The sequence below is a fragment of the Eupeodes corollae genome, chromosome 2 (genome assembly GCF_945859685.1).
Source record: "Eupeodes corollae chromosome 2, idEupCoro1.1, whole genome shotgun sequence".
NCBI classification, from domain to species: domain Eukaryota; kingdom Metazoa; phylum Arthropoda; class Insecta; order Diptera; family Syrphidae; genus Eupeodes; species Eupeodes corollae.
The window spans coordinates 25352958-25877623 of NC_079148.1; the positions used below are offsets into that span (position 1 = coordinate 25352958).

Genomic DNA, 524666 nt, shown 5'->3' on the forward strand with positions numbered 1-524666 from the left:
TTTTTTTTTCATATCATACTTGGAGAATGTACAAATTTACAGAGTTCCTTTTCGTTACTTCCTTTGACACATCTTGGGTACTTCAAGGACGTCATTTTGGATCTCTTATCTTGGTCCTTACAGTAAATGACATCAATCTTTTTTAAAAGACGCTTCTTTTTCTATGTTTACTGATGACATGCAAATTGTCAATGAAATTTCTTTCTCCAATACATCTGTAAATTTTCGACGTTATTTTAATCTATTTTATATTTGGTGCAACCGTAATTTTCTGGAATTGAATAAAAACAAATGTACAAATTATCACACTTTACTGAAAAAGATTATAAAAATCACCAAAAACTATCCCAATGGTTGATTTCATGTGCGACTTCGACGTTATCTGTGATAGAGAACTCTATTTCAATTGCCGCATTGATCATATTCCTAACAAATCCAATTTATATCTTGGCTTTAAAAGACGTTGGTCTAGTATAGGTTAAGACCTAATCTTGAATGTATGTACTTGCCAAGCGTGATCACCTCCTTACGAATATTATTCCCGACGAATCGAAAATGTTCAAAGAAGATTTTTTAATTTTTTCCGTCATATGGTTCATGATTTTACATTACATTACATACTACTAAGCACATAAATGTACAGAATAGAGAACACAGCACCTTGAGCGACTAGACTATGAAAGGTGATATCAACACAAGACATTAATACAAGACAGAAGGCCAGAAGAGAAATCCCCATCTGTCTACTAACCACGCTCATTGAAACTTGATTTCGGTGATCGATGGGAACCAAAGATTTATTAGTGACTATGCCGTCGCTAGGATTCATGATTTACTTTACCCTTTCACCATAAATCGTCTTAATCTAATTGGTCAACAATCTCAAGCCCAACGTCGAAAACTAGCTGATATTCTGTTCGCACACCAATTGATAGCAGACAACGTAGATTCTTCAAGCCTGCTAAGTCAAATTAACATTAACACAAACAAGACAAGCATATTCAATGCTCCAAGTACATTCTTGCTTGAGGTAACGCTAGCCGCAGCACCTGATCTCAATCAATGGGGCACTTCATCGTTACTCTACGAACCTTTTATTGATTATTATGATTGACTTTTTTTTGGAAACATTTATTTATCACGTGCAGAAAGAACAAAGATCCTTGAAGAGCTGAAAGCCAACAATACAAGGCCAATACAAAACATCAAGAATCGGCTCACTCAGTTTTGTGACATGAAGAAGGCATCATCTACACATAAAAAAGAACCTTACATGCTTCCCATACGTCAGTTTAAAGTGCACTTTGCACTTTTCACTTTGCCATTTGAATTTTGAACTTTTTCAATAAGGGTCATTCCTTTCAGTTTCACATCTACAAAGGTAAAATATTATCCTCTTGTTTTTTTTTAATTCTTCTATGCTACATTCCTTCTAATTTTAAGATTTATTTACTTCACATTCTTTCATGCAGGCTATAAACCTTCAAAGGATATAAACCTAGTGAATTTTAATCCTGAACGAAATCCGTATGCAAAGAAAAAGGTATGAATAGTTAGCTCCATTTGGCATTTCCGTCACATACAAAAACACTTTATATTCAATTTTAAAGTGTGTCAGTCTTTTCGAATTCGGATGTCAAAAATGACACTTGTTCTTCTTACGTTCTGCTGAAAGATAGACCAAATTCTGCTGGGTTTGATTTTTAGTATTGAAACCAAAATAAAAATGCTTGCACGCATCGAATTCTGTTTCCGGGTTAGATTCATGTATTTTATGTAGGTACTTAACCTACAAAATCGAAAAAGCATATAATATTAAAATGAAAAAATGGAATCTCAACACCTTTTATATGTGTGTGTGCAAATGTGCGACGAATGTTGTACGTGTTTGAATTTTTGCCAATAAATAGCACCATCGCACAAAATTAAACACTGTCACAGCAGGATATTATTGTTTCGTTACAGAAGAATATTCAAATCACATAAATGGCATTTTATAGTCTTTATTGCCAAAGTTGGTTTTGCGTCAAAAAATAAAATATAGAGGTTTTAATATTAAAACAGTGAGATATAGTCAAGGATAATATGAACACCGGGACAATGGTGGCATCATGTCAGTGTGGCGGTAAATAAAAGGTTGGTTTTGATTAAACTCAATTCATATATCATATCTAAAAAACAAGTTCAAAAATAAAGCAAAATTTAAATTTTAGTAATTGAATTCTTCCATTCTTTAAAACAAAATGCAAACTATATATGAGCTATTTCAAAAACTTTATTATTGGCTTGAAGCACAATCAAAACATTTATAAATGGAACAAGACTTTGTTCATATGGCCACCATGGACTTTTTTACAGCGGCTGAATCGTTTGACCTAATTTGTATTTATTTCGGCCGAAATGAACAATATTTGGGATAACACGCTCATCAAACTTGCTATTCAATATATTGATTTTAAGGTGTGGTGTGCTTGTGACACCATCCTGTTAAAACCATGTGTCGTCCAAGTCCATATCAGAATAATCGGTAAACATGGCACGAAAACGTTATCGTTGACGAACAAATATGGCCCAAAAACCACGTTCTTCAAGATTCTGTTACCAACTCAGAATCATAGAATAAAATTGTTGTAACTAGCAGACGTTACTCCTTCGTATCCGTCAACGTAATGTAAATGTTGAGTTTATAGAATAAATTGACATTGACAGTTTGATGTTAACTGTAAGCGTTCGTTCACAATTATAATTCAAAGTGGTCAAGTTTATTGGAAAACTTGATACTCCTTATAGCTTTTGACGAAAATCTAGTAACAACAAGCTTTTGCAATTTAAAAAAATAGAAACTAAATTCTTTCAAATAATTTTGAAGTTCCTTAAGATAGTTTTTGATAGTTCTTTAAAAAAAAAAACGTTTTTAATACAAAATATATCCTCATCCTTAACTTTTCTCATAATACTTAAGTTGAAACCCTTTTCTTAGCAGCTTTTATAGGTTTTCGTGTTTTTTTTTTAAAGTTATCATTTAAATGTTTCTACAAAATTAACTTAAAATTGCTGAAAAACATATTGCATGTATTGAAATAGTTTGATTTTAAAATCTATTTTTGTTTCTTACTCGAATACTAATTCTTACCAATAACATTTCTTAAAAGTTTTTGTTTCCTTTCAAAAACAAATGACGATTGAATTTTTATAAGAACATTTATGACAAAACTAATCAATTTGAAGTTAATGTCTTCATTTATTTCCAAGATATCGAGATTCGAACATCAATTGTTAGTAATTTTGCGGACTATATTTTTGTGGATTTTAATTTTTATAAAAAAAACTGACTGTTGGATTTATAAATAATAAAATTAGTATAAAATAACTGCCTATGGGAAATTAAAAATTGGTATGTGGCTCACTCGGGTAGCCTTAAAATATGTTCAATGGAATTCTGTTTAATAAGACAAATTATCATTTCAATTGCGTTTATTAATATTCTAAATTAAATTGTTTTGAATCAAGTTCTTCAAAACCATAAATTAAAACATAAGTTTACAGTCCATATAATTTTGTTCAAGATTTTTGAATCAAAAGTAAATTTCTACCAACTTGTATTTATATTTTTAACTTCCCATAGAAAGTTATTGAAATGGGTCCGATATGTCGAATTGAACATTTTGACATTTCTCGACGTTTTGAGTCGAAAAAAAAGATTTTTAGAAAGATGTCTGTGCACGCGTGTGTATGTACTTTTGCGACATTTTTTATAAATCAAAAAACTGACAAAAATAAAATATACGACTGGGTCGCACGAACTTGCTCCTGTATGCAAAGAGTTTGTTAAAAGTACCTATATAAGATTTAAAAATGTACTTGTTAAATGAGTTTGTCTTCAAAGATATAAATGCCATTTTACTTGTAAAAGCATCCGCGCATCCTAGGGCAACTCATCGCGGAAATGAAAAATACTTGTAAGCATACTTAACGAAAACAATTGTTTGTGTATTCAACTATTTCGTTCAAAGCTTTTTCCTTTGGATAGCTTTATTTTAGTTCAATATTAGAAGAACCAGGATGGAAAATAAATTATCTGAAGATAAGAAAGAGGAAGAACATGTATGTTTAAATTGTAAAGCGATCGCCTATTGGTTGTGTAGTTAGACCGGTGTCTAAAACGAATAAACAATAGTTCATTGGCGTACTCAGCCATGTTTATGATGATAATGAAGAAATGTTACTAGGAGGTATAAGGTACTTACTACAATCGAATCACATTTCTTCTTTCCTACAAGTTTTCAACGCAAACATGGAGTTATTACGTTTCAGTTTCTTTTTTTCGTTAAATTTTAAAAGAAACATGCATACGAACAAGTACAAGAAATTGTTATTCATGTGTTGTTTACAGTCGGGCTCTTGTGCGTTTTGTTTTGACCATAAAAAATGTATGGGTCCACTGTTAGTTTTGATCTTAAGAAAAAAATGAAGAAAAACACCTAACTCGAATGTGAGCAAAACTATAACTTCCAAGTTTAAACTCAATCATCAAAATGGTTTAAGCTGTAGGAGCGCGGACAGACAGACAAAACAGTCCGCACAAAATGGCGGGACTCACTTTTTTCGACTTCTCATTATCGTTATATCAGTACCCGTGGCATGATGGTTAGTGCGTTGGAGTGTCATGCAAGGGGTCTTGGGTTCAATCCCTGCCTGTGCCACCTTAATTTAAAAAAAAAATAATTTTCGCGGGTACTGCCTCTTGCGAGAAATTGACAAATCCTTCAAGAGTAATTCTCGTCATGAAAAAGTGCTTTCTCAAACTAGCCGTTCGGATTCGGCCTAAAATTGTAGGTCCCTTCCATTCCTGACAACAGTACTCGCACACAGGAATGGTTGAGAGTTGTAAGTCACTAGGCCCTGGTTCACAACGGACTGTTGCGCCACCCAATTTAATTTTAATTCTCGTTATATCATGTTTAAATAGTTCCTAAATGTCGTAAGTGATAATGTGTACCCTCGAAAATTTTAAGAATAAAAAACGATTTCATCTCCAAAACAATTTTGTGCAGTGCTTATAAGAAATATTTTATTCAACATTCTGAAAAATTTGGAGAAAAATCAAATTTAAAGTTTTTTTTACAAAAAATAAAAACCTAAAAAAATTAATAAAATTTCGTAAAAATTGATTTTCGACTCAAATATCTTTTCAAAAATTTAAGACTTTATCTTCAAATTAATTTTATTTTATAAAAAAAATATTTTTTTCGACATTTTATAATAATCTAACAATCAGTTATTTCATAAGAAAATACAATCTACAAAAGTAGTACCTACGCAAAAATGGTAAAAATTGGTGTTGGGTTCTCGATATATCGTTAATTATACAAAATCATTGACTTAAAATTGATTTCATTCATCCGATTTGTATTTGTTTATATTAGAAATAAAAAAATTTAAGAAAAACTACTAAAATTGATTTTTGAATACAAATCTCGTTAACCAAAATAGATTTTGAAATCAAACTCTTTTAGATGTACTCGAACAAAATGTAGTTAGTAGTTTTTAAATTTCTTATAATAATTTAACTGATAACTTTTTTAACAAAACACGGAAACCTACAAACCTCTTAGGCAAGACAAATCGACAGACGGGATGGAAGGTTATCAGTGTGGGTCGCATCCCACCCTCTTTTCTTATTTTTGGTAAAAGACTTTTTGATTTATACAAATACTGTCTTTCTTGAATTTTTATAATTGAATGCGAATTATGTACTAATGTATTTATTTCCTGATAATATATATGAAAATATTTCATGAAAGTCAAAATACGTCTTAAGCTTATTTATGCGCTTAATGTTAATATCAGTACAATGTTATTATCAGTACAACAACATTTATTTCAAATCAAAATCTGTGCCAACTCTCCCTTGACCTTGAAACGTTAAATTTAATTACCAACTTTTACAATAGAAGGAAAATGTCTCCATTAAATTCTTGCCTCTTTTTTCTTCAAAACAAAATATTCCAAATTCTCGGTCCAACAATTAAACATTTAGAAATATAAATACCATAAATAAATATAATACACCGTAATATTCTATACATAAATGATTAGAAATGAGTAGTAGAATGTTTTAAAAGCAATAAATCAATATAATAATTCAAAGTAAATTCCAACACATGTCAGGACCAGGACCACACCACACACCAAGCAGTAATAAGAAGATGAAATCAATTTTGGTTTTCCACTGTCCCCCAAATAACTGATGCTATTATCTTCAAATTACTCTCAACGACACAATTCTTCTATAAATCCCAAAAACGTTCTTCCTCAAAAATAGCAAAAAAAAAACTACACCATTGCTATGTGACTTTCAAGTAGGTACAGCACATAGATTCCAAAGTAACACTGATAATACTTCCAATTCCAATACCAAGCTATTTTTGTCATTCGAAATTCTTCCTTCTTTTCAATAGGAAACCTCTTAGAATACGACTACATTGCACAATAATTTCAAAAACGAAAAAGAAGCCCTACCAACGTTCAAAGGGCAATGCCAAAAACCAACAAAAAAAAATACTGAACTTTATCTAAGCGTACAATATACGATTTTAACTCTCACTGCCCATTACTATCTATCCTACAGAAGAGGAGTAGAGATCGAGTCCATTTCAGGAGCACTTAAGATGCTCCAGCGATACGTTAACCTTAATTGAATTTAAACTCAAGTAACTTTATTGGATGTTCATAATAAGTTTTAAAGTTATCTTTGCCATCTTCTGGTATTATGCTGTGCTGAGCTGTCTGTCGTTTCGTTAAGGACATTTTTCGATGGTTTGGCTTTGGTTTTGGTCGTCCTTTCCGATCGATGTTGAACAGAGGCAGAGCATTGATATGAGGGTGAGGACTGTGACTGTGGACAGACAATGTTTCCTTTTTTCTTTTTTTCTTTTCATTTCTGATGGATGAGCAATGAATAGAGCAGTTACGTTCCTAGAGCTGCTCTACACAAAAAACGTTTTAAATAAAATGTTATGAATATTGCTTTTCGCCACAAGCTCACCAACAGGGATATTCCATTCCATTTCATGGCCATTCGCTTTTGTACAGTACTTATTCATCCCAAATGGAAAATGTTCTAGGAAATTTTGATGTAAATGGAAACAGTCTATTCTCATGGTCAATTGTTTTGATTTTTGACAGTATGTATCACAAAAAAAAATAATTCTCGGAAGAAGATTAAGGCCGAAGTGTTAATGAAATGTTACTTACTTAATTAGTTCAACAAATAAATAGACATTTTATTTGCGAATAGAATTTTCATATCGAAGCAATTTGGTACAAATGTTGAGGACATCATTATAAATAAATGAAAAAAGTCGCAAAATATCCTACAAGACTATTAAGGCTTCCGGATATAGCGCCAGATATTTTTGTTTTGAAAAAAAAACCAAGAAATGTTGTTTTTGAAAAACACTCTTATCTAAAAAAAAAAAGTTCAAAATTGTGCAAGACAAAAATGGATTTAAGTTTAAGTGTAAGTTCTGTACTTTTTCATAGTTGTCTGACCAGAAGTTTCGGTAAATTAAGCTGTTAAAGTTAATCAGGAGAAACTGAACACTTTAAAATTCAAGAGAAAAAGTCCAGTGCGAAAAATATTGAATTTAAGGGAGAATATACAAGAAAACAATATTTTTGTTGAAAATTCTAAGGTGATTAATAATAAATAGTATGCCTCATAATTATCATCGAATTGACAATCGGGATCCGGTTGTGACCCATTTAACAAGCCTCTCTATTTTTCCCGATTGCGAGCCGATACTCCATCCAATTACGCACACCGAGGCTTCGAGCGTCCTGGACTACGCCATCTCTCCAGCATAAGCTGCAAATTTGAGTCATCTAGCCTTTGGTTTCAAAACCTTATCAAAAGAGTGGTTCCATAGAAAAAAACAGGTACAAAATAATTATTTTTTAATTAGTTTGGACTATAAACATATTTATTTGACTATAATTTCAAAAACCTTCTTAGACTTAAAGTTATGTAAACTTAAAAAACTAAATACAAATATATATTGAAATTTTCAGTAATTTAACACGTAGGCAAAAATGAAAATAAATTATTAAGTTTATTAGACAATTATTATTATTCACTCAATATCGCATTCATTTTTTATTTAAAAAAATATCTTTATAGTATTCGAAACCGATTACATTGATATATTTAATGAACATTTTACCATAATAAGGCGAATGAAATGGGAGAGTTAAAAATTGTTAACCCTTGGTTTTAAACGACGAAAAACTTTTTAATGTCAAAGACTTTTTAATGTAAAATTTAAAGTCGTTAGAATTTCTTATTAAAAATCCAACCCTAGAGTTATCTTTAGAAATAACGTAATCTAGATGTATTCTTAAATAAAATTTTGCATCAAATATAACTCCTAAATCCTTATGGTGATAAACTCCGCAAAGCTCATTAAAATGTTATAGTTACAAATATAATAGCAAAACGGTGATCTTGAAAATGGTTGAACTGTACAATTCCTATATTTAAAAATACATTACATTATATAACACACTACTTACCACATAAATGTTCAGGAGAACACAAACACAACACCTTGACCGCCTATACTATGTAAGGTTATAGCAACACAAAACATTAATACAAGAGAGAAGGACAGAACAAAAAGAACACATGACAATAGCACGCGGTAGGTTTCGAGACGGTCCTCCATCTGTCTACTAACCACGCTCACTGATGCTTGATTTCGGTGGTCGATGGGAACCGAAATTTACTAATGACTAGGCCGTTGCCCATTTTAAAATTATGCCATTCAAGTTACTCTATTCCAGCAAAGAACGGGACCAAATGGACTCTTACAGAAATGCGACTATTGACGCACTACGTAGGCGCAAGAGTGGCATGCTGACAAAACTCAAAAACTTGCACAGACGACTTACAGATCCACACGACTTGGAGGTTAGAACACTGAAATTGTCAATTAAAAATGTCAATCTGTTGATTAAGGAGAACTACAGGTAATCAATTAACAAGTACTGGAACCACAAGATCCGGTCAGTTGATTACAGTGACCCTTGTATTTTCCTTAAACTCAACAAGACTATTGAGGAAAAAGAACGATTATGACCTTCCTTGTCTGAAACTCCAGAGAACAGAGACGTACTTAGGACAGCGCAAATAGATCCAGAAGAAGCCATTATTGACAATGACTTTTTTATAATTGTAGATCCGAAGGAAAAAGTGTAGACGGTGGGAGCTGCTTTCCATCAAGTATACAAGGTTAATGTTAGCATTCGCCCCAACCACGACCTGGAAAACAGAGCCTTACTTAATCACTTTAACCTTCGAAATCATATGACACAATGGTGAGCTGAGAACGCGCGGTTTCATGCGGTTCAATTACGATTTCTCGGCAAATGCCATAATCGCCGAGCAAAAGGGACCAAGTCTCTTGTTAGTGACGAAGGTTGAGCTTCAGCTCATCTGCAACTCAATAAAAAACAAAAAGTCAGCAGGTGTCGATGGTATATACAACGTTGTACTAAGACATTTACCGATGGAGGCAATTGACATTTACAACACACTCTTCAATAATGCACTGAATAGTGCATATTATCCAGAAGACCGCTGTGGCTTATCCTCTCCCGAAAAATTGAAAGGACAACTCCAACCCGTCAAATCTTCGGTCGATAAGTCTTCTTCCGAGCATCAGCAAAGTTTTTAAAAAGATCATCAATAGGGCTCTGACTAAGTGGGCTGCGGACAACAAAATATTTCCGGATAAACAGTTAGGGATCAAGGCGGGTCATGACACAATTCATGCTGCGTCTAAACTCGTTTCTGATATCCAATGGAATAAATCAAAACAACAATACACAGGTGCTGTTCTGGTTGATTTGGAAAAGGCCTTTGACACCGTATGATTAGAGGGTCTTTACCTAAGACTGATCAGGCCTGGCATAAGCAAGCCATTGTTGTATATACTATATGATATGCTTAACGCTAGAAAGTTTGTTGTCAAGAGTGGCAATGTAACTTCTACCACAACATTCACAATTAAAAATGGTCTTCAACAGGGAGCGGTGAATTCGCCCATTCTCTTCCGCATTTACACCAGCGATCAGATAGGTAGTCTTACAAAGGCAATTGCGTACGCCGACGACGCGACGGTCTAATGGCGTACAGAACAGCCCGAATGATTGAGGTTATTAGAATTCTATTGCAGCGTGATTTCGACAAGATTCAGCGATATTGCGACGACTGGAAACTGAAAAAAAATGTCCAGAAGTCGGAGACAATTCTGTACTGGACTCCGTTGGCTAGGGCCACGAGGGATAATTGTAAGAATTGGCGCAAGATGGTCATCGTTGATATTCACGGGCAGCCATTAGCGAGCAAAAGTGTAGTGAACCTCGATATTTGATTAGATCAGTATTTATATTTCGACAGACATATAAATTCTGCTCTGACCAGGGCCAGAGGAGCCTTCGCTTTAAGATAGTTATAAGAATAAATGAATAAAAATGAATTTAAAAAAAAATCCAGCAGTTTATTTTTATCACATAGAAGATAAGATCAATCTTCAAGATATTTTATTGTTTTATAGATTTTAGTATCATCTGCGAAGATAATGCATGACAATCTGTAATATGTAATGTATTGAGGACCTTTTTATTTCACAAATATTATAGACCAATTTTGATATTTTTTCTTCTTTTAGGCAAATACAGATCAATATCAAAATTATGAAACTTCCGTAATTTTGTACTTTTATTTTTATTAAGATCTACAAAAAAATTGAAAAATGGAATTCATTTTCTAATCAACTTTCTCAATCTGTATATCCTTGAACCATAAGAGAAATCACTTACGATTTCAAAGCATATTCTTGACATTTATTATTTGTAAGAAAAATTTAACGAAAAGATAGTTTGTTCGCACACTCTGTGTCCTAAAATAGTAAAAAAGTTTTCTGCATAAATTCGTGGTTTCTTCTTAATCCTTATCTGGTGCATTATGTTACATTTATATTAAATCTGCTTTTGGCATAGCAAAAACTTCAGAGAAAAAAGAACTGAACTATAATAATTCATCACTTGAAAAATTACTATAATGTTCGGAATAATAATGAATTCAAATTTTGTGCTTGTTTCTTTTATTGATTCTTAAAAGAAAATATCCCTTTTTTCTTTAAATTTGATTAAATAATGTAGAAGAACTTCAGTTAAAATGTAATTATAAAGAAAGGAAATCTTTTTTTTCTATTTTTCTTCTCCAATCGACAAGAAACAGCTGAGATGTTTAATTTTCTTATTTTCCTTTATATCAGGACATAACCAACCTCAAAAAAAAATATTCTTTTTAAAATGTCAAATCTGCGGAAAGGTTAAACAAAGTATGAAAGCGAATATTATTATAAATGATGTAACAAGTGGGCTCAATCTGTCTTAGTTTTTGACACGAGCTTTTGCATCATAAAATATTGAATTGTTTTCTTTTAAAGCCTGTACTTCTGAAAAAATGGTTATGATTAATTGTACAATCGGTTCTTTTTGGCGGTAACAGTGTTTTTCGTTTAATTTTTAATAAGCACCTTTTGCTGCATTTTTGTAAGTATTTAATTAAACTTATGAATATTTTGTCATTTGCGGTTCTTAATCGATGTTTCTGTTAAAAAACTTATTCACAAAATAATGAATATATTCTTACTTTGATTCGAAAGGTTATTCCATAATGTTCAACATTAAAACTTTCTTCACAATGTTTAAAGATAATTCATATTTAATTTGTGTTTATTAATAGAAAAAGCTGTTTTTATCGATCTCACAGTAAAGCAATGTAGTAAGTTGTTGTGATATCATTAAAGCAGGTGCCAAATTTAATATCCAAATAGAATGTTTTAAGACAAAATCAATATTTTCAATTGATTGAACATTATCTCAATTAAACTGTCAATAACTGATATAATTCTACTAAACCAATAAAAGGCATTTATTTTTTGTTGAGGCATAACAAAATTATATAGAACGTTTATGGTAGGCAAGTATGTGCGTACATATGTCACAACTCATGAGCGATTGAGAGTAATAATAATTGACAAGTTACTGAACCTTAAAAAAATAAATTGACAAATTATTATCAACCGCATTGAACTACGTTCAATTAAAATATTATTTTTATTTGTATCTTCCGAAGAGTAATAATGATTTATAATCCTGCGAAGTTTCTGATTCAAAGAGAGCTTTACAAAGTTAAGTTAATTATTCCATTTAAAATATGAACTATCATAAAACTCTGTTACATACTTTCATGATAATTTTATAATTACATCGATTTGAAATGTATTTTACTAGGTGATTACTTTTATTATTAAATGTCCTGAATGTTGTAGTTTTTCAGTAAGAGTTAATTACAGTTTCAAGGTGAATTCAACCAAAGTTAATTGCAGTAATTTGTATTTCATTTTATTGACAAAAAAATAACAATGAGTTAACAACTTTAAAACCTAATATTTCAGTGCAATGAATTCCTCCTAAATAACCTCAGTGTCAAAAATTTTAAACCACTCATTGGTAAGGACTTAATTTTCTAAGTATTAAGTGTTATATTTTTACTTAGAGTGTCCGTATGGGACCAGTAAGCTAGTAGTAAGTTATGGCTCATAAGGGTAGTTTTATCAGTTTTTGTTAAGCTTTAAAATAGTTTTAGGAATAAATAAATAAAAATGAATTTAAAAAAAAACTTAATTTTCTAAAAATGTATCAATTTATTAAGCGACTCCAAGAATTTAAAACTTTCTTTTCGGTTTGGTAACTAGTTAATTGCTTATAAGCATTTATTAAAACATGTGCACCAGAATATACCTCTACGGCTACAGTTCCTGAAAATAAGCAAAGCAAACAAAACGGGCTTATTATTTGGAATTCCCAACTGTATATTTAATAAGATTAATTGACAAATGCTTAATGGATTAAGTTAATTGTTAAAAGTTAAAGTAGACGTTTCGTGATTCAATCAATTTATAACATTTCTCACAGCTGCAAGACAGAAGTGCATTAGATTGAAGTTGTTTAATATTGAAAACATTCAATCGATAAAATGGAAAAGTTACAAAAAGATGCACTAGAAATTACCCATATACAATTAAGGAACTTTTTTTTTATTTTTTTGCTTAGAAATAATCTTGCATTTGATTTGTTTTTTTTTTTTGGGAGCTTACGCCAACTCAGTATCATTTTTTTTCCAGGATAATGTAGCTGAATAACCATTTTTAAAAATTTTTTAGTTTTGCTGTTAATTTTCGGCTTCTAAAAACGTTACCAGAAATTAAGAAATCATCATCATTTCTTCGTCTTATTAAAATATTCTAGATGAAAATATTTTCAAGCTAGTTTTGATTTACAAAAAAAAACTGTTAGTTAAATTTGTATTCAAGACATATAGGAACTGAATGGCAAGTTTTAAATTCGTAAAGTAATTCGAACCCGAGGTTTTAAACAAACAGCCCAAACTATTGGATTGCTTGACTTCAAACTTGAAAATTAAGGTTCTTAGCTGATTATGCGTAAGGCAGTTGTTTCATTTTTTTAGACGAATTTTAATAATAACATAAAAATTAGAATTTTCTCAAAAACAAACCATTTGATGTTGAACACATTTTCTGCAACATTCTACTTGTTCTATGTTTGGCTTCTCTTAACAAAAAAAAAATTGTCATCGTTTTTATTTTGATTTCAAAAAAAACAAGCGGCTGGGTTGCTACCCACACTGATAACTCCCCATCCTGTCTGTCGATTTGTCTTGCTTAAAAGTTTGTAGGTTTTCGTGTTCGGTTGTCAGTTGAATTATTCTTAAACATTTTTAAATTACCCACAATATTTTTCATATAAGGAAATAGTTTAGTTTGAAAATTTTGTTGTGTTTAATAGATTTTTAGTCGAAACAAATTTTTACCAATTTTAGGAGTATTTCTTAAACTTTTAAAAGTTGGATGAATGAAATTAATTTGAGAGATGTCAAGAACCGAACATCAATTTTTACCAAATTTGAGTACTATTTTTCGTAGATTTTATTTTTTATGAAAAATATTTTCTGTGAAATAAAAATGTTTGAAGATAATATTTTTTAATTTTTAAAAAGTTTTTTGAGTCGAAAGTAAATTTTTATCAAGATTCAGTATTGTTTTTTTTAGGGTTTTATTTTTTGTAAGAAAACTGTCAATTCGATTTTTCTCAAAATTAGTCCGAATGTTGGAAACAATATTTTTTGTAAGTTAAAATTAATTCGGAGTCATAATCTCAATATTTTGAAAAGATATTTGTGTAAAAAATCAATTTTTACCTAATTTTGTTAAATTTTCTTTTTAGTTTTTATTTTTTGTAAAAAAACTGTCAATTTTATTATTCTCAAAATTTTAAAAGATGTTTTTTTTTTATTTATAAAAAGACGTTGATTGGATTTTTCCCAAACATATACTTGTTGGGTATCACCTTACAATACATAATATACAATTTAATTCAAGTCTCTAGAGTTATTTGTTCGTGAGATATTTAGGGTTAACCAAAATGTTCACCTTTTTTTTTCAACTGCTTTGGTAATAAAACAAACCACCCACACAATTTTCTTGAGAGCCCTTCCTGAATTATTATCTATATAACAAAATTTATTTAAAGTCGATATCTCTACAATAATAATTCAACCCTAAAATTTTTGTTTTCCGTAAGGATTTTAAAAATAATTGCTATCATTCTGAACAATATTTTCCAGTATTAAGTAATTAAGTTATTAAGTAATTAATTAATTAAGTAATTAAGTTAATAAGTTATTAAGTAATTAAGTAGGTAAGTATTTAAATAATGAAATAATTAAGTAATTAAGTAATTAGTTAATTAAGTTATTAAGTAATTAAGTAGATTAGTAAGTAATTCATTTTATTAGAACAATTATTTGGTTACAAAGTTTAAGTATTATGGTTATGAATTTGAGATATAGCTTTGGCTTAGCCGTCAGCTTGAATGGCAATAAATTATAATGGTAATGAAAAGTTATATAAACATAATAAAAAGGAAAATATACTCAGTCGTTAACAAATTTCTGTATTTAATAATAGATTTAGGAAAATTACACAATTCTTTCCAGTTTCTTCCGTTTAAAATTTCTAATGTTTCCATTATTGTAAAACGTTCCTTTCCTTGATATGCATGTCTTGGGTGTTTGAAGATTGGACAAATGCTTATAAAATAAAAATTGTCTTCTTTGGCCTTTATGTTGCACAGCGTGCAAAATTGCCGACCATTGCCGTTAGGGAGCTCACATTTCGATTTAAACAGCAGCGATATTTCTTTGTAGCTAAGGTTATCCTGAAAGTAGTTGTTACTGAAGAGGTGATAATTTAATTGTGAATATATAATTCTGATTGTCGTACTTCTTCAATCAATGCGTTACGAGTGTAGTCTTCATTTATTTACATTCAGGAGTAAAGTTGTTCTTTTTAAGGAGTCTAGGTTACTGAAGTTCCAGTCTAAATTATTGTTGTATAAGAGGCAATGCTTTGCCATTTCATCATCCACCAGTCGATGTTTCTTTGTTCGTAGTGCAGAAATTTTTTCGTTAGACGAATATCAGAATGTGAAGCAATTTATAAAATGTAGTCTGCTTGAAACTTAAGGGTATAAGTAAAAATCTTAGGCAACCCTGTTTCAAGATATAATGCATAATTTGGGGTGTTTCTTGGTAGATGAAACATTTTTTTCAGAAAATTTCGATCAAATTTTTCAACCACTTCAAATTCATCTATTCCAGAAATTTGATCAGCATAACAGAGTTTTGATTTTACTACGGTTTCGAAGACTTTATATTGATGAAAGAGTGATGTTTTGGTTGTTAAATATTTTTCATGTTGACCAAGCTCTGGGAAGCAGCAGCTTTGCCTTGAAGGTGGTTTTTGAAGTCTAGAACTTTTTTACTCACAGGTATTTATATTCTTGAATAACTTCAATCTAGTTGCCTTTGTAGTACTATTTATTTCTATTTAAACTTCGGGGCTATGTGTGAAGACCATAATCCTTGATTTTTAAGGGTTTATAGAGAGACCCCAGGTTTCACAATAATTTGAAAGACGGTTTATCATCGATTGCAGGTTTTCAGGTGATTCCAGCAATAGAAATTCCACCGGAGACTATGTCATTTATAAAGAACGAAAATAAAAGAGCACTTAACAGGTATCCTTGTTTAACTCCTGATGTATACAAAATATGTGTATAATAAAACTGACAGTTTATGTAATACCATAAAATATTGAAGACGGTTCGTTTATTTTAGTGAGGTTCCCTAAGAAAAAAATGTTATTTACTATGTAGGAAAAGTTATCGTCGACTATAGTCAGACTGAATTTAAAGTATCTTATTTAAGAAAGAAACCAGGCTGTTCGTGGACCTAATGTTGAAGATATTCATACTGTTTATATAACTGATGTTGAAATGATTCTTCCTGAACCTAAGCCCCCAACATCTTGTACTTCTAGAGCATCAAAACTTTTCACTTTTTCAGTAAATTTTTCTAATTTTTCTGTTCAATAGTTTTTATTATCTTGTTAATTAACAACAACTATTTGTAGTAAGAATCCGCATCAAAGATTGAAAAATGTGATTCTTAATTTAAGATAACTAATTTACGTAAAAAATAAAGCAATTTTATGTTTAATGGTCAGATGAGAGTAATTTAATTTTGGTTAATTTTAAGAAAAATCTTGCAAGTTTTGTTTTACATACAAAAGCTATGTAATTTTTGTTGACTATAAGAAAAGTATTTTATTTTTGTTTAATAGAAGTTAAATCTTTATTTTTGTGTTTGATTTCATTGCTATTAAAAGAATTTTGATTTATATGTGTCGTTTTAATCGCACGTACGGAACTACCCCACTGCGTAAGAAGGTACCCCCAACACTGTATATAGGTGCGCCGCGCCGTTGTTAGGGCAGATTCGTACATATTCCAGATTTAGTTCAAATCATAGTTATGGTTGAAACATCAGATGAAATCATCTGTCATTTTTTATATGAATCTCAGATAGTTAGACTATAAGTTTAAGCTGTCAGGCGATTGATTCATAAAAAAATAAAAAATAAAATGTGGAAACCGTACGAAGGGTCCCCACCTTCCCCTAGTATGTATACAAAAATAGAAATACTTGCATCATTTTGCCAACTCATTACGTACATAAAACCTCATGATGTGTGTGCAGATAAAATTTAATTAAAGTCGAAGACAAGGCCCAAAAGAAATGTTGAACGTTATTTCACCCTTCAGAGTACATAAGAGTCCAAAACGCTGACACCACCCAATCCGCCAATAAAAAAATCAAGATGCCTTATTAAAGTGCTTTTAAACTAATAATTATGTAGTTAGTTATTTATAATTTCAATTAATAATTACCAGGCTAAAAACATTTTGTAACAATCGCAATAGCTTTAGTTTTAAATACTACTGAATTCATTGGATATAAATTAATTCAATATTTTATTAATACAAAGTTAATGTTAAATGAAGAACATGTATGTATGTATGTGATTAACAAATTCGTAAAATTTCTAATTGGATATGTTTGTTCTAAATTAAACATTTAAAACTGACGAGTTGTTTAATTACCTTTTTTACAATAAAATGTATTAATAACCATTTAGATTTTGGATTTTAATCATACATATTATTTATTTCCAAGAATTTAATTGATATACTTATTAGAAATAGTAATTATTCCTTTTTTTTAAGTTTTAAGGATTTGTATCAAACTCTTTAATGAATAATAAATTTAAATTAATAAATTCTACATGTTTTGAGACTAAATTAAACAATAGCCATTTTTAATAATTTCTTTTTTGTTTAATGAAATTAACACTTACATTCGAATTTATCAACATTTTTAAAACACGTGTTCGCATAATTAAATCAGACGAAACAAAAACGGTGATACCAGGAAGATATAATATCAAATGTAAATTTATGTATATTATGCTTACGTGTTCATATGTTAAATATTATGTCGAACGTGTCACAAATCAATGAAACTACACAGAGATACATTTGTGAACATTTTACTTTTTTTCGATTGCTAAATCTGGTTGATGAAACAAGAGAATAGAAATCAAGAACAATTCACTAATTGAATCCGCATGAAAAGCATTTGAAATGAAGTATTCTGTTGGAAATGGAAAATTATATTTTTCAACAAAAAAACAAAAATACAAAAATACACAATAAGAAAAACATTTAAAACTTAATTATGACAGCCGTGTAATTTTATTTGAAGTAAAATGAGTTTTCACACCAAACCATTAATGCGGCTCATTTCCGAAAAAAAACTTTAATACCAATCAAAATAAAAAAAGAGTTTACTCTTAAACTTTTGGGTGAACCATAATTTTTCGTAGCAAAACAAACATATTGTCAAATTAAGTAATTGTATTTAATTATTTCAGCAAAAATTTAAATTTATTCGTAAACAGAATGGACCTGCCATTATTACCCTCAATCCTGCTTCACTATTCTATAAAATAAAATATTCATGTTGATTCCTATAATTGCTTTCATTTTGATTTAATTAAATTCCCATTAAGAGTTATTTTCGATTTAAGACTTGATCGATTCAATTTTTAGAATTAAAATTTTCTAAGAAAATTATCCATCCAAGGATCCTAAAATTTAATGTATCGTTTTTTGGAAGAGGTTTGTGTGTGTATATTTCCTAGAAAAAACCCTTATGTATAAATCCTTCCGATGGAATGCTATATGCATATTTTAGGAAGATGTACAGTGGGCAATGCAAAATATATTATATACTTTTCGGTAGGTATTTGCAGCTCTGAATCGATTTTCAGCACTTTATTGTGTTCGGTCAGTAATTCACCCATTTTCAATTTGTGTAAGGACGAAAAATGACTCCAATGCTTTTAACCATAAAAATCAATAATTTAGTTTCTTCCAATTTTTATAACTGTTCAATACCATTATTAAAGCATTTCGCACATGATGCCGATTGATGTCGAAAGGACCAACAAATAAAAGAATAAATATCGTCCTTACATCAAATCAAATCAATTTGATGAGGATGATGAATAAATAAGGATATAAGAACGTACACTCTCATATAGGTACATATGTCTCTTAAAGCATTAAATAAATCATTAGATCGATTTATTCTAACAGAACGTTTTTAGGTATAAAGTTGGTTGTGGGGAGGGTATGCACACATAAAAGTGTCACGTTGGTCAACCAAAAAAAATAATAAATAGCCCCCAAATCAATTGATGCCTGTTGCCATTTTGTCAATAAAAATACATATAGGAAACATAGGTTAGGTACCTCCTACGTGTTCAATAATATTACTCATAGATATATTTTTGTGACTTGAAGCTTTCAATATTAAAAGATTTAATAGAGATCTTTAAGAAAAAAAAAATACTTCCTTATCCTAGATTTCTTTTGTTAGAGCCAGGAACTGAACTGAAGAGATAATGTCAAATGTGTTTTCCTTTTTATGAAAAGAAGAACTTATGCTGTCTCCAATAATTTTTGTTCTGCTTTTATTGAACTGATATCCAAATATATTGTATAAGTATCACAATAATGCGAAAAGAAACTTTTACAGAAAGTCTACAAATACAACTTACTGATGGTCACATGCTTCTTTAATGGCTTCTTTTGTCTAATAGCCTTGAATAGTATAGTAAGTCCACAAGTTACAATAAATAATAAGTTCAAATCTCTTGTTACAATGTTGAATGTTATCAATGTTTATATGCAGAGAAAAAGTTGATTTTTTTTTTGTAATTATTTGTAAAACCAAACCAATTAAGCAAAATATGTGACAAGCTTGTCAAAGAAATTTACTGCTGGAAATGACTACGAAAAAGTCTAGCTAATTAACAATAAAGTAAGAAAAGTTTATAAGTCTAAGAAACTTGAAGTCTCGATCGTAAAACTCAAAAGTAAATTAGTTAAAAAAACTAAATTTATTCATTAAAACTGTCAAATAAGTTTTTGAGCCATTGAACAAAAATATTCGTTAAAAAAATGTTAAATGAAAAACTCTTTGACTTTGAGAAAAATTTAAACCCAGTGGAAATCATGTATCTTAGGTAGGCTATCTAGTGAATAACGAAAAAGATCGAGTAATAATTGTATAATGTTGGGAAATATTGGAACCTTTTTTTTAAACTGCATGCTATGGAGCACAAATAGTGCAGTTTAATAGAACTATTGTCCGAAAAAAGCCGCCAAAAACGACTCATATGATAGTGAACAAAACTTTAGTCCCGTCCTCATCGTACTGTGCGCATAAAAGGGAATGTAGATGCTATAGCCAAGATTATCGATCTTAAAAGCTTAACATTTTATTCAAGAACTAGTGTGAGCAGAAATTGTTTAAACATTTCTTTCAATTACTAGCCTGAGCAGAAATTGCCTTAACATTTCATTCAATTAGCAGAAGTCTGAACAGATCCACAGAGAAGACAGTTTGGTGCGGTGTGCCGGTTTTATTTTAAGATTAGTCAATAACGTTTAGGTCACCGAGGACCATTACTGATAAATTTTTGATACAATCTAGCAGACCTTGCTCGAAATGTTATAAAAAATAAAACGATTGAATTAAAAATTCAAAATGTCTGCTTCCTGTTCCGGCCTACCCTTGGCCTATGATTTTTTCTTTTGGGTTCAACACTCCATCCTACCCTTGACTTATCATTTTTTCTTGTTGGTTCAACACTGCTAATCAGTATTTTCTTACTCTAATTTTTCCAAGCTTACCAGAATAAAAGCTTTCCTATCTCTTTATACAACTCTAAGGCAATGGATTTAGAAAACATTCCAATTCTTTTCGAAATATCACAAATGTCATGAATTTAATCGATGAAATGCCTATAAGGCTTCACTATTCGCCATTTTGGATTTATGGTTATGTTAGAAAATTAATCTGAATTACCAAAAAAAGCAATGCTTTTGTTTGGCTTGGATGCATCACAAAAGTTATTGGCGTGGATATTGAATGGATGATATGAAAAATTATAAAACCAGATTGAAGGACGGTTTTCCAAAGAAATTTCAAAATAAATAAGACTCATAATCCTCTTTTCAGTCTTTCTCTTTTTCTTTTATTTCCTTAAAAATACAATATAAGCGGTTAATATATTTTTTTAAATTTCCTGTTTTTAATATTTGTTTCTTATTACTATTAAAATAAAGGGTTTTATTGGCGCTGGTAGATTTTGGTGTCTTGTGGTAGCAATTTTGTTTTGGCGACATCTGTGAAATCTTTTGTTTATTATTCAGTTGTTTATGTCAAATCATCATGGCAAGTTACACGATTGAACAGCCCGTTCTAATCATAAAACTTTACTATCAAAATGAGTGTTCGTTAACGCAATCGTTGCGTGCATTGCGCATATTTTACGGTAGAGGTGGTAGCACTCAAAGTCAAAGTTTGGTGGTCAAATTTGAGCCGACCGGTTTAGTAAACAATCAGCCAAAAAATCGGCCGAGATCATCGCCACGGGACGTGAAAGTGTACTCCGCCGAATACTTCAACTTTGCGAATTTTGCGACGGAACTTGAGGTTACACCCGTACAAGATCCAATCGACCCAGGAGCTCAAATTTCATGACCATAGACAATGCTGTTTGTTCGCTGACTGGGCTGGAAGAGGGCCCCCAATTATGACCGAAAAATCATCTTTAGTGACGACGCCTTGATGCGGATTGTCGTGATGCGCTCGCTCACACTGTTGAAACTCAAGACTTTTTGCCTGAGCCTAGTTCCAACAACAAATCCACACCCAAATAGACGCTGTCTTTGTTCTCGGTAGCAGTCGCCGTAGTAGATATCGCAGTCTTTTAGTTTGCGTTTACCCGGTCCATCCCATCGCACTTCTTGGATGGCTGTAATATCTGCCTTGCAGCAGTTTAGGGCTTCCGCTAATTGTTCGGCTGCACGTGGTCTGTTAAGGGACCTAACATTCCACGTACATATCCGAAGTTCGTTGTCCTTATTTCGTTTGCGTGGGTTGTCAACAGTGAATCCGTCCGTATCCGAGGCTTGTTGTTGCTTCGAAACTATGATGTTTTTACGTGGCCAGGAAGTCACCCCGACGGCACAACCCCCAACCTGGAGGGCCAGATCCTTAGTATAACTAGAAGGAAGGGGAGCCGGATGAACCGCTCCTTATAGGCCTGGGCTCCGAATATGTCGAAGAAGCCCTATAAGGTGTTCACTAAGTAGTTCGACCTTACTGGAACTGTAGACGCCACCGTTGATTCTATCTCGAGAATTCCTCCGCTGCCGCCTGGATAAGGAGAGGTGCCTTAGTGGAAACACCTCTCCCCCCCTCTCTCGTTTGCTGCCCCCAACAACTTTCCACTGGGGTTGGAACCCAATCTCCAGTTGAGGTACTAGGCACTCGATGTTCACCGCGGGGAGGTGAGAGTAGGAGTTGATAGACAGAGGTGGGTTTTGAGAAAAACCTGTGGACGCTTGTGTCCTCTTGAATGCACATGTCTACCATTTGAACATCCCTTATTGAAAAACCCTTTATTAATGTTTTGTTTTAACTAATTTGTTAAATTTTAAATCAATTTATTTTTTCGACAAGTTAATTGTTTCACCAATGAGTCGTTATTTCTATACCTCTTACTTAAATCATAATCGTCCGTAACGTGACGGTCAGTTTCATTTAAATAACACCAACGTCATTAACAAACCACACACCATTAGATTGTTTTTTCTTCAAGTTTGTTGACAAAAATTAACTAAAGATTAACTAAACCTAAATCTTACGACAACAATGTCTTATAGTTCCGTCAAAACAGGAAAGTATGAATTTTAATATCTTTTTTGAACACTTTTATGACTTTATCATAAGGATATGTCAATCCAATATCAAAAAAACAAAATCTTTTCCCATTGATGAGATATGTATCTTTGGTGTGGTTTTAGTCTAAAGTATTCAACCAAAATGCGATTAAATATTTACACTTCAAATAATCTTCAAACCGGACGCTCATAATCTACACTGCTTTAAACAATTTGGAAAGTTATTTGTGATAAGATTAACAACATACAAAGTTATCAAAGTTATTTAAATTCGAACTTATTAAGTTTGAGGTTTAGTCGTTCCTTGAAAATGGTGTCTAAAAGTGTTATTCTCATAGCATTTTCTTTAATTTCGTGCGCTCTTGTCGAGGCGCAACCATCATCTAGGGTAGTTGGTGGCAAGGATGCTGACTATGGACAATTTCCCTATCAGGTTGTGCTCTACAAAGAAGGTTTCTTCACATGTGGTGGCTCTGTTATAAGCTCTCGATACGTTTTGACAGCTGCTCATTGTGTTGTTTATGGAGATGGCATTCAAACGTAATTATCATTAGTGTCTATTGTTCTTCATGAAAAATGATTGATTTTTACCTCTTCTACAGTCTTCCGCCATTCTTTTTCACTGTTCGCGCGGGAACTATCCAACGTGAGGCTGGTGGTATGAAAGTGGGAGTGAAAAGAGTCATAGTACGTCAGAGCTATGCGAAACTCTTAGATGACGTTGCCCTATTGGAATTAGAAAAGGAACTCATTTTCAATAAGAATATTCAAAAAATTGATTTATACGATACTGAAGTACCCAACGGTGCAGAAGTTGTTATTTCTGGCTGGGGTCGTCTATCAACTAATGGGCAGGTTCCACTTCGGTTACAATACAATACTTTGACTAAAATAGATCCAGCAGATTGCCAAAAATCCATCGGCTATGGAAAGGAACAAATTATTTGTCTGGCACATGAAACGAACAATGGAGCTTGTAATGGAGATTCGGGAGGTCCAGCTATGTACGAAGGCAAATTGGTAGGTGTTGCTGGATTTGTTGTTGACGGATGTGGAAGTAAATATCCTGATGGATATGCCAAAGTAAGCTATCACCGTGATTGGATATTGGAACATATAAATTAAGTTAAATTCCAATTTTGTTATCGCATTTTAAAGTAATGTAATTACTATTAAAAATTTATTATTTGCAAACCCACTGTGCATTTCGACTGTTATTTATTTCGCTAGTCCTAATTTCGGAGGATGGACAATTCTTTAAACTTAATGTTATGAACTTTTTTGTTTTTGTTTCTTATTGCAGTTTTTGGGTTGTTTAATAGTTGAAGATCTTTACCTTTGCCAAAAAAGTAAATTTTGAAAAACTTTTAAATAAAACGATTTACGTTATCATGTGCTCTTTTTAAAGATTTATTTTAAAAGCTGTGTAACAACTTTTTTTTTATAAAAAAAATAAAACACAGTGATAGTTCAAGAAACTGATAAACAAATAAATGGAAGTAAAACTCTACCATTTTGTGTTTGTATGTATCAGTATTTCCTTATGCTTTTGTTTATCTAAGCTTATAGCATAATAAAAGCTTCTCTTTTCCTTTATGGAACTCTAAGCCAAAGTCAAATTAAATTTATTTTAAAACAATGGACATATCCAATGAACACTGCAGTCACTATTATAATGGATTTAGAAAACATTCCCATTCTTTTCAAAATATTACAAAAGACGGATTTATTTGATAAAATGCCGGTAAGGCTTCGCTTTTGGGCTGATGGTGATGTTAGAAAATAATCAGAATTCCTGGAAAAACAAAATGCAATGGTAATGCTTGGTGAAGGTACATCTTCAAAGTAGATAGCATCATAGATAGTGGATGGATAATATGAACGACGAAAAGACCATATTATAGGACGATTTTGTAGGTAGTTTTAAATTAAAACATATTTTAAGTAAAGGTAGAAGAATCAATAAATTTTTACACGAAAATTCATGAAAAATGGATTCATAATTCAAAACATTTCAGTATTTTCTTTTTTAATTTCAAGATATTTGTTTCTTAAGTTTCTGTATCAAATATTTGTTTGTAATTACAATAAATTTATTGAGTTTTCCATGTGATTAACCAAATTTGTAATCTCCTTAGCAATTATTATCGTCAGTAACGTGATGTACATTTTTATTTAAATAACACCAAAGTCATTGACAGACCACACAGCATTAGGTGTATTGGAGTTTCTTCAAGCAAATTAGAGTCTTAGGGCTTTTTTTTCTAAAATAACTTAAGCTTAACTTATATTGCATCTTACAATTTAAAATGCTGATGATGACATCAATGTTATAACAATGTCTTATAGTTGCCGCCATGACATGAAATTACGAATTTTAATATCTCTTTTAACACTTTCACGACTTTATCATTAAGAACTGTCACTCCAAATTCAAAATAACACAAAACTTACAGAATATGTTCTGATAAAATCGTAGTTTTAGTCTAAAGTATTCAACCAACGTGCGATTAAATTTTTAAACTTTAACTAATCTTCCAACCTGACCCTTATATCTAGACAGCTTTTAAACAATTCAGATGATTATCATATCAATCGAACACTTTAGAACACATTCGTAGTTATTTGTGATAAGATTAACAATGTACAAAAGTTATCGAAGTTATTTAAGTTTGAACTTATTTAGTTAAAGGCTTAATCGTTCTTTGAAAATGGTGTCTAAAAGTGTTATTCTCATAGCGTTTGCTTTGATTTCGTGTGCTCTTGTCGAGGCGCAACCATCAGCATCTAGGGTTGTTGGTGGTAAGGATGCAGAAATCGGACAATTCCCATATCAGGTGGTTCTCTACAAAGATGGTTCATTCACATGTGGTGGCTCTATTATAAGCTCTCGATACGTTTTGACAGCTGCTCATTGTGTTGTTATTGGAGATGGAATTGAAACGTAATCATCATTAGAGTCTATATTGTTTCTGCTCGTTCTATATCAAAGCTTATTGATTTTATCCTTTCTTTCACAGTCTTCCGGGAAGATATTTCACTGTTCGTGTGGGTAGTATCAACCGTATGGCTGGTGGTAAAATAGTGGGAGTCAAAAAAGTCACAGTTCGTCAGAGCTATGGCGAATTCTTGGATGACGTTGCCCTGTTGGAATTGGAAAAAGAACTTGTGTTCACTAAGAATATTCAAAAAATTGATTTATACGATACTGAAGTACCCAAAGGTGCAGAAATTGTTATTTCTGGCTGGGGACGTCTAACAACTGGCGGAGAAACACCACTTCGGTTACAATACAATACTTTAACTAAAATAGATTCATCAGATTGCGATGAAGCCATCGGCTTTGGAAAGGAACAAATTATTTGTCTGGCCCATAAAAAGAATAATGGAGCTTGTAATGGAGATTCGGGAGGTCCAGCTATGTACGAAGGCAAATTGGTAGGAGTTGCTGGATTTGTTGTTGACGGATGTGGAAGTACATACCCTGATGGATATGCCAAAGTAAGCTATCACCGTGATTGGATATTGGAACACATAAATTAAGTAAAATTCCAATTTTATAACCGCATTTTAAAGTGATTTAATTATTAAAAAATAATTATGTACAAAGGCTACTGTGTATTTTGACTCTTATTTGTGTGGCTGGTAATATTTTTGGAGGATTAACATTTCCTTAAAACCAATTTAATGAGCTTATTAAATTCCACTTTTTTATGTTTTTTAAGTTTTTGTTTTGGGTATTTTAAGTTATAATTTTGAAAAAAAAAGTAAATTTTGAAAATCAATACCACGTCAATAATTTAAACTTTGTCTCTTCTTGTGAAAAACTAGCAGGAATTTAAACTAAAAAGTAGATAAGAGTGTCTAATTTTCTTAAAAAAAATATTATGGCTCTTCGAATAAACGAGGGGCTTTATTTTTTAGTCCATTGCTTGTTTCACTTCTAAGGCAATAGGTCCATCAAATTCAATAAATACATTTTATATTTGTATTTATTTTTCTTTTTTCGAATTGAAAATTAAATAAATTTCCACATTTCTACATTTCTTATGCAATGTTTAGGTAATTCGAATTAGTAGAATTTTGATTTAAAATAAATGAAGCTTGTTTAGGTGAAAGACTTGATTTAAGCATATCGAGTCAAAAAAAAATTTCCTTCAAAAACTTTCAGTTCAATTTCAAAAACGTTCGGTTAAGCAGTTCTTTGAAAACTACATTTCGCATATAAATTCAACTCTTTAGCTAGCTATCACACATAAACACATATTTATTTCTTATAACACATTCCATGTTTTTTAAATATAAAATTGAAGCCACTTATTGGAAAACCCTATACACTTTTGTAAAATACTAAAATATTTACCTGATATATTAGGCTCGAAAGGTCCACTTACCTGTCTACTGAATTAATACTGATTATTTTTTTTACAACTTATAACAATTTATCAATGGAAATTGTTCATCGTGCAACTTATTGCTTAATTTCGCTTCTTCAACTTGACACTAATAATTTTTCAGGCGTGTGTTTAATTTTATGATTTCCCTTGAAATAAATTGAAGTATTTGCAAACAGAAATTAATTCTATTAAATAAATCAACACTAATTTTTATTGCATCATCAAACATCATAAACCAAAGTCGATTGAAAACTATATAGGAGATCATTTGATTAACAACTTTACCTGGTTCAATAAATCAAATTGATAAGATAAATTATTCTTCGGACGTCCAAAAGCACTTCAATTTTAAATTGGAGCTTATTTAAGCTTCAGCAGATACCAATCAATAGTGATTTATTTAATAATGGTGTTGAAGTTGACACTTTCGTCTTTTACTGCTGCACTTTTGTGCCTGGGTTTGTGTCTGCTTCACGCTGCAACACATTTATCAGCTCAACCAATATCGAAAGTTGTTGGTGGTAAGGATGCAGATATTGGTCAATTTCCGCATCAGGTAGCACTCTTTAAGGATGGATCCTTTACTTGTGGTGGATCGATAATTAGTTCGCGTTATGTGTTGACAGCTGCCCATTGTGTTGTTGTTGGTAATGGAATTGAAACGTTAGTCTTTTTGTGTTTGAAATAATTTCACTTATTTGCTGACGTCTCGTTTTTCTTTCTTTTTTCTTCCAGACTCCCAGGGAAATATTTTACAGTACGAGTTGGAAGTATTCAACGTTTAGCTGGTGGGAAATTAATTCCGATTAAAAATATCATTGTTCGTCAGAGCTATGGTAATTTCTTGGATGACGTTGCATTATTGGAATTAGCAACTGAACTCGTCTTCACCAAAAATATCCAAAAAATTGATTTGTTCGATCAAGAAGTACCAAAAGGACAGGACGTTGTTATTTCTGGATGGGGACGTATAAAACATGGTGGAGAAATTCCACATCGATTGCAGTACAATATTTTGACAGCATTAGATGCAGCAAGTTGCAATGAATCCATAGGCTGGGGCAAGGAACAAATATTGTGCTTGGCGCATCCCAAGGACAATGGAGCTTGTAATGGTGATTCGGGAGGTCCAGCTACGTATCAAGGAAAACTTGTGGGGGTTGCTGGATTTGTTTATGGTGGATGTGGAAATATTTACCCAGATGGTTATGCTAAGGTTAAATATCATCTGGAATGGATACAATCTAACATGAAGTAGGACTAAATCTTAAAACTAATATTATTCATCCATAAGCTATGAAGCTTTTTTGGCACTATTTTGTTTTATTGTTGAAAATATCTAATATATTTTTGTTCACAAATTCCTCCAATAAATCTTACTTACTTAGAATGGCTCTATACAGCTCGTCTCTAGATGCTGTCATATGCGGCCTTGAATTCGATGAAAAGATGGTGGCTGCCGATTTGATGCGTTTGATGTTTGACACTGATAGAAAACTATCAGGTTGTAGACGATGGACTTAAAACCTTCACATATTACCATAGAGAAGAGGGTTTAGAAGTTGTCCTTTATTTATAATCGTTGTTCGAATGGTAGACAAGTGCAAGCGTTCACAGGTTTTTCCCAAACCCACCTCTGTCTATCAACTCCTACAATTGACAACCTACAATAGAAGAATATCATTCAGTTTAATATTTATCTTAATATAAAAACCTTAACTTTAAAAATATTTAAAGTTAAAAATCAAAAAGTTGGTATAGCTCACTTAAGAAAATTCGTGCTCGAATATCCGTGAAAGGAAAAAAGTTTTCCCATGAAAAAACATTTTTGTATCGTTTGTGTATTTTTCGTTGTTCATAAAATCCAATAGTCCTTATTGTGTCGCTCATTCATAGCTGCAAATGGCACTTTTCGGGGCATATACGTTAAACGCTGTACGCCCTCCGCACGCAACCAACACAAGGAATGATGAATAAAAATGGTCAATTGCTTGAGGGGTTTTCCTTGAAAACCAATTTAAAATAAAAAATAGAAAAATTAACTTAAAAAAAAACCCAGAGGGTGATTATTCAAAGTGACCCCAATAAGGATTTCACAAAATTGTTGTATAGCTTTATTTACGTTTTTTCTTGGCCATCAGTTGGGAAGTCTGCAACAACCAAAAAATTGGGAAGTGTTGTGTTTTTTTGTTAATTAAAAGTATCAAGTTATTAAACTAACTCACTTTATCCAGTTTCCTTTTCAATGGAGTTTGTTGTTGGTGTTGACATTTTGAAGGATTTTGTCCTTGGCCTGGATTATTATTAATGTTTTCAGAGAACCTATAAATCCAATTTAAGTTTAAGACTCCCAAAACAAGAAAAAGGAAGAACAACAGTAATAAATAAAAAGGAATATCCTGTTTAAAACCAATCAGCTCTAAAATTAATGTTTGATTTTCAAATCTGGAAATATTTTAATAAAAAAAATAATTTTGGTATTTGAGGTATCCGAAAAGTGTACTTAGGTTTGAGGTAAATTGAATCTTAATTATTTTTATTACAGCGATGAAAACATTAAATGGTTGTTTGGCAATTTGGCGGCACAGTTTGACGTAGTATTGAAAATTACGAAAATGCTTCAGAAAAAAAAGAACTGATTAAGAACTTCGGTATGTTCTCCGTTCACGACAGTGTTACAAAAGAATAAAATCTCTAATTAATGTTTTTACTGCCGAAACTTAAAAATTAACCTCCTATTTCAATTGATCTAATAATTTGTATACGAGAACAATGTTACACAGTTGCGTGAAAAAATAAAATATACGACTTGGTCACACGAAATTGATCCTGTATTCAAAGAGCCAGTTATGACATTTTATGATTTCAAAAATCATGCCTTCTGAATAAGTTTATCTTAAGAAAATTAAATTTAATTTAATTTCTCAAAAGAAAACTAAATTTATTAACTTTAAATAGGAAGTAACTGTAATCGGGCCGATTTTTCGGATTGAAAATGTTGACATTTGTCGGGGTTTCAAGGTCCCTAAAATCAAATGAAAAGGTTTTTAGAGAGATGTCTAAATTTATTTGAAGTCGATATTTCAAGAACCAGGGGTGCCAGCACGTAACTTTATACAATCGAGGATTGTCGATCGTCGATCAACTCGAAGCAAATTATTTTTGACAGCACGTAATTTTAGAGGAGTTCCATTGTGAGTTTTACTTAAAAAAGTCATTGTGAATTATAAAATAAAATGTCAAAGATGCTTTCTTTGAAATTATTTCATTCTAGTTTTAAATTTAAGTTTTTTTTCGAAATGATTTTCTTTGATTCAGAGAGTAAAATTGAAGGCGAAGAAGTGTCCTGTGATAAAATCAAAAGAAGATATTTGAAAGATAATAGCAACCCTTTTAAATTGAATGAAAATGAGTAAATATTCAAAAAGAAAAGAAAGATCATGCATAATGGCTGGATCACAAACACGCTTCAGCTTTGGCTACACCTGACGTTTACGAGTTCAACCATAGGAATTCAATGCATGCTATCACATGGGAACTTCGACCTCACGTTTCGTTTGACAATCGTAAGAAAAGAACTTAATGTAAGGTAATGTGACTCTAAACGGAAAGTCTAGTTCAATTATCTGAACATTTGCTTTGTCTGACACCTCAACAGTTGTAAAAAATGTCAACAAACAAAATATTTGCTCTTTGGAGGGATGCAATAATAGAAATGTCATTCAAAGCAACCTCGAAGCAGACCCAACGTAACGCAGACGAAGCCAAAGCTGAAGCGTGTTTGTGATTCAGCCATAACATTTGTAAAACAATTTTTGTTAAGCTTTGCGCAGCAGTTTATAGTCAACAAGGAATGTTTTCACGAGGTAGGTACTCAGCTCGTTAGATCTTCCAGAAGACAGACGAAGAACATCAGTTCCACAAGTTCTACAGCTTTGTGCAACATTAAATCTCCTAGCCAGTGGGAGTTACCAAACCAATTCGGGAACAAATTTGTTGCTATGAATGGTACAGACAACAGTTTCCAAGTTCTTCCTCTCAAAAACTCAGTCTGTTTTTTATTAATTGACATATGTATTATTTTGTTATACCATTTTCTCATAAAAAAATTGTCGAGTGAAAACTTTTGTTACAAATGTCAATTTGAAGTTTGTGTGCTGCCAAATCTGACGAATCAATCGAGGACACTCGATTGAACCCAAATGTGTGCTGCCAATGCTCGATTGTATCGACTAAACTCGGTTGTATTAAGTTACGTCCTGGCACCCCAGAAGTATCAGTCATTTTTGTCATCAAAATTTAAATCTACAAAAAAAAAACAAGATTGGTAAAAATTGATATTCGATTTAATATATCTCGTGAATAAATGAATATTGGCTCCAAAATGATTTCCCTTTTGGGCTAAATTTTGTTGTTTACGTAAGATTTATTCTTAGAAATATCCAATAGGTATATTTGTTTATGTAAGAAATACTAGTTTTGAAAAAATGCTAGTAAAATTGGTAAAAATTGGATTTCGATAAAGATAAACATCTCATTAAATTGTTTGTAATTTTGAGTTAATTCTTTAGAAAAATTGAAATGAAAAAAGAAAAAAATTAGAAGAATAAAGAAAAATATTGACTTCAAATTATTTACCTGCCACAAAATATCGAGCCCTTCCCGCCATTTTATCGTAAGCGACATTTTCAATAAAAAAGAAAACTTAATTATTAAAATTTGCTAGTAACACATAGAACCTTGGAGGCTATTGCTATTTCTTAACTTAAGGATAATTACTAATTTTCAATTCTGACTATGGGTACAAGTTGTTTCAAGGACCAGCAGTAAGCTTTTGATTTGTCGTTTACGATAAAATTAATTTTGGCGCTTACAATAAATTTGCGGGAAGGGCTCGATATTGTTATAAACATTTTTTTAAAGTCTTATGCATGACAAATCGACAGATAGGATGGGAAGTTATCAGTCTGGGTTGCATCCCAGCCTCTATTTAATTTTTTTTTTCGAAAATCGTTAAAGCCGTTCTTTTTAATCAATTTTTCATATAGTTGTCTAGCGGTTTTAAATTGTACGATCTTGTAGGCCACGCCAAAAGTCAACCCAGTATTGAACGCGCCGCTATATGCGTTAAGCGAACCAAATCAAAACGTTGCACGATTTGCATAAGTAGTTCAAAACTTAATGGATTTATTATAGGTAAAATATCAAACGAAATTGGAAATTTGACGGCAGTCAAAAACACTAATTTCGAAAAAGTATTGCCAGATTCAAACCGCAAATTTAATTAATTTTCAAGTTTGAACTAAATCCGCCCAATGTTTTAGACTGTAGGGGTGAAGACAGACAGACAGACAGATGGAGGTAATAGCCGAACCACTCTTTCCGTTTTTTCTACCATCTTCACGTAATGTTTGATTACAATCTCGAGATCAAAAATTTGTATGTGTCGCAAGTACAAATATTTAAATGATAACAGAAGAATTGTATTCTTTTTGAAAAAAAAACTTTCTGACAAAGCTTAACTTTGGTAAAAACGCTAAACTAATAGTTACTTAAGACAAAGTAGGCACAGCCGAATGTTTCAACTCCCATTGCCTTTAGACCGCTTAGAACGTGAATTAAACAACCTCGAAAGCTGAAATGCTAGTGTTATGAACTTTTCAATCTGTACATTGTTACGCCATTTTTTGAACCCAAATCCCTATTCAAAATTAAAACGCTTCCATATATCTCAGTAAATAAGAACAACTGCAGAGGGGTCAAACATCGCTAATATTTCCTCCAGTTGTTTATCAAATGGATTTATTGGAATTACCATCCGGGTTGTAAAGTTAATAGGGCGAAAAGTCGGTGTACTGTGTATGTGTACTCTATAGGCTTAAAAAAAGAAACATTAATCTAAAAGTTTAAAACTTTTCATGTTATGATGGATCTGAAAATGTTTTGTATACATTTTATCTCAAAAAACAAGTGACATAAAAACAATATAATTTTTCCAATAAATTTATCGACATCGTTCTTCATGTTTATTGCTTTGAATTTTCCTCATAATGATTCAAGGTAATAAAACGAACATTCAAAAGCTTCAAAAATATTACGCATACTTTCGACAAATCAAAACCCCAAAAAATTATGCTAATTCAGTCCGAAATAATTGTAAGACTATGTCCTTTATGTACCCATGGACTTGTATTGATATTCTTAAGAGTCGAGTTGACTGATGATATGATTGACGTAATAAAACTACACTTGAATTTATTCAGTGTAACATCACTGATAAAATGTCATGTAAATATTCAACTTGATTTTTATTTATGAGCATAAATTTACTGATGCAAGAAGCTTTTTATTCATAACAAAAAACATATCAAGGAATAAAGTAGATAGTTGTCACAAAAGAAGTTCATATATTATGCTAAATGGAGAATTTTGTACACAATATATTATTGCCGGATGATATGTTGACTATAAAAGCGGATAACGGAAATATAAATATACCACATGCAGTGGATTTCAAAAGCTAACACTTATTTGCACCTGTTCTGAACTTATAGCTCTTGTAAGCTTTGCACATCTGTAAATATTTTAAAAAAACGAAATAAAAGCAAAATACAAATACAAAATATCAGCTATTCACATTGAAAGGAAGAAAAGCAAGAATGTTTGTATGTATCTTCATAAAGCTGAAGCAGGATCTGTGATTTATTTCATCCTTTTCAAAGTATACCTTACTATACTGAGAACACTTACCATAAGCAAGTAAAAATGTCTGTTATGCACAATTTACATTTGGAATCGGATACATTGTGAATATAAAAAGTGTTTTTCATCCAATGTTAAATCTTCTTCGCTGAAAAAAGGAAAAGTATCTTTATACTGCTCTATATGTTGAGTGATAGAAAAAAAGTAGAAAAAAAACTTCAAAAACTAAAGGTAATACGGTACATTTATCAGAGAAAATAAGGAGTTTGCAAATAATCAAATAAATGCTATCTAGCTTCTTATAGTTTTTCATCCAATTTTCTTTCAGTTTCAAGTTATCGAGGTAACCATTCGAAACCACTGAAAAAGTGGTAAGGTAATTTGCCTTTGATAAGTCGTTAATTAAATTAATTGTATGGCATCTACAGGGTAGACAGATGCAATTTTTTTATAAATGCTAAGATAAACTAAATTAAAATCACTCATGAAATGGGTGCTTTTTAAGCCGTGTGGTTTTCAATCTGGCAATACTCTTTTCAGAGTTCGTCTTTTTGATAGTTAGTTGTCACTTGTTCTATTTGGTTTACCATTTTGTAATTAATACACTATTTATAAACAACCCTTTCAAATTGTACTAATTCATTTGCGATACAGCCAAGAAAATAATCAATTTATTGAAAGAAACTATTAGACTATTGGTAAGCGCAATACCTCCACACATCTAAAAAAAAATACCCTTTAAAATGGCCTTGAAGCAGAAAATGTCATTAAGTATTTAATAAAACATAGTTCAAATAGCTAAATCAACTGTCATTAGCATTAGCGTATTCTAGCGCTCCAATTTTCCAAGATCTTGTTGATGATTGTGAAGTTGTTACCAGAACCATTTTCGAAAAAACAATTACCAATTGACACCAATCCACAATCCACTCTAAACTGTCACTCCCTCATGATGGCATCTTGACAGTTATTATGTGGTTTTTCCAAACTCAAGATGAGGCAACTTTGATTGCTTAAGTAGTTATCCAAATTGTTGTACAATTCAAGCTGCTCAAAGATGCTAACTACGAAGTGATAACAAGGCGAAGGCCGTACACCTTCAATAATTGCTGAGTTAATTAGTCTTACTGCAGAATAACTCCTCACCCTAGGGTAAAAAATGTTTTGAGCTGTTGAGATCGATGGCGAGTAGATTTTCATCAAATTAATCTCTTTAACTTTTTTGCCTTCAAAGTGCTCACTTTAGAAATATGATTTCGATATTTCGCAAAGTTATTCAATATCATTTCGTTTAGCAGAGTTATGATAATGACTTTCCGTCAATATTTCAAGCTAAAAAAAAGTTGTCATTGTCAAATTAAAATATGAAACTAGCTGTCACTTATAATGCAAATTATTGATTTATTTTATAAAGATAGAGCTTGACATTAAAGCCTAAATCGATTAAATAAACAAAGCCCGTTCGGTTCTACTAAGATGACAGGGAATTAATTGTGTTTTTTTGCCAGACAAAGAACAAAGGGGCCTCTTTGATTTTTTTGGTTAACGAGTGTCGGTCTTTGAATTTATCGATAAATAAATGGTTTCTTTAGGCAATGGGTAATTTTTTAAAATTTATTTACATACCTATAAAGATTGTTACTGTTGAGCTAAGTTTTTAAACCATTTTTATTTTTTAATTTAAAGACTGACATTTACTAAAATGCATCGCTTAGCTATCAAACAAGTCATAAAAATTGTTGAAACCTACTACAAAAATGGTAATTCTGCCACAGACACATATTGTGCTTTAAGAGGAGATTATGGTTTCATTAATCGTCCAATTAAGCAAGAAATTCGAAAAATTGTGAAGAAATTTGAAGAGACTGGATTAGTTACAGGTATTGTAAGGCCTGTGCATCATCGTTTCGCTCGTACCACTGAAAATATCGCTGCTGTGCATGTGAAAGTGTTGCCAAAAATGAGGACTGTCGTTCTCAGGAATCAGAACTGTTTCACGGCAAATTATGTCGTATTTTGCATATCGATCTACAACTACATCCATATAAAGTCCAACTCATACAACAACTAAAGCTAGCTGACCATTCACAACGTCAATGGGTGCTTGACAACAGGCGGCGAAGCACTTTTCTCACTCCGTTGCACGTTGGTAGGTTGATAAACAAGTAATTGAAGAGATCCAGCACAATATGTGTCAAAAAGTGGTGGTCATTTAAATAACGTAGTATTTCACACATAATGTCAACGTTCAAAGTTTTTAAGGTTGCTACTTATGTTTCTATCCTAGGTAACAGTAAGTGTTGTCAGGCGCCATCTGACGTTTCCAACGGAAAGTTTCACATTTTTACCATAACCTTCTACATCACATGTTTCATTTGAGTGCGATTTGTGTTGTTGACAGGAATTAACTCATGAAAATTTTCGTGCGATTATTTTTCATAACTTTTGACGTTGATTATCAAGACACGAGTGCAGCGATGAACTTTATTCTTTCTACAGCGATAAAACAGCCTCCTATAGCACTGTAAAAAACTAGTATAAAGAATTCAATCATGGTCGTCGTTCGCTCCAGGACGAATTCCGTGAGGGTCGGTTGTTGTTGTGCCACAAAATACTAATGCTATGCCATGAACTGATAAAGCAAGTTCAACATGTTACATATCGTTAGGTAGAGGCATCTTTGGGCTTTAGTATGACTACCATCAATAAGATATTACATACACATTTGGCCCCGAAAAAGGTTTGTTCGCGTTGAATCCCGCATAATCTGACAAACGCTCAAAAAAAGGCTCGTGTCGATTGGTGTAAGGAAATGGTGAAAAAATACGGTCAAGGTACATCAAAGGCTGTGTATAATATCTACACAGGTGACGAATCATAAATCTATGCGTATGAGCCCGAAACATTAGCGGACAACGTTTTTCGACCTCTGAAAAAGTCGTTGATGCGTTCAAAAACTATGTTCTGGAATTACCTCAATCGGTATTGAAAAAGTGCTACGAAAATTGCTTCAAAAGCATTCAAAAGAAAGTGTATTGCTCTTCATGGAGAATATTTTAAAAAACAATAAAACCAATTTTAATCGTAATTCTTTGTTTTTTCATTATTAGGCCTGATATATAAGTAGCAACCTGTAAAAAGAAATTACGCCATAGGAAATTACGCCAAAAACAGTTTTGGAAAAAAGCCCAAACAATTTTGGAGTAAAAAAATTGGAAAAAGCGCCCAAAAACAAAAAGGAAAATACGCCAAAAAGTGTGGAAATTACGCTCAACTTCTGGAAAAAGAGCCAAAATACTAAAATGGAAAAAACGCCAAAAAAGAACTTTTTGGTGTAATTTCCAAATTAGTTTTGGAAATTAAGCCTTTAAGGAATGAACAGAGCTTTTTCTGGCTTAATTTCCAAAATTAATTTGGAATTAAAGCACAAAAAGTAACATGGAGCGGCGCGTTTTTTCCTTTAAGATTTCAGAAAAAACTAATAAGTTTATTATTGGGCGTTTTTTCCTTTTTTCTTTGGAAAAAAAGTCCAAAAGAAAATTTTTGGCGTTTTTTCCAGACAAAAATTGTTTGGCCTTTTTTCATTATTCTAAAAGGAAAAAACACCAAGAAATTTTCGGAAAAAATAGCCAAAAAATCGGGAATTAACACCAAACTCTTTGGGTTCTTTTTCCTAGGAAAAAAAGCAAAAAAATTGTATGGAGAATTTTTGGCGTTTTTTCCATTTTATTTTTTTGGCGTAATTTTCTATGGCGTAATTTCAGGGAGCCAAAGAAATATCATAAAAAAACTATTTTATGTGTGTTTTATTATCGTTTACTTTTGAAACCGCAAGATGGATAGCCATGTTTATGTTAATCCACAAAAGCTCAAATTTAACCCCTTAAGAACATTTATTCAGGAAAAAATATCTTCTAGCTTTTACTTTCTTCTGAAGCCCAAAAATGTCTCATTTTAATACCAAAACTTTTATAACGAATTCAATACGAAAGCAGTTATTGAACACATATCCTATTTAAGTCTTTGATACTCTCTTTTACTGGATGCCGTTTTTTAATAAACTTAATCTGCATAAGCACTAAGCAGTTCAAATCTTTCCATATTTTTGAATGTAATTTGAATGATGAAAGTAATTTTGTACCTATTGAAAGCCTTTACCTAGGCCCATTTTCACCTTACATGCTCATATCAAAACAATATGAAATCAGTGAGTTTGAATGTACGAATTTGTTGACAAAAAAAATTGCTGACATTTTTTATTAACAGGTTTTAAAGAAATTTTAAACCGATTAATTTTTTCTGACAACGGCCAAGTCTTCGTTAATTCCACTTTGTAGACACTTTCCTCATTTATTTTCTCAATCTAAGCTTAATCTAAGAAACTTTGACATATCAGATACACCAACCGATAACAGTCAAGAATTTTGAAAGAATATTTTAGTAATGTTCAGAAATAAGTAGAAAATGGAATTATCAATACTAAATTGTTGTTGAATTCTGACTTTATGATATTCTGAGACTGTTCCCTAGATTGAGGTTTGGTAACGATTATTGTTCCTATGAGTAAAATTCACTTTTAACACGTATTCAGATGAAATTTTTTGAGGAAAAGTCAGAAAAAAATTCAATTAATTACAATTTTGGAATAGCTAGTAATTTACTAAATATTGAAGAAATCGCTAACTAGTAAGAATCAACATCCTTTATTTGCTCTGGAAGTAGCTGTGATGAACTTAAACTTAAGTGATAAATATAGTTTAGCAAGCATATTAATTTCTTTTGTTATAATAAAATTATTTGAATTATCAAATTTTGACATACTTATGTTTAAAACAATTATTTATCCGTTTTCTGATTATTTAACACACTGCGGTAACTTTTATGAATTTATTTTTCGCTCATAAAACTTTCACTAAAACACACCATCCAAATATTTAAAAACTGAAGCCTTATAAAAAAAATAAATTGGTTGTATTTTACGTTATTTTTTTCGAAATATTTAAAATTTTAAGTTTGAAAATGTTGGAAACCACATGAATTTTCTTACTTTTATTTGTTTTTCTGAAAATATATAAAAATTACGAAGGGTATAACAATACCAGTTGGAACTTTTCAGTTTATGTTGTATTTATTTATTAACCGATAATTATAGAAGTACACCTTTTTTGTCTGTATTTTCTATTGTTTAAAACAAAATACTCGTATATATACACTTTTTTGTGTACGTCGGAATTCTATCTTTAATTTAATTCACATCACTATACACTACTATAAAATCATATGCACATATACTGATGCTGAATTAAAAGAATTTTTATTCATGGAAATTCCCCTAGCAATATTCATACGTCATGATGATGATGATGGGAAATACCACAATGGATATTCGTTAGAGAGGAGAACAGATAAAAACTATTTCTATAGAAATTTTATCAATGGAAGGTTTGGTAGGTACAGATACTTCCGAAAACTGCAAATGAAATGTCCTTTCACTTATAAGTTATACCAATAATCCTTCAAAATGTTTATTATACTTTTGTAGTATAGTGTTTGGATGTGTTCGCACTATATTTTGGGATTTAATTTGAAATTGTGGTTTACTCGCTGCCACACCCCCTGACCCCTGCCTTATCCACGTTGCTTTCATTTATATGGATATTGTTGAAAATTATGTGAAAGCTACTGTTTCCGCAGATATTCCTCTCTATATTTAAAGTTCATATAGGCACACGTAAGTATTCCGTAAATGAAAACAGATTTTCAAAACTAAAACCAACATCGCAAAAGAGCAGTGCTTAGGCAGTGAGCCTGGTCATATTGGGATAGGATTTTATATACATTTAACAGACGATGGAGAAACGCGTATAGCGATGATGGTGATGTATACAGTGGGTTATTTTTACTTTAAAATGGTTTGTTAATTAAAATTAAAAAAAGAACTCAAGAACTCTTTCTTTTCTTCTTTGAATGCCCGAAGTAAGCTTCTGGTGAAAGTTCCCGTTCTCTTCAAAAATATTCGATTTTTATAAGAAAAGTTGCGGACTATTAAAGTATTTAGTAAAATTTTAAATCAAGTAACCCTTTTGAGCATCTTACTATTTCTTGACATTTTACAATAGTCAAAATGAAGTCTGTTCTCCAGATTAAGGTATGTTCGCTTTATTTTACTTTACGAGCTTTAAATGTTTTGACGGGCCGATATGGGCCAATTTGTATGGAAGGGATAAGCACCAGAATTGAAAAGTATTTGAAAATTGGTTATTACCAACAGGAAGTTTTTTTTTTTAAATATTCTTTCAAACATTATTGATTATTGACATAACTATTTTACTGCTTTAAAATTTGTTGCTTAAATACTACTAACAAACGAATATTTAGAATGAAACAACAACAACTTGTGTGTGCTACCACCAAGTTCATAGGCTGGAGTTATAGCTATTTCACGGGGACCAACCCGATCATCAGACTCCTTTAGTGGTGCTTAATCGCTTTATGTTCAATTTAATTTTTGAAGAACTTTTGCCCGAGCTGGGCTTGAACAAGCGATCTAGCGTGTGAGGAGCTACTAACAAACGTTTGTTTATTAATTTAACATAAAAACCTTTTGTGGACGAGAACCACGACCGAATCCACCACGGAATTCAACATCTCCGGCTCCAGCTCCGACGTCTCCCTTCTTGTCAGCACCGCCTGGGGTACGTCTGTATGCAGAACGATCTTCGGCGGTCTTTGTGGAATCTCCACGAGGACCAGAAACAGTTGGTTGTGGACGAGCAGTCTCAGACCTGGCTGGGCGTTTCAATGTTGCTGGGACAATCTCTGGGGGCAAGTGCAGATAGGTCCTGATGTATCCACTACCTTCATTGGTCAAATGCCAATAGTAATGCCTTCAGGCGAATTGTTTCTTCACTAATCCACGGGAATGCAGAGATTGCATTGTCTTTATGACATGTAAGTTGGGAATTGTTTCCAATTTGGGATGTTTTGGGGCATGGAAATCTTTTTTGGCCACAGTGACACCCTCTTTGAAAAGGTATTCATAGATAGCAACGCGATGAGCCTTTGGCATAAACTACAATCCAATCACTTTTCTTCTTTCCTACAAGTTTTTAGCGCAACCATGGAGTTATTACGTTCAGTTTATTTTTTTCGTAAAAGAATATGTGAAAATCATATATACAAAAGAACCAAGATATTACTTCTTGATCGACAGTTTAAAACTGATTTTTGATTAAATATATCATATTCGTTAATCAGATGCAGTGGCGCTACATGGACGGCCATCGTTGGTATTTGCAATAGTTTAAGTTATAAAAATACACAAATATGTCATTAATTTCGATAAAAGATAGGAATTGTTAACATGCATTATTTTTTTATGAAAAAAAAGAGGACTGTTGGATTTTTATAAAAAAAAAAATGAATGAAGGTCGAAAACAATATTATCTGTGAGATAAAATACAATTGAAGCCAATATTTTTAATTTTTAAAAAGATATTTGAGTGGAAAATTAATGTTTATCAACTTTTAGTAATGCTTTTTTAGGTTTTTAATTTTTGCAAAAAACTGTCAATTCGATTTTTCGCAAAATTTTATAGAAAATAATATTTTTAATAAAATAAATTAATTTGGAGCATATATCTCAAGTTTTTGAAAAGATATTTCAGTCGAAAATCAATTTTTGCAAACTTTTATTCATTTTGTCTTACTGAAAATCCAATATCTCAAAGTTTTGAAAAGATATTAAGGTCGAAGATCAATTTTTACTTATTTTGAGTAATGTTTTTTTAGATTTTTATTTTTTATAAAAAAACTGTCAATTTGATTCTTTTTTTTAATTTTATCAGATTTTAAAAACGATATTTTTCGTTGCGCAAAATTATTTTGGAGATAAAATCAGTTTTCGAGGTGAAAAATTTTTCTTTTCAGGTTTTTTGATTTATAAAAAAAAAACATTTACTTGGATTTTTTTCAAAAATATACTGGTTTAGTATCAAGTTCAAAATGTTCACCTTTTTTTTAAACTACTATGATAAAAAAAAACCACCCACTCAATTTTTTTGAGAGTCCCTTCTGCATCTTTCTACATTATGTCGATATGCCTACTGGTTCTGACTCTAGGGACCATGAAACGTCGAGAAATGTCAACATTTTCAATTTGACAAATCGAGCCGATTACAATAACTTCCTATTGGAAGTTAATAAATGTTTCATATATATTAATTCTATATAAAAGTTTAATTTCCCAAAAATTAAAGTAAAAACACTAATGTTTCTTCAAAATTTATTTGTTTTCCTTAATTTGTTTATTTTTTAAATAATTGATTTATTTAAATGCACCTATTTCCTTAAATTCAAGAACCAAACATTTTCTCTCTACAATTTATAAGTTTTTTTAAATTCTTAAGAATCAAAATACTTTCAAACGGTTCACGGAATGCAGATTTTTTAGAATTTGTCTTCTAGCATTAGCTCCATTCTACGAGTAAGCAGACTGATAAAAATATAAGACTCTCAAAAATTTGTTCCGTAAAAATTCGTAGGTTAGGTTAGGTTAAAGGGGCTGTGGATACAGAACGCACACTCTTATTCTAAAAGAAAAGGTCCATTGTGACACCACATAAATCTGGAGAATTACTTCTTACTAGTCGAACCATTTTGAGCTTTTTATAAAGCGAAGACAAAATTTGATATCCTTATTAGCTAGTTCACTGGGATTATCGAAAAGGTAGTCTCTCAGATGAAGTCTGCGTCTTAGTGAAAGGGCAGGGCATGTGCAGAGAAGGTGAGCGACTGTTTCCTCTTCTTCCCCATCCATACAATCATTTGAGGCTACAACAATTCGTATTGCTTGTCTGCCCATAAGACAGTGCCCCGTAAGGAAACCTATTAGGGAGCTAATATGAAGTCTGCTTTGAGATAATAAGTCTTTAGAGCGCTTTAGGTCCAGTGAAGACTATATGAGTTTTGTGGCTGCGCATGTTGGTAAATTGTGCCACCTAGAGTTTGTTATCTTAAGAGCTGCTACTTTTAGGAGAAGTTTACATGTATCTAACCGTATACCTATCTTTTCCCTTTCAAGTGAAAAAGGTATGACGGTTCTATTTTTAGCCAGTTCATCGGCTCTACAATTTCCTTGATGTCTCTATGGCCCGGCATGCAACAGAGGTGAAATACGTAAAAAAAAGCCAGAAAATTCTATATGTCAGATTATGTTTTACCCACATTTTTAAGTGGTGCTCAAAAACTCATATTATTTCGAGTGTGTTAAAGCCAACACACATCACCCACCTCCACTTCCCCCCTGAATAAAAGTCTGGATATGATCTTGATCACTTTACCCTAGTTCTCAACGGACTGCTATGCTATTTATTTTAAGTACTAAATGTAGGCTTTTCGTTTACTTAGATCGTTTGTTTTAAAATCTCATAACATATACTCAAGGTAGTATCCGTGACATGATAGTTAATGCGAGAGGTCTTGGGTTAAATCAGTACCTAAAAGGTTTTTATAAGGCTACTATAGCTCTTGCGTCGAATTGACAAATTTTCCAAGCGTAATTCTTGTCATTAACAGTGCTTTTCAAATTATCCGTTCGAATTCGACATAGAATTGTAGGCCTCCTTCATTTGAGTTGAGAGTTGTAAGTTACTAGGCCCTCGTTTCCTATGGACCGTTGCTCCACCTAAAAAAAACTCAAGCCTTGTCGTGGTAAATTGGAATCATTAAAAGGCTTAAAAATTTGATATATTTACCCTCACAACATTTTGTTTTCATTTCTTAAACATATACTGTCCACTGTCTGCTGCCAGGGAAAAATTTATTACAAAATTGATCCCCAAACACGCTGCTCACTGTTCTAAAAATTATTGCCATAAAACTCCATCAAAATGAAGGACAAAACACTATCCGAACAAAACACTGACCAATAATTAGATAAGCTGATGAATGCACTCGCTGTGCAATTTACTTAACCAGGAATTCATGGAATTTCTTTTATTTATTGCTGATGAATTTCAAAACTGTGATGATGTCATTTTGTTCTTTATTCTTTGGGTAATTTCTGTTTTTCGCTGATGTTGATATAACAACTGTCTTCTGTCGTATATTTTTGTGCACAGAAATTTATTTATATGCCTTTGGCACGTATGAGGCAACACTTCAAAATGGGACATAAGCCAACAAACCAATTATAAAATTTTCTTGCGATTTATTTCTTTTCCAATGTAATAATATGTATGTACTGTGTAAAGGACATTTATGTAAGTATACAGGGGGCCCCAAAGGCAATGGTCTAATCCTAATATGGTAAAAGGTCAGGTCAATACCAAGTACAGAATTTGGTAACTTGTCTGAAATGCATCCAGTTTTCGAATAATTGTTGTTTAAACACAATTATGGAAAACTGGCTTTAAGTCAATTTGTTGTCTACCAATAGTTTTTTGCAAACATTTAAAAAATTTTAATAATTTTTAGCATACAAAATTTTACGAATTGGATAGAAATTTAATGAAACTTGCTCGAAATTTTTGATACAGGGTTAATAAAAAACGGTATGAAAGTAGATGTTTTTCAAAACTTCATTATAATAGCCATTTCTCGAAAATACTAATTTCTCCTGGGTTATGAGACCTGTCTTCTCGCTTCATTTAGTTTGGCCAATTACTTCGTGTGACACCCTGTATATTTGTATACAAATGTATGTTTGTACGTTTTCTTTATATGTTGTCACTTCGTGAATCTTGATCGTGACAGAAACCGTTTTTCAAGCAATAAAAAGCAAAGCCTTGGGATTGCTTTTGTATTGTTATGAGTTCTTAGTAACATATGTCATAATGTATGTTTCTTTTAAGTATATACAAACAACAACAAAATAACAATATACAATGTATATAGGTACCTCTATGTGTGAACATATATGTACTTTATATTTAAGAAATAAATTTCTGAGGCAATTTGTACCAAAGGCGCGAGTATCCTTGGTAAAAAATGTTGTAAATTGAGCTATTGTGTGGAGTTCTTTACATTTAGATACAAAACCACTTAAGCTATTTTGAAGAAGGATATTTAAAATTCATAAGTGGCGTCGTTTATTGTGAAGAATTCATAATTTATAAAAAAGTGATTTATTTACAGTGTTGTGATTTTCTATGATACATTAATAATTTTATGCAGAAAATAGTTTTTGTTTTAGTTTCAAGCGTGGAAATTGTCTATTAAAGTAAATTATTAGGCTTTAAAAGCTCTCATTTTTTAAAATGTTTTTTTCTTGTATCAGTTCGAAAAATTAAAGAATAAACACAGTTAAAGTTATCAAAAACTATAAGATGTCAGAAATTTTATCAAGAAAAATCATTAAATAATTTATTGAATGTATTTCAATACAATATTTCAATTTATTAAGAAAATTGTAATGTTGTGAAATGTTTCCACTGATATTCTAATAAATGAAAGAAACCAAAATTTAACAATTTTCACATTCTCAAAAACTTTCTATACTCCATATTCGTAGAGCTGGCTGCAAATTTTGGGAGTAGAGTAATAATATAAACTCCTTGATGTGAATGTGACGTTTACACACCATTAAGCCACGTTTTTTTTCAGTCGAAAATTACCATTTTTCTGATTTTGAGGTCGAAATGATAACCACATTAGTGATCAAAAAGTCAGAAAAATTCTAATGATTATAAAAATGCGCGTGCAAGACGTTTTGATATTTAACTTCCCATAGGAAGTTATTGTAATGGGTCCGATTTGTCAAATTGAAAATTTTGACATTTCTCAACGTTTCAAGGTCCCTAGAGTCGAACTAAAAGATTTTTAGAAAGATGTCTGTGCGTGCGTGTGTACGTACGTTTGTACGTCCGTACGTCCGTACGTCCGTACGTTCGCGACGTTTTTTTCGTCCTCCATAGCTCAAGAACCAGAAGAGACATATACTTCAAATAAATTTTGTAAAACAGAAAATAAGGCGGAAAGATGCAGAAACGGCTTTAAAAAAAATTGCGTTGGTGGTTTTTTTAACACAGCAGTTTGAAAAAAAGGTGAAAATTTTGGTTAACCCTAAATATCTTGCGAAACAAAAACGCTAGAGGCTTGAATTAAATTTAATATAATATATTGTAACGTGATACCAAACAAATATGTTTTTTTGAAAAAAATCCAATGAACGGTTTTTTTATAAATCAAAAAAACTAAAAAAAAAATTTGTCACCTTTTTACGGATAAAATTTGATTTCATCTCCAAAACAATTTCGTGCAACGAAGAATAATGTTTTTGACATCTGATAAAATTATGAGAAAAATGGAATTGACAGTTTTTTTATAAAAAATAAAAACCTAAAAAACACATTGCTCAAAGTTGGAAAAATTGAATATTGATTCAAATATCTTTTCAAAAACTTGAAATTTAGGCTTTGAACTTATTTTATCTTATAAGAAATATTGTTTTCAACATTCTGAAAAATGTTGAGAGAAATCTAATTGAAAGTTTTTTTTACAAAAAATAAAAACTTAAAAAAATGAATGAAAGTTTGTATTGGCTTTAATTTACTTTTTTCTTTCAAAAAATATTGTTGTCAACATTTAGTAAAATTTTGAGAAAAATCGAATTAATAGTTTTTTTTACAAAAAATAAAAACCTAAAAAAAATGTATACATGTTCAAAAATTGTAGATATTTAGTTGAAACTACTTTTATCTTTCAAAAAATATTGTAGTTAACATTCAATAAAATTTTGAAAAAAAATTAACTGACAGTTTTTGTACAAAAAGTTAAAAACTTAAAAAAAATTTAACAAAAGTTGGTAAAAATTGAATTTGGACTCAAATGTCTTTTCAAAAATTTGAGATATTGGCTTCAAACTAATTTTTTCTTAAAAGAAATATTGTTTTCAACATTCAGTAAAATTTTGAAAAAAATCGAATTGACAGTTTTTTTACAAAAAATAAAACTCTAAAAAAAAACAATACTAAAACTTGGTAAACATTTATTTTCGACTCAAATAGCTTTTCAAAAATTAAAAATATTGGCTTCAAACTTATTTTATTTCACAGAAAATATTGTTTTCGATATTCAGTAATTTTTATTTAAAAATCCAACAATCCGATTTTTTATAAAAAAATACGCAAATTTTGTCAAAATTGATACGAGTACATATAGACAAACTTTTAAGCAAGACAAATCGACAGACGAGATGGGAAGTTATCAGTCTGGGTCGCATCGCAGCTTTTTTTTAGAAATTCGATATTTTAAAAACGGGTCATCATGGGAAATGTAAACCGTAAATGTAAATCTGAAAGTACAAGAAATATTTCTAAACACATTCTGGATACATGAGAATACGATAAAATACAGACGTGCATTCTTTTTAAAGTAAGGATATCTACTTTGGAAGTTGAGTGTTCTAAATCTTTGAGATGGTATTAAAAAGAAGCTTCAGAAAAAAGTTCACAATCTATAACATCTACCCAATTTTCCATGGTATTAAGTTTTCTTTCAATATTTGAACATATGTTCTACAATATAACAATCGTTCTAGAACTTATAACAAGGCTCATACATAGGTTAAGACTTATGCTAATTATAAGCCAACTTACTGTATAAAAACGTTGTTTATTGTTGCGATTTTTTTTACAATATTTAAAGATTTATTGTTGGTATTTATTTTAATGATAATTTCACTTTAATTTTCAATAAAAAAAGATCACTTTATTTAGCGTGGCCGCACTAACCAACTTTAAGATGTTCATTCTTTTTTCAACATTTAGTTTTTCAGACGGCCACTACGCATTTAAGTTGGTAGCAACTTACATTTTCTGGAAGTTGAAGATTCATTAACTTCCCATAGATAGTAATTGTAATCGGTCCGATTTGTCGACTTTAAATAAATTTTGTTAAATAGGGAATAAAGCAGAGAGATGCAGAAAAGACTCTCAAACAAATTTGTATCATAGCAATTTAAAAAAGGTAGAATTTTGGTTTGCCCAAAATATCTCACGAACTAATATCGCTAGCGAGTTGAATTAGATTTTATACTATAAACTGTAATGTGATACCAAACAAATATATTTTTGGAAAACAATCAAACTACGTTTTTTTTATAAATCAAAAACTGAAAAGGAAATTTTGTCACTTCGAAAATTTTACTAATAAAAAATGATTTTAACTCCAAAACAATTTTGTGCAACGAAAAATAACGTTTTAAACATCTGTGTAAAATTTTGATAAGAATCAAATTGATTATTTTTTTTTTATAAAAAAACTTTGAGTTATGCTTTTTTTTAGATTTTAATTTTTTATAAAAAAACTGTCAATTCGATTTTTCTCAAAATTTTATCAGATGCCAAAACATTATTCTTCGTTGCACAATATTGTTTTGGAGATGAAATCATATTTTAGTCGTAAAATTTTGGAGGTGACACAGTTTTTTTCAGATTTTTTGATTTATAAAAAAACGTTAAATTGATTTTTTTCAAAAAATATATGTAATATCACGTTACAATATATTATATAAAATTTAATTCAAGTCTCAAGCGTTTTTGTTTCGTAAGATATTAAGGATTAACCAAAATGTACACCTTTTTTTCAAACTACTATGGTAAAAAAAAAACACCCACGCAATTTTCTTGAGAGCCCTTTCTGCATCTTTCTGCATTATTATCTGTATAACACAATTTACGCGAACGTATGTACGTACACACGCACTCACAGACATCTTTCTAAAAATCTTTTATTTTGACTATAGAGACTTTGAAACGTCGAGAAATGTCAAAAGTTTCAATTTGACAAATCAGACCCAATATAATAACTTCCTATAGGAAGTTAAAAATGTGTCCACATCTGGCTTCATATTGCAGATAAACACCATGTAGCCTGAGCCAGAATTCGACTTAAATGTTCGACTAAAAGTTTAGCCTTACTACAGCAATAATTAAAAGGCTCAATATTTTTTTTTTGCATGCAATTTTAAACTTTCAACACCAATATATGACCTGCTTAATCCTTAAAAACTTTTATAATCTCTCAATAATAACTTTTTAAAAATAGATAAGAATTTCAGTATAGTTTTAACCAATCTTGTCGGTCATCAAAAACCTTTTTATAACTACCGAAATTCCTGGTATAGCTAACAGATTCCAATTTGTTTTTATTTGATAGTCAAACTTTAATTTTATAATAACTCTGTTATATAAAATTAAAGCAACTGCATAGTTTTCTTGCAATAAGGAAACAAGTTGATTTTTTTTAAATAAATTAATGTTGTGACCTTCTAAATCGTAAAACTCAAAAATTCCTTGTTTTGCATATAACCCCATATGCGTCTTTTATGATCCTTTTTATTTTCTTGTGTTTATGTCCTTTTTGAAGAGTGATGTGCATAATTTATAAAGAAAATTAATCTAGACAGTACAGAAACTGAAAACCCATATAATCCTATCATAAAAGTAGGTAAATCCATTTTTCCTACCACACTTCCAGCCTTTTGACTTCATAGAGGGGGTGTCGTCCTTACAGTGTGTATGTAATATTCAACAGCTTTAAAGTTTAAGTTCTCACCTAAAAACCATAGGTACATTCACCTTAGTCTAGGTAAATAATGTTCATCCCCAAAGTTAACTTCGTAAACCTTATCCCTTAATTCGCATGTTTTTTCTAAGACACATAAATATTTTTTTGTTTTCTAAAGCAAAACAAGGTATTAGAGTCGAAAACCACGACATCTTCTATTTATGGAAGTGTAAGCTCATCATAAATCACCTAAATATATAACTTTAACTTTTATTTCAAAAAACAAAACTCTGATGAACGTTAAACCGTTTAGGTGAATACCCTCTTGAGAAGGATAAAGAAAATCCAATAATTCACACAAAGCTTCAAGCATGTCACTCAATTAGATTCAATTCAATTTTTGATGTCTTTGCCCACATAAGTGATTTTCCATAAACTCGTGTGGGATGTGACAGTCAAGTTTTTCACCCGAAATATCTCCTTTAGGAATACAATCACACATGTAGTTCATGGAAGGGGTAGAGGGTAAAAGGCAGATAACATATCCAATAAACCTCCAGCTTATTGGGAAAGGATAAAAATTCCTACATGTGATATGTGTGCTAGGGCTTGCGTGTGCAAAGGATAGGTCACTTTACTTTGACAATTAGCAGATTTCTGACACAAAAGTTCCAAGAATATTCGCCTTTTTGACCGATGATGGTGTTCAATCCATTTCAGACACACTGGCTATCAATTTTTCTTCGTTTCTTTTTCCATTTATCCCCCTTTTTATGACCCTTCTCTTATAGCAGTCTCTATGAAATACGACTCTACCAGAAGCCAAAAACTCTTTGGGTAAGAGCGTATGAATGGAAGCAAAAGTGCGGGCAGAGTGGTTCAATTACTGTTACTGAACCCTTTTGCCTTTGGAATGGACACTAACAAATGCACAGAGAAAATAGCAATTTGGTTTGCAGCTTTGGAAAATGATTAAAGAAGGAAGATAGCCTTGTAGTTTATTTAAGTTAAGTATACGCCCGAGTGGCAATGTCAATGCGTAGAATTTAAGTTTGAACATGTGCCATTTCAAGTTGGTGTGGGGTGGGAGTTGGGTGAGAAAAAATGACATTCTTTTGAAGTAGCATATTTAATCGACGACCATCCGACGTTGGGAAGATGACTGGATGTTGGTGCATCCGGATTAAAGTCATCCTTATGAAGAGGGTAAATTTTCTGTGCCTCAGGGGGTTTTCATGCAGTCTATGAAAATTGATTGGTATCTTAACTATAATAACTACATATGCGATGGATAATAGTTCGTTAAGAGATTGTGTGTACACAAAATTATAGAGCTCAATTTCACCGCTTGAGGCGATGGGACTACGTATATTTCCCTATAGTGTCGGAATTTATACAGAAACGATTGTTCATATTTGTCATTTATTTGTACCTATTTATTCTTAATTTTATGACACGTGTCTGATTTTGACACGCTTTTGAAAATAAAAATATAATAAATGCTTTTAAGTCGATTTAATGAGATTTACCTGCTATTCCTGTTTCGCCTTTGGGTGTACGGTACGTATTTATTTATGTGTACGTTCGTTTCTATATTTATTTTATTATTTTCAAATTATACATGATTCAACACCATAGGAAACCAAAAATTCTATTTGTAGCTACGGTAATTGAGTCATCATACAAATCATCAAGATTTTAAACATCAAAAGTACCTATAAAATCTGTACAACAGAGAGGATAAATGATGTAAAGGGGATGTAAATTATTGTAGTAGGTAGATTCTTATCCTTATGTAAATTCTCTCGAAGGAAGACAGGTTAGGTATATCCTCGAGCAGATTTATTATAATCTTCATATTTTCAATGAAGTATAATCATCTTGCAAAATACGATAATAAATTGGTATTAAATTGAAGTAGATTTTGCCAAATCAACAGATGAGATGTAAAAATTACCCTACAGGAATATGTATATGTATAATGTTTATGAACGTATCGAATATGTACCTATGTAAAGTTATATCCTTCTTTAAATCTCTGTTGTAAAGTTTCCCCAATTATTGGGTATATATTTTTGTTGGGATAGAAAAATATTTATGTTTACTGGTGGAAGCCTTGATGTTGACACGTTTCCATTGCAGTCTTCATAATTAGGCATTTTGAAGCGCGTGTGAGTAAATTGTGCATACCGACGTATATAGAAATAAAATGTAGGGTAAATCAGGAAATTCTTTTTCTATGATATGATCCAACATTTTTGTGTTGTGTTTTAAGATTCAAAAATTGTTTTGATTTGTATAAATTAAACTGTTTTTAGTTATTTTTTCTTTAAAAATCTGTGTTCTTTATTGAATGACTGATAAACTTAAACATTTCAGTTCCTAAATCTACTGGCCCAGGTGAGTGTCCGGAGATAACCTATTGTCCCAGATCAGCGGAATCAAATGCTTGTGTTGACTATTAAGCAGACTTGATGCCCGTGTGCATCCGTTGAGAAATTGTTTCCCATGATAAATGTTGAGTGAGCTTCTGAGTTCCTTCGATTTGATTGATTAAAGAAGCAAACACAAAACTTCTTACGCCACCTGGAGGCTACGGCGAACGTTAAAAAGCAGCTTAATGATAATACTATAGATCTTATATGCAAAGCCTATATTGTTTTCTTTTCTTTATTTTGTTTACTTTTCTCAAATCGAAATTTCCCAATTTTGTCACAATTAAATTAACTGAAAAATAGAAGAAAGTTTAAATTAAACTCTTTTGCTAAAATTTTAACGCTTTAATTAGATTTTTGATTGTCTAATTTTCTAATTTGATTATCAATAAATCTAAAGATGAATTTTTTAAAATGTTATTTACGAAAGAAAAGGTATAAGGGGAATGTCTTTCAAATTTACAAAATTTCACCTTTATTTGTTTAGTTTCGAAAATGTTAATGGTTGTGGTGAATTAAGAAGGCAATAATTAACTTTTTGTATAAAGGACAGCAGAATTGAAGGTATTTCTTGTTATTATATAATATTTTGGAAAATGTTCGATTTTCATAAATCTTTTCACTTTTAATCCCAGATCCGGCCATAGTGCACATGAGTTCCCCAAAAATGGTACAGTACCCGTGTTTTGTTGAAAAATCTAGGATTGTAGACGAATAACAAAAACAAATATCCGTAGTATGAATACTACCGATAAAAGTTAAAGAAGAATCTTACTACGGATGGGTTTTTGACATTTATACGAGTCTCAAATGGATCTTATGCGATTTCGTTCTCAAATGATGGTACTATTGATATTGCATTTGTATATCGATGGGTCTGTTCGTTAAGTAGTTGTGCATTTGAAATCATGTGTTTTCCATTGAGGAAAAAAAGTCAATCTGTTACTGTTGATATTATTATTATTTTGTTGATGAAAATGGAGTAACTAGACTTATTTTGCAAAAGAAAACAATAGAAAAGATAATTAAATTTTTCAATGATTCCACAAAAGGTTTATCTGAGTTTACATTAAATAAATCTTTTTGGTGTTTCCACCACACAAGAAGATTTAAAAATGATTAAGTTTGACAACATTTTCTAAAATACAAATTGTGTTTCGATGTTTCTTATGGAGTGAGATAGTTTGACTCGTGTTAAACAATGAAGAACTGAATACTTCAGCACCATACGAGAATATTGTACCTACTCCATGTTCAATTTTTTTTTTAATTTGATTAAAACAAAACTATATTTTTTGTACACGAACATGGGAATTAATAGACCATAATGCATTATCTGTAAAACCAAATCCTCCAAACAGATTTTTCTTCAGACGTTTTGACGTTTTTTTTTTGTTTAATTTTATCTTTTGATTTTCACAAAACTTTTTTGTGTATGTGTTTTTTTATTATTATTCTGAAAGATTTTCTTTTAGTTGTCCCATTTTTTAAATACAAAAATCTGGCTGCTGACGATGCGTTTTTTGTAAATTTTCTACTATACTATTTATTGAATGCCAAAAAAACACGGGTAGTCTAATAGTTGATGATTTCAGATGTTTGAGATTGGACTCAATTGCCTTCTAAGTCCGAAAAAGCAGCCATTTGCATTCGTTTGATCTTAGCGGTGGTGTCGTTATCTAAATTTATAGCGTTGCCTAGGTAGACAAAGTCCTTGAATAACTAAAAATTATAGTTGATCATGGTGACTTTTTGTCAAAGACGTCATCGTTAAATGTCCTTTTTTTGATGACAGCACATACTTTGAATTTCCCTAATTGATCACTAAACCCATCTTCTCCGATTCTCCACTGACATTACCCTTTGATCTTCCAATTATGTTAATATCATCGCCGTGTCCGAGTAATTGGATAGACCTTTTAAATATTTTGCCTCTAGTGTTGACGGTTGAATTTTGAACAATTATTTCCATAACAAAGTTGAAGAAGTCGCATGACAGTGCATCGCCTTGTCTTAAACCTTTTTTGAGCTGTTTTCCAACCTTAATGGAGCAGAGTGCATTCTCCATTTTCAATCTGGAAACAGATAAATTTGACAAAGATTAGAAAACTAGGCATTGATCCCTATAGATGCTTTTATACGCGGCTTTAAAATCGATAAATGGATGGTGGGTACCGATTTGAAGTTACTGAGTTTTTTCTAAGATCTGTCGTAATGTAAATGTTTGGTAAATGGTGGATTTTCCTGGTCTGAAGCCACACTGATATGGACCTATCAGGTTGTTGACGAACCGCTTTAGGCGTTCACATAATACGGCAGAAAGGATTTTATACGTGATGTTCAGGAGACTGATGCCTCTATAATTGGTGTTATTCTCCTTTCTGGAGTATTGGGCTAACTATACTAGATTCCACTCATCGGGCATGCTTTCATAATAATCTATTTTTCAAATAAATTGTTACATGCTCGCTACCAAATCATCGCCTGATGCTTTGATTAATTTGGTAACGATGCTGTCAGCTCCAACAGCTTTTGTGGGCTTCAGTTTCGTTATAGCTATCTTCACTTCGTCGAGATCGGAACTGTTGTTCTGCGTCGCATAGGTTGAGTGGTTCTATCTCCTTTACAGCTTAATTTAATTCATCATCGCAGTTATATAATGGAGAAGTGGTCTTGCCATATTCTCAACATAGACTGCGATTCTTTTACCTCTTCTGCTAGCGAGCAGCTCTAGTACTTCTGTGCAGCGCCATTTTGTATGCTTGTTGCTTACCAGTACTCGTAAACCCGGGTTTTTTTTTTGTGGTACCTCTCTGATGACTGCAAGACAATTTTTTCACTGGTTTTCAATGCCTAATGCCAGCAGAATAGGACCTCTTAAGAGGTTGTTAAGGACGCGATTGGAAAAAGACTTGGCAATTTCTTGCGATTTCAGCTGTCATCGAATTTGCTCACAGTACTTCTTAGACGTAACTTGGTTGCAACGAGGTATTGGTCCGAGTCCATGTTGACCCCTCGGAATGTTCGGAAATAGTGTAGACTATAGAAGTGTCGTGTGTCGATCACAATTTGGTCAATCAGGTTGACAGTTGATTGATTAGGAGATTTCCATGTCCCTTTGTGGATATCAATATGTGTGAACGTCAGAACGTCTCGCCCCTCAGCAAAATCGATCAGCCCGAATCAGTTTTCGGAGATGGTTTCGTGCAGGCTGTTACTACCGATTGTACCACCAAAGATGTCTTCTCTTATTACCTTGTCGTTTAAATCTCCAAAGACAATATTAATGTCATAGCCAGGGCACTGCTCATATGTCTTGTACAAGAGCTCGAAGAATATTTCTTTGGTGTATTCGTGTTTCTCTTCTGTAAAATTTAATTTAAGTGATACAAAATGTAATTTTATAGACATAGACTAAGCTATCCAAAAAAAACACCTTGTTAAAATGTTGTTATATTTATAAGTTTGTTTCTAAACAAAATAAAAGTATGCCTTAAAAGAAATCTAATCAACAATCCTAAACCAAATCTTGGAATCAGCTTTATTAAAATTCATATACATTTTTTAGAAGAAAATTTTATTAGCTTGAAAATTGTTTGAGTTTTTGGATTTAAGATAGAAACACACATTGTTATGAGCTAAAAGCAATATTATTAATCACAATTCTCCATAATTAAAAGTTCTTATAATCGAAATCTAATGCATGTTAGTTCGCGATGCTTTTTTTTAGGTCTAAAGGTCTAAATTTAAAATAAATTTAGTTTTCATTCAATAAAGTCAAGATGTAAGACTTTTAAATTGAAAAATATAATCCAATATTATTTACAAACAATAAAGTCCTCCACAAATGACTACTGAATTGTTTAATGTTTTAAATTTCTCGTCAGCTTCAAGGAAATTTGTGTAACCCCTTTGTTACCCAATAACTCTACATCAACTTTTTTAAGCTAATCACCAAATTATGTCCTTTCAAGTATGTTTTCCTTATAAAGGTATGTTAGATATTTTAAGAATTAAGAACGATTTCCAATCGAGGCCTACCTCATCCTGATCCTCAGATTGTTAAGACTACCTCAGTTACATTGATGGATTTCTGATATATGTTTTATCATCGCCTTTTTTCCGAGTCTTTTAACTACTAAAAAATTATTATACCAATTACGAAACCTTTAGAATTGTATGGGGAAATAAACCCATACTTAGCATACTAATTAAAGCCCTTCCTATTTAAATTATCCGACTCTCCAAAACTTTTTATCTTACAAACCTTATCATTCTAGTTACTCAGTTTAACATTGAGTTGCCTATTTGTAAATTGAAGTAGTTGCAGCACCAGTCGAAACTTGTTCCGATATAATATACGCGTACATAATTTTTGCAAATTTCCATTGAACAACAATATAAATTTTTGTTTTTGGATGAAATAGTGTTTCTGAAAACCCATCAGGTATTATTTTTTATCGAAGTGGTTATGTTTTAAAAAGCTTCATTACTTCGCTGGACATGATTTTTACTTCGAATGCAGGTTTTTAAAAGTGTGTTCAAAGTAAAAACTCAACATTTTGCGATATGTGTTTTTAACGTTGAAAATTTTAAAAATTTGCTTAAAACTCCTGAGTCCCAAACCACTTGCTATTCGAATACTTAAAGCAACAAGACAAACTTACCCTAAAAGTTCTCTTGTGCTTTTGACATATTATTCAATTAGAAAACTGATGAACAACTCATTCATGTGATGTGAAATATTTTCTTTCCATTTCGATTTTTTTTTTTCAATTAAAATTGAAAAATTATAGATGGTTTGAAATAGAAAAAATACGGGATATGACACATATACGCTGTAAAAATTCGCTCTCTAAAAACATTAATTTCAGTATTCAGTTCCGTTGAGTGGGTTGGGTGTGTGTGATGTATATTATAAGAAAAAAAGAAAAATCATTCATACTTTATACTCTCGGTAACATACCCACAAATGTATTCCATTACGCGTAGTTATGTACCAACTCCCACACCTCAAAGAATTCGTATCTAAGTGCAAATGAAACGTAGTTTAATTAACAACCTAACTGATGCAAGGAACTTTTACCCGTTTACCCGTGTGTGATGTGATTCTTGCGAGGTTACGCTATTTCTGCGAAAGTTGGTGTTGTGGAAAAGTTTGTTGGCGGTGATTACAATTAAAAATAATTTTCTTATTTTCAAAATAAAAAAGAAGCACGTATAGCTATTTTAAACTTCCACGACGTGATGTAGAATGAAAAGTTATTCGTTCGAAAATAGAATGGGTCCCATAAAATGGTACCTCTCTAAGTACCTTCCATAATGCACAGAGTATGAAATGAATCACGTGAACCTATCTATCGAAATAAAAGTTGTGATATATCATACCAATTACGACTACTGCAAAAGATACTCGTTAAGGATACAGCACCAAACTAATAATAAATAATGGATAAACTCGATCTCGTAGAGACCACAAAAAAGTAGTTGCAGAGAAGCTTGTGCTTTATGATTATAGTTTCGTCAAAGCAAGTTAAATAAATCTTAATCAAATGGAGGATATAATGAAAATATCTATCACTCATGTTGATGCCCTAACCAGTTAATTGCATTCCCACATCAGCATCAACATTAAAAGAACTCTTAAAAAATTAGCATTTTTATGATGTCTCATCGCCAAATAGTACGATGGACCAGCGTCACCGTCAGCGATGCGATCGACGACGCTTTTGTCTTTGTTATTGTTGCTTTCGGACAACAGTAACTATAACTCTCAAAAAATTACTTTTATCCAAGAATAATGGAGTAATTTGCGACCATACAATCGCATCGCACATATAACGAACGAATAAAAATAATAACAGCTGGAATTGTCTAGACTAATTTTTTATGTCAACTGAAGTGTATCAATTTCAAAAAACGTATTCAACCAAAAGGCACATTCTCACACTTTACAACACTTTTCTTTACACACAACAAACGTCATTGAAGACCGCACCACAATCACAAAGCGATAGCGATAGCGATAACGATAAGCAATGAAATGCTAGAACTAGAGTCTTGAGTGCCAAAAGCCAAATGCTGAATGTTTGAATGGGCGAATGCACAGCACATCACAATACAAATAGAAAATGGAAAATGGAAAATGGAAAAAACACTTTCCCAGGACAATCATTCATATAAATCAAAAAGTGTTTGGTGTGTAAGAGAATTACGTTCGTAACAACATTTACGAGTGATATTACAATTACTGACTGTATCACTGTATGACAGAGAAAAAGAGAGTGACAGCTGCTGGCGAAAAGGTTAACGCTTATAAATATAAATTCTATTGAATGTAATTCCCATTATCCTGGGCATAAAAAAGGAATTTAATGTTGCGTTTATCATTTTTCAAGAAAAGATTACAACTTATTATCACTTTATTTGGTTTGAAATATGTTAATGGTTTGGCTTTGTTAGTTACTCCTACATGCATCTTTACTAGAGATTGGTTTGTGCTTAAGAGAAATGTGAATTAATGTTTCTGAGACTTTAAGAAATAAGAGATAGCTGAACAACTTGTCAGTAGGTCAATGTTAAAAAAAAAAAAACAAACTTAAAAATGAAGAAAGTTCGAAAATACACTAAAATTAACAAAATTTGTTTGGCTTTCCGTAATGGCTTTTCTTAGCAATACCAAATATTCCCAATATTTATATATATCATTCAAGAACTGCCTTGGCTTGCTTAAATTTTTCAAGACCTTATTGATGGTTGTGGGCTGTAGCTTATGAGTTGCTTGGATCACATCAGCGCTAAGTACTGGAATAGTTTCCACCTGGTGGTGGTACAACAGTAGTCACCGCTGTCAGTTATTAAAGTGAGTGTTTTTAATTCACAAAAGAAACATCAAAATTTATCAAAAAACTGAGTTAAGTCCAATTGAATTGCAAATAAAACTCAAAATATTATGTGCTACAAAAATAAGTAAAAGTTCTTTTAGTGTTAAGTTGTTTTCAGTATACATCCATCATACGTATAGCAATGACTTGGTTCCAATATTTTTATGTATATTATTTAAAAAACAACAACGTAGACAAAAACTTAAAAAAAAACACAATTCCAAATATTAAAAAAGTCAGTTTTAAGATTAAAAAATAGATGTATGCCTCACAAACATCATACGGTCAATGTCCTGATAAATTTCAGTCTCTAAAACTCTGTGTATTGATAAATTACAACTAAATATAATTCTAACTCATTTCTTCATCAAGTTCTTAAACGTTAGAACTGATTAATATCTCAGTTTGAGAGAGAACTTCGATGTACTTAACTATACCTCCAAAAGAACTAGGTTTAGCAATGTACTTACTTTTTCTAATTCCGTTTTCGGTTAAATAACATATCACATATAAATTACAATAATAAAATATTTTTAGAAAACAAATAAACATGGAAGGTTTGCAAAAAATCATAAATAGGAACTGCATATTGTAAATTGTTGTGGACAGTTTCATAAAGTGTAAAATTTGCATAAGCATTTCAACTTATTAAAAAAATTTCATGTCGTGCGCTTTTAATTTTTCACATTTTCTTTGTTCCTTTCAAGCAAGATCTACAATTCCTAAAACTCGAAAATGGTTTTCAACCGAGTTTAATAGATGTGAAGAAATTCCCAGTTCTAAATATTTGTAATATGAAGTTCCATAGATAAACCGGTAGTTACTAGATCTAGTTTTTATTTTACTTTAAAGCTTCGCCAAGAAATTAGCCGTCAATGTACTAACGTTTGTTTTCAAAGATTGTTATATCAGTTTGTTTTTTTTTTTTTTTTTTTTTTTATAATAAGCGCACACTCAAGGGGATATATTACCCTTATGTAGACACAGTGTGAGCACTAGGAAAGGGAGAGAGGGGAGGGAAAGGAGATGTCGGTGCACATTGGTTTTGAATTCCTGAATATTGCAATAGCTGGGAAAGACAGAGTGTGGCAAGGCATTCCACATTCGCATAGTACGGCTAAAGAACGAATCTCTGTACTTGACAGTACGACCGAAGATAGGCTCGAGGGTATATTGATGAGCATTCCTAGAAGCGCGAGTATTACGGTTGAACTGTTTAAGGGGAGGAATGCAGCTGGCTATTTCTCTAGAGCATAAACCATTAAAATAACGGTAAAAAAGCGTGAGACAAGAAACATTTCGACGATGTTCAAGTGACGTAAATGATCTTATGATGGTAATATCACCAATCAATCTAAATGCTCTACGTTCAATACCATCCAAGAGGCTTAAGTAAGTTGCAGGAGCACCAGCCCAGATATGGGAGTTATACTCAAGCTTTGGACGTGTGTAAATAAGTCTTGTAAATAACAGCCAGATCAGAGGGGGAGAAAAACTTCTTGCATCGCCTTAGAAAACCCAAACATCTTGCGGCATTTTTGGCGACATCGAGTATGTGATCGTTCCACAAAAGGTGGTTGGTGATGCACATACCAAGAATATTGAGATGTTCAGTTTCCTCGATGGAAGTGCCATTTATGGATAATGGCAGGGGGGGTATATTTCGCTTTAACGATACAAGACAGCATTGCGTTTTCCAAGCATTAAATTCCACGCGGTTTCTTATTCCCCATTGTACAATGCTGTTTAGGTCGGAATTCAATGAGCTTATCATATTTTGTCGTTGCAGTTCCACATCCGAAGAAGAGGGGTGTGAATCTGAAAACGAATATGAAAAGCTAAGAGTACTATCGTCAGCGAAACAATGTATTGGATTAGATGTTGCAGACAGGAGATCATTAATAAAAATGAGAAAGAGTGTAGGAGATAGAACAGAGCCCTGGGGCACACCAGCATTTATTTTGTGGTTTTCAGACTTGAATCCATCCAATACAACTTGTATTGAACGATTCGAAAGGTAATTACTAATCCAATGAAGGAGGGATTCATGCAAACCCAAAGCACGCATTTTCGATAAGAGAGCCTGATGCCAAACCTTATCAAATGCTTTTGAAATATCTAGTGCAATAATCTTACTTTCTCCAAAACTATGTAAAGATTTGTTCCACTGTTCGGTGAGATGAACCATGTGATCACCAGTGGACCTATTGCTACGAAAGCCATACTGTCGGTCATTAAGAAGCTTCCGTTCTTCAAGATATTTCTTGAGCTGATAGTTAATCAGCGTTTCCATGACCTTGGAAAGAAGGGACGTAAGTGCAATCGGTCGATAATTAGACGGTGAGGAAGACTCGCCTTTTTTGGGAATAGGCTGTACGAATGCAGTTTTCCATCCGCTCGGAACGAGACCTGAGGAGTAGGACAGATGAAAAAGCTTACGCAGTGGTTTTGCCAGCGATGAAGAACACCTCTTCAGAACAATAGCGGGGATACCATCCGGACCAGCAGATTTGTGTATGTTAAGATCTTACAGTACGAGTGCGAAAAAAGATTTGTCCCATAGAATCATTAACTCGCTTAAGTACAGGCAGAGTCATAACACTCACTGGCAGAGTTGAATTGGTGGCGAACTGCCTAGCAAAGAGATTTGCTTTCTCTAAAGAGCTAACAAATGGAGTGTCATTCACAACGAGCGTAGGAACCGAGGAAGAGGAAGAATTCCTCATATTTTTTACAGATTAATTTTGTATAAAGGGTGTCCTTTAAAGCAAGATTCAAACCTAATATATAGGCTATGATAGATTCTTTAGAAATTTGTTAAGTCGTAATTAAAAACAACTAATTTTACCCGGTTTTCTATCACTCTTTCAACAAATGTACTTCTTTCATGTTTTTAGATTTAAAAATAAACAAATATCGGGTCAATTATGTTTAAGTACCAAAAATTGTTTAAACATTGCAATATCGCTACAAAATTATGAATAAGAGGCTGGGATGCGACCCAGACTGATAACTTGGCATCCCGTCTGGCAAATTGTCTTGCTTAAAAGGTTTGTTTTCGTGTTTTGTTAAAAAGTTTTAATAAGAATTATTTTAAAAAAAATTTAAATTAACAACAATATTTTGTGAAAATAGTTTGATTTCGAAATCCCTTTTTTTAACGAGATTTTTAGTCGAAAACCAATTTTTAACCATTTTTAAAAATGTTAGTAACATTTCTTAAAAAGTTCTATTTCTTATATAAACAAATACCGCGCGCAATTTTTTGAGAGTCTTTCCTGCATCTTTCTGCATTAATATCTGTACAACAAAATTTATTTGAAGTCGATATGACTACTGGTTTTTGAGCTATGGCGAAAAAAACTTCCTGAATGTGCGGACGTACATACGCACGCACAGGCATCTCTCTTAAAATCTTTTATTTCGCTTCTAATTACCTTGAAAAGTCGATAAATATCAAAATTTTCAATTCGACAAATCGGATCGATTACAAAATCTTCCTTTGGGAAATTGGTATGCAGAAAAATGCAGAAAGGACTCTCAAGAAAATTGCTTGTGTGGTTTTTTTACCATAGCAGTAAAAAAAAAAGTGAACATTTTAGTTACCCCAAAGATCTCAAGAACCAATGATTTGAGCTTAGTTTTATGTTATATATTGTAACGTGATACCAAACCAGTATACTTTTGGAAATAATCCAATTAACGTTTTTTTTATGAATCAAAAAACTGAAAAAAAATTTGTTACCTCAAAAATTTTACGAATAAAAATGATTTCATCTCCAAAACAATTTTGTGCATCGAAAAATAAGGTTTATAACATCTGTTAAAATTTTGAGAAAAATTAAATTGACAGTTTTTTTATACAAAATAAAAAACCTAAAGAAAACCTTACGCAAAGTTGGTGAATATTGATATTCGACTCAAATATCTTTTCAAAACTTTAAGATATTGGCTTTAAACAACTTTTATCTTTTAAAAAATATTGTTGTCAACATTCTGTAAAATTTTGAGAAAAATCAAATTTACAGTTTAAAAAAAAAAAATAAAAACTTAAAAGAAAATTTAACAAAAGTTGGTAGAAATTGATTTACGACTGAAATATCTTTCAAAAATTTGAGATTTTGGTTTGAAAATAATTTTCACTCATAATAAATATTGTTTTCAAAATTTAGGAAAATGTTATTGTTTTTACAAAAAATAAAAACCTAAAAGAAACAAAACTAAAATTGGTAAACAAAATTTTTCGCATAAGAATCTATTTAACAAAACTAGATTTACAAACTAAACTATTTCTTTGTATAAAAAAATTGTTGGTAGTTTTAATTTTTTAAGAATAATTCAACTGGCAACTTTTTTAACCCAACACGAAAACCTACAAACTTTTAAGCAAGACAAATTGACAGGCGGAATGGGAAGCTATCAGTGTGGGTCGAATTACAGCCTCTTTTTTAACTAGGAATGTCACCGTTTTGCTATAAGACCACAATTTCAAACGATTGGATGGATCGATTGGTTTTTTGAACTTAAAATGATTTTAAATTACTTTCAACTAAAACTTTTGTCCTATCGATGAAACCGCAGTGTATAACTGTAGATTTCCAAATTCACTGTGTTCTAATATTACTGGAAAACAGTTTAATTTTATTTCCCTGACATTTATCGTCCTATATACAAAATATTATTATGAAAATTAATCAAAAACTTTGAGTGTGTAAGCTTGACTTGGTCTATAATCATATTCTGTTTGGACCATCCTTTACGCAATATTTCGTAAATACCTAACACGAATCTACTAAAAACCTCACTTTCTAAGTTGGCAATCAATCAGCCGTTTGGTTAAGGCTGTATAGGCTACGACGTACAGACAGACAGAAATGCCGAAGGGCCAACATTTATCGACTTCTCTACATAGTTATGCCATGTTTGATTATAATGTTGAGTTCGACATTCATTACGAATGCAGCACTTGCCGTATACATGCATATTTAGTGCCTCTATGTCGTTAATAGAAAAAATCCAAAGAGCGAAAATTGTACCATTAAAGTGTTCAATTGAATCCGAAACATTATGAACAAAAATAAAAAGTTGCAATTCAAAAAACTTTTAAAACACAACAGGAAAGCGATAAAATTAAATTTCATAAAGTTTTCTATTTCCGGCAAAATTTCCACCTTAGCAATTATTGAACTGAAACAGAACCCACTCAGTTGAGTTTAAAAAATGCCTGCAGCATAAGCAATCATTAAAAGATTAAATACTTATGTACATACAAATAAAACCAAACAATTTGTTTTTAAGTCAATACTATATTGTTCAACTGTTTGCATGTAAATTCCTCTGGGCGACGACACGACCTGATTTAATCAGATAAAACACACCTTCGTTGGGTTAAAATTTTACCAAAATATTTATATTTATACCAACTCAAATATTAATACAATGCTTTTAGATTGTTTTGTAGGGGTTCTCTGTGCAAATAATGTTGAATTCAAAATCAAAACTAAAATCACCGAACTTCAAAACAGGTGAAGTTGTTACCATAATATTGCAAAAACCAAATAAAGCCTATTTTGAAATATGTATACCTACCTACGCCAAAACACCTACTACCTTAACCATAAATGAATTGATATTTATTTTTAGAAAGCACCTACACTAGAAACTAGGTATGTACATAATATGCCTCAAAATCCTTCAAATCTGTCAGATTTTGTATCGCACCTTTTGGCATTAGCTCGAAATCAACCCGAATTCAATTTGTGGCTTTAGCAAAAACACATTTCTATGACCTTATATCCTAAAGGGCTAATGAAGAATATGCCTACTCGTATGTTAAGGATATAGGATATAGCGGTACAATTATTAGACCAGCTAAGGTATTATCCATCGGAATCTCTATAATACTTCCTCGGAGGTTATAAATGTTATTTCGAAATAAGGGAGACATGTGCGAGAGAATTCAAATTGATTTTCCCTTAGAAATATAGAATAAACAAATAGTACTCATACGCCCCAGTATGCTATACCATAGATATGTGTTACATTTTTCTCCTGAGCCGAGTTGTAAATAACTATAGACTCAAATCCAACAACAACTCACGAATGTGAAGTTATGGCACTATGGTGATGGGAAGCATTTAATCTCTCATCTTTGCAAGTAAAAGTGTACATTTATCGCTTGCACCATAAACATAACAAACTCGTTCCAACCTATGCCTCATCAGAATCCATTCCAGCCAGTGTCAGAGCTTATGCTATATACATTCCATTTCAGGGTGCATCGAAGCGTGATCATGAACGAAGCGAGGCGCCTCATTCTCAACATCTTTTCAGACCCCGAGCAATTTATTCATTAAATCACCGCGAAATTGAATTACTCACTGTGATTAGAAATCAACACAAACATTGCCTGCAGTGTTGCTGTATCAACACAAAACTACCCCAATTGCAAGTACGGTATTACGAGTACGAGTGCGAGTACATGTGTACTTACGTTAAGCGATTCCTCGACTCCGATACAATTTTACCCTCTTGTCCTCGTCCTTATTCTCGTCCTCATCGTAGTCGTTGCTCAGATAAATAGCAGCACTCAATCCTTTTGTTTGCTTTTTTTTTGTTGTTGTTTTAATTCCAGTGCTGCCGTAGAAGACGACGGGGACTACAACGAACGACGACGACGACGCCTGTCTGCACATTCTCGCAATTTATTCCGAACTGGCGTTTGTTAATTGCTTCTTGTGCAGGATTACTAATGGAATGGATACCAAACAATGATGCGTTCGCTCTGCTCCAATCAGCTCTGCTCTACTCTGCTGTGCTCTTAGTCGCTATGTAAATGCTACGTGCTATGGTTTCCCGAGGATTTATTCTGTTTCCAATGCTTATTTCATTCCCACAACAACAACAACCAACAACTTTAAGTACTAAGACAAGCGAATCGAATGAAGAAGGGTTTTCCTTATTTATAACGGTTTTGATTTCAAAAATGGAAATAATTTTATAAAAACAAAATAAGTAAGTAAAGTAAGATGCATTAAGTCATGCCTGGTTACACATCAGTAGGTATCTTTTTCTAAACAGTTGAACTTACAGGATGTGCGTAAATATGTGGTCTTAGTTAAAAACCTCGAAGAGCTTAAAAACGTGAGTTGTTTTAGAATAAAAGTGTCCGTAGAAAATTTTTGGGGAAAGTGTTTTTTGTTTGTATGTAGGCCGAAATGTGGGGGAGTTGTTTTTTACTAAGCTGGTTATAAGATTTATGTATTTTGGTATTGTACGATTTTAAAAGGGGACTTATAATGAGATCAAACCATTGATAAATGTACATTTTTACACCGCTAGAACATTGGAAACCGGAAACAATCTTCTTTATTTCATAGACATTTTTTTTCTTTTTTCAATTGAGTGCGTTTTTAAAGCATGCGTTTTTTTAGAAATTGAAATTAGACAAGCAGGTTTCCAGCCAAACTTTTCGAGGGTAGTTCAAATTTTTGCTTTAACTATAGTGGCAAGACGTTTTTTAGGCAAACAATCCTTATGTGCAGTTTTCATTGATTTTAAGGTGGCATTTGACACTATTGACAGAAGGTCTTTATTATTTAAACTTGAAGTAATCGGGGTGCTACAAAGTTAATTAGGGTCTATGAGAATTTTCTCAAAATTTTTCAGAATGTTGAAAAAAATAGTTCTTATAAGTTGAAATAAGGAACCCATTATCTCAAATTATTAAAGAAAAGATATCGAAATTCAATTTTTACCAACTTTGAGTAATGTTCTTTGAGGTTTTTATTTTTTATAAAAAACTGTCAAAAAGATTTTGCTCAAATTCTTAGCAGATGTTAACAACGTTATTCTTCGTTGCACAAAATTGTTTTGGAGATTAAATTATTTTGTATTCGTAAAATTTTCGAGGTGACAATTTTTTTTTTTTAAGTATTTTTTTATTTATAAAAATAATAGTTATTTAGATTTTTTTCAAAAAATATACTTGTTTGTTATCCACCAGCGCAATTTTCATAAGAGCCCTTTCTGCATCCTTCTGCATTATCATCTGTATAACAAAATGTATTTGAAGTCGAAATCTCTTCTTGTTCTTGGAGGACGAGAAAATGTCGCGAATGTACCTTTTTGTAACGTCAGTAAAAGCTTAGGATTTTTAAAACACAAACATGGTTTTTCTAAAACTTTAAAATTCTAACTTAGTTAAAAATAAATCATAAAATAATCACATACAACCCACTCTTTGATCAAATCCCCATAGTCTGTTTTTCTTCAAACATTGACAGTTAAAATCACCTATACACAGAGAAATCATCATTTTCCCAATTTTTCAAAAATAATCCATAGTTAAGATTTTTAAATTAAATCCTTCTTATTCTCGTTTCTCTATTAATAAATCATTTTAAAAATATACACATCCTTGCAAATAAACAAACAACCCTGTTCTTATACAGCTATGGACAAAATAATAAGAACATTTCTTACTTTTGAGCTTTAATGTATTTTTTTCCCTGTCTCTTGTTTCTTCATTCTTCATTCATTTGCAAGACATAAGATAAGCAACATTCTTGAAGAATTTTGGTCTTCTTTTGCTATCTAACTTGTGTTTACGATACGAGACTGTTTAACTCCACTGCCATGCCACTTGGAGCTCTCTAGATCAATATACCGTCAACCAGATTGACCATACACTCTTCCAGCATCATGGATGCCCGTTATCGGAGATAACATCGACTTGGACCAATACCTCGTTGTAGCCAAGTTATCACTTTAGATTTCCAGACCCAAGACAAAACAAGGAGATGATGGGAGAAGATACAACGTTGAACGCCTACTATCACAAGACGTCGCAAAATCCTTCTCCGACTGAGTCACTAGTAACCTCTTTCGAAGTTGATAAACGATGATCCATTCAATATGCACAACGAAAGCCAACAAGCCTTCCTGGCTTAGACAAAGTAAGGATTTCCAAATCTTGCAAAGCCGCTGGAGCAGACAACTTGAATGCCGAACTTTTCAAAACAGCTGGAGATAAATTGGTTAGGGACATGCACCAATAAAATTAACATCGGTATTGTTTGGCCGATTCTGAAAAAAGGAGACCCTCTAAACTGCACCAACTATTGAGGAATCAGTATGCTTAACATCGCTTACAGAATCTTCTCTGCCGTAAGATTTGAGTGTCTAAAACATCGTTAACAACCTGCCAGATTCTAATTATTGTGGTTCTGTACTACGTTCGATCAAATATTCACATTAGGGTAGATCCCGAAAAAAACTCATTCATCGATTGAAACCACTTAATGAAACCTTTCGATGTAAAAAAAGGCTTCAGACAAGGTGATTCGCTTTCATGCGATTTCTTTAACATCGTTTTTGATAGAATATGGCCAAGCTCCTAAGTCTGGCAAATTACTAGTATATGCTGATGACATTGACATAATCGGAAAAACTCAGCATGATGTCAATGTAGTTTTTATGAGTATTTAGGCAGAGGCGGCGTGGGTGGTTTTTTACCATAGCAGTTTAAAAAAAAGGTGCAAATTTTGGTTAACCCTAAATATCTTACGAACCAAAAACGCTAGAGACTTGAATTAAATTTTATATAATATATTGTAACGTGATACCAAACAAGTATATTTTTTGAAAAAAATTAATATAACGGTTTTTTTTATAAATCAATAAAACTGAAAAAATAAATTTGTCACCTCCAAAATTCTACGACTAAAATATGATTTCATCTCCAAAACAATTTTGTGCAACGAATAATAATGTTTTTGATATCTGATAAAATTTTGAGAAAAATCTAATTGACAGTTTTTTTTATAAAAAATAAAAATCTAAAAAAAACATTACTCAAAGTTGGTAAAAATTGAATATCGATTCAAATATCTTTTCAAAAACTTAAAATTTAGGATTCAAACTTATTTTATATTATGAGGAATATTGTTTTCAACATTTTGAAAAATTTTGAGAAAAATCGAATTGACAGTTTTTTTTACAAAAAATAAAAACTTAAAAAAAGAATGTATAAAAGTTGGTAAAAATTGATTTTCGACTCAAATATCTTTTGAAAACTTTGAGATATTGGCTGTGATTTACTTTAATCTTTCAAAAAATATTGTTGTCAACATTCAGTTAAAGTTTGAAAAAAATTGAATTCACAGTTTTTTTAACAAAAAATAAAAACCTAAAAAAAAAATTATAAAAGTTGGTAAAAATTGATTTTCGACTCAAATATTTTTCCAAAAATTGTAGATATTGGCTTTTAACAACTTTTATCTTTCAACAAATATTGTTGTCAACATTCAATAAAATTTTGAAAAAAATCGAATTGACAGTTTTTGTGCAAAAAATTAAAAACCTAATAAAAATTTACCAAAAGTTGGTGAAAATTGATTTTTGACTCAAATATCTTTTCAAAAACTTGAAATATTTTCTTCAAACTAATTTTATCTTATAAGAAATATTGTTTTCAATATTCGATAAAATTTTGAAAAAAATCGAATTGACAGTTTTTTTTACAAAAAATAAAACTCTAAAAAAAAAACAATTCTAATACTTGGTAAAAATTTACTTTCAATTTAAATAGCTTTTCAAAAATTAAAAATATTGGCTTCAAACTTATTTTATTTCACAGAAAATATTGTTTTCGATATTCAGTAATTTGTATATAAAAATCCAACATTCCGTTTTTTCATTAAAAAAATCTACATAAAATAGTACGCAAATTTGGTAAAAATTGGTACGAGTACATATAGACAAACTTAGAAGCAAGACAAATCGACAGACGGGATGGGAAGTTATCAGTGTGGGTCGCATCCCAGCCTCTTTTTTTTTTTGAAGTAGGTGCTTTCATCAAAATGACACCATCGACAGGCGTAACTTTGAGGAAGTTAAGTAAAAGAGAAAGAATGCTAGCGCTGAACTTTGTTTACCTAAGCTCCGCTATTAAAAGAGAAAGAACGCTAGCGCTGAAATCAAACGAAGAATTATTCTTGCTAATCGCTGTTTCTTTGGGCAAAGAAAGCAATTTAGCAGGAAAGCCCTCTCTGGAGCGACCAAAGTGTTTCTTTTTAAAACCGTTATCATCCCCGTCATGTTATTCGATGCAGAAGCATGGACTATGAAAAAAGTGGATGAAAACACCTTAGGTCGTTTCGAGAGAAAAGTTCTTTACGTGATCTACGGTTTCGTATGCAAAGAAGGAAGGTGGGTGGAGAAAAGATTGAACACCGAGCCACCGACGTACACTTAACCAGAAGAGTAAAAGTCCAACGACTGTGATGGCTGGGTCACGTAGAGCGCATGGAAACCAATGCTCCGGCCCGGAAAGTTTTCGAACCCACATCCACAGGACAGTGCAGTAGAGAAAGAACGTGGATCAGGTTTCACTCAAAAGTGGAAAGTGACATCAACCAGCTTGGAGTGCGCACCTTGAGACATGTAGGTAAAGACCGAGCTAGATGGAAAAGTTTGTTGGGTGAGGTCCTAGTTCATACAGGACTGTAGCGCCACCTCAAGTAAAGTATGTACTTCTCTGGGTTTTACCATAATTGAAATCTGGCAATATATCGCTTTTTGAAGTGTTAATCGAGTATTCTCATTTTTTTGACACGTATTTTATGTAGTCTGCAGCAAATAGACCCCAAAATCTTGACATCCAATATTATTTTTATGCAATTGCAAATTAAGAAATATTAACAAAATAATTCTTCCTAAAATTAAATATTTAAAATTTTAATTTGTTGTCTGTCACAAGTTCTATGAAGATTATTATCAAAAATTTAGTTGTATTCCTATTATTTTAGCCATAGCTGTATGCATGCATGAAATCCTTGACACTGTTCAACGAAACATAAACATTCGTAGGTTTGTACTCGTATGTAATGCAAAGGATACGTCTACATCCTACATACGTATATAAGACATAAGCAATTTAAAATGATTTTGTTTTTCTTGCGGTTTGGTGTGGAAAATGTGGTGTAGCTATAGAGCGGATGCCCTGAAGCTAACTATATATGTGTATCTAGGGGATATCTCCCCCTCATAAAAAAGTCTATATTGAATCATTCTGAGAATTTTCATTTCATACATTTATATCCTATCCATCCACATCCTTGCCCAAGCCAAAGCCCGTGCCAGCGCTTTCGCCTGCGCCTCCACCTATCATCAATGTCAGAACAGGAAACCCAACCTTCTGTCAGTGAATTGTCATGAACGAACGATATATGAAATGACTTTCGTCTTTTTTGATACAAACGTTATTTTAAAAATACACTTTTGATATTGTGAAGGTTCTTTGGTTTTTATTTATCTACATCTACTTTTTGTGTTTCTTTTTTCTTTTATAAACCTGCCTTTATTAAGTCTCATTATCCCCACTCTATTTTTCAAATCGATGGCAGATTTCAATTCTTTTTTCTAAGTAAACATAAAGGTATGTGCATACCTTCATATGTATCCCGAGTGGGTGGATATATGTCATGTCGTTATCGTTGATCATCAATAGATAAAGAAAATTCTAGAAAATTGACTTTAAATTGGCAATCGAAATAATGTTGTGATAATAATATGCTGTCAGCACGATGTCAGTTTAATGAAGAGAAGTTAAAATTAACTATGGTAATTTTAAGTATGACAAAATGTATATTTTATCTTTATCCTTATATCTACCTGTGGCTCTGTATAATATCCTCACACTGTGCAAAGGTATAAAATTACAGAACCATAAAGACAATCGTATATAATTCTCCTGAAACCCCAACCAAGTCGTAAAATTTATACGATTTAAGAATAAAATTATTGCAATGTTAACGTGTGAAACGTTGAATTAAAAGAAGATCAATAAAATGTCTTATGTTTGTATTTACATAAATATTTATAATCCAACACACAATTCACATCTTTTATCGAAAATTGTTTTCGGTGTTAATTAAAGCGATAATTAATAAACAGCTATTTGTTTTTAATGACTTGTAGATGTTTTATCCATTGAAAGAAATATTGTCATAAATTATATTTTACTGCTAGGTTGAAAATGTTTGGCTCAACAATTATACTATGATTTATTTTTAAAACTTAATGTTTTATTCAGAAAACATCGAAAAATTCAAAAACAAATACAAAAAGCGGATGGTATGTGACCCATTTTATGTTTTTAAGAGCCTAATCGTCATTTAAAGAACTTCAGAAGACATTAAATAAAAAATTTGAATGTTAAGTTGTTTTCGGTCAAGTATTAGGGTTTGAGGTGTAGGTTTTCATTTTGTTTAAAAACACCAGTTTTCGTCACATACAATTATTTTTAAACTTAATTTAATTTTAGTTTTTAGAGTAATCCAGCTTACAATGTTTTTAATGTACAACTGGGTCGAACGAACTTGCCCTGTATCCAAAAAGTTTGTTTAAAAATAGAAACTGAATTTTAAGATTTAAAAAATATCCATGTCTGCAAAAAAAGTTTATCTTCAAAAATTTAAACATCAGTTATGTTTTTAAAAAATCTTAAATTACTTAACAAAAAAACGAGATACGTAGAAGGAATATCTACCCTCATCTGTTATTTGATAATGACCAATATTTAATCAAAGATAACAATTGGAATAACAATTTGCGCTTGTCAAACTAAGTTGTTAAACCTATTTTTTTGTTCAGTTAAAAGTCTGACATTTAAGAAAATGGATCAAATTGTTAAAACCTACTACAAAAATGGTGATACTGCCACAGCCACATATCGTGCTTTAGGTAGAGATTATGGTTTACATAATCGTTCAACTACGCAAGTAATTGTCAAAATTGACAAAAGAAATTTGAAGAGACTAGATTGGTGACAGATATTGTAAGGCCTGTGCATCAGCGGTGTCAGACACAGAGCCGTCGTCGAGAGGAATTCAGGGCTCCTCATATTTACAATTTTTTTAAAGCTCATACCTACTGATATGGTACGTTCTAACTTCAATTACGAATAGCATGAAATTGGTTGGAATTAACGGAAATAATAATTTTTTGTTTGCAAAGTGAACCAAAAAAAAGTGTTAATCATCAAATATATCTCGCGGGTATAGTCCAGTTTAGTTGAAATGGAAGATGGATAGAAAATAATTCTACATGCGAGTAGATCAGATTCCGAACAGAATTAGATACATTCAATTAGATATTGCCAACGACATGTTTGGTTGGTCGATTAACTATTAAAAAAACTATTAAAATAAAAAAGAGCGAAGAGTTAGTTTGCGTTCAATGAAATATTTCTTTTTGCAAACGACCTTTCCTAGCTTTCTGAGCAGCAAAACAACTTATAATTACATCGAAATTCAATTTCATTGCCAAAGGTGCTTCGAAACATAGTGTAGCAAGTCCAGAAACACGATTCTTTGTTCTGGCAAGGATGCTAAATGAACGTTCGGTACTAGCTATACGGTTACAGGCATGGTTGAAAACAAACGGAGAGCAACACAAATGCTGGGGAAAATCGTCTCCAAGTTTCAGATGAATTATTTCTTCTTTCAACTCTTGAGACACATTCGAGTTATACTTTTGGATGAACCTTGTAGCGGAGTTCGTCCATTGTTAAAAACTGCCATAAAAATGAAAATGTAGCATTCAAATTCTTCGTCGTATCGAACCGACGAGAAATTGCAGATATAATTGAATTAACTATGACGTTAAAGGTGATTTTCTTAAAATTTATTTCTTCGTCTGTTTCAATTTGCTCTCCGGCTCTTCGATTTTCTCCAAAACGTCTCTTTAACTGCCTTTTTCGGTTCGATGGTAACGATTCTGGAAAATCCCCCAATCCAGTAGCAACTGCTTTGCATTCAGATAAATTTGTTCCCATCCGTTTCGAATAAAGTTCAAATCAATAGTCATGTTTCTGGCTTGAAGAATGATACTTCTTTCACTTATAGCGCTAAAAACCTTGCACCAAATCGAAGACATCAGGAGGCATTCAAATTTGTGCTTATATTTTAAAACGCCATTTACATCTCTTCGAGCTTCAGCAGTTAAATTAATATCACTTAAGGCTTCTAATTATGTTCTAAGTTTTTTCAGATGGTTTCACTGCCTCAACTTTAGCTGACCATCTTGTATCGGGAAGTTTGTGAAGGGATCCGGGCACATTTTTCTTAAGAATTTCCCAACGTTGGGCACTGCTGCTAAACAAGTTGAAACACTTTTGAACAACTCAAATGTGATTGCGGCAGTACAACATTTCGCTGAATCAACTCCACACAAGTTAAAGCTGTGAGCTGCACATGGTGAATACACGGCACTCCGATTTTTGTTTAAAATATGACTTTGTGCATCATTGTACTGTCCTTTCATATTGCTTCCATTGTCAAAGTCTTGTGCACAACAGTCTTCGCAGATCAAATCAGCTATTGCCGTGTCAGTTTTTTTTTGTTGCAATCGACAAATTCCAAAAAGGGTTCTTGTATGGTGAACACATTTTCTCCCAAGCGCAGATATCGCAAAATAAATGTGTTTTGTTCGACAATTATAGCGAATTATTTGGCGTTTTCAATCTCCATCAAAATAGCTGAATTCACATGTTGGGCACAACAAACACAACAAAAGATACTTCATAAGCAGTCAACTTCATTCCTTGCACGTCAAAAACCAATGCAACTAGTTAGTTCATCAAGTTTCATAAATTTCCAGTTCAAAACTTTATAGCAAACAAATTTTTAAAAACATTATTGACTACAAAACACTTTTCAGGCAAGCAACAAGTCCATCACGATTTGTATTTTGTATTGTTAAAAATATAACTTATTTCTTTTCTAAATTGATAAGAAACCATTTTATAGAAAGCATTAAATTAAGTTAAAAAAACAAATTGGAAACTTGTAAGCGTAAAGAAAAATCATATGGCTTTCCAGTTAACTTCACTTACAAGAACCTTTCATTAGATAAAACTGTTGATATCTGTAAAGCTTTCGCAACAAAGTTCCGTGAGTCATTTGTTTATAGCCTTGAAGAAGTTGGTGAAGTATATTTTCATAATCTTCACTTCTTTTCGCAAACTAGCTGAAGACAAATACATGTGCTACAGAGTACTGAACTTTTATCGGCGTTGAATGATTATTGTTCGGTCCCGGTGTAGTAATGCTTTAGTTGAACCCCTTACGTTCTTATTCAAACTTTTTCTGAAATAAGTCAAATTTCTAAGTATATGGAAGAAGTAATTTTTAACACCAACTTTCAAGAAAGGTAACAAGGCGGATATAACAAACTACAGGCCCATTGTAAAGCTTTCTTGCATTCCTAAATTGTTTGAACAAGTTGTTTGTGAAAGTTTAGCTTTTTTAAGTATGAATATCATTTGCGAACAAATCTCCTCGCATTCTCAAACATATGCTGAAACGCTTTAGAATAAGATTATGAAGTTGACTGTGTATACACAGACTTTTCTAACGCGTTTGACCAACTAAGCCACGGAATTATTTTATTTAAACATAAAGCTCTTGGTTTTCCACCATTTTGCTTAGCTGGGACTATATAATACCTTGAAAACAGATGCTATGAGGAAAAATTTAGAAATTGCTCAATCTGGTGTTCCCCAGGGAACCCATCTTGGCCCTTTTCTCTTTATCCTGTATATTAACAATGCATTGTGATGCCTACGCTCAAGTGAAGTTCTCATTTTTGCTGACAACATGAAGATTTTTTAAATAATAGAGCCCACCCATGATCGTATTCTTTTACAAGCCTTGCACTCAACCCTTTAAAATGCCAAACGGTATTTGATTATTGTATATCACAGCAAAAACTTTGTCGCGTCTCCACATTTAAAGATTTAGGTGTTTATTTTTGTTCCAACTTAGAGTTTACACATCACATTAATTTTTTTGTCAATAAGGCAAGTTCTATGCTTGGTTTTATAAAACTCTGGGCGAAGGAGTTCAATAAACTTTCTTTTGAATTACCGAGGCGGAACTTATCACCTGCGTACATTTAATTGTATGCACTTATGATTAGCCTCTGATCGTAGTTTGACGCTTGATATAAGCTTAAAACTTTCTGAAAATTCTGAAGTGTATAAAAAAAATAAGTTGTGCAGAAAATAAATAAACCATAGACTAATGTCATTGTGACATTCATAGCAAGGGAGATTATTCTTGACTTACTTTCCAGTCAAGTTTCCATTAAAGTTGCCTTAATTGGAAAGTAATTTTTTGGCAACTGGCCAATCACATACTAAAAACTTGCCTAACTTTCAAGCTTCTTATGTCGTCTAAACCTGCCCAATTGCTATTGGATTATCATTCACCCAAATACGGCAATTCTTATTATTGATGAATCCACTAAGGTGAAAATGTGCCCCATTAAAGATATTTTTCTTCGAAAATTGATCATCCACTATTGTCATTTCTTGCGCTTGGAGTGGCCATTTAGTTCTTGAGTTCAATTTTTGGTTCAAATTGAATAAGTCTGAAATTGAGAAATGCCAAATGAAATGCACATATTTAGGTGTAGTTCACATTCAACATCGGCCCTTCAAAATTAACCACATTTTAAATGGGGTTGGTTATGAAATATTGTGACATTAGGTAATTTGTTTTCTATTGTTATAATTTTGAAATGTCGTTCTCTTTTTTTGTTAGTTCTTTTCCACAAAATATAGATAAATAATAAATTATCTCTTAATAAACCATAAAATCCAAAAAATCTATCATTTCATTACATATGAAATATTTTTTGATCAAAAGAAAAAAAATCAACTGAAATTTAGTAAATTTTCTTTAATAACATCAGAAAAATTCTGCTTTAATGTGAAGCCCATAAATTCGAATCAGGAAATGTCACAGCGAAATTCTCCTCCTTGTACATCTTCCTAAATGAAGAGCAAGTTGTTTATTATTATTATTAATAAAAAGAAGTATATACCATACTTATATGTGTCGTAGGAGTATGTGCTCTGCTTTATATTCTAACTTTGTGAACATGAACTTGAAGGGCTTTGTATAAAAATATGATTTTTTTTGTGTGCACATATTTTTATTTTTATGTTGTCAATCAAATTGTTAGGAAACAAAAACGACAACGACAAAGACGACAACCTACGTACTCTTATTCTGGAGTCTTGTTTTGGGAATAATAGGTCTGAATTTAACTGATGTCTGATGAATAACTTAGACGCAGCGAGAAGGAAGTTATACTCAGATTTCCAAAAGCCACGAGCGACGACGACGCGACGACACGGATGCGGATGTTATGAGTTAATACTCGCTAATGACATTTTGTTGCAAGATTACAAAGTCACATTCCCTCAATTCATACAGCAGCTCAGCTCCTTGAGTTGAACAAACTTTATGAATGAAAATATTATTACTCAATATTTTATTATCGTGTATGCTTTATCTTTGCATGCAATGTTTTCTTAAGAAAATAAGGTTTATAGCTTTACATGGCCACAAATCTTATGAGTAGGTACAGCTTTATAGACTATGTTTTTCGGTTTGGCACATAATTAGGAACTTTTCCAATCATATTTTTTGGAAAAGTAAAGCTTCTGCGAAAGAGAAATTTTATGTCAAATCGTTCTTGAAAAAAGTACGTTTTTTATTGGTTATTTGGTTACACATGGTAATATTTTGACAGTCTGGTTATTTTTGAAATGTTAATGCAAATAGAGTTTTAGAACTTTAATGACTATAACCATGTGATACCTTTGGGTATCAATCATTAAAATTGTATGCACACTCACATTAAATTAATGAGTCTAAATGAAACAAAAGCTTATTATACACCCCTGCATAACATAGGTACATCAAAAATCAACAACATAACGCACGGGGGTTGTGTTTATGTATGTTTTTTTTTTAAATCTGCTTAAACCCGCAAGTCATTCTGAGTTTTAATATTTTTTTTTTAAAGAAGATTCCTTTGGTTATGAAATGAAGAAGAATCGAGAGTTACTCTCTACTCTATCCCTAGTCAAAAGCTGCATCATTCGCATTTTATAAACATCTAACGCAACGCGCTCATTATAAATATAAGCATTAAGGGAATACTCGTGTTCTTATTTTTTTAAATTTTATCCATCATAATTTGATGGAAAAATTGAAAATAAAATGACATCATTAATTCATATTTTCAAGCTTAAAACGGAACGAGCAAACGGAGACGAAGACTTGAGGATGCTTATTATATGAACATCCTTCAAGAGAGCCGAGAAGAGATACGAGAACACTTAATTTTTTGAAGTGTGCATGAGTTGGAAAATATCTAACAAATTTTGAATTCCTTTGTGGGCACTGAAATCGTGAAAATGGTGAAAATGGAAATATGTGTGGTTTTGAAAAAGATTACGGTTAGACTATGTTAAAATTATGCATAAGTAGGGAATTAATGGTAAATGTCTCATATGAGTCTGGAAAATAGACAATTCATAGAGAATTATTGGGCCATGATATATTTCAAGGTAGGAAGTTTTATTTTATAGTAGGTTATGAGTTACAATAATTAAAATGTCTATGAACAGATAGTTCTATGTATGGCTTTGTTTTTTTTTATGAAAAACTGATTCTTTGAGTTTCCTGAACTGGACCCATACAAAGTTATTCATTCTACGGTTTCAAAAGTAAACGTAAATAAAACACATATAAAACATTAATTTTATCATATTTCTTTTTTATTTTTAAGTTTGAACGTTGAAATTATGTGTGCAACAATACATCATTTAAATGACCATCACACGAACTGTTGCAAGCATCGATTCTGTTGAGCTATTTTTCGACCACTTTTTGACACATATTAAGCGTCATCTCAGCCATAACTTGGCGAATGTTGGTTTTAAGTACTCAAGATTTAAAGATTTATCTGCATAAACACGGTGTTTTACGTAGCCCCACAAAAAGAAGTTCACCGGTTTCAAATCGCATGATCTTGGTGGCCAGTTGATATCGCCATGTCGAGAACTTACTTAAGGTGGCGCTACAGTCTTGTGTGAACTAGGGCCTCACCCAACAAAATTCCCCATCCAGCTCGGTCCATAGCTAGATGTCTCCAGGCTCAAGTTGGCTGAGGTCACTTCCTTTTGTGCGCGCCACGTGATCCGCGGTCTTCCTCTAATGCGCTGTCCTGTGGGTGTGGATTCGAAGACTTTCCGGGCCGGAGCATTGGTTTCCATGCGCTCTACGTGACACAGCCATCTTACTCGTTGGACTTTTACAACTTTTACCCTTCTGCCTAAGTCTACGTACAGCTCGTCGTTCCATCTTCTCTTCCCCTCCATTTCGATGCATACGGGACCGTAGATCACCTGAGTAACTTTTCTGTTGAAACGACCCAAGGTGCTTTCACCCGCTTTTGTCATAGTCCATGCTTCTGCACCGTATATCAGGACCGGGATGATAATTGTTTTATAAAGCCACACTTTGGCCCCTCGAGAGAGGACTTTACCACTCAATTGCTTTCTTAGCCCAAAGAAACAGCGGTTAGCAAGAGTTATTCTTCGTTTGCCTCTTGTGTTGACGAGTGAGCTCTGCACTATTCTTTCAAGTACGATGTTAAAAAATCGCATGACAGCGCATCACCTTGTCTTAAACCTTTTTTGACATCGAAAGGTTCTGTTAAGCTGTTTCCAACCTTTATTGAGCAGCGTGAATTCTCCATTCTCCAAACGGACGAGTTTGACAGGGATGCCAAAACTAGTCATTGCTCTATATGTACATCTCGTCCCTGTATTTGCTGTCATATACGGCCTTGAATTCGATGAAAAGATGGTGGGCGACACCCACATTTAATGTTCTTGGGTTTTTTTTCCAGGATGTGAATAATTGATCAACTGTGGACTTTCCTGGTCTAAAACCGCACTCATAAGGACCTATCAGGTTGTTGACGTCTAAGTCGGGAGGACGAGATTGTTGGATTTCGTCATCTTTGTTGAATGGATCATCCTGCCTGACAGCGGAATTCGGTTCTTCGTCGCCTATAAACAATCTGCAGAAGTGGTCCTTCCATATCCTCAACATTTAATTGCGGTTCCACTATGGTGTTTCTACTTTCAACTCTGCAGCCTTCAGTTCTAGGTTTATGTACTTGTGAATTTCGTTTCACATGTTCATAAAACTTTCGAACTTCATTCTTGCTTTTAAAGCTCTCAACCTCTTCGACCGCACGCTTCTCATACTCTCTCTTTTTCTTTTGAGAAGTCGGTGTTCCACTCCTCTGTCCATAGAGCTCTTGAGCAGCTCTCGTCCTTGTATGCATCGCAGCTTTGCGTGCCTGTTGTTTGCTTACATTTGCCTGCCGACATTCCTCATCAAACCAGGGGTTCCTTGTTGGTGGCTGATTGAAACCCATCACATCAGAGGCGGCTTCTCGAGAAATTACGCGGCTAGGAAATGTCTCTTGCAATAAAACCATATTTGATCGAATTGTGTGGCATGTGGCACCGTCTTGTTGAAACTACATACATAATTTCCAAATCGTATTCTTCCTTAGCAGGCAAAAAAAAAGTCAGTTATACCATAACACTCCCAATTGACTGTGACAGTCGTTCCATCGTCGTTTTCGAAGAAGTAAGGTCCAATCACACCTCTCCGGGCAAAGAGCGCACCAAACAGTGACATGTTGTGGATGTAATGGCATCTCTTCAATTACTTAAGGATTATCAGCTGGACTTTATGTGGATGTAGGACGTAGGTGTAGATACCAATGAAAATTCCAAATGCACCTCCCTTATCTGAATCGAAATAGGTGATGATATTGTTGACAAAAAATTAAATTTAATCTTAATCTTATCTTCCTAAAACTTTTTAATTTTTTTTGTTTCTGTTTATAAAAAAGGTTAAGAAAATATGTTATGAACTACAGGTCCATAGCCAAAGTTCCTTTAATTCCCAAGCTTTTTGAATACTTTTTATTAATACTCTCTCTATTTTATTTTAGATCTATTGTTTCTCCCCAAGAACTTGAGTTTTTAAAAGACAGATCCACTACCTACAATCAATCTTTTCGTATTTTTGTCCGAAACTCTAAACTTATTTGGAAATGAAGTGGACATTTTAACTACAGACTTTACTTAACCTTTGATAAATTTATTCACCAAATTATTTACCTTAAACTTAAATCCCTTAATTTCCCACCTTTTTTATTTCTTGACTCAGATCGTATATTGAGAACCACCGATATATACCTAGTTGTTTTTAGGTTCTCAATTTCCGATCGCATTTATGCAAACTCAGGATCTAGAAGATATTTTATTTGCGACACTCAGTTAAGTTTCCAAGCGCATTTTGAATATAAAGGGTTATTTTTTAAAAGCTATAGGAAAGTTTTTCAAAAAAAAACACATACAATTTAAAAAAAATGCATGAAATCTTTATTTGAATCGAAAGTACCGTCCATATAATTTATGGCTGAAGCTTCAGCTTCGGCTTCACCTGACGTTTACGAGTTCAGCTAAAGAAATTCAATGCATGCTATCACAATAGAGCTTCGACCTCATGTTTCGTTTGACAATCGTAAGGAAAAGAACGTAATGTAACGTAATGTGACTCCAAATGGAAGCTCTAGTTCAATTATCTGAACATTTGTTTTGTCTGACACCTCAACAGCTGTTAAAAAATGTCAACAAAGATAATATTTGCTCTTTGGAGGGATGAAATAATAGAAATTTCATTCAAACCAACCTCGAAGCAGGCCCACCGTAAAGGCTCAACTATAATAGACTTAACCGAGCTTAAGCCAGCTTAAGGGAACGAACCAATACGCAGCCTTATATGTTACTAACCATAATAGACGTTCTGCTGAGTTTCGTTAAATTTCGCTAACTTTCGCGCAATTACGCAAGAGCCATTTAAATGGCGGCCAATTGACCAGACCCGAACGTGGTATAAAATGATCACCGAAATCGACTCTCAATAAGTCCATTATCGCGCGTGCTGTTTGGCATGTGGCGCCGTTTTCTTGAAACCACATCTCATGCAATCCAAGCTCTTGCATTTTGGGCAAACAAAAGTTGGATATCATTTCACGGTACTTACGTTACGTCGTTTGGCTTCAATTTAATCCTTAATCCTTCCGCAAAATTTCCCACGTTTTTTAGTAACAGAGGCCCAAATGCTGCGATATTGACGGTCATCATTAAGACTGTCTCATACAGCTGCGATATTTTTCTTCAGTTCGCACTCTACGTAAGCGTGTTGGTAGTTTTATGTCCAAAAATGTAAACTTGGTGCGAAATTTAGTCACGATAGCCCCAATAACCCCTTCAGTGGGTTGATTAAATGGACCATAAAATGAAAGAAGGACGCGATGAACTTTCTTAACAGAGCATGCATTATAAAATGCAATAATTTGCAAGCGTGTTGAAGATGTTTGACAGTGAAACAAAGCACGAAACAGCTTTAGCTGTTTAAACAGTTGTAGCCAAAAAGATAATAGCTAAAAAATCACCCTTTAATATTAACAAAAGTAGATAATCTTTGTTAGGTCTATCCTTGAATACATAGTCATGTCTGGTCTCCCCATTAGAATTCTCACTCTCAAAGAATTGAATTGTGCAACGCAGAATTTTTTGATTTTACTCCGCGGTCTTTCATGGGGTGATAATTTATTTGTACCACCTCAAGAAGATTCTTTAAAAATGTATTATCTGCAAACCCACAAAAAATGCCGCGAAGTCGCTGATATTCTGGAAGAAAATTCCTATTTATGCTAAACCAAAGAATTGACCATCAATTAAGTTATGTTGTAGGGGGTGATGGATTTGCAAAAGTTCGAGAAAATATCTCACTTGGATCTCTCTGGTTCCATAATTTTCTAACATTGTCGTTCTCCTTGTAACTACGTTTGGGCATTCGCATAGAAAGTGGAAGTTATCTTCTTCCGTCTCCACGTCCTCACTTCCTCTACATAAATCAGATCAGTCTATACTTATTCTGTTCATGTAGGTGCTCAATGAATACATATTAATAAGGACAGCTGATGATTACTAGGCTAGTTGCAAAAAGAATTTTGTTTTACCTTTGCAAATCTTCGTCCATAGAGTCCTGGAAACTCTACAATTTTCAAGAGCTGAGCACCTACTCAATGAAACTTTAGTATATTTATTCATTTACTTACTCTATTGGATTGCATATCATTGACACTGTGGCTTAGACTGAGTTTTGGTCCGTTGTTGGCCAATTTGTCTGACTTTTTACTATCGTCACTGTTAAGTGTCCTGGGGCCCAACGGAGGTGTAACCTTGTTATATTGGATCAACTCATAATCCTGACAGATTTGTCATATCCATAAAATTAAAAATAGTCATTTAATAGCTCACCGCTATTGATACCAAAACTTTGTAAATTCAGAACTAATCATAGAACTTTACTCTCATGCTAAGAAAACCTTTGGAAAATGATTCACAATAACCCGACTTAATTTTCCGAATGGAAGCAAAAGTTCTGGACCTGGTCTGGCCAAGTTTAACAAGGAAAAAAGACGCAAATCGGAATGAAAGAAAATTTGTTCTTCTAACGAATCCGTTGTTAAAAAATAAATAAAATTAAGAAATTTCAAAATACCTTCAAAACATGATATTTTGATTTTTTTTTATTCCAAGTGCAACATAAAAACATAAACGCTTTTCTAACCAAAAAACATTAAACGTATATTTTCTGAAAAAAAGAACAACGTTACTTTCACTTTATTGTTAGAATCAAAACTGCAGCTTTTTAGGAAGCGTTGCTCCCTCCATCGACTCCAGCAGCTTCCTCTTCAAACTCGGTTTTTCGTCGACTTTCTCTTTATTCGATTGTGGCAATGGCAACCTCGATCCCAAGCTCGGTGCCGGTTTGGTTGAGAAATATTTCATGTCGAGAGCTTCACTACAAGTACACCGATTCGACGGACTTAATGCCAATAACTTCTCCGCCAATTCAATTAAATCATCAGGTGCTGCAGTGAATATGTGTTGCAGCGGAGTTCCTGGAAACACTTTGAACTGCATGAAGTCCGGCAGGAGCTTCACATTTGGCCAATTCTCCTCGTTCGGAGTTCCCATGGCTTGGAATATTTTTGTCAACTGATCCAAGTCACTGTCACCGGGTAAGAATGGCACCCGAAGGAGGAGTTCAGCGAGAATACAACCCACTGCCCAAATATCAATTCCTGTTCCGTACTGTCGGGCGCCGAAGAGCAGCTCTGGTGCTCGATACCATCTTGTCACAACTTGATGAGTGTAGATTCGACTTGGTGAACCAAAGAATTTGGCCAAACCAAAATCACCGATTTTCAGAATGCCTTTAGAATTCACAAGCAAATTGTTTGGCTTCAGATCCCGATGAAGAATCCAATTCATGTGCAAATATTCAAGACCTAGAATTGTTTAATTATCAGAAAGGGTTCTTTACCAAACACGTTAAACGTTACTCACCTTGAAGTGTCATAATCATGTAAGCTTTGATGTTGCCTTGGGTTAGGACTATCTTGGGGTCTTTAATGATGATTTCCAAATCTGTGTCCATAAAATCAAACACCAACGAAACATTTGACTTGTGTCCAAAGACATCTACCAACCCGATGACATTTTCATGCTGCAGCTCGTGCAGGAGTTTGATTTCTCGCAAGGCAGTTCGATTGATGCCGTCCTGGGCCTCCTCACGACTGCCGATTTTAATTTTCTTCACAGCAACAATTTCATCCGTGTGAATATCGCGCGCTTTATAAACTGTGGCAAACTTAAAGAAATAGAAATTTTGAATCTTGTGAAAAGAAATTGATTGAATTTGTCTTTACCTGACCCTCACCGAGAAAGTCAATCTTCTCATAGCGTTGTAGACTGTTGTTCATTTTGTTTTATGTTTTAGTTTATAGAATAAATATAAGTTTTGAGGAGAAACCACTTGTTTTGAAAAAAATTGTTGATGGCCGGCTACAATTTCTAAATGAAAAATTGAAAATTCAAAATCAAACCAAATTCACAGCTGACAATGACAACAGCTGTCACTTGTTTGTAAACAACAAAAATCTTTACCGCGATTGTGTTTTCTCGCCGAACATACAGATGGCGAATATGGATTCCTTACAAGGGAGTTAAACGAAGTGTTAGTAGTTCCGATTTCGGAGTAATAACCTACGGAACATGTTTCACATAAAGATGTCACTAAAAAAAGGTTAACGGCTTTGCTTGAAAAAGATATGTTTGGGAAGTATGGACAGACCCTCTAAATAAGGGGAATTCCAAAAAAGGAGAATTCTAAGTAAGGAGAATTTAGTTCATGTTTGAAATGTACGAGGGGTTAAGGCGAGATAGAGAGAACTTTTGATTTAAACGAAATAAAAAGAAAACAGGACATTCTTTCTTTTTATCAGCTGCCGTCTAGACGTGTTCTGACTCGTCATAAAATATTATAATTGAATTGTTTAAAGTTAAGATTTTATCCGTTTGGATTGTTAAATAAGGTAAAAAGTATTCAACTACGTTGCGTATTGTTTTTAATGAATAAAGTAGTTCTTAGTAAATAAGTCCGCTACATATGAAACCTTTGTAAAACCATAATACTCTCATGGTATAAGATGAACATTGTAATAAAATCGCAGTCTATCCTAATAACATGGATAGAATTCCACTGTAAAGGATATAGCACCAATCAACTAAGGCGATGTAGAACAACAATCCTCCTATATGGTAAGGAGCATGCACCAACTCATTTCTAAAATATGATTTTAAGAAAGTATGCCTGATAAGTGGAATCTCAGTACAGTTTGCCCAATAATCAAAAAAGGAGACGTTCAGAATTGCTCCAACTACAAAGGCTCAGTCTCCTGAACATCGTTTCTAAGATCTTATCTGCCGTATTATGTGAACGCCTGAAGCTGTTCGTCAACAACCTGATAGGTCTATATCAATTTGGCTTCAGTCCATGAAAGGCCACCATTGACCAAATATTCACACTACGGCAGATCTAGGAAAAAACCCAGGTACTTCAAATAGATACCCATCATCTCTTTAACTATTTTAAAACCGCGTATGATATAGCATCTATAGGGAAGAGTTTTATAGAGCAATGTCTTATTTCGGCATCAATGTCAAACTTATCCGTTTGAGTAGAATGACAATGGATAGTGCTTTATCATATCTCGAAATAGATCTCACCAATGCTTTTGATGTCATGTGACTTCTTTAACATCGTTCTGAGAAAGAATTGTGCAAAACTCAACCGTCAACACTAGAGACACAATCTTCCAAAGATGCAATTACTCAGATACGTCATTGGCTGCGTTTAATCTCGTGTTGAATAGGGTATCTTGGATAGGTGGATTTTTAGATACCTTGTTGGACGAGTTGGATAGCTGTCAAAAATAGAAACAACTTTCAACTGTTCACAAAAAGCAGAGAAACATTTAAGCTTTGAAGTCAAAATTGTTGTAAGATAAGACATTTAATGGATAATTCAACTGATTCGTCGGATGATGATGAATTCATAGGTGCGTAACAATTTAATAAATAAGAGATAACCTTACCCTGTAATCTATGTTAAATTTTTTATTAGTTCAATTGAAATTCTATACGATTAATAATTTATGTACATGCAAAATCTCCGGTTTTAAACGATTTATGTACGTTTAACAGAAAACTATCCTAACAAAAACGAGGACTATTATGAAGTGACAATACCAAGATATAATTTGGAAGAATTCCGAACTCATTTCCGAATGAGCAGAAGTTGCTTTGCGGTAAGATTTTGAGTTGGTTTGTTCACACTTTCACAGTAAATACAGTTTTAGCTTAATGGTGGGACCAACGCAAAAACTTTTGTTGCGTGATATATTGGTTTCGTTATCCAACGCTTCTTTAAAAACCATTCAGCGGTACCATCAACTAGAATAGCCAATAAAATGTGAACAAACTAGTCTTGCTCTTGATATATATAATGAATTGGTTATTATTTCAAATTATTAGGATCTCTTGCATATAAAAGAACTGTCAACTTGTAGAAAAAACAGGCAGACTAGGGCTCTCAGCAGAAGATGCGGTCGAGGGCAAACTCGGATAGACCCCAGAGGATGGCACAAGGGAACTTATTGTTTCGGTGTCACTAACTTGTGCCTCGTTGAGGTGAATTTCAGCCATCATCTCAAAGTATGGCCAATTCATACGCCCTCGACCAGTCGACGTTTTCTTGTTATTGTCTATGATAATGTTGTATTGCTTTTTCATGTTTTATAATTTTATTTCTAATTACTTTTCATCAAAAATTGACCCGTGTTCTTCAAGAACTTTTGCAATTTCTTGAAAAAAATTTTCTTCGCCGGTTTTTTGGGTCTCAGAGCTGGTCCTTTATGTTCCCAATCTAAAAAAAGGGAATAGAGTGGTTCTTCTTTGGGGTTTTCAATCATCTGAAAAAATAACTTACCTTCCCTTTCAGCGACCTTGCTTGTAGCTCAACAAGCTGTCCGCCCCTGTCTGCTTTTATACATAAAAACAACAAAGTAGGATTTTTTTATTTCCACAAAATTGATACATATATATTTACCTGTTCTACCTCTGGAACAGGATGAGGTTCTTCTAGGAAATTGGTCATCTTCGAAACGAGAACAAAAGAAGTCAATTTTGAAGTTTAAAAAAATTGAGCATAATTACGTTCTAAAATTCGGAGGCTTCTTCGTCGTCTATTATGTACAGAACATCCTAAAATACAACCTTAACTAACATTTTGTACCTTTTTGTTTACCAACAAATACAAAAAGCTGAAATCGATTTTCAAGTTTCTTGAAATTCAACCATGGGTTGAATCAGCTGTTGTGTCAGATACCTACGTACCCAAGAAATTTTTGAATACCTTTGGATTCCTTTTTTTACATCTCACCTTTTTTTGATCAGCTGCTATTTTACACATAAAACACTAACAAAAAGGTATCCGGATACCCTTTCTGTCTGAAATTGAACGAAACCAATCGTATTGACATAATTATAAGATCAAAGCGTAATGTTAGTGAAGCGTTTTTGACAAAAACACTCTAGTATAGATATAAATCCTCGGTAGGAAATCGAACTCATACAATTATTTAAGTATGAGAGTGATTTCTCCTCTAATTTTTCTCGTTGAATTCGTCCAGATTACAAATGCAGTGTGTGTGGGTTTTGGAGGGTGATACGAACGAAGGATTCATGCCTTCAAATAGAGCGTTTTTGGTTTATGAGCACTGCGACGGAGACGGAGAAGATGAGTTTAAAGCAGCATTCGCGCGTACTTAACCTAAAAAAATCATTCTTGTTTTGGTTTCGGTGGTCAAAGTCAAGCTTTATTCGCGACGAATAAAAAACTCTCATGTGAAAGAAATGTCAAAATCGACGAATATTCGTTCATTCGTTGGTCGTTGGTCGTGCTCATGTGAATAATGCTTAAAGGTCTATGAGGGTAATCAAAAAAGTACATTCAACGACGACGTCTTTGACAAAACATCACATGCACAGTTACCTAATTAAGGGTTTGTCTACCTAGATAGGATAGATAGGACCCTATCAAAGAAAGATGAGAACGTCTTAGAATGCTTCGAGAGAAAAATTCTTCTTGACATATTTGGTCCCGTATGTATAGATGGAGATGGGAGGAGAAGACACAACGAAGAACTGTACGGGCTGTACAGCCACACTGACCTGGTTAAAAGAATAAAAGAACAACGACTTAGATGGCTGGCTCATGTAGAGCGAATAGACATTAACGCTCTAGCTAAGAAGGTCATCGATTCCAATCCCGAGGGACGGCGCAATAGAGGAAGACCGGGTTAGGGTTTTTAAATTAAAGTAATTATAATTAATTTAAACTTCTAGATAAGTTTGCCAAAAAGCAAACATTTAATGATATCTTAAGTCATGTGCATTTAGCTTTATGTCCCAAAGGCTAAGGAAAAAAGAGCAGAACAATAGTTTGGCCACCAAGATTTGGTCAAGCGATTTTCAGTATAGAAACAGGGTTCTATTTCTCTTGGATTTTAAGTAGAGGCAATTTTAACAATAGCAAAACTTAACAAAAATTCTCATACCGGTTTTGATAGCCACAAGTCCACAATTTAAATTGAATTATTTATGTCAATAGTTTTTAAAAAAAATTGCATGTTTAGGCTAATATTATTTTTCAGTGAAACGGTACTGATCCAACGTTTAAGCAGAACAATCTAAGCTTTGTCTTCACACTGAGTGTATTGTTTCTTAAAATTTGGGACGACATACCGATATACGATACATCGTCTTCGTACTCGTAGTCTAGATATGTTAGGTATGTTGTCAGAGTCTATCATATTCCTCCGTTTCCTGTCAATAAGAATACAATTGAAGGCTGTACGCATCACTGACCGACTCCACTCAGAACTTGACTCGTTTAATAACATACCTCCATGTAAGACGTGACATTTGGACTCCTCAGTCACCTTAACAGAGATGAGCTTATCCGGCATAATCCTCCTTGTTAAATCAAGCCAAATAAACTTCCTGTTGACGCTGTTAATAGCCTCCTTAAAATAGGTAAACAGCATAAGATATTAGATAATATTAGCTTGAAGGAATATACCGAAATGAAACTTGTTATTGGAAAAGCCAATATTTGAATTCTAATATTTATTGGTCCAACTTAACGAAACAAAAATATGACTATGACTAAAACCATATTTGCTTTTGAAGTGTAAACTACAGTGTAGACTCGAGTAATTTTAAAACATATTTCACTTTTTAACAATGACTTAGAATCTCTTTACTCATAGTATTTTGGTGTAAAATCTTTTGATTGTGATGGAAAATAGCCAAGTTTTTCCTTTTTCTTCATAATTGATGGTTTAAATTCATCGCCAAGAGTAATCTTATCCGGTATCTTTCTTCCACGAAATGTCGCTGCTTCAAAAGTTGGAGGTGGCGTTGAACCTGCCACAGATTTAATCGGCTTAACTTGTTTAACTGCAATGATCTTAGATTTTTCGGCTTTAGTCTTTTTCTTATAATAAACAACCTCAGCTGCTAAAGTTATCATAGCTAAAGCCAAACCAAATAGTGTTGCTATGAAAACCCCACCCAAACTCTCCAAAGTTATGCCTTCTTGATCCTCTGAGCGCGAACATTCTTTATTTAGGGAATTATTCCAATATTTTGCTGAAAGACCTTCGAAGTAACGATCCCTTTGTAGTTCTAATATGGCATAGCTTATTTCATCCTATAGGTAGAAGAATCATAAGGACCTTAAGTATAAATAGTGGATACTTGAGAGATTGATATACCGACCGATAGATGGCTTCCTTGTTGAACTGCTATTGCATATGGCTGTTCAGCAAAAACCTCTCCCACCTCAGTTAGATTACAATTTTTTGTGATTTGATATTTTATTTCAGCTGAGTCATGAATAAAAGCAAAATCAGCGTTTTCATGCTCGTTAACTTTGCGAAATCCTTCGGCAGCATCCTTGACAGGAATCGATGAATTGATAGCCAAAAGAATGTGTCCATATTGTTCCTTGATTGGATAGTCCCAAATTCTTAAAGATAATTTTGTTTTACTAACATTTTGATTAATTTAAAAATTTGTATTCGTTTTAAAACCTGTAACGTCCTTGGTCATTTGTTGCATTTAAGGACAATTCCTTCCATAACCGGTACAAAGTGTCCTCGGCAAATTTCATATTAATGAAATAGCTATGAGTATCAGAGCCTTCAACAACTGTGTAGTTAATTCTCGATTGCCTGGCAAGTTGGTCCAAAGATTGCACCGGAGTTTGCATTCGCTCAACAGTTAGGAATGCAGCTAAATTGGCAGTGAATGTTGCCAACATTAGAACAACAAATAACCAATAAGCTGCAACAAGAATACGTCCGGAAATAGCTTTGGGGGCCTCACCACCACCTTGGGGTGTGAAAGAAGTCAAAGCAAACCAGAAGCTCTCTTTCAAGGTGAATTCTCTGAAAAATTAAAGAACGTGAAAACATTTATTTAGCTTCGAGAGAATTTAAAGTATAAAAGTTGATGTTAAAACAATTTAAATTTAATTAGAAATAGAAATAGTGCCAACTAAGTTTCAATGGACACAAATTAGCTTCATTCTTCTTAGTCTAGTCTAAATTGTGTTATAAGAAATGAGCCTAAGCGTTGTTTATGTGAAACAACCTTTAAACATTTTACCCCTTATATTTATCATATATTTCTGGCGTCCGAAATTGGTTATCTTAAAGAGTTTTAAATTGCAAAAATAAATCGATTTCTTCTTGATATAGATCTGTCTAAACTCAAATTTCCCTATTTTTTTAATTTTAAATCAAATCTGCAGATCTGTATTTTTCGGAAGATCTACCCCACGTGCACAATTTGACAGCTCTATGGTACTCGTTGACACGTTTACGATTTTAGACTAATAAAATGACAAAAAAAAAAAAACAATTCCAATTGCGTTCAATTCAAAATCAAATCAAATTTTGAAGGAATTCTGTATTTGCCATGTAAATCGCATTAGATTTTGGAGTGAGTGATTGGATTGTAGTTTTACTGTCATGGTGTTTGTCAAACTGACAGCTTACAAGATTGGAAATGCAAAACTGGAATCAGACAAAAAGATCACCTTTTTCAACAGCTGGAAAACGAAATGCCTTCTTTTGACAGATGTCAAAGTTATTTTATCATTGGATCAAGACAAAATAAAACTTCCAATTTGGCGCCATCTTCTTAAAATTTAAATGTCAAAATCGTTTATGTACCCACTATGTATAAGCAATTTCGGAATAGTTGGGGTTTTAAATTTGGATTTCAAACTAGAAAAAAATAAAATATTTTCATTGCAAATGAAACACGATAGACGATTTATTTTGTATTAATGTTTTTGTACAAATTTCTTTATGATGGTCGCTACGATTAGTAGAGGAAGATCAATCTTTCGAAAATTTCTATTGAAATAAAAAAAAGTCAATTTGGTTTACCCAATGAACCACCAAAAAAGAACAAATCCATATTTTGTCAGATATGTGCACATAAATAAAATATGACTCAATATGCCAATGGAAAATCCCATTATTAAGATCAAAGGGGAGTTTTACAAAATAAGGCACTTTTCAATCTGAAAGAGTTTGATGTATCTTAGGATATTATCAATTAATTAACTTACCTACAAGGATAAGGATACGCATCCTTGTTGTTCTTAGCGCTGTAAGGTGAATATTTATCCAATAACCATATCATTATGGCAGTGGCAACTAAAGCTGCTACTATACTTAACCAAACCTCCAACCGCAAAACCGTCATGAATTTAAACAGAGAAGTTTGTCTCACTGCTTTTCGAATAACTTTAAGAAAAAGTCATTAAAATACACTTTCTGAATTAAATAATAGTGACTTTATACCTATTGATATCCCAGTTTGTTCATAGTAAGGAGCAATGTAATCGATTACTTCCTCACGTTCTGATGTCATTTTCAATGCTGCCACAGCAAAGTCAGTATCTCCAGTAACTAAGTCTCCGACAACTCCATCCCAACTTCCGTTCGGGAATCTTTTACCAAATGAACCACTCGACGGTGGAACAAGTTCATATTCAAAATTCATATATTGTGAGAGAATTTCTATGAAATCAATACAATAACCTTCCCAAATTGGTTGACCATTTTCATCGAGCAAAATCTCTCCACTTTGTTCATCTCTTCGATAATAACTCCATGGTAGAGCCTGTTATTTTGAAAAAAAATATATACATATTTAATGAACTGGAAACCGTCTTAATTACATACCTCAGCAGTTCCGATGCGGAAAAATCTCTTTGCAGGATTTATGGTTGCGTTTATTTTCTTTAGTTCTCCTTTTTGCCATAGTGCCAAGTTTGTTATATCTTCAGGGACATTGGAAAATGAACTAATCGACATATTAAGATCATACGAAATTAGATTGTCGTTGATAGTCAAAAAATTGGATTCTTTGAACTCAGATTTCAGATCAAATTCAGTAAGATATGGTGTGGCGTTATAGCAAGAAAATGGCCGAAGCTCCTGCAAATCATTGTTTGCCGAAAATTCTTGGATTCTTTTCATTATTTCTAAGACTACGAATTTTTGTATCTGAAAATAAAACAAAAAACATAACATGCAATTTTCAATGAAGAAACATGTTGTATGTACATTTTTCCTAATTCTACATTTTTGAGTTCCTTTGGCGAAATAAATTGATTTATACTGCATATAAAACTTGTTTTGCAGACCAAAAATTTTAATATAATTTAATTTATGTAAATAGACGTGTACTGTAATTTTTATAGTTAATTTGAACAAATTGAATGCGTTGTCCAAGGGTGTCAACTGTCAAAGGAAGACAGTTCCAAAAGTCACAGCTGACCAAATAGCAGGCTATTTAAAATGAAACCTCTTCTTGGGAAACAATATATTACGCAAGGTCAGACAACATTAAGATTTTATTTGCAACCGCGTTATTTGAACGTTAATTAATACAATAAGTATGGGATGGTTGAGGCAAGATAAGGGACTTCATTTGCAGTCAACTTCATTCATACATTTTGAAAGTTAGTTTTCCAAGTGTCATGAATTTAAAATTCAGAACTTTACTTCACGAACCTCTTAATTCAGTTCATAGTACAAGAACCACTAAACACATTATTGTCTACAAAAGCACTCTCTAGACAAGCTACAAGTCTATTACGATTTGTCTTTTGTATTGTAGAGAAATATTACTTATTTGTTTTTTAAATTGACAGTAGCCCTTTTACAGAAAACATTAAATGGAATTGTGCAGAAAAAAAAATAAACTATAGAGTAGTAAAGCTCAGCTTTCAATTGAATGAAAAAACATGATCAGTTGTCACTTTGACTTGACTTGATAGTTAGGGAGATTTTTCTTGACTAACTTTCCAGTGAAGTAGTCTTAAATGGAAGGAAATTTTTGGCAACTAAAAACTAAAACTAAGCTACAAGTCTATCATGAGTTGTATTTTATATTGTAAAATAATTTAATTTAATTAAATGGAACTGTGCAGAAAAAAAATGAATCAAATTTAAGTTAAAGGAAAAAGCATGATCAGATGTCATGTAGACATTAGTAGACTTGTCTTGATAGTGGACAGGTTCAGACGACATAAGGGACTTGAAAGTTAGGCAAATTTCTAGTATCTGATTGAACATCAGCTGCCAAAAAATTACTTTCCAATTAAGGTTACTTTTATGGAAAGTTGACTGGAAAGTTAGTCAAGAAAAATCTCCCCAATTATCAAGTCGAGTCTACCTTTATCAAAATGACAGTTGATCATGTTTTTTCGTTGAACACAAAGCTGAACTTTATTATTTATCTACTTTCTGCAAAACTGCATTTAATGTTTTCTATAAAAAGTTTCCTTGTCAATTTTGAAAAGAAATAAGCAATATTTTTTTACTTTTATTTTTAGTAGTTTATGTACTTGCAGTATAGGTTTGTGAAGTAAGGTTCTGAATTTTAAATTCATGACACTTGAAAAACTAACTAGTTGCCTTGGTCAAAATCTACTTTCAACGAATGCAGTTGACTGGAAATGAAGGCCCTTATGTTGTCTGAACCTGCCCACTGATTAGTCAAGCTGTCAAAAAATTGCATTCCCATTAAGATAACTTTATTGAAAAAATTAAGTTAGTCAAGATAAATCTCCTTTGCTTTCAAGTCCAGTCCACTAATGTCAAAATGGTAGCTGATCATGTTTTTTGCTTTTAATATAAGTGAAAGCCGAACTTATTAATCTGTTATCAGTTCTATTTAATGTTTTTTTGTAAAGGGTTCCTTGTTAAATTTGAAAAAAAATAAGTAATATGTCATTACATTACAAAATACAAGTCTTAATAAACGTAGCTCGTAGATTGCCCAAGGATATTTTGTAGACAATATATTGTATTAAGTTTTTGCACGATGAATTAAAAGTAAACGTAAACGTAAGTAAAGTCCCGAATTTGGAATGTATGACACTTGAAAAACTAACTAGTTGCCTTAATCAAAATGTACGTTTAAAGAATGCAATATTGATTGCAAATGATGGGCCTTATGTTGCCTGAACCTGTTGGATATTTTTCTTGATTAACTTTCCATCCAACTTTCCAATAAAAATTACTTAATTGGTACTTAATAGAAAGTTGCCTTGCCTCCGTCCCATTTTCAGTCGTAAAAAAACAATTTTTTAAACAAAAACTCCATCAATTTTCTTAGTTGGAAATAGACAAAGTTTATGAAAAAAAGATAATTTCTGATTTTCTAAAACTAAAAATTAACTATTTTAAAACAATTTGTCGGTTATTTCCAAACTAACCTTAAACTCTGAGAGACAGTAGTTCTCTTTTATGTCCAACGCTTCACACATCTCTTTTGTTTTGATACTAAATTTCGTAGAATTCTCAACCAGCTCACTGTACTTGAAATCGTTATCCTTTGAATCCAAAAATATAAAATGCCATTCTTTTGATCGAGCAAACATTTTTGCGTCATTGATCTACATGCAGAGAAAAAAGATACGAAATGAAGCCAGTTCTATTTCACTAAATAAAAAGTCAACTCTTACATTTTCAAAAATTGTATTCATATTTTCCGTTCGTGAAAGAACAGCAAAATATGACGGACATGGTCGTAAATTTTTCAAACGTTTTATAAAATCATTTTCCGCTGAATTAACAAGAACAACTCGAAATGGATATCCTTGAATGACCCGAAACAGAGCTTCTTCGGTATCTTGTTCGCTTTCGAATATTAAAGCGACATCGTTAGCTGATTTTTCTTTCAGGAAATTGGCAAAAATCTTTAAAATTGGTGAGATTATTAAATCCACACGAATATAGGGAATGTTTTTGTAGAATTCAGTACTCTCTATCCATGGTTGATAGCTAAAGTCAATAACAAAGGCGATGTGTTCTGATAGAACGCTGCAAACTAGATTAATTTTTGTTAAAGAAATAACTCTACATAAATTCGTATAAATCACAAACATACGATTTTCAATATCACTTTTGGTATTTCCTGAATTTACCAAGATATTTTCCTTTATCTCCGCGTTGTAGTGAAATTGTTGAACGTCCTTGAGAGCAGTAGAAATATCATTGATTATATCATTCTGTACTGGTTCAACAAGGAAAACTAAACAAATATCCATTTCATTATTTTATAAGGACCTAAGGGTTTCAAAATGTCATTATTTACCCAAATATATATCCTTCCCCTTAACTACAAATAACTTCAGAAAAATACTACACAAAATGAAAATGAATGTCTTAGTCCTTTCCATTGCTATATTTTCTTTTAGACTGAAAACGATGCAATAATATGTCCACCCGCTCAAATAATTGCAATAATTTCAAAAATAATTCTGTGATTGCGTTTCCTAGGATAATTGTTTTGAATATAATTTATTCATAAAGAAGTCATCTTTTTTGATTGAGGAAATAATATAAAGGCGGACATTAAGTGAATAATTTATGAGATGTTTGAATTTTTAAATTGATTCTTGGTTGGATTTTGAAATAATATCTTCATTACATTTCCTTAAGAACTTAACGATACTACGAGAACCTAAAGTAAAAGTTCTTCTTGTTGTGAAGACTTATCGATGATATAACGACGGTAAAAGTACATGATTTTCTCAAGCCATTATTTCATTTAAATTCACGAGACTGCTCGAATTCCTGACGTTGAAAGTTAATCAGCCAATACCCTAGACTTGTTTCTTACTTCTGATCCTAATAAATACACAATCAATGTATTACCGCCTCTAGACACATCAGACAATTGTATGGAACCTATGGAAAAAAACTCCCATGAGAACCGTTTGGCAATATGAGAAAGCCAATTGGGACAGTCTCAATAAATTCTTCAGGAACTTTAAGTGATCAATATGCTTCCTCAATAGTGACGCGGAATCCAGCGCAGATATGGTTACAAATTTAATTCTTTGTGAAATGAGAAATTTTATCCCGAATAGGGTAAAATCTATCAAACTACAGGAATGGTTCGATTCGAGCTGTAAAGATGTTATAAGGATCAAAGATGTACATAAGTATCCGGATTATAAGGATTTACCTACTGAGGAAAACGTCATTTGTAAGAAACGTACGAAACACAACGTTAACTCCCTTTATAAGCTTGATTGATAAAGCCAATCTTCTTCCAGCACAGTTTGCTGTTAATTCGACGCTTCCATAGAGTATCATCCGTCCGCTGGTAAAACCACTGCGTAAGCTTTTTCATCTTTCGCAATATACAGGTCTCTTTCCGAGCTGCTGGAAAACAGTATTTGTACACCCTGTGTCAAAAAAAGGCGAATCCTCCTCGAAATATCTTATAGAATGGAAGATTCTCAATAACTGGCAGTATGGCTTTCGTAGCAATAGGTTCACTGGTGATCTCCTGGTTTATGTTACCCAACAGGGGAGAAAGTAATATTATTGCACTTGATATTTCAAAGGCATTTGATAAAGTGAAAATGAGTGCTGGTATTGATTAATCTCTTCTTCTTTGGATTAAAAACTACTTTTAGAACTGTTTCATACAAGTTGTGTTATATGGTTTCGAAACTCATAAAATAAATGCTGGTATCCCCCAGGGCTCCGTTTTGTCAACGACTCTCTTCCTCATATTCATAAACGATCTCTTGTCTGCCACTTCTAATCCATTAAATTTTTTCGCTGATGACAGACCCTCACTTTTCATATTCGTCTCTAGATTCATATCTTTTTCCTTCGGATGTAGAACTTCAACGGCGGCGTATGATACAGTCAAAAACGCTGCTATGTCCTTAAGATTCATCCGATGGAGCAAGAAATTGTTCAGCCCTTCTATTCTGGCTGTAATTTACAAAGCCTTCATTCGTCTAAAGCTTGAATATAACTCTCATATTTTTATAGGTTCCCCTAAAAAAGTTTTAGTCTTTTAGTTAGGATCCAAAAAATAGCTTTGAAAATGATAGGCGATAGAACTATACCCGAAATATTTAGATTCCTCGAACACCGTCGCGATGTTTTATGCCTTTCGCTGTTTAAATATAATATTTTTACAAACAATGTCCTGTCGAATTAGTCAGTTGCATTCCCCCCCTCATACAGGAATGCTCATCAGTTTACCCTTAAGCTCAATTTCGTACGTACTGTTAAGTATAGAGATAACACTAGGTATTAATCGGCCCTATCGAGGTAACCGTCGGAGCGGAGCTTTCTCCGCAACGCATCCCTTTTCGGAGATTGAATTCCGGTTTTAGGTAGCTGTCATCGGAAGAAATTTTACGGACATGAGACGACGCAATGCGATGGATATAAATTTCAGGCAGAGATGTGCAAATTAACCGATAGATCGAAAATGCGATATATTCTCGATAGTATGTTATAAAATAAAGACAATAAGCGTTTTAAACCATAACAAATTGGTGGCAGAATGTAATATATTGCTTATAAAAAGTAATTTTTTCAATTATAATGCGGTAGCATTTTTAAGACATTTAATTAGAAGCAACGATTTTTAAATCAAAACTATCGAATAAAGTCCCCTCCCTATTTCAAACATATGTTTTTGTTTCCATTTGAAGTGTCAAAGAAAAAGAATAAATTGAAAAAAAAACTGTTGAAACATACGTTTTATTTATTTGACTTTATACAAGCTATAATAATAAGAAACGAATAGTGTTGGTTTATTTTTGGACGCTGAATCAAATGAGATTAGGGCGCGAAATAAAGAAAATAGAAGAACATTGCGTAAGTAAACTTATCTTCTAATCTAATTCCTATCTTTTAATAATTCTAAGATTCTCTTCCAGATTCAAGAAAAACTTTCGCCTGAATAAAAATGCGTTTGCTTTTGTTTTGGAGCAGATTCAACACAAATAAAAAACAAATCACCGGTCTGATTGTGTCACTTCGGAACATAAATTAGCAGCTTGCCTCAGATTTTTTGCAGAAGGCAACTACCAACATGGTGTTGGAAAAGATTTTCAATGTTCAGTTGGCCAGTCGACTTTTTCCAGTATTTTAAAGGAAACTTAAGATATAATGGAAGAGATCTTGTGCAGCAACTGGATATCTTTACAGATGTCTGATGAAGAATGTCAACTGTCCAAAACATATTTCTTCAAAAAAACTGGTTTTCCTACAGTGATTGGCTGTGTGGATGGTACTCACGTTCAAATCATTGCACCAGTAGAAAACAAACATTTATTTTTCAATCGCAAGGGACATTTTAGTCTTAACGTAATGATTGTAAGATGTTAGTTTTGCCTTTAAAGTACTACTTTAAAATTATTTTTATTTTAGATTTGCGACTACAAAATGAGAATAAGAGCCATGACTCTCATGTTTGGGCTTTGAGTCCTGAACGATGGTATTTCGAAAGAAATCATTTATGTAAGTACAAGAAATAGCTGGTTGATAGGTAAACAACAATACAGACCATCTGAATTTGTTTCTTTTTGTAGGTGATTCAGGATATCCATTGGAGCCCTGGCTTATGACACCATTCAGGACTCCTACACCGCAAAGCGCAGAGAGCCGTTTTAATCAGCCCTATCGCGAATATAATGGGAACTTTTTTCCCCGGAAATAAAATGTTACCCGGGAAAAAAAGTTTCCCATCGGGAATCTCCCGAGAAATATATTTTCCCACGAAACAATTCATACCAACCTTCAGCTGTTTAAATCAATTTCGAAGTTATCTTGACAGCACCAAATCGTGTATTTTTTGAAAAAAAAAATTGTTTTGTGTCCTAAAAGGAAGAAAATATCAATTAAAATGATAAATAGTATTGGTTTTGTGGTAGCAATCGAAGATGTAAGATGCAAGATGAGAGAAATAGGCAAATATCTTTCAGAAGATACTTGAGGGATATCTCAAACCCTCTTGAGTTACCAGAAAGCAATAGAAGTTCCAACTCATAATTATTCATTTTTATCCTTAAGATTCCATCAATACTATCACGTTAACAAGCCAATGTTTAGGTGTCTGCTTGATACCTTGATAGAGTCGTTACCAGAATCCAAAAAACCATTTGCAGTACCCCCTGTTGTGAAGCTAAGCGCATGCTTGCGCTTTTTTGCTGAAGGAGCGTACCAAAAAGGTGTAGCAAAAGACTACGAAGTTGGCTTAGCACAGTCTTCCTTTTCAGAAGTTCTTTCAGAAGTACTTCAAATTTTTGAAGCTAAGCTTTGTCCAACATGGATTCTTTCACAAACAACTGCTGAACAAAAACGACGTACCAAGTTACGATATTATGAAAAAAACAATATACCTGGAGTAGTAGGATGCATAGACGGAACGCACATTCGGATTATTGCCCCTAAAGAAAACAAGCATCTACACTACAATCGTAAAGGATATTTTAGCTTAAATGTTAAAAAAATATTTTTTTATTATTTAATTTCACATTTTTATAAACAAATTCTTACATTTTGCCGCGTTACAGGTTTTTCCCTGACAACCAACTTACGGAAATTTTCGCACTCATATGAGAAAAAAGTTCCCTGGAAAATATTATTCACGATAGCTATTTGCAAAAAAGAAATATTTTTCCCTCTTTTCGAAGATCATTCAAATTTTCGAGCATGAAGAATTAAACAATACGGAAGAAGAAATTCATGAAATTCAGACTAATTTGCTTCGAAGCCAAGCATCTACAATTCGAAATGAAATAGTTCAACTCAACTTTGATGCATAAACATTTATTAAAAATAAATTTATATATTTGAAAACAAAAATATCTCATGCCTGTCTTTGGTTCTTAAAACTATTTTGTAAAAAAAGAAAACACTTTCCGCAACAAGAACTTGTCGGAGGACTTCGGAAAATTGTATGTTTGTATCTGTCAAGAATAAAACAAAACAAGTACTTCATCGCAAAGCATCGCATGCAAATTGCATGCGTTGAATTTTGTCGGAGAGAATGTCCGATCAGCTGATCGGACAAGTACCTTGAAGCAAAATGTCTCCGATTCGGAGGAAATCGGAGAGAATTCCGCTCCGACGGTTACCTCGATAGGGCCGAATAACTTTCTCAAATTAGCTGCTCGGATTCGGCTTAAAATTGTAGGAATAGTTGTAAGACACTAGGCCCTTGATCTCAACGGACTGTTTTTATTCCTAATTTTTATTTATTTAGATGAAAAAATATCAAATTATTTATTTTCAATATTTTATTTTATTTTCATTTTTGTAAATCATTCTTTCCGTTTTCCTCAATGGTTTTGTTTTGTTTTTGTTATTTTTTTGTTTTGTTTTAAGTTTTTATTTTGTTAATTTTTATACTTTGTATTTCTTTCATCGTCTCTCGATTTTTCTTAGCCAAATATACAATGAAATAACTAGAAACACATATACTTAATTTTTATCCATTCGAATTTTTAAAACTATGAATTAAGAGAGAGAGAGATAGAGTTTAAGTATCTAAAATTACAATTTTATATATATTCTCTTTATAAATACATTTAATGTAATACGTACATAATAATATTATAATATAATAATAATAATTTTGTTTCTATATATAATAATTTATAATGTAATAATGCAAATGTTTTAGCACTGAATTTTTCCCATAATTGAATTTAGTGTGTTTTGTGGTGTATGCATGTTATTTATAGGTTTTTAAGTGTTTTTGTATTTTGGCAATAATCACCTAAATGTTTACAATGCTATAAAATACAATATAATGATATATATATTTTTTATTTTTGTTTTGTATTTATTGAGTGATTGATGATGAAGTGTGTATATTTATGAGGGTGATATCTATTCAAAGTCAGGCACCTAAAAATGTTTTTAAAACCAATATTAAACAAAAATGTTGAAAGATTGTATTTATTTTTAAATTATATGAAAATAAAATATTTTATAATAGTTGAATTTAGTGTTAATATATTTTTTTAATTGAAGTATTACATATTATTTACACGATATGAGTGTTTTTTTTGTTTGTTTTTTGTAGAATATTAATTAATTATATTCTACATTGACTTTTGTTTGTAAAGAGAAAATATATATATTTATTTTTATTTAGTACCATTCTTTATATACTTATACTTAATACTTATGTTGTGCTAAAATGGTTTAATTGGTTGTTTTTATTTCTGCTTTCATAGTATATTCGTACACAATATCAATAATATCATCCATTTTCACATTGGTTTTCTTTAAATATTTTATTATATTATATTTGTAATCATTTTTTTATCTAAGGTAGTTCATTTACATTGATTTTATTTTATTTTAGTACAGATTTGTGTATAACTATTTTTTGTTTTTATTTTGTATAACAAATAAATCAAATTTTAGCATAATGCAAAACATAAAAATCTTAAAATTATTTTTTATTTTTGATAATATAAAATGCTTTGCTTTTTTTAATTCTAAGCGTAGTTTTAAGCACATTTTTGTTTGTGTTTTTTGATTTTACTTAAAGTGATGTTGAACAATGTTTACATTCGCTTTTAATAAATCAAGAAGTGCTATATAGTAGATTTTACATAATATTATGTACAATTTTTCAGTCAGAAATAGAATACAAAATTATTCAAATAATTTTTGAGTCTGGAATCATTTTTAGTTATGATTTAGTTAAGACACTCTACAAACTCTATAACAGTGCATAACTGTCGATCATCTCTAATGGAGATGGCACAACAGTTTAATATTCACCTTTGCTGGGTGCGGTGCAATAGAGACATTCCAGGTAACTGTAAGGTAGATGAACTCGCCAGGAACGGTACAGTACAGCCCATCCTACCACGTACTGGCATCCCAATCGCTACTTGTAAACTATTGCTAATGCAAGACGCTGTGAGGAGGTCAGGCACCAGGTGGAACAACATCACCACGTGGCTAGTCACAAAAAACATCTGGCCAACACTGGATTTAAAACGTTCAAGGTGCTTGCTCTCTCTAAACAGATCGAATACAAGATCGATAATAAGTGTCATAACCGGACACTGTCTAATAGGAAGGCACGCCATGAGACTAGGCGTTTTCTCAAATGACTTTTGCAGAAGCTGTATGGACGATGAAGAGAAAGAACCAGTTCTTCATCTTCTCTGCCCTGCTCTGGGCAAGAATTAACTAGGAGAATTCTTCTTTAACGATCTAAATCATATCAGCATAATCAGTCTTTCACGTTTCATAAGGGGCTCAAAGTGGTTCCATTGAGCTTAGAAGAAAGCCTAAAGATTCATGTGGTTTCCCAATGGGCCATTAAACTGGCCTAAGTGTGTCCGTTTCCATCTTGAACAGCCACTATAACCTAACATAACCTAGTTAAGACTCATTTTATAAACATTAAAATATCAAACAGACCATTGATCATATGAATTATATCTTGGATGTCTTTTCTAGGTGGCAAACCTTAGGAGTTAAGAACTCAGTTTGAGAGTTAAGAGTATACAAATAAAAATAAGGCGAGTACCGAACCGAAAGCAACAAACTTGAACGAGCTAACTTAGTCAAGGATTAAATCTCTACAGGTAGAAAGACTTTGCCTAAGCGCCATTAATAAAGAAGTCTATTGAACGATATGACAATCGAGAAGACTGTTACTCCAAAGTATGTTGTATCAAATTATTGTAACATTTTAACGCCTTATTTATTGATCTAGTTAACAATTTAAAAAATCTATTGTTATTATTATAAAAGGGCTTTCCATAAAGAGGTTTTATTTTGATTAGATCGCTATTCGAGCATCTTTCAATAACAACTGAGAATAATGCTCCTGCAGCTCGTAATAATGACAAAAACCTTGGTTTGTCAGTTACTCGTCGATTGTTATAATAAGGCTTTCTAAAAACAACATTAGATTATACATAAGTCTTTTTAAGATCAGTAAACACACCAGTAACAGCAATGTCGTATTTTCGGTGATAGGTCCCAAAATAAACAATCAACATTTTCATGATTTATATCAAAAAATCGCCTTTGATAATATGGTCCTTTTAAAGCTTTGTAAATAAAGAGAATTGTCACAATTAAAGCTCGGGGAATCAAAGAAAATAATAGTTGAAAAGCCTTTCCGTCTCCATCCTCAACATATCGCTGTTTGGAGCGGTTCTTACGATGAGCGGTGTGATTGGACCTTACTCATTTGAAAATGAGGCAAGTGTAACTATGAAAGGATTACGCCACCGAGATATGATTAATGATTTTTTATTTTAAAATCGGTTTATTTCTAGAAAAGTTTCCTGACCGTTTTATTTTTCGAAAAGAAGTTGTAATTTTACACCCTTTGACTTTTATTATTAGTGCCACATGGAAGATAAGTTAAATGCTTATTTTCCACAAAGATAAATCAAAATAAAAGAACCATCGACTCCTTTTCATTTCTAAGTTTCTAAATTAGATTTTCTTCTGCATTTGGATCATACTGTTCTATTAAAAAAGTACTAACATTTTCCATCTGGCCATAGTGTTTGTTTTAAAACCTTTTCTTTTTAAACTTATTTCATCCTCGTTTTGTGGAAAGCATTTTTGAAATGCTTTAAGAGGAAAAACCTCCCTTTAAACACAAAAATAAGAAAAATGTGTTTATTGGTTAAAACGGAACAGGGTGTTAATTTTTTAGTTATAGTTATCTCCTGATGCAGACTATTAAAATACTTCTATATAACACTTCTATTCATTATGAAAGCTTTTGTAAACCAAACGCTTAGCGTTAATAAATTAATAATAATACAAACGAAAAAAAAACTTTAGAAGTAAAATAATTTCATACACATAGACAAACATCATTTTAATTTATATTAAATATAAAAATTTTAAACTTGAAGCTGCTAATGAAGACATATTCTGTTTGTTTTTGTTTTTCTTTAAAATAGGTAAAAAGATATATCTAACATTTTACAATTGGAATTTAAAATTCCCAACCAACATACATAGTTTACCACCAACATATTTAAATGATGGATGTTATGTCCCTTCGCGAAACTATATCTTAAACTAGATCATAATATATGAAATGAAATATAAATGAGAGTATAGTACCTAGTATTTCTTTTTAGCTTAAACTTCTAACAGTAGAAATACAAAATCGTTTTGTAAACCTAAACTGGTAAAATAGTTCAAGGAAAATTGAAATTTAAATTAAAATTTAAAAAGAAACACAAGTTTAATTTGAAAAATAAAAAAATAATTAGCTTTGCGGACCAAATTTACTCGTTATTTTATGTGACACGTTCACAATGGCCATCTCGTGCTTCGAGTCCAATTCACAGTCATATAAACCACTCAGCGAATCTAAGCTGAGCAGACGAGAACTGGCACGGCTCGAGATTGATGTATCATCAACATCGGGAGCATTATAAAGTGAATTCACATCGGAAAGTGCACCTTCGGCGTCTGTAAGACCAGCTTCATTTAGGAGGGAGATGTTTTCAAGACCAGGTTCATCAGTGATGTAACCTGTTGATTCAGCGCCACCTATTGCATACAACACACAAAAAAACAAGACATTAATAAGTATTTCATATCAAAGAATTTCAAATAACTAACCCGTTGCTTCTTCACGACAATCGTCATCGGACCATTCCGACTGACTTTCCACCGGATTCGAGTCCATCGATTGATGATGATTGTTATGATGACCGGCACCATATTTCAGTTCATCGTTTATCACATTTATTTCTCGCATTCGATTGTCGCTGCGATCCCGCCCAGATGTCGCAACATCATTATAATCATGATCCACACCAATTACTCCAGCCCCACTGCTAATTGTCTCCTGTCTTGAAGTTGTACTCGACTTTTTCCGAACATCCCGACCGGCTTCATCGTCTTCGAATTCTTCATCGGCCAAATTGTCTTCGGTATCATCACGATCCCCGTTCATAAGGTCCAAGCTATTGCGACTATTTTCACATTCACTCGATCTTGGTCGACGTAGCCGATGGTTGTGATCTTTGGCATGGTTTAAATTCTGATTTGACCTTGTGGCCAAATCGAGCATTTGTAGATTCTTTTGGTTGCTGCCGCATCGACTGTCATGGAGGATTTCACAAGATTCTGTGTCGGAGGTTTGCCTGTAAAAAAACAATAAGCAGGTTATTTCAAATGTAAATTTTAATGTAAATGTAAATCTTACATCTGACTTGATTCCGATGGATTCTTATTCCTTGTGATTTCTTTGATGGCTTCCAAACCAACCGGATGCTTTGCAATCATAAAACTTGTACTTATTGGTATCTTGGAACCTTTCTCGGACAACGACGACGGTGATTCCATGTCGTATTTGTTCTTATTATTATTTACCGATGATCCTAATTTATTATTGCTACTTGAGTAACTTAATTCTAGGTTATTACGACTATTTTGATGTTGAGTCTGTTGACCAATACCACCGCCGTTGCTTGAACTTCCATGACCATTACCGCCACCATTCATCGATGATGGGCCATTTGTGTAGTGGGGTAGATTTTCTGCTCGCGCTCTTGAAGATGATTCATTCAGGAGCCGTTGAAGTTCACGTTCAAAGGGTGACTTTGTGGTGGATGCGGATGTTTGTTGTTGTGGCTGTTTTGAGTTACTCTGGCCGCCCATGCGGTCTTGATATTCAAAACTATTACACGAATCACCCTTATTTTGGGTTGTCGTCGTTTGTCCTTGACTCTCGGTGGTTGAACTTACTTCGAAATCTTTCAAATTCGACATATCGACAATAGGTGATGTCGGATCGACTTGTATGTCACACGGATAGAGCCATTGAAGTGGATTCAAATTCCGATTCAGATGATGATTGGCTGCGGTTATTCTGGGTGAATCGTCGTCACCTTCACCTTCGGTTGTTTTGGAATAACTTTCGTCTGAGGAACTCATACTGGGCGAATGTGGTCTTGAACTTAAATCATCGGTCGAGGACATTTCACGATTGTCTTCAAGATCACAGGGTAATTTAGGTAAGGGCTTCATATAGGTTCGCAGGAGTGGTGTATTATTCTTCAGACTTGATGTTACTGTGGGTTTTGGCGTTGGGGTAACTGGAAGAGGAGGCGCATGTTGTTGCTGCAGTTGATGTTGCTGCTGTTGTTGGAGTTGTTGTTGTTGGAGTTGGAGCTGTTGTAATTGTAGTCCGGTATTTGGACATGTATAGCGAGGCGGGTCGTATTTTGAAGGTGGATTTTGTTGTTGTTGCAATGGCATAATCTTTAGAATTATATTTTTTGAATAGAGTTTTTTTTCGCGACATCGAGGGAGAGGTGTAAAGAAAAATATTGAAGTTACTTTGTTATATACAACATTAAATTAATATATACAATATAATGAATACGTGATAGAAAAAAGTTAATAACCTATGTACTTAAAATTAAATGAAGGTAAGTATTGAATGATTCTGTCAGTCTCTTTGTTATTTGGCATATCTGTAGAACATTTACAAATTGCTTTTCTGAATTTGTATGAAGTTAAATGAGCTACGAAATATCTTTGAAAATGCGTGTTAATGATCTTAGGCTTTTCACAGCAGAAGATAATTTGTAACTAAACAGATTGATTTAAGGAATTTATTGGATACTGGCAAAAAGCTTTAAGAAGACATTAGCTTTCTCAGAGGTTGTATTTTAGATTTGGTTGGGATTTGAAGTTTTGTAAAGGTTTAGTAAATTTTTCGATTTTATTTTATTTTTCCAAATATTCCAAACATTTGAAGATTTGTTTTTACTTCTTAAGAAATATAGAGTTTTTCCAATAAGAGGTTTATTTAAATAGCTGTCTCTTTTGCCAGCTGTCAGTTTTAAAGCGTTCACATTTTGACATTTACCATTACTTTAATTAGAGAGATGCGTGTTTTAACAATTTGCTGTGAACTTTCGTAACATCAATTTTAAAATAATACATTTTAATGGAACCAGAACCAGTAAAGAAATTTTGAGGATGCTTTAAAAACATTACTTAAAAACAAAAAAAAAACAGAAATTAACATTGTTTTAATCCACACCTACCTTAGCCACAGGAGCCGCATGCAACAGGGGTTCACTTTCCCTGCAGCTACTGTAATTGTTATTGTGATATCTACCATTCGCATGCTCCCTCTTAACCATGTTATTATAGTTCTCCAGATGCCCGTAGTTTTCTCGAATATTATAATTATCACGATTAGTGCTTGCATTCAAACTAGGATTCTCGGTAATATTGAAGGTTTCACGCATCACCACCATTGGCTGCTGCAATTGTGCCCTGATAAGTTGGGGCTGTTGTTGCTGCTGTTGCATATGATGATAGTTATTGTGGAGTTGCTGTTGATATTGGTGATCTCTGCCACCGTTGTTGTAGTTGCCTCCATTGGATCCGTTGGCTCCATTATTATGGCCATTCTCACGGATATTCGGCAGACCACCATTGGCAATGAAATTCGCCTGTTTGTGATACTTTTGATAGCGATGTGCCAGCAGCTGCTGTTGTAACTGAACATGTTGCTGCTCATCAAGCTGGAATTGTTGCATCAATGGTTGTTGCATCTGAGAAGGTTGAGGTGAGTGTTGCTGATTGATGCACATATTGGGGGCATCTATGTTATTGTACGCGTAGTTTTCTTTCTTGATATTGTAGGCGTCATTGTTCATGTTGATATGATAGTTGCTATCATTGAATTGTGATTGCTTTTGATAGTACTCCGTGGGATGGGCATGCATCTGCATTGGGGTCGTTGTTTGAGTTGGTTGTGGCGCAATGGCCTGAATTGATTGTGATGATGTGGTTGTTTGTTGTTGGGATTGTTGTGACTGTTGTTGTTGTTGCTGGTGCTGTTGTTGTTGTTGGGATGGTAGGTTATTGCTTTGGATTGTGCGGTTTGAGAGCATTGCGTTACGCACTTCGCCGTTGTTGTTTGCATAATCCCATAAAAAGTAAGTAACCATGTCACCTTTACCTTTGACATTTATTTGACCACGACATCTAAAAACAAACGATAGAATTTATTAAATGTCGTCAAATTTTTTACTTATATCGACAAACCTAAATTCGAAATGTGATCCTTGTAAGCTATCAACAACTTCCTGGGTAACTTGAGTGTAACCAGGAATTCCTGTGGAATCCATTCGACTAGCGACGTTCACAGTATTACCCCAAATATCATATTGTGGCTTCCTAGCACCAATTACTCCTGCCACAACTGGTCCGATATTCAAACCTTTTTGTAAGAAGAAGAAATGCGTCATTAAGAAAGTTATGACTTTTAATTGAAAGCGAGAGTTGATATTACCAATTTTCAACATAAAATTGTTATACGAGTGACTGTTGATTTCTTGAAGAGCCAATCTCATAGCCTTTACATACTCGACAAGGGCTGTCATATGTCTTCGAATGGAATTTGGATCAGTTGGATTCATTTTGAATTCTGTAAAAGTTTGATGATTGTAAAAAAGTGACTTTGATGAACTGATAGATTTGAATTACCTGGTAGAAGACCTACAGCTGCCATATAAGTGCTTCCGACAGTCTTAATCTTATCAATCCCTTGGAAACGATCTTCTTTTAATAGCTAGAAGAGAAAACAGCAAAATTTAAGTTTAAAATTATCAAAATGAAAGTATTTTAAATACAAACCTCATCGAAATCAGCAATAATTTCATTTAATAATCTCAAACATTCTAATCCTTGATCTGAACCATCTAACTCCGTATAGAATTCATGGAAATTCGGCACCGATGCAAACATTACACCAACTTTAGCATAACTTTGATGATATAATTCCTGTCCGGGGTTACCCTAGAAAAATTAGCAAAACCAGACTTCTAAAATGATTAACTTCGCTTAGGGGTAATAAGTTTTGGAACACAGAACAATTCTCGACTTTTGTATACGTTTTACGTACGGGCAAACCATATAATATTGACGTGAAGAGAAGGATACAAAAGAGACAACGTACTTTACTCATAGACAGGACACAAGAAATAAGAAGATCAGTGTAAATATACATATAGAATATATAGATATAAATTCATAGATTGAAGAATAGTTTAGTGAAGAATAAAGGTGAAATTATAAATTTTAAGTCTTCAGTTGTGAATAATTGTTTTCATTTTTTGAAGAATAAGAAGAAGCTTCTTTAGTTGCTTTTTGCTGTTTTTGCATTTTTGTAATTTGTTGTTACTCTTATTGTGCGGTGTTATTTTTATATCCACTTATCCATGGTTAAGTGTTGCTTTGCTCAACTTGTTGCAGCTACTGTGACTAAATTTGCTTTCAAAAATACTAATTTTTTGAAATTTATTTTTGATTAATTAAAAGTGCAAATAAAATTCAATAAAGACTAAAACTAGAAAGAAAATGAAAAGCTTTTATTATGAATAAGGATTATTATGGTGTCTCCTTACCAACTACTGGCTCACTGGGGCGTATTAGCATCATTTTTTTAAACAGGATTTATGATATTTAGGCTGAAACTTTTTTTGATTTCGAAAGTAAATCCAAATAGCATTATTTTTTTAACAGAATTTATGTTATTAGGATGAAACAATTTTTGGTTTCGAAAGTAAATCCAAATATAACACATACATCAATACGTTTTTGACAAAAATTCAATGTCATTATAAAGTGTGCCATTAAGTGATAAAAAATATATTATTCAAATTGCCGCCTCCGAAAGATTCGCATCATTTTAGTTGATTTGGGTGATAACGCGGCCATAACTTAAGTTATATTGATTTGAAGTGCGTCTAAAGTTAGAAGACTCATCACCATCGGCTCGACAACCAGAATCAGGTTCTGTCATACAACAAGTCTCGTCATTTATAACGATTGCGAGTCGACGCTACGCTATCCCGTTGCGCACCCCTAGGTTCGCGCGTTCTGATCTAGGCCATCTCTCCAGTGTAAAAATGGTCTGCCAAGCTGTCATCTACCTTAAAATAAGCTTTCCAAGCTGGTTCCTCTTTACTCACACAAGCTAGGTGTCCAGCCCACCGGAATCTACCGAAATCTATGATTTGTCCTAATATCAGCTTGAAGGGAAATTGCATACAGTTTATGACTGTAGAGTCTCCGGAATCCAGTCAGGAGATTATTCCCGCAAATTCGATCTTTTGCGTAGCTCCACAATCACACTATATTGATAGCCCATTGACTTCACTAAAATAGGAATATGTGGACAGGGAACTTCTTACGAATTAGATCCATATTTAGTGGTGTTTGGGGCTTGGTGTTTCAACTTGTTGAGAGCTTATATTGTTCACATGTCTTGTTTCTTAATCGCCGGCTAAAAAATAAACGGTTATCACTTGACAATATCGCTCCAAAATCACTTTAAACGTCTGATTATTCCCCTTTTTTAAGACACATGGACTAAAGGTGCCCTTTGAAATGTGAACTTTATAAGTATAGGGTTGCAAATTAAAATCCAAACTATGCCACAGGGTGGTGTACAATGCGTTTTATTGCTACGAATACCAAGATATCCATAAATTCGGGTCAACAAACACTTAACAACTTATGTAACACTTCCACTCTCTTCAATATAAGCCTGAACACTTTTACCGATTTGCGTATTGGGCAGGTTAACGAAAAGTGTCCACGTTTGCAACATTACTTTATAGTAAGTTATAATAATGTTATCGTATTTTCGACTGTTAAGCAATCCATTATCAAGAAATTCCAAAAATTCAACTAACATTATGGAACTTCTTATAGTAGCTCAGTTTGACAGATGTTAAATGACAGCGTTACTTGAGATAAATGACATAACAAATGTGTATAGAAGCACAGTAAAACAGATTAGTTCACTGAGGCGTATACGCGTTTTTTTTTATTAATTCAATTTCTGAAATTTGTTCTACTGTCTTTCTTTAGGGCAACATTGAAAATATGCATGTAATATGCATGATTTCGTTCCAAATTATAAATTCAGAAGCACGCCTGCAACGGTCAATTCCTTAATTCCAATTGTCAATGAAATGGGCGCCAGGTATCCATCGTTCATTATTGGTTTTCATCTTATCTATCCACATCAAAGCAGCTCCTTTGCTGTGGCCACTGAATGTAGACCCGTTAAGGTTTTTAACTGCGTGGTCTGAATTTTTGATAGCAGGAAACATTTGTCGCTTGTTACACTTGCTGTTTGACTCGTGGAACCATCTCTTGGCTCATTGAAACAACATTCTTTGTAATAAATTCAAACTGTTTCTAAAAGTTCTTCTTTGGTGAACTTGGCCATGATGAAAAAAATGTTTTTACTGAATATTTTCGCATTGACAATTTGGTACTTCATCTAAAGTTGCGTTCACACTAAAAGTTAAAAAACGTCAAGTCCAAATCGAGACTCTCATAGAGACACAAAATAATCCTTATTCGTGCAATTTAATAAATTTAATAATACTTTAAATAAAAATTATCTATATAAACAAATCACACAAACACAACAAAATATTATTAATTTTTTTAAATAAATTAAATTCAGCTAAAAATATACAGCTTTTCACACACACATACAAACGCACACACACACCATCATGATAAACTACTTCTCTATTCACCATATTATTATTGCGGAACTGAGCATCAAGAAAATGTGCAGCCACATGAGCTGGCAGCAAATTGTGCAAAATTCTCTTGTTCGACTCCTGTAATACGTCCATTTCCTTTTTCTCTTGCGATGCCTGTAACTGCCATAAAAAGTCCAAACGGGCTGTCCACTCCACTAAACGGCCATGAACTAAAATTGCGATCATGAAGATGAAAATCCTTGCTAATGATACCAAATGGAGCGGAATTGAGGCGCTGCACATCATCATCGTCGTCATCATGAAAATGAAAAGGGGTGTCATCATCAACATTATTTACATCGTCAATATTTATATGCAAGTTGGGTGTATGTAGAAAGCAAGAGTATATAAACCACATAAAGTAATTTTGTGGCGCATAAAAATAAAGACATAAACAACAAAAAAAAAGGACGAAAGGAAGAAAGAAGGAAGGACGATGGCGGGCGGGATGTTTTAAAAAAAATACAGCTTATAAGGAAAATATACACATAGATACGTACTTGACACGATTATCATAGCATTCGAAGATATTGATATGCGATAGCTCAATGTAGAGCGCATAAATGGTACCCATGATGATGATGAGCAATGATTTGAAGATTATTGGAAGCCTGCAAAGAATATGAAGAAAAATAATATAAGAAATAATTTGTATTTGGTAAAAATTAAAGAAATAAAATAAGGTAATAATAATAAATTCTACCTATGTTAGAGTCCTTGGAAATGAACATTTACCCACTTAACGACTTGGAAGTTTGAATAAAGCTGTCTATACAAATTTATCAAAGATAAAATTTACGTACTTAGCATAAATTGTAAATCAAAGTCAAATTTTCCAAAGTATGCTTCAAGCTCTTGTAGATTTTTATTGCTTCGTATAATTTTAAAATGACATTTATAGGTTGCCTTAAGGACTTTTATTTTATTCAAAAAGGAAAATAAAATTATAAAGAACTTGAATTGAATTTCCTTCGAATTTAATGAGTTTGAAACTCATGTTGATATTTATTATGCAGAGTTTTCAAATAAGTAATTCCATTTTAATATTAAAAAAATAGTTTTTTTAATATTTGTATTTCGTTATAAAGAAGAAGGTATGGCATTTACAATGAAATATCAAACGCCTTTAACTTTCACGCGGTGTCAAAATTAAGAAGTCTAAAGTTTCTTCAAAAAAATAACCCAAGTAGGGCAACTTTTCACGCAAAACGACATTTGTTTCGTTGTTGGTGTGGCGCGCATTTTTATATTGAATTTTTATTAATTTTAATATATTTTTCAAATTTGTTGTTCAAATTTTAGAAATGGCAAAGTTTTTACATGTCAAATTTCCAAATAGTGGTTTATTTTAAATAAAACCTCTAAGTGAGAAACTCATTTTTTCATACTAAACAAATTAAACAAACTAAATATTAGCTGTCACAATCACCAGCTAGCTTTTAAAATATTCACGAAGGTGTTGACATTAAAAACTATTAAGGCGATTCATTTTGAAGCTCATTAGTTTATCTTGTTCTGAATTGTTATTTAAATGGTGACAAAAAAAGATTGGAATCGAAACCAAATTATTAAATGTCAAAATAAGCCTCATTTAAAGGGTATTTAAATGTTGTCTTTTAAGGAATTGTTTCCTTAATAGAATCAAAGCCATTTCTTAGCAAATAAACAAAACTTAAAAGAAGCTTCAAGAAGTTTAAAATTCAACTCAAAAATGAATCAAACCTAGTTTGACGTATTTTGCATAGAAAATTTTAAATCCGAAAACAACATTCAAACACCTTGAAGAAAAATTGGGTATAACACGAAAACTAATTTTGACAGATGTCAAAAATTTTAAATCCATTAAAAATTCATTTGCAAATTAAAGATTAATTATTTAAAATATAAAAATAAATTAAGTTACCCAACATACTTTATGCACTTAAATTCGTAAAAAGAGATATTTTAAAGAGTCGGGTTAAAATACTCTCACCAAAAAAAAAACTACAAAAAAGTAAGCGACCGGGAAAACAACTAATTTTTCACACAATAATACTGTCTTGTTGCTGTTCTTTGAAAATTTGTTTTAAAATTTTATAACTCACAGCAAAAGCGAGCAATTTATTTAATATATTTGAATTTCTATCAATCAGGATTTGGTTAAATTTTGTATTTTTTCGTAAAATTGGACTGTTTTAGGAGGGTCCGCGAACAGTCCTATTGTAAATGATTCATTAAGCAAAAAAAACATAAAAATAGAGTCTTCTTTCTATATTAATAAACGTTAACAATTTTTCATTACTTTTAGATAGTTGGTTCAACTTTTAACCATTTTATTCACTACACTAGTGTCAAAACTTAACCATGGTAGAAAATTAACATTTTAAGGCATTTCCGCACCGAAGTGGACTGGAGGTTACAGACAACTTAAATTTCGAACAACTTACCTTAAAAACACCGAAACAGAAAGAAAAGCAAACGAAGCAGACAATGAAACATATTGTGGCAAAGAACACTTCCTGTGAGCAGCATTTTGATGAGCCAACATGAGCAAATCTTCTTCTGGAGTTGGTATTGTTGTTATATTACTCGAACAAGGATGATCCGAAACACAAGTAAACTTAAAAAAGAAAAGAAATGGAATTGTATACACAAAACTCAAAAATAGAACTAAATTTTCAAAACATACCACATTAACCTGACCAACCGAATAGATGAGTACAATTGTAAAAACGGTGATAGCCAATCGCAATGTAAAACTCTCCGATAAATCCCAAGCAATCCACTTAAGCCTCACAGCCAACAGCAACATAAGAATTGCACTAACCCAAATGAAGGCAGTCAAAAACAACAACAGCAATATCAGAGTCCTTGGAAGGGCAGTAACTTGAAGTGCTGCCCCCAATATCAAAAGCAACAAACTACAACCCATTGCAGTAGTGAATCCCAAGTCGAAATCCTTATGATATTCCCGTTCCTTATCGCTTTCGCGGAAACGCAACGTAAATCTATCCACCAAAATTGACTTCTCTCTGTCAACGGATCTGGCATTGATGGCTTGTGATAGAAATCGATTCACACGATTCGTGGGTTGATGATGAACACCCGAATGACGTTTCCGAAAAGGACATTTAAATCGGTCAGTGACTTTTGTCTGGAAAGATTTGAAAGAGTTTCAAAAAAACAAAAACACAAATACATTAGGATGAAATTGTTTAAAAGAAGGTGAATAGTTGTGTTAAGTTTATTTTTGAAAAAAAAACTAATATTATGTACATTATGTAGTAAAGTTTATTTATAAATTGAAGTGGTAACAAAAATGTATTTAGGAAAATTAATTAACAAGAGAATAATATTTCTAAAATAAATTGCATTTCTGAAATGTATGTACATGCTTTTATTATGACTTAACATTCAAAAAGAAAATGTCGAGCTCAAATATGTTGCGATTTTCGATCAATGAACAATGATATCGACGAAAGATTTTCAATGTATGTTAATGATTTTTGCTAAAACCAAACATTCTATTGACCTTTTCAAATCGTTTCATATCAGCTATACAAAAAATGGTATTGAAGTTATATGTACATCAGGAGATAAAAGTGTAAGTATAGAAATAAGAGTGTTAAAAAATCATTATTGGAATATTTTTTTTATAATATTTTTAGTTTTTATTTAGAAATGTTTTGCAGAAATGTTCAGCTCAGTTAGTGTTTATAACCCAAAAGGAGTAAAATATAGTTTCGCCAATCATTCAATTGGCAACCTTAAACGAGTTATTCATAAAATATCACTTAATTATTCTTAAAGCATAGTACATACTTCCTCGTGAAGTGAACGTTCGCCAGTGGAGAAAGTGAACTTTTGACATTGCTCACTGGTACACACTTGTGAGTACACGTTGTGAACATTTGACCAACAGTTCCCGTACATTTTGCACGTGAATTGCCCGTGAACAAAAACACTCCACTTTGTTCTCCACTCAGCTTCACGAGCAAGTTCACGGGTGAACCAAAAACTGAAATTTGTATGGGTTCACGAGATGGTACACAAGTATGTACTAGGCCTAATACTGCAAAAGTCAAAAATTCTTCACGGTGTAAAGCAGCATTCACATGAGCGCGACCAACGAACGACGAATTACTTACAAAATGTGAGTTTATATACGTTTGAAGACATATTTCCACACAAATTCTTAACAAAACGATAGCAACATAGTTTCTATTTGATTTATGATGCATACTTTTACTTTTCAATATCATATATTAATAAATTTAAGGAAACAAATACATTTGTCGCGAAAAAATTGAAGTTGATACGAACTGTCAAACTTTATTCGCGTTCCACATTATCCACACTCCCAACGAATAAAATAATCGCGCGCATTTAACCTAAAAAATCATTCTTGTTTTGGTTTCCGTGGTCAAAGTCAAACTTTATTCGCGACGAATTAAAAACTCTCATTTGAAAAAAATGTCAAAATCGACGAATATTTCTTCATTTGTTGGTCGTTGGTCGTGCTCATGTGAATAAAGCTTAAAGGGCCTTGCACATGAGAGCGAACAACGAATGAACGAATGGACGAACAAACGTGATTTTACACATTTCAAAAAGTCAATTTCAAACAAAAACACATTTAAATTATGAGAATCCAATAGACACATTTTGTTCTCTAAAACAAGACAATTTTGCTAAAACAATTTGGTAGTGACGAATTGCAGTGTGGTTGCTGCGAACTGTCAAACTTATTCACGTTCCACATACCATCCACACTGCAACGAATAAATTGTAAAGGGTGATTAAAAATTGAAAATTAATCGCTGTCTGCGAATAGAAATAAATCTAATGTGAAAGAAAAGTCAAAATATGCGAATATCCACATTTCGCAGTTCCTAGCCCATGTGCAAGATGCTTAAGTACTGTAATTTTTTGAAGTTACTCATTTTTGACGTTCTACCATTTCTATTTTCCGCGCGTTAAATGGGGAAAGAGGCAGACATTTCAATTTTTGTTTGAATGTTGGAACTAGTTAAACGTTTACACTGAGTCCATTCACAAAGCTAGTCACTATGTAGTCAAAATTCAAATAGCTTTGTGAATGCTAGTCAATCCGGAACAGTTATATTAATGACAAGTAGAAATACATACAAAAAGAAACATTTGTGTTTTCAGAACTTTATATACTTTTTTTTTTCTTTTTAAATTCAATAAAACCAAATAGAAGATATAATATGATTGATTTATATTTGTAATTAAATACTGAAAGATTCATTTCATTTTGAATTCTTGTGTCCTTACCGAGCAGCTGATTGTGAAATGTCAATGTAGCCTAAATTTGTACACTACGTCGGAGGGAAAATTTCAACTACTTTTGTAGTTGGATTTAGCCAATCAGAATCCCTTGACTACGTAGCCACTAGCTTCGTGAATGCGACCAATGGCTGCGTTCAAATTCAGACAGATAGGGCACACGGAAATTTTTTTATTGGTTTTGTAAGTACAAATTAATAGCTGGCCTGTCAAAACAGAAATCCAAAGATATCCTTAAAATGTTTATATTTTTTGGACAAATTATTAAGAGTATCCATTGAACATTGTCTTCCAGATTCATTTTTAAACTCGAAATCTAGATGTCTGTCTGCTTTTTGTTAAGAACTGAAATTATGTTTCTATTTTTTGACAGCTATCTCAATTTAGCTATCGAACTGGTTCAATAAAAATAGGTATATAAATAACATATTTAGGTATTATTCCTTTTGACATCTGTTTGAATTGTCAAACTATTTGTCACTGTCAAAAAGGTTTCCCAATTATTGCTTGAAGCCAGTAAAGGAAACTGAATAAAGAAGTATTTGATCCTTCGAGAGAAAAATCCTTTATAAAATATTAGTTTAACTTAACATTGAAGTGGCGTCTGTATCTTAGATCCAAAACACCTAGGAGCTTATCAAGTCTATAAGATAAGACACCTAGATGAACTTGTGCTCAATAAATTTTATTATTTTATAATCTACATTTAAAGTGGTTTCGAGTTTCAAGTTTTTTTATTGTATTTATTGTATTTAGATTTTCTTTTATATGTAGATAAAGGGGTTATTATAATACCCTTCATATGTTTACGTTTAAACACAATGCCACCGTTAGGAAAATAGGGTAGGATTTGAGGGTAGATACCGGTGCACATTGGCCTTAAAATTTTGAATATTACAATGGGAGGGAAAACAGAGTTCCGTAAATCATTCCACATTCTCGATGTGTTTTAAAAAAAAAAACATATCATTACTTCACATCGCAACCGAAATTAAGCTCAAAGGTAAACTGATGAGCATGTGAGAATTACTGCTGAATTATTTGAAGGGGTGAGCTGAAGCCGTCTAATTAAAAAAAAATGGTAAAATTACGAAAGACATAAAACACTGTGGCCGTGTTCAAGTGATGTTAATGTTTCGGTTATAGTTATATAGCCTATCATTTGAAAAGCCCTTTTTTTTTGGATCTTATCCAAAACACTTAAACTTGTTTGAGGGGCACCCAAAGTCAATCAAATCAATATACAGTTTAAATAACAATAATTTCATTGAAATTTAAATCAAATTTCTAAAAAACTTAAAACTCGAAAACATTTTAAAACTAGTTTTGCTTTAAAACTACTTTTGAAGAAATTTAATAATATGGACGTTAAAGTTAGACGATAAACAAACAAAAAAAGCTTCAACCTATTTTTAAAATACGAAATTTAAAGAAGGCCTACGATTGGGGTATATGGAGAACTGTTAGTTGTAAAACAAGCTTACATCCTTTTGGTCTGTGAGGAGTATACGTACATACATATTTTAAAGCAAGATATGTGTATGTACATACATACATATGTACGTATCTCTTTTTATAATTATTTAAATATAGTATTAAGTTGCTTGCAAAAACAATATAAAACTATTAAAATAAAAATATTAACAAAACTCAAGGCCTAAAAAATTAAAAATATAGTTCCCATTATTTTCTCTCTAATAAACAAGACGACTCAGTTATATGAGACCAATTTAAACTTCGAAGCGATACTAAAAACGTTTCGATTTTGACACCAAGATGATACTTACAAACATCTAATCGGGTCTCATCTCGTAAAAGTGCTCTTAGAAAACCAAAATAATATAACTTAAGAAACTTACAAAATAAAATAATATTTCAACTTTAAATATTTGTCATAAGGAATTAAAAAAACATTTACTTAATTTAAGAAAGTACACCTAGTTTCAAAACCATGCATATTTGATTAAAAACATTCAGAACCAATCAAAGCTTTTCTAACTTATTAAATAAAAAATGTTAATTTATAAAATATATAGAATAAATATAATAATAAAACAAGGTAAAGAAATGCTTCCCAATAGGTTAAGATTATCGAATTTACGTTGAAATGCGATATAAAATGTTTGTATTTCGAATAAATTCTTTCTTAAAGCACGTTCATAACTAATTTTGGAGTTTAAACTCTTTCCTATATGGTAAAAATGATTCTTTATGAATACAAAAATTATTTAAAAAACAAAATTCTGTCACACTCTGTAGTTGAATGAATAAAATCATTAAAATCAACACAACACACATGAATAAAACAAATTATTAGAATAGGTTTTTGTGAATGAAGAATAAAAACGATTTCGAAAATGTATATAGAGGAATAATATCGAGATATTTTTGAATGTGAAAATATGACATTTATAACATTACGAGAAGGTCCTTAATTATTTTATTTGTTGAGAAGGTTTAGAAATGGAAAACACAAAGAAATTTCAAACATGATTTTTAATTTCAGAAAAATCCAAGGAAAAAAATGATTCAAAACAAAAACCAAATCCAAAATAAAAAACAAAAATGTAAAAATGATAAAAACAAAAAAACAATTAAATTTATTCCCTCACTTTAGTTTGGCTATTATTAGTTATTGTGTTTGACGTTCCTACTGAAACTGTTACACTCGCACCGGGTGTTGTCGGTGCGTGTAATATTCTTTGCAGCCGCATAACCTATAAAAATTAAATTTTAAATTAAAACAAAAATAGAAAAAAAACACGAGTCAATTATATATAATATACTCGAATAACATCATACCGTAAATTTTCATTATTTATAAACTATGTTTATGTTATAAATAATATATTTACATATCATTAAAAATAAAACAAAAAACACAAATTTACTATGCTAACACAAAGTTTTTTAAAAACATGTTAAAGCGATTAATTTCGTTTGATTTTAATTTTTAAACACAAAACAAAAATCAAAACACACACAAAATTAGAAAGAAAACAAATGGAAATTTTTTCCTTAAATTGTATTACTAGGTTCTATACTCTGCAGACCCATTTTAATTACATTTTCTAATGCACTGTAATGATTAAAGTCAACCAAACCTCTACAAGTAATAAAGAGTATTGATACTTAAGTATAACTCGTATAGAATGAAAACTTTAACTACCAATTCCAGGACATAGTACCGTACAAAAATTCTACTCATTTAATTGTTTATTTAGTACAAACTTCAATTTCTTTTGTACTTAAGTACTTTTAAAATTCCTCAAGTACAAAAAAGTCATGATGAAGTTAAAAGTTGGTTTTGAAGTATTCGAGTAATTAAAAAGGAATTAAAATACATTTTATCTGGTCTGTTGAAATACTTTAGGAATAAAAAAGCAACGTAAGTCTCACTAGTGAAATTTATAAATGACATTTCATAAATAAGCCATCTAGTGGTTTCTTTTTAATTCAAAGGTTATTTCAACACTGACAGATGTTTCTCGTTTGACATTTGAAGTTAATACCTCATTCCTGGATGATGGATGAAATGAGCCGTTTAATCAAAATTCAGAATATTGAAAATGTTTTCCCCAAGATGAAAGAAGATTTGACAGTAAAAATGAAGTGACAGCGCATTTAGCGACTTTTTTTTCCTAAAAGATAGGGACTTCTAGTAGCCAACTTTGGTTTCATTTATGATGACGAAACTTTTGAACTTGATTTTTGTTTATTTTGTCAAACTTTATAACAATAGATGTCCTTAGTTTCTTTGACAAAAAGAACAACAGATGGCGTTTAAAAATTAGCTACAATTTTTCTGCGAAACCACAACAAGAGGGCATTCATAGCTAAAGAGGTGGAATCACTTTTAAGGGGGGGTCTGTTTGAGAATAAAATGGACAAAGCAGAAATTTGTTAATTTGTGTTAAAAAAATAGGGGTCGTAGAGAACTAGGGCCTAGTTTATATTGTTTATTCAATTTTGAATTCTCATTAAGTTCTCTTAAAACGCTAATTAAAATTTTTTGACAGTTCTACTTTTCTCTGCTACAACAATTTTAAAGTGTGATTAATTTTTTTAGTTTTTTTGTTTGATTTTAAAAATAAAACCTCTTTAAATACGCAGTTTTGAATAAATAATTTGGTTTATTTAAAGTGTATTGCGAAAAACAATTTAAGCAAATTTAACAACTACATTGATAATAATTCCACTGACGGAGAACTCCATATAATAGTGTCTTAAAATTGTCGTAAAATACATTTTCAAGAATGCATATACATACATATGTATGCATAGAAATTAAGTTCCACTTGAATTTTATTTTTATATTCCGTAATTTATTTTTACTCTCATTTTTATTCCTGAACGGAACCATCCAAATATTGTTTTATTTTTATGGATTTTTGAAGTTTTACATTTTTAAACTTTAAAGCGTTTATTAGACGGTCAACGTAAACGGTCAACGAGTTGATGTCAAAAGGGTGTCACGTCGTATGATCATGAGCGAAAAATGTTATCAACACGTTAAATTTTGTAAAGTACAATGAGGCAAATTTTCTAAAGATGGTCATATTTCACGACAACTTATTTCTTTACCTAAATAATTAATTTTATATTTCACGTTGAATGTTATACACATTCATTTTTTGAAATCGTGTGATTGACAACATTTTGCGTCAAGGCATTTTAGGACAGCATTGACAGAAGGGTGCCATTCGTGTGATAGTCAACGTTATGAGCATTGACATTAATTGTGAACGTTGACACAGAAAATTTTGATTTTTTGTGATGTCAGATAGTTAACGCGTTGACAATTTACGTTAACCGTGTAACAATATCTTAATAGCTTTCTATTTTTGACACATATGTAGCAGCCTTAAATTCAAGTTGGAATTTAGCAACCTCAACGTTAACTTTGAGTTGAATTAGATTGTTTATATAATGTTCACCCCGAATTGATTTGCATCTGAAGCAAAATGGTTTAACACAAATTAATCTTATTTTAAAGGCTATTTTTAACCCTGGATTTATTTATTGATTCCATTTGTTTTAAGTTAACACAAAACAGAAACAACACAAAAAATTAAAAGTCCAAAACATTGTTGTTTTTATATATTAATGCAAACAATTTAATTACACGGTAATTTTGCTTTAATTTTTACCAATTATCCACACAAATAACGCAGCCAATTATTGTTAGTAATATTTTATTGCTTAAACTTAAAACTAATCGCCTTACTAACGAAAACTACATCATTCATTATAATTTGTCCTTTAAATAACTTTCAAAGAAAATTCAATGTACACTACAAACATATTAACAAACGTTTTCATTTGTATGTTCTTTTCGAAAATGTTTGTCAATATTTATAATTTCATTAAAAACACTAAACTTACCGCTTCCTGGAAATAAACAAAAAACAAAAAAAAGAAAAATAAATTTACAAAATAAAATATTTTTTTGTTTGGTTTTAAATTTAACTTCTTTCTGTTTGCTTTAAATTCATTTTTTTTTTATTTTTAAGCAAAATTTTATTTAAAATTTAGTTTTTTTTCTTTTGTTTTATATTATATTTCCCGATTGTGTAAATTTTTAATAACAAATTATTTACAAAAAAATGCACATGCATATAAAAGTTAAAAATAAATTAACTTGATCAAAACGGTTCGAGTTAAATATTGACTCGAGTTAAGTATTGATCCATATTTAGCATCTACTGAATATTAAAAGTTTTATTTACTTTGTTTTTTTTTTTGCCTTAAAATTAATATTAAATTACTTTAATAATAAATTATTGTTATTACTTTAATTAATTTGAATTATTATTACACTATTTACATAAACAGTCTAGTTTTCTTTTTGGGAGGGGGGATTTTGTGTAGATTATGTGAGAGAACAATGGCAAAATTACCTTTCGACTGCTTTTGTCATTGGCATTTGTACCAGCCGTACTTCCGGCCGACGATGGAAACGATCCGGTCGCAATGTTTGAAAACGGAACTGGTTCCGAAAACTTAATTGTGTGCAAAAGTTGCATAACAACATTTGATACATTGCGAAATGAAAGCTTACGACGACTAACAAGTGCCGAGCGGACACCTAAAGTGTTAAGCATTAATGGCTGAAAGTAAATAAAAAAACAAAAATTTACATGAGATGAATTAAGCAGAATTAAAAGAGCAATTAACAAATTCGATCAAGACCAAGATTATAAATAAATTAAAAAATACTAGCGTTTTTATTCAACAACTCATTCTTGAATGATATTGTCTAGCCTACCAAAAACAAGAAAGGACTTTACCTTTCTCCTATATGGCGGTGGCACGATGAAGTAAGTGTCGACATTTTGATCTCGCAAATAGGAGGATCTCTGATCGCCATGGCCGGCTTCGACTTCGTACTCCCCGGAGAGGGAGTCAAGTGTTGCCCGAGTTACATGAACTCTTCCAGGTTCGCCGCCAGATTCCATATGATTAGCAAGTGTCACATCATTTGACCACACATCAAACTGCCATTTTCGGAGACCAAGTACTCCACACAGCACTCGACCAGTATGAATCCCAACTCGCATGTTAAGTACAACATCTGTTGCTTCAACAACAGTTCTACATTAAAAAAAAAAAACAAAGAATCTATAAGGTGTTAAAATAATATAAATTGATTTTATTACGCTATAGCGTCAATCATGTCCAAGCCCATTTCTACAGTACATTTTGCGTGATCTTTGCGAGGTTCAGGAAGGCCAGATACACAATAATAGCAATCTCCTAAGATTTTTATTCTCAAACAGTGGTTGTCCTTAATAAATATTAAATAAAAGGTTTATTACTGAAATTAGAAAGAAATTTGAAACTTACTTGAGCTAATTGATCGAAACGTCCAAACAGTTCATTAAGCAGTCTTACTAATTCCTGGGCACTACATTGCGAGGCTAATACAGTAAAACCAACAATGTCAGCAAATAAAATACTGAAATGAAAGTAGAATAGTTTACTCCATTAAATGCTCCATAAGTGAAATATGTGTTGCTTTTAAAAACAACAATGTAAGTTAATATTTAAAAATAAGTCTAAAATAATTATTAAAATACGGCAACTATTTGGTTTTTATTTTTTGGTGCTTGTATAAAAACGCAATCTTTTGGGAATGCAATCTTGTATGACTTCAATATAAAGATGAATGCAAAGACTTCAATTGAATAAAAAAAAGTTCAAATTAATTCAAAGAAATCATGAATTATCAAATAATTGATTCGAGAAAAAATGGTTGCATTATTTTTAATTGGGGATTGTAAAATTTGAAGTCTCAATATTTAGATAAAATAAATTAATGCAATCCTTAAATTTAATTCAATAAACGATTCATAATGATTGCATTTCCAAGAGATTGTATTCTTTTAAAAGCTTGTATAAAAGTAAAACCTGAGTATTTGGGGCTATGTGAAAAGAAACTTGAATTGAGTATTATTTATTGGAAATCAGAACAATTGGCTGGTAGAATCATTATTTCATATTTTTTCAAAAAAAACGGCTAATCAGGATGTATATTTATTTTCCGAATGAACCAACATTTACACGATATAATTTTCAAGAACTTAATGCTATACATTGATTTGTTTAACCAATAATACAAGTTTTATCTTCACTTTCACATGTTCGTGTTTTATTTAATTTTAAATCAACCTCACCCTATTTTTTTCAGCCCGTTTAAAAAATTTTGATTTACAGTATTTTGTGCAGATACGTACATTTATGTAGTTTTGAAATACAGTAAGTCGAACCTCAACCCTTTATTTTATAAATATCATGTGATCACTGTGTCGTTCAGGTACTATTTTGTAAATACATTTTTGTTTTTACTCGTAAGAAACTTAACTTTTGAAACATTGTATTTAATTTAAACTATTTCAACTATTTCGTTAGTATAAATCGATAAACTTATTGTATTCAAAACATGTCTCTTTCAAGGAAAAATTTGGCTAAGTGAACTGAAATTTCTATGTTATTTGATCTTTGTTTGGGACTTTAAGGTTAAAAATTTGTTTTAGTGAATACTATACAAAAATTATGAACAATGTAACACTTTCTTTTATTCAAATATCTTATAGTTACTCAATACAGGATTTTCTTATAACTTTGTAAAAGTTTATGTATTTATTATTTTCTTTTTAAAATTTGAAAACTACATTATTACAATACGCTAAGTTATTGTACAAAAATTTTGAGCATCTATAAAATGTTACTATATTATTTTTTAAATAGATGTTCAAATATGAATTTTTGTGTATAATAATAACAAATTTTAAAATAGGAATACTTTTGGGTTTTTTCATTTTTCAATGTGCATCTTGAAAATGTTCATGTATTGAAAAATGATACAAAATGTAGAACCACCATAGTTAGCAGCACTAAGTCAGGAATTTTATTTTTTGTATGTAAATAATTTGGAAAACATTTGGAGTACTATTTCGGAATTTGGAGCAGCTTAGGTAAAACGATATTAACAATTAAAGATTTGGCGTACAGATAGCAGAATATGGTTGGAAAAGTAAGTGTTTTTTTTTCGAACAAATCGATTGGGAATACTTTTCTCAAATTTGGAATTTTAGAAATACTCGTGTAGTTTATAAAATAATTTACAAAATGTAAAAGTCTTGACCGTTCCATAAACAATTAACAATTTACGCACATATGTACATACGTTTCGTAATTGAAAATTAGGAGAGCAGTTTGTATTATGTTGTTATCACGTTACATTACCAAGCAATGTTTGCTTTTGTAATTTTCTTATTGTGTAAATTTTCTTAAATATTCAATTCATTGTTTATTTATAATTTGTTAAATACTAACGTTAACAATTCTTAATATATACTTAAAATCTAAAAACTAAAACTAGAAAAATGTTAAAAAATTTTAATTCGCAATTTATACTTTTTATATTATCATTTGGTGAATTAATAAAAGAGTAAAATTCATAATAAATTTCAATTAATTGATTTAAGGGTCTATGTACACCATAGTTTGATCTGCTAAAATTAGTATTCAATGGTTTCTTGGGCCTTATACTTGAACGACTAAAACTAAAGGTTAAACTACCAAGAACTGATGGTGATGAAATGTGTCCGTTTATTATTCCAACAATAAAACAAAATTATAAATACATCCTATGATTTGTCAAAGAAGGAAGATTTATTAGAGAAAGTCCTTGTAAATAAGGCGCTAATGTTGAATGTTATGAAACCACGGAAGGGATCGTAGACAATAACGTACAACTCTTTTCTGAATGGCTTCGAGTCTTGTGACGTGTACGGCGTAGTAAGGTGACTACACTGTACAAGCATATTCCAGGGCTGGTCTCACAAATGAAACAAAAAGTAATTTCAAAACATATTAATAAAACTCTATTTGTTTTTTAACTATGAAGTCAATATGTTCATTGAATGTTAGTTTAGGATTTAAGACAACGCCCAAGTCAGAAAATACATGTACTCTACTTAAAGGACAAAAATCAAACAAGTAACTAAAAACGATTGGAACTATTTTGCGTGTAAAACTCATGGTTGTACATTTGTCAACATTCAAAACAAAACAAGACGATTATTATTGCACTATTTCCTGAATAATATTACGTCTTCTTGCACGAGAAGACAGTTAGATGTAGAGTTAATTTTTGTTTTAAATTTTAATATCATCAGCTATATTAGGATAGATGCATTTTGTATGATCGAAACCAAGTGATTTATAAATAAAACAAATAGAATAGGACCAAGCTGACTACCCTGGGGGACACCGGAATTCACAACAAATGAACTTGAATACTCATTACTAAATTTAACACTATAACGTCTATCTTGCAAATATGAGGTGATCCAGTTTAAGAAACTGTCGTTAAAACCTTACTGTGATAGTTTTAAAAGTAATGTTTTATGACCTTATCAAAGGCCTTGCTGAAATCAGTAAAGATACAATCTACTTGTTCACGTTTTTCAAAAACATCTAAACAAAAGGACGTAAAGTTAAACAGATTAGTAACAGTTGAACGCTTTTTAACAGAACCATGCTGGTTATCACAGATAATTGAAATACAGTGAAAAGAAAGGACTCCACATACGACTGATTCAAATAGTTTAGGTATCACAGATAGTAAGCAATAGGTCGGTAGTTCATTATTTCGTTTTTAGGACCTTTTTTGTGTACTGGTATTATGTAGGAGCTCTTCCAGATAAAAGGAAACAGCGAGTTACTTAAAGACATGTTGAAAAGAACACATAACGGGTGTGCTAAATACGCAGCACATTTCTTTAAAATGGATGATAGTACACCGTCGGGAGCAGGACTTAAATTTCATCAAGTTGTATGATACTATTAAGGACAGTATCTTCACTTATAACGAAAATGATAGAATTTAAGTGGGGGGAATTTATAACAGTGGTAGATGTGTTAGGAGAACTAATAGTATTATAAACTACAAAAGCATCTTTTAAGTAGTTTGCAAACATGTTTGCAATTATTCTTGGCTCATTACAATTTGGTGTCGAATCAGTCATTAAGTTAGGGTAGCCACATTTTTTCTCCTTACGATTAACGAATTTCCAAAAACTATCAGGTTTAGGTCAATTTTCTGAATGTAGTCATCATATAGGATGTTAGAATAGTCAGTGAAAAGTTATTTTATTGTAATGAACGTCCTATAATCATCATCAGTTCTTGTTTGATTGTACTTTATCCAAGCTTTGTTTCTTTTGTTTTTTAAGTTTTTAAAGTGAGAATCCAACCATGGTGGAACACTCAAGTTATTTCAAGTCTTTTTAAATGGAATCGTTTTGTAGAAATAGTCAAAAAGAGTTAAATAAAAAAATTTACACATATCGTCAATACTTAAGTTACAAAATAAGTGATTTCAATTGATCGTACATAATAAATTAAAAAAGTTTTCAAAATTGCACCTACTAAAGTTGAATTCTAGTTTGTTGTTAATAGATAGCATATGAGATGAAGCCATGTTTGAATTAAGTGCTATGTCTAATGCAGGATGATGGCGATCTTCGTCTACAATTATGAAATCACAGCTGCTTCAGAGCATATGGGTTCGGAAAAAAATACCAGATCGAGTTTTTTTTCCAAAACGTTTTTTCACACCGTTTAGTTGACTTAAGCCACATGAAGATATACCATCTGTTATTAAAAACTCGTTTGAAGATGACGCGTTTATTGGAACGTTGAAGTTATCATCGTCAATTTGAATCCAATTGAGATTGGGTATATTAAAATCACCAACAACCAGTCTTCAGGCTCCTAAAGGATATAAATACTTTCTATATAGTTGTTTAGATTTTCATAAACCTCGTTCTTGAAGCTTTGAGGTATATATTCTGATACAAGAAATAAATGTCCTGTTGCCATTTTAATTTTTAAGCATAGTATTTTGATGTCTGTTGATCGATTGTTCATAAATTATTCAAAATCAATTTTTTTTCAATAGTTTTTCTATTCCTAGACCATTTTCCTATTTAAGGGAAGCCTATATTTTAAAATTTCGACATATCAAGTAATAACTTGAAATTAAGAGATTTCCAAATATATAATAGTTTAAAATACGAAGAAGGAATATCTGAACTATTTGTCATTTGATAATGACGAATATTTTATCAATGACACTAAAACAACTAAAATAACAGAACAATAACAATAAGTACTTGACCCTTGGTAAGGACTTAACATCTCAAATGCAGGCAATCCAGGAATGGGCCAACATTTGGCTAGGCAACTATATGCTATAAGAAGGGTATTTAAATGTTCTTTCATTTGAAACAAAAATCGACTTAATAAAAAGTAAAAAGTAAAATTAAAAATGTAAATGTAAAATTTTAAAAATATAACCCTAGGTAATGCCAACCTTTGGTTAGGCAAGCTTATGATATTATACTGATAATTTAATAACCTAAATAACACAAGGAATCAATTTTCTACACCTACGAAAAACTTAACACCTTAAACGCAGAAAACCCTTTAAAATACAGTTAAATAAATCTTTCGTTTGACCAAAAATCAATTAAATAATAAATGATGGTATATTTACTCCTCATACCTCATTGAAATAGACAACATATCAATCGGGAAAGGATATAAGCAACCCTATATTTTTGTTCATACTTATGTTATGGTCTATATACCCGATTTTTGTAAATATTAAATAAAGGCAATTGAACTCAAAATTTACTCTTATTTTAGAAAAATTTGTAGCGAAAATTGGTCAATTAATATCTTTGATGAAATATTGGTCATTATCAAATGACAGATAAGGGTGTAAATTTTCCCTCTACATGCAAATCAAACATGCAAACAAGCTTAATAATTTAAGAAATGCTTATCATCTTAATTATGGTATATGTAAACATGATGTTGCTTTTCGATTTCAACTCTAAATTAAATCGTATTTTTCACTAATTAATGTATTTACATCATTTTCATTAACCTCTGTAGCCCATACACTCGTTGTTTTAAAAATTTAATTTTTATATGGATATGGTCGAGACAACAGACATATTCCAACTAATAAAAATTAATCATACCATTTAAAAAAACAGATCGTTAATATATTACAAGGTCATGATGTGAAATTAACATTTTGAGTGCAAAGTTAATTAATCACGGATTCATTGCTTTACATTCATGTTAATAATGAAAAGGTGATAAGGTTACTCTCGTCACTACCACCACCGGACACAATATAATTGAGGTGAATCTACTTTAAACACATCATAATTACAACTTTTTCATTTCAATATTGAAGTATCATGATATGGCAAATATTTCAGTAAGTACTATTGTTATTTTTATTTCCGTATCCTGAAAAGTACTTTAGAATAAACTTCCATAACTTAATTGTTGCAATTAAATAGGCCCAAGGCCCATCAAAAAACTTTCAAATTTAAGCTGGAAAAGTCTCAAATTTTTAACACCATTGAAAAAATGAGTATTTAAAAATAACAAGTGTTGATTTTTGTCCATTGTTGGTTTTCCCTATAAAAAAGACAAAAACCAATCTAGGTTGAACTTTTAAAATAGCAACCTATCTAAAGTTCTTAACCTCCAAAAATTAATGTTTATCTTGACCTTTTGGGTTGTTTATTAGAGAGCCTTTTGTATAAAATATCCTCGCTACTTCCTATACCTCTATACGAGTATCCTGACCTGGGATGTTCCAAGGTATTCAGGTTTATTCGTTCTTTAAGTTCCTTTTGTTGTTTTTATTTTTGTTTGTATTTTCCTACAGACAAAAACATTATTTATATACTGTCTACCGTTATTCAGGTTAGGTATACAACACAATATGTATGTGTATACATTCAAGGATTATTAACACAAACAAAGCAAATTGATTGCATAACAGTTCATGTGTTGCTCCTATTAATTTTGCTGTCAATATTATAAAATTTCGAATGTTTTGAGTGGGCTTGTTTTTCGATTATAAATAAATTAGTTTTTAATCTTGAAAAAAACAATGGAATGCTTTCGTTTTCATTCACAGGAAGGAAATACGAAATATACGAGTGGTGTACATAAATGGGGCGTATTTATGATTTCATTAATATTAAGATGCTAATTGAAAAATAAGTTCCCTTCTTATCCTTCTCTTAAGAGTAAGAGATATTTAAGACTTTTTAACAAAATTAAGGAAACACATTTTTAAAGTTTTGTTTGGTTCTTTCTGAAATCCCTTCCTCTTAAAATGGGAAAAACATGGATTTTTGATTTTGTAGTCAATTTCCTGCAGTAATAAGCCAATTGATCTCAAACTTATCCTTTAAATCCCATTTCCGATTTAAATAATTAAATTCTCAAATGATTTCCACATTTTTGAACTTGAAACTAAAAACAAGGACTATTCAACAAATATTTCATTTTTTTCACAAAAATCCATTTGTTTTTCAGAATTTTGGACCCGTGCAAAGTATATTGTGAATGCCTGTTCAGTAAAGATAATTTGAAAAAAATAATTTTTAAACCCGATAACTTTTAACAAAGATACCGTTCTTGAAACAAAACGTTTTAAAAAATGTGTTCTAATTATTAATTTTATGTGACTTGAAAAAAATTTCCAAATTTGGAAATATAGGATTCATGCAGACAAGTTTCAGATAGTGATTTAATTAAAAGCATAAGAAGGCTATTTAAATAGCGGATTTGTTTTAGGCGCATGTTCTTTTAATCTGGCAATACTTTTTCCACATTTGGGTTTGACAGCTGTCAGTTGGATCATGCTCAGTATAGTAAAAATCCTTCCTCCTGAACGACGTTTGTAAATCAAGCAAACGTATTATAAAATTTATAATAATGATTCCAAGTATAGAAACAATTAATTTATTTAAGGAAACTTTTGGTGAGCACATTATCTCGTATCGTAGGCCTGTGGCGTATCCTCTTCGCTGGACTAGTTTTTTGTGGGGTTATGTGAAGTCTTTTGTCTACTTAGATAAGTTCGAGACCGTTGATGCCTTAAAAAAGAATATTCGGTTCGTAATTGCTGACTTATGACTCCCAATGGCTGAACAGTGGTCTAAAATTGGGCTGGAATTGATTCAAATAAGCCGCTTAAGCCACATTCCTGAAATAATTTTTAAAATATAATGGCAAACCTTTATTTTTATAATAAAGCTAAGTTCTTGACCATACCATTAAATTATATGGGTTCTATATCTTGTTGAAAACCTCAAGTCTAAAATAAAATACCCTTTACAACATGAAAAAAGTCCATCAGGCTCTGATCATAATGTTTTTCTTTCGGTTTCTATTTACATCTTTTTTTCAAAAATCACTCTCGTTTTTTAAGAAGCAATACAAATAAAATGTAAGTGCGAAGAAAAATGTGTCCATTCGAACAACGAATGATAAGTTAATGCCTTGGCAAAGAATCTTCGTATTTTTAATTGATTCAGGGCATGTCTCTCGAATGCTGACAAATTTAATGTCAAAAAAGTCAAACTACCTATTCATTGCCAAATTAAAAATTTCTGTTCAAATGTCAAAAATTCCTGGCAATATATTGATTTTCCTAAACATTCGAGTCATTGTATTTAATTTTGAAAATAAATTATAATACCATAAACACTTTGTTTTGGTTCATGAAAGGAAACATTAAACTAATAACTTTTATGTTATCCACAAACTCAATTGAAATTCACTTAGCCATATACCAGACAATACCAAATCTAGTTATCTCCTTGCGTCATCTTTGAATTTATAATTTAAATTGATTATTGTCTTCTATTTAAATACACAATCTTATGTGTATCAGCATTAATATAGAATTGTATTTTTTGAAAACAAGAACAAAAAAGAAGTAAATTATTGAACATTTGCCAATTTTATAGGACAAGTTAAAAAGATTCCAATTTCACTTACTTGGCTCGGAAAAATGATTTACAATTAAAAATACACATTTTTCTTGTGTCTTTGTGTTGGCGCCACCTAATTTAATTTGCTTTAGCAGACAAGGGACTCTCACCCTCGTTCAGGTAAAATCTCTATAAATTCTGATTCATCATCAAGAAAAACAAAAAGTACGAAAAAATTATAATGTAGTTGAATTAAAACTTAAATTAATTGCGGAACACAGAGAAATAGCTGTGCATCATTTACTTGTACATAAATAAATTCGCTTTCAGCATTTTGCATTTTAGGAGAAATAAAATAATTGAATTGATTACGTACATAGTTGGTGTATCGATCGAGATTATTTGAGCAATTTATTCTATTCATGTAGAATCAACCGCATTCTTGTAAAATACAGAATCAGTCTGATATCAAACGGATTTTCGGAATTGGTTTAGAAATGTTTTTGGGCAAGGAGGCAGTGTTGGTAATGGACAAATCGAAATGGATGACCTGATTTATCAAATTTCGTTGATTGGACTGAAGAGCTTATATAATTTACTGTGAATAAGTAATTTTTGTTATTTTCAAGTTTCTTTCAAAGAGAAAAGTTTTTGTTTTTATTGCTTTTGCTAAGAGGCAGATATTTAGAAAATGAAAAGTTTTTTCTTTCGGAAATTAGTGGAGCATTAACTTAAGGAAGTTCGGAAAAATAGAAGTTATTTAAACAAGGAGCTATTATCGATAATTTAAATTTGGTTAAAATATTTTAATTTTAGAATTTACAAATTATAAACAATTTGTTTCAGAAATTGATGCTCATGCTTTTTATGATGCGTGTTGACTATATTATATATATTTATAATCAACATGCGTCAAGAAAGGCGTAAGCATTGATTTCTGAGACAACTTGTTTATAATTTGTAACTTCTAAAATCGAAATTTCCAATCTTCAATATTATTCTATAAATTAATTCATATGGTTTGGAGCTGGTAATGGTGGCATTTGACATCTGTCAAACTTAGATGTCATTTGAAGTGTCATAATATTATTGAATATTTTTCATATACAATTCAAAATCACTTAGCAGTCGGACAATGCGTCAAAATTACTTACTTACTTAAGGTGGTTTTATTCTGTTAACTAGTTCAGTGTCGCTGTACAGCCCGTACAGTTCGTACATAAATGAGAACCGGGATGATGAGTTTCTTATAAATGGTGATCTTAGATGCTCGCGAGAGGACTTTACCTCTCAATTGCCTTCTAAGTCCAAAGAAGCAGCGATTTACAAGAGTTATTCTTCGTTTGATTTCAGCGCTGGTGTCGTTGTCTGTGTTTATAGCGCTGCCTAGTTAGGCAAAGTCCTTAACTACTTCAAAGTTACATCTGTCCATGGTGCGTTTCGTCAAAGACGTCGTTGTTCAATGTCCTTTTTTGATGACAGCATGTACTTGGTCTTGCCCTCATTGACCACTGAACTCATCTTCTTTGCTTTCGTCGCAATGCTCAAAAACGCTCCACTGACATCACGCTTTGATCTAGTGCTTAAGGTTAAGTTTTGCACAATGCTTTCCAGAAGGATGTTGAAGAAGTGCATTGTCTAAAACCTGTCTAAAACATCAAATGCATCGGTGAGATCTTTTCCTAATCGATAAGTTTGACAGGGATGCCAAAACTAGACATTGCTATGTAGAGCTCTTCCCTATAGATGATGTCCACCATCGCAAAAGAGATGGTGGGTATCGATTTGAAGTTCCTGGGTTTTTCCCAAGATCTGCCGTAGTGTGAATATTTGGTCGATGGTGGACTTTCCGTCGAAATTAAGAAAAACGACAGTCGTAATTCAAGCGGATCAAGCGATGATTAAGGTGGTCATAAACAACCAACTACGCAAGAAATCAGTAAAATTGTAAAGAAATTTGAAGGAAGTGGAGTGTTCCTCGTGTTTTAAGGCTTGTGCATCATCCTTACAAGTGTAAGGATTGTTGATGATCCAAATTTAATGATAATGCAGCGTTCACAGCAATTGAACTTGTCCTCATTTTTTTGCCGACTAAAGATAATTACACTCAAGTGGATATGAGTACTCTTATAATTATGCAACACAGTGCGAGCAATTATTAAGGAAGGATAGGATTAGAAAGGAAATATCGATGCACATTAATTTTAAAAGTCTGCACATTTGAAATGATACGAAAATATGAAGTGTGGTAAAGCATTCCACATTCGTGTACTGCCACTAAAAACAGTTTTCGATGCACATAGCTATAACTGAAAACTGTTCGGTCTCTTCGATGCAAGTATTACCCATAGATAGTATCATTGGGATAGGGTTACGACTTGCCACTGAAGACAGCTTTTAGTTTTCGAAGCATTAAATTCTACATGGTTTTTGATTCCATTTTGAGCAATAATTTTAATATCAGATTTTAATGAACTTATCATAAGCAGCCCTTGATAGTTCACATCCAAAGAGCAAGGATGAGAATCTAAAAACGGTTATGAAAGTAATAAGGTATTGTCATCAGCGAAACAATTTTTGGAATAGAAGTTTCAGACAAAAGAATTCCTGTCGAATTAACAACTAACATTACTCAAGTTATGGCTATGATGCTGCCAGAAATGTTCGATAAAGTGCTTGGAGATTGTCTCAAAACAATTTGAATGGTATTGCACAGATAAATAAATAATAAAAATAAATAATATTGTATTGTAATATAAATATTTTATGGGAAAGTTAAACTTCAAAAAGAACTAAAGCACATTCAAAATATAATTCAAAAGAAACACTATTACGAAATATTGGAAATAATATAGAAAATCTCTCGTACTCGACCTTGAAAGAACATTTTCTAAAACTTCCACACTCTTAAAAACAACTGCCTAGAATCGAACATGTGATTCCATTTTGTTGGTACTAAATTAAAATAAATATTAAATTGCGTGATTTATGAAAGATAAATTAATATCTAAATGTAAAACTAAGAAGTGAGTAGATTGAGAAAATCAGCAAAACGTGCCGCAAGAAATATTTTAATTGGGTGTATTTGATTTTATTAATGATACGAATATATATTGCTTAGCCTTTCACAGATACTTTGTTAACAAATTAACCAAATATTGTATTTTTAACACAATACAGAACTTAAAATAGAATTTTGGTTTAATACAATTTTCAATAATACTTCGATTGCTTTTGCACAAACTAAACTTATGAGAAATAAATCCAAAAGTTAAATTAAATTTTAAAAAACGTCATATAATAATATATTTTTTTTTATTATTCGAAAACGTTTATAACAGCAAGGACTTTATTTTTAACTTTATTAATTTTTTATATTTTTAGTTTGCATATTTCTTTTGTATTAATAACATTTTTTTAAATATATGTAAATAAAATAAATATTTGTATTAATTATATATATAAACATGAATATTCTATTTCCGAGGCAGAACAATTTTACCAGCCAGTTTTTTTCTAACTACACTTCATTGAAAACCAATTTTGGCACTAGAAAATTTTGATTATTTAAAGACAACACATACGTGTAGATACATAAATAAATTATTTCCTCAAAATAAATTTATTTTAAATTTTAAATGAAAAACAAAAAAAAACTAAATATTCTGTCATCACGATTTCATTAATAAATGTTTGCAATTTTTATCATATTTTTGTACATAAAAGAGTAAGAGTGTAAATAATTTATTTAAAATTTATTAATAAATAAATAGGTATTTAACTCACCTGACATTTTCATGCTTCTGTATATAAATTCGGTGAAATTGACCAGCGACAGGTGATAAAATATCATTCTTCATTTGCATTGCAACATGCTGAGGTAGAACAGACAACAATAATCTCTCCAATTTTTCATTTTCATCCTGAATCTCAAGGCGGGCAGCTATACAATTTCTAGTGTCAAGGAACGCCCTTCGTTGAGCTCGTTCCATCATAATATTAACCACTAAACCAGCAACATTTACACCAATGAACATCACAATATTGGCTATAAGCTGTTGGTTTTTCATTTTTATATTGTTGGCCATAGCAAAAGAAAAAAAAGTAGAACAAGTGAAAGAAAGTGATTACATAGTAAATGACATAATTATAATATTGAATTTTGAATTCTGGAATTTTAAAGATAAAAGGATTAAAATTTATTTGAAAACTTTTGCACAGAGAAGACACAATTTTATTCATACATTTGCATATATTACATTCAAACTTTTTGGCCTACCCTATAGAAGAAAAGGTAAGTCTATATTTTAAATAGATATCAACTTGTATAATGAAACATTTAGTCGAATGTCCTTTAAATTACTGAAAATGGAAAGTTTTCAGAAACAGTAGATGAAAAGTTTAACAAAAGTGGGCATTAAGGTAATATAGCCGGGTTGATGGGGCCGGTCGGTTTCTGGGGCATCGGTGCTAAATTGATATAAATATAAAATCCTTAAAATATATACTTTTGATGCGTGTTGTTGTAAAGAGGTTAGCCAATAAAACACAATAAAAAACTGTTATAGCTATTATATTATACATATATATTATATTATAATGTACCAACAGTAGTGGTCATATAATTAAGCCACTGAAAAAGGTTACCTTTTTCAGTGTTTTCAAAAATTCAATCGAAACATTGGGCAACATTTTGAACAATCTATTGTCAAGCATTTACTAAATATTAAGCAAAATGTAAAACTTTTCTTTTTGTTCTGCTAACTAGTAACTTGTTAATTGCCCTTTATCAAAAAAATGAGCATCCAACAATGTTAAAAAGTGAACGTTCGTGAAAATAACAAAGCAAATACTATAAAACTGACCTAATAATTGTAATTCCCAACTGTTGCCTGGAACATTCCATCCACTGCTTCTATAAAAATAACTATACAGATGTCATATGGATCTATTAACTTTTGGCATGTTTATTAAGATATGGAATATCATTCTCTTTGAACCGCTTCCCACAATTGGTTTCCATTAGTGAAATATTGACCCCCTAACTTACGCTTAGGCTCATTCCATAAGTTCTCAATAGGATTGAGATCAGGGGATTGGCTTCGCCATGGGACAACGGATACTTGCTTATCTCGAAACCAATCTTTCAAGACCTGCGGTATGTTAAGGATTGTTGTCTTGCTGAAAGTGCCATCGCATGTGGGAGTTTTCTTCAGAAAACGGTTACATGAATTCTTCCAAAATATCCCTATATCCGTATTTTGTTAAGATGTTATTAAAATATTACCTACACCGTACCAGAAAAAACAGCCCCACACTATTATATTCCCTCCTGTGTGTATAATAGTTTTCTGTATATGGCGGGGATGGTAGTCCCTACCTTTTGCTCGCCTTAAATTGAGCCCAGAATCCGATAAAAACAAATTGACTTTTGTTTTATCACTTCACAGGATATTTATCCATTTTTGTACGCCCTCTGGTTCGTTCCAATTAGCATGGTTTAAGGCAAACAATTTTCTAGACCTTATTTTACTAGCCCTTAGGCTTTAACTTTCCCAGCTATTCTTCCTGAGAGGTTCGAGTTCTTAACCCTTCTTAGGATCGAGCGTGCACTGACCACATTATCAGTTTGAGCACCTATAGTCCTTGACGAAATAAAAGGATTAGAAGTAGCTAGAAATATTTTGAGGCGGTCATTGGTAGCTGATGTTTTTTTCTGCCGGCCTCTATTTTTTTTGCGTACTCCTTTGGTCTGAGCTTGAAAGAATTTCTTATTAAATTTTGAGATCTGTCTAGGACCTCCGCAATAAATTTGTATGTCTTTGCCCTGATCTCGAATTGACAAACTAATTTCCTTTCATCTGGCGAGCAGAGGGTTTTACAGCCCATATTCAAACACTAATGAATAAAAAACTATTGCTCGAAGCTAATAGAATGATTATCAACAACCCACCTCAAGAGTTTATACTATAAAATAAGGAATATTATAAAAAGCTTGGATTTTATTTAGAGCACAACTATTTTTATGGCCAACTTCTATGACACAGAAAATCTTATTCCACACAAATAATTTATCTGCTTAGCAGTACACAACTTAAATGCACAAATATTGACATCCTCATAGAGAGAATAACTGTTTTTTCTTTTAAAAAATGTTGGGTGCATTGTTTGCAGTCAAAACAACTGCTAATCCGCAGCAAATCAACAGTGAATACCAAACATTTTTACATTTGTGAAAGTTGAGGTTATAAATTTGTAAAGCTTTTTGTTGGATTTGGTATCTAAAGGGGCAAAATATGTCATATTCAAGTTTGAGACGAAGATTTCTTGAACTGATAAATGTCTTCGAATGTCAGAGAAATTCTTAGCACTTAGCAACAATTTTGAAAATATCTAATATGAATTAGAAGTTGAGTTTAAATATAAGGAAGAGTGTGGGATTCATAAGGAGGCCCTGAAAAGCACCAGCTTTTATTTTGTAAATTTCTAACTTGAAATTTAATGTATAATTTAATTCCTTGCTGTTTAAAATTCATACACTGTTAATCATAATTTAACTTTGAAACACTTAAATACAAAGATTTTGAGTGAGTGCAAAGATTTCAAGTGAACACAAAAACTTTGAAAAATGTAAGGAATGCGAAAACTTCAAAGAAATTCAAAGATTTTAAGAGAATGCTGATACTTTAAAAGAGTTCAAAGAATGATTTCTCAAATGATTATAATCAATTGATTGAAGTCAAATTATTTGAAGATAAATTTGCAACCTTTTTAAGCTCAAATGATTAGTGATGCAATCATTTAAAGAAGCTCTGAATGACTTATGGTTTTCCACCATTTCCAAACACTTTGAACATATATTCATCACTCTACGGCATAAAATTTTTAAAACACTACATTTTATAAAGATCTTTTTAAGCGATACTCTGTTTTTGGTGGTTTCTGACACTTGTTGTCGCTTCTAGGAAATCGTTAATTAAGGTTTAACTTTTTATGATTTTAGCATTTATTTCTACAGTCTACATGGTAGTTCATCTTCATGGCTTAATTATTTGTCCATTTGCAAGCAATTCAATAGCAAATCAACATTTATATCCCATTGATATGTGTTTTATATAGTTAATGGTCACTGTCATTAAAGAAAAGAAATCTAGGTTGATGCAGCCCAAGCACAATCTTAGGCAAAAATGGTTTTTGTGCTTAAAATATGACCACAACTGTATGCATGTTTTATGTTTCCCAAAGGAAAATGAGAAAATTGTGTTTTATTCCCATAAATGCATGATGATAAATTAATATCAAAGGATAAAATATCGATAATAATGATACATCTCTGCCAACCATCGTGTTACCTGGCTTTTTGCTTATATCAAAATACTAAAAAGGATAAATTCTCAATTAAATTGTTCACCACACAATTTATTGATGTACGTATGTATATATAATTTATTATTTTATTATTATTATTATAATTATAAAATATTCCATCACTGACCTGATTATATTCCAAATAGCGAAATGTATCGGTGAACATTTTATATGCCGTCAGTCCAATATGCACGGACGGTAGGATAATCCCGAAGCAAACAGCTTCCCATATGTGAAGTGGTAACATTGCGTAAGCAAGGAATACAACAAACACAATTTGCCAAACACCCTCAGCCATGACCTGAAAATGTTTACAGATACGAGTATAGTACGAACATGAATATAAAATAAGTTTTCATACCAAAATAATTAAAATTTTCAATATTTAATAAGAAAAATAATAAATGTCAATACAAAATAATAATAATAATAAATAATAACAAAAGAGAGAGATTCTGTGAGTGTAACTTTATTTACTGCTCATAAAATACACATTCTATGAAAACATATGATTATTAAATTTAAATTTATATTTCTTCCTAAATGCATGTAAAATTTGTAGTCTAAAGATGTACATATTTCGTTTTATTTTTGAAAGGATTTATTTAGTATTTTGTATGTAAATTTTAATTAAAGAATACAAAATAAATGTTAGTATAAAATGAGCTAGAATATTTACATAAAATGTTTCTTCTATCAAGCCTTACTAAGATGAAGCTTACACAAATAATGCTGGGCTTGTATTTTACCTTTTTAAATTTCTTTAAAGCCATTTTGAAATTAAAGTTAGGTTAGGTAAAATGAAATTAAAAAAAAAACATAAAAGAGTTTTTATTTTAACAAATGAAAAATACTAATTATTGTTCATAGTTTAAATTATATTAAATGTTTGCTTTTCTGACCTTATTTTTCACACGTAATAAAACAAATTGATTTTCTGAGTAGAATACACAATTTTCTTGCAAAATAAATATTTCTAACTTCCAATTTCTCACACTGCAAATTATGATATTTTTTAATGGTCTCTAGAATGTAAATCCATGTTTTAAGAGAGATCAGTGTATGTACGTAGATGCGGTATACCTTATTACGTTCTGTACGTTTCAAGAACTAAACAACTTTAAATAAAGGTTGTCTTGTATACACTATATATGGATTCTTTCATTATAGCCATTTTAAAAAATTGAAAATATAACTTTCATTCCAAAAAAGAGGCTGGGATGCGACCAACACTGTGAACTTCCCAACCCGTATGTCGATTTGTCTTGGTAAAAAGTTTTGCAGGTTTTCATGTTTTTTTTTAAAGTTGCCCGTAAGAATTATCCTTAGAAATTCAAATTTACCAACGATATTTTGCATTTGATGAAACAGTTTGATTACAAAATCTATTTTTGTTAACGAGATTCTTAATCGTTAAACAATTTTTACCAATTTCAGCAGCAGTTCTTAAAAGTTTTTTTTTATTATGTAAACAAGTACAAATTGGATGAATGAAATTAATTTGAAGTTAGTATTTTCTATCGAACATCAATTTTTAGCAAATTTGCGTACTAGTTTTTGTAGATTTTACCAACTTTTAGTAATTTTTTGTTTAGGTTTTTATTTTTTATAAAAGAAACTATCAATTTTAAAATTTTAAAAATGTTGAAAACAATATCGGTATATATAAAAATCAATACCATTTTTCGTTGTAATGTTATAACTCAACAATGCCTTTTCCGATTTGGCTAATTTTGGTCTTGAATTATTCGTTCAAGTCCAGAGAAGGTTTGTAAGTAGAGAAAATTAAAAAAAAAATCTTGAAAAGGTGTAAAATCAACATCTTTCTATACTCACATATGCAAACAATTTGTACTAATACTTAAAAAAAATCCACATTCATATCAATACCAATAATTTTCAAATTTAAGCGAAACTGCCAGTTGTAGTCACGACATATAAATCATTTGACAGTGTTATGAATCAAGATGAGACAATGAATTATCCAATTAAATTTTTAAATTCTTTGAAATCGGATTAGAATTCATATATCACCGCATTGTTTGAATCTAAAAATTGGTTCTTTGATTATATTATTGCGTAACATTAATCCACCAAAACTGTGTAATGGATCCAGATTGGCAGTGAAAAAGTTATTGCCAAATTTGATTGAAGCTACAATCTTAACTGATAAATCAAAAGGAAAAGTGTGTTTAATACCGCGTATCCCTATGATTCCAGCTGATATGCCATTTGAATTCAAAAGATTACAATATCCTGTGTGTTTATCATTTGCGATATTCATATGCCCAAGGGCAAACACTTCACGTTTGTGGTGTCAATTTGGAGGAATAATGTTTTTCACATGGCCAACTTTAAGTTGCCTGTTCCAACTGTTTTAGACTAATCCATATAGTCCCACCATAGTAAGAGTACCCAATTCTTTTTTATTAATATGCCTTATACGTACCGAAGCACGTACCAAGCCGCTAGTTTTTTATGAAATAAAATTGTTTCGAAGCCAATATTTTAAATTTTTGAAATGATATTTGTGCCGAAATTTAATTTTTATCAACTTTGAGTAATGTTTATTTGTAGGTTTTTATTTTTTATAAAAAAAACTGTCAATTCGATTTTCTCAAAATGTTACCAGATGTTAAGAACGTTATTTTTCGTTGCACAAAATTATTTTGGATATAAATTAAGTATTTGTTCGTAAAATTTTCGAGGTGACAAATATTTTTTTTGAGTTTTTTTGATTTATAAAAACATTTTTTTTTTATTAAATTAGTGATGCTTTTCAACATCTATAATCCCTTTCACCGATATTCAGTTGAGATATTCATATCATTTCATAAAGTTTTCAAAAAATCGTAATAAGTTGTTAGATTTCACGAGTCTGAAATTAATCTTAAAGAAACGCTGAAACATTTGTAATAAAACATTTTTCAACAGAATAAGGCAAAACGGATTCAAAGTAAATTTGCTCTTGTCAAATTTTTTGAAGTTTGTACATTGAAAAATATAAAAATAATTTTTAAAACTTGAGCTGATGGTTTAAACCAAAGATTTAAAACTATGAAAGTATTGTATTCAAGATTTACTCAAAACTTCATATAGAGTCAAGTAAATACTCATAATTTCTGAGAATTCGCAAAAACTAAGTAAGATATCAAAATAATTTAAACTGTAATGTTTTGTACTTTGCACAATTATCATACAATTTATTTTGCTATAGGGTTTTCCATCCAAAACTATAACACTCTAATCATAAAACGTTAAAGCTCAAAATTGGTCAATGTCCAAAAAAGTTCGTTAATATTGCACAAATCGTACATAACATTTTAAATTTGAATAATATGGTTTTGGCCGAAAAGACCTTTTTAAGGGATCTGGTTGTCTTTAAAATTTTAAAAAGGAAATACTTTGAAAACCTAATGAATTTCATAAAATTAAAATTGGGGACATCTTAATCATTTAAAAAAGTATTGTTTTATTTGTGCAACAGAAAAAGACCGTCGTTTTGTTGACCAATGATATGAGTGGACGAAATTAACTCGATTCGATTAAATTACTTTCTTTCAAGACTTATAAAATCTTTTATTGATTTAACTTTAAAACATTTTTCGTGGAGAAATTTTTACAAATAAAAGTACAAAATTTGCCACTGATTTAGTTTTTTCCAAATTCGATTTCGATCGATGTCTAGAGTTTTAATACTTGATTGTTTATTTTTTGAAGTTTTTTAAATACCATTCAAGAGCTTTAAAGTGCACCTCTTTTAAGTTTAAAAAAATGAACTTGTTTCCTTTTTACAAAGTTCAAAAGAAAAATCGAGACTTTATTTTATTTCAAGGCTTGATTACACGGACGAACTTCATCTGACAATGATCTCAAAATGTAACCTCCTCCAAAAATGTTGATGGTTGATAAATGAAACAAAAATCGAATTAAATTTTTATCATGTTTTTATTTTATATTTCTAAATAAATATTTCTTGCAATAAATTTTTTTAAAAATCTATTTCTTCTTGTAATCTATTATATATTCTGAAATTATAAGGAAATGACATTTCTCACTTTGTTCAGTGATTTTGAATAGCTCTCTATATGTATACCTTTGAAATATAAGAATACTAATCTCCACGTTAAGGAATATTTCTGTTTGTTTTGTGTGTAAAACATTGACATTTGTGGTTGTTAAAGTTCATAAGACATTGCACCTTAAATTGAACTTACACAGACGTCATACATTAATTAAAATTTTTAAAATATACAGCATACATACAGTGAGTAAAAACATATACGAGTATACTAGGTATCTTCTCTTTTAACCTTTAGAAAACTAATTATGTTGTAGTTATGTATTTTTCAACATTTTGTTAGTTTGACTTTTGTTTTATCACTAAACAAAGAGCATTGCTCGCATCTCATAAATGTCATATTTCATGCATATATCTGTATATCAGTTTAGAAAATGTATACACTGAAAGAAATTGTCTACTTCATTAAATTAATAAAACTTCATAACAACTGCCTTTGATTTAATAAATATATAATTTCTTCAATGTTTCAATAATTATAGTTTCAGGAATTGAAAATTGAAGAAGTTTCAAAACTGCGTTTTGGGTCAAAATAAAAAATACTGCTATACACAGAACTAAATACTGACACAAATTGATCTGTGGAGGTGAGAAATCGAATGTCAAAAATGTGTAAGTAGTTAAGTATGGTGCCGTGGAATAAAGCCAACTATCAAAAATTGGTCTTACTTTAAAATGGCAATTGGAATAGGTCCAATTTTCAGCAGCTGTTCAATTTTGTAAATTGCAATAATTCCAATTTTTAAAAGTTGTTTTATGTCAAGGCACCCTAAATTATTTTGAATCTTATTTTCCCAAAAACTTCTCCTTTTACGTGAGTAGACTTATAAAAAAAGATTCTAGAATGCAAAAAACACTGATAACTTACTATTGGAGGGCGTAGATATTTCCAAATGATATTTTTAGTTACTAACTACATTTTTATTTAAATAATTTGTACTTCCAATCAAAATCTGAAATTTAAGGTGTCTTATATCGTGATATTCAAAACTTACAGTCAATATAGTAGTTTTTGCAAACGTTTTTGTTTTATTGTTCAAAAAACTGTCAATTGGATTTTTCTAACAATTTTACACAATGTTAATAGCAAATATTTGGCATAAGACGATTTAAGTTTGAAGTCAATGACTCGATTCTAAAATCAATTTTAACCAAGTTTTCTGTTTTTTTTAGCATTTTAGTTTCTGTAAAAAGTACATTTTTTTTTTAAATTTTAAAGAAGGTCATTCTAAATATGCAATGATTACAAAGGAAATTTTATAATTTGTTCGTAAATTATTTGAACTTGAAAAATTGTTCTTTGTTTTCTTTTTGTTGTTAAAAAAAAACTTCCAGTTAAATTTATTTGTTTATTCATATCAATTCTGTTTTACTGTATAATTATTTTGTAAAATAAAATTGAATGTAAGTCGACAGCTTTTTATTGGTTCACAAGGTATTTACGACCAACTAAATGTTAATTTTTTTTAAATATTAAAAAAACACGTTATAGTCTTTTCTGTCCGTGTCGAAATTATTATCTGGGAATCCAAATTTATTTTAAGTCGATATATCTGCTAGTTCTTGAGTTTTTCCGTACAAAGTTATGTACCAACAGACAGGTCTCTAAAAACGAGTAATCTTTGTTGATTTAAGGGGCCATGAAACATTGAGAAATGTCAAAAAAAACTTCCAATGGGCATTTTAATAATTGTTGTTTTAATTTTCTCAGAATTTCTAAGGTATTTAAGTTCAATGTTTTTTTTTATACGAATTGTGGTATTAATATATACTTATATTATAAATGTTAAAGTCAGTTTGTTTGTTTGTTTGTGTGTTTGGCTGTCTTTTACGTCACTACGGAGCAATATAATGACATGATTTTTTGTATGGAGGTATTTACGAGGCTGGAGATAGTTTTAAGTTCCGGGGTAAATACCTCATTTCTAGCTCATTCAAACACAAAAATTCAACATGTTCTTTGTTTTCAGAACACTAATTATATCACTAGGTACTTTTTCGACCTGTCATCGTTGCCTATCATAAGGCGTTTCTTATATAGAGGGTGCGGCAGACCCGACTGACGAGTTTTGATTTGCTATAAATAACGAACAGTTAAACTTAGAGAAAATATTTTTTTTATTTAAATCAGTATTCAATCCTATTTAAAAAAAAAAAAATTGAAAATTATATCTCTAAGATGGTGGCCGTCAGCATTGACGTTGTAGACGATCTCTAAAGCTTTCACATGATTTTCGGCACATTTCGACTGGTATGGCCTTGATTTCTGCGTGATTTGTTGTTTAATTTCTTCTGCGGTATGTGGGCGATGTCTGACAACCTTATCCTTGAGGTAGCCCCAAAGGAAAAAATTACACATGCTTAAATCTGGCCAGCCTATGTCTCCTTTTAGAGAGACTAACCGCCCGGTGAACATTTGTGGTAAGACAGCAAGTGAAATTCGAGGTGTGTATGCTATAGTTCCGTCTTGCAGAAAACATACATTTCCCAAATTATATTATTCAGCCATTTCCTCTAACCTTTGCTGAAGATAAGTTTCCAATATCACACATAACGAGTGGACGTGACAGTGGCGGTCTTGTTCTCGTCCTCAAAAAAGTAGGGGCCGATCACCCTAAGTTGGGACACAGCCCACCACACGGTCACTTTAGGAGAGTGGAGTGGTCTTTCATGGAGCTGCAGTGGGTCATTCGCAGCCCAGTAGGTATCTGCAATTTTGTTTATTTCCAGTTTCAGAAAGATGAAAATGGGCGTCATCGCTGCTGAAAAAAGTTGATATCGGAGGAATTTGCAGAAGAATTTGCAGACAGAGATTTTTGTAGTTGTTGTAGTCAGTAGCATTTAACTCTAGGACAAGCATTAATTTATAGATATGGAATCATAAATCTTCGTGAAGAATTTTCCTCAAACAACGGTCTGAAATTCCCAAAGCTACCGCTTTTTCCGAGCTGAGCGTCTTGGTGACTGCTCAATTGACCCTCTAACCAACTGCACATTTTCGGGCGTTCTTACCATTCTGGGTGCATTGTGTACAAGTCTACTTAGGGTACTTCCAGTTTTTCCAAATTTCGTATCCACAATTTGATAATGGTTGCAAAAAGAACAGATTCAGCACGTGGAAAGCGGAAGTGTAAACGAAAAGCTCTTTGTGTAGCGATCAAAGAATGATTAGTTTTGTAATATGCACGCACGACGAAACCACGATTTACACCTGTCCTGACCATGATTACGATTAAAAACAGCATTACCGTGCAATTCAAAATATACCAATTATTAAGGCCTAATCTTATCTTATCACAGGCTAATGATCTCATTAAACTCGTCAGTCGGCTCTGCCGCACCCTGTTTAACATTGATTTACGAGTTTGTACTGAAACACTATAGTAACCCTGAAATTTTTGCAAGCGTTTACCCTGCATAACTTCGTGTCACACAACTTTTGCGAATCCTTGAAAGTTCTAATATCTTAACCGCCGGCGATGAAAGACTGAAAATGTATTCTTCGAATCCCAATAATTCTAGATTCAACAATTTAATTTAAAAGGCTTTAAATTCCCATTAAAGTTAGTTTTGCTTTGGCAATTAATACGTCACAGGGACAAACACTTAAAGTAACTGGTTGAGCCTATAACAAAAAACGTGATTTATCATCTTTACAAAACAGCGTTATCTTTGGTTCCTCCTCGTTTTTTTATAGTGGAAAGCTTAAAAACTAACTTATGTAAACTTGGCCCTGGAATGTCTCTAAATGATATTTTGAATAATATCTTATGATATTTTTAATATCATATACAAAGTTATGTAATTAAGTCACCGAAATTCAGAACACAGGAACAGATCTTTTGGAATTGTAACAGTTTGAGATAAAATGTTGACGTTTGTACTTACATTTTGAGTGTTCAAAGCTTTGACAATTTCTTTTTTTTAAGCTGAACATTGGACTTAATTATGTAATAAAATCAATGAAATTCAGAGAAAACGAACAGATCTTTTGGAATTTTGACAGTTGGATATTAAATGTTCTGTTGTTACAGATCCGTTTCATTTGTGCCAAAAACTCTTTCTGTTAATATCTAATGGCAAATTGTATTTTTTCAATCCAATAAACATCGTTATAAAAATATTTAGCTTCTTGACACCTATTCAAATAAGATAGAGGGAGCTTACAACTCCAACAATAAAATTAATTAGGCATCACGTGAAATAACTATAACCTTATCTAAATATTAGTTTTTAAAATTGAAATAATTGTTGTTTGTTGAAGAATTCAAAAACAGAATTTATATCTTTGTCAATAATAACAATAAACTTATTTTCAGTGTACAAATAAAACATGGTACACCATATGCCAAAACAAAACCGTGAGAGACTAACAAAACATAAAATTGCCTTACCTCTTTCGTATCAACTGGAAATACGCTTCCCACCGTTGGCATCGACACAAAGCATATGCAAGCAGTGAATAGAAGAATACCATAGCACAGAAATGGCAGATGATGATCCTTGATAACACGACATTGCAACAATATCAAAATAATTGCAAACAGGAGGCACACAATGGAATTGAAAACATTCTGTATAAAGATACGACGACGTAGGATCACATCCAGTCAGAGGTTTTTCCACGTATAAAAAGAAGATTAATATGAAAAGAAAAAACAAAAATTGTATCTATAAGTACTCAGTTCCGCATTTAAAAAATATCTTCAATAGATACGAGAGGAGCAAAGGTATACCTTTCCTTTCCTTTATAGCTTGTCGAAAAAAACTTACATGAAATGTTGGACTGTGATTGTAGGTAAGACTTAGAGCAGCCATTACTCCACAAAGGACGACCACCAACGCGACCACACCTAGCACCGAAAAGCGCTGCAGCTTCAGCGTGTAACGTTGATACAGACATTCTAGCTCGTCGTTTTCGAAGCGCAACTTGTTCCATGGTCGTCCTCTGGTCGCTTTCACTGCATGATCCATCACACAGTTGCACCGCCCAATCGAATGGGCTAAGTGGATGCGGATGGGAGGGCGCCAACGATACCAGAATTGATATTATTATAATCTGTAAAAAAAAATAAGAAGAAAAAAATTGAAAAGATGCATTTATTAAATTGATATTATGGTTGGGACGGAGGAGAATGCAATTTTTTCATATTATTATTATGGATTATAAATGGCCAAATAGTTAAAGAGAGTTCAAGGTTCGATAGAAGATTCAAATTAAGATTTCTGTGGAGCAAAATTGCATCGCTTGTCGAAAAATAAAAATTTACTTGGAGAAAACTACTTAAGGGTTATTGGTTACCCTTAATTCTAAAAAAAAAACATCGAAGCAACAAAAATGCACTTCCGCAAAATTTCCATTTATCCGAACTTTGAGGTTCAAGGAGGAAATTGCTTAAAGTTCAGCAGGAGAAAGAGCAAAGAAGTTGAAAAATATTGGCCACTCAAGAAAAACAATCTTATTCTAGAATTTTTGACCTTTTGACATTCAAGACTTATATTTATTATATGCAAGCTCTGTACCCTAAATGTATGAATGTATCTTAAAGAGTCGAAGTTGTTCCAAAGGTAAATTCCAAACAAAAAAGAAAAGTTCAAAAAGTAACACTGTTTTTCATAAACCTGAAAAATCAATTAATTAAAATTAAACAAAAAGAACCATTTCATTGTCTTCTAAATTTCTTAGGAAGTTTAATCAACTCTTAAGATGCAATAATATACATTTTTATTCCAACCAACTTCTATTTCCGCTCATGTAGGGCATGTTAGCTTATAAGATAAGTTCTTTTGTCTTTGCAACTGTCAAGTATTGAGGTTAAGTGATTATTATCTGTTTTAATCAATTACATCTGCAAAGAGAGTATAATGTAGATACGTAGATACAAAATGCGGCGAGTATTATTTCGATGGAGAAAAGTATCTACGTATCTATACATGCAAGGGTAACCTTTTATACACAAAAAGCAACACAACACACAGAATATCACGTCGTCATAAAGTAGCATGCCACATGCTAGAGTATGCCGCCACAAAGAACTAGTATTTGCCCATAACCACCATCGAGCATCGCATAGACAAAAAGATATAAAGGGAAAAAGAGATTTTTGCTGCTGAAACTTACGTTACTATGGCATCAGTGTGATATGGCGATATGGTGTTATGGCGACTGGCGCCGGGCGCCACTTGTGTAATTGTGAACTCAAGTTCATCTGATTGCACATTTGGGGAAAACAAAACGAACATACAAAAAAATAAACCTCAATTTTCGTGTTTGTAGCACTTTATGAGGCAGCAACTTGAAGTGTATAATATGCGTATTCAGAGCATGAGCATAATAAGAGTGACCATTTCCGTTGTAATTTATAATATTTAATTTTGTTCGTTTTGTTGTTGAAACTGTTAGTGACCAAAATCGATTTATTTAAGTACTATTTCAAGTTATCGATAACTACAGTGTGTTAATTTTAAGAAAATTGAGTAATGAAATTGATGAAATCTTCTTAAATTACATGAGGCTCCCGGGAAAGTAAGGTCAATATGAGTTTTGTATATAAGCTGTACAAAATCAAGACGTATTGCTCTTTGAATTTTAACATTTTCAAAGAAACTTTTCGCAGTAAATATTAGCAATTGAAAAAATTATTTAAAATAAATGTAGCTTTCAAGGGTTTGAGGTGCAGCAACAAATTTGCGTCCCGGTCGAGCCCCCAAATGAAACACAACTCACAAGTGTCTTAATATAAACACAAAAATAAGTCTGTTTTGTTCGTTTGAAAGGTTAAAAGGGTTGTCTTATTTTCAAAATAAAAATTTGATCAAGGATTTCCCAACAATAAGAAATAGTAGAACTCGTTTCAAGTTCTGTAGGTCCAATTAAACCAAAGGGTTTTCTTATACAAAGTTTAATTTTGATATTAAAAATAAAACAACATTTTAATCATTTGCGATCAAGTCTTCAAGAAACCACACAATTAACAATTGCAATGTGTTTTCGATTAAATGTTGTTTGCCAGGGATTTGAGATGTAATCTAAGTTTTACTATGCAAAAATAAAAGTGCTTGCATTTACACATCCCGGTCGAGCCCCCACATGAAAAATGTTTAAAAAATGAAGTGTGAATCGATTTTAATAATGCACAATTTCAAAAGTTGACAGATGTAGAAGTGCCAGCTATCCAAATAGTAAGTTATTTAAAATGAAAGTACTTTAAAACCGCTAAAATTAAGAATAGAAAGACAAAAGACTATAGAGAAAAGTCGTTTTTGAACACTCGTTTGTTTAAAACGCCAAAGGTGTCTCTGACATTGATTCAAGTGTAAATCACTTAATTAGAGTCGAATTTTTACTTTTTCGGAAGTTTAAGTTGTTACATTTGAAAAAATGTCTATGTTTTCGTAACTATGGTCACCTGAGTAACATTCATGACAACATCACATCGTTTGAAACAAATACTAGATTTTATTTTTGACAAAGATCTTTTTTGTTTCAACAAAACGAACCTTTACTATAGAAAAATGTCAGAGTGTGATTTAATTTTATTTTTGTTGATTCAATCAAGCAAAACAACAAGACCCACTTGAAGGGAGGTTTTAATGCTCTTTCATATATAGCAAACATAAATTGGTAACACATATATATGTATATTGAAGCTGCCTCTAGGGAACGAAAGACCTGTATAAAGATTTGTATATATGGTTATAAAAACCACAAAGGTACAAATAAATTCACAGTTATGCCAATCTCATGCATCCCATAGATATTATGCATGCATACAGGAGTATCTATAGTACATAATGTACATAAAATATAAAATGGATGTATATAACAATGCTTTTTAAGATGAAATAATGCTTGTTGAATATGATAACATTATAACGGAAAGAAAAAAAAATGGAAAAACTTCCCGCACTTTGTAGCTATGACAGTTTTTATGACGTTCATTTTGTATTTTGTTGTTGACAAGTTGAATGCCTGCGATGATGGCTGTTATTGAACTTAGCTTGGGGTCTGTTTACATGTGTCAAGTATGCGAAAAACCGGTGAAACAAAAACAAATAATAACGTGAGATGAGATCTTATATGAATGTTCTTTTTTTTAACAAGAGCTGAGGATATCCCGATCACAAAATATGGATGTACATAGTTATGTATAAATACATAGGTAATAAATATATCTGTTGTTGAATGAGAAGTGACATGTCAAAATTAAATGTGACATTTATACTGAATTTAAAAAACATATACACACATATGTACTGTAAATGCATAAATGTATAACCTGAAATAGGGTTGATGTTGATAGTTTGAAAAACATGTTTTAATGAAACTTTATGTTGAATGGAAAAAGGTTGTGGTTTTTAATTAAAAATAAGAAAAGGAGGGAGGACATCTTCCATGAAATTAATGTTTCAATCTTGATAGATGATGAAGTCTTTTCCCTTCTGGCATGATAAAAATTTTCATTTCATTGAACCAGATTTTTCATTTAAATTTCTTAAAATTTTAATAGTTATTGAAGGAAATTTGAGAAATCTTCTCATATTGAATACATTATTACTTTGCAAAATTTGTAATTACGCATAGAAATATGTATGTAAGTGTTGAAAAACATAGAAAACTGTGCACTATGAAATACATACATACTTCTTATTCTAGTAGTTTTTACCGAAGTAATATCAAGTCAACACAGTAATTCAAAGAGGTTTTGTTAAAAAGTTGTCTGGTGGTTTTTTTATAAATTAACTTAAAATTTCCGACAACATTTTGCATTCATTGAATTACATAATTTATTTCAAAATCTATTTTTGCTATTGAGATGTTTGTAGAAAATTAACCAATACTAGTAGCATTTTTTGAAAAAGTTCAAATATCTTACATAAAGCAAAACAGCCTTAATTTTTCGAAATAAAATCATTTTAAAGTCAAAAACTTCATGTAGATTTCAATTTTTTTGAAAAAAAAACTGAATGTTGGATTTTTATGGAACTTTTCTGAATGTTGAAACAATATTTTTTTTAAGATGAAATCAGTTCATCAGCCAATATCTTTAATTCTTAAAAAATATAAGTTAGAGATTTCTTAAGCTCCTTTGGTATCGGCGAACAATCTAATCTAGAACAAATACCGAATCACATAAACAAATGATCTCCGATGTTCGCACTGCTGACAACTTGACAATGAAAAACAAAAACATGTGTAAATACTGCCAGAATATAGAGGGCATTAATAACTGTAGAAAGAGCTCAATTTCCATAAATAATATCTTAGGCCGTGTTTTCACACATACCTACTCGTATTAGAGATTTTACCTCACATATATTATATCGAATATAATTTTTACCAAATTTTAGTAGTTTTTTTTAAGGTTCTAATCTTTTCAATTTGATTCCTTTTTTCAAAATTTAACCAGATATCAAAACTGTATTCTTAGTTGCAAACAATTATTTAAGAGGTAAAATAATTTTATACCTACTTGCAAAATATTCGAGGTGACAATTTTTATTTTTATTTATAAAAAAACTGTTAGTTGATTTTTTGCTAAATTGTATTATTTTTGTATCACTTCACACTACATAATAAAAAAAATAATTTAAATCGCTAGCGTTATTAGATCATGAGATATTTTGGGTTAATTTTTTGAGAGTACTTTCTGCAACGTCCCCTTCCTTACTGGTTTTTGAGATAAAAACTTGCAGAACGTACGAACGTTCGTACTCAAGCATATACAGACATCTCTTCAGTCATATTTTATTTATAGATTCTAGGAACTTCAAAACGTCGAGAAATGTCAAAGTTGGCAATTAAATTGCACTCCACCCGACTTCAAAATTAATGTATCACGTCAGGTTTTTGAGATATTACTTTTTTAAATTAAAAAAAAAAATACATAATTCTTTCTACATTTGTACGTCTGTAAGTCCGTACGTTTGCGACGTTTTTTTTTCGTTATAGCATAGCTCAAAACCAGAAGAAATATCGACTTTAAATAAATTTTGTTGTACAAATAACAAGGCAGAAAAAACAGAAAGGGCTCTTAAGAAAATTGCGAGGGTAGTTTTTTTTTACCATAGCAGATTAAAAAAAGGTGAACATTTTGGTTAACCCTAAATATCTCAGTAACCAATGATACTAGAGGCTTGAATTAAATTTTACCAAACAATTATATTGTTGGGAAACAATCCAATGAACTGTTTTTTTTTATAAATCAAAAAAACTGAAAAAAAAATGTTTGTCATCTCGAAAATTTTACGAATAAAAAATGATTTTATCTCCAAAACAATTTTGTATTGGGAAGAATAAAGTTTTCAACACCTTTTAATATTTTGGGAAAAATAGAATTCACAGTTTTTTTTTATAAAAAATAAAAACCTAAAAACACATTACTCAAACTTGGTAAAACTCAAATAACTTTTGAAAACTTTGAGACATTGGTTTTAAACTAATTACATTTTTTTAATTGTTGCTGTCAACGTTCAGTTACATTTTGAGAAAAATCGAACTGACTGTTTTTTTTACAAAAAATAAAAACCTAAACAAAAGTTCGTAAAAGTTTTTTTTCGACTCAAATATCTTTTCAACAATTAAAATTGTTGGTATCAAACTAATTTTACCTTATACAAAATATTGTTTTCAACATTCGATAAAATTTTGAGAAAAATCGAATTGACAGATTTTTAACAAAAAATAAAAATACAAAAAAGCATTACTAAAAGTTCGTATTGTTTTCGACATTCAGTAATTGTTTGTATAAAAATCCAACAGCCCGTTTGAAAAAAAATAGTACGCAAATTTGGTAAAAATTGATGTCTGGTTCTCGATATCTCGTGAACAACAGAAGATATTGATATTTCAATAATCGAATTTGTATTCGTTTATAAAAGAAATAAAACTTTTAAGAAATGCTACTAAAATTGGTAAACATTGTTTTTTGACTAAAATCTCCTTTACAAAAATAGATTCTGAAATGAAACTATTTCATCAAATGCACAATATTCCTAGTAATTTTGAAATCTCTAAGAAAAATTCAAATGACAAATTATTTAACAAAACACTACAAACCCTTTAAGCAAGACAAATCGACAGACGGGATTTATTAGTGTGCATCCCAGCCTCTATTATTATATAATATTCAAAACATCTTCTGAGTTGAACAATTTTTAAGCGTTTAACTTGTTGGTTTGGAAAAAACTGAAAGGAAAGCTAAACCATTTATGCACGGTTTGATAGTAAACTTTCTAAACAATTTAAAAAAGTTGATATATTAGAATATCAACTTTTTGAAATGTATCAATGTACCATCAATGTATGTATAAAAATAATATTGAAATGAAAACAGGTATTTATAAAACTTAAGCAAATACAAAATAGTTAAAATTGAAGTTTGGATTAGAAATCAGGACAAAAATTAAGTCCAAAACGTAATTTTTCGAAACTATAAAAGTATTAAATTCAAGGTTTGCTCAAAAATTTATATAGAGTCAAGTTAAGACTCATCACTAATGATAATTTCCAGAAACTAAAGATTTAAATCATTTAAATTGTATGTAGAAGAGACAAAGTTTGTCCTTAAAATCTATCGGTTTATTTATGACTTATACATACATATATGGATACTACTGATATTTTTAGTCTTAAAAAATGAAAAAAAAACGCCTTACGCGAATCAGCTCAAAAATATAATTTTTAAATTTGAAGTATCCATAGAATAGACCCAATGTCTTGTGCTATAGAGGCCAAGACAGACGGACTAAATAGGGGATCAGTTTTTCCGACTTATTCAATTAAAATCTCGAATACGAAATTTGTTTACGATTGCAAAACTTAACATAAAGTTCCCATGTGTCGCAACTAATAAACATAGAAAATATAGCATGACAAGTTTGAAATTATAATAAGACATTTTTATTTAACGGCAAGTTATCACTTAATAAGCAATTTAATATTAGAAGTTTTATGTATTTCCTGAGAGTACGTTCTAAACTTAAACTAAAAACACTTTTACATTTTTCAATTGGCACAACTAATAATCAATTTAATATTACGATATAAAATAAGCAGAATCAAAAATCAAATGGGGTGGCGCAACAGTCCGTTGTGAACCAGGGCCTAGTGACTTACAACTCTCAACCATTCCTGTGTGCGAGTAATGTTGTCAGGAATGGAGGGGACCTACAATTTTATGCCGAATCCGAACGGCTAGTTTGAGAAAGCACTTTTTCATGACAAGAATTACTCTTGAAGGATTTGTCAATTCCTCGCAAGAGGCAGTACCCGCGAAAATTAATTTTTTTAAATTAAGGTGGCACAGGCAGGGATTGAACCCAAAACCCCTTGCATGACAGTCCAACGCACTTTTTTTTTTTTTTTTTTTAAATTCATTTTTATTTATTCCATCTTAAACCTATCTTAAAGCTAGACAAAAATTCATAAAACTAGCCTAATTATCCATAACTTACAACTAACTTAATGGTCCCATACGGACACTCTAAGCTAAACTATAACACTAATGACTAATGCCTTTCGGCCTTAAGATCTATTTTACTTCAATTTAAATTTTATTTGTTTTGTTTTTATTAGAAAATTTTGAAAAAACTAATATCAATAACCTTTTTTTATTTATTTTTACTTACAAACTACTTAAAATAAGGTCCTTAAATAAAACTTAAAAACTAACTTAAACTACCTATTCTACCTATAAACTACTTAAAACTAGAACAACCACAGCAGCAAATCTAACTATCTAACATTTTTGTTTTTCATATTTTGTTGTCTATTTTTTTTATTTTTTTTTTTTTTTTTTTTAATCCATGTTTTTTTTTTTTTTTTTTTAATGTTCTTTTTTAATTTTTTTTTTTTTTTTTTTTTTTGTATTTTTTGTATTTTTTGTATTTTTTTTTCTATTTCTTTTCGTGCCACCATGCCTATTCTACTTAAAACTAAACCCTAATACTATTAAACAAGTATGTAAGCCGGCCAAGGCTTAAAACCCCATCCCGACTACCCACTATCAAGTGCCGATTGAAGCCACCAAAACTGGTTCTCCTGCTTCACCCTATCAGTTCGGTCCCGTTCGGACACAGCCCTACTGAACCGAAGGAGCTCTGCTCCACCTTGTGCCATGACGTCCCGATTGTACAGGAGTCGCCTATCCACGGTTCTTCGTCTGACGTGGTAGATTAACGGAACTGCCAATCTATCCTGTATCAGACCGCATTTGTCTAAAAAGAGGAATGCCTCTGGTGGAATGAACCCGCTCAAGCGTGCACTTTCAAAATACTCGTCGTTCGGATAGAACGCCCCGTAAATTAAATTGTTGGTCGAAGACATAGCTCTTGCAATGTGACCTCGAACGAGTTTTATCACGAAATTGTCAATTCTGTTGATTCGAGCCCCGTTGTATAGGACCTCGTTGGAATAGTAATGCACATAAGAAGACTCGGCTGTTCGATATAAGCCGGTACAGCGTCGTAAACACTGCCGCTCGAACACCCGAAACTTCTCCATCTGGGAAGGGGCAACGTTGAACCACACAGGACAACCATACACGATCATTGGCCGTATGAGGGCCATGTAGCAAATTACCTTCACTCTGGGGTCAAGCCGACTGCTAAAAAACAGCCGTTTCGTCAGAGCGAAGGCTCCTCTGGCCCTGTTCAGAGCAGCATTTATATGTCTGTCGAAATATAAATACTGATCTAACCAGATACCGAGGTACTTCACTACACTTTTGCTCGCTAATGGCTGCCCGTGAAGATCAACTATGACCATCTTGCGCCAATTCTTACACGTATCCCTCGTGGCCCCAGCCAACGGAGTCCGGAACAGAATTGTCTCTGACTTCTGGACATTTATTTTCAGTTTCCAGTCGTCGCAATATCGCTGAATCTTGTCGAAATCACGCTGCAAGAGAATTCTAATAACCTCAACCTTTCGGGCCGTTCTGTACGCAATTAGATCGTCGGCGTACGCAATTGCCTTTGTAAGACTACCTATCAGATCGCTGGTGTAAATGCTGAAGAGAATCGGCGAATTCACCGCTCCCTGTTGAAGACCATTTTTAATTGAGAATGTTGTGGTAGAAGTTACATTGCCACTCTTGACAACAAACTTTCTACCGTTAAGCATATCATAAAGTATATACAACAATGGCTTGTTTATTCCAAGCCTGCTCAGTTTTAGGTAAAGACCCTCCAACCATACGGTGTCAAAGGCCTTTTCCAAATCAACCAGAACAGCACCTGTGCATTGTTGTTTTGATTTATTCCATTGGATATCAGAAACGAGTTTAGACGCAGCATGAATTGTGTCATGACCCGCCTTGAACCCGAACTGTTTATCCGGAATTATTTTGTTGTCCGCAGCCCACTTAGTCAGAGCCCTATTAATGATCTTTTCGAAAACTTTGCTGATGCTCGGAAGAAGACTTATCGACCGAAGATTTGACGGGTTGGAGTTGTCCTTTCCCTTTTTCGGGAGAGGATGAACCACAGCGGTCTTCCAATGCGCTGGATAATATGCATTATTCAGTGCATTATTGAAGAGCGTGGTGTATATGTCAATTGCTTCCATCGGTAAATGTCTTAGTACAACGTTGGATACACCATCGACACCTGCTGACTTTTTGTTTTTTATTGAATTGAAGATGAGCTGAAGCTCAACCTTCGTCACTAACAAGGGACTTGGTCCCGTTTGCTCGGCGATTATGGCATTTGCCAAGGAATCGTCATTGAACCGCATGAAACCGCGGTTCTCAGATCGCCATTGTGTCATATCATTTCGAAGGTAAAAGTGATTAAGTAGGGCTCTGTTTTCCAGGTCGTGGTTGGGGCGAATGCTAACATTCACCTTGTACACTTGCTGGAAAGCAGCTCCCACCGCCTCCACTTTTTCCTTCGGATCTTCAATTATATAAAAGTCATCGTCAAAGATGGCTTCTTCTGGATCTATTTGCGCTGTCATGAGTACGTCTCTGTTTTCTTCGGTTCTTTGGAGTTTCAGACTCGGAAGGTCATTGTCGTTCTTTTTTCTGAATATCTTGTTGATTTTAGGGAACATACTAGGGTCGCTCGAATTAACTGACCGGATCTTGCGGTCCCAGTACTTGTTAATTGATAGCCTGTAGTTCTCCTTAATCAACAGATTGACATTTTTTATTGACGACTTCAGTGTCCTAACCTCCAAGTCGTGTGGGTCTGTAAGTCGTCTGTACAAGTTTTTGAGTCTTGTCAGTAAGCCACTCTTGTGCTTTCGCAGTGCGTCGATTGTCGCGTTTCTGTAAGCGTCCATTTGGTCCCGTTCTCTGTACTTTGGGATTGTCCGTTCCATCGTTCGTTTTATTGTTTCGTCCATCTGTTGTAAATGTTGGTCAATTTCTGTATTTGTCATGTTTCTGTTGTTTGGTGGGGCTATGTCACTCGAACGAAGTTCTCTCGCTAAGGCGTTGGTGAAACGAGGCCAACGCATCTTACTGTAATTGTAAGAGTGCGTTGCAACGTATTCCTCCAACTCCACGCGTTCGTTCGGAATCTGCATTACAGCCGCCAGTCCGCAGTGATCACTGTCGTACTCGACTGTCTGTAAGCAGTTTCGAGGGTGATTACCCACTTTGTCTGTTACTGTCAGTCTAGTGTCGTACAGCAAAAGATCCAGAAAGGAGCCGCTTCTTGGATACGATGGCTTTTCGGTAGCCAGCAGGTCGACGCCATATTCAACGCTGTAAAGATTCATCAAATTAAAAAGATGATTACCTCTGGGATTACTATGTTGATTTCCCCAATCTTCATGTTTTGCGTTCAAATCACCGGCCAAGATGAAATAGTTTTCTTCCAAGCTCAGTTTCAGTTCCCTAAAAAGAATCTCGAGCTCTGAAGCAAAGTAAGTAACCTGCGGAGCTCCAGCCGCATAAGCCGCAATCATATACATCCGCTTCCCTTGAGTGAGAGAGATGCATACAACGCAAACTTCTAGCGTCTTGAGCTTTCGCAATTCATTGTTGTATATGACTTTATAATTAATGCCTTTTCGTATAAAGAGAGCGACACCGCCCCCTTGAGTGGAGTCGGGCCGGTCTCTTCTTACGATATTGTAATTTTTATGAGTCAATTTGTGTTTGTGGTTTAGCTTAGTTTCGCTAGCCATAAACACATCGGGACTGTAGTCTGTCAACAATTGGAACATATTGGCTCTTCGTTCAATCCTAATCAGTGAATTTACATTCACAGCTAGGACTTTAAGGCGCGTCTCCGGCAGCGCGCCCATTATGATCTAAATTGCGCCAGGCCAGGCAACAAAGAGTAGAGATGATCTACCCTTTTGCCTTGCTCCTTTATCTGACTTTGCAGTCCTGTTAGTTGACCTTGAATGCTCAACAACAAGGCTACAATGTCAGGCTGCACCTCTGGTGCCTTAGGCACAGGGGCCTTTGGGGCAACCGTTGGTGGAGTCTGTCTCGTGTTCCCATTCCCTGACACCATTTGGGCGTAGGAAAATTTGGGATCTACGAATTTTTGTGTTGGAGCCTGTCGACTAACTGTTCGACTTTTTTCGGCTTTTTGGCTGGCCTGTTTCTGTTTCATTTGTTGGACCTTAGGGCAACCCCTATAGTTAGCGGGGTGCCCTTGGTTTCCACAAAGGACACACTTGAGCAGGGTCAAATCCTCAACCCGCTCATTCCCCAGCTTGCACTCTCCTTCTTTGTGGGTTTCTCCGCACCTCACACAACGCAACTGCATATTGCAGTTGGCATTGGCATGGCCAAACCTCTGGCACTTCGTACATTGTAGAATGTCGTCGTGCCTTTTTAATGTCTCCCAGCGTACAGCTTGATTGTCGAGAGATACGATTCTCTCGACACTATTCAAACTGCTTTGGGGCGATAATGTTACGAGGAACATTGGCAGCCTATAACCCCCTCGTCTTGACTTCACCGTAGTGAAAGGCTTGACCCCGATAAAATCGAGATCGTCACTGGCTTTTTGGCGGAGCTCAGCTAAGAGCTCCTCCGGTTCCGTGCAGGAACTTATGCCCTTCAGAAGGACTGTCTTAAACTTTTCACATTTTGGCGTGTAACTGAAGAACTCAGCTGTGGCCTCTTTTAACAATTCTTTCACTAGCTTGTATTCGGCCAGTGAGAAGCACTGGACCGAATAATTCTTTTCTTTTTCGTTAAGAATTTTAATTAAAAATTTGCCCTTAGTGGCCGACTTACATACCTGTTTAATGTCCTGTATGTCAACCTTATGGGTCCTAATAGGTGGTATTTTTTCTTTTCCAGCCTGTGGTTGTTTCTGGTGTTGCTGCTGCTGTTGCTGCTGCTTCTGTTGCTGTTTCTGCTGCTGCTGCTGCCTTGCTTGTAGCTCTTGTTGTTGCTGCTGCTTGGCCTTACTCGAGGTGGATGGGCCCTCAGGCATTGGGCCTGTCCCTGCTGGTAAAGCCTTCATTTTTTGCTCCGCCCCAGTGATTTTGGTAGCGGGCTTTTGTTGTTGCTGCTGTGGTTGTTGTTTTTGTTGCTTTGTTTCTGGCTTCTTTTGTTTCGCCTGTTGCTGCTGTTGTTGTTGTTGCAGCCGTTGTGTTGCTTTTTCCTCCTTCTCAGCTGCCTCTTTTTGTCGGCGCGCTTCGATTTTGGCTTTCAGTGCACTGAGAAGGGGCTCCATCTCCTCCTTCAGCTTTTTTAGCTGGTCCTCGTAGGCATCTATTTGCTGCTTTTTTGCCTGCAGCACTTGTGCCAACTCCACTTCATCGGCTTCGTTGTCGTTGGGGGCTTCAGTCACCTCCATCTCCCTTTCCTTAGGCTGCTCTGGCGGCGCTAGGGTTGAGAACCTATTTTTATTTGTAGGCGACCTATAGTGCCCCTCTCCACCTTCGGAGACGTAGTCGATGTCACCGTCTGACGACTCGCTTTGTGACGTCATCTCTTGTTGTTTTTTTTGCTGCACGCCTTGTCGCATCGCTCCGCGCTTAGCAGCATTGTTCCTTTCCACAAGGTTAGGCTTGAGCTTTCTCTTAACATTTGTTGTGTTTAATTGACTATCAGACTGGTGGCCTGATGATGTTGCGGTGAATTTGTGTACCGCTGATGGCACCACATTGGCATCACCTGATGAATTGGCAGAGGTATCTTTCGATACCCCTGCTTTCCGCTCCTTCTCCATTTGCTTTTTTTCCCAATCAATAAAATCTACGATTTCCCGATTGTGAAAAAAAGCTTCTATATTTTTGGTGCGCTCCGCCCGGGATTCGAACCCACGACCCTTGGTATTGTGTTCGGACGCCACCTCCACTGAGCTACCGATGTGTTTAAAAAAGTTGTGGCAATTTGCCAACTTTAGATTGACTAACACACTTTTTGAACTTGTTTTACTTGAAAATAAAATAAAATTAATCACTTCTTCACTGGTTGGAAGTCAAATAACGACTGAGTCCAACGCACTAACCATCATGCCACGGGTACTACGCAGAATAGTTAATAATAAAAAAAAAACATTAAACATGGAAAACATCCAAATTGGTAGAAATAGTTCACGAATCATTAACTGTACCTTGGCAATAGTTAATTGAATATGAAAAGTTCCAGCCTTATTTTAGTTTGGAGTTTATTGTGAAGCAGCTAAGATAAAAGCATAGAAAAGTTTGTCAATTCTCGCATATATTTTGTGTCTGCTGAAAAGTTTATTTGAAATCAATAAATATTTCTTTTTCTTACCTATTTAAGGGAGGAATATTTTGTTAAGTTAAAGTCAAGCTTTCTGAGGTAGCAAATAAAAACATAGAAAACATCGAAAAACAATATTAAAAGTTTTAATAACGAAATAAATAACTTCATTGATAAATTGGTCAATGTTGTTTCGCTAATTGTATCTGCTATTTGAATTCAAAAAAGAAAAAGTCTTGCAAAAAGTCATTCATGAAGGATATTCTTTCGTCATGCATCGATCAGAGTGCTGTCAAAAATATTCAACCTTTTAAGTGACCTCAAGCAATTAATAAAATAGCTTCTAAATATTTTAACTTGTGTTTTGTATTTACTCAAGCTTTTTAATTGCTTTAATTCAAGTGCGTGACTTTATGTCAATTTTAACAATTCGTCATGTTTTTTTATTTAAATTAATGTACCTACATAATGTATGTAAATATTCTATATTCATTCCCGAAATACACATGTTAGAAAAAATCAAAAAAATCATTTATTGATATTAATGAAGCATTCAAATAATTTGCATGATTAAACAGCTGATGGATGTGAAAAATAAAACAGACAAATAAAGAAAATAAAAACATAAAAATAAAAAAAAAGACGAGCAAATAAAGTAAGACAAAAATATAAATCTTTAAAAATTAAAAACAATAAACAATTTTGTATTTTTATTGTCTTTTGTCTACAATGTATGGGTTTGATGTATTCACATATTTATATTTTCCTTTTTTAATAAAAATGTTTGCTATACAAATTTTATTTCTCAAGCTAGAGTGAATAATTTGTTGCTTTATTCCTTAAAATTTTAACTTAATTCATTTCTGTCAGCATCATCATCATTCTTCATCCATCTCAGTGTTGATGTCATCTAGATGAACAATTTATAGCACAAATCATCTACATATGTATGTATCCAAAAACTCATATAAAATCTAACGCACATTGTTCATTTTATACAAAACATAATACTGTGTGTACATATTTTACCATTTCTATAGTTAATTAAGATTTGAATTTGCAATTCTATTCTTATTACTTTCAAACAGATTCTTAAAGAAACATACATGTTTGTATGTACAATGTATTTATATATAGAATAGGAAACGCTTTTAATTTTCATTTTATATGGGAAAACCTTCAAAAGAACAAATTAATTGTATTTCGTTAATTTATACAATTCAAAGTATTCGATTATTTCAGAGATCAATTTAAGGAGATTGAATTACGTATACGAGAAAATTATGTGATTTTATAAACAAGTGTAACATATTCAAAAACCTAATTAGTTTCTAATAATCATTGCATCAATAGACTAAGCTTGTGGTTTATCAAAGAAGACCCACAATTAGCTTAAAATTTGAAATTGTCGCCTCCACGAATGTCACAACCCTTATGACGTTTCTAGATTAAAGCTCAATATGATTTAATTCTGACAATTGATGTATTGAGTACCGTATCTGTGAAAATTTTTCTAATAATAGGTTACTTTTTTAATCAACTGTTATTTGAAGCAGCTGTCACTTTTGAAGCTGTCATCCTGCAACATGTGACAAGTAAAAACTACGTCATTACTAAAATAGAAAGAATTGACGCTGCAACAACTCATTGAAATTGTTAAAATACAGACATTTATGTTTTCAGTTTAAAACCAATTCAGAAATTACCCGTGTTTCGTTGGAAAATCGATCAATAGGAAGTAGGATTTGCACGAATGACAAAAACAATATTCGCAGCATGGATACTACCGATAAAAGTTAAAGTAGAATCTTACTACGGTTGGGTTTTTGACATTTATACGACTCTCGAATGAATCCTATGTGATTTTGTTCTTAAATGTTGGTATGATTGATATTGCATTTGTATCTTGATGGCTGTGTTCGTTGAGTAAGTGTGCATTTGAAATTATGTATGGGAAAAATCTGTTATGTTATTTAGTTTTGATGTTGATGTTATTTAGTTTTGTTTAAAAAAAAGACTAACTGGGCTTATTTTACAAGAGAAAGCAATAGAAAAAAAAATTAAGTTTTGCTATGTTTCCACCAAAGGTTCATTTCAGTTTAGATTAAATAAATCTTTTTGGTGTTTCCACAACACAAGAATATTTAAAACTGATTAAGTTTGACAGCACTTTCTAAAATACAAATGGTGTTTCGATGTTTCTTATGAAGGGCAAGTGAGATACATAGTTTAATACGTGTTAAACAATCAAGAACTGAATAGTTCAGCGCCATATAAGAATATGCTACCTATACTCTATGTGCAATTTTATTTTAATTTGATTAAAAAAAATCTATATTTTGTGTAAACAAACATAACGCATTATCTGTAAAACCAACTCCTCCACACAGGTTTTTCTTTACAAATTTTGACTCGACTCTGATCCCCGATCGGAATCGAGGCGAATGAAGCTCATTTCAACTTGATTCAGGTATTTAAAGCTCGCTTCAACACCACATGTTAATGTAGTAGTCTACGAACAAACCTCCATCTTGAGGTTTTTATTTTATGTCAAACTGTTGGGTTAAAACTCTGAAATCCACTACCACCTTATTCAGACGTAGTTTTTTGATTTTGATAGTCAACTATTAAGAATCAGCTTGCCCTATTTCACCCCTGGTGTGAATTTCAATATTTTTTTCAAATTGTTTGATGAATTATTCAATATTTCAAATATAAAGACTGGACTACTGCGGATCGTGTTTTTGGCAATTTCTCACCGTACCATAATATTTGGACCAAAAAAACACGACTATTGCTTATATAGACCATGGTGTTGATGAAAACCCAGGTTTGGTGATTCATTTTCAATATTTGGAGTTAGGCATTCCACAAACGATGTTTCACCTTATTTTTCATAAGGTGGGCCATCAGGAGCAACTTCGTTTCTTTCACCTCAGATGCTTAATTAATAAGCAGGTTAGATTAATAAGCTGTATGAACGAATTTGGGACTATTTCAATACAAGAATGATTTAATAAAAAGGATAAGATGGTGCAATCCACGACCATTTGGCTGTTTATTTTCCATTATTAATGCCATATTTTACATTGACTACAATCTGCGCTCCTTGGCATTACTCGCATCCTTTGTTTTAGGACAAAATTGGTTAACATTAAAAAGATTGTCGTGAGTAAAATTTAAAAGATACATAATACATATGTTGTTTTTTATTAAAGAGAAACAATTCTGTCATGTATTTTTCCAAAACTTTAAACGTGTCCGCGGAGCATGCAGTGAAAGCTCTCAAGAGAGAAAAAATTCCCGATTATGAAACAATTTTTTTTTATGATCTGGAAGTACTAGTCTTAGCTTGATATAATATAGCCTTTACCTTTCTTCAATAAAGGGGACTATCTAAAACTGAAAGAATTTTTCAAATCGAACAAGTGATTCTTGAGTTAAATGCCTTCAAACACACAAACAAACAAACTTTGCAGCCTTATAATAATATTAGTATAGTCCAAACTTGAGTATAACTCTCATATTTGGGCTGGTGATCCAATAACGTACTTGAGTCTTCTGAATAGAATTAAAAAAAGAGCTCTAAAAATGATTGGAGATCGTTCTGTTACCGAGATATTTGCTTCTCTTGAACACCGTCACAAGGTCGCATGCCTGTCATTGTTGTATCGTTATTTTTATAAATACTGTTCTATCGAAAAAGCCATTTGCATTCCTTCCCTTAAACAATTCAACCGTAATACCCGTACTGCTAGGAATGCCCATCTGTTAACCCTTGAGCCCAATTTCGGACGAATTTGGAATGCTTTACAAGGCTCAATATTTCCCACTCATTACAATGTGCAGACATCCAAAACAAATGGGCATCGGTTTCTGCTTTCTAATCCTATCCTCCTTTTGTAATTGCTCGAACTGTGTTTAATCATTATAAGGGTATTCATAACCCCTTTAGTGCGCGCAAAATATAAAAAAAAATTTGTCAAAGGAACCTTGAACAATAGTCAAAATAGTATAAATTTAAAACATTTGTTTCTCTCTTAGTACTGAATAATTGTTTCACAGGCTTTTACCTGCCATTGGTCAATTTTTTGTTTGTTTTAGTTTTCAAACCTTTACTGATCGAATTGTAAGATTTAAAAATCTCGCTTTAAATTTCGGACACATTTCATTGATTTAATTTTGTTTTACTTTATGTACTCGTATGTATTCGTACATAGTTTTTATTTATTGTTAAACTTCATTTCGGTGTTACTAAAATTGACTTCAATCCATCAAGCCAAGTAAACCTCTGCGACTTTTTGCTAAAGAGACTTTGTACTTATTACTTTTCAATTTATCTCAACAATCACCACTTAATCGTTCATTAAATTAAAAAAAAATACCAGTTTCTATACATCAAGGATAAAATGATAATTCGATTAAATTTATTGCTCATAAAATATAATTTAATGCTTCATTAAAAAATTACTAATCCACTTAAAGTTTGTTATTTTCCAAAAACAAAACAAAAATGCATTACACATACCACATTGGCACTTTTGAAATATTTTGCAGTACTTTTAATTTATGATCATTGGAATTGTTTTTCTGTTTCAAACATTGTTTAAATGTTTTTTTCAAAAAATGCATTAGAACAACAAAACTAGCGGCTGTTGATTTTGTTATTTAACTTCGCAGGTTTTGAAATACGATTGTTAAGAAATAAAACAAAACTAAAATTCTTTCAATCGCAAACTACATGTAAACAATGTTCTCTAATTCATTAAAAAATAAAAGTGTTTAAGTTTCTAGCATTAAGAATGTGGAACGTGTTAACTGATGGATTCTGACACGTTCTCTTCATGTGCTAGAATTTTTAATTTGCAATTTTTTTCATTATTCTACAAAGTAGAAAAAAAAATTAGTCTCTGGAAATTTCGAATTCTATAAGTACGTACTATGTCGGTTTTTAGTGCTTCCTTAAATGATATTAAAATCCTTAGGCTTAGTGGGTATGGATGGATATCATATAAGAATTTCATTGTGTTCTCGTATTTATTAAATAAATTTTATAAAATAGAAACATTTTCATTAATTACAATCATTTAGTTGATTTATTGGTCAAACAAAAATTGTTGACATTCACGAATAAACAAATATTTGTGGATAAATTTGTCTTCCCTATTACCCCCATTAAGACTTTAAAGCGGAAATCAATTATGAAGTTGAATTTGAGGTATTTCGTCTGATAAAGTGTTTATCGAGTTATTTACTTGTAAATTGGTTTATCAATAGAAATATTAAAATCGCAATGAAACGCTCTAAGCAGAATAAAATTCAAAGAAAAATCTTCATCATTTCAAATTTTATTTGAGTTTAGTTTTAAACAAAAAACAAAGTCACAGCTCTTAAGGTATGAGGGTGTAGATTAAAACCAATTTTATGCTTGCATATACAGTGATAATAGGAAGAAATTCAAGAAATAGAAGTCATCTTGATTAAGGGGTTATTAGCACCCTTTAAATATTTATTTTAAACACAGTGTGATCGTTAGGAAAATAGGGAAGGATTTAAGAGTAGATACCGGTGCAAATTGGTCTCAAAGTTCTGAACATCAAAATGGGAAAGAAAAACAGAGTTCGCCAAAGCCTTCCAAATTCTCGACGAGCGATTTATGAACAAATCTCTTTACTTGACTGTACGCCTGAAATGATCAATGGTACGCCGAAGGGTAAACTGATGAGCATTTCTGTAAGTGCGAGTATTATTGTTGAATCATTTAAGGGGTGGAATGCAGCTAGCTAATTTGACAGAGCATTCTTTGTAAAAATATCGAACAACGAAAGGCCTAAATTATCGCGACGGTGTTCCAGCGATGTAAATTTGTCGGTTATAGTTCTATCGCCTATCGTTTTTAAAGCTCTTTCTTCAAGACTATCTAAAAGTCTTTTACATCTTTTAAGGGCACCTGTCCAAATATTCAAGTTTTGGAGGAATGAATGCTTTGGAAATTATAGCAAGATCAGAGGGGGTGGAAAATTTCTTGCACTGTCGGAGAAATTCTAAGCACCTAGCAGCATTTTTTACAGTATCGAATTTGTGATCATTCCGTAAGAGGTGATCTGAGATACACTTAAAGAGTATTGGCAGTTCATTAGTTTCGTGGATGCAAGTACCGCTCATGGATAGCGGCTACGCTGTGCATTACGCTTTAACTACGGGGGAAAGCATTGAGTTTTTGAAGCATATCAATATGCTGTCGGGATCAGAATTTAAGGACCTTATCATACGCTGCCGTTGAAGCTCCATATCCGAAGGATAAGGATATGAATCTAGATAGGAATACGAAAAGTTGAGGGTCTGTCATCAGCGAAACAATTAAATGGATTAGAGGTGGTAGACAAGAGATCGTTTATGAATATGAGGAAAAGAGTCGGAGACAAAACGGAGCCCTGCGGGATACCAGCATTTATCTTATGAGTTTCAGATTTGAAACCATTCAATAAAACTTGGAGGAAATGTTTCAAAAAGTAGTTTCTAATCCAAAGAAAAGATTAATCAATACCAAAAGCACGATTTTTCGATAAGAGAGCTTGGTACCAAACTCTATCAAATGCCTTTTAAATATAAAGTGCAATAATCTTGCTTTCTCTAAAATGATGTAAAGATTTGTTCCACTGTTTTGTGAAATAAACCCTGAGATCACCAGGGGATCTATTGCTACGAAAGCCATACTGCCGGTTTTTAAGAAGCTTCCGTTTTTCGAGATATTTCTTAAACTGATAATTAATCAGCAATTCCATGATCTTGGAAAGAAGGGACGTGAGTGCTATCAAGCGATTGTTGGAGGGAAAGGAGCATTCGCTTTTTTGTGACAAGCTGGACAAATGCTGTTTTCCATCCGCTCGGAAAGAGACCTGTAGAGTAGGAAAGATGGAAAAGCTTACGCAGTGGTTTTGCCAACACCTCTTCAAAAAATAGAGGTATACTATATGTGTGTCAGCAGATTTGTGTACTTCAAGGTTTTTTAGTACCTAGGTACTCTTGCAACTGCACGAGTGCGAAAGAAGATTCGTCACATAAAATCGTTCACGCTCCCAACAATAGGAAAACTCGTGACATGCATAGGTTTATTCCTGAAAAGCCTTTCGTGCAAAGTTATAAACAAAAACAATCAATTTGATGAAGGAATCTTTGGGTCTGTAGTGTCTTCCCAGATTTAACACCGCTAGACTTTTTTTGTTTGTCTAGTTAAGTGAAGCCTCTTTGCGGATAAGCCCGACCCGATTGATTACTTGGAATAGAATATTCGGCACGTGGTTGTTGCTGACTTACGGCCTCAAAATTGTCCGAGAATTGGGCCTAATAGCTGGAATTTATTTTAGGCAGCCAAGGCGGTGCATCCTTGATCTTACATTAAATATTATGCTTTTTATTTCTACTTTAAAAGCACACATTTAAAAAACACACTTTATCAACACTAAAAAAAAACTATTGTTATTAACGTTTTTTTTTACACATAGGTAGTTTTTTTTTAATCAAATTACAGTTTTTTATATAAAAATAAAATTTTGCTAAAAATTGGAGTACTAAAATATTTCGGGACCAACAAAATTTATTGAAATCAATCTTATTTCATCTTATGCAAAATAGCAAGTTATCAGTGTGGGTTGTATCCCACCCACATTTTTATTGTTATGAGTCAAAAAAGTGAAACCACAAAAAGGTCAACTCAGACCTCTCTCTCTCAATCAAATTCAACAGTCACTATTTCTTATTTCTTTCAATTGAAATTGTCTATTCAAATTTACTATCAGCGTGTCTTCAGATTGTATGACGTATACCTATATGAAAGCCTTGCATTTTTATTGTGCAAACAACATTTCTCAATTTTTAATTAAAAGAAAGTAGACACACCTCAACCATATTCTTTGTTTTTTCTTTGCCAACTTCATTAAATCAATATTAACATGTATCTCTCCTAAGTCTATTTAATGACAACTACATCACGATCACGAATCACTTACTTATTAAGATAGCTATACTCGTATCTATAGATACTTTGTTCCATTTTAAACCATTAACTATTATGTACAATCTTTACATATAGATACGTAAAATACAGCAGAAGTATCTATGTACATACATATATGGTACTTCATAGATACATTTGAGAATGAACAAACGGGAAAGTGCATGTTAAATCTTTTGAATATTCATCAGGCAAATTAAATGAAACGACTATGTATGTATGTAACTATATGCAAAAAAGCGCTTATAAGACCCAAGACCGTCTCGCTGCGTCTGCAGCAAATTTTCAAAGAATAAACGAGACACAAGAGGCAGGCAGTTGTAACTCTCTTAATTTGTATCTGTAAGTTGATGGTGCGGGTACAAAAAGTAGCTGTTATAATGGTTAGAGACTAAAGGCTAGAGATACTAGAAAATAAGGTGATGCAAAGGTGTGTTGTAGGGTGTATTGGTGTTAAAATGTACACACTTGGCCACGTTTACGGTTGAAAAACAACAACGAGAAAAATGAAATACGGCAGAAGAAATTGCCGCCGCACTATAGTCTTGTTGTTAATGTTATGGTTCATCAACCTTAAGTAATTGTGTGTTCAATTTGCGGTGGCGTATACCCAGTGAATAACATGGCAGCACTTTTCTTATTGCTGAATTAGGGATGCAAAAAGGCCACAATGTCTTTGAAGGAGGGGCTCCACAAGACATAAAGGAGAAATGTGTCATTTTCAAAAAAAATTCAACGTATAATCAAAATTTAAAGCCTAAATTTCTTCGTACAATATACGAATCTTCCACATTATTTTATAGTCTATTATAAATAGGATTGAGATCCGTACTATTCGAATAGTGTCAGATATCCACATAATTAAACAATACAGTTGAGGTATACATAGATCATGGTCAGACATTTAAATTTTTCAATTAGGATCAGGATGCAACTATGTGGATAAATTGGTAAACTTACCATACAAAATGCTACAATTGCTATTCGTACTTTCCGAATGGTTACATTTGTTTATCTGGATAACAACGAGACATAGATCCAAAGACATTATTGGATATCTGTACTATACGGAAAGAATCAAACTTATTGAATTTTAATTAGAGAACTAATTTTGATTCTTGCTCTTCGGACATCGTCATGTATTCGGATATCCGGATAATTTAATATGAGACTTTAGATCGGGTTAAAGCGAAGGATGCTTTAACTACCTGGATATCTATTATGACATCGACAATTACACGGATAGTGTCATATCTCAACTGTAACTCAATGGATATCTAAAACTATACGAATTATTCGGATACATTTTAATTGAATTTTAGACACTTCTAATGATTCAAAGAAGAAAAGGGCTATTTTTCTTTAAGAGGTGGCCGTTACATACATTGTAGCATTAAGTTCAAATTGTGGGTAATATTATTTTCTTTTAGACTGCAATAGGTTATCCTTTAGAAAACCACAAGTTCATAACATAATTCTAATGAAGAAAAAAAATAATATAATACAATAAGCCTTCCACCTTCAATCACCATCATAGCCATCTAGCTAAAAGTGATTTTAATATCCCATCGGATATTAAGTCATCTTAATATGACACAAAACCTCATACGCTCTGCCAACTTCAATACACACTAACCTTACCTTATACCATGATTTTTTATATGATTCTAAATTTGATTGATTTTCCGCCTGACAAACAGAAAAATATCTCCAAGAAAATTGCATATTATTTATGTTGATAAGAAGAAAAAATAGTTGATCGATTTTTGTTGTCTGGCTGCATATTCATCATTTCTTTTCAAGAATAAAAATGTACTTGTATACAGAGCACTGTAGATAGTTTAGTATATAGAGGTTTGGAGATATATACAGCTAAAAGGCGAGAAAATATACGTTATATGCAATTTTGTTTGTATTATTATTATGCAAAAATTGCATAGTTTTTTGTATGTGTGATGAATGGTTGAAGTGGTCGTTTCTTCTTTAACCTTTGAACTTGCAGTTCAGCTTATGCAAATAATTTACGGAAGGAAAAACGAGAAGCAAATGTGCAAAATCAGAATTAAAGTTCAGATTCAAAGTATACTCGTATGGATTGATTGCTATTATGAGGGGTTTTGAATATTCTAGCAATATTCATATGTATATTTATGAGAATATAAGTTGTTCGTTCGTAGTTGGAGAGATTTTTTAAATTGTATATTTAATAGAAGCATAACTGGAAACCCGTACATTGCAAAAAAAACAAAGTTTTAAATTGTAAAAACTTAGTTTTACTCACCAGTAACAATAACATTGTTTTCCCTAAATCAGGATTTTTAACCCTTTTTTGACAATTGTACATTTAAAAGGTTCAAATAGAGTAAGATAAGATAAAGATTTCAGAGCATTTAAAATTATTTTTCGTTCTTAAAAATCTATGCATATTTCGGAGATTAATTTTGAGGATAAATTTGATGATAGAAAGTTTTCAAATTAAATTATGGAATTAAAGAATGAATATATAGGTAATAGAGGTAAATAAAAGACAACAAAACAAGCTGCAGTTATAAAATCAGACCGAAAAACTTTGGCATCTACGAACTTAAAACGCAATTTGGTACTGTTTTATTAAGTTCTTGGGCTGAAATACACTAAGGCATTAGATGATAATTGAATTTTTGGATAGTAACATTCGATAGTAAGCAAATTTTTTGTCCCAATCGTCAATTTTAAAATTAGTTGAAAAAATTTTCAATTAGATTTGTCAAATTATTGTTATGGCAACCATTGTAAATTTTGTATAAAATGATTTTGAAAATATGTAGAAATCGAAGATCAAAATTGATTTCTTTGTCATAATATTCATAGAAGAATTGTTGTTAAACTAAAAATAACAAAATCGGAATAAATATTTAAGCAACTTTATAAAAGTCTATAATTGCTATTAAAGTATTGAATTCGTTAGAAATTGAGAAAAACTTTTGTTTGCAACAGATGTTTAGTTATTACAAAGAACTGTAACCTTACAAGGTTTAAATGTATAATTTTTTGATTGTCATTTTTCACAAGTCACCTTAACTTTAACTGTAGTACTTTTACAACCACTTCCGAACCAAAAGCTTCTTAATGACCGACCATACGGCTTTTGTACCAATATGTCTAATGTTGATCTCATGGTTTATCTCACCGAACAGTGGAGCAAATCTTTACATCGCATTATAGAAAGTAAGATAATTGCACTTGATATTTCAAAAGCATTTGATAGGGTTTGGCATCAGGCTCTCTTATCGAAAATGCGTGCTTTCGGTTTGCATGGATCCCTCCTTCATTGGATTAGTAATTACCTTTCGAGTCGTTCAATACAAGTTGTATTGGATGGATTTAAGTCTGAAAACCACAAAATAAGTGTTGGTGTGCCCCAGGGCTCTGTTCTATCTCTAACACTCTTTTTCATTTGTATTATAATGATGTCCTGTCTGCAACTTCTAGTGCAACACATTTTTTCGTTGACGATAGTACTTACAGCTTTTCTTATTTGTTTTCGAATTCACATCTCTCTTCTTCGCATGTGGAATTGCAACGACAAAATATGATAAGCTCATTAAATTCCGACCTAAACACCATTGTACAACGGGGAATACAAAAACGCGTAGAATTTAACACTTCGAATGTATCGTTAAAGCGAGATATACCCCCCTAGCCATCTATCTATAGATGGCCCTTGCATCGGGGAGACTGAACATCTCGATATTCTCGGTATGTGTATCACCAACCAACTTTTATGAAACGATTACGCGATTTCGCCAAAAATGCGGGAAGATGTTTTTGTTTTCTAAGGCGATTCAAGAAGTTTTTCTTCCCCTTTGATCTGGCTGTTATCTACAAGAATTATATACTTTGAAAGCTTGAGTATAACTCCCATATCTAAGATGGTGCTCCTGCAACTTACTTAAGCTTTTTGGTCAGTATTGAACATAGCGAATTTAGATTAATTGGTGATATTACCATCACAAGATAATTTACATCTCTTGAACATCGTCGAAACGTTTCTTGTCTTGCCCTCTTTTACCGTAATTTGAATAGCTTATGCTCTAGAGAAATAGCCAGTTGCATTCCTCCCCTTAAACAGTTCAAACGTAATACTCGCGCTTCTAGGTATGCTCATCAATATACCCTCGAGCCCAACTTCGATCGTACTATCAAGAACAGAGATTCGTTCTTTAGCCGTACTATGCGAATGTGGTATGCCTTGTCACACTCTGTCTTTCCCAGCCATTGCAATATTCAGGAATTCAAAACCTCCTCTCAACCCATCTCGTCCTTTCTTAGTGCGAACACGGTGTCTACATAATAAGGATAGTAATATCCCCTTGAGTGTGCGCTTATTATACAAAAAAGCTTTCAAAAGGTTTCAGACTATACTCTTACAAATATTCGAATACTTCAGTTACATTAACTTCCGGCTTTAAAAATTAAGAAAAACATTTTCCTCAAAATTTAATTTCAGTCAAAATGGACAGAGTTTGTCAATATTATTATTTTCGATTCTAAAAAAAAATAAAGAAAATCTAATTTTTAATGGGTTTTAAAGTGTTTTGTAGTAAATTAAAAATATAGTCTCTAAAAAAGCTATTAATCTAGAACATGAAGATCTATGTATTCTCTCGAAAAAATTAGTTGCTTTATTAATTTCAATTAATTGATTGACTATATTAAGCGGACTTATTCTGTTAAAACTGCAATTAAGTTTCGTAGTTAAATTTCGGCAGACATTAAATTAGTTTAATTTGTCTGCGTTACTCTCAGAGAAAATAAGTGAATTGCTATTTCTAAACGCATGAGACACAATCAAAGGAATTTAGCAGATTTTGAATGCAATTCAAACTATTAAAAGCAACCAACTATTTTGTTGTAAATAACAAATTATTGCATTATTTTTACCAACAATCATTTATCTAGTTCATTAAAACATTTAAGTAACTAATGATAAATTATTCAAAAAATCTAATACAACCATTTTAACCCGAAATGTTAGTTAATAACCTTACGTAGCATTAAAAGATTTTTAAGAAATTGTAAGGTACATTCATATCTATCGAACTAGTACCACAATTGTTTCGAAATAGTTGTTAAACATTATGGCAAACTGTTATCTTAATAACAAAGCTAAATTATCATATGCGCTTTATTTCTTTTTAAAAATTACATGTCTTAAAAAACGTCCCTTATTTGATTGATTTCTTACCAACAGACATTGAGACCTTAAATTAGATTTATTATTATTTAACTGCTTGAACTTAGTAAATTTTAAAATAGTGTGTCTATTATTTTTTATTACTATGCTTTCTCAATAGTTATGAAGACTCCAGTGGTTTTTAGTTCAAATCTTTTGCTAATGAATCCCAAACAGTGTTAAAAGCAATCTACCCAAAGAAGATGAAACTTTTATTTGAGCTGCAAAGATGTTATTAAGGTTTAAGAGTTAGATTTTAAGTTGGTTATAAAGTCAACCCATCTTAAGAAACAAGCTAGGAAAGCTTCAACGCTTATATTTGACAGAAACAATTTTTTCACGACCGAAAATTGCGGCAGGAAGTTTTGCAATGTTTAAAAAAGTAATCAAAATATATCTTTCTCTTCTCGCTAAAACTGTTCCTTATTTTTATTAATGATCTTCTATATAAGACTTTTAAATTACTTTTGTATTTACTTTGCTGACGAACCCCCATCTCTTTGTGTTTGTATGTTAAAGATCAAATGAGATGTCGATTTTTAAGGGCAATGTTTGATAAGTTCGTTTAATTCTGACGCCGACAGCTTTGTAAATTGGAATTAAAAACCGTGTAGAATTTAATACGGAAATGCTATCCATAACAGTTAACACCTTTGCCATTACCATGAATTGCAAACCCTATTTTCCTTTCCTTATGCTCGTACTGTGTCTCTATTTATATATTTAGATCGAAGTCATTAAAAAAAATATTTAAGAATTTTGATTTATAAAATAACTTTTTGAAACTGATATTATGTACCTATGAAACTTTTATGTATGCTTTAGCAACATAATAAGTTAAAGAATCTCAAAACTCTTACAAAACGATTTGGAGAATATTTAAATCATGTTTTGTGTACAATTTAATCTTTTTCTCGATTAAAAACTCATAATGGACAAAATAAGCCAAAAATGTAGGTTTCAAAAATAAATTGAATATTCAACCATAAAATATCAAAACACTTTAGTATTTTCAACAAACAATAAGGCTTGAATAGTTAACATTTTTAAAAGTAATGCTCTTATTATTGTTTTTTTTTTTTAACATTTTGGTCTTATCTTAATCCCCCAAGAAGGCCTGCCTACCAAATATTCTTGAACTTTCATGATGGTCTTGAAATTTCTCTCATGAAGTGAGAGAAGACCTAACCTCTTTTGCGTCTTTCATATCTTCAAAACGATTATCTCATATCCAAAAATCCAGTGCAAATATGAAGCAATACTATCGCTCCTAACCTGGACACCATAAAACCTAAGTGTCTAAGTGAATTTTGAATTCATTACTCCATATTTCTACTTCAATTGAATTTGAAGGTGTACCAGCAAAGGTTACACTCCCTAACATCTCCTCTGAATCTGAATAGCTGTTCATTGATCGTCTGTCTGACTGTGATCTCTTTCAACTAAATGGAGTAGCAAACTTTATTGGGAGCCACCTTGATCTCATCTTCGCATCTGAGTGCCATAACTATGTTGTCTCTGCAAAAGCTCATCTTCTCTTAACCTTGGGTTGCTATCATCCTCCCCTTAATCTCTCCTTCCCCATTAAATTTGAAAACAACTTTTTTGAAATGGAGAACTACTGTTTGATTTTCATAGGGATGATTTTTTCTCCAAACTCAACAATCTTCTTAGCTCAGCTAATTTTGAACTAAATTCCCTCTACTAAATAGTATAGTCTTTTAAAAATTGGTTTTATTTGATTCTCTCATTCTGTGTTGAAAAATCATTCTCAGTACCATTCTCTTGCAAAAAAGATTTCACCTCATCTCCCCCGTGATACAAGAGAGAGCTCCGCAGCCTAAGAAATACCCGTAACAAACTTTGGGTATCTTTTTACAGTCCAAATCTGATACCGACCACAGCAACTATCTTTTCGCCTATAATTCTTTCTCTGAATTAAGGGAATGCCTTTATTACCAATACCTTAACCAAATGGAAAATAACCTTCTTTCTGATGCTTAATACATTAGCAAATCTTATACATATCCATGATCCTGATCCTCACTACTTTAGTTACTTAGATGGTTGCCCTCAAACTTCTCTTTCATCTGTTAAAATAACTGAAAAAATGGTACTTGCCAAAAGTTTAAGCCTCAATAAAAACTTTAGCCCTTGTCTTGATGGCATCCCATCGGTTGTTCTACACTCTTTGAACTCTCTCTTTCCCAAGGTGTGTTTCCTCATATATGGAAAGATTCATTTACATTTCCCATTTATAAACAAGGCAATAAAACTGAAATTAACAATTACAGACCTATTGCGAAAACCTAGTTTATGATCCGTTAACTTCCATTGCAAGTAGATCCACTACGACTAACTTAATTGAATTTATATCAAAAATTTCGTCAGCCATTGCGAATGGCAATGAAGTTGATGTTGTCCCACAAGGTAGTCACCTTGGCCACCTTTTCTTTGTCTTATCTGTTAATGGTGTCTGTCTTAAACTAAAAACTCAGATATCCTAATGTTTGCGGATGATTAAAACATTTTTAAGATTATTTTAACTCCATTTGATTCCTTTCTTTTACAAAAGGGTCTTAATATCTTTTTTGCTTAGTGCATGCATAATTTCCTAGAGTAAAATTTAAAGAAATGACCTTTTCTCGCAAACAAATCCCATCTTATAGAGTACACTACTTCTTAACGCCGTAAACGTAGTCGAATCTATTAGAAATCTTAGTATTATGTGTGATAAACACTTGAATTTCCATTCCTATTTTGACCAAATTATTAATAAATCTAATAGATCTCTCGGTTTTACTAAGAAATGGTCAAAAGAATTTCCCAACCCCTATGTAACTAAAGCGCTTTACATTTCCCTAGTCCGTCCTCATCTTGAATATGCCTACCAAGTTTGGTCTCGCTTTTATGAAAACTCAGAATTAAAAATGTTCAAAGACATTTCGTTCGATTTGCTTACGTGGCCTTCCCTGGGATGATACATCCAACTTGCCTCCTTATGTTGATCAATTAAAACTGGTAGGTTTGCAACCCTTATATATTAGACGCAAAAACGCTGATATGTTATTTGCTCACCAATTGTTAATGGGCAATTCTGTATTAAGCTGAATAAATAAATAAATAAATAAATAAATAAGCAAAATATTTGTTAAACTACAAAATCACAGTTTATGGTAAAATTTAAATACTTTTAAATTAGCTACAATTTAAAAAAAAAGCAACATTATAAATGATTAAAATTATACCTAAAAACTGTCCATCAAATTGTAAAGAATGTCATTTATTTGTGATGGGCAATTCTTCGCTTGATTTCTTTTAATTTTTGTTTGCTTTAAGTGTAAGTACATTTCAAGTTCATAGATTCCTTCAATAGTTTGTGTAAAATAACAAAATTAAGAGTAAAATGTCTTTCACAGATTTACAAAGCAAACATTTATTAATATCCATCACCGATTTGACTTTGACTTTGAGTTTGTGTAAAACACTTATCCTTGACGTGTCTTTGTCTATCAAAATTTCATTCATTCTAAAAACATCACCCCTTGAAACAGATAAATCATCTTGTCAAGTATGTTTGCATCCGGCAATCAATTTTACAAATATAAATATAGACATACACTCATCCATCCATCCGTACATGTGTCCATTACATAATTTCGAATTTTAGGTAAATGCACTCATTTTGAATGAGTACGAAATATATTTATTCGAACTTTTGAAATTGGAAATATTATTGAAAATATAGTATTTACATTTTGTTCCGCAATAGATGCCAAATTGTACAACCCACCGTCTCAGTCCCACTATGCCACCAACTATTCATTTGGAACAAATGTAGACAGAGAGGTTTTTATTTTTCAAGGTAAAATTCTGCTCTAGCCGAGGTTTGCGGACTTGCAGCGCAGAGTGTGGAGCCACATAGTAATTTAGCATGCGGTTGATGGTGCGGCGATAATTAATAATTTTGTTTTTCTTTTTCAATTTTAATTTTAAATGGAACAAGTTGCATAAAATATATATATTTTTGCACAATGACTAATTGCTTAAAGGCAACGACGACTGGGGCGGCAGCGGTGGTGGCGGTGACGGTGGCGCTAATTAGTTTACAATTAAATCATTGATCCACTAATTAATCCTCAAAAATCGAGTCAAGTCAATTCTATATAGCATTCCATTTCCAAAGTCGCGCATAATCATCAATCTCTCGTATAATGTGGAATGTCACCTAATTCGCTTGAAGAATTTATACGAAGTAATTAAGTGCACAGGCACGCTGAAAGCTCTTAAGTTGATAGAACAATTCTTCTAAATTTATTTATTTATTTTGCATAATATTATAGGTTCAAATAGATTTAAAACTTTGAAGAGAAAATTAAGAAATTAAGATGGTTAAGAGATACGCTTGATACATATTAATTAATTAATTTATTGATGTTGATTTAGAAGAATTTTATTGGTGATGTCTGTATCGAAAACACTTCAATTTCAGGCGCTATTTTTCTTTTGTTTAATAAAACTTTATCGCATTTAAAATTTACAAGGGATTAGTAAGAGGGTGTTTTTTAAGCTATATGTACGTATAAACTATTAATATCACAAAATACACAAAACGTTACAATTAATAAAAAGTAAACAAAAGAAAAACCTGCACAAATTCAATTGAAACATAAAAGATTAAATAAACTACACGGGGTTTCAAGTATTTGTAAGCTAATCTCTATCTTTAAGGTTGTTATATTTAATAGCTTTTAAATGTTTATACAGGGTGATGCAAAACAAACGCTTTGATTTAACAAAGAAACTCATAAGTCCACTAAGACAAAATGCTAAATAATTTTGTAGTAAGTTATTAAGCTAAAAAGAAGATTAAACTTACTTTGAACTTACAGTTTACAAAAGGTTAAATCACAAAATGGGTATTGAAAGTTTTAGTAATTTTCAAACTGCATATGATTTCTGAATATCTGATAATTCAAATTAATAGCTTCTTCGCCTTTTTTCGATGAAATTTCACTTTTAAGACATATACAGATGTTGGATTTTGAATATGAGGGAATTCGTGTTTTAATAGATAGGAAAGGATTCAATTTTTGAAATAGCTGTTGAATTGATTAATATTGATGAAATAGATAACCATTCACTGATAAAGTGATAACCCCTTAAAAAAATCGTTGTTTCGAATGTAGAGCCAGAGAAAAATATGTATTGATTTTAACAAACAGTTTTAAACATTTTTTTAGGATTTTTTAAAAACTTCCAGGCTTAAAAAACATAATTTTTAGGATTTAGGTTTAAATGATTTTTCTGTGCATTTTCAGAGGTCTGAATTGTTATGATCAATATACAATACAGGGTGTCTGGTGGCTTTATGATTTTAAATTATATATATTATACAAATAACTTTGCAAATTATTTTTTAATAAGGCATCAGGGCAACAAAACCATAAGTGATGCGGTCTTTTGAAAACTTAAGGCCCAACTATAATATTCATAAGCTAGCATATGCGCGCATAAGTAAACGTGCGAATACAAAGAATCTCAATACGAGTGAACATAATGGAGTCTAGCTACGTTTCGTTCAATTTTTCTCAGTTTCGTTAACTTAAGCACACTTAAGCAAGAGCGATCCCAGTCGCTCGCCGCATAAGTAAAATCTGACATGTAGATACGTGAGCAAAATTTGCATTATGGCTATGCAGTAATTTCGCAAACTTAAGTAAATTTTCGTTGTGTTTTTGACATAAGCTTATGTTTACTTATGCCTATTATAGTTGGGACTTTAAATTTAATTAAAAGTAACTTTAACAAAGTCATTGTTGAAAGTTATGACTTTAAAGTGAACATTTATAGTTAAAAACATAAATATTTACTTTAGATTTCATTAAATTTATTGTGTATATGTTTTCCGTCATTATGCATCGTAATTGTTCCAGAGTAGGGCATCGGTTTGTCTATTTTTTTTAGGCAAGGTTATCTGTCATAATTATATTTCGTCCCAAATAAGTTTTTGCAATGGAAATAGCTCTTTGAATTGCTGCTTGTTTAGCAATGTAGCTGCCTGCTTCACTAGCTTGTAGTCCTCGCCAGGCCGAAGAAGTTTGGGAATGCTGTTCCCCCTGGACTACGGCAAAATATGAGTTATCATGTTTGTGTGAACCATCTGTATAAGAGATGTGATCAGGGTTGACCTTTTCGATCATATCTTGGTGAAGAGCTTGGAATATATAATCCGTGGTATTTTTCTTTTTAAATGCTGCTAGTTTTGTATCTATTTAGAGCAGATTTCGTTTCCAAGGGGGCGGACTATATTTTATTAATATTTAATATTTATGGGTCAAACAATGAATTTGGTTTTACTTTTATCAAGCTAAATACTTTTACAAGTGCGGATATCGAGTTTTTCCGTTTATTTGTTGCTGAAATAGTAATTGCATTGGCAATATTATTCAAGGGATGCTTTGTATCGGCAAGAGCCTTGCTTGCTAAGTTAAAAGCTCTTCTTCCAAAGTTATGAAAAGATTGATACCCAGTTTTCAGTCTTAGAGCCTCGATTCTTGTTGATTTTAGTCCTCCTGAGGTTGAACGGAAGCAATTGCTGAGCGCGTTGTCGTTGTCCTTGCAGTTTTTGATTATTGTCCATATGATTTGTTGTAAGTCCATGTTGTAAAGTACCATCAAGGAGTGTTGTTTCTATTTTTAAGGCTATTTCAAGATGAGGTCCTTTTCTCTTGAAGCAAATCATTTTTAGGAGTTATATCGTTTTTAAATTGAAGGATTACGTTTTTAGCATGAATATTCCATTTTAAATTAGAACTAAATGTAATACCCAACATTTTTAATTCTTGTGAAGCCGAGACTACAGTATCGCGAATATTCAATGGCAAAATTTCTTTTCCTGCATAGGTGCAATAAATCTAGTTTTAAAGGAGGGATTATGGCGCCTTTTCTTTCGGACATGTGTGGATAGCCCTATCTGCATTTTCTAAAATAGATTTTACCTGCATCAAGTCACCGGATGCTACTACATTAATATTATCAGCATAAACCCCAACAAAGTCAAGTTGAGGTTCAAGCTGCGTGAGTTTAGTTAAAAGCGAATCAACATACATAGGTGTTGTAAATTGCTACAGAGAAAGAAGATCCTTGAGGAGATCCATTTTCCAGTTTAAAGAGCGTGGATTTATAACCATCAACATTTACTCGGAAGGTTCCTGAAGTCATAAAGGACGCCATAAGTTTGACTATCCGAAAGGGGACTCCCCATTGTGACATTTGTGTAAGGACGGGAATCATGTTGACGCGATGAAAAGCTTTTTGTAGGCACGATGACATAACTAGACTATGTTTGGTTTTAGAAAGATTTTCTGCGAGTTTGTGCTCTAGCAAGTGAACATGTGTATGTACTCCTCTGTTCTGTCTAAAAGCGTATTGTCCTGAATGTGCCTTTTTTTCTGCAAAGCAACATATCCGTCTCGCCATAATTTTTGCAAACATTTTTGGAGAGAATCGGAAGCAGTGCGATAGGTCGGTACTCATCGGAGCTGTGGCGATTTTGGGGGTTTTAAGGAATTGGCTTGAACTGAGCCCTTTTCTTGTCGTGTGGAAAACCACCCATCATTAAAATGTTTTTGTATAACAAGCATAGTGTATCTTCTAGGTTATCGGATCATTTTCAACCATTTTATAGGTAATCTTGTCTTCACCTGGAGTTTTACCTTTCGCAGTTCTAAGACTCATATCAAGTTCTAGACGAGAAATCTGTTCACTAAGAATTTCGCATTGATTTTCGTTTGTTTCAAGTAATAAATACAGTGAGCATAGCACGTTCACAATCGAGGCACTGCGCTTCGACAGTGTGAATTGAATTCATTAATTGGTCCACGTAACAGCTTCGACTATGAACACAATATTCGATGAGTTTGCTTCGGGAAGCTTTTCCTCAAAAACTTTTCAGTCGCTTTTTGGATTTTTGTATAGAACTACTTCGAAGATAGAGTTTACAGCAACAATCCCTGGATTTAAGTAAACTTAAAGAAAACATTCGTCGGGAAATCAGCGCAATTGAATCAAGTTTACTTCAGCGTTTGGTGCGAGGTTTTGTACAGTACGTGCAATTCGGCGGAAGACATTTGAAACGCATAATGTTCAAACATTTAAATCCGCATAAAGTAAAGACTATTTTTTAACGTCCAATTCTTACTCGGGTCAAAGGACAGTGAAACGTATTTAATTTCGTATATGGGAAATCAACCACGAGGTGCCATCAATTGACGAATCGAGAAAGTGATCGCAACGCCTTTCTGTTCATGGAATGATGCAAAAATAGTATAGGTTGCAAAATAGAACCCTGAAGGACTCCAATATTAGTTTTACTCTAGTTTATCAACTGCTTATTTTTGGCAATACAATATGGAACAATTCAAGAATTATGTTTTTTTTATTATTGTGTTTGATTGGTTTTGAGTCTAACAACCACCTCCATCTTTTCAAGAACTTAGAGGCCTATGAAATTTTGTTCAAGTATTGTCAAAGAAAGCCGACACTTTAATTTTAATCTGAACACGTTCAAATTCATTAAATGAACTTGCATCGTCTTAATTTGTCATTAATTGATAGAATTTCCACTACGCAACTAAATTTCAATCAACTTTTAACTGTTCGGAGTAATTTAAAAAATTTAGATATCAGTGAAAAAAAATATTTCCCTTTATTATGGGAAATATTTGAAACATAATTGACGTCGTTCTCATCGGTCATTGTGTAACTGGTGATTGATTTTTTCTTAAACAAATATTATACTCAATTCTATGAAAAGCTTTTTAGTTCAACGATCGAAAATTCCTAATTGAGAGTGACAAAATTTGACGCAAAAGTTGAAAAAAAAACGCCTAGAGGAATCGAATGTAACAAACTTCAATTTTTTTCAATTTGGACATTTGATGAGGAATTTGTGTTCTATGTTTACCAGGGTGCATTTATGGAAACGTAAAAGAAAATAATGACTTGAGTCCTTAATATTAATAATCAGTAATATTACTGATTATTAATAAGGCACTTAAGATTTTCCCATACAAAATTCGCATAAACTTTGATCTTTGCTATTTAAACTTCTATAACTCCGCAGCATTTTATTTTATAATTCCTCCTTGTCAAGGTTTTACTCAGAATTGAACGTTCAAAAAATTGTTAATTGTGGTTTGTCCTTAAGTTTGACCCACGATAGGGTAGAACAAGTCACTAAACCGTTCATAAAACTCATTTTTCTGAAATCATTTTGAAAAAGACACGACTCTCAGAAAAACTGTGTTGTACAATTTTATAGAAAACAAAATTTTCTGGAAAAATGTGTTCAACACCAAATTGCAAATTGCATGATTTTGTTTTTGTGCGTTCATAGAACAATTTTTCGTTGAGTTTTGACACTTTTAGTGTAAACGTCAAATTTTAATAACCTTACATCTAAGTTCTTAAAATAGACAATAATAAACAATGGCTTCTTATTGGTTTGAGATTTATATTTTTAAAGTTCTTTTTTTTCTAGCTGTGATTCTATTTTCATTTTTTTCTTTAAACCGATACCAATTTGTTCTTACTTTCAGAACAAAAACTGTCAATCTGACACCAATAGAAAAAGTCAATTCGAATACCTAATAAAATAAAATAAAATAAAATCAATCTGCTCTTAATTTTAATTTATTTTGATTTTATTTTATTTTGATTTAATAAATTCAAACACATAAACTTATTAAGGAGCGCGTGAAACTTGATTAAATTTGCCATGGCACGAGCTACGATGCCACCATGAACCAGGACCACGCCGGCCGCTCCGCCATCGCCATAATAATATATTACAAACACCGCATCACATCAAAAGCCGTGTCGAAAAAGCACTTCAAAATCAAAATGTAGTTGGCTGGCAAATCAAATTCTCCCAAAAAAGGAAGTCCATCGCTGCTGCGGCAAATGCACCTCATAACCAAACTATACTTATGCTCCATCCAAACTGGAAACATCAATAAATCACTAAATGGAGCATACCATTGTCCATATTTATATTTATTTGGATTTGTCTTCTATAACGTTGTTCGATTGATGTTAAGTGATTGATTTTACAACTTTTTTTTTTGTTTTGACCAATTTTACAAGTGTACACCCTGAAACACGTCTTTACGTCGCGTCATCATCATCGTTAGATAGCGTCGTCGGTCGTTTGTCGCCGTCATGTCACTTTGAATCTGAATCCATGCTGCACACTCTGGGTAATTAGCTTCTGGAATTGTAATTTGTTGACTTAGCTTTTTGTTGTTGTTGTGGCATTACTTGGGTTTCAGTTGAGAGGAGCAACCAAAGCGCGCTATAAAAATGATGATTGATTTTTTCAAATCCATATAAGTGCAAATCATGTTCAACATCTTAATTTGATCTACTACTCTCCCGGAGCGGCATCTACTTAGGAGTCTCGTATATTGATTTACTCTTACTACACATATTTTAAGTATGATCTCGTTAAACCTCCTTTCCCCTCATTCAAAACAAACAAGTAAGTCCAACTATAGTGCTGGGGTAGGGTAGGGTAGGGTTTCTAGATAATTGAAATATAAAGAAAGGTCGAGCAATTAAACCCAAGAATGAAAATGAAGTCACACTTTCAGAATAATATAATACAAAAGCACATAATAAAATGCCAGCAACACTCTAGCTGTCAACACTTATATCCATGACGGGGGGAAAGGTCAATCGACATTAAAAGGGTACCTACTTCCATATTCTTTGTAGTCTTTTTATTGTACGAAGGAAAATAAATCAAAGTACGAATACAAAAAATTATACTTGTGATTTTTATTTTATTTTCAATTTCAATTGCTTTTAAAACGGCTACTTGTTGTGAGGGGAATAGAGAGAAGGTAGAGCTTGTAATTGTAGATTCTAATAAGTACGGTGTGGCAATCTAAATAAATTGAAGTGCTTTCGTTTGAAATTAATTTGCTAAACAGGGTGGATTCTCAAAATATTAGATAATCCTTGGGATTTTATTTTTGTATAGCTTGTCCATATCAGATTTCAATGATTTTCAAACTTAATTTGTTTGAATTTATCGTTTAATTTGAAGCTTCTTGTACGTAAATAGAAAGGACGACAGATAAATCGTTTGATTCAGCAACACATTTAGAAGTGAGATAATTTTTTTTCTTTTGAAAAGAAATTAAAAGTTGAACTACATTCCTTTTTTTTTTTATTATTATCTATTATCTTAACTCACTTTTCTAGTTGTAGGTGTAATTACTGCTAGGCAACCATTTCGGCATAATACTGCTTATTTTACCTCTAAATGACTGTACTAAGGTTCTTGAATCCAACAGACATTTTTCCCTCCAAAAAAAATCTTACTTGAGGTAGGTTGAAGGCCGTGGTTTTTTAGCTATGTTATGACCTAAATTTGGGTGCTTATTAAACCAAACAGAACAAACACACGTCAAACTCTTGATCCTAAAAACCCATTGGAACAAAAGAAGACCACCAGGAAGACGCAAAAGAAAATCAATTGTCCTTCGAGTAAAGAAAATAAACGAAAGAGTCCCAAGTTGGTAACATCGAAACATGAAGTGATTTCAAAGTTCCTTCAAAAACTGCTCAACTATTGGACAAGCTCAAGGTTAACACTTTTTGCTTTCTAAAAACATCAAAATCCTCGAAAATATCAAAATCTTGATTTTCATTAAACATTTTTCTTTATTTCTAACTTGCCATAGGAAGTTATTGTAATGGGTCCTATTTGTCAAATTAAAAATTTTGACATTTCTCGACGTTTCAAGGTTCCTAGAGTCGAAATAAAAGAAATTTAGAAAGATGTCTGTGCGTGCGTGGGTGGTTTTTTTACCATAGGAGTTTAAAAAAAGGTGAAAATTAAATATCTTACGAACCAAAAACGCTAGAGACTTGAATTAAATTTTATATAATAAATTGTTACGTGATATCAAACCACAGTATATTGTTGGAAAACAAAAAACATGAACGGTTTTTGTCAGCCAGCCTCATACTTAAAATCAATAATACCTCTTTTTATAAAGTGGGAACTTATTGTCACGTCTAGACTTATTCTCATTAAAATACTTTCGTCTCTTTCTAATGAAAGAGTACTAACGTTTAAGTATAATATGTCATTCATTTTAATTTTAACCTATAAGCCTTTCAGTAAAGTTGAATTTGCGCCTTTTTTTTATATAAATTTTTTTTTGGAATTGTATAATTGTTGCGCATTCGCATAAGGTAAAATACCAATTTAAATAAAATCTAATTTGAAACTTGATTTAAAAGATATTTATATTTTGGTTAATGTGCGGTGAAGCAACAGTTTTTATAAATCAAAAAAAAAAAACTGGACAAAAAAAATTGTTACCCAGAAAATTTTACGAATAAAAAATGATTTCATCTCCAAAACAATTTTGTGCAACGAAAAATAACATTTTCAACATCTGGTACAATTTCGAGAAAAATCAAATTGACATTTTTAATAAAATGAAATGAAAAATAAAAACTTAAAAATAAATATTACTTAAGGTTGGTAAAAATTGAATTTCGATACAAATATCTTTCAAAGATTTGATATATTGGCATTAAACTTCTTTTATCTTTTTAAAAATATTGTTGTCAACTTTCATTAAAATTTTGAGAAAAATCTAATCTTCAGTTTTTTTACAAAAAATAAAAACATAACAAAAAAAAACATACTAAAACTTGGTAAAAATCTACTTTCGAATCAAATAGCTTTTTAAGAATCAAAAATATTGCCTTCAAACTGTTTTTATTCCACATAAAATATTGATTTCGATATTCAATAGTTTTTTTTTATATAAATCCAACAGTCCGTGTTTTTGTAAAAAAAAATAGTAAGCAAATTTCGTAAAAATTATTGTTCGGTTCTTGATATCTCTTAAATTAATTTCATTTGAAAAAATTTTTGAAATGCTGTTAAAATTTTTAAAAAATTTTAATCGACTAAAAATCTACTTAACAAAACTAGATTTTTAAACTTAACTATTTCTTTATATGAAAAATATTGTTGGTAATTTTAATTTTTTTTAAATAATTCAACAAACAACTTTTTTAACCCAACACGAAAACCTAAAAACTTTTAAGGAAGACCAATCGATAGACAGGATAGAACGTTATCAGTGTGGGTCGCATCCCAGCCTCTTTTTTATGAAACGAGAAACGGATAAAGCATACTTTTAAAATTAGACTCGTGCTTTAGCGTTAAAGTATACTTTATATCGTTTAAAAAGAGTCAACTCTCATTCTAAAACGCATTTTAAGAGTAGACTTCGAATTTAAAAATTATTTGGAGTAAATTTTAAATGTTTAAAAATTGGCGTCATTGTCTTTTAAATTTCTTTTGGACCCTAGAATCCGAGTTCTCTAAATATATTTAAAGAACCTACGTTTTATATAAAAAAGAAAGAAGTGTAAAAACGGCTTTCGAAACCTCCAACCATATTTGAAGAACGAAAATTTTATAAATAAAGAAGGATAAAAACAGCTTTTGAAATATTTGGCGGGAGTTTAGCGAAATTTTGGTTTACCTCATTTAGTTAACTTTAATCCTACACAACATAAGTTTATACAGAAATGACAAGAATTTCTTCAATCGAGTAATTCTAAATCGAAGTGGCATCTCGCATTTCACCCCTTAAAGAATTCTGCGGAATACTCCAACTTCTAGGAACGCTTATCAGTTAAGCTTTGAGATTAAGTTCGGACAGTATTTTTTTTAGCTACATATCAAAAATGTGAAATCCTTTATTCATATCCCACTTTGATTTTAAAATTTTTAAGACCATATATTTCCCCTATTTTTCTAACGCTCTGTATAAACGGCAGTAAAAAACTTCTAAACTGTGTGAAAATGACAAAAAATAACATAAAGAAAATATTTTTCAGCTCGAGCATTTTAAGAGCAACAAATTATATTACTATAAGAATAATTTTATACTAAGAAAAAAAATGATTTTTGACTTATGTTTTAAATTTTTTAGAAAAATTAAATTGTTTTGTTTTTTTTCTTCATATCTTTGAAATTAATGTTAACTAATTTTAGTAAATACACACTTATTTAAATGTCTTTTTTTAAGTTTCAAGAAGAATTCAATTGATAGCGTTTTCCAATGTAATTACAATAAAAACACACTGCTCTGCTAGTACTTTTATTATTATAAAAAAAAATAATATGAAATAAATAAAGACAACAATACTACTAATTTGGTTTTACGAAGTGGTGTAGTTTCAATTTATTAATTAAGATTGCATTAAACAAAAAAGAAGTTCTAGAGCAACCACAATATAAAAAGTGTGTATACGCCTGAGTGTACCATTCTTAATTTTATTGATAAATTAAGGGGTTTCGTTAACATTTGACATTTTACCACCCCAACTCTAAGATAAATGTTTCGCTTTAAAGAATTATGCTTCAATTAATTCGTTCGATGTTTAAAATGTTCAACAGAAATTATTTGACATAAACTACGATGATGCCATATCCTAAAAAAAGAAGACTTTCACTGGATATGGATATCTCAAGTTTTTTTTTTTTCAAATAATTCTTCCCTTTGCTAAAAGAAGTAAAACAATTCAGGAAAAAATCGAAAAGTTGATAACATCAACAACCCTTTTTTTCAAACAAAGTCGTGAATAAAAAAAAGTTTGAACAGATTTATTTGATATTTACCCAACAATATCACCAAGAAGTCTTATACATAGATACAGGTGTTTAAAAAGATTTCTTGATTTGCGATAGCATGTCAAAGTCGACATCTCACAAAACAAGGACAAAAGATAAATGATTCCATAAATTTACATTGATTTATGTATTCTAGAAGATATAAATAGGGTTTCGACACATAAATAAATACATAGGATATCTTAAAAGTCGTAAACAACTTCATCCTGCTTAACAAAATATCATAGATACTTTGGACCTAAAAGGGCTCAAGTTTTTTTTTATTATAAAAACAGATTAAGGACGGTTGGTGATTATTTTTAAATCAATTAAATTTTATTTTTAATAGAACTTTGAACTTTAAGAGAGTAAATTGTGTATTTAAGTTATAGCAATACGAGCAATACTTACTTTCTTCAAATTTAGTTGTTTTAAAGTTAAGATTTTTAGGTTTTTCCTACATGTTAGAATTGATTTTATTTATTTCAGTTATTGAAAACTTTAAACTCTAAAAACTGAAAGATTGCAATTGAATTCAACAATCTAATGGGTACATTGGTAGTGATAAAATGTCATGAAAAGGTTATGGTGGTGCAACTGAAGCCGTAGCGGAAATTTGATTGATATTGTCATTCATTGTTAATGATATATAAAGGGTTTTTCTACAAGGGCGGGCCCTTTATGCAAATCGTCTGTTTAAAAAAGTTCCTAAATAAGATCTAAAAATATATCTTTAAGATAAATTTGTCTTAAAAGATATAAATGCTATTTGATTTGTCAAAAAAAAAACTCCATTTTTCAATTTTTTGTTTGAAAATCGTTAGACCGGTTTTATTTAAATTAATTTTTGTTATTAAGTTGTTTAGTGATTGAATAGAAATTTAGTCAGGACGAATCATCACAATATATGATATATCATTAGCATGTCTAACTTTTTCCGTTCTTAAACGACACTTATTTTAACAAATAAGGTGTCAAAACAAAGAGAATTTTCCGTAGACTATACGCATTGTATTTTATTGAATATTTATTAATAATTTGTTGAACAAAATTAACTTTTTATTAGAAGAAAAATATGAAATTCTCGGACAATATTTTGTTAAGGTAAATGCATTGTGTATTTGAATGAACTTATTGAATACACACAACTTTTTTGTCGTTAAGGTAGTTTCATCTCAAGACACAACTCATCCTAGGACAACTCATTCCGGAAATGAAAAATACTTGTAAGCATACTTAACGAAAACAATTGTTTGTGTATTCAAGTAGTTTGTTCAAAGCTTTTTCCATTGGATAGCTTTATTTTAATTTCATATTAGAAGAACTAGGATGGAAAATAAATTATCGGAAGATAAGAAAGAGGCAGAACATAAATGTTCAAATTATATTCTTTCATACAGGCGAAGGCAAGTAAAATATGTGTGAAAAAACCTTATTCTTAGAGAATAATATTTTAAATTCATATATACAAAGGTACCAAGAGAATACTTCTTGCTAGCCGCTTTAAAATAGATTGATCGCTTCGGGCTCATGCACAGTAAGATGGAAGGGGGTTTCATTCAATAGAGTTAAAATAATTTTAAAAAAATAATTAAAGGTTCGATAATAATAAAAACAAGTTTTTTTTCAAATATTTAAACGCTGTTTCATAAATAAAAAACTCTTGGTTTTTAAATATTTTTTTTTTTTTTTTGAAAATCGTTAAAACGGTTTTTTTTTTTTTAATTAATTTTGTATATTTAAAATTTTTTAATTTTGTTCTAAAAATATTTTTGGTATGCAGTTGTTTAGCGATTGTAAATATACGCTCTACATTTGAATTTCGTAACAAATTTTGAACTATTTTTGAAATATAGAATTTTGAAGAAACAAAAATCAATATTTTTTTAAAAATTGCACTTTTGATAATCAAATATTGTTAAGGATTAACTTTCAAGTTTGAACTCAATCAACCCAATTGTTTAGGCTGCAGGAGCGTGGACAGACAGACAAAACAGACCGGACGGAATCGCGGGACTCACTTTTTTCGACTTCTCTACCTTCAAATATCATGTTAGATTAAAATCTCGAGTTCGAAATTTTGCGCGAATGCAAAACTTGACATATGTAGATATATGTAGTTCCTATATGTCGCACTTCAAAAGCTGTGTGTAAGTATTAACAAAATTGTTTCTTTATTTTAAAGACGCATGCAGCCATTTAGTGTGGTATTTGACATCATTCAAATGCCTGCCTCAGCTTCTTACGGTGGCACGGATCCTAGTGGTCCAATTTACAACTATTCTTTCACATAGATCCGGCTTAATTTGAGCGATGGCCTGTGTTATGTTCACTTTTAGGGCATTTGTCGATTGTAATTTTTTTCCATAGACCCGCGACTTTAAGAAACCCTATCACCGAAAAAAAGTCTAGCGTGGTCAAATAGCATGACCTTGTTGGACAATTCAAATCACCCCTGCAAAGGATAAACCTACCCTCAAATCGTTCATGCAAAATGTCAATTGTACACTTTGTCACTAAAGATGATTTTTCGAAGCTAAGTCAGCGAACAAACGGCTTTGTCTATGGTCTCCTGGGTACGGATGTAGGCCCAAGTTCCGAGAACTGGAAGCCTGCAAAAGGCTGAGATCATGTACACTGCGAGGATTAGACTGCCTCGGGTTCTGCTGTACACTTTCACGGACACACTTGGTCGATCTTGCGTTCCTTGAAAGTACGGGTGTTAAACAACTGCATAATAAACAAAAGAATTATCAGATGTCATCAAAACAAAAAGGCAGCCACGGGGCGCCAAAATCTAAACACACTAATTAAAAAATCGCTTACCTTAATCCTTGCAACGAAAGTAACATCCATTTATTTCTCATCAAAATGAAACCATTTGTATTGCAAAGACGCATACAAAGCAAATTTAAACAAGTTTTTTAATGTTCGTCAGTATTTTGTATTACAACAAATTTTACATGTTCAAAAACCACCCGAAAACTTTGCTTAACATTTTCAGTCAAATGCTTTTGGAATTAGTTTTCGTATCTATCCTTTGGTTTTTGTTTTGCTACATGTTTGTACATACATTTGCTTGTATGTACACTATTTTGTAATATCCAGGTTAAACAAGACCTTGAAAAGTTTTAGCAATTAAGTTTTATAACTTTGAAAGTCATATTTCAGTTTGTATTTATTGCCTTCGATTTTAAAGATTGTTTGACATATTGAATTTATAACAAACTTGAGATGTGTTAATCTTTGACATTCCTTGCATGCTTGAAACTAAATTCAAAAATAAATCCATTCAAAAAATAATTATTTTCACTTCACATTCTTAACGATTGAAAAATACTTCTGAAGTTATGAAATGAAAATGGATTTAAAGTTACAAAGTTGCAATTGAAAAATCGATCAAAATGAAATATGAACACATGAAACCTACAATCAATTGTGTTTCTTTAATTTCTAAGAAGAATATTGAATTCGAGCTTTATTGGAAAATGTTGCAAGTCTATCTTAAAACCCTTAAACAACAGCTGAAACTCAATCCAGAGACATTTTTTAATTTAAAATTCTATCAATAAATCATCAACATGAAAAGAGAAAAACTTGATAACATCTTTCAACTCAAACTATACATTCATATGTTTGTATGTACATATGTGCAAATGTACGCACAACTGTAATTCAATCTCAAGCGGAAATAACTTCATTTAAATTCTTTCCGGATAACCTACATTTTGAAAAAGTTTTGTATTATTTTTTGTATTTATTTTTGCTATTCTAAGGCGACAAACACAATCCATTCGAAAAAAGAAATGTAACATGATGGAAGCTAATGTAGTACAGAAAAATAAAATCTAAAAATAAAATTTCAAATATAAACTAAATTTAATGAAATAGAATTGAATATTTGATTTAAATTTCGAATGTAATTTGGATGCCATTTTTTTTGGGAGGAAAGAGAGCTTCAAAACACTAATAGGAAACATTCAATCAAAATAAAAATATCGATTGGTTGTATAGTTTTTGAAGCATGGACGAACGGAAAAACATATAAATAACGAATGCAAGTGCATTCTTTTGGCAAATCAACATCACGCGATTTTGTATTCAAACAAATTTATAAGTATTGGAATTCCAAATGACCTACTTTAAGAATACAACACAAAAACTAATTGGAGAATTTTGTTAATTAGAATTGTGTTCGTTTAATCAAATTTTTTGACATTCAAACGTAAAATTGTTTATTTATTTTTCTATTCGAAATGATTTTAAAATTCTTATTTTTCTTTGTTAAAAGTAAAATTTTAATGAAAAAGTGATGTGTCTTGACGTTAAAGTATGTCATATTTGTAAGCCTTGAAGAAGATACGATAAGTTCAACTGTAATCTACTTAGAAAAAAAACAGAAAACAAAATGTTCTTGAAGCTATTCTGAATTCCATTTGAGTGCACATGACAAATCCAATTTCATTTAATACTCATCCTTGATTTAGATTCTAAACCATAATTTATTCCTTGTTTTTAAAATCTGGGACAATAACCTGTTATCGAATTGCGTAGTTTTCAGAAAATAGGGAAGACAGTTAAAAGTGCTTTATCTCTGAATTTAACACATAAGATTTAAGTGCGATTTAAGGTTTTATTTTAAATTTGGGAATATATAATATAATAGAAAATGTATTATATCCTTGCTGTATTTTATGTCAAGTTGTTAAAATATAAACAGCTTTAAATTAATATATTGTTTTTATATAATGTTTGAAACTATTCACACACACAATTCCATTAAATTTTATGGATGAAATAAAATGTGTGCTGCTAAAACGTTGAAAATGTTGGAAAAGGCTTTCAGTAATTAAGTTCTGTCGAAAACAAGAGATGTTGCAAAAGGGTATAGCCTTGAAGACATTGAAGTCATAACCTGAAGAGCTCCATATTAATAAAATCAGAATCCAGAATCGTCAATTGACAGTTCGAAACTTTATTGATTTTATTGGAAAATCAGAAGGATCAATGAAAACCACTAGGGCCTCCGAAATGTAAAATATCGATTGGTTTCAAAATGGGCTCAATTTTTGCACTCGCAATCTTTTATCATTTTGACAAAAACTCAGCGTTTATCGTTCTTAAATCACTATTCATTGTAACTTGTTTGCTAAACTTAGCAGACCAATCGAATTTAGTACCTACATTCGAAAACAAGAAGTCCACGATTTTTTCAAGGAGAAGTAGACTTTGACTGTCTATGAGCTGATGAGCTACCCCTTAACAGAACCATATAATTATTTTTTCAGAATCTTCTGACAGTAAAGGAACCTTACTAAACTTGTTGGAAAATCGAAAGGATCAATGAAAATCACTAGAGCCCCCAAAAATAAAATCTCGATTGGTTTGCCATTGGTCGCCAAAAAATCGGCGAATATTGTTTCGAAGTCACTATATTCGCCTGACAAATGTACCATGTAACATGTTCGTTTAACTAAACAGACCGGTTTATGGAGTATTGAAGTCTAATATATAAAATACTGGCAAAATAATATATTAAAAGAAATTGTTTGTGTTTTTGAATAAACTAATCCAATACACAAACCTTTTCGATAAGTTAAGTTATTTTCCCAGTATTTCAAATATTTTTGGGATGAGTTCTTTCTAATATTATAATCGGCCTCAGAATGAGCTAAGACAGAGAATTAACCTTGTGGACTGTTTTGTGCCATGGGATATTAATGTTATCGCAAATTAATGTATTTGTATCTTTCTTTTTCCCGGTTTGGTTTGATGTTTATTTAAATGAATGTTAAATGTTTCGTGGTAGTGGATAATGTTTTATTTAACAGATCTTTGTTTTTGGTGAAAATTCGGGGTGAACAAATTGATTTTAGGGAAATCACTAGAGCTAAACATTTAGTTTTCACAGCCTAAACGAATTAAGGACAAGATTAACCTTTGACCAAAAATTAAAAACGGTTCTGATAACTTTATAAAAGGCAAACAATACTGACTCTAACTACAGACAGCTTCAGACGCATACATACATAATTAATTTTGAATACAAATTTGGTTGCAGGAGTTTCCGCACAGGTCTGATATCATAAAATATTTCTTTTTTTTAATTGAAACAATATTTGGAACAGATTTTTAATGGTCGTGTTTTTGACAGATAAAGAATATTTTATATTAATTGTCATCTTGAATAAGTTGAATCTTAGTGATATGTTGAAAAATTGATTTGTCCAAAAATGAATTAATAATTTATATACATTTCAGTTTTGCAATAGGTATTAAAAAAGGAGTTTTTAAAATGTAAGATATGGGAGATTTGGCTTACTTACGAACTTTATTGAAGTAATTTGATAAATAGGATCAATTTCATAGCTTATGTAATTCTTGAGAAAGACTTACAGATAAGACTTTGTCTATATTCCCATAATCCTTTAATTGATTCTTTTGAAATTGATTGTTAGCAGAATGGTTAAAGGGTGTGTTAACATTACAAGTAAACACACCCTTTAAGTTTGGAAGAGTTATTCAGAACGCAGACACGAGAGCAGCGGTATGGAATGGAAAGCAGGTATCTGAATGGTTTCAGACGCAGTCGGGAGTAAGACAAGGCTGTGCTCTCAGTCCTATCTTGTTCGCACTATTTATAAATGACTTCACTGACGCATTACCAGGAGATGTTAGATATGCTGGACAGGCCATTAAAGCCTTACTCTTCGCAGATGATATAGTCTTATGCAATACTTACAGCTTATGATAAATCGACTTTCGGAATACTGTAGACGATGGATGGAAGTCGAAAGTGATGGTTATCAAGAAAGGTGGAGGAAGGTTAAACTCAAGTGAACAATGCTATTTCAAAAATGAGAACATAGAAAAAGTGAAAGAATACAAATACTAATTAGTATATTTTATCCAAAACTTAAGTATGGAAAAACACCTCAACGAAAAACTTCTTAAGTCTAAAACCGTGATTAACGTGGCATGGAAAGAATGTTTCAACAACAAAAACATTGCACATAGCAGTATCCCAATCAATCCTGTTTCACGAAGCCCAAGTGTGGGGAGCAATGAAATTTGAAACTGTGGAAAAACTCCTGAGATTTTTTTTAAAACGAACATTCCGCCTTCCTTCATGCACGCCAAACTACATGATAATGTTAGAAACAGGCTTATAACCGCTCTTCATAAGAACGTTGAAGCTGCAAGTCAATTAAATTCTGAAAGTAATGAATATGCCCATCAATCGCTTACCAAAAAAAGCAGCTTTACAAGAGATACAAACCAAAACAGGATGGGTTAAAAAGTGGATTGGGCTAGCAGAAGATACAGGTGTAACTTCAAATCTCAGTGAATAGAGTACAAGGAAATCGTCACTGAACCAGGTAATTAGGCGTCTGGATGAAAATTTTAGAAATGTGTCCACAGAGCAGGCATCCAGCTCACTTCATCGGATGATCTATAGCAGGCTGAATTATAATCTTAATGAAAGAAACTACTTCCAGGACATAAATACTGTAGAGCAAATCTCCAACATGTTTCGGCTAAGAGGTAAACTGCTTAACATAAATTACGTTCCACATCGCTAAGATCTTCCACTGCTATGTAATATTTGCAACAGGGCTGAACGAGAGGATATTTTCCATTTTGTCGGAAGGTGTCCAGTCCTGAGAGAAACTATAGAAGAAATGTACTTGGTTTAGAGACTTTTTATCAGAAAACTAAACTTTAATTCTCTTAAATGAAGTAGATGTGTCTAAAATGCTTATATATTGTAAGGACATATTGAAATAAGTAAATAAGTATTTCATTAAGATTTCCGTGTTTTTGCACTCGATAACTCTAAAATCTACATTTCTGAAGGAAAAAATGAGACATTTAAATGTTAAGTAGCGAACAATTTTTGACGTTTAATGAATTTTTCTATCCAAATAACAAATGTCAATCAAAAAATCACCCTCAACCTGAGCTTAATAATCCACATTTTGTACGTTAAAAATTTAGAAAATGATTCAATGACATTGCTCTTTTATATGTTCTCAAAATTTGAATCCCCTACTGGTTTAATTTTAAGTAATTTACCAAACTTCTGAGTTCCGGACAATTTAAATAAAAAAATAGTTGCGTTCCCTGAAGTAAGGCATGGTTCGCATTTTCTTTATGAACTGTCACTCTTAAGGCGCGTTCCAATGCACATTTGAAAAACAATAACATTATTTTGTGACTAGATTTTTTATGTTAAATCAACAAAGTTCTTGAGTAAATCTTTTTAAAATATTTGGAAACAAATAACAGTTCGTTGTTAAGTTAATATTACTTTGCAAACACTGCATAAACATTATTTCCTAAATGTTTTATTTGTATCAGCTTCAATGCTGGTGCTTATTTTTTGAGATTTTAATTGAGATTATAAAATACTTTTTATTAGTGAACCTGCTATAATTTTTGCAAAATAAGTTTTGGCAATTTATTTCCTTATCGTTTTGTTTTTGTCTAACAGCTATAACAATACATTTTATTCGTTATTTCACTTTTTGCAAACACTTTCCGTAGATTATCTTATATAATTTTTACCTCAATATTTTGCTTGTTATGGACATACCATAAATTGTATTTTACATAAAACTAAACCAACACTTCACTTTTGCAACTTATTATATCTTTTATGATCACACTTTATTTTGACTCTGGAACAGAAATGAAATTAAAATAGAAAACACTTTAAACTGTTTGCAGTTAAATATGGATACAATTTTATTATTTTTGGCTTATATACATAAAAAGGTAGGAACTTTATTATTTCAATCTTGGCAACAACAAAAGGTTTTCTGTCATAATTCAATTTAATAACAAGTTAATATTAATAATCATAATTCATAACAGAGTTTGAAGCCAATAAAAAGAAAAAACACACACACAAACAATATACACAACTTAAAAGCTGCAACTGCACGTATTTAAATATTTTTTAACCTTATTTGTATTCAAAATTTGTTATTATTTTGCCATTAACGTAATTACTTTGGCAATATTTTGTTTCTGGAATAAGATTTTGTTTTGGCCATAATATACCCTTTATCCAACAACGCCCATTGTCATGCTATTATTCACATCATCAACCAAAACAAAATTAAATAAACAAACAAACAATCATCTGGCTTTAAGCCAAACTCCATAATATATTAAATCATATAATCAGTGAAAGTCCAATACAAACAAAAATGGTTCAGGGATACTGAGTAATGGAACCAAAAAGCACACAATCATCTATAAGCCTTCTTTTGCACTCTGGTATTTGGTACTTTTGTTTGGGCTTAATTCAAGAGACTAAATTTTATGGCGTTTTTCGTTAAGATCAATACAAAACTAAAAACCATTTAAACCAACAGCACCAACAGCACCATCAAACAAAATATCTAATCATTTAAACTCCACAGCATGAGGCGCATTTTATTACTCACTTATACTCATGGTTGATTAAAATTACTTTAATTACACTTGAGATGTCAGTCACGTTGTGTGTTTGTGACTTGTGGCGAGTTGGCTGACCATTAGAAGACTTTTTATAAAGTTGACATTGACTTTGTCCCCAAAAGTGGCTTATTCACAATGATTGCGAGCTCATATGGTGAAAACTACTTAGATTCATGGAAAACCAACAATAATAAGTTTGTTTTAGGAGGAAATTTGGATAAGGGAGCTTATGTTGGCACCTTGTGAATTGGTTTATCTTATTATCTTCTTGTTATCTTCTTAAAGTTAAAGGGTGTACGTGTGATTTTTGGCGTGGTTGGTAAAAAAAAAGCGATTTTTCATAGAGGCTTCATGATGATATTTACAAAACGAGTATTTTTTACGGGAATAAATGGATTTTTATTTCATTACAAGGAGAAGAGTATGTGCGTTTAATCACAATATATCAGTAGCCAATATTGTGATCACCTCTTCAACAATTTCAATGCGTTAATCAAGAGTGTATTCATCCATTTTTAATCATCAGATTTTAGAGTGGTAGCAGTTTAAAAAAGAAAGAATACAGATCTCCCACGTTAACTGCAGAGGCACTATCTTTCAAAATTCTCAATTAATATCATATGCTGATTGCATTGAAATAATCGGAAAAACTCAGCGTGATGTCAATTAGGCTTTTGCGAGTATTGGGTTAAGCGGTTAATGAGTGCAAAACAAAGTACATGCTGTCGTCAAGAAAGGACTTACAACACCAACGTCTCTGTCAGAACGTCACTATCGACAGACGCAACTTTGGGGTAGTTAAGGACCTTGTCTACTTAGACTCCGCTTTTAACGCAGAAAACAACACCAGTGCCGCGGAGATCAAACGAAGAATAACTCTTGCTTACCGCTGTTTCTTTGGGCCCAGAAAGCAATTGAGTAGTAAAGCCCTCTCTTGAGAGACCAAAGTGTTGCTATGTAAAACCCTTATAGCTGTAACAGAAACACGCTTCAGCTTCGGCTTCGTCTGCGTTACGATGGACCTGCTTCAAGGTGGATTTAAATGATATTTCTAATATGACATTTTTAAAATGACACTTCTGTCTAAGCAGCTGTTATTTTTTCTTAAAAGTTTGTTTTGATTTTTCGTGCAGTAAAAGATAGGAATTTTGAAATCAAAAAAATTGATTTTATCGCTGAAGCAGCTTATACAGCCTATCGTGGATATGCTCAGCTCATGAAGCAAGAAGAAGCGCAGACTGAAAGACAATGGTGGGTCCGGGAGCTCAATCTATGAGGAGTTCTTCAATCTATGAGGAGTTCTTCGAAATTCATTTTCTGTTCTACAAAAATAGAACGTTTTCATGAAAAAATTGAAAAGTTCTTCCATGTATACTTCAATAACTTACCTTTTAACTTTTTTTAATAAGCAATGGTTTTTCCTCAAAATGCAAAGCTTTTTGTTTGTTGACTTTTTTACAGCTGTTGAGCTGTCAATCAAAGCAAATGTTTACCAAATTTGAACTAGAGCTTCCGTTTGGAGTGACATTACAAGGTGCGGATGAAAGCACCTTGGGTCATTTCTAGATCAAATTTCTTTGCTGTGGTAAGTGAAGGAGAGGAGGTTGCTGTACAGCCTGACGAGCTGTCAGGCTGTACAGCAACGTAAACTAAGCTAGAAGCATATAAGGTTGACAACTGAGATGGCTGGGTCACGTAGAGCGCATGGAAACCAATGCTCCGGACCGGAAAGTCTTCGATCCACGCCTACAGGACAGCGCAGTAGAGGAAGACTGTGGATCAGGTCGCGCACTCTAGTGGAAAGTGAACTCGTCCAATGTGGATCAAATAAAGCTAGATAGAGAAGTATGTTGGGTGAGGCCCAAGTTCACACAGTACTGGAGCGTTGTCGCCTTAAGTAAGCAAGTAAGTAAGTATAGGTAAAAATCATATTTTTAGAGATTATCTCTGGTTAAAAAATTTTAAATAAAGAGTTGGAAAAATTACGTAAAGTGTGGAATTTAAATTCACAAGTTTACAAATATATTTAAGGTGAGAAATGCTCTCAACAACACAACAAAACAAAAAATGGCTAACTTGAGTTACGAGACACAAGTTTTAAAGATTTTGTTTTCAAAGGGTGGTTATGGTTGTTCAATATCATTATAGTTTTAAATTTACTAAAAAATTGCATTTCGAATTAAATTTAACTAAATTGACTTAAAGTTTAACAAATCAACTCAAAGAACCTCCACAAACTTATTCATATGCATGTTATAATTTATATGAAGTGAGACATGGAAAAAAATTAAAATTTATTTAGTTTTCCACATAAGTGAGTTCAGCCACCGCAAAATATGCAGAAAATAGAATCCACACAAAAACAAATAAATGTCATCCTTAAAATGTCAATTTTCCGATGCTTTAACGTGCTCCGCCTGCTTCTGTATTGTGCTATACGCAAGCTGCTGCTTCTGTTTAGAACGACCGGCCCGGCCCGCCCGCCATCACAATGAGTTCGATGTTCTGACAACATACCAAGCTAAGACTAAGACATGAATAAAGATGCTTTTTTGCTCTTTGGGCGATGACAAATATACTATATGGAGTGGAGATATTGCGTCTTCTCTGATGATGGTTTTAAGTCTTGCAACGGAATGCGCTCGTACATATATAAACTAAAGACTTAAGAAAATGCATAAATTAACCGTCACAAAATAAGGAGAATATTGACACTTAAAATTCTACCATCCCTCTAGACACTGAATGACATTTCCAAAGAAGGTGCAGAAAAAAAAATATAATATATGCAAATTTTAGTCAAACTAAAAACACACTAATTAGTTTAAGAAGAAATATGTTTTCATCTTTACGAGTACGCAAAGAAGAAGCAGGAACTTGTCACGTACCCCTGATGGCTGTTAATTTTATTGATTGAAAAGGTGTTTGGGGTTTGCGAAGATAGTAAGACTAGAAAGATAATTAACGTCAGAAACATAAAATCTTTAAGATTTTAAGTTCTTAAGACGTTGCATAGAAATAAGAATAAGAGTATTTGACTATTAATAGACTTTAAATTTTAAACTTGTAAGGATTTTGTTCTAGCAGAAGTTTCGTCATCGCACTTTTAATTGTTAAAGATGATACGTTAAAACATTTACGAGTATCCCAATTTGTCGATGTGCTTCTTGAGAAATAGACATTTTTTACTTATTCAAGTTGGAATTGTTTGAGGTTGATTCTTGAGTTTCCAGAAAAATCTTAATAAAACTTATAACAAACAACAAACTTTGAAATAAAGTCTATAAAATAAAGTTAAGTTAGGTCAGGTTAAAGTGGTTGTACGAGATTGAGTAGGACAGTTTAAGTGCCCATTGTGATACCAAATGAACCTAAGGCTTTCTTTTAAGATCAATTTGAGTCCCTTACGACACTTGAAAGATGATTTATAATAATATGATTGAGATCGTTTAGATCGTTATAGAGGAATTCTCCTAGGTAGTTCTTACGTTTTTGAGTTTAATTGCATGTATAGAGGAGGTGAAGAACTGTTTCTTAATTTTCGTCAACCATACAGCTTCTGCTGTATGTAAAGACAAAGTCAAGAGAATTGATAGGGGCCTGACTATCTGAGAAAATAATAATATTAGATTTTGATATCACGTTTTCATTAAGCCAGGACAAGAATTTTTGTATCGCGAAAAGCTCCGCCTGGCACAGAGAGACTTAATTTCAGTTGTTCAGAGTACACACCTTCACCAAGCTCTACATTTGTTTTTGACCCATCTCTGTAAAATAAGATTTACTCATCTTCTAGGAATGCACTATCCTCTCAGAAAGATCTTAAAAGTATAGAAATCTGGAAGTTTCTGTCGAATTAGGGAATGGTGTAGATACTTTGTTAACCCTCTGCGATGAAACTTTGATGTTAATAGCAGATCTTAGATTAAATAAAAAAATTGGATGGCGCAACAGTCCGTTGAGGACTAGGGCCTAATGACTGACAACTCTCAACCATTCCTGTGTGCGAATGTTGTAGTCAGTGACACTTTTCCTGACAAGAATTATTCTTGGAGAATTTGTCAATTCCTCGCAAGAGGCAGTACCCGTGAGAAAACTTTAGATGACGTAGGCAGGGATCGAACCCAAGACCTCTGGCACGACAGTCCAACGCTCTTACCATCATGCCACGGGGACTACGAATAGCAGAGTTTGCATCTATTTATTGGCTAAGTACATCAAAATGTGTTCTAGAGCAGGGTACAGAAGATGGGGTCGTGCAGTGCTTTCCCCTAATACATAGGTTAAAATAAGACAAGTAATAAAATATCAAATGTTAAATATAAGCCAAGGTTAAGGTTATACAATAAACCAGGTTAAAAAATAACTTTTTTCAAAAATAACCCAGGTTTTAAAATAATCCAACATAAAAATTACTTTAGTGAAAAATAACTCAGGTTATAAAATACCGAAGAAATATCCAGGGTTAAAAATAGATTTTGTAAGAATAACCCAGGTCTAAAAAACATTAAAGAATGATTTTAGGTTTTCTTCGAAGGCAGTAAAATCTGTGTCATACAGGAGTGCCGCAGGAGTACATTTTCATACCGTTTTTGTTTTGCTAAACGTCAATAAGTGCGTTTGTTCGTGTTCCATATAAAGTACAGTGAGAAATTGCCAACAAACTATCCGCAGTAGCCAGATTTTTGTATTTAAAAATTGGTACAACTGAAAGAAGACCTGTCAGAATAATAATAAAAAGACTAAAACTAATAAAATGGACAATTTTCAAGAAGAAATGGTAAGAAAACATCTGGAAATTGAGATTCTATACAAAAAAAGTTCATTTAACAATTGCTTGAAGGAGGTGGTGTGTTCGTAGACTACAACATTAACATTTGGTGTTGAAGCGGGCTTGAAGATAGCCTCAATTCTTTATATACCTGAATCGAATTCAAATGATTTGACTCGATTACCGTCGGAGATCGGAGTCGAGTCAAAATTTGAGAAGAAAAACCTGTGTGAAGGAGTTGGTTTAACAGAGAATGCATTATGGTCTGTTTATTTGCATATTTGTGTACAAAAATATAGTATTGTTTTATTCAAATTACAAATAAAAATGGACATGGAGCAAGTAGCATATTCTTATATGGTGCTGAACTAATCAGTTTTTAATTGTTTCACACGAATCAAACTATCTCGTTTGCAGTTCACACATCGAAACACCATTTGCATTTTAGAAAGTGCTGTCATACTTAATCATTTTTAAATCTTTTTGTGCGGTGGAAACACCAAAAATATTTATTTAATCTTAACTAAAATAAACCTTTAGTGAAAACATAGCAATACTTAATTATCTATTCTATTGTTTTCTCTTGCAAAATAAGCCCAGTAAGTCCATTTTTATTAACAAAACTAAATAACATCAACAGTAACAGATTGATTTTTTTCCCCAATGGAAAACACATGTTTCCAAATGCACAACTACTCAACGAACACAGCCATCGAGATACAAATGCAATATCAATCGTACCAACATTTAAGAAAGAAATCACATAAGATCCATTCGAGACTCGTATAAATCTCAAAACTCATCCGTAGTAAGATTCTACTTTAACTTTTATCGGCGTGTTCATATTATGGATATTGTTAAATTTTACATTGCTTACATGAAGTATACGATAGTATTTAATATTGATATATAATGAATTTACCAATAAACGTACATACTTGCCATCAAACCCCCTCAAATTTGAAAGTTGAATTTTCAAGAAGCTTACCTGGAATTAAAAAGAATATTTTAAATTATTTCTCAGATACATTTAATTATAAAAGTAAGAATTAAATTTAAATTTTGTTTAAAATTGATCTAAAATAAATACGGTAAAGGTAAGAATAATAAATTTTTATTACAGAATACTAAGCATAGAAAAACCCGTTTGGTCAAAACACGGTAAGCTATAATTCTTCATTTTGACATTCTGAAAAAGGCTGGAAACGAAAAAAAAAGGTGATCACTTTAACATTTTCTAAGTTTCAATATGCAAGAAATACACTTTTTTAAGATACAGTATTTTGAATCAATTTTGCAACCGATATCCGCTATTCTTATTTTTTGAATCTTAAGAAATTTTTGTTTGGTCAAAGCTTTCATGTTTTATGTCGAATTGTGTCTTTAATTTTGCAAAAAAAAATAACTGCCTTAAATTACTAGAAAAACAAACAATCAAATGACATGGAGTGTAAATCATTTATATCCTAAAGACAACTGAACATATGAAGACCTGAAAGTGAACTTAAAAAAAAAAACTAAATAAATTGATTTCATCATTTCTATGTCGGCTTTTATTTGTTTAAATTAATATATTGATATCAATCAATGGCACTCAAATTGCCACTGAACTAATAATAACAATTTGAATAAGCTCGTATATTGTTGATCAATAATAAATTGAAATTGTAGGTAATTAATTCATTTGATAAATTAATGCAGTCACGCAATATAAATCATTGTTAAATCAATTGATCAGCAAATCAAATATCTGCAACAACATTAATATAGCTAGAAGCAACATAATGCAAGAGTACATTTACACATTATATTCAATTCATGCTTTGCTACAAGAAATTGTTCGTTTCTGGTATATTTTTTTAAATTTTAATTTATTGCACTATGAGTCTTTGACCACGCAATTAAGTTTATAGCTTTTACTGTCATATGAGTTAATTCGAAAAAACAAAAAATTGTGATGACAAATTATTTTGTTTTGATAAAATATAAATTAATAAAAAAATGTCATAAAAACCATAAAAATAAAAATGCTATTTTTATGTATACAAAAATATAATGTGTAGTGAAATAATTAATTTTGAGTTTTTTATGAGTTAGGTCAATAAAAACATATTTACTGTAACCCCGAAGTATGTTTAAAATAAAAATACGGCAACTGAAATTTTTACTCTCAACTTTTAGCCTTATAGATCTCAAGATGGGGTTTAATTGTTGGCACGTATTCTTTTCGAAAATTTACAAAAATAACTTAATTAAATATCATGCCCGTGGCATGATGGTTAGTGCGATTGACTGTCATGCCAGAGGTCTTGAGTTCGATCCCTGCCTGTGCCTTCTAAAGACTTTTTCACGAGTACTGCCTATTGCCAAATTCTCCAAGAGTAATTCTTGTCATGAAAAAGTGCTTTCTCAAATAAGCCGTTCGGATTCAGCCTAAAACTGTAGGTTTCTCAATTCCTGACAACAGTACTCGCACACAGGAATGGTTGAGAGTTGTAAGTCACTAGGCCCTGGTTCCCAACGGACTGTTGCGCCACCCAATTTATTTATTTATTTTAAATATAATGCTGTTAAAGCATTCCATATTCGTGTTGTACGCGTAAAGAACAAATATCTTAACGTTACAGTAGGACACAAAAAAAACACGACCGAACATTGATTGCCATTTCTAGGGGTACCATTATTGCGTTTGAATAGTGCAACTGCTTAATTGGCACCCGTGAAAAGCATGTAATTCCAGCCTTGTTGTAACACAACCAAGTTGTTGTTGTAGTAGTTTTGAGTGCTGATTTCAAATCCTAACTTTGATTTAAATTAAGTGCTCAAGTTTTCAACATTATTTACTTCCAATTGGAAGTTATTGTAATCAATCACAATTCGCGAATTGAAAATGTTGACATTTCTCGAGAATCAAAATAAAAGATTTATGGAGATATGTCTGTGTGTGTGAGTGTACGTAGATACGTTCGTATGTTCGGCAAGCTTTTTTCGTCGTCAATATCTCAAGAATTAATAGAGAATTGATTTTAAATAATTGTTTTTATACGGACAATAATGCACATGCACAAGGATGATAAATGTCACCTTGAAAATTCTAAAATAATTGTATGTAACGAAAAATAACGTTTTTGACATCACGTAAAGTTTTGAATTGACAGTTTTTTTAACAAGAAATTAAGAACCTACAAAAAAAAACATTACTATAAGGTAAAAATTCATTTTCGACTCTAATATCTTTTCAAAAATTAAAGATAAATAATAAATTGGGTGAAGCAACAGTCCGTAGAGAGCCTAGTGACTTACAACTCTCAAGCCATCCTATGTGCGAGTAATATTGTCAGGAATGGAGGGAACCTACGGTTTATATGCCGAATCCGAACAGCTAATTTGAGAAAGCACTTTTTCATGACAAGAGTTACTCTTGGAGGATTTGTCAATCCAGTACCCGTGAAAAGACTTTAGATGGCATAGGCAGGGATAGAACCCAAGACTTCTGGCATGACAGTCCAACGCACTAACCATCATGCCATGGGTACTACAAAAATTAAAGAACGACACTAAAGTTTTTGAAAATTGGTCAAATCAAACTATTTCATCCTATGCAAAATATTACCTATTGGTAATTTTTATTTTATCTTTTAGAAAAATTCAAACGACAACTTTAAAAATAAACACAAAAACAACAAGAACTGATAAAAGATGGTTTTCTCCTCAAATATTGTGGGAACAAAAAAATTCTTCAAAACATCTAGTTTCATCAATACTCTCGAAGATCGCGTCGAAAAACAAAATGCACGTTTCGAGAAAATGAACAAACGAATCGAAACGCTCACAAATGAACTAGAAAATGTGCGAACAATGAAAGTGGGAGAACCTTCTGGAAGAGAGAAGTGAATCCTCTAAGCTTTGATGGTCAGATTCCGTGGTCAATCTACCAGAAACAATTTGAAGCAGCAGCGTTAACAAACGGCCGGGACGATCACAAAAAACGCATTGCTCTCACGCTTGCTTTAATTGGATCTGCTGCTAAACTGCTACAAACCATCCCAGCAGAAAAGAGAGGTGACTTCACAGTTCTGGTAAACGCAATCGAACAGCGGTTTGGGAAAAGCCATATGGCAAAAGTCTTCCAATGTTCCTATTGTTAGGACACAGAAAAGAGCAGCTTCATATCCAACAGCTGGTAACGAGATAATCATTCAACTTGCTGTTGAAGCCTTTGTGAGAGCTGTGGGCGATATACATCTCCAAAGGGCTATCGGCACTGCATTAAAGCGAACACTACCAGAAGCATTGGCTTTCGCTCTGACGATGGGAGCTGCAGAATAAGCTTCCCAAAACGTGCATCTCGTAAGAGAATTAGAAGTCCAAGGATGCTCTAGTCAGAAGGCTACAGTGCAGATTACCGCGAAGAGGAACCGCATGGCAACATTTTGTAAACAGAAAGTATTCAACTGTTCAAAGCAACACCAACAACGTTACTTCCGAAATTTGTTCCCAACCGGAAAAACAAATAAGAACCAATTTTTAGAGGGCAGAAGCTGGTTTCTGGTATCGATAGCCGCAGGACCTCCAGGAACGACATCCAAAGGAAACGTGACAACAAGAGCTGCAAGTTTGTAGGCATTGCAGACGACAAGAAGGAAAAAAAGTGGTTACTGTAAAACAAACCAGAGCCGATCCCATTTATGGCTGGACCAACGACGAGTGCAGAAAGGCTCAACAAGAAGACTCAAACATCGAACCCATCCTCGCATTGAAGGAACACCAGGAAAAATCAGAATGGGCTGATATCTCCGACAGAAGTCCGACTCTGAAGGACTATTGGGCACAGTGGGACTCGTTTCATGTCCAAGAAGGTGTCCTTTGACGTAAATGGGAATCAGCAGATGGAAAGTCTTATGTAATGCAGCTAGTCTTACCGAGATCGAATATCATGGACGTTTTGAGAGATGCACAAAGGCCGAAACAACAAGAATCAAAGCCAAATGCAGCATTATTATGTCGGATCACCCTTCGAATAGATTGCAGTAGACGGGTGCATTTCCGGAAACAAATAATGGAAATCATTATACTCTGGTCGTCATGTATTACTTCAACAAGTGGCCTGAAGTATACGCGATTAAAAATCAAAACAGTCGCAAGTTGTCTTCACAGGGTGAGCAGATTCGGCATTCCATAAGAACTGCATTCCGACCAGAAAAGAAATTTTAAATCAAACATATGCCAGGAAGTTTGTGGGCTTCTTTATACCAAGAAGACAATAACAACACCACTCCACAATCTGATGGCATGATCGAACGATTCAACTGAACCCTGAAGGAACATCTTTGCAATGTTGTGGACGATAACCAGTAAGATTGGGATCGACACATTCCACTGTTTTTGATGGCGTATCGAAGTGCAAGACATAGCTCAACTGGCCATACACCGTCTGAGATTGATGGGAAGGAACACCAGACTGACGAGCGAAATAAAATACGGATGTCCCACGTCGAAGCCACATTGCTATAGTGGTGATGAGAACGATGGATTTTTTCGGGACGATCAATCCTAAGGAGGGGGAGGTTCTCGCTCCGAGAACATTCAGTGACTACAAGAACCAAGTAGTTTCTCGAACCGATTTGATAAATAGGCGGTCGGAAGCGAAGCGGTTGATTATTGATAGTGAACTGTCATAACATAACGACTGTGTTTGAAAAGTAATAATAAAAAGTTTTCAATAAATAAGTTTGTAGTAATTAAAATAAAGTAAATTTGTGTTTTATTTAGAAGTGTGAATAAGTTTTAATTGTCGGACCAAGCCGAATATTATAATACTATAGAAATTTCGATGTCTCCATACAAAACTAAGTATAAAGGAGTCAAGCGACTCATTTAGTGACGCCCAGGTATGGTATTGACTTTCTGTCAATTTCGTGATTTAAAAAAAGGGCTACAGGCCCACTCTATACAATTTAGAAGGTCTTAAAGTTCCAATGAATCACCTACAGAATGAAAAATCAAAATTCAAAATAAAAGCCATCACAATTAATGTCACTTTCTGACTTTTGAATGTGACAGCTGGCCACAGAAAAACAAAACTTAAATAAGGTTTAGAATTACTTTTGAAATACATAATTGAATAAAGTCTCCAGAACGAAAATCCAAATTAAACATTGGGTTTCCATAACTAAATCGGTTGGAATATCAAAAACCAATTAAATCTTTTCCATTGAATAATAATAATATTTTATGTACTTGTGAAAGTTTTCTATGTGCCGCAAAAACCAACGACCGACGCGACGACGTAAGCGACTGACGTTAACAACTTGAGTTTTAAAAATCAATTTTCCAACATCGATTATTACAAGGGTTAGGGTTAATTTTTCTAATTTGCTTGTATGCATATAAATATGTATATGTACTCGTATTTCGAACCCATGGTGAAATCCTTTAATATCCCTTTTTATCTCTATGTACTTATGATGTAGCTTCGATTAAAGCTTTCAGCTCTACTGGATATTTTAATATCAACATTAGGTTCACCACCATTATCCAGCTTCATCGAACGTAGCTCATCGTCGTCGTGGCTCGTATATTCATCATCATCGATGACTGCTTATACTTCAAACATATTGTACCTTATATACCTGTGATATGTACGTATATCTATGACATTTTTATAAATTTATATATGCATAGCATATACTATATATTATACTAATATACATGTTTTAGTAACAAATTATTTTTATTTGTCCGGAGATTGAAGAAAAACCTTTTATCAGATAAGCGCCATTGAACCGCACCAACAATCGATGACGATAACCATGATGATGATGATGATGGTGTTCGAATCTTAATTTTGTTCTTCCTTTTTTCTAACGGGTAATAAAACAAAATTGTTGGAAAACACGGAGCGGCCTTTTCTTCTGGTGTTTTTATTATTTTGAATACTCGCTGATGGGCTCATTTTTATAACCGTTCTATAATAAAAATAACATCCAAGTCAAAGGAAGGACACGAAGCTCAGGCTTTAGTGATATTTCGTGTCAATCAGAGCGTTGAAAAGTGAGATGATGAGACAAAATACACCTTATATACATAAATATGTACATATTGAAGAAGGCCAAACTTTAACACATACCTACTCCTCCATATGTGTGCACGTTATAAAAAAAAAGTGTTTATTTTGGTTACAGAATATTAAAAGGTCGGTCGGTTTGGTTTGAGGGTTGAGGGGTGAGTGTGTCCTTTTATGTGGTTTCTTTGTATTCAACTATATTCCCAAGTTGTGTCATACCACCAACCCTACAAACATAAGTACATCCATATGATATGAAGTTTTTCTGATGAAAGTATCCTTCAATACAAGCACCAATTACTTTTTGAAAAGACAGCTTTCTTCACCATATCACTCTATAGTTTTTTTTTTTTTGGCTTTGCTTTACAAGGATAACACATATTCGACTTTCAGTAATTATTGTAATGCCTTTAAGGACTTGTTAGTGTTCAACATGTTTTTATTATGTTTTTGAAAAATAAAATCACAAATACACGGTAATAACAAGAAGTTGATGCTTAAGGCTTTTTATTTTTATGTATGACAAAAAGCAACAGGAACAAAATTCATGATTTTTTCCTGACATGCGAAATATGTTTTTTTTTATTTACAAAAATTCTTTTTTCTTACTGAAAAACAGTAAAATAATTTGAAATATATTCTAACTGTTCATACATTTTATTGGGATTTTCAAGCATTGGAATTAAGGGGATTTGTAATCTTGTTCCATGAACTCAAAAGCAAGTGTTTACTATAGAAACAAAACTTAATTTTTAAGAAAGGATAATTTCAAGTTTGTTATTCAATGTTTTCTACGTTTTTTCAACTTCCTGGCTCTTTTGATATAAACCTAGACACTTAATACTTCAAAAGACGTCTAACTATTGGTGTACAAATATATCTCCGAAAGTGTGTTTAAAACAAAATAAATATTTCAGGAAACTGTTTAAAAATGTTTCTGATTTGTTTTTTAGGTGTCGACGGTTTGAGAAACATTTCTGAAATGTTTTCTTGTTTTCCATTGATGTATTCAATTTTAAAGAAGTAGCATTGTTAGTGTCGTGTTTTATCATCCTGAATTGTATTTCCATTTAATCTTTTTTTAAATTTATATTTTTGGCAATTTTACACAAAGTATAGGTTTTTTTATTTTGTGTTTAAAATTTCAATCGTGTTTATCAATTGGATAACATTTCTCGACATTTTATATCTATATTCATAGCCACTTACCTACTCTCTACTTATGTAAATGATTGGGAAACAAATAAAATGGAGAAACATTTCGGAAATGTTTCGAGATCGTCCAGACCAAAAGTTAACATTTAAGAAACATTTCAAAAGTGTTTCTCTGTTTTTGAAACGTTTTTTTCAATGATTTAAAGAATGTTACTTTGGTCTGGACTCACTTTTAAACATACTGTTTAGTGTTTACAGGATTGTAACAACCTTCATCATCGAAGCAATTGGTTTCTATGTTTTTACTGCTTGAATATTGAAGCACGATAAGTATTTCCTGTTCTTATTTCAGAATCGCAATAATTATGGCATTCAATGTGCGTGTGTATTTGATGATTATCCGTTTTTTATTTAAGTATTCATAACAAATTGTCGTTTGATGTTTTCTATGTTTTTTATTGGCTTTCTGACTTCATACTTTATGAGCTTATACATGAAATGCGCTAGAAAAGTTTGTTGTTCTATTATTTTAATTATTTAATTTTCAAAATGAAATGAAAGCGTAAATTAATTTTTCCCGGTTGAAATATGAACAATCTCGTAGTATTTTAAAAAAACGAATAACCTTTTTATTCAGTTGGTAAAATAACAACTATATACCGATTTACTACAAAAAATGTTTTCATCATTGAATGCCGTTTATAACAATTGATACACCAAGTTTTTTACTGCAAAGAGAGATGATTCACGAATTCAAAACAGCAGCAATAAACAAATATTGTGTTTCATAATTTGGAAACTGTTACTTCTAATAAAGGAAATATTTTGCATCCTAAGAAACTATCAACAGTTGTAATAAAAATTGTCACGATTGCTACCGAATTATTGACCCCAAAATTAAATAATCAACAAAAAAAAAATCAAATTTGCAAAGACGAACCTAAAATCATAGAAAATGTAGTGTGTCAAATCAAAAATTGTCACCTAAATAAACTTCTGATCTGTCACTAAAATGAACTTCTGATCTGCCACGTAATCAAAAAAAAACAATAAAACTTTAAAAAAAACATACAAAATATCGACATAGAAATTAATACCAAAACTGTTATTTTTAATAATAAACTCATTAAGATGGATATTTTACAATTCACCAACTATATTTGGGACAATTTAGTCAAACTGAAATTAAAACTTAGAAAACATCGAATAAGAAAATTATATGAAATTCCAAATGACTGAATTAATCAATGGAATTCTAGTATGCAAAGCATCAGCATCAAAAACATAACAATGAAGCTGGGATGCGACCCACACTGGTAACTTTTCATGTCGTCTGTCAATTGTGCTTAAGACTTTAACAAAATATTTAAAACAATATTTTGTGTGGGGTGAATAATTTGAAGCCAATATCGTTCTTTGTTTTCTAATGCTTGAGTTGAAAACCATTTTTAATCAAATTTTTGTAGTTTTTGTAGGTTTTCGTGTTTTGTTTAAAAAAGTGTCAGTTGATTGTTTCTAAAAACTAAACTACACATTACCAAACATTTTTTGCATATGATAAAATTGCTTGGTATAAGATTGGTATTTTCTAAGAACATTTATCACAGAGTGAAATCATTTTAAAGTCAATGCCTTTATCAATTCACGAGATATCCAAAATCGAATATCAATTTTCATCAATTTTGTGTACTATTTTTTGTAGATTTTAATTTTTATAAAAAAAATTACTGTTCGAATTTTATACAAATTTACTGGTGTCAAAGACAATATTTTCTATAAGAAAGTTCAATGCTGATATTTTTAATTTTTGAAAATATTTTTGACCCGAAAATAATTTTGTACTAATATTTTTTTAGGTTTTTTATTTTTTGTTAAGAACTGTCAATTTGATTTTCATAAAAACTTTACCAGATGTCAAGAACAATATTCCTCGTTGCAAACAATTATTTGGAGATAAAATCATTTTTTGTTCGTAAAATATTGGAAGTGACAGTTATTTTTGTTTTATTTTTGATTTTTATTCTAGCTAAAAATATTACATTATTTCCTTATCTTAAATATACACTGCCAATCACTATGAGGCCACATATTTTTCAACCGATTTTCGGTCCTATACCTGTTGGAATTTGTTTAACCCGGAAAATTTTACTTCATGAGAGTAGGTACATATTTTCTTAAAACAAAGTGATACAATTATAGGGTTAATTAGAAAAGACCGATGGAATTTCCCTACATTAATGAATGAGCTACCTAAAAAGGATATAAAAAAGTGAGTCACTAGGATGAGGCCATTGCGAATATTTCGTTGTAGAAGTTCACATCAGCAATTTTTTTCAAAATTTGGGTTACAATATTTAAGAACGTTTTACAAATAACTATTTTTATTAAATTTCAACTACAAATGGGTTCCGGAAAGACGTTGACAGTAGCAGAAAGAGGACAAATCGATGCTTTCAAGGAAATGGGACTCTTAAGCCGAGAAATAGCAAGGAAGCTGAACAGAAGTAAGACAGTTGTAAACAACTATCTTGCTGATCCTCAAAACTATTGAAAAAACCAAAAAGGACGCACAGCCCAAGCAACAACATCCCGAGAAAAGCGGTTAATTTTACGTATTGCTTCAAATTCTACTCAATCATGCTACTAAAATAAGGTCTAAAAGCGGAGTACCAGCCAGTATTTTGACAGTCCGAAGGATAATAAGAAAAGATGGTACTATCCAGAGAAGAAAACTCAAAAAGAAACCTGTTCTAAAGCAAGTACACAAGGAGCTGCAAATGAACTTTGCAACAGAACATGTCTCTTGGAGCAGTCAATGGAAACGCGTCGTCTTCTTTCGGATGAAAAAAAGTTTAGCCTTGACGGCCCGATGGTTACAACTTTTATTTCGAGGATTTAAGAAAAGAGGAATTAATTTTGGGAAGACATCACAGCGGTACATCAGGTGTTATGGTGTGGGGAGCTATCACCTACTATGGCAAAATCGAATTGGAGTTTCTTTCTCCAACAATGAACGGAAACAGCTACAAATACTTGCTCATTTTCGAAGATGAAAAACAGTTTTGGACCTCTGCCTTGGATTTTCCAACAAGACAATGCCCCCATCTACACTTCCAGGGTTGTCAAAAGCTGGATTTTATCAGAAAACGTAGAGCTTTTGCCATGGCCACCCTATTCATCGGACTTGAACATAATCGAAAACGTATGGGCATGGCTATCTCGAAAAGTTTATGACGGCGGTAGACAATTTGAAGACAAGGACTCCTTAATTGAAGCTATCCGTGATGCCTGGGACGAGATTTCACTTGACTATTTAAAAAAAAACTTTATGATTCCATTCCAAACCGTCTAATAGAGGTCATATCGAAAAATGGGGAGAATACTCATTATTAATTGAGAAAAACTTAATAAATAAATATTTGAAAACCAAAAACTGTAAACATTTCTTTCATTTTTTTGATATTTTATAAGATTTTTTATGTGGCCTCATCCAAGTGACGCACTTTTTCATATTGTTTTTAAGTAGCTCTTTAATTAATGTAGGGAAATTCCAACTGTTTTTTCTATTTAACCCCTTAATTTTATTAATTTTTTTAAAGAAAATATCTACCTACTCAAATGTAGTAAATTTTTATTGGTACGAAATTTCCAGCAGGTATAAAGAACGAAAATCGGTTGAAAAATATGTGGCCTCATCCTAGTGATTGGCAGTGTATATTGCACAATTTACAGAGATTGGTATATTATCTACCTTCCCACTGTCGAGTTTAAATTAGTTTTTAAGAAAATATTCAAAGATAACAAAATTCAGTCTTTTGAATATTATAACTATGAAGCTAAAGTTGAAATTAAAGCATTGTCAGATATTTAGCAGGAAACTTTATATCGTTCTTCTAATTTTAAAATTTTATCAGAAATAACATGTGTAATTCGTTGGTTGAAAAATGCCAAGGAAGGTTTAACATCATTTTTAACAACTTGTTTTGAGAAGTTTGCAATTTTTGGATATGGCTTTTTGCGCAGGTACCCCAAGCAGGTAATCTGTATAGGATAATTGCTTGAAAAATAACTTTCAATATAATTAGTTTATTTTCATGACTTAACTTTGATTTACGATTAATAAAAGAATAGAAGATTTTAATGGTTACGTTTAATTTTTTATGATTTCTTGGACATGAATTCCAAAAGTTAGTTTACTGTCCAAGTGGACACCAAGGCATTTACCACTTCATTTGATTAAGATTGAGTTCTTTCGAGTAAAAAAGATAGCCTGAGTTTTCAAAGCATTTATCTTAATCTTCCAATCATTAAAATATTGTTGAAGTGAATTTAAAAAAGGTTGCAAATTGGTTCCAAAAACGGAACCAAGTGAACCAGAAGAAAATACACAGGTGCCATCTGCAAATATAGCTTTATTTCAATTTTGCAAAACAAGGAAATCAGCAGTAAAAACTGAACAGAGTATTGGGCCAAGAACAGACCCTTGAGGCACGCCTGCAGTACATTCAAAGATTTCCGAAAGATTTTTGTTAACAGAAACAACTAAACTTCTTAATGACAGAAAGGACTTCACAATTTTTATTATACACATGGGAAAGTTGAGCATTACAAACTTGTGTAAGGGCCGGTCATGCCAAACAGAATCAAATGCTTTCTTCAAGTAAGACCATACCGGTACTTTTACCATTGGTAAACTTGATTTTAATGATTCTGATTATTCGATGAATTTGGTGGACTGTACTATGGTACGGTCAAAATCCAAATTGTTCATGGAGGCAGAATATTATTATTGTTAATGTGTGCCATTACTTTGTTTTTAATTAATTAATCCAGGTTTCAAAATAAGAATAATTTTAGCGTTTTTTCCAATCTATTGGAGAGTAGCTTTTCTTATTACAATAATTGAACAAATTTTAAAGAAATTTTATACCTGACCTTGGACTTCCTTAATTGTAATATACTCTTCCTGATCATTAAAGATATTGGAGTTGATCGAATGCAATGATTGCAGAGCTAAAGATTCTACATTGCTATTTGTTTTGGAGTTATTGGTTAGTGTATGGCAGTCGTGAATATTTTGCCTAAAGCGTTTGCCTTTTCAGAACCAGACTATGCTATTAGCCCATTAGATAATGCAAGTATATTTAAGCTAGACTTCTTAATAACTTTAACAACATTCCAGAATGGTTTGATACCTTCCTCTAGCCCTCTTAATTTTTGGTTCCATTCCTTGTTTCTGAATCTCGACATACAGTGACAGTTATTTTTGTTCGTTTTTTTTTTTTTATTTAATAAAACCGTTAGTTGATTTTTTTTAAATGTTATTAGTTTCATAGCACGTCGTACTATAGGGTTTTAACGGCCAGTTCAGTAAACAATCAGCCAACACCCGTACATTCAAGGAACGTACGATCGACCGAGAGCCTCTCCGCGGTCTGTGAAAGCGTTCAGCAGAACCCTAAGCAGTCTATTCCTCGCCATGTACAAGAACTTGGCCTTTCGCAGACTTCAACTTGGCGAATTTTGGAACTTGGACCTACACCTGTGCAAGATCCAACTGACCTAGGAGCTCAAAGTTCATAACCATAGACAACGCCGACCGTTTGTTCGCTCACTGGGCTTCGAATCGTTTGGAAGAGGACCCCAATTTTGGCCGAACAATTATTTTCAGTGACGTGGTGCATTTTTGGATAAATGACTGCGTTAATAACAAAATTTCCGTATATGAGACAACACTAACCCACGTGAGGTTCAACAGGTGATAATGCATCCTCAAAAAGTCATCGTTCGGTGTGGATTTTGGGCCGGCTGGTGGTGTAATTGCTTTGTAAATTTTTTTCTTTTATCCCAAATTGAACCATATGGACATGAGGTTCCAGCAGGACAGCCTTACACACAACATTTACCCTCCCTCATTGAAAAACCCTATATATACAAAACTTAATTCAAGTCGCTAGAGGTTTTGGTTTGTGAGATGTTTTGGTTAGCTAAAATGTTAACGAGAGTCATTTCTGCATCTTTTTGCATTATTATCTGTAGAAAAAAATGTATTTTAAGTCGATATCTCTACTGGATCTTGGGATTTGGACACGAAAAAAGCATCCTAAACGTCCTAAATGTCGAACCCGCATAAATGGTAGGCGGTTGTGTCAACTAATCCTCAAAATAACAAACTCTACCGTTGTTTTGTTTTTCATCAGCTTTCAAAATCATAAACTGAAATTTTTGCCATTTAAGTTTGACTATAGTTGAAAAACTGAGGTGACAAATAACAAAAAATCCTTACAGTTATTATTTCAGGGACAAAAATATTAAAATTAAATGTTCCATTAAAACTTCATATTCCACGCTTTTGAATCTACCACTGCAATTCCTTATAAATCCACGTTTATTTTTATGTTGATTTCTTGTTTGTATCCTTTCCAATTTTTATCTCTTGCATGGATTAATTCTTATTTAAATGACACTTCTATTTAAAAATAATATTTTTTTTAACATCTTTCTACACCTACGTTAAATATATCTTCGTCATTTTCTTTATAAAGATGTACTTTTTCAGTATTTCTTGTGGAAAATTTCTATTTCGAATTTATTCTGCACGCTTTTGAGCATCAGATACAACGACAATCGTATAGGTGCACGTGCCAAGTAAAACAAAAACACAAAAAAAGTATATTTAAAAAGTTCAATTGAACCTAAAAATAGTCGAGTCGCGTTCATTCGGTCGTCTGTTACGATAAGTATAAACCACACTCAATATGCAGACAATATTCTCAAAGGCCAAGAAAAAGGGCATCATACCTCCCCAGGAGGTATTCTATACGTAAGAAAACGTTAGTTTTGAAAAATGCTTGCATTATACAAAAATTCAAACCGGCAAAACACCTGCTGGTTGTTACATATATTTATATTTATATGTAGTTAGTTTATAAACTTTTGGCACTTTTTAAAATAAACGTAAGATATATGTATTTTTGTTTCAATGATTTGTTCCCTTAAAAGTTGGAAACATCGCAAGATTTTTTGATTTCGATGTGCTAACGACAATTAATAAAATTATTTCAAATTTCTTTTTCTTTGTGGTACATTATTTTTGACATCTAACAAGAGATATTCGCTAATAACAGCTCTATGAGGATGTTGTATTTCGCTGATTAACACATTTCATGATTCGTTTCCCACAAACTTATAACGCAGATCATTTTCAACGCGCTGTTGCTCGAGACCAGACGAAACGAGACCACCATCATTGTTTTATATAGAATCAAATTGCTGGGGTAATTTTGTAAATTGCAAAGCGCCACAATAATAGCCTCCTAGCCACTGTTTGCCAGTGAGCGACATCATCGCCATGTCTCTGAACTTCTGCTAACGTTGCAAAATATGAGACTACCATGATGTTCACATTGTTGCAAACTGAGGTTTTCTTGTTTTGTATGTTTAGTTTAGATAAGATCTATAAATGACAGATTATCAAAATTATAAGAATGTCAGTTGAAATACGTCAAAATAGAACAAAACATCAATCCGCCACTTTGTTCAATTTTAATAGATATACACAAGTGTCAAATCTTATTAATTTTAATTATTTTAAGCTGCACTTACACTTGTTCTTTTTTACCACATTTTTGTTAACAAATTTATTAAACAGCAAAGAATAATTGACGATTTGTCGCTTGTAAAAAACGCATATGCGTTAAGTCTTAATATGTAATTCTGAAATTATTTTGCAACCAAATTTTTTTGAGCAACTTGTTTGACGTATCATCATTTTTTCACTTACAATTATTGGTTAAAAAGAGAGTGAGAGCGAGATAAAATGATTAAACGTCAAAATTGGTCCAAAGTGAATACAATCTTATGTTTGATCCAATATTTGTTCAAAATGAAAATTCTAAAGCACGAGGACAACACTTTATTAAAAAATGTCATACATCAAAAATGTACACGAAATCATATTGTTATAAAGTATTTGACGTTTAAATCTTTCATTGACATTTAGCTGAACAGTTAAAACCTCAGGAAAAAGAAAATCTGTATAAGTCTTATTTTGTAAAAAAAAAAAACTTTTTTGAGCAAATTTTTGAGTATCGTTAAAAGATTGAACTTCAAATTAAATGTTATGGTTTGGTAACACTGACTCGAAACGATGGTGTCATTGAACATTATAATTCACCGAGTAAGATTTTGACGTTTGGTACTGTTGCATATAATTTCACTATAAAATATTACAATTCAAAAAGAATTTATTAAGAAATCACCACATTTAAGTACATGTCTGATGCCTCAAAAAAGACCAGAGAGGCAAGACGATAATATCTTGACGTGTGGCTAACGCATTGTGACAGCAGTTTGTTATTGGGGCTTAATGTACAACACATCTCTATACACAATTACATACATTTAAAAAAATGTAATGTTTATTTTATTTCACGTTTGTTTGCAAGAAAATAAATGTTTCGTTGTTGGTTTGAAGTGTTGCATTTAAAGTGCAAGTTATCAGGGGTAACAAGAATTTATTGTACATCTCATACACCACAAGTAGCAGATGCAAATCAATAGAACAAGTCTACTTAATCACTTAATTGGCATTCAATTTAGATTTTTGTTTCAGTCTTGTTTTTATTTGTTCTTACTGCATTTTTTGTATAAAGTGTTGTTTTATTGGCAATGAACAATATATTCAACATTACTGAGATGTTTGAAGTACTTTTCACTTGTGATTCACATATTAAAATGTCAGACAATATACCAAAGGTTATAGTGAGAGTGGTCTTTCTTTTAATGCGTTATTAAAAGTTGAGTTAGATATAGAAGGTGAGAAGTTAAAATACTTTAAGTTAATAACACTCACTTTTTGGGCTTAAAAAAAGAGTAAATTTTCATTTAATATGTCTAATGTCCAAGTTCTGTTTTAAGTTTTTGTATTGTTGTTTTGTGTGTATTTCAATTTTTTTTAAATAGTTGTATCGCATACAAAATAAATATCTTTTTTTTCTATTTTCCTACTTTTGCTGTCAAACACCTTAAAACATAAATCCTCTTACTTTCAGCTGTCATTATAAGTTACAAATGTCAGGCGTACGAATGGGCCCAATGATTTATGCACGTGTTTTTGACGTTTTGGTTTTTTGACATTCTCTTTTTAATTTATTTTAAATATGTCGTAAATCTTTGAAATAAGAAATTTTAAATCTTGAAAAGCTATTGCAGTTATTTTTGTTTAGGGCGTCCGGCGTACAGATCTTGATATTCCAATATTGATAATGTATTTCTGCTAAAAAGTATTGCTTAGTCATTTTTAGGAAGAAATACAAAAACTATTCTGACTGGAATATCCATTGGAAGGCGATAAGTTGAACTGTCAATCTCCTGTCAAATAAAAAAAAAGAAAGTTCTAAAATAATTTAGATTGAGTAAAAATGAAGATATATTAATATATAAAATATATCTACTATGTTTGCAATAATTTTATTGTCGGAAATGGACCAACGACCCAACAGAATGCGAATACACGGGGGAAGACTTCGGGATAATACTAACTCATTTGAAATGCCGGAAGACTGATTTCGGGAACTGTACCGACTTAGTCGAGATGCAGCTCGCGTTCTCGTTGAAGAAATGCGTCCACATATGAGGCAATGATAGAGTACAAAATTTATCCCCATCCCTTTTTGTATTTGTGAGAACTGCATTTTTTGCGTCTGGGAACTACCAAAGGGACGTTAGGCAGGATTTTTCAGCAGCAATGAGCCGAACTATGGTGTGCCGCATTGTAGCCGAAGTATCCAAAATACTTCAGGACAAGCTAGCGGGCAAGTGGATAAAATTCCTTAGAGAAGAGGAATACGATTCAATAAAGCAAATGTAAATTTGAAAAAATATTTTTATTTATTATTAGATTTTTCAATGAGACCGGATTTCCGGGAGTTATTGGGGCTATTGGCTGCAGCCATGTGAGGATTCAAAAACCAAATATTGAAAAAACAAAAGTCTTATCTTTTGCATGGCTTACACTTTTTCTCAAAAGAAGTAGTAACACTGTCAAGTAACTTATATTTGGAAGAGAATTGAAGGTTTAGGGCAATATGTGCAGAAAGAAAAATATTATGCAAGACATTTAAGTCTAACGATGAGCTCTTCTAAATTTTTTAATCTAGCAAATGGTAAAAAGTGAACTGTTATCTTTGCGTAACCATATTTAACAACTCTTGAACCCTACCCCCATAAATCTTTTTAAGTTTCACTATGCTCCACCTGCCCTCTACGAACCTGTCTTGGACTTAACGCTTTGGGATGTAGAGGTTTTACTAGCTATGGCTGGATTCAAAATAGTAAGGCAGCAGCCGCTGACCGAATAGCAGTACAGTACGGTATAGTAAGTACGGGATAAATAACCTTATCTAAAAGCTGACTGTGTTGATGAACCAAGTTTTTATTGATGAAATAGTGCCAGATCAGTTAAAGAAAGGAAAGGATCGAGCTTAAGAGGTCTTTACTTCCACAATTCCAGAATCGACTAAAAGTCTGAATAGCTTCGAAAAATCTCTTAAGAGAGTTGCTGCAAGCTGGTTTTAGATCTGGATATTTCACCATTGGTCGTGTATTTCTGCTAAAAAGTATTGTTGGGTTTTTTCTAGTAAGAAATACAAACATTTCATGTTCTTTTTGTGTATTTAAGAGCGGATAACGTGGATCGCGATGCTATACGGACTTGGTATGTCTCAAAAGTTTAGAAAACTAACTCAAAACCATTAGAAAGATACAAAGTCAGCAGTTTGGAATAAAAAAAAATAAATCGGAGTGGTTTTTAACTCAATGTTGTGCCCCACAAGGCTTCACTCTTAGTCCAGATCTTTTAGTTTTTTTTCTTTTTTTTGACTTAGTGGATAGTTTTTCTTGTGGTATTGAAAATGCAGGACTGCAAATCTAAGCTCTGCTATTTGCAGATGACGTAGTGATGATGGCATATTCTCTGGAAACTTTACAACTTATAAGTAAGAAGTTAAAATAATATGAGGATCTGGACAAATCCAAAGTCATGACAGTAAAGAAGGAAGATTTTAATGATGGAACTCCTGTTGAAGTTGTAAAGAAGTACAAATATCTTGGATGGCAGACCATGCAAAATAGAAATTGTATAAGAATTTAAGTGAACAATTAAAAAAAGGTAAAAATTGCGATAAATGCAAGTTGGAGAAATTTGCTTCAATAACAGCTAAATATGCCACAGCGGATGGTTAGTGGCTTCTTTTGCTGCAGTATCTGCTAGCTCATTTCCTTTTATACCAGCGTGGCCTGGTATCTAAGCTAAGGTTATGTTAGTTTTGTCATAGAGGATGCTTCGGATGTAATTAAGAGTGGAACAGTTATTAGTTGCACTTTTAATTCCGGAAAGGATACTTAAGCTGTCAGTGAGTATCAATATCCTTTCTGGCCAGGTTTTTGCCACGGTCAGTGCTTTCATTATTGCTGTTAGTTCTGCTAAATAGCTGTCAGCCGCGTCTGAAAGGAGACCTTGAAAAGTGATGATTTCTTCGTGGTTCGCTTTGAGCTCGATGACTACGTATCTCGAGGTTTTATCCCTATAGGATCCATCTGTGTACAAAATTCTCGCTGGTTTGATGTTTTCGAATAGTTCACGGTGAATCATTAAAAAGTGTTCATTTGGAGTGTTCATTTTCTTTCTTGTGACTAGTGAGGCTGGTGTCGATTGGCAGTAAGTGTCTTTTCCATGGAGGGGGGACGAATAGTTGAGATTCAAAGACGTTTCTAAAGGCGTACTTCAATGAGCCGAAACAAGGCTTAATATTTTGCTAAGGGAAGATCTTGAATACTTTCTGTTTTGTTTTGGTCTGTGTTGAACTTCTTGTGAAGCAGAATAAAGAGGGTGTCTGTTCGTGCTTTACTTATTAAATTAATTGCTCTTTTTTGTCCTTGATTGTTAATTGTTTTATAGCCAGCTTCTATTCTGAAAGCTTCAATTTTAGTTGTTTTAAGTGCTCCTGTAGCAGTTCGGTAGCACTCATTTATGGCTATATCATTGCTTTCCAGGTTCTTTTTAGCTGTCCACATAAAAAGAGTGAGATCATGCTGGAGCGTTCCTTCAACTAAGGTTTTGGCTATTTATAGGGCCGTTTCTAGATGTGGACCTTTCCGGTGGAAACATATCATTCTCAGTGCATTGTTTGGATTCTAAAGTTGGTTGATGGTGTTTTTTATTACTATTGAAAGTAACACCAAGGACTCTGAGTTCTTTTTTGAGGTTGACTGTGGAGTTACGAATCGCAAGACGAGTAATTGATCATTTTTTTCCGACAAAGGTGAAGTGCTTCTGTTTTGCTAAGCGAAACTTTCGCACTTGTTCCTTGTGTCCAAGCATAGATTATGAAATCTGCAGATTTCGAAATTTCGTTTACATTTGATGGATCACCAGAGGCGCTACCATGAAGATATTATCTACATATATCCCGACAAAATCTAGTGTAAGCAATACCAGCATTATAAAGATACACAGACAAGGGAGATCCTTGTCGAGTTCCGTTTTCCAGTTTTAGCTTTTTTGAGGTAAGGCCGTTGAACAAGAAGTTCTTCCGGATAAAAAGGATATTAACCTTTAACATTTGCTTAGGGACTCCCCATTTGTGTAATTGTTCGATGATAGGAAAAATAGTGACACGATCAAAAGCTTTCTCGAAGTCAGATGACATGATTACGCTGTGCTCACAAGATGAGAGGTTATCTGATAGTTTATGTTCCATTAGATGGATTAGGGATTGAACTCCTCTGTTCGGTCTAAAATCATGCTGTTCATTACTTATAGTTTCTTCCATAAACCAGCCTATTCTACGTCAGTAATTTTTTTCAAATATTTTTGAGAAAACAGGGAGAAGAGATATCGGTCGATACCTCTTTATGTGGTGATATTTATGGGAACTCTTGGGAATCGGCTTGAGTATAGCTTTCTTCCAATCGTGAGGAAAGATACCAGTCCGAAGAATGTTGCTATATAACGCGAAAATTCTGTTTTTGAGATTATCGGCAGCTGATTTAAGTTAAATGTCAGTTTCGTCCTAATAACGTTGTCCGGAAAAGTTTTATTTTCACTATAACTTGCCCATGTTTTTGAGAACGTGTAGTCTATTTTTTCTGGATCGTTTCTAATGAGCCATCTGGAAAATATATGGTAAGTTTGAACTGAATTATGGTTGATCACAAAGATTTTTTTCTATTCCATAGTGTTTTTGAGTCTTAAGCCGGATCTATGGTGTTCACGTAGTTTTCCCACGATGATCTTTTTGCTTTAATAGATTCAAATTTGTCTTTAGCACAAGCCTTTCTATATGCTATACAATTAACGGATATGGGGTATTTACGCGCTATTTTCCAGGCTACATTTTTTGTTTTAACTAAAGTCTGAATATTTGAATTAAATCAGAGTGAATTTTTTTTAGGAGTGTCTTGTTTTTTTTTAGTTGTTGGCATTGATTTCGTAGCTGCACTGCTAAAGATTTGTTTGAATTTGGCTGCTTCTCGGTTGGTGTTGTTGGATGTAGAGTTAGTTGCGCATAGAGAATAAGTCGATGATACAAAAAGGTTCCAGTTAGCCTGGCTTTCTTTGAATCTTACAGATCGTTTATTCAACAGTTTTCTTTCTTGGGTACGTATCATTATTTTAATATGGTCTCTATTTTCCGCGTAAGGAAGTACCTAACATTGAAGAAGTGGAGTTAAATCTTCCAGATGCCAATTTTACATCAACAGCAGAGAAGGTGTTCCTTGTATTAAATAGAGTAGGTGAACCATCGTTTAAAACAACCAGGCCTTTATCATTAGAAAAATTTTATATAAAATTATATTATATTAAAAATTTATATTCTTCGTATTATGAACATACCGGATCACCTTTGTCCTAAAAGGATCGCGACGCATATGCTACGCAATAGCAGAGGATGGTTTGAGAAATGGTACGAGCTAGCAGAAATATGTTATATGGATCTGAAATTAAGTGCAGAGGAACCAAGTACTTGGAAGCCATTGCTGTATGAGTTAATCAGAAAAGCAGACCTAAGATAAAGATTTTAATACGAAGAAGAAGCTACAGCAATCTATTTTCTCTTAAGAAAAATAGCAATTATAATAGTCTTTACATTGCTTTAACAAAAGCAATACGCCACATTGTACCTTTTGCAGTTGTTCACCTTCTTGTCTAAATTTCCTATTTTTTTTTAAGCATAAATATTATAAACATCACCATTTTCCAGTATAGTTTTCCTATTTAAAACCAAGTTGCAGGTTGCTTCAATCAAATAACTCAAAGTGTACAAATCGTATAAAAGCTTTGAACTCTTAAATAGGTTCTTAATAATTTGTTTACATGAATAATGCTTTAGGCAAACCAAGTTGTCTGGAATGTGTGGCTTTGCGCTTTGCAATAAATTAAAAGATATATAAATGTAGGATTATACAATAAAAAGCAATAGAAAAATCTATCATCACTCATGTCCACCTAAAAGTAAATTCATAAACAAATTATGAATAGATTTAAGTCTTCTGAAATTTTTCAAAAAATATTTATATTTTTATCTTGTGACGTATTCAATTTAAAATGTATTAAATAAAATGATTAATGATGATGTTTTGGCAACTTGGTGTATAATTTTTGTTTAATTTAATTACACTCATTTTATTAACTTCAACACATATTTTGAATTTAAGAAAAAAAAAGTTTCAAAACAAAAAATATTTATGAAAATGTACATAATAAATAAAATAAAAACTATAAAAATATTAAAATATATTTTTAAAACGAATGAGAATATATAAAATATTTATTTTAAGGAAATACACACGATGTGTTGTAAATACTTTTATAATTTTTAAGTATATCTTTTATTTGTGTGTTGATTTTTATTTAATTTGAATATTTAAACTAAACGAGCTGTGAAAATTTAAAATTTCTAAGAGTATATTAAAAACATAGAAAACTAAATCAACAAGATGGCGTATTTTTGCTTTCGAAAAATCATGGATTTTGTTGTGAATCATAAATAATGATTCATTTATACAAGGAAACAAAGTGGTTATTTATATTTATTGATGAAATGAGATTAGGAGTGTGCAGATTTGACCATATTTTTTCTATTAAATCTTAAAATGGATCAAAAACAATGAAGGTAAATATTTTGTTTAAATTATTCTGTCATTTTTGTTTGCAAACAGAAATAAATAATACAATAAGAAATAAAATGTCACCTGCACACATTCCTTCTTGTGGTTCAAGGTAAAGTTAGGAATAGACTTTATAACACAAAAACAAACAGTGAGAGAGTTAATATATATTCTAGCTTTCATGGTATTTTGTACATCATTTAAATAGCCATCTCTTCAGATACACTCCCAATCCTTCAAGCATTCATGATTCCATTCAGCATGAACGTCAGTTCTTACGTTCATAGCGCCTCGAATGTCGGGCTCAACCTTGACAAAAGTATTAAGCTAAGTATTAAGATAAGATTTTATTTTCAAAGACGCTGAATAAAAAATAGGTTTCGTCCATATCCAACAGATATTTCGAAAACAACTGCACCAGATTCGATAATTTAAACGTTCATTTGTAAACCTGACTTAATATGTTGACAGCTGAATTGCCTTTCTACAGCTGCTATTTTAACGTATAGAAATTTAAGAGGCCGAGCCATAGAATTCGACGCTTGTGTTGCGTCAGCGGTACCGTTGACATTGACGTACAAAACGGGTCGGCGTGTCCCAATAGATAGACGCACAATTTTAATAGAATAGATTTTTTACTGCATTGATAAGACACCTTCAACTAGTAGGAACGAAAATATGTCTGAAACACAAACACGCTTCAGCTTCGGCTTCGCCTGACGTTTACGAGTTCAGCCATATTAATTCAATGCATGCTACCACAATGGAGCTTCGACCTCACGTTTCGTTTGACAATCGTAAGGAAAAGAACGTAATGTAACGTAATGAGACTCCAAACGGAAGCTCTAGTTCAATTATTTGAACATTTGCTTTGTCTGACAGCTCATCAGCTGTAAAAAAATATCAACAAAGAAAATATTTGCTCTTTGAAGGGATGAAATAATAGAAATGTCATTCAAAGCAACCTCGAAGCAGGCCTAACGTAACGCAGACGAAGCCGAAGCTGAAGCGTGTATGTGTTTCAGCCAATAGAGTGAACCAACCTCATTAGAAGAAGTTCGGAGCATATCGATGCACCATTTTATCGAACATGTCTAATATTGACAAATGATGTGAACGGATCTGCCGGAGGGAAAAGCTAAAAGTTCGGCTAATTTTTCCGTTGCATCTGGTAAATGTTTTGCTTGTGGTGTGGGCCACTTGTCATAAGAACATGTCAGTTGTGCACATTGCCATAACGCATGCTCCTTATTCTTTTAATAACTTAACTTAACTTAACTTATTTTACTATTTTATTTACCTCCCCAACGCTTCAGATACTAAAAGAGAGAAGGAAGAAAGTTTAAAGGGAGTAAATAAACGAGATAAATCGATAAAACGTATTAATAATTCCGTTTGGTTTAAGTGCAACCAACCGTCGAGTTGGAAGTTGGCAAGCTGTCATTTTTAAACTTTGATGGTTCTCAAATATTGATATTTGCTCAAACAACATTTAACTTATTATTCAATATGTTGACAGCTGGCTTTCATTTTTATAGCTGCCATGGTACCTTTTTTTACTCTGTTCAGGAGATTCGTACTGACATTTCATAATTTGACCTCATTTGCACTTCAGATAGAAAATGAAAGAAGAAAACCAATTTAACAATGATTCGTCCAAAAGAGTCTAGTGTGAACAGCCATCCAACGGCACCTGAAGTTGGCAAGCTGTCATTTTTGAACTGTGACAGTTGCTCGAACAAAATTTGGTTTATTAATTATGCATCACTATTCATTTTTACAGCTGCTATAGTACCATTTACAAATTAAAGCTGTTGAGGAGATTTATTTTGACATTTCATTATTTTATCTCCTTAACAATACAAATATAAAGAGATAGATAATAATTGATTTTTAATAAGTGGGAGCGAGATAAAATAACGAAACGTCAGAATCATTCGCACCAAAGAGTCCAATGTGAGCAGCCGTCCAACCAAACCGAAAGTTGCCAAGCTGTCATTTTTAAACTTTGACGGTTTCTCAAACAACATCTAACTGATTAATTATGTATCGAGCTCTATAAGTGCTTTGAAAACACAGCAACTGACGTTTTTCTTTTAAAGCAACTCATTAGACTTCAATTAAATCGAAAAGCTTTTATATATATGTACATTACAACATTGTATAAGCATGTCAAAAATTGTATCCTACACCTTCATTAAAATAATATTTCTATTGCAATTGTAAGTCATACCACACAAACCTTTCCGCTCAACGTTCCACTTATTAATCTTCTCTTCTTTTCTTCCTGTTTTTTTTTTTGTTTCATTTATTGTTGTTTTTGTATCTCCTGAACAATCCTACAACAATATAACAAGTTCATAGAACCTGCCGTATCATTAAAAAGGACTATAACGCTTACTACAAGCTTTGAAATGCATAGACATATGCACAATGTGCAGTGCACATCATGCATAAACCTACCTACATATCTTTTTTTATGAACGTACATAATATAAGTTGTTTTTTTTGTACCCTTTGGTTATTCGTTATTATTGTACCGTTCTTCAAAACTGAACTGAACCTTCTTCAAACCTATCTACTGCTACCACCTTATACAATTCATTGGATTGCTCTACTGCACGAGTGTGAACAGTGCCAAAGGAAATATAAAACACAAGAGCGCCACCTACACGTTCTATCACACACATTATTATTCGACGAATGACAGGAAGAAGCGAAAATAAAACCGGCAATCGATAGGGTTTGTAGGAGCAAAAAAGAAAAGCGACAATACACGCTCTCCCTTTTTTTAATGCAAGCGATGGAAAAAATGCAAGCCTGTGCTATTTTTCTCCCTCAACACTAGATCATTGTAACGCTGCTATGGATGGATTTTTTGTTTCTAGTGCAATGTTGCAAGCAGTATTGTGCAACACGGATGGTGGTGTGATGACGTTATCTCATCTGCTATCATATTGTTATTCAGTTAAATGTTGGTTTAATTTCATTCTTTTTTTGTGCGAAAACGAATCCACTGTGCTTTGTGTAACAGAAATAGGTGTTAATGATCTCTTCTTTACGTATATACGATACGTGTTATGTTACGTGTTGTGTGTATGATAAGGCTATGTTCAGAATTTAGATTTGTTGTATATGTTATTCAATCAAACATATTTGTTCATAGGGTACATTGAATATCGAGATTGAAAAATTGTGGCAACCGTCAATTTAACAGTACATAGACATTTGCCATAAACTGTTCAGTTTTCATTCACGGCTGTCAAAATCTTCACTTGACATTTGTTTGTGTACCTACTTACGTGTTTGTTGACAAATCATTTGACTCGATTAAAAGGAAACAATATAACGAAACCTTATTATAAACAATCCAAAGTAAATTCAAAGAAAATTTAGTTAAGGCCTCTTGGGCCGACTTACACTTTCAATCCAGTCAAATTAACACTACACATTTTTTTACAGTTATTTGCGTCAAAATCTTAAATTCGTTGAAAATTCCACTGACGTTTGTGTATTAACCAATACTTGTTGCGTTGATGCTGTTGTCACAAATCATATTTTGAATACTATTGTTCAAAGTCTTGTTTACATTGGATTCTTTTCAGGTGGAACAATTTGACGTCTCATAGCTGTATTTCTTTCTCACTTGATAGTGGAAAAAAAATACAGGAAGTGAGTTACATAATTAAGAGCGAGATAAAATGATGAAATGTCAAAATGGGTAGTTTTATACATTTACTCATTCTTGAGTTAACATCCGTCAAGTTCTTAAATATGTCAATTTTGACAAAAGATTTGGGTTTTTTCCAAAGGTTTGTATAACTTTGTTGTCATTGTTAAATTACAAGGAAACTGCCAGATGTCCATATCCTTTTTTGGAAAAAAACAGGATTTGGTTTCCGAATCGGAAGCAAAAGCATCCTGGACCATAAGTCAAAAAAGCCCCAAGCTTTTTAAGCAAGCCACACGAAATTATCTGCTTAAAATACACAATGTTTATCAGTTTTAGTTTACTTTTAATAACGGAAATAAAATTCCTTCTTGTATTGTGTACACATTCTCATACTTTATTCATCTAAAACCAAATATAGGGTATTCTACAATCTGTTTTCAACAATCAGTAATCTTCTTTTTGATTCTATTCTCTGTGGTTAGACTTTAGACATTTGGTAGCACAGCAGCAGCGACAATGGCGGCGGTTGGCGGTGGCGGCAAAGTAAAGTATAGAAATGGTTTTTGAATAACTCTACCAAGTGACAATGTTGAAAAAAGAAACCACACATTGAATTTAAGTTGAATTGCAAAAAATATTCATACGTACAAACAACATACTGCTATATGTTACGTATAGGTATAACGGAACATCGTTTTGTTGTAAATTTTATTTCCGGTGTCGATGAAAACTGGAACATATTCGTATGCGATGTAAAAAGAGTCAATGTACATACATTGCACAGTATTTTTACACTTGTTCATGAAAGTTATGTATAGAAGGAGTATTTGAAAGGAGTACCATTGATTGGCAGTACTAGGAGTCGTCACACGTTCACTTTTAGAGTTTTCCAACGCAAAACAATTGAATGAAGTCATTGTAGGTATTTCGAGAGCATCCACACATCAGGCACGCTTCTTTTTCTGCTGTTTCTTCTTCAAATGTACTTCCATTTATTGCCTTTTGTTTGAAAACGTGACTTGAAAAGGATTTTTTCTGTAGAACTTAAATTGGAAAAAGAGTTTATTGAAGATTATTTAATTGAAACCAGACGAAAAAAGAAACTCATACCTTTTGAAGTGAGTGTTAAAAGGGTACACGGTATGTGACATATAGAATATAAATTTTATTTTGTATCAAAAGTTTGTTTGAATATAAATTTCATATGAATAAGGTAGGTGTAGTTGCTTATTGAAAAGTGTAGACATAGACAGATTATTATTGGAATAAAATGTTCTCTTGTGTATCCACCTTTATACAATAGCTATTGACAGTTAAAGAAATGAAATTTTCAGTAAACGTATTCACAGTAATGAATGCCATTGACAGATCTCAGTTTATGGTTATACTACAATATGTAGTATGACATATGAAGACATATTTATGGAGTTTTTGATTGGTAATTCGGAAAACGAAGAAATAACTACTATAGTGAACAATTCCAACCTATTCTAAAGTATTCAATCGGTTTTTTATAGTTACATTTTGTGCATTTAACAATTTTGACAGTTGTTGACATTTAAATTGTACGATTTATAGATGGTTGTAGTTTTGATGTCGAACTCACATCAATAAGTTTTTTTTGTGTCATAATCAGAAGCAAAACTATCAAACTTTTTAAGACGAGCATACGCTTCTGAGCGTCAATCTGGCAGACGGCAATTGCCATGCTATAATGATTTTTTGTAAACATTTTACTGTTATTTAATAAAATCTGTATCATATATCTCAAGACCTAAATCTTTATAGAAAAACACAGTTTAATTTGGTTATTCGAAAGACTAATTTCAAAGATCGACAAATGGGTTTGCGATAATGTCTGTTTTTTTCAGCACAGATACGGTTACGCTTCTTGTCATTACTTTACTTGTCCCAAAAGATCAAATCAAATTGTGTCACCAGTTCAACCTTATAGTGACTTACGATTGTATTGCGTTGTTGAAGCACTCTCTACTATCGTTCCATTTTTAGTAATGGCGTAGTTTCAATTTGTCAAATGTGAAGAGTGACAGAAAACAAAAAATGGCTAGTCTGTCATAAATGACAAGTTCGTTTCCTTCTGGAACTTTGACAGCAGTCAAATAAATATCAACCAAATTCATACTATTTTTTGTATTCATTTGAGTGAACTTATTAATCTTACCCTCTATTTAGTTATTTGTACGATTTTCACAGGGTATCATTCAACATACATACATGACTGGCAAAAAAACATCTGCCACATTATAAACATTCGGAGCAGCGTAATTGTAGCCCCCCCCATTAAGCTGCAGAGAAAAAAACCAACATGCAAAATTCTCAGATTTTTTAGTTTTTGCATCGAAAAAAAGAAACAAACACAAAATACAGTTCAATGTCAAAAATACTCACGAAGTTGGAACTGAAACAATACATTTTATTCTTCCTATGAGAATGGCATTTATGTACATATAGAAATTGCGATTGTAAGAATTATTTCCGTTTTATTCGTAGAGTAGAGTTGATACATCCTATAATCACTGTCATAGCCTTATTTGGTTTATGCCAACTTGGCAGCACTACAAAACAGTGTTCACTGTACTCTTTAGCTATACACACATCATGTCTACTCATATTCTTTATGTTTTGAATGTGCTTTGAATTTTAAATAGCACAAAAGTGCATATTAAATTATTATGATAATAATCGATATATGTATGTTCCTAACCTATGTACATATGCCCTAAACAACATCTTGGTAACACAAAGAGGTATCTATATGTAGTCTTTCTGGGTGGCATGCAAATCATGACATGGTTGTTATTCCAGGTACGGGGATTGCACACTGCCCCATAAATTTATTATAGCTCTTCATGCATTGGTTTTGCTAAAATCAATTGTTTTCTTGTTTTATTATTTATCAACAGATGGGGTTAATTGCTTTCATTCACTTACATGGTATTCCCTTTATGCGGGGCGGTTAAAAATGTAGATATAAGGATTTATTTCTTTTTGTTCTTATTTCTGCTAAAAAAAAAAATAACTTCCGCTCATGCGTTTTACTAAGCTTAACTCTGACTTGACTCTGGTCTGTATATTCAACCTAAAATAGACAAAAATACGAGTACTATAGATACACGTGAAATGACATCCTTTTTGTGGAAAAAACAACATTTTTACATGTTCCTAAGGACAACTATAATTTTGTTTTCATTTCACATACTGTTCATATAGGTCTGTATGAATATGAAGGTATTATGGTCTAGTAGGACTAGTTTGATAATACTCATAGTCATAGTAAACCAACATTCTCGTTAAAAAGAGAGAGAAAGAGATAGATAGAAAAAATTGCCGCAGGATATTCAATGTAATTTAAGTGCATTTTAATACTTTTGGTTGGTAGATCCTTTTGAAAATATTCATCACAACGTTAAATGTGGAATGATGGATTATGAGGAAGCTTTTAGAAGATTTTTGTTTTCAGCTCTTTCTTATATAGGTTAGTATATAATAAATAAATGGAGGCCATGAGAATATATTCTTGTTATTCGCATAGTAATACAAATATAAAAGAAGCTACAAAGTATCTATACAAAAATGAAGAAACTTATCATAAATGTCTCCAGTTTAAATGTTATGAATAAGTTTACTTTTGAACTTTTTATTTTGTTTGTATACTTTATTTTTTATAGAAATTTGAAGGACTTAGACATTTTTTGAAATTTTAGTTATTAAAATGAGAGTACTTGTAGTGAATGCGCACACACCTTAAATAAAACTCAATTTAATACGCAAAGCTTAATGTCATCTATCAAAATCTAAAGCTCAAGTGTAAGAAAACGATGTGAAAACACAGAATGCAGACATTTTGCATTTCCGCTTTTCTCTCGTCCATTTTAATCACGTCTCTCACCCGAGTCGGTACAAGAAGAGTAGGAACTAAAGAAACTAAACTTGTGCTGGTGCATTAAATAACTCTAACCTAAAAATAAGTAAAATAAAGTTTTGTGTATTTTAAAAATTTAAAAAGTTAGCTCTTTTATTTTAATTTTAAGAATTACATTCGAGGAACTACATTGGTGACCCCGAAATAATTTTTTTTTTACATTCGAGAAACTACATACTTAACTTTAGTTTCTATATTGTTAATTATTTTGAAAAATTGGATTCTCCATTTTGAATGGCCCACTATTTATGCACCTGTCATCTTTTGACATTTGACAATTAAAAGCAATGCTTCGCTGGGTGGCACGCATTAGAAAGGTCGAGTTTTTGACGAATTTTACCGATAGCATCGATAATATTGTCTTGGAGGTCCGCGGTAGTTTGCAGCGTATTCGCATACACATTTAATTTAGGAAAGTCCAAAAAGAAAAATTCTGAATGCTTCAAATCACACGTTCTACTGTCCAAATCACGTCTACTCAACGCGGAACAACGATGCCATGAAACCATTTGCGCAGATTAACGATTGTGTCTTGAGCCTTTTGACATGTAGCACTATCCTGTTGAAACCGTATGTCATCCATGTTCATATCATTCAATTCAGGCTACAAGAAGTTGATGATCATTGACATCTATACTATGATTTGCAAATGTTACTCTACACTAACTTGCCATGATGGTTTGTCTTTGGTGACTGATTTGACATAAAGATAAGGAAATAATATGGCCGCCACAAGCTGTCAAAATCAACCAGTCCCTATTGAAATACAGTTATTTTGAAGGGAATATTATTTTTGTTTTTTAAATACAAAGTGAGCAAATATTTTCGATTTATTAAGAAAAAAACTTTGTTTAATTTATGTTCATATTTATTCTGTATAACGGTAAAGTTTGAAGTCCATAAAACAATTTTTGCTAAATATTTGGCCAGAAACTAAATTTTCACTTTTATTAAATTGCTGTTAAAAAAAAAAACACAAAATTTTTATGAAAACCATTTATAAAGATTTGTTTGTTATTATCTTTGAATATGGAAGGCGAAAAACCGTTTCCTCTATAGTAACATTAAAACATCGAGAAATGTCAAAATTTTTAATTTCAAAAATCGGACCAATTGCAATGACTTCCTATGTGGGAATATTTTTTAGTAAATCATAACCTTTTTTATGTTTACTTTCCTAAAAATTACTAATAAAATAAAATAGTAGATTTGAATATTTAATTTTTTGGATGGATATACAGCCTGTTGAGAGGGATGTGTACACACCCTAAAAAAGACAGTAGTTACTCCAACCAAGTGTAAGAGGGAGCTACAATCTGTTCATACCAACATTTTAATAATAACATTCTCTTTGGTTTTGGTTGAATGTTGGTACGAACAGATTTAATTCAAAGAAGACTTAGTAAGTAAGAACATTTATAAATTTGATGTAATAATACTTATTTTTTTCCCAAATAAAAGATTTGTAACACTACAAATTTGTAGTGCCCTCTGTGTTCACAAATAAGTCCTCGTTGTGACCAAACTGTCGCAACACAACCTAAAATATTGATTGTTACACCCAAACATTAAATTCAAATTTGATTAAAAAGGGTTTTCCATTAATCTTGCGCCATATAATACAACAGTGCTGCCAAATCAAAACAAATTGACAGTTTGGTGATATTAAAAATGGGGATTTTTAGGTGCGGAAAAAAACAACTGATTTTGTAATTATTGAGAAAGACAACATTAATGTAATTATTTTAATGTTTTTAAGTAGTTTTGTTTGAAATCAAACACTTTACAAGTTTTTTTTTTAATTGATTTCATTAAAAGTTTTCTTTAAAATCATCAATTCTCATTCTTTCAAACTTTACTTTAAAATCTATCAAGTTAATTCACAATAAAAGCTGTCATCAAATGTCAAAAAGAATACTGCATAAGCCGAAGCACTGACCTTTTTTCAATTGAAAGTTCAAAAATTGACAGATAAAAATTAACTCTTACCAAAAGAAAAGATTTTATCAAACAATACAAATCGTAATCAATATTTCTTATTGTTTATCATGTGAATTAAATGTATGGTTATCATTATCGTTATACTCGTTAGTTATGTACATATATGAATATAATAATTACATATTTCGTTTTGAATTGCTATCAGGTATAATGAATATAAATATATGAACGTTGTTCGATTTAAATGAATGAATTGAACACCATAAAACTTAATAACCCCGACCGTCCAACCGACCCAACCGATCAACTGATAGACCAAACGACAAGCGACAGAGAACAGCGCGGCACAAATGTATTTGCGGGGAAGTTTATGTCAGTATTATATGATGACAGCTAGCGGACGTGCGCCGCGGATGCCGCCGTATCGCCATCGCTACCGTATTTATGTACCTATACAGCGGATGATGACAATAACATCAACGCGCTTAATAGAGTCCGAGAGATATTATAATGATGGACATGACGAGATTAACGGGAGGAAGTTTATATTGTTTATTAACAACTTATTATCATAATAAAACGATGATGTGCTTTTTTTCTTATTTGATTAAAATTAAATAAATAATAAAAATAATTGATTTTGTTAAATTAAATGATTTTTTTTCCAATTTTTAAATGTCAAATAGTCAACTTAATGCTATCATTATTATGTTGTATACAGGTATTTGTAATTTTGTAATGGCTTGAGTTTGAAAAGACAAACATAATAAAAAACAAGCCTATTTTGCGATTTATTTACATGAGCGGTCATAAGCTCTTTTAATGATTCTGACTTCAGGGTTAAGAAAATAAAAATAGTACAAGCACAACAGAGTAAGCAATCGATAGGAAAAAAAGTAGCAATGTTGGAGGATTGAATTACAAACACAAAGTGTATTAAGACGAGTGTGAAAAAGTCACATTCAAATCATACCAGGTTCTTAAACGGTTTTTTCGTAGATCTAAAAATAAATCAAGTAATTTAATTTTAGGTGGTAATGTGCTAACTTGCAAAGGGTATTTAAAATGGTAGAGAACACTGTTTTCAATGACAGCTGATTTGACAGTTTGAAGAGTTTAAAATAAAATTTCTTAGCTAAAGTGATAAACAGAAATGACAATAAATATTCTTTTTAGCAGCTACATTACAAACAAAATGGGGCTTTCGAACCCCCAAATGTGGATTGGAGGAATCATTCGAATTGAACAATTTGTATCTGTTCATTTTATTGCATCTTTAAAAAATAAATATATTTGGCACATCCTTTAAACCGTTCTCAAATTTTGAAAGACATAATTATTGTTCGTAGTAAAGTTAATAATTTTGATAATATTTTTTTCAATTTGGCATTACTTTTAAAATAACACTTGCCACAAAAGTAATACAAACCACTTTTCCAAAAAATTTAAAAAGTTTACCTGAAAGAAAGAAAAAACGTTTTACTATTTGAAATTAACTTAAGTTTAAGAAAAAAATATAATATGTATCCTTTGGTTATTTTAAAATTTACAGTGATTACAGTGATACATTCTGAAATGTAAAAATCCATAAAATAAAAACAATTTGACAGCAGCTGAAAACTAATGTTTAGGGTGGTGTTCACATTCATATCGTTTGAGGCGTTTTATAATTAAAGCATCTTGCACATGAGCTACGAACTGTGGATGTCTGCATATTTTGACTTTTCTTTCACAGGAGCTTTATTTCTAGCGAATCTAGACGAATTGTTAATTTATGATCCAACAAACAAAACAAGAGTGGTATAATTTTGAGGTTAAGTTGAGCAAGCACAATTTATTAGTTGCAGTGTGGATGTTTGGAGTTTGACAGTTCGTAGCAACCACACTGCAATTCATTAATACCAAATTGTTTTTACAAAATTGTCTTGTTTTAAAGAACAAAATGCAAATTTTATTATCCTAACATGAATGTCAATTGGTTTCTTATAATTTAAATTTGTTTTTGTTTGAAATGGACTTTTTGAAATGTGTAAAATCACGCTCTCATGTGCAAGGACCTTAAGTTGACATATTGTGAAGTCATATTAATTCAACTCGATCTTTAATTGACGGCAAGTGAAAGAAAAGTTAAATGAAAGAATACCAAAATGAATATTCTTGAAATAAAATAGTTCAATGTAAATACCGTCTTAGAAAGTGAAAAATGTACTTTAATTGTGGTGAAACAATATCTTTAAAAATATGTAATTTAGACAGTCAAAGATTTTCCTGCATTCTTACCTAAACACTCTCAACCAATTCTTATTAAATATTGATTTAATGATTTATTTTGAGATTACCAATGGTTTAAGTAAATTTTTTGACAGTTCCATAAGTTAAATCAATATTATTTTCAACTTTTGGTCTATGGCAGTTAAACATTTGTTCTAATAATTATTTAATAAACTGTCAAACGTAATTGTCTTAGGATATGCAAATACTTTAACTATTGGCGTTTTTCTTTTTTAGTTCAGAGCTGAGCCATGAGCAGAGTCTGAGCGAACAGAGTAGAGTAGAGTAGAGTTCTGAGCAGAGTATGTTCAGACCTCTCTGATTTAATTGTGAAACAACTTAAGCACTAAACTGTCATGATTTGAAATGTCGTCTGTTTAAATAAGTTCAAAATTTCTTTAATCAAACTAATTGAAAAAACAGTCATAGCGTTGTTCCAATTGACCCGTGAAATAAATTTAATTCACAAAAATGTTATATGCAATTAGTTTTTTTCTAAATTATCTTTACTTCTGCACTAGAGCGACCAGCCTCTTCCGCCATTTTTATTGTTTTCACAATTATTGTTTTTAATTTTCCGGCCTTCAAATATAAAATTGTTCGTGTTCAGCATTTAACTACGTTTCAAATAAAATCAAATGGGGTGGCGCAACAGTCCGTTGTGAACCAGGGCCTAGTGACTTACAACTCGCAACCATTCCTGTGTGCGAGTACTGTTGTCAGGAATGGAGGGACCTACAATTTAAGGCCGAATCCGGCCCACAGAGTGCGCTCTTAACATGTTCAGAACTAAAAAAGAAACAAGAATTACTTCATCAGTAACCGAGTGAGTGAGTCCCATTAATGATCGAATGAACGAGTGACTACTTCAGGCTGATGGCACTCGTAGTGTAACGTATCGTTTGACTTTTTGAAAATGTATTATTTATGGCTGAATCACAAACACGCTTCAGCTTCGTCATGGTGGTGTTATGGTGGGCCTACTTCGAGGTTGCTTCAAATGACATTTCTGTAACAACATCCCTCCAAAGAGCAAATATTTTGTTTGTTGACATTTTTTTTACAGCTGTTGAGCTGTCAGGCAAAGCAAATATTCAGCAAATTTGAACTAGAGCTTCCGTTTCGAGTCACATTACGTACCATTACGTAATTTCCTTACGATTGACAAATGAAACGCGAGGTCGAAGCTCATTGTGATAGCATGCATTGAATTCCTGTGGCTGAACTAGTAAACGTCAGGCGAAGCCGAAGCTGAAACGTGTATGTGTTTCAGCCATATATTCTTCTACTTCGAGTCTCTACTGATTTTCATAGAGGTTTTATTTTTTGACAGATGAGATTGTTTGTTTTAGTTATATTTTGTGAAAAGGGTTATTTTTGTATCCAGCTATTCAGAAGGTAAAAATGTCATAAATTATGTTTGTGTACATATTTTCAAGCTATTAGAAAGTGTGGAGCGAAAACCTTTAAGTGATAAAAGCAATCGGTTACATGTACATACTTATAATGGCCAAATTCAAAGTTTTAAACAAAATTATAATTAAAAGGCTTTTTGATATGTATAGTCCTTTAAAAAGGGGTTTCACATCTAAATGAGAAAGCCGAAAATGTGTGTATATCTTCCTTTTGATATTCTAAACATTTTGTACAGTCCCATAGAGCGTGTGAAAAATGATTGAGACAAACATTTTTCAAATTTTATGTTTGACAGTTCTTGTAAAGATGATAACACCATTGGACCTTCTGAAACGGAGATAATCATGAAAAATTGTTTTTTGCGACTTTTGGCGGTATCAAGATTTTATGGGACAATGCTTAAAACACCAAAACAAAGAAGGACTCGAAGGTATAAACAAATTGCTACAACAGCAGTTAATAATCCTTTGCAGTGAGCTTAATTTTGTTTAAATTTAACCTAAAAATAATAAATTCAGTTAAAATAAATTAAAAATACAATATTTATCATATTTTTAAAAACAATTCGTAATTGTTGTACACTATCAGTGAGCTGATTGATTTGTTAGTCTTAATAAAAAATATTTGTACCATGACTACAGTGGTCGGCATAACTATTTTGACAGAGTGAATATCTTGTGATTTTGATATTGAAAAGATTTCTTTGGCAAAACTGAAAAAGGAATTGGATTTCAGGCAAAAAATGGATAATTTGATGGCACAGTTATTTTATTATAATTAAATTAATTTGATAGTTTTATATTAACTTTAAAAACAACAATTTGTAGAACTTTAAACTAAAGTATTGCTAAATTAGTAGAAAATGTAGCCTCCTTTAGCATCTATGACTTTTTGAAGTCGTCTTGGAACTGATTCTACAAGTTTCTGGAGCATTTCTTGAGGTATTTCTTCCCAAAGAGTTTTCACCTCAAAAATAGTCTCACCCCTCCTGCGACTCAATAATGAATTCCTCTTTCCTTTTATATAAGCCCATACATTTTCTATGACATTTAAATAAGGGCTTTGGGGTGGCCAGTTGAAGGTTTCCAACCCAATATCATTCAGAAACTTGTTGATCATTTTGCTTTTGTGGCAAAGGGCATTATCTTGTTGAAAAATGAAAGAGTTTCCAATGAGTCTATCGCCAGATGAAAATGCGTTCTCATTTGACACTTCTAAATATTTGCTTTGATTCATGGAGCCATCGATTGGAACTAGGTCCCCATGACCGCTGGCAGAAATGCATCCCCAAAACATTACTGATCCACCACCATGGGACATGGTCTGCAAGACTGAAGCCAACTTTGTATGCATTTCTTTCCGCATTCGAACAGATTTCTTTTTAGGTAATCCATTAAATTCAAAGGAACTTTCATCAGTCCATAAAACTTTATTCCAGAAGCTAATAGGCTTATTTACATATTCCCTTGCGAATTTCAATCTCTTTAATTTGTTCTTAGGAGTTATAAATGGTATCTTTCTTACGGTATACATCCCAAAAATATATTTTTTGAGACGTCTGCGAATTGTTCATTCACTAACGGAACTTTTTTGGAGGGATTTCATTTTAAGCTCCAAGCTTTTAGGGTTCAATGCAGGATTTTTGGTGAATTCTCTCAAAATGTGCCTGTCATCTTTTAGAGTAGTTTTTCGTTTTCTACCCTTTCGTGGTAGATTTTGTACAGAATTAGTTCTTTTATGTTTGTTTAGTTGGTAGTGTACGGTTTGTCTTAATACATTCAGTTCTCTGCATGTTTTTTTAATAGACACGCCGAAATTAAATCTTTCGATGCTCTAACCTCAATACTTAGTTCTGCCGTTTTAACCATTTTTGCACAAATCGAAGCCTTAATGAATTCAACTTTTTGATATATGCTTTAAATTTGTAAAAAAATTTATTTTAACTTACCAAGCACACAGAACAACATCCGTCAAAATAGTTTTGTCACTCAGAAAATAGCACTTTAAATATAAAAAAAGCAGCCTTGCAGCACAACACCATCCAAATGACTGAGTTTGACCATCACGTGATCTATTATAACATACTTATTAACTTGATATCGATTTGCTCTCTTTAACTTTAACCGTTATAAATTATTATCACAAGAGCGAGAGATGTACATCTGTCAAAATAGTTATGCCGACCACTGTACTCGATAACTAAAGCTGTAATTTCAAATTCAGTCACGTATGACTCGACGACTGATGCGGTAATTCGACCCCTGCTTCAATGTTTAAAAATAGTGGTAAGTATCAATAAATTCTTTTTTGACATTTGTGAAGTACCTCGGTAAATACAAAAGACATGAATTTACATGCAAAATAAATCTACGGTGTCAATATTTTTTGCATCACTTAATTAGTTTTGACTTTGACCAATCTTCAAGTAGAAATATAAACATTTATAAGATACAAAATAATATTCCTCAAATAAGAACATTGTAGAAAGTTTACATCCATAAACTCCATTTGCGTTGGTTTTGACTTAATAATGTAGGTAGTATAATATGTAAAACTTATTTTCTAAACAAAAAAAAAAAAATTTCTTCTAGCAACCACAAAAAATATCTCTCCAATGTCAAAGTGAAACATCTGCCTTAATATCAGCTTATTAACCACAAAACCGCATGATGGCCTCTGTCACTGAGCTGCGCTAGCTGATACAATGTCTAATAACTTTTTATCAACGCATTTTTATTTGATATTTATATCTTTGCATCGTGCCACAATACTTACGGTATTATTTATCTTAAATAATGTTTATTTAAACAGGCCTACGCAGTATTTGCCATATAGTACATGTTTTTTTCTTTATTAATTCGCGTGCTAACTAATTATCGTGCGGCTTATTTGGAATTGGCGTTTTAAACGTTCCCACCACATCACAAAATATAAAAATAATTATAGAATTTTAGTTGATGGAAACTTAAACGCATTTAAAATGCAGCTAGAAACATATAAACATTTACATTCACTATATGGATATTATTTTTGCGGTGTTGTTTTACAGCTTACCCCCTCACACCCCAACAACCCCTTCACTCCACCTAAAAACTGCACCTTAACCATTTTTATTCACGTTTTGCTGCGTTCTCAAATCAATGTGAAACCTACACGCAATTTATAAGCTCATTAATAAAATTGAACACCTCAGCACTTTTGCACTTTCTGACATTTGAAATGACAAGATTTTTATTTTTTAAAGAAAAAAAAACAAATAAACGTCATTAAGTTCTGTCAATCAATATAATATAAGACTGTGTTTACACTTGATTGTTTTCTGTTATATTGAATTATAAGTATATGTACGTGTGTATTATTTGGATTTAATAATAATATAATTATTGTTTTTATGTAAAGTTGATTGCCCCACAAAGGTGCAACACGTTGCATTCGAGTTTCCCTGAAAACCTTGTTCAAGACACAAGAAATTCTAAAAATCTTGTCAACTTGTCAGTTTGAAGTAATCGATGTTGAAAAGAAAATTGCGTAACTAGTCAGATTCGAAGGAGAACGTAAGTTTATTTCCATGAGAAAAAAACAAAACATGTCTATTGACAGAGTGCGAACTGAGTCTAAGGTTTAATGGCTACACTGCAATCATCAGCAAGATAACTAACAGTGTTTTGTTTAGATACAAATATGTGCGTGCTGAACGCTGCCGCCGCTGCGCCGATCTAATGGCTACGTTCACTGACTGCTGCATGCAACATGCTGGTTAATTTTAACTCATGATGTTTGTATTTTATTTTTGTTTTCTTTTTTTAGTTTTCCTTAATAATAATTATCATGTTTTTTAATGAGCTGTTGGTGTTTTGTTTATGTTTTTTATTGCATGTTGATATATGCGGGAGTTTTTGAAATGGGTTTGTTTCTTTTTTGTGTTTCTTGAATATTTTTGTTTTATGGCTCAAAAATATTTTCAAAACAAAAATTAAGGAATCAAAATATTATATTTTTAATAGGTTGATGTTGGCAAAAGACCAAAAAGTTTTTGTTTCTTTTATTGGTAGGTAATAAAAACAAAAATCTATGCATGCGGCAGCGTATTTCAATATATAATTTTTCTAAAATCCAAATGATTTATGATGAATGAATGTAGAGTGTTCAGTGTTCATTTTTGAAAATGATTAATCATGATTTATGAAACCTAATTTTTTTTCCGATCATAATTTAATGTGTTTTTAAGAAAACAATGTAATTTGTCATGCTTATGTTTCATTTATGAGATTTGTAGAACTGGAACACCTTCAAAAAAAAAAACTTTTATAAAGTTTTCGACTTGGACGCATTATTTTTTAAATGAAAGGGGAAATTCTTCTTTTCTAAATCAAAGAGTTTTTAAAATAAAATAAAATTAATACAATTCTTTACGGCATCATGTTCACGACCCTTTTTTCTTTGCCTTTATTAAACAATTTACTCTGCTGCACTTTTTTAGAAGACCAACTTTTTCTTTAAAAAAAATATCAATTGTATATCAAATATATCATTTCTTATATAGCTCTTGTTTTTGTTGATCGAGCTTTTCTATGCATGTCTAAACTATATAAATACTTGAAAACGTGAACTGTGAAGTCTTATCTTCACATAAATATTTAAAACAACTTCTATATATTTACTAATCTATAAAAGACGTCTTGACACAATTAATTCAAAAGCACTCATATACATTCATTGCAAATTTAGAAATTCCACAGGGCAGACATTTGAGACCACCTTTTTTTATTTTAGATTTGTATCGTGTAAGGGTGAGCCATCAAGTGGTTTCTTTTTAAATTATAGGTTATTTTGACACTGACAACTGTTTCCAGCCCGAAATTTATGCGCACTACCTGATTCGCGGTCATCCTCTACTGCGCTGTCCTGTGGGTGTGGATTCGAAGACTTTTCGGGCTGGAGCATTAGTTTCCATGCGCTCTACGTGACCCAGCCATCTTACTCGTTGGACTTTTACAACTTGTACCCTTCTGGCTAAGTCTACGTCGCTGTACAGCCCTCACAGCTATTCGTTCCATCTTCTTCTTCACTCCCCTTCGATGCATACGGAAACGTAGATCACACGAAAAACTTTTCTCTCTAAACGACCCAAGGTGCTTCCATCCGCTTTTGTCATAGTCCATGCTTCTGCACCGTATAGCAAGACGGGAAGGATAAGGGTCTTATATAGCGACACTTTGGTCCTTCGAGAAAGGTCTTTTCCACTCAATTGCTTTCTTAGTCCAAAGAAACAGCAGTAAGCAATAGTTATTCTGCGTTTGATCTCAGCGATGGTGTTGTTTTCTGCGTTTACTGCGGAGCCTAGGTAGACGAAGTCCTTGACTACCTCAAAGTTACGTCTGTCGATTGTGACGTTTTGACCAAGACGTCGATGTTGTATGTCCTTTCTTGACGACAGCATGCAATTTGTTTTGCCCTCATTAACCGTTAAACCTATTTTTGTTGCCTCTGCCTCAATACTCACAAAAGTTGAAGTGTGGGCTCTGGACCATTCTTTCAAGCACGATTTTAAAAAAATCTCATGACAGTGCATTATCTTGTCTGAAACCTTTTTTGACATCGAAAGATTCTGTTAAGTTCTTTTCAACCTTTATGGAACAGCGTGAATTCTCCATGGTCATCCTGCACAAACGAACTAGTTTGACAAATCTATCAATAGAGTAGTAGGATTTTACAGTTAAAGTAGAATCTTACTACGGATGGGTTTTTGACATTTATACGAGTCTCGAATGGATCTTATGTGATTTCATTTTCAAATGTTGGTAGGATTGATATTGCATTTGTAGCTTGATGACTGTGTTCGTTGATTAGTTGTGCATTTGGAATTCCATTGGGGAAAAAATCAATCTGTTACTGTTGATATTATTTAGTTTTGTTAATGAAAATGGACTAACTGGGCTTATTTTGCAAGAGAAAACAATGGAAAAGATAATTAAGTTTTGCTATGTTTCCACCAAAGGTTTATATCAGTTTAGATGAAATAAATCTTTTTGGTGTTTAAACCGCACAAGAAGATTTAAGAATGATTAAGTTTGACAGCACTTAATACAAATGGTGTTTCGTTGGTTTGTATGAAGTGCAAGTCAAGATAGTTTGATTCGTGTTAAATAATGAAGAACTGAATAATTCAGCACCATTTAAGAAAATGCTTTCTACTCCATGTGGTAGCATGGATTAAATTTGAATTTGACTGAAACAAACTATATTTTTTGGACACAAACATGCAAATAAACAGACCATAATGCATTATCTGTAAAACCCACTCCTCTACACAGGTTTTTCTTTACAAATTTTGACTCGACTCAGATCCCTGACCGGAATCGAATCGAATCGAATCAAGCTCATTTCAACTCGATTCAGGTATATAAAGAATAAAGGTGAGCTTCAAGCTCGATTCAACAATATATGTTAATGTAGTAGTCTACAAATTGTCAAATTGTTTGGTTAAAACTTTGAAATCTCAATTCCCAGATATTTTCTTACCATTTCTTCTTGAAAATTGACCATTTTATTAGTTTCAGTTTAGTTTTTTTTGCTGAAGTTAATTTTAACTTTTGATTTTCACAAAACTTTCTTCTATTTGTGTTTTTTGTTTTATTATTATTTTGACAGGTCTTCTTTCAGTTGTACTAATTTTTAAATACAAATATCTAGCTACTATCGATGCGCTGTCTTGGGAATGTTTTACTTTACTATTTATAGAATGTACGTGTTAATGGTTATGCATGAGCATTTGGCTTCGTCCATCTATAACAGCTTAGCAACGCAATAGTCTGAAAAGAATTCTGTAAAAAGGTGTCACATAATCACTTAGAAGATCCAATTGACCCATTAGTTTTCAAAGTTTTGGTCCACGGTTGCCTTTATAAAGCTATTTTGAACGTATGTTTCGTTACTTAAATTGTAAATTGAAGGCATGGTATTGGTCTTCCACGCCTTTTAAACACCAAATTCCCAAACCGTGCCATGAACCGTCTCGAAGATTGAATTTTTGTTAAGAAATTTGTGTTGGCTCAGCCTTTTTAAGGAAGCCAAAATGATTTAACTAATAAAAAGCTACATTTTAAGCAGTCAATTATACAATATAGGAAGTTTTCAATTTTCTTCGAAAATATTTGTTATAAACAAAAGAACTTAGACACCGAATGAACGATAAAATGAAATGACCAATAATTTACCTTACCACTTTTCTGTTGGCAAATATTGATTGATTCTTTTGTTTCCTGCTTTAATAAAGAACAAAAGGATAATTTTGACTCTTTCAAAACCTCATTATTGGTTTGCCTACACAAGTCAACGTTCTCTGAACTATTTTCATTAAATTGAATTTCATTTTGTCCAAAATTCTTTATAACAAAGTGATTTCTTTATAAATCAAACCCACTCTTTCTCTAAGATTCTTCTAACCACGGGTAACAGAAACTCCAACAAAATGTAATTAAGATTTATTCAAAGTTCGATTGAGATATCCAAAACTTGAAAGTTAACTAGAGCGTATATGAAATTATTGACAAATTTAAATACTATTACTACACCAATGTCAATATTTTATCAAAACACTTATCTATACATAAATATAATAACTTGAACAAACCATTAATCAATTATTATATTAAGTAATTTCATACCTATTTAATTATCCCCTGATGACATTTTAAAAATCATTTACGACCATTTTTTGACAACGAACTTAATAAATAGGTACCTGCATTAGGGTGTCGTCGATTTCCAAGCTCTTATCTTTTGCCATGATGTGAAGGTCTTCAAAAAAAAATATGTCGAAGAACCGGGGTGATGTTACATGACATTCGTTCCACAAAATAATTTCGGTATAATCTTTAGCAATGAAGTTGATCTTTGGCGGTTTATATATCTTGCGTTTGTTATTATTTTCAGCTTCTCTAGCTTTTTTAATTCTTCGCAATGCCAGCTCCCAAATGTAGTCCCTTTTATCGAACAACATACTGATAAGCAGGTTTTCTGGGTGTGCAAAATGAGCTTTTTTTTCTATAACAGAATCCACAACACATCTCAAATTTTCGGGTAAATATCGAGAGTACATAATTAATTGGAAAATATGTTTGGCTCCATCCTTAAAAGACGCCTGTCGGTTGATTCGGAACCAAATTGGAGCGTATACTTTGACTAGGTAGTTGACAAGCAATAGCAAATTCTCTGATGGACAAAGCTTACTAACATAAAGTCTCAGTATGCGATTAGCTGAAGCAAGCCATCTAGAGTGCGCCATTTTTCCAGGTTGATGGTTTGCCAGCTCAGGAGAACAGAAACCAGTGGATACAGCTTGACATATCTGATAAAGATATTTTTGATCCGTACTTAGTTCATCAACCACATTTTTCGGCAAGTCAGACATATTACCAGCCACTGCACAAAAGCTCACGGTGGTTTTACTTTCGCAATCAGCTAATTGTTTCCCAATTGGTCCAGAATATTCTCTAGGACCCGAAGTGCAACCATCTAATCATCTTATACAAATGTCAAGAATAAATGACGAAGAGGTAACTCATTGGCGTGAAGCATGCAAACACACCATTGCAGCGGTCTCTTCAAGAACTCCTCTAAATATTGAATGAAGCCTCGTTTCCAACCAGTGTTAGTTGCAGATTCGTCACATCCAATGCAAAGCACGTCGCATCTTAATTCCAATCTTGATTCTATAAAAAGGTTGTGATGGAAGAAAAAATCACTTTTGCGGTGTTGTGTGTCTCAAGTAAATTGATCCCGGTTTTGCCAAAATTGAGATGTGTTCTTCAAAAATTTCTTTACGGTCATAACGCGTCCCTATTTTCTCATTTATCAGGGTCTTGTCCTTTTTTCCGTCAAAGTAAATGCTTTTTATAGCAAAACCTCTAATATCTTCTAAAGCTTCTTTACGTGATTTCGATACAGCTCGGTGGATTTTATTTTTGTCTATAACAAGAGTTGAATTATTGGAAGAAACCAAGCCGACGTCAGCGAAAACAGCAGAAGCGTCGATAAACAGTATCGATCAAATACCTTGGCAACTGTTGGCAACATCAATCTATTGCGATAAGCTCTTGAAGTCGATGGTGCCTCTGTCAAAGGGGGGTTTGTTGGGGATGCCTCAGGTACCGAATGTGTTTCTGGGGAAGATTTACGCACCAGCTCTTCATTGCAGTCTTCTGAGACAATATCCGTTTAATGCGTAGACCATTTTTTTGCTTCCCTCTTTGACTTTTCAATTTGCCTCTGCTGTCGTTTCTTCAAGATATTTGTTTCTTTCTTGTCAACCCCGCGTATAACCCTTTTCCTTTCATTTCTTTGACCCAACAAAAAAATTCGATCATGGATGGGAACTTTTTTTGGTTTTAAACACGAACAAGTTTCAAATGAAGTGCATTTACAAGCAGCAACGTCGAAGAGCTTCGAATTGAAAACTCTTTCTTTAGTTACAATTGGAATCGAAGCTTTAGCCAAAATATTGTCGATTTCTTTAAAAACAATCGCATGTATTTCTAAAAGGGAAGGATCATTTCCGTTAAATTTAAGTTTTAGTTCGTTCCTTACAAACAAAATGAATTTAATGATATCTCTTATAGTTGGTAGCTGCCGATCGTCAAGTTTTTTGCATGATCCCAATATAGCACAAGTATTAGTAGTCCCACAACGTCTTGAACTCATTATTTAAAAAAAAATCACAAAAATTGCTATTAAAACTGTTACAACGCACTTTACACAACTTGTTGAGGATCTCGAATGAATACTAAGGACTTCAAAGTGTGGCTTTTGTATAAGATCAGGTCTACAAATTATGGAGTTCAACAACCCATTTAGTCATAAACAAATGGTGAGTGAAAAACCTCTACGTTTCCTCAATAAACCACATATGTGGTTTTTCCCATATTTGTCCACAAAACGCCCACTTTTCAAATCCTTGCGCTTTAAATCCGACTTTATTACCGGATTGAATTGTGTAGATATTTGTCAGGTAGAAAACAGCCTGCAGTTTTAAATCCAACTTTATTACCGGATTGAGTTATGTATTTTACAGGTAGGACACAGGTAAAAACCCATATTCTTAAAGGACATCAATAAATTAAGTAATTTGTGCAGCTAGGCCTCAAATTTAACAACTAATTTTTCTTTAAAATCGGATAGGTTTAGAAAATTTAAATTCAAATTGTGTCAGATTTATAGAGCAGTGGTTTTAAGTTCCAGGAAAAAGATGATAATAGCAATATGCGCCAATATGGTGGTATTTTTAGCTTAAAACCTTATAAATTTGAAACCGCTGGAAACGTATTGTTGAATGCAAATCAAAACATCAAATATTTTCTAAACCTAATAAGATCAAAAAGTTAATATTTTATAATAAATAGTAGCCCAGGAACCGAAATTAAGGAAGGGAAAAAAGAGCATACAAATATCAATTTGTCAAAATGTTGAGGGTCCGTACAAATTTTAATATATTTTTGTAATCTAAGTCCAATTACTCAAGTTTTTAGAAGTCTTTTGTTCGGAAAATTCAAGAAAAAGATTTGTCGGGACACCCTAACCTGCATACGTTAAAGAGAGATAAACAATAATTAAATCCGAAAATTGTGTAGGTAGGCCAAAGTGGTATTTATAATCTTAAGTCAATATCTTAAGTTCATGTCAATAATTATTATAATGACAAAAAGTCTCTGAAAACATGAGCACAGCAAAAGTTAAAAAAAAAGTTAAAAATGTCTTCATTACTTATACATTAAGTATGTATAAGTATATAATTATTATAATGATTAATCACTTGCTGCTGTTATAATTGCTTTTAAATAAACAACAATAAAATCCACAATCAACAAGACATCCATTCATTCATAAACACCTATCGATATGCTTGTTCTTATTTTTTAAACAAGTTCAGATTTTATGAATAAAGATTTAAGTAACTTTGTGTCAAGTTTATGGTATCTTTTAAAGTGCACTTTCTTTTTAACAAATCGATGACAACTGTACCCAACCTACATACGTATTACGTTTATCCGTCGAGAACTTAAGTGCGTTGGTTGAATGGAACATTGTATTCCACTTGACCCAAAATATTTAACGTCATCGTCATTTTTGTCGGCTTCGGCAGAGGCGGCAGAGACGGCAGAGACGGCAGAGACGGCCGGCCGGCCCGCGGCGCCCACGGAAGTTTGTTAAGGTTGTGTATTGAGTGAGATTTAAAAAAAAAAATCAAAAAAATATAAACGTAATAAAAATATTGTAAGTTATAATGAAGACCAAAAGTTGAACAATGAAGGTATATCCAAAAGAGTTCTCTTTTTTTTGGAGTGGGATTAGGGCTACCCACACATTTTATGTCTAATAATATTTAAATTTTGATTTGTTTTTATATGCGCTTTTATTTTTAATAAACAACAAAAATCAATTTGGGCGATAAGTTGTCACATTAAGGTCTTTAACCCAAAAGTTTCGATCGTCCATTATAAATTAATAAATGTGTGTCTCATGGAGGTTTTCATTGGTAAACTAAATCAATTTATTTTTGATTTAAAACCAAATGTGTTTCGAGGGTTTTCTCTGTGGATTCAATAATATTCAACCACAAAATTTGAATTCGGTTGAAATCAGAGGTGGAATCGGCTAAGCTGATTGTTGATAATTGACAATCAAAATAAACGCATTTGATCTTTGTAAGATGATAGTCAAATTTATACCTAACAAGCAGTCACAACAAAAATGTTATAGTTGTTTTCAAACAAATCTGTTTATTTCAAATAGAGCTTCTAGACGCTTACACAAAAGACTGGAACATTTTCTTAGTTAGCTATTTTTCGTTTGAAAAACACATTCCTGTGACCGACAAAGCTTACGAGATTCAAAAAAATCAAGAAAAGTCAATCATTTTGACTGTCATTTATCAGCCAATTCCACCTCAGATGTTTCTGTCATTGTGCTTTGACGTTCTCTCCTAGCGGTAAAACTAGTTTCAGTGAAGCTGTCAAATATTCTTTGACCGTTCATTTGTTTAGCTTAAAGAAATAAATAAATTGGGTGGCGCAACAGTCCGTTAAGAACTAGGGCCTAGTGACTTACAACTCTCAACCATTCCTGTGTGCGGGTACTGTTGTCAGGGATGGAGGGCACCTACACTTTTCCGCCGGATCTAAACGGTTAATTTGGGAAAGCAATTCCTCGCAAAAGGAAGTACCCGTTAAAAAACTTTACATGGCATAGGCAGGGATAGAACCCAAGACGTCTGGCATGACAGTTCAACGCAATTTTTTTTTAAATTCATTGTTATTAGTTCATTCTTAAACCTATCTTAAAGCTAGACAAATAATTATAAAACTAGTCTAATTATCCATAACTTACAACTAACTTAATGGTCCCATACGGACACTCTAACTTAATCTTAAACACTAACTACTAATGCCTTTCGGCCCTAAGATCTTTTTTAACTTCAATTCAATTTTATTTATTTTTGTATTCATTAGAAAATTTAAAAAAACTAATATCAATATCCTTTGTCTTTTACTTAAAAACTACTTACAATTAGGTCCTTAAATAAAACTTAATTGTCTTTTTTATATTTTTTTTTATTTTTTTGTTTTCTTTTTTTATTTTTTTTGTGCCACCATGCCTATTCTACTTAAAACTAAACCCTAAAACTATAAAACAAGTATGTTAGGCGGCCAAGGCTTAAAACTCCATCCCGACTACCCAATATCAAGTGCCAATTGAAGCCACCAAAACTGGTTCTCCTGCTTCACCCTATCAGTTCGGTCCCGTTGGGACACAACCCTAGTGAACAGAAGGAGCTCTGCTCCGCCTTGTGCCATGACGTCCCGATTGTATGGGAGTCGCCTATCCACGGTTCTTCGTCTGACGTGGTAGATTAACGGAACTGCCAATCTATCCTGTATAAGACCACATTTGTCTAAAAAGAGGAATGCCTCTGGTGGAATGAAGCCGCTCAAGCGTGCACTTTCAAAATTCTCGTCGTTCGGATAGAACGCCCCGAAAATTAAATTGTTGGTCGAAGACATAGCTCTTGCAATGTGACCTCGAACGAGTTTTATCACGAAATTGTCAATTCTGTTGATTCGAGCCCCGTTGAATAGGACCTCGTTGGAATAGTAATGCACATAAGAAGATTCGGCTATTCGATATAAGCCGGTACAGCGTCGTAAACACTGCCACTCGAACACCCGAAACTTCTCCATCCGGGAAGGGGCAACGTTGAACCACACAGGACCATGTAGCAAATTACCTTCACTCTGGGGTCAAGCCGACTGCTAAGAAACAGCCGTTTCGTCACATCGAAGGCTCCTCTGGCCCTGGTCGGAGCAGCATTTATATGCCTGTCGAAATATAAAAACTGATCTAACCAGATACCGAGGTACTTCACTACACTTTTTCTCGCTAATGGCTGCCCGTGAAGATCAACGATGACCATCTTGCGCCAATTCTTGCACGTATCCCTCGTGGCCCTAGCCAACGGAGTCCGGAACAGAATTGTCTCTGACTTCTGTACATTTATTTTCAGTTTCCAGTCGTCGCAATATCGCTGAATCTTGTCGAAATCACGCTGCAAGAGAATTCTAATAACCTCAACCTTTCGGGCCGTTCTGTACGCAATTAGATCATCGGCGTACGCAATTGCCTTTGTAAGACTACCTATCAGATCGCTGGTGTAAATGCTGAAGAGAATCGGCGAATTCACGGCTCCCTGTTGAAGACCATTTTTAATTGAGAATGTTGTGGTAGAAGTTACATTGCCATTTTTGACAACAAACTTTCTACCGTTAAGCACTAACCATCATGCGACGGGGACTACATTTTTTTGTTTGTCTTGCTTAATGGTCTTAAAAAAAGGGGTTCTTTTTTGTATTACCAATTAATTTCTTCTTCACAATTTAAAGAAAAATTATTTTAAACATAATTTTTAAAATCGAATTAATTCCCAATCAAATCTGTCAAACTGACAGATACAAATTGTATGGTGTCAATTGTAGGAAGGGACAATTTAAAAAAATGTTAGATATATGTTTAGTTTATGTTTTAGTTTAATTAAATAATAAAACAATTGATTTATTTTACAAATAGAAAATATCATACTTAATTTCATAATGTGATTGATTTGCTAACAAATATTGTGTTGACATTTAAAATATTCATAAATATAAACGTTGCTCTATTTGTCAACTGTCAAAATAAAAAAAAATGTATGAATTGTATTCGTACTTACTTACTTAAGGTGGCGCTACAGTCCGGGGCGGACCTGGGCCTCAACCAAAATGCGTCTCCGGTCAGCTCGGTCCTTAGCTAGCTGTCTCCAGTTTCGCACGCCAAGTTGGTTGAGGTCTTCTCCCCACCTGGGTGCGCCACCTGAGTCGCGGTCTTCCTCTACTGCGCCATCCCGCGGGATTGGATTCGAAGACTTTCCGGGCTGGAGCGTTGATGTCCATCCGCTCTACATGACCTAGCCATCTAAGCCGTTGGACTTTAATTCTGCTAACTAGGTCAGTGTCGCTGTACAGCCCGTACAGTTCGTCGTTATATCTTATCCTCCATTCTCCATCTATGCGTACAGGGCCAAAAATCACCCGAAGAATTTTTCTCTCGAAACATCCTAAGACACTCTCATCTATCTTTGACAGGGTCCAGGCCTCAGCGCCATAAATGGGAACCGGGATGATGAGTGTCTTATAGATGGTGATTTTACATGCTCGAGAGAGGACTTTACTTCTCAATTGCCTTCTAAGTCCAAAGAAGCAGCGATTTGCAAGAGTTATTCTTCGTTTGATTTAAGCGCTGGTGTCGTTGTCTGCATTAATATCGGTGCCTAGGTAGACAAAGTCCTTAACTACCTCAAAGTTATAGCTGTCCATGGTGACGTTTTGTCCAAGACGTCGTCGTTCAGTGTCCTTTTTTGATGACAGCATATACTTGGTCTTGCCCTCATTGACCACTAAACCCATCTTCTTCGCTTCCGTTGCAATGCTCAAAAACGCTCCACTGACATCACGCTTTGATCTTCCAATTATGTCAATGTCATCTGCATATCCGAGTAATTGGATGGACCTTTGGAAGATTGTGCCTTTCTTTCCAGAACGATGTTGAAGAAGTCGCATGACAGTGCATCGCCTTGTCTAAAACCTTTTTTGACATCAAATGAATCAGTAAGATCTTTTCCGACCTTGATACAGCAGCGTGCATTCTCCATCGTCATTCTGCACAAACGGATAAGTTTGACAGAGATGCCAAATCTAGACATTGCTCGGTAGAGCTCTTCCCTATAGATGCTGTCATACGCGGCTTTAAAATCGATAAAGCTATGGTGGGTATCGATTTGAAGCTCCTGGGTTATTTCCAAGAATTGGATTTGTAGTCACTCAAAATGCAATATTTGTCAGTTCTTTGAATGAGATTTATCAGCCAAATGTGTCAGTTCTTATTTCTCTATTTTTGACGGGTCTTGATCCTTGATTTGGACCAATTTCTTATAATTTCAATTGAAGCAAATACTTGACTTCTTGTCCTCCTTACTCAAAATGGCGATACAGTCCTCAATGAACAAGAGCGTCACCCAACAAACTTTTCCATCTATGGACACCTAACTCGTTCCTTAGCTAGATGACTCCAGTTGCACACTCAAAGTTTGTTGAGGTTTCTTTCCACTTGTGCACGCTACCTGATCCGCAATCTTCCTCTACTGCAAAGTCCTGTGGTTGTGGATTCGAAGCAAAAGTAACTCTATGTTTGATTTCAGCGTGCGTGTTGTTTGCTGCATCCATAGCGGTAGACGAAGTCATTAACTACCTCAAAGTTACGTCTGCCGATGGTGAGGTTTTGACCGAGACATCGGTGTTGTAAGTCCTTTCTTGATGAAAGCATGTACTTTGTTTTGCCCTTATTTACTGTCAAATCCCTCATTCTGAACAAACGGAAGATTTTGGCAAGGATTCTACAACTAGACATGGCTATATACAGATCTTCCCTGTAGATTCTGTCATATGCGGTCTTGAAATACATGAAGAGATGTTAGGTTTCGATTTGCCGTAATTGATTAACTGTAAGACTTCTTCTGTAGGCTTTAACATTTTTTCGTTGATATTTCCTTAACATAAAGTCTAGGATTTTTCAGCTAAGGGAAAGCAAGTAACGCCATTTTTGAGGAGAAGTAACAAAGAGTCGTTCTTTTTTTAGCGATTGCAAATTTATTTACTTGAGAAATGTCATAATATGACTGTTTCAAACCTGAAAGCTGTCTAATTAGTGTCTATTAAAAATAGCTGTCAAAATAATAAACGTCAAAACTAGCTGCAGGGAATGAAATGTTTTTTGACGGATAAAAAATGTAATTTTTTAATGACGTATTTTGGTACAGTGATGCCAAAAAATGGATTGAATACAAAGTATAAAAGAAAACGTCAAAATCAATTGACTCCAAGAATTTCAATGTAAACGACCCGTTGGGTGTTTTTTTTTGACATTTTAAATCAGGGAATTCAAAATGAAAAACATCAAAAGATCTTAAAATTTAAATTTTGGGACATCCTGGCATTTGTTTAATTTTACATTTTATGTACTTTCTTTTGGGATTCAACATTCAACTAATTAAAATTATAAACAAATAAAATGCAGCACAAAATAAACTTCACGCGCTCAACAAATTTGACCTAAATTCACAATATAAGAATTAATTGATTGCAAGTCCACAAGAGACAACTCAAGACTAGACAGACCAATAGCAAGCTACTGACGACGACGATTCGACGCGACGGCCATGCTGATAATGTAAAAGAAACGCGAGCGTTCAATTTCAAATTTGAAAAAAAAAAGTTTGTTTGTATTTTTCCGTACATAATGCGGGCTATCTATGTTCCAATGAAAAAATACATCAAATTCTAAACAAGCAACATCATCGAATCGCAAATAGCGCAATTGAAGGCATCAATGAAAGATGAAAACCCAGAGATGTCTTATGTTCGCAAAAGAAAAATAAACTTGATCATTAAAAAGAAAACAACCACAACCAACATCGAAAAAAATAAAACGATTGTTTAATTGCATTCTTGAATCTTGATCCGTGCGAATGAGCATTAGCACGCCAAGCACATTCAACTCGGATACAAAATCCCCAAGTGCTGCGAATATGATGATGATGACAGACGAAGCACGAACACGATGCGTTTAATTAAACGCGTGCGAACGCTGACGAGCGGAGCGGTGGTGAAGTGGAGATATGGACGCACGGACATACAATGAATGCTTTTATATAGTTTGCGTCAATTTTTGTTATGAGCAGTGAACACATTACTGTGGGCTGTCACATCAATCAATCAGCAAAATGAAACGCAAACTTGTTTCTTGAATTCGTTGTGATTTTAGATTGCCTTGGAGATTTATGCATCTTTGGTTTGGTTTGGTGGTGCGGGAGCAACATCGACTTCGATGGTGATGATAAACAAAAACAAAATTAAAGAAAATGCGCGAAAACTTGAATGTTGCACCCGTCGTCGTCGTCGTCGTTCATCGTGACTTGACTACTGGCTTCCATTTAAAAAATGCATGTTCACTGCAGCACTGTTGCAGCAGTTAAATATTTCATGACACTTCGAGTAAACGCCTTCGCTGCTTAATGTTACCATAACAGTGGTTTTTGTTTCATGCCTTCAAGCCTGAAAACTTTATTTTTGGAGCTATTTCTGTTCTGAATGGGGCTTTTAATTGAGTTTCCACAAATGATTTTTGTTTGGATTTGTTTCGAAGGTTAATTGGTTGGATAACTAAGGTTTTTAATCAGCTTATCAGATCACACAAACTTTGACCATACAATCATTGATCTCTTCTGCATTTTTTCGACATTTTACCGAAATAAAATTTGCCTTTAATGTATTTTTAACTTATAAAAAGTGGAATGATATGTAACTCCGCACCTCTCCTAACCTTTTTCCAGCTTTATTCTATCAACTAAAAATATCAATCCATACAATTCTCTTTAAACAAAAAAAAAACGAAAATATTTTTAATTTTGCAAATGGTTTACGAATCTCGATATTTTTTCCCACAAATTTATTCGTGTTCTGTTGCCATTTATAATAAAACAACAGCAACAAATACTCTTTTAAAAGATTCATGGTCATAACATAAAATGATTGGTATTTCAACAAGCAACCGACCGGCCACTCTGAAAAGTCAACCATATAAAGGCCACCCACTCCATTTCTTAATTAATATTAAATCCATGTACCTATAAATGCACACAATATTTTTTAATACACCACGTAATGTATACAATTTTATTTACTGTACATAGTTTATATTTATTACAAAGTTATGAATATTTGCTGCATGTATTTTGTTTCGGTATGTAATGAAACTTAAATAAAGCAATGAAGTTTTATGTTACATAAGGATTTTTTATTTCATAGTTATTATTATATTTCAACTAAACGAAGTTAAAAATAAAAAAAAGTAAGTATACGCCCCAGTTCACTATATAGTCTTAAGAGGGTAGTACCGTGCAGACGTTTCAAAAAACTCGATTTTTGTGTCTTCGTCAAATTAGCACTACTATTTTAAAACTTAAGGAAACTAATAACTGGATTTATTGTCTTCATTTCGTCGTAAATTTGTCATGGAAGAAAAAAAAATGTTCGCGCTATGCACTATTGCATCAAAAATGTTGCATTATTAAATATAAACTTCAACTATACATCCATATGTAGTTTGCAGTTTGCAGTTTATAGTTTGTAGTTTGTAGTTTTTAGTTTGTAGTTTGTAGTTTGTAGTTTGTAGTTTGTAGTTTGTAGTTTGTAGTTTGTAGTTTGTAGTTTGTAGTTTGTAGTTTGTAGTTTGTAGTTTGTAGTTTGTAGTTTTTAGTTTGTAGTTTGTAGTTTGCAGTTTGTAGTTTGTAGTTGAAAATACTAGTCCCAAATACTACAGACGTCAACGCATTGTGGAACCAATAAAAAAAATGTAGCCGAGACCACCATAGATTACCAGACACCCACGAAAAAGAACCCGTGGTATGATGATGAGTACGTGATATTGAAAAGAGAGACGGAAAATGCACGTGTGCAGGTGCTGCAACGGAAAACAAGAGCAGCAAGAGTACCGTACGAAAGGAAGAAAAGAGTATCCGCAGTTCAGCTCAAAGATCTAGAGGAGTCTCGGGCCAAGAACAACACCCGACGTTTCTTTAAAAGGTGGAAGCAATTAGCCTCTGGTTTCAGAACCGAAACATAAGCTCTTCGAAACATTCAAGGAAACCTAGTCACCGACGCACAGGGAATTGTAGATGTTTTCAAGCAGTACTTCCAACAGCTGCTCAATGCGCAAAATGTCGAACAAGAAACGTGGAGTAAGTGTTTTTATAAACCGCATGCACCAGGTCATCACCAAAGTGTGGGAGGAAGAATGCATACCCACTGACGGGTCGATAAGCTCCTTATGCCCCATCTACAAAAAAGGCGACCCGATGTTATGCAAAAACTACCATGACATATCCCTCCTAAATGTTTTATACAAAATCCCATCCAACGTTCTGTGTGAGCGTCTCAAACCTTTCTGCAACACAAATATCGGCACGTACCAGTTTGGCTTTAGGCCAGGCAGAACAACGATAGACCAAATATTCACACTGAGGCAGATCCTGGAAAAGAACAACGAATTTCAAGTCGAAACCCACCATCTTTTCATCGACTTTAAAGCTGCTTATGATAGCATCCACCTGCAAGAGCTTATGATGGCGATGTCTGAATTCGGGATTCCGCACAAAGTGATCTAGCTGTGCCGTATGACGCTAAACAATACGCAGTGTAGTGTGCAAATAGGTAACAGCTCATCGGAGTTATTCCAAACTTGCGCAGGTTTTAGACCAGGAGATGGGTTGTCATGTGACTTCTTCTACATAGTCCTGGAGCAGATAGTGCGTAAGGCAGGTGTGAGCACGGAGGGCACTATCTTCAACAAATCCACCCAGCTTCTATGCTATGCGGACGACATAGACATAATCGTCAATCCAAGAGAGCTGTGCTTGAGGCCTTCACAGCGATTGAAGAACAGGCGAAACTAGTTGGCCTTGAAGTGAATAAGGACAAAACAAAGAACATGTTATCAACAAACAAAGCAACATCTGTCCACCGCCTAGGACAAAACGTCACTGTTGGTAGCAGCAATTTCGAGGCAGTTAAGGAGTTCACCTACCTTGGAACAAATATCAATCCCACGAACGACACCTTAGCGGAGATCCGAAGAAGAATTACCCGAGCGAACCGCTGCTGCTTCGGTTTGGTCAAACATCTGGGTTCAAATCTCTTCATTCGAAAGACAAAGTGTCTGCTATACATAACTTTGTTTTTACCGGTCCTACTCTACGGCGCCAAGTGCTGGACGATAAGTAAAAAAGGAGAGTTGATACTGGGTACTTTCGATAGCAAAATTCTTCGACGGATTTTTGGTCTCGTATGCGACGATGGCGAATGGAGATGAAGATACAACCGAGAACTGTATGAGCTGTACCAAGATGTCTATGTAGTTCAGAAGGCTAAGAAAAACGACTACATTGGCTCGGCCACATCAAGCGAATAGACGACAACGCTCCAGCCAAGAAAGTCTTCTCAGCCCAGCCCCCAGGTTCAGGACAGCAAGGAAGACTAAACCTGCGGTACAAGCACAAAGTGACTGCGGATGCCAGAGCGCTTGGTCTCGGTGACTATAGAGTGCATGCGAGGGATCGTTCACGATGGAAGACTGCAGTGTCTCAGGCTAAAACCCTTCATGGATTGTGAGCCGGGTAAGTAAAAAAGTTTGTAATTTGTAGTTTGTAGTTTGTAGTTTGTAGTTTGTAGTTTGTAGTTTGTAGTTTGTAGTTTGTAGTTTGTAGTTTGTAGTTTGTAGTTTGTAGTTTGTAGTTTGTAGTTTGTAGTTTATAGTTTGTAGTTTGTAGTTTGTAGTTTGTAGTTTGTAGTTTGTAGTTTGTAGTTTGTAGTTTTTAACAGCTCTACTTAACGAGCGCATGAAGAACTTGGCATCAAAAACCGATTTAATGAAAGTTAACGCTAAAATGGAATGCCTGGAACGTAGCAATGAACTGCTTTAAACCAAGCTCCAGCAAGTAGAGAATAAATGCCAGGTTCTAAAACGGCAAATAGATTTTCTCGAAGGGAAAAGCAACGAGAATAATTTGGTACTGCACATACCGGCAATGGAAAATGACCAACAGGTGATGGAGAAAGCCAAACTGACAGGAACTGCACAACAAGACAACATCGTCGGTAATGCAGTACAGCTGACATTACCCAGTGGTGTCGAAGAGTATTTTAATTGTAGTATTTAATACTAAAGCCGTCTGCCATTCAAAGAATATTTTAAAATTTTATCGTATAATGTATCAGGTCTATTAAATAAATCCTTAGTTAGTGATTTTTATAAATTTTTGAATACCTTTCATTTGATATTTTTGTATGAAACTTTTGTAACTGAAAACAACTTTTTAATTATCGAAAATAAGCTGTTAGATTTTTTATTTAAGTGGATTCCTGCAGTGCGGACTCATGAGCGTAGAAGAGCAGGTGGAGTTTGCTACTTTGGTTTCAAAAAAAAGCTTCAAAGTTTAAAATGCGAGTTTCGAAAGCACAATAACGTATGGTTTGTTTACTTAGAAATTAATACCAAACACCTGTGGATACTTCCTCAATACCTCAACTGCAATAATTGCGAAGAAGATTTTGAAAGAATTTCCGCACTCGGATCACTTTCCCATTGTTGTAACATTCCAACGACGCACGGCGCTTGCAATCAAATGATGATGAAATTATTAGCCCGCAATCACTGCCCAGACTTAACTGGAAGATATCGCAAGCCTCAGCATACAGACAACAAAACTGGATGGTAGACTGCAACCACATCAAAGACCAGACTTTCAAATGTTAGAGCAAACCATAAAAGAATCTTACTTCCAACAGCAGCCTCGCGGAAAAGGATGGAATTCAGGAAATGAGCCTTGGTTTGAACAAGAATGCCGAAAATCTAGGAAGATTTCTTTTGCATGGTTGAAAAATTTTCGGAGTTCCTCCCAAAGCTCATTTAGGATTAACTACTTAGAAGCCAATAGGAAATTTAAAGAGCTATGCAAAGCCAAAAGAAATATGATGCAAAAAAAAACATGCAGATTGCTGTCTTGTAAAAACGCTAGGGACTTTTGGAAACTGACTTGGGAATCAAATGGAAAACAACCAGTAATACACAAAAAACTGTGTGCAAATTTACTTTTCCTTCATTTCAAAGATCTACTAAATCCTGAAACAACATTAGCAAACTGGCATTATGCAGTTCCTCGATTTGAGAACGAAATTTTAGCGCCAGGTTCAAATGGTATTTCAGTAGAGTTCTGCAAATACAGAAGCGTCACACTGAAAGAACATCTGGTAACATTATTTAATAATGTTTTTGGGAGGAATCTTCCGGTCAATGTATTCAGGACTGCTATAATATTCCCCATATACAAAAAAGGATCCTTGTTGGATGCAGCGAGCTATCGAGGAATCTCTTTTCTAAATGCAACATATAAGATCTTCACAACAGTGTTACAGAAACAACTTACAAGATGGATTGCAAATTAAAATGTGCTAAACGAGTGTCAAGCTGGTTTTAGATCCGGATACTTTACAATCGACAATATCTTTATCCTCGAAGCTTTGCTGAAATCTTTTGCATGCAGGGTAAAAAATTGTATGTATTTTTAATTTATTTCAATGCAGCTTTTGACACGATCAACAGAGGTGCCTTATTTTACAAATTGTACAATCTGGGATTTTTAAAGAGTTGTACAGAGAAAAACGGGCTGCAGTTTGGAATGGAGCGGAACTTTCGTATTAGTTTGCAACTTCATCAGGAGTGAGGCAGGGATGCACACTGAGTCCTACCCTTTTTTCGATCTTCATAAATGATTTATTTGATTTCCTTTCTGGAGGAAATATACAAGGTGATGATTTTTAATAGAGGAGGTGGACGGAACTCATCGTGTTTAACGGAGAAGGAGTACAAATACCTAGCCGTCATCTTTTCGAGCAACTTAAACATGGAAAAACATCTTGTAGAAAAACTGCGAAAAGCAAAAACAGCTATAAATATAGCATGGAAAAGAGTTTTTATAAACGTCAACATAGCACATAGTATAAAATATAAAGTATTTGAAGCTGCAGCGGAAATTATTCTTTTTTACGGCACCCGAGTTTGGGGATGTAAAAAGTTTCTCACAGTGGAGAAACTACTAACTCACAACGTGAAAAGAGAAGTTTATGTAGCTGAAGCTTCCGAGACCTTATTCGGAACTATGGCTGAACCACAATCTCAACAATCAACAATCTCAACAATGGTTAGACTCCGAAGCGAACTTATAAGCCTGAATTTCATACCACATAGACACGAATTACCATTGGAGTCTAGTATGTGCAATCTTAGAGAAAGAGAGGACGTTATTCATTTCGTAGGAAAATGCCCTACTTTAAAGGAAACAAAAAGGAGCTTTTTTGGAAGTGACTTCTTATCGGATGAACAAGTTGTTGCCTTGCTAAATGGGATGAATGTCGGCAATATGTACAAATATTGCAAAATCGCGTTAAGTTATAGATCTAGAATTATGAATGAAGATTTCTGATTAATCAAACAACACCCGAATGTGTCAATTCATAGTCGTTCTTACGAATTAGGACTGCCTTACGGCACGTTTTGGCGTATTTTGGATCTCATTAGATCTACAAGTACAACAACTTAAGTCAGCTGAGCATTCACAACGTGGCAGATACGTCAAGTGACTGTTTTAACAACAGGCGGTGTCGTATTTGGGGTTTTGAGAATCTCCAAGTAATTAAAGCGAAGGGCTATTACATCCATAAAAAGTCACAGTTCGGTCTGCTCTTTGGTCCAGACGTGTGATTGGACCTCACTTCATCGAAAACCTTACATTGTCTAGTCGTTCAAGGTGCTGTGTTCTCTACTCTGTACATTTATGTTCTGAGTAGTATGTAATGTAATGCAACGAAAAATCTTTGTTTGCAAACATTTGCGTTGTGGTCATTTATTGTATATGTGGTATTGTTTCACAAATAATTTTAACGTTCAAACTTTATAATAAAAAGAAATATAATCTAAAAAAATATTTTATATGTGTTTTATTTACGTTTAATTTTGGAACTACAAAATGGATAACCCTGCATTTATAAACATGATGATTTTATGCAAATTTATTTCTTTATAAAACATCACTCTTAATAGTTTTTTCCGTTCGATTTTTTTCCAACTATCAAAATACAACTTTCCGACTATAAGAACATTTGGTTTATTTCGAACACAAATCCTAATTCTCAATTTCTGTCATCAAGATCAAGAGAATTTCCATTAGACAATATGGCAGGCACTCACTCAATGTCTTTAGATGGAAATAATACCCGTGTTAATTGTTCAAAAAGTTCCGCCGCCATCGACATCGCCGCAACTATTCATGAACCTATTATTAGGTATTCAAATTGTTTAAGGGACACAAATTTATTCAGAATTGTTTTGAAGTATATTTTAATAAACATATGTTTGTCTTTATACAGAAAACATTATTTACACTTAAACGTGTGTGTTATTGCTCTGTTGGGTATAAAAGGCAAAGTCATCGTAAACTCAAAAAAACTCCCCGGAAACATTAAAACTGTGGCATTTTTATCTTCAGAAACACAACCCAACAAAATGAAATGATTTTCACCTTTTTGTGATGTTATGTGTTTGGAATAACCAACCATATGCAAGCATCTCGTCTCATTACATTAATTTTAAACGCATCGAAACCATAATCTAATTTTAGACTGAAGATGAGAAAACTTCACTTTGCAACAAGATGCATTCCGATCCCATCTTCCATTCCATTCGGCATCTATCCATAAAAGTTACAACTGAATTGAAAGACTTATGAGACTGATGTCAAAGAAAATGAAAGGAAATTACATATTGTCTCAATATAAACATCAAAGGAAAGACTGAATATTCATTATATTTTTACCTAGGTATATAACTGTAGGTATGCAGTCTATGTAAAGTATAAATATACATCAGCACTCTTAAAGATGAAGACAATATTATTGAGGTAGAAAACACATTATTCCAAAGATGACACAAGCTCCAAATGACTTCTGGGCATGTCCTCTCCATCGGAAACGCATTGCAGCAGTTATACCACACACATCATAATCATACAGTGAGTCAAAAAGTTGTTTTTTTTTTGTAAAAGACATAAGAGCCAGAAAGTAAGAAGTAGTGAATAGCTAGCAGGAGAAGCTCACTTATAAATGTAAGAGTATGTATAAATTTGTATGTATAGTTTCTAGGAGTCCACTCATTTAAAGAAGTCTTTAGAATATACAAGAATAAACATTCTGTCCCTAGTGTAGGGTTGAGGGAAGATGCTGAATTATTTTGTCTGAATTTTATAATATTTGATTCACTTTTTTGAAAAAGTCTTATTAAAAAAAAATATATTTAAAAACCGTACCGTTTTTAAACATTTAGAAAAAAATGTTTGTGATAAGACATTTGTCAATACTTAAAAGTGTCAGTTTAAATGTCAAAAACATATGGATAAAAACTTAACTGACGTTGATAGGGCAGGGTGATTATATATTTGACAATAGACACTTTGACGTTTTCGAAATAGTTAAATACCAAAAACATTCCTAAATGATGATAATTACAGTCTTTTTCCATGTTGTTCTGCTTTGAATTCAAACGCCTTCTTAACCGGCACTTACACAAACAATCAATTGTCATTGGGATGCATGTTTACAACTTTTTTAAATACAAAGGTATTGTCGAAAAAATGTCCGAAAAACTACAACGTGGTTTTTGACGTTACTCTCGCTTTATGTTTAAAATAAAAACAAGTGTTGTGCATTTAAAAAAATAGAAAGTAAAATTTCTTTATTAACTTGCAAACTAATTAAATAAATAAACAAAATAATGTTGACCTTATATTACTTCAATAACGCTGACACATCCGCTATCACTTCTGCTATGACGACGTTAAATGTCGAATACTCAATCTGTAAATTGATAAATCTAATGCTAAAAAGTAGGATCATCAACTCTAAGTTGGGGGATTTTTGCACAAAAAGGTCTATCAGTAGAGGCACTCCGCAAGGTGGTGTTCTGTCCCCTCTTCTGTGAAACATAGTGGTTAACGAACTACTAATATCCCTTGAGAGGGAAGGCTACAGAGTGGTTGCATATGCCGATGATGTTGCTATCGCCGTCACAGGGGAATATCCTAATATACTGAGAGACCTTCTCCAAAATGCACTTAATATGCTCACTAGATGGGCTGATCACTGCGGACTTAGTATTAATCATCAAAAAACAGACCTCGACCTTTTCACACGGAAATACAAGATCCCAGTAATTGTACCTCCTTTAATAAAAGGTGTACCACAAATTTTTATCAATGAAGCCAAATATCTTGGTCTGATATTGGACAACAAATTAAGTTGGAAACCTAATATTCAGGCAAGAGTTAGAAATGATAAAGCAGCTCTTTTCCTTTGCAAGAAAGCTATAGGAAGCAAATGGGGTTTTCAATCTCGCATAACCTACTGGCTATACACATCGGTCATCCGACCAATACCTATGTACGGGTTTGCAGTATAGCGGACTGCACTGGAGAAAGTCACATACTTCGACAAACTCAGCAGAGTCCAACGCACTGCATTGAGAACCACACCCTCAGCAGCGTTAGACACTCTCTTCTTTACCAAAGTACAAAGACTACACTATTCTTAAACCCCGATTTGGAAAAAACTTCCAGGTATCCATTCCATCCAGAGATGAATTGGAAGACAAAAAACTCCTGGATAACAAATAAGGGAGTTGGTAGTGGTGTGTACTCAGAAAAGCAGAGGTTCTCTCCGGGCTAAGAGAAAACGTGATATCAACTTCTGATATCCGCATCTTCTCTGACAGTCAGGCTGCTATTAAATCTCTTGACGGTGTCTCAACCAAATCTCAAACGGCCCTCGATTGTCGACCGTCTCTTATGGAGATGGCACAGCAATTTTACATTCACCTATGTTGGGTTACGGGCCACAGAGACATCACAGGTAATTGTAGAGCCGATTAACTCGCTAAAAATGGAACCGTCATGCCTATTTCACCTGAAAGGTAGGAGTATACCAATAGCTACATGTAAACTAATGCTAAAAGAAAAAGCTTTTGCGATAGCAAATTCTAGGTGGCACAATTTACCAACATGCACAGCCACAAAACTTATATGGCCTTCACTGGACCTAAAGCGCTCTAAAGACTTGTTATCTCAAAGCAGACTTCATATTAGCTCCTTACCGGACACTGTCTTATAGGCAAACACGCAATACGACTTGGTGTAGCCTCAAATGACTTCTGCAGGAGCTGAATGGACGAAGAAGAAGAGGAAACAATCTCTCACCTTCTCTGCACTTGCCCTGCCCTTTCACTAAGACGCAAACTTTATCTGGGAGACTACTCTTTTGATAATCCCAGTGAATTAGCTAAAAAGGATATCAAATATCTTCTTCGCTTTATAAAAAGCTCAAAATGGTTCGCCTAGTAAGAAGTAATTCTCTAGATTCATATGCTATCACAATGGGCCTTATCTTTTGGCCTAAGTGTGTGGATTCTAAATCCGCGGCCACGTTAACCTAATATAACCTAACCCATTAAGTATGGAAGACAACGTGCGTCGTTCAGGTGGCGGCTGAGGCAGCCTTCGTCAGTAGCGCATTCTGTCAATTCTTTTCACTTTTCCAAAACCTTTTTTGATGGTTTTGGGCTGCCTTCAATTGCTGATTCAATTAGATCCTGTAAGCGAATAACCTGATATATTAATGCTTGAAAGGACTCATTTCGTTCCGCGGATCTATAGTATTGACTTTGTGTCAATATTCACATTGAAACTGAACACTGCAATGTTTTCGCACGGTTGGTTATAGCTGTCATTGAAAATGGCTTTCACTGAAACAAAAGCTCCTTATAGGAATTAAGCATATCCTGATTGAAGTCAAGAATTTAAGGTTAGAAGAAGATCATTGAAAGTAAAACTGACAGGTGTAAGTGCACCGATTATTTACTTACTTATTTAAGTTAAAGTTACAGTCATGTGTGAACAAGGGCCTCAAATTTCTCCATCTAGCTCGGTCCCTAGCTAGATTTCTCCAGTTTCGCGCTCCAAGTTGCGTGAGGTCACCTTCCACTTGTGCACGCCACCTGATCAGCGGTCTTCCTCTACTGCGCTGTCCTGTTGGTGTGGATTCGAAGACTTTCCGGGCCGGAGCATTGGTATCCATGCGCTCTACAAGACCCAGCCATCTTAGTCGTTGGACTTTAACCCTTTTGGCTAAGTCTACGTGGTTATACAGCCCGTAAAGCTAGTCGTTCCATCTTTTCCTCTACTCCTCTTCGATGCATGCGGAACCGTAGATCACACGAAGATTTTTTCTCTCTAAAAGACCCAAGGTGCTTTCATCCGCTTTTGTTATAGTCCATGCTTCTGTACCGTATAGCAGGACGGGGATGCTAAGGGCCTTATAAAGCAACACTTTGGTCCCTGGAGAGAGGACTTTACCACTCAATTGCTTTTTTAGTCCAAAGAAACAGCGGTTAGCATCAAGAGTTATTCTGAGTTTGATCTCAGCGCTGGTGTTGTTTTCTGCGTTTACAGCGGAGCCTAGGAACACGAAGTCCTTGACTACGTCAAAGTTACGTCTGTCGATGGTAATGTTTTGACATAGATGTCGGTGTTGTATGTCTTTTCTTGACGACAGCATGTATTTTGTTTTGCCCTCAATAACTTTAAACCCATTTTTGCCGCCTCTGCCTCAATACTCACAAAAGCCCCATTGACATCACGCTGAGTTTTTGCGATTATGTCCATGTCATCAGCATATGCTAGTAATTGGACAGACATTTGAAAGATAGTGCCTCTAGTGTTGACGTTTGAGCTTTGCACTATTCTTTCAGGCACGATGTTAAAAAAATCACATGAAAGGGCATCTTCTTGTCTAAAACCTTTTTTTTGACATCGAAACGTTCTGTTAAGTTGTTTCCAACCATTATGGAACAGCGTGAATTCTCCATTGTCATCCTGCACAAACGGACGAGTTTGGCAGGGATGCCAAAACTAGACATGGCTCTATACAGCTCGTCCCTGTAGATGCTGTCATATGCGGCCTTGAAATCGATGAAAAGTTGGTGGGTGTCGATTTGGTGTTCTTGGGTTTTTCCAGGATCTGCCGTAATGTGAACATTTGATCAACTGTGGACTTTCCTGGTCTAAAACCACACTGATAAGGACCTATCAGGTTGTTGACGATGGGCTTGAGACGTTAACATATTACGGCAGAGAAGATTTTATAAGCGATGTTAAGAGTAGACTGATTCCTCTATAGTTTGTGCAGTTTAGAGGGTCTCCTTTTTTCAGGATCGGGCAAACAATACTGAGGTTCCATTCATCGGGCATGCTTTCTCCCGACCATATCGTAGAGATAAGTTGGTGCATGCTCCCAACCAACTTATCTCTAACTGCTTTAAAAAGCTCGGCATTCAAGCCATCCGCTTGCCGATATGGCAATCTTTACTTCGTCTAAGAGAAGGGGTTGTTGGCTTTCGTCGACTATGTTGAAATTCAGTTCGTCGTCACCGTTATACAGTCTACAGAAGTGGTCCTTCCATATCCTCAGCATTGACTGCGGTTCCACTATGATGTTTCCACTTTCGTCTTTGCAGCCTTTGGTTTTAGGTTTATGTACCTGTGAATTTCGTTTCACCTCTTCACTTTTGAACTTTCGAACTTCATTCCTGCTTTTAAACTTCTCAACATCTTTGACCGCACGCTTCTCATGCCCTCTCTTTTTCCTTCTGAGAAGTCAGCGTTCCTCTCGCCTCTTCTGTTCATAGTGCCACCGATAATGTTATGGAATTAAGTGGAACGATTATATTTTGAAAACGAATTCATCTTTAAAAAATTAAAAATTAACTAAAAAAAATTATTGTTCATTTTTAAAGTAAGAAAAATAAATACATAATTGTTTTAATATATTTTGACACCAAACATTACAAATTTGACTCCTTTTGTCGATTATAAGTCTCGAAACAAAATTGTCCAAAATTAATAATAGCTATAACTGGTGCTTACTAAAATTAAAAAAATATATAAATCTGTTAAAACCGGGAATGGTTGACTCGTGGTTTGACCTATTTGACAGCTCCCTTCACCACACATAATGGTTGCGTTTAATCATAGATAGATTGGATATCCGAATACTTTGTTGTTATTGTTTAACTTGTAAAAACACAGCTGATGAAAAACGGCTGAGCTTTCAAAAACTATGTAAATCCAAAAGCTATTACAGAATTTATAGTGTATTTATGACTATCTGACAGAACAGCTGATTTAACATAAGTTGAGTTGAAAAAATGCAGAAGTTAATTGCTACACAATTTTAGGAAGTATGTACATATATTAATTTAGGTGTTCAAACTTTCTAATAAGTTCTCTTAAAATTAACCTACCAAGGATAACCTATCCAACACGAGTTTGAACGCAGCCAATCATGTCGATCACCGAGTTTTATGAATAAGTCGCTGCTAGATTCGAGTTGATTTTTTGACATTTTTATCATATGGTAGAAATGTCAAAATTGACATTTGGTTCAGATTCTATGATCGGTGTGAATGTTATTTTTAAAGGTTGTTTTTTAATAAAACTTTGAAATATAATAATATAAAGATTATTTAAAAAAAAATTGGAAGTGTTGTTCAGGCGTCAACCGCTTGAAAACTAGCACGCTAACTCAAAGTTCTATATCATATGGTAGAAATGTCAAAATTGACATTTGATTCGGATTATATGATCGGTGTGTTATCGGAATGTTATTCTTAAAGGGTGGTTATTTTTAAATAAAACTTTATAATTGAATTGAATAAAGATTAATTAAAAACAAATTGGAAGCGTTGTTCAGGCAACAATCGCTTGAAAACTGACAAGCCAACTTAAAGTTCTATACCTCTAAAATATCGTCCCTTAAAAGTTTCTTTAAAACCGTTCTACGTAATCGTCATAACATTCAAACAAAAAATCGTATTTATTCATGAAACCAATACTTATCCTTCTATGAGGACATTAAAAAGCATAAAAGTTACCCAGTATCTTACCACAAATAGAGGCACCTAACCTAACCTATAGAACTGAAAAGAAAAGAATCATCGTCATTCGTCTTTGTTAGGAGTAGGTGGTTCGTTGACCTACAATATATACCAAGTGTATAGAAGAGAGCACCATAATGAAAAACCGGCACCAACTGTAGACTAAGGATATAAGGTACAACTCTATAAGCCAAATGTGCAAGCTGCTGCAAAAACAAAACTGCAGAGCCCGTCGTCGTCTAATGTCTATGCGGTGCATTTTTGTGTTGTTTAAAATGCAAGTTCATGCATACGAATATACAAAGCGTGGTAAATCTACTTGCGTTCGTCTGGAAAATTACTTTGAACTGAAGAAATATATGTTTTCATTTTCAGAGCAGCGTTCTTCTTGGAAACATATAAAACTTCTCTTCTTTCTCTTTTCTTTTTGTGTGCCTAACTATTTGGCTTTTCATATCACAAGTATTTTTGTTTTGTTTAGCTTATTAACATGCAGTGCACCATAATAAGAATAACTGTACTGCACCCGATGCTGCTGCGTACATAAAGAGGTACAGTACAAACTTTACTGAAATCGAAAGATTAAAAAGAAAGATCATCAGATGAATTCCAATGAAGTCTTGAGTAATAAAACGAGCTAAGCTACGACGACGACGAACTTACGACGCGACGATGGTCGGCGTATTTTTGTTGTTTGGTGAATTATTATTATTATTTTAAGAAGCCTCTGGAATTGAAAAAACAAACAAACAAACATGCCTAGCCTGGGCTCCGGGAATAGAGGGCAATGGTTTTGAAAGAACTTTCTCAAGTCGCAATCTCACATCACAATGCAATACGAGAATACTACTGGGCTCTATGTGTTTACTGTTGGAATGTAGGATAATGCGTTTCATATATGCTGCGTGCATATATGTATATATTTTCAAAACATATTAAACCGAATGCTGCATCTTGGGAAATTCTGTTTGTATACTGGCCAGAGGCATAACACAGGTCTTGGTCGCAACAACATCAAAGAGTAAACATAAGCATCCATACGCCAACAATGAGGCAGCACTTCGAAGCTAACCAATTGTTGTTTCTGCTGTTGCTGCTGCTGCTGCTGCAGATGCATAAAATGCGGCAGCAAAAGGTATGTGCATGTGATTGGGGTTGGGGGTAAATATACATAAATTACAATATTTGCTTTATCGGTTTTAAAATTTATGAATGCAAATAGGGCAGTTTTCTAGTAAAATTATGTTCGACAGAACATTACAAATAGTTGTTATGGTATAATCAGTTAATTCACATAAATATGCAGGGAAGGAAAAAACAACATTTGTGGTAATAACATTTTCAGATTAATGAGGGCGAGTTTTTTAAGTTAGTTGTTTTTTAAAAATATCAACTTTATGATTGAAGGATTTAAAAGACGATTGAACACTCTAGAAATTATGAGTCAAATGATTAGAAACAAAGTATAGATGTTGCTAAACATTTTATGTTGAAAAAAAGCCATTTGAATAACTTAGAAGATAAAAAGCTAAAAGCAAACCATAAGAAACAAGACTTATTCGTATAAACATAATTAAAGTTAAGTTGTTTATTTTAAGACAAGGTATGCAAATTAGGATGCATTAATAAGTTAGTGCAACAGTACCGACTTTATACGTAATAATATTGCTTAAGAGTGCAGCAAGTGAGGGATTATCAGTTCAGAGGCAATATGGTATTTTTCTGATTGAACCTCGTGATAGTTTTCAGGGTTTTATGTACGTGATTTGGTTTTTTAAATATTGTATTTCAACATTTTGACATTGAAATTTTTTACAAACTAAAGTATTGATACTTTTGACGGTTTAGAAAATTTATGATTATTAAAGGATATCCTCGGAATAAAATGTTGAGAGAGTAGCACTACGCATGCAACCCAATAACATATTGGGTGCAATATACACAAATTAATTGGAAGGCCTCATCTAGCTTTTAATTGATAGTTGACAAAATGAAGCTGTGCTTCAATTTTTTAGAATATGAAATTAATTCTGCCGAAAATTACGTATGACTTGATCGAGACACAATGTACTGCGCAATAAGGATTGAAACACAAACACGCTTCAGCTTTGGTTTCGTCTGCGTTACGTTGGGCCTGCTTCGAGGTTGCTTTGAATGACACTTCCAATATGACATTTCTAAAATGGTGCTTCTGTCATTAGCAGTTATGTATTTTTTCTTAAAATAAAAAAAAAATATGAAATTTTAAATCGAAAAAATTAAATTTATCGTGGAAGTAGCTTACACAGCTCCCTCCAAAAGCTTTTTTACAGCTTTTGAGCTGTCAGACAAAGCAAATGTTCAGCAAATTTTAACTAGAGCTTCCGTTTGGAGTCACATTACGTAACATTGCGTTATTTCTTTAAGATTGTCAAATGAAACGTGAGGTCGAAGCTTCATTGCGATAGCATGCATTGAATTCCTATGGCTGAACTCCTAAACGTCAGGCGAAACGGAATCTGAAGCGTGCTTGTGTTTTAGCCATAAAGCTTTGATTTGTGAGCAGACTTTCGAATGCCTTTTTATCGATACTAAAATTCGTAGTTTCGGGAAATATTTTACTCTCTCGTGAGCGCTATCTTTTACGAAAAACTACGAAATTTTTAACAACGCGAACAGGATTTAGTTAAATTTCGTAATTTTTCGTAAAATAAGACTGTTTTTGGAACGTACACGAACGGACCAATTTTTAACTTATTGATTTGGAAGTTATGAATCGGCAACACTGTAAGAAAATTAAAGTAAACGAGCGCTATGATCTTCTATAGAGTATTTTACGAACTTATCACATGAATTGTCGACAGAGAAAATAGATGAACTAATGAATCAAGTATTCACGTAATATACAATTTTCTGTCCGGCCTGTCAATTTTGTGTTGTTTGACGTTTCTGAAAAGTACAAAATTGATAGATGTACTTTTTTCAACATCATTTTGGGTTTGTACTTTTAGCGAATTTTTCAATTTATTTGTAGATATTCAAATAAACCGTCGCGTGATGGTTAGTGCGTAGAACTCTCACGACAGAAGTTTTTGGTTAAATCTCTGACTGTGCAGCTTATTTTTACGTGCGACATATAGGAACTATGTATATGGCAAGTTTTGCATTCGTGCAAAATTTCGAACTCTGTCTGTCCACGCTCCTACAGCCTAAACCATTCTGCAGATTGACTTCAAACTTGGAAGTTAAGGTTTTGAGCAGATTCGCGTTAGGCGTTTTTTCATTTTTTTTTAAGATCAAAACTAACAGTGGTCCCCAACAATTTATTTGGTCAAAAAACGATATTTAGAATTTTCTCAAAAACAAACCGATAGATTTTTTTTTTTAATTTTCTCTAAAATTTTATTTTTTAACTTGGCTTCTTTTAATAAGAAAAACATATTTTTGTATTGCTCAGGAAAGGTACCGCTCATAAAACCATTATTTAGTTTTTTTAATTTTGTCAGCAACTTATGAACTGATTTCAATAAGCTTTTATATTGCCTTATCAATATTTTTGGATTTTTAAAAAAATATTGAATTTAATTTTTTATTTATTTTATTTATATTTTTAGAACAAAATTGAAAAATTTTATATACGTACATATAAAAAATTAATTTAAAAAAAAAACGCTCTAACCATTTTCAAAAAAAATTGAAAAATCAAGGGTTTTTTGATTTATAAAATGACATATAAATTTATAATGAATCTTAAAATATTTTTTTCAAATTATTTTAACTGTGGATGAGCCCGAAAGAGTGCATTTTTTGGCAACATTTTAATTACATTCCTATCTTTTATCCAAATTAATCCCGTCTGTCGATTTGTCTTACTTAAAAGTTTGTACTTGTTGTGAAATAAAATAAGCCAATATTAAATTAAAATAAGTAAATTTTTACCAAGTTTTAGTATTGTTTTTATTGAGTTTTATTTTTTGTAAAAAAAACTGTCAATTCGATTTTTTCAAAAATTTACTGAATGTTGACAACAATATTTTTTGAAAGATAAAAGTAAATAAAAGCTAATATATCAAAGTTTTGAAAAGATATTTGAGACGAAAATCAATTTTTACCAACTTTTATTACCCGTAGCATGATGGTTAGTGCGTTGGACTGTCATGCAAGGGGTCTGGGTTCAATCCCTGCCTGTGCCACCTTAATTTAAATAATTTTCGCGGGTACTGCCTCTTGCGAGGAATTGACAAATCCTTCAAGAGTAATTCTTGTCATGAAAAAGTGCTTTCTCAAAACTAGCCGTTCGGATTCGGCCCAAAATTGTAGGTCCCTTCCATTCCTGACAACAGTACTCGCACACAGGAATGGTTGAGAGTTGTAAGTCACTAGGCCCTGGTTCACAATGGACTGTTGCGCCACCCCATTTGATTTGATTTTTATTAATTTTTTTAAGGTTTTTATGTTTTGTAAAAAAAAACTGTCAATTCGATTTTTCTCAACATTTTACAAAATGTTGATAACAATATTTCTTATTAAATAAAATAAGATTGAAGCTTAAATTTCAAGTCTTTGAAAAGATATTTGAATCGATATTCAATTTTTACAAACTTTAAGTGATGTTTTTTTTATATTTTTATTTTTTATAAAAAAAACTGTCAATTCTATTTTGCTCAAAATTTTATCAGAAGTCAAAAACATTATTCTTGGTTGCACAAAATTGTTTTGGAGAAGAAATCATATTTTAGTCGTAAAATTTTGGAGGTGACAACATTTTTTTTCAGTTTTTTTGATTTATAAAAAACCCCGTTAAATGGATTTTTTTCAAAAAATATACTTCTTTGATATGACGTTACAATATATTATATAAAATTTAATTCAAGTCTATAGCGTCATTGGTTCGTAAGATATGTAGGGTTAACAAAAATTTTCACCTTTTTTTTCAAACTGCTATGGTAAAAAGAACACCCACTTAATTTTCTTGAGAGCCCTTTCTGCAGCTTTCTGCCTTTTTATCTTTACAACAAAATTTATTTTAAATCGATATCTCTTCTGATTCTTGAGCTATGGACGACGAAAAAAACGTCGTGAACGTACGGACGTACGAACGTACGTACACACGCACGCACAGACATCTTTCTAAAAATCTTTTATTTCGACTCAAGGGACCTTAAAACGTCGAGAAATGTCAAAATTTTCAATTTGACAAATCGGACCCATTATAATAACTTTCTATGGAAGTTAATAAAGCTATCCAAAGGAAAAAGCTTTGAACGAACTAGTTGAATACACAAACAATTGTTTTCGTTAAGTATGCTGACAGGTATTTTCAATTTCCGGGATGAGCTGTCCTAGGATAAGTTGTGTCTTGGGATGAATCGCGCAGTTTTGTTAATTAGTCAAATGGCATTTATATCTTTGAAGACAAACTTATTTAACAGGTATATTTTCAAATCTTATATAGTTACTTTAAACATACTCTTTGAATACAGAAGCAAGTTCGTGCGACCCAGTTTTTTATTTTTTTGTCACGAATACTGCCTCTTACTAGAAATTAAAATATCCTACAAGAGTAATTCTTCAGTAAAGTGCTTTCTCAAATAAGTCGTTCGGATTCGGCATAACAACTGTAGGTCAGGTATGGTTGTAAGTCACTAGACCCTGCTTCTCTACGAGATGTTGGGGCCCCTAATTTAATTATTTTTATTCAAATAACTCTTTACAGTAAAATGTAAAACTATTTTCGATTTTATTCTATTTATTGTGTAAGTTAATTATCAGATTTTGTGATGTTTAAAGATATTGTAAGTTTTACCAATCGTGTGCGATAAGTTTTATAACTTCTGGCCAACAATAATTTTTGGGAGTCTCTATTATAGTTCTACATATTACCCGTGTTTTGTTTTAAAATCTATCAATAGCACAGTAGGATTTTACACGAATAACAAAAACAAGATCCGTAGTATGGATACTACCGATAAAAGTTAAAGTAGAATCTTACTACGGATGGGTTTTTGATATTTATACGAATCTCGAATGTGTGATTTTGTTCTCAAATGTTGGTACGATTGATATTGCATTTGTATTTCGATGGTTGTGTTCGTTGAGTAGTTGTGCATTTGGAATCATGTGTTTTCCATGGGGAAAAAAATCAATCTGTTACTGTTGAGTGTTGATATTATTTAGTTTTGTTAATAAAAATGCACTAACTGGGCTTATTTTGCAAGAGAAAACTATAGAAAAGATAATAAAGTTTTACTATGCTTCCACCAAAGGTTTTTCTCAGTTTATATTAAATACATTTTTTTAAGTGTTTCCTCCGCACAAGAAGATTAAGTTTGCCAGCAAATTCTAAAATGCAAATGTTGTTTCGATGTTTCATATGAAGTTAAAGTGAGATAGTCTGATTCGTGTGAAACAATTAAGAACTGAATAGTTCAGCACCATATATTTAAGAATATGCTTTCTACTCCATGTGCAATTTTTTTTTTATTTGATTAAAACAAAAGTATATTTTTGTACACAAACATGCAAATAAACAGACCAATGCATTGTTTGTCAAACCACTCCTCCACAAAGGTTTTTCTTCACAAATTTTTGAATGAAACTCAGTTCAACTCAATTCAGGTATTTAAAGAATTGAGGCGAGCTTCAAACTCGCTTCAACACCACATCTTAATATAGTAGTCTGAAAAAAAAAAACATTCTTGAAGTTTTTATTTTATGTTAAAGCTGCTATTTTGAAATGAACTTTTTTATAGAATCTCAATTTCAAGATGTTTTTTTACCATTTATTGTTGAAAATTGTCCATTTTATTAGTGTTAGTTAATTTTTTTTTTGCTAAGTTAATTTTAACTTTTGATTTTCACAAAACTTCTATTTGTGGTTTTTTTCTTATTATTATTCTGACAGATCTTCCTTCAGTTGTACCAATTTTTAAATACAAAAATCTGTCTACTGCCGATATTTGGGAATTTTCTACTATACTATTTATAGAACAACAAAAAAACACGGGTATTATCAGTTTAACTTGCAACCAAACAAAAGTAATGCATCATTTTCTCTTATAGGAAAAGAAAAACGTAAATTACTTTATTTGCACCTGCAAAACAAAAAGATAAGAATATTTCTATATGAGATGAGAGTCTCTGAACCCTGAACGAAAGATTCAATTTAAATTCTAATCAAACAAAACACTTTGTCTTGTTATCGTTTTATTAAAATTAGTCAAGAAAGATAATAATTATTAACAATTTATACATTTCGCTTTATACTGATAGACATTGTACGGTACACATATCTAAAAAATACCGCGCATCTGCAGCAGCTGCATACACAGTCGAAATTAAAAGTATCTACGAATAAAAATAATAATAATTGTTTTCATTTAAAAAATACACAAAAAACAATATCGCTGACAATAACTGATAAGTACAGAATATTGTATGCAAAAGAACATTTGTTTTTTGTTTTTATAAAATTGACGTCATAAACAAATTGAATTGATTGATATACTTTCTACATTTTTTCTTAACAAGCAATATGACATCATGTCAATAATAATTACGAAACTATAGACGAACTTTGTGTGAAGACTGAAGAACTTACCAAAGAAGAATTTTTTTATCTTGAAACATTTGTTAAGATAAGAAAATAACGTCTCATCAATTAAATGCTCAAATAGGCGACATTTCTGTATTACAAAAACAAATAAATCATCAATAATAAAACCAAACATTATAAAAATAAATATTTGCGATGTAAACTCAAGTGCGTTATTTGAATGTAAAATTTCATCTTTTTTATTTGTTTTGTCAACTAAAATGTTTGTATGCGTAGTTAAAAGGGTTTGTTGTTAAGACTTAAAAGACTTGTTTTATAGTTCTCCCTTTCCCCCCCTCTCATATTTTTCTTAACAAAAGTCGTTAATAGGCATTGGAATTTTACTTACATGGGTGCGTTTTATTGTTTATTTTCCAAAGAAGATAAACTTTTGATTAGGTTTTTTTTTATATTCATTAAAGTTTTATCTAAAATGTATTTATGTAAACATCACATACATACATATAGATAAATATTACATTTGCACATGTACGCATACGCATTTATTTTGATTTATAGACAAACTTGTCATATTTTTAAATACGTTAATGATAATAAATTATAAGCTGGCGGGTAATAGACACCTGGCATTTTGTTTTCACCACGCACCGGTCCGGTAATATTTTTAAAACTTAATGCATATGCTTAAAATATGCATACAAACGCTGCAGCGCGTTGAATATTGCGAATTGAACATATTTTGTGTTTGCATATGATAAGCATGTTTTATTTGCAGGCGAATTGAAAACTCGCACAATTCCCTGAAAGAAACTGAATATTAACCTCTGTGTCACCCTAATCTGTGTTCCGGGCCATAGTGGTATCGTGGGAAATGAACGGGCTGACGAGCTAGCCACTCAAGGATCGGCCCTTCATAGCTCACTTGCAGAAATGGTTAACATTCCTCTTGGTGCTATGAAGGGTAAAATCTTTTCTATCTACCAAACTGAATCAAACCGAAGGTGGAGCAATTTACCCAACTGCATTATATCTAGGAAGATATGGCCCACCTATAACAAAACCCGTAGAAACGATCTTCTATACAGGCCAAGGCAAGACATAGCCAGGATTGTTGCGGTCTGTACCGGACATTGGCCTATAGGAGTTCATGCAGAGAAGTTGGGTATCTCTTACAACACCTTTTGCAGTAGTTGTAGTATCCAAAGAGATTTTGGTATCAAAACGGCGCACTACAGCGCTAATTGGATCTCAGGCTAAGTTGCCTTGAGATCGCCATTTCTACCTACCTACCTACCCTGAAAGAAAATAAACAAGCCAAGACCTATGTAAAACTAGGCAGTTCACCGCCAATTCAACGCTGCCAGTGAGAGTTATGACTCCGCCTGTACTTGATGATTCTATGGGGCAAATCTTTTTTCGCACTCGTCCTAAAAGAGAGTCCTAAAATATCTTAACATACATAAATCTGCTGGTCCGGATGGTATCCCCGCTATTGTTCTGAAGAGGTGTTCTTCATCGCTAACAAAATCACTGCGTAAGCTTTTTCATCTGTCCTGTCCTTAGGTCTCGTTCCGAGCGGATGGAAAACCGCATTTGTCCAGCCTATTCCCAAAAAAGGCAAATCTTCCTCACCGTCTAATTATCGACCAATTGCACTTACGTCTCTTCTTTCCAAGGTCATGATTAATTATCAGCTCAAGAAATATCTTGAAGAACGGAAGCTTCTTAATGACCGGCAATACGGCTTTCGTAGCAATAGGTCCACTGGTGATCTCATGGTTCATCTCACCGAACAGTGGAACAAATCTTTACATAGTTTTGGAGAAAGTAAGATTATTGCACTAAATATTTCAAAAGCATTTGATAGGGTTTGGCATCAGGCTCTCTTATCGAAAATGCGTGCTTTCGGTTTTCATGAATCCCTCCTTCATTGGATTAGTAATTACCTTTTGAATCGTTCAATACAAGTTGTATTGGATGGATTCAAGTCTGAAAACTACAAAATAAATGCTGGTGTGCCCCAGGGCTCTGTTTTATCTACAACACTCTTTCTCATTTTTATTAATGATCTCCTGTCTGCAACATCTAATCCAATACATTGTTTCGCTGACGATAGTACTCTTAGCTTTTCATATTCGTTTTCAGATTCACACCCCTCTTCTTCGGATGTGGAACTGCAACTACAAAATATGATAAGCTCATTAAATTCCGACCGAAACAGCATTGTACAATGGGGAATAAGAAACCGCGTGGAATTTAATGCTTCGAAAACGCAATGCTGTCTTGTATCGTTAAAGCGAAATATACTCCCCCTGCCATTATCCATAAATGGCACTTGCATCGAGGAAACTGAACATCTCGATATTCTTGGTATGTGTATCACCAATCATCTCTTGTGGAACGATCAAATACGCGATGTCGCCAAAAATGCCGCAAGATGTTTGGGTTTTCTAAGGCGATGCAAGAAGTTTTCTCCCCCTCTGATCTGGCTGTTATTAACAAGACTTACAATACGTCCAAAGCTTGAGTATAACTCCCATATCTGGGCTGGTGCTCCTGCAACTTACTTAAGCCTCTTGGATAGTATTGAACGTAGAGCGATTAGATTGATTGGTGATATTACCATCATAAAATCATTTACGTCACTTGAACATCGTCGAAATGTTTCTTGTCTCGACCTCTTTTACCGTTATTTTAATGGTTTATGCTCTAGAGAAATAGCCAGCTTCATTTCTCCTCTTAAACAGTTCAACCGTAATACTCGCGCTTCTAGGAATCCTCATCAATTTACCCTCGAGCCCATCTTCGGTCATACTGTCAAGTACAGAGATCCGTTCTTTAGCCGTACTATGCGAATGTGGAATGCCTTGTCACACTGTCTTTCCCAGTTATTGCAATAGTCAGGAATTCAAAACCAATGTGCACAGACATCTCCTTTTAACCCCTCTCTCCCTTTCCTAGTGCTCACACTGTGTCTACATAATAAGGGTTCCGTATCCACAAATTGATAGTATTTGCAGAAGGAAGAAGGAACAGATTCAGCACATGGAATGCCCAAGTGTAAACGAAAAGCCGTTTGTGTAGCAATCACACAATGATTATTTTCGTAATATGCACGCACGACGAAACCACAATGTACACCTGTCCAGACCATGATTACGAATAAAAACGGCATTACCGTATAATTCAAAATATACAACTTATTAAGGCCTACTCTTATCTTATCACAGGCTTATGACGTCATTAAACTCGTCAGTTATCTCTGACGTCATTATACTCGTAACTACCCTGTAGTTATGGTTTGTAACAATCCACAGCCGATTTAAAAGTGTTTAACTGTGAATTAATAAAGTTTGTATTATAATTCTGAAGCAAGTTAAGAATGGTTTCAATTTTTCTTCTGTTATTTCTGTTGCGGTTTAATGTTCTAAAAATAATGTTGTTTTTTTTCAATTTTGATATTGTTAGATTGACACTTTCGGTGTATCAATTCGTTATAATGACATAAGAACAATTTCTTTTGACATAACAACAAAAGTTTACAATTGTTCAATAAAGAACCAGAGTTCTGTTCTGAAAAGGAGTTTTAATTTTGTAAACTAGTTCTGAACAGAGTTTTAACTGTCAAACTTAAAATTCTGTTTATTTTGTGTGTGAGTGAAGTGCGTTCAGAGACACAAATTTGTATTACTTTTTCGTTTATGTCAACAAGTGTTCTGACTTCTGAGTAACATATGTCAACTAAGAAAAACAATTTAAACTGTGCGAGGTAAATATTTTATGTAATTATCTATTAAAAAAAATAATTAAACATATTTCAATATTCAAGTCAATAATCAAATTCAAATTTAAAGAATGTTTTTAGTAAGACATAACAAATGTCAATTCGTAAAAAGCTATGTTCAAATGCATTTAAAAAAAAGTATGACTATCCAGACAACTTTCAAAGAAGTTTTTTTTCAGAGCACATTCAATACGCTCAGTTGATTTTAGAGTTCTGAACCAGAAAATAAAACGTTTTAAAGCCTTAGTTTAACCAATTCAATACATCTTATATCAACTTAATTTAAAATTACTTTGGTACTTTGCAGAAATTTAGAGCAAACAGAAAATATCTTGTTGGGTCTCACAAAGCCGGGAGATACATTTTAAACACACATAAATTTGTCTCTACAGGAATCGGATGTCAAAATTTGTACGCGAATTTCGTCATGCAAAGGATATAAATTTACAGCTGTCATTTTTAACTTCCATATGATATTTTAGAATAAAAAATAAAAAGAATAAAAGTAAAAGTATGCATATTAAAGCAAACGTCAAAAGGACATTTTTCTAGTTGCATGAATAAATTATCCTTATTATTAGTTAATGTGTCAATTTTGACAGAAAAATTCATTTAAATTTGACTTTTAATAGAAGTTAACCCATTATTTTGGATTGGCAAGTTTTCAAACTAAATGCAGTTATAACTATTAGGATACGTTTATATGTGTCATTTTGTCATGCATACGTGAAAAATTTACAATGACATTTTATTCACAAAGAAATAATTACGCCTACATTCAAAATAAGTGCAAGGTCTTTTCCCTAAGCAAAACCTTTAAAAAAATGAATATTTATTTTGCTTGCGAAACTCAAGTACCATCAAAAGACAGTAGTTGCGGTTTTATTGATTTTCCACCACCGCCATCGTATTCGTATCAAGTCCATCAACAACACATCTAAAAAACACCCTCTACATTCGCTCTCTGCAAGTTCTGTGCTAAGTCCTAAGTGCATGATAAATATAAGAATGAAAGAAGAAAAAATGTAAAAACAAAAATAAACGAAAAAATAAAACAGAACAGAACATAAAAGAGTTCAGTTCAAGTTCATGCTATGAACAAATATCCGCGAGAGAGAACGATGACTTTAAAAAACAAAAATGGCAACGTCATTATTCCAAATTTAAAATAAAATACAAATATTTTCATAATAATTGGTATGATATCAAAGAATACATTTATATTGGTAGATTTTTTTGAAGGTGAATCTTTTTTTGCATCCAACAAGGAGAACATTAAAAGATTCATTCATGAAATCGGAAACTAATGAAATATGAAACTGACCCGGTTTTCTCTTCTCTTCGATGACGCCCGGTAAAATTAGATATTGATTCAATACTTCACGGGCCTTTTCGGTGCTGTCGAATTATGTGCCTTTTTAGCTTGACTACTAAGGGAGTGTTATTATACGGAAAACTTACAAATAAATAATAAATTGGGTGGCCCAACAGTCCATAGAGATACAGGGCCTAGTGACTTACAACTCTCAACCATTCCTGTGTGCGAGTAATTGCAGGGATAGAGGCAACCTACAGTTTATATGCCGAATCTGAACGGTTAATTTTGATAAAGCACTTTTTCATGACAACAATTACTCTTGGAGAATATGTCAATTTCTCCCAAGAGGCATTACCCGTTAAAAAATTGTAGGTGGCACAGGCAGGGATCGAACCCAAGACCTCTGGCATGACAGTCCAACGTACCAAACATCATGCCACGGGAAAACTTATTTGGAAAAAGAAATATTTAGGATCTATTTTACTATACTTTACGAACGTCAAAGCTATGACAATTTTTGGTCACCATTTGCAATAGGTAGAAAAGTTTGTTAGGTGAGGCCCTAGTTCCCACAAAATTTATAAATACTTTCACTAGGTAGATGACTTTTCCACCGAGTTTCCAAAAAGTTATATCATATCGGAATTGATTTTATCTCCAACGTTGTGTGTGTATATGGTTTTCTTAAACAATTTGACGTCATTCAAATTTCTTCAAGTAAAATTTTTGAAGAAGTCAATTCTATATAACTAGGACACACATTTTAACGAAAAATCTTACTATTTCCCGTTTAAATAGTTTCACTTTTTTTAGGAAATCGGATTGTCTGCAAAAGCCAAAAGCCTATGTATTCACACCAAACCCAAAACCAAGTTTTCGGCAAAAAAATTTACAAAAACCCAAAAACCGATTCCGCAGAATATTTACACGTTTTCGCTGGCATTTCAATTTTTGCAACATCGACTGTCAAATATTAGTGTTGATGCAAAATATTATACATTATTATAATATTTCAAATAACAAAATCAAGGTTTATTTTAATTCCAACATCTGGAGTTGTAAACGAAAACACAAAATATTTAAGTAAAATGTATTGCTTTTGATAGCAACCATCACCTGATTTGTTAAAATTTAATTGAGTGCTGAATGTTGCGAAAGGTTTGTTTGTTTTCATCTTTAAATTGCTAGTAGTTTCCTGTATGTTTTATATAAAACTTGTTATTTACCAAAAATTGTGACTTACGAATAATGTATGGGAAAATCTGAGTTTTCGATGAAGGTTTTCGGCCAAACCGATAGATTTGTTGTGAGAACCTATAAGCTACAGAACTATTTATATGTTAGTTTCTAATAAGTCACGGTAGCATTTTTTTCTTAAATCCAAATAAGGAAGTTGCAACGAGAGGTTTCATTTTTAATATACAACTATCCTTGTATACCTTTAGATGATGTCATCTTTTGTCATTTGATAATTAAAAACTAAGCCATTACTAAAAATGAAACCGTACACGCTCCAACAAAGCGTAATAAGAATTATGACAATTTTGAAGTCATTCTTCGGAAAACTAAATAACTTTTTAACTATTTAAGTTGCAGGGAAGAATTGAAACTTCATGCGTCGCTCAAAAGTATTTTTCATAAAGACTAGGTACTTAGACTTTTAAAATTCAGTTCCAGATAAGAACTCAAACCAGCTCAGCTCCAACGCCGAATTTTGAGTGGAAATGGTTCCTTAAAATGGCTCAAAACGATTCGGATTTTCTTCAAAAACAATATTCAGTGGTCTATTTCGTCTCTGTTTTGGCATTTGGTGATGAGTTTTGAGTATTTCTAAACTTTCGTAGCTATTATCATGGAACTCTTTTGACGTTTATAGTCATTAATTTAAGGGTGCGTTAACAGTTTAAAATCATATTATGCAATTATATTACACTATATTACTTTAAATACTACTCAGGACATATACGTAGGGACCTTGCACGACTAAGACTATGTAAGAAGATACAACTCAAGACATTAATGGAAGACAGAAGGGTTGAAAGAAAGAACAAATTATAATTCATTAAAATTTCAGTGATCGCTGGAACGTTTTAACCTTTAAAACATCAGATTTGTTCCTTTTCTCTGAATTTGTATGTTTTTCTGTGCTGTTTAGTCTAAAATTAAGTCAAGTTCACACTAAAAACAAAACTTGAAATTCAAATTATTGCAATAGACCTATTCACAGTGAACTTTAATATCATATATAAAAATCACATCATTTATTTAAGTTCAGCACAACTGCATCTTTTTGTTTGAATATCTGAACCGACAGCCCTGACACTGCTTTTAAGAGTTTCAAGAGCATCAAAGGATTTGAAGGCGTAAAACTCGTTTATCTATTTCTTCTTTTTGTATTTATCGAGCCCATTGCATACCCATACCCAAACCAAACCCAAATTCAAACCCATCAGAACAGAATCAATTCTTATTCAGCATCTTAAGAGAAAAAGAAACAAAACTTCGAAGAGATTTTTGTCAATAAATCTACTTAAAGTATCTCAATTTTAATTGAAAATGATGCAGAAACCAACGTAACGAATTGAAAAATCAAAATAAATAAAATACACTCCCTATTTGCTTGAGAAAAATCAAACTCACCTTATTTTTGCTATATTAACTGTATAACGTTAGATTTCCAAAATGACAGTTGAAAGCATGTTGAAATGATGATTTTTTGAAATGTGTTATCCTCTTAAAACAATAGTAGAATAATAATGACACTTCTCTCTCCCGGTTTGTTTGATTTTAAGGGCAAGTTTGTTGAATTGGGAAACCAACAACACCTCTGCTATTCTCACTCCAATAAGGATTTAAGGAAGGAATTTTTAGGGGCGCGACAAAAATGTGCAGAAAATAGGAAAAAACAAAAAAAAAAAAACAAAACACAACGATTTTTATGAAAGAGAGAAAAACAGGAACACACAGGAGCACCGTCGAGCACAAAATATACGGCTACGGCAACGGAAAACGGCAAGTGCAGCAAGACAAGTGAGTGACTAATTGGAATTGGAAAGACGCGTTTTTTCCCTTCACTTTTCCACTTAAGAATTTATTTTTGTATTTATTTATAAAATAACCACTGTGTGCACAGTCGAGGACAGTGGACAGCACACAAGAATTAACAACAAATAAAAAAACTCGAAACTTTATGTAAATAAACTTAAAACGCACTCTAAACAATTGACGTTTTATTTTTCTCTTTATTTTATTTTTATTTTTCTTATTATGCTTTTCGAATGCACCAAAACCAAAAGACCAAACCAACAAGAAAATGGGGAACGAAAATTCAAAGACACATAGACGACCACAAAAATCTGATTCCTTCAAGTATCGATTTTTATATTCTTTTTCTTTTTTAACTAACCACAAATTTTCTATCTTTAGTGGATAATAATTGCACCAATAGTATTTTACTTATTAGATACTTTTAAGGGATAGTGTAAAATTATAAATAATTTAAAATATTTTGACTGCAAAAGAGCACAAAATCAATTTGTTTTGTTTTTTCTTTTTAATTTTAATAAACTTAATTTTCTTATGTGATTCTTCGTCGGCGGATGGATTTTATTTTATATTTTACTTCTTTTTTTTTAATTTTATTTTTGTGTTGGTTACAGAAACAGAGTGAAGCGGATTGAAGAGAATGAACGACTGCAGAACAATTATTTTATACAACCGCGGACCGCATTCAAGTTGAAAGAAATTTTGCTGACTGAAAGCTGAATAGACGAAACATTGGATTTCATATAAAATCTGAAAACTGAAATTTGTTTTGTTGATAGATAAAACAGAAAAGGGAGACTATCGAAAGAGAAAGGATTTTGGGGTTTAAGAGATTGTTGAAAGAGAATGTGTCACTAAAGTGAAGGGAGTTTTATGTGTTAAGTTAATGTTGGAAATGCATTGAATAGGGTTGCCATATAACATGCATAATTTTTGAATGAAGTTTATTTTGACATTTAGGTGACAGACATTTGGTTTGGTGATTAAAATGTGATTAATTGAGTCAATTTTGTTATATTTGGTATCAAAATGGAAATATTTAAGTTGTTTTTTACGAAAAAATATAAAAATAGGCTGGGGTGCGACCCACACTGATAACTTCCCATCCCGTCTGTCGATTTGTCTTGCTTAAAAGTTTTTCTATATGTACTCGTATCAATTTTTACCAAATTTGCGTACTATATTTTGTAGATTTTATTTTCTTATGACTGTTGGATTTTTATATAAAAATTACTGAATATTGAAAACAATATTTTCTGTGAAATAAAATAAGTTTGAAGCCAATATTTTTAATTTTTGAAAAGCTATTTGAGCCGAAAGTAAATTTTTACCAAGTTTTAGTATTGTTTTTTTACAGTTTTTTTTTGTAAAAAATCTGTCAATTCGAATTTTTTAAAAATTTTACCAAATGTTGAAAACAATATTTCTTATAAGATAAAATTAGTTTGAAGCCAATATTTCAAATTTTTGAAAAGATATTTAAGTCGAAAATCAATTTTTACCAACTTTTGTTAATTTTTTTTCGGTTTTTATTTTTTGTAAAAAAACTGTCAATTCGATTTTTTTCAAAATTTTACTGAATGTTGACAACAAGATTTTTTGAAAGATAAAAGTAAATAAAAGCCAATATCACAAAGTTTTGAAAAATATTTGAGTCGAAAATCAATTTTACCAACTTTTATACATTTGTTTTTAGGTTTTTTTTTTTGTAAAAAAAACTGTCAATTCGATTTTTCTCAAAATTTGTCCTAAAGTTGAAAACAATATTTCTTATAAGAACAAATTAGTAATAAGCTATTATCTCAAAGTGTTTAAAAGATATTTGAGTCGAAAATCATTTTTACCAACTTTTGTTAATTTTTTTTTCGGTTTTTATTTTTTGTAAAAAAAACCGTCAATTCGATTTTTTTCAAAATTTTACTGAATGTTAACAACAATAGTTTTTAAAAGATAAAAGTAAATTAAAGCCTATATCTCAGAGTTTTGAAAAGATATTTGAGTCGAAAATCAATTTTTACCAACTTTTATACTTTTTTTTTTAGGTTTTTATTTTTTGTAAAAAAACTGTCAATTAGATTTTTCTCAAAATTTTATCAGATATCAAAAACATTATTCGTCGTTGCACAAAATTGTTTTAGAGATGAAATCATATTTCAGTCGTAAAATTTTGGAGGTTAAAAATTTTTTTTTTAGTTTTTTTGATTTATAAAAAAAACCGTTATATTGATTTTTTTCAAAAAAATATACCTGTATTGTATCACGTTACAATATATTATATAAAATTTAATTCAAGTCTCTAGCGTTTTTGGTTCGTAAGATATTTAGGGTTAACCAAAATTTTCACCTTTTTTTTAAACTGCTATGGTAAAAAAACCACAAACGCAATTTTCTTGAGAGCCCTTTCTGCATCTTTCTGCCTTATTGTCTGTATAACAAAATTTATTTGAAGTCGATATCTCTTCTGGTTCTTGAGCTATGGATGACGAAAAAAACGCCGCGAACGTACGGACATATGGACGTACGAACGTACGTACACACGCACTCACAGACATCTTTCTAAAAATCTTTTATTTCGACTCTAGGGACCTTGAAACGTCGAGAAATGTCAAAATTTTCAATTTGACAAATCATACCCATTACAATAACTTCCTATGGGAAGTTAATAATTAGTGTGATTTTTGGAATTCCATAAATAGTACAGTATAGTACCAACAAAACGATCCGCAGTAAGCAGATTTTTGTATTTAAAATTGGTACAACTGAAAGAGATCTGTTAGATTAATAATAAAGAAAAACATAACTAGAAGAAAGTTTTGTGAAAATCAAAAGTTAAAATTAACTTAGCAAAAGAAAATTAACTAAAACTAACAAAATTGACAATTTTCAAGAAGAAATGGTAAGAAAATATCTGGAAATTAAGATTCTATAAAAAAAAGTTTATTTGAAAATTGCTTGAAGGAGAGGGTTTGTTCGTAGACTACTACATTAGAATGTAGTGTTGAAGCGAGCTTGAAGCTCGGCTCAATTCTTCATATAATCGAGTTGAAAACAGCTTGATTCCACTCGAATCCCTGTATAAAGGAGTTGGTTTTACAGATAATGCATTATGGTATGTTTATTTCCATGTTTTTGTACAAAAATATAGTTTTGTTTTAATTAAATTACAAAAAAAATAGACATGGAGTAGGTAGTCTTATATGGTTCTTTTTTTTACACTTTAGAATTTCAGAAAGTAGTAAGCTTATAGGAAGCATCAAACTACGATCAGACGCAAATCATAAGTACATGTGTTAGTTGTTAGTAAAAAATAATACAAATTAGCATTTAACTATTACAGAAACAAAAAATAAAATGAGAACGTTTACGATAGTGGAGCACTGGTTCTAAACAATGATTTAAATCCCATCTTATTTAAATTTAAATCTATCGATGAACAGTTTAAGTTATATAAAATGCTCATTCAACTTAAAGCTTCATTCTTCCCATAGTTAGTTCTATGGAAGTCAATATGTATAAAATCAAATGTGTGCAGGTGATGAGTTCCGCCCGGTAATTCAAATGTACACAAGATAGCAAATAAGGTGCATCAATTTCACCATTAATGAGTTGATGAAAAAATACTAAGCCATTATTAACACGCCTTTTATGGAGAAATTGCATTTGAAGAAGTAGAATACGATGTTCATAGGGAGGCAGATCATAGGGATCTTCCCAAGGAAGACCTTTTAGGGCAAAGCGAATGAAATTATGTTGAATTGATTCAATACGTTTTCTATGAATTTCGTAATAGGGGGTTCATACCTGCGAAGCATATTCAAGATGAGGACGAACATGGCAATTATACAAAGAAAGGGTAACATAGGGATCATTGAACTCCTTTGCCCAGCATTTTATAAAAACAAGCATAGAACTTGCCTTATTAACAATAAAATTAATGTGATGTGTAAACTCTAAGTTGGAACAGAAATGTACACCTAAATCTAGAAATGTGGAGACACGACAGAGTTTTTACTGTGATCAAATACGTTATACTGATTAGTTTTTTAGTGAAAGTTTTAGTCTGGCATTTTAAAGGGTTGAGTAAAAAACTATTTTTCCCACACCAAAATGTGAAACTATCAATGTCGGCTTTTTAAAAGAATACGATCATGGGTGGACTTTATTATTTTGAAAATCTTCATATCTTCAGCAAAAATGAGAAGTTCACTTGAGCGTAGACATGACGCATACATCTTTAATAGACAGGATTAACAGAAAAGGGCCAAGATGGCTTCCCTGGGGAACACCAGATTGAGCAAAAAAAGGTGCAGAATGACAATTTCTAAATTTTACCCCAAAGGATCTGTTTTCAAGGTATGATTTAATCCAAGCTAAGAAAAATGGTGGAAAACCAAGAGCTTTAAGTTTAAATAAAATAATTCCGTGGCTAAGATGGTTCAAAGCTTTAGAAAAGTCAGTGTATACACAGTCAACTTCATAACCTTGTTCTAAAGCGTTCTAAACAAATCAGATCTTCATTGTTTAACACGAATCAAACTATCACACTTTGAAAATATCGAAGCACTATTTGCATTTTAGAAAGTGCTATCAAACTTAATCATTTTTAAATCTTCTTGTGCGGTGAAAACACCAAACAATTTATTTAATCTAAACTGAGATAAGCCTTTGGTGGAAACACAGCAAAACGTAAAAATCTTTTCTATTGCTTTCTCTTGCAAAATAACCCCAGTGAGTCCATTTTCACTAACAATTGATTGATTTTTTCCTCAATGGAAAACACATATGATTCCACAGCTACTCAACGGACACAGCCATTGAGATAAAAATGCAATATCAGTCGTACCACCATTTGAGAACGAAATCACATAAGATCCATTCCAGACTCGTATAAATGTCAAAAACCAATCCATAGTAAGATTCTACTTCAACTTTTATCGGTAGTATTCATACTACGGATCTTGTTTTTGTTATTCTTGTAAAATCCTGCTATACTATGGATATATTTTCCAACAAAACACGGGTAATGAAAAGTTTTCAATGAAACGCTGATTTTTAATTTTATAATTCAGAACAAAAGCATTCCACTGCAAGCGTTCTATTTTTTTGTATTCCCACCTGTTAGTTTTCTTTTCAATAATAAACATCAAGTCTAACCTTTTGCTGGCTTACAATTAGGAAATTTGTGTCCAATAACAGCAATTTTCAGTAAAAGCTATAATTACCCTGGCAAATTCGAATGATTGGTTTCAAAGATTTATCTAGTAAGCACACTTTCGCAAATATGTCGGTAATTGTTCCCAGCCATGAATTTTGGTGTTTTTTTAAAAGAACTTTTTAAAATTGCCCCCTTTGTTTTTGTTCGACTTTCATTTCGGAGCAACAGTTCTTAATATCTAGTCGTTATAATTTTGACAATTCCAGTATTATTGATAGTTTTCGAGGTCTGCAACCAAAAACAAAAAATAAAATCAAAAATTCACCGATCTTTAGCTTCATGTTAATTTTGTTTCACTGCAGAATCAAATTATACATTATTTGAATCGATTATACATAAATTTGAATCGATAGTACGGTCCATATAGTTTAATTTAATATTGACCTTGACTGCGCCTCAAATGGTTCACCCGTTTATTCCAATTTTGGCATACTCTTTCAAACATTTCGGCCGGTATCTCAAGAATAAATGTTTCAATGTTGTCTTCCAATTCGTCAATTATGTCTTCAGCCCAATATCCCGTAGCTCTTACAATGCTTCTGTCTGATATTGACTCCAAAATCGACAATTATTCTTATTTAAGTACGCATTGAGCCAAAAATGATCTTCGTTACTGAACGCAATTAAATGGAAGAATCGCTCGATGAACTTTCTCAACAGAGCACGCATTTTGAAAATAAAATTCAATAATTTGCAAGCGTTGTTCGTTTGTAAGATGATTCATTGTTAAATTTTAGACCAATCTGAAGATGTTTGACAGTAAAACAAAACACGAAACGTGCCTCAGCTGTTTAAACTAGTGTTGCCAAAAAAATAATAGCTAAAAAATCACCCTTTATTTTAATTTTCAGTTTTAAACCTACTTATTTATATTTTGTTTTTTGAGCCACTCTACATTTCTAAAAGAGTTTTTTTTAAATGAACTACGTACTAACAAAGAGGTATGTAAGGGGTGGATGCGAGGTTGTCAAGTGTTATCGATGTTTTTTTTTTCTGTCACGTTACATTGATGAAAACTAGTCACCACACGCATTAGTTAGCATCAACAATCATATTGCTATATTTTTGTTGTGTTTTCAATTGTGTTTATTGTTTTAAATGTGATGAACGCTAAAGATTTTGTAATCTTGTACTGACAGTTGCAGCAGGTGAATTAATTTAAAGCGTAAAAAAATCTAAATCTTACATGAAAAAGAAGTGGTTGTTCTTTACTTAGAGAACTGTCAAATTCCAATGAACATTACTAGAATTTTCTAAATGACCACCACGCCAATTGTTGCATGCATCGATTCTTTTTAAAGTCATTTCCGAAAACACATATTGGACGGTATCTCAACCATAAGTGCTCAAGAGTTAAAGTTTTGTATGCATAAATACGGTATTTCGCGTAGCCCTGCAAAAAAAGTCTTGAGGTGTCTAATCGCATGATCTTGGCGGCACGGGGAATGTCTCTTGCTATGAAGCCACATTCGTTTGAGTTGTGTGCCATGTGACACCGTCTTGTTGAAACCAAACTTTCTCTAGATATTCTTCAAATCGTATTCTTCAATAGCAGGCAAAAAAAGTCGGTTAATATATGACCATAACGCTCCAAATTGACGGTGTCCAATCAATCCTTCTGACCAAAGATCGCACCAAACAGTGACTTTATGTGGATTTAATGGCCTCTCTTCAATCACTTGAGGATTCTCAGAACTCTAAGCACGACATTTTTGTTTATCAACATTCCCACCGAGCGAGAAATGTGCTTCGTCGCTGAAGAAAATTTCGCCTTCCACCGCTATGTTCTTTAAGCACCCATTCTATTTATCTACGACGTTGTGATTGGTCAGCTGACTTCAATTGTTGTGTGAGCTGGACTTTATATATATTTAAAGGTGTAGATACAAAGATACACAACGTTTTGTGAGACAATCCTAATTTCCTGGGAACGAAGAGGAATTGACACATTCGGGTCTTTGGGAACACTTTCATTTACAGCAGCGATATTTTCAGTGGTTTGATCGAAACAACGATGCACAGACCTTACAATATCTCCTGTAACAGTAAGTGTACACTAGATTGCCACATCTGCAAATTCATTTGTCTTCAAAATGATTGATGAACAAATTTTTCTGCAAATTAATTTGGTGTGTATACGATTGTCAGCCTTTCGAGACAATTTTTTTAGTGACAGATCTGGCAATATTTGCAGATCTGGCAATCGTGTACACTTAGCTTAACCAATGCAGTCTCTTCAAATTTCGCCAATTGCTTGCGTAGTTGGACGATGATTTAAACCATAATCTCCTTTTAGATTTTCTACTGAAAAAAATAATAGGTTTAAGAACACAGTTTGACAGATGTCGAATTCCAGCCCTATACTTTTGATACTGCAAAATGGATAACACGTTACAATACCCAGATGCAACTGAAATTCACACCACATTATCAATGTTCTTAAGCTTCATCAACGTTACCTGAATCGAACGTCATTCGAATAAAACTGACAGTCAACATTGATGGACGCCCTTAAAAATGCGATAATTATTATTTATTTGCTATTATATATCAAATAAAAAGATTTGCAAATTCGTGCTGCGGTAAAGGAAAGTCCCTCTTTATAAATATAAACATCCACAGTCTTATTTAATAGAATTCGCTAAACAGATGAATAGTTATACAGTGAATAAGGATTTATGTAGGCTCTATGTAACGTTGCAAAAATTCCTATTTATAAAAAAATCTGCTATAAATTTTAGTTATACAATGCTTATATCAAAAAAAGTGCCAAAAGTACTATAAAATCTGCTAGTTGTCATAGCAACTAAAATATAACAAAATAATTCCAATTATTTGTATGATATTCTCTTTCGAAAATCTATATTTTTTTTAGATTCTTCGTTTCTTCGGCTCACGAGCTAAACTCGAGAGGCATTATTGTTTTTATTTTAATTTCAAAAAGAGAGGAGAGAAATCAAAATGACATTTACGAAATAATAATAACAATAATTTCCTTATGTAGGCTCTATTCAACCTCAAAACGCGTTTAGCTTATTATGGGACTATGCAACCTTGTATAAGTTTTATAAATAGCATTTTTGCGTTTAGAGGCATTATAGAGATAACATAACTTTATGTAGGCTCTATACAGCGTTTTTAAATAAGACTGCCAATGTTTTCTCTTAAGAAATACTCGTTTTCTTAATATCAAAAAAACAAACCCATATTTTACTGATTGGGTGAAAATCCCAATAAGACCAGGGCAGTTGCGCAGAATATCTTGTGTTCAGCTATTCATTGTGCTTCCAGCTTTAACTTCTTCCAAAGTACTAAAATTAATCCCAGAAACAAATGTGTACAGTTCGAAGCAAATCTTATTTAAGATAACCACCTGTCAAAAAGTTTACCTTTTTTCTTATCTTTTGTTGTTGCTTTCGACCAACCAAACTCTCGCGCATATCTCTCTCCATATTTAATGATAACAAACTGTCATTCTGGGAATTCATAATAATTTTTTTTTTCTACTTTTTCTGGCTGCCACTCGGACTCGTACTCGGATCGGATTCGGGCTTTTCTGACATCTTGCACAGTGGCAAGGGAAGATAGTGAGAAAAAAAAGCAAAAACAAAAAAGAAAAATCAAATAGAAAATTTTCTTGGCCGAGGGATGTTTTGGATTTCGATTTCAGTCAAACAGAAACAACATTCGGGGTGGTGTATCTCTGAGAGTGCATACCTACGGTTACGGTCGGAAAATAGCTACATCCTTTCCTTTTTTCTTCTCCCCAACTAAGTGCGGTGTGTCCTTAAAACAGATTCGACTACCCCAAGAAAATCAAATGAAAAACCCAACAAATTCATATTTCAAAAGAAAGAAAATATGTTGTGAACGAGAGTGATAATAATAAAATATATTATATTCTTTTTGTTTTACTCTTTTCTTTTATAAACAACACTTCTTTGTATCCAATAAAATCTCAATTAAACTACTGTTGTGCAATCGATTGAAATTCAATTCAATATTAAGCAATATATACGTTTCTATTACTTTGGTAATTTTCAAATAAATAATTTAAAAATCAACCAAATAAAAAAAACACAAAACCGTGGAAATGTCCATTGAAAGCAATACCCCTGTGGATCCAAGAGTTCAAGTAAATTTATTGTTCCTTTCTATTTTTATTCAACTACAACCTATGTACATTTTATTTTGAGGCACTAAAAGAATAAATATTTAATTGCTTTTGTACATATATTTCAAAAATGATGTCATAAATACGAATTCTAAAAAGAATAGCAAATGCGAAAAACAAGAAAATAATTAATTCATCTATCTATTTATGTTTTTTGTTTGTATTTCTTATTTATTGCAGGTTGAGCTGGAAAAACTTAACTCTGCCACTGACAACATTAACAAATACGAAGTTGAATTGGAGGTGAGTATTGATTATTATTTTGCATGCAAAACCACGAAGGGAATCATGTAATGTTGTGGATTGGATAGATAGATGATTTATTAATGTGCCATAGGCGCTTTTATTGTAGGTACCTAACCTACCAAGTTGTGTAGGAAGAATACAAAAATGTAGGAAGTGTTTTTTGCACTCGGAAGTAGATACCAACCTACTCACTTAACTACAGGGGTTTTTCTTTGGTAAGGAAAAGGCATTCGGAACTTCAAAGAACCACTGCGCTTATTAAAAGTGACTATAGTTCGTTCTTCTTTTATGAAAAAACTTCAACTGGCCTATTTTTATACCACCTACCTTTTACCTATATCCTTTTGAAAATAAAAAAAAAACGTTTAACGAACTTCCTACACACAGTTGAGCTGTAAATATATCCCTAGAGGCTGTTGTGAGAGGTGTGACCTTCAATTAATTAGCGATATTTAAAAATAGCACGATTTAACAACATTTTATTATACGACCTATCATATCATACGAAGATATAAAATAAATGCCATGTAGATATAGGTTTTTATACTTTATATGTAAAATTGAATGAATGAATATCCCCCATAAGATGATGGTAACAAATTTTAAGAGCTCACTCAATGCACTTAAGTGTCAATCTTCTGCGGAAGATGATGATGACCCATGTAAAAGCTTTTAAAAAAAAGACAATTCAAATATACCTACGTATGTACATATGTACAATGGGACTATAATAATTTTCCATTACATTATTTTTGTATTCAAAACAGATAAAGAGAAAATTTACGATGTTGAAAAATAAAAATAAATAAATTGAAACATGATCAATAAAGTAATTTCATGATAAGTGAATTTGGGTCATTCTGGATTTGTTTGTTTATAAACAAAGGCTGACATTCGAAATTATTTTTGATGAGGGTAGAATTTGTGTTTGTGTTTATTATTTTGTATACAAATTTATCAGAAAAGGTATTTTTAGCTGTTTCTTGTAAGTGTTTCTGTTGACTTTAAATTGTTTGAAAATTCTCCTTTCACATGAACGGGGTGAGTACCGTTAATCAAACCTCTAAAACGACCTAGCAGTTTCCTTTTTCAAATTTATTCACATTTTGCGATTTTAGTTCTTTCTTTTTAGATTTGACTGTGAATATAAGCTTAACAAATGTACTCAATTCATATCCTTTATTTTAAGGTTAATTTATATATAATTTAAAAATGTTACCATGTTTGCTATAAAACATTGTCTTATCCTAAATGGTATATTGTTTTGAATCTAAATGAAATATCAGACGTATTAAACATAACGTATGGATATTGGGTACGTTCAGACCAAGATATACAGAAAACTATACATTTGGATATATCGTCTATACTCCACTTTGTTCGTAAATCGCTATTTGCAAGTTTTTTTTCTGTGTGGCAGTAAAAATGGAATTTGTTGCACTGCATTCTTGTTTGAGATTATGGTTTTCCTGCATTAGGTCACTGATTTTGGAATCCTGAGAAATTTTTTCTTCCTGAAGCGAATTAATTTTCTTTTCAAGATCTGAGATGGTTTTCTGTAATGCAGTAGCGGTTTCATCAGGCCTAAGGATTTAGAAATGGAATTCAATCCAGAAAATAAACAATGCTTTGAATTGTATGCTTACATGCTGGGTTCATGTTCAGGATGCTCTTCCGCTTCGTAATCTTTTTCGGGAATAATGGGATCAATGACTTGCTCTTCTTGAAAAGCAGAACTTTTCAGTAAACATTCTATATCTGAACGTCGTTGTCGTCTTTCCAAGCGATCACTTCGTTTGTTGTTTTGGTCTATATTTTCTTAATTTAAAGAACTGTAGAAGGGAAGATTTTCTGTGGTAATGGCATCGGCTTTAAGTTTCTTGCTGTTTTTTGGTGAATATTGTAGAAGTTCATGTTGCAGCTTACGGATATATTTGTCTCGAGTAAAATGCTTTGAACAAATGTAGGCTGTTTGCAAGTTTGTTTTGTCTTTTCTGCCACATTTGCTCTGCCAAACTTTTGCTATTGCCAAATCTTTCGGAAAACGAAATAGTTTTGTTGGCACTTTATTTCCTTTGTTTAAATATTGTTTACTCTTCTTATTATTGTTGGTATCACAACTAAAAACTGAACGAACTGCCATATTTATTTATTTAACAAAATTATTTGTGCAAAACAAAACACACGCGGTAGAATTCAAGCGAAAATTAATGAAAGAATGTTTATCTGTCAAAAAAAGTAATTCAGATGACGTACATGCGCAGAAAATTCACAAAATGATGTGCGGGAATATAATACCTTCTATTCTGTATGTCTTGGGTTCAGACCTCCTACGCTGCGTTCAATCTCGTGTTGGATAGGTGGATTTTTAGATACCTTGTTGAACGAGTTGGAAAGCTCTATTGAGATAGCTGTCAAAAAATAAAAACAACTTTTAGCTGTTCATAAAATGCAGAGAAACATTTAAGTTTCGAAGTCAAAATTGTTGTAAGATAAAACATTTAACCGATAATTCAACTTTCTTTGTAAAATCTGGAGACAAATAGCTTCCTCATCGTCTATTATGTACAGAACATCCTCAAATACAACTTCAACTAACATTTTGTATCTTTTTCATTACCAACAAATACAAAAAGCTGAAATTTCAAGTTTCTTGAAATTCAACCATGTGTTGAATCAGCTGTTCTGTCAGATAGCTACAGTGTTGGACAAAGAATTAGCACACAAGACTTCAAAAATATGTAACAAAAGATATTGTGCTTTTTTTACTTTGCGGAAACTTCATTTATTTACATAATTAAATTCATTAACAAAAAATTATTTTCTAATAAAAATATATAGAAATTCACATAAAACTAAAATTTTTCCAAAAATAGGAGATCATGTTTAGTTAGGAATGGCCACAGAATGAGCACAAGATTTAGGACGTAAAAAGAACGGAAGATAAATTTGTTCCTCAACCCGGAAACCTTTCTGTTTCTACCTAATTACACATTGCAACCGGCGAGGAATACTCTCCACTAAACGCTGGCATCTCTGAATTGGAATGCTGTTCCAGGCTTCTCTAATTGTTTCCCAAAGATCTGCCAAATTTTTCGGTTAATTTTGTTCAATCTGATGTTCCACATCGTTCAGAGAAGATTCAGATCAGGACTCTGCGCTGGCCAGGAAAGAACATTTATTTGCTTCACTAGTCGGGAAGTATGCTTAGGATCGTTATCATGCATAAACTTCCACCTCAATGGCATATTATCATCAGCAAACGGCTCCATGTGGTTCTGAAGTATGCTTTTATACAAATGTTGATCCATTCTCTGGTCTATTTTTACAATGGGTCCCACACCGAACCATGAAAATGATTCCCATACCATAATGGAATCACCACCGTGCTTAACAGTTTTTACTGTGTACCTCGGATTGAGTTCTTGCTTTGGTTTTTTTTGGCATAAGAAGCATTAATACGATCATCAGGGGGCTTTCTCTGAATAGGGTTGGTTGTATGATGTATTCCATTATACTTTATTGCATTGTAAACCAATTTTCTTGATTTAAAAATATTTCTTAGAACATGTGCTAATTGTATGATCACAGTAACTTGAATGATACAAATTGTTTGCGTTTAGAAAAGATAAGAGAATAACTAAGTAACGGGACATTTGAAAGAAATAACAGGGTGATACTACCTAGAATTTCAAAATATAAAACTTTTTTTTAAAATTCTTACTTCTCATTATTATAGAGCATCATAAACCGAAAAATGGCTTTTTGTGCTAATTCTTTGTCCAACACTGTACATACATATGTACATACCCCAGAAATTCTTGGATACCTTTGGAACTTTGGATTCCTTTTTTGACATCTCAGCTGTTATTTTACACATAAAACACTAATAAAAAGGTATCCGGATATCCTATCTGTCTGAGATTGAACGCAGCCTTAAGGGACTTCATTTGCGGAACGTTCTTTGAACTTAAATTTTGTGTAAGGCAACTAGTTAGTTTTTCAAGTGTGATAAACTTCAAACTTGGAACTTTACTTCAATAACCTCTACTTTCAATTGATCTTGCAAAAATTACCAAAACCTTCATTTTCTACAAAACACTCCATAGGTAAGCTACAATTCCATCTTGACCTGTACTTTGTGCTTTTCCAATTTGACAAAGAACAATTTTACATAAAACATCAAATACAATAGTGCAGAAAATAAATAATTCATACTCTTGATCAACTGCCATTTTGACATAAGTAGATTTGACTTCATAGTTATGGAGAATTTTCTTCAATAACTTTCCAGTCAAGTTCCCAATAAAGTTATCTTAATTAGAACACAATGGGCAGGTTCAGGCAACACAAGGGACGTCATTTGCAGTCAACTTCATTCTTTGAACGTAAATTTTGACCAAGGCAACTAGTTAGTTTTCCAAGTGTCATTACTTCACAAACAACAAAAACAAAAAAAGTTCTTAGTACAAGAATTACCAAACACATTACTTGTTTTTTTAAATTGACAAGGAGCCCTTTTACAAAAAAAAATATATGGAATTGTGCAGAAAATAAATACATTATAGAGTAGTAAAGCTCAGCTTTCACTTGAATAAAAAAACAGGATCAGTTGTGATTTTAACATAAGTTGACTTGACTTGGTAGTTAGGAAAATTTTTCTTGACCAAGTTTCCAATAAAGTTGCCTTAATTGGAAGGCATTTTTTTGGCTGCTGGCCAATCAGATGCTAGAAACTTGCCTTACTTTCAAGTCCCTTATGTCGCCTGAACCTGCCCAATAACATCATTAACCTATATACTTCAACAAAAGATCTTCGTAATGTTTTAGGCCTCATTCTTTTTTACATTTTTTACATACTATGCTCCAGTGAAATGTCCTGTCGAATTCCTACCCTTAAACTTGCGTTTCTATGAAGTTTCTAGGCCGTATTGTGAAGTATAGATATTCATTCATTAGCCGTACACCGCAAATGTGAAGTTCCTCACGATGCTTAAAGAATGCAGTGAAGGAGAGAGACCTGCCATGCATTCTTTAAGAATTCAAAACCAATTTATAACAACATCTTTTTTCTAAACCCTACTTTTATTTATAATACCTACTTAAACTGTGTGGGCTGTATTTTACCTTTAAAGGCTTAAGTCCAAACCAGATTAAAGTATAAATGGATTCGATTCTTTGAAATGACGCTTCATCATTTTCATTGGCTTAAAACTCCTGAAATTATTAAAAAAAATCCATACAACTGCATTAAAATGTCATCAACTAAAAAAGTGTAAGCTTGCTTCCATATCAAGCAATTTAAAGTGTTCTGTGAAATACAATTTTATGGAAGAATTCAATCAAGAAGAAGCCAAAAACTAACATTTCGATGTTTTTTTATTTTTTAATTATTTATTTATCTACAAGCGATTTGCTTAACAGATGCAGTTACAAAAATTTTTACTTATTTATTTAAAATATAAACTTATACAATAATTCAATTTTAAATTTATCTCGAGATAAATGAAAATCAAACATAACACATACTTCATTGAACGAGGGAATTGATCGTGATATTGGTTCATTTTTTCCATAATTTGTTCTATGCAGTTTTTCAAAAAGTAAACAACTTGTTCTTAACTGTCTAGATTGTACATAAATGGAAATCTGAGAAAGCAAAAACTCACTTTTTATATGATAGCAAAGTATATCTCTCACAAACATTACATCATGAATTTTTCTTCTAGATTCTAGGGATTTTATCCCGAGCAATTGGCACCTAGCTTTATAGTCTGGACTAAAATTCCAACGCATTTTACGAAACACAAATTTTGTAAACCGCCTTTGGACCAGTTCAATTCTATTAGAATGAACTCTATAGCATGGGTTCCAAATCACATCAGCATATTCGATTGTTGACCTGACTAGTGAGGTATAAAGGGTTAGTAAAACATAAGGATCCGTAAAATCCTTACTATTCCTTTTAATGAAACCAACTAGGGTGTTGGCCTTAGCCACAATGAAATCTATATGCTTTTTTGGTTGCTTAATTGATTGTTCGGCGAATCTTAGAAGAATTTAGCAAAATTCTGGTAACTCTTTATTACAATATAAATTATTCACCATTCTAAACCTCTGTAGCAGTAATTAAAGCAGAGATCCCTTAAAACAAAGCGTACAACTTTTTAAAGACTTAGCGTATTTTTGGCATGTTAATCGCAAACCGTTTTTTACTTTAAAATAAAAACAGAGAATCACTTTTTTGAAAAACGTTTTGTTACACCACTTCTCACCACATATTTTATCTTATTCATCCTTTTAACCAGATTAAGCCCCCGTTAATAAACACTTTGAATGTTCAGTATACGGCTATTTTAAGAAGTTCGAAAGTTTCCATAATTCTATTAAAAAGGAATCGAAGTTTTTGCACGCTGACAAAATAAGTTCTTAAAGAAGATTATTTTTAATTTTCAATCGAATATTTTTAAGACCTTTTGAGTAGATCTATTTTAGAACGCTTTTAATCTCTTCCTTCGTAGTCTAAACTGTTGTTTGAGATAGTTACTTTTCCTCGTTCTTTTCACACCTAAATGATCTAACTATTTCGACTGAAAACACTTTGATTTATCGGGTCGCCTATATGAAAAGCAAAAGTTAGGGAAAGATGATTTGGAGATAGCTTTATTGCTAAAAACATTGTAGTGTGACGAAAAGTTTTATATTTCTTAACCGACCAAAAAACATTCAAAGAAAAGAACACTTTAGAAACTTCAGAAAAATATAAAATCTGTCGATTAGTTAAGACTCAAGCCTTTCCTTAAAGACCATTCTTTGTTTATATTTATTTCTTTTTGTTGTTTAGCATTTAAAATACCAATTTAAAACAAAGCTGTTAACTTTCAGGAAGCCAAATGTGAATTCAAAAAACTTCTAGCCGAAAGTGTTGAAAAAATAAAGCAATCCGCCCACAAGCTTAGCAATTCTATTCAAACAGCCAAGCCTTACTATGAAGCACGATTATACGCCACGCAGGTACTTTGTTCAATCTTACAAAATCTTCTCAAATGATAATTGTTTTGTACTCCCATTGTATTGAACAGCTTTCAAAAGAAACACAACAAGCAGCTAGTAATTTTGAAAAAGCTAAATCCGTTCATGCAGCTGCCAAAGAAATGGTCTATCTGGCCGAACAGGGATTGGGAGAAAAATCTACATTAGATACTGCCTGCCAAGAGATGCTGAGTCATGCAGCTGGACGCGTGAATCAATCTCAAGTTGAATGCACTGAAACACGAAATATCCTAAAGATGTGTGAACTTAAACAAGAAGTTGCCAATAATCGTGTTGCTAAACTGCAATCACAGCTTAAAGGTGCCATAAAGGCTTCGAGGTGGGGTTTGTCTTATGATTTAATGCCTGACTAAAAATGTTTCAAGTTGGAACAAAAACCTTGTTAATTTTTGTTTAGTTATATTTTATTTTTATTTATTATTTTTTTATATTATTTTAGTTACAACATTCGAAGAAAACTTCTTTTAATCAATTTATTGGCATACCAACATGATTTATTAATTTTGTAAGTAGACACACGTTTTATTGTTTGTAGATGTTTGTTTGTGTTTGTTTAACTGTTAAGTGTGTAAACAATAGTTTTTAAAATATGTACAAATATTTCTAACTACATTTTAAGACCCTACTATGAAACTCGAGCAAACTATAATGGACTCCTAAAAACCCAAAAGGAGAGAATAACAAGCCTAGAAAGTCGGGTTGCCGAAGCGAAGATGTCGTATAATGAGGCATTAAAGAATCTAGAACAAATATCTGAGGAGATTCACAAAATGCGACAGGAGAAGCGGAAGATCATGCAAATAGAAAAAATGGCTGCAGAGACCCCTGCTCAAGAAGTTGTCACTTCACCATTTCCGTGTCGCATTGAGTCATGTGATGAGTATCTGGATATCCCTCCAAAGTTAAGCACAAAATCGAGTCCAGTTCGACAAAAGTATCCCGACCAACACGACTGTCCACATCTACTACAAGATTTTGAGTCCGTTTTAAGATTCCCGCCAGCGTCGACAGGCTATGGAGACATACCAAAGTCCTCGAGTGACACTCTGTGTTCGACAATTGCCCGCCAACAATTGGTTACTACTTCACCGATAATTACAAACGATGACATAGAGCAATGGACTGAAATCCGACTGTCGAATTCGGGTAGCACCAGTTCCAGCTATTCTCATCATTCGGGCAGTGGAGGCGGGCTGGCTAGTGGGTTGATCGATGATCATACACCAACTGGAAGTGAGACTTCTTCGTGTGATGACACGCGAAAAGTAACCTGCACCACGGTTTTCAACATCGACGATAATGTCGATGATAAGAAACGTGCTGCTGGAGAAACAGGCGGCATAACCACATGGATCTCGAGATCAAGTAGTTTCAAGACTTCTGGACGGAGACAGAGCCTAGATTTGTTGATCGATGCCAGTGACAAGGTCAAGGATGTGTTCACTTTTGGAATGCAAAGAGTTGGAAAGAGTTTGGAGCGACGGAATAGTGAGTCAGAGATGAATAATGAAAATAGTGATTTTTTTCTCTTCTCAAGGTAAGTTTTTTTTTTTTTTCTTCAAAAACCAATTCTTAAAATAACGATTAAACTTATTTCAGATCAGACAAAGATCATCTTTCAGATGAACAAGTTGAAAATCTACTTTTAAACGATGAAGGAGACTTAGTGTTACAAAATATGAACGACATATCAAATTATTAAGGACAATTACAATTAGAAGAAGAAAACAAAATTATGAAAAATGTTAATTCCAGAAGAATTTAGCTAATGCAATGGATACCTACTATTTTTGAATTATTTTGTTATTATTTATTGTTTAAGTGTAGAACATTTATTTTGTATGATTATTATGTATATTTATTTGTTAATTGTTTTGTTTTTCGCTTTTATGAAAGACAACATTACATTCACAAAAAAAAACAAAAAACTTATCTAGTCATTTAGAAAAATATTAATACAAAAACAAATTAAACAAGGTTATTAACATTGGAAAGTTTATACTTATTAGATGTTGATTAAAGGCAACTGTTTTAAGGGAGTGATATTTCTTCATTCCAAGAGAAATTATTTGTTTTATTAATTTATGTATGGGAAGAATTCTATTGGAAAATAGAAAGATGAATTTCTGATTAAAAAACAAAGGAAATCGTAAGTGGATTAAAGATTTCTTTAATAAATTGGTAAATACAACTTGGTCGGAGGAATGAATGATTTTGAAAATTAGTCAATTTGTTTTCCGTGTTCAGTAGAAGCTTTTATCAATCTTAAAAGAGAAGAGAAAGCAAGACTTCTAAAGGAACAGTATGTAATTCATCATACCTAAACATTCTATTCGGATAATTTTACAAAATAATGTTCATAAGAATGATGAATTCGTGTCTTTAGAAAATATAAAGAGTTGAAGCTTTGTAATGTAGCTTTGACTGTAAAAATATTTATCGTTCGAATCTTAGCCTTAGCATACGCAGAACAAATCCAAAAAACGAACTATCAACTAAATACAAGATAGTGGATATCAACAAATTGAATGAGTCGGTATAATGATGAGGAAATTGAAATTCCATTTTCGAACGAACTGTTAAGCATAGAGATTCTTTCTATAGCCGTACTACACGAATGGGGAATACTTTACCAGGCTCAATACTCTAAATCAATGTGCCTCGGTATCTTCTTTCTTATTCTTTCCTCCTTTGCTAATCGCTCGCACGGTGTCTACTCATTATAAGGGTAGGTATTTATAGCCCCTTGAGTGCAAGCACAATAAAACAAAATCGTGGCCCATGGAATACGATTAGAATTTTGTTTGTTATTCAATTAGTGGAACATCTAAAAATTTTGTTTATAAGTGTACTAGCCTTTATACAAAGAGAGCTAAATCTGCTAAAGGTCTACTACATCTGTAGATTTTAAATTAAAAATAAATCAATTATTTTTAACACATGCGAAGTAAAACCAAGGAAATTTGTGGTTTGACAGATCTAGATCAAAAATAAATTGATTGTTTTACAAAATTAAAATCGTTTCTGATCGACTGTGAATTTTATCATTATTGTGAATGATTATTTTGGTTTTGATCGATATCAACAAAATAGACACACATCAGTTTTTTTTTGTCAAATCCTTGATTGAAACGAAAACATATACAAATTGGTTCTGGATTTTGGAAAGGAAAAAAGTAAGGAAAAAAAATAGACTCCTATAGAATTGTGATTTGAAGAGAATGTTAATCAACAATATTCAAACCCAACGGATTAGAACAAACACAAGTAAGAAAGTACTTTTTTTTAAACTAACGAGAACTGGTTTTAGATGGATTCAAAACTTCGAGAAAACCCCTCCTGGGCTTAAGAAACCATATTTGATAGATTTGTGCAAATAAATACTAACTATAGCAATTTTAGAGCGAGGAAACATTTATTTCAATTTTTAATTAATTTTCAAAGTTCACTTTTTTACATACAAAACACACAAAAATTGTTGATTTTGACATTTCTTCCGTTTTTTGTTCAGTGTTGCCATACTTGTACTTTGCATATACCCAAACTCGCACCCACCCCAAATTCTATAGTGATCATGAGCAGGGGGGTTGCAGATGGAAGGAAGAACCGAAGGAAGATGTATGCGATAACTTTTATGTATGACATCTTATCTTACCGCATAGACTGTCCTTTTTTATTAGCTCTCATATTTCTATACGCTCCTTCACGTGATTTGAGAAATCGTTTGTTATTTCGTGAAAACGCTCATAGAGTGAACTATGCCTTCAACGAACCATTAACTCGAAGTGTCAGAGAAATTAATAACTTATCAAATTATATTGACTTTAATTTTAATATTAATAGAAATACATTCAAATATATGTTCAGTCTATTTTTTTTAACCTTACATTAGTTTATAATATAATATTTTAAATAAAACTTCTGTAATTCATTAGTCTATTTGAATATATTCTGTTAACTCTAATTGATGTAATAAACCCAACCCGATAGTGATAACGACCCACTCCAGCTGCGTAACTCCAAGGACGAATTTTTAGATAGGAAAGGTATTCAAATATTGTACTTTTTCAGCGAATATGGCCTCAAAATACAAAATGGATGTTCTGAAAGAGATTCACAAGGCCAATTTACATTTGTGGGAGCCCAAGGCTGTTAAGTTATCGACCTTAGTACCAAATTTCGAGGTACAATCACAGAACTTTTCAGACCATTTACCTATAGTTACAACCATTGCATTAAGTACCCATGAAACGATAAATATTGATACTGCGATTAATCATCTACCAAAATAAAAATGAAACCACAAGGAAATAGATACATATAGCTCAATTATGAGTAGACAGATCGAAATAATGAACAAAGATGGAAATATTGAAGACATAACGCGATTTATAAAAAACACCATTTCATTAATGCCAACAAAACAAATTAAACCATGGTTGGTTTGATTATGAATGTGAAAAACAGACAAGGAAATCTTTTGCTCTTTTAGAACAAGCTTATGTATGTAAATGCAAAAAAAAGATTACAAAAACAACTGCCAAATCAAGAAAACAGAGTTTTAAAGAATTACTGCAACTCTGTGGAAAATGCTCAATAAAATAAATGGAAGAAATTTAAAAATTGGACTTAATATCAATGCGGCACAGCTAAAAACATATTTCAGTAATATGCTGAATCCTATCAATTCTTTACTCCAGCCTCGTTTTCAGAATGCAAGACCAGATGTACTAATTTGGATTTTGGATAAACCCATCACTCAAGCAGAAGTAAGAGGCTGGTTAGTAAAAAGTAAAGATAGCAAAGCACCAGGAACTGACGGCATTCCTATTGAATTTTTCAAATATGCTAATGATGATTTATTAGAAATTCTTACCAAAGAACTACATTGAATATTTGAAACTGGAGACGTCCTTATGAGCTTCCAGCAGAGCGTAATCTTTCCAATCCTTAAAAAAGCAGACCCTAATCGGGCTGATAATTATAGAGGCATTTCATTTTTAAACTCAGCGCTAAAAATATTAATGGGGATAATGGCAAATCGGTTTAAGAAAACAGATGCTTAAACGAATTCCAGGCAGGATTCCGTGAGAACTACTCGACCATAGATCAAATTTTCATTCTGAATACGACAGAGCAGAGAAAAGAGAAAGCTTTATGCGTTTTTTGTGGACCTAAAAGCTGCATTTGATATGGTGGACAGCGCACTTTTTTATAAATTGTACAATCTATCAAGAAAATTTGGTAACTTGATTGAAAAATTGTATGAACAAACGACTTCTGCTGTTTGGGACGGTAACCAACTGTCAAATTTTTTGAAACGGTTACAGGTGTGAAACAAGGATGCAACTTAAGTCCGCAAGCATTCATAATGTTTAAAGACGACATTTCCGATTATTTATGTGGCGGTGTAAGAATTGGGGGAATCCTTATTAAAGTTTTGATGTATGCAGATGATTTGGTGCGCCTTGCGGACACACCAGAACGTTTACAGGGAATGATTAGTCAGCTGAAAAAATACTGTGATGAATGGAGGCTGAATGTAAACATAAATAAATCCAAAACGATGGTATTTAGAAAAGGAGATGGGTGCTACGGGAATTAATATCTGCTGCAACGTGAACATGGAACAACACTTTCAGGAGAAGCTATCTTCATCTAAATCAGCTATAAGTGCCGCATGGAAAAACTGTCTGAAAGATAAAGATATATCGATGAGAATCATATACCAATTATTACAGGCAGTTTCCAAATCAATAATGCTATAGGGATCTCAAGTGTGGGGATACAAATCATACGATACAGAAGAAAAACTGCTTCATAAAGCGAATTTTCAAGCTTCCACAATCCTCACCAAACCATATGCTATTTGTTGAAACAGGAATCTCACCATTATTCATAGAAACATTGCGACTTCATTTCAACTTCATTGCGAAAACTATGGTACTGGACAGAGATAGGTTGACCAAACGAATAGCAAGTTACGTGATAGAGAAGAGAATATTGTTTTATGAACATTGGAAAGCACTCGCAGAGCTCGCTGGTCACACTTTAAGGATTACTATGGATAATATCCATCAATGGAAGGAAGAGTTCGATAATTTAATTAAAGTGGTAGATGAAAAAATGCGAGCGGAAAGTATTGAAAAAGCACTAACTTCAACCCATCGCGAAATATATGCCAGCTTAAACCATAATCTTTGCGAAGACAACTATTTTAATGAAAAATATTCAACTGGTACACTATCTACTGTTTTTAAAGCTAGATGAGAAATTATGGACCTTAATTTTATACCCCACAGAGAAGATTTGCAAATTTTGTGGAAAACATGTATCACTTCCTGGGAAGATGTCTTGTCTTAAAACAGTTCAGGATTCATTTTTTTGGGAAACTAGAACTGGAGGAACCAGAAAGGAAAATGATTTTAAATGGCGCTGACTGGGAAAAATTGAACAACTATTGTCAACAAGCATCGAAATATAGAGAGCTATAATTGAAGAAAAATTTGAACATACCTTTTACAATACCTTATTATGTATATTTTGTTAAACTCGGGCAGACGGCTTTAATAGTCATGTCTTAAAATTAAAGAATAATACTTTTTTGTAAACTTAAATTTGAAAAATAAACAATAAATCCATCTAAAAAAAATATGTAATAAATAAATAAATAAGTTAAATATAATTAATAAAAATTGACTTTCAAAACAAGCCTTCCTGGAGGTATTAAACATTATTTATGACATTTACACATAAACCATTAAAAATTCAGCATTCTATTCCAAATAGGTATACTTAAATTTGCAAAAGTCTTAAAATTCTTTGCTAAAGGAAGTTACTAATTGAGCGTTGGAAACGACTTTAATATTGGGATGGCACAACCAGCAGCGGTGTCAGTCGTACTAAGTGAATTACTTCGGGTTAAATTCTGAATTTCACTTACAACACCAGGACTCTTTTCCATTAACTCAATTATTTCTATTCTGCTCTTAAATAAAGGAATATCATGTTAAAAAGCAAAGTAAGTTTCAATAATAGCAACTCACATTTTCGTACAAAGAATTTATTCTTTAGTTGCTAAAAAAACAAAAAATACTTCGAACTTGAAACGTCAAACAAAATAAATATAAATCATTTACAATGAACTTTTGTTTAATATTTACAATCGGTCTAAAATTACCAGTTAATACAAATAATACCATCTTATCAAATAATTTATAGAACGGGGGTGAGCGGTTGTAACCTCCCACAAGAAAAAAAATACATCATCTGACGAACAATACACTATGTTACAGCCAGCTGATTTTTTTTGTTGTTGAGATATTGGGTTAGCTATAACTTGATAAATTTTTAGCCGAGAGGAAATGAGTGAATGTATTTTTTTTTCTTCAAGCGTGGAAGGTTTCAACCGCTCATCCCCCCCACTGCGCCACAGCTGACGGTCAATAGGAATTATGATACTATTGTCTGATGCATATCACCAATTATCTATCGAGAAGAAATAATTAACCAAATTTTCACCTGGCTCTCGGACTATATGGCTCCTCCTCTGATCTTGATGTTGATCAAATTTTGTCTGTTTCTACAATAGTTTTCCGACAGCCAAAGCCCTCTAGAATCTTTATTAGCAATATAAAATAAATTTAAGAATATTTATGCTACTAAATTGCTAAGATCTTAATAAAACGAAGATAAAAAGAAAATACATCTTTCATTCATTCGATGCCAGAAATAATATTGAAAACATTAACCAAAATAAAATGCCAACACGAGTGAAATGGCAAAAAACCATTGAATTAACTTTGTTTGAATTAGTCAGTTAACTTTCGAATAAAGTTGCCTTAGTTGGAAGTTTCTTAGAAGCTGTCCAATCAGATTCTAGAAGCTTGCCTTGCTTTCAAATCCCTAATGTCGTCTGAACCTGCCATTTTTTCTTTTGATACATAATCGGATTGAGCGCGTTGCTTCTAATAAATGCAAAATACTTCTCCTGTATCATGAGCCCCAGAACGATGTGAATTAGATCAATATATATTTTTAACCAAGATTCGACTACTGTTGGGACGCAGAACGATCAAGTGTTAAATAACCTCTTGAAAAATCCTTGAACCCATTCAGAAATAATAGAAATTTAAGGAAGGAAAAAAGCAATCACAGACTACCACTACTGTCCCCACAGGCTTGAAACAAGTAGAACTAAAAACAATGCATTAAATAAAACACTGTTCGATTGAGAGTTATATAAAAGAAACTAATTTTATTATTTCAATTTGGTTTTTAAAAAACAAAAAATTTAACTACTTTGAACAGAGTTTTTCCAAAGATCAGGATGTTTACATTTATATATATTTTTTGGTGTTGTTGTTACTCAAGGGAGAGAATAAAAGAAGATTAATTCTATTTGTTATTAAGTTTTTCTCGTTTTGTTCTAAACAAAAGCAATAATACGAGGATTTATTTAGTTTAAATGATTAAATAAAATTAACACACACACAACAAAGAGAAGGCATGCTGATAAATAACATCACAATATTTGGGATTGGTGTGCGTGTTGGGAAGAGAGGAACACTCCATTTTATAACAAATCATCACAGTTTCTCAATACGCTTGGTTATAAATACTCAGTTGTTTTGAACTCTAAAACATTTTCTGCATAATTGCTTTTTGTTCTATGTCCATCTTCCTTTGTGCTTCTTCGAGTGCTTTGAGTTCCTTTGCCGCTGCCCCTCGCAACGACGGATCCAGTTCGATGCACTTGTTGAAATCTTTTTTGGCATCGTCCACATTCCACGCACCGATATGTGCTTTGCCACGCCGGAAGAATGCCTTGACGTTTTGTGAATCGAGGGTTATTACTTCGGTGCAGTGGTGTATCACGGCATAGAAGTCCTCAGCCAGGAGACGGCATTGCGCGTAGTTGAGGAGTAGAGGCACTTTGAGGGCGGCTAGTTCATACCATTCTGTGTCGTGAGGTTTTTCTCTAAAATAGGTTTAAGAAAAAATACAAAATTTGATCTAGACTGAGTTTAAAGGAAACCTACTTTAGCATAAGTTGCTCGAGGATGCCAATAGCCTGGGAGTAGCATTCTTCTGCTTTCGTATAGTTCTTTTCTTTGTAAAACTGATTGCCTTTTTCGCGAAGGTCATGGGTAGCTTGCATCTTCTCGTCGTCGGACATCTGCCAACGTTCCTTTTCATAATCCTCGGGCATTTCGATTGAGAACAACTCAATGATGAATTCCAGGTCCGAGGGATTCGAGAACAGCTCGTCGAGATCCTTATAACCGATACCTTCGTTTTGTAGTGTCATCCCACAGCAGTGCCGGCGCTCCTCTTGTTTCTTCCCAACATCGCGAAGAGTCTTTGAGATGAAAGGATATTGCGAAACTAACTGTGGAAAAAAAACGAAATCTATAAGTATTAAAGTGGACCCAGATGAATTTCACACTTTACCGATTTATCAACAGTAAATTTGGCAACTTCATTGAGTGCCATTTTCTGGACAATAACCTCCCACACTTCCAGTTTGAACTTCTTCCCCAGCACCAGCTCCATTGGCTTTGCCATTTTGCGGCTATCATCGAGCAGAGTTCCGTCAATCCTCCGTGTTTGGAAATGGAATTTCACCTTGAATGAAAGTCAAATAGATAACTGCCCGCATAACAAAATGTCTCTTCAAAGCAACCAAAAGATGAAAACACACAAATTCTATCGCATAGCATCATAAGCATCTGCACTTACCCTTGTGCCAGGCCGAAGTTGAACGTATTGTTTGCCAGGATGTAAAATTTTCTTTTGTATCAAAGCGTTATCGATTTTTGTGTCCATGACTGTATGTAGTAAGGGTTGATGGTGTTCGGATGTTCTGGTGTTTTATAGCCAAGCTCAAACGGAGGATATCGAATGACTATTTGAGTTTAAATTTACCTCAACTGCGTCGTCACATAAATAGGTCATATAATTTATTATAGTCGGTTCCTCGGTGTGTGGGCTGCTGCCGTTCGTTGGTTGCCTTTGCCGTTGCTGTTGCCGTTACTGCTGCTAATTACGATCACGCAATTTAATTAAAAAATTGATTGTTCTATTTTTGTATTTGTGCATAAACTAAACTGGAACCACAATTAGTTTTGCATTTTATGGCATAGAAATTGGTACACGAGAGATAATTTTTGCCTGTTTCCTCTTAAATGCTTTTTCTGATTTCGTTGTTAATAACTGAAACTGGATGATAGTATTTTTATCGGTATTGCTTTTTTATTGTTTGTATTATTTAAATTTTTAAAGAAAACAAAATTAAAATAATACACAAACATTGGAACTCAGGTTTGAGGAGAATTTGAGGAATTGCACACAAATTGGAAGCAAAAGCGAAGAAAGATTTTTGATGTCAGCTGAGAAATGTCATTGTTTTAAGTTATGAAGTTGGGTGTAGTTGTAGTTCAGGTGATAAGCTTTCGTAATAATGGTAGGAACACATTTCAGCGACAAGAAGTTTGTTGCTTATTATTATTGCTTTTTAATTTACTAGCTATCAGAACAATTTTGAAACGTGTAAAAGATTTATTTCCACCTAAATATAAATGTAATGGCATGATATCCAATGTCAAGAATTTGGCTCAACTTTCCATTACCGCAGCACGAATTTCGACTCTCGTTTTTTTTTTTTATTTGATAGAAATGTGTAAATAAATTAAACTATAGCAATTTTAGAGCGAGGAAACATTTATTTCTATTTTTGATTAATTTTCAAAGTTCACTTTTTTACATACAAAACACACTAAATGGTTGATTTTGACATTTCCCCCCTGTTTTTTGTTCAGTGTTGCCATACTTGTTTTTTTTTTGTTGGATTTTTTTGATTGTAGTGCTCAAATGCAAAAACTACTTTGCATATACCCAAACTCGCACCCAACCCAAATCCTATAGTAAGCCCAAGCAGGGGGTTACATACCTAGCTGTTAGTACGCCGTGCTATCAATTAAAAAAAACTTGTTTTAGGCTCAAAAAATGCAATCCAAAGAAAGTAGGGTTAAGTCGGAAAAAGGAAATATTTTTTTCTATGACTTAAAGTTGTTTCCTCGCCTTAATATTTAAAACATGTTCTATTGAGACCCCTACCTAACTGTAAAAAAATCAGAAGGATATTCGTGCTGCGGTAATGGAAAGTCCCCCCAAGAATTCTTTTTTCTAAGAAATAACCCATCTGAAGCTAAATTCATTTCGTTAATACATTATAATGATGGAATTTAAATTTTACTAAACAGCTGACTGCAAAGTGCCAATCAACTTCTTTTTTTCGTTTTACTTATGTCGTTCCAATTTTGGAATGTTTCGATGGCATATGTATAAAATTACTGATAAAATCAACAGCAAAAAGGAGGTATCAAGCTCCTGGTTATTAAATACTTTTAGATGACAGTTATTGCTATCATTGGTTTTCTTCATTGAAAACAAACATTGGAATTTTTGACAGATGGTTTATAGCTATTATTAAAAATGTCAGTCATTGAAAAAAAATCCTGATTGAAATCCACTGAAACATTTTTACTGACAGATATCTGTCATTGGAACTGTGTGAAATTGGAATAAAAATCGGCGGAATGATTCGTTTCACTTTTGAACATAAAAGTATCAAGTGTTTAGAAAAATGAGTTTCCATCCGGAAAATAGAAAAATACCTTTTTAGATAAAAATTTCTGATCGATCAGTACATTATTTTTATATCTAATCGAAGGGAAACACCGTCAAACATCGATTCAAAAATTTGTCCAGATCGATGTTAATGACTGCTATACTAGCCCCTAAAGCCATGACATAACCGTCAGCCCGCCTGTACCACCTAAAGTTTTTTACGAATATGCGAAGAAGTTGATAAATCCTCCAAGAGTAATTCTTTTTATAACAAATGCTTTCTCAAATTATAGCCGCTCGGATTATGCATAAAAACTGCCGCATACTGGTTAGGAGTTGTAAGTCACTAGGCTCTGATTCTGATTGGTATGAACGCTCTTCAGTAATTTATTTTAGATTTCCTTGTTTCAATTTTTTCGTTTTTAATTCAATTGGCTGGTGGATTAGATACTGTGCACCATACACTCGCCTAATTCAAATATCAATCTTGAAACACATAATGTTGATTGAACTTGACCGAGGTTTTTTGACAACCGAAAAATTTATCAAAACACACCAAAATCAGTTATTAAAACCTAGAGCTTATTTTGCTACTCTAGTTGTAAGAAAGCAAGGAGTCTATGAATATCCAACTATTTGGACACTATTTGGAAGCTGTCCTATTATGACATTTGACAAGTTAAAACCACGCGATTACGGAAAATTAATGATACACTCTTGCACAACGCATTGGATCTTTTGAAATTTAATACAAATATTATGAAAAATTTGAATTTACGTTCCGTAACTATGAAATAAAAGTTCATTCGATCATAATTGGTTTCCACGATCTTTATCTTTAACGAAAAGATTAGGTCTGTGCCACCACATGTTCCAAATTGAAGTTATCGGAGACATACTCTTACAATATGGGTGATCAAATTTGTACTGCCTCTAGAAATAAAATGATTTTGTAAACATAAATACTTTTATTTTGAAGAATACATTTGAAGCAATTTCTTTTAAACTTTCACTTCTGTCTCATACTTTAATGTTTTCTCTTCCTATTTCCCTATTCATGAGCTCCCAAAGGTTATACATATATGAGATTTATGTTTGGGGAAATTTTCTTGTCATTGAAATACACGACTACCTCAACTGGAGATTGGGTTCCAGCCCCAGTGGAAAGTTGTTGGGGGCAGCAAACGAGAGAGGGGGGAGAGGTGTTTCCACTAAGGCACCTCTCTTTATCCAGATGGCAGCGGAGGAATTCCCGAGATGGAATCAACGGTGGCGTCTACAGTTCCAGTAAGGTTGAACTACTTAGTGAACACCTTATAGGACTTCTTCGACTTATTCGAAGCCAAGGCCTATAAGGAGCGGTTTTATCCGGCTCCCTATCCTTATAGTTATACTTAGGATCTGGCCATCCAGGTTGGGGGTTGTGCTGTCGGGGTGACTTCCACGTAAAATCTTTCATAGTTGCGAAGTACCAACAAGCCTCGGATACGGACGGATTTACAGTTGACAACCAACGGAAACGAATTAAGGAACTTCGGATATGCACGTGGAATGTTATGTCCCTTAACAGAACACGAGCGGCCGAAGAATTAGCGGAGGCCCTAGACTATAAAGCAGACATCACCGCCATCCAGGAAATACGGTGGGTTTGGCCGGGCAAAAAGAGGATGAAAAACTGCGATATTTTCTATGGTGACTGCTACCACGAAAACCAACAGCGCTTATTTGGATGTGGCTTCGTCATTGGAGCCAGGCTTAGGCAAGAAGTCTTGAGCTATAGGTGCATCAATCAGCGCCTCATGACCATATGCATCAAGGCTAAGTTCGGCAACATTAGCCTGATATGCGCGCACGGCCCCACAGAAGAGATAGACGACAACACCAATGATATGTTCTTCGAGCTCTTAGACCATATTGCATTCAACGCCAGACATAATTCCAGCATCATGGATGTACGAACTTTCCGAGGAGCTAACATCGACGTGGACCACTGCCTCTTTGTAGAAAAGGTAGCACTTCGGATTTCCAGACCCGATGCATAACAGGGAGGTGCTGGGAGAAAGTACAACGTCGAACAGCTACAATCGCCAGAGATCGCCAAATCCTTTTACGACCGAGTTACAAGTAACCTCTCTCGAAGTTCTCTGCCGCCAACACAATGTATCGAAAACCAGTGGCAACATTGCCAAGATGCAATCAGAGAAGCCGCCTCAGATGCGCTGGGTTTCAAACAGCCACCAACAAGGAACCCCTGGTTTGATGAGGAATGTCGGCAGGCAAATGCAGCCAAACAACAGACACGCAAAGCGGCGCTGCATAAAAGGACGAGAGTTGCTCATGAGCTCTATGAGCAGAAGGTTCGAGAGGAACGCCGACTTCTCAGAAGGAAAAAGAGAGGGCATGAGAAGCGTGCTGTCGAAGATGTTGAGAGGTTTAAAAGCAGGAATGAAGTTCAAAAGTTTTATGAACAAGTGAAACGAAATTGACAGGTACATAAACCTAGAACCGAAGACTGCAAAGACGAAAGTGGAAACATCATAGTGGAACCGCAGTCAATGCTGAGGATATGGAAGGACCACTTCTGCAGACTGTATAACGGCGACGACGAACTGAATTCCGCTGTCACGCAGGATGATCCATTCAACATAGACGACGAAAGCCATATCATATCTAAGCTAAAGTCTAATAAAACCGCTGGAGCGGATGCTTTGAATGCCGAGCTCTTTAAACCCGCTGGAGATAATTTGGTTAGGAGCATGCACCAACTTATCTGTAAGATATGGTCGGAAGAAAGCATAGACGATGAATGGAATCTCAGTATTGTTTGCCCGATCCTGAAAAAAGGAGACCCTCTAAACTGCACCAACTATAGAGGAATCAGTCTACTTTACATTGCCTATAAAATCTTCTCTGCCGTAATATGTAAACGTCTAAAGCCCATCGTCAAAAAACCTGATATGTCCTTACCAGTGTGGTTTTAGACCAGGAAAGTTCACAGTTGATCAAATATTCACATTACGGCAGATCCTGGAAAAAACCCAAGAACATCAAATGGACACCCACCATCTTTTCCTCGATTTCAAGGCCGCATATGATGGCATCTACAGGGACGAGCTGTAAAGAGCCATGTTTGTTGGCATTCCTGCCAAACTCGTCCGTTTGTGCAGGATGACCATGGAGAATTCACGCTGCTCCGTAAAGTTTGGAAACAACTTAACAGAACCTTTCGATGTCAAAAAAGGTTTTAGACAATTGTCATGTGATTTTTTTAACATAGTGCTTCAAAGAATAGTACAGAGCTCACACGTCAACACTAGAGGCACTTTCTTTCAAAAGTCTGTCCAATTATTAGCATATGCTGATGACATTGACATAATCGGAAGAACTCAGCGTGATGTCAATGGGGCATTTGTGAGTATTGAGGCAGAGGCGGCAAAAATGGGTTTAACGGTTAATGAGGGCAAAACAAAGTACATGCTGTCGTCAAGAAAGGACATACAACACCGACGTCTTGGTCAAAACGTCACCATCGACAGACGTAACTTTGAGGTAGTCAAGGACTTCGTCTACCTAGGCTCCGCAAAAAACAACACCAGCGCTGAGATCAAACGCAAAATAACTCTTGCTAACCGCTGTTTCTTTGAACTAAAAAAGCAATTGAGTGGTAAAGTCCTCTCTCGAGTCACCAAAGTGTTGATATACAAGAACTTTATCATCCCCGTCCTGCTATACGTTGCAGGAGGATGGACTATGACAAAAGCGGATGAAAGAAACTTGGGTCGGTTCGAGAAAAAAGTTCTTCGTGTGATCTACGGTCCCGTATGCATCAAAGGGGAGTGGAGGAGACGATGGAACGACGAGCTGTACGGGCTGTACAGCGACGTAGACAGAACAGAAGGGTCCAACGACTAAGATGGCTGGGTCACCTAAAGCGCATGGAAACCAATGCTCCGGCCCGGAAAGTCTTCGAACCCATACCCACAGGACAGCGCAGTAGAGGACGACCGCGGATCAGGTGGAAAGTGACCTCACCCAACTTGGAGCGCGAAACTTAAGACATCTAGCTAGGAACCGAGCTAGATGGAGCAGTTTGTTGGGTGAGGCCCTAGTTCACACAGGACTGTAGCGCCACCTTAAGTAAGTAAGTAATTATTTAAGTTCGTATGACATGAATATACTGGTCCTAAAAATTTAATTTTTGTTATGGTGTCGGTAATAATTTGATACACCAGCAAATGTGCGAATTAGCTATGAAAATGTTCATGAAAACGTTATGGTGAATGGCATACCCCCCTACTTACAACGAAATAAAAATCCGTTGTTTTTATAATATCAAAGTAAATTTTTAATATTTTCATACATTAGAATGAAAAATAATGTTTTTTTTATCAAAATGAAAATGACTATAATTTAGAAAAAGTTCATGCGACTCAGCCACTACTCTTGTTTTTAAGGCAATATTCATTTTTATCCTCATCAGGCCTATAAATAGAGTATACGAATATAATATTAGATCAAATAAATTCCAAAACCGGATAATGGTAACCCTGTTTTATTTATTTTTCATCACATTGACACAAAATACACGTACTGCATTTCTTTGCATCAGCGTCAATACAGTGACAGTACCTCATTATCACCTCCATCACCTCCTACCAAAGCTTTGTGCCACTTTATTCAGGTACCTGCTTCCGCTATGAAAACAAACAACTGTGAGTTTGCGTCAATTTAGTGGCAAAAGGAAATCCCACCATCACCGAAGTGGATATATGAAGCTGCATCGCAACTTGCCTCTTTGTTGTGTCTATTCGTATTTTGTTTGTTATTAATTTTATTGTTGTTTAATTTTAAATTAATTACATTGCAATTATGGATAAATCACATAATCCCAATGACATTGAATTACGCACACGTCATTCGTCACAAGAATCAAAAAAACAAAGAAAAGACAATCGTGTTCGTAAATGTAATTTTCAATGGACATCCGAAGCTACAATGATTCTAATAGAAAATGTTGAAAAATTTGAAAACTTATGGAATCCATTGTATCATTCGTACAAAGATCGTAAAACACATCAAAAGTCATGGGAAAGAATTGCTAAATCATTGTCATTGCCAAAGCAAGAAGTTGTTGTAAAATGGAATTCTCTTCGGAGCAATTACAGAGTAATTCGGAGTCCAGTCTTATTTTATTTATTTAAATTATTTCTATAACTAATTTTGTAGATTTATTTGAAAAACCGTCGAAATACAAGTGGACGAGATGGTAAGCAGAGGAGTCCACATCGATTTTTTGTAGCTATGGCCTTCTTGAATCCAGTATTGAAAATTGACATCAAGAGTCCAGATTCGAATTTGGTAAGTTTTAGTCAATAGCCACTGATTTGTGTTATAGCCTATTTTATCTTTTGCCACTCAAATAAAGTCCTTTAAACTTTCCGCTTAGGAAGTTCGAGTTTTTGGGGCATTCCCAATTTGAATAATTATACTGAAATATTTCCTTTTTAATTTACAAGGTCAAAAATGAAACTCCCAAAAACCCACTTCCTCCTGAAAATAACTCTCGCTCTTCAAGTTTCTTGAAGGACATCGACAACGGGCTTGATATTATCACAGGAGAACCAAATGAGCCAAACATATTCGAAATCAAAGAAGAAACATCTTCATTGACATCGGATGATAACTTGCCTTCAGTGAGTCAACATGAAGACAATCAAAGTATGTCTCAGCATGACTCCAGGTATTTTTTTAAAATGCATTTCTTCAATTCAAATATCTTTGAGTATCTCTTTTTATTTACCACCTTAGGACACCAAAGTTGCTACATAAGAAAATAAACAACAAAAGAAATATGCATATATTGAGCGACAATCATGATAATGACACTCAAGAGGAAACGGAAGAAGAAGATTTGGAGTCATTGAAAAAAAGAAAACTAAGACTGGAAATTTATAACCTCCAATTGGATGCAGTGAAAAAAGAGATTGAACTGGGATTAGAAAGAAGCCATTTAACTGCGGTATTATACGAAAATTGGGATGCGTCTATTGGGGAAGAAATATAAAATTAGAATTACACTAAACCTAAGCTTAATAAATAGAATTTTAATTTAATTCAATGTAAACAAATATTTGTGTATGTATTTTTGTTGTACCGCTCATTTCACGAAAACTCAAAAGAGAACAGAGTAATTCTAAAAAACCTCTTCCTTATCGTCACCGAGTCAAATCAAATTCCATTTTGACATTAGTTTAAATACCTTTAGGTCAAAGCATGATAAGCAATATTGTTAGTCAATTAAAAGTTGATAAGATACAGAACCTACCTAATTAGTTTAAGTCCAGTTGTTTTTTGTTTTTATTGATTTTTAAATAAAACAAGTTCAAAAATTTAAGTGATGAAGCACTTTTGCAGCAATTTAATATTAATGAGTTTTGTTTTCTTCATTTTTTTTCTTCTAAATAAATAACTAATTATTAAACTTGGAATAACCTTAAAATAGCTTAAATATTTTCATTATCACTTACAAATTAACACAAATTAAAACTAAATTTTAGAACAAAAACATCAAAACAAATGCACTTAGATAGGTAATATTCGAGGGTACATATGTATACATATATATATATATTTATAAATTCGACTACGTCAAGCTGCCACTGCCACCCTTCCTGTGGTTGACCTCTTCGGTTTTCCATACAAATGGTTCAAGTCTATCGTCTACGTCCAGGAAATTATTGATAGCCTCCAAACTCTCAATGTTTTCGTTTAACAAAGAATTGCAGCGACTTAACTGCTGTGATATGCTGCGAATTTTTGAAAATTGTTCTGCATAGGCAGCGTAGGTCTTTTGCATGTCTACAAACGATGCAAATAGCGTCGTAACAGTGTTGTTGATCATTTTTGTCTTCTCGACAATTTGACTTTGTTCGGTGGCAACGTGTGTGGCACAGTAATTGAGATGGGCCTGCATGCGATGGCAAATGTTCTGCAAATGCACCGACTGCAGACGTTCGAGAATCTCTGGTTCTCGAGATGAAGGCAGAGAGAGAGTTTCTCGCATTACCGGCAGAAACATTGGAATGTTTCGGAGTCGGGCCAAATCTGGATCTAGGTCGAGATCAAGGTCCCGTGTGGTGCCTGGTTTGACAATGACAATGTTGTGATTGGATGTTGAAGCGGGGCGCTTTGGTTTGGTCCCAGTTTGTTTGTATCGACTGTTTGCGTGAACACTCCTCAGGCTGGTGTTGGCGGAGGAGGTGTTTTTATTGCGAATTTTAGGTGAATCACCTATTGGTCTGTCTGTGTAGGAGACATAGGGTAAGTCTGAGTCATAGCAGACACTCAGTGGCGGCGACACAGGACGCCCAATATCTGAGAAAGTTGGCGAGCCGCTTTGCTGCTGCTGCTGACTGCCTTTACTACTGGCCGAGCCTTGGCGTTGGGCAGCCGCTCTACGTTTTGTGGAAGAATTCGCCGATGATGATCGTTCGTGTTCGAAGACTTCGCGACCATCGCCGTCATTGCGAGTTTGTGAAGAGTGCTCCGCACCCATTTCTTATATACCTAGATACTAGTACAACTTTTTATTAAACACAATTATCGATTTTTTCTTGTTCGAGTTCTAGAGCACTGTTTCATTTGGATTTTAATGGATTTTCAATTATAGTTTTCTAATGAAATCACAGAATATGTATTCACACAAGAAGTTGTCATTTTCATTTGAATTTTTTTAGATCTATTGCATAAAGCTTAAAGTTTTAATGAACAATATTTCGAAGCACGGAGGTGCTACCAACCACTAACAGACTTGAACTCGACTCACTTTTTTCTGGTAGAAATTAAAAATATTTTTTTATGCCGCAGCTGATTATTCTGACATTTATGTGACATTTTATGTGACAGTTCTTTTTTACTTGTTGAGTTTTTAGAGGCGACATCTGTTAAGGAGTAGTTTATTTTAACTGATTGAGAATTCCATAGAATGTAGGGTATAATGAGGTTTGTTTTAATTTGTGGTTTTGCAATTGTTAAAAGCATTGAATAAATATTTATAAAGTATATTTAAATAGAAATGACACCTAACTCACAAGCGACCTTATTTTGCCCATAACGGAAAATTGAAAAACTACAAATATTATGCATTAAAATCTTTGTATGCAAAAACAGTTAGCTAAATTTTAGTTCACGTTTTTCTCCAAACTTCAGCTTAAACCTAGCGTTAAAAATGCACTTGATTTTGCGGAAAATATCCCTCATGTTTCAAATTCAGAAATATTGTCTCGTGAGTATCGGCAAATTCTTTTTCTCGTCAGAGCTCAAATTTATTTTCTAGTTTTTAACAATCTCTTTGTTGTGATAACAACAACAACAACGAAGATGACACCACCCGCAAACAGCAGTGTGCAAACGCGTTGTCGTCGTCGTCGCGACGCAACGCCATGCACTTTTAAAAACAACATGATCTTATTTCATTCATTCATTTTTTTGTCAGTATTAATTTATTTAAAATAGTTCAGTAAGCATTTATTTTGTATAAAAGTAGGAAATTCACAATAATAAAGTTCACTTGCTATTAAAACGGCAAACTACCAGTTCGTGATTTTTACTTCCCCCCACCAGTGGTAAGGAGTTCAACTAACGAATTGTCGAATTTTACATTGGTCCTTCGAGAAGAAGAAACAGTGAAGCGTTACCAAGGCTTTTGAAATTGGTATATATTTTAAATAACAAATCTAAAAAAAAAAAAAAAGTTATCTAAATCGAGAAAAATTACCTACAAATTAAGAACAAATACAAGTGAAGCTATTATACGATTATAAAACTACGCAACGAATAAATTAAATAAATAAAAACGATACACAAAAAAAAAAAAAAAAAAGTGCTATAATCATGTTAGACGAAACTGAAGTTTTCATTATTGTAGCCAAGCAAAAAACCTTGGCTGAAGATATCGAAACATTGAACAGAAATGTTGGTAAGGACAGTGCGTCAAGGAAAACCCTCAGATACAAAGAAGAAAGACTCCAACGTCTAAGTGCTCTATGGTCTGAGTTTGACTCAAACCATCAAAAAATAGTGTCTACAGTAAAAAAGGACACTCCTTACATGCAAAGGGATACATATAACCGAGTGAAATCGGTGTACGAAGAACTAAGAAAAAAAATTAGATGCAATCATCCCAGAACTGGAAAAAAGGAATGAAAGTGAAGGAAAACCTAAAGGCAGTGCAGATGTTCTTCAGATGCAAAAGTTGAAAAAACTAAGGCTTAAAGTCACCGCCATAGTTGAAAACTTGGAAGAATTTGAGCAAACTTTCGATAACTACTCCAAAGAAATATATGAGTACCAACAAAGAATGTTACTTGAACAACTTCGAAACATCACCGATCTGCATGAAGACTTTATTGCAAATGCATCGGAGGAATATCTGAAGGTACCGTATGTGGCAAACAACGAGTATAAGGGTGTAAAACAGGACATTAATAGGTTCCTTCACCAAATGGCATCCAATTTAGTCAATGGCAACAATAGTAACAAGCCAAAAGAAGCGAAACCCGAATCAATGCTTCCGAGGCTGAAGATTCCAACCTTCAAAGGAAATTTCTTAGAATGGCAACCGTTTTATGATCTTTTCTCCACAATCATACACAATAGAAGTAGCCTCAACACATCAGAAAAAATGGAATATCTGAAGACACATTTAGAGGGAGAGCCGCTCCATTTAATCAAACATCTTACATATTCAAGTGAAAACTACAATAGTGCGTGGGAAATCTTAAAAAACCGTTACAATAACGAAAGAAAGATTGTATCTATTCATCTAGAAAAGATGTTTAAGGCTGGACAGCCCAGTAACATTCCATCAGCAACGTCGATCAAAAACATTTTTGATGCCATCAAAGAAGGACTGGCAGCACTCAAAAACATGGGTTTCGATACCACATCATGGGACCCAATTATAGTACACATGACGACTAAAATGCTTGATACCGAAAGCAGAAACCTGTTTGAACAAGGGCTAGCAGAACCAAACAAAATGCCAATTTTGAATACACTTTTGGATTTTCTAGAAAGGCGTTACCAAGCCCTTGATGTCCTTGCTCCCACAAAGAAGCAAAACAAATCTTTTGATGAACCGAAACATACACTTCGCAACTTTCACATCGATACGAAAAACCTCCAATGCCCTATTTGCAAAGGCGAACATGTTATATACACATGTCAAAAATTCTTAAATGCGACACCAAAAGAAAGATGGCAGCTTTCCAAACAAGCTAAGCTCTGCTTGAACTGCTTACGACATGACAAGCAATTACAATGCTTTAGCAAAAGAAATTGCCATCATTGCAACAAAAAGCATCATTCATTTCTACATATGGATTGGGCTGAGCGATTCCCCCAAAACAAACAAACAGACTCAGCTCAAAAAGACGTGATAAAAACAACCAAACAAGTTAACCACAGTGAGCAGGACCAAAATGTAATAATTGCAACAGCCATATTACAAATAAACAATGAAGACGGACTTGGCCGCAGTATAACAATACGTGCACTGATTGACCCTGGATCACAGGCGTCATTGATAACTGAATCCATAGCACAAACACTTAAACTAAAAAGACAAAATGTTTCTGTTGAAGTAAGTGGCTTGGGTGCAACAAATGCAGGAACCGCAAAAAACAAGGTCAATGTCAAAATAAGGCCTCACTTTACCTCAGAATTTAGTCTCGGATTAGAAGCTCTTGTACTTCCCAAACTTACAAGACAACTTCCTTCCAAGACTACAAGTTGCCTTAAAATTGGAAATTTAGATCAGTTAAAACTCGCTGATCCTACCTTTAATGTTCCTGGACCGATTGACATGATAATTGGTGCTGATGCATATGGTGACATAATTCTTGACGGAATAAAACGAGATGATTCAAATTCACTGATAGCACAGAAATCACAGCTAGGTTGGTTAATATCTGGGCGAACTTTAAATGAAGAAACTAATAAATATAGTATCACTGGACTAGTAACACAAATTTCAGTCGATGTACTTGAAAAATTTTGGGAGCTAGAAGAAGTTTCCCAACCAAAAATTCAGAAAAATGAAGACAAACAATGTGAACAATTTTACAAGGAAACACATTATCGAAAATCAAATGGGAGATACGTTGTCAAAATCCCATTCAACCAAGAAACAATGCAAATTATGCAACTAGGCGAATCCAAAAATCGAGCAATAGCGAGATTCCGTCAATTAGAAACTCAATTGAACAAGAACCAGAATCTTAAACTTGAATATACACAAGTAATAAATGAGTTTCTAGAGCTGGGGCACATGATAGAAGTTGACTATAACAATCCGAACCGAGAGAATATTTTTTACATGCCTCATCATGCCGTCATTAAACCTACAAGTACAACAACAAAACTAAGAGTTGTATTTGATGGGTCGGCAAAATCGACCACAGGAGTGAGCCTAAACCAACTAATGTTAGTTGGCCCAAAACTACAAGACGACATTACAACAATTCTGATGAGATGGAGGAAACATAAGTACGTGTTTACTTCTGACATAGAAAAGATGTACCGCCAAATCGAACTACACGAAGACCACCAAGACTATCAAAGAATTTTGTGGAGGAGTTCTAATGATCGACCCATTAAAGAGTACAAGCTCACTACTGTCACTTATGGAACGGCATCTGCTCCATACTTGGCCATTAAGACTCTTCAACAACTAGCTGAAGACGAACAACAGAAGTACCCTATCGCTGCAGAAATAGTCAAACATGACTTTTATGTCGATGATGTTATGTCGGGAGGGAATACGATGGCAGAGTGCAGAAAAGCTCAAGAGCAACTTAATGAAATGTTAAGTGGTGCAGGCTTTCATCTCCGAAAATGGGCTGCTAACAACAAAAAACTGCTTCAACATATACCCCTGGAACTACAAAATCAACAGAAAGTAGACGTCATGAAGGAAGAGACAATAAAAACTTTGGGAACCCACTGGAATCCTTTAAATGACACTTTCCAGTTCAAGGTCAGCTTGGACACAAGCGTGGATACCATGCTCACAAAACGAAAAACCTTATCCGAAATAGCCAAACTGTTTGACCCCCTTGGCTGGTTGGCCCCTGTGACTGTTAGCGCAAAAATCCTTATGCAGCGCATTTGGAAATCTGAAATCAACTGGGATGACCCACTTCCAATAGAACTTCAAAAACAATGGAACAAGTTGAAAAGGAATTTAATAACAGTTGAAGACATCAGAATCCCAAGGTGGATAGAAATTACAAAGAACCAACATTTTGAGCTTCATGGATTCTGTGATGCATCCGAAGCAGCATATGCAGCAGTGGTATACGCAAGGGTGGCTCTACCAACTGGTTATTTTGCTACAACACTCTTAACTGCAAAAACAAAAGTAGCACCAATTAAAAAGAAACTTCCTCTTCCAAAACTAGAGCTATGTGGTGCTCATCTGCTGTCAAAACTACTGGCAGAAACTTTGAAAACCTTTGGCTCACAAGTGGAAAAAATATTTGCCTGGACAGATTCCACGATCACATTGGCTTGGATCCAAAAATGCCCATCTACTTGGAAGACATTTGTTGCAAACCGAGTTTCAGAAATACAAGAGGCAACAAACACAACTTGCTGGAGGCATGTACGATCATCCGACAATCCAGCTGATTTTGGTTCAAGAGGCTGTTTCCCAGAACAAATGTCCAACAATCAGATATGGTGGTTTGGACCTGTTTGGCTGCAATTCGATTCAGATCATTGGCCCTCACAAGAACAACAAACGAATGCAGTGATTGATATTCCTGAAACAAGAAAAGTCCTAACGATTGCAGCAGAGGAAACTAGTGACATTACCAAAAGATTCTCTAACTACTATAAGTTAATAAGAGTAGCTGCTTATTGTAGGCGATATAAGAACAACTGCAGAAGCAAGAAACTAAACAACCCAATTAAAACTGGTGTTTTAACAGTTCAGGAGTTGAACATCGCGACAAAAGGAATTATACGATACATTCAAGAAAAGGTATATTCCGAAGAACTAAAATGCCTACGAAGTGGAAAGAACATCAGCAAAAGGAGTAAAGTACTCTCCTTAAACCCACTTTTAAACGAAGACAATATCCTTGTTGTTGGCGGCCGAATACAAAATTCGGAGCTTAATAACACAGAAAAACATCCAATCATCCTGCCTCACGAAGAGTGGTTTACAAAACTGCTAATTGAAGATGTCCATGAACGAACGTTGCACGGTGGTATCAGACTTACACTTGCAAAACTAAGGCAGCGCTATTGGGTCATTCAAGCTAAAAGATGTATTCGACAAGTCATACATAAGTGTATGAAATGCTTCCGTTTTAAAGCACAGCCAAAAACTCAACAAATGGGACTACTTCCAGCAGCTAGAGTAACACCATCAAGACCGTTTACACACACAGGTGTTGATTATGCTGGACCAATTCAAATATTAATCTCCAAGGGGCGAGGAAACCGATCGACCAAGGGTTACATCGCCATATTTGTTTGCTTCGCTACCAAAGCTATTCATATTGAACTTGTGAGTGACCTTACCACAGCAGCATTCATGGCTGCATTGAAACGATTTACTTCAAGAAGAGGTCTTTGCTCGCATTTCTATAGTGACAATGGTACAACATTTGTTGGGGCCAACAAGGAAATCCAAAAACAAATGCAAACAATCATCAAGCGTCATGAAGAAGATGCATCATCAAAACTTGTGAAAGACGAAATCGAATGGCATTTTATACCACCCGCATCACCGCACTTTGGAGGACTGTGGGAATCAAGTGTCAAGTCGACAAAATATCATCTAAAAAGAGTTATCGGTGAAACAATGCTTACGTTTGAAGAACTGTCAACCCTGCTGACACAAATAGAAGGTTGTTTAAACTCTCGACCACTTACGGCAATCGAAAACGATGTTGATGACAGCACAATTCTGACTCCTGGACACTTTTTGATAGGAGCTGCTCTTAATGCAGTACCCGAACCAATTATAGACGAAAAGAAAACATTTCGATCTCGATGGCAGTTGATACAAAAAATGACTCAAGATTTTTGGAAGATCTGGTCATCCGAATACCTTTCGCAGCTGCAACAACTTCCCAAATGGAAACAAAAAGAAGAAAACATCAAAGTTGATGACATTGTGCTCATCAAAGAAGACCGGCTACCACCAACAACCTGGATGATGGGAAAAATAGCAGAAGTTCACCCCGGCACCGACAAATGTGTTCGAACAGCTACAGTGTTTAGTAAAAATAAACTCTTTAAACGGCCCATCACTAAACTGTGTCGATTGCCCATAGAAAATGAACAACTAGAAACACAAGTCCGACAAGTCAACTTATCAACGAATATAGCTCAGCCATTCTTTTGGCTATTCATACTATTCGGAGTGCTGAGCTTGGCAACTTCCTTCGCCACAACCCGTCAACATGAGGTCGAAATCACACCATTTGAAAGTCAGCCAGGAATTTATTTCGAAGATGTGGGACAAGCCAATTTAATTTCTAGTTCTTGGAAAATGATTGTGTTTTTCAACATGAGTAATTATTGGAACGAGTACGAAACGTTCACAAAATTAATTAACTCAATGGAATTATTTTGTGGATCAACAGACCTGGTTGAAGTCAAATCAACATTATGTGACAAACCGTTGATTCAATTCAAACATCAACTTCAACAAATCAAACTCAACAACGAAATCCTTCTTCATGCTAATGAGGACTCGGCAAGAAGGCAAAAACGGTCACCATTTGATATTATTGGAACGGTGACCAACGAACTTTTTGGAATACTTGATCAAAGATTCGCTGACAAGTATGAGGAGACAATTGCAACGATAAACGAAAATGAAAAACAGATAATAGACCTAATGAAAAATCAAACGACGATTATTGAATCAACTGTTAACATTTTTAAGAAGGAGCAATTAGAAAACCAGAAAGAAATCCAGCTATTAAGTACAATTGTTTCTAAACTTTCAAACGAAACAAAAAGGTACGAAAACCTGAAATTGTTTTCCTCAGCAGCTCTAAATGCCATCCTTATAATGATAAATTATAAGTCGACTCAAAACATATTACTCGAGATGTTGCTCTCAACACATACTGGAAGGATTCATCCACTTATCCTTACAGTGCAACAATTTAAAAACGAACTAACAAAAATTCATGAAAATATCCCCCGGACATTGATGATTCCTGGAGAGAGGCATCACGAATCAATCCTACAACTATATAAAACCTTAAGTTTGAGAGGAAGGGTGACTGGTAGCAATATTATAATGGAAATTACACTACCTTTGCTATACAACGAAGAATTTAAGTTATATAAGGTGCTCGCAGTCCCAACTTTTAACAATGGAAATTTCACTTGCATCGTTCCATCATCAGACTATTTGCTGGTTAATTTACAACGAAACCACTACTATCCAATTAACAAAGACGAATTTTCGCGTTGCAAGGAAAGGCCATTTGAAACTTACTGGTGTACTCTCCAACACCCGCTATACACAAGTGGATATTCAGACAGTTCATGTGAAATGAAAATAATTCAAAACGACCGACAACCAATAGATTCATGTCTGGTAAAAGATATCCCACTAAAGACCTACTGGATTGAGATGCATCAACAGAACACTTGGATTTATAGTGTCCCAAAGTCTACAACAGTTAACATCAATTGCGACTTCGATTCAGTACCAACTATCTTAAAAGGTTGTGGGATAATGAAGTTGCCATCAAATTGCTTGATACATGACCAGACTACAACAATTATTGGAAGACAAATGATGACAAGCAGATTGAAATCCTCAGTGTTGCCATCATTCAACCTCTCTGAGCAGTTAAGTTCGCTTATTTTTAAAACAGAGCAACAACAACCGATCTTACAGCAGTCAAATATTTCTTTGGAAATATCAAGCTTGGAGCAGGCAATAGAGCTTCAAAGAAGTCAAGAAAATATCTTGAAAGAAATCAGGACCCACCGAATTCATCAGTACTCACTATTTGGATCTACTGGGTTTCTGGTTATAATCTGCCTCATAACTGTGGTTATCATAGTTCGAAGAAGACCTCAATTATCTAAGCAAACAAAAAGAACTGAAACAGTATTCAAGGAACCACCAATAGCTGATGCTGTCTTTGAAGATATCGATTTCTCTGTGTCTCCAGTCTGAGGGGCCCAGCATGTTGTGATAACAACAACAACAACGAAGATGACACCACCCGCAAACAGCAGTGTGCAAACGCGTTGTCGTCGTCGTCGCGACGCAACGCCATGCACTTTTAAAAACAACATGATCTTATTTCATTCATTCATTTTTTTGTCAGTATTAATTTATTTAAAATAGTTCAGTAAGCATTTATTTTGTATAAAAGCAGGAAATTCACAATAATAAAGTTCACTTGCTATTAAAACGGCAAACTACCAGTTCGTGATTTTTACTTCCCCCCACCAGTGGTAAGGAGTTCAACTAACGAATTGTCGAATTTTACACTCTTTTTGACTTTATACAAAAATAACTCCTCAATATCCATTTTTCAAGCACGACACTAAATAAACTCATAAAATAAATGCACAGTGCAATTTATCAGTCCGCTAAATTTTGACAGCTGAATAATTTACACTATGAAATGTTGGCTAAAGTTGTCAAGGGCGGATCCAGTCTTTTAATCAGGAGACAGAGGGGTCACGTGCTTAACATATAGACGAGTTTTGACTTACCGTTTAAAAATGTTCTTTAAAGAAGGGTAACAAAATTAAAATAACATAATGTGCACCTTAGCCTTAAATGGCCACATTTCAAGGGCTAAAGTGACAACTTTAGTTATTAAATTATTTTAGAACGCTATTGTCCAGCAAGACACAGTCTTACTATTTAATTTAGAAGACTTTCTTATTATGAAAGCATTCCAAGCAAAACACAATATTTTAGAAGGTTGTTATTGCTTTCATCGGGAAATATATATATTTTTTTGTTGCCATTTTTATATTAATGCGAAAAACGCAACGAAAATTGAAAAACCCAGAAAATGAGAAAGAATCAGATATCAAGAATTTTCTTAATTTTTGACGTAGTTTTTTCGGAATCAATTTTTGGGAGTATATCATTACTTTCGCTATCAGTCTGCTAGCTATTAGATTGAAGCTGATGCTAGAAAATATTTTGGTTTTAAAGGAGTTAAAAAAACATAAAATAAAAACAAATTAAGATAAACAAATAAGCTGGGAAGAAACTTTTCTCAAATTACACGTTTCAGAATCACTTTCACTTCAGCTCTCAAGAGATTCAAAGCTCTTAAATTAATAGATATGAAAAGTGCATTGTGTTCTTCAATTTGCCAGTAGTTTACCCGTGGCATGATGGTTAGTGCGTTGGGGTCTCATGCCAGAGGTTTTGGGTTCGATCCCTGCCTATGCCATCTAAAGTCTTTTCACGGGTACTGCCTCTTGCGAGGAATTGACAAATTCTCTAAGAGTAACTCTTGTCATGAAAAAAGTGCTTTCTCAAATTAGCCGTTCGGATTCGGCATATAAACCGTAGGTCCCCTCCATTCCTAACAATATTACTCGCACACAGGAATGGTTAAGAGTTGTAAGTCACTAGGTTTTAGTTCTTACGGACTGTTGCGCCACCCAATTAGTTTAACAAAAGTGTCACTTTTGCTATTTTTGTGACATTTATATTCTTGAAATTTGTGTTTAAATCTCAGTTTTGGAACATCTTAAGGAAATTCAATTCAAAATTTAGTTTTTTTTTTAATTTGTTACGATCTTTAAAGTTTTATACAACACAAAAATCAATTTTGAAAGAAATATGTTGCCCGGCTGCAAAACCCCCAAAATACATTTGTCTCAAAAATTTAAATGCCATACAAAAATAATGACATTTTCGATCATCAAAAATCATCATCAATGATGATCATTTGACCATCGACAAGAGCTTGCATTGAAAGACAAGATTATTGAAGCATGTTGATTAAGTTCTTGAGAAAATTTTAAAACAAAATAACGGCTTTATGGGGGGTACCCTTCTGGAGTAATACCAAAATATGTTTATCTCTGAGAAAGAAGCCGAAATAAGAAAAGAATTAGAGAAAATTAAAAAAAAATCTATCGGTTCATTTCCGAAAAAAATCGAAAAAAATTGTAAGGGGACTGCTGTTATTTTTAGTATTACAAAAATTTAAAAAAACCGCCAAGCTAATCGGCTTAATTTCAATCGGCACAGTGGTTTAGGCTTTAGGGGCCAGGACAGACAGACGGATGGAATAGTGGGCCCACTTTATTGACATTTCTACGATTGTAATGTCATGTTTGATTCGAATTTTTTTAAGAATGCAAAAGTTGCCATATACATTAGTTCCTATGTATCGGAAGTAAAAATCACTTCAATGTTCACTATTTATGTGCCTAAAAAAATAAGATGGAATTGAAGTCTAAAATTAAAGATCTCTTAATCAAGGGATCTTCTTAAGAACCTGAATATTTGTTCTTTTTCTTGGAAACAAATTTTCTGAAAATAATTTATGGCTGAATCACAAACACACTTCAGCTTCGGCTTCGGCTTCACCTGACGTTTACGAGTTCAGCCATAGGAATTCGATGCATGCTATCACAATAGAGCTTCGACCTCACGTTTTGTTTGACAATCGTATGGAAAAGAACGTAATGTGACTCCAAACTGAAACTCTAGTTCAATTATCTGAACATTTGCTTTGTCTGACAGCTCAACGGCTGTAAAAAAATGTCAATAAACAAAATATTTGCTCTTTGGAAGGATGAAATAATAGAAATTTCATTCAAAGCAACCTCGAAGCAGGCCCACCGTAACGCAGATGAAGCTGAAGCGTGTTGGTGATTCAGCCATTAAAGCCTTACTTCAGTTACAAATTTTTTTTTTAAATATTTTTGACAGCAAACCACTTTTTGATGAATGTCGTTAAATTACTAACAAATCTTTACTTATACAACTTAACCGTATAAGTTTTATGGCTCATATCACCCCCCTGGATCGTCCATTAGTCATAATTTGATTAATTTGTGCTAAATTTTTGGAAAAGGGCTGAATGTCAGATTCATATTATGTTCTTGGTCCAGCCCTCAGTTGAAAGTGCTACTTTTTGTAACAAAGTTTAGAAAGTAAAATACAAATTTTGTTTTCATCTACAAAAAATAAATAATTCAAAATATAATAGGGGTCTTATGGCTGAAATACAAACACACTTCAGCTTCGGCTTTGCCTGACGTTTACGAGTTCAGCCAAAGGAATTCAATATATGCTATCACAGTGGAGCTTCGACCTCACGTTTCGTTAGACAATCGTAAGGAAAAGAACGTAATGTAACGTAATGTGACTCCAAACGGAAGCTCTAGTTCAATTATCTGAACATTTGCTTTGTCCGACAGCTCAACAGCTGTTTAAAAATGTCAACAAACAAAATATTTGCTCTTTGGAGGGATGAAATAATAGAAGCTGAAGCGTGTTTGTGATTCAGCCATTATCCATTAACTCAATACGATTAGTTTTGAATTGAAGGGAATTCCTACAAAAATACAAACAAATTGACCTTCTTTACTGCCCAATAATACAAAAAAAGATATTACTGTGAGAGCCAGTATCTCCTTATATTTGTAACTATTCAATGGTTAGGTTAGTGCTACTCATATTGGACTCTTTTAAAGAGAATGGCGGAACATGTTAAACGATTTAGTAAAATGTCATTTTTACCAATTAACTAGACTCAAATGGTGATTTAGCTAATTTTAAACGATTTAAACATGTTACTATCTCTTAACAATTTGCTAAAGTTAAAATCACGGTATTGTAACTTTAACTTTCAGCAATTTGCTAAATCCATACCATATGACATCTGCACCGTTATTCTTATAAGAGTAGTGGTTGGAATATTCCAGTCAACATTTGGGATGGGAATTCCAATTTAATAGCTGTCATTTTTAAGACATGTTTAGATGCTCGTTTTTTAATAAATTTAGTAGTTATCAAAACATAAAGAAAGGTTTAAAATGTTGGACCCCCTAAAGTAAATTGTTAAATATTTAGCAAATTGCTAACTAGTAAATTGTTTAACCCTTAACAAGATGTCGTTTAAAATTTTGCGCCAATGTTTTTGGTTTCAATGAATTCATAATGATTTCTTTTTGATATAGAATGTTAATTATTAAGAGACGTGTTTATTTCGGTTACCCATTGAAATTGTTAAATGAATTGAATAAAAAGAAATAGAAGTGGCTACTTTGGTGTCTCTTCTATTTTTAATTATACAATGGCTAAAATTGTGCTCTCATTTTAAGTGATATTTAAATTAGACCTTTTTAAGGAGCTGAATTTTAATACTTCACCATTTAATAGCTTTTCCAATATTAAAAATGTCATAATTCATTCCCTATCTCTTTTTAAGCATGAAGTAAGAGCGAGATAAAATGTTGAGACATCATAAAACGTGATGCTCTAGCTAAAATTATTAACTAACGAAATTATTAATTATATTGTTGTTCCTATTTATCATTTTACTTTTCATAACAAATAATTGCAGACAAAAATTACCAAACTCTTTTTGACAGTTCATTTCTGCCAAAATAAATCTATTTATCTGGTTTATCAGGTTTACGCATTTAAATTTGGGTTCGTTAAATTGGTTTCTTGTTATAGTGAAACTAATTTAGGAGTAGCTATTAATATTTTAAAAATTCAATTGGCGTTTTCCTGGAGAATAAAATAAAGAATTATGACTGCATTCTTTTTAACAAAATCTATAGAAAATCATAAACCATCAGTCATCAAACTAGGTCAGTAAAATGACAGATACAAAATGTCAACAGTGTCTAAGAACTACCATATTGCAATCTACGAAAGTGAAAAAAAGAAATTGTAAACATAGTTTCTGAAATTATAATACTGCAATCAGTTTTCTAGAAGCAAATCCGAATTGAAAGTGTTTCTGTGCAAAATGGGGAAATCAAATTTACACGCTGATGGCTGGCTGCCCATGTTGGTTGACTAACCTTTCTAACCTTTTGTTTGTAAACATTACACACACAAAATTTGCAATAAATTATTCTTTTTCTATTAGATTAAAATACATCTTCCAATTAGTTTTAAGCTATAATACCAGCTACTGTCTGATTCAAATGACCCGAAACAAAATGTCGATTTCCGTATTCTTCTTTTTAAAAAATGGGTCAAATTCTTTCATACGAAACTTCACTATCCGATAGGTACTAAGAATGACAATTTTAATTAGAACTGTAATTCTTCATATTTGATTTAATATTTTCATGTAGAAGTTCGACTTAATTGGATTATATACACATTTTTTGGCAGACTTACGTGCATGAAATGAGTCAATTTAAGTTCTTCCTTTTATTTGGAGATTGTTAACCTTTGAATCATAATATCTTACGAATGCAGCATAAGCAGATTACAGGCAGAGCTCATATAAGAGTGATCATTTTTAAAGCCGCAAAGGTGTACCCAACTTGAAACTGACTTTAATGAGGGTCATTGTCATTATATGTTGCATCTAAACTTTATTGTTAAGGTTCTTAAGGAATATCAAATAGCATTGTGTACATGATAAATAATATCATCAAGGGCTTAATAATTGTTCCCCACATTATACAAATAGTTTATCTAGTTATACTATTAGACTTCATGGGCTTTTAAAACTAAAAGTTACACAGCATTGATACGTAATGTGTAATAGTTCTATGTGATGCTAACCCCGATTTGTGGTGATGGCGATAGGTATACAAATTCAAGATCATTGGCTATGTGGTCTATGCCTTTAAGGAAAATTGAGACTTATAACATATACTCATATCAAAATTGTTCCATTGAGGTTCTTCTGACAAACTTAAATTTCATTTTTTAAATCAAATACTTATTCTATCATGTTGCTTTGACCTTACCCTTTAATAGAATGCTTTCAATTTTTAGTTTGCTGAGGCATGCGTTATGAATTATATTCTGTTGCCTATAAATTTTATTTTCACGGACATTTCTTCATTTTAACAGCACGAAAATCAGACATTAAAAAGAGCTTCTCTTTCGGTTATTGTATACAATTGTGGGTCAGCTATATTTCTGCAACATACATAAATGCTTTTAGCACATCCAAAATTTGACTGAAAAGCAAAAGCGTTTTTGATTTATCATCTGTATTTTAGTAAAACAAATCCCCTAACTATACTTAGCGACGATAAACATTTTATTCATGTTAGCCCACAGATTATAAGAAAACTTACTTTTTAAGAAGATCAGATGCACTTTTATGCCTTTAACTAATTCTCTATCGATTAAATTGTTTAATTTACTAATCTATCAACAAATATCTCATCGCCTTTGTCTAATAAGATAATCATCTTCCATTTAAACGATACAAATTCTTTAAATGACTATCAGATAACCGTTTGATTGTGTAAAATAATAGTTGGTACTTACATACAGTGAACAATTTTGAAAAAAGTGTAGGACAAAAATTTAGTTACAAAAATTTACATCGCTTCCTTTAAACGATATGGACAAAACTAATGAAATTGGAAAACAAGAAAAAATATATTGAATAAAGCTCCGATCCCTATTCGTAAAAAACCTGAAAGTGATTTTATACCGATTTGTCAAATTATCTCAAGTAAACCCCTTTATAGAATGGCTTAAATCTAATTGTTAGCTTTAACTTTGAAAAAATCCATTTGAAATTAAGTTTAAAAAATTTGTAACAATTGTATAATAGTAAATTTTGAACTTCATTAGACATATTTTAATGGGAGTTTATAGAGATGTATGGTTTGCAAATAGCAATAAGACGAACTCAGCTTTATTATAAGTATAAAGGTTTGTCATTATGTTTTCAATTTATTTCGGGAAGTACCTGTTGCAGCTGGATCGAAAAAAATCCAGCCGAGAGGCCCAGTTTTCGGACTCTTTTTGAATCAATATCAATCTGAATATTCTCTTTTAAGTCGTCAATCGTCGTGGGCTAATCTGAGTAGTCAAGCGATTCCACATAACCCCCAATTGTCCGGCGGTGTTAAATAGCAAGAACTTCAAGGCGACGTCATATCCCACTACGTCCAACTACGTTCCCTTGAATATATTGATTATTTCGTTTTGATTACAAACATTGTTCAGGATTCTATTTATTGTAAAATTTCAAACCAAACGCAACATAAATCAAGTGACAGTTTTCAAAAAGAACACGCCTTAAAAAAACTCAAATTGTTTGTAAAATCTCTGATTTCCGTGTTTAAAAAAAAAAATGTCCCTTCCGCTATCTGAACTATAATTCTGAAAGTCCAGTTCTTTGAATGAGTAATAGTGAGCTGGATATTTGCTTATAGCTTCTTTTAAGTGTTCTGAACATTATGTAAATGGTCTGACATAATTTCGTGAATACTAGTTAAAAGATTACAATTAAAAAAAAAATGTCTTCATAAACTTAAAGTTTTTCACCATAAATCTAGCTTGAAAAAAGTGTTGATCGCTGAACTTTTTTGCACTAAAATGATGGAGATTAATATTTTAATAACTTTTATGCTTGAATATTTTGGTAAATATATTAACGCTAGGACCCAAAGAAATGGAGATTATCAAGGAAAAAGCGTTTTCACGAATTTGGCGGAACATAACTTACGAGGTGTACACAAGATCGTATGAGACTTTTCAAACAAACTCTTAGATCACCAACAAATTTCCAGCTTAATATCTCTCATTCAGAGGTTTACCACTTTTTTTCCCCTAATTTCACCGGACTTTTATTCCGTATGTCAGCTATTCTTTAAAGCACAATTCAGATGGCAAGACAAAACTACAAAGATTAACTTCTAGGTGTAGAATTGTGTTTATATTTAATTCTACTGCTTTGCAATGTTTACAAACAAACAATTCTGAAGTCTTAGAAATATAAGAACTTGCCATATGTTTTCATTTTTACAAACTTTTTGTATTGACAATAATGTAAACTTAAAAAATAATCAAAAATTGCCACAAATATGTAGACTAGTTACTATATTTTTCTGCTCGCACATGGTCCCTTCGAACCCTACGTACCTGAAGCTGATCCAATAAATTTGTCTATCTTAAACAAAACAAAGTTCTTGACAATTTTTCTAAGCTGTATCAAAAGTACAGTGGAATAGACAAATTTCATTATAGGAAAAATTATGCTCTGATTATGAAAATAATTAAAAATTCTGATACCAAACAAAACTTGATTAGAAACCTACTTAAATGATTATGAAAACACCTCTGTTTTAATCATGTTTTGTATGTATGAGAATATTGGAATTGAGAAATTATCCCAAGTATATGCTTGTTGAATTGATACATGTTACAATGGTTTAAGATTATTTATTCCTTTTTCAAACAACAATTTACTCTAATTAAGAAAAATTAAAAATGTTAGTATCATAGGTTTCGATTCACTTCAATCACAAACTCCCACACTGTACGTTTCTAGCAATGAATTGATATCTTTTCTGAATTCGATTAAATTAATCGGACTGCTCACGTTTGTATACACGTTACGGTCGCATTATTTTCCCATAATAATCTCACAACGACAATAAAACAAACCAACAACGGCGACGACGCTAAAATCAATTTTGTAACAGCTGCAGCAGCATCAAGTTTCCGTTTATCGATTACTTGATTATTATTTATTATTTATTTACCTTCTTCTCTATATCAGAACTTTTAATTCATCAGAATTTGATTTCTTTCCAATTCTTATTATCAATTTCTAGAGGTGTTCTGATGTTTACTTAATTTGTATCGGTAACGAGGCATTCAACGTTTCAGTTGCAAATAAACCATTTCAGCAATTAGTTGCATTTAATTGTATTATATTCAAGTAATTTGAAATTAAATTATTTATTCAATTAATCTTAATATAATCGAGGAGTTAAAAGTTCTGTTACATTTCTTCAAAGTAAAAATGGCAAGTTTTGTCTTCTGAGACACGCTCGATCATTTTCATATGATGGATTTATTAAATATATTATTTTTATTTTTAATTACTGTGGGCGTCCGTGCCGGTTGGAGTAGGGAGGGATTTATGAATTAATGCATTCATCTTGTCCAGTTTTTGTTTGTTATGAGAATATAAATTTATTGACATGTTAGTAATGTCCATCGTCAGAATTCAGAGCTTTCCTCGGACTTAGATGTAAAATGTTTGTTGATTTGTAAGAAACAGTTCAAACCATGAATACCGCTGTCTTCGGGTTTGTTGCATTAACTTTGCTCATCAAACAACTTACGTTGGGCTTAGATTCGGTTTGTAATGATTTTTGTTGTGTTTTTCTTTAAATTAATATTAAAAATTATTAAAGTGATTGATATTAGAACAATTATTTCAAAACATGAAATAGTGGACATAATTGCAAAAAAAAACAACTAACAATTAACTGATTAGATACGAAACAAAGTGAAATAAAGATATTTTTATGTTGGGTGTTTTGTTTCGAGTGTATTTAAGCAGATAAGCAATAATAATTCTAAAAATATGTTTTCAGAATTTTCTGTGAAGTGTTTTGAAATAGTGTGTAGTTACTTTTCTATGTACATATATTATTTTTTCAAAGAACTACAAATATTCATCACTCAATGAATAATAAATTTGAAGTTTACTTTTAATTAACATTAATACATTGGAATAGGTTATTACCGTCAGATAAATATATGAAACTAAGTAAACATTTTATAAATTTAACGGCCATTTAAAAAAAATCTGATATTGTGACAAGCCTTTTAGTTGTGTATTGTGTGAACTTGAAATACAATCTGAAAAGAGATCTTTGGTACTCTCGCAATGTTTTTTGGGAAAATATTGAAAATTCTTCATACAAATCTTAAGAACTCCTTTTCCTATTTCCTGGATTTTGTAATCTTAATAAGATAGCGTTTTTTTCTATTTACATGAATGCAAACAAAAATTTCATACGATATTCTTTTGAAAAAAGCCATAAAATATATTCCGTATTTTTTTCCAATTTCTTTTTATTTACCTTTTTCAACTGTTGTAGAAAATGTACAGTCTTATGGCACATGCTTATTTTGTAGTAGTTACCTTAAGAAAAGAAAACTATACAATTGAGGCTCGCAATAGGTCGTCATTATTTATTTAAATAAATTGTACTCAAACTTGCTAGTGTAGCTCTTCTTTTTGGCAATTTTCGCTACAAATTTCTTTGTCTGACTGCGATAAGTTTTCCTGCCCTTCGCGTTTTTTATTTAGTGAGGCTCGCAATAGGTCGTAATTATTTATTTAATTCGGAATTAGCTATTCTATTATGATTTAGGAATTTCTAATGAAATACCAATTTATTATGTTAGTTTGTATGGGAATTCAGAACAGAGCTGCTCTTAATAAAACAAAGCAAGCAACGTATAGTTACGATCTCTTAATTTTTACTTATTCATCGTTTATTTTCAAAATGCAGTTTTACACAGAAATTTCAATGCGCTTTGATGCCTAGTGTCCAAACTTAGCTTCCAATTAACGAACATAGATCTGATTATTTAGCAGAAACCATACTGAAGTTTTTGGAGGATCATGACATTTTGATAACAGATTAATAACAGATTTCAGGAAGGTTTTCTGGTCTGCAGGCAAAAATAAAAGAAAAATGTAAATTTGCCACTTTTGTACCATATGCAGGGCACTTATTAAACTTGGTAGGAGTGCATGCCGCTGGGTGTGTCTTAGAAGCAACCAAATTCTTTGACATTATTCAAAAATTGTATAACTTCTTTTCGGTATCTTCTCATCGATGGAGTGTGTTGACTGCTCATTTAGGTCCAAAAAAAGTTTAAAAAGTCTTTCTCAAACAAGATCGTCGGCGCAAGCTGATGCAATAAGCGCCTTACATAAAGGTCATCAAGAAATTGAAGAAGCTTTGATGTCTACAGCGAACAACTAAGGACAGGCACGAGAGGCCAGAGAGGAAGCATTTAGTCTTCGCAAAAAAATGTCCAAGCTTGAATTTACCATACTTACAGAACTTTGGAACTCTGTATTGCAAAGAATTAATAAAACAAGTACTTTACTTCAAAACCAAAATATTACCCTGGAAGTTGCAATAAATTTGCTGAGTGCAATAGATAAATCTATAATTGGGCTCAGGTCTTTGATTCATCAGCCAGACAAATTTTTTTGACGGCTCTGGACCCTCAGTAATTCTGACTGGGAAAGAAAGATTTAAAATAGAAACCCTTCTTTCCATTGTCGACACACTAAGCGTTCATTTGAAACAGACGAAGATTGGCCAACGTTTTGACTTTTTGTTTCGATTAAAAAATCTGAATTTAGAAGACTTAAAGAGAACTGCAAATCTTTTGCTAAATTTTACACCGAAGATGTGTACGGAGATGAACTACATGCTGAATGCCTGTATTTAAAAGACTACTTGAAAATTAGTTGACACGAAAATGAAAAAACTGACAACATTGTAGAGCTTTATAATTTTTTAAAAACTAATAAAATTAAATATGAATTTTCAAATGTTGAAATTTCACTAAGAATTATTATGTTGACCAATTGCAGTGTGGAACGTTCCTTCTCTGAATTAAAAAGAGTTAAAAACGAACTCAGAGCTACAATGATTCAAGAAAGATTGACACGTTTGTAGCTGATGTCAAGAAAGCGACATTCTCAGAGGCATAGATTTTAAAGATGTAATCAATGATTTTGCTATTCTCAAATCAAGAAAAAGACCCCTTCATTAAATTTTGTTTTATTTTATTTTGAATTTTTATATGAAATATTAATTTTTTGTTTTTATTTTTACTTTGTTTATATTTATGTTTTAAATGCTGCAATAAATAATAATTAGTTTTTTCCGCCTTTATTACATAACATAACATTTTTATATAATCATAAAGGGGCCCAATTTTCGAAAAGTGCCCAGGGCCCCCAAAAGGATAAAGACCGCCCTGGTCTCTATCATCTATTGTAAGAATTATTGTTTAGTTGCTTTCGCGAAATCATCATTGGCACTTGATGTTGTGAAAAAAAACATGCAACGTTGTTTCGTTGACATGCAGACATATGAAAATATGCTCGGAGTGCAACTTAAAGTTGCAAGCTCAAGCAGTTGCAGATTCAAACGAAAATTACAAATGCTGCCATGCTGTCGGGAAATCGTGGCAGACACTTTGCAAGTTTACATTTAGTAAAAATATTTTGTTCTTTTCTATTTTTATAAATAAATTGTTACAAATAAAAAAATTATTAAAAACTTTAGTAATTTTTTGCGTGGCACCCACGCCCGCCGTAACCGCGCTGGCCCGCGACGCGTCCGCAACGCCATGGCCACGCGCGCCGGGCCGCACCTGCGACCGTGCCGGCTAGTCCGCAACGCCATGGCCGCGCCACGCCCGCGACCACCCCTCCCGCGGGTGCATCTCAGGGGCTGTTTTTTCCTGTTGTGATAAAATGTGCACAATATTGACCAAGTAGCGACTTTTAAAATGCAAACCATTTTCTGGCTTTTTTTCCAAATTGATATTAGGAAATTAGGCCAGAATATATCAATTGGTTTACTGGCCTAATTTCCATTTTGGTTTCAGTTTTTTTTTCCATTTCTGTCTGGCACAAATTCCAATGTTTCTGGCTTATTTTCCACAAAAAATTCTGCTTCTTTTTCCAATTCTGGCGTAATTTCCGGGAGCCGAAAAAACAATGCATTTTTAAGTATTGATCAAAAAAAAAATAATTTACATAAAAATAAATGTTGTTAAAAAGCAAACAATTGCATAATTGAAAGTTTTTCTTTCAAAATTAAGCATTTCTGTCATCTAATGAAGTGCAACCCCTCTGGGGTAGGTGCGTATTTACACATTTTTTCAAAATTTGTATTTAAAGTTGTGAATCAAAATAATTTAAATGCAAAAGAGACTTTGAATGCACATAAAGCTCCGCATCTACCCCAAACAATTAAGAGTACCCTTAGTATTTGTCCTCGTTATTAGTTCAAGGTTTAGAAGCCATAGTTAACAACATTACTGTCTTATTTCCCAAATATTATTTTTCCAATTTGAAGCCAACAAATCGAATTTTTAAAAAAGGAGTGGTTGTTTTCCTTAAAACACCCATCCGTGTATAAGTTCTTAAAGGCTTGATGGTTTCGACAAGTCCTTGGTGAAGCAAAATAAATGTTTGGTCAGGTGTGTGTTTCCTTTTTGTAATTGGAAAGATTGAGATCGAACCGTAGTAAATGTCTTTTCCAAGGGGAAGATGTAGACTTACTAGGTTTGAGTGCATTTTCCAGATGAGATTATCCGTAGATTGTATGCGTCCTCTTGCGTTGTGTTATTGATAAAATTTCGTGAGGAATATCGGGAAGGGGTTGAGTGGTATCCACTAGGGACTTGCTTACCAGGTTAACTACACCTTTTAGACATGATCTACTTCTTTTGAAAAAAATTTGTTCTGAAAGGAGTCATCAAAGCTTAAACATTGTAATGAGAAAAATGGTTTGCAGAATTTTTTTCACTTCAGCTCTCAAGATATATTATGCTTTTATATTAACAAAAATGTCATTTCGATTTTGAAAAAAATAAGATAAAAGAAGACGAGTTTCAGGAATTTAAAGGCAACTTAATTGGTGACCTCTTATTCATGGTTTCTTCTTAAGAAGATCTTATAAAAATATTTACATAAAAAGATAATTAAACTTTTTCTTAATTCTAAATTGTGTTAAAACAAACATTTAGTTGCTTTTAGAGCAAACCACTTTTTTGTGAATATCGTTAAATTACTAACGAATCTTTAGATGAAATCTTTACTTATACAACTTAACTGTATAAACTTTATGGCTCATATGAACTCCGCTGGATCGGACAATTGTTCAAAATTTGATGAATTTGTGCTGCGCGAAAGGGAAATTAATCAAAATGATTTCCCAGTGGGGGTTGTGGGGGAAAAGATCGCTGAACTGGAACCACCATTAAACTTAGCTTCTGGATAAGACAAAAAATGGTCAGAACTGTTTAATCAATGGGGTTTCCAGTTAACTTTTCAAAAAATATATTTAAACATTATTCTAGAAAAATAATACCTCAAGATAGAGAACAGTTATGAAATGTTTGCAATTGCAATTCGAAAAATTAAAGTCTAAACCAAAAAAAACTGTATCGTTACTCCAAATCCTTCGTTTTCCTAAGTACTCGGTCGTAAAATTATTAAAACATTATGGGACACCCTATAATAGGTAAAGTAAAACCAGTAAAATATTTTCACTTCCAGTAAAATGAAAAAAACATAAGTTATAATAGTTTAAAACATTGAAGTTTCTGGTACTCGTATATACAAATGGGTTTCAACTTATTTAGGTTCTGGCTAGATTGTATCCATAAATAGTTTGGTGAAATCTTATTTCCGAAAATATAAATAAATGCCTCGACTAATGACAAACTACGACTTTAAGACATTCTATCAAAGTAATTTTGTGGGTATGTCGAGATTTGTAAGAAAATGTCACAAACTCAATGTTGTTCCTCGTAGATTTCATTGTAAATGCAACGCAGTTGATGTCTTGAACTGTTAATAAACGCATTCTTTTGCTCTGTGCACATTAAAATAATATTTAATAATAATGTAAACGTACAAACCTATGCATTAATTCACTTTTTTTTTTCTTTTAACTGCAGAAACTAGTTTTCGAAAGGGAAATACCCACATTTGATTAATTACAAATATACATAATATGTGCATTTCTTGAATCTAATTTATGTATAAACAATTATGATGTCTTTATTTAAATTCATTGAATTTTAAGTTTCAAGCATCTATTTGTAATTCTTATGTGTTTACTAAACATAAATAAAGTAGTTACATGGTTTTCATTAACTGAGATTCATTTGGCAGCCAATGACTAACTCGAACTCAAGCAAATTAAGAACTTTAAAGTTGATTGAAAATAGTTCTTAAGTGCAACATGAAATAAATATATTCATAAATTTTACAGAAGACAAGAACCAATATTAATATTATGCACGATTGGGTCGTACGGAATTGTCTTTGTCCATGTATCCAAAGAGATGACAAATCAAAACTATATTTTAGGATTTAAAAATATACCTGCAAAATATGTTAATCTTCTAAAAATTAACTATCTTACGGCCAATTTGTTGATGAAAAAAAAAACTCAATGTAGCAATTCTCGGGTTTTCTATCAAACGCCATTTCAAAAACATTTAGTATTCGATTCCAGCATTTCTTCACATCTAATCATGTCTGTAGAACTCAGTTTGAAATCATTTTTGAGTTCTAGAAATTTTAGATCTGACATTTTACGAACAAGTATTTTTAAAACTGTCATAGTTTTCCTTGGAGCGGCCACTTGTTTTAAGATTTGATTTTAATACTCTCACATTTTTCGGCATACAAAATTGTTTTTCGTGATTTCGTTTAAGATCTATTTAATTTAAAATTATTCTTTTAAGTTTAAGTACACATTAAGACCTATAAGTCTATCATCATTCGTTCTTTAGACCTTGGAAAGATTGATTGATATCCATTTAAGGGCAAGTATTGCACAAGTCTTCTGTCTTCGTATCAACATGCCTACTGTAAAGGTTAATCGGTGGAAACAGCGTTACACACCACCATCGAATATTCCCTCCATGATAAAGAGTTCACTGTGGTTGCTTTCCTTGCAATCTAAGGTGCCTTTAACAACGTGGACACATCTGCACTAACATCTCTAAATGTTGAGAGTTCGCTTCGGAAGTTGATTCATTTAATGCTGACTAACAGAATTACCAACTAAAAACTGGGCAACTCTTATGGCAGACGATTCGTTAGTAGAGGGACACCGCAAGGTGGTGTTCTATCCCCTCTCCTCTGGCACCTAGTGGTGAATGAAATCCTAACTAGTCTGGAGGCGAAGGGCTTCAGAGTGATAGCCTATGCGGACGACGACACGTTGCTATAGCAGTGTCAGGAAAACATCTTAACACCTCAAAAGAACTCTTACAAAATGCCTTAGACAGACTAATATGTTGATAGGCTGATCGGTGTGGACTGGTTGTTAATCCACACAAAACCGATTTAATTTTATTTTCGAAGGGATATAAAGTTCCATTTGTCAACCCTCCCTATATTAAAGGAATCCAATTAAAATTCTCAGACGAGGCTAAATACCTGGGTCTTGTCAAGATTTCAAGATTTCTATGCCTCCCAGATCTTTCTGGACGAGGAAGAGGAGGAAACAGTTCTTCTTTTTCTCTGTACATGCGCTGCTCAGGCTCGAAAGCGCTAGAATTACCTATTCTTCTTTGACGATCTGAACGATCTAAATCATATCAGCATAATCAGCCTCTCACGTTTCGTAAGGTTCTCAAACTGGGTCCATTGAGCTTAGGACGAAGCTTCAAGATTCATGTGGTATCACAATGGGCCATTAAACTGGTCTAAGTGTGTCCGTTTCCATCTTGGACAGCCACTTCAAACTAACCTAAGTACACATGTACATATATTCGTGTTGCACTGAACATCTTAACAGAAGAAATATCAACAGAAATTGGTTTCGAGTCATTCAATCTATAAAATATCATATGATGATGGAATTGACAATATGTAAAATGTGTTCACTTACAGCACAAAACCAGTATGAATCTAAAAAATAAGGCCTTTGGGAGAGTAAAAACATTGCTTACTCAGATTATTATATCCTAGATCCCAAAATTTGAGGTTTAAAGTAGAATCCTGTCCCTATGATATGTTTCTCTTCAAGGACAATAATTTTGGGTTGGAAGAATGGATTGTGTATCCTTTGTATTTGATAAAGAATGTAGTTTCTTACAGCGAGATAGCTTAAGTTTTACTTTCATATATGTATATTAAAACAACAAATGGGAAAACAAGAATGGTACATCCGGGCGTATAAGCATTTATTTCCAAATTGCGGGTTTTTCATTGATTTAATTCAATTGAGTTTTGTTCATTTATTCAAAATCTGGCTTCAGAAATGTATCTTATTTATTTTATATTTTTTTTTAATTTTATTTCATATAGAGCACACAAAAGTTACCTAAGCCTCGTCATATTTTGGAGTTGAGTCCTGAGGAAAAAGTCAAATTTATAAATTCTTTTGATTTGGTGTTTTCAGATATTGATGGTATTTTAAACAATCATATTTGAACCTTACCTTCGATATAATAGTCTTATGTTTTTTAAACGGTGCTTCCACAGGTGTTCTCTGGAATCTTCACAAGGATGTTGAAGGTGCAGCTGAAGGTTTTCAAGGTCTAACTAAAGCTGGAAAGAAACTCCTTTTCGTGACAAATAACAGTGTTCGAAGTGAAAATGCTCTTGAACATCGTTTAAAAGATCATGGAATTAATGTAAAAAATGTAAGGAACTCGGTTTTAAAAAGACTTATTTATTTTTTTGTACATTTCTTTACTTTTAGACAGATATCATTCATCCAGCAGATAATGTCGTCAAATATTTATTGAGTAAAAATTTCGATGGGCTTATTTATTGCATTGGAAGTGTATATTTTAAGACAATTATTCGAAAGGCTGGTTTTAAAATTATCGATGGTGTAAGTTAACTGCAGGTGTAATATTATTTTAAAAAGTTATAACTAAAATATGCGAATTGTTTCTCAACAACAAACAGCCAAATAAAATATTCGAGGAAAGTTTCTCTGATTTCGGACGACAAATTTTTGATAAGGAACCAGTTCGTGCTGTAGTCATTGATGCTGACTTTAATTTATCTGGAGCTAAAATGATGCGTGCTCATTGGTATTTAAAACATCCCGATTGTATACTGATAATTGGAGCAACTGATTCAATGCTACCTCTATCAAAGGAAATTCAAATTCTTGGTGAGATTCTCTTTCAAAATTTCTCTTTCCCAAAATTGATTAATATCATTTGTATGAATTTCAGGTCCCGGTCCATATGGTAAAATTTTGGCTGAAGCAAGTGGCAAAACTCCCATTCTCATGGGAAAACCTGGAAAAGAATTGGCAGATATGCTTGTAGATCGTTTTGATATTAAAGATAGGAGCCGAGCTTTAATGATTGGTGATATGTTAGAACAAGATATTGGATTTGGAAAATTAATTGGAATGCAGACGTTGCTTGTACTAAGTGGTGGATGTAATAAGACTCAAATGTTAGAGAATAGAATTTCTGGCCAGCATCCTGATTATTATGCCGATACCATGTATGATTTTGTTGAGTTTTTTGAAAGCTCGAAATTGTAAGAGGATTTTCTTAAACATTTTTTTGTATGATAGGTCTTAGTTTTAAGCAAGTCATAATAACATACTTACATTAGTTCTAGATATACACAATAAATTACATATCAATGAAGATGGCATTTATTATAGCTATTTTTTTACCCAAGCTTTTTGGCTAGTTTATCTTTCCTCGAAGTTTCTTGCTTTTGTTTTAAATCTAAATAAAGTTATATAAGTCAGCTATACTGTCGATATAAAAATCAGGTGTTTCATCTTCAGGTAATTCCCTAAATAAGTCATCACGTGTGGTTCCTCCTGTGAGTACCACCAATGTTTGAAATCCTGACATGTGGCCAAATTTAACGTCACTAGCCAACATATCTCCAATAAAAAGAACCCTTTTGGGATCTTTTACATTACAACGCCTTTTCAAAAAGTCACCAAGTGCTTCTCCTGGTTTTCCAAGGACGATAGCTTTCCGTTTTGTTGATTGTTCAACAACGTTTATAAATGGGCCAGGACCTGAAACAGAAGCAAAGAGAAAGACAAATATTTGGAACAGGTTTTTTTTAAGGGAGAATTTAATTTTTCTTACCAATGATATCTTTTGATCCTAAAGGAATTATCAAATCTGCTGCTCCACCCAAAAAAAGACAATTGGGATTTTTGAGATACCTATGAGCTCGCATAAGCTTCGCTACAGATAGATTAAAATCCACATCGATAACAACTGCTTTTACAGGATCATTACAAAATATATTTACTGCCAAATCTTGTATTGTTTCATCTAACATTCTGTTTGGCTGAAAGAAATAACGAATAAATTTTCATCAATAAACGAGAAAGTGTGTATTTCTGAAAATTAGTCTAACCCCATCTGTGATTTCAAAACCTGCAGATCTTAAAGTACTTTTAAATGGCCCTGAAGCAATGCAGTAAATCAATCCTTCAAATTCAATTTCCTTTAGGTAATCTGCAACAGATTGAGCTGGATGAATTACTTGTTCCTGAAAATATTTTTCCATTTGTAAATTGTAGGGATATATTTATCTCATTTTAAACTCACTTTTGTGGCATTAATATGGTTTCCTTTGAGCTTTAAAAGTTGATCTTCGATGACACGGATACTATTGTTGGTTACAAAAACTACATCTTTTCCAATACTTCGCAGATATTCTATAGCCTTACCAGTATCTGGAATTGGTGACTGTGATGTATGCCAAATAACACCTTAAGTTAAAAAGTATATTTTATTCAATATTAAAGACGTTTAAAGTTTATAGGTTACCATCGCAGTCACAAAATATTCGATCAAATGAATTTATAAATTCTATTCGTTCTTCTTTTGAGAGATGTTTTAAATTAACAATTTTTTTCGCCTCATTGTTTATTAACTGAAAATAAGAACAAATAAGAAAAATAATGACATTTAAGAAAAAAAATTAAAAAATTATTATATTATGTATCTGGTAACCCTTTTTATATTGTTTATTGATATTTTGACGTTTTGACGTATCTCCTTCCCACTTAATGGTTAAAAGGTCACAGTAAAACGAGCTTGAAGCAGTATAATGAAATGTACGCTTAAATAAATTTAATGGTACTGTCATTTATTAGGAACCAAACGTTTTTGGGACAACCATAACACATTCAGTTTATACGGGACAAAGAAACATATGCATGCATCTATATATTACGTTAAAAACAAATTCAAACTGACGTTTAAAATGTATTATTTTAAATTATATTTTTAAATTTATTATTGAAGAAAAAGTTTTTCTTTTGCGTTAACTTAAGTTTCCCTCTAATATCTCTTTACAAAAATAATTAACACAGTATAACACCTTATTTAAAAGAAATATCAAAAAGTCATTATTTCATCACTCCAAAACGAAGAGTTTGACATTTTGTAAAAAATATTTAATAAAATACCTTATGTCAAGTTTTTTCTTAAATCTGAAAGTTTTTAATTTTAAAATAACTTGAAAACATTTGAAGAAAATTCTAAGTTAATTTATATGTCACAGTTTAAAACCAGTTTCAACTTAGCACGTATATAAATGTCTCGGATCTCCTTTTTTAAATTCCAAACAAGATGTCGTTCAATTAAAAATCTATGTACATACATATGTATGTATGTGCATATATGTATGTATGTTCTAAAAAATCAAGCTTCTGGTAAAAAATTACACAAAGGTCCCTTTGAGAGGTTACTGTTGAATGGAATGTATTGCTTATTTTATGAGAAGTGATAATACTGGTTTACAAAATTTATATTTTTGTCTATTGCCGCGAATTTTGTAGTTGATACAAGGGCGGATCCAGACTTTTCATCAGGGGGGGGGGGGGGGGGGGGTCAGACACTTAGATGAGTTTTTACTCACCGTTTAAAAATTTTCTTTAATGTTTTGTAAAAGATGCTAACAAAATTTAATAATTGCTAAAATGCCAACTTTAGTTATCAAATTATTTGGAACACTGCTGTCCAGCAAGGTATGGTCTTACTATTTAATTTGGATGACTCATATGAAAGCATTCCAAGATTCCAATAGTTTTCTAAATATTCCATATTTAGGAGCTAAAATAAAATAGCTTAGGAAATTGTTTTGAAACGTTGCTTTTTTCCAAAAACAAAACACACTTTTCTTGTTTTCATTTCTATTAATGCAAAAAACGCTGCAAAATATATAATGTAGTTTTTTTGAAAACAATTTCCGGGAGTCTATTATTACTCTCGTTATCAGTCTGCTTACTTTTATTTTGATCTTTAGAGACAAAAAGGTTTGATTCTTGAATTCAAGGAAATAGCTGCATTTAAGTAGGTACATAATTTCTCTAAAAAAAAGGTTAAAACAAAGTAAAGTAAGTAAACAAATAAGTTGAGAAGAAAAATTTTGAAGTACTCACAAAATAACACGTTTCAAAGCTTTTATATCAATATATTTAACTTAGCCAAAGTGTCACTTGATTTTTTTGGGACATTTGTATTAATGAAATTCGTGTTTGAATCTCAGTTCTAGAGCATCCAAAGCAAATTCACTTCAAAAGCAGATTTATTTAATTTTTTAAAATCTTTTGTATTCAACAGAAAACTAATTTTGAAAGAAATGAAACGCACGACTGGGTCGCTAGAACTCGATAATTTCTCCCAAAAATTCTGTTTAAAAATATTTCCTCTATTTTAAGATTGAAAAATGTATCTGCAAAATAAGTTTTCTCAAAAATTTGAAGCCATTTTATTTGTCCAAAAATTAAGATTAACCTATTTTTTTTCGAAAATCATTTTAAATGCTGTCTTAAAAATATTTTTGGTATAAGCACTAAATAAAGAGCTTATAAATATACATTTTACATTAAAATTTCGTCAAAAAATGTTGTCCCCTTTCTGAAGTATCGAGTCTGTAAACAAAATTAGTATTTTTTTAAAAATAAAAAAAAATACATTTTTGACCATAAAAAATGATAATCAATTTGATAATTGACAAGAGCTTGCAGAGAAAGAGAAAAAAATTTTGAAATCGTTCTATTAGTTCTTAAGAAAACTTAAAAACAAAATTAAGGTTTTTTGAACGGTACCCTTCTGGAGCAATACGAAAATATGTTTTTCTTGTAGAAAGAAGCCAAATTAACAGCACAAAATTTAGAGAAAGTTTTGGAAAAATCACATCTTGAAACAAAAAATTTGGTTGCTGATATTTTTCATATTAATAAAATGAAAAAAAAAAACGCCTTACACTAATCGGTTGAAAATCTTAGTTTCAATAAACACAATTGTTTAGACTGTAGGGGCCAGGAAAGACAGACAAGAAACAATTTTTATGAAAATAATTTAAAGCATGACTAAATTTTTTTCTTATTCTAAATTGAGTGAAAATTAAAACTTGAGTTGTTTTTGACAGCAAATTAAATTACTTATAAATCTTTAAATGCAGTCTTTACTTTTACAACTTAACTGTTATAAGCTTTTTGGCTCATGTGACCCCCCCCCCCTGGATCGTCCAATAGTCAAAAGTTGATGAATTTGTGCTGTTTTTTGGAATAAGTCTGAATATACGATTCATATTATGTTCTTGGTCCAATCTTTAGTCAAAAGTATTTCTTTTAGAAAAAAAAGTTTAAGGAAGTAAAATGTAAATGTTGTTTTCATATAAAAAAAATAAATAATTCAAAAATATAATGGGGGTCATATCCATTATCGCAATATAATTAGTTTGGAATTGAAGGGAATTCCTGCGAAAAAGCAAACAAATTATCTCCCAGGGGGGGGGGTGTCATGACCCCTACGACCTCCCCCCCTGGATCCGCCATTGAGTTGATAGTGCTTACTTATGACTTGTTTGTTTCAAATTTACCGTTAAAATTGTTTTAGCAGCTCGGGTGACTTTGGGTTTGATTTTTATCATTGAAGCCTGTATATTAATCGATAGTAGACGTATTTTAAGGTAAGTAGTTCAAAAAGACGTTCTTTGAATAACCCAGATCATCTTTGCTACATATGCGGAGAATATGTGTTACAAAATCGTAAAAAAGTTATATCAGAGTTTGTTTAAAGTATTTTGGCATCCTCTTGGATAAAAATGAAAAGTGCTGGGCTCCAAATTGTGCTTGTAAGTCGTGTGTAGAATATTTAAGATTATGGAAAAGTGAAAGAAGTGCCTCCAAGTTTGAAACACCGTCTATTTGGCGAAAAACACAAAATCATCTCGAGGACTGCTATTTTTGTTGCGTGAATATAAACGGTTTAAACAATAAAAACCGAGCTCAATGCCAGTACCCAAGTACTTGTTGTGTTCAACGTCGAGGGCACCATTCACCTGACTCTTTAGTGCTTAAAAATAAACCTGAACCCTTAAAACAAGATATTGAATGTCAAATGAGTCAAAATGATTTTCCCAAAAGGAGTTAAATGATCTTGTAAGAGATTTAAGTCTGTCTAAACAAGCTTCAGAACTGCCAGCATCAAGTTTAAAAGAAAAAAATGTGGTTTCCTCAGATACTAAAATAACTTTTTATCGTGAGAGAGATAAAGAACTACGTTGTTATTTTTTTTTGAAGAAAACGATATTACATTTTGTTCAGATATCAAAAACTTATTGTTAAAAATGGGCTTAAAAAATGTTAACCAAAAGACTGGCGTTTATTCATTGACAGCTCAAAAGAAATATGCTGGGGTACCAAGTTGAAGGAAGAATATTTTAATATTTCGCTGAACAAAATAAAATGCAATCACCATAATTGGCAAACTTGTGTCGATTTAAAAATAGTGAACATTCTTCTCGGTCAACAAAGTGGTTACACTAAATTTCCCTGTTGTATATGTCTTTGAGAAAATAGAGCTAAGCAAGAGCATTAGATAAGGAGAAACTGGCCGTTGAGATAAAATATGGAGCCTGGAAAGAAAAACATAGTCCAGAATTCATTAGTACCTCGTGACAAAATTATCCTTCCACCATTACATATAAAACTGGGTATCATGAAACAGCTTGTTAAATCACTAGATTAAGAAGGGAACTGTTTTGCTTTCATCTGCCAAAAATTTCCTCGGGTCACTATGAAAAACATTAAAGCCGGTATTTTTGATGGCCCCCAAATCAGCAACTGACGAAAGATACCCAATTTATAAATTCTATGACTGAGTTAGAACTAAAGTCGTCTCTGTAATTCAAAATTTTCTCGGAAATAAGAAATCCCGAAATTATATTGAACTCGTAGAGGACCTTCTGCTACAGTCAAAAAATATGGGGTGCAATATGAGCATAAAAATCCACTTCCTCCACAGTCACCTGGACAGGTTTCCAGACAATTTAGGAGATATGAGCGAAGAACAGGGAGAGCGTATGCATTAAGACTTACTAGTCATGGAAGAGCGCTTCTAGGGTTTCTGGGATAAAAACATAATGTCTGACTATTGTTCGTCATTATTGCGTCACTTTACAAAGTCTGCACATCACCGAAAAGCTTTAAAATGAAGTTTCTTAGAACTGAACGATAAATTATTTCTAATAAAGTTTTAAAGTTAATCAAGCACCAATTCAATAATCTCTCAAGATCTTGCAATAAAATGCAAGATTATTTTATAAAATAAAAGACTTTTAAATCATCAGCATACATGAGGTTCTTTGAACTTAAAAATATGCTGGGAATGTTATTGATAAATAATAAGAAAAAAAAAAGAAGACCGAGATGGCTGTCTTGAGGCACTCCCGAGGTTGCGGTGATAGATAAAGAGAGGAAGTTATTTATATGAATATATTAAATCTATTCAGTTTAAAAAGTTAGAGTAAATTTGTTTGTAACTTTATATTATATAATAAATTATGATCAAATGCTTAAGAGGAATCCGTAAACATAAAATCAAATCGATAACTTATCTCAAGGTCATTTAATACATCACTAGAAAAATTGCAAGGTTTGTGAATCTACCAGCAATAAACTCATGTTGGCAAGGATAAATAATGCTTTTAAGAATTGGAGTTAATCTTTTATAAACATATTTTTCAAACATTTTTGAAATTGTAATTATCTTACAAACATGGCTATAGTTGGAAACTTCCTGCCTATTGCTTAGAGAATGTTATATTAAAGGTTGTTTTCACAAGCACCTACTGCCTCTTGCGAGGAATTGACAAAGCCTCTAATAGTAATTCTTGCTTTCTCAAATAAACCGTTCGGATTCAGATTACACGCAAACAAGAATGATTGCGAGTTATAAGTCTCAACGGACTCTTCATTTGTTTTTTATTAAAGAACGTTTCCTTGTATTTAAAAACTCACCACTTCCAAGGGAACGATTCAAATTAATTTCCAAAGGAACTGCAATTACTCTAGCACACTTCTGTTGGTTAATCCATCCATGTCAAGTCGATAAGGTTGTTCAAATTTTCTAAACAGCTTATTCTATAATGTCCACGAATTAAAGGACTGTTTTACTGATTGATGTTTCAATTTTACTTAATTCGAACAAAAGATTTCTGTCCCAAAAGTTTTTGAATGGATTTCAATAAAGAAAATCTTTTCTAAAGATAAACATTTTCAACGATTACCAACCAAGCTGTTAAAAATATTCAATTATTGCTTTCAGTAATGAAAACGAAGAAAAACTTTTTAAAAGATATTAATAATCTTCGAATTATTTACTGCATAGTCCAGTCAAATTAGAAGAAAAAAGGGGTTCAGCTCGGAAAAATTCCCACCAAAGTCTCGAACAAAAATTGTAGAGGACAAAATTATCTACAAAATGGTTATACATATATATATATCTCCAATTGCACTTCCGCTACACACATTTTTTTTTATTAAAAAAGTAGTCAACATAAGATTTGTTCATTAAAATATTTCACATTTCTTTTAAATGACAAAATAAATAAAAATAACAAAAAGTTCTTGAAAACTGGAAGTCTGAAATAGAAAAAGGTTATACGAGTCTGTTTTTGGTATTCACAAAAGTCTACATACGGTGTTACTTGGTAATGAATTTGTAGCTATCAGTAACGTGTTGGGCCACCATTTGCTTTTATCATCTCTCCTAATCGTGATGGCATAGAAAGAGCTAGTTTTTGGGTAAGTTCGGGTGAAATTTTGGCCCATTCTTCAGCTAAAACGATTTTGAGCATTGAAATCGATGTTATTGTAATTTTTTAAAGTTTCTGCTTAAGTCAGGCGATTTTGGGGATGTTCAAGTTTTGATCGAACGTTGTAAAGCAGCCACTCTTTTACGAGAAACGAGTTATACTTGGGGTCGTTGTCTTGCATTTTTTCATACTTTTTGGCGTACTCCAATCGTTTAATTCTGTTTTTGGAACTTATCAATGGCTTTTTTCTTGCTACTCGTGAGATCAAACTAGATCTTTTTAGTACACGACCAACAGTTTCGGGATAAACTCTTATATTTTCAAATGATTGAAGTTCAGCCGCAAGTTTTATGGCACTCTCTTGTGGATTCTCCACAACTTTTCGCACAACTTTCCTCATCGTCCGATCATCCAACTTCCTCGGCCGTCCACTTCTTGGCCACTATCGTAGTTACCCATTTCGTTATAGTTTTTTATGATGGTCTGAACTGAGGCCTTAGATAAAACCAAGCTTTTCCCCATTTTCTACATTGACATTCCTTCGTTTTTAAGTTTTAAAACGATTTTTTCCTGATTTTTGATTTTGATTTTTTATGTTTTTATAATACTTCCAAAATAAAAATAAACAAAATGCAAGATACGTTACTCAAACACGACAACGCGAGTAATCATGCAAATATTTACCTTCATTCGAGGTAACGGTATTTTCGGCCAATTTCATGATCGTCTGTAGACTTTTGTGACATTTCTTTTCAGTTATTTTAGATTTTATTGCGGTGTGTAAGAAAATGTTACTATTTTATGTTGTTTATAAATATTAGAATACTTTATAACGCATTAAGTGCATACAAAAAAAAGGCGTTCTCTTATTTCAACAGAATGATTAAGAAATTTTATGCAGACTTTTGTGACATGGTGTATCTGTAATTATCGATGGAGACCACTTGTTTTTGGGCACCATACATTGCTAAAATAAATTTAATTCCATGTATGAAAATGTCTTGAACGTATCAATTTTGTTTTTTGAACACTGCTGCTGCACTTTGAAGATCTTGACGATTTTCTAATAGTTTTAAAACCCTCATTAAAAAATGTGGATGTCGTATCGCATCCTGTGACAGTGTGCAAAAATAAAATATGTTCTCTACCAAAATTGTAGTGATCTATGCTATTAGTTGATGAGTATATTTTTGTGTTTTTTTCCCTTTACCGAGTTTTAAAATAAAAATTCGTTTTTGCGATATGGAGGGCGTGCTATTAGTATAACTGAGAGATCTACGTCCTCTCCAACAATAATAGTTTTCCGAGTGTATGACTTCTTCAATTGCTGTTTCTTTAATTAGTCTTAAGCTTGTTTTGAATCTATATTAACATTTTATAATTTTTGCATCAATGTAGAAATAAATCTGTTTTTATTCGATCAATTTGAAAGAAACTTTTCACTTTCATTGTTTCATTAAAAAAAATTCAAAAGACTCACTAAATGCCTCAGACCGTCGAAAAAAATGTTTTTTTAAACATGCAATATATTTATTAAATATACATTGAAAAGAATCATCTTGATGCCAAATAACACGATGCAAAAGAAATCCACCGTCGATGATAAAGGTAGCGTTTGAAGTACCCATTTCGTAAAGACGGACCAAACACAACTTAATACTTTTCTACTGCAGCGGGCCGGTCCGGCATATGAATGTCGAAAACAGCTGCGTCTATTGTTACTAAAAAAGGTCGACCTAGTCCTTATAAATACTATACATGTACATATATGTACAACCTGTTGCCCCCCAACCAATATTATATATTATTGTAATTTTGTATGGTTAACATTAAAATTTGTGTAACGCAAGTGCAATTGGATATATATATATATATATACGTATAACCATTTTGTAGATAATTTTGTCCTCTACAATTTTCGTTCGAGACTTTTTATTGTACAAACAGTATGAAGCGAGATATTAACGCAAATACTACTTGTTTTTAGCGAAAAAAATTAAATTTTATTAAAAGTGTACACTTTGTTGACCTTATAACAGAAAAACTATCAACTTGACGTGAAAATGTTATAAGACCATTTTTGTAAATAATTACCTCCTCTACAATTTGTGTCTAAGACTTTTTTTGTAAGACCAATAAAAAACGAGATATTGAAAAAAGGCTAATTCCGTGACCTTTGATCTCTAATAACCTTTGACGCGTACATGATATCGAGGTCGACTTTTTACACATTGTTAACAACAATGTAAAAAAGATGTGTACCAAAATTCAGCTAGGTGGGAATTTTTCCGAGCTGAAACCCTAATTTGACTAGACTATACAGACGAATTTTTAAAAATGAACTTCGTTACAAATGCTATTTTTGTATATACCTATGGAAGTAAAATATTGATTCTGCACATTATTTAATGACTTGTTTACGTAAAATGTATTAATAAATAATAATAATATCGGACATTGAATTTCGAATTAATCAAAACTGCTTCGCAAAATACAACACATAGAAACTTTAACAATTTGCATATTCGAATTTAAAATATATTTAAATATTTAATTCTGAATCCATCTTGTAGACGAATTGGTAACGTTACTAGAAAGGTTGGTTTTTCTGTTACTTTTAAACCTTCGTCCAATAGATGTCTCTTGTTCCGTCATCAAATACACACACCATGTTAAAAACGTAAGAATAAAATTGAATTTCTTAAATAAAATTTCATTCATATACAATTCACATTATATTTTTTGATAGGTTGTTAATTCAAATATACCATTTTCTTTCAAGTCCGACGGAAGTGTGTGTCTTCTGTTTGTGATGGCACGTAGCTGAACATTGATCGCTAGAACCGTTTTTCAGTGTTTGCAGATCTGCTCAGTGGCATCCGTCACACTCCTGTTCGCCCAGTAATTCTCTGGTAGATTTGTTGGGAATGTTACGCCGAACTCCCGACGCATGGCGGCGGGCCAACGCTCGGTTGGCAGGCAATGTCGTTTCCAATACACATTGCCTGCAATGAGGTCAGCGACATCCCCAAGATTTGCCACTTTCAAAATTTCTTGGTTAAGTAAATTGTAGCTTAGCTTCGGATTTTCGTAAATTTGCTGTTCAGAACACTTCCATAACTGTGGCATTGCCGAGCAATTTGCCCATTTTTTTTTCTTTTTTTAAATTATATATTAAAATTAATAATATTATATTTTTATCGTTAAATATCCGCATGTGTTTTATCGTTAATTTAATGTAAATTGTTTATAAATAAAAATATAATTTAAAAAGCAGTAATTAAATGAATATTAGAGATAAAATATATTCTTAAAGTATTTATTTAATGCAGGGTTTTTATGCATTATTCCCGTGTTTATTTAAAAATAATGGAAGTTTTAATTTGTTATTATTTTGTTGAAGGGTTTGCAATGTTGTAAATATTTTGTGCCTGCCTCCTCTTGATAGATAACACAAATTACCACATATGCCGTGATACAACGTATCATTAATTGATTATTTCGCTGACCTTTGTAATAAGAAATAATACAAATGAGGATTATTTATAGGCTTTTGGTTGAATGGAACGAAAGGAATTTTAACACGACAGCTATATTAATTGAAAAAAGAGATGAGACATCAACTTTGTTTTAAAATAAGAGATACGCCCTGGCGTATTCGCATTGGTCTTCTTGAAAACTCAACCTTTATCTGACATTATTGAGTCCAGTCACAATTTTTATTAATTTTAAGGTTAAAAAATTGACAGTTAAATTTTGCAACTACAAATTTGTGTCAGCTGTCAATAACGTCATTTTCCCGAAGACAATATTATTTTCCATTTTAGACATTTTTAAGTTGAAAAACGATTTTTATCAATATAGTACGATATTAAAACAAGTTCAGCATAAGGCTACTTCTCCGCGTAAGGCTGCGGAACGCCAAAACCATAAAATGGCTTCTTTTATTTCAATTATCATTTTAAGACTGTCATATCGTAATCTTGATATGTTCGACCAGTTCAGTCAATCAGATTTTTCACATGCAACTTAAAGGACAAGTATTGTATTCGTAGTGATTGCAATCAATCCGATATGTCGAATTGAAATTTTGACATTTCTTGACGTTTCAAGGTCCCTAGAATCTAAATAAAAGATTTGTATTTGTCTGTGCATGCGTGTGTACGTACACTACCGGTCAAAAGTTTGAGACCACCTTCAAAGGGTTGCTTTATTTGTACCTTGGGTTTATGAATGAATATAGGATTTTTTTACCTGCATTGTTAACTTAGACCAATCATAAAAGGTGCAAGTGATAAAACCCCAGATATTAATCCTTTTCTGTAAATTATGAGGAATTTTGTGAAAAGGTTAAAAAACCCAGTATTGGCTTTTTGGCATGTATTTGGATAGTTTTTATTTTGTATGACTTTTTACATTCAATTTGGAATTTTTTTATGACTGCGGTAATATTGAAGGGTAAACAAATGTAAAATTTGAATACCTACATATTCAGGATTTTGTATATAATAATGCTCTGTTTGATCCAATTTAAATTTATTCGAGACTGTGATCTTCTCCAGTAAACAAAGTGCGAATTATGGAAAAAGTTAAGGAATTAACTATTGAAACTCGATCTATCAAGTCAAAGGAGCAGTTCACAGGACCATACAGCGTTACTCTAGTACCGGTGGTTTTAAGGATAAACCGAGGTCACAATAAGCAAGCGTTCTAGGAATAAAACAGCACCAGAAATACGCGCCGAGATCAATGAAATCCGGGAAGAACCATTATCTGTATCAACGATACAACGAAGGCTAAGGCATGCTGGACTTTTTGGGCGAGTGTCAGTGCGGAAACCACTTCTACTACCCCAAAACATGATAAAACAATTGGAATGGGCCAAAACCCATAAGGATTGGACAGATGAAAACTTCAACAGAGTCTTATGGAGCGATGAGTCCAAGTTTGAGATATTTGGCTCAAATCGCAGAGTGTACGTCAGGCGCAGTGCTGAACAGAAGATGCTACCAGACTGTTTGGTCCCAACTGTAAAGCATAGAGGCGGTTCAGTAATGATGTGGGGATGTTTTTCCTTCGATGGAGTAGGAGATCTAACACGAGTGATCGGAAGAATGGATAAAGAAGTCTATAAAACGATATTGGAAGACCTCGTTTTGGTATCTGGACTCCGATTAATCGGTGAAGGTTTTTGTATTCCAGCAAGACAATGGGATACCTGAAACAAAAAAGAAGATGAAGAAATTCTAAAAGTAATGGTATGGCCACCGCAGTCTCCAGATATTAACCCCATTGAGCTTTTATGGGAAGAGCTTGATAGAAATGTCCGGAATCACCACATAACATCGGAATAATCTGCTCTTTGGAAAACTCTACAAAAATGCTGGAATAATATTCCACAAGAAAAAATACAAAACCTTGTAAAAAGATTGCCCAGAATTGTAAAAAAAAATATTGAATTTAAAGGGTTTTTTTTTTATGAAAACTCAATTTAGAGCTTTTATTGGTTTTTTTAAAATAAATAATTTATGTTTAGTACAAAACTAATTTATATTTTTCTATCATTTACAACTAGTCACTTTTTTCACATATTAACTTTTTTCCTAAAACTTCAGTTTAGGGGTTAAAACTCGATATTTCTCAAATTTCAGAGGTGGTCTCAAACTTTTGACCGGTAGTGTACATACGTTCAATCTTTTTTCTTCTTCCATATCTCAAGAACCAGTGGAGATATCGACTTCGAAAGATGCAGAAAGGACTCTAAAAAAATGAGTGGTTGGTTTTTTTACCAAATCAATTTAAAAACAAAAAGTAAACAAATTGGTTAACCCAAAGTATCTTACGAACCAATAACGCTACAGACTTGAATTAAATTGTTTTATAATATATTGTGACGTGATACCGAACTTTTTTTTGACACTGAACAAAAAATAATTTTCAATTCGAATATTTTACGAACAAAAATTATTTTATCTCCAAAATAATTGTATACACAGAAGAATAACGTTTTTGACATGTGGTAAAATTTTGAGAAACATCCAATAAACAGTTGTTTTTCAAATAAATAAAAACCTAGAAAACATTAATAAAAGTTGGTAAAAATTTAAGATATTCGCTTCATAATAATTTTATCTTTGAAAAATATATTTTTTAACATTCATTAAAATTTTGGGAAAGATAAATTTGACAGTTTTTTTTACAAACAATTAAAACATTACTAAAACTTAGTGAAAATTGATTTTCAACTGAAATATCTTTTCTTAACTATAGGATATTGGCTTCAAACTTCATCTTATAAGAAGTTTTGTTTTCAATATTGAGTCAAATTTTGAAAAAAAAATCAATTGAAAGTTTTTTTTTAATAAAAAATAGGAACCTAAAAAAACATTACTAAAACTTTTATCTTATAGAAAATATTTGTTTCGATATTAAGTACAATTTTTATACAAATCTAACAGTCAGTTTTTTCATCAAAATTAAAATCCACAAAAGTAGCTACTAAACAAAATTAGTTAAAAACGGTTTTCGACTTAAAATCTTATAGTTTTTCAAATCAAACTATTTAAATATATATGTAAGATATTGCTATTATTTTTAACTTCCTGCAGGAAGTTATTGTAATGGGTCCGATTTGTCAAATTGAAAATTTTGACATTTCTCGACGTTTCAAGGTCCCTAGAGTCGAAATAAAAGAATTTTAGAAAGATGTCTGTGCGTGCGTGTGTACGTACGTTCGTACGTCCGTACGTTCGCGACGTTTTTTTCGTCTTCCATAGCTCAAGAACCAGAAGAGATGTCGATTTCAAATAAATTTTGTTATACAGATAAAAAGGCAGAAAGATTCAGAAAGGGCTCTCAAGAAAATTGCGTGGGTGGTTTTTGTTACCATAGTAGTTTAAAAAAAAGTGAACATTTTGGTTAACCCTAAATATCCTACGAACCAAAAACGATAGAGACTTGAATTAAATTTTATATAATAAAGTGTAACGTGATATCAAAGAAATATATTTTTTGAAAAAAATCCATTTAACAGTTTTTTTTATAATTCAAAAAAACTGAAAAAAAAAATGTTTCACCTCCAAAGTTTTACGACTAAAATATGATTTCATCTCAAAACAATTTTGTGCAATGGAGAATAATGTTTTTGACATCTCATAAAATTTTGAGAAAAATCGAATTGACCGTTTTTTTTATAAAAAATAAAAATCTAAAAAAAACATTACTCAAAGTTGGTAAAAATTGATTTTCGACTCAAATATCTTTTCAAAACTTTGAGATATTGGCTTTTAATTTAATTTTTTCTTTCAAAAAATATTGTTGTCAACATTCAGTCAAATTTTTAACGAAATGGAATTTACAGTTTTTTTTTACAAAAAAAATGAAAACCGAAAATTAATTAACAAAAGTTGGTAAAAATTGTATATCGATTCAAATATCTTTTCAAAAAAATGAAATTCAGGCTTCAAACTTATTTTATCTTATAAGAAATATTGAAAATATATATTTTCAACATTCTGAAAAATTGAAAAAAAAATCGAATTGATAGTTTTTTTTTACAAAAAATAAATACCTAAACAAAAATTATAAAAGTTGGTAAAAATTAATTTTCGACTCAAATATCTTTTCAAAAATTTGAAATATTGGATGCAAACTAATTTTATCTTATAAGAAATATTGTTTTCAACATTCGATAAAATTTTGAAAAAAATCGAATTGACGGTTTTTTTACAAAAAATAAAACTCTAAAAAAAAAAACAATACTAAAACTTGGTAAAAATTTACTTTCGACTCGAATAGCTTTTCAAAAATTAAAAATATTGGCTTCAAACTTATTTTATTTCACAGAAAATATTGTTTTCGATATTCACTAATTTCTATATAAAAATCCAACAGTTCGTTTTTTCATAAATAAATAAAATCTACAACTTCTCAACTTTGGTAAAAACTGATACGAGTACATATAGACAAACTTTTAAGCAAGACAAATCGACAGACGGGATGGGAAGTTATCAGTGTGGGTCGCACCCCAGCCTCTTTTTTTAATAAAAATTAAGTTGACAACTTTTTTAACAAAACACGAAACCGTACAAAAACAACAAACAACTGAAAAGAGGCTGGGTGCGACCCGCACTGATAACTTCCTATCCCATCTATTTGTCTTGCTTAAAAGTTTGTATAGTTTCGTGTTTGGTTGAACTATTTTTAAAAGAATTAAAATTACCAACAATATTTTTCAAAAAAAAGAAAAAGTTTAGTTTGAAAATCCAGTTTTGTTAAATAGATTTTTAGTCGAAAAAAAATGTTAGCAATTTTAGTAGCATTTCTTAAATTTGTACAAATTGGATGAACGAGATAAATTTGAGAGATATCAAAAACCGAACATCAATTTTTATCGAATTTGCTTATTTTTTTTATGAAAAAACGGACTGTTAGATTTCTTAAAAAAATTACTGAATATCGAAAACAACATTTCCTATGAAATAAAAAGAGTTTGAAGACAATATTTTTCATTTTTAAAAGCTTTTGAGTCGTAAGTAAGTTTTTACTAAGTTTTGGTATTGTTTTCTTGTAAGGTTTTTATTTTTTGTAAGAAAAAGTGTCAATTAGATTTTCCTTAAAATTTTACTGAGTGTTGACAAAAATATTTTTTTAAAGATAAAAATAGTTTAAAGCCAATATCTCAAAGTTTTGAAAAGATATTTGAATCGAAAATCAATACCAACTTTATTTATTTCTTTTGTTTAGGTTTTTATTTTTTGTAAAAAAACTGTCAATTCGATTTTTCTCAAAATTTTACCAGATTTTAAAAACTTAATTTTTGTTGCACAAAATTGTTTTTGATATAAAATCATTTTGTATTCGTAAAATTTAGGAGGTGACAAATTTTTTTCAGTTTTTTTGATTTATGAAAAACCGTTAATTGGATTTTTTTTTTCATAAAATATACTTGTTTGGTATCACGTTACAGTATATTATATAAAATTTAATTCAAGTTTAACCAAAGTGTTCACCTTTTTTTAAACTGCTATTGTAAAAAAACAGCCCACGCAATTTTCTTGAGAGCCCTTTCTGCATCTTTCTGCATTATCATCTATATAACAAAACTTATTTGAAGTCGATATCTCTTCTGGTTCTTGAGCTATGGACAACGAAAAAAAGTCGCGAACGTACGGACATACGGACGTACGAACGTACGTACACACGCACACACAGACATCTTTCTAAAAATCTTTTCTTTTGACTCTAGGGACCTTGAAACGTCGAGAAATGTCAAAAATTTTAATTTGACAAATCGGACCTATTACAACAACTTTCTATGGGAAGTTAATAAGAAATGATTTTTGACTCAATTGTTAGAAGAACAAAGAATGATATTGAATTCAAATTATTTATCTCACACAAAATATTGTTTTGAATATTTTGTTAAAGTTTTAAGCAAAACAAATCTACAGACGGTATGAAAAGTTATCAGTGTGTGTCGCATTCCAGACTCTCTTATAAATTTAAAAATAAAAGCAGTAGTAACACATTTCAAAAACCGTTTTTATTTTGAACGGCCTGATGCATTTTTATAATTTTGTTTTGCTCCAGGGAGGAGCTTGAAAAAGAACTGTGATTTAGTTTTTAAATTTTCTCAGAAACTTATGAACCAAATAAAATACAATAATATAAAAACCGTTTTTGAGATGCTTAAATTTTTTTTCACACGAAAACATTCGAAATTTAATTGCAAAATTTGTTAATTAATCTTGGTTTGTATTTTTTCTCTCACCGATGCTGTAAAGTTTTGTTTTCACAAATTATTGTCAAAAGCTTCCTTAGCAAGGGAGAGAAATGTTATTTACATGAGTTAATAATTACTTCTTGCAATTCTTTTTTTTTAATAAGATTTATTTATTTTTTAAATAATTAAATACCCACACTTTTGTGTTGAAAACTTAAATTTCTCAAAATACTCTTAAAGTTATTTAACTTTATTTTGAATACCATGTTGGCACTATACACAACTTGACTTAAGTCCAATGCACTAAACTCTGTTCTGTTAGACAACTTTTAAATTTTGGATATTTTGAAGTCTAATCAAAATCTCACCTTTGAACCTTCCATTTTCATACAATTTAAAAATAGCAATGAATTGTTTTCAAAATGTTTGTCACAAGGAAAATTAATACATTATTTTGTTCTCTAAATATTGACTCGCGTGAAATTATCTTAATTTATAGCTCCCGTAACCGACACCAACCCCATAAGCAAACTAACTAAACCATCATCATCATAGTAAAACAGAAACCGTTTAATATAGTATAGGTACATACATATGCATATACATAGAAAGTAAGTGGATATTCTTTTGGTTTTAGGGTAGGAAAGGGTGTTTATTTATTTTGTTGCAATTTTGTATTACCTTTTATAAAAATCCAACAACAGCATCAGTAGCGCCACCAACTACAATTGATAACTTAGCTATATTGCTTTTAAATGTGAAACTGAAGCGACGCCGACGATGTTTCCACTTTCGTCATGGACGCGCAGTTGACGTTGACGAACAATCTTTCATCTGGAAATATATATATAGTCTACACTGAATATACGTGTAGAATGTGCTTTATACAAAATAAACGAGTAGGTCTTTCATATATTCGTGTTTTTGAAGATATTTGTATAGACAATTGTGGACATTAAGTGATACTCTTTACACATTGCATCTCATTAGTACCCTCTTCCTATGTGACATTGAAATGTACATACTTGTTAATTCTACATTAGCTTCAATTTTGCATTCTAAATTAAAAAGCATAAGTTCTAATTTCCAATTGGAAAACATTTTAAAGACTGCATTTTTAAGCAGAAACAAATAGTGTATTTAATAAAATCCACCCATAACCACGCCCTTTGTCATATAAGAAAATAATAACAATTAAAATGTTCCAAGGCCTGTCTGATGTTTTCGTTATCTTGTCAAGTTGCCATTTCCGAAAATATGTTAAAAATTAATTTTCGGCAAAGTTAAGCTTTCATTCGTTCATATAATTCAAATTTTTTGGTTGGCTGGAAAAGTCACCACATGGAATACAATATCAACACTCGGTTATTATCGATCCAAGTATTCCTGTAAGAACTTTTTCTCATAATCAGGATGATCCAAATTTGTTGGGTTTCATAAGCTGTCAAAGATAAAAGAAGTATTGTCCTGGCTTAAAGAAAACGTGATATCAACATCTGATATCCGTATCTTCTCAGAAAGTCGGGTCGCTATCAAATCTCTGGACTCTGTCTCTACAAACTCTATAACAGTCCATAACTGTCAATCATCTCTAACGGAAATGGCACAACAGTTTAATGTTCATCTTTTCTGGGTCCCGGGCCACAGAGCAATTCCAGGTTACTGTAAGGCAGATGAACTCGCCAGGAACGGTACAGTGCAGTCCATCCTACCACGTTTGGCAAATGCTGGCATATCAATAGTTACTTGTAAATTGTGTCTAATACAAGACGCTATGAAGAAGGCAAACACCAGGTGGAACAACATCATAAGATGTAAATCGATCAACGTGCTTACTATCTCTAAGCAGATCGCCTATAAGCTTGATAGTAGGTGTTTAACCGGCCTATTCCCAAATGAATTTTGCAGAAGCTGTATGAACGAGGAAAATTAGGAAACATTTTTTCCCCATCTCTGTACACGCCCTGCTCTAGCTCAAAAACGCAAGAATTACCTAGGAGAACTCTTCTTTAAAAATCTAAATCATATCAGCATAATCAGCCTCTCACATTTCGTAAGGGACTCAAACTGGTTCCATTGAGCTTAGGAAGAAGTCTTAAGATTTATGCGGTATCACAATGGGCTATTAAACTGGTCTAAGCGTGTCCGATTCCACCATGGATAGCCATTTTAACCTAACCTAACCTAAGCTGTCAAAAACAAAAACTTGAAAGTGTTACTGTTTTTTGAAAATCCATTCGAAGTAGAATTACCTGCTAAAATAGAAATTCCATATTGGAAACGAAAGAATTTGTACGACACATTCAATTTCTGTGAACTTCGGGAAAACAATAAGTCAACACTTTGTAGTAAGTTTGAATGATTTTAAGGCATTGTTCGATTATTAAGCAATCCATTATAGATCCTTTATAAATATCAAACATTCAAGTATAACTTCAAATAACTGATGAGTTTGACAGGTGTCAAATGCCAGCACTGCCAACTTGAAATTGTTGTGTTGATATAAAAATTTAATTTGAAAGATATTTTTCTCACAGCATTATATCAAAAATTGTCAGAGCACTTACTTACTACTTAATCTGAAAAAATTTAAGAACAAGAACTTGGTTCAATACCTGAACTGTTACGTTAACCAAATAGAATAAAAAAAAAAAACAAACACACCAAATATCTTGAACATTCAATTTGAAGTTAGTCAAATCCAAAAATACTGCTTAAAATTGATAAAACAAAATTATCACATACAGCTTCTGCCTAAAGCCAATCAACTTAAAACGTAACTTCATAGGTACATACGAGTACCTTCAGGCTACACTAAACAATACTACAATACTAGCTAGTAGCTTAAGGTAAGAAATATTTGAGAATGGGGTGGTTCTTGGGGAAGAGTCTAAGAAAAGGTTTACCAATAACAGGTTGCATTTTAAATAGCCGGCTCAGCTGTCACTTATGAAGCTTTAATGGTGAATTTTCACAGTGCATATTTTCCAAGTTCGTGCTTCAATAACTCAAAAACCTACCATACGATTTTCTAAAACTTTACATGATTCAAAAGTGAACCGTCGCTTTTTTTTTCAATGTGAACAAAATATTTCTTAAATAAATAAATTTAGAGCCACCCTCATCCATATACAGTCAAACTTCTTTATAACGTAATTCTTTCTATAGCGAATTTCATTTTATTCCCCTTCCCCTTTAGAAATATCCCATACGAATTAGGTTCTTTATAAAAAAAACTTTCTTTATAAGGAACTAATTTTATGGCCCGAAAGCAAAATTGTTTCTTTATAACGAAATGTCAATTTTCAATTTCGAAAACAAAGTTTACTACGATTGGTATTCCTTATTTTAAAAGGGAACTCCCATTTTTGGAAGGAATTTTCTTAAAGATGTGCAGCAGAAATTTTATGCATATCAAAATTCATATTCAAAATTCTTGCCAAAATGTTAAAGTGTAAAGCTATTTCGCTATCAGAGAAGTTAACGATGATTAAAAAAGTTAAAAGTGGAGAAAAGAAAAAAAAATGTTGCAGACAAATGCAAAATTTTAAAGTTTGTCGAAGAAAGTTCAAACAGAAGCCAATGGCTCATCAGATGACAATGCTGAAATCTAATTTTTTCGAAAAACCCAACGAAAATGATATGAGAGCTGCATTTAATAATATTCGAAGTTTTATTAAAACAAGAAATGAAACCTCAGATGATGCATATTTTCACCTTACTAAATTGGAAAATGTTTATAATAAAATAAAAATCAAAACTCTTCATGTGCAATCGAAAATTGATATTTTCTTAATTAAATAATAAAAAGACACATATTTTTTTAAAGTGAGTTTTTTTGTATACTTTTTTTTTAAATACATATAGAAGAACATTTGCAATGTTAAAAAAATCTATATAACGAATTTTTCATAAAACTTCTTTATAACGAACCATATTTTTGTCTCCTTGAAGGTTCGTTATAAAGAAGTTTGACTGTATTAACTATATTCATAGAAACGGCCTCTAAGTATAATTACTGAGATCTTTCCTCAACTTACATATTTTCATTTGAACTTTACATAGAAAATTATTTAAATAGTTTAAATGATATTTTTGAGTGTGAAAAATAAAACATGAGGATGCTATAAGTTCTATTTTTTGTTGTTGGTAAGAATATGGAAATTATAATTCTATTGACAAAGAAATTGAATGTTTATCTTTACTGTCACCCTTTAGCAATTTGTCAATTGAATTCAATTTTAAATTTAAATTGAGTTAAAATACTTACGAAAAAGGAGGTAACATATCAAGGTGTATTGGACATTTAGGTGATTTTAAATTATTTCTAGTTCATTAAATAATAAAAAAAACGTTTAACTTTCAACACTCGAGTAATTTTATTTTAACTTTTATTTTCCAAATCTGCTAAAATGTCATTCCTCCATAAAAATTGAAATTCAGTTAAAGTACATTCAACTCTAGTTAAGTACTGTTACAATTTTCAGGATGTAAAAGTAATTACAAAAACATAAATTCTTGGTAGTAATGTTAATGGTCGCATTCAATAAGCTAGTCAAAGGATTCTGATTGGCTAAATCTAACTACAAACGTAGTTAAAATTTCCCCTTCTGACATAGTGTACAAATTTCGACTACAAAGTAAGTTTACACTGGTTTTGACGTTTCACAATCAGCTGCTCGGTAAGGACACAAGTATTCAAAATGAAATGAGTCTTTCGGTATTTAAATACCAATATAAACCAATCATATTTTATCTTAAATTTAGTTTAATTGAATTTAAAAAGAAAAAAATATATTTAAAGTTCTGAAAACACAAATGTTTCTTATTTTATATATTTGTATTTGTCATAAATATGACAGTTCCGGATTGACTAGCTTTGTAATGCAATTTTGCATTCACAAAGATAGTTGAATTTTGACAACGTAATTACTAGCGATGTGAATGCGCCCAATTTAAATTTTATCTGTCAGTTTAACTGATGTCATTTTTGCTTAGTTCGTTTATAAAAACTGTGGTGTAAGTAAAGAACGGATTATCTCATATGTAGGCTTCCCAACACAAAATACAAATATTGCTCTCATTGATCCGTAGTTAGATATGCCATTGGCCTCAAAATAAAACTCCATTCGTTCTTTGTAATTATTCCGGGCCATTGATGGCTGAAAAGACCCTAATTTGCCGAAAGTTTGTGACGACATATGGTTGATATTAGACATCGCAGTTTCGTTCATTTTTCGCTCGTCACCAAAATGTTGTTGTTTTATTTAAAATACTTATTGAATTGAAATATGCTTTGAGTATTTAATAATTCAGGTTCTATTGGATTGTCAGTTTCTTCTTGGATTATCACCAATGCCAAAAAACTCTAGTTGACACGTGTCTCTGACAGACATAAAATCTAGGTGTCACATTAAAGTCTGCTGTTACTTAGTATTCAGGTCACAGGGTGACCACCACAGAAACATTGTTAAGAAAAAAATTTGAAGTATTTAATTCTCAAAATAAAACAAGTATGGATGATGTTTTTGAAATACATACATATGCACTTTTTCTTTTTTTGAAGTACATAAACCAAAAAAAAAACTTGAATGAAAATTTGACAGTTATACACTTACACAATTTGCTTTAACAAGAAAAATCACCAACGTAGTTTCAAAAAACCTTTTTTCAATATTGTATTAATTTGGCTTCGAAAAAGAAAACATATTTTTGAAATCCAAACTTGCCAATAAACCCTATGATTTATTTTTCCCAATAGAACACCGAAATAAATTGATTTATTTTATTTAAAGAAACTCCAATTGGAAAATAGGATTGTGTGAAAATAACATTGGCTAGGCAAATGGAATAATGATTCTTCAAATTTAATTTATAAACATGGCCTTTCGCTTTTATCATGATTTAGTTGTGTTTTCTATATTTTTTAAGCTGTCAACCTGCTTAAAGTCAAACAAATATGTAAAGGGTACATTACATCTCACTTTCGCATTTGTCATTTGAATACCTAGAAAAAAAATAGTACCTCTAATCCTGCCCTTATATGCTGTAATCCTATTTTTTAAAATTTGTTTGCAGTTTTCTATTTAAAATTAAACACAAAAATTGTTTTAACATTCAACATGAAGCACAGCTATTTGTGTAAGATTTATTCTTGCTTAATAAATAATAATAAACTAAAATTAACAGATTCACTTTTATGTTTCATTTTACAATTTTACATACACAATATAGTTTTCCTTCTTCACATCATTCATTCAACATTTATTTAAAAAATACTTTCTCTGTGGTTTTGTACGAATATTAATGTAGTTTGGTTTTGTTTTTGTTTTTGGTCTTAATCTAGATAGTAGTCTACTTTTGTTGCTCAAATAATGCCTTCAAATCTTCAATACCATTTGCATAATAGTCTGGTTTTAATTCTTCTGGCAGAGCAAGCATCTGTTGTTTTGTTGTTGCTCCAGAGAGCATCAGAAGTGTCTGAAAACCACATGAAATGCCAAATTTAATATCCTGTTGCAAGGCGTCTCCAAAGAAAATAGCACGTTTCGGATCTTTTATTTGAAAATGCTCTTTGAGGAAATTTCCCAACAATGGACCGGGTTTGCCCAAAACAATGGGCTCTTTGCCAGTATTCTCTTTCAAAAGCTGAATAAATCCAGATGGTCCAATAACCACCAAATCTTTGGATACTGGAGCATGTTCATCTGTGGCGCCGACAATAAAGTCTGTGTTTGGATTCTTTTTTAAATGCTGTTGAGCGTGAACTAGACCTGCGTAAGTCATATTCAGACTCAAGTCGAAGACAACTGCACCGACTGGCTTAACTGGTTGCAATGATTTTGAGAGAAGTTGAAAAGTCCAATCATCTCGAGATTCCTTTAAAATTAAAACAATCAAAAGTTAAAATCAAAACTCAGATTTTATTTAAAAAAAGAAAACTTACTAAAGTTTGAACTTCAATTCCTGACTTTCGGAGATATTCGTTGAATATATCACATCCCATGGAGTAAACAGGTTGGCCAGGTTTGTATTTTTGTAAATATCTTCCAATTGTCTTCACTGGATGAACAATATCATTCTAAAAAATACAAAATCTCTGTGAAATAATTGTGTATGGGTGTTTGGAAAACATTATATTTACAGTGCCAATATCTTTAACTCCCATTTCTGCTAACAAACTCAAATACTCTTCGTCAGGACGCAAACTGTTGTTTGAAATAAGTTTGTATTTTTTACCAGCTTTCAAAAAAAGGTTTATAACATGTCCAGCTCCTGGGATTGGACCTGCCAACATCCAGATGACACCTGCAAAAAGAATCAAAAATAGATAAAATGTTAAAAATAGTTTGGACAAGGTTCATTAGGCTTCATAAAGTTTAAAGAGTATTTTGAAAATTTATCAGATTAAAAGGAATTCCCAATGCAGGCCAACCATTTGGATACTATGAACTATGTATTTTATAACTTGTCAGACTAGTTCTTTAATTAGCTCTGAAAAATGCTATAAAGCTAGTTGTAAAAATTTGAAGGGTTACTAACTTGCTCTGAACTAATAACTCGTGTTGTGATTCAAATTTAATATGTAAAATATTTATGAAATAAAAAGTGACCAAATGTTGTCCTTTTTTTTAGAAAAAGGCCCTCAAAATTTGCAACGGCCATGAACTTGCCTAGGTATTCTTTTTAAGTACAAACTGCCACAACGCAAGCTTTTTAAGATAATTCTATTTTCTGCATCATCTTTACTGTGTAGCTGTAGTTTATCTACACAACCATTGAATTTTAAACCAAATTATTCAATTTGTAAACGATCATTTTATCAAGGCTATCATGCAATTTCGTTGTGAGTATAAAAACGGTTTAAAGTGCAAATTTATTTTACGAGCAAAAAGAAAGACTACGAAAATTAAATTATACCTACAAATTATTATTAACGTTGATAGATGATCTAAATAATTTTTTTTTGTAGAAACGAAGCTTTTAAATTGCTTTGCACAATGTTATAACAAATTAAAATCAAATAAAATGAGATTAAACGACTCTAGGTGATGTGATGAGTAATACTGAATAAATGCATTTCTGCAATTTATGGCTTTCTTTGAAATATATTCCTGAAAAGAAAGTTCTCGTTGACGCAAGGAAATTTAATTTGTATCAATTTTTAGTTTGAAGACACAGGATCTGTGTTTGCTGAAAGTCAAGAAATAATCAAGTATAACTAAGTTTTCATTTAAATATTTATAAACAAAAAAGTACGTATACGCCCAAGTGTACAATTTTGAATTTATTTAAAAAGATTGAAAAGAGTCTAAATTTTTTCTTACTACTTATCATAAGGAAAATCAGGAAAATGTGGGTTCTTTAGGACGAATATATTTATAAATTGACTTTTTGGATTGCCAGTTGAGGATTGAAGATTTCCAAGAAATTTCGTAGTCATTCATTTTGTCATGTAAAAGAATAACAATTCAGAAATTCAATTGAAAAATTTATTTTTTTTGTGAATTTCTATAAGAAATGTTGTTTATATTTCTAAGAATGCAGAAGTATAAGTAATACAAATAAATTATAGCCATATATTAAATGTTTTATCTAATATATGTCCAATTTTGTTGACAGAGTTCGTGCTGTGTGCTGAAATAAAAAAAAGTTGTTTTTGTTGAATTTGGGATTACTCTTAAGCGTTTTAAATTGGCTGAATTCAACCTAAGGTATTTCAAGGAGACACGTTCAGGTAGCAAATACAATTTCTGAAGTGACATAAGTTATGAACTAGAGTATTAAAAATTTTCCTTTGCTAGATTTAAAATATAAAATAAACAAATTGATTTATTTTATTTATAGAAAATCCAATTGGAAAATAGGATTGTGTATAAATAACATTGGTTAGTCAAATGGAATAATGGGTCATCAAATTTCATTTATAAACATGGCCTTTCGCTTTTACCATAATTTGGTTCTGTTCTCTATATTTTTTAAGCTTTTAACCTACTAAAAACCAAAAAAATGTGTAATGGGTACCTGACATCTCATTTGGCATTTGTGATTTGATTACCTAGAAGGAAAATAGTACCTCTTACCCTGGCATTATATGCTGGAATCCTATTTTAATAATTTTGCTAGCAGTTTTCTATTTAAAAAACAAACAAAACAGAGCCTTGAAATACCTTTAAATTAATTTGAAACTCTCTTCTTCAACTGTCATATGTTTGAAGTTCTGTAATTATCGATCAAACTGCAATTTATTTCATTAACTTCAATAATCAACCTATGTACATATGTACATACATACATATGTATGAACATTTTTGTAATTGATAACATTTATGTACATATGTATGTATGTTTGGGTAAATATAGAATTTGCTGCAACAGAAAATAAAACATGCAATCACTAGAGGGCAACTATCTGCACCCCGAATCAAAAGTCTATCCCAAAATAATTGTGCATAGGTACAAAATGGTTTGTGCTATTGTTTTTGAATAAAAGAACTTTACTTATGTCGTTTTTATCTGATAACCAGAAAACCTTTCTGACTTTGATTCCCAAAACAAGAGAATTTCGTTCGTAGATTTAAAATGCGAATCGAAATGTAAAGTTTAATAGTTGACCAGCTTATGTATGTATGTATGTATATTTCTCAGATTTTTGAAATTTTTCTTAATCAGTTTGACAGAGCAGAAGATTGATATACAAAAAAAAAAAATTTACTATTCATTGGGCGACATAATGGACTGAGCACCCAGTGCCAAAAATCACCTTCCAACTATAAAAAAAAAGTAATAGGCGCAACAGTCTGTTGAGAATGAGGGCCTTGTAACTTACGACTCTCAACCACACTTGTGTGCGAGTAATGTTCTCTGAAATGGAGAGGACCACCTACAGTTTCAAGCCGAATCCGAACGACTAATTTAGAAAGCACTTTTCATGATAAGAATTATTACTCTTAGAAAATTTGTCAATTCCCCTCAAGAGGCAGTACCCGTGAAAAAAACTTTAGATGGCATAAGCAGGGATCAAACCCAAAAACTCTGGCATGACAGTCCAACGCACTAAAAATCATGCCACGAGTACTACAACTAAGGCAACTTAATGAAAGTTAGACAAGAAATATCTCCCTTGATAAGACGGTTCCACTTATGTCAAAATGACAGCTTATCATAATTTTTCATTTAACTAAAAGCTAAACTTTTCACACTGCGATGTATTTATTTTCTGCACAATTCTATTTGATGTTTTATGTAAAAGGGTCAAATGTAAAAACTGAAAAAAAGGGTTGAGTTTGACTTAAAGCTGGCATGAGAAATGTTTTGTAGACAATAATGTTTTTTGTAGATTTTGGACGACCAACTGAAGGTAGTGATAAATGAAGTATCAAATTATCTCTGCATTTCTATTCCTCTTTTTAATTTTGTGCCATAGAGAATTTTTGAGAAAACGAATCATAAAATTTCTGGGCCCCTGCTATGTAACTCGATTCTACTTTTGATTCTATTCGAAACTCATTTCCGATTCTACTTTCAATTTTCAAACCGTTCTACGTAGGACGCCGGTTATACCAACTTGTTTTTAAAAAAAATTTACTTTTGAACGAGTATCGAGTTGTTTGACAGTTTTAAAAACAAAACAGAAAAAACATCAAATTTTTGGACAAGAAAAATTATTACAAAAATGAACACCTGCGGAATTTGGTTTAATTTGCAAGGAAATGAAGATCGGTACGTGCAAATAATAGAAGAATTAGAGATAATTCCAAAATATTGGAGCTGAGTGAGAAAAGATTTGTACATATAAAGGGTGATTTTAAAGCTATTATCTTTTTGGCAACACTTTTTTAAACAGCTGACGTACGTTTCGTGTTTTGTTTCACTATCAAACATCTTCAATTTGGTTTATAATTTAACCATGAATAGGTTTACAAACGTATAGTGCTTGCAAATTATTGATTTTCATTACCAAAATGCGTGCTCTGTTAAGAAAGTTCATCGCGTGCTTCTTCCATTTCATAGTCAGTTTAATCGACCCATTGAAGCTGAACTGTACTTCTTCACAGATGATGCGAATTGTAACGGAACTGTGTTTTCAAGAAGACGATGCCACATGCCACACAGCACGCGCAACAATGGACTTATTTCTGGTTCGGGACTTGTCAATTAACCGAATAGATTGTGCGAGTTAACGCTTTTAAACTATATTTTGTGGGACTATGTTAAAGCTGATGCCTAAACAAACAAGCCCGATTCAATTGACGGATTGAACGAAAACATTGAAGCATTTATTCGTGAGATACCGGCCGAAATGTTGGAAAGAGTATGTCAAAATTGGACTAAGCGGTTGGACCATTTGAGGGGCAATCAAGGTCAACATTTACATGAAATAATCTTCAAACATTAAATTATATGGACCGTACTATCGATTCAAATAAAAATGTCATGCATTTTTCTGAATTGTATGTGTTTCTTTTAGAAAATTTTCCTATAGCTTTTAAAAAAGTGCCCTTTATATACGATAAAATATTTAAACGCATTCTTAATGAAAAATATATACTTTTGATTTAGTTTATTAAGAGCTATCATCTTTCCAAAGACAGATTTATGTTTCTACTTAACACCATATCATCCGAATCGAAGAAGACAAAATGCTGTTAAGTTATCAGCAGCATTGGATTCTTTGGCAACTTGAGGTTACCAAAACCAAATCGGTGGTGGCAATACCGCTGGAATTGCACAGCAAACCATATCAAAAATACTTGCCGACGTTTTGACTCCATTCGAAAATGTCATGTGCCCGCTGATGTTGAGCTTTGAAATGAATGAAGAAGAGAAACGAAGGTCCAAATGCTATTTCTGGTAAAAATCACGAATTCCCGGTGTAATTTTGGTGGTAGATGGAACTCATATTCTACATTTTACTTACACTTTGATAAAAAAAAAAACTTTGCTCGCAAACACATTTGATGTACAGTGATTATTTTCGATTTTTCTTGTTTTGAATTCTACTTTTGAGTTACCTTTTCCCTAGTTCCTCGTTTATTCGAAAGTTCATAAGAATATAGTTGGCACTACTAGAACTATTCGATTCTCGTTGGTTCGAAAGTAGTCAAATAGATACATAGTACTAATTTTTCGAATTCGAGCAATTTCATTGTAGAATCAAGTTACATAGTAGGGCCCCTGTTCTCAGATGTTTGAAAACAGAATTGAGAAATTTTTATAAAAAAAAATGTTTATCCTTCGGAGAAAACGGAAACGGATCCGAGAAATTTAGACTGACCAAATGATTACGTTGGAGACTTTTGAGACGTTGTACATACTTTGACGTGTCATAATTTTGAGGGTGGCAGACATTTTTTTTAATGAATAAAAGCAAGTTAAAATGTCAAATGAGTTACTTCAAGAGAGTAAAATTAAAATACCGTTAATTGTGTGATGTTATTTTTTTCAAATAAGTTTTATTTTTGTTTTTGGAAATGCAAATTTTTAAAACATGCTAAGGCCAAATTTCAAAAGTCAATTTCAAAAGACTCCGGATTGCCAAAACGTGTTTTGTTAAAAAAAAATAGTATCACTTTGTTAAAACCTGGATACTTTAAGTTAGAAGTATTAGAACTTTTAGATCTTAAAACGTATATCTTCACACTTATTAAATTTCGAAAAAAGACATGGCTCAAGATTCATCTATCGGTTAAGACTATCACTAATAATTGAATGATTCAGGTCTTTTAATCTTAATGTTCATACATAATTAAAATTACGTATTCATTCATTACAATCACAAAGTTGGCACCTGTTAAGAAAATAAATATAAAACAAAAATCTGTATGCAAATTAGGAGGTGTCTAGTCAAGCACAAGCACAATCACTAACAGTATGAATGAATACATAACAAATTCTTAAGTATAATATTAAACTAAACTTGACACGTGCTATAGATTCTCATTAAAAAAGAGTTATTCAAGAAGAACCGCACAAACTACAAGAGGATGCATTTTGCCAAAAAATTTGACCTTCCCAAAGCCGAAAAATCGATTTCACACACCAACAACCTTGAATTCGAATATTGACATTAACATTACAACAATTAATCATCACCATCATCATCCTCATCCCCATCATAGCAGGTTCCTTCTAGTCTACTTGTTTCACCTACAGCAGAGTCTACAAGCTAACCTATTCGTCAACAGTCTTTCACTATCTAAGATCATGCAAGGTAAAAATCTATTTTCACAATTTATTTCGTCACCGGTTTTCTAAAAGAATGAATTAATTTTATCGGCGGAAATTTTTCAAAGCTATTTTTAATTGACAGTGATGGATTTTTTTTTTAAATAAAAAAATTAGGTACATTTGCCATGCGTCCAGCGAGTGCAATTCACTCATTGTCGTAGGCATAAGCTTATTTATGTTTGTTTTCTTCCTTTATTATGTACATAAGATACGACCTTCTTACTACTCGAAGCCCGAGCAGCTGATTCATCAAGGTTAAGTATTTTTATGGAATTGCAAACAATAAAGATAATGGATTTACATGAACTACAGAAATGCCATTTCTTCTGTCATAATTGATTGGAATTGTTATTGACATTCACAACACATGTCACAAATGACTTATCATTGCCAGTGATTAGAATTAGAAGTCCGGCTTTCACTTTAAAAATGTCTTACACTTAAGTCATGCACACTTACCGTCACAATCACTGAGGACGATGTCAAAGGATTTTAGGAACTCATTTCTTTCTTCGGCATTTAAGTCGAGAATATAACGTGCCTTTTGTTTAACCAACATTTTGTTTTTCAAAATATTTATTTATGTTTTAGGAATTTTTTTTGCACACCGCAATAATAACAAACTTGAAATTTTATAAACAATAATACTAATTCAAAAGTTTTCCTTAATGAGAAGAATATACGAGTACTTCCTTCTGATATAAGAGTGTCTTTGAACTGAACTAACCGAGAAGTGAGTAGTTGAGCTTTATAGGAAACTACAATTCTCTGAATGTCAAAGTTATGGGTGATGGTGATAAGCTTTGCGCCAATAAACTTTTCATTAGAAAACCAGAAGAGATTTTTGTTGTTGAATTTAGTGTAGCGTATAAACGATAAGAAAATTTAGAGAGTATAGCGAACAGTAGCGTAGATGAGAAGAATACTAAATTCTTGTCCTTATCCTATCTCATATAATAATGTGACGTTCCAGATCTTTACTGTCAAAACATGGGAAAAGTAGAACAATTAAATTTGACAGGATATGTCAACTATCCCGAAATACAAAATGACAACAAAATAGAAAATCTTTTCTTTTTTTTAGAGAGCAGAGATATTTCTCAGTTTTTCAATTTATTTTTGTTTTTAGTCTTTCAATATGCTGAGTGCTGCATCTTTTGTGTTCCGTTGGGATAAATAAACTGATTCGTATATGATTTAAAGTCAAATTTGTAGGTCTTTTCGAAATTTTTGGAGATCTACCTTTCAATTTAACTTATGTGATTTTTAATTTCTTTAGTTGCAAAAACTGTGCAAAATATGTTTAAGAAATAATTAAATATTGAAGTTGTTTATTCTGAATTACATCAGGCTAAAAGAAAATTTCAATAATTTCTTTGGAGAAGTATCAGAATAGTTTTGGGGGAAATGTATGTAAGTCTTTCAATAACCCCCACTTTGGGTTAATAAATTTCAAAAACTATGATCTTCCCAAACTTCAAAATCAAAATAAGAAATCTATGTATCTATGTTTTAAGATACTTATGTATCTTATTTTTTTAAACTAAACTCAAGGTTGGAACTTATTTCCCATTGTAGCTTAAAAATATGGAAATAATGTTCCCCCATTAGCTACGCCACTGCTTTCAGTTGGTGAAATAGATTTTGTATTGTTATTCATTTGTTCATGACTGAAAGGCGTGCGCGTCAAATCACCACGGAAAGTTATGGTTTATGGAATATTTTTATGCCAAACAAAAACAAGAGAATCTCTTCTCAATCTTATTTTGGCGTAGGTGTAGGAAGGAGATGATTCAATCTGATTTTGTGAAGAAATTTTGTTTGAGTTTTGTTTATGTGTTATTTGTTTTAAGTTGAATGCTCCTATCATGAATCTAGGAAGTGATATGTTTGTTGTTTTTTATTATTGTTTTCTAATTTTTAAATATTTATTATTATATGCATATCCATCCATACGTCACTGTATCGGTTAATAAAATAAATTGTACGTCATATATTTTAATGAAAAATCTATTACAAAATGTAAATTTATGAATTGTATACATTGTTAGTTAACAATTGAAAAACTAATAAATTAACCTTGAAAATAATTTAGGAACTCAAAATCGAAAAATGGTGTTAATAATTAGGCTAACATTTTAAACAAATCACAAACAAATTAGTAAAAACAGATATAACTTAAGGTATCCTTTAATTGTAAAGTTTACTTCCATAAATCCAATTATTTCTGTGAGTTAAGAGTGTGATAAGTTGGCCAACTGTTGATTCACTAGATGGCAAGATATTCTTCCGGGCAATAAAATTGGACTTTTCCAATAGATTTCATGGTCTTAACTCAAATCCGACTTCAAAATAAATGTACTTCATCAGGTTTCTGAGGTATTCCTTTTTAAAATTAAAAAAAAACAACAAGTATATACGTTGCATATATTGTATCTAAGGTATGTATATAGGATTTTCAGAATATCTAAATTTATGAAATTGCTTTTTTTTCAATAAAATCCGTGATGGCTTTTCAAATTTATAATTTTTTTCTTTAATATTTGAATTTAAATATTTACATAATTTTATTATTTATATTTATTTTATTATTATTTTATATAATATTTAAAAAATCATCATAAGTGTTTATATTGCAGCTGTTCTACAAAAATCAAAAAGAAACGTTAAACTATTTATGCTGAGACCATTTTCAACACAAAGAAGTAAAACGCTTTGAATGTATGTTTTTCTTTTGTGACGAATAGCTAAACAATTCTATTATATCAAGTTTTGGAAATTGATTAAAAAATTAAAAAATACTAGCTGACCCGGCAAACCTTGTTTTCGAGAGAATATTTTGCTAGAAATTAATAACTAACTTATTCTAAGTGTGTAAGGATGTTGTATATAAGTGGGCCAGATATAGAGCACTGTGAACGGTGACAAAATATTAAAATAACAAATCACCAAACAATTTATTTTAATTTATTAAAATTAATTCTACTACACTACTAAAAAAAACAATATCTATCCCTTAATGCAACAGAGTGTACAATATTTTTTATGATTCCATCTTTCGCCAATATAAACTAACTGGATGGTTTGCCCACTCGAGCGGACCTCGGAGTTTGCCATCATTAACAATCTGATAGGTCCTTATCAGTGTGGTTTTAGACCAGGAAAGTCCACAGTTGATCAAATATTCACATTACCGCAGATACTGGAAAAAACCCAAGAACACCAAATCGACACCCACCATCTTTTCATCGATTTCAAGGCCGCATATGAAAGCTTCTACAGGGACGAGCTGTATAGAGCCATGTCTAGTTTTGCCATCCCTGCCAAACTCGTCCGTCTGTGCAGGCTGACCATGGAGAATTCACGTTGCGATGTCAAAAAAACTTTAGACAAGGTGATGCGCTGTCATGTGATTTTTTTAACATCGTGCTTGAAAGAATAGTGTAGAGCTCACACGTCAACACTAGAGGCACTATCTTTTAAAAGTCTGTCCAATTACTGGCATATGCTGATGACATTGACACAATCGGAAGAACTCAGCGTGATGTCAATGGGGCTTTTGTGAGTATTGAGGCAAAGTACATATGCTGTCGTCAAGAAAGGACATACAACACCGACGTCTTGGTCAAAGCGTCACCATCGACAGACGTAACTTTGAGGTAGTCAAGGACTTCTCCTACCTAGGGTCCGCTGTAAACGCAGAAAACAACACCAGCGCTGAGATCAAACGCAGAATATATTGTTGCTATATAAGACCCTTATCATCCCCGTCCTGCTATACGGTACAAAAGCATGGACAATGACAAGAGTGGATGAAAGCACCTTGGGTCGGTTCGAGAGAAAAGTTCTTTGTGTGATCTACGGTCCAGTATGCATCGAAGGGGAGTGGAGGAGAAGATGGAACGACGAACTGTACGGGCTGTACAGCGACGTAGACTTAGCCAGAAGGGTAAAAGTCCAACGACTAAGATAGCTGCGTCACGTAGAGCGCATGGAAACCAATGATCCGGCCCGGAAAGTCTTCGAATCCACACCCACAGGACACCGCAGTAGAGGAAGACCGCGGATCAGGTGGCGCGCACAAGTGGAAAGTGACCTCACCCAACTTGGAACGCGAAACTGGAGACATCTAGCTAGGGACCGAGCTAGATGGAGAAGTTTGTTGGTTGAGGCCCTAGTTCACAAAGGACTGTAGTGCCGCCTTAAAGGAAGAAAGAATGAAAGAAGTTTGCCATTGAGAATTATGGCTTCGATTACATTATTCATTCATTTTTTTAATTACTAATCGCGTGCCGTTATACAACCGTGCGTTGTGAGTTCAAAAACTCACTGTATCAATAGATTTGTATGACAAAAAGTCTCTTGGTAACAAATGTTGTATCTTGAGATTTAATTTGTTGGCATCCCGTTTTTTTGCTCTTTCTGCCAGCCACTCATGATTTGTATATTGTCTGCGTACATCGAGAAATATCTGGTCAATGAGAGCATCTTGTGATTCAATAATCGTGCAGAAATCGACCGGTAATTTTATGCATCCAGTTTCATCTGTGGTAACTTTTTCGTGGCCTATATATAACATTTGTTTTGAGAATATTTCAGCGGATGGATCTTGAAGCATTTGAACACGCATCGGCAAAGCAAAAGCGGCGTTCGTATGCTGTCAAAAATTTGGAGGAATAACTCTATCGGCTTAAGAACAAAGCTACGACTGTTTCGCACAAATGTCGAATCTGTACTTCTTTATGAGTGCAGCACTTGGAAGGTTACTTCAGCCATAACAAAAAAGCTGCAAACACTCGTAAATAGATGTCTTCGTAACATCCTAAGGATTTTCTGGCCAAACCGCATATCAAATGAGGTCCTTCATAGACGGACAGGTCAGGAACCTATAGAATCTATAATACGAAGACGTAAGTCCGGCAATGGATTGGACATATGCTTCGTAAAGGTAACGCCTGCATTGCAGGATAAGCAATCCGTAGGAATCTGCTCACACAAGAAGGAAGAAGAGCTTGACGACCGAGAAGCACATGGCGCAGGGCAGTCGAGGCGGAATCAGCGTCACTAGGCAAGAGTTGGAGATAGCTGAAATACATCTCCAGAAACCGTACACGATGGTGCGTATAGGCGTAGTAGAGGCCCTATGCCCCTTAAGGGGTTCCCAACGGACTTAGGACCTAAGTAAGTAAGTAAGTACATTTACTTTCAGTTGTAATTTTTCAACATTACACCGAAGTTGCGATGATTTTAAGCACGCGTTGATCTCATCAGCGCACGTTGAATGCGGAATAATGGGAAGTCTTTGTCTGGAATCATTGGAAAGGAGTAACAGAGTGCCGCCAAATAGCCTGTCGTTGTTTTTTATATCTTTCAATGTCCTGTTCAACGTATCAAGCGAATGTTTGTGTGCCATGGTACATTCATCCAAGATGATAATCTTACACTGTTTCAGCACTGTGGCCATGGGTGATTGTTTTTTTATATTGCACACCGCGTCTGGGTTATTTTGAATATTTATTGGCAGTTTAAATACTAAATGAGCTGTTCTGCCTCCATCCAATGAAGTTGCCGCAATCTCAGAAGATGCAACAGCCAATGGGATACCATTATTTGACCGTATTTTAGTAAAAATTAGCGAAACAAATAATGTTTTGCCAGCTCCTGTGGTATCCAAAAAAATGAATCCACCTTGTCTCACCGAAACAGTGAGCATGATGTCGTCATAAATAGTTCTTTGTTCGTCATTCATTAGTGGGACAACAACAATCGTGCCATTTCTACAGTACGTAGTAGTTTACAATTTAATTCAGTGTCTATTAAATCAGATGCATTTCAATTTGGTGAAGCATACCGAAATGACTGAGTGGTAAGTTGGCAATGACAATGCAAAGATCCTCAATAGCAATCAATGCTATCGTAAGATAGTTGCACCGTGTACGATGTTGATGCAATTAAACAATATCACTAAAACATAGATAAAAACATATTTTCAGACCTACGGAATGTATCTATATGCTAAATTTCATTGAAATTGGTTAAACCATGACACTGTGACCGGAGAATTTTATATATTAGATAATCAGCACTAAGTCCAAAACGTATTCTTCAAAACCATGAAAGTATCAAATTCAAACAAGAAAAAGATTTTTACTTTGTAAAATTATCATACAATTTTTGTGTTTTGAATTAGCCTTAAAAACGCCCTTATTTGATTGTTTTTAGTATTTTTAAAGAAAACATTTAAGGGCGAGATTCGAAAAAGGACATCTTAATAATTTAAAAAGTATTGTTTTGTTTATGGGATAGAAAAACACCGTCATTTTGTCGACCAGTGTTATCTTAACGTCATTCAGTTTATATTTATACAGTGAATCACAAAATTGGCTTATCATCAACAAAATAAAAATTCTCTTTAATCGCTCTCATTTTTATTGTTTTCTTATTTAAAGGTATTATATTCCTTACATAATTTTCTCTTCTAACAGTTTATAACGGTTTTTATTCTTCTCTACTCAAAAGTAAGTTTTACTATATGACTGCATTCGCAGTTGCATCGTAATCGTTTTTGTAAGTTAGATCGTAAAGACTCCATTTCTTATTTATTGATCTTAATTTAGTAAAAAAAAAAGTAAAGTAAGAGCTCATTAATATTCTTTGCTTAGTTTTGTTAATTAAGGAAGTGAACATTTTATATTTTGTTGATTCAGATTTCTTATAATTGGATCCAACAATAAACCAATAAAAATAACCCAAAAAAAGTAGGTTGAAGAATTTTTGAGAAAAGGAGTACCACACCGGGAAATTGCGGACTTTACGGCTATTTCACTAGGTCCAATCAGTAAAATTCAGCAAAACCTCGAAAATTTACCCTGCAAAAAAAAAAGCTGGGCAAAAGCGAATCTTGTCTTCAGTCGAAGAAAGGAAAATTGTTCGAGATATAAGAATGAACAAATTTCAAAATGCTGTTCAAATCAAGCGAGCTTTGGATCAATACCAAAGCATTCGCATTTAAGCGGAAGCAGTTCGCAGAACACTAATATCCACTAGTTTAAGAGGAAGAGCCAAAGTAAAAAATAACACTTCTAACTAAACGACACCAACACTTGAGGCTGGAATTCACAAGAAAAAATTCTTCTTGGATAACGGATGATTGGCGAGAGTGGTTTGGTCGGATGAGAGCAAAATTAACCGTTTGGGCATGGATGGAAGAAAATGGGTATGGAAAACACCAGGAGAAAAGTTACAACCTCATCACGTTAAACATACTTTGAAGTTAGGTGGGGGTCCATTTTGATCTGGGGATGTATGATGGCGAGAGGAGTTGGAAGTACACACAATATCAAAGGACGTATGACGTCATCATCTTATATTGGGATTTTGAATTGTTATTTGATTGAATCGCTGGTAATATTCGGTGTTGAAGCTTCGGGCATTGTGTTCCAGCAACACAATGATCCGAAGCATACTGACAAGATCACCCAAAAATGGTTAACAGATCACGGCTACACAATTTTAAAACAAAAAAATAAAACCAGCGTTTAAAAATTTAAGCCCAGGGATATATAAGAATTTGGTTGACAGTATGCCCAATCGAATACAAGCGGTAATTGACGCTAAAGGGGGAAACACAAAATCTTAACTATCCAACGCTTTTGAAAAAAAAAACATAAAATCGATCAAGCTTTGAACATTTCTTTTTGTTTATATTTGATATTTTGAAATAGAAAATGCAATTATTTAAATTTATATTAAGATTTCTAATATTTGAAATAAAATATTCATACGAAATTTGAATTTTTTCATTTACATTTTAGACTTGAAACAAAATATTTTCATTTTTCATAGTAAAGCGTGATCAATTTTGTGATTCACTGTATGTGTACATAATGTTTTACTATTAAATCACTTTCTTAAAAGCCTAATCGTTATAGAGTTACGAAAAAGTCTATAAACATTTAGAAGGGAGATTATACGATAATGTAATCATTGTGCGATCAACCGCTTTTAAACCGTGCACCTAGAATGTAAAATGATTTACCCAACTCTATTTTTAACTTCCCATAGGAAGTCATTGTAATGGGTCCGATTTGTCAAATTTAAAATTTTGACATTTCTCGACGTTTCAAGGTCCCTAGAGTGGAAATAAAAGATTTTTTAAAAGATGTCTGTGCGTTCGTGTGTACGTACTTTCGTACGTCCGTACGTTAGCGACGTTTTTTCGTCGTCCATAGCTCAAAAACAGTTATACAGATAATAATGCAGAAAGATGCAGAAAGGGCTCTCAAGAAAATTGCTTGAAATTCTAAAAAAGCAGTTTAAAAAAAGGTGAAAACTTTGGTTAACCTTAAATATCTCACGAACCAAAAACGCTAAGGACTCGAATTTAATTTTATATAATAAATTTATTGTAACGTTAAACTAAATAAGTATGTTTTTTGAAAAAAAATCCAATAAACGGTTTTTTTATAAATCAAAAAAACTGAAGAAAAAAAATTGTAACCTCGAAAATTTTACAAATAAAAATTGATTTTATCTCTAAAACAATTTTTTTGCAAGGTAAAATAACGTTTCTAACATCTGGTAAAATTTTGAGAAAATCGAATTGATAGTTTTTTTTACAAAAAATAAAAACCTAAACAAAATCAACAAAAGTTAGTAAAAATTGCTTTTCGACTTAAATTACTTTTCAAAATTTTAAGACATTGGCTTTAAACTAATTTATTTTTTTTAAATATTGTTGTCGAAATTGAGTACCATTTTGAGATAATTAACAAAAGTTTATAAAAATTGATTTTCGACTTCAATATCTTTTCAAAACTTTAAGATATTGGCTTCAAGCTAATTTCATCTTATAGAAAATATTGTTTTCAACATTCGATAAAATTTTGAGAAAAATCGAATTGACAGTTTTTAAACAATAAAAATGTACTTTTGACTCAAATAGCTTCTCAAAAATTAAAAACATTATTTTTAAACTTATTTTATAAAATCTACAAAAAACTCTACGAACATTTGGTAAAAATGATGTTCGGTTCTCGATACCACGTGAACAATAGAAGATATTGACTTCAAGTTAATTTCATTCATCCAATTTGTATTTGTTTATGTAATAAATAAAAGATTTCATGAAATGCTACTAAAATTGATAAAAATTGTTTAACGACTAAAAAATCTATTTCACAAAAATAGATTTTGAAATAAAACTATTTCATCATACTTTTAGAATAATTCAATTGACAACTTTTTCAACAAAACACGAAAACCTACAAACCTTTTAAGAAAGACAAATCGACAGACAGGATGGGAAGATATCAGTGTGGGTCACATCCCAGCTTCTTTTCCCCTTCTTTTTTGATATTCAAAAGCTTAGGACAAATGTGCATCGATATCTCCTCTTAAATCCTTCCCTGTTTTCCTAACGATCTCCCTATCATTAAACTTTAAACATGTTAAGGGTAGTAACTACCCCTTCAGTATCTCCAAATTGTAATAGATAGAAGAACTCCAAAACAGTTTTCAGGTCATAAATTTAAATCTTTTTTTGCAATTCAATTTTTACTATAATCATAATCTACATTATTTGAATTCTATTGATTGAAATAATAATGATTGGTTTTATTTTTAAAAAATCTTTAAGGAAGCATTACTGTTATTTGAGAAACCTACTTAGCTGGGCATACATATAAATGCTAAACACCCATAAACGATTTAAATAATAAATGTTGTTTACTTTGTTAAAAATACCCAAATACAGATTATTAAAAATTTAGCATTTTTTTGTCATAAAACAATAAAACTAAATTTATCATTGAGTATTTGTTTACGCATCTTGAACTCAAAGATTGTTTTTCTTTTATTTAAATTAAGACAAAATCATAAACTCAAGATGATATGACAAAGTCATATAAGAAATAGCTTAGTGGATAATTAGAAACAAAAGACAACTAGGGTATTTTTTTGTTGTCACTCATTGAAGACGTGTTAGAAATATAAAAATAAATAAAAAAATAAATATTTAAAAAATAATATTAGACTTTGATTAGTTAGATAAATAGTATTAAACTAAGATCAATCTCATTAACCCATTTTGAGTGTCTATAGCAAATAAAATAAAATTGTTGGTCATAAAATCGAAAGAAGTTGAAATAAGACTATTCGCATATGGAACTAAGTCCAGGGATAACGTGTATCAGTTGGTACACACATGAGGCTAAAAGTTTATAAAATAAAAAGATTTGTTATTTATAAAAATCATGTATTTGATTAATATTATTGTATTGGTGCGAATACATGAAGTGTATATTAAGGATAGATTTCCTGATTTATCCTGGTAGAAGATTCAAACTTAATCAACATTTTGATGATAAGACACTCTGTGATCCTACGAGACGATTTCCAATCTTAGGGATAGACAACAGACTAATGCTAGGCGGAGAGTGTGGCTCATGTATGCATTTGGTTGAAATTATTAGGGGTTTCATCAATAACTCCTGCTTCATGAGGGTTTTGATCAGTAACTCCTGTAGAATAACAACAATAAGGCATATTTTGAGACTAAAACATTCATACATTGCATTAAAACAATTTTAAAATACACAATACGCGAATGATAACAACTATTTTGTATGAAACTTCAAAAATTAAAACTTGTTCCATTAAGTCAACTTAATAGGTTCTCTATTTCAATGTCACTCGAAAACTGAACAAAAAGTGGACAAAATTCCATTCGACACGATAGAATAATTTTCTTTTATGACCTAATGAAAGCTCCTATAGAATTGTAATGAATACTTTTAGGATGTATTTAAAATCATTTGAAATGTGGATCAAAGGACAATGGTAATTTTGGTCCCAGCTCTAATAGGGCTAAGTGTGGAATTATTAAAAAGGGTCTGTAAATAAGAACATTTTTTACTATGGCGACCAGCCTGAGGCCTTAGTACTTTCGGAGATATTTATATACACATGTAAAAGAAGTAATGATTTGTATGTTGTTGTGTTTATCACTTGTCAAAAGTTACGACCTTGTACGGCCCAAGGATAAGACGAATCATCACATCCCCAGGGAATAGTCATCCATTCAGTAAGTCTCTCGTTCGTATGGCGCTAGTGACGACCTTCCGCTGCTGTTAAAGTTTTCTCTGTGTCATATCTTTTATTTTCATCCCTCATCCCTGCAAACCTACTGGATCCTGGTATCTGGTGGTTTTAAACGTTGACATCTGCTAAAACACTGATTTTATTGTCTTGCTACTCAAAATGGAACAGCAAAATCGTAGCTGTGTGTTATGTCTGTCGGCAAGGCCTGTACCACGGAAGATACCAACGCCACTTATGGACAGACGGTCTGTCAATATAAGGAAGGAACAGAATATGTGGCAACATAATCCGTATTGGACCTTTAGCTCGTACAGAAGTACCTAAGCGTCATCAGAGTGAGCTTGTTTTATTGTTCTATCGGACCTTCAACTACAAAATGTATTATTGTTACAAACTAATCAGCAACAATGAAGATAGTAATATAGAATAATATTATTGTTCTTGACTGACAGGTCATCGTAGCATGAGTACGTGTGCTCATATTGTCTTGATTGTGTGGCCTTGTGCTGTCTTCCTCGATACCATTATCATAGATCACCATAGTTAACTGTATTTTTCTTTTTGTATTTAACGTTTTAATGTACACACTTACTTACTTTAGCTTGTTGTCTTCAGTTTTGAATACCAAGCCGGTGTGCGTCGGTGTTAACTTGATCACTCCACCGGAGATTAGGTCTGCCTCTGCATGTGGTTCCTTCAGGCTTAGCGTTTATTACCTTACTGGAGCTGGAGCTTCGAGGTTCATTCGCTCTACATGTCCTAATTAACTTAATCGTTGAGCACTTATTTTCTTGACCAGTGGAAAGTCCCTGTACAGCTTTGTAGAGTTTGTGATTGTATTGTCTCCGCCAGATATTATTTTGCCTGTCGACACAAACCGGTCCATATATCATACGTAGATACTTTTTCTTGATGATATCAAGAGATTCTTCAACCACTTGGGAAAAAGTTCATACTTGTGAACTATACAGACTGGGACGATAAAGGACCTCATTTCGCAATTGCTTACTTAGACCAAAAAAAGAGCGATAAGCAAGAGTTATTCTATGTTTGATTTTAGCGCTGATGTCATTTGAAGAGTTAACAGCAGTACCAAGACAGATATATTAATTTAACAGCTCGAAGTTACACCAATCAATGATCACGCTCTGACCGAGTCTACGATGGGAATCGACTCTATTCGATGACAATAAATTATTCGTTTTGTCCTCGGTAATCACAAGACCAATTTTTTTCGCTTCAGAATCAATACCGGAGAAGGCAAACGTAGCTACTCGTTTGGTTGTTCCAATAATGTCGAAGTCATTGGCAATTCCAAGATTCGCCAATGTTCCAAATTTCGATCGAAAGTGAATTGATTCACTTTTTAATTTCACGTGAAATGAAATTGCATGTTCTTCAATTCGATCGGCTTTGAAAACTTCGAATTGTTTCGAACTGTCAGAACTGAAGGATAATCCATTTTTATTTTGTTTCTGAATTAAATTTTTTGCTGTTTGGAAGATGGATGCAATATTATTGAAAAATTTAAGTAAAAACAATTCAAGAGAAAAAATAAAAAGACGAATTTTGCCAAATAAATCAAATATAATGGGTTTACCTGACACAATCTAAGTGTGTGAAAATTTTATAGAATTTTTCTGATAAATAAAGTAAATTCTTGATTTCCCCTTTGAGCTTTCATTATAATTTTAGATTAAGCAAAGACTATTTTTAATATGTTTTAAGGGAAATAGAACCTTTTATAATAACTTCATCGAATCCTTCAATTCTAAAACTTGCTGCAACCCTCCGATTCCTAGCTGAAGGAACGTATGAAAGATCAATTCACAGAAATAAAAAATGCGATCTGAATGCGATCAAAAAATGGGACAAACCGAAATACAGAACATCTATTTGCATGTTCGAAATAACGAATTGTGGAACACCCAAACTCACTTTCTCAAAGTGTATTTTTAATAAGTGAAATGCAGAACATGAGCAATTGTGTATAGTTTCGAAATATGGAGCCATTGGTGGTTAGCACCACTCTCTAAAAAACAACATTGAAGCAGCTATGTACATGATAGCGCGTCGCCTTATCGAAGTCCTCTGTTGGTCTAGAAAGTTTAGGTTGTAAAGTATAATTATATGAAAAAAAAAACAATTATAACCAAATCTTAAAGTTGTATGTATAGACATAGAGAGAGAGTTAGGGGTAGAAGGTTAGTTATTCGTACCAGCCTAATGCTTATAAACCATAACCACGTCTTTTATGGTTAGTGTATTTATACTGTAACTGTTGAACATATATTTCTTTTATATTGTCCTTATGGAGAGATATTACTCCCTAAAATACAGCTAATCGAGCGCCGTAATAGTTTAATGTACGTCAAAATGCCCCTCTAATGATATGCGACTAGTGAAACGAGCACCACGGCCCGTATAAAAATGCTCATTATGCCTTATTAAAAAATAAATAAATTGGGTGACGCAAAAGTCCGTTGAGAACTATGGCCTAGTGACTTACAAACTCTCAACCATTCCTGTGTGCGAGTACTGTTGTCAGAAATGGAGGGGACCTACAGTTTTAAGCCGAATCCAAACGGCGAATTTGTAAAAGCGCTTTTCATGACAATGATTTTTTGCCTTATTGGTTTTTCATAATTGATTGCACTCCATTTCTAGAACCAGCCAAATACTTTGTCTGTTGAAAATTCAACAATATAAATTAAGAATGACATTTTGAATTCTATGATTGTAACATGTATTTTAATATTTGTCCATTTTTATACAATTGTTTTTCTGTTCCATATTTGTTATGTACAATAAAAAAAATATATGTAGACATTAACATTTTGTAAGTATAAAAATATTTGTGTGCAAACAGAAATATGGTTTCATTTTAAATATTGAGATTTAAACGTACATATTATGTATGCATGTATATACATAAATATGTTTATGTACCATTATACAATAATATTTTCTTTACTTTTTACTTTAACAATTTCTATTTTTCTATAATAAATATACAACATTTCTATTTGATTTTGTTTTGTATTAATGTGTAAATATAAACTCTTAACAATCCTTTTTGTTAAAACATAAATATATTAGTAATTATTTTTTTTTCGAATGGTAAATAACTTATCTAGGTTCTAAATGTATGTATATTATATAAGCCATCGGCTTGCTTGTAAAAAAAAGCTTGAGAATAAAATCGTTATTTGCAAACTAAATTAAAATTGATATACTTTTTGCATAGGTACCTACTATTATATTTTGTATAGGCTAATAAATATATTTACATTTGTAATTGGATGTGTGCATTTTAGAAGTTGGCACACTCTAAAAGTTTGTCTTCTATTAAATTTTTTAAGGTACGATCTTTCTGGTCACCACGGGGAGAATATAATGACTTTTGATTTTATTTCTTCTATTTTGTGATTTTTTTTTGTAAATGATTACGAATAAATGTATATTATTTTTAGTTCTTTTTTAACTATGATTGTTGTATTGTATAAAAGCTCTATATTATTTGTGATGGTTTTGTTTGTGTTTTAATAAAAAAAAATGATGACGATTTAGTTTAAACAACCGATATTGCATTTCATTGTAAAAATGGACGAATGTCTGGCCTGGTCTGGTCTGATTTAAGCTTTCAATTAAACTCAAAGTTGTGTATTGTGTATAACTTCAAATAATGTCACTGTGTCATATAACTATTATTTGTTTGTTTTATAAATAAATTACATATACAAAAAATTGTTTAAAACATTAAAAAATCTACACAACATTTGATCAAACGAAAACTGTTATTTCGTAGAAAAAATCTGTAAATAAAGGCAGTTCTTGAGTATTAAATGTGTATTAAATATTGTTGTTACTAATTTCAATACATAATATTAACGACTTTTCTTTAAAGCTTAATCCATTTTTTGAAATTGTACAATTACTCATTTTCTACGTATAAAGCTTTGTTGAGCACATTTACATATAATATTCTTAATTTTTTCGTATTTATTTATGTACCTACTTAAATTAAATTTTTCTTATTTTAATTACAATTGAAAGAAACTAGCTTTTTCTTTTTTTCGTACGAGGAATTCGAAGCAGATAAATGCAATTATATAACTTACTACAGTGTAAACTAAAAACTAGACCGATGATGTTTGTTCTTCATTGTTTTCATCGTTTACAGTATTGTAGCGCCGCCTTAGTACATCGTTTTCTAGGGAAATTTTAGGGTGATCTGATAACGACGTGGCATTGCTATCTGCAGGCTGTTGGTTTCGGGCTTGGGATGCCAATTCAGCGGCAGCTTTTTTCTCATATTCGATTATGTTTTCACGCAAAAGGAAGTCTTCTCGTTTGATTTGTTTAAGAAGTTTTCCTGGTACATCCGGAATCGACCAAGCCACTATTGCTTGAATCATACCGACAATGTTCTGTTTTTTTTTTTTCAAAGGAGTAATAATAAGATTTAAAAAGAGATTCAAAAATGTCACTTAAAAAAAAACATACCTGAAAGATAACAATAAACGCCAACCTTGCTGTCAATATTTTCCAATAAATCAATGGTCGCTTATAGGGTGCATCATCCCATGGAGGATTTCTAAATTCAGTATACCGACAGGTGGTAACATTTTCATAAAGACTAGTTATAGGTTGTACCTATTTATAAATTAGTATTTAAACGGACAATTAAACAAAGTTTCTTATAAGTATTAGAATTTAAAATTTAACCTGAAAATCTTCAGTATTGAAGTGAGCCAAAGTGAAATTCAAATATCCTTTTAATGATTGGTCGTGGGTTGTAGTTACATAGACTAGTTTAGGTATTAAATTTGTAGAAAATGCTATTATCATAGCCTGCGAAATAAAATTTAAAATTCAAAATTTTGTACTTTTTGAAATGTAACAAAAACAAAACTTACACTTGATGCTACAGCAATTTTGCTTATGATTGCCATTATGTTATACCAAACACCGATGTTTCGAACTCTCTGGGCAACTGGTCTTTTAAAGAACTTTAACATTTTGAATGCATCCAAACGCATTTCTATCACATTGTTAATAAGGGCTAGAAGTGGGGCAAGTGGGAAAGCCAGACCAAACAGTGTTATGAATCCAAATTGAAGGACTAAAAATCGAATGGAAAAATGCTAACTTCAATTTCAATACATTTAATTTTTACATACCCATTTCCAAGTACTCAAAATACAACGAACTATGTGTCCATGGTATAAGATTATAATCCTCAGTCCATTGATTACATGGAATTAGTTTTTCTTCGCTTCGTTTACGTTTTATACCGAAATTAGTTTGAAGTTTTTTATAAGCATTCATCGCATAAGGAATTGAGATTTCAATAATTGCATTCACTGCCTGTTTTCCAACCATTATAATGACCAATTGTACACAGAGTTCCATGAGACATCCTCCTGGAGCACATTCTTCTTGTCTAAATCCAAATATTCGATTATATTTTGCTGGATAGCCAACAAATTTGCCCTTTAAAAAGGCAATATAGAAAAGCGAGGTGTAGTAGTTGACAAATTGGAATACATAATTTTTGATTGTCAGACTTTCATCGTATTCCGTTTGTGTGCGACGATATTCTAGATTTGTTAAATATACCGCAAGATGCGAATATGCATAGTCAAGTAATGAAATAACAGCTAAATCGATGACACCAGCAGTTAATGGCATAACCAGTATTTTATATGTGGCTGTATCTTCATTTCCTAAAATACTGTGCGAGGCACGTCGAGCCATTCGATAGACGATTAATGAGAAAATTGCTATTACAGAAATGCTTATCTAAAACCAAAAAAAAACATATATATTGTAACAATTCTATTGTTATATATTTTTATGTTAAACTTACAAAAAGAAGCATAATTGAATAGCTGGTGAGATCTGAAAGAAATTTTATTCTCCAAAAAGGCACATCTGGTTCAAAAACATTATTGATAATTTTTAGTTTTTTCAAACGGGCTCTTCGAATTTTTGAGAGATATTGCGGTCGTGGGTGCTCAATTTCTTGACTAAATCCTACTAGACCCCACTTGTGTATAAGACGTGCAGAATAACGTTTCCATAGTTCAAGATATATAACGGCTATAAAAAAAGAATAAACAAAATGGTTAAATTAGTTATCTTGCAGGATAGTCATGAAAGGAGTCTTACCCCAAACTGACATAACAAACGCAAACACCACAGTCAAGTTGTTATCTATCAAATAATTAATTTTCGACGAATTACAAGTATCCTGTAGTTTCCAGTAATCACATCGTTTATCACACTGTGGGCACATCAAAGTGGTTTTGTCAGCAGAACATATTTCGGCGCTGTAACATAATTGAATAGGATAAGTTTAAAGCAAGGTAATTTCGACAATGTTGCCTTCTTACCTAATGGTATCTGAGCCCCATGTGACAAGGCCATAAACAAAACAAATAACACCAATTATGCTAACTGGTATAAGCATGTGCGTGTAAAATCCCAGCCAAGCAAAGTATAAGGCAACCTTCGGTCCGAAATATTCTCTCACATTTTCCAAAGGCTGGTGGCTAAGAAAAAATAAGAAACGAAAGATTTTCAAAGCTTCTAAGCTTATGTGAATTTTATATTTACTCTGCCCATTTTCGAATAGTTGCCCATTCATTTAAAAGTAGCTCTTTATCATTGTCCTATAATACAAATAGCATGAGAAATTCTTAACTTATATTAACATCGTTAGCAAACTTTTTACTCACATCATGCAACGGATATGCAGCTTCGTAAACTCCATCCGAAATAAGTTTTTCAATGCCTAAATTATCCGGACTTTCTTCACCTTGAACAAAATGTTGTCTTTCTAGGATGAAATTTATTATGGAGCTTCTAACAGTTGCATCGAAAAAGTTTGGTTTTTCGCAGTCAAATCTTTTTACACAAAAAAAAACTAACTTAAATTAAAAACTCTTTATGAATGAAATGATGACCCTTACAGAAGACGATAACTTCTAGAAAATTCGCAATATATTCTATATTCTCGTGGTGGAAACTTAGATGTATCCAATTCTACAGAGGAACAGCACCAACCAAAGAGGTTTTTTATGGCATCTAAGAGTTGAAAACTTTTATCAGTCAGTTCCGATTGCCCTTTTAGCTGCAATAATAAAACAAAGTTGTATGTGTTATATTAAAGAAGTTTATATTTATAATAAGTTCAAAACTTACCCATTTCATTGGCAGTTTTATTTTAAGTATTTCACTATTACGACATAAAACTTCTAAGGGTGCATGGATTTTAACAAAATATACCCTTTGCGTTTTGTCCCTTTCCAATTGGAGGCCTTCATTTTCCAAATTAGCTTCGAATATATTTCTTTTGATTTCATTATCTGTGCTTGTGTCGTCGCCATTGTAAGCCAGTACAAAGTCAACACTCCGTTCACCATCCTGAAATCGTCTTCTTGTCTAATTTAAAGAAAGTTTATATTAGTCAAGATGTTTGAAAAGAGATTTGAACAAAAAAAAAATTTATTGCAAATAAACGTACTACATACACATATAGCTATTAGCAGCTACTGAAATTACTATGTTTATTATTGAATTACGCGTTTGGAAGCAATAAATATACAATAAATATGTATGTACGATTATGTAAGGTATGTAATGTAAAAACTGCACAACATCAACATTGAAATTTAAGTTTTGATGGTTTAACATGGTTTTGGATATTTCACAACTATGGATTTCTTTTTAATTTTTTGAATTCAAATTTAAAAAAAAACAACTGAAAAAACTATCAACATCAATATAATGAAAACATCTAATATTTACGTAATAATTGAAAATGGAAATACATATGAGAGGGATATTAAATGAATTTTTGTTTCTTCAATAAATATTTATAGCCAATAAAAATGTTTAAATGCAGACTCAACAAGAATGTAGGTAGGAAGCTCATGATGGATAAAAAAGTATGTTGTCCTTTTTGGGTACAAGGTATGAAAAGAACTTTTTTCTGTTAAAATGTAGAAAAGGTTAATGTATTATTTGGAATTTCTAGAAGTACTTGTAATTTGATTAACAACAAATTGCCTTCAGTCAGAATTTCGTTTGGCCGCAATTAAAGCATGTGGTCGTGGTGGGTTGTAAAAAAAGATTAATTTTTAATTTGCGCTTTCAAAGAATCACCGGTAATTCTATGAACTCAACAATTAAAAGAGAGGAAAAGAAATAAAACCTTTGAGCTAGTGAAAGTCTTTTTTGCTGACCCAAGAAGATAATTTCAAAGGAGAATGGGGAAACATATAAGTGAATTGATCTGCCTTGAAGATACAAAAAATTATGTAGGTACTTACTATGGGCAATGGGGCTTTTGTTTAAAACCAATAGTTTACAATTTTGTGTTCATAATCAAGAATGATGCTCTTGAACTAACCTTTCCGAAGGTGCGTGTACCTTAATTGTGGATACATGACGCACAATTATTCTCATTTATTTAATTTACTTATCCGAGTTAAAAAAAAGTTAGATTCTCATGATTTTAAGCGAATTATTCGTCTATCACGATACTATTTGTTGTTACTGACATTTGATACCAAAGTTTATTTATTCTTAAATCTGTAGGTTTCATGAAAAATACTGCCATTTTAATTGTATTGCAATGGGCAGGTGCAGACATTATAAGGGACTTTATTTGCATTCAAACTTAATTTATTGAACGTACATTTTGACCAAGGCAACTATTTAAGGCCCAACTATAATAGACTTAACCGAGCTTAAGCCAGCTTAAGAATATTATTTTGACATGTAGATACGTGAGCAAAATTGCATTATGGCTATCTGCAGTAATTTCGCAAACTTAAGTGAATTTTCGTTGGGTTTTTGACATAAGCTTTTGTTTGCTTATGCCTATTATAGTTGGGCCTTTAAGGAACGAACCAATACGCAGCCTTATATGTCACTAGCCATAATAGATGTTCTGTTCAGTTTCGTCAACTTTCGCGCAATTACGCAAGAGCCATTTAAATGGCTCTAGCTTAAGCAAATGTCAAATTTGCTTAAGTTACTTGAATCCATTATAGTTACTTTTTGTTTTGACGATAACTTCTGATAACTTTTCGTTCAGTTTTGACATTAGCTTACTTTCGGTTAAGTCTATTATAGTTGGGCCATTAGTGCTTTAAGTGTCATACATTTCAAACTTAGAATTTTACTTCACTAACTTCTACTTTCAGTGAATCGTACGAAAACTATCAACAAAAATTATTTTCTACAAAACACTCCTCAGGCAAGCTGACCATCACGATTTGTTTTTTGTATTGTAAAGAAATATTACTGATTTTCTTTTCTAATTTGACAAGCAACTCTTTTACACAAGACAGTAAATGGAATTGCGCTTTCAGTTGAATGAAAAAACATGATCAACTGTCAATTTGACATAAGAAACTTGACTTAATGGCTGCATTCAATCTCAGACAGATAGGGTATCCGGATACCTTTTTGTTAGTGTTTTAAGTGTAAAATAAAAGCTGATCAAAAACAGCTGAGATGTCAAAAAAGGAATCCAAAGGTATTCAGGAATTTCTAGGGTATGTAGGTATCTGACGGAACAGCTGATTCAACACATGGTTGGATCCTCACCGTTAATACAAATAAATCAAAAATCATGATCTTTAGAAATGGTACAGGTAGATTCGCAAGAAATAAAAAGTAGAAATGGGAAAATGTGAACTTAGAGGTGGTTAAGGAGAATAAGAATCTTGGAGTTACTATAGCACCAAAGCTTTCATTTAACCAACATCTCTTTGCAAAACTAATAGAATCGAAAAAAGCTATAAGTTGCAATATAAGTTCTTTGAAGCGGTGATGAGATCGATAATGTGCTACGCTGCCCAGGTGTGGGGATTTCTCTAATACGACCAAGTAGAAAAGCGTTTGAGATACTTCATCAAAAAAATATTCTGGCTTCCAGAAAACACTCCTAACTACATGCTACATCTGGAGACTAGACTTTCTCCGCTGAACATCTTTACACTAAAAATGCATTATAACTACGTTTTGAAAGTTATGCCTCTGCCAAGTCATCGTCTACCCAGGATCATTGCACGGCATCTTCTTAACCGAAAATCGCAGTTTTTTAGAGTGGATGCTCCTAGAACAGTCACTTAACATTGAATTGCTAGAAAGTGGGACCGATACTTGGAACTGAAGCTTCGATACACTGCTCGCAAGGATTGAGGAAGACAATATCTGTAAGTTCACCGAGATGGCGGAACGAAGCAACACGCGGAGTACGTATGTGCAACGGTCTGCAGCACAACCTCCATGCCAGCAACTATTTTGATGACCGCTACACGTTAGAGACAATCTCTTCTATCTTTAAAACGAGAGGAGAGTTACTACATCTGAATTATTGTGCAGATGAAAACACAGAGTTTACCCTATGCAACCACAGGGTGAGAGAAGACGTACTGCACTTCGTAGCAATGTGCCCTATTCTTGCTGCAATGAAAAGAGGACACTGGGGAAAGAGCGTCTTAACTTAAATGAAGTCAAAGGAATCCTAAATGGACAGGAGTGGAACGTGTAAGTTACGTCAAAACAGCGCTATAATACCAATACCAAACCCTGAATGAAGCTTTCTGAACGCACATGAAATCCACCCTACAAAAAAAAAAAATTATGACCAACTAATTTTGACTTCGAAGCTTAAATGCTTCTCTGCTTTTTGTAAACAGCTGAAAGTTGTTTTTATTTTTTGACAGCTATCTCAATACAGGTATCCCTCGTTCAACAAGGTATTTAAAAATTCACCTATCCAAGATATCCTATCCAACACGAGATTGAACGCAGCCAATGCCTAGGAAGATTTTTCTTGACTAACTTTGCAGACAACTTTCTAACAAAGTTGCCTTAATTGGAAGACAATTTTTTGGCAGCTGGCCAATCAGATGCTAAAAACTTGCCTTACTTTCAAGTTCCTTATGTCGTCTGAACTTGCCCAATTACTTTTGCTCTAACTCTAATTGCAGTTACAGCTGCACAAAAAATGACGTGCTAGATCTAAGCTTTCCAACGACATATATCTCTATTCCCGACACTCTGATTTTACTTGCGACATACACTTCGTGTCATATGAATAGAAACAAGCTTTTTTTCGGTATTTATTTGACCATATTTTTCAAACCCCTGGGTTTTTTGAAATGCCCAAATAAAGAATGAATAAGGTATGTATTAAGTTTATATTGCAAACAAAAAAAGTGGATTAAGTTGATGAATCTAAAACCTTAGCAAAATCATCTGTTTTATAGTCAGATAAATTAGAAGAAGTTTAAATGTTGTATGCACCTAACCTTTCGGACCCAAAGACATGTGGAAAAAAAACAATGAGAAAGAATCAAGAGAGCCACATCGTTTCAAAAAAGGCGTAATAGCTGCATCAAATTCAAGGCTTTCTATTAGGAAAATCAAGGCAGAAGCTGGGGTGCATGCTAGTAGATCCACTGTTGCTTGGTGGTACAAAAAGCAGCCAATATATGACACCAAAAAATTAAGAAAAAAATACCAAAGAATGCTACACGCAAGAGGCAACGCCTTAGTTTTGCAACAAATCACAGTATTTGGAATCGAGCTTCGCATAGTCGTAGTCTTTTCCGATGAAAAAAAATTAATTTCGACGGACATGATGGATATAGCTGCTATTTTTATGATTTAGGAAAGGAAAAAATCTATCTTAAAAAACGGCACAGCAATGAAGACCGTGTAATAGAATGGGTCGCAATCACCTATTACGGAACAGTGGGGCTTGATTTTCAAATCGATTCTGGAACTAACTTTTGCACAGCTTTTGAGTTAATTGGTGGATAACGACGGTGGACTTTTGACAATATAATGCACCAATTACAACCACGCGGACAACAAAAACCTGGTTACAGAGGCAAATGTGAACCTATTACCATGGCCCCCATATTCTCCTGACCTGAACATGATGAAATCGTGTGGGTATGGAAAGAGCGGATCCAGATTTTTAATCAGGGGGGGGGGGTCACGCTCTTAACATATAAAAACAAGTTTTTACTTACCGCTTAAAATGTTCTTTAACGAAGGCTAACACAATTCAAATAACATAATGTGCATCTTAACATTAAATGTACACATTTCAAGAAGTAAAGTGACAACTTTAGTTATTAAATTATTTTACAACCCTATTGTTCAGCAAGGTATTGTCTAGCTATTGAATTTGGTAGACTTTTTTCATATGAAAGCATTCCAAGATACTAACAGTTTTCTAAATACGCCATATTATAGAGCAAAACATAATAGTTTAGAGGGTTTTTATAGCTTTCATGGAGAAATGTACGAAATTGTTTTGAAACTTTGCTTTCTTCCAAAAAAAATGTATTATTTTTTGTTACCATTTATTTTAATGCGAAAAACGCTACAAAAATTCAAAAACCCAGGAAACTAGAAAGAATCTGATATCAAGAATTTTCTGTTTTTTTTTTTGACTTAGTTTTTTCGTCTTCATCTTAAAGGAGTCAACACAATTTTATTATTGTAGAGAGAAAAATGTTTGGTTCTTGAATTTAAGGAAATAAGTGCAAAAAAATTCGAATTTACACCAAAAAATTTGTATTGGGGCTGATGATATCGTTTAGTATTAAAACATGAACAAACGACTTAAGCTAATCGGCTAAGTTTCAATCGGCACAGTGGTTTATGCTTTAAGGGCCAGGACAGACAGACAGACAGATGGAATGGGGGACCCATTATTATATATATCTTATTGAAGGTTTCTTCTTAAAAACCTGAATCTTTGCTCTTTTTTCTTGGAAACAAATTTAATGAAAATAATTTAAAGCACTACTCAAGTTACAAATTTTTTAAATGTTTTTGACAACAAACTACTTTTTGGTGAATGTCGTTAAATTACTAACAAATCTTTACTTATACAACTTAACTGCAAAAGTTTTTTGGCTCATATGACCCCCCCCCCTGGATCGTCCATTGGTCAAAAATTGATGAATTGGTGCTAAGTTTTTGGAATAGGGCTGAATGTCAAATTCAATTTTCTATGTTATGTTCTTGGTACAGCCGTCAAGTAAAAGTGGTACTTTTTGCAACAAAGTTTAGAAAGTAAAATACAAATTTTATTTTCATGTACAAAAATAAATAATTCAAAATATAATATGGGTCATATCCATTGACTCAATACGATTAGTTTTGAATTGAAAGGAATTCCTACAAAAATACAAACAAATTATCTCCCAGGGGGGGGGTCATGACCCCTGCGACTCCCCCCTCTGGATCCGCCATATAGGTATGGTTCTAAAGCAAAGTCAACGCAGGAGGACGGCAATACCAAAAAACCGAATAGTTTATTGAAGCCATAAAATGGTCCTGGGCACAAATTTAGTTCAATTATCTGACAGCACTTTATGAATCCATATACTACAGGTAATTGAACTAATTCAGAAATCAGGAGGCAGCACACTTTACTAAAAGTTATTTTAATCCACTCAATAAAACCAGCATTTACCTAAACCATAAAATTTTGTGTTATATTCTTTACTTTAAAGGGTCTACCAGGTAAATTTAGATCTTGTCCTTTTCCATGTGACACAAAAAAACCAGGTACTTTTTATAACCTTCTTCGGAAAAACCACCATAAAACTTGTATTTGTCAACTCAATCCAATATATTTTTTGCAATACAAACTTAATTCTACTATTAGGTTATTCTAAAAAATCTAAGGATTTACTAAATCTCTCCAAATAAAAAAACGAAAAAAGCTTGTCTTTATTAATGTGACACGAAGTGTTTAGGAACTATATGCCAAGTATTGCATTCTTAAATAATGGATCCCGCGTTTCGTTAGTCTGTCCTCGGCCCTACAGCCCAAACTATTAGGTCGATTGAGTTCGAAGTTAGAAATTTAGGTTTTAAAACTAAAAGTTACAGTAGGCTACATACAAATTTGTTGCACAAAAATCGTAAATTTGAATTTTCTCAAAAACGAACCGATAGATTTTTATTAAATTTCCTGTTATTTGGTTTTCAAGTTGAGTTATTTCAATAAAAAAATATTTTTTTAAATTGCTCCAAAAGTCTACCGTTTATAGAACGGTTATTTTGTTTAATTTTTTTTAAGAACTAATGAACCGACAATCGTCTTATAAACTTATTTTCCAGGTAAATTTTAAAATGTAACTACTATTTCTAAATAGAGTCTTAGGATATGTAACAAATTAGCTGTTGTGCCTCACCTTACCTTACCTTACTACCATTACAACCCCTAGCTACAAGCACTAAAGGCTGATCCTGGCAGCAGGAAGGTGAGGGTGTCCAGGGAACGGCAACTTGGCATGCTTGCGAAAAGCACGAGCTAGATCATCGGAGGGGGTGTTCTTGCTACCGCTGTTCTGGACGGTGTTACGTCTTCATGCCTTAACAAAATTCGAGAAAGGAGAATGATGGATATCCGAAATGTCCAGCTATATGAGGGGGAGTGATCTCTATAGAGGGGTAAGGGTCGATGATGGTACTGACCGTCGGAGGATTTTCCCGCCCGTGTATCTAGAAGATATCACCTTGACTACTGCAGATACAAGAGCAAGTTCGTGCTACCTAGTCGCGCACTTTAATTGTTTGGTTATTGTTAGAAGGTGCGAATACAAATACAGTTCTGTAACAATAATCGAATTCTTAAATAACAATAAAACAATGATATTATCGGTTTAAAGATTAGACTCAACGTGACACATTTTGACCTCTTGAAGACAAGCCATATTTAATTGAGTTGTCGTCAATTATAGAATAAAAAATGTGCATTTTGAAGCCCTTTTTAAGAGCAATATGAACGTTATATATCTCAAACTTATTATCTCAAATATTAAGTCGGAAAATAACAATAAGCTGTAGGGTATATGGAGCTTTGTTAATTAGTATTTACAATATATATTATCTAGGCATTCTGAAAACTTTAGTCATTACACATGTTTTCTTGACACCGGCTTGTGATATAAAAATAAAAAAGATGCATTTATTTAAATAAAGTATTCATGATAAAGTGTAAACAGTTGAAAATAAATAAATATATTTGCACTTAAATAGAAATTTCATCTTCAATTCCTCTGAATTGTATTGATTGTATAAGCGTATCTATTTCTTAGAACAACAGACCTTTCATATCATATTATGACTATAAACAGTTAAGCCCGGGTAAGTGGCTTAACTTTATTGCCCCTTTTTGGTAGCCATTTCTCCTTGTTAAGAGGTATACAAAAAAAAATCAGGTCATTTTAAGTCAAAAAAATGTTTTATCCCTTTTCAGCTGAATATACCTAAATATAAAGTTAAAAGATTTTACAGGTAAAATTCATTAAGAGTGTACGTAAGTAAATAAAAGGGAAATAAGCCGAGGAATGCATTTAAGCATAACTGAGTTTTGTATGTTTTTGTTCTCAAACTACAACAAGAAAGTGGTAGGCGTTTATTCCTGGTTTGACTGTTAATAGATACTGGAATAGGTCTTACATTGTATATTAAAACATTTTTAAATACAAAACACTTCAAATTCCTTGTAACCAGATGAGACTTTGAATTAAGTAAAATTTGCAAGGATTTGAACGTGACTAAGAATGTTTGTAGTGCATTATAATTTTAAAAGCTTTACATTTTTAAAATAAATAAAATAAAATGTTTAAATCCTATTTTCTCAATCTTCAATTAGTAAATTTTGGTTCGAGATATAAAAAATAGATTTGTTTGGGCCCAAAAGAACTCGATTGTACTCAGTTCGTTGTAGATTTTAAATTATTATGAATGTATTTAATGCATCAAGTATTTAATTTAAAACTATTTCCATATTTTAAAAAGTATTATTTCTTAAGATTAAGTAAATATTTATGTAAATTATTCATTTATTGTTTTTTCGCACAAACAATGGAATACTTATTTGAAGTATTAAGATGTCCTAAATTCGAATCTCAACTTTAACCTTCCGACCATATATAAAATATACATACACAACAACAGGGGTAGCATAACACCCCAGCCAGGAATAAATAAAAAAAAAACTTTAAAGGACAACATAAAATTTTTATTCAAACACAACCATTCATATACTTTATTAAAAACATACAAATCTTAATTCATAAAAAAATAAATATTTTTACAAAAAAACTGTAGAAAGGAAAATGAAGCAAAATCAAAATTACAGTTCGAATAAAAATGCCTGGGGTGTTATAGCACCCCCGTTGTGGTCGGAAAGTTAAATTTGTCTATTACATTAGGCTTTTAAAACATGTCCTTTAAAAATGCTAAAAACAACCAAAAACGGCGTTTTTAAGCCTAAGTTAAAACTCAAAATATCTCTTAACAATAAACTGTAGTAACATTTTCAAAAGTACACATCTTTCTTTTTTAGACACAATTTAGAGTATTTTACTGTCTTAATTAGTTTCTGAAAATTCTTATTAGTTATGATTATGAGTCTTAAAAATGTATATGAAGTTTCGAGAAAACCTTGAATTTGATATTTTAATATAGTTTTGGAAAACCCGTTCGGGGTTTAATTGTTAGTGCGGATTTCAAATGAAAACTCTAATTTTAACTTTTTGCTTAAGTTCTACAAAATACACGTTTTTAACATTATTAACTTCCCATAGGAAGTTATTGTAATGGCTCCGATTTGTCAAATTGAAAATTTTGACATTTCTCGACGTTTCAAGGTCCCTAGAGTCGAAATAAAAGATTTTTAGAAAGATGTCTGTGCGTGCGGGTGTACGTACGTTCGTACGTCCGTACGTTCGCGACGTTTTTTTCATCGTCCATAGCTCAAGAACCAGAAGAGATATCGACTTCAAATAAATTTTGCTATACAAATAATAATGCAGAAAGGACTCTCAAGAAAATTGCGTGGGTGGTTTTTTTACCATAGCAGTTTGAAAAAAAGGTGAACATTTTGGTTAACCCTAAATATCTTACGAACCAAAAACGCTAGAGACTTGAATTAAATTTTATATAATAAACTGTAATGTGATAAAAAACAAGTATATTTTTTTGGAAAAATTCCATTTAACGGTTTTTTTTATAATTCGAGAAAACTGAAAAAAAAATTTGTCACCTCCAAAATTTTAAGACTAAAATATGATTTCATCTCCAAACAATTTTTTGCAACGAAAAATAGTGTTTTTGACATCTCATAAAATGTTGAGAAAAATCGAATTGACAGTTTTTTTACAAAAAATGAAAACATTAAAAAAAAATTAATAAAAGTTGGTAAAAATTGATTTTCGACTCAAATATCTTTTCAAAACTTTGAAATATTGGCTTCAAACTTATTTTATTTCACAGAAAATGTTGTTTTCGATATTCAGTAATTTTTATATAAAAATCCAATAGTCCGTTTTTTCATAAAAAATAAAATCCACAAAAAATAGTACGAAAATTTGGTAAAAATTGATGCGAGTACATATAGACAAACTTTTAAGCAAGACAAATCGACAGACTGGATGGGAAGTTATCAGTGTGGGTCGCATCCCACCCTCTTTTTTTTATAATTATTGAACACTAAAAGGGTTTTGTATACCTTTAATATGCCAAAGACACAGGAAAATAGGAAAGTGTTGGATATGAGGTGTCAATGTACATTGATTTTGAATTCTTGAACATTGCAATGACAAGGAAAGATAGAGCGTGGCAAGGCATTCCACATTCGCGTAGTACGGCTAAAAAATAAATCTCTGTACTTAATAGTACGGCCGAAGTTAGGCTCAAAGGTAAAGTGATGGGCATTACTAGAAGCGCGGGTATTACGCTAAATTGTTTGAGGGGAGGAATGAAACTGGCTATTTCACTAGAGCATAGTCCATTAAAATAACGTTAAAAACGTGAGACAAAAAACTTTTCGTCGATGTTCGAGTGACGTATGTAAACAGTTGATGATGTTAATGTCACCAAACATTGTAAAAGTTTTTCTTTGAATACTGTCCAAGAGGCTTAAATAAGTTACTGGAGCACCAGCCCAAAAATGAGAGTTATATTCATGTTTCAGACGTATGTATATAGGTTTTGAAGATTGTAGCCCAGGAGGGGAGACAAATTTCTTCCATCTTCTCAGAAAACCTAGACATCTTGTGGCAATTTTGGCGACATCGCGGATGTGATCTCTCCACAAAAGGTGGTTGCTGATGCAAATACCGAGGATGTCGATATTTTCAGATTTCGTTGATGCATCATGAAATGCAAAATGAACAAAATAGGCGCTTTGACAAATTTGTTTAAATTCAAAATAAATTGACTACATTAATAGGATGTCTGCTTTGAATACAATTTTTTTAAATGTTTAAATTAAATAAAAAATAATTAAACACGAAACATTTTTTTTGGAAAAAAACAAAACACCCTAATGCACTACATTTTCAAGCTTATTTCTTTAAATTTGTATCACGACATCAACAATACAATAAAATTTGTATTTGTTTTAAAAATAAATTGAAGGGAGAAAATTTTGTTTACGTTAGCATTTCTCATTCTAAAATTTCGAACTACAATTTCACACTACAATAGTATGTGCATGTCAGCAAAATCAGTAAATGAATTTTTATTTTCAAAGCCAAGGCCATGATCACAAGTTTCAACAAAGTAATTTGCAATCAAATAAATTGTGGGAGAGTTTGTTACCAACAAAAATCATATTACAATATTTGTTTTTTTTTTCACTTTCATTGAGCGAACCGATTAAAGCATAATTTTTATCTTAACCACTTTTAGAAATCGGCTCAGAAAAAATTAAGATAACAAAAATGTAACCGTCACACTAATGCACACAAATAGTAAATATACCGTGGGAAATTATGAAGCCATTATGTTTTTATTATTGTGGTTATTCTGATTATGAAACACAATAGTTAAGGGAATGTCTAATATTATGTTTATAAACAAAAACAAACTTTAACTTTCATCATACAAAATTTGAAAAAAAAAACACAACTGTTGAGATAGTAACAGAATCTACAAAGGCATTATTTTTGTCAAATGCTCTACTAATATTTCTGAATCGAAGTGTTATTAATCAAAAATTAAATGTTTGCGATACATCACATAAAACACAATAAATACAAAATTGGAGAGATTAATGAACACATTTATAAATTATAACCACTCTTTATCACCTTGCAGCCATCCATTTTATAAACAAATACAAAAATTAAAGATAACAAAATATTGCAAATTAATTTGATTAAATGACTTAAATCAATAAATCAAGGAAAACTATAATATTATTTAAGTGAGAACTTAAACAAAACATTTCTGATCTTAAATGTATCAACAAAATAACACAAAGCCGTCAAAGTGCAACTGATGCTTTTAAGATTATAGGAAACTTTTTACACATACTCGGTGCAAGAAACTCAGATTTGTGTAAATATTATTTATTTATTATTCGGCACGACACGACCGACAGTACCAACAACAAATAGCTGGGATCGTAAATTTATAGCATCATATAGTGCTAAACAATTTTTTCATAAGAAATTAAATCACAGGCGGTTATGACGAAGTTTTGGTTTTTCCTTAAAAAAAAAAATATTCTACTAAATACACATTTTTGTATAAAATCAGTGTAATAAAATTCTAAATATAATTGCAGTTTATTGGAACACATAAGTTTTTAGTTTGACATTTTCACCGCACGAGGTCATTGTAATGTAATTTAAGATCACTTACGAAATACGAAAAAGTTTCAATAGCTTCGCGAATGAAGTCTCTACATTTATTAAACATGCTTTTGAATTGAGAGCAAATAAAATAAATTTTACTACCGGAAGAGATCACTTATTTGAAACTCTCCGTCTCTAGCTATCGGTGGTGAATGACTGAGTAAGAAAGTTGAGCTGTAGACGCGATAAAAAGTACCTATACCAACCACAGAAGTGACGCATACGAGAAATTATTAACATGAATGCGGCATCGCTTCTTGTTGGCAGTGGATAAAGAATCTAAATTTATCTTGATTTTTTATTTTTGTTCTTCATTGTTATTATTTATTTTGTTGTGATCTTCAGGAGAAGCGCACACGAAGTAAAAGTGAGAACTATTTTTTTGTTTTTTCTCCTATTTTCAACATATGTTTTTTAAAGAAGATTTTGAGTTAATCTACATGTGGGAAGTAATTATTGTGTACTTTATCTTTTACCCACTCAATATTGAATCAATTATGAACAATCGATTCTTCTTGATCGTTTTATGAGAAGAGATAATAAGCTACATGAAGAAAGTTATCATTGAAGGCCTTGAAGAATGTATTTTTAGAATTATTCACCAACACTAAACTATATGGACTCTTTAGACTCAAGTGTAAAATACCATCGTGTACTGGGCTCGGGGCTAGTAAAAAAGAAGACTATTTAATTGAATTGCATATTTGTATCGAGAATATGAATTTAATACGAAAACAATACAAACTGATTTAAATTTTTGACTTGGCAAGTATTTAATATTCATAAACAGAAAGCAACAGACAACTTTTAGGACACCGAATAATAAAAATGCCAACTACAAATGTTAAAGCATTAGAATGTATTCTGTTTTATTTTTCGTTTTGTGATTTTTGGCGAGAGTGCAGATTTTTGTATCTAAAATCAGTTGATTTATAAAACGAATTGGAAATTTTATAACCGACGAAGCGCGATATAAACACCAATTTTATTAACAACAACTTCCATCAGGGGAAATTTAATTATGCCTTATATTTATTAAGTAATACAGATTTGCATGTTTATTTACAAAATTTAGTGAGAAGCCTTGCAGAAAGCGAATTCTTAACCGATTTCAAATGATACAGTGATAAAATATTGTGGGTGTACAACACGTCGGCTTTATGAACAGAGTCGACTTAAATACACCGGCCGGCTTGAGTACGAAACTGGTTTTAAAACAATATAACTTATATCTTAAAATTTAAATCTTGAATGCTTAAAGTCAAACACAGTATGTTAATAAAAAAACCGTTAACAAAAATACTGGTACAAGTAAAATAATATAAACTGAATAAATAAGTATATATAATTAACTGATTAACAATTTAAATTTATAAAGGTTGGAGACAAATTTATATGTAGTAATTTGCTGACCCCAACAAATAAAGACTACGAGCATAACAAACATCACACAATAAAATGAAGAATCAGTTAGTGCAGCCAACAGCTACTCCAACTGGCTTAAGAAAATTATGAGCTGCTTTTAGATTGAAGATATCAAGAGATATGACTTAATACTTATCAAATGGTTAAGGTGATAATAAGTGATCTTTTAACAGAAGTCTAGTTATTAAATACTTTATACTATTGTTGATGGAGCTAATGATTTTGATGATTTGTGCCAATTTATCGTGAACTTAAAGAACGACAATACATTAAAAAAAGCCTAACAATTAAATTCAAAAAATTTCAAATGCTATACAATGAAATTATTTAGGCCAAAAATATATAAATATGTGGACAAATGAAAATGATTACATGATATGGGAAACATCAACAAGTCGATTTAAGTACAAAACTAAACGTATACTATTTTAACTTTATTATAGTAACAGAATCTCTTCAGATATTTTGAATTGCAGGGAGATATTATATTGAAAACGTATGCAAATAAAAAATATATTTATTGAAAAGCTCAAAAACAAGATTATACTCTACGCAATGAAAAGCAATGTTTTTTTCGGATGGAGAAATGTAAGGGATGACCCTTTTACCAGTTGTTTGTAAATAAAGTGTGGTTACATTTTAAGGGCTGATGTTGAAAGTGAACCACACTTAAACGTTAAGTTTTTTTCTGCATTTCATTTGACATTTCTCAATTTCAGACTAAATCAATGGGCAGGTTCAGACAACATAAGGGACTTCATTTGCAGTCAGCAGTCAACTTCATTCTTTGAACGTAAATTTTGACCAAGTTTTGCAAGTGTAGTGAATTTCAGAATTTCAGAACTTTACTTTACTTCCAGTTCATAGTACAAAAACTACCAAAATCATTATTGTCTACAAAACACTCCTCAGATTAGCTACAAGTCCATCACTATTTGTATTTTGTATTTTAAAGATATATCACTTATACTTATTTCTTTTACGAATTTACAAGGAACCTTTTTACAGAAAACATTTAATGAAGTTGTGCAGAAAATAAATAAATCATAGAGTAATAAAGTTCGGCTTTTAGTTGAATAAAAAAACATAATCAATTGTCATTTTGATATAAGTTGACTTGTCTTGATAGTTAGGGAGACTGCAGAGAATAATGCAATAAAGTTGCCTTAATTGGAAGTCATTTTTTTGGCAGCTGGCCAATCAGATGCTAGAAACTTGCCTTACTTTCAAGTCTCTTTAGTTCTCCGAACCTGTCCAATTTGAACCATAGACACACAATTCAGCAACGCATTGAAGTAATTCAGGCTTATTATAAAAATGGGCGTTCAAATCAACTGCATATCGTGCACTTTGTGATTTTATCGCTCAATTCAATCGTCCAATTGTGCGTACAATCGGAAAAATCGTGCATAAATTTGACCAAACCGGGTCTGTAGCGGATGTGAAAACACCAGTGCTTGCTCATACAGCTTGTACTGCAGAAAATAATGCTGCTGCTAGAGATGGTGTGGCTAAAGCCATCCACCCCAACCCGTTGTTGTGCACAAAAATTGTAATTGACGAACATTAAACATAAATACTTGCATTTACTTCATTAGAAGATGAAATTGACTGAAGAACTAAAGCCTCTTGACCATTTCAAGCGTAGCCTATGATCAGAAATGTGGCAGGAATTGGCAACAGTGGATGATCAACTTTCGAAAAAAAATCATCTTTAGTGATTTAGGATTCGTCAATATGCAGAACTACCGCGTTTTGACGAGTGATAATCTAAGAGTGATTTTCAAAAAAACCAATGCACCATCAAGGAGTGACTGTTTGTTGCAGTTTATGGGCTGGCGGCATCATCGGTCCTTATTATTTCCGAAATGCCGGTGAGGCAGTTACCGTAAATGGTGCTTGCTATCGTGAGACGATAACGAAGTTTGAACGGCCCAAATTTTAAGATATGGATGTAGTAGTTTCAACAGGACAGTGGCACTTGCTAAAGAGCTAACGAAACAATGGCCCTTTTGCGAGACAAATTGAATGGCCGTGTTATCTCACGAGGTGGCAATGTCAATTGGCTGCCATGATCATGTGATTTGACACCGTTGGACTTCTTTTTCTGAGGTTATTTAAGGTGTACACTGTACGTCAATAAGCCAGCAACAATTCATGAGTTAAAATATCAGATAATTTGGCACATCAACGGCATAGAACCTGAATTATGCCTTAGCGTCATTGACAATTTGGGCCATCGGATGGAGGTGTGCCACCGAGGTCGAGACAGCCATTTGGTCGATATTTTGTTCCATACATAATCGAACCATACCAATTTTTTCATAATAAAAACAAATGATAATCATTTCCTTGACAATTTGTGTTGAATTCCAAAACAAACATGGGGCTTAAAAATCTAACCACCCTTTATATACTCCTTAAGAAATAACGAAAAGGTAAAATCTACATTTTGTTTTATAAAAATTTAGATTATGTATTTTGTAACGCAATTGGACGCATGTGGACGACATCAATTTTTCAATTGGCAAAACAATTTACTTTACCTTTTATTAATCGATGATCAGAGTCCGTAGCGCGTTAAAAAGAAACGAGCGTTCGATAAATAAGTAATCTTTTTTACGATAGTTGTATTAATCGTATTTATAAAAAAAAGGAAGAGAAAGCAAAAGTCCAAACGACTATAACAAAATTGAACATCAAATATCACCTTAAACCATTCCACCTCAATTTTAGAGATCTTAATTTTTTGAGAAGATTTGTATTTCTTGGCGATCTTTTTGTTTACTCTAATTCTAGCTCTAATAAATTTATAAAGAAGAAGATAAGTATATCAAAAATTTGCTAACAGTTTTTGAACATTTTTCAAAATCTTATACATTTTTTTAGTTTTAATTGATTGATTTATGGAAATAATTTGCGATAAGCTAAGTTTAATGTTAATTTAAAATATTATTAATTTGATCGTAAAAATTATAACGAATCAATATAAAATTACCTTTTTTGAATGGAAAACATGAAACAAAAGTTTGGGAATTAAGAACAATATAATAAGGGGGAAGGGTATTTCGCGAAATATATTAAATTTATTCGTTTAACTAGCAATTCATAGTTATATGATTAAAAAAAAAAAATAATTGAATCAATTCAAGCAGAATAAGCAAAGATTTTCGAATTTAATTCTTTCAAAAGGCTAGAAAAAGATATTTATAAAAACATAGCAACATCAAAGCAATGTATTCGGTAGAACGCACTTTAAAATATGTTACAAAGCTTCGCTCTATTATTTACGCAACACAGAAATATCTTAAAAAACTCAATTTCAAGTATATGTATACATATAACTCTTAAAACTTAAATAAAAGAAAAAATTGCCATTACCCGTTCCCACAAGCGATCCGTCCAAAGAAAAGGTATTTCCAAAGATATTTACATTCAAAAAGTGCTCCAAAACAGACAAAACAATAAAAGATGTATCATTTCTTAAAAAAAATTGTGCGTCGCACGCAAAACATTTGCACACAATCACAAACTAAAAAAAAGGCCAAAATAAAAGCTTAAAAAATGGTCAATTTTTTAAAACAAAAAAAAGTGTTTTTCAAATAGAAGCGGGTGTTCCATTAACAAAGAAAAACATTGCCAAACAGGGATAATTTACAAAATTTCAAAAAAAGAATTCAAAAGACCCTGAAAGCTTAATTTTTCAAATAAAAAAAAATAACTTGATGATGGAAATAAAAAGCAAAAGAGAAGACAAATTTTGAAAACAATACAAAAACCAATTAAAGAACAAGAAAATGGATATGGATATGTGCTTCTGCTTGTGTAAAATTCGTTACCCTAAACTTCCACTGGGAGTACGTAATTGGCAATTTCTTATCTTTATTACAAGAACTACTAGGGATAAGTCGGCTAGAGACCTCATCGTTTAGTCCGTTGTTGTTGGCAGCTATGTTGTTTTGATCCGAGTAATGTCCATCGTCATGTCCATTATTGGTCAGAGCAGCCGCCGCTGAATGGCGATAGTTACCTAAATATAAGTATTTTTGTTTGTTTAATGATTTTCTTTTTGCAAATTGTTTATTATTATTTTATTACCTATTCCGTTCTTATCCAAACCACGACTGTTACGTTTGGGGGTGCCATCGTATGCTAAATCTACAGCTGAATGGTAGATGGTCATGCGGGACTGTGAAAGTGAACGTCGATTGTTAGCCGCTTCGGATCCAGCCAAAGATATTGTATCAAAATATAGACTATCACGATCGTCCATTTCTGACTCAGGATAGTCGGGATAGCTTTCGTGTGTGCTCACTGAAATAAGAAGATTTTGAATATGTAAGATTTCTTATAAATGTTGTAATTCCTAAAATGATAGCATGCAACCGCAAATAAATTATTTATCATTTGAATTTGCAAGCTCTAAGCAATGGAAAGTAAAACAACATTTTCATGTTTCTATGAAATTTAAAACAATCTTAATTAAACAACATTTTCAACATGGTGAAGTTCACGAACGAAGAATGTTTACAAATAATTAAAATGTATCACCAATGATCAAATGCAATGTCGGGGTACAAATAAATGTATGGTATGGTTTTAATGTCAGTGAAGGTGTTGCTGGGTCTTTTTTCCTTAAAGATAATAATCGTCCTGTTACAGTGATTGAAAATGGTTACAATAACGTTAATAATCGACGTGTTGAATCTATTTTGTACTGATATTGTGATTTAGCACCTGTGGATAAGGCTTCGTCGAATCATTGGTTATTGGACAACAAACTGATCTCGTTAGAGAAACTAATATGGTGACGCGAACGAAATTAATTCTGTTAAAAGATGCATTATTTTCGAAATATCTCACATGGTTTGAGTGATGTTTAAAAAAAAATGTAAAACACTTATATTTTTTCATTAACAATTACTTCATAAATGATAATGAGATAAGATATATGGGACTTCGTCTATTATCTAGTGCCCAGAAACGAAACTTATGAATATGATAAAGTACTAAATAGTGTACCAACGTACGACCATTTATTTGGTCCTAAACTATAAGAGTGGGCTAAAGTAAGCGACCAAAAAATTAGAAAAACACTTTAAAAACTTGAACAAAGAAAGATGAAAGTTTTATATTTTATATTTTAATATGAATCTGTCATCAACAATAACAATGTTCATTTTGTAATCTAGAGATATGAATATGTTTTTACGACTGTTCCAGCATAAAAGAACGAACTGGCGTAACTGAACTCTACGACATACATACATAGTTTGCAAAAACTTCTCTTTGTGATATACTCCTAAGCCTCAAGGTCTACAATTTTGTGCCTATAATCAAAAATTATGCTTTTGAAGTGAGCTTTTCAACTATGTATATATTCTCAATTCTATAGGTATCTCAACTATCAAATTAAGAAAAATAAGGATTTCTATACTGCTGAGCGAATTGTTCATTACCATAATCTTATTCGCTATTATTTGTCATTGGTATACTGTAAAAGCTTTTGAAATCCAGAAACTTTACCATAACTTCTAAGCTGCTGGTATAGAGGACGATTGATCTGCCAATACTCACATATGAATACGAAACCTGGCATTCTGACCTCTTAGGCACGTTCGAGAGGAAGGTATTGCAAATAAATGTTGGCCCTTATGTGAGGAAGGACGATTTCGGAAAGACTACAACCAAGGTGGGCTGTACACCCACTAGTATGAGTGAAAAGGAACCTGCTGGGAAAGTCCTTTATAATACATTGTATCGTAAGCGACAGCGATGCTAACGCAGGTGAGATGGCATAGACCAGGGGAGTCATTCCGCAATTTTCAAAACGATTATTATTAACGATATCGTCCAAAAACACTCTATATAAAGATAAAAATCCTCGGTAGACATCTTGGTTTGCCTACAAGCTGAACCGGAAATCAGCCTCATAGACTTTTTCAGAGTGTGCTTGGAATTTCTCTTCTAATTTATTAAATTTCCCAAAAAACTCAGTAAGTGTTTCTATGTATACGTGAAAACACGTCAATATTTCTCCTTGAATTCATCCACATTACAAATACAACAATGTAAACAAATGGGTTTTGAAGGGTGATACGTACGAAGGATTTATATCTTTATATAGAGTGTTTTTGATATCGTCAATAATTTGCTTCACGTAACATTGTCACTATCGTTTTCAGTACAAGATAACTGAAATGTCAAAATGAACTCAACGAAAGTTAATGGGCAGGTTCAGTCAATATAAAAGACTTCATTTGCAGTCAACTTCACTCTTTGAACGTAAATTTTGACCAAGGCATTGGGCAGGTTCACACGACATAAGAGACTTGAAAGTTAGGCAAGTTTGTAGTATCGGATTGGCCAGCTGCCAAAAAATGACCTTCCAATTAAGGCAACTTTAGTGGAAAGGTGACTGGAAAGTTAGTCAAGAAAAATCTCTCTAACTATTAATTCAAGTCCACTTCTTTCAAAATGACACTTGATTTCCTTCAACTGAAAGCTGAACTTTATTACTCTATGATTTGTTTTTTTTCTGCACAACTTCATTTAATACTTTCTGTAAAAGGGCTCTTTGTCAATTTTGAAAAGAAATAACTAAAATTTCTTTAGAATAAAAAATACACATGGTGATGGTTTTGTAGCTTTCCTGTTGACTATTCTATAGACAATAATTTTGTGCGTATTTTTTGTACTATGAAATTAGAGTAAAGGTTTGTACGTTTAAAGAATAAATTTGACTGCAAATAAAATCCCTTATGTTGCCTGAACCGGCCTATTGCTTGTTCGATAACTTGAAAATTTTATTAACTTCCCATAGGAAGTTATTGTAATGGGTCCGATTTGTCAAATTGAAAATTTTGACATTTCTCGACGTTTCAAGGTCCCTAGAGTCGAAATAAAAGATTTTTAGAAAGATGTCTGTGCGTGCTTGTGTACGTACGTTTGTACGTCCGTACGTTCGCGACGTTTTTTTCGTCGTCCATAGCTCAAGAACCAGAAGAGATATCGACTTCAAATAAACTTTGTTATACAGTTAATAAGGCAGAAAGATGCAGAAAGGGCTCTCAAGAAAATTGCGTGGGTGGTTTTTTTACTATAGCAGTTTGAAAAAAAGGTGAAAATTTTGGTTAACCCTAAATATCTTACGAACCAAAAACGCTAGAGACTTGAATTAAATTTTATATAATAGATTGTAACGTGATACCAAACAGGTATATTTTTTGAAAAAAATCAATATAACGGTTTTTTTTTTAAATCAATAAAACTGAAAAAAAAATTTGTCACCTCCAAAATTTTACGACTGAAATATGATTTTATCTCTAAAACAATTTTGTGCAACGAAGAATAATGTTTTTGACATCTGATAAAATTTTGAGAAAAATCGAATTGATAGTTTTTTTTACAAAAGAGACTTGAAAGTTAGGCAAGTTTGTAGTATCGGATTGGCCAGCTGACAAAAAATGACCTTCCTGGTTTTTGTCTACGGGAAATTGTGAAAATTTGCAGCAATTTGTTGCCAAACATACCAACTATTTTGTGGTGTTAATTGTTATTGTTACTGTTTTTATTTTTTTTGCCGCTGACGAAGCAACTATAATTTTATGTAACTTATGTCTGTTATTATTGTAATTATATTTATAATTTTGTATATTGTAACGGGTGACCACACAAAGATGCCCATATTTCTTTTTTGTCTCGCTCCGGTGGTAACACTGCTATGGTGTCGAATGCGCGATCCAGTTGAAGCACAGGTCAGACAAATTTGTTTTCATTTGTTATCAGTCGTCATGGATAGTTATACCGATAAAGAACGAGCATTTTGCGTCGAGTTATATTTTCGCGAAAATTCGTGTGTAAAAGTCTGGATACACGAAAAGCTGTTACACAGCCAGCGTTTGGTGCGCGGTAGCGAAGTGGGGCAATGTCGGTCCCTTCTTTTTTGATGCAACGGTGAACGGAAAGCGGTACAGAAACATGTTAAGCAACTTACTCCTCCCCGAAATTCGCTGTAGACGTCGTTTGAGTCGAACAATATTCCATGCTGTACAATATTCCGTTCGGTACTCGTTTACTCTCTCGATCGACAGATTTCGCTTGGCCACCTCGTTCTCCCGATATGACGGTTCCAGATTTTTTCCTCTGGGGATATTTGAAAAGGCGTGTCTACACGACTCGTGTTCGTGATTTGGAGAATTTAAAAGCGTGCATTCGACAAGAAATCTCTGATATTACGTCGGAAATGTTAAGGAATGTCTTGGAAAATTAAAAGATTAAACGATTGTTTAAGCCAAAACGGGCATCTTTTAATGGATGTAATATTTTATAAATAATTTGTCTAATCTGTATTTTCGAATAAAATTTGTATCGTTGTTGTACGTGCTTTGATTCTGGAGTTACTTCAAGAAGAAATATGGGCATCTTTGTGTGGTCATCTGAAAATGGGTATAACAATTATGGATAAGCATCCTTCCTTGGCCAATGAGTATGACCCCAATTATGTTCAAGGGAGAGAAGAGAAGATTCCATTTCATCCACAGGGGACAAAACTTCAAAAATATTTCTTGGATAATGTGTTTCGTGCAAGAGCATTGGTAGCCTCCGCAACCCAAAGTTTTAATAGTTACGGCAAAACATCTGGCAAATTTATTGTTTCCAATATCTTTATAAAGGTGTATTTTGAAAAGCTTTGAACAAAACTATAAGGTTAAAATTATTTAACAACAAGTAAGAAAGAAAAAATAAAAATGCTTACATATAGGTTGTCTTTATAAACGTATTTATCTTATTTTTTTTTGAGTTTTCAATTTGTAACGAAACTCAATTACGCCGAAACATTTGTATTCCAATTTGCTATTTGAAAATCAATGACAGACGATACCTTTTGTAGCTATCGTGCAAACGCTATCGTTTTTACGATATCACTTTGACGATTATCGTCTTACTTGAAGTGAGATTATCGTCAAAACGCTATCGTTTGAAGTTAATCGTTTTACTTAATGACTCCCCAGGATCCCCGAAGCCTTGGCGTGCGCATTTTGTCGGCTCTCGTTCGGTATAAATGGAGGGACTTGTTGTATGAGGCCAGAACCGGATCCCAGTTGTAGAGCCGATGATGATAAATACTTTCATTTCAATGGTAAACAATTGCTATTATTTTGTTCGCTTATTGTAATCTTTGATTCTGTCTAAACCACATGGGCTGCGTTCAATCTCAGGCAGATAGGGTACCCGGATACCTTTTTGTTAGTGTTTTACGTGTAAAATAGCAGCTAAGATGTCAACAAAGGAATCCAAATGTATCCAAGAATTTCTGGGGTATGTAGGTATCTGATGGACCAGCTGATTCAACATATGGTTGAATTCCAAGAAACTTGAAAATTGATTTCAGCTTTTTGTACTTGTTGGTAAACAAAAAGATACAAAATGTTAGTTGACATTGTATTTCAGGATGTTCTGTACATAATAGACGATGAAAAGGCTATTTGCCTCCAAATGTTAGAAGGTAATTATGATCTATCTGTTAGGATAGTTTTCTGTTAAACGTAAATCGTTTAATACCGGAGATTTCGCAAGTAAATTATTAATCGTATAGAATGCCAATTGAGCTAAGAGGATATTTAACATAGATTAAGCATTAAGGTTATCTCTTATTTATTTAATTGTTACGCACCTATCAATTCATCATCGTCCGACAAATCAGTTGAATTATCCATTAAACGTTCATCTTACAACAATTTTGACTTCGAAGCTTAAATGTTTCTCTGCTTTTTGTGAACAGCTGAAAGTTGTTTTTATTTTTTGAAAGCTATCTCAATATAGATATCCAAAACGTTCAACAAGGTATCTAAAAATCCACTTATCCAAGATACCCTATGCAACACGATATTGAACGCAGCCTTGGTGTAAAACTTTGTGCCAATAAAAGAAAATGGTTTAAGCTTTCCGACGATATATATATTATTTTCCCATTGTGGACAATTGATAGATACAAGTGTTTATTCCTCTTTGTTCAAATTTTTCAGCTTGGATCAGCTTAACCGAATGATTTACCCCTAAAAGATATGGCTTACCTATTATAAGCTACTTTATAATGATTTTTAATTCAGATTTTGGCACAGGTTCACCTCTAATGGGTCTATGTGTTGGGGCAAAGTAAGGCACTCCGCACAAATACTATTAATGTAGTTGTGGGTGTTAAGACACAATTTTTCTGTCGTTGAGATTTTCAAAATGAAAATCAATTACCTACTTTTTCTTCTTGACGGCAACGCTACGAAAGTGCTTTTTTAATTGGCACTAATTGGGTCACTAACCGAATTTTGCTAGTATTTCCTATCTCTACCTACCTATTAGCCTTAACCTTTAAGCACTAGTTTAAATTAAAGTTGTTGATGGTGAAACGTGTTTCGATTTTAACTGAAAACTAAAAAAACTATAACTAATGTTAAGATTAAAGTTTGTTTAAATTGTATGCAAAAAACTTGAACTAGCAACTTTAAATTAAATTTTAAATAAAAAGCAACCATCAAGGTAAGAGTAATTTTTAACCAAAACCTGATTTTCTGATCAGCTAGAAAAAAAAATTGATTCTGTTTTTGGAAACCTACTTTTGGATTGTTTCCATATTTGAATTTCATTATAAATAAAACTGATAAAATGTAGGCTTTTTAAGGGCACTTTAAAATGATCAATGATGATGATCTGTTTAAAATTCTTGTTTAAAAAATAATTGTACAAATTAACATTAAACAACCTATTAAATTCTATCAAACTAGCTTCAACAAAAAAGAGATATATAAATTTACCTTCATCATCATCATCATCATCATCATCATCATCATCATCATCATCATCATCATCATCATCATCATCAACATCATCTTCATCATCGAATAAGCACAGCGCTAGGAGAAGATTTTTCTTAGAATTTTTTCAAAAATGGTCGGACTGCTTGTAATTTCAACAGACGAGAGAGGGAGTTCCACAAACGAATAGAATGCACATAAAATTGGCGCTCAGATACAAGGAATGAGTAACGTACTGGGATAAGGTCGAGTGATCTTACAGAACGCGTAAAGTGTATTTTATTATATAAGTATTCAGGTTGATGTGATTGACGATTGTATGATATTGTGAAGCCTGGTTAAAGTTCTTACATTATAGAGATTATCGAGTGAAATGCCATAGATTGACTTAAAAAAAAACTTGAGATGTGGTCATATCTCCTAAGACCATAAACATAATTTGTGATACTGTTGAATGCAACTTTAAGTTTTCGCTTGTGTTCGAAGTCACAATTACTAAACACCTCACAACAGAAAAGCATAAGGGGTATTAGTAACGTTTTGGCCAATATTTAGCGTGTTTTGAAAGGCATTATGTGATGAGCAGTCGAAGACCTCCATATGCCTTACCTAGGGTTAGATTAATATGAGTGTTCCAACTTAGTGTTTTATTAAATGTAAGCCCAAGATTTTTGGCAGAATCGACGAACTCGATAGCACAGTTGTTTAAATATATCTCTGGAAAATATGAGGTATCCGTAATAGTTCTAGACAAAGATCGTTCTTGCGGGACCACATAACAATTGTATTAAAATCCTCGTTGATTTCATGCACATCATTGTCAAGCATGCCTAGTTGAAAACCGTTGTATAATTAAACGTCGTCTGCATACATGTGCACAGAAGAGTTCTGTGGACATGACGGAAGATCATTGATATACATCGAGAAAAGTAAAGGGCCCAAAATAGAGCCCTGAGGGACACCTCTCTGCAGAGGAAGGAAAATAGACATAACATTGTTAGCAAAAACTGCGTGAGATCTACCGGTTAAGTAGGAGAGAATAAGCTTAACAGATGCAAAAAAGAAATGAAATTGACCTTTAAGTTTTTCACAAAGTATAAAATGGTTGACGGTATCAAATGCCTTTAAAAAGTCAAAAAGCATTAATATAGTCACTTTATCATTATCTAATTAATTTCTGATATTTTCAACGACGTCTATTAAAGCTGTAGTACAGCTGTGTTTAGGTTGATTGATACACATCAATTTATTACTTGTGAGAAAAATTCTAATTTGGTTATTTATCAGTTTCTCCAAAACCTTCGAAAGAAAAGGTGATATAGCTATAGGTCGATATTCATCTCCATCACGATTTTTTGGGAATTGGTATTATCTTCGCCTGCTTCCAAATAGAATGGAAATTACTAGTCATAAATATATTATTAAAAATGTATTTGGCTATGCACGGACGAATGGCTTTAAGAAAAACCGGATGGATGCAATCAGTTTCAATAGAGTTAGATTTAACACCTAGAACACTATTCAGAACATCGTAGTCATTAACAGGCAAGAGGCAAAAATTAGTCAAAGATGAACCATCATTTATCATATCTGTCAACTTATAAGTTCGGGTTTCAACACCTGACGAGTTCAAGGTAACAAATTTATTATTAAGCTCGTTACAATCGGTAGAAATATTCTTGTTTCTTATTTGCTTGCCTACACCTATTTCCTTCAAATTCTTCCACAGTTTGTCTTTTGCTAAAGAAGAATTAAGTTTTGAAGCATAAAACTGTTGCTTTGCTTCTCGAATAAGACATATAACTCTTTTTCTTAAAATGTTGTATTCATTATGCAATGCTTCCGAAAAGCCGAAAGATTTTCCATCGCCTATATGCAAAATTTCGTTCTCTTATTTGATCCTTAATATAGTTGCTAAACCACGGCTGGTCTTTCTTACTAGCTTGCTTAGTAACAAGTGGAACATGGAGGTTGAAGAGATAATCAATATTATTTTGAAGACATAGCACTTGGTCATCAGCAGAAGCCATACTATATATTTGGTACCACTCGATATGATTCAAATCAGTTTCTAATTGCCGCCATTTTTAAAATCTCTATAGCAGTAAGTTGAAGAAGAAACCATAGGTGAACATTCAAATGTAAGGTAAATTAAATCATGATTAGAGGAGCATGATGCAGGCAGTTGGTCGTAAAGAAGAACCTTTTTAGTGTGGCTTACAAAAAAACATTTTAAGTAAAGTACTACCGTATCTGGTGAAATGTGTTGGAGTAGCCATATTTACAGGAAATAAATTCAATGAGCCCATTCTATCCACACGTTCCGAGCTCCTTCGCACATCATGGTTGAAATCTCCCGCAACAATTATCAACGGAGACACAAAAGTTAACTCGTCTAATATTGAAAACAACGGTGTTAGTTCAATATTTCAATTTGGACGATATACCGATCCCAGCAATACTTTATTGTTATTACTCTTAATCTCAATGAATAAGTATTCGTCTTCATTACCTAGTGAAGACTTGCGAATTATTTTGAAGTTTATACCTCTGCGTGTAAAGATTGCAACACCCCCGCCTCTACGACAACTTCTATCACAGCGAAACACATTAAACCAATTTATGTTACAAAAACTATCATGAGAGAACCACGTTTAACAAACACAAACAATATCAATATTTGAATTCTCAAATAAATAACGAAATTCATCTATCTTAGGATTTAAACTTTGGGCATTTAAATGGCAGACCTTCAAACCATCATACTGCTCCCCTAAAACTCGTATCATTGAGAGCGTAGATCCATGTTCACTCCCTAATAAAATTATAATCAGCCATTATTATAAATAATAAAGCGATAAGGACCAAAAATAGTCCAACGCAAAACAAAAAGGATAAAAAGCTGCATGAACACTTTAGCAAGATTTTTAAAGAATAAAGACACGGCGATGATGACAAAGAGATAAATGAATTTATATATGTATATCTAAATTAGGATTCATAATTGATTATAATAATAATAAAAAAAAGAAAACTTTAATAAAAGAAGTTATGGGAAGGCAATTAAAGATATATCTAAAAGAACATCGATGTTGTCCACTATAAGAGCTTCATCATTGCGGTACTTTTTAACGTACACAAAACCTCTCATAGTAAATGCCAAAAACAGATGTTCATCATTTTTCATCTTTATTGCATTTTTTATTTGGTTTATTTTTTTTTATATAAATCAACTTATAATTAAAATGCGCACTTGATTTTCATGTACTTCTATATTCATACTTATGTATTTTAAAAAAAAAATCTAAAACCCAACGAAAAGTTGTTAATCAATTTAAAAAGAAAAAATAATAAAATACTATTTTAAGAACATTAAAAGATTACTAAATTGCAATTTCACCTTTTTTTAATCGTTGATATTGACCTTTGCATAGAAAAACATTGTGATTTCAATTTAGTTTAGTATAAAAAATACAATAATAATTATACTCGTTCTGGTGACTGAGTCATGGGTTGTCATTTTAAAATAGAACTATCAGATCAATCATTTCCGATGTACACTTTACTATGACTAAAGCTGAACTCAAAACGACAATTAGCCTTCCTAACTTTGGCAACAATTGCTTATTCACTTAACTAACAAAAATCAAACAAAAACACATTTTGTTTTTCTGAATTGTTATCTAAATAAAGATGATGAATTATTGATGAATGCGACTATTGAATGCGTACATACGTACATCATGTGTAATCGAAAATTAATTCAATGCTAATGTGAACGAACGTAGCTAGTTTCCATGTGGACAAGGGTGTTGCCATCTTTATGCACATGTCTGGTCTATTTTAAAGTGTTTCCACTATTTTTTACAGAAATAATATGATTCATTTGAAATACTAGTTTAACGGGTATTGCACTTCCTGAAAGATGTTAGGACATCTTGTTCTAGGTCTACAGACAATTCTAGGTCTGCTCCTTTCCCTATAAGACTTGAAAGAACGAGAAGGGTTTAGAGCTAGTTACACTTCTGAAAACTCGAAATATCTAACCCGTCTTGTATTATTATTATTATTATTATAAATTCTTTAGTTGACCAAAACTCGAAAAACATTTGAAAAATTATATAAGAACATTAGCATGACAAAAATATATTTGCCGTCTGCCTGAGAATTAAAAAAAAAGAAAGTTTAAGATTATAGTAAGTTTATAAATAGATTATGTAGACAATTAAATAAATTAATTGAATTTAAATAAGCATAATATCCAAGTTTATAAAATACGAGGGTGGATTGAAAAATTTCCAACCTGACCAAGAAAAACAACGTTTTTAAGATTTTTTTTTTATTTCTCAACATAATCTCCTCCAAGGCTGATACATTTCTCATAGCGGTGTTCTAGTCTAGTAATGTCATCTCTATAGACTGATTCATCAAACTCCTCAAAATACCCATTTACAGCTTGAATTACTTCTTCATTGTCCGCAAATCTCTTACCACCAAGCCATTTTTTGATGTTAGGAAACAGATAATAGTCACTCGGGGATAGGTCTGGAGAGTAGGGAGGATACGGCATCAATTCAAACTTCAGATCGTTGATTTTAGCCATCGCAACGATTGATTTGTTTTGATTGGCTGTTAGCAAACGCGGCACCCATCTTGCGCAGAGCTTTTGCATATGCAAATGTTGGTGCAAAATATTTGGCACACGTTCATTTGACATCTTACAGGTCTTAGCTATCTCATGCACTTTTAATCTGCGGTCTTCCAGCACTAATTGATGGATTTTTTCGATCATATCTGGAGTTGTGACCTCAACAGGGCGTCCTGAGCGAGGCTCATCAGAGGTGCTCACACGACCCTTTTTAAACTCGGAAACCCACTGCTTAATGGTTGAATATGATGGGCAGGATGTCCCCAATGTTGAGTCCATCTCTTCTTTGATTTCCTTCGGCTTTAACCCCTTCAAATAGAAGTATTTGATGACAGCTCGATTTTCCAACTTTTCCATTTTTCAGAAAAACACAGAGGCGCCTTGTTCAGTGTGCTCTCAAAACTAACCTAAACTAACATGGCGATCGGGCGGAAACTAAAGCTACAAGCTATCTAAAGACGGTACTATAGAACGCCACCTCAAGGTAGGCCTAGTGGCGCCATCTTTTGGTCAGGCCGGAAACTTTTTAATCCATCCTATTTTCCTCGTTACATCTTAAATAATAATGATTCATAAATATACATATATTTAAAAATTTAAAATTACTCTAAAAAACTGTTTCGGTAATCTAAGGCATGATCAATAAAATTGTAAAGGTCCTTCCAACCCCACTCTCCGTTTAAAATTTGTATCGCTTCCTGGTGATTTAGACAGCTTTTTGAAAAATAAAGTCTTCAGAGTTCTTGACGAATTGGACAAACGGCTAAAAAGTGGTTGACATCATCGATTTCATTTCGATTGCAGAGGTTACACCTGGGATTATCATTTCTGTGAGGTTTGTAATTCAGATTTAGCATCTCAGTTCTTGCTTTACACAAAGTACCTATTTGATATGCAGAAAGATTACTATTAAAATAGTTGTTTACAAACAAAGTGTGATTGAGTTGCTTATAAACCAATCTGCTTGGTGATGTTCGAGCCCTATCCAAAAACTTGAGATACAATGAATTATCAACCAACCAACGCATACCATTCTTTAAACGGAGATAAATTCCTTCGGAATGCGAAATCCATCATTTGCTTATGAAGATTTTCGTTTGACCTTTGCATTACTTTTACTATGTAATGGGCATTAAATTTAAGATTTTTTTAGAAAAATCGGAGGGATCCCTGATTCCGCATGTATAGCGTAAGTTGGTGTAGAGTTTGTAAGTTTAAATATTCGTTTAAAAAAGAAGCGTTGCACTATCTCAAATACATCGAGATCTAGGTAACCAAAAACTTGACTGGCATAGCATAGTAGCTTCAAAAACTCTAAATTTAGCTGAGATGCCTATGTACTTATTGCAGAAGATTTTGTTCCATATAAGGATTATTGCAGTTTTTGCTGATAAGCATTTTTCCTTAACATGGGGCCGGAAATCTAGATTGCTACAAAATAGAACACCTAAATACTTAAATTGGTTAACCACCTCATGCTTCTAGCGGGTTTCTCCTTCGACGGGTGCTTTCAAAAATCATAATTTTTGATTTTGAGGTATTTATATTCAGGTCCCATTTATCAGAAAAGTTTTTAAGTCTATTAATTTGTAACTGTAATGTGGTGGAGTTGTCCGACAACATCAAGGTCGTCCGAATAAAGTAGTACCTTAATAAGTAGATTTCCAAACCTAACACCCCCAGGAAAATCACGGGAGACATCGTCAATGAAAGGGGCGAACATAATCGGGCTTAAGGGGCAACCTTGGGCCACATCGCAATCAGTGTTAAAGAAGCTGGATATGGAACTCCCACTTGACACAGTAGCGCAAGTATTGGTGGTGAAGTTTATAGTCTTAAAAATTTCATCGATATACATAAATTTAATAATTTATAAACTAGTGAATTCCGGTTGATAGTATCAAATGCTGCCCTAAAATCAATGAAAAAGACATAAAGTTTTTGTATGTTATCGATGAAACGTTTTGCTATATTGGAGAGTGCGAAGATTTGATCCACAGTAGAATGACCAGAGCGAAAACCAGGGGCTGCGGACAACAAAATAATTCCGGATAATCAGTTCGGGTTCAAGGCGGGTCATGAGACAATTCATGCTGCGTCTAAACTCGTTTCTGATATCCAATGGAATAAATCAAAACAACAATGCACAGTTGCTGTTCTGGTTGATTTGGAAAAGGCCTTTGACACCGTATGGTTAGAAGGTCTTTACCTAAAACTGAGCAGGCTTGGCATAAGCAAGCCATTGTTGTATATACTTTATGATATGCTTAACGGTAGAAAGTTTGTTGTCAAAAGTGGCAATGTAACTTCCACCACAACATTCACAATTAAAAATGGACTTCAACAGGGAGCGGTGAATTCGCCGATTCTCTTCAGCATTTACATCAGCGATCTGATAGGTAGTCTTACAAAGGCAATTGCGTACGCCGACGATCTAATTGCGTACAGAACGGCCCGAAAGGTTGAGGTTATTAGAATTCTCTTGCAGCGTGATTTCCACAAGATTCAGCGATATTGCGACGACTGGAAACTGAAAATAAATGTCCAGAAGTCGGAGACAATTCTGTTTCGGACTCCGTTGGCTTGGGCCACGAGGGATACGTGCAAGAATTGGCGCAAGATGGTCATCGTTGATCTTCATGGGCAGCCATTAGCGAGCAAAAGTGGGATGAAGTACCTCGGTATCTGGTTAGATCAGTATTTATATTTCGACAGACATATAAATGCTGCTCTGACCAAGGCCAGAGGAGCTTTTGCTCTGACGAAACGGCTGTTTTTTAGCAGTCGGCTTGACCCCAGAGTGAAGGTAATTTGCTACATGGCCCTCATTAGGCCAATGATCGTTTATGGTTGTCCTGTGTGGTTCAACGTTGCTACTTCCCAGATGGAGAAGTTTCGGGTGTTCGAGCGGCAGTGTCTACGACGCTGTACCGGCTTATATCGAACAGCCGAGTCTTCTAATGTGCATTATTTTTCCAACGAGGTCCTATAAAACGGGGCTCGAATCAAAAGAATTGACAATTTCGTGATAAAACTCGTTCGAGGTCACATTGCAAGAGCTATGTCTTCGACCAACAATTTAATTTTCGGGGCGTTCTATCCGAACGACGAGTATTTTGAGAGTACACGCTTGAGCGGCTTCATTCCCCCAGAGGCATTCCTCTTTTTAGATAGATGCGGTCTGATACAGGACAGATTGGCAGTCCCGTTAATCTACCACGTCAGAGGAAGAACCGTGGAAAGGCGACTCCCGTACAATCGGGACGTCATGGCACAAGGTGGAGCAGAGCTCCTTCGGTTCAGTAGGGCTGTGTCCGAACGGGACCGAACTGATAGGGTGAAGCAGGAGAACCAGTTTTGGTGGCTTCAATCGGCACTTGATAGTGGGTAGTCGGGATGGGGTTTAAGCCTTGGCCGGCTTACATACTTGTTTTATAGTTTTAGGTTTAGTTTTAAGTAGAATAGGCATGGTGGCACAAAAAAATACAAAAAAAAATAAAAATATAAAAGAAAAAACAAAAAAAAAATTAAAAAAAAAAAACATGGAATTTAGAAAACAAACAAAATAAAAAAAAAAAAACATTCACAAAAAAGACAGTAAAATATAAAATCAAAAAAATTTAGATTTGCTGCTGCGGTTGTTCTAGTTTTAAGTAGTTTATAGGTAGAATAGGTAGTTTAAGTTAGCTTTAAGTTTTATATTAAGGACTTTATTTTAAGTAGTTTTTAAGTAAAAATAAAAAAGGACCTTGATATTAGTTTTTTCTCATAATTTTCTAATAAATACAAAATAAATAAAATTTAAATTGAAGTAAAATAGATCTTAGGGCCGAAAGGCATTAGTAGTTACTGTTATAGTTTAACTTAGAGTGTCTGTATGGGACCATTAAGTTAGTTGTAAGTTATGGATAATTAGGCTAGTTTTATGAATTTTTGTCTAGCTTTAAGATAGGTTTAAGATTGAATAAATAAAAATGAATTAAAAAAAAAAGAGCGAAAACCAGCTGGGAAAGTGCTAAGCAATTTGTTTTCTTCTACCCACCCCTTAAGCCTGCAGTATAGAATTTGGGTAAATATTTTTCTCAAACAAGGAAGAATCGAAATGCCCCTATAGTTTGCTGGCGAGCTAGGATCTCGCCTTGTATATCATCAAATAAATTTAATATCTTTTAGACACATACAAAAATAGCAATAAAACCAAACAGAAATGTTTATATTTGGATGAGTGGGCAGTAAAATTAACAATCACTTATTAAAATAAAAGGTCTACCACGCCTTTGCTTTGCTTACTGTGAATTAAAATAAATGTTTTTTCTTTACATTTGTACAATACGCATCTCATTAAACGTTACAATGTTTATATTGAATTACAGTGACCCAGATAATCCACTGTGAGCATATTGTTCTCCCTAATCTATCATTCTATGACCAAACTTTGGCCTTACGTTCTCGAACTTCTATGTGCAATGTAGTGTAATTTAAACGGCTTTAAAATAGCCTACACTAGAACTCTGTGTAATGTGATAAGAATCCACCCTACGGGCCTGGTGGCTACTTGCATAGATTCAATTATTATTATTTTTATTATGGTCCTCCTTTTTTGAATTCTGATACATGGGGTTACGTCAGTCTTTAAACATTTCACTTATACACTATTGCTGTGAGTATCATCAAAAAAAAAAACACAAATAAAATAAACATCTCTCTATTAAAATAATAATGTAGGTAAATAGTAAAATAGAAAAATAAAAACAATCAAATGTATAAACAAGGGTCGAATCGAACGAGCGAGCGAGCGAGCTTTACAAAAATGGAATTTCAAGAACATAACATAAAAGCGCACCCCTCGCACTTTTTATTTTGCAGCTCCAAGCATCATCTGCAACTTAACTAAATGTGTACAAACAAAGTAAAACAACAACTTTAATAGTACTCACTTTTAGATGTTTTATTTTGCTTTTATTTTTGCTATTTGTTTGATCAAGATAGATATAAAAATACAATCAATATGGGGTCGTGGGTTTAAGGCAGGGTGGAAGAGAGAGTAGCATACCAAACAAAACAATGATAAGGATAAGAGAAAAAGAAAGGATGTGCTAAGTAAATATTTTATTATGTACAATTGTATGTTTTGAACTTTTATTTTGTTTTAATTTAATTTTTTTCCAAACATTTAAAACAACACCGCATTCTTGAGAGAAAGAAAACAAAATAATAACGAAACAAAATTTAACGAACAACACCATAATATTATCGAATCACATTTAAAACATTCAAAATATTTGGCCACAAAAATTAGATAGTTACCAGGAGAATACATTTTCGCAATGCGTAAAGCTTCAGCAAAACCGTTTGCGACGATGTTGTTGCTGTTTTGCTGTTATTCTGGCGCAGGTCAACCGGTCAACTTTCTTTTCACTTCCTTTTCAAAAGCAGCAAATTTTAACACGCGACTTACTAACTATATTCTATTTGGCAATGGCATGGAGTACGATATTCTTTAGCCGGCAACGAACAACAGGTCAAACGAGTCTTACAGGAAAGATTGAAGTTTATTCTTCTTTTTTTTGTTTTGCTGTACTTCTTGTTCAAACCAAACCGACCCACGAACCGAAACCGAAACCGGAATGAGATTTATTGCCTCGAAAGTCGAAAAGTTAGAACACACTTGCTGCTCGTTCTCTTTCTTTCTGTCTGTCTGTTGGGTCTGTCTCTCTGGTATTTACTATTTCGATGCTGAGTTCTGAAATCGCGCACCGCCACCACCACAACATAGAATGACTATGACCGACCGACCATCTACAATCAACATTTGGCACTCTTTGGACTGAGACTGAAACTGATTAAACGCAAGTTTAATTCCACGAGTTGGGTTGTCTTATTTAGCTTTTAGATAGTTTGACGGTTCTCTCGAGGGGGTCTGGTATTATATTTGGTCGTCGATCGTTTGCGTTTCTATCTCACCGATGAATTAGATTTGAATTCGCTTTCGCATGGAGGACGGCAGTAGTAGTTGCTTTGTTTTTGTAGCTTAATTCCTATTAGCATTTTCATTGAGGTGACGGGGACGAATGATACAAGTGGGGACAGCTGTACAAAACGACTCACGTACCTACACACTACAGATACCGACAGACCGACGTTTGCTTATGGGGAGCAGTCGGTTTTGGTCGTTGTTATCGCCGCCGTACGCTCGTCGCCGGCCGCACCGCTGCCGGTGACCTCTCCGTTAAGTTTAGTTTTCCATTTTTATTTGGCCAAACAACCTGCTGTTAGTAGCTTTTGCTTCTGCGAATGGAACTCAAGTGTGACGCATTCAAGAAGACGACGAGGGACGCACGGAGGGAATCTTTTCTTTTTTTAGCATGAAGTGTTTTCTTTTTTTTTATTATTTAACAACAACTCTACCTAGTTGTAGTCATCAAGTTTAGTTGCTTCACCCGCTAAGATGTGTTTAGTTAGAATTTAGTCACACGGCTGAGATGCTGAGTACTGCAGCTGATTTGGCAAAGAAGCAATAAACACATATATTTCACACCAAACAAATCTAATCAAAGTTTAGCGATTAGCGAATTAAAGAAGAAAAACTTATTAAGAGAACAAAAATCTAATTTCGGCTGCGATGGCTTTTGGAAAACTTTTTAGGTGTGTAAAGAAATTTTGAGTGGTTTTTCTGTTTAAATAATATTTGCTAAATAGTAAACATTACAATTTTGATTGGAACCAAATCGTAAATATAACTAGGAACTTAACTTACAACAAAAAACTTACGTTTTTAACTAATTACGGGTGAATATTTTATTAATAATACATTATTCGTCACACAGTAAGATACAGATTTGTATGGAATTTCTACTTTTAAGGTTTATATTTATTTAAATATATAAAAATACAAACTAAAGTATGGATGAAAGTTGGACGTCGACGTTTTTTTAACTGAGACTAGAAGCTTTTCACTTTTTGTTGATTAATTTATTTATGTTTGGCAAATTACGTCAGTTTCATTCAACAAAAATAAAATGACGTATGTGTTTGATAGTTTTTTTTTTTGTTGAGGACTTTTTTGACAGATGAAATGACAAGACAAGACGTCAGAAAATAAATAAGGGGTTTTTAGTGGGGGATATTCCAAAATGTCAAGAAATCCCCATATTATAGGGTAAAGTGGTAAACGTTGATATTCATGTAACGATATAATTTTCTACTTTGTAGAAAAATATAAATTTCCGAAGAGGGTTTACATAAATTTACGTCATTCGATACGTTAAATTAAAAAGTGATTCTGTGTTTTGATTTAATTACATTTTACAAATATTTTCGCTATTCAAAATGTCAAGAACTAGCTATAAACCAAAATTGTATAAACAAATCGCTTTAAATGAATTGTTGATATTGGAGTTATTTGGTGAAAATGATGGTACCTACCTATGAACGTGAAATGTACATAATTTCTGAAATTTTTAAATTGAACCTTTTATAAATTAGATAAACAGCAAGAGAAAGAGGACGAGATAAGAGAAGAGTTGATGATCCTTATGTTAATTGTTGAAAATTCCCGATATGCAGCTCCGTTTTTGCAGCATTCTGTGAATAAATCGAACATATTTTTGGAAAATGTCGTGCCTCATTTGGATGAAGTACGGTTCAAGCAGATCGTTCTTGTCAATTGGGCAAATTTTAATATCATCCTAGTTAAAGATGACGAGTTTTTTCATGGACCAAGACCATGTCGACAGTTACCTGTTAGAACACAGCTTGACGATAGTGCTTTATAGATTGGGATCTAGTGGAGAAGGAGCTTCGATTGCCAAAATTGCAAGATTGTTTGGTATTGGTGACGGTGGTACAATCCAGGTAATTAAAGATTTTTCTATAATTGAAATTGAAACTTTCATATACATATGTAGTTTGTTCTCAGAATATCACCCAAAGAGTTTTTAAGGCAATACTTAAACTTAAAAACAAATATCTGTTTTGGCCAGATGCACCAGAGCGGAAAAATTTGACTTTGGAAACGTTAAATGAACTCCCGCTATTAGTAATTTTTGTAGTTTGGTTAACAAAAATTTGTATACGAAGTGATACGAGATAAATAAAGAGGAAGATATATTACACACAATTTTATTTTGAATTTACTATCCATTACCATAGCATGAATTATAAAACGCGGTTTTTTGTTTGATAGATATGTGCAAATAAATAATAATTATAGTAGTTTTAGAGCGAGGAAACATTTATTCACTTTCTCACTTCACTTGTTCACTTTTTTTACATACAAAACACGAAAAATGGTTGATTTTGACATTTCTTCCGTTTCTTGTTCGGTGTTGCCACATTTTCACGGCAAGGAATAGACTGCCTCGACTTCTGATAAACACTTTTATGGACCCCGGCGATGTTCTCGGCCGATCTTGCTTCCTTGAAACTCCGGGGCCTTACAAATAATCAAAATTAAAGCTCACTTAAATACTTAAGGGGGTTTAAATATTTGTCATGCCAATAAACATTTTATTAGTTAGTTTAAGTGCTAACGTTCAGCTTAATTTTATTGTTGGGAATCTCAACTATAAACGGACATTTAAATTATACTTCATGCTTTGCTCTGTTATCTTGACAGAACACGCAACAAATACATTTTAGGTTACAAGAAATGAGATTTATTGTGATTGTTGTCGGCTGATTGCTCGTGGCAATATTTTATAAAAAAGTAAGTCGAATTATAGTTGTTTTAATACATAATTGTGATTATGTTCTAATAAATAAATATCATTTTAGAAATGACTGAAAAACGGACAAGAATTGTGCCTTTAAATGAATATTCATTGAATTCACTAGAAGTTGGTTCGTGAAAGCTAACTAAATCATACCAAGAGTCATTAATATTTTTTTAACAAACTGAAGTATTTTGTATTTTGTGACAAGTACATAAGTAGAAAAAAACTATTTTGAAATTAGTTTATAAGCGGTATGCTTTTTTTCGAGCACGGACTGAACTTTATTGTGATTTTCATTGTGGCATTTTAAGTAGGAAAAGTATTTAATTTAGTTTTAAAACATGAACAAATGTATGTAGCTTTTTTAAGAAGTCATTTACAAATGATTGATACTCAAAAATTTGATTTTTTTATTATTTTTTCTCTCAAAAATTTCGAACCATTTATTATGTATAACTCTCAATAATTCGTAGTGTTTTCACAAATTAATGAGAGTCGACTGTTAAAATACAGTTTGAATTAAAAAGCGAATTTCAAATAATATATGGGCTTAGTTTTGTTTTATTATCTAATAAAATATTTTTCAATAAATATGTCTTCGGCCTTGCATCAAGGCATCATCATTGTTGTTATCATCATTCTGATTTAAATCACCATCAGAAAGTCATTTAAGTATAAGCATTTTTGTTTGATGTTCTTTTTGTATTTTATACCATTCGAAGAACCCTTTGCAATGCTATGTAGAATGCTGATCGCAACTATCAAAGCCTTACCAATTTCATAGTTCAGTTATCTTCCGTTTGAGCTGCCCAAACAAACATTCGATGTGGTTCCTAGTGCGTATATGGCTTATACTGTTCTGAGAGAATGGCAAAAACTCTAAATGGTGTCAATAATATTTTCAACCCGGGTATCCAGACTCACCAAGAATAACACCTCCTTGTAAATCCATATTTTGTAAACGGTGATATACATATGGACGATTCTCGTCATATTCTGGAGTTGTGAGGTGAACCTCTCCAACGGGCAACAAGAGAGAGTAAGATGTTGACTTGCATCACAAACAACCTAAAAGAAAAGAATTGTACCACCTCTGTTTGTTTCTGAGGAGATGTCTTCCCACAAAAGATCAATAATGAATCTGGCAGTTGTCTTATCAAATCTTGAATTTATTGAATTTATTTGTTTTAATTTTCATGTTGATGCCGGGAAACAAAAAGATTTACTGTGTCGTCATATTTTCAAAATGGTTCAATTTTGTCTTTTTATACTTTTTGCCTCCTTGCTTCATCCACATCTTCGAAGATATTTATATCTTCTATTATTGAATCGTCTGAATCCATTTCGAAATTTACATTTTATGTTTTATTTATATTAGCAAATTTTACTAATTCAATTCAATGCTGTCTTTTTGACAAATAATGTAGTAGATATTGTAATAGAAGGCTTATTAGTAAAAGGCTTGTTTATTTTGGTTATTAGTATACACGCAAATTAACTCGCTGTTAAAATTTAACTTGACGATACCTAAACGTGTGCTTAGCGATTTATTATTGGTAAGGCCCCGGGTGTTGACTGATTGTTTACTAAAGCGGTCGTCTCAAATTTGGACAAAAAACGTTGAAGAATCGACTGTAAAGGGCCACCACGTCTACCGCAAAGTAGACGCAACGTTTGCATTAACGAACACTTATTTTGATAATAAAGTTTTATCATTTGAACGTGCTTCTCAATCTTGTAACTTGCCATGATGATTTGGCATAAACAATTGAATAATAAACAAGATTTGATATATGCCACCAAAAGAAATTGGCCTAAAAAACCTTGTATTACTAATTATTGCTTAATAATTCACAACTAATTATTACTAATTATAGGTTCCAAGTAGCTTTACAGTTAAGTTACTTTCATATTGTGAAAGAGAGGTCTTGAAATTCCAAAGGAGATCTTGAAATATTAAGGAAGGTCTTCAAATTCCAACACAGGTCTTGAACTATCATGGAAGGTAGTAGTACCTGTGGCATGATGATTAGTGCGTTGGACTGTCATGCAAGGGGTGTGGGTCCAATCCCTGCCTGTGCCATCTTAATTTAAAATTTAAAAAAAAATAATTTTCGCGGGTACTGCCTCTTGCGATGAATTGACAATTCCTTCAAGAGTAATTGTTGTCATGAAAAAGTGTTTTCTCAAATTAGCCGTTCGGATTCGGCCTAAAATTGTAGGTCGCTTCCATTCCTGACAACAGTACTCGCACACAGGAATGGTTGCGAGTTGTAAGTCACTATGCCCTGGTTCACAACGGACTGTTGCGCCACCCAATTTATTTATTGTTTTCTAGAAACTTCAAGGGATATATTAAAATCTAGGGAGATTTAGAGATTTCAGGAGTGGTCTTAAAATATAGGGGGATCTGGTGATTTCAAGAGAGGTTTTTAAATATAATGATAGGTCTGGAGATTTCAAGGGGGTCTAGAGATTTCAAGGGAGGTCTGGAGCTTTCAAGGGAGGTCTAGAAACTTTAAGGGAGGTCTGGAGGTCGTGAAATATCTATGACGTCTTTAAATATATTCTCTTACTGTAGGCTGAAACTTACAGGCAACTTTTTATATCAAAGAAGCATTTTTAAATTTATTTTTAATTTTCCATTGATAATAACAATTATTGAAATAAATAATGTGATTTCTTTTTTCCATACATTTTTACAAATTAAACGATAAAACACACCAACTTACAACTTAATTGCGATCGTACGTCAGCCTTAAACACAGCTGTGCAACATAAAAAAGTAATCTGAACGTATCGGACCAAACATAGAATAATATGCCCTATTAAATGTTGGCGATGGTCAAATGTATACACGTCATTTTTATGTTTTTTTTTTATCAGAACAGAAAACAGAATCAGAAAATCGAAAATTATCCTGTTTTGTTAAAATTATAATTAAATATACAAAATAAACTGAAACTGTTGTATTTTAAACCAAATTAAACTGTTTAAAAAGTATTAAAAATGGTCTATATATCTAAGGGTATTCTCCATCTACTACTTTTCAATGAACAAACCTTTGTTTACTGATTTTTCAATTTTAGATGGACAAGTCCTTGACTATAAACCATGGACAGTCGATAGATTTCTTGGAATGTTTACGGGCTTCTTTGTTTTTATTGGGACCTTTTTCCGTACGTTGTTAAAACCTTTACTTGATCCGCAAAACAGTGGAAGTGGTGGACGCGATAGTCGTGGGAGTAGTTGGGGAAGTGGTGGAGGTGGAGGCGGCGGCGGCGGTGGAGGAGGTGGTGGTGGCGGTGGCGGTCGGTTCCGTCCCAAGTACGATGGCTTACGTCCTAATCGAAAAATTGGACGCATAGTCCATACACAATCCACCTGTCCAGGTGGAGGCTGCGGACGTTGATCTAGCCGTCGTCGTCAAACGTGTTTCTGTAGCACGTTAATTGCGCTGGTGTCCTGTCATTTGTTAAAGCAATTGACAGCCTTCCCTTGGGAAGTGCTTGTCTGTATGACGAGCTGTTCGTAAACTCAATCTAAAGAGAAGAGCAGCTCCGAAGAAAATGTTCTTTAATAAATGGCTGCCCCAGTCGATATATTTTACAATGCCCCGTCATCGTATTTGTATCTAACTAATCTTCCCTTTAGAGTTTTTTTCTGACGTATAACATTTTAAAATTTAATTTCTTTCATTTTGAATAAAAATATAATATATTTTAGCATTGCAATCAATTTTGTTTTAAATATAAGATTTGGCGTGTGGGTGTGAATGATAGTAATATTTTCATTTCTTTCTATGACCATAATTGATCCATAATGATCTCATATATTTTATTTTGTTTCTGGTTTGAACTTATTTTATATTCTTTTGTGAACAAAATTTGTGGGGCTGGACCATTATTAAGAAATAAGCTATAAGCTTTTTTTTAAGAGATTTTGTACGATATAAAAAGTAATACAACCATCAAAGACTATAGTACTAGGACAAAAATTAAAAAGAACATATTTGTATATAATGTTTGGTATTCATGATTGATTTTGATACCGTCTTTTTCTTTTTAAGCATTTCGTTACAAGGTCCTAACACATTACCATTGGTCGCATTCACAAAGCTGGTGGCTACGTAGTCAAGGGATTTTGATTGGCTAAATCTAACTACAAAAGTAGTTGAAATTTTTCCTCCGACGTAGTGTGCAAATTTCGGCTACAAAGTTAAGGCCCAACTATAATAAGCTTAACCTTTTAGAGATCTGTACTTTCAATGTCAGGACACTTTCCTCAAATGAGAAACAGGAAGAATTGAGACAAGCGCTGGAGAAAATTAAATGGGACATTATAGGACTATCAAAAACAAGATTACTAGGACAAAAAATAATAAATAATGAACATGATATCTTTTGCTACGTAGGAGAAACAAAAGGCCTCTACGGTGTTGGATTCCTTATTAAAAAAGAACTTAAAGCAAAAATAACTGACATCAAGCTACATAATGAAAGAATGTGCAGCATACAATTGAATATAAAAAACACGAAAATGACAATAATTCAAGTATATGCACCAGCAGAAAAAGCTGATGACGAAGAGATGCTAAGGTTCTACAACAATTTAGAGGAAATATATACAAATTACAAATCAGAAGTAATGTATGTGGTTGGAGACTTTAACTCTAAGCTTGGAAAGAGAAAAAACGAAGAAGAAAAGAAAACAATAGGACCCTACGGATAATGGAGAAAGAAACGAAAGAGGAGAAAGGGTAATACGATGGATCGAAGAGGTGAATTTGAAATTTGGTAACTCGTTTTCAAGAAAAAGGACAACAGAAAATGGACGTGGATATCACCGAATTGTAAAATAAAAAATTAAATAGACCTGATTCTGACAAACAAAATTGAGACAATCAAAGACATATCCGTGCTCAACAACGTAATGTTCGACAGTGACCACAGATTAGTAAGAACAGAAATCATTATAAGCCATAAGACACTGAAAAGAAACCGACAAGTCCATTTCATCCCAAGTAGATTCCAGTCCAAAAAATAGTAGATTATAACCAAACATTGATAGCAAAGATAAATCAATTATCAACTTCAAATCGTGACATACAAAACACATATGACGAATTAGAAAAAATCATAAAAAACTCAGCAAAAATATCAATTATGGACACCAAAACATCAAAAGATAAATTATCCAACAATACAAAAATCATAATCTCAAGTAGAGATACTCTACAAACCAAGCAACAATTACTTGAAGAAAAAACTGAACTAAAAGAATTAAGAAAAACTATCAAACTAGAAATAAGGAAAGATATCAACAAGTTCAACGAAACAATAGCTAGAGATAAGATTAGACAAACAAAATCAATAAGGAAAACAAAATCATTACTCAACAGCCAACAGGAATGGATTATTAGCTTAAAAAGCCAAAATGCAAGCAACATAACAAATAGAAAAGAGTTAAAAGTACCCGTGGCATAATTTTCGCTTTCTCAAACTAGCCGTTCGGATTCGGCCTTAAATAGAAGGCCCCTTCCATTCCTGAAAAACAGTACTCGCAAACAGGAATGGTTGAGAGTTGTAAGTCACTAGGCCCTGATTTACAACGGACTATTGCGCCACCCAATTTCATTTCATTTAAAAGAAAATGCTACTAAGTTCTTCGAAAAACTATTCTCCTCGACCAAGCATATAACTGAAGGAGAAAATATTGAAAACATAGAAATCAATCTCCTTACAACGCAAACTTCCATGTTTAGCAAAGAAAATATTGAAAGGACCATAGACGATTTGAAAAAGGACAAATGCACTGGAAATATAGAATCTCTGCAGAAATGATAATATACGGGAAAGAATCGCTTTCCGAAATCTTAACATTTATGTTTAACGAAATCATAACAACTCAGCAAATCCCTGAGCAATGGAGAGAAACAACCATTACACTTATACATAAAAAGGAAAAAAAGACGATTTGAACAACTATAGACCTATAAGTAACATTTGGAGAATTTATAAGCTGTTTTCAAAAACAATCTACAGGAACATCAAACAAGATTTTAACAATAAACAACCAAGGGAATAAGCTGAACAAGATGGACATCTCTAGAAAATCAAAATATGGACCCAAACGTTATAAGGACTATCAAAAACATATACAAAAATAATGTAGCACGAGAGAGTACAGGGCGTAAATAACAAGAGGCGTCAGACAAGGAGACCCGCTTTCATCACCACTATTTAGTGCAGTTTTAAAGGATATTTTTCAAAAGATAAACTGGAAGACAAAATATGGTTTAAGGATATGTGGGCAACTTTTAAACAACCTAAGATTTGCGGACGATATAGTACTAATATCTACAAAAGCTAAACATATACAAGAAATGACAACAGAACTTTCTAGCTTGTGCAAGAACTATGAACTACAAATCAAAAACAAAAGTGATGACAAACCACATCAGAGAAGATATAATTCTGGACCATGAAAAAATAGAATTAGAATACATAGAGGACTGCATATAAGTACTTGGGGCAACTAAAATCTTAAAATAAAATAATTGACGTGATAGATAGAACCAAAAGACAAAAGGAGTTGGGCAGGACATATATTTCAAGTCTACAGGTTAAACATTTCCTTGGTTGGAATGTATTTCAAATTTATCTCGTATTTATTTATTCTTATTTTTTAATTCTACATTTCTGGTTCTCGCTAAAAAATAAGTTATTTTTTGAAAATACAATTGGGCATTTGTTATCACAATGAACATTCTGAAAACAATCCATCCTCAAAGCGTTTGAGCCACATTGATTCTCATACAACAGCAACCATACCCATGAACTCCGACTCAGTCTCAGAAAGACCCACAGCTGGTTGCCATTTTGATGACCTTGTAATTGGGGCGCCTTACCTCCTTAAAACTAAACCTGTTGTTGACTTATGCTGATCGATATCGCTTGTTCAGTCAGCATCGCAGAATTCTTAAATCTGGATAGGTAGCTTAAGTTTCTTGTTTATAGTGCCTTTCAAATATCGATTCAGTGTGCCTGACGCAACAACTTCGTCATCAATTTTAAGTCCAGCCTTTTTAACATTTATTGACGTCATAATCATCTTGTAAACATAATCTTCCATTGAATCACACTCGTTTAACTTAAATTCAACAAGTTGTTTCAGCAAATCCACCTTACTAATAAGAGTAAGACCTATCGTCAAACGCATTTTTGAGGCTATCCCATGCATTTTTAGCTGATGTTTTTAACATCTATAATATTGTTTGAGGTTGTCGATGATGTAACCCCTGAAGTAAATTTGTTTGGGGGAGTTCTTTGCATCTCTGAACTCCGTCTCTCAATATTTGTAAGCAATAATTGGTCCTCCCCAGAATCCATAGGACCGACCTCGTAAGAGAGTGGATTTACCAGTATCACTGAAGTGCCACCTGGGGTATTTAATCTAGTCGTTTTGTTCATTGCCATAATTTTGTTAACTTAGTGTTCGTACTATAAATAGGTCAGTTACTTCTATCCATAGTTTATATTCAGCCGCCCCACAGGGTACAGACGCTGACCAGTGTGCCGCACAAAATGTGTCAGAAGCTCTAATTAGGTCGAACAAATTAGTATGTCATCAAAATAAACCGTGCAAATTTTCCCTATGTACTCTCTCAATATTTCATTCATTAGACGTTGAAATGTCGCTGGGGCGTTTTTCAGCCCAAAGGGCATTCTGGTATATTCATATAGACCGTTTGGTGTTACAAATGCAGTCTTATGTATATCATCAGGAATCAGGATGCACCTTTATTTGATGATATCCCTTGGCTAAATCTAGGGTTGAGAAGTACTGAGACCTACCTAACTTATCGAGAATACTTTCGATATTTGGTAATGGGTATTTGTCGTCTACATTTACATTATTGAGAGCTCGATAATTGACGCATACTCTGTATTTAACTTTTCCTTCGAAGTCCGTTTTTTAGCGACCACTACGATTGGTGAAGCATATCGACTATTCGATTTTCGTATTATGCCCTGCCTTTCCATATCATTAACTTGGGTTCTTACATTTTCTTCATGTTTTTCAGGCAGACGGTACAGTCTAGCATTAATTTGTTGGTCTGTGGATAATTTTATTTCATGGAATATACTTTCGCAGTTAGTAAGCTGATCTCCATCTCTATATAAAAGATTTTTGTATTTCTGAAGCAAATCTTGTATTTCTTGTCTTTCGAATACTTTTAGATCTACCTTCTAACTCAAAGCATTGTAAAGTTGGTTCTATTTCTAATGTCATCGGAAGTATAGTTTTATTTTGTAGAACCACTTCCTTTTTTACAATATTTATACTTTCAACCATGTTATAAAGAACATCCATTCCTAACAAAAGATTATATGCTTTGTCGCATGCACTGTAAATAAAATATTTTTTAACTGATTTGTAGTTATTTTTTTTTGTCTGCGTTTGCTTTCCGTATCGACTGCGCCAGTTAAAGAAAGAGAGTTTTTTTAGTTTTGTGCTTTAGTTCTTTTTATTGCGATGGTATATTCACGACTGCATTTCTAGATGTACATTTTGTGGGTTGTTCGATCAGATATATTTCACATTTATTTTTAATATGCTGATCGAACAATTTACTTACTATATTATTTTACAATTTAATTTAACATTTAATTTAACAATTTATTATCGTTTACTTAACGCAGTAAGATACAATATCTTATAAGCTAGTGAAAAGCTATTATTACAAATAAGTATTTTTATTAGTAGTATAAAAGATAATTCAAAGTAGTTTCAATTTATTCTATAACAAAGACAAACAAAGAAAAAAAAGAAGAAAACTAATTACATTAATTCTAATCATAATTAATGCTCAAACATTTAAAGACGATAGATGATTTCCAATTTCTATCTTCATCCTTCGCGGATCTTCAATACTCCTAATATCGCGTGGAAGACTATTCCAAAGACGAATACTATTTATAAAAAATTGGCGCTCCGATGTTAAACAAAAAGCGGGGTTCATGCGTTAGTAAAATGTCAGAAAACAAAAGTAGAGTACGAAGCTCCAGGAAACTGTTAAATGTCATGTTGAAAAGCTTAACTGAAAACGCTGAAACATGCTCATTTCTTCGTAAACCATATGTATAACGAACTGCGCTGTTGAAAGCTACATTTAATTTACGCTTGCTTTCAAAACTGCACGAACTATATAATACACACTCATAAATAAGAATTAGCACTATTAATGTTTTCACCAACATAATTCAAGTTTTGATAGGGGTAAAAGATTGAGAGGCTTTAAGGGAACGTAAAGCACCATACGTTTTTCCTATGACTGAGTTTATATGATTATCCCACGTCAAGCAGCGATTAAAAACAATACCCAGATTTCTAGCTGTCTCAGAGTATATAATTGGAGTATTATTAAGGAATACCAATGGAAAGTAAGATAAGTCTAATGGTTTCCGTGAAATAACGAGACAGTTTGATTTCAAAGGGTTTAATAGAAGGCTATGAGATTGAGACCAACGTGAAATACTCTCCAAATCTTCGTTTATACAAGCTACATGATGTTCAATGAGACTAACTCTGCAACTTAGGTACAACTGCACATCGTCGGCGTACATACAGATTTAACAGTACTTTACAATACTAGGAAGTGCGTTAATGTACAATGAAAACAAGAGTGGACCCAAAATTGACCCTTGTGGAACTCAGATAAATTGTTATTTATATCAACTGCTTGTTATCGTCCACTCAAGTAAGATTTGATTAAATCTACAGCATTGGATGAGAAACTAAACTCATTATAAAGTTTGTTGCACAGAACAGAGAAGTCTACGGAATCGAATGCCTTGGAAAAGTCTAGTAAAACTAGAAACGAGATTTTGTCTTCATCCATCGATTGTCACATTTATGAGCGAGGTAATACAGCTATGCCTCTTACGGAAACCAGATGGTTTGGCCTTAATAGATTCGTACGACTTAAATACGCATTCATTTGTCTTTGTACCAATGTTTCAAAAACTTTTGAGATGTAAGGCAAAATGGATATGGGACTAAAATCATCCATTTGTGAATTTTTTGGGATAGGGATGACTTTTGCAAGTTTCCATTGGGGAGAATATTCACTTGTAAGAATGTAATTAAAAATATGAGTTATGTATGGTAAGAGAATCGGCAAAATAACTTTTAAAAATATGGGATGAATCTCACCAACGCCAGAAGCATTAGATTTTAAAGGTAAAAGGCTCTCTACTATATTTGTGTCGTTTATGGTGGTGAAACCAAAACTTAATGTTGAGGTTATGGCCCTCTCGCCCAGTCTTACATCGTTTGAGTTTTCAACGTTGATGGAAACGGGTATGGATGGTAACGAAACAAATTTACGATTTAAGACGTTGCCTTCGATATTGTCAACCACGTCACCTTTAAGTTTACCAATGCATATTTCTCTTAAATTCTTCCACAACTGACGCTTGTTCAAAGATGAAACTAAACTTGTAGAAAAAACCGTGGCCTTAGCAGCTTTTATCTCTTGTACTACTTTATTCCTTAGGGAGCAGTAAACTTGTCTTAGTTCCAGTAGTCTATATCATTTCCACCATTTATAAGCTTCATCACGTTTCTGTATAAGAAATCGGTTTTTGGAAGTGAACCTATTAGGCCTATAAACGTCAGTTCTTACTGTTTTTAAAGGAACATGAGCATCATACAAGATTTTAATATTTTCGTTAAGGAATTGTACTTGTTCCGTTGTTGAATGCATATAATACAAAGCTTCCTAATTTACATTTCTAGCTTGGTGTTCCAATGCATTTAAATTAATATTTAATATTATTTTGATGTTTCAATAATTGTCAATTTGACATTTTACTTTACTTATATTACATTTTATATTGAGCTCATTGCATATCCGTGTGGGGTTGTTGGACTACAATGGTGACGAAGGTCACCATACAAATATGTAACTCGCGTCAGTTTGAATTCCTGACCAAATAAAGAAAACCCAGTTACGAAGCACCAACAAGCCTCAGTTATGGACAGATTTACTGTTGACAACCCACTCAAACGAAAAATTAGCGGAGGCCCTAGACGAAAGTGGTGACATCGTAGTGGAACCGGAGCCAATGCTGAGGGTATGGAAGGACTAATTTTGCAGACTTTACAACGGTGACGACGCGACGGATCAAATTCGGGTGTTAGGCAGGATGATCCATGATGTTTTAATAAATATGATTCAAAATATAATCAGCATAAGTGTTCATACATGCGTTTCGCCCCGGTTTAATAGTTGGGCTCATCAGAAGTTGACCATAATAACTTGTCTTAAACCACACTGGTGCTCCATAAGTGAGGACTGGCTGAAATATACTTTTAAAAATTAATATTTTATTATGTATGCTTAGACGAGACTTCCTATTAATAAACGGATACAGAATTTTAATTAATAAAGTAATTTTATGGATTGAGTTTGATATGTGACCTTGAAAGTGAGTTTTTAATCCAGTATAATGCCAAGATATTTACAATTTTCGGACCATACGATATTGATTGCATTAATATTGAGTGTGGTTTGTGGGATAAATCATTGTTTCTGCGTCGTGTGAACCAAATAGCCTGGCATTTTTCGGCATTAACTTTAATTTTCCACTTAGTTAAGTTAAGAAGTTTATGAAGGGAATACTTAAAGTAGTTAAGTGCGTCTAGATCAAAAGATCCTTAAGGAACGCCAAATGAAATATCAAATAAAGAAGATTTCGCAAGTACAGTACTAAAAAAAAACTTTCGTTTTTTAAAGAATTCCTAATAATTTGGATAAGATATCGTGGAAAATTCACCAAACTTAGCTTAAAGATGATTCCATCGTGCCAAACAGTGTCAAAAGTTTTTTCTATGTCTAACAAAACTATACCCGTTGAATGTCATAAAACAAGATTGTTTTTGACATATTTTGTAGTTCTAAGGAATTGGTGGGAGGTGGAGTGACCTGCTCTAAATCCAAATTGTTCAATTGGATGTATGCTTCTTTCGTCAATATGATGCAGGAGTCATCCTTTAACACCTTTTCAAAAATGTTAATAGTATTGCTTAGAAGACTTATAGACCTATAACTTGATGGGCTATCTTTAGGTTTTCCAGCCTTGTCAATAGGTATAACCTTTGCTACTTTCCATTACCCGTGTATTCTTGGAAAATCTATCCATAGTACCTATAATAGGATTTTAAACGAATAACAAAAACAATATCCATAGTATGTATAACACCGATGAAAGTTAGAGTAGAATCTTACTATGGATGGGTTTTTGACATTTATACGAGTCTCGAATGGATCTTATGTGATCTCATGTGTTGGTACGATTGATATTGCATTTGTATCTCGATGGCTGTGTTCGTTGAGTAGTTGTGCATTTGCAATTATGTGTTTTCCATTAGGGAAAAAAAATCAATTTCTTACTGTTGATATTATTTAGTTTTGTTAGTTAAAATGGATTAACTGAGCTTATTTTGTAAGAGAAAACAATTGAAAAGATAATTATGTTTTTCTATGTTTCCACCAAAGGCACAAAACGATTTTAAAATGATTAAGTATGACAGCACTTTCTAAAATGCAAATGGTGTTTCGATGTTTTCGAAGAGTGAAGTGCAAGTGAGATAGTTTGATTCGTGTTAAACAATGAAGATCTGATTAGTTCAGCACAATATAAGAATATGCTACTTACTCCATGTCCATTTTTTTTGTAATTTGATTAAAACAAAACTATATACTTTTTACACAAACATGCACATAAACAAACTATAAGGCATTATCTGAAGACCAACTCCTCCACACATGTTTTTCTTCTCAAATTTTGACTCGACTCAGCTCATTTCAACTGGATTCAGGTATATAAAGAATTTAGTCGAGCTTCAAGCTCGCTTCAACACCACATGTTAATGTAGTTGTCTACGAACAAACCCCCTACTTGAAGCATTACCATTTATTCTTGAAAATTGTCCATTTTATTAGTTTTACTTAGTTTTTTTTGGCTAACGTATTTTTTTTATGATTTTTACAACACTTTCTTCTACTTGTGTTATTTTTTTAGTATTATTCTAACAGATCTTCTTTCAGTTGTAACAATTTTTAAATACAAAAATGAGACTACTGCGCATCGTTTTGTTGGCAATTTTTCACTGTACTATACATGGAATACCAAAAACACGCACTTATGACAGATTTCTTTCAGTGAAAATTTGTCGGTGGATTTTGTTCAATGACAGAAATTTCGAATGATAGCTATAAACACCTTATCTAAAAAACTTCCAATGTTTGTTTTTAATGATGAAAACCAATGATAGCTTTAATTGGCCCCTAATGGCAAATTGTGATATCATATAAATCTTAAGGATTTCTTCTAAGCTCAATGAAACCAGTTTGAGTCCCTTTTGAAACGTATAAACTCGTAAGTTTAGAATTAAGGAACAGAAAGTCATTGTTCCACTTTCAATGACCAAAAAATTGTGATTTGTGATTTTTTTTTTAATTAAAGCAGAAAAACGTTTTATTTACTTTGCCTGTGTTTGTTTTCCATTTAAGAAAATACCATAAACCCGAATATCGGTTAAATCTGAAATCTCGAAATTATTATTTTTGTTGTTGAAATGAAAGTATATGACTTCAATGAACAAACAGTAGGTATTATTGTTCAATAAACTTACAAATTTATTTAAAATACCCACCTGAATCTTACAATAGGTTTAAGATATAAAAACGTATTTTTATTAACTAATGCTAATATATAAATGGTCTTTAATGAGTTTATATCATTAAACCATTTAACAACAAAAAAAAACATTCCACTTCTTATCTGAAGATTCATCATAAATTGTTGTTTATAAGTACACTTAATGTTTTGTTTGAAAGATTGTAATTTAAATATTAAATTAGAGACTGTATAATTTTTGCTAAAGGCATCATTAATAAAATTGAACTTAACTTAAACTATCTCAACTCAACATAGCTATAGTCTAAACTTCCTAGTTTCATAAAATTACTAAATTAGGAAGCAATTTGTCAAAAACTTCTACAACAAGTTAATTATCCTCCTTTATTTAAACTATGTAAGTCACTACATACTCATCTCGACTTCAATTGAAAACAAAAAACATTAACAGTCACTTGAAAACTACAAATTCATTTACTATAAATACTTGTTAGGTTTGCATTTTAAGTTAACGTCTTTTTCTCTATGACCAATAATTGTATTAAGCAGATCTTATTATTGTTTCGATTTTCTATTCACTTAATAAATGTCCAATTGTCGATAATCACTTTAAATTAGAAACATTAAGCAGAAGGTACGTAGTTAATTGTTTATGTATTCGCGGCATTTGACCTCCACGTTCTACAGCTTGGCTATGTCAGCAGACACGCTTGAAATGTTATAAGTGCCGCCAATTTTAATTACCTACCTGCCAGAGATGTAAATTGCATTAAAACAAGTATTTGCTTCTCACTTATATTTAATAACAAATAAAAAACAATATTAAACAAAATGTGTAATTTATGATTAACAGAATACCAGTACACGAGAAGAGATGCTACTGCTAGTATAATTGTCTGTAATATTTGATATATGCAAATAGTTAATAAATTACAACTAATCTACTATAGTACAACATAATAAGCGATTTGTAATTCATGCTATTTTCGTGGTAGAATCTCACGTTTCTTTAGACTGGATAATTAGTGAGGAAAATATATTGGATAGGATCTTATTTCTTATAATGATTTGGAACATTAAACAAATAACTACATTATGTGAAAGTGAGGATATATGATTTTAGAATCACGACTCCAAGAAAAGTTTTTATTGATAAAGTCAATTATGTAGTTAAAAACAAAAGACATGCAGATGCAACTCATGGTATCCAATGGTTTTGATTGTAGGGTGGGTCATAATTTTTAACTTTTAACTTTTAACTTTTTTCTTTATTTAATTATTAACATTCACTATATATGCGATATTTACAAATTATTTTCTCTTGCAAAATAAGCCCAGTTAGTCCATTTTCATTAACAAAACTAAATATTATCAACAGTAAGAGATTGATTTTTGTCCCTAATGGAAAACACATGAATTCAAATGCACAACTACTCAACGAATACAGCCATCGTGATTTAAATGCAATATCAGTCGAACCAACATTTGAGAACGAAATCACATAAGATCCATTCGAGCCTCGTATAAATGTCAAAAACTCATCCATAGAAAGATTGTACTCTAACTTTTATCGATGTTGTTCATACTATGGATATTGTTTTTGTTATTCGTGTAAAATATACTACTATACTATGGATAGATTTTCCAACAAAACACGGGTATTGAAATTGTGTGAAATTACTACACCAATCAGTGAAATGATTCGTTTTACTTTTGAACATAAAAGTATCATCTGGCCAGAAAAATGATTTTCCGTCCGGAAAATAGAAAAAAATCCAAAAAATAAAAAGAGGCTGGGATGCGACCCACACTGATAACTTCCCATCCCGTCTGTCGATTTGTCTTGCTTAAAAGTTTGTCTATATGTACTAGTATCAATTTTACCAAATTTGCGTACTATTTTTTGTAGATTTTATTTTTATGAAAAAACGGACTGTTGGATTTTTATATAAAAATCATTGAATATTGAAAACAATATTTTCTATAAAATAAATGAGTTTAAAGCCAATATCTAAAATTTTTTTTTGCCAACTTTTGTTAAATTTTTTTAGGTTTTTAATTTTTTGTAAAAAAAACTGTCAATTCGATTTCATTCAAAATTTTACTGAGTGTTGACAACAATATTTTTTGAAAGATAAAAGTAGATTAAAGCCAATATCTCAATGTTTTGAAAAGATATTTGAGTCGATATTCAATTTTTACCAAATTTTGTTATTTTTTTTCGGTTTTTAATTTTTTGTAAAAAAACTATCAATTCGATTTTTTTCAAAATCTTACTGCACGTTGAAAACAATAGTTTCTGAAAGATAAAAGTGAATCTAAGCCAATATGTCAAAGCTTTGAAAAGATATTTGAGTCGAAAATGAATTTTTACCAACTTTTATTATTTTTTTTTAGGTTTTTATTGTGAATTCGATTGTTCTCAAAATTTTATCAGATTTCAAAAACATTGTTCTCCGTTGTTCAAAATTGTTTTGGAGATGAAATTATATTTTAGTCGTTAAATTTTGGAGGTGACAAATTTTTTTTTCAGTTTTTTTGATTTATAAAAAAAACCGTTAGATGGATTTTTTTTCAAAAAATATACTTCTTTGAGATCACGTTACAATTTATTATATAAAATTTAATTCAAGTCTCTAGCGTTTTTGGTTCGTAAGATATTTAGGGTTAACCAAAATTTTCACCTTTTTTTCAAACTGCTATGGTAAAAAAACCACGCACGCAATTTTCTTGAGAGCCCTTTCTGCATCTTTCTGCCTTATTATCTGTATAACAAAATTCATTTGGATTCGATATCTCTTCTGGTTCTTGAGCTATGGACAACGAAAAAAATGTCGCGAACGTACGGACGTACGTACACACGCACGCACAGACATCTTTCTAAAAATCTTTTATTTCTACTCTATTGACCTTGAAACGTCGAGAAATGTCAAAATTTTCAATTTGACAAATCGGACCCATTACAATAACTTCCTATGGGAAGTTAAAAATAAATGCGCAATAACACTTTTGCCTCTCTTGTGTGATTTCCGATCGATCAGTTTATAATTTTCATTTCAAACCTAAAGGAATCACCGTCAAATGTCGATTCAAAAATGTTTTCCAGATTTATTTCAATGATAGCTATAACTGGCCCTGGTGTTTGCTAATCCAGCACGGACATCCACTTTAACCTAGCCTAGCCTACGAGTTTACAGAATCTAATAATGGGATAGATGGATACTTCATTCACATTAACATTATTGTTTAAGAATAAGAACATGAAAAATAAGGCAAAGGTCCCGTTCGGACACAGCCCTACTGAACCGAAGGAGCTCTGCTCCACCTTGTGCCATGACGTCCCGACTGTACGGGAGTCGCCTATCCACGGTTCTTCGTCTGACGTGGTAGATTAACGGAACTGCCAATCTATCCTGTATCAGACCGCATCTATCTAAAAAGAGGAATGCCTCTGGGGGAATGAAGCCGCTCAAGCGTGCACTCTCAAAATACTCGTCGTTCGGATAGAACGCCCCGAAAATTAAATTGTTGGTCGAAGACATAGCTCTTGCAATGTGACCTCGAACGAGTTTTATCACGAAATTGTCAATTCTGTTGATTCGAGCCCCGTTGTATAGGACCTCGTTGGAATAGTAATGCACATAAGAAGATTCGGCTGTTCGATATAAGTCGGTACAGCGTCGTAAACACTGCCGCTCGAACACCCGAAGCTTCTCCATCTGGGAAAGGGCAACGTTGAACCACACAGGACAACCATAAACAATCATTGGCCGTATGAGGGCCATGTACCTTCATGTACCTTCACTCTGGGGTCAAGCCGACTGATACTGATCTAACCAGATACCGAGGTGCATCACGGGCAGCCATTGCTCGCTAATGGCTGCCCGTGAAGATCAACGATGACCATCTTGCGCCCATTCTTGCACGTATCCCTCGTGGCCCCAGCCACGTCTCCGACTTCTGGACATTTATTTTCAGTTTCCAGTCGTCGCAATATCGCTGAATCTTGTCGAAATCACGCTGCAAGAGAATTCTAATAACCTCAACCTTTCGGGCCGTTCTGTACGTAATTAGATCGTCGGCGTACGCAATTGCCTTTGTAAGACTACCTATCAGATCGCTGGTGTAAATTCTGAAGAGAATCGGCGAATTCAACGCTCCCTGTTGAAGACCATTTTTAATTGTGAATGTTGTGGTAGAAGTTACATTGCCACTTTTGACAACAAACTTTCTACCGTTAAGCATATCATAAAGTATATACAACAATGGCTTGCTTATGCCAAGACTGCTCAGTTTTAGGTAAAGACCCTCTAACCATACGGTGTCAAAGGCCTTTTCTAAATCAACCAGAACAGCACCTGTGCATTGTTGTTTTGATTTATTCCATTGGATATCAGAAACGAGTTTAGACGCAGCATGAATTGTGTCATGACCCGCCTTGAACCCGAACTGTTTACCACTTAGTCAGAGCCCTATTAATGATTTTTTCGAAAACTTTGCTGATGCTCGGAAGAAGACTTATCGACCGAAGATTTGACGGGTTGGAGTTGTCCTTTCCCTTTTTCGGGAGAGGATGAACCACAGCGGTCTTCCAATGCACTGCATAATATGCATTATTCAGTGCATTGTTGAAGAGCGTGGTGTAAATGTCAATTGCTTCCATCGGTAAATGTCTTAGTACAACGTTGGATATACCATCGACACCTGCTGACTTTTTATTTTTTATTGAATTGAAGATGAGTTGAAGCTCAAACTTCGTCACTAACAAGGGACTTGGTCCCGTTTGCTCGGTGATTATGGCATTTGGCAAGGAATCGTCATTGAACCGCATGAAACCGCGGTTCTCAGATCGCCATTGTGTCATATCATTTCGAAGGTAAAAGTGATTAAGTAGGGCTCTGTTTTCCAGGTCGTGGTTGGGATGAGCGTTAACATTCACCTTGTACACTTGCTGGAAAGCAGCTCCCACTGCCTCCACTTTTTCCTTCGGATCTTCAATTTTGTAAAAGTCATCGTCAAAGATGGCTTCCTCTGGATCTATTTGCGCTGTCCTGAGTACGTCTCTGTTCTCTTCAGTTCTTTGGAGTTTAAGACACGGAAGGTCATTATCGTTTTTTTCCTGAATATATTGTTGATGGGTCACTCGAATTAACTGACCGGATCTTGCGGTCCCAGAACTTGTTAATTGATAGCCTGTAGTTCTCCTTAATCAACAGATTGACATTTTTTATTGACGATTTCAGTGTCCTAACCAGTCCAACGCACTAACCATCATGCCACGGGTACTGAAGTTCATGTTGTGTTTATTTATAAATAAATTCTAAACACGAAACGAAACTATGATGTTTCAAAATTTATATTTATTTTGACAGTCAAATTGTGGGAAAAAATTTGTTGTTTTCTCCGTTTGCTTACTTTTATGTAGTTTTGTCTTTTTGTGAGAGAATCTTACCCCCACTCTTTGAAATATCTCATTTACGAATTTTAGTGCAGAAAGTAAGCGAACGGACCTATTATTTAAAATAATTTTCAAAAATTATTATACAATGCAAAAAGTCAAAATTATGAAGTGGAGACAGTCCAAAAAATGTTTTAAAGCAATTGTCAAGAAAGGTTCAAGAATCGTAACTTAAAAATAGTGTCATAAGTCGCAAATTTTTAAGAATAAGACAAATTGATTTTGTTCGTGTGATAAGCCGAAGCAAAATATTAAATGGCTAAGAAAAACCAAAAAATATAAAACACTTCATTTTGAAAATATTTTAATTTAAATTTATTAATATCACAATAACGAGGGAATATCTAAAGAATTAAAAAAGATTTCATTACTTTCCTCGCTGCTATCTAGATAATCTTCATCCCAATCACAAAGTCCTTCATATCGTCCACTTTTTCGTCGAGGACAATTCGATGCTGGTGTTCCGGATGCATAGACACGTCCTTGATTTAAATTCGAAAAATCATAGTTACATGTCATTAAAAATTTATATTCGAAATTTGTTTCAGTTGATGTATAACGAATTGCTGCACATCCAACTCGTTTAACACGATCCGATACCATTTGTGTGAAATGTCCAATGATTTTTCTGAAATGATAAATTATTTTTCATTAAAGCTATAAATTATTAGATAGATGAAAAGAGTTTCAAAAATAAAACATTTTGAACATTTAAAGAAAGTACTAATAACTAAACACTAAATATTAAAAACAGAGAACTATGTATAATGGCGTAGCTATTAAGTTCCCTATTAAATTTTCTTTAAAAAAGTATAATACAACACTAGTAAGACTTGGAAAAAAATATTCTTCTACAAAAAAAATATTGTGTGGATAAATCATTGTTTCAATCAAAGTTTTTGTTGTTTTTATTGAACTTTCTTAAACTTACCCCTCTGGATGACTTGTATACGCCTCAATAAACTCTTGTCCTGCATCGGGATACTCAAAGAACCATTTACCAACAATTAATTTAATACGCCTTGAAATCGCACGAATTGGAATTGTTTGCCACAAATAACCGATATTCTGTCCACTGAATGAAAACCGATCTGTATTTCGACAACTATCATGTTCAAAACGACAAGTTCGAACATTTAAACTAGCCAAATACTCCAGTTCTTTATCCCATTTAACAACGTGCATTGCCGATGCCGGTTTATAACCCGGCAACATGCCAATCGCTATTCGATTTCGCGCTGCGTTATGCAGGTCAAGGATTAAATTGATTCGCCTCTGATTCATATCGACCATTTGAGCATTACCACACGCTAGACTCAGAGAGCCATTATTATGACAACCAATATGACCGCGAACGACATAACCTGTTCCATTATAGGACCGACACAAATGTGGTTTGCAGTATAGTTCATCGGTATTGTTTTGGGAGATGCTAGCAAAAGCAATGCCGCTGCCAGCTATTGAAGCGATTTGAAGATAAAGCAGTTTGGCGGCAAACATTTTCAATTGCAAAATTTTCAAAAATCCGAAAAAAAACTACTTCCGATTAGAACTGACTGCGAACTGAACTAATACTGAAAAGAACAGATTTTTTTAAAGGTCTTTTAAAAAGATTCGCAACTAGACAAGGGCGGATAAAGGGGAAGGGGAGAATTTACAATGTGTTTTTAAGTAAGTATGGTTATAAAAAACAATGATCAATATAATCTCAAAATTTATTGTTTGTTGGTTTAACAAAGTTATACATTCTTTTCTCTGGGTTTTTTTTTTTTAAATATATGTTGTAATAAATTCTATGTGCATATATAAGGTGGCTCAAAAATTGTCTGGAAACACAAGAGCCATCAACTTTTAAGAGTATGCTATGAAATTTGCAAATGGCGGTTAATGTCAATTGAACTTGCACATTCGAGAAGTATACAGATACAAACGTCAAACATTAAACTTCAGAGATTGACGTTTACATAACTTATTTTAATATATTTGGCCAGTTTGAATTTCTATGATCTCAGAGATTTCTATATTTTCAGAAATGTAAACAAAATTTCTCATGCTTATCACTTTGGCTGCCAGAAATTTTAGAACAGGCTTTTTATGATTAGATTTCTCAATCCTTCTGTGAAGATTCTTTGAAAATTTTATTGGCTTAATCTATAGGTTTCTTTTTGATATTAAGAAACGAGTAGAGCAATGGATGTTCATTTCATTGTAAAGAGGAAGAAGAGGATATCAGACAAGGCAGCACAATATCGTTCTCAGAAAATTTTCCATGTGTTGACATTTTTAATAATGGCGTAATTTTTACTTGAAAATGTCAAAATATGACAACTTTAAAAGTGACAGCTAACCAGTTAGCGGGCTATTCAAAATGAAACCTTTTTATTGGCAGTCTCTTTATTTCAATCTATAAACCAACAAACCTTTTTTTGTATCTACCTTTATGTTTATGCATTGGAAATTCATTGCATTTCAATTGCAACCATTAAATTTCAACTTAATTAATTTGTCATTCCTTGTAAAACTCATTGAATTTTTAAATACACACTACCCCAACCCCCTCCTACATAATGTGTAGAAAATTGATTCCGCCCTTGATTGCAAAAAAAAACGCTCCTAGAGATGGGTGTATTCGCTTTTGGCGCTTCACCGGCTAGTTGTTGTCTTTACAGATAAGTTAAAGCAATTTTCTACACGTTTAATTTATTTTGATGAGAAATAGTAAGTAATTAATTATATTCATGACAAAACATGGCAATGTAAACTCAAAGTTATATCTAGAATAATGATGCACTGTCAATGTAAGTACAAATAAGTCTTCTTTAAAGTTCAAAGTTTGTGCGAATATTTGTATTTAGGTATTTATAATCAATGATATTTCATTTTACTATATTTTGTTTTGTTTTGTTAATCAGCATTCATAAATGTTAAATACTGATAGTAATAACACTATCTATCATAAGAAAACGTGTCTCTCTACATAAATGAAGATTTCCACTTTATGTTTTAATAAAAATAACTGAGTTTATTTTTAGAGCAAAAAAATACTTATATTTTATTTTACGTACATACAACATATGTACTTCGTTAAAAAAAAATTAATTTTATTTTGTTTATTTGGGAAAATGCATATCGTCATTAATACTGTAAAATGTCGGATATCATTTTTCTGGGCATTTTGTTTAACAAAAAAATAACGTTTTTTTTTCTTAGAAAAGTTGACTAGAAACTTAGGAAAAAAAAATCTCTCGTACAATCTAGTCAAGTAAGCTTATATATGTCAAAATGACAACTGACAAAGTTTTTGCATTCAAATAAAAGCTGAATTTTATTACTCTGTGATTTGTCAGGTTCACACTACATAAGTTACTTAATTTGCAATCAACGGCGTTCTTTGACTTAACATTTTAGCCAAGGCAACTAGTTAGTGTTTCAAATGTCATTAATTTTAAAGTTGGAACTTAATTATATATTACCCTAACTTATTCACTAACTTCTACCTTCGGTTCACTGTACAAAAATTACAAAAAAATATTGTTGTCTACAAAACACTTTTCAGGCAAGTTACAAGCCCATCGACATTTGATTTTTGTATCGTATTGTAACGGAATATTACTTAGTTCTTTTTTCAATTTTACAAGAAACCCTTTCACAAAAAACATTAAATAGAATGAAAAAACATGACCAACTGTCATTTTGACATAAGTAGCCTTGACTAGATAGTAAGGAAGTTTTTTTTTACTAACTTTCCAACCAAATTTCCAATGTAGTCACCTTAATTGGAAGGTAATTTTTTTGCATGTAGCCAATTAGATAACAGAAATTTGTAGTAAGTAAATACATTCAAGTCCCTTATGTCATCTAAACCTGACCAATTTTTAAAATGTACTCCTACGTGGAAGATATAAGGTCTATGTACATACTTCACATTCTATTCAAGATTTTAACGATAGAAGTTGTTTTTCCAGATGACATTAGTTTCAAACTTGGAAATTTACTACAAAACCTTTTGCCTTCAGTGCTAAACATGGTGAAAGTGAAAACAAAGCTCATACAAGTTACGGATTTAATAACAGTTCTTAAGATTTCTGAAAATTTTCCCAGCCGGATTGACAGAGCAGGAGAATGAAATATTAACATCAGGAGAATGAACGACTCAAAAGTGACAAGCCAAGTTCTTATGCATTTTTCCTTTTTACAGTAGCCATTTATTTGGCTACAAAACTGTTTTTTTAAATTTTATTTAACAACAACTTAACAGCTTATCAAAAAATGTCAAATACGTATGACACAAGTGTTGCCTGATAAACATAAATACGTCACGAAAAATATACATACATGAATCACTGACAAATAAACAACATTATAAAGCAAAAAGTAGATTTGGTCTTGTTGTAGAAACAAAATTTAAAAAATGACGGTTTTAATTATGGGGCGTTTTTTCAACCCACTTTCAATGTATTAAACATCAGTTAAAAGGAATACGTATAAGACTTTTAGGAAGCTTAAATTCGATAAAGTCGACTCTGTAATAAATTAAATAAAAAGAGTCTGGAATGAGAAGCCACTGATAACTTTCCATACCGTCTGTCGGTTTTGTCTTGCTTAAAACAAAAATGTTTATAACAATATTTTGCGTAAGATACATAATTTGAAGTCGATATCGTTCTTTCTCCTTCTCCTAATAATTGAGTCGAAAACCATTTCTTATCAGGTTTTTATTATTCTTTTTGTAGATTTTGGTGTTTTGTAGAAAAAAGTCAATTAAATTTTTCTAAAAAAAAGTAAGGAACAATATTTTGCATGAGATATATAAGTTTGACTACTAAATCTATTTTTTTTAACGAGATTTTAAGCCGAAACCCAATTTTTACCAATTTTAGTAGCATTTCTAGAAAGTATTTATTTCCAGATCGGATTTTTCTAAGAACAATATTATACGTTGGCAATACAAGTTAGCACAGAATGAAATCATTATGAAGTCAATACCTTCATTCATTCACGAGATATCGAGATTTACAATTTCTTGTAAATTAAATTTTTTATAAAAAAAACTGACTTTTGATTTTTTATACAAAAATTACTAAATGACAAAAATTATATTTTCTATAAGATGAAATCAGTTTGAAACTCACTTTTTAAAAAACTTTTAGTAATGTCAATTAGATTTTTCTCGAAATTTTACTGAATGTTGAAAACAATAATTTTTGTAAGATAAACTTAGTTAGCCAATGTCTTTGTTTAAAAAAAAATGAGTCGAAAATCAATTTTTACCAACTTTTGTAATGTTTTTGTTAGGTCTTAATTGTTTGTAAGCAAAACTTCCAATATCATGCTAATTTATTTAATTTTTAAAAAGATATACAAGTCGAAACTCAATTTTTACCAACTTTTAGTAAAGTTTTTTGTTTAGGTTTTTATTTTTTGTAAAAACTGTCAATTCAATTTTTGTCAACATTTTACCTAATTTCAAAAACTTTATTCTTCAATGAATACATTTATTTTAAAGATAAAATAATTTTTGTTTGTAAGTCATTTCAGCTGAAAATAATTTGTTTCAGTTTTTTTGTTTTAAAAAAATAGTTTTAGAATTATAAAATTATGCCAGAGTAGTATTACGTCACATTATATGATATCAAATTTAATTCAAGTCGCTAGCGTTATTGGTGAATGAGATATTTTGGGTTAACCAAAATGTTTTTCTTTTTAATTGCTTTTGTAAAAAACCATTCACTCAATTTTTTGGAGACTTCTTTTTGAGATTTGGAGGGTGAAAAAACTTCCCGAACGTACGGATGTATGGGCGTAGGAACTTAAGTACACGCATATACATCATACAGACATCTTTTTAGAATTCTTTTATTTAAATGCTAGGGACCTTGAAACGTCGAGAAATGTCAATATTTTCAATACGACTGATCGGACGGATTACAATGAGCAGGTCCAGACTTCATTCCTTGAACCTACATTTTGACCAAGACAACTAGTTAGTTTTTTAATGGTCATGAATTTCAATTTCAGAACTCTACTTCACAAACCTTTACTTTAAGTTGACAGTAAAAAAACTACCAAAAATATTATTGACTACAAAGTTTATCACGGTTTGTATTTTATATTGTAAAAAAATATTACTTATTTCTTTTCCAATTTGACAAGGAATCATTTTACAGAAAGCATTAAATGAAGTTATGCAGAAAATAAATAAATCATAGAGTAATAAAGTTCAGCTTTTAGTTGAATGAAACAAATGATCAACTGTCATTGGGCAGGTTCAAACGACATAAGTTAGGCAAGTTTCTAGTATAGGATTGGCCAGCTGCCAAAAGATTACCTTTCAACTAAGGCAACTTTAAAGAAAAGTTAACTGAAAAGTAAGTCAAGAAAAAATTCTCCTACTATTAAGTCAAGTCTACTTCATGCAAAATGACAGTTGATCATGCTTTTTCATTCAACTGAAAGCTGAACTTTATTACTCTGTGATTTATTTATTTTCTGCACAACTTTGCTTTATGCTTTCTGTAAAAGGGCCCCTTGTAAATTTGGAAAAGAAATAAGTTATATTTCTTTACAATACAAAATACAAATCTTGATGGGCTTGTTGCTTGTCTGGGGAGTGTTTTGTAGACAATAATTTTGTTGGTACGTTTTGTACTATGAACTTTAAGTAGAGGTTTGCGAAGTAAAGTTCTGAATTTAAAATTCATGACATTTGAAAAACTAACTAGTTCCCTTGGTCAAAATTTAGGGCGATTTTCCTTGACTTACTTTCCAGTCAACTTTCCATTTAAGTTGCCTTAATAGCAAGGTAGTTTTTGGCAGCTAGCCAATCAGATAGTGTCTAGAAACATGCCTAACTTTGAAGTTCCTTATGTCGTCTGAACCTATCTTTCTATGGGAAGTTAAGATTTTTCAAACAGGAAACGCGGAAATTACACACATTAAAAAACTTGTCAAAATGGGAGTTCAATCTACAAAATCGTGAATTTTGTGGCACAACATACATTTAATTATTTTTATGTTTTTAAGTTCTTTATTCTTTTCTAAGATTATCTTCTCTTTAAAAAAATTGAAAATATTATATTTTTGTTTGTTTTTGAAATTGATCAAATATTATTTTCTATCTACTTAAAATAGAATAATATTTATTTCTTGTTTAATCCAATGAAAAATGACTAAATATATAGGTGATCTAAACAACAAATTCGATTGCAGTTCAATTTTCCATATGAGTAATAATTTTCATGAAATATACAAACGTATTCTTTGAACATTTCTCACAGATAAACCCGTATAGTTTCCAATCAAACAAAGAAAGGGAAGAACGTATGAAAACTTGTTCCAATTAATCTATAAATCAAAATACTACTCGTATACTATAACGACTTTATAGAAGAAAAAACCCTAGTACTTATATTAAATATAGAACTACCAACTATATTACTACAAAATTATAATTAGATATCACATCTGATTAGCTTTCATCTATTTTTTTTTTTTTTTCAAAGAGATGAGATGTATTTAAATATTCAAACCATTATATATATCAAGTCTTAGCATCAACTTGAGGTTAATTCCTTTAGAGTTGCGGTAGCCGGCAGAAGGTAGTTTTGTTCATAAAGACCTTAGTGTTAATCTCTGCGAATTTAGATTTTAGAAATTAAAAAAAATTGTTCAAAATGGTGAAACATATTGTTTTAAGCTTTTTGTTATTCTTAAATGTTATAATTGTTTTTGGTGCGAGTGTTGACAAATATTGCAACAGAAATTTATGCGGAGGAACTAATGCTCATGTTGCGTGCAATAATAATCAAGTAAGATAAAAATGTTATCAAATAAAATAAAATCAGTAACTATTCCTTTCGTTGTAAAATATAAATTATTAAAAATTGAGTGCTAGTAACCAAACGTTTTAAAACTTTTGTTAAGGGATGTCCTAAATCTTAAAATTGATTTGAATTCACGGTAATTTTTTTAATGAAGTTTTGATCCTAAAAGTTCTAATTTTTCGTACTAAGGCCGTTATAATTTTGTTGCTTTTGAAATATTTACATACATATTTTTGATTTTATTTTTGTTCGCAAAAATCTATTATCAGTGTGATTGTTTAAATTTAAATTCCTTGCTAACATTTGATTGATATTCCAATTTGTTTCCCTTTAACTGTCAAATGTCAAATTATTTCGAAGTGTTACCAACGCCTTACCCAGAAATTGTTTTGAAATTCAAATCATTTTAGAACATCCTTTTATTTACTTTTATTTTGCATTAAAAAACATTAGAATTTATATAACACTTTTTTTTTTAATTTTTAGCAAATCCAACCATCCTGTGCAGCCAACAGTAAAGTCCTTAAATTAAGCCCACAAATTAAACAAATGATTGTCGATAAGCACAACGCATATCGCAACCAACTTGCCCTGGGAAAAGTGCCGCACTTTCCGTCTGCCAATCGAATGGCTACCATGAAATGGAGTGATGAATTAGAATTTATGGCTAAATTAAATGTCAAATCTTGCACCGGAACTCATGATTCTTGTCGGAATACACCTAAATTTAAACAATCTGGCCAGAATATCGGTAGACAAACCATATTCGGAGATAAAATCTCTTCAGCTGATCTCGAAAGTACAATCAAAGGTACAATTGATCGTTGGTTTGCAGAGTATCCTTTATGTCCACGAAATCAACCAGAAGTCTATACTGATGGAAAAAATAAATGTGGTCATTTTACTGTGATGATAGCTGATAAAAATACCCATGTTGGATGTGCCATGATTCTCATGAAAAATGATAAAACAGTTCTAACGTGTAATTATGCCACGACGAATTTGGTTAATTCAAAACTCTTCCATCCGGGAAAGACAGCTTCCCAATGTAAGTCTGGAAAGAGTAAAAAATACTCTGGATTGTGTTCAAGCAATGAAAAATACTTTTAAATAATTTTAGATTAGATTAAAAAAAATCGTAATTTTAAGAAATAATTTAAATTAAATTAAGAAATGTAAATAAAGAAAATAAAAATCATATATGTATGTACATATGCAATAAGTTCTAAAATTTGTCCATTTTTATTGTAACTTAAATCATTATTTCATCCTTGAGTCTGTTCGTAAGTCGTCATTAATCTGAAAATTAAACAAAAATCAACTTTAAAACCAATTTTGTCACTTAGTTGGGTTAATGATTAATCTCAAAAACTTACATTTCTCCAAAGTGATACAGACCTTAGGCATATCTTTCGATGCCTGTAAGAATAGGTTTGATATAAGAAATGTGTGAATAAATTATTGGTTGATTCCATAAGGGACAACAAATTTGTAATTTATTTTCATCTTTGTTCATAATTAGTCCAAATACAATACAATCTGAATAATTTTAAAAAATAAAACCTGTTTAAATTCATAAAAAAAAGACCATAAGTGTGACAAGCTCATTATGGTAAGTAATTCTAAGTCTTATCGTTTCCAACGAAACATACATAATTTAACCCCATGAAGCTACAGAGCGATATTTAAGGTAGTAGGACTAACCTAATTAGCAAACATGAGATCTTATTTAAGATCGTTTAAATTAAAAGATGTTAAGATTTTGATTTGTGGGTTCTCTTCTTGATACTCTGCTGTTGCTAAGTTGGAATAGAAGAATCACATAACAGAAACAAAAGAGTGTATTTTAAATATGATAATTATCACGTAACAAAAGTTAGTAAGTAAGTTAGTTTATTTTTTCTTAACATGTACCAATTCTTCATCACTTTCACTTTCTTTCCTATTGTTAGATTAATAGTGTGACATTGTTTAAGAAACTTTAAATGATTAAATGGTAACTCTGCAAAATGTTCATCATTTTTGCAGCGAATTTTATAATTAGTTTGAATGCAGTTGAAGCATGCATGCCATTGGGCAGGTTCAAAGTCAGAGGACAAAGGGGATTTGAAAGTTAGTCAAGATTCTATTATCTGATTGGTTAGCCGCCAAAAAATTCTTTCCAATTAAGGCAACGTTATTGGAAAATTGGGCAGGTTCAGGCACCATAAGGGACTTCATTTGCAGTCAACTGCATTTTTTGAACGTACATTTTGACCAAGGTATCTAGTTTTTCAAGTGTCATGAAGAATTTCTAATTCAGACCTTTACTTCACAAACCTCTGCTTTAAGTTCACAGTACAAAAACTACCAAAAACATTATAGTCCAAAAAGATATGTAAGATCGATTGATAAAGCCAATTTGTTGCAGCACAGTTTGCTGTTAATTCGACGCTACCGGAAAGTGTCATGAGTCCTCCTATTCTTGAGAGCGTAAATGATTCTATGGGACGAATCTTCTTTCGCACTCGTACAGTTGCAAGAGTACTGAAAGACCTTGGCATGCACAAATCCGCTGGCCCGGATAGTATCTCCCCAATTGTTCTGAAGAGGTGTTCTTCATCGCTGGCAAAACCATTACGTAAACTTTTCCATCTTTCCTACTCTACAGGTCTCTTTCCGAGCGGATAGAAAATAGCATTAGTCCAGCCTATCCCTAAAAAAGGCGAATCCTCCTCTCCCTCTAACTATCGTCCAATATAGCACTCACGTCCCTTCTTTCCAAGGTCATGGAAACGCTGATTAATTATCAGCTCAAGAAATATCTCGAAGAACGGAAACTTCTTAATGACCGACAATATGGTTTTCGTAGCAATAGGTCCACTGGTGATCTCATGGTTTATCTCACCGAACAGTGGAACAAATCTTTACATCGTTTTGGAGAAAGTAAGATTATTGCACTTGATATTTCAAAAGCATTTGATAGAGTTTGGAACCAAGCTCTCTTATCGAAAATGCGTGCTTTTGGTATTGATGAATCTCTTCTTGGTTGGATTAGAAATTACCTTTCTAACCGTTCAATTCAAGTTGTATTGGATGGTTACAAGTCTGAAATTCATAAAATAAATGCTGGTGTTCCCCAGGGCTCCGTTTTGTCTCCGACACTCTTTCTTATATTCATAAATGATCTTATGTCTACCACTTCTAATCCATTATCCTGTTTCGCCGACGACAGTACCCTCAGCTTCTCATACTCGTTTATAGATGCACATCCTTGTCCTTCGGATGTGGAACTTCAACGGCAGCGTATGATAAGCTTATTAAATTCTGATCTTGACAGCATTGTACAATGGGGAATCAAAAACCGTGTAGAATTTAATGCTTCGAAAACTCAATGCTGTCTCCTGTCGTTAAAGCGTAACACACCCCCGATGCCACTATCTATGAGTGGCACTTGCATCCAAGAAACTAATCAACTGTCAGTACTTGGTATGTGTATCACAGATCACCTTTTATGGAACGTTCATATATTTGATATTACCAAAAATGCTGCCAGGTGCTTAGGATTTCTCCGACGGTGCAAGAAATCTTTCAGCCCTTCTGATCTGGATGTAATTTACAAAGCCTTCATCCGTCCAAAGCTTGAATATAATTCGCATGTCTCGGCCAGTGCCCCCAAAACAAGTTTAAATCTCTTGGATAGAATACAAAAAAGGGCTTTAAAAATGATAGGCGATAGAACTATAATCGAAACATTTACATCGCTAGACACCACCGCAATGTTTCATGCCTTTCGTTGTTTTATCGATATTTTTACAAACAATGTTCTGTTGCATTCCAGCCCTTAAACGATTCAGCCGTAATACTCACACTTCCAGGAATGCTCATCAGTTTACCCTTGAGCTCAATTTCGGGCGTACTGTTAAGTACAGAGATTCTTTCTTAAATCGCACATCGAGAATGTGGAATGCTTTGGCCAACTCTGTTTTTCCCTCCCATTTTGATGTTCAGAACTTTAAGACTAATGTGCACAAGTATCTCCTTTTAAATCCTTCCCTTTTTTCCTAATGCTCGCACTATGTTTAAATATAAACATATAAAGGGTACTAATAACCCCTTGAGTGCCTGTAAATTATAAAAAAAAAATAATAATTTGTATTGTAAAGAAACATTACTTATTCCTTTTCCAATTTGACAAGGAATGCTTTTGAGCAAAACATCAAGTGGAATTTTGCAGAAAATAAATAAATCATAGAGTAATAAAGCTCAGCTGTCAGTTGAATGACAAAAACATGATCAACTTTCATTTTGACATAAGTAGACTTGACTTGATAGTTAGGGAGATTTTTCTTGACTAACTTTACAATACAAAATACAAATCGTTGTGAACTCGTAGCTTGTCCGAGAAGTGTTTTGTACACAATAATGTTTTTAATAATTATTGTAGGATGAATAATTGAAGGTAGAGATTTTGTAGAGTAAAGTTAAAGAAATTCTTACTAGTTGTCTAGTGTTTTACGTGTAAAATAACAGCTGATCACAAATAGCTCAGATGTCAAAAAAGGAATCTAAAGTTATCCAAGAATTTTTGGGGTATGTACATATGCAGGTATCTGACAGAACTGCTGATTCAACACATGGTTGAATTTTAAGAAACTTGAAAATTAATTTCACCTTTTTGTATTTTGTTGGTATACAAAAAGATACAGTTAGTTGAAGTTTTATTTGAGAATATTCTGTACATAATAGACGATGAAGAAGCTATTTGCCTCCGAATTTTAGAAGGTTATTATGATCTTTTTTTTTAAACTTCAAAATTGACTTATTTTGTTCTCTTTTTGTAGATGACCAATTTGGTAGGTCTTACCTCCAGTCTAGTGTCCAGCATTCTGAAGTTGAAGAACCTCATCCTGTTCCGATGGTAGAACAAAATACAGGGGAGTCATTCCGTAATTTTCAAAACGATTATCATTTACGATATCGTCAATAATTTGCATCACGTTACTTTGTCACTATCGTCTCGTCTGTCGTTGTCAATATAAAATAACTGAAATGTCAAAATGAACTCAACGAAAGATAACGCTTGTTCGATAACTTGAAAATGTTATTATCTATGGGAAGTTGTGAAAATTTGCAACAAATTGCTTTCTACCAAACTTTTGTGTTGATTATTGTTATTGTTACTGTTACCGTTTTTATTATTTGCCGCCGACGATGTAACTATAATTTATTTATGTCTGATATTATTGAAATTATAAAGGCCTTTCTTAAAAAACTTTGAACAAAACTATGATGGTTTAGATTATTTTACAAGTGAGAAATAAAAAACAAAAAAATGCTTAAATACATATAGGTTGGAAGAGATAGAGGGTCTGATTTATTTCTTATTTGTTTCCATAACCTTATTTGTTTTACTTTTTTTCTGAGTTTTCATTTTCACTTTGTAACAATACTCAATTACACCGAAACATTTTTATTTCAATTTGCTTATTTAGAAAGCAATGACAGACGATACCTATTTAGCTATCATTTTAGAGATATCACTTTGACGATTATCGTCTTACTTGAAGTGAAACTATCGTCAAAACGCTATCGTTTGACTATAATCGTTTTACGGAATGACCCCCCAGGGAAAAATATGTACATACCTTAATCTTATAGAAATAAATAAATCTAACTTTTTTATTTTTATGTATAAAAGCAGACAGAGGCGGACAGCTTAAGAAGCTAGAAGCAAATAAGTTCTCTGAAAGGAAAGGCAAGTTATTTTTTCAGATGATTCAAAACCCCAAAGAAGAACTACTCTATTCCCTTATTTTTAAGTTTGGGAACATAAATCCATTCTGCTCTTCTTGGATGAGTGCAGAAAGAAAAAGGGCCAGCTCCGAGACTCAAAAACCTGGTGAAGAAACATTTTTCAAGAAATTGAAAAATCAGTTAAATTTTCCATTAAATGTTTTATCTTACAACAATTTTAACTTTGAAGATTAAATGGTTCTCTGCTTTTTGTGAAGAGCTGAAAGTTGTTTTTGTTTTTTTGAGAGCTATCTCAATACAGCTACCCAACTCGTTCAACAAAGCATCTAAAAATCCACCTATCCAGGATACCCTATCCAACACTAGATTGAATGCAGCCAATAAGATGCTTTAAAAACTTAAACACATAACTGTAGAACTCTCTATTCAAAAATTGTAACCATAGTTGGAAAGAATTTTGAAATATTTTGTTTTAACTTTTGTCATAATTTTCTAAATTAAGCTACATACTTTTATTCAGAAAATATCAGCTTCAAAAAATGATTTTTGTTTGTATTTAGAACATACCTTGAAATATCTTTAATATATCCAGACACAGCGTAAGCATTAGGAAAAAAGGAAGGGTTCAAAAAGGAGGTGTTGATGTACATAGATTGATTTTGAATTCTTGAACATTGCAATGACAAGAAAGGATAGAGCGTGGTAACTGGTAAGGTATTACACATTCCCGTTCTTTATTCTTCACAGTACTACCAAAATTGGGCTCAAGGATAAAGTGATGGATGTTTCTAGTAGCGCCAGTATTATGGTTGTTTAAGAGGAGGAATTCAACTGACTATTTCACTAGAGCATGGTTAGGTTAGATTAGGTTATAGTGGCTGTCCAAGATGGAACAGACACACTTAGGCCAGTTTAATGGCCCATTGTGATACCACATGAATCTTGAGGCTTCCTCCTAAGCTCAATGGAACCAGTTAGATCGTTTAGATCGTTAAAGAAGAATTCTCCTAGGTAATTCTTGCGTTTTTGAGCTAGAGCAGAGCATGTGCAGAGAAGATGAAGAACCGTTTCTTCCTCTTCCTCGTCCATACAGCTTCTGCAAAAGTCATTTGAGAATACGCCTAGTCTCATGGCGTGCTTTCCTATTAGACAGTGTCCGGTTATGACACCTATTATCGAGCTTATATGCGATCTGCTTAGAGAGAGCAAGCACCTTGAACGTTTTAAATCCAGTGTTGGCCAGATGTTTTTTGTGGCTTGACACGTGGTGATGTTGGTCCACCTGGTGCCTGCCCTCCTCACAGCGTCTTGCATTAGTAGCAGTTTACAAGTAGCGATTGGTATGCCAGTACTTGCCAGACGTGGTAGGATGGGTTGTACTGTACAGTTCCTGGTGAGTTCATCTGCCTTACAGTTACCTGGAATGTCTCTATGGCCCGGCACCCAGCAAAGGTGAATATTAAACTGTTGCGCCATCGCCATTAGAGATGATCGACAGTTATGGACTGTTATAGAGTTTGCAGAGACTGAGTCCAGAGATTTGATAGCGGCCTGGCTGTCGTAGAAAATACGGATATCAGATGTTGATATCACTAGAGCATAGTTTGTTAAAAAAAAAACGTTAAAAATGGGTGAAAGAACGAGATTTATGAGGATATTCGAGTGACGTAATTGAGGTTATGATTTTATTCTCGTCAATCATTTTAAAAGCTCTGTGTTAAATGCTTTATTAGAGCTTAAGTACGTTACTGGACCACAAGTCCAGAGATGGGAGTGATAGTTACGTTTTGGACGTAGAAAAGTTTTGTTAATAGGAGCCAGTTCAGAAGGAGAGTAAAAGTTTTGCAACAGAGATTATATGATCATTCCATGAGGATGAGAGGTGGTTGGTGCATGATGATGCATATTCCTAGAATATAGAAAGAATGTTCAGTTTCAATGTTGCCACCTAGCGATTATAGCAAGTGGGGTGTAAGGAAGTAAGTGGCGCTTTAAGGATACCAGGCAGCATGGGGATTTCGAAGCATTAAATTCCACTAGGTTTTTTTCCCCATTGTAAATGCCCTGTAGGTCAGAATTAGCATGGGCTTCATTTGTTTAGTATTGGCCATACTGGAAAATTTATTGTAAGAAGATAAAAAGACATCCTTTATAATTTAGGTACAAAAATGATATTTTTCACGCAAACCTTTAAAATTTAAAACTAGCTTTAGTTTACTTTATTTCCTTTTTAAATGCACAAGGCCCAGTTTAACGATTTCCAACTTAATCTTAAAAATGCTTTAAAAATATGTTGTTCTACGATGTCACGTACAAAGTTAAGATTCAAAGCTTTGTTTTGCATTTTGTTTATAAGAAAAGAAATCAGAATAAAGTCACGTATGTTATTGTAGGTAAGTACCTAATTATTTGTAATTTGTAAATTCATTGATAGAATTAATCTTAGAATTTAAATTATGCGATTTTATATTGTTTTGTAAATGTTGGAATAAATTTCAAATATTTGTTTGTAAAAAATTTAAGTGACACACCGTTTAGCTGGTGATGATTTGGGTATCAGCTGGCCGGAAAGAAGTTACTCTGTTTCTCTTATGTAGGTTGAGCGGCAATTATGACAAAGAAGGTAAACAATTAATTAAAAGAATTATTATTTAAGAAAAGTTCCTATACGTATACGTATACACCCCCGATCACAATTCATGCATAGCTCTTGAGGATATTGATACCCTTTTTATGCCAAGACATACATAGTGTAAGCATTAGAAAACAGAGTGTGGCAAAGCATTCCACTTCGCGTAGAATGGCTAAAGAACGAATTTCTTTACTTGACAGTAAGTTGGGTTCGAGGGTATATTGATGAGAGTTGTGGAGACGCGAGTATTACGATTAAATTGCTTGAGATAGGAATGTAACTGACTATTTGTCTAGAGTTTAGTCCGTAAAATGACAGGGTGAAAGGAAAAACTTTGCGACGTAAATGATTTAACTATGGCATCATTACCAATTAACTTAAATGATCTACGTTCAATACTGTCTAAGAGACTTAGGGAGCAGTATGCCCAGTGAGGTGAATTATACTCAAGCCTTTGACGTATGTACATATGTATATTATTCTTATAGATTAAATAGAAACATTTTTTGCGTCGCCTTAAGGTATTAACACAAACATCTACCGGTATTTTTTGCGACATGGCAAAAAAAGTATGTGACCCTTCGTCTTCTACAAGACGGGATTTAAAATGCACAGTGTCGTGCAGCGAGCTAAGGCTTAACGAATCACACTGTTGGTTTTCCAGATCCTATGGGCATGGCAAGAGTAATAAACTGATTTCAGCGGTAATATTTGCGACAGACACCGACTATTGCTGCACCCCTTGAACCTCAGTTAAGATTTTAAAGTCATCTTTCCAGCCAGGATGGTATGGTTAGGATAGACTTAAATACTACTATATTTACTGACGAGTGTTTGGTCGGGAATCTTTTCCGAGACCTTAAATTAATATCCTTTAGTCTTTTGGGCTACCTGATTTCACCAGTGTATTTCAATCTAAATTACTAGGAATCAGAAAAGCATGCAAAATACTCTAGTCTAAACCAAAAAAGTTATGGCTATCAATTCGGTCACAACATCCTTTATATACTGGTTCAACAATGTCGGGATGAACTATATCCAGCCTAAACATCAACCTTCGTGTCACTTTTTTTGAAGTTCTAGGTGATAGTGGTATTGATGGAAATTAACGGACCCGCAAAGATCGGCCCTTATAAGCAGCTTCCTTGCGAAAAGGGTTAATATTCCCCTTGGATCGATGGGGGCAAAATTTTCTTAATTTTTCTGATAGAATCCAACCAAAGATGGAACTGATTAACGGACTGGCCTATATGTAGGAAGATATGACCTACCTATAACTAAAACCGTTCTACCGAACTTTTATGCAGACATGATATCGCCAGGGTCCAGGAGAACATGCAGGAAAGTTCACCAACATGAAAGAGTTATCTTTTTTACAATATGTAGGTCTAATGAGTTTATGGTATCAAAATGGTCCCACAGCAGGGGCTGCTTATGACTGCTTTCTCTGCCTATCTAAAGATCCAAGTCCGAAGAGCAAGGTTGTTGATCTAAAAACGAATATGAAAAAATTAGGCCTACGGTTAAAATCCGTACGATTTTTATCCGTACGGACTTTGTTTTCACACATAACGTATTTTTTCCGTGAACCGTCTACGTTTGGTTATATTTTAAATATTTTTCCTCAGTACTAGTGACCACAAAAAAAGACGGTAGACGCATAAAAATCGTCTTTTGTGAATGCGTTCGCGTAGTCACACGCCACTGATAAGACGGAACGGTCGCCCTATATTTTAGTCGTTGAGACGGCTGTTTTAAATCGTCCGTACGAAAAAAACCCGTCTCCGTCCAGTGTGAAAGCTTTAGTTAATTTTATTAGTTTAATATTAATGGCTCACGGAAAAAAAAGCGTACGGAAGAAACCGTCTCGTGTGAAAGAGGCCTTAAACTTCACACTACACGGTTTTGACTGTACGGCAAAAAAGCGGAAGGTATAAGGCGGATCAATGGCTAATTGCACATTATACGGTTTTAAACGTACGGTAAAATACGATATATGGAGGGTTCCTTTGCTTAGTATACTTTTTCACAGGTTTAGTTCGAACTCTGCCGCACGAATAAAATCGTATGATGTGAAAACATGCATTTCGTCACGTACTCCACTAAGCATATCGCGCCGTCCGGCTGCCGTATACTGTAGTGGCAGTAGACTGTTGCTACTCGGCGGCGGCGTGGCGCCGGCATTTTACCGTGACCATGTAATATGAAAGCGTATATGCTCTTCTTCGCGCCTCTAACAAAACAAACGGTCAAAACCGTGTAGTGCGAAACGAGCGTTAGGGTTCTTTCTTCATTAGAGTTTCGCCATGAAATCAATAATAAAAAGTGGAGACAGAACAGATCCCAATGGCTCAATAAAACTTATATTAAACGAGACAAAATATAATTTCTAATGCAACGTAGGATTTATTGGATTTGTAGTCTTCCTAGACTTTATTTTTTAGAGAAAGATTACACCTTTTAAGTTGCGTCATTGTTAAAATTACAAAAGATGAACATTTATCAGTTGTTTTTAAGGGCTACTTTGTTAACAGTGGGTTAAGTTACAAACCATTTGATTTAGATGTCCATTTGAGGGTATATACGATCTGGAATCATCGTGAAACAAAGAAGATGAACTACTGTGAACCAACTATCCTCTTATATTTTCTACAGAATATGGAATTATTCTATTTTTCTTAAACGACTTTACATGCTTCAAAAACAAATTTACTATCTTTTTTGCTATAAAATATTTAATTATAAAATATTTGATTTTGATTCAAGTTGCACTTCAAGCTATAAAACAACAAAATATCACGTCCCGTTTGATTATAATATTTTCTTATGAAAAGAAGCTCAAACATTTTAGTCACAAATCTTTAGTCTTAAGATTTAGTTCGGGTAACAATTATTTTAACAAAATTCCAGTTGTTTTCCTTAAATAGTTTTAAAGAATTTTATAAAAGAAATAAGTTGTGTTTTTATAAAACATAGTCTTTTAAAACTATGGAAAAGATATTAAATTGTATAGGAATTTTGTTATTGTTTAAAGTTGCTAGTGTAATTTGTCTTCGTGGAAATCTTACACAATTTTGCAATACAAATTTGTGTAAAGGAGGACGGGTTCATGTTGCGTGTAATAATGATCTAGTAAGATTTTTTGTAAATAATGAAAAGTGATAAAATTATGTTACTTTTTTGATATGAATGATTATCTTTAAACAAAAATATAATAAAGGAACAATTTCATACAAATAAATGTTTTCCATAAGAATATCGTTGAAACAAAGGGTTTTCAATTTTATAAACCTTGACTATAGAAAAAATCCTTTTTATTAGTATAAAGTTTAGTTTAGTTTTATGTTTCATAAATAAAAATTAACCACTGTTCCGGTATTCAAAATTAAGCATCGTTCACACTTCCTGATCATTTGAATATTTATCTTTTTAGAAAATCAACTCATCATGTGCTGACTACAGTGAAGTGTTTGATCTTTCACCAAAAATTAAACAAATTATATTAAATAAGCACAATGCATATCGAAACCACCTGGCCCTGGGAAAAGTTCCCAATTTCCCGCCAGCAACTCGAATGGCAACTATGCGATGGAACGATGAACTAGAACTTATGGCAGAGCTGAATGTCAAAACTTGCACAGGGACCCATGATTCTTGTCGCAATACACATAATTTCAAACATTCTGGACAAAATATCGCGCGGCGAACAACATTTAAAGACACAATCACCTTAGAGAATCTTGAATATAATATCTACCATGGCATTGATCGATGGTTTCGAGAACATCTAATATGTCCTCGAGATGGAACAGTGGTATTTAATGAGGGTAAAAAGAAATGTGGCCACTTTACTGTGATGATAGCAGATCGGAATACACAAGTCGGATGTTCTATAATGCATATGAAAAGTGAAAAAACCGTTTTCACATGTAATTATTCATGGACGAATATCAGGAATGCAAAACTTTATATTCCAGGAAGAGCAGCTTCGCAATGTAAGACTGGAAAGAATACACAATATCCTGGATTATGTTCAATCAATGAAAAGTATCCATAAATGTACATACAAATTGTGTAAAATTTAAATATTTATGCTTAAATAAAAAAGTTATATGGATAGTTAACTTTTTACTGCATTATATTTTATTTCAGCAGTTTCTTTAGTAATATATTTCCATTTCTTGTGCTAAGCTTACTTACTTAAGGTGGCGCTACAGACCTGTGTGAACTAGGGCCTGTACTAAGCTTATTCTTTCTTAATACTGAAATGTCAAAAACCCGGATCTGCTACAATTTCATCAGTGTTTTACTTCGATATAAAATTGCAGGCTCCTCGAAAACAATGAGCTACTATCGAATGATTCTGCGCCTCCAGCTAGCTTGGTCACGCTTTTCCTCTTCTTTTAAATAGCAAGTAGGTATAAGGTTAGGTTAGGTTTATGGGCTGACAATTTATGATCTCGCCATTCAAAGGCTTTGCTGACGCCTACATTAGGCTTCATCCTGGAATACCTTTGAATTCTTGTTGTTTTGGCATCATTTTTTATTATTAGAAAAACTTATTTTTATCGTAACTTGGCACTATTGTTTTTCTGCTGAAATAAAACTGTATTGTTCTTCTTTTAAATTCAAATAGTCTAGACGTGTTTTTATTTTCTTGGCTTTCAACAGGTGGGCCATCCATATTTAGGAAACATTAAAGATAAGTGAAGAAAGTATACTATAAATTAATTTGTTTTGATTTTTTCGATTTGTGTAGTCACAAAAAATGACGAGCAATTTGCCAGCAATAGAACGCTTAATGGGGGTGCTCTCGACAGTCAAGCGATGGCAGTGTTCAAGTCCAAGAGCAAACCTAAGAAGAAAACAAAATCAGCAAAATGTTTTGATTGTGGTTCTGTTGGACATGTGAAGAAAGATTGTCCAAACAAAACGACACATCGTTGCCTTAATATTGGGTTGCCGTAAGCGCCATTTTAATGTTTCTGGGGAATCGCATTTGAAGTTTTGACAGCCTATTGCTTGAAAACCAACCGCTGGGATTTTTTCATTTTTTGTCAAGATATTCATACGGATATCTTTTTCAGAAAATGTAATTAATTATTCTACAATGCTTTTAGTTTTTAAAATATTTAAAAACTATTACAAAATTTGTTTGCCGTATACGCCACTGAAATCAATATTTTCTTTTACTCATACACGTACGTCAAAAATTGTGCACTTACGGCATTCCAATAATAAATTATTAAAAATTTATTTATTGAAAATCATGAAATATAACACACGTGTTTTAAGAATATAAATAATAAAAAAAAAAAAAATATATGACTTCAAACATTTTATACATTTTTGCTTACAACAAAAATAACTGAGCAGTAAAATAAATAACTTAAAAACAGAAATTCACATTAGAGTCTATAAAGTATAATAGAATATTACTATCATTTCAGTTGCTTGAAAAGACCTTCAAAATACTTCTTGTCCTCTGATGATATACACGCTCTATAGGTCAAAACAAATTATCAAGTTTTTTGGCTCCAAGTTGTTTCTATCTAAGTCTCTTTCGGTCTTCATGAATATTTTGTCATCTTTATGCTCATTAAACTCTGCAATTTTATTACGTGTAGGATTTTCGTTAAAAGCCAAACACCGATCGAAGTGGTTTTTTTTTGGCTTGTAAAAAGACAAGTTAAATGCATTGTTGAACTCCTTGTAGTATATGCAATCATTGACTGGGTCATTCGTATACTCCTTATACAAGGAGTACATTTTTTTGATATTTAAGTGAGGCTCCAAATATTTTCTATCTGAGCTCTCTTTACAATAATGGGAATCTATTGTAGGGAAGCTCCTAATGTGATCATGAATCTCTTTTATTTTGTCGGGTAGGGCCACTTTTTTAGTGTTTTTTCCTTTATTGTAGGACTTCTGGCTTCTGATTGATTCAGGTGACGCAGGCTATCCCCTAGAACCTTGGGTAATGACGTTCACCAATTACCGGAAGTTCTGAAAGCAAGCACAATATTCAACATTCCAAGGCACGCAATATTAATGAACGAACTATCGGCTTACTGAAGAACAGATTTAGGTGTTGTCTAAGGCTAGGCAGTTGCATTACTCAGCAGAAAAGGCTGCCCAAATAATAAACGTTTGCGCAGCCTTGCACAACATCTGCATTCATTTCAAAGTTGCAGATAATGCTGAAAATTTGCACATTGAAGATCACACTGAAAATGCTTTTAGTGACGTGGATGAAAGTGAAAATAGTAACATTCTTGAAGCTAGAAACGCTCGTGACAGAATCGCTGGTTTATTTTAATTAAAGGAGTACACATTTTACATATTGCGATATCACTATATCAGTCTTATTTATTTCATTTTTTTGATTCAAAAATAAATTAATTAAAAACTAAAACCATTCGCAACAAAAAAAAACTTAATTCAAAACTAAAACCATTCACAACAAAAAAAAACTTAATTCAAAACTAAAACCATTCACAAAAAATAAACTTAATTCAAAAAACAACTGGAAACTTTTTTATTCTTTTATATATGTAGGTAAGCAGATTAAAATCTCACATTCAAAGATCTTGTGGGACGGGTCCCAAACTTATGTAGAGCCCAGTTTAGCCATGACCTGGTCAAGTTGCACTTCCAGGACTTTTTTCTTTAATTCTAACTTCTCGCGCATTAATTTTTCCACGGCGAGATTGTGCCGACGGTTCTCTTCATACATTTTTTTTTCTGTGTCATCAGCCTTTTGTATATACATATCTATTCATTCGGTGAAGTTCGTCCTTAATATCATCCAGTTTGGAGGACAGTTCTGCAAAAAAAACTTCCTGTACTTCATTTTGCTTTTGAAGAATTTTAACTGGAGTGTATTTGTTTGCTCTATTGCTAGAAGGTACAGACAGCTTCTCTTGGTCTTCAATTATTGCGCCTGGTTTCAAATTTTCTTCAAGGCAAGAAGCCATAGACACTTTTTTTGATGTAGAAGCCGCCACCGTTTCAGACTCCTCTACTTGGATTATGCCAAATACCCTGGCACTTATGCCTTCAACGGACTGCTTAAGTGAAGTGATCCTGACAATAGCTTCCTCGAACTCGGTTAGGGCTACAAGATTGTTGTCATTGAATCCCGACTGTTTCCTTTTTACTTCATTTTCCACCAGTTTCTTTTTTGTTTTGGATTTAAAATCAGCCCAAACCTTGAAACCAAACATTTGTTACTATACAACTTTTTTTGTTAAAATTTAATTTATAGACCTTTTTCCAAGTCGCACCGTCTTTAGAAGGAGGTCCGTAGCTATTCAGCTTCTCCGCAGCATCTCTCCAAAAGTGATCGATGTCAACCCGGTTTGTTGAAAATCCCTTGGCTATCTCAGGATTTTCTTCCATCAATCTGATGAGAATCTGCTTCTGCTCCCGGTTGGTCCAATTGGAATGCGATTGCGACCTTTATTTAAAAAAAAAAACACAAATAATTCATAAAGGATTTTTATTTTATCTATTTTTCAACACAAATATCAAAGCTTACATGTTTTGAGGATCTATTCGCCAGAAAAAATTGAACGCTAATGAAATGACATTTGTTTCGAATGATTAGAAAGTCAAAATTTGCTTAAGTTACGAATTAAAATGAACTTTCGAATCGTTAGAAAGTAAAAATACGTATCATACGAATTCGAACAACTATCGAACGAAAGAGAATGTCAAAATAAGGCTTAATAAGACGTACGTCAAAACAATTCTTAAAAACAAATCTGCTTAAATTGTATCTGCATTCTGTATATCCTTGCAATGGAAAGGGACAGAGCAAAGCGAATACAAGATTTGGAAAGAGCTACCCCGAAAACATAGAACTGCATACCAAACTCAAAAAGTGAATTTTGGCGTTTACGGCAACCCAATATTAGGGCGACGACATGGAAATTTTGCTGTACTTACATAATATTCTGTTCAAGAATCAATAATGGTTTGTGGACTCTGGTGCATCGTCGCACATGACAAACAGTGTCGAAGAGTTTGATAACAACATGAAGGGTTCTTCGAAGGATTTCGTTACGCTGGCAGTGCTGTTAGTGAGGTGCTTGTACGTGATGTTCTTCATATTCCCGAAATATGCTTCAACTTGATGTCCATTAGTCAAAGCGTCAAAAATGGAAACAAAGTTCAGTTCGATTCAGATGGATGTAAAATTCTTGACAGCAAACAAACTATTTTTGCATCGGCTACTGAAATCGATAAAGTTTTTAAATTAAATATTCCTGTTACAGATACTGCCAGGGTAGTACCTAGGTGAATTTAAAAACAAGAGTTTGTGGCACAGACAGATGGGACACCCAAATGCTGAGGTCTTACGAAAATTAGAAAAGACAGATTGTTCCAATGCTGTGAAGGAAAACAGAACAGAAGCAGTTTCAAATCATCAATAACAACTACGACTGATTTCCTGTAGCTAATTCATTCGAATGTCGCCGGACCCATGGAAAAAGCATCGCTTGGAGGAGCCAGACATGTGTTATTTTTGGATGATTATTACAAAAAATAGAAATTATTGGGGTGAGGCAGTATACAGCGCAGCGTATCTGATAAATCGGACTCCGATAAAAACTCTCGAAAATCGTTGTTCAGAAGATATTCGGGATGGTGAAAAAACCGATTTGTCTCATTTGAGAGTCTTTGGTTCGATTGGAATGGTTATGGTCCCGAAGCAGAAAAGATTGAAGTTTGATGCTAAATCAATTAAATGCATCATGCTCGGCTATGCTGAGAACTCAACCCAGTCAACAAAAAGATGTAAGTATATAACTAGAGAAGTGAAATTTCTCGAAGACCAGCGTTTCCATGAGGTAAATGATTTAAAAGGCTGTTCTAACACTTTTGATTTAATCATAGGTCAGAATTTAGTGGGGAGAACTTATGCGCAGTTGATGTTGCTATTTGTGATGATGGTGTTGCTGAAGGTACTGCTGGTGTTGAGGACGATAATTCTGAAAATGTTTAAGAAGAGTATGTTGACGTTAGCTTAAATTATATTCCACCAAGTTCATTATCTAGTGAGGAAGTCGTCGATGGACCGCGGCGGCGTTCAAATCGAGAATCTCTAGCCCAAGAATATCGAAAATTATGTAACGTTTGTGAATGAAGCAATCGGTGAAGATGATGATCCTTCGACCTATTGTGAAGCGATTAGTGAAGAGTTCGAGTCTTTAATACAAAACGAGACTTGGAAAGCAGTAAATACTCCAATTAGAAAGAAAGTGTTTCGTTCCAAACGGGTATTCAAAACGAAAAAAGATGACTAAGGTGATGAAAGAGCTTTCCAAAGTTAATTCTTTTCTGTGTATGACGTTGGAACACAATAGAGAGTCTGGAAAACTTTGCATAAATCAAGAGCAATATATTTCGAAGATGCTGAGTAGATTTGGAATGAACAATTGCAATCCGGTTTCAAGTCCAATGGATGTGAACGTTAAACTGAGCAAGGACCACTGCCCTAAATCAGAAGATGCTAAACGTGAAATTGCGAAAGTACCCTATCAGGAGTTAATTGGCAGGTTGTTGTTCACGGCCCAAATCAGTCGTGCTGATATTTGCTACGTGGTCAGTTTCTTAGGTAGATTCAACAATAACCCTGGCAAAGAACATTGGTTGGCAGCTAAGAGAGTTCTTAGGTATTTGAAGGGAACTTCGAAAATCAAATTTTGTTACAACCGAAACGGAAATGGCGAAATTATTGGTTATTGCGATGCTGATTACGTCAACGACTAAGACGAAAGAAAATCTATCATGGGATACGTATTTTTATCTCAAGGTGGGCAATATATTGGTGATCAAAAAAGCAAGCGACTGTTGCTTTGTCTACTACCAGGAACTGATTCATCTTTGCAACTTTTTTGTGATAGTCATTGTGCTATTCATCTTGCGTCTAATGAAAGTTATCGTCCGAGGACAAAACACATAGACATTCGGTATATTTTTTACAGGCTTTCAAGAAGTCTTTATTTAATATGTGTCTGCCTACGAATTTGTTTCTAGTATGACATATTGCTGGGCAGTGGCATAATAACTTGGCTATCTTCTTGTTCTTCCTCATCCCTGCATCTTTGGCACGTGTATGGTTACCAAACAGGTTGTGATCTGTTATTATGCTTACAAGCAGTCGTAGATTTTTTGTCTAGATTCGAAATAGAGCAGGATTTTGTTTTGTAGAATTAGGGCCTTGGTATATATTTCAAGGCATTCCCATCTTTCATTGGTTTCTTGGAGTATATTCTTACCAATGATACGTTTTAATACATAAGGTGGGTGTCAATAGTTGAATCGATACCGTATTGGTTTAGTGCTGTTGCAGGTACATCGCTGAGACATGGTTCTGTGAGCTAAGAACCATAAGTTCTTGTCTTTAAGTTTTTTTATAACTTTGATTGAGTTGAGCAATCGATTTTGATGCTTGGCTATCATTGAACATTTTGTCATCAGTTTGTGATAGTGCCATCATTTAGACCTGTTATACAGCGTGTGTCACAAACCGAATGTCTTTCCAGTGAGACCATTGCCTTTTATAGGGTCTGCAGAACCCAAGGGACTTTTTAATTTTTTCTACCACGTGAAGTTGTTCCATACACTCACTATTGCAACCTACCAATGTTCGTGTCATATTCATCGCTTGAAAGATGGCTTCGCCATTCTACTAGGACCATAGGCCCAAAAAGTACAAGTGTCTTTTAATAAATAAATAAATTGGGTGGCGCGACAGTCCGTTGAGAACCAAGGCCTAGTGACTTACAACTCTCAACCATTCCTGTGTGCGAGTAATTTTGTCAGGAATGGAGGGGACCTACAGTTTATATGCCGACTCCGAAAGGCTAATTTTGAGAAAGCACTTTTTCATGACAATAGTTACTCTTGGAGAATTTGTCAATTCCTCGCAAGAGGCAGTACCCGTGAAAAGACTTTAGATGGCGTAGGCAGGGATCGAACCCAAGACCTCTAGCATGACAGTCCAACGCACTAACCATCATGCCACGGGTACCACAAGTGTCTTTTACACCCTCAAAATGTCTTTCTATGAGGACGTTCTGTCCTTCAAGACGTCAAATTTGGGGTCTACACTTGACCTTACCTTAATTAACTATTAACTAGCACAACTTATCTCCTGAAAAGATCTTTTATCGATAGTCGAACATCGATAGTTGAATTTGGTATTATGTATTGCTATTGTGAATGATTTTATTCGATATAACTTTCGATGGTTATCGTCTGCATTTTTCTGTTCGACTGCTGGTGTTGAGTGTAAATCCTTGAGTCATCATCATCATCGTCTTCGGGCTCATTTATGGAGTCATCAACTATAGGGGTATTGTAGAACAAGCAAATGTTATGCATTGCTGCGCATGCGCACACGTTTGTGATTTGAGGTACTTTCTTTGGAATATAATGCAACTCCCTTTCCCGTAGCAAACATCTGAATTGATTTTTAAGAACCCCAATTGTTCGTTCGATTATGTTTCTTGCCTGTGCATGTTTTTTGTTGAATGCACTTTCACGTGACGCCAATTTGGGATCTCGATATGGAGTCAACAAATACGGTTTTAGGGGATATCCCCCATCTCCTTGGGTATTCTTTGAAACCTTACCTAAAAGGAAAGAGTTTGGTTGTCCTCTTCCAGTTTCCCTTTCCAGAATTACCCTTAGGGTTGACATGTTAAAAGCATTGGCATCATGAGTTGATCCAGGGTATTTTGCGTTGATGAAACGGATTTTCATCGTATCGTCACAAACCTAAAACAAAACTTGTAAATTAATAGACAAAATTATTGAAAAAGAGTTTTCTTACTATCATTGCATTTATGCTGTAAAATCCTTTACGATTATAGTACGCATGTTGGAGATCTTTTTTTTGGAGAAGCAATTTTAATGTGCGTGCCATCGACACAACCTATTACTCCTAGTATATGGCTGCGCTCATAAAAATTAAGTTTAGAGCGTGATTTTTCAGCTTCGGTATAATGAAACTTAATCCACACTGGGCAAATTATTCTTTCGAGGCAGTTTAACACTTCTTTTAGCACGACGGATACGGTCGACTGTGCAAGTCCCAGGCAATATTCGTTGCCAACACTAAATTGGAATGAACCATGGGCGCAGAATCGTAGTGCGGTAGCTAATTTTATAATGCTTTGAATCGAAGTTATTCCCTTTGCTGGCCCTAGGTGGTTATCAATGTCAGCAAGTAATTGGACAAAAGCTGGCTTTGATAGCCTGAAGTGTTTCAAAAATCTTCAAAGAATAATAAATTAGCAAATGAAAACAATCACCCTTATTCCGGTAGTCGTTTTAAACGCCTTTAAAACGAGAACGCTCCAGAGACCACATTTTGGTGTTTAAATAATACGAAAAGAGCAGCGTTCAATCGTTTCAATAAAATTCCAATTTTTGTTTCCAGAGCCTTGTCGTTTCATTGGCGTTTTAGCAAAACGACTATTAGGATAAGGGTGAATATGTTCATGTTATTTATTCACATATTTTCATCAAGTTCCAGAGGGTTCGAAGCGTCCCTCAAAAGCCTTCTATTTCTGGCAATCACCAACAGGTCATAACTTCTATTCCTGTCCATCCTTTCGCTTGCTATTTCATCGTCGTCTGAATCAAAGAAAAACTCGTTGGAAATCATGCTAACTATCTAAAAAGTAGTCAATTAGTTGCTTGCATTATATTTTTATAAAGTTCAACTACTCACATTAAATTATTAAACAATTTCCCTACATGAATTATCACTGAAATTAACTCAAATGTCAAAATTTGGTCTTTATTCACAATCCCAAAGTTCGATGTTCACAATAACAAGAAACTCTGTCGATGAAGACATAATACCAAAAATACTCATTATCGGTGCTTTCGACATTTATCGCATCGATCGTTGAACGACACTCGTAATAAAGGCCTGAATAAAGTAATTTAAAACTCAGTTATCCAATGACCATAAAACATTTATTTAATTTTTCTTTTTAATATTTGTATTTGTATGTTCAATTGTGTGTATGCCTTTTGTCTCTTTTTTTCTTTTGTACTACATTACAAAATTAAATAATGAGATTTACATAATATATGAATAGTAAATATTTATATATATATATATTTATTAAAAAAAAAAACATTACCAAATTAAATAATCCACTATTTAAAAAATACTTATTTATTTATCACTTGCTCTACACATTTGTCACCTCCTCATCCTGGCAACAACCTCTCTTCCGAAGAAGATTGCGCTATTCATCGAGAATTAGGTTTGCAATTTTCGGACTCATACGATATTCGTTGGGCCATGTGATTCTACCACATTTCTAAAAATAGAAAATAAAATTTAACATTTTGTTTTGGAACTTAAATCCCAATTCCAATCTTACATCACATATAAAAAAGTCATTCTTTGAAGAAATAACGCGGTTGCTGATTTTGTCGGTTTTTATTAATGCTGATGAAAAAGTTCTACCTGTTTGGAGCACTTCATCAGTAATTGGTTCTAGAAAAAAAATACAAGTTAGTCAACATGATAAAAAAAAACATTAAACGAGAAACGACTCACTTGAATTAAATATTAATCTAACAGGATTTGCACATGCAGCACCTCCATTAGACCCTCCCCGAGTGTAAGATGAATTTCGGTTTTCCGGGCCATATTTAAGAAAACGTATTTGATATACAGATGCTGATATAAATTCAATGCCATTGCATTTTGGACAACGTGTTATGATCTCGTTTTTATTGATCGTAATATTAAAGTACTGAATCACATTAATAACTTGATTATCTGGAGCTTCCTCGGGTATCTCGATGCAGAGGCTTTTCGGTAGATGTTTGCTGAAGTGTAAAAAGTGCGAATCACGTGAGAGAATGCATCGATTCTCTTGTTGAGCCTTGCGCACGTAATGATCTAAGCTTGTACGCATATTAATTTCCAAACAATCTATTCCGAGGCGACGAAGATTATGAAGAAGTCCACCAAGTATTGAATCACAGATGAATTTTATTTTTGTGGAACTTAAAAATCAATGTCAAAAAATTGCTTTTATAGTTAGATGAACAATTTATTACCTTATACACTCCATGGAGGTATTACGAGAGCTCTTACGGGAAGGTCTAGAAGCTGAGCTACTACAATCTAATTGTTTGTTGGCCGATTTCTCGGGTTTTGTACTATTTGTCGAAGTTATTTGGTCGACAATTCGATCAATGTCATAACCTATACGTGTTAAACATTCGGCTATAACTTTGTAGATTTGTACCAGACAGTAGGCATCGAGTGCTATTATATAAATTATTATTAAAAAACAAAAATCAATTTAAAACTAAATAAATAAGTTACCTGCATAGATAATTTGATCCCGACGTAAAGGTCTTTTGGCCCAGTTGGATAATTGATTTGATTTGTCCAGTGTTTTTCCTAAGCAAACTTGTGTTAAAGCACTCAGACTTGGTCCCGATTTATCAGCTAAAAATAAAACATATTCCTTTGATCAAATATTCAAGTGACCAAACAGTCAAACTACCTCTTTTATACGGAAAATTAAACGAGTGCATATACTTTGATCTGTTCCATAAATCTCTCAAATCTAAGTAACACGATCCACTTGATAGACAAAGATTCATTTGTGGCAAGCTTTTTTGCAACATTATTAAATCTTGGCGCAGAGCGAATCCAATTTTAAGAATTTCTAAATTATTAAAAATATTGCGTCCGAAAAGTCTCCATAAATCATCAGTTATGTCTTCTGACATGACATCGACGAGGTAGACCTTATCAAATGTAGCCAATTGAAGCAAACTAACAGTCTCAACTTGACAAGCTGATGGCTTCCATTCTGAATCTAAGCCGATTAAACTTTGTTTTTCTAGAGTTTTTATCATATCGGTGAAAGTTGACCTGCGATCGACAAGGATAATTGCTTCGTCTCTCAATTCCAATTGAAGATATTCCTCCTTGATTCCCGATGGAGATGCATCACCGGAATTACTTGAAAAACTCTCCTCATATACACTTCCCCTTCCACCACCATCAACTCCAACTCCACCACCATTGCCACCACCACCGCTACTGCAATTACCAACCCATCCACCGTCGACTGTGTCATTACTGCTATTGTGTTCGCCGTCATCGACGTACAGAGTAGACGGCCATTGGTCGGTGGGAATCTGATAGAGCTTGACCCAATAGAGCGCCTCTTCTCGATCACCATGCGACGAAATATTCGCTACGAGATCATATTTCAAAACTGTTGTGGTTGCTGCATCTTTGACAAGCTCGCGAAATGAATCACGACTCATTTTGCCATCTTTGAATCGTTTATAGAGGTAGTACATGTATGAGCGGGATTTGGAGTAACTCAGATTGGGGGTGAGTTGCTCATCGATTTGGTATTTTTTGGCGAGGCGAGCTACAAGCTTCGACATTGGTCGAAAACTTATAATTGATTGATTAAGTTCAGTATATCCATAACGGCTAAAAGCGAGACACACAAAAAGATTCAAATTAAAACCGAAACAAATATTTTGAAAGTATTGAACGATCGAACAGAATTTCTGCACATAAAAACTCACTCAATGATCGGATAACAATGATCGATCACAGTCTTTCGTTTGTCCAATAGCGAGTCAAGAAACTGCACCATTGCTTCTTGTTGATCTTTGGCCTTATCTAAACATTCAACAGCTAGATTTGGTTTATTCTGCAAAATGAGTGGCAAAACTATTTGATAAATATCAAAGGATTGTGTAGCTTCCAAAGCGATAGCCCAGTATGCTGCCTAAAGTATACAAGCAAAAGGAAACAAGAGAATAATCTTTGAAATGAGACTATTCTAATTGATCTATCATCTCTACCAACACCTTACATCTTTGTAGCGTTTCTCATCGATAAGTTCTTGAATTTTCATCACCAGAATGTCTTTTATTTTGATCAATTGATAGGCCGTTGTAATGCCTTGATAAAGCGGTAGAACTCCTGATGTCTTGATAAAGTTAAATGCAACCATTCGCATGTTGTCCGTGCACACGTTGGCGATTTCCGGATTGGTTTTGTGGAGAGCACAAATCGTTTCAAGAACTAAAAACAAAGATTAATGTTATATGAAAAATTGTAAAAGTAAAGTTATTAACTAAAATTAGGGAAGAGTTTACTTTTTGCTTCTTATTAAGATTTTTTACGATTTTTTTAAGGCACTGAAATTAATAAATTTAAAAAATTGACAAACATTTATATTATCAAATTAAAATTAATTTAAAATTAAGAAAATACCAAAACAGAGATCAGCAAAACCAGCTATGGGTGATTTTTATCATATTTGAGTTCAAATTTGGAAATTAAGGTTTTAAGCTGATTGGCGTTATGAATTTTTTTAATAATTTTAAGATCAAAAATAATAATTTCCAGGTATTTAGAATCAATTTCAAAGCCCACAAACTACACTATCCCTCTAACTGCAATGCGACAGAAACTTCCAGGTTTCTATATCTTTCAGATCTTTCTGGGAGGAAATGATATTCTTGGAAGACGAGTCAATCCAGGAGGAGTTGGTGGAGGTATGTACTCGGAACGACTGAAATTAAGTCTCTCATTCCGCCTTCTCGATCATTGTAGCGTGTTCCAGGCGGAAATTTTGGCTATAAAAGAAGTCTTGCCGTGTCCGTATCTTCTCAGATAGTCAGGCCGCTATCAAAGCTCTGGACTCTGTCTCTACAAACTCTATAACAGTCCATAACTGTCGATCATATCTACTGTAGATGGCACAAAAGTTTAATATTTAACTTTTGCTGGGTGCCGGGCCATAGAGACATTCCAGGTAATTGTAAGGCAGATGAACTCGCCAGGAACGGTACAGTACAACCCATTCTACCACGTTTGGCAAATGCTATGAAGAAGGCAAACACCAGATGGAACAGCATCACCACGTGTCAGGTCACAAGAAGCATCTGGTCAACACTAGATTTAAAGCGTTCATGGTGCTTCCTATCTCTAAGCAGATCGCATATAAGGTCGATAATAGGTATCATAACCGGACACTGTCTAATAGGAAAGCACGCCAAGTGGCTAGGCGTATTCTCAAATGACTTTTGCAGAAGTTGTATGGACGAGGAAAAGGCGGAAACAGGTCTTCACCTTTTATGTACATGCACTGCTCTATCTCAAAAACGAAAGAATTATCTAGAATTCTTCTATAACTATCTAAATCATATTGGCATATCAACCTCTCAGGTTTCGTAAGGGAATCAAACTGGTTTCATTGAGCCATTAAACTGGCCTAAGTCTGTCCATCATAGACAGTCACTTTAACTTAACCTAAGATCAAAACATAACAGTAGACCCCGTACAAATTTGTTGGTCAAAAATCGAAAATTCGATTTTGGATACAGGAGTAAGTTCGTGCGACCCAGTCGTGCATTTCATTATGATTTCTAACTTCGATATGTATCATCGCAAATCGATTTTAAAGAAGCACAATTGAGTGACTTGGATTAAAAGGGAGACCAGTCTTTATTTACCGAACGGAGCCTACGTTAGTGTCTCAGGAGATTTTTAAATCTAGAAACTTTTCATGATCATGAGTAAGATGCACTCCAGTTTTCAAAATGATTCGAGAGAGTAGGTGCGTCCTTGCAAGTTAATTTACGATCCAAATATTCTAGGATAATTTTCTCGTCTTTGAATCTTATTTAAGGTAAATATGTATAAGGCTGCAGTCAAAATAATACCAGTAGAAGAGAGGCCAAAATAAATAAATTAATATTATTTAAATAAATTAATATTATTTATAAAAATGAAGAATTATAACGAAACATGCATGTTATAGTTGAAAAGTACTTTGTTCTAAACAACTTTATATGATCACTTTCAAAATGATCGTACGAACATCGAATAATATTTGTATGAAATGTTCATTAAAACTTGGACTGTGAAAGGAGTAAGCCAGAAGGTTGGCACAGAATCGATTGCTCGGAACTAATCATGCATTTAAGATTAGATTTTATAGGGAACTGGAAATGTTAAAGGTATTTATTTTATTTTCTTCCGGTTTTGGAAATTAAAAAGTATTTTTTTATTGTTTAAATAAAACCGTTTTTTTTTTCTGTTTTAAATTTTCATACGCAATTCATCATTGATTCTTGAAGGTCGTCAAAAATGATAAGCTCTGTGAGGATTCTCTGGAACCTCCTAAAAATTGATGGCCTAAGGAAAAAAAAAACAAGTTTTTGCTTCCAAGAGATTTCAGAAGTTTCCACACAATTTAGTCCCTAGTTGAAACGGTTTTGGCAAATTCAGCATTTTTTCGGCAATATAATGCCCCAGTCTAGGTTAATCGTCAAAGTTTAGAACGGTTTTAATCTTAAAACTCAATTTTTTGAGGTGTTGTGTATATACATATGTTACTTAGCACAAATCATTTCGAGCCAATAGTATGAAACCTCTGAATCGATTCCATATTAAAAAAAGGGGCTGGGATGCGACCGACACTGATAACTGCCCATCCCGTCTGTCGATTTGTCTTGCTTAAAATTTTGTAGGTTTTCGTGTTTTGTTAAAAAAGTTGTCAGTTGAATTATTCTAAAAGATTTTAAAATTAACAGCAATATTGTGCTTATGATGAAATAGGTTGATTGTAAACGAGATTTTTAGTCGAAACCCAATTTTTACCAATTTTAGTAGCATTTCTTAAAAGTTTTTATTTCTTATATAAGCAAATACAAATTGGATAAATGAAATTTGTTTGAAGTCAATATCTTCTATTGTACACGAGATACCGAGAATCGAACATCAATTTTTACTAAATTTGCGTACTGTTTTTTGTAGATTTTATTAAAAATTGGTTTTTAATAAAAAATTTACTCAATGTTGAAAACAATATTTTCTGTGGGATAAAATAAGTTTGAAGCCGATATTTTTATTTTTTAAGAAAAGATATTTGAGTCGACAGTACATTTTTATCAAGTTTTAGTATTGTTTTTTTTTTGTATTTTATTTTTTGTTAGGAAATCGTCATTTCAATTTTTTTTCAAAATTTTACTGAATGTTAAAAACAATATTTTTTATAAGAGAAAATTAGTTCGAAGGAATTATATAAAAGTATTGAAAAGACCTTTGAGTCGACAATCAATTTTTACCAACTTTGAGTGATTGGTCTTTTTTTTGGTTTTTATGTTCTATTAGAAAAACTGTGCATTAGATTTTTCTTAAAATCTTACCAGATGTCAAAAACGTTACTCCTCTTTGCACAACATGATTTTGGAGATAAAATCAATTTTTGTTCGTAACATTTTCGACGTGACACATTTTGTTTTCAGTTTTTTTATTTATAAGTAAATCTATTTGTTTGGTATCACATTACAATATATAATACAAAGTTTAATAGCGTTATTGGTTCGTGAGATATTTAGGGTTAACCAAAATTTTTACCGTTTTTTCAAAATGGTATGGTAAAAAAACAATAATGCATCTTTCTGCATTATTATCTGTATAACAAAATTAATTTGAAGTCGATATCTCCACTGGTTCTTAAACTATAGACGACGAAAGTAAGAACGTTCAAACGTACGTAAACATGCACGCAGACATCTCTCTAAAAATCTTTTATTTTGGCTCTAGGAACCTTAAAACGCCAAAAAGGCCAATATTATCAATTCGACAAATCGGACAGATTACAATAACTTGCTATGGGAAGTTAAAAATCTTTTTAATAGTAAAAAAAAAAATTTTGATGTCAAATACAAAATAAAGGGTGATTTTTTTGAGGTTAGGATTTTCATGCATTAGTATTTGACAGATCACGCGGGATTTCAGACATGGTGTCAAAGAGAAAGATGCTCAGTATGCTTTGACATTTCATCATGAATAGACTTACTAACGAGCAACGCTTGCAAATCATTGAATTTTATTACCAAAATCAGTGTTCGGTTCGAAATGTGTTTCGCGCTTTACGTCCGATTTATGGTCTACATAATCGACCAAGTGAGCAAACAATTAATGCGATTGTGACCAAGTTTCGCACTCAGTTTACTTTATTGGACATTAAACCAACCACACGAATGCGTACAGTGCGTACAGAAGAGAATATTGCGTCTGTTTCTGAGAGTGTTGCTGAAAACCGTCAAATGTCGATTCGTCGCCGTTCGCAGCAATTGGGTTTGTGTTATTCGACCACATGGAAGATTTTACGCAAAGATCTTGGTGTAAAACCGTATAAAATACAGCTCGTGCAAGAACTGAAGCCGAACGATATGCCACAACGTCGAATTTTCAGTGAATGGGCCCTAGAAAAGTTGGCAGAAAATCCGCTTTTTTATCGACAAATTTTGTTCAGCGATAAGGCTCATTTCTGGTTGAATGGCTACGTAAATAAGCAAAATTGCCGCATTTGGAGTGAAGAGCAACCAGAAGCCGTTCAAGAACTGCCCATGCATCCCGAAAAATGCACTGTTTGGTGTGGTTTGTACGCTGGTGGAATCATTGGACCGTACTTTTTCAAAGATGCTGTTACGCAACGTTACGGTGAATGGCGATCGCTATCGTTCAATGCTAACAAACTTTTTGTTGCCAAAAATGGAAGAACTGAACTTGGTTGACATGTGGTTTCAACAAGATGGCGCTACATGCCACACAGCTCGCGATTCTATGGCCATTTTGAGGGAAAACTTCGGAGAACAATTCATCTCAAGGAATTGACCGGTAAGTTGGCCACCAAGATCATGCGATTTGACGCCTTTAGACTATTTTTTGTAGGGCTACGTCAAGTCTAAAGTCTACACAAATAAACCAGCAACTATTCCAGCTTTGGAAGACAACATTTCCGAAGAAATTCGGGCTATTCCGGCCGAAATGCTCGAAAAAGTTACCCAAAATTGGACTTTCCGAATGGACCACCTAAAACGCAGCCGCGGTCAACATTTAATTGAAATTATCTTCAAAAAGTAAATGTCATGGACCAATCTAACGTTTCAAATAAAGAATCGATGAGATTTTGCAAATTTTATGCGTTTTTTTTTTTTTTAAATTTCTCAAGCTCTTAAAAAATCACCGTTTAATTATGCAACACAACAAAAACCACTTTCAAATTTTTAAAAAGAAGAGAAAACAACGGTACTTTTTTACCATAATAAAAATAGTATGGTGTCTTTACCATTTCCAGTTTCAGATAACCAGATTCGTTACACAGAACAGTTTAAAAAATTTTTTGTGGGGGGGGGGGGTAACACCATTGATCTTGTCGAACTGTAATACTTTAAAAATTTGCTTTGGTCAAAAATTGAATTTTCCTCTTTACTCATTTTTAATATTCTAAAAATGATTTTTTTTGTATCAAAAAATAGGGTAATGCCTTATAGCATCCGACAATTCTATTTTAAGATTTGCCTGTCGCTTGTTTCGCGTAGTTACTAATGTCCGTTGGCGGGTGCGTATCGGAATCCCTCTTTTTAAAATCCTGAAGAAAATGTTTTATAATCCGGTCTTCTAAAATACCGATTTTTTGAAATCCAATCTTTTAAAATCCCGCTTATTCAAAATCCCGATCAATCACAATCCCCCTTTTTAAAATCCCGCAAAATCCCGACAATCCCGTTTTTTGTTTACAAAATACGTGCATTGAACTAAATAAGAAAAGAATTCAGAGGTTTGAAAGTTAAATTACTTGACTAAAACATAATAATATCGTAATTGGTTTTGTTTTTACTATACGTAAACATTTTTTTTTATATTAACTCTTGCACAAACAATATATGCATTATGCATACCTACAGCAATTCTGCCTCTCGGTAACGGTTTTACTGCTATCATTTACTAGTTGAGCCTAATCAAATTGTTTAGTATTGACCGCAATGAATTGTACTATAAGTGAAGTTAGGACAAACAAAGGTGGCCAAAAATTAATAATTGACGGCTACGATTATCACCTTGAAAAACAAGGAGGTGCTTTTTTCCGTTGAAGCTTTCAGCAGAGAAAGAACAAATTTTGCAAGGGAAGAGTCAGCACAACGCTTAAAGACGAAGAACATGTAATTAAAATAACACCATCAGAAAACTGCCATAATTCTGATTCTTGTGCTAGGGAAATTAGTAAAACAAATAGCATCATTAAGAGAATTGCAGAATCATTGTGTATTCATCCATGGCAGATTATCCGTGACAGTGTTGTGGAATGTCAATCTTCTGTGAGACAATGTTTGCCATCTACTTCTGCAAAAAAAGGAAAAAAAATTCGTGTGTTCGAGTATCTTCGATTAAAGAACCGCAAGATATCAATCAAATAGATACATATAACAGATGATTTGAAACATCTTGAAGGTGAATTATTTATTTTGTCAGAAAAAGAAAGTGATGGCAAATTATATTGTTAGGAACAATATCCAACTTGGTTCTCCTGCAAACAGCAAAATGTTGGTTAATGGACGGTAAATTTTATGTCGATCCCACTGTCATGCGTCAATTGTTTACAATCCACGGTCAGATTGAGAACAGTGTTGTCCCACTTATTTTCTGGTTCATGTCAAAAAAGACAATTAAGTGTTATGAGATATTTTTTTCCGATTTGCTAAGAGTTGCAACTGAGTTCAAAATTAAGTTACGGCCCGAAAGAATCATAACTGATTACGAAAAGGCGATAGTTTCGACTGCGAATGTTTGTTTCACTTCGGGCAAATTATTTGGCGACGAGTACAACAAGAAGTATTTGCGAGCAAATACGGTAACAGTAACGAGTTTGCATTAAAAATAAGAATGATCAAATGTTTAGCTTTCGTTCCACCCGAAGAAGTCTCTTCCTATTATGCAAAATAGTTTGAAAGATGACGAGGATGCACTTAGTTCAGCAGAGTGGTTAAAAATGAATTACATTCGTAATGGAAGTAGGCAAGTGCAATACTCTTTTAACTTTTTGTCTGTGTATGACAGTGTGGAAAACAATTCCCGCGAACACAAAATAATGCTGAAGCGTGGCATAGCAGACTGAAAGTTTTAGAAAAGAAGCTATTGTAGTGCAAACTGAAGTAGAAAAGATAAGAAATGGACAGGAGAAATTATTAAAAAAAAATCACGAGATTTAAAACAAACAATTAGAAATCGAAAAAAAATGAATATAACTGTTTTCTTGCGTCGTGTAGCCAACAGCATACAGTTGAACTAATTGAAAACAATATTACTTTGTTAATTGATTTGAGTTTGTTTTTTGTTTTGTTTTAAAAGGTTATAATAAAATGAATTCAGAAAAATCTCTTAGTTTTTATGTGTTATAACATTTTTTTAATTTCGATTTTGCAATCAAAACTATATGTTTAATTTAAAAAATAATCGCGCGATTTTTCATTTCATTTTCCTGCCCTCAAACTATCCAACAGTAAGGCCCGTTTTTCTAGGAATGCTCATCAGTTTGCTCTTGAATATTTAAAAAAATATTCATCGGTATCTCTTTTCTACTTCTATCCAACCATCCCAATTGCTCTCACGGTTTTTAGTCATAATAAAGTCATTCATATCATTTTGACTGCAATCAACTCCTCAGCACACGTGACTTTGTAGTGAATTTATGTTGATACATTTTAAGGAAAGTTTTAAAAGTTTACAAAACAAAAGCTTGACTTGCAAATTACTTTATAAAATTTTCGGACACCCATCTCTAAAGTTTAATCTCTAAAAAGTTGTTCTTTAGAATAGCATCGTTTTCAAACGCTATTCCTGTGAAAAACTGAATTCATATTAAAATCCAGTCTCCTGGTTAACATTATTTGAAACCGAAAATCTTATTTCTCTTTGAACGTCTAGTTGATTTGTAATGTTAAAATGATTTTTACCAATGTGGTTACAAGATGACCTGGATGAATTCATGATACAAGCATTTTTCATACGATAAAAATGAGCGTTTCGATTTTTTTTAGTTTTCAAGACATTTTCAGACAATAGCACACTTTTATAGTTTCAAAATTTAAACTTTCCCAAGCAGTGAACAGTGCTCTCTCTTTCTGTTAGGTTGCACATATAACACTCTTGGGGTAAATCAGATATGTGTGAAATGAAATTTAAATCTATCTGACCATCATACAAATCACACGGACATTATTGGAAGCCTTAAAATAGTTTTTCCCTGCAAGGTTATGATTTAATCTGCTGTAAGTTGTTTTGTAAAGGAATTACACGCTTCAGCAATATATTCAGCTCTACATTTTTAGTCAACATTTGAAATGAGTTCATACAAGATGTTTTTAGCGGTTGTCATATCCTCGAAGAATAACTTAAAATTAATTTGACATTCCTGAGCAAGATCTTGCCACTCTTGATACCAACTATTTTGATATTGTATCGCTTTTATGAACACATTATTCACGACCAAGCAAGAAGTCCGCTTGTAACTTCAGTGTTTTGTAAAATAAAGGAGAGACCCGTTTCCAGCATTATAACGTTGTTTGGCGTATTTTTCGGCAAATGAAATATTCTTTTTATAAAGTGCGTCACGAGTATTTCAACCCAATTGTACTTTTTACATCACCATACCTGCGATCCTTATAAAAGTATGCTCTCAGCTACTGCTTCAAATACTTTAAACTTGCTACTATGTGCTATACACTTATTCATGAAGCATTGTTTCCATGTAATCTTAATAGCAGTTTTCGCCTTAACCAATTATTCTTTCAAGTGTTTTTCCATATTTAAATTATTTGTTACAGTAATGCCAAGGTATTTGTAGTCTCGCACACAATCAAAATTTTCGGGTTTAAAGCTTAATTTTTCATTTGATGCATTACGTCCACCACCATTTTTAATAACCATAACTTTTGATTTATCTATATTTACTATTAAATTCCATAACTGACAATACTGGTAAACCCTGTTTATCATGAGCTGCAGAGTTTCCGGTGAATGCGCAAACATGACTAAATCGTCTGCGAACAGAAGTGCTTTAATCCGCATCGAGAAATCCACTCCACCCGGCAGTCTAAAAGATCGTCTATGAATAGTGCAAACAAAGTAGGGCTTAATGTACAAACTTGTCTCACTCCCGATGAGGTTTCAAACCAGTCTGAGAGTTCTTCACCTGTCCATACAGCCGCCCTTGTTACTCTATATAGGTGCTCGATAGAGCGACAAAACTTCAATGATATCCCAAGACCATACAGCTTATAGAATAGTGCACTTCGATCGATTGTATCAAAAGCCGCTTTAAAATCGTTTCGTTTGTTTCAAGAAATTCTCTGCCAAACTCCTGAACATAAAAATGTTATCTATTGCTAAATATCATGGTCTAAATCCAACATGGAACTCCCTCAGCAAGTTTCCGGTCTCAATCCAACTTACAAGACGCTTATGCATCATCGTTGTAAATATCTTGTAAGATGCATTTTAAAAGAACATCCCTCTGTAGTTAGCTGCATCAAATAATGATCCTTTCTTGTGGATTGGAAATATAATAGCATCTCGAAAATTATCTGGAGGCATTTCTCCATCCAAAACTGTATTAAAAAGTTTTAAAAGGTGCTCTTTAAGCATGACAGTCTCATACTTAAAAAAATCCACTGGATTACCTGCTTTTCCATCTTTAAGCGTCTCTAGTGATTCTTCCAATTCGCTAAATGTAAATGCACAGTCCAGAGAGTCGACTACGAATCCAGGTGCTGCGAATTGCCAATTTGTCGGCGTTATTTCAGGATTTAAAACATTCTTGAAATTGGAAAGCATTACATTTGAAGACAGTTTTGTGTGGATAGTAAAGCGTCTTCCATTCAGCTCTCTAGCCATTTTCCAAAAATCAGCGGAGTTTTTACAAGATGCTAATCGGACTGCTTGCTTTTCTGCGTATAACTTTGTTTTTACCCAAAACTGCTTTTCCCTTACATTTTAAATTCAAAATTTAAATACCTACGTGAACCGATATATTTTTTTATATTTACCTAACGTTAGCACTAAATTTAACCATCTTAACGTCAATAATTATAACAAAAAATCTACCAGTTTATTGTTCAGGTTTCAATTTAAATTACTTGATACTTCGTCTTTGTTGCATGAATAAGTAAACAAACAAAATCTTACCGAATAATGCTAAATTCTTGTTCTTTAAATTGTTGCAACCTGGACAGTTGGCAAAAAGTTTAAGCGCCAGTAACAATGGATTTTCATCGTTCATATAGACAGCTTTGAGATTCTGACTTAAAGTTGGTGTGCTTTTATCTACAAATAAATAACGATTTAATATATCAATGGACGTGAATCTTAGCTATTCTATAGCACTTACATGAATTCCACATAGTTTGATATGAGGTGAACCATGTTTCCAGTGCCATTGGCAATTCAGCATCAAAATCTTCACCATTCAATCCAGCTGACTTTGTTATATTAGGAACGACGGTTATTTTAAGATTCTGAGTGAAAATCTCCATTGATTCAAAATCCTTCTTTAAAGGTTATGATAAAATAAGTTGAAAAATATTATTTTTAACTTCTAGGAGGAAGAAAAAAAGGAAAATGAAGGAACCCACCTCTTCGTCATTACTGTCATCTTCGTAGCCAGCTGGAAACCCCCTTCCTTGGTACTGTATCATTTTTATTTTTTGAGATTTGTTGAAAAAGTTTGGATTCTGCAATTATTGCAGAGCTATTGTTTAAATATTTACGTTTCAACTTGGTGCAGTTTTCGTTTATCTATTTTGTGTTTGTTTTGTACAAATTTGTGTATAAAATTGATGGTAGAAAAATCAAAGGAGGAAATTTAGCTTGGAGTGCATTTTTTCTCAGTTTGATTTGGATACAAAAAAATTTATTTTGATGTGACGTTTGTTGCTAGAGATGTGCATATGCTAGTATAGGTGATGCCAATTTTATTTTATTTGAATTTATCGATATATTGCATTTGAAGCCATATTCAAACTGGGTCACAAACAGAACAGAAATCCATTTAGTTCTTGGGAAAAGTGATTTACAACTCTCAAACATTTCTTAACAATTTCAGGGATGGCTGGGACCTCCAATTTTATGCTGAATCCGACGCCAAACTTCAGAAGACACTTTTTTGGGAAGAATAAATCTACGAGGATTTGTGAAATCATGGCAAGGGCCAGTACTAAGTAGAAAAATATTAGGTAGCGCAGACAAACAGGTGAACCCAAGACCTATGGGATGACCGTCCAACGCAACAAGTCTGCTATTACACTATAGAACTGGATGCATGTGACATTACGATTAACATAAGTGTACAAGAGAAAAAAAAGTCGAAAACATGACACAGAAGAAAATCGACGTGTCGTGTAGGTTAAATTTTCGGTGTAACTGTTTGACGTTTTTCTTTTCTTTTATCCGTTTAAACTAATCTGGTTGGTATGGTTTCGTTGCTAAATAAATAAAACTGTAAAATTAAATTCGCGCTGCTCCATAAAGGTTGGAAACAACTTAACAGAACATTTTGATGTCAAAAAAGGTTTTAGACAAGGTGATGCGCTGTCATGTGATTTGTTTAACATCGTGCTTGAAAGAATAGTGCATAGCTCACACGTCAACACTAGAGACACTATCTTTAAAGAGTTTGTCCATTTGACATAAGCTCATGACATTGACATAACCGGAAGAACTCAATGCGATGTCAATAGCGCTTTTGCGAACATTGGGGCAGAGGTGGCAACATTGAGTTTAACGGTTAGGGCAAAACAAAGTACATGTTGTTGCCAAGAAAGGACTTAAAACACCGATAACGTCTCGGTCAAAACGTCACCGTCGAAAGACGTAACTTTGAGGTAGTTAAGGACTTTATCTACCTAGGCTCCGCTAAGAATGCAGAAAACATCACCAGCGCTGAGATCAAACTAAAAAAAAAACTCTTGATAACCGCTGTTTCTTTTTCTTTGGACTAAGAAATAAATTAACTAGCAAAGCCATCTCTCGAGGAACCAAAGTGTCGCTATGTATGACCCTCATCATCCCCCTTCTAGTATTCGATGCAGAAGCATGGACTATGACAAGTTCTTTGCATTATTTTCGGTCTCGTATGCATAGAAGGGGAGTGAAGGAGAAGACGAAACGACAAGCTCTACGTAATGTACAGAGACTAAAACTTAGCCAGAGGAATAAAAGTCCAACGACTGAGAAGACTGCAGGGTAAAGTCGAGCGTATGAAAACTAATTACTTGTTCCGAAAAGTCTTCGAATCCACGCCCACAGGACGGTTCATTAGAGGAAGATCGGGGTCAGGTGGCACGCACAAGTGAAAAGTGACCTCACCCAACTTGGAGTACGCAACTGGCGACCGAGCTAGATGGTGAAATTGTTGGGGGGTGAGGAGTTAGTTCACTTAGAATTGAAGCAAGTGAGTAAGTCAAATTGAATCATGACTCTGATTTTAACGGGTATAGCGCTTGCAACAGTCGATAAAATAACAGAGAGGAATCGGAAGAAGGCACATGTATCTATATTCATCGTGTAGTAGAAGATTAACATTGCACCTAAAGGGCACTACTGCAAATATTGAACGTCAAATTTTGAAGGGCCAAAACAAAGCACAGAGTTTTTCAGTAGGAGGTTTAATTTTGATCAAAGTTATGAAGCAATTAAAATCTTTAATCACACATCGAAAGAGTACTGAAAGACCTTCACATACACGAATCCACTGGCCCAGATAGTATTCCCCCTATTGTTCTGAAGAGGTGTTCTTCAACGCTGGCAAAACCACTGCGTAAGCTTTTCCATCTGTCCTATTCTACAGGTCTCTTCCCGAAGTGGATGGAAAACTGCATTTGTCCAGCCTGTCCCTAAAAAAGGCGAATCCTCCTCTCCCTCAAACTATCATCCAATTGCACTTACGTCCCTTCTTAAGGTCATGGAAACGCTGATTAATTTTCAGCTTAAGAAATATCTTGAAGAACGGAAGCTTCTTAATGACCGACAGTATGGCTTTCGTAGCAATAGGTCCACTGGTGATCTCATGGTTCATATCACCGAACAGTGGAACAAATCTTTACATCGTTTTGGAAAAAGTAAGATTATTGCACTTGATATTTCAAAAGCATTTGATGGAGTTTGGCACCAAGCTCTCTTATCGAAAATTTGTGCTTTTGTTATTGATAAATCTCTTCTTCGTTGGATTAGAAATTACCTTTCTAACCGTTCAATACAAGTTGTATTGGATAGTTCCAAGTCTTAAATTCATAAAATAAATGCTGGTGTACCCCAGGGCTCCATTTTGTCTCCGACTCTCTTCCTTACATTTATAAACGATCTTTTGTCTGTCACTTCTAATCCATTAAACTGTAGAATTTAATGCTTCGAAAACTCAATGCTGTCTCCTCTCGTTAAAGCGTAACCCACCTCCGATGCCGCTATCCATGAGGATTTCTCTTAGGAGGATTTTTCTTAGGATTTCTCCGAAGATGCAAGAAATTTTTCACCCCTTCTGATCTGGCTATAATCTACAAAGCTTTTATCCGTCCAAATCTTTAATATAATTCGCATATCTGGGCAGATAGCATTCAAAAAAGGGCTTTAAAAATGATAGGCGACAGAACTATAATCGAAACATTTACATCGCTAGAACGCCGTCGCAATGTTTCATGTCTTTCGTTATTATATAGATATTTTAACAAACAATGTTCTGTCGAATTAGCCAGTTGCATTCCACCCCTTAAACAATTCAGCCGTAACACTCGCACTTCTAGGAATGCTCATCAGTTTACCCTTGAGCTCAATTTCGGGCGTACTGTCAAGTACAGAAATTCTTTCTTAAATCGCACATCGAGAATGTGGAATGCTTTGGCCAACTCTGTTTTTCCCTCCCATTTTGATGTTCAGAACTTTAAGACCAATGTGCACCGATATCTCCTTTTAAATCCTTCCCTATTTTCCTAACACTTGCACTGTGTTTAAATATAAACATAAAGGGTACTAATATCCCCTTGAGTGCTTGTGAATATAAAAAAAACCTTATGGTTTTTACCTATACAATCCGTTCACCGTAGCAGTTTTGCCAGTCTCAATTCTCAATAAGCTCATATGTTTTTCTGTTAATTGAGATTTAAAAGGCTTAAGACTCTAACTTTTATATAAAATACATTGTAATGTCGTTTGTGGAATGCCTTTAAATCCAGAGATAGAAGAGGGTTTGTAAAATTTGGCTTTTGTACAATATTCGCAGTTGTTCTTAAGTGACTGACATGGTTTTTTGTATTTTGTGTATCATAAACTTGGCAGGCGAGTGACGTTTTTACAACCAATTAATATTTTCAAGCCGAGAACAACCGGAAACTGTGACTTAAAAATGTTCACCATTTTTGTAAGGAATTTTAAGGAGTTGCTTAAGAGGTCATCGTTTTATTTTAAGTACTGGCGTAATTTTAATGATTTTTAACTAACCTCTTATTGAAACACCATTTTCATCAAAAATTAAGTCGTGAAAAGTCACCATAATGGTATGAAGTGTTAACTGCATTTCCGAAAAAATTACTTGGCATTACTTATTTTATTTGGCTGGTAGCACAAGTTTAATTTGACAGTTTGATGCTTTTATAGTTCTGTTTGTTTTTTGAGAGCGAAACATTTTGCTGATGCCTGTGTCCGATTCCGATCCGAAGTGTAGGCAACCAGAGATAGAAAAAAGGCAAAAGTGGCATCGCATCATATCACAAGATTTTGTTTTATTTCATTTTCAATTTAATAAATCGCGTAATACACATTGGATCTGTTGAACCTAGAAAGCACTTAAAATCTTAAAGAGTTTCCTGTTTATTGTGAGCTTGCCAAAGCAGGAAAACACACCTCGTAGTTTCCATTTGCTGCTTGGTTTTCTTCAAAATTTATAACAAAACAGAAATGGACAGCACAAATGGTGAGTTCAAGAAATTCCTGTATTTTAATCGATAACTTTGAGGTTATGACAAAGAATTTTATTATTTTGTCGGTGAAAAAACAACCCAAAGAAACTAATTTCACGATAGTAAAGGAGTAAATTTGATTAATTATCAGGTGAAGAAGGCGCCAAATCTAGATCCCCATCGGCTGAATCGCTTAGTTCTCGGAAATCGAAGACTTCCCACAGAAGCCGCAGTGGTTCGAAAGATTCAGCTGTAAATATTTCTCGTGAAACAAATTCAAGATCTAGGAGCAGGTCACGAAGTTCAAATGCAGCCAATGTAAGTACCGAAAGGAAGTCGAGGAGTCGCAGTGGAAGTGCCGCATCGAAGAGGTCTAAATCAAGGTCACGAAGCGGTTCGGCTGCTTCGAAGCGTTCACGTGGTAGCGTTGGTTCCAGACGAAGTCGAAGCAAAAGTGGAAGTAGAAATCGCAGTGGATCGAGAAGGAGTAGGAGTGGTTCTGGCAGCAGGAGCCGAAGTGGTTCAAGACGCAGTCGTTCAGGCAGTCGTTCTCGGTCTAGATCTAGGTCTGGCAGTGGCAGTCGGAGTCGCAGCAGGAGTGGCTCTCGTAGGAGTCGAAGTGGATCGAGGCGAAGCCGAAGTGGCTCGAGAAGAAGTCGCAGTGGCTCAAGAAGAAGTCGTAGTGGCTCGGGAAGAAGTCGCAGCGGGTCGAGGAGAAGTCGCAGTGGCTCAAGAAGAAGTCGCAGTGGATCGAGAAGGAGTCGTAGTGGCTCGAGAAGGAGTCGCAGTGGATCTGGTAGTCGCAGCCGAAGTGGCTCACGTAGAAGTCGTAGTGGATCCCGAAGAAGCCGAAGTGGCTCTCGAAGAAGTCGAAGTGGCTCCCGAAGAAGTCGCAGTGGTTCCAGGCGTAGTCGAAGTGGCTCTCGCAGAAGTCGCAGTGGCTCAAGAAAGAGTCGCAGCGTTTCGAGAAGAAGCAGAAGTGGCTCAAAGCGCAGCCGAAGTGGTTCCAAAGTCCAACGTAGCAGCCGCTCCAAGTCAAGATCAAGATCAGGCTCCGGTGCTCGATCCAGGTCTCGTTCCCGAAGTGTTTCCAAGTCACCAGTTGCTACGAAAAAGAAACGAGCTCTACTCAGTGATTCGGAAGATGAAGAGAGTGCAGCGGCAAGTTTCAAGAAACGGCCAAAAATTACCGACACAGACAATGAAGACGAGGAAGACGCCGCTCCCGAAAAACCAGAGGGTGAAGCACCAGAAGCAGACAAATCTGCCAAAGAAGGTATTGTCGACAGCTCTGATGATGAAATCATGCCTTCTAATAATGAACAGTAAGTTACATTAAATTTGTAGTCAAAGCTTCGGCTTGGCCCTATCCTGTCCAGTGTTTAAATATTTTGAATCTTTTTACAGAAGCGACAACTTTATATCGGACTTCGATGCAATGTTATTGCGCAAGAAGGAAGAGAAAAAGCCCCGTCGTCGTCGTGGGGACATTGAACTTATCAACGACAATGATGATTTGATCGATCAGCTTATAATGAACATGAAGCACGCCGCCGATGAAGATCGAGAACTGAACAAGCTCAATAAACCAGCGGTTAAAAAGATCTCAATGTTGAAGCAAGTGATGTCCCAGTTGATAAAGAAGGATCTGCAACTAGCGTTCCTAGAGCACAACATTTTAAACGTCCTGACTGATTGGCTAGCACCCCTTCCCAACAAAGCTCTACCGTGTCTGCAAATCAGAGAAAGTATTCTAAAACTGTTGTCCGATGTAAGTTAATTTTTTTGTGGTTTTGATTTCGAGTAATTGATTTTTGATGCCCCCTTCTTTTTCTAGTTCCCCACAATTGACAAGAGCTATCTCAAACAATCTGGCATCGGTAAGGCCATCATGTACTTGTACAAGCACCCGAAAGAAACAAAATACAACCGAGAAAGAGCCGGCCGGTTGATTTCGGAATGGGCTCGACCAATATTCAACTTGAGTTGTGATTTCAAAGCAATGTCCAAAGAGGAACGTCAGCAACGTGATTTGGAACAAATGCCAAGGCAGAAAAAAGCCCCCGAACCAGAGGCGACGGTTTCAGAAAAAAGCAGCAGCAAAAAGGGCAATCTCAATACAGCGTTTGGTTCAACAGATGAGAATCCACTGCGTCCCGGTGATAAAGGTTGGGTGGCTAGAGCACGAGTGCCAATGCCCTCGAATAAGGACTATGTTATTCGACCAAGGTCGACTGTGGAAGGTGAAGTCAATCCGGTAAGTTGTGAATGCTTCTCCCAAATTTGTCAAGATTTGTTGTTGATTGATTTTGTTTGTTCTTAATGAAGGTTCAAAAGAAGAAACCGAATCGATATGAAAAACACATGAAGAAGTTCATAGATGCAAAGCGAATGAAGGAATCCCGGCGAGCAGTTGAGATATCAATCGAAGGGAGGAAAATGGCACTTTAAACTGGTTGAGTTGGAAAAGAATTGCCATTGACTAGAATATTAGATTCATTGTATTACATTTAAGTGGAGTGCTTATTTGAAGGGAGCACATTGTGAAAAGCATTAATTTGATTGCTTTGAAAATTATAATTTTTTTAAAATAAAATTTTAAGAGAAAATTAATTTTTGGTTCTTTTTTTCAAAAAATAGTTTTACCTTCAATTTTTAGGAAACTTAAAGAATTTTTTAATGCACGATCTTAAAATGTGAACAAGAAAAGTTAAAGACATTGGGCAATTCAGACGACATAAGGGACTTAAAAGTAAGGCAATTTTTCAGCATCTGATTGGCCAACTGAGGCCTGATTATGAGGTTTGCGGCGGATCGTTTTCAATTCGACCTTTCAGATTCGACTCGCTTCGTATTTCCTTATTAACGAACTCGCGGCGAAGCGAAAGTAGTTCTTCCTATATTCCATTGATTTGACACTTTGGTTTGACTTTTTCTCTCTATATTCCAGTGATTTGACACTTTTGGTTTGACAGCTTTCCACAAATTTTGTTTTGTTTTGATTGAATTTGTGAAATTTGCGGTTATTTATTTAATAAACAATATTAAAATTAAAAAATGGAATCACTTATGTGTGTATATTTATTCTGAAAGTGAGGAATTTAAGGAATCCCAGGAATCCTCAAGATTACGGGTGTCCAGGAGACTACTAAGGAGCAAATCTTCTCCTCTGGATCTCCCTTCAGGATATTCAGGACCGACGAGTGCTCCCGTTGCAATGCCCTTATTTTTTTCATAAACTCGACGAGAGCCAAAAATTGATGTCGATTTGTTTGCTTGTTTTTATCGTTCCTTGAATGAATTTTAAAATTTTATATTTTATTGTGGATAAATTATAAGAAAATTAAAATAAAGCTAACTCACATTTTTAAATTAAAATAAAGAAATAATCCACGAAATCGAACACTGAATAATAATAAACACTCTTTCGCCTGTGAATCCGCCAAAAAAAGGTAGCACTTCGGATTTTCAGACCCAAGGCAAAACAGGGAGGTGCTGGGAGAAGGTACAACATAGAACGGCTACAATCGCCAGAGATCGGTAAATCCTTTTCCGACCGAGTTACAAGTAACCTCTTTCGAAGTTCTCTGCCGCCAACACAATGTATCGAAAACCACTGGTAACATTGCCAAGATCCAATCAGAGAAGCCGCCTCTGATGAACTGGGTTCCAAACAGCCACCAACAAGGAACCCCTTGTTTGATGAGGAATGTCGGCAGGCAAATGCAGCCAAGCAACAAGCACGCAAAGGGGAGCTTCATAAAAGGATGAGAGCTGCTCATGAGCTCTATGAGCAGAAGAGAGAGGAACATTGACTTCTCAGGATGAAAAAGAGAGGGCATGAGAAGTGTGCGGTCGAAGATGTTGAGAGGTTTAAAAGCAGAAATGAAATTCAAAGGTTTTATGAACAGGTGAAACGAAATTCACAGGTACATAAACCTAGAACCGAAGGCTGCAAAGACGAAGGTGGAAACATCAAAGTGGAACCGCAGTCAATGCTGACGATATGGAAGGACCACTTCTGCAGACTGTATAACGGCAACGACGAACCGAAGTGCGCTGTCAGGCAGGATGATCCATTCAACATATACGACGAAAGCCAACAATCCCGTCCTTCCGACTTAGCCGAAGTTAAGATTGCCATATCAAAGCTGAAGTCTAATAAAGCTGCTGGAGCGCTTGGCTTGAATGCCAAACTCTTTAAAGCAGCTGGAGATAAGTTGGTTAGGAGAATGCACCAACTTATCTGTAAGATTTAGTCGGAAGAAAGCATGCCCGATGAATGGAATTTCAGTATTGTTTGCCCGATCCTGAAAAAAGGAGACCCTCTAAACTGCACCAACTATAGAGGAATCAGTCTACTTAACATCGCCTATAAAATCTTCTCTGCCGTAATATGTGAACGTCTTAAGCAACAACCTGATAGGTCCTTATCAGTGCGGTTTTAGACCAGGAAAGTCCACAGTTGATCATATATTCACATTACGGCAGATCCTGGAAAAAACCCAAAAACACCAAATCGACACCCACCATCCTTTCATCGATTTCATGTCTAGTTTTGGCATCCCTGGCAAACTCGTCCGGTTGTGCAGGAAGATCATGGAGAATTCACGCTGCTCCATAAAGGTTGGAAACAACTTAACAGAACCTTTCGCTGTCAAAAAAGGTTTTAGACAAGGTGATGTGCTGTCATGACATTTTTTTAACATCGTGCTTGAAAGAATAGTGCAGAGCTCGCACGTCAACACTAGAGGCACTAACTTTCAAAAGTCTGTCCAATTACTAGCATTTGCTGATGACATTGACATAATCGGAAGAACTCAGCGTGATGTCAATGGGGCTTTTGTGAGTATTTAGGCAGAGGCGCAAAAATGGGTTTAACTGTTAATGAGGGCAAAACAAAGTACATGCTGTCGTCAAGAAAGGACATACAACAAATTGTCAAATTCGAAAAGAAATAAGTAATACATATTTCTGTACAATACAAAATGCAAATCTTGATGGACTTGTAGCTTGCCTAAGGAGTGTTTTGTATACAATAAATACATATGTATGTACAAAAGATTTTTTACGATAAACTGAAGGTACAGGTTGGTGAAGAAAAGTTCCAAAACTACTTGTTGCCTTAGTCAAAATTTACGTTCAAGGAATGTCGTTGACTGCAAATGAAGTCCTTTATGTCCAATAATTCTATTCAAAAGCTAAGTTTACACAAGTGGAAAATCTTCCAAAACTGGAAGAACTGTCAAAAGTCTTCCAATAGCATTCAACTTTCTTACAATTTTCTATCAAGTGAAAATTGTTCTTTTAAATGTTAGAAGTGAAAACAAAAAGTCGTGCAAAAATAAAAAAATAAGTGAAATAAAAATGAAGCAAACATATTATAAGATTCTTTCAAGCATTGTATATATATTTTTTGAAATTTTGTAAATATTTGTATTCGATTATTCTGTAATATTTTTCCAAAAATATGGAATCTATTTATAGTTGTTGGTTGACTTATAAAATTTAGTGAATATAGTTTTTCTTGCTTTGAAAATAATGAAATACATACAAATATAGTCAAGTAGTGAATTTTGAAAAGTGATTTTTATGTTTCAAGTTGGAACTTTCACTTTCAAATCTAATTTGGACAGACAAACGAAAGAAGTGGAAGGAAAGCGTGCAGAATTCCCTTGAAACTCGGGACAGCCTAAAATAAATTAGTCAAAATATTGCGGGATATTTTAACTCAGAAAAAATCATTGATCATACTTACTACACTATTACTAGAGTTAGGGAACAATGATGGCTTATAGTAATTTATCTCAACTTTCTTTTCAATTGCAAATAATTAATAATTGCCTTTTTTTTAATAACTATTACACGTAGTTGTAATTGAAAAGATATATATTTTAATTACTTGCAATTGTGATTAAAAAACTAAACATTGCAATAAACTTGCAATTGGAATTAAAAACAATATTTTTTAAATAACGTTTAAATTATTTTTGTATCTATCAAATTCGAAAGAAATTGACTCTTTCTCAGTATTATTCCTCTGCGTGTCAACTTTGATTGTCTACCTTTCTACGTAGACAATTGTGTCAACAATGTAGACAATGTAGACAATGAAGTCGACAATGAAGAGAATCGGGAAAAATGCAGAGCATTTTATATGGCATAGCACATCTGTCATATTGGAAATCTTTTAGCCAAAGACTTAATCGACAAAAATATTAATGCCAAGGTTGCTTTGATTTTAAAAGAGTTCAAACAAGTAGATATTGAAAAAATGGTAGTAAATCGTGGAGGCTCCAGAATTATACTGCCCTGTTAAACCAGATGGTGTTTATACCGTGATTCATATAAATGCTTTGTATAAAATTATGAAATAATACAAATTGTAGCATTAGAATCAATACCAAAAAATAAAGCAGAATGTAGCTTTGTTGATGTTTGATGAAAACTTTATTGATGATGTTAAGAGTTACATCGAGCTCTTTGATCCAGTCTGCACATTAATAAACAGGTGTCAAGCGGTGGAGAAGCAGTTTATCTTTGGTTGAGTTTAAACTCCCAGATAGATAGATAAGGCACAACACGAAACATCTTTGAAATCGCGCGTGGATATGGCTCTAAACAAATATGCTCTCTCAGCTTATTACTTACACATTCATTTTCACAATGGGAAGCTGACGGTTAGTCAAAATAAAACCGCGTGATAGTTTTTGTCTAAGCATCTGAATAGTGATGCAATTGAAGATTGGTACTCTTTTAATAGAAAAACCAACTTAAAAAAAAAAAATATGAAAAAGATATTAAAAAATCAATTATGTTTTGGTATATGGCCTCTATAAAACACCCAAATCTGGCAAAAAAACTTATTCTTATTCCAGTTGGTCGTGTGTACATTCCACGGCAAGAAACCGCTTGACTTTTGAACAATCGAAGAAACTCCTTTATCTTAATTATTAATTGAGAATAGAGGATAATCAATATAATTGTTTTGATAAAGCCGTCGAAGACAAAAATTAATTAGGCTTCTCATTATACATATTTCTGAAATACATAAGCATTTACGGTTTTTTTTTTTGTTTAAACAAATACAAAGACAGAGTGAAAGACTCAAATAACACAGATTTGTTTTGTTTGTATGATTAAGAAGAAAAAATAAGTTGAAAAAATGAGGAAAAAAAATGATTGTCTACATTGTTTACATTGTCTACATTGACATCTAGATATTGATGTATTGTCTATGTTGAATTGTCTACACGTAGAAAATCGTGTAGTCTACATGAAACAACACTGCTCTTTCTACAAAAACATGTAATAAGTTGTTGAAACTCCTCAAATACAATACATTTTATTATAGGTAGTTGAATAAGGGTATAGAGATTTCAATTACAACTAATTTTAATCGAATTTGTGTTGAATGGCTTTTTAACAACTCTGACAATTACACTGCAAGTAAAAAACATTTTTTTTTTTACAATAACAACAATATAACAATTTTGTACACTGAGGCGAATACGTATTTTTGTTTAAATGCTAATCCTCAAACAATTTGTTGTTTTTCATTATCTAAATACAAATACGGGTACTACCGTAGCATGATGGTTAGTGCGTTGGACTGTTCGAGTGACCCTGGTATGTTCCCCGAAATCAACAACATATTCAGGAATGACGATTCCTAGGCAAATGACATAATCGCCGAGCAAACGGGACCAAGATGGTATATCCAACGTTTTACTAAGACATTTACCGATGGAATCAATTGACATTTACACCACACTCTTCAACAATGCACTGAATAATGGATATTATCCAGTGCATTGGAAGACCGCTGTTGTTCATCCTCTCCCGAAAAAGGGAAAGGACAACTCCAACACGTCAGATCTTCGGTCGATAAGTCTTCTTCCGAGCATCAGCAAAGTTTTCGAAAAGATCATTAATAGGGCTCTGACTAAGTGGGCTGCGGACAACAAAATAATTCCGGATAAATAGTTCGGGTTCAAGGCGGGTCATGACACAATTCATGCTGCGTTTAAACTCGTTTCTGATATCCAATGGAATAAATCAAAACAACAATGCACAGGTGCTGTTCTGGTTGATTTGGAAAAGGCCTTTGACACCGTATGGTTAGAGGGTCTTTACCTAAAACTGAGCAGACTTGGCATAAGCAAGCCATTGTTGTATATAATTTATGATATGCTTAACGGTAGAAAGTTTGTTGTGGCAATGTAATTAATTAATTATTAATTAAAAATGGTCTTCAACAGGGAGCGGTCAATTCACCCGCGATCTGGCTAAGGCCACGAGGGATACGTGTAAGAATTGGTGCAAGATGGTCATCGTTGATCTTCACGGGCAGTCATTAGCGAACAAAAGTGTAGTGAAGTACCTCGGTATCTGGTTAGACCAGTATTTATATTTCGACAGACATGTAAATGCATCTTCGACCAGGGCCAGAGGAACTTTCGCTCTGACGAAACGGCTGTTTTTTAGCGGTCGGCTTGACCCCAAAGTGAAGGTAATTTGCTACATGGCCCTCATACGGCCGATGATCGTTTATGGTTTTCCTGTGTGGTTCAGCGTTGCCCCTTCCCAGATGGAGAAGTTTCGGGTGTTCGAGCGGCAGTGTTTACGACTCTGTACCGGCTTATATCGAACAGCCGAATCTTCTTATGTGCATTACTTTTCCAACGATATCCTATTCAACGGGGCTCGAATCAACAGAATTGACAATTTCGTGATAAAACTCGTTCGAGGTCACATTGCAAGAGATGTGTCTTCGACCAACAATTTAATTTTCGGGGCGTTCTATCCGAACGAAAGTGCACGCTTGAGCGGGTTCATTCCACCAGAGGCATTCCTCTTTTTAGACAAATGCTCTGATACAGGATAGATTGGCAGTTCCGTTAATCTACCACGTCAGATGAAGAACCGTTGATAGGCGACTCCTGTACAATCGGGACGTCATGGCACAAGGCGGAGCAGAGCTCCTTCGGATCAATAGGGCTGTGTCCGAACGGGACCGAACTGATAGGGTGAAGCAGGAGAACCAGTTTTGGTGGCTTCAATCGGCACTTGATAGTGGGTAGTCGGGATGGGGTTTAAAGCCTTGGCCGGCTTACATACTTGTTTAATAGTATTAGGGTTTAGTTTTAAGTAGAATAGGCATGGTGGCACGAAAAAAAACAAAACAAAAAACAAAAAAAATAAAAAATTAATAGAACAAGAAGAAAACATTAAAAAAAACATAAAAAAAATAAAAAAAGACAACAAAATATGAAAAACAAAAAATTTAGATAGTTAGATTTGCTGCTGTGGTTGTTCTAGTTTTAAGTAGTTTATAGGTAGAATAGGTGGTTTAAGTTAGTTTTAAGTTTTATTTAAGGACCTAATTTTAAGTAGTTTGTAAGTAAAAATAAAAAACGATATTGATATTTGTTTTTAGGAATGGTTGAGAGTTATAAGTCACTAGGCCCTGGTTCACAACGGACTGTTGAGCCACCCCATTTGATTTGATTTGAAATACAAACAAAAAATGAAATAATATAAAAACATTGAATCAAGCCACTAATAACTTTATAAGCTGAGCCTTATTATTCCAGGCTTTTTCATGTTCTTCTGTGATCTAATGTTGGTTTAGATACGAGTCAATGTTTTTTTGCAAAAGGAAATTGAATTCAAAATCTTTAAAATTAAAAACATTTTTTAAACACTTACAAAGTATATATTTCTGATTTTAATTTACCTTGAGCTTGGTGAAATCAATAGTTTTTGTATTGTATTGTAAGTTCCGAAGTGCACATTAAAATATACTTAAATTGCTTCAATTACAACTCATGGCCATAGGCATTTAAAAAGATGTTAACACGAGCTTATTTTAGTCTAAATTGTATAATTGATATCTCTTTCTTGAAATGCATTTTGAGTTCAATGATAAAAAACCTTGTTATATGTTTGATTTTCCGGCGTATAAATAGCAGCTAATTCTTATTTGCAACATTTGAAAATTCAGTTCACAATTGAAGGTCATAATTCATAGTTTTATTGGTACTTACCTTCGGGTACCTGCCTACATGTTTTCTATATTCTAACAAGATTTTCTACGTCAATCAGATACTCGTAATTAATAACAAAGTATTAATTTATTAATAATTTTTCATTAAAAATGAATTTTGTTTGGAAGTTTTTTCTTTAATTTGCTTTACGTTCCTTTTGCATTTAATTTCTGAATGCGATTCATTTTGATGTTATATGTTCAATGCTTGATTGCCCGTTAAAAATACGAATACCTGTCCATTATGAGTTTTCATCGGTTCTACCCCACGCTGGCACAACGCGCGCCGGCCGCCACTACCGCCGCCGGAGCTAGAACCGATAAATAGAATATTCGCGTATGTAGAGTAGGTGCAAAGCCCAAACCTAATGCTAATAACAACCTTCTTAAAAATCAAGTAAATGATTAGCGGATAAATTACTGATTAATTTAATTTTATGGTTGTTGTTATTAATTAGTAGGAACAACATTTCGTTAGAATATTTAAATCTGACAGTTTTTGCGTTAAATTATGTGAGTGATATTTGACAAAAATGCATATAAATCATTTGTCGAGTCTTACACCGATTTATTAAAAGGTTTTTAATGTAGTTCAAATTTGTTTATTCAGAATAATAAATGTGTGGAAAAAAACTTTCAATGAAACACTTTAGATTGTGTGTCACCCTCACCATCACCGGACATCAACATCACATCACATGTTGTTGGTTGAAGTCATAACAAGAAATTTTTGCGAACTGAATAAATTATTGTTATTTGTGATAAAAAAAATATCTAACGTTTGAAATAAATATATATAATTCAAAAGTTAGAACACGTTGCTTTATGCAAATCTGGTGACAGCACCTTTTTGATGGTGCTCAAAAGGGCCATGTCTTGAAAGCTATTCGAAGGTTAATAACTTTTTTATTTGTTGTATAAGGGTGTTTAATAAGAGGTTTTGGTTTTATGTAGAAGAGCGAGTTATTAACATTAAAAAAAACGACATTAGACATGGCTATGACTTTCTTCTTTCTTTTGATGCAAGTCTCAAGAAATCACTTGATCTAGTGATCACTTCTTTTAGTAATAACATGGCCAGGAAACTTTTCTGACAAAACGTCGATTTTCTATAGCTAAACCACAACCACGCGTTCGATCGACTTTGATACGTTGAATAGAAACAATGAAGTCTTATAGCTAAATCATAAACTTACGTTCGGTCGGTTGACTTTGTAACGCTTTGACAGCTGACAACTGTATTTTGATTGAAATGTTGGGTGTTTTCATAAACGTCAAAAAACTTCGTTAGTACAATCGTCTTTTTGACTTGTTGCATTAATGAACACACGAATTCTGCAAATCTTGTGCATACCTACTTAAGTTCAATTTAAAGTACCCGATGATTTGTTTATGTTTAAACATCAGACAAAACACAATAATTGATAGAGAAGCACCTAATTCAGAATTTGATGATTCAATGAACTTAAATGGAAACAACATAAGATCAACCCAGGCTAAATAAAAGAGAAACCACATCCGATAGTCTCCTCATCTTTTGAGTAAAGTCCTTCTGTAACAGAAGATTACTTTTAAGGGACACACATTTCGAAAAATGCGCATGTCGTACCTTTTCTTCCCGATTACTAATTTCTCTTTGGCAAGTATAAAAAAGGATCAATTTTTTTTCTTATCAATTAGTACCATTATCTACAGTTATTTTTTCTTTCTTTCTTTATGATTTATTTCTATAATCCACGCTGTCTCAATAAAACTAAATGTGAAAGCTGCAAGACGCTGATTACATTTATGACGTTTATGGCTGAAAGACAAAGACGATTCAGCTTCGGCTTCGCCTGACGTTTCCGAGTTCAGCCATAGGAATTCAATTTCAATGCATGTTATCACAATGAAGTTTCGACCTCACGTTTCATTTGACAATCGTAAGGAAATAACGTATTGTTACGCATTGTGACACCAAACGGAAGTTTTAGTTCAAATCTGCTGAACATTTGCTTTGTCTGATAGTTCAACAGCTGTAAAAAAGTCAACAAACAAAATACATTTGCTTTTGGAGGATTTCCCATTGGATATTATAGACTGTGTAAGGTACTTCAGCGATAAATTTAATTTTTTCAATTTCAAAACTGATATTTTTTTTATTTTGAGAAAAAATAACAGCTGCTAATGGCATAAGTGCTATTTTAGAAATGTCATATTGGAAATATCATTCAAAGCAACCTCGAAGCAGGCCCAACGTAACGCAGATGAAGCCAAAGTTGAAGCGTGTTTGTGTTTCAGCCATTACGAACACAACTTCTGGAATTCATCTGCGTTAGATTAATGATAATTCTGATTTTATGAACACAGCTTACGCAGATCTAAGTTATTCCAGTGTTTATGAAAACATTTTTTTTGTTTTATTTCAGAGTCTAAATAAAGGAGCAATTTCTTTTCTTCCGTTTTTTTAATTTAATTTTCTTCTCAACTTCTGAGGCTTGAACTTAAATTACGTTTTGCAAAATCATAGGTCGCGTTTTATGACACATAAAAGCGTAACATATCGTAAATTCGGTAAGAAGTCTGTCAAAAGCTCAACTGACTTAACGTGTAGTTGTGGTTTAGCCAGTATGTTAAGTTACTTGTGTGCCACTTAAACGCGGCGGCACATCAATATTTTTCAAATTCGAAAAAAGTAGCATATACCACATCTTTGTATTGCACTCCGTTCACACGTAGCAGCTGAACCTAATTCATTTCTGAATAAATAAGTTCCAAAGACATCATTCCCACCAGCCAATAAAGAGCAATAATCAGTGACATGTATAGAGCCTTAAACTATCGTTCTAGTATTTTCCAAGACACAAATGCCCACGTTATGCATTTTAACTCGGTTCAAGTAGGAATAGAAAAACCTGGGTTTTCTTCAACATTAACGGCTTCAGTATTCATATTTTGAGTTGTCCTTGAGCACAACTTATCTTTCCCACGTAGTGTTTTATTTTAAAAATGCCAAAAGATGATAGTTTTTAAAGTGACAGCTGTCTGTCAGTCAGTGGTCTTTTCAAAGTGAAATTCTATTTTAACAGAAGTTCAACTATGCTTGAACTATGGTTATACCTTGTTTCAACTGCAAAAACGAAAGATGATTAAAGTATCAGGATTTTAAGTTCTGAACGTTTTTCAACAATAAGAGTCACTTGTACAATTTTAGTTCAATTTCTGATAGATGATTCAGTAGTTTCAATAAATCGATTTTTGTAGAATTATTGAATTTCAATTAAAATTCAAGATTAAAAATATCTTTCACTTCATGATGGAACCTCGAACCACAGATAAATGTCTGTGAATCCACAGAAGCCGATACTTTCATTTTGATCAAGGTTTTACCACAGTTTTAAGATGCAATAAGGGGGAACATCAAAATTAGTTTAATCCAGTCTTCAATAACCAACTATTTTAAATTATCTATTATTAAATTATTTTTTAAAAAACTACCAACCAAGAGTCAATAATTTGTTCTTGTGTTTATTAAACTAAATAAAATTCAAATTGTGCAATAGACACAGCTTGAAATGATATCAAAACTATTTGCGTTATTAATATAATTTCTTATTTCCTTGTTTAGTAATAAATCTTTTTTTATTTATTTTTAATAAGCGTGTTAGGTCAATATGAGTTGGAGTATGTCATAACCATAAATAGTTTATGTATTTTTAGTGTCTTTAAGTTTTATCCAATGTTTTGTTCGTTGAAAACTAGATTTTCTTGTCGGTATTTTTATTTCAATTAGAAGCTAATTACGAACATGTGTACGTTAATAACTCAATTAAAGTTTTAACATAATCATAACTTTTTATAAATTGAAAATTACTCGTACATAAGATACGTAATTTTAAGTATTTATCATCACTGTGTTGCCAAAAATTCACATTTTTTAATTACAAACAAACAATTACACACATCAATAAAAGTTTGTGCAAATCAAGTCCATTAAGGAAATGAAACATAGTTAATTTTGTATCAAGTAGAGCGTAAGAATGGAGGACAAGCTGTTTGCCTGAAAAACGATCCGTAGAAGTCCACTATTTATATTTGAAAGTTTTTACAATTGAATATTTGCCGGAATAATTTATCAAAAAATTCCAAAAAAAATATCGAAATTCAGACCAGGGGTGAAATAGGGTAAGCTTATTCTTGGTTGTTGACTATGAAAATGAAGAAAATGCCTACGTCTGTGTAATGTGATAGTCGATTTTAGAGTTTTAACCAAACAATTTGACAAAAAAAAAAAGAGGCTGGGATGCGACCCACACTGATAACTTTCCATCCCGTCTGTCGATTTGTCTTGCTTAAACTCGTATCAATTTTTACCAAATTTGCGTACTATTTTTTGTAGATTTTATTTTTTATGAAAAAAACGGACTGTTGGATTTTTATATAAAAATTACTGAATATCGAAAACAATGTTTTCTGTGAAATAAAATAAGTTTCAAGCCAATATTTTTAAGTTTTGAAAAGCTATTTGAGTCGAAAGTAAATTTTTACGAAGTTTTAGTATTGTTTTTTTTTTAGAGTTTTATTTTTTGTAAAAAAAACTGTCAATTCGATTTTTTAAAAATTTTAGTAAATGTTGAAAACAATATTTCTTATGAGATAAAATTACTTTGAAGCCAATATTTAAAATTTTTGAAGAGATATTTGAGTCGAAAATCAATTTTTACCAACTTTTATATATTTTTTTTTAGGTTTTTATTTTTTGTAAAAAGACTGTCAATTCGTTTTTTTTCAAAATTTTGTGGAATGTTGACAACAATAGTTTTTTAAAGATAAAAGTAAATTAAAGCCAATATCTCAAAGTTTTGAAAAGATATTCGAGTCGAAAATCAATTTTTACCAACTTTTATAAATTTTTTTTTAGGTTTTCATTTTTTGTAAGAAAACTGTCAATTCGATTTTTCTCAAAATTTTATCAGATGTCAAAAACATTATTTTTCGGTGCACCAAATTGTTTTAGAGTTGAAATCATATTTCAGTCGTAAAATTTTGGAGGTGACAAATTTTTTTTTTCAGTTTTATTGATTTTTAAAAAAAACCGTTATATGGATTTTTTTCAAAAATATACTTGTTTGGTATCACGTTACAATATATTATATAAAATTTAATTTAAGTCTCTAGCGTTTTTGGTTCGTAAGATATTTAAGGTTAACCAAAATTTTCAATTTTTTTTCAGACTTCTATGGTAAAAAAACCACCCACGCAATTTTCTTGAGAGCCCTTTCTGCATCTTTCTGCCTTATTATCTGTATAACACAGTTTATTTGAAGTCGATATCTCTTCTGGTTCTTGAGCTATAGACGACGAAAAAATCGTCGCGAACGTACGGACGTTTGGACGTACAAACGTACGTACACACGCACGCACAGACATCTTTCTAAAAATCTTTTATTTCAACTCTAGGGACCTTGAAACGTCGAGAAATGTCAAAATTTTCAATTTGACAAATCGGACCCATTACAATAACTTCCTTTGGGAAGTCAATAAAAACCTCAAGAAAGAGGGTTGTTCGGGGACTACTACATTAAAATGTGACAATTGAGACAAAATTTGTGAAGAAAAACCTGTGTGGAGGAGTTGGTTTTACAGATAATGCGTTATGATCTGTTTTAATAAAATTTAAAAAAAAATGCACATATTCTTATATGGTGCTCAACTTTTCTGTTTTTCATTGTTTAACACGAATCAAAATATCTCACTTGCACTTTATAAAAAAAATCCAAACACCATATTTGCATATGCATATCATTTTTAAATCTTCTTGTGCGGTGGAACCACCAAAAAGATTTATTTAATGTAAACTGAGATAAACCTTTATTGGAAACATAGCAAAACTTAATTACCTTTTCTATTATTTTCTCTTGCAAAATAAGCCCAGTAAGTTCATTTTCATTAACAAAAATAAATAATATCAACAGTAACAGATTGATTTTTGTTACCAATGCAAAAAAAACATGATTCCAAATGAACACCTACTCAACGAACACAGCCATCGAGATACAAATGCAATATTAATCGTACCAACATTTGAGAACGAAATCACATAAGATCCATTCGAGACTCGTATAAATGTCAAAAACCCATCCGTAGTAAGATTCCACTCTAACTCTTATCGGTAGTATTCTTACTGCGGATATTGTTTTTGTTATTCATGTAGAATCCTACTATACTATTGATAGATTTTTCAACAAAACACGAATACAAACAAAGACATCTTTTTAAAAACGATAGGATCAAATTGAGATTTTAAAACGTCTAGAAATGTGATAATTTACAATTCTGCAGATCGGAAAAATTGCAATATCTCAAATTGAAAAATAAATAAATGCAATTTTAGATTCTAGTATTTCCTCTTAATTCTGACCTTTACCGTATTCAACAGAGTGGAATTAAAAACCTCGTGGAATTCAATGATTGCAATACTCAATTTTGCATCGTTAAACCGAGATCTAACCCCTTGCCAATATTTAAGAATGCGATCTTACATTAAGGAAACTCAACATCTCAATGTTCTCAATATATGCATTACCAATCAACTTTCAAAAACGATACATACGCGACGTCGTCGTCGCTTCGCCAAAATTGCCATAAGATGCCTGGTTTGTCTGACTCTATGCAATTAATTTAATCAATTGCAATTTTAAGGGCTTTATCTTTCACTGTCATTGCAATGTTTAAGAATTCAAAACCAAAGTGCTTTGACATCCTCTTTTTAACCCATATCTTTTGTTCTTAATTCGAATGCTGTACATATAAAAGGTAGGACAAGCTAGAGGCCAAAAAATATAATGTTTGCACATATGCATAAGTACCTGCTTCCATTAAGCAATTTATTAAAAAAATGACGGCCTAGGAACATTCTTGCGATGACGCCTATTTTCTTTATAGGTCCGCAGTCCGATGCTTACTTTTTCTTTCATCAACATATACTGCCACAAATGTTGACAAAAATCATCAAACATTGGATCTCCAGAAATCATATTTATGTTATAATGCCAATTGAGGACCGTTTTGGCAAAACTCAACAAGCGCCAAAAATCGAAAAATGAGATATGGGTATCGAAATTTTTTGTATCTCAAGGCGCATCGACTGAACCAAAAAAAATCACAAAACTCAACTAGTTCCATACAAAAAAACTTTGAAATCTAAGAGGTTTCGCAAAAGTCAACAAAGTTCTAAGAGTTTTCGCAAAAGTTCTAAGTTCCGTTTTTATGGGGAAAAAGATAAAAACGCGAGCTTGATTTTGTTGATTTTGTAGAATATTACTCCAGTTTATGAAGCGCGTTTGACTTGTAGTAAGCTTATATTAGATTTAGCGTTCTGAAGTGTTTTAGGCTATATATTGAAAATGCAGGAAGGTAGTGAATATGTTTTGCCGGTTGTTCCTATCGAAAAAGGCAGGAAAAATAGAAAGCTAAAGAAAGAACCATGTAAAAACTCATTGCAAGTGTATGTTGCTTAGTTTGATTGCGTTCATTTAAAAAATGACAAAATACAAAAAAGAGTATGTGAATCTTCAATTTTGTCTTTTGATGACCTAAGTCGAAAGTTTGCTTTTTTAGAAATCCATGCAGTGTTAATATATTGTTTTATTTTTGTTAGTATTTTCACATCATCTTAAAAGTTGTTCATCAAAAGTTGACCAAGACAAGTTCCTTTTAAAATACATGCAAATAACTTACCGTATAAGGAAGCGGACAAATAAGGAGATAGCTATAAAACCTCATGCTACAGCAGTAAAATATTTGATAAGGAATAGGGCTAATAAGCGGATTCATGTTTGTGTCCAGCTTTTCCAAAAATGTTACTGGGGCTTCTCAAAATAGACTCTCACTGCTAGCAAGGTAAGAAATTTTTCAATGTAAGAAAACATGAATAACTTTCAATGTCTGTTCCTAAGATACCATCTGCATGCCATGGATATACCCAAGGAGAGACGAGGTGGAGATAGATCCACAACCACCGATGGAGAGGTCTCCGAAGCAGTTCGGAAGCATATTTCCTCTTTTTTATTGTCGTGAAAGTCACTATTCCCGCAATAAAACTAAAAGAAGTTATCTTCCACCGGAACTTAACATAAAGAAAATGTTTGATATGTTTGTTGAGTATCAGGAACAAAATGTTCGCTGGCGAAATACAAACAAATCTTCTACTCCTATTTCAATCTTGGAATTGGAAGTCCGCATACTGACACATGCTCAACTTGCAAAACTTGCATTTCATGAAATTTAAAAACGACTCAACTCGGCTTTAAAAGAACGGACCAAAAAGAAACTACATATACTTCTGGCCAAAAAGTTCCATACGATTATGAACAAACCAAAATAAGGCACAGTCGATATAATTTTCCATTTACAACAGAATCAGTCGCTTCCGAAACTTTCCGTTGGCGAGGTTTTTTATTCGCGTCAGATTTGGCTATACAATATGGGTACAGTAAACCACAAGCCAAAGCAATCTAAGGAGAACATAACATTTTACACCTGACTCGAAACAGATGGCCCTCGTGGTGCCAACGAAGTCGCATCCATTGTAATTAATTTTTTGGAAAATTTTGAAAATGATCTGAAGCTATCACCTCCCGCAAACTGTACCGCAGAAGTGCCATCGAAACTGCGCCTTTTTTCTGATTCGTGCGCTTCACAAAACAAGAACACCAGAATGATGACAGCCTTAATGTATTTTGTTTTTCTTAAAGTACCATTTTTTTTTCAGACATAAAACATTATTTTCCCATAAGAGGTCATAGTTATATCCCACCGGATCGGGTATTTGGACGCATAGAAAAATGTTACCGTAAAAAGGAAAATATTGTTTCGCCAAATCAGTACTTCGAAATACTCCAAAAGCACGGAAATTTACTCAAATAGGTGTGCACTGGAAAGTGTTCGATTTTAAAAAAGTATCAAAGCAACTTTTCAAGACGAAGCTGCTTTTTAAAATAAGTTCCTCTAGAGTTATTACTTACAATAAATAGGACAACAAAAAAGTAGTTATTGGCGTGAGTAACACTTATGTATATTGGCCTACAGATCATTGTCGAGCCACTTAAAAGAAGCATTTCTTCTGTGTATGATGGATGCTTCCATCTCGATACTTTCCCAAAGGTAAATAAAGTGTCGGAAAAAAAATGATAGACGTGAAGAAACTTATGCAGTTTTTCGTCATACCTAAAAATAAAACATTTCTATTATTTCATTTTTTTTGTTTTGTAAAAAAGAAATTAATAAAAAAATGTTGCTTTTTAAAACGCAACAAGTGTGTACTTGTTTTATTTTGAAAAAATTGTTGATTTTTATCACTCAATATTTGGTAAGTTTGATACTTCATTATTGTGATTCTTCCGGTTTACTGTGACAAAGTTACCTTTAAGGGGAAATGCGTTTTTGCATTTTCAATAATTTCTTTATTTTATGATTAACGCACAAAAAACCTTCTCCTGAAACATTTGCAAAATGGACTTTTTGAGTTTTGCGAAAACGGTCCTCAATTGTCTTTCGAATAAAGGAAATTTCAAGTTAATTTAAAAATTTCAATATGTACTTCTAAAAACCTAAATATAATAACTGCTATAGTGAATATATTTCTTAAGATAAATTCAAAATCCGGCGAACCACAAAAAACCAGTATTGTTTATTGAGATAAACGTTTTTAAAATTTTGAGTAATAGCAAATGAGGAAGGATTTTGCAATATTTGTAAGTCTTAAATTCGAAAACTGAGTACTTAAAGATTTTTTCTGACCCTTATATTTTTGAAAACTAGAAAACCATTTAAATTTAAAAAAATAATAGATAATTTTAGGTTAACCTTAGAAACATTGAATTTGAATTTTTTGCAAAAGTTAAACAAATTTGTCTGCACTGCCATACAATGACTTATGGACTCCTGGGTACTACACACTGTGTGTGACAGATAAGGGTGAACCTAGATCTTGCAAAGTAGTGAAACGTAGCATTAATGTATTAGTACTCCATCATTTCAGTGACAAAGATACTACCGCAGTTAGGCTGGAAACAACCTAATGAAGTTTCTGGCTAGTATCGGCGTGTCTGGGCCATGGCCACCCTTAGCCCTCTCCATTGAAAAACCCTGGAGAGAATCGTCGCTGAAGCAGAACGGCAAAGGATCCGCCTAATTATTGCAATGCTCATCACACGGTTTGGGGAAGTACGAATATCAACGGTAGAGGTGAGTCTCTTTTTGATTATATTCTTGGTACT

General features: G+C 32.9%; 21 protein-coding genes, 2 long non-coding RNA genes and 1 pseudogene across 35 annotated transcripts; 11 read left to right on the forward strand and 13 right to left on the reverse strand.

Annotated features, from left to right (window-relative positions):
- Positions 1-23161: 23161 nt before the first annotated feature.
- Positions 23162-24073, forward strand: LOC129946902 (serine protease SP24D-like). Its single transcript, XM_056057275.1, has 2 exons — positions 23162-23415; positions 23478-24073. The coding sequence occupies exons 1-2, from the start codon at positions 23186-23188 to the stop codon at positions 23998-24000; spliced, it is 753 nt and encodes a 250-aa protein (XP_055913250.1). The 5' UTR covers positions 23162-23185; the 3' UTR covers positions 24001-24073.
- Positions 24074-25571: 1498 nt separating this feature from the next.
- Positions 25572-26489, forward strand: LOC129946465 (serine protease SP24D-like). The gene is made up of 2 exons (XM_056056652.1): positions 25572-25819; positions 25896-26489. The coding sequence occupies exons 1-2, from the start codon at positions 25587-25589 to the stop codon at positions 26416-26418; spliced, it is 756 nt and encodes a 251-aa protein (XP_055912627.1). The 5' UTR covers positions 25572-25586; the 3' UTR covers positions 26419-26489.
- A 1162-nt stretch (positions 26490-27651) lies between these two features.
- LOC129946964 (serine protease SP24D-like) lies at positions 27652-28636 on the forward strand. Its single transcript, XM_056057349.1, has 2 exons — positions 27652-27935; positions 28008-28636. The coding sequence occupies exons 1-2, from the start codon at positions 27679-27681 to the stop codon at positions 28528-28530; spliced, it is 780 nt and encodes a 259-aa protein (XP_055913324.1). The 5' UTR covers positions 27652-27678; the 3' UTR covers positions 28531-28636.
- An 11901-nt stretch (positions 28637-40537) lies between these two features.
- On the reverse strand, positions 40538-41043 carry LOC129947200 (40S ribosomal protein S10b-like; annotated as a pseudogene).
- Positions 41044-83372: 42329 nt separating this feature from the next.
- On the reverse strand, positions 83373-84742 carry LOC129945634 (cyclin-dependent kinase 7). The gene is made up of 3 exons (XM_056055477.1): positions 84541-84742; positions 84179-84482; positions 83373-84120 (listed from the first exon to the last, which is right to left on the reverse strand). Exons 1-3 carry the CDS (start codon positions 84592-84594, stop codon positions 83462-83464), a joined length of 1017 nt encoding a protein of 338 aa, XP_055911452.1. The 5' UTR covers positions 84595-84742; the 3' UTR covers positions 83373-83461.
- A 4605-nt stretch (positions 84743-89347) lies between these two features.
- LOC129948124 (ionotropic receptor 25a) lies at positions 89348-96032 on the reverse strand. Its single transcript, XM_056058975.1, has 10 exons — positions 95924-96032; positions 95717-95860; positions 95292-95656; positions 95043-95222; positions 92500-92823; positions 92116-92437; positions 91881-92058; positions 90331-90687; positions 90017-90266; positions 89348-89948 (listed from the first exon to the last, which is right to left on the reverse strand). The coding sequence occupies exons 1-10, from the start codon at positions 96006-96008 to the stop codon at positions 89496-89498; spliced, it is 2658 nt and encodes an 885-aa protein (XP_055914950.1). The 5' UTR covers positions 96009-96032; the 3' UTR covers positions 89348-89495.
- Positions 96033-101130: 5098 nt separating this feature from the next.
- Positions 101131-289382, reverse strand: LOC129947535 (Ca(2+)/calmodulin-responsive adenylate cyclase). Of its 2 annotated transcripts, none has more exons than XM_056058129.1 (22): positions 288246-289382; positions 149040-149325; positions 148661-148840; positions 140313-140486; positions 136604-136872; positions 124338-124449; positions 124151-124278; positions 123782-124085; positions 123392-123601; positions 120104-120208; positions 114871-115335; positions 114629-114801; positions 112703-112813; positions 112194-112437; positions 109270-109416; positions 109120-109204; positions 108926-109060; positions 108679-108853; positions 107667-108618; positions 105815-106872; positions 105226-105752; positions 101131-105153 (listed from the first exon to the last, which is right to left on the reverse strand). In XM_056058129.1, exons 2-22 carry the CDS (start codon positions 149238-149240, stop codon positions 104867-104869), a joined length of 6042 nt encoding a protein of 2013 aa, XP_055914104.1. In that variant the 5' UTR covers positions 149241-149325; positions 288246-289382; the 3' UTR covers positions 101131-104866. The 2 variants fall into 2 exon arrangements, with proteins under 2 accessions (XP_055914104.1, XP_055914103.1); XM_056058128.1 differs by having other exon boundaries at positions 109270-109431.
- On the reverse strand, positions 149319-162176 carry LOC129944804 (putative uncharacterized protein DDB_G0274435). Its single transcript, XM_056054467.1, has 2 exons — positions 161590-162176; positions 149319-149325 (listed from the first exon to the last, which is right to left on the reverse strand). Exons 1-2 carry the CDS (start codon positions 162174-162176, stop codon positions 149319-149321), a joined length of 594 nt encoding a protein of 197 aa, XP_055910442.1.
- Positions 289383-297427: 8045 nt separating the features above from the next.
- Positions 297428-307403, forward strand: LOC129946827 (guanine nucleotide exchange factor rei-2). Of its 2 annotated transcripts, XM_056057171.1 has the most exons (7): positions 297428-298000; positions 298220-298282; positions 305171-305299; positions 305368-305657; positions 305778-305843; positions 305958-306875; positions 306938-307403. In XM_056057171.1, the coding sequence occupies exons 1-7, from the start codon at positions 297959-297961 to the stop codon at positions 307038-307040; spliced, it is 1611 nt and encodes a 536-aa protein (XP_055913146.1). In that variant the 5' UTR covers positions 297428-297958; the 3' UTR covers positions 307041-307403. The 2 variants fall into 2 exon arrangements, with proteins under 2 accessions (XP_055913146.1, XP_055913147.1); XM_056057172.1 differs by lacking the exon at positions 305778-305843.
- A 3774-nt stretch (positions 307404-311177) lies between these two features.
- On the forward strand, positions 311178-312483 carry LOC129947875 (uncharacterized). 2 transcript variants are annotated; one of them, XR_008781777.1, is made up of 3 exons: positions 311178-311576; positions 311641-312061; positions 312111-312483. It is a non-coding gene; the product is annotated as an uncharacterized LOC129947875 (long non-coding RNA). The 2 variants fall into 2 exon arrangements; XR_008781778.1 differs by having other exon boundaries at positions 312128-312483.
- A 1085-nt stretch (positions 312484-313568) lies between these two features.
- LOC129947188 (AH receptor-interacting protein) lies at positions 313569-315710 on the reverse strand. Its single transcript, XM_056057641.1, has 4 exons — positions 315080-315710; positions 314792-314965; positions 314380-314729; positions 313569-314318 (listed from the first exon to the last, which is right to left on the reverse strand). The coding sequence occupies exons 1-4, from the start codon at positions 315164-315166 to the stop codon at positions 313976-313978; spliced, it is 954 nt and encodes a 317-aa protein (XP_055913616.1). The 5' UTR covers positions 315167-315710; the 3' UTR covers positions 313569-313975.
- A 5980-nt stretch (positions 315711-321690) lies between these two features.
- LOC129947700 (uncharacterized) lies at positions 321691-323326 on the forward strand. The gene is made up of 4 exons (XM_056058360.1): positions 321691-322135; positions 322196-322327; positions 322486-322709; positions 322778-323326. Exons 1-4 carry the CDS (start codon positions 321839-321841, stop codon positions 323031-323033), a joined length of 909 nt encoding a protein of 302 aa, XP_055914335.1. The 5' UTR covers positions 321691-321838; the 3' UTR covers positions 323034-323326.
- Positions 323327-323358: 32 nt separating this feature from the next.
- Positions 323359-324789, reverse strand: LOC129947699 (BLOC-1-related complex subunit 5). Its single transcript, XM_056058359.1, has one exon. The coding sequence runs from the start codon at positions 324522-324524 to the stop codon at positions 323613-323615; it is 912 nt and encodes a 303-aa protein (XP_055914334.1). The 5' UTR covers positions 324525-324789; the 3' UTR covers positions 323359-323612.
- A 17059-nt stretch (positions 324790-341848) lies between these two features.
- On the forward strand, positions 341849-351371 carry LOC129946468 (chronophin). Of its 2 annotated transcripts, none has more exons than XM_056056659.1 (6): positions 341849-341976; positions 350059-350161; positions 350236-350396; positions 350456-350590; positions 350668-350878; positions 350943-351371. In XM_056056659.1, the coding sequence occupies exons 1-6, from the start codon at positions 341974-341976 to the stop codon at positions 351260-351262; spliced, it is 933 nt and encodes a 310-aa protein (XP_055912634.1). In that variant the 5' UTR covers positions 341849-341973; the 3' UTR covers positions 351263-351371. The 2 variants fall into 2 exon arrangements, with proteins under 2 accessions (XP_055912634.1, XP_055912633.1); XM_056056658.1 differs by lacking the exon at positions 341849-341976 and adding an exon at positions 342157-342314.
- Positions 351357-369067, reverse strand: LOC129946469 (uncharacterized). 3 transcript variants are annotated; one of them, XM_056056661.1, is made up of 6 exons: positions 368902-369067; positions 352527-352632; positions 352305-352468; positions 352111-352245; positions 351834-352041; positions 351357-351760 (listed from the first exon to the last, which is right to left on the reverse strand). In XM_056056661.1, exons 1-6 carry the CDS (start codon positions 368920-368922, stop codon positions 351456-351458), a joined length of 939 nt encoding a protein of 312 aa, XP_055912636.1. In that variant the 5' UTR covers positions 368923-369067; the 3' UTR covers positions 351357-351455. The 3 variants fall into 3 exon arrangements, with proteins under 3 accessions (XP_055912636.1, XP_055912635.1, XP_055912637.1); XM_056056660.1 differs by lacking the exon at positions 368902-369067 and adding an exon at positions 368731-368873; XM_056056662.1 differs by lacking the exon at positions 368902-369067 and adding an exon at positions 361578-361755.
- A 5571-nt stretch (positions 369068-374638) lies between these two features.
- On the reverse strand, positions 374639-382493 carry LOC129947844 (uncharacterized). The gene is made up of 4 exons (XM_056058575.1): positions 382223-382493; positions 375678-375841; positions 375480-375614; positions 374639-375412 (listed from the first exon to the last, which is right to left on the reverse strand). Exons 1-4 carry the CDS (start codon positions 382320-382322, stop codon positions 374888-374890), a joined length of 924 nt encoding a protein of 307 aa, XP_055914550.1. The 5' UTR covers positions 382323-382493; the 3' UTR covers positions 374639-374887.
- A 13843-nt stretch (positions 382494-396336) lies between these two features.
- Positions 396337-436437, reverse strand: LOC129944513 (anoctamin-1). 6 transcript variants are annotated; one of them, XM_056053994.1, is made up of 16 exons: positions 436228-436437; positions 434764-435954; positions 418096-418311; positions 417837-418027; positions 400073-400312; positions 399841-400001; positions 399607-399775; positions 399485-399540; positions 399262-399420; positions 399038-399198; positions 398736-398968; positions 398047-398668; positions 397783-397988; positions 397592-397717; positions 397370-397519; positions 396337-397293 (listed from the first exon to the last, which is right to left on the reverse strand). In XM_056053994.1, the coding sequence occupies exons 2-16, from the start codon at positions 434774-434776 to the stop codon at positions 397003-397005; spliced, it is 2994 nt and encodes a 997-aa protein (XP_055909969.1). In that variant the 5' UTR covers positions 434777-435954; positions 436228-436437; the 3' UTR covers positions 396337-397002. The 6 variants fall into 6 exon arrangements, with proteins under 6 accessions (XP_055909969.1, XP_055909968.1, XP_055909970.1 ...); XM_056053993.1 differs by having other exon boundaries at positions 434764-436003; XM_056053995.1 differs by lacking the exon at positions 434764-435954.
- Positions 436438-441016: 4579 nt separating this feature from the next.
- Positions 441017-441904, forward strand: LOC129946051 (glycine-rich selenoprotein-like). The gene is made up of 2 exons (XM_056056074.1): positions 441017-441198; positions 441260-441904. Exons 1-2 carry the CDS (start codon positions 441180-441182, stop codon positions 441580-441582), a joined length of 342 nt encoding a protein of 113 aa, XP_055912049.1. The 5' UTR covers positions 441017-441179; the 3' UTR covers positions 441583-441904.
- A 15720-nt stretch (positions 441905-457624) lies between these two features.
- Positions 457625-458920, reverse strand: LOC129945420 (antigen 5 like allergen Cul n 1-like). The gene is made up of 2 exons (XM_056055164.1): positions 458269-458920; positions 457625-457965 (listed from the first exon to the last, which is right to left on the reverse strand). The coding sequence occupies exons 1-2, from the start codon at positions 458835-458837 to the stop codon at positions 457662-457664; spliced, it is 873 nt and encodes a 290-aa protein (XP_055911139.1). The 5' UTR covers positions 458838-458920; the 3' UTR covers positions 457625-457661.
- A 5976-nt stretch (positions 458921-464896) lies between these two features.
- Positions 464897-466391, forward strand: LOC129945771 (antigen 5 like allergen Cul n 1-like). Its single transcript, XM_056055691.1, has 2 exons — positions 464897-465145; positions 465647-466391. The coding sequence occupies exons 1-2, from the start codon at positions 465011-465013 to the stop codon at positions 466268-466270; spliced, it is 759 nt and encodes a 252-aa protein (XP_055911666.1). The 5' UTR covers positions 464897-465010; the 3' UTR covers positions 466271-466391.
- Positions 466392-476395: 10004 nt separating this feature from the next.
- LOC129947244 (antigen 5 like allergen Cul n 1-like) lies at positions 476396-477635 on the forward strand. The gene is made up of 2 exons (XM_056057743.1): positions 476396-476660; positions 476962-477635. Exons 1-2 carry the CDS (start codon positions 476517-476519, stop codon positions 477583-477585), a joined length of 768 nt encoding a protein of 255 aa, XP_055913718.1. The 5' UTR covers positions 476396-476516; the 3' UTR covers positions 477586-477635.
- Positions 477636-479808: 2173 nt separating this feature from the next.
- Positions 479809-486213, reverse strand: LOC129947055 (uncharacterized). The gene is made up of 3 exons (XR_008781678.1): positions 485374-486213; positions 485174-485318; positions 479809-480987 (listed from the first exon to the last, which is right to left on the reverse strand). It is a non-coding gene; the product is annotated as an uncharacterized LOC129947055 (long non-coding RNA).
- Positions 486214-486525: 312 nt separating this feature from the next.
- Positions 486526-500326, reverse strand: LOC129947029 (exonuclease mut-7 homolog). 2 transcript variants are annotated; one of them, XM_056057439.1, is made up of 11 exons: positions 500046-500326; positions 499802-499958; positions 499600-499737; positions 489428-489639; positions 489135-489340; positions 488087-489036; positions 487903-488028; positions 487632-487842; positions 487123-487577; positions 486944-487059; positions 486526-486880 (listed from the first exon to the last, which is right to left on the reverse strand). In XM_056057439.1, exons 1-11 carry the CDS (start codon positions 500106-500108, stop codon positions 486806-486808), a joined length of 2709 nt encoding a protein of 902 aa, XP_055913414.1. In that variant the 5' UTR covers positions 500109-500326; the 3' UTR covers positions 486526-486805. The 2 variants fall into 2 exon arrangements, with proteins under 2 accessions (XP_055913414.1, XP_055913413.1); XM_056057438.1 differs by having other exon boundaries at positions 499802-499961.
- Positions 500327-504101: 3775 nt separating this feature from the next.
- On the forward strand, positions 504102-506972 carry LOC129946701 (IWS1-like protein). Its single transcript, XM_056056975.1, has 5 exons — positions 504102-504373; positions 504511-505684; positions 505767-506130; positions 506197-506616; positions 506688-506972. Exons 1-5 carry the CDS (start codon positions 504358-504360, stop codon positions 506808-506810), a joined length of 2097 nt encoding a protein of 698 aa, XP_055912950.1. The 5' UTR covers positions 504102-504357; the 3' UTR covers positions 506811-506972.
- Positions 506973-524666: the final 17694 nt, after the last annotated feature.

Bases quoted from the DNA above. Each gene is read 5' to 3' on its own strand.
- LOC129946902 (XM_056057275.1), top strand. From the start codon at position 23,186: ATGGTGTCTAAAAGTGTTATTCTCATAGCATTTTCTTTAATTTCGTGC. The intron at 23,416-23,477 runs GTAATTATCATT...CCTCTTCTACAG, and splicing joins TATGGAGATGGCATTCAAAC to TCTTCCGCCATTCTTTTTCA.
- LOC129946465 (XM_056056652.1), top strand. From the start codon at position 25,587: ATGGTGTCTAAAAGTGTTATTCTCATAGCGTTTGCTTTGATTTCGTGT. The intron at 25,820-25,895 runs GTAATCATCATT...TTTCTTTCACAG, and splicing joins ATTGGAGATGGAATTGAAAC to TCTTCCGGGAAGATATTTCA.
- LOC129946964 (XM_056057349.1), top strand. From the start codon at position 27,679: ATGGTGTTGAAGTTGACACTTTCGTCTTTTACTGCTGCACTTTTGTGC. The intron at 27,936-28,007 runs GTTAGTCTTTTT...TTTTTCTTCCAG, and splicing joins GTTGGTAATGGAATTGAAAC to ACTCCCAGGGAAATATTTTA.
- LOC129945634 (XM_056055477.1), bottom strand. From the start codon at position 84,594: ATGAACAACAGTCTACAACGCTATGAGAAGATTGACTTTCTCGGTGAG. The intron at 84,483-84,540 runs GTAAAGACAAAT...TATTTCTTTAAG, and splicing joins ACTTTCTCGGTGAGGGTCAG to TTTGCCACAGTTTATAAAGC. The intron at 84,121-84,178 runs GTGAGTAACGTT...AAACAATTCTAG, and splicing joins CATGATTATGACACTTCAAG to GTCTTGAATATTTGCACATG.
- LOC129948124 (XM_056058975.1), bottom strand. From the start codon at position 96,008: ATGGAAAGGACTAAGACATTCATTTTCATTTTGTGTAGTATTTTTCTG. The intron at 92,438-92,499 runs GTATGTAATTAA...TCAAAATAACAG, and splicing joins TCCGCATCGGAACTGCTGAG to GCTCTACCATGGAGTTATTA. The intron at 90,267-90,330 runs GTTTTAAAACGA...ATTATCTTTAAG, and splicing joins AATGACCAAGGACGTTACAG to AATTTGGGACTATCCAATCA.
- LOC129947535 (XM_056058128.1), bottom strand. From the start codon at position 149,240: ATGGATCATGCAGTGAAAGCGACCAGAGGACGACCATGGAACAAGTTG. The intron at 136,873-140,312 runs GTCAGTGATGGA...AAAAACCAACAG, and splicing joins GCTATTTGGAATATAATCAG to CTTATAGCCAATATTGTGAT. The intron at 115,336-120,103 runs GTGAGGGAATAA...AAATCTTTCCAG, and splicing joins CTAATAATAGCCAAACTAAA to ACAAAAGTCACTGACCGATT.
- LOC129944804 (XM_056054467.1), bottom strand. From the start codon at position 162,176: ATGACGTCACAAAGCGAGTCGTCAGACGGTGACATCGACTACGTCTCC.
- LOC129946827 (XM_056057171.1), top strand. From the start codon at position 297,959: ATGTCCATTGAAAGCAATACCCCTGTGGATCCAAGAGTTCAA. The intron at 305,300-305,367 runs GTACTTTGTTCA...TGTATTGAACAG, and splicing joins CACGATTATACGCCACGCAG to CTTTCAAAAGAAACACAACA. The intron at 305,658-305,777 runs GTGGGGTTTGTC...ATATTATTTTAG, and splicing joins GGTGCCATAAAGGCTTCGAG to TTACAACATTCGAAGAAAAC.
- LOC129947188 (XM_056057641.1), bottom strand. From the start codon at position 315,166: ATGGACACAAAAATCGATAACGCTTTGATACAAAAGAAAATTTTACAT. The intron at 314,966-315,079 runs GTAAGTGCAGAT...CTTTCATTCAAG, and splicing joins AACTTCGGCCTGGCACAAGG to GTGAAATTCCATTTCCAAAC. The intron at 314,319-314,379 runs GTAGGTTTCCTT...AACCTATTTTAG, and splicing joins CTCGAGCAACTTATGCTAAA to AGAAAAACCTCACGACACAG.
- LOC129947700 (XM_056058360.1), top strand. From the start codon at position 321,839: ATGGATAAATCACATAATCCCAATGACATTGAATTACGCACACGTCAT. The intron at 322,328-322,485 runs GTAAGTTTTAGT...TTAATTTACAAG, and splicing joins AGAGTCCAGATTCGAATTTG to GTCAAAAATGAAACTCCCAA. The intron at 322,710-322,777 runs GTATTTTTTTAA...TTACCACCTTAG, and splicing joins ATGTCTCAGCATGACTCCAG to GACACCAAAGTTGCTACATA.
- LOC129947699 (XM_056058359.1), bottom strand. From the start codon at position 324,524: ATGGGTGCGGAGCACTCTTCACAAACTCGCAATGACGGCGATGGTCGC.
- LOC129946468 (XM_056056658.1), top strand. From the start codon at position 342,243: ATGAATACCGCTGTCTTCGGGTTTGTTGCATTAACTTTGCTCATCAAA. The intron at 350,162-350,235 runs GTATTTTAAACA...GTGCTTCCACAG, and splicing joins GGTGTTTTCAGATATTGATG to GTGTTCTCTGGAATCTTCAC. The intron at 350,591-350,667 runs GTAAGTTAACTG...AACAACAAACAG, and splicing joins GTTTTAAAATTATCGATGGT to CCAAATAAAATATTCGAGGA.
- LOC129946469 (XM_056056660.1), bottom strand. From the start codon at position 368,799: ATGGTATTCAAAATAAAGTTAAATAACTTTAAGAGTATTTTGAGAAAT. The intron at 352,633-368,730 runs GTGGGTATTTAA...TCTTATTTTCAG, and splicing joins TAAGTTTTCAACACAAAAGT to TTAATAAACAATGAGGCGAA. The intron at 352,042-352,110 runs GTTAGACTAATT...TATTTCTTTCAG, and splicing joins GTTTTGAAATCACAGATGGG to CCAAACAGAATGTTAGATGA.
- LOC129947844 (XM_056058575.1), bottom strand. From the start codon at position 382,322: ATGTTGGTTAAACAAAAGGCACGTTATATTCTCGACTTAAATGCCGAA. The intron at 375,842-382,222 runs GTAAGTGTGCAT...TTCTTTTTGCAG, and splicing joins CGTCCTCAGTGATTGTGACG to GTGTCATCTGGATGTTGGCA. The intron at 375,413-375,479 runs GTAAGTTTTCTT...TTAATTTTAAAG, and splicing joins GAATTGAAGTTCAAACTTTA to GAATCTCGAGATGATTGGAC.
- LOC129944513 (XM_056053994.1), bottom strand. The intron at 397,718-397,782 runs GTAAGTTTTGTT...TTTATTTCGCAG, and splicing joins AAATTGCTGTAGCATCAAGT to GCTATGATAATAGCATTTTC. The intron at 397,520-397,591 runs GTTAAATTTTAA...ATTTATAAATAG, and splicing joins TCAATACTGAAGATTTTCAG to GTACAACCTATAACTAGTCT.
- LOC129945420 (XM_056055164.1), bottom strand. From the start codon at position 458,837: ATGTTTGCCGCCAAACTGCTTTATCTTCAAATCGCTTCAATAGCTGGC. The intron at 457,966-458,268 runs GTAAGTTTAAGA...TTATCATTTCAG, and splicing joins TATACAAGTCATCCAGAGGG to AAAAATCATTGGACATTTCA.
- LOC129945771 (XM_056055691.1), top strand. From the start codon at position 465,011: ATGGTGAAACATATTGTTTTAAGCTTTTTGTTATTCTTAAATGTTATA. The intron at 465,146-465,646 runs GTAAGATAAAAA...TTTAATTTTTAG, and splicing joins TTGCGTGCAATAATAATCAA to CAAATCCAACCATCCTGTGC.
- LOC129947244 (XM_056057743.1), top strand. From the start codon at position 476,517: ATGGAAAAGATATTAAATTGTATAGGAATTTTGTTATTGTTTAAAGTT. The intron at 476,661-476,961 runs GTAAGATTTTTT...TTATCTTTTTAG, and splicing joins TTGCGTGTAATAATGATCTA to AAAATCAACTCATCATGTGC.
- LOC129947029 (XM_056057438.1), bottom strand. From the start codon at position 500,108: ATGATACAGTACCAAGGAAGGGGGTTTCCAGCTGGCTACGAAGATGAC. The intron at 489,037-489,134 runs GTGAGTTTTTAT...TCTCGCTTTTAG, and splicing joins CATTGTTATCCGATCATTGA to CCGTTATGGATATACTGAAC. The intron at 487,060-487,122 runs GTGAGTCGTTTC...TTTTTTTTCTAG, and splicing joins TAGATTAATATTTAATTCAA to AACCAATTACTGATGAAGTG.
- LOC129946701 (XM_056056975.1), top strand. The intron at 506,131-506,196 runs GTAAGTTAATTT...TTCTTTTTCTAG, and splicing joins TTCTAAAACTGTTGTCCGAT to TTCCCCACAATTGACAAGAG. The intron at 506,617-506,687 runs GTAAGTTGTGAA...TTCTTAATGAAG, and splicing joins TGGAAGGTGAAGTCAATCCG to GTTCAAAAGAAGAAACCGAA.